Source organism: Neofelis nebulosa, chromosome 10 (assembly GCF_028018385.1).
Source record: "Neofelis nebulosa isolate mNeoNeb1 chromosome 10, mNeoNeb1.pri, whole genome shotgun sequence".
NCBI classification, from domain to species: domain Eukaryota; kingdom Metazoa; phylum Chordata; class Mammalia; order Carnivora; family Felidae; genus Neofelis; species Neofelis nebulosa.
The window spans coordinates 37,393,650-37,875,481 of record NC_080791.1 but is presented as its reverse complement, the minus strand read 5'-3'; the positions used below and the strand labels follow the sequence as shown (position 1 = coordinate 37,875,481).

General features: G+C 40.7%; 2 protein-coding genes, 2 long non-coding RNA genes, 1 other non-coding gene and 1 pseudogene across 11 annotated transcripts; 2 read left to right on the top strand and 4 right to left on the bottom strand.

Moving 5' to 3' along the window:
• Positions 1–33,134: 33,134 nt before the first annotated feature.
• On the bottom strand, positions 33,135–381,048 carry MAML2 (mastermind like transcriptional coactivator 2). Of its 2 annotated transcripts, XM_058687398.1 has the most exons (5): positions 379,199–381,047; positions 144,966–146,486; positions 45,818–46,021; positions 40,581–40,692; positions 33,135–36,963 (listed from the first exon to the last, which is right to left on the bottom strand). In XM_058687398.1, exons 1-5 carry the CDS (start codon positions 379,709–379,711, stop codon positions 35,948–35,950), a joined length of 3,366 nt encoding a protein of 1,121 aa, XP_058543381.1. In that variant the 5' UTR covers positions 379,712–381,047; the 3' UTR covers positions 33,135–35,947. The 2 variants fall into 2 exon arrangements, with proteins under 2 accessions (XP_058543381.1, XP_058543382.1); XM_058687399.1 differs by lacking the exon at positions 45,818–46,021 and having other exon boundaries at positions 379,199–381,048.
• On the bottom strand, positions 50,487–50,616 carry LOC131488980 (small nucleolar RNA SNORA11). Its single transcript, XR_009250356.1, has one exon. It is a non-coding gene; the product is annotated as a small nucleolar RNA SNORA11 (small nucleolar RNA).
• On the bottom strand, positions 105,739–123,365 carry LOC131487106 (uncharacterized). The gene is made up of 2 exons (XR_009249613.1): positions 121,917–123,365; positions 105,739–121,678 (listed from the first exon to the last, which is right to left on the bottom strand). It is a non-coding gene; the product is annotated as an uncharacterized LOC131487106 (long non-coding RNA).
• On the top strand, positions 254,469–258,806 carry LOC131487105 (uncharacterized). The gene is made up of 3 exons (XR_009249612.1): positions 254,469–254,862; positions 255,158–255,225; positions 258,280–258,806. It is a non-coding gene; the product is annotated as an uncharacterized LOC131487105 (long non-coding RNA).
• A 3,537-nt stretch (positions 381,049–384,585) lies between the features above and the next one.
• CCDC82 (coiled-coil domain containing 82) lies at positions 384,586–418,591 on the bottom strand. Of its 6 annotated transcripts, none has more exons than XM_058687391.1 (9): positions 418,476–418,591; positions 412,680–413,398; positions 411,996–412,200; positions 401,903–401,995; positions 399,668–399,792; positions 396,404–396,574; positions 390,903–391,088; positions 386,569–386,652; positions 384,586–385,541 (listed from the first exon to the last, which is right to left on the bottom strand). In XM_058687391.1, the coding sequence occupies exons 2-8, from the start codon at positions 413,382–413,384 to the stop codon at positions 386,569–386,571; spliced, it is 1,569 nt and encodes a 522-aa protein (XP_058543374.1). In that variant the 5' UTR covers positions 413,385–413,398; positions 418,476–418,591; the 3' UTR covers positions 384,586–385,541. The 6 variants fall into 6 exon arrangements, with proteins under 6 accessions (XP_058543374.1, XP_058543376.1, XP_058543375.1 ...); XM_058687393.1 differs by lacking the exon at positions 418,476–418,591 and adding an exon at positions 418,336–418,436; XM_058687392.1 differs by lacking the exon at positions 418,476–418,591 and adding an exon at positions 418,000–418,146.
• Positions 418,592–434,834: 16,243 nt separating this feature from the next.
• LOC131487102 (N-lysine methyltransferase SMYD2-like) lies at positions 434,835–444,256 on the top strand (annotated as a pseudogene).
• Positions 444,257–481,832: the final 37,576 nt, after the last annotated feature.

Sequence of the window (481,832 nt, the reverse complement as noted above, 5' to 3'; positions counted from 1 at the left end):
GTGGTCTGGATGCGTGCAGGGGAGAAGCACTTTGGCGTTAGTCCATGGCACACACAAGGGGGTATGGAAGAGGAAAATGGGGACCAAGAAATGTGCGAAAAGAATTAGACACATCTATATACTATTGTATGTGGTTGTGTTGGATAGGGGACAAACTAACAGTCTTTCCCTGCCCTCACAAATTCCCCTGCAGAGCAGGAAGGGAGGGTAGAGAGATAGAATTGTGATAAGAGACTAGGAACTGGGTGAAGGGGAAATGTTCTGCTGTAATTTTCTGTTACGGAAGACACAGGAAGGACAAAAAAAGGAAAGCATAAAGGAATTTTTCTGATTGAGACTGAATCCCAGTTACCTCATGTGTGACATATAAAATGATGCAAAGACTATTTCTGTAAAATAACAGTGAATAATTAAAAAAAAAAAGTCCTTGCTAGGATGAAGAGAATTCTGTTCACTTAAACTGACTTGCTTGTTTGATTTTTTGTTTGTTTACTTGTGAGATGCCATGATCCAGGAAGGAGGGGCAGAGAGAGAGGGGACAGAAGATCTGAAGCAGGGTCTGCGATAACAACAGAGAGCCCCATTGAAGGCTCAGACTCACGAACTGGGAGATAAGGCCTTAGCCGAAGCTGGATGCTCAACCAACTGAGACACACAGGTGCCCCAAACTAGGTTTAATTCATAGTGACAACTGATGTTTTTTAAGAAAATCTTAAAGTATAGCCCCAGTGGAATATTAACGTGCAAGTACACTCCCCCAAAGAACAACCTAACCTTGTGTTCAGCATACTTACTAAAATAAAATGGATTTAAGCACAAACGACTTTGCCTTTCTCCTCCATTCTCTAGCTTGGCAAGGATAGGACGGCAGCTGATAGCTTATATAGTTTTTAAAGAGGTCTTCAACTGTATTCCTTTAATAGTCAAAGAGAATAAGCAGTCACAAACACTTAACAAGCATAAACATCTACAGTGTTTCATAAAAGAATTTACTTACTGATTCCCTGTCTCTACCTGCCTTCCAAAATGCTGACTCATTGTCACATGATACTTTGACGTAGGTTTTCTAATCTAAATTTGGTGAATGCCGATGAATCCTTGAATGGGAGACCCACGCACTCTCTATTACCCAGTTTGTTTCTATCACTGTATTAATAAAGCAGTTAAAACCATCTGCCTGATGATGTCATAATTTGCATATGAGTCTATCTGGTGATTAATAAAGAACAATAATGTTAGCATAGAGACTTTGTAACCAGACAAATCTGAATTGGAATCGTGATTCTGGCACCTACTTGCCCTATGATATTGATTAGGTTGCTTCTCCAATACTGTTTGCTCATCTCTAAAATGGGAATACAAAACTCCACATAATCACTCGTTTTTACCTACAAAGAGTTGGTTGCACAGTAGGATCTCAGTAAATGTATCTTGCTATTATCATCTGTGCTTCCTCTGAACTTAACTGCTTCTAAATATTAAACCAGTAATTTCTGAGAGTGAACAACAAGCAAAAAATACTTGAATCTCAGCTGAAAGTTAAATTAGTGCTTAATTCTTTTTCTGACATGTTGGCTGCTATGTCATATAGCCAAGAGAAGCTGCCTTGATTAGGACTTTCTGCACCCCGGTTTCATCTTTTAAAAGAACATGTTAGCCTATCCCAGGTCTTCGGGAACTACTGCTACAATTAAACTATAGTGTAGGTTCATCTTGTAGCTGGGGCACAAGGGCACAAGAGCACCTGGCTCCAGGGGTCCCAAACACCAAGTTCAGCCACTCCCTGTGGACAAAATCCAAAGGCAGAGAGATGACTGGTGGTGAAACAAGAAAGGAATTTATTTCAGTGAGGCCAACACTGGGGAGATAGCAGGATATCCTCTTGAGTATCTCCAAAATGCTGAAAATACTTCCAGGTTTATATAAGGAAAGTGTGAGACAAAGGATGGGTACGTGCAGGTGGGCAGTAAAGGTTAAATCATTATCTTTGAGTCAATCATGGGCAGAGTCTCGCTGGTTCAAAGCAGTCCTTACTGCCTGAGAGAGTAGTTTTGGTTCTCATCAGGGAATGCTTTGCCCATGGGGACTTTTGCCTGAGTAAGAAACAAGCTGGAAGTGGGGGTGGGGCAGTGGCACACCTAGGTAGCTCCTGGGTGGCTCAGTTGGTTAAGCATCTGACTCTTGATTTCGGCTCGGGTTGATCTCACAGTTGGTGACTTGTGCTGACAATGTGAGGCCTGCTTGGGATTGTCTTTGTCTCTCTGCCCGTCTTCCGCTCTTGCTCATTCTCTCTCTCAAAATAAATACATAAACATTTTTTTTAACGAAGAATATGCTCGAAAGAACTTGACCAATTAAAAAGTATAAACTGAAGTGAAAATGGAGGTAGTTGAAGTCCTCTTTCAATCTCTCCTATTAAATGGTTAACTTGAGATCCTCCCAAAAGTAATTTTCTTATTTGAAATCTAGGCCAGAGTTTCTCAAGTTATCTCTGAGAAGAACCAATGTTTTGTTTTTAATTTCCAAGCCATCATCAACTAATGCTCTTTTTAAAATATAAGAAAATTAATTACTGGATAAATGAAACTTGAGCAAAAGCTGAAGGCATGCAAAATACAAGGCCAAATTATTTTTCTTATATTTAACAGATACGAAATTACTTCATAAAAGCATGAATGTTTCTAAACAGGTATTCTCAATTCTACTCTCATCTCATGGGCAGTCAATAAATAGTTCATGTATTTGAGTAGCACTGATTTGGATCTATAGGCATGTTGCCTGTCAGCTAGCTTATCAAAGGCTGCTTATTAGACAATCAGAATCAGAATAAGGAAATAAACTTCTCTTGAGATAGTAAAATGGTGGGTTAGGAATGGACAAGTAGAGGGATTCTTCTCTTAAAACACACATGCCAAAAAAAAAAAAAAAAAGCATAATCCTGAGATCAAGCATGCATAATTCTTATAATTGTTTATATTTAATCTTTTTATTCCTTTGGTTTAGAGAGTTCCACTTCTAGTACAGAGAAGTAAGCTTCTAACAGATTGACCTTTCCACAGATAAAACTCCAGACAATAAAACAGCACCCTGAGGAGTAAAGAGACTGGACAGAAGTACACAGAAGCAAAATGCATAGGAAGTGACCGGTACAGAGTGCTTTTCCATTTTGAGTGGCTTTGACCTATGGACAAACCAGAATTGTGGTGTGGTACAAGGTGGCAAAAATTCACATAGAAAGCCTGCTATCTTGGGGTGTCTGTGTGGCTCAGTCGGTTGAACACTGACTTTAGCTCAGGTCATGATCTCGAGGTTCATGAGTTCCAGCCCTGCATTGGGCTCTGTGCTGACAGCTTGGAGCCTGGAGCCTGCTTCAGATTCTGTGTTTCCCTCCTTCTCTGCCCCTCTCCTGCTTGTGCTGTTTCTCTCTCTCAAAGATAAGTAAACATTAAAAAAATATTAGAAAGAAAAAAAGAGAAAGGAGAAAGAAAAAGAAAGAAAGAAAGAAAGAAAGAAAGAAAGAAAGAAAGAAAGAAAGAAAGACAGACAGACAGACAGAAAGAAAGAAAGAAAGAAAGAAAGAAAAGAAAGAAAGAAAGAAAGGAAGGAAGGGAGAAAGGAAGGAAGAAAGAAAGAGAAAGCAAGAAAGCCTGCTATCTTTCTGGCCTGAGGAACCAAGAGAAGGGAGCCCAGGGCAGCTAGAGAATGAGGGAGGAAATCCAAAAAACAGAACCAGAGAACTTTATACTCTGTTTATAAACTGAGACAATCCTTGGCTAAGCCCTAATTCATTTTGAATAACAAAGGCAGAATGCAAAGAGCTACTATAAACTAACTTAGAATATCCTTCTACCAGATAAAAGAACTGAAGCAAGATTTGAGCTGTTACCCACCATACACAAGTCAAAATTTTCAATTTTAAGCTAAGTTAATTTCTTGCTAAACAAAAGCATCAATAGTTTACACAGAAATAAAACCAAATCCAGAGACACCAAAACAACATTCATAATGTCAAGTACAAAGTTTAAAATTATTTGGCATAAGGGGCACAGTCTGTTGAGTGTCAGACTTGATTTTCACCTCAGGCCATGATCCCAGAGCCATGGGATCAAGCCCCACTTGGGCTCCATGCTGAGCATAGAGCCTAGTTGAGATTCTCTCTCTCTCTCTCTCTCTCTCTCTCTCTCTCTCTCTCTCTCTCTCTCTCTCTCTCCCCTCTGTCCCTTTCCCCTGCTCATGCACTCTCAAATAAAAATAAAAAAATAAAAATAATTACTAGGCATAAAAACTAATAGGAAAATGGAATGTATTCTTAAAGAAAAAGATATTAAAGAGAGGCTAAATTCCAGGTGACACATGTATTGGAATTATCAGGCAATGGCTCAAAAGCAACTAATATAACTATGTTCAATAAGGTAAAGGAAAATATACTGTAATCAATGAAAAGATAGTAAAACTCAGCAGGGGAATCATATACATAAAAAAGATCCAAATACAAACTTTAGGAAAAGTACAATACTGAGAAGAAGAAAAAAAAAAATTTACTGGCTGGGCCTAATGGCAAAGTGGATTTAACAGATAAAAATGTCAGAGACCTGAAGACAAATCAATAGAAATTATCCAATATGAAAAAGAGAGTATTTTTAAAACATCATCATAAAAAATATATATTATCAGAGGCCAAGGGACATGAGGGACAATATCAAAAGATCTAATACGCAAATAATTGGAGTTTTAGAAGAAGTAGAAAATATTAGGCAGAGAAAACTATTTTTTAAAAAAATTATAGCCAAATCTTACCAAATATATCTAACAGCATAAATTTACAGATTTGAGTGCTCAGCAAACACAAAACAGGATAAATACACAGAAAACCATGCTTAGGCACATCATAATTAAACTGCTGAAAACCAAAGATAAAGAGAAACACATCAAAGCAGCAAGAGAGAAATGACACATTACATATGGGGGACTACATTTCTAAGAGTCAGTTTTCTTAGCAGATATTATGGATGATAGAAAACCGTAGAGAAACATCTTTAAAGTACTTAAAGAAGAAAAGTCAAAACAGAATATATCTAGGTTCCACAAAAACATCTTTCAAAGATGATAGTGAAGTACACATTTTCAGGTGAAGTACAGGAGTGCCTGGCTGGCTCAGTTGTTAGAGCATGTGACTCTTGATCTCGAGTTATGAGTTCAAACCCCATGTTGGGCATAGAGTTTACTTAGAAAAACAAAATAGATGAAGGACAATTAAGACAATGTGTTGCCAATAGAAATACAAAATTTGCTAAAGAAAATTCTTCAGGCTAAAGAGAAATGATACCAAAGGTAACTTGGACATTCAAAAGGAAGATAAAAAATGGAAAATATTTGGGGAGCCTGGGTGGCTCAGTTTGTTGAGTGTCCAACTTCAGCTTAGGTCATGATCTCATGGTTCATGGGTTCAAGCCCCTTGTCAGGCTCTGAGCTGACAGCTTGCTCAGAGCCTGGAGCCTGCTTCCAAGTCTGTGTCTCCTTCTCTCTCTGCCCCTCCCCCACTCGTACACTGTCTCATTCTGTCTCTCAAAAATAAAGAAATGTAAAACAAATGGGAAATATTTAGGTAAATGTAAGAATATTTTCCCTTTTAATTTCTTTAAAATGTGCAAGACTGTTTAAAGTGAAAATTACACTTTCTGTGGAGTTTGTAATGTATGTGTATGTAATACATATGAAAATGAGAGCATAACGTTTGTCAAGGATTCATTGTAAATGGAACTAAATAATTGCAAAGTTTGTATATTTTATGTGAAGTGGTTCAGCATGAATTCTAAGCAATCTTATTGTTAAGGTATTATTTTTATCTCTATTTTATAGATGAAAAAAATTCTGAAGCCTTGGAAGTTTAAATATCAAGGTCACAGGAAGCAGAATGGGACTGGAGTTTAGGGCTACTTCACTCTGATGCCCATCTTAATCACACTATGCTGTGATTCCTCATGAAAAATTCATGCAATTCTCATGACAATCCTTTCAGTTAAATGTTGATTAGGGATTGGCCATAAACTTTCCTTTGCTATTGTGTACTTCTATAAGCTTCTTAGTTAAATTCCTCTTTAGTCTGGAAGTCTAGTTTTAATTTGGAGTTTTAGAACTCACCCACCATATATTTAATGGTCCTCTCCCATATTTCCAGAAAACAAATGATGTTGGCAAATTATGCTGCCTGAATAAATCACCCTGTAATCTGTGCATTTTCCCAAGAAAGCTATATTTCATAAATTCATTACAGCAATATAATATGCATGCAAAATTCTTTTTCTTTCCTTCTTTCTTTCTTTCTTTCTTTCTTTCTTTCTTTCTTTCTTTCCTTCTTTCCTTCTTTCTTCCTTATTTTAATTCCAGTATAGTTAACATACAGTGTTATATTAGTTTCATGTGTACAATATTTGACAATTCTATACTCAGGGCTCATCATAGTAAATATACTCTTAATCTCTTTCACTTATTTCATACATCCTCCCTCCTACCCTCTTCTTTGGTAACCATCAGTTCTTAGGGTTAAGAATCTGTGTTTTTGGGGGTGCCTGGGCAGCTTAGTAGGTTGAGCGTTTGACTCTTGATGTTGGCTCAGGTCACAGTCTCACAGTTCATCAGATGGAGCCCAGCGTTGGACTCTGTGCTGACAGCACGGAGCCAGCTTGGGATCCTCTCTCTCCCTCTCTGGCTACCCTTCCCTCCACTCTTTCAAAATAAACAATAAACCTTTAAAAGAAAGTCTGTGTTGTGATTTGTCTCCTTTTTTCCTTTGTTCATTTGTTTTGTTTCTTTTTTTAAATTTTTTTTAATCTTTATTTATTTTTGAGAGACAGAGAGAGACAGAGTGTGAGCAGGGGAGGAACAGAGAGGAGACACAGAATCCGAAGCAGGCTCCAGGCTCTGAGCTGTCAGCACAGAGCCCGATGCAGGGCGTGCACTCATGAACTGCAAGATCATGACCTGAGCTGAAATTCGATGCTCAACCAACTGAGCCACCCAGGCGCCCCCATTTGTTTTGTTTCTCAAACTCCACATATGAGTGAAGTCATATGGTATTGTCTTTCTCTGACTGACTTATTTCACTTAGCATGATATTCTCTAGATCTGTCCAAGTTGTTGCAAATGGCAAGATTTCATTCTCTTTATGGCTGAGTAACATTCCATTATATATATATAATGGAATATATATATATACACACACATATATGTACATATACATATATGTATGTGTACATATATGTATATATATGTATATATACATATATGTACATATGTACATATATGTATATATATAATTTAGCTATTATAAATAATGCTGCAATAAACAGAGGGGTGCATATATCTTTACAAATTAGTGTCTTTGTATTCTTTGGGTAAATACCCAGGAGCAGAATTTTTGGATCATATGGTAATTCTATTTTTAATTTTTTGAGGAAACTCCATACGGTTTTCCACAGTGGGTGCACCAGTTTGCATTTTCACCAACAGTCCACAAGGGGTCCTTTTTCTCCCCAGCCTTGCCAACACTTATTGTTTTTTGTATTTTTTATTTTAGGTGTGAGGTGATATCGCATTGTGGTTTAGATTTGCATTTCCCTGATAATGAGTCTTGTTGAGCATCTTTTCATGTGTGTATTGGCCATCTGGATGTTCTCTTTAGAGAAATGTCTGTCCATGTCCCCTGCCCATTTTTTAATTAGTTTATCTGTCTTTTGGGTTTTGAGTTTTATATCTTTATATATTTTGGATACTAACTCTTTATTGGATATTTCATTTGCAAATATATTCTTCCATTCAGTAAGCTATTTTTTTTAGTTTTGTTGGTTTCCTCTGATATGCAGAAGCTTTTTATTTTGATGTAGTCACAATAGTTTATTTTTACTTTTATTTCTTTTCCCTGAGGAGACATATCTAAAAAAAATGTTGCTACAGCTAATGCCAGACAAAGTACTGCTTGTGTTCTCTTCTAGGATTTTTATGGTTTCAGGTCTCATATTTAGGTCTTTAACCCATTTTGAATTTATTTTGGGGTATGGCATAAGAAAAGGGTCCAGTTTCATTCTTTTGCATGCAGCTGTCCAGTTTCCCCAACACTATTTGTTGAAGAGACTGTCTTTTTCCCATTGCATATTCTTGCCTCCTTTGTTGAAAATTAACCATATAATCATGGGTTTATTTCTGGGCTCTCTATTCTGTTCCATTGATTTATGTGTCTATTTTTGTGACTGTGCCATTCTGTTTTGATTACTATAGCTTTGTAGTGTATCTTGAAATCTGGGATTGTGATATTTCCAGTTTTGTTCTTCTTTTTCAAAATTGCTTTGGCTTTGGGGAGTCATTATGGTTCCCTACAGATTTTAGGATTATTTGTTGCAGTTTTGTGAAAAAAAAAAAAAAAAAGCTGATTGTTATTTTGATGGGGATTCCATTAAATCTGTAGATTGCTTTCAATAGTATAACAATTTAATAATATTTGTTCTTCCAATCCATAAACATTGAATATCTTTCCATTCGTTTGTGACATCTTTAATTGCTTCATCATTATTTTATAGTTTTCAGAGTGTAGGTCTTTCACCTCCTTAGTTAAGTTTATTCCTAGGTATTTTATTATTTGTGGAGCAAATGGGATTGATTAATTTCTCTTCCTTCTACTTCATTATTAGTGTATACAAATGCAACCAATGTCTGTATATTGATTTTGTATCCTGCAACCATACTGAATTCATTTAACAGTTCTAGTAGTTTTTGGTGGACTCTAGGGTTTCCTGTATATAGTATCATATCATATGCAAATAGGAAAGTTTTACTTCTTCCTAACCAATATTAAATGCCTTTTATTTATTTTTGTTGTCTGATTGCTGTGGCTAGAACTTTCAGTACTATGTTGAAAGAGATGGTAAGAGTGGGAATGCCTGGCTGGCTCAGTTGGTAGAGCACTCAACTCTTGATTTCAGGGTTGTGAGTTCAAGCCCCATGTTGGACATAGAGTTTACATTAAAAAATAAAATAAATAAATAAATAATTTTTAAGTGGTGAAAGTGAACGTCCTTGTCTTGTCCCTGATCTTGGAGGAAAGGTTCTCAGTTTTTTACCATTGAGTATGATGTTCACTGTGGGGTTTTCATATATGGACTTTATTATGTTGAGGTATATTCTCTCAAAACCTACTTTAATGAGGGTTTTTATCATGAATAAATGTACTTTGTCAAATGCTTTTCCTGTATCTATGAAAATAATTGTATGGTTTTTATTCTTTCTCTTATTGGTGTGATGTATCATGTTGGTTGATTTTTGTGAATATTGAACCACTCTTGCATCCCAGGAATAAATCCCACTTGATCAAGATCAAGACTTTTTAATGTATTGTTGGATTCAGTTTGCCAATAATTTGTTAAGGATTTTGCATGCATGCTTATTAGAGATATTGGCCTGTAGTTCTCTCTTTGTCTCTCTCTCTTTCCTCTTATTCTTTTTTTTTCTTTCCTTTCCTTTTTTTTTTTTTTTTTTTTTTTTAGTGCTTTTGTCTGGGTTTGGTATTAGGGTAATACTGGATTCATAAAATGAATTTGGAAGTTTCCTTTCCTCTTCTGTATTTTGGAATAGCTTGAGGAGAATAGTATTTAATTTTTTGGAAGACATCAGCTGTGAAGCCATCTGGTCCAGGACTTTTATTTGTTGGGAGTTTTTTTGTTGTTGGTGGTGGGTTTTTTGTTTTTTGTTTTTTTTTCTGGGTTTTTTTGTTTTTGTTTTTGTTTTTTTTAGTTTTTAATTTTAGGTAAGCTCCACACCAAACATGGGGCTCAAACTCATGACCCTGAGATTAAGAGTCACATGCTCTGCTGACTGAGCCAGCCAGCCACCCCTGTTGGGAGTTTTTTGATTACTGATTCAATGTCATTGCTGGTAATCAGTCTGTTCAAATTTTCTATTTCTTCCTGATTCCGTTTTCAAAGATTATATGTTTCTAGCAATTTATCCATTTCTTCTAGGTTGTCCAACTTGTTGGCATGTAATTGTTCATAATATTTTCTTATAATTCTTTATATTTCTGTGGTATCAGTTGTTATTTCTCCTTTTTTATTTCTGATTTTTATTTGAATCCTTTGTTTTTTTTGGATGAGTCTGGCTAAAGATTTAACATTTTTGTTGATCTTTTAAAAGAACCAGCTCCTGGTTTTATTGATCTGTTCTATTATTTTTTTAAATTTCTATTTCATTTATTTCTCCTCTAATCTTTCTTGTTTCCTTTCTTCTACTGGTTTGGGGTTTTGTTTGTTTTTCTTTTTCTAGGTTGTTTGAGATTTTTCTTGCTTCTTGATATAGCCCTGTACTGCTATAAACTTCCCTCCTAGGGGCACCTGGGTGTCTTAGTTGGTTAAGCATTCAACTCTTGATCTCAGTTGAGGTCTTGATCTCAGGGTCGTGAGTTCAAGCCCTGCATTGGGCTCCATGCTGGGTGTGAAGCCTACATACAAACATAAAAAAAAAGAAAAGAAAAGAAAAGAAAGATAAAAGAAAAACTTCCCTCTCTTAGAACAGCTTGAGATGCCTTCATTCTGAAGAGCAGAAAGTTTGCACATGCACAATATACTCCAGGTACTTCTGCAAGGCAGAGAATAAGTTCAGGCCAGCGTCAAGTAAGTGCAATAGTTTCCTGGATACGATACCAAAAGCACAGGCAACAATGAAAATAGATAAATGGGGGACACCTGGGTGGCTCAGTCGGTTGAGCATTTTATTTCGGCTCAGGTTACGATCTCATGGTTCGTGAGTTCAAGCCCTGTGTCAGGCTCTGTGCTGATGGCTCAGAGCCTGGAGTCTGATTTGGATTCTGTGTCTCCCTCCCTCTCTGTTCCATCCCCGCTCACACGCAGTCTCTCTCTCAAAATAAATAAAGATAAATAGAAATAAATAAAGATAAAATAAATAAAGATAAAAATGGGATGATGTCAAACCTAAAATATTTGTGCTTCAGGGGACACAATCAATAAAGTGCAGAGACAACTAATGAAATGGGAGAAAATATTTGCAAATCAATATATAAGATAGGGGCCCCTGGGTGGCTCAGTCGGCTGAGCATCTGACTTCTGCTCAGGTCACGATCTCGTGGTCCTTTGAGTTCGAGCCCCGCGTGGAGATCTGTGCTGACAGCTCGGAGCCTGGAGCCTGCTTCGGATTCTGTGTCTCTCTTTCTCTCTGCCCCTCCCCCACTCATGCTCTGTCTCTCTGTCAAAAATAAATAAACATTAAAAAATTAAAATATATATATATATGATAAATGACATATATCCATAATACATAAAGAACACTTAACAATTCAACACCAAAAAAATCAAATAACTGTATTAGAAAATGGGCATAGGACTTGAATAGACATTTCTGCAAAGATGATAAACAAATGGCCAATAAGCACAAGAAAAGAAGCTCAACTTCACTAATCATTGAAAAGTGCAAATCAAAACCATAATGGAATACTGTTTGACACCCATTAGGATGGCTTCTATCAAAAACTCCCCCAAAAAAGGAAGTATTGATGAAGGAAGATATGGAGAAATTGGAATCCTGTGTACTGTTGGTGCACTGCTATAATGGTGCAACTGCTATGGAAAATGATATTTGAGGCTCCTCCAAAAAATTAAAAATAGAACTACCATATGATCCACTATCCCACTTCTGGGTATATATGCAAAAGAATTTAAAGCAAGGTCTCAAAGTGTTATTTGTACAATATGTTCATAGCAGCACTTTTTACAATAGCCAAGAGGTGGAAGCAACCTAAATGTCCATCAAAAGATGAATGGATAAACAAAATGTGGTAAATACATTCAATGGAAAATTATTAAAAAGAAAGGGAATTCTGTCACATGCTACAATATGGATGAGCCTTTGGGATATTATGCTAAACGAAACAAGCCAGTCACAAAAAGATAATACTATATCCACTTATACAAGGTAATCTAGTGATATATAGATATCACAAGGTGGACAAGGTATACTAGTGGACAAGGTATACTAGTCCACTTATACAAGGTAATCAAAGTGATAAAACTCTTAGAGACAAAGAGTAGAATGGTGGTTTCCAGGGGTAGCAGGGAAGGAAAAAGAGAGTTACTGTTCAATGGGTATAGCATTTCAGTTATGCAGGATGAAAAGATTTTTTTCATATACAACAATAAGTTGTATATAGTTACCGCTACTCTACACTTAAGAGTGGTTAAGATAGTAAGTGTATGTACTTTTTACCACAAAAATAAATAAATAAGAGTGTAACTATCGTATGATCCATATTCTATCATATCCAAAAGAATTGAAAGTATGTCCATCACTTAATTTTATGATATTGGTCCAGAAGTTGCACACCTGAATTCAGCTCTTATCTGATTGGCCAGAACTTAGTCACGGTCCATCCCACTGTAAGAGAAGATTAGAAATACAATGTTTAGATATGTGTCTCTATTCAATTTCTATTGCTGTGTAGCAAATTATCATCAATTTAGCAGCCTAACATGAAACATTTATTTATTATCACAGTTTCTGTGGATCAGGCAATCTTGGCAAGATTTCACTTGGTCCTCTGGTCATGGTCTCATCAGGCTGAAATCAAGGTGTTAGCCAGGCTGTGTTCTCCTCTGGAGGCTTGACTGGAAGAATCTATTTCCAAGATAATTCAGATTGTTGCAAAATCCCTCTGGCTTTGCTGTGTAATGCAAGCTAATCACATGAGTAAAAGTCCATCACATTCACACATCCTGCCACACTCAGGGGGAGGGGAATACATAGGGTATGTATAATTTTTGAAAACACAGACTTTCTTTTTTTAAGTTTATTAATTTATTTTGAGGGAGAAAGAGATTGGGGGAGGGGCAGAAAGAGAGGGAGAGAGGATCTCAAGGAGGATCCACGCTCTTAGTGCAAAGCTTCATGTGGGGCTGGATCTCAGGAACAGTGAGATCATGATCTGAGCCCCCTGGGGGGCTTGATCTTAGGAACCATGAGATTATGACCTGAGCCAAAATCAGGAGTCAGATGCTTCACTGACTGAACCACCAAGGCACCCCAAGAAAAAGTCTCTTAAGCAAGACAGGAAACTAGAAACCAAAAAGAAAAAGGAAAACACTAACAAACTTGATTATATAAATACATAATTTGTTTCTGGTGAATGAAGCCATAAACAAAGATAAAAGAAAGTTGATGGACTGGACATACTAAAAAAAGGGAAAAAAATGAACATGAGATAAGGAAGACAACAACTCAGTGGAAAAATGGACAGAGAACACACAAAAAAAAATTGATGAAAAAATGCAATTAGCCAATAATATATACCTCACTGATAATGGTGGAGATGACAATTAAAATAGCAATGACTGGGGCACCTCAGTGGCTCGGTTGGTTGAGCGTCTGACTTCAGCTCATGATCCTGTGGTTCATGAGTTCAAGCCCCACATCAGGCTCTCTGCTGTCAGGACAGAGCCCGCTTCAGATCCTCTGTCCCCCTTTCTCTCTCTGCTGCTCCCCTGCTTGCACTCGCTCGAAAATAAATTTAAAACAGCATAATAAAATAAAATAGCAATGACTTGTTTTTCACTCACAGGACTCATTAATAACAACTAGTGTTTGCAAAAATCCAGAGAAACTCATATCCCACTGGAGAACATATAGTTGGCACAGCCTTGTTTGGCGGATTTTTTTGGCAGTATCAATTAAAATAAACAATATGGGGGCGCCTGGGTGGCTCAGTCGGTTAAGCGTCCGACTTCAGCTCAGGTCACGATCTCGTGGTCTGTGAGTTCGAACCCCGCATGGGGCTCTGGGCTGATGGCTCAGAGCCTGGAGCCTGTTTCTGATTCTGTGTCTCCCTCTCTCTGCCCCTCCCCCATTCATGCTCTGTCTCTCTCTGTCTCAAAAATAAATAAACGTTAAAAAAAATTAAAAAAAAATTAAAAAAATAAAAGAAATAATATGTCTTTGATTCAGACATTCAACTTATTACACACACATAGCTTAACTGTCCATTATAGAGTACCACACTACTAAGCAGCTATTCGGATCTCCAGGACACATTGTTAAACAAAAACAAACAAAAATTGTCAACTAAAATATATCTGATTGATACGTATTTAGAAAAAATGGAATACATTTAAATTCATGAGTATAAATACATATTAAAATATCTGCAAAGGTGCCTGGGTTGCTCAGTCGGGTAGGTGCCCAACTCTTGATTTTGACTCAGGTCATGATCTCATGGTCATGGCTCGAGACCTACATCAGGCTCCATGCTGAGTGTGAAGCTTGCTTAACATTCTCTCTCTCCTTCTCTTTCTTCCCTTCCCCATCCCTGCAAAAAAAAAAAAAAAAAAAAAAAGATCTGCAAGAACAAGTATCAAATTAGTAATCCTTATCATCTCTTGGAAAGGAAAATTGGTTGGATTGGGGAAGGTAAGTGTGAAAAGAAATTTTAACTTTCTACTGTATATATTTTTATATGTCATAAACTTTTAATATCAAGCATATGTTTATGTAAGTTGAAAAGCAATGAAAATAAAGAAGCAAATGTATTATAAAGGTACCCATAAATAACCTTTAATAATAATAATAATAACAATTAAGTGATGTGAAACATTACTATAACAAACAATTCTCTAAGCTCTTTTACATTACATTATCTTTATATTGATTGTATGTATGTATCTTTTAGACAATATTATCACACTTTGTCTTTACAACACTCCAGTGAGGTACGTAAGTAGGTAAATATTATTACCCTTATTTTATGGTTGAGGAAATATTCTTTTTTAAAATAATTTTTCATGTTTATTTTTGAGGGAGAGAGAGCAGGGGAGGGGCAGAGAGAGAGGGACACAGAATCTGAAGCAGGCTCCAGGCTCTGAGCTGTCAGCGCAGCCTGATGCGGGGCTCAAACCCATGAACCATGAGATCATGACCTGAGCCTAAGTCAGATAACTGACTAAGCCACCCAGGTGCCCCTATAGCTGAGGAAGTATTGTTAAGTAATTTGCCATCCTTTGTATTATTGTATTTACTGAAAGTCCAGTTTTTCCTCATCATGAGATAGAGGCAATCTAAAGAGTCTGTAATATAAGTATAGTTTGTTGAAGTTCATACACAAAAGACAGGCATGTGGCGTTAGTGCATTTTGCAGGGTTTTCAAAATTATATCAATACCACTGACTGATAATTTTCAAGAAAACCAAGACAATTAGAATAATCTTGGGATCGTGATATAATTAAATAAATAAAAAAATAAAGGTACTTTATAAACAACACAATGCTATGCAAATAGTGATTATTATAGTGGCAGCACATGGTTTAACAGGGCTAGAAAACCTAAGCAGAATCCTGGCTTTATACTTCCTACATGTGTGAATTCAGAGTAGTCATCTAATCTCTCTGAGCTCCTGTAAAATGTAGCTCAGATTCTTTGTTCTCCTCCCTTCTTCCTCCATTATGTGCATGTGACTGCGCACACATACATATCAGAATGTGAAAATTAACTGAGATGATACGTGTAAAAGCATCCAGGATGGTGCCTGGCACGTGATACATGTTTTACAAGTGGTAGTTCTCTGTGTAATTCATTAAAAAAAATAAAGACACATATAGCATGGGTCAGATGAAAGAACAGAGACTGAGGATTCCCAGCAGTTTGGCAGTAATTGAAGACCCCAGCGTCTAGAGTTTTCTAGTGACCTTGGAGACATATTAAACAATATCAATAGACTGGACTATCTGAAAATCCATTTTAAAAAATCTCTGCGTTTGAATCTATTAATCTCATATTTTCAGATAATATAATCTCTATGATTGTGATTTAATCTAGCAACTGTCACTTTTACATTGAGTACGTTAAATTGTCAGTTTGATCACGGTTCCTAAACTACACGCCTGTGGACATGTTGCCTTCTGTTTTTGATTCATTAAAATTACTTTTGCATTCATGGCATTTTCATGACTGCTTGATATATTACTTCAGGCATTGGGAAGCAGATAAAAGATTTCTGGCATCTTGGGAAGGATGAATTTGTCCTGGAAGAGATTACATCTTGATGTATTGTTATTGAATCTCCTGGAAAATGTTGTATGAACTGTCAAGCTTTGGTACCAGTTTTCCGTGTCTAATGTTAGGTATCTAATGTACATCACATTTATGTGGTGTGGGTTGCTTGTATGTACTCTCAAGGTCATCTACTGCCCTTCTGCTCCAACTCCTGGTAACTGTAGGGGGTGTTTGAGAACAACCACCTCCTCCTGACTTTAAATAAAGTTTGCGTTTGGGACTGAAAACTGATCAAAAACCTACTTGTCTTCACTAAGGGCCGCAATCACTTTGAAACATTCAGATTTGAAGATAAAATGGGGTCAAAATAACTTGACATTTCTTTTCAATTCTTACGGTCTTATCAGAGCCAGATGATTCTGACATCTCTTTGTTAACAACTTTTCTATCCTCCTATTAATGTTCTCACACCTCCTTCAAATCTTCGTTCAAATGTCTCCTTCTCAAGACCTACCTTGAATATCCTTTTAAAATTACATATACACCCTTAGATTCATATCTCCCTTATCCTCTTCTAATTTTTTTCTTACCACTTATTACCTTCTGCTTGCCATATCCTTTCCTTATTTACTCTGTTGTTATTATCTGTCGCCTTCAGTTAGGAATCCTTGTTGGTTTTGCCTACTGATAGGTCCCAAGCACAGAAGAGTGCTTAGTACAAAGTGGGCATTCAATAAATATATATTTGAATGAATAAATAAATGCATATGTCTCATAGGTTCCCCTAAGAAAATTCTTTTTAAAAATTTTTTTTTTCTTCAACGTTTTTTATTTATTTTTGGACAGAGAGAGACAGAGGGGGAGGGGCAGAGAGAGAGGGAGACACAGAATCGGAAACAGGCTCCAGGCTCCGAGCCATCAACCCAGAGCCTGACGCGGGGCTCGAACTCACGGACCGCGAGATCGTGACCTGGCTGAAGTCGGACGCTTAACCGACGGCGCCACCCAGGCGCCCCTGAAAATTCTTGATCTGATTTGGTAAGTGCTTGTGAGAACACAAGAAAAAGTGTTATTCACTTTTAACAGAGTTTTGGGTGAGTGATGACTTTATGAAGAATATGTTCTCTTGGCAGAATATGTTTGTATTCTTCTTCCAGGCAATCTGTCCACCACTAGGTTTAAGTCTAAAATACATGTTCATTTCTTTGTAATGCTTTCACATTATTCATGATTTATAATACCCCTATAGTTCAAGATGTAACATCTGTGCGGTACAACCAAGAGGAAAAACTAACAACATTCTTTGTGTTACCCAAATAGAGATCTTCAGATCTCTGGGTATAAATTCCAAAGCTTGGATTCTATCACCACAATGTGTTGTTAAGTGTTACTCATAGACTCTGAAAGGCTTAAGGCAAATTAAATACTGACTTTTTTTTTTTTTAATTAAGAAGCGGAGTAATAGGAAATCTCAAAACCAAAACCAAAATAAAACAGCTACCTGCTTAGAAGCAATTTAATGACAGAGAAGAAACACCAGCAAAAAGTGCCCCCACAACACCCCAGCATTTCAGTGCTATAGTTTGAAAATATGGAGAATTTATATATGTGATCCCAGGTCAGCAAGGTTTATGTAGAGGAAACTCGCAGAAGTGAAATTGAGGGGAAAAAGAGAGATGAGCGCAAATAGGTTGGAGGGAGGTTAATCGTGAAGTGTGCCTTCAGGAGGAGTTGTACAAGGCCAAATCTATTTAGTTAAACTCTCAGAATACAATTTCAGGTTTAATAAATGTATTCCTTACTGAAACCAGATTTGCTAGGAATATTCGAACAGGTCTAAAATGACGCAATAGACTTCAGAAACGAGGAACCCAAGCTAAAAAGGGAAACAAATAAAGGATTTTGACTTAATAATCCATGTTTTCTCCAGAATAAAGGAATCCACTGCATAGCTGCCCTCTCTGTCTGCATTTATTTTTATAAATATTTATCAAAGCCCTACTTTTTTTTTGCAAAGGTTGTGAGGTGGTATATAACAAAGGTACATGAAATTTAAACAAACAGGATGGCAAAAAAGGACCAAAAAAATTATACAAAAAGAACCTTACAAGAACTTTAAAAGTTTCTCTTAAATAAACCTTAGATTTGGCCCTAAGCCTCCTGGCAGCCATATCTAAAGTAAACGCATAACCAGTTATAAATTATCAGAAAGGAGGAATCATGAGTTTTTCAGAAGAGACAGAAGCTGTTTATAGCACTGAATTATACAAGAAATATCTCACTCAAATTTTATAAGGTGATTTATAAAATAATACTCTCAATAGCATTTTTGCGGTAAGTGCAATAGCTTATTTTACATGACTATTTCTCATAATAATTTTTAAAATAAAAACGGGTGACATGATCAGAAAAAAGTACAAGTTCCTTTGGGAGCATTGAATGGGGATAATTAGGGATAGGTCTGGGATGCCTCCTGAAGATAAAAAAGGAACTTGGGATGTTTTGAGTTATCCAGGTGAGGAAAGGCAGGAAGGGCATAGCCACAGGGCAAACTGTATGTCTGTACCTTGTTCTTAGAGTACTCTGATGTTCTTGTACTTATGACATAATTAAAGAGTGATTTCTTGTTTATATGAGTAACTCAACAAAAGATGCAGCCACTACCATTCTAGAAACTTCACCTGAGTAATCCCATCTCAAACTACATTTGGCTTGGCTCCTATCAGAAGAGATGAAAATTGGAAAAAAAAAAAATTACTCGTGGGTCACACACTAGAATGTGCTCACAGCTTCCCTTGAAACCCTTGCGAGATTCCTAAAGTACAAAAAGTTCCCAAGATGGGTTTAGGAAAGCATGGAGTCCTCAAAAGAACACAAATTGGGTTCTTCTTTAGGGGATAATGCTTCATGTTAGAGCTTTAAGTTTCCCTCATTCTGGTTCTTGCATTTGAAAACCTCAGTTTACTGATATTATTATTGTTCGAAAAATATCCTATATTGGATGAGACAATACTCCCCAAACTTCTTTAGTCTCTGTACCACTGTAGTGGTAAGGTAGAGCAAACAAACACATATAATCTCTGGGAAGACTAGTGTCAATCTTGAAGAGAAATCAGTAAAATATCAGGCTTTTATTAATGATCACATACAAATTTGTTTCATTACAAACACAAATATATCAATGTCTGCATCTTGTGGAAATGACTACTCTTTTAAAGGCCAGCCAGAATGCACTCTTAGGTTAAATTACATGGGACAGCATTTGCCTCACCATACCGTACAATATCAGTTGGGATTATGTGAAAAAGGTCAAGTGAGTGAGGAAATTCAAGTTTTAAAAGTAAGTTAAACAGTTTTGTCTGCTACAGAAAAATTTCAAAACACCGGTGTCTCATTACCTCTAAAAATGCATTCTAGTACTTTCCAAACTACTTTGACAAGGGAAACCTGTTTGCCTATGTGTTGCAAAGCCCCAAAACAGAAGTTCATGAAATACATCTTGGGAAGCACAGTTTCAAGAGGAAGAATTATGCACAGAGGTGGAAAATCTAGCTTTCGAACAATCTCTACAATCTTTGAATCCAATTGTGTCACTTATCGACTAATAGCAAATACTCATAAAGTGTCTGCGTTTATATTGCAATGGAAAGAGAAGCATCATATCTTTGGGAGAATATAGAGTTAAATGAGCTTTCTTTTTAAAATCTGGACTCTCAGGAATGGAGCACCACATGTTTTAACTTTAAAACTTAACATCGTTTGAACATACTTCCTTGAAGTGAAATATGCCTTGATATGTTTTGTATTTTAAAAGAAAAGCAAATGATACTCATATGGAATGTTTTATTTGTTTACTAACTCACACCCAGTATCAGTTAAATTTGGAGATCCAGATTTTTACCTTTTTTTTTTTTTTTTGAGATTACCAGTTTTCCTCTATGTCATAAAGAAAGCCCATGTCACAGCACAAGTGCAAGTAAGTTCTTCAAGAAAGAGAAACTACCATGAAATATGCCAATATTTCATGCTCCAACTGAGACATCTGTGCACACAATTGACATTCAGAACTCCCCAGTACACATTATTTTATAAGCCTTTGCATATTTAGCTTTCAAACTCTATTATTATTGTATTTAAAAGAAGAGAAACTTTTTTTTTCAAATATTATCCGCTACCTTTGAAATGCTAAAGTGAGGGCCTTTGAAATGAGTTTTGGAAAAAATCTTGAATAATCCACATCATCATAGATATGTAACACTGAAATGAATTCACTCCGTCACTGCCCTTTAACAGCTGTGTTTCTTCTTATAACCTTTAATTTTAATACTTGCAACTGTGTTATAGTGCAGCTATGGTGGCTCCTCTATGAATATACTTTCTGGATTAGATAGGGATGCAGAATATTTTTCCATAATAAAGTAGTCATCTGGATCGAATTGTCAAAATCTAATCCTCGCAATGCCACTCCTATTGGTTTTGTGAAATGAACAAAGACATCTACTTTGACACACTCAGAGCAGGATTAAGACATCCTTCAAACCTTCTGATCATTCCAAAGATTAACAAAAAATTCACTGCCAACTTTAACCAAAAGACCAGATGTAGAATAATCTTCTATTTTTCCAGTGAGTGTTGAAAGGCAGAATTATACAAATGGAGACACACATATATAAATGAGATTTATAGGTCTATCTCTGTCTATATATATTTAGCTTTTCTTCAGTGCTTTGAAAAGTGACATATTGCTTTCAAGTTAGTATAATGAATGAGTAATGAGTAAAACCTACTTTGAAGATTATTTATGTTATATTCACTCATATTGGAGATAATCTTTCTTAATATTTAAGTTTTATAATTTCTTAGGAATAAAAGCTTATTTTTCAAGCATGCATAACCTCTATGCCTTCTATTCTCACCTCCCATTAGGTCCTAAACAAAGCCATACGCAAATCAAAATCTTCAGTTCATTTCTTAAGGTTTAATAGAGTAGATATCCTCTTACATGGTGTGAATAGAACTGAGAGTTGGTCAGTTAATTTAAGAAAGAAAATAAAATTGGATTAAACAAATTTATATATATATGTATACAGACACCACATGGGTACAAATATACATACATTAAATGTTTTGACTTAAAACATGAATTTTAAATGTTTTAACTTATAGCTTATAAAGTGCGTTCATTCATAAATCTTTTGATGTTAGTACCAAGGCGTTTCCTTTTAGTATGGTTTTGCTAATGGGAGGTCTCTGAAGTCTTTCTTACATGAATCACATACATAATGTATCTTCTGTGATTTCAAGTTCTGATTTCATTAAAATGGAATGAAAACTTAAAACACTTTCAAAGCAATCCGAGTGCAAAATCCCTGTACTTAATGAAAGATTGGTTGATGGACTGCAACTCCCCTTCTGTCTTTCACATAATAATTTGATAGCATTTAAAAATTGTTTATTATGAAACACATCAAATACACAAAGCATAAATAAAAAACCTATGTATCTGTTAAGGAATAATAATATAACAAACACTAGTGTATACACAATCAGATTAAGAAATAGATTATTACCAGTACCTTAAAAGACCTTTTTGTTCCATACCCCAGAGGCTGACTTTATGATAATCATTCTCTTGTTTTCCTTTACAGTTTTGCTGTCCCACATATGTTGTTAAATAATATTTTTAGTTTTGCCTTTTAAGACATTTTAAGGGAAGTGGACTAGAGCCATATTTTTCTGTGACTTGCTTCTTCCTCTCAACATCATGCAGATGTGTTTAGCATATTTCCTTCTACTGTAATGTAGCATTCACTTTTATGACAATATCTCAACTTACCCATTCCATTGTTGATTGACATTTTCATTTTGTTTTAGTTTACTTCCCCCTGAAGTAGATCCTGAGACAAAGATTTGGGTTTAAGTAGCTTATTTAGAAGGTGATACTGGGAAGCACTGGGAAGGAGTGAGGAAGTAAGACCCAGAAAGAAGAAAAGTGTCTGTTAATGATCTGGTTATTGCTATGTGGGCTTGTTCTTGCCAGGACCTCTGAAAGACAGTGTAAAACACACATCAGATTTATCCACTAAGGGAGGAGGAAGTCATCCCTGCACAACAATTGGTTAGTCATCCCTGGCACATTAATGCCCTTCCACGTCCCACCAATGGGCAGAGTAAGCTGAGGATGCCCCCAGGCAGAGATAGGCAGGAAGCATTCATCCTATACAGAAACTCTCCAGGATAGGTTAAGTGAATATAGGTGGAATGAACCCTTTTTGGATCTGCTACAATGCACCCCTTGTACCACTCAGATTCACTCAAGCTCCACTAATGTTTACTTTATCCTGTCACTAATTTTTTTGAGGTTCAAGATACAGGTCTTTGAAAAAGGGAATAGACCTTGCTTGTGTGGTTGGTCCTAAAGCTGTAAGTGATACTCACCAGGTCCTTTAACCACCTATTGTAGATTTCTCTTGGTGTGCTAGAAATGCTCTCGGATGCTTGCTTGGTAGGATGACCTTGTCCTTCATCTTTGGGGGAACTGAATCTTTGGTAATCATACTTTTTTCAAGACTAGATTGTTGCAATTGCCTATGTGCTGATATCATTGGGTGTGGAAGCAGCAAGAGATACCCTAGCAAATTCCTCAGCATTATATAAAATTGAAGACATTATAATATAGAATTTTCTTGGCTAAGAACATGGATAATTTTCTATTTATTTGGTCTTTAAAATTTTTTTAAATAGAATTTGTCAATATTATTTATGTACAACTTCATATATATACATAGATATTTCTCTCATATATATATTATTTGTATATATATCTCTTAGATTTCTAAATTGCTTTTGATGTTATCAATGACATGTTTTTCAAGTTACACTTTTTTTTTTTAATTTTTTTTTTTTTTAACGTTTATTTATTTTTGAGACAGAGAGACACAGAGCATGAACAGGGGAGGGGCAGAGAGAGGGAGACACAGAATCCGAAACAGGCTCCAGGCTCTGAGCTGTCAGCACAGAGCCCGACGCGGGGCTCAAACTCACGGACCGTGAGATCATGACCTGAGCCGAAGCCGGACGCTTAACCGACTGAGCCACCCAGGTGCCCCTCAAGTTACACTTTTTAATGGTGGTGTATAAAAATTGCTTTTATGTATTGATTTAGTATCAAGAAAACTTGCTGGATTCTTTGGGAGTTTTCTAAATGGACAGCCATATCAATCTGTGATTATTCAAATAATATTTGTTTTGATTCTTCTCATGCAATTTTTGTAAACTTTATTTCTTTTTCTTGTTTTACTGCACTAAGTAGACTGAGTAGAAGTGATGATAGTGGGCGTCTTTGTCTTATTCCTATCAATTTTTAAATATTAAGCCAAATTTGTACTTCTGGGAGAGACCCAACTTGGTCATAATGTACTGTGTTTTTTATATACTACTGGATTGTGTCAGCTAAAATCTGGTTTAAAACTATGTTCATGAGTGTGGTTAGTCTGTAATTTTCTATCATGTGCCATCCATCTATGTCTTGTTTAGATATCAAGGGGTTCTGCCAGCTTTAAAAAATAAGTTGGAAAGTATTACTTTTTTCTCAATTTTATGGAAAAATGCACATAAGACTGGACGTCACTATTCTTTGACTATTTAGTAGCTAGGCTGCTTTGTCCTGCTGTTTTCCTTATACCAAGATGTTGAACAAGTATCCTGTTAACATTATCAGGTCACCCAAATTCTCTTTTTTCTTAAGTCAGTTTTGGTGAGCTGTGTTTTGTGGTAATAACCACTAAATTTTCAAATTTATTGCCATAAATTTATTCACAGTATCCTATTACCTGTTTAATTCTTACAGATTTAATAATTGTGTTTTTTTTCTAATTCCTAATACAATTTTTTCCTTTGGTCAGTCTCTCCAGTAGTTGTTAATTTAAAGAACCAACTTTTGGGTTTGTTAATTTCTCTCAATTGTGTATTTGTTTCTGTTATTATTTTTAATTACTTTTTTCTATTTTTATTATTTACCCCCACTTTCTTTAGATTATCCTGCATTCTTTTTTTAACTCCTCAAGTTGGATTTTAAAAATTCATTCTGAGACTTTTTTCCCAATGAAAAGCAATTAAGGAAATAAACTTTTCTCTCAGAACTCCTTAAGCAGTATACCTATTCTATTATTGTTTAGTTATAAGCATTTTCTATATTTTCTTACAGTTTTTCATTGTCCCATGAGTTGTATAGATGAGTTTTTTTTTAATTTCCATTTTTGCATTTTTAATTTTTTAATTTCCATTTGATTTTCATGGAGTTTTCCAAATTATCTTTAATTTTTTTTAATTTTATTTTTGAGAGAAAAAGAGAGCATGGGAGGGGCAGAGAGAGAGAGAGAGAGAGAGAGAGAGAGAATCTCAAGCAAGCTCCACGCTGTCAGTACAGTGACCACTGCAGGGCTTGAACCCATGAACTGTGAGATCATGACCTGAACTGAAATCAAGAGTCTGACGCTTAACAGACTTAGCCACCCACAAAATTTTAAAAGTCATTTCTAACTTACTAATTAGAGGTAGGGAATGTGGTCAGTACAATACTGATCTTTTGAAATTTAACGAGGCTATTTTTTGGCGTACAATGTTATCACTTCTCATGAGTATTCTATGTATGCTTAAGAATGTTTATTCTCCATTCTCTAGGGACAATATTTCACAGTGATATTTCTAAACTTCTATTTATTTTTTAAAAAATATATTAAAGGTAGGTATTTTATATATGTCTCTTATTTCCCGTATCTGAAGTTTTATGAGTCTTCTGCTGGTACCTGTTGCTTATGACGGTTCTCCCTCATGGTGCTTTGTTTATATGTGTGTTGTAATTTCTGATAATGGATCTGATGCTGATTGTCTCTGAAAGTTTGTGGGCATTTTGTGAAGCCTCTGAAGATCAACTGCATTTTTCTTCTGTTTCCTGAGGGTGCACCCTAATAGGGGGAGCACTTCAAATGAAATTCTTGACTCAGGTTTTGTTGTTGAATACACAAATTTTTATGAATATAAATCCAAACTCACATGAATGCTGATTTTTGGCTATATTTTTTCAGGGAAGTATGTTTCCCCTTTGTAACATAACAGGATTTATTTCATTTTCACTTTTCCTCTGTGATGATATTCTTTTAGTCTACCAACTTTTGATAAGAGGTGTTATAATAGAATTTTCACCTTCAACATGCTTTAGTCTGTATATCCTATCTCCCACACCCTGTGAAGTTGTCACAATGCAGGGTCAAGTTCTCCAGAGTTCAACAAACACTGTCAGGGGCAAAGCTATGTCCAACGATTCCTGGTTTTACTTCAATTCTGGGCATGGTATATGTGTTACTTTGGTAGCAACTCACTGATCTATTTATTATTATTGTTATTTTAATATTTATTTATTTTTGAGAGAGTGCAAGCATGGGAGGGGCAGAGAAAAGGGGACAAAGGATCTGAAGTAGGTTCTGCACTGACAGGCTGACAGCAGTAAGTCCCATGTGGGACTTGAAGTCATGAATGGCAAGATCATGACCTGATTCGAAATCGAGCCCTCAACTGACTGAGCCACCCAGGTGCCCCTCTGATCTATTTTTTAAATGCCTCTGTATTTTTTTCTTTCAAAAGTAGATTTATTGTGATATAAATCACAGATCATAAAATGTATCCCTTTACTGTGTCCAATTCAAAGTTGTACAACCATCACCACCATCTGATTCTAGGACATATTCTTCACCCCAAGAAGTATGCTGTTGGGTATCCCATACCCATTAGCAGTCATTCTCCTTTCCTCCTACTCCCAACCCTAGACAATCACTAAGAGGCAATGGATTTGCCTCTGGACATTTCCTAGAAATGCAATCATATAACATGTGATCTGTTGTGACTGCTTTCACTGAGCTGTTTTCTAGGTTCTTCAATGTTGTATCAGTACTTTATCCCTTTCATTGCCAAATAACAGTCCCTGATAAGAATCAACTGTATTTTGTTTATCCATTCATTAACTGATGGACTTTGAAATGCTTCTGCTTTTTGGCCATTATGAATAATGCTGCTATGAATATTCGCGTGTAAGTTTTTGAGCAGATACATGTCTTTATGTAAATGTTATGTTTAACTTTTTGAAACACTTCCAGACTGTTTTTCACAATGGCTCCACCATTTTACTCTCCCAACAGCAGTATATGAAGTTTCCAATTCCTCCACATGCTTCTCAACACTTGCTATCATTTGTCTTTTGGATTATAGACATCCTAGTATGTGTGAGGTGATTTGCATTTCCCTAATGAGTATTTTTTCTTTCATGTGCTATTGGCCATTTGTATATCTTCATTGACAAAATGTCTGTTGAGACTGCCCATTTTAAAATTGGGCTATTTGTCTTTTTATTAAGTTGCAACAATTCTTTATATATTTTGGATACAAGTCCCTTATCAGACATATGAGTTGCAAATATTTTATCCCATTCTATGGGTTATTTTAAAGGTTAATTCTATGTGTAAACTTGACTGGGCCACAGGGTACTCAGGTTACACTTTATTTTTGATGTGTCTCTGAAGGCATTTCTGAATGATATTAGCATTTGAATCAGTGGACTTAGTCAAGTAGATTGCCCTCCCCAATGTGAGTGGGCATCATTCAATCTATCCAGAGCCTGAGTAGAACAAAAGGAGGAGGAAGGATGAATTCATCCCCTGCCTCCTGTTTTTTTCTGTCTCACTTCTTTTTTTAAAAAAAAATTGTTTTTAAAGGGAGAGAGAATGTAAGCCAAGGAGATGGGCAGAGGGAGAGAGAGAGAAAGAGAGAATCCCAAATAGGCCTCACACTCAGTTTGGAGCCCGACGTGGAGCTCAATCCCACCACCCTGAGATCATGACCTGAGCTGAAATCAAGAGTCAGATGCTCCACCGACTATGCCACCCAGGTACCCCATTTCTGCCTCACTTCTTGACATCTCATCTCATCTTCTCCCATCCTTGGACTTGGATTCATGCTATCATTCTCCTAGTTCCCGGGCCTTCAGGCTCAGACTGAGTTATACCACCAGCTTTCCTGTATCTCCAGCTTGCAGATGGCAGGTCGTGGGCCTTCTCAGTTGCCATAATTACATGAAATAATTTCTCATAATAATAAATCTCTCTCTCTGGATATGTGTAGATAGATAGGTAGGTAGGTAGGTAGATAGATAGATATGGACACAGATATAAACATATATCTAGAGACATATAGATATATCTCCTATTAGTTCTGTGGTTCTGTTACTATGGAGATCCCTAATATCTTTTCATTTTATGATAGTGGCTTTGAGTCACCAAAGTTTTGTATTTTGATGAAGTTAAATTTATCTATTTTTGTTGTTGCTTATGTTTTTGATGTCATATCTAAGAATTCATTCCTTAATTCAGGGTCATAAAGATTTACATCTGTTTTTTTATATGGACTCTATAGTTTTAATTCTTCTTCTTCTTCTTCTTCTTCTTCTTCTTCTTCTTCTTCTTCTTCTTCTTCTTCTTCCTCTTCCTCTTCCTCAGCTCCATGTCTAGAGTGGAGCCCAACTTGGGACTTGAACTCACGACCCTGAGATCAAGAACTGAGCTGAGATCAAGAGTCAGGTGTTTAATCAACTGAGCAACCCAGGTGCCCCTATATTTTTAATTCTTAAGTATGTGAACCATTCTGAGTTTACTTTTGTACATGGTGTGAGATAGGGGTCTAATAGCATTCTTTTGCATGTGGAAATCCACTGGTCCTACCACCATGTTTGAAAACTGTTTTCCCTCTTTGAATTATCTCGGCACTTCGTTGAAAATCTTTTGACTATTAATGTTAGGGTTTATTTTTGGAGTCTCAATTCTTTCCATGGGTCTTTATGTCTATGCTCATGCCTGTACCACATGGTTTTTATTCTTGTAGCTTTTTAATAAGTTTTGAAATCTTCATTTTTATTTTTAAATCTAGCATTTTAGTTATTTTAGTGAGGAGGACCTTTCAGTACATTTCATCTGCATACTGCCAGAAATCGAAATCAATCACTATTTATTTGTTCATTTATTTATAGCAGAATGCCTTTAGTGAGAACTTCAAATAATTTTTAATGTTTATTTCTTTTTATTTTGCATGAGAGAGAGAGAGAGGTGGGGAGAGGCAGACAGAGAAAAGAGAGAGGAGAGAATCGCCAGCAGGCTCCATGCTCAGTACTGAGCCCAAGGTAGGGCCTGATCTCACAACCGTGAGATCATGACCTGAACCGAAATCAAGAGTCAGACACTTACGTGACTGAGCCACCCAGGTGCCCCTAAACTTCAAATAGTTTAACTTAACTTTCTTTTCATTTCTGATAATCAATTTCAGGTATACAAAAAGACATTAAAATGTATAGAACAATTGTATAGTATCCACCCAGCTTATAAAATAACATTAAATCCCTGTCTATATCTCCTCAATCACATTTCCCTACATTCACTCAAAGAGGACCAACATCTTGAATTTATGTTTATCATTCACAAGAATGTCTTATACTTTTATTTATATTTCCAACTGCCTGTTTCTTTGCCATCCTCTGCTATAGAGGATATAACACTAAATACTTGACATCTAGCTTCTCTTGAAGATCTGAAAGTCCACAGACTCATTATGGCTAGTGAGGTGTGAATAAAAGTCTCTGGGTAGGGCTATCTTTCTCAAATGAAAAGTAAAGGCTTGTCACAAGGTGACAAGAATGAGGAAGAAATTTCTATGTTTTCTCCTGGCAGAAATGAATATGGAGATAGCCTGGGTATCTGACAGCCTTGTTGGACTGTTAGGACTGCTCACCTCAGACCCCTCATTGCATGAGGCAAATACTGCATTTCATTAAATCCAAGATGATTGTGTAAGACACAATCATTATGTATTTTTTGTACCATTAAGGAACAAAAATTTGCTGATACAATAATATAATGCTTTCTCTTCACATTATTGGAAATGATAACCTAACTTTATAAACAAGACAATTTGAAAAACATGTGTTTCCAAGAGTCAGTAAACCAGTTTTTGAGAACCTTCTTTTTTAAACCTCTAGTAGTTGAGTTCTCAAATGCTTGCAATTGAAGTTTCCTAAAGGATACCATTCTATAACAAATAGACAAATTTAGATAGAAATTCATGTATCTGAAAGCAGGGAGGAAAATCAGGTTTTGCTAAGTAATCTACTTTTTGCCCTAAGTCAGCAATCTAAGGATGGCTGAGAATCAAGAAATCTGCTGGCATGTCATGTCAGACCTGGGCCTGTTGCCTGGCAGCTTTATTCCTTGCCCTTTGCTAGTCTGAGACATAAGTCTCCAGGCTATGGTCCCCAGCCCTATGGGTGAGCTAGGTCCTGCTGAGTGCAGCCAGTGAGACACGTTGCCTGGAGAGTGGTAGAACACAGGGGGGAAGAATTGTGTTTCTTCTCCTTCCTGTCTGTCACGATTGGCTTTTCTGCAACTGAAACTCCTCACTGATCTGGTTCCTACCAGACAAGTCATCGAATGTTGCAGCACCTGCTTAGTGATCATGGCCCTCTGTCTTTTTGTCCTTCCATCCTAGGACTGGTAGCAGCTTCCTGCTTTTGCTCCCCTCCGGATGGCCTCACCATCCCTTACTGGGCTTCTCAGCTCATCCATCATCTGTGTAACCAACTCCTTGCATTAAAATCTCTCTGACACTTGGACTATTTAAAGGACTTTTTTGTTTCCCTAAAAACCAGTGCTACTTTTTGAAAAATTGAATTCTCCATCGTAGGTTAAAATTACTGCATGCCAAGCCAAACAGATGGGAATCGGAGCAGGAGATATGATTGGAACTTGAGAACTCAAGTCTGCTTCCCTGGGCCCCTCCCCAGCACCGAATGTAATATACTCCCTGAGGAAGGGGTGATTATTCCCATTGTAAAATGCAGCTGGCATGCATCCTGAGGAAAGAGGGGAGTTTTTAATGCTTCTCTCCCCTGGGTCATTTGAAAGCCCAGAGACAAAATAGCCTTTATTCTTCTGGTTCAGAAGGATGTGATCTATACATGTTAGTTTCTCTTCCAAATAGTTCTCATTATTACCATTATCTTTTTCACTCTCCACTTGGATATGTTGGGAATAGATAAGCATCTTTGGGGCTTAGATTTCTGATTCATCTTGACCTGGCAGAAAAGAGTTTGCCTCACCTAGGTGTGATGGAATAGGAGGTGATGCAGTAAGTAGGTGAGATTTGGATTGCCTCCTTATGGGGAGGAAGTGAGTGCTTGGGTTGTGACATTTTGAACTTGAAAAGAAGGGAAAAACAGTGTGTGTGGAAATAGAACAGCCAGAAAGGGATAGTAGAGATTCATGGTTTTATTTTATACCTCTCTCTCTCTTTCAATCTCTCTCCCTCTACTCCCAACTCCCCCCTTTCTTTCTTCTTTTCCTTCTTTATTTGTATCATCCCCCGCCCCCCCAACAATAGCAACCTGATTTTCTTTGGGGAAATTACCTCTTTCCCACTCATAGTTTGTATGGTTTGGTGGTATTAACACTAACTCTGCCTCCAGAGATAGGCATCAGATCCAGGCCTGGCCAATGAGAACACCAAATCTCTCTGGCCAAATTAAAGCTTGTGAGATGCAAAGCTCGATTTTTTGAAAGAAAAGTTTTCATATGGTTGATGCTGGACTTGGGAGTCGTGAGGATAGAAGTCTGGAGCTTCTAGCAACCATCTTGCCACCAAGAGAGACAGACCTGCCTGAGAATGTAGTCAAGGCACAGGAAAGCAAAGGTAAGAAACAGAAAAGAACTGGGGCACCTGGGTGGCTCAGTTGGTAAAAGGTCCGACTCTGGCTCAGGTCATGATCTTGTAATTTGTAGGTTTGAGCCCCACATCGGGCTCTGTGCTGACAGCTCAGAGCCTGGAGCCTGTTTGCATTCTGGGTCTCCCTCTGCCCCTCCCCTGCTTGTGCTCTCTCCCTCTCTCAAAAATAAATAAACATAAGGAAAAAAAAAAAAAAAAAAAGAAACAGAAAAGAACCAGTTCTTGATGCCATGATTGACCTGTGGGATTCAGCTGTGCCTAAACCCAGACCTACCTTGTAAACTTTTCAGTTATGTCAACCAGTGAATTCCTTTCTCTAAGTCCATTTGACATGTATTCTTTTCTTCTTTCTTTTTTCCTTCCTCCTTCACTCCTTTTTGCTGAAAGAACCTTAAATATCATAAAAAGCATCTTTATGCTCATGCATATTCTGGAGCTAAAGATAACTTCAATTTGGTTAAAAGAGAACTTAAAATGCTATTTATGTAAACAAACAAAAGCCCTCTTTTATCATTACTGCCTGCAAAGCAGTGACGACAGCATTTGGTTTTAATGTTTTGTTCATTCGTTTGTTTTTTGAGAGAGAGAGAGTGAGAGAGAGAGAGAGAGAGAGAGAGAATGAGTGGGGAAGGGGCAGAGAAGCAGAGAGAGAATCCCAGGCAGGCTTTACATTTAGCATGGCGCCTGAGGGATTCGATCCCACAACTGTGGGATCATGACCTGAGCCAAAAACAAGAGTCAGGCACTTAACTGAGCCACCCAGGTGCCCCCAGTATTTGGTTTTAAAAATCTAAAGTCAGTGTGTTTTGTTAATTCTCATGATACAATATTTTAGTTTTATGCTATTGCCGCCAATGGAGTTGATACTAGGGAACTGACTTCCTCTATGATAGCAATGTAGGAGGTATATTTAAAAGATGTTACACTATCGTTTAAACTCATTAAACTTCCTGAGTTTCATGCAGATGTAGGTGATCTTCAGGGACCTACATCACCCACATTGCCTGTTTGTTGACAGCCTACTTCTGGCTTCCTGTGATGAAATCTCTTCTTCATATGACAATATTAAGGAGGTTGCTGCTCTGTTAAGTAAAGTTGACTGATAACCTGAAGATTTTCAAAAGGTTGAACAGCGATTTCTTTAGTTTAAAAATAATGCTATTTGAGGGTTTGGGGGGTTAATTTTCCACTTAGCTTTGGAAAAAAATCAATCCGAGATTTCTAGTTGAAAAGGAATAAAGAGCTATTTCAACCCCACACTCTCCTTTTCTGGGTGAGAAAACACAGTCACAGAGCTATAAAATGGAAATAGAAGATAAAATGTTTAAGAATTTAATTTACCAGGTGCCTGGGTAGCTCACTTGATTGAGTGACCAACTCCTGATTTCAGCTCAGGTCACGATCTCAGGATCATGGGATCAAGCCCCACATTGGGCTCTTCACTGAGCCTGGAGACTGCTTAAGATTCTCTTTCTCCCTCCCTCTGCCCATCTCCCTCCCCAACTTGCATTTGCTCTCTCTAAAATAAATAAATAAATAAGTACATTAATAATTAATGAAGACTTTGAACTGCCTTTAGCAATTGCAGCCAGGGAAAAAGCGGAGCTCCTGATTTTTTCACTCTCGCATCTCCTCTCCTCGGGTCTACTTCCATGGGTACCTACTAGGATTCATAGGTAATTCTAGAAGTATACCTTTCTTTCTCTTAATTTGTGTATTTTTAATTTGTGTATTTTTTTTTAATTGATGTCAATTTTATCTGTTTACTATTGAACTTTCCGGAGTCATTTGACAGGGACTATATAAAATGTCAATTTTATTATTCCTCCATTATGGCAGAGGGGAAATGGACAATGGAACCCCAGCAACATACTTCCACAGGGGAGCAAGAACATTCGGTGAGAAGGGTTCTCATTGCCTCCACCCATCTTTTTGTTAACCTCTTTGACTCTCAAGAGGGAATGTGTACATATGTTCAGCGAGGCTGTGTTTACCTGGCCTTGTGTTTGCTCAGACTGGTCTGAAAAATGCCCAAAGGCCCACCATGCCTGATAATTAGGGACTGTTTCTTTAGTATTGAGTAGTCCTGTGCATATAGGATCTTAATACAAACTTTGTAAGTGAACTAAAGAACATTGAAAGGACACAAGACAGTATTTCACTAGTATGAGAAGCTTCCCAGAGAATAAATCTGCCCATCACTATTAATAGTTCTCAGAACTTTCTGTGATACGGCAACAATATTGCTGGTGACTGAAAGTATGATTTCATACAAGAGAACGACTTCTGAATTTTTTAAAACTATTTTTTAACACATGAAATTACACACAATACAAAGTACTTGTTTTACAAGTTGAAGTCTTTACAGTTATGGGTACAGTTACAGTAATGCGAGTAGTATTAATGCATTCACTTAGAGCAGAGTTATTTATCTTCATTGGGCTTAACACAAAGCCAAGAATGAATTATTTGCTTAAATTGCTTTCTAGTCTTTGAATAAAAAAAAAAAAAAAAAAAAAAAAAGGAAAATGCCTTCTACCTCCTGTATAATATGTCAGAATGATAAACAATGCCAATAATTAAGTAGTCTGGTATTTGTATAAATGGGAGATTGTATTCCAATAGCTTTTAAGTTGTAAATCTTAAAGTTTTGGCTACAGTATGTCTATCACATTGTCATTATCTCAGCTCTCCGGAAAATTACATCATCTTTGGTAATAGGCTGCCAAAAAACAGAAACTATGGACTACACCATTTTTTTTCCCAAAGAATCCTGTATTTTAATGAATAGCTGAATAAATAGACATTAATTATGAAATTCACATTAAGATAGAAGAAGATCCAAACATTCTGATTGCTTTATCTCTTAAATTTGATAGCTACTACAAAACATACTATTTATGTTAGGGTAAAAATAAGCTGAATCACAGGAGTGTACCTGGGACGTGCTGGCAGATATATACAGCAACAGGGAGGAGTCATAAAATAAAAGTGTTTATATGTACATATTTTTTTTCCTTTTTTTTTTTGCATGGAGAAACACTGTTTTATAAAATGGGAAAACACACAGTAGATCACATGCAGCAAGAACCAATACAATGTGCACAGCAGTATAACCAAATAAGACACAAGAACTATGGATTTAAAAAAGACTTTGGGAGCAGGGGAAGAAAAGAAAAAATTGAAACCTGGAATGCTTTCTTATGAAGGTTTCAGAATATAACTTTGTCTAAACAAGCCTCTTGATAGTTTTTCAAAAGTTCTCACTTGACCTCTTATGGTTTAAGTGTAGAGCTAAAAATAAACCATCATATTATACAAAACTTTGTATATTAGCATACAAAAGGTAACAATTTACTTTTTGTATAAAATATAACCTTTTGATAGTATATTTATTTCACATATGTATAAATATAACCCAAAGAATATGTTTTAAGTATTTCTACCAAAATATTCTTTACAAAAGTTTACAAAACAAGTAATTTATTCATATTTACAACCCAGCACAGAAGAGATTCTGGGCCAGGGATGTTGGTATTGTGTAAAAGAAAGAGAGTGCGTCTAGACATTTTAAAGATTGAGAGAGGGCTTTGCGGAACTTTCAAAATATGATCTTTTTAGGACAGATATTTAAAGACTTAGTTGTGAAACAACTTCAGTTAAATTACATTTGATGATTGAATATGTGGATGTATAACTAAAAAGGCTGAAGATAACCTATGTTCTTCTGTAATGAGGAAAATAATAGCAATATTTTTCATCTGATCCGAATCAACACATTCTCCTGATTTTACAGCTGGTCTGTGTGTGGGCACTGAGGTTACATGACTCAACCAAACTTCTTTCTTTGATACAGTGCTCAGCCCTGAGGGAGAAGGCTTAGAGATGAAGGGTCCATCTAGCATGTGGTAAAGACACATCACGTCAGGGAGCAAAGAATGTATGGATTGCTACATTCTATTCAGCTCTTTACCCAAACAATATGCCCAAATCAGGACAGATTGTTTTCTCTCTCAATTATGCTTTCCTTCAAACCCTATGAAATAGATTGTACCCATCCATCCCCACCATTTCTTGTCCTGACCTTCTGTGTCTTATCTCCAATCAAAACAAGATACTTTCTTGTCTCAGTTTGCTTACAAATCTGTCTCTGGTCATCAACATAAGCAGGAAAGACAAGGCTCAATTTCACTCAGCAAGGAAACTAACCAGTAGGCATCATCACAATAGGTAACACCCCAGGTCATTGGGGGCTAAATAAATCTCCTTTATAGCATTGTCCAACGGGATGTTTTCTTTTTTAAATAGTGAAATCTGATGCCGACAGGGATGCACTAATATTTCAGTATGATTAGGACAGGTTGTGGTTGTATCTAAGACTTGGAAATGCATTCAGAAATTGGTTGTGGAAGCCCAGATAAAGTTGGATAGCCCTGCAATCTTGTTTCCTCACTCAACACAGCATGTTGCTGAAGTATAGCATATGTAGGAATATTGACAAAGTGAGAGGTGAACCTGGGGAAGAAATTCTATAATCCACTGGCCGCTCTCTAGTTTCTCTGGCTTTTCTCTACTTAGGACACTGGTGACTCCAAACAAACCTATAACATTTCCATCTGCCCTGGAAGTCTTAGGGAAACTAAATGAAAAGACAGAGTGGAAAGATTCAATCACACTTCCATCTATCTATTCGAGCAAATTAAGGAATTTGTTGCTTGCTGCTTGGAACTAGTACCTCCGTGTGACATGAGGTTTAATGAGCTACAAGGTCTATTACTTTTCTTTCAGGGAGGAAAGGAGCTTGGAAAGCCTATTTTACACAACTAATTACACATCGACATCACAGTTCTGTTTGGGCAAACTGGATACTCTGTCCTGGAGTTTAGACAGGGAAAAGTGATCCCAATATTTTACTTTCAGGGTTGAGATTTAAAACAAGCGTTTGAACCGAGCACTACAGTTACTTTCCGCTTCCATTTTTAAGCCAAGGTGTCTTCATATCATCCAACTAAAAGTCAAGAGTTTGGCCTTTACAGAGTCCTCGTAAAATACTGCCTTTTAGTGCTTAGAGTGTATTAATCGTCCCTCTCTTCTCCTTTAGGAGTTGTTCCCCAGAATTTCATCAAGATTGATGTCTTTCATCCAGTCGTCGTTACCGGGCTCTGTCTTCAATAAGGAATCAATGAAATCAGCATCACTGTTCAGGGCAGGGCCCATGTTATCAGTCTGTTGGTTGAGAAAGTCAAAAGCTAAGTCACTGCCATGGTCAGTTCCTTGAAAAGCCCTGGAACTTTGGTTGGGTGAAGGAAAGTTGCCTGGTGTCATAGATGGTGGCTGGCTTATGCCTGTCCTCGGCTGGCTCAACCCTGTTCCCGACTGGTTCACATTAGGCAAGATCTGTGTGCTTAGCTGATTGGGTCTGAGATTCAGACTTCTGAGTGGACCCATGGTTTGTCCATTTAATGTTTGGTTCATTTGGTTCATAGGTCTCATTTGCACTGCTGGTGTTAACTGGTTAGGAGGGGCCGCTGCCCTCTGGGAAAACTGCTGGCTGCCAACTGCCTGCTGCAGTGACTGATTTGGAGGGTAGGCTGCAGGTGCACCTGTGGGGAAGCGGACTGCCGTGGACTTCAGGGCTTCCTGTTGTTTGGTTGTTGTGTCTTGAGAGGCCCAGTTTGGTGCGGTTGTGCTGGATGTGATCATAACATTTGATGTTCTCTGTGCGGGCATGCTTGTCATGCTATGGGTTAAATTTGGTCTTAATTGTTGCGAATTGCTGACAGGTCCAGCTCCAAAAGTAGCCACGTTGTTATTATTACTTGCCCCTAAGGCAGGTGGCCGTGGCATTAGAGGGTTGTTTTGATTTGCTATCAGTTGGTTTGGGTTTCTCTGTTGGGTCAACTGATTTATTCCTGAAGTGACGTTGTATGTGCCAGGTTGACTGCAAGGCAGATTTCCATACATCCCCATATTCTGAACTGCTGTGGGTAACGACGGCATTCTTGTCCCATGGGAAGTAGACAGGAGGCTGGAATTTGGAGTCAAAATGGTATGCGTTGAAACTGGGTTTGCCAAAGCCTGGTTAGAGTTTAAAGTCACTGCTGATGAGCCACCTGAGAAAAAGAAGACAGTTATATTAGTTTATAACCATAGGTTATCTCCTCTATTATAGCAATTTGCAATAACTTATCAACTCTGAAACTGTGTTCAGGTGAAGGGACAAATAAAGAGAAATAATCATCACAGGTATTATATAAAAGAAGTGAGACAGTTTGCAAGGAAGTATCACTTAGGTCATCCCTTGGTCAAGAGTTTATATATTCTAGAAAAAAAGGCTACACTAAAATGGCTCTGGTTTTTAGGTTTTACTGTATTCCTCTTCTGGAGTCTTTGAGAAGAGGTGACAGTCAATCTTTATTTCATTCGGAATTGGCTTTACTCTGTTCTGAGACCAGACTACAACTGTGATTAACCAGCTGTTATGAAATCCATGCCTCTGGTTACCTCAGGTCCAAATAAGAAAGTGTGGATGAATCCCATATGTGGCTACTAGATTAATATTCCAAACCTGTGGCCTTGAAAATCATGTCCAGTTATCCATCTGCATTATCCCCACTCAAGAAGCTTCCATGAGCGGCCCCCAGGTGTCCAAAGGGTAAATTCCCATCTATTTAAACATCTGGAATTCAAGGTATTCCATGCTTCGCTGATTATCTCCATGTGGAAAGCCCTCTGCTCCAGGAGGTATAGTTACTTTTGCATTGTTATCCACGTATGTTGAGCTACCTTTGCTCATGCTATTTCCCTCTCCTGTGATGCCCTTCTTAACTTGCTGAGCCTTACTTTTTCTTCAAGGCTCAGGCCAAGGTCTAAGCTCCTTCATTAAGTTTTCCCGGATATTCTAGCCTGCTTTTTCCAGAAGGATTTGCTCTTTGAAGTTTTCATTCAGCACCTAGTTAGCCCTCGTCTTAGGAAATCCATAGAACCCCAAAGTAGAACCATCAATCATAGGCTGTCGAATAGTGAGCTTGCACATACCACATAGTGATTAGTCAACACATTAAAATCTTCCTGACTTGGTTGAAGTCATCTTGGGAAAACATCTTGGGAAGCAAAACTGGTATGCCAAAAAGTTGAAAATAAGTGCCTTGTAGATGATAAGTTCCACGGGGAAAAACATTTTCACCTGTTTTGTTCACTGTCATATTCTCTAAGCCTAGTGGATGGCGCACAGTATTCAGTTGGTATTGAATGAATGAGTTAATGAGAGATTGAAGTACATGTGTCACTTGGAGAAAGATACTCTTTTAAAGTACTCTCCCTGCAGAGATGCAGGGAGACCCAGAGAATCAGAAATACTAATAAACAAGAATTAGACACATATACAAATCTCAGAACAGGAGTGTATGAAGAGAGCATGGCTGTAGTTGTAGCCCTAGGGTACCCTGACTGCTTGGGGATAGCTAGCATGGCACACGGCTGGACAGACTGAAGTCCTTGCTATTTGTTTTAAAATATGTCTCCACTAGACTACATACCCCTTGAAGGCAGGATCAGTCTCTTGTATCTCCTTGTATGTCCAGACTGAGCACAGAGCCCTGCACTGGTAGGGCAGTGAGAGTTTGATAAAGAGGGAGCAGAGTCAGGTATGAGATGCTTGAACAGCAAAGAGTTCACAGACAGCTGATGAGGGTAAGCAACATCCTGTTGGGTCTAAAGGTTTCATGAGAAGTGGAGTGACACTACGAAAGTGCTTATGGAAAAAAATGTAAAGATTTTAAAAATCATTCCTTCTGGTGTTCTCTATTTTGAAAATATGCCCTGAGAAGATTTATGAGGAGGGCAATATGTTTAAAGTACCAGAATTGGGAGAATTTCCATAAAGATCACAAAATATTAATCACAGTTAATATTTAGAAGTTCCTAATACGTGGTTAAAATTGTTCCATGTGATTTTCATACATAACTTCTTATATTAACATCTGGGCAAGGTAATTCGTACTGTACTGAGATTAAAATAAAAAATGATAAAAGAGAGTGTGTTGTGCTTGTTGTTTATTTCATTCTCAGAAGTCATGGGAAGTTCAGTGCTCTAGAGCAATGGTTCTTAACCATTTAGGGGTCAGTAACTGGATGCTCAAGATCCCTCCCTTGGGAAAATGCCCTGTGAAAGTGATCTGCGGGTGCCTACCAAGTATCCAGCCTCCCTGTATCCCTTAGAAAAACAGACCCTTGATTTTTCAGCAATGTGCCCAGCTGAAAAGCCACATTTTCCAAATTTCCTTGGTGATGGAGGGATCCAGATGAATAAATTCTGACTAAAGGTAGAAGTTACTAGGTGAGAGCCCAAGAAGCCTATTTTAAAAAGAGAATCTGACTCATTTGGGAGGCCATTTTACCTTTTCCCTTCTTTTATCCTTCTTTTTGGAATATGGATCTGAAGGATGGCAGTGTGGTGGCCAAAAGGCCATCCTTAGGAGGGAAGCTACATGTTAAAGAAGGTGGAACAGAAAGACAAAAGAAATCCCTGACAACATGGTACAGCCACCATGAAACCATCATCCTTGAGATTCTTTTACATGAACGGGAAAAGTCCAAACATGCATCTTGAATTTTTCAGAATATTTCAAAGGGCTCCTAGCTTCCCCATGACCACTGATAAGCCATTATCACCGAGAAGCCATGTTCCAAATGAACCTCCATCTTGTCTTTCAACTACCTTGAAGACAGACTCAAATAGAGAATCCAGTCTGGGGCCTGAGACAAAGTAATCTTAGAGAGTGGATTGCATATATCTCATTCCAAATTTTAGTGGTGAAAGACAGTCTGGTACATTTAAAGAGCTTAAATACATTAGTACAATATAGTTATTACCATGCATAACAGGACCAGAAAATATTTTTTAAAAACAGGAATATTCATGGCACCTCCTTTAGATAGTCTTCTGCATGCCTTCCTGGATAGATGAAGGTAACAGGCAAAATAGAACTTGGAAAAACTGAGGACAAGCTTAATTTACATGAGAAAGTGCAGAGTTCTGGGCAGATGGGACTTGAATCCATTCTAAATAGGAGAAGGCAGAAACAGTCTGGGTTAGGTCTAGGAGAGGTTCTTTTAGAGTTTGGAGAGGGAGCAGAGAGATTTTAGTGGTAGTGCCCACCACTTATATTACATGGAGCAAAATTAGGAAGTTTAACTTTGTATCCTCAATGCGGTCCACCTTTGTTTTTTGTTTTTGGGGGTTTTTTTTGTTTGTTTGTTTTTTGCGAGACTTCATGAATCTTCATTTGCTTTTCAATTATGTCTTGGTGGCAGGACTATTTGTTCCAGAGAGATGAGTCCAGAAGCAGAGACAAGAAGATTGGACTTGATGCAAGTCCCAAGAGGGAGAAATGTCTGCTTCCCTTACATGATCTGGATCCAGATATTTGCTGGGAGCAGAATGGTTGAACACAGCGGTTAGGAAATAGTTAAGCTCTTTTGAACTCTAAGGGGTAATCTGGAGGGCAGTGAACTAGGTGAGTGCAGGACGAGAATCATCAAGAACTGATGGAAGGACAAAAAAAATACCCAGTTTGGTCTTGATCTGAAAGTTAAATGGGATCTAATGAAGGATTCTAAGAAAGATGTTATATTTCAATATGAGGTGGGAAGAGGAGGAAACATCAAAATGGAACAAGTTTCTTTCTTCTGCAGTTAATGATTTTCACCGGTTTTTAAGAACACTCACCAGAATACTGGGCAGTTGGCTGCATGCTGCCTGCGTTTCTTCTTTGGTCTTTATAATCTGGGGGTGGCCTTGTCAAATGTCTATTGATTTGATCCTGTGGAGAAATTTTCTCCTTGAAAACAAATACAAGCGAAAACATATTAAGTCACATACTTAACTTTCCCACTTGCAAACATTCTCAGACTGTTGATTCAAAAGAGTAAGACTATAAGAACAATTTTGCCATCATAGCTGTGTATCGCAGACCTTATTTAGTAGGTCTTAATCCAGAGACAAGTCTTCTCAGTTTCAATAAATCTCCTGCAGGGCAGTATAATTTCTACTTCTCCTTAACATTCACTGTGTGTTTTGAGTCTAGGAACTAATCTCATTTTCTTTATTTTGCAATTAGATTTCAGTGAAAACTAAATTCCTGTGCTTCTCGAGAGGGTGTTTCTGGTTTCATTTTGTAGCACGTCTGATATGCTATGGTACCTATTATTTAATTCTGGTCCCACAGGGTGTAGAAAGCCTATAGGAGTAGGATTGCCAGAGAAAATACAGGACACTTGGTTATCCTGTATTTTTATTTGCTAAATCTGGAGATGCCGGGAGATAACTATCAGGTACTGGTAGGGACATGATAAGCACATTACCTCATTCCCCACCCCACCCCACCCCAAAAAAAACAACCCTTGAAGATAGGTGTGATTATTCCCACTTAATAAATGAAGAAATGGAAGCTTCCATAGGTCATGTAACTTGACAAAGATCACAGAATGGGAGAACAGAAATCGAATCCTGGGTCAAAGACTCGGACTCTTTTCCTGCCACACAGTACAATACTTGCTTCTCTGTTTCTCTGTGTCCCATTCTCTCAAAGCACAGAATTTTCCCAGGCCCCTTTCTTTTCTTCCCTCTGGAATCAGTCACCATTAGCTCTTAATGGTAGGTGAGTTTGGGAGCTAAAAGAGGAAGTAGGCACATTCTTTCTATATTATCAATGCCTTTAGCCAAAGACCGCCAGGAACACACCTACTGGGTTTATTTCTCATTGCAGTGAGGGAGAATGCACATCATGGGGGTCCAAGTGGTGTCTTGGTACTAGTATGTTAGAAAGAAGCTATTATAGGATTTGGGCTTTGCTTGGGTGATTTAGGGAGGGTCTAAGGAAGCAAGGATTTGTTCTAGATTGTAAGCTGTCAGAAAGGGAGGTTGATTCCATCATTGAGTAAAGAAGTGGCCATCACTCATTTAGCAAAAAGTAGGTTGGTATTTTTGTGGGTTTCTCAATGGCCTTGTGTCCATAGTTAGACAAAGTTATGAAGTGGCCTATTTTGTCTCATTTTATCGTGGTCTCAGAATAACCCCATCTAAGGTTAGTTTTCTATAAGATTGTTTATGTCTTTAATGGCCTGGCTGTGAGTGTCATATCAGTTCTTTTCTTTCTCAGCATGGATCAGGAAGTTTTTAGAATTGCTTTACAGCAACTTTGTATGAACCCCAAAGCAACTTCCATTTTCAAAGATAAGCACAACCAGCGTAGGTAGACAGAACAATATCATTATAGAAAAGTCAATAAATAGAAAAGAAAACCTTGTAAAGGTAGACAGATAAATTAGATGGAAGCCAAATGTGAACTGGCTAACTTAGATCCCACTTAACCATGTATTTCTCAGTTTCCCATCAAATTCCAAACCTTCCAAGTAGAACAAATCTACTATAAAGGAAAAAAAATAGCCTTAAAACAACAACAAATTAAGTTCAAATTCTTGTTTCTAAGAAAAAAACTTGAAAGACTCACAGGGTTTTTGGGCATCAAGTAATTCGTATAAAACACAATTTTGATGAGCTAAGTGTAAATGAATCAGAAACATATGGATTACATTTCTTTTAAATATGGGTTTACAAATTAAGGGAAAAAGTGGTTGGAGAAACTCTTTATGGTTTTTCCCAAACCCTAAATGTTTAAGAAACAGCTTGAGATGTTCCATGAACCCAAATGTGGTGATGTTCAACCATTCTTGTTATAAACTATTGTGCAAGCTGACAGTTTTGATTTTTTTGCCAAGCATGAGACTTTCTGAATTCTTCTCTTTTTCAAAAGCATCTATCATTTTTTTTTTCTTAAGGAATTAGGTGTTTCTGCTGTTTAAGTTGAAGAAAACAGGATTTGCACATTCACGCACATGTTTGCATGTGTGTGTGTGAAAGAGAGAAAGAGAGAGAGAGAGAGGGAAAGAATCAGGCTCTCGGTTCCCCATGAAAGACTAGATCTCAAATCTGGACTTATTTTTATGTGTATTCAACCTACTTACTGACTTTTTTTTGCACGGGAGCTATTAGGTTGTTCAAAGGGTTAACAATACTTCTCTGGAAGCTTGAGTTACTTAAACTACTTGTTCACAAATGAGTTAGACTTAATGGCCTTGTGTATGGACTATCATGGAACTGCCATTTTGTCTGTCACTTCCTGCTGAGGAGTAGCAAAGACCAGCCTCCAGAACAGAATGCAGACTGTTTCCATGCCCATTCCGTGCAAAAGGAGCACGTTCCCATTCTGTGTAAGTGTAAACTCACAGGTCATCCCCGAGATTACTTCTGTGCAACATGAAATGTAACTTATCCACTCATATCTCATGGACATGGACCCTATAACTCAACCCAATAGTTGGGTTGGACCTAAAAACCTACCAAAGAAATAAATGCTGTTGCACTCATCTGTCCTGCTTTGGTACTGTCATCTCAAAAATGTGAAATGCAGATAATGCTACGACCCCCCTTGTACTCTGGTTATAAGGATTAATCCTCTACTTCTGTAAAAGCTCAGCATGGCGCCTGGCACACAGTAGGTACACAAACTGCACTGGTTATTGTGATGCCCATTGTGTTAAGTACTACTCATCTTTCCTCTTTGTTCTTCTTCATTGGTGGGAGAATAATGGAGAGTAAGGATAACACACATTCATGAGAAAATGTCTCAATTTAGGCGCCTTTCTGGCCTTGCCAACTGACGGGAAAGGACTACAAAGCATATGCTAATGAAAAGCGGTATCAAAGACTATTTCTTCCTGGATATGCTAAAAAGCACAGGCACTGTCAATGGCATCCAAACAAAGAGAAATGTGAAAGGTTTATAAAAATCACAAAACCAACAGCTCATTGTCATTCATCTCTCACAGCTTATGCCGATGCCTTTTGCACCTGTCCCAGTGGTGATTCAACTGGAGTCCAATGAAAGGTAGGCCAGTGCCAGGACAAGACCCTCATGGTGCCTTTTAATCAGAGCTGAAAATCCAGAAATTCAAACTTTGCATGTTGTAATTCAACACATTAGTAGTACTGGTGGGAATAATGAAAAGAGCGCCCAGTGTGTCAATCTTAGATTGTATGTTTTCCTCTTCCATAGCCCTTGTTTTCAAGCTATGTAGTTGATGAAGATCAAAAAAGGGAGAGAGTACATGGGACAGGTAGAGTTTTGAAAACTTCTGGAAGATTTATAGAATAAATCAGTTGTTTCACTTTGTGATCCAGTCAGTATCACCCCTTCATCTTATACCTTAGGGCAATACTCAGGGTCACCTGTAAACTTAGTGCTCACTATTCCTTACTCATTCCTCACTACTTCTCACATGCTCTGGCCTCCAGACTTTTTCCATTTGTCATTCTTTAAAAATAATAAATGATTATGTGATTATTTATACTTTTCATTATGTATTAAATAGTTCATAATACAATCTTACAATCTCAAAGCCACCAACAAATATACACCGAGGCTGTACCTTTTGGTGTCTGGCCCAATCTCATGTTGGAATGGCAGACGCTACCTACTGTATTCATCAGAATTCTACAGTCCTTCAAAGTCAAAGTCAAAGTCAAATTTTGCATCTTCTCAGAGACTTTCTTTAATCTCTCCTGGCTGGATTTTACCTTTCTTCCATTACATTTTCCCTTACCCTGTTTATATTTTATTGTAAATCTGAGTCTAGTGCTCCCTTGTTTAAAGTCCTCTCCATTGCTTTTCAGACAGTGTAAATTCTGATGTATCAAGCTCTATCCTCTGGCTCTCTGGCCTCTCTGGCCTCCTTGACTATTACTTGCTAATCCTTGTGCATATTCTATGCCTCACATCGAATGTGATATGTAGTATACATTATTGTCTCTGAGTCTTTGAATATGCTGATTCTTCTGTCTTGAATATCCTCCTTCTCCTTCCCCCATCTCCTATGTCAGCTTCAGATCTTCAGTAGACATATTTCCTCTCTGATGTACTTCCCACATCATAGCATTTAATCACATGCCCTACAATTGCCTATTTATTTGACATCCTGTGGGCTCTGAGCTCCTTAAGGACAAAGACAGGGTCTGTCTTGTTTATAGCTGTTTTCTGACTGAAATTTAGTTAATATTTACTGAATGAATTATAGTGCTTATCACGCCCTAGATTTCTGACTTTTACTACAAAGCTCCTTGAGCATAAATATTTTTTATTTGGTTTTTCACATTTTTGTAGACCTTGGCTCCATTAACCTGTAGATGGTTAACTTTGCCCCTTTTTTCCCTTTATTTAGCCAAATTGTTTGAAGGGAGAGAATGAAGCTTGGAGACGGGGCTTGTTGTTCGGAGGTGGGAAAGGTTTGAACCAGTGCCCGAATGTATGTCTGAGGATACGGAAGGGACAGCAGATAAATAGTGAAGCAGGGTTAAAGCTTGGGCAATGATTGGGAAATAACCACCTGCCCTTTCTTTAAGGCCACTTAGATATGGTGGAAGTTGGGAATATATCTTCCATTCTGAGATGCTTTATGTTGGAAGCCAAATCTTAAGGTCTGAAACTCCATGCTGGCTTTCACAACTGTTTTTGAAACTCTTCTATCTCTAAAATCAGTTGGGATTCGAGCGGATTCAAGTTCTGTCCACTACTTCTGCCCCTCAGGGCAGTCGCACAAGAATGATTCCTTTTGCCTGATTCAAATACCCACGGTGGTAGTTCTTAACATTCCTAGGCTGGGCAGGGCTAGTGAGGTGGGGTGCCCTGCGTTTCAACTGTCCAGCAGCTGGTAAATCCAGTTTTGTTTTGTTTTTTTCCCCATAGCACTTTAACTTCTGTATAGAATTAGCCTCTCTTATAGCCAGGACACCCTTGTTGCTATCACCGAAGTAGGCACAGAGAAAGGGCAGTAAATAGAAATGGGCAGCAACGAATTCCCTGTTAGGCCCATAGGTACGTGCAGGAAGAAATTAGGAGAAAGTTTTACCGCATCAACCAGCATCTGCTGCTGGAGGAGAAGTTGCTGTTTCTGCTCCATGATCTGCCTCTGTAGAGTCTGTTTCTTTCCCATCAATTGCTGATTCAACAGTGATTGCTGGGAGTTCATGTAACCACTTCCGGTGTTTGGATTTGAGCAGGGGTTGGGACTTGGACTGGGGCCTATGCTCTGGCCTACCACAGAGTGTTGATCCTAAAGAAGAGAAGGGGGGTGGGGGAAGCTACTGTGAATTAGAAGAAACAAAAATGTAGCACAAAGATCATAAGCTTAGATTCCAAACATTTTTCATCTTGTTAAGATCAAACATGGTTAAATGGGTTGGGGATCAGAGAATTGCTTTCTAAATGCAAGAGAAATAAATGCATATTATGGCAACCAAAGCAGCAGGGTTAATGACATTAGGGCACTGGAAAAGCTCCCATACGACTCTAATGGTGGACGCTCCACATTCCAGAAGGCGTTTATGGAACCTCAAAGAAAACTACCATAAAAACATATGGCAAACCTCTCAATTGCTCAGGAACAAACACATCATAAAGTAACAAGTTCTTCCTTTTCCTTAAAGTTAGCACATATCATTGCTGATCCTGCAACGAAAATTATGTTTCAATTCATAGGTTCAAAACTTGAATAAACCATTTTGGTCAGAAGGGGCCCCACTCTTTGTGACAAGGCAGGAAGACCTGTGAGTTTCTGTTTTACAAACACTCCGAAGAGCGTAGAAGGGACCTGCCCTTACAGAGACTTGTTAATTTTGCTCCCTGGTAAGTAAGCCAGGAATTTCAGTGTATCAGTCAGTAAAAGAACACCCAGCCAGCCGACGATGAGAAAGTATTAATTAAAAATTCAACATTGTATATTAGTAATATTGGGTATTGGTGAACTGCCATTCTAACTCAAGGTCTCTACCAATCTTTAGGCACTGACAAAGTCAGGGCCTTGCAGGGCAGAGAGCTAAACCTGGTCAAATGTTTTCATGAACTCCCGATGATGTGTTCAGGCTGAGCTGTATACTGGTGGAATTACAAGGACTCTTCCCACCTTGAAGAATGTGTCCAATTAAGGAGGAAATTACATGCTTACATGTAAAAATACAAGAAAGCACAGAATCGAGTCTTAGATATGATACAAGAACTAAGTCAAAGGTCCTCACACTTTGATGGTATTCACTGGGGAAACAGATGCTCTGGCCTTGCTCCAGAAACTGTGAGGCTACAAATCAGGTACCTGGCCAGGTAATTCTAATACTCGTTGATCCAGGAAATGCTCTTTGAGGAACAGTGGATTATGAGAGCAATAAAACCCAACGTTCATTCTCCAACTGGACTGTCGGAAGTTACGAGAGATTGAAAAGATAAAGCAACTCTCGTGATGCCTGATGAGTAGTCCACACACTCCATTTGTGGAAAGTGTCTTCCCTTTTACCTCCCTCTTTTTCTTTAGTTATCTACTGAACTAAAAACAAAAACAAAAGCCACCAGCCCACAGCCTGGGGATGTAGAAAACTTGGCCTCGCTTTAGTAGTCCCTGGGGCTACAGAGCTTGCCCACCTCTTCAAAAGCAAAGCGATACGAAATAATCTTAAAGATGACCATGCACTGAGCCTTATTATAAGCCAGACACTGTGCTGAGTGTGCTACGCGATTTATCTCATTGAATCCTCCGAAGGAAACAATGAGCAAGAGCTGGTTTTTTTTTTTTTTAATTTTTTTTAACGTTTATTTATTTTTGAGACCGAGAGAGACAGAGCATGAACAGGGGAGGGGCAGAGAGAGAGAGGGAGACACAGAATCTGAAACAGGCTCCAGGCTCTGAGCTGTCAGCACAGAGCCCGATGCGGGGCTCGAACTCACGGACTGTGAGATCATGACCTGAGCCGAAGTCAGACGCTTACCCGACCAAGCCACCCAGGCGCCCCAGCAAGAGCTAGTTTTATCGTCCCAGTTCTGCAGATGAGAAACCTGAGCGCAGAGATCACACAGCTGCGAGTAGTTGAGGAAGATTTGAAGCCAGGTGTGTCTGAGTCCAGAACTCTCTTTCTCAATCACTATACCAATTGTCTTTCAGCTATGATGAGCAGTGTTGAAGAAGAAGGTGCTTATACTTCAAAACTTTGCAAACCCACCTGTCCATGTAGCAAGTGTTTATTGAACACCCCCTGCACTCTCAATCAGGCACGTGGAAGGCAGTGTGTTGGACAGAAGGGCAGGGCTGTCGGGTCTGGGAGAGGGGCAGTCCTCCTCACCAGTTAACTAAAAATAAGGGGAGCCATCTCGGAGGCAGGCACATCCCCTGTGCAAAAAACCATTTTCTAACACGTCCGCACACAATGCCCAGTCCTCTCAAAGTTAAACCCCTCTTGGCTCTTGGGGGAAAAAGTTCAACCCACGTGTCCTACAAGCCACTAGGGATGTGGGTCTGGAGACTAGCGCAGAGGGTCATTACCACAATGCTAGTAGATGAAGATCTGTGGGTTGAGGGCTCTCGGAGGGCAGGTGGAAAAGGAAGTATCTGGAGGACTGAGTGTTGAATCATTGGCCCACCCACACTACTGAGAGGGAAGCGGAGCCCGCGGCAGGGAGAAAAAGGTGGGGTCAGAGAAAGATGACCAGAAGTGATGCCAGAGGAAATCAGGGTGAGAGAGAATATAGTGGAGACAGTGGTTGGCCCTCCACTCTCCACTGTCAACCAGAATCGAAATCATCTGCTCTTTTCTATAATAATGTGAAGTTTAGTGCAAGCTTTTGTGCTAAAAAAAAAAAAAAAAACACCCGGTTGACAAACATGCATAGAAAAATTCAATGCATTTTTCTTCTCAGCCTTCTTTGCATGGCCACACAGTGCTCCAGATCATGAGCTCCGCAGATGAGCCTGCTGCAATTCATTTCCCCGTTCTGGCACTTATTAGGTGTGTGATCTGGGAGAAGTTAATTTGCCTCCACTAGCCTCAATTTCCTTGTCTGGAAAGTGGGCACAATAACAGTGCCGACTTCCTAGGGTCCCTGTGAGAATTAGAGGAAATAATACAAGGCCAATAATACCGAGCACAGAGTCAGCACTTCATAAGCAGCAGCTGCTTATAATTGTTTGCATTATTTCAACACACGGGAGCAGTCGTCTTGTTTGTTTGTTTGTTGTGAAGCAAGGAAGTCAGGCCTTGCAGATTGCAGGAAGTTGTTCTGCGTCGACCCTTCCAGACATGCATAGGTCAGCTACATCGTCGAGATGGAGCTACGGACAGACTCAGGGAACGACTTTTATCCTTCTACCTGGTGATGTCAGAAGAGGAACCGAGTGCTATTCTCCGATGGAAGGTCTTTTGGAGGGTGCTTCCTTCATCTGGGTTAGGGCCTTGGCCCGGGGCCCTGACACCTGGCTTTTCTCCGTGCTGGTTTTTATTTCTTACCATCCAATTATTTATTAATAGTGCAGTCAGTATACATGCACTAAGTACCGTGCCTTCATTTCTTCCATCATAAATTAGAAGTAATGACACTAACGGCAGAAAATGAAACCAGACGAAATTAGAACAGTCCGAGGCACTTAGGAGGTACTTTGTTAAATTTAGTGATTAATACTTTTCTTATTTACTTACTTATTGTTTTGTATAGGCCAGAGATGTTTTAGACACAATTATCTTTGTGATGGAGCTTGTGCCGTAAGCGTACTTGGATTGCAGAGGCAGTGTGTTTAGCTCCCATCTTGGTTTAGTTTAGTTTAGCTTTTTTTTTTTTTTTTTTTTTTTCATTTTGCAACTTGAACACTGATACCCAAAACATGAAAACGCGACAAAAGCAGGAAGGGCAAAGACAGCTTCGCCTTGCATGCCATCTTGGATGGGCAGGGAGAAGCTGCCTAGAGAGCTGTGTTAAGAGGGGCTCTGTGGAGGCGCTCTGGCGTGCTGAGCTGTTCTGCCGCGGATCGTCAGCATTGTGGGATCCGGCAGAAGTTGGCACTCGCTCTCGCAGCATTTCTGGTCTGGATGGTGGAGCTGGTGCTGTCCCCATCATTGGTGCCACTCACCGCTGACGCCAGCTCTCCAAGTGCCTCCCCTGTTGGCACGGGTGCTATTCAGAAGGCACCGCTTGGATCTGGCTCAGGGATCAGCAAAACCTCGCTCCTTGTCCCAGGTCAGGGGCTCCCCCTGTATGTCGTCTTGGCTCCACCTTCCCATCAGAGCCTCCTCCCTGATGCTCTCTGGGTGCTCCTCTGGGCCCTGGCAGGTTCCTCGGCCATATCCACACCCATCGTCGTGAACCTGTCATCCACGGCCTTCAAGAACCGAGCCTTCTGTTCCTGGGGGTCTTGGTTCTGGTTCTGGGTGATGAGTCTCTGCACCCTCATCTTGCTGGTCTCGTGGTGCGCTCTCAGGCCGCAGAGGAGTTCATCCTCCGGTCGGCTGCTATTGGGAGCCTTGTATTTCAGGTACCTCCGCGCAAGAGGAAGGTAAACGTTTGCCAACCTGGGGCTGCACCAGCGGTTCCCAGGGGGCCCCTTCCTAGCCCTGATGCTGCAGCTCGGGTCCTGTGGGAGGGTTGCCCTCCAGCCCCTGCCTACTCTCATGCTCACTCTCAGAGTTTCTGCCTCCAGGATTGAGGCCTACAAAGCCTTAGGCTGCCGGTCCTGCCCAGAGCCACATGGAGGTGCAGGGTGGGACACGTGTAGGGTATCTGTTCATAGGAAGGCCACACATTTTGTGCCCCTTGTCATAATGAACCCAGATTGCTGTTGGATGTGTTATAAACAGTGGAGCCATTTCTGCAGGCCCCCTGCTCTGAGCACACCCTGTGCTCCCATCATATTTGAAACATAAATTGGCCCTTGCGCTTCTCCATGGGCCACAGTCCCCAGTATTTCTTATTTTATTGTATCTGCCCATTTTCCTCATTTTTGAATTTTTTTTAATGTTTATTTATTTTTGAGAGAGAGAGAGAGACAGAGTGCAAGCAGGGGAGCAGCAGAGAGAGAGGGAGACACAGAATCCAAAGCAGGCTCCAGGTTCCGAGCTGTCAGCACAGAGCCTGATGTGGGGCTCAAACTCACAAGCCATGAGATCATGACCTGAGCCGAATTTGGATGCTCAACCGACTCAGCCACCCAGGTACCCCCCATTTTCCTCATTTCTATTGCTTGCCTGGCTCATGTAGGCATTTGAGATTCAGATCTCTGGCTTATAGTTTATCTGGGAATCTAAGGTGCACACACTACGTACCCCATGAACCTCAAATTTCCTACAGCACGATGCAGTGCACAATGACTTCCATCAGGTGGTATGATACCCACGAGTGCTTCAAGATTAAATTCCAGAACTTCTAGTGGCCTAATCTAGTCACCTATGCAGCCATCCATCCATGAGGGAATCTGATACATTTTACTGACTACCTCCTGGATGCTAGGCAGTTTTCTATTTTCTAGACATTAAAAAATTATTTAGAAAGGGGAAAAATGCAGAGAAAGAGGTGGGCAGAGTGCTTAGTGTTGGCAAAATTAGCGAACTTCAAAATAAGTTCCAGTGAAATCTGGAAAACTAGCCCCTTCTAAGATTCAGAAAAGATCTGCATACCAAGAAAATGTAACTATGTTCCTTTCTCTAATCAAACAGATGGACTGTGCTAAATTTAGTTTCATTCCTTTACAATACCAAAGGATATAAAAATAAGAGATAAGCTCTCTTTTGGAATTTTGTAAAAGATTTTGAAGCCTCATAGCTTCTGGCCTACAGGCTTTATCATGTACTCTAGTATACACATGCCTTCAGTTCATGATTGAAGTAATATTTGGCTGCTGCTACATTCTTTTGCCCTTATGTTAGCGAGGAAACACGAAACACCTCCTTACACAGGCTTGCTGTCATTGCCAAGATGTTGTGCAAACTTTAGTACATATAATATTTTGAAAGAAAAATATGCTCTGATGCGTCGGCTTTGATTTCCAGATTCGGCCTCGCTCTTTGCCTTACATTCATTCCCGTAGAACTTGGCCTAATAGAAATCAATCTGTTTCTATCTCAACGCTCATTTTATCCTTAAGAGCTTGTGAACTTGTGAAGACCATGGTAAAAATGGCACACCCTCAGCCTATCGATGAAAAGTGTGTGTGCGTGTGTGTGTGTGTGTGCGCGCACGCGCGTGTGATTGTGAATGAATTGGGCCACTTCCATTGATGTTATCTTTTATATGCAGAAAACCCAGTTTCCTAGAGAAACTGGTGTTCAGAGTTGATTTAACAGCAAACAATAGCCACGTGATTGGTTCAAATCCTGAATTTGAATGATCTTTCATTTTGTGTCTGTGTGTTTTCTGTTTCTAGGTTAGTATTTGATGCTAACCAACAAATTAGGCTTCTGATCCTATTCTTCTGGGATTTAATATACATGTACATTGAATATGCACTTAAAGTTTTTCACATCTGTGTGTGTGTGTGTGTGTGTGTGTGTGTGTTTAAGAGTTTAAAGTCCTGTTATAGGGGCGCCTGGGTGGCTTGGTCGGTTAAGCGTCCGACTTTGGGACTTCGGCTCAGGTCATGATCTCACGGCCCGGGAGTTCGATCCCCGCATCGGGCTGGCCCGTGAGTTCGAGCCCCGCGTCGGGCTCTGTGCTGACCGCTCAGAGCCTGCAGCCTGTTTCAGATTCTGTGCTCCCTCTGTCTCTGCCCCTCCCCTGTTCATGCTCTGTCTCTCTCTGTCTCAAAAATAAATAAACGTTGAAAAAAAAATTAAAAAAAAAAAAAAGTCCTGTTATAGTATTAGTTAAGCCACTGAATTAGAGTGTTGAGATATGGTTAAAGCTTCTTGATCCTTCTTTTCATCTAGCATAGGACTGCCAGGCCAATAAAAGCATATCCGTATTCTTTTAATAAAGTTTTCCCAATAATTAAGCTATATCTTTAGAATTGTTATCTTCATTCTTCAATGATTCATTTATTCAGCAATTATTTGTTCAGCATCTACTATGTATCATGCATTCTTCTATGCCTTGGAGATCAAAGTCCATGTAGCCTACTTGAAAAACCTTGCAGCTCGTCTATACTTTCAAGTTTCCAGCTGGACTGCTGATGGAAAATTTACCTTCCAGAATGGTCTCAAGGATGTTAGAAAACCATTGGTAAATCAGGTGTGTGATGACGAAACCAGTTTGTCATGCCAAAGGCAATCCAAACATGTGAAGTTGATTCACATTCATAGGAAGCTGGAAGCATGTTTTAATGGGAAAATATGGTAAAAGAATGCTTTCCCAAACGTGTTACTTTGTTGACTTAGTATCATGTCCATGAATTACTACAGGAAGCACTAACTCAACAAGGAGATAAACTATGTCTACAAGACCTGGTGGAAAATTAAGGAGATACTTGAACTCTTGTAAATGGGCACCCCTTTCCTTAAGGGGCAAATGACTTGTTCTTCCTGCTATTAACTCTATTTCTCTCAAAGCTAGGTTGAGGTCCTTTTGAAAAAAATGTCCAAATTAAAAAAATTAGAAATAAATTCCACTTTTCTATCCATAACAGCTCTTTCACCAAAACCTCTTCTTTAATATTTCAGGGATAAAAATGTAAAGACACTGTATGAAACCAATCTTGTAAATCTTAGTAACCAACATCAAGAGGATAGGCATGGCCACTGGGTCTTACTTTGATAAAATGTTTTTGTAAGTCATGTTTAACACGTGAGAGATCTTTCTAAAAGATGTTAATAAAAATGCTGTGATTACCTCTTTCTTTCATTTAATACAATGCAAAGTCTCTGTCAAGCAGGATTGATTTCAGCAAAAGGTAGAACAGTGTCCACCTAGATACATCCTAAAGCAGCAAACAAAAATATCCCTGGTTTCATTGAAATATGTTGAAATACTAAGACTCATTGAATTCAGCCATTTTTACTGTTAATGCGCTGAACAGTGCGACAGGGTAAGTTTCACAAAGCAAGCCAAGTTACCAGGCAGGTATTGTTCTCTTAATATTAAAAGGAAAAAAAAAAACAACACTCTAAAAAATATTTGTCTTCTTCTGGGCATCTGGGTAAAATGGCTCTCTGTTTTTCTGAACTTATTTTGGAAGGGGACATATAATGATTCCCCCCCCCCCCCACAAAAATGAAGTAATGTAAGTTACTTGGGATCCATGAGAGTATTTTGGCGTGGGATGACTGCCCTTTCTTTTTCTTGGCTTCCAGAGCTAGGCATCTGCAATTTGCAAAACAAATTCAAGATAAAGTACCCAGCTGGGCAAGTTTGTACAGTAGATCTCATAAACGGGTTTGCTATTCAATCAATCTTTCTCCCCACCCCCCCTTCTCTCTTGCCCTCTTCTTCCCCTGTCTCAATGAACTAACTGCTCAACTGTTCTTCCAGGCTATTCATCTTCTGAACTGTCTACTTATGAAGGCATTTATTTATCTCTATGCCTGAGAAACAAGTTGCCTTAACCATTTCAGATTCCCTGCAAGCTGGCAGCCCCACTAAGTTATTTACTTGGGGCACAGATAGTGAGCTGGCTCTGTGTGGCTAAAATAATTGAATAGTTCTGACACAACAACAATGACCACAAAACAATTACCGGGAAATCGTCCAGGAAACAACTTCCAAACCCAAAGACTGAAGGGATAAAACACTCCTGTCTTCAGGCTGCCTGTCTTCTATTTGAAGGGTCAGCAAACTATGGCAAGACTGGTCAAACACAGCTTGCCACCTTTTTTGGTAAATACGATTCTATTGGAACATAGCCATGCACATGCATTTGTATATTGTTTGTGGCTGCTTTCACACCACAACAGAGCTAAAGAGCTGTGATGGAGATCTATGGTGCACAAAGCCTAAAATATTTACTATCTGGCCCTTAATGGAAAAAGTTTGCTGACCCTTGCACTATTTGGCTGTACTGGCCAAGGAATGCTAAGTACTTTGGTCTTTTATATTAAATTGATAAAATGCCTGAAACAAAGTGCCCAGCAATCCTTGGAAAGAACTGGCAAGTCGGGAATGAGAAATACCTATCATGACGTCTGTTCACAATCGCCCTCCACTCCAGCCACGATTACAAACTGTGGGAACTGAAAAGGAACTTACAGATCTTTCATCCGACTTCATTTTACAGATGAAGACGTTGCCCAGAAAGGTTAAGGAATTGACTTGCACGAGGTCACAGACCTCACTAAAAGATGAAGAACACATATCCCAATCCAGGGAAACATTAAGGAGCGATGCATGGAACAAAATGTATCTGCTTAGGAGAACCTTAGCTTGTCTGATAGAAGTGGCTTGTTGGGGGCACCTGGGTGGCTCAGTTGGTTCGGTGTCTGACTCTCGATTTCGACTCAGGTCATGATTTCATGGGTTCATGAGTTTGGGCCCCATGTCCTGACAGCGTGGTCCCTGCTGGGGATTCTCTGTCTCTGTCTGTCTGTCTCTCCATTCCCTGTTTGCATGCCTGTGTGCGCATGCTTGCCCTCTCTCTCACACAATAAATGAATAAACCTTAAAAAAAAAAAGAACTAGCTTGTGGGGGTTGGGGGCAGGGTAGGGCAAATGTTGCAAGGTGGAGTATGCAAACACAGAAGATTGTATCTGAGTTAGTATTTTTCTTTGTCCTTTGCAATTACGAATAGTAGCTGCTTTCTCTTTCTAGTTAATAGGGCATTTTTCTTCACTTGCTCAGAACCTTCCCACTTACCCTGCAGGGAAACCCTGATCATATGTTTATAATCTGTTTGGTTCAAATGATTAGAATGAATTTTGTGGTCACTGTAGAGTTCATCCTTCAGATGTTACCCAATTTTCAAGTCACCAGGACACTGCATCTATTCTAAGCCTCTGGGGTGGACACTTATTATGGGTTGGCACAGAAGACCAGTTCCATGAGTGAGGAAGCAGCATTTAGGTGGGAGAGTGGCCAGGAACAAAACGTCAGTGGGTCAGGGTGGAGTGGGAAGAGTTTGGTAACTCAGGGGAAGGAATGAGAAATTTTTCTTAAAAGAGAAACTCTTTAACTTTAGAAGGGCTCTTTGTGGCGGACCTGAAATTTCTGCTCTGTAAGTTAGCTTTTAGCTTTTTATCCCTAGAGCAGTGGTTTCAAGCTCTTCTTTGGATAACAGTGCCTTTTGAGGGGTTCGCAAAGCTATGGATTCTGCCTCTCTTTTCTTACCCCCAAGTACGCATACAACTAACAATTGTGTCTACATTTTCAGGGAGTTTACAAATTTTCTAAACATCCACAGACCATCCGTTGACCTCACGTTGAGAACTCCACCTCCTACCCCTCAAAGGTTAGTGTTTATGAGAGTAACGAAATGATTTTCCACTTGGATACATTCTCTACACTGTACCCCCAGCCTAAAGCCATCTATGGTTCCTCTCAGCCTTTGGAATCAAGTCCTAGCTCCTGAGTATGGCACAGAAGGCCCTCCATGATCTGGTCTCTGCATGTTTTTCCAGTTTCGTCTCTCAACACATGCTTTCTTCACTTTCTACTCTAGTGATATTAAACTACTTGCAATTCTTCAAACCCACAGAGCTCCTTCTCCTCTCCACACTTTCGCATATGCTCACAACATCTCTGCCGGGAGCCCTCTTCCCCTGCTCCTCCCTACCAAGGGATCACTCTTTTTTCTTTGCTCAGTTCAGATGTCAAGTTTTCAGGAAGTCTCCTCTGGCCTCCCAGTGCTGTTCAGTGCCTGCCCCTCTTTTGTGCTTCCATAACAGTTGGTACTGGCTCATAGGAGGGCATTTTTCACTCTATCACAACTGCTTGTTTGCTTATATCTACCTCCCAATAGAAGTGTTTAGAAGGCTCGGATGTTCGCCATGTTTTTCCCAGTATACAGCAGACCTTCCATACATGTCTGTGGGTTTGGGGGGAATAAATAAATACATACATAAATGAAGAATCCATGTGAAGCAGAAATTGGGGACAGAACCTCCTGCCATAAGGCACATGGGATAAAAATGTTAGCTCTTTTCAAAGGCACCTGGAAAGCCAACGTAGGAGAGGGAGGCAAAGGCTGAGCAGCACTGGTAAGTCCAGTGTTGCTTTTATAAGCGCACCACTTTAGAAGGACCCACAGCACGAAGGATATTTTAGGAAGGAAAGAGCTAGTGGTGAGGGATGGTGGAGAACATGATGATGATGATGATGATGATAGTGGCGGTGATGGTGATGGGTAGTAGATACGTTGGAAGGCAAGAAGAAGACACACCGGTGGAGAATAATTTCTACCAATAGTTACCATCTTTTGAAAGCTATGTACCAGGCTATGTGTTGAGGGTTTGACATTTATTATCTCATTTAATCTCCTCAATAATTCTGTTTTAATTGTGATTCCCATTTTATTTATTTATTTGAAGTTTATTTATTTATTTTGAGAGAGGGGGAGAGAGCAAGCACGAGCAGGTGAGAGGCAGAGAAAGAGGGAGAAAGAGAATACTAAGCAGGCTCCTTGTGCTGTTAGTGCAGAGCCTGACACAGGCTCGATCTCACAAACCGTGCGATTATGACCTGAGCCGAAATCAAGAGTCAGATGCTTAACCTACTGAGCCACCCGGGTGCCCCTATGATTCCCATTTGATAGATTAATAAATCTCTCTCCCTCTCTCTTTTACACATATGCCTTTAAAATGCAAAGTACCTTAAAGGCTTAATAAAATAAGGTTATTGGTAAAATATATTAAAAATATCCTTCTGTTCTAAAAGCAATCAGAGTGGGTAGGCAGCAATAGTGAAAAGTGGATTCTGGGATCAGACAGAGCTGGGTTCAAATCCCACTTCTGCTTTTTTCCAACTTGTATGGGAGTAATAATATTTATCTCAATATTACCCCAGTAAATGGCAAAAAGTTAAGTGAGGTGAGTAGTATAGTATTGTAGTATCCGGTATGGAATAGACATGAAATAAATGTTAATGTCTCCTTTTAAGTAAATTTGATGTTTATTGAATATCAAAGACACACTTATTAAGGTACTGGACTAAACAGAATATAATTTCTGATCATCACATAGTGAGGATAGCGTGATGTTTATAATAATACTAGCAATAAACCAACAAGCAACAATGATCAGTGTTAAATCACTTAGCTAAGCATTTCACCACTGCCTCTACCAATTAAAACAAGATTAGGGGATTGTGTTTAAGGGTAACTGTACCCTTGTTGAGTTTATTCTATAAATTGTGTTGATACTAATCCCTTCTTCTTCTCCCTTCTCCCTTAGGCTTATAAATCCTCTCTACAAAAACTTTCATTTCAAAGGACACACATTAGGAACTGCTTTTTAAAAAATTTTTAATGTTTGTTTATTTTTGAGAGAGAGAGAGAGAGGGTGTAAGCAGGGGAGGGGCAAAGAGAGAGGGAGACAGAATCTGAAGCAGGCTCCAGGCTCCGAGCTGTCAGCCCAGAGCCCAATGCGGGGCTCGAACCCACAGACCTTGAGATCATGACCTGAGCTGAAGTCAGATGCTTAGCCGACTGAGCCACCCAGGCGCCCCAGGAACCAGTTTTATACCCTAAAAGTGTGCTATTCCTCTAGAAGCACTTGGAACGTGTTATGGTTTTGGATGAGACAAACATCAACATTTTCTGTTCTCATTGAAAGTGAAGCAATCCAGTAAAGAAGAAGTAATGGAGAAGGAAGAAGGGGTAGAGGACACTACAGTTCAAAAGGAAGGAAATACCTCTTAAGGGGCTGGTTCTTAAATCAAAAGGATGTCCAAATTATATATGAAGCAAATCTGGATTTCTTTTTATCTGAGAGAGAGAGAGAGACAGACAGACAGACAGACAGAGAGAATCTTAAGCAGGTTCTCCACTCAGCGTGGAGCCTGATGCGGGGCTCGATCCCAGCTGACCCTGGGATCATGACCTGAGCTGAAATCGATAGTCAGACACTCAACTGACTGAACCACCCAGGTGCCCTAACAAATCTGGAATTTTTAAAAACTGATTTCCAGAGGTTGCTTCTAACACTTGGGAAGTAATGCCAGATTTTTCCTTTGGAAATAATAAAAAAAAAAAAAAATGTAGAATTTTGACTCTGGAATTTCTTTAATGAAAATTGTATAGACTGCTTTTAGCTTCTTATCTCTTTAAGATTGAGAAATGAGGAATCTAAGAAAATTCTCACATATTTCATGTGGTATCTCATGACAAAATACTGTAATGATGAAAAATGTAAGCTTTGTAGTCAAAATGCCTAGGCTTAAATATTTCCTCCATGACTTATTAATTGTTCTTAAGCAAGTTCTAAAAATCTCTATGTCTCAGTTTCTTCTCTGTTAAGGGGCAAATAATACTGCCTTACTTATACAATTGCTGTATGGCTTAAATAAGATTAAGTAGGTAAAATATGTGGCAGTCTTTGGCTCACAGGAAGTATACAAAAACAGGTAGCATTTATTTTAAACTACAGGTTTCCTTGACAGTTTTTACTTATTCTTACTTATACACATTGACATTATTTCATTGATTCTTGTAGGAATCTGGTTCATGTGACCTGTGAACCTTGTTAATTTCGTAGCCTTCTCTTTTCACCTCTCTAGGCCTTACTTTCTCCAATGTTAAGATATGGAAACTAGATTATAATCTCTAAATTCCATTCCAGTGCTAGAATTGTTGAAATTCCATTTTTATTGAATCAAGCTAACAACAAATACCACTGTAATGAAATAGTTCAATCTCTCTTTTTTTCCATTGAGTCTAGAATGCAACTTAACAGCACAACTTGCAGTGGTTTTGTCACTATAATGTACAAATACTAGATTGACGCAGTTGGGGGTGAGGAGCAGGAAATCACACCAGTTATTTTCTTCTGAAGTGACTGAGGCTTGGGAATGGGAACGTTGAGAAAATTCAAACTCAATTCTGGATCCGTTCAGATACTTCAGTGTGCAAGGCCTAATGTAGAACTATACAGGTTTGATAATAATGTTGGACTTCTCTGAATTGATTCTGTAAAAAGTCTGTTTTTCCCCCCTGATTCTGTAAGAAAAAAATCTACAAATTATTTTGCTAGAGGTGATTTTTATATCCATCTGTGCTAAAATATATAAAACATATTGACCTACAAAGTAGCCCGCATATTCTTGACATATCTCCTTTTAAGAGAAATGAGAGAATATCTTGGTTATTGCAGGTTATCTAATAAACATAGAAATCTAGATGCACTGACACAGCACAGTGACTGTGGTCAATATCTTCAAATGTGTCCATCTAACTCTAATGTAACATGATTAGCTATTTTCGAATGTATTATTATAATGACCACAAAGGACGTTTAAAAAGGAGCCATCTGTTCTCTGTTAAATGTAGCCCTGAAGTCTCCCTTGAATTAGCAAAGCAAGCCACTAAATACTTCAGTGGGACTTCAAAAAAGCTGAGTTCTCCCTAAGAATCACTAAGGGATGAACTTCAAAAGATTAGAGGTTTCACTTGGATCAATTCCCAGAAAATCAGGTTATTTACCAAATCTTATTTATGCAAACTATACAAACACATTTTGATCTGCAGAGTACCAAAATAATGTTTTAGAAAAATGATAACCTTAAGTGAAAAAGTCTACCGTGGAAAAGAATGGGGAAAGTCAACTTTCTTTGGTCTGATTATCTGTCTGTCTACATTCATCAAATCAGCTGTACAAGTATTACCAGATCTACTGTTTCTTTATGTTTATAAATTCAGAGAGAAATTACCAAAAAGTTATATTAATTCTGTTGAGTAATAAGATTAGGGATGTCTTACACACACACACACACACACACACACATACACACACCGTAGTTTAGCTTCTCTGTTTGGATTACAAAATGGTGGAGATTATTAAATTATTTTTAGACATCAACCAATTTTAAGACATTTTTTTTCATCTATAAAGATTTCTAGTATAAGTTTGGGTTCATAAGCTAACTCTTTACATTAATTCATCTGAATAGAGAATTCAGAATAAGGCAGGTCTATCTTGGCAGTGTCCAACATAGGTGACTGGTATTGCTTGATTTCTAATCGCATCTTGTATTTATCTCTGTTATAGGATCTATCAATTATTTATTTACATGTATGTTTTCTCTTACTAGGCTGTTGTTACTTCAACAGTTACTTCATCTGTGCATTTCCACCAGCACACATAAGCCTGACCTAAAGTAGACACTTAAATAAATAATAACTTGACAATCAGATAAGCTTAATTTATAACATGATTTGCAATTATTTAGGTGTTACTAAGAAAGTAACATATATATGAAAATTTTCCAGTGAAATAACAAGTATTAATATAAAATATCATATAAAATGCCTCCTCTGAGAATATTATTACTTGTTAATTCAAGATACTATATGAGTCTTTTTGCTTATAATTAATACCTTCAACTTAAATTTAGCATGTACAGTGTTCTGTGAACTTTTAAACTTTTTTTTCTTAGCAATTTGGGTAGCTTGATTGTATTGGATTCTGTTACTTGTAACTGGAAACAGATCCTTGATTTGAACATAACTGTCCAGTGATTTTAAAATTGGGTAAACATTTGTGGCTTACGTTCCTAATGGCTGATCAGGAGAGAATGCATGAAGGGAGACTGATATGTCGTACAGTTACCAGTGTTTACATCGTTTTGTGTTTTCCAGCTCCATGTGGTACTTTTTAAAAGGGTATATACATCTGGGACTGCTACAGCTCTTCAGCTGCCGGCTGGATCCAAATAAACAGTTCATTTAGCATATATCTGAGCATTTCCGAATATTTAAATCAAAACTGTGACTAAATTTGAGCCAATCTGGAATCGCTTTATAGTTTAAAAATATTGTTATTTGGCCATCTACAGAAGAAAAAAAAACCTATAAAAATAATTTTTAAAATTTCTAGCCTGTTCATAAACTTAACAAAACTTGGCCCAAGTATGCGAAATGTCACAATATTGGATATCAGGGAAACTTAAAACCTGTCAGCTATCTTCTTTGCCTACAGTATTACCAAACAATTGGCTTGAGAATGTTACTTAACTGAACAAATTAACCGAATCAAGCAGTTGTTTTGGTAAGGCACAGCGTGATTATCTTTTCTAAGGACCCGATTTACCTGATACATCTTTAGTTGAAGCTCACCATATTTATCTAATCCTTGCCAGGTCTTAATTTCAGTTTTCTCCTTACAGACACAGCTGCATTGACACCACTTGGATTCTAGTATCATTTTTCTTTAAAAAAAAAAAAAATTAACATTTATTTTTGAGACAGAGACAGAGCATGAACGGGGGAGGGGCAGAGAGAGAGGGAGACACAGAACCAGAAGCAGGCTCCAGGCTCTGAGCCATCAGCCCAGGGCCCGACACGGGGCTCGAACTCACGGACCGTGAGATCGTGACCTGAGCTGAAGTTGGCCGCTTAACCGACTGAGCCACCCAGGCGCCCCTCTAGTATCATTTTTCAAAGTTGCTTTTTTCAAGGTATTGGGCAAACATTAGTATTCTATTTTAGAAAGGTGATGAAATTAATATGTTGAGGGTTAATCAAGCTAAAGTATTTTGGCCTCTTTAGAAACCAAGTAACATTGTTAGATGTAATGTTAATGTGCAACTGACCAGTTATGGAGACCGCATAAAAGGAGACAATTCAGTTCCTTTAAAAAAAATACATATCCCACTTGATGCTGAAGATGCTGTCTTCATGTATGGCAGTCCTTCTATATCCTAGTGCTACAACTTTTCCATTACTTCTCAATTAAATCTGAACAATTTTCTCACACTTTTTTTTTTTTTTTACTCTACCAGAATCATTTCTTTTTTGGCAGGTGGGTTCATGGTTTTCTCCTAGGTAATATGCCATTCATTCATATACCCTGCTATATAGCTCTCCATACCAAGAAGATATTAATGTTTGGATTTCACCTGGTCTTTGGTTATAAAAGAAAGTGAGATGGTCACTGCTTTTAGGAGGAAAAGCAATACATTTAGATAATATAGCTTATTTTAGTAATTTAATCATACTTATTACTTACAAAGATCAAAGAGAGGCTATTTATGTGGGGTCAGTAACTTTCAGTCAAGTTAACATCAATGGAACTAACTTGTGTGCTTACTACTACACTGGTATTTAGAGGGTAGAAGAAAACAGGGGCATTGATATATTGATATATGATCCTTTCACTTCTTAGGGAAGCCATGAAAAGTATGGTAATTTACCTGTAAGCATCTATTATAGTAAAGGAAGGCTGCTGTGTTTCTATTTAAATGCAAATAATAATTCACAGTGTTGTATAGAGAGTGATTTATTTCTATGTGTTTTTCCCCTAGGATTTTAGGCTAGCCACTAGAAATACTGTCCAAGGACATCTATTCAAGGCTCTACCTCACAGAATGGTCGAGTATTCCTTAACGTTTATATCTGTGGTCAAGGATAGAGAAACAATCAGGCCTACCAGGATTTATAAAGCATGGCTTATTGAATGATATTCCTTAGAGGGCTGTAGTTCCATGAACTGAATGGGGAACAATTTGTAGCACGGGAGATGATCTACTTACTGCAAACTGTAATACGTCTTAAATGACCAAACCAGTTATAATTATCATTATCATTGCAAACCTCCTGATTTCTGTCTTAATTTAGGATATTTCCTCATTGTAACCTCAGTGGATAAATACTATGGTCAGAGAACATTTACATTTTCTCTCTTTAATCTTCAATATGTGGATACATATATAAATGTCGAGGTGAGACTATGAAAATGGAAATGTTTATAGGTTATATACTCACCATTTTGCCAAGCAAACTGGATTTCTCTTTAGAGATTTAAATAAAAACTGGTTTGGGGGCGCCTGGGTGACTCAGTCGGTTAAGCGTCCGATTCTTGATTTCAACTCGGGTCATGATCTCACAGTTCATGAGTTCCAGGCCCATATCGGACTCCCTGCTGACAGCAAGGAACCTGCTTGGGATTCTCTCTCCCTTCCTCTCTCTCTCTGTCCCTCTCCTGCTCATGCTCTCTCTCTCAAAATAAATAAATAAAACTTAAAAAAATCAAATAAAAACAGGTTTTCCTATTTGGGAGGATTTAGAGCGAACCTCCTGAGAAATACAGGGGCAGACCAACAGGCCTTTCCCAAGCTCCTGCCTACCTTTCCATGTGGGAGACACTCTGGAAAGGCAGCTCCCTGGGCCGTATAAGATCATTTCTGATACCAACAGAACATTCAGTTACCTGCAGACTATGTAGGAACACAGGATGCTGGCAGAGGCCATGTTTTAGATTGCTAGAGGTCTAACGATCCCTTCTCAACTTCCCTGATTATACTGTGGATGAGTTAGGAGGACCAGGGGGAAAGAGAGGGAAGGACACATAATATTTTGAACCAGTTACATAAGATACAAACTAGGAGAAAAGTGGTTTCATGCAGATATCAAAAAAAACCTTAGCAGGCTTTATTTGTTAGAGAGAAATACTTGTGGCTAGAAATATATTTGGCTAGTAGGAATAATCTGACATTATCATCACCAACAGTTTTAGTTATTCCCTATCTTCTAGTACTTCCACAGAAGGATGTATTTTAGAAGTAATTTCATGATAATGATCCAATGATGTTTATAAGAACTTTAGAGTTTTTTTTTTTTTAAGGTCATATCAACCCAGAAGAATCATTTTTTTTTACATTTAAAAATAGTATTTTTTCCCGCCTTTAAAATGTCCCATTGATCTTTTTATAGCAGTAAAATACAGATACAAAAATGGTTACGCAAAAGTCCAGAAGCTAACTAGTCAACGACAGAATAAATGGGATTTTTTTTTCTTAGCCTTTAGAAAAACGCCAACACACACTTCAGCCTCTCACATGATTTGGTGGTTAAGGATTTGGTTTGCAAAGCACAATTCAATATTTTATTTATAGAAGGCAAAAGGAATGCTAACAACTTTACATTTTGATTTCTGAATATCTGTGTTTGCCAAAAAGAAAAGGTGTCTATGTGTCTGAGTGTGTGTGTGTGTGTGTGTGTGTGTGTGGTTGGGAAAGAGACTTCCTCCCATTACTTCATAAAATCTCCTTCTATCTATTTCTTTCATTGTCAAAGTTTCTCAAAATCATTTTGCTGAAATCTTGTATGCCAAAATTCAGCCGAGCCAAACTCTTGGATATCTGTTGTCTATTTTTGGGCTGGAGTAACTAACACTCAGTAAACAGAATGTCCAGAGCCTCTTCTTAAAGCACCACTAGCAGGCACTGTTAGAGCATTTTCATTCAGTTTATTCGACTTGGGCAGACCGGGAACAGTGGCTTACACCAACTGAGGATCACTGAACACAATCTCATAGCAACAGACACCAAAACAGTCCCTCATTACAAGCCTTGTCCGACAATCAAGTCTTTAACGAGAACAAAGGTTGACAGTGATTAATCATTAAGCAGTTCCTTGTTCCTAGATGCACGTGTTCTCAGCAGCCTCCTGCAGAGGCAGTCTGGCATATTTCCTGTCTCTGTGCTCCACTGTGCCATGTCTGAAGGGACACCCAGGCAGCCTTCTCACTATTTTAATTTCAAATGCTCCAAACATCTACAGAGTTTCTATGTGCACATGTCTTGACTTTTATTCTGAGCCTGGCAGACTCTGAATGGATATAGGCAGAGAGAACAAAATAAGCCGTTAGCTCCACATCTGTTTACTAGATTATGTTCAAAGACAGTATAAGAAATTGATTAAACACTGTTTTCTGGAATAAACCTTTGAAATCTGTTTGTTTCCTTCAGCAACGCAATATGTTGATACAATTTAGTTGAGCAGCATACATAAGATACCTTCCCTACTGTTTCCACATAAAAAATAGCTTCTATGTTGGCAAAGCACCATGCTTTAAAAAGCAGTAAAAAAATTTTCAGAAATCCTCTTTCAAATAATTCTGTTTCACAAAGCAGCAGCTTTGTAATGTTAACTGACATGGTCATCATTTTACTCAATGCTCTCTTTTGTTGTGTGTTTTAATTACTTGACAAGGTACAATTTATCTAAGCTGGTTATGCAATGGTATATGTATTGCTATTAATAGACTGATTTGAAGTTCTATTTTTTTCCTCTTTTAACATATAAATATCACTGATGAAAACTACATTACCTATGAATTAGGAGGTCAGGTGAAGAAGGAAGAGTAGCCATGAGACAGAAGTTTCTAGGAGGTGAGAGGCAAGGGTTAATGGAAACAACATCAACAAAATTACCACAGGAATCCAGTTATATTAACAGCAAATGTATTGTTTTTCAATAACAAACATCACATATAACATAAAAACAAAATGGGATGATCTTAAGGATTCTTTATACCTATTAATTTCTCTTTTCAAACCAGTCAGAATTCACTAATGGCCGGTCTCCAGTGGTTTGAGTAGAAGATTTTAACTAGTGTGTCTACAAAATAAAAACTAAAGCACGAAATTCAATCAAAAATATGAAATATGCAATTCTCCCAGTGCATTTGGTATGTTGTAGCATATAAATATGGTATTTTATTGTACAGTTGTAATTTTTTTTTACCTGAGTTATATTCAATTCACTAAGGAAAGGAAAATGACAATGACATTCCACAAACAAAAAGACCACCTTATTATTGGTAGCTGAGCTCTTCACCCAAATGTATGTGACAGGGATGACATAATGGTTGTTGACTCATGTTAAGATCAAAGCAGCCTATTAGGACACCCCATTCAGAAAATGAACATCTTTTAACCGGAGCCTCCTGGGATCAACATTTAAAACTAACAACAGTGAACTCTGAACTGTGAAGGAAAGCAGTGATGGACCAGAGGAGGAAAACTTTAGGATTTGAGATTTTCTTAGGCTACATTCTTATAAACCAACCCATCTGAATACTTTAACTTAATTTAACTTATGATAATCTACTCTAACTGGCTATATATTTCTCTGGAGTTAGGGTAAATTGTCTTCACCTCACACAAATCACTTTTAAAACACAATATTGGGCTTCAACTGGTTTGCTTAGCCTCAATCTTATTCCAGTTAGAAGCTAAGCTTGTAACATTTGGGGGCTTATGTCAAAATCTTAGGGGAAATGCCTAAATCGATTACAAATTAAGGGACTCAAAACTGTGTAGATGGCATGGAATATTAGAGCAATTTTTAAATCACGGGGTATGAAAATTTCAAAGAAATTCCAATATATGCTTATTTGAGTCATTATCCATAAATAACGAGAATAGGTAACATGTATTGGGAACTCGCTATGTGTCAGTCCCTTTAGTGGACACTCTATGCACTATCACATCTCATAATCGTGACCACCTTCTGTGATAGCCCTATTAGTATTCTCATTTTACAGTTGAGAGAACTGATATTTAGAGATGGTAAATAATTCATTGAGAGAGTAAGCAATGGAGACAAAACTCTAACTCAGGCAGCCTGACTTCAGAGCCATGCTATAATAGTAGTATAATAAATAAAAGAAAACTCACTCAGCCAGAGTCTTTGTTATAAAGCAGTGGTAAACATATACTATCGGCGCATAATATGGAAATACGAAGCAATGTGGTGTAGCGCAGCAAGTATACAATTTGGAGATAAAGGGCCTGTATTTGATATCGAGTAATAGGCCATCAAGTTGCTTCGTTTTTCTGAACGCCAGTTTCCTCATTTGCAAAAGTAGTGTGATGCCCAATTCCCACTGTAGTATGTGAGATATTATATGTAAAAAAAATTTTGTAAACGCTGTACTCCAGTTGGGTAAAATAAAAGCATGAAGCTGCAGACATATTTTCCATTAAGCCAATCCAATAAATGTGGAAGAACAGGAACAATAAAATGAAAATGTTAAGAAGGCAAAAAAAAAAAAAAAAAGAAGCCAATTTTATGGAAGCATATTAGCTACGACCGTTGTATGTCAAAATGTGTAGAAGATACCTTATACTACAGAAAAGACATAAACCAAAGTGAACTGAAAAAGAAGTTAATTTTCTGCAGGGATTATGGCATCGTTGTTAGGAATTTTGCATTTGCCCAGTTTAAAACCTGGGCAAGTTACTCAAGTCTTAAGATCTCTGTTTTTCTCATTAGTGAGATGGAGATCATGAATGTAGGGATTAAAGGAGATAATGTGTATGAAGTTCTTCATATACAAGGCTTAGTTAATACTGGTGTCTAGTATAATTATTATTTAACTTTTGTCCTTACAGTTTAAAAGAAAGAATATATTTTCAGGAGAGGTCTACACAGAGATGACATTTCAGAGTCTTATGGAAGGAAGTCAAGGAAGGCAGTGCCTAGGGAACACACATAAACCCGGCATTTGGGGCTGCCTTTAAGTACATCATCAGGTTGATTCTAAAGTCCTTTTGCTTAAAAGTTAATTTTACTGAAACTGATTGGCCCCAAGGTTCAGCTCTTATCAGGACTTCAGATTGGGTCTCTGTCTATGTGGATAGACTTAATTTCATTCAGTGAAATGCTGTAGTTGAACTTGTTACCTGAGTCCGAGATGCTGTCTGACTCATCACACAGATGCGACCTACTCTAATTGGCGGGGCAGGGACACAGTTCCTGTTGGGAGGGGACAGAGAGAGAGAATGAAGGAGAGGGGGGAGAAAGACTAGGGAAGGGCACTGGAGATCAGAGCCATTCTGACCACCTTGTTCCTCTCAGGGGCAGGAAGCTGTCTGGTGACCAGATTATCAAATTTACACCTGTACCACATCCAGGACCCTTAGGAGACATGACATCCCTCCACCACACCTTTTACACCTGATGCCTGTGATGTTTTGAAACTCTCCCTCCTCAAGTTTGAAGAGAGCATGTACCATCATATCCGACAGAGATGATCAGATTCTAGGAGGAACACTAATTGTGGGGATGTAAGTAATTATCATAATATTTTACAAGGGCTTTTAGAAATAAGTAGAGGGTTCCTTGTGTCCATTTAGATACGGATACCCAGAATGCCCTTCAAGGTGCATTTTCACGGAAATAATGGGCTTTAGGAACGTGAAGAAATGGGTAGATACACTATACACTGTTAGTATGGTGAAAAAGAAGAAAAGACTAAACTTTGATTTAGAATGCTTTCCAATTAGAACATGGAAGGGAAGAACAGAGCCAAAAATTCTATGGAAAAGATTTGTTTAAAATAGCTAAAAAAAAAAGGGGGGGGGGTGGAGTGGGGTAGGGTGGGGAAGAACCAGTCAAAACATTTCCAGTTGTCCTTTCTTGTGACACATGGGAACTATATAAAATTTTCAATTTGTGAAAACAATACTAAGCTGTAGTAATTTTTTTCTTTTTCTTTTTCTTCTCTCTCTCTCTCTTTTTTTTTTTTTTTTTTTTTTTTTTTGGAGAGAGAGAGAGCACGCACATGAGCAGTAGAGGGGCAGAGAGAGAATCTTAAGCAGGTTCCACACCCAGCGCAGTCACTAATTCAGGGTTCAGTCCCACAACCCTGAGATCAGGATCTGAGCTGAAAGCAAAAGTCAGATGGTCAACCGACTGAGCCACCCCAGTGCCCCTAAGCTATAGGAGTTTTTAAAATAACTTAGTAAGATGAAATATATGAGAAATAACCAGTAATGACAATAATAATAGTAATAATAATAATAAACATATATGGAGGGCTTGCTAAGTATGAAACATATTACTAAACAGTCTAAGGCCATTACCCTGCTTCATATTTATAATAGTCTTTTAAGGAGTATTTCACTATCTCTCCCCACCCCAATTCATAGACGAGGAAAATGAGGCTTTTAGAGAAGTCAACTAAATTATACAATATCCCTCGGTTAGCAAATGGTAAATTGAAATCCATTTAATGGACAGGTATGCCTTGGTTTATGTGATCCCTGATCTGAAAACTTGCACGTAGATAAAATCTTAAAAAATTGAACCACTCTGAAAATATGAGAATGGATTTCCCTTTCCTTTCTTTCTTTCCTCCCTCCCTCCCTCCCTCTCCTCCTTCCTTCCTTCCAAGAAATATATTTTAAGTTCCTGCTGTGCCATATATTGGGGTTGTGGCGGTAAATAAAACAGAGTCCTGGTCTTCATGAAGCAGACATTTCAGTGTAGAAAGATAATAAACATATGAACAAATACTATATTATATAATGCTAAGTGTTATAAAGAAAGAGAAAGCAGGGTTGGGGCATAGGCTACCCTGGAGGTTTGGGTTGGGAGGGATTAGGGTGATCAGAGAAGACCTCCAGGAGGAGATGACATTTGACATTTGAAGTTAAGGGATAGCTGAAGGAATGCCTGAAGTCTTGAGGTGGGAGCATGTTTGGCATGTCCGAAGCAGACTGATGTGGCTGGTGCAGGCGAGGGAAGAGTGGGGGTGGCGGTGGGGCTTGGAGGGGTGGGTTGATCCTGGAGAGCCTTGTTTGCAATTGTCGTAACTTAACTTTTACTTTGAGTGGTATGGAAAGACAGCAGAGGATTCTGAGCAGAGAGGTGACATGATCTGATTTACATTTTAAAGATCATTCCATTAGCTGTGTTTGTGTGGGGAAGGAAGACCAGTAAGGAAGGCAGTAGGCATCGTTCAGGGGAGAGACAGTGGTGTGGACCAGAGTGGTGGCAGTGGAAAGTGGCTGGATTTCAGACAGACTCAGAGGCAGAGCCAAGAAAGTTAGTCAATGGACAATGTGGAGTGAGAGAGAGAGAAAGGCATCAAGGGCAACTATAAGATTTTTGGTCTGAGCAAAGGGAAGTACAGCATTATCATTTTCTGACATGGGGAAGACTGTGAAACACAGTTTTGCTTTGTTTTTGGAGAGGACAGGAGAGAAGGAGTTGGAAATAAAGAATTTCACTTGGGATACGTCAAGGTTGAGGAGCTTAACACAGCCAAGTGTAACTGTCAGGTAGGCAACTTGATATCTGAGTCTGGTATTCAGGAGAGAGATCCAGGCTGAAAATACAAATTTGGGGGTTGTCAGCATAGAGGAGATATTTAAACCCATGAATTTGCATGTGATCACCTAGGGAGTAGGTACAGATGAAGAAAATGGGTCCAAAGACTGACTTCTGGACACCCCATTGTTTAGAACTGGTAGATGAAGAAGAAACCAGCAGAAGAGACCTGGGACCGTGAAAGAGTGATGTCCTGAAAGCCAAGGGAGGGAGGTGTGCCAGGAAGACAGTGATCAAGAGATCAATGTTGCTGATAAGCCGTGTAAGATGAGAGCTGAGAACGGACCATTAGGATGGACAGCTGTGTATCACTGCTGGCTTTGACAAGAGCTATTTCACTGGAAATCTAGAGACAAAAACCTGAATGGAATGGAGTCAAAACAGAGGAAGAAGAGAAGTGGGGGTCAGGGTTTTTGGAGACATTTTTCAGGGAATATTGCTGAAAAGGATGGCAAAAAATGGAGAGGTAGTAATGAGATGTGGAGGGTTTTTTGTCTATTAGGTTTGTATACTTATAAAAGTAATTCGTTTTTGTTAAAGTTTATTTATTTTGAGAGAGAGAGAGAGAGGAGTGTGTTTGCGCAAGTGGGGCAGGGGCAGAGAGAGAAGGAGAGAGAGAATCCCAAGCAGGCTCCATGCTATCAGCACAGGGTTCAACATGGGGTTCAATATGGAGCTTGATCTCATGAACTTATGAGACCATGATCAGAGCTGGAATCAGGAGTCGGATGCTCAACTGACTGAGCCACCCAGGAGCCACTTAAGGAAAAAATGGCAAATGCTTTAGGATTGTAAACTCTTACTGTATGTCATCTGCTTCATAATATATGTGATTTAGTATATTGGTTTTGTTTATACAGCAAATAATATTACTGATAAGTATTACCAGTGAAGTTATAATAGTGCCAATGATAGTTTATAGTTATCATCCTGATCGTAGCTATCATTTTGAAAGTAGTATCTATAGAGTTGAGTCTCTAATACCTTTGCGACAGAAAGCTATTAGCTTCACCTTAAGGTCTTCTGGGTAGAAATGCTTCCTGGATATGCTCCAAAAATCACAGACAAGTTTTTGAATAACCTACAGTTAGAGCCACATAATGGAAAAATGTTATGGAAAGAATTAGCCATTCGCTCAGTTCAGATATAACTCTTGGCATAGAACATTTTATTTGGGCTACGGTAACTCAACTTTCTGAGCCCTATAAAAACACACTTGAATTGCCCATTACGGCTACTCAGCAGAGAAAGGCTAACAACAACAATAGTAATAATGATGTAGATGTAGAACCAGACACCTAGGAGTAAACAGGGGACTGGCAAGCTACTGGGAACAGCTCAGCGGGGGGAGTAGGTCAAATTTAGAAATTGGAAGGAGGTGACTGGACATGGCAGTCCCTTTTAGGTGAAATTGTTGTTCAAAACAAAACAAAACAAAAAATCCAGCTGCTGGTTTATAAATTTCCCACCACATTCATGACTCAAAAGTGCAGACTTTGGATGTCCCTCTGAGTCTCCCAGTTCTGGAGTTTATGCTATTTGGTAGTTAAGTGCCGTTTAATGAGGCTATGGAGAGCTTTTAGTCAACGGTTTCACTCCCCAGACGGCCGATGCCGGAGGTACAAGTCAGCGAAGGCGGGGTGGGGGGGGGGGTGCCTGTAGATGGGACAGCTTTGCACACACAGATTTAGTTAGCAGGGAGAAAGGGAAGGGCCTGAATCCTCATTTTGTTTCTAAAGTCCAACAAAGGCCAGCATAATTCCCTAGACCATCTCTAGGCAAAAGAGTATAAAAGGTGGGTAAAGTATACCCTCAAAACTCTCCTTTTTCTGGGGTCTTTCCCCATCTTTCATCAGATTCTCATTTTTCCTAAGCAACTCTCTTCCACCCTGGGCTCTCTACCCCCTGCTGGCTTCTTAAGCCTAATCCATACTTGTCTTCCCCATTAGGACTGTGTGCCTCAGATTTAGAAAGATCCCTTTTTTGGCATAAAAAACAATCTATCTCATGGTCAATTTCTCTTGTCCTCAGTTGGGTCAGTGTTTTTCCAACTTTAATATGCATGTGAATCATTTTGTGATCTTGTTAAAAAACTGAGTCTTAGGAGGTCTTGGCCATGGTGGGGTGGTGCTGGGGTCCTGAGATTTTGCATTGTAACAGGCTCCCAAGTGATTCTGACGCTGCTGCTCCACAGCCCCTCCTCTTGGGTATGCCAGGTGACTGAAACTGAGCGGATACTAAGGCTTACCGTGAAGTAAGGTGGTAGGGGTGTATTGTAGGCCGGCTTCCCAATAATGCTTGGGGTTCCACAGGTGGATTTCATGCATTAACCAGACGAGTGAATGAGATAGGAGTTTTAGGTCTCAGTGGAGAAAATTTTAGAGCTGGACTTTAGTGGATAAAACCGGAAGCAATCCTCTATGAAATAGGACAAGTGTGCTACATGGAGAGAGGATAGACTCCAGCACCAAGGATTATTGATTTACTACCATTTTCTTTTGTGGGGTGTGTGTGCGTGTGTGTTAAGGAGTAACATGTAAACATGAAGCTTCCTTAATTTAATCTGCCCACTGCTCAGCCTAGACCAATCACCTCTCCCGTGTTCCACAGAATCCTGGGATTCTCCTTATTGAATCTCTGGTCACATTTGTTCCTTTCCCCATTAACCTGGGACTCGAAGGAAGAACTATGTGTGGTCATTGTATACACAGCCATCAGAACGGCATCACAGCAGTGATTGAAAAATGCTTGTTAGGGGCGCCTGGGTGGCTCAAACGCACACTTTTGGGGTATAAAACTGGTTCCTGGGGCGCCTGGGTGGCTCAGTCAGCTAAGCATCTGACTTCAGCTCAGGTCATGATCTCAAGGTCTGTGGGTTTGAGCCCCGCATTGGGCTCTGTGCTGACAGCTCAGAGCCTGGAGCCTGCTTCGGATTCTGGGTCTCCCTCTCTCTCTGCTCCTCCCCCGCTCGTGCTCTGTCTCCCTCTGTCAAAAATAAATAAACATTAAAAAAAATTAAAAAAAAAAAAAAGAAAATGCTTGTTAAATGAATGGCAAAGTCTAAAACCTACGCCTTCAGTTTCCCAACTAAGGTGGAGGGTAATAATCCATTATGAGTCCAGTACATCAGGGCCTCACTGAGGGCTGCTCCCTGAACGCAGTTCTCTGCCTGGGCCTGTGGCAGGATTGTGGGGATGTGTGATCGGCCAATGAGTTGTGAGCTGACGTGCGTGTCACTCTCCGGCTAAGAATGTATTTGCTAATGCAAGACCTCTGAGGACTCTCTCTTTTCTCTCTGGTTCAGCAACTGGCAATGCTGAGTGGGCAAAACCCATTGGGGTTTTGACTGTATTTGTTACTACGGCATAACCTTGCTTGTTCTGATGAGCACAGGCTACGGGGGATGATGGCGGGGATTCTCTGAACTGAGGAATGCCAGGTCCTGCCTATTCCCAGCCTCCGCATATTTCTGCCTTTTGAGGCTGGGTTTCAGGTATGGCCCTGAACCAAGTCTCTGGTTCTGAAAACAAAGTTTTTGCCTTGGTTGCTAAGACCAAGTTCACACCTTGCAGCTGGTTCTGGCCGGAGGATCCCTGTCATGTGTCTGTGACTAAAGTTCCACGTCTGTAGCCTAGACTCTCTGCGGTGAGAGGCACTTTGTCCTTGCCATCCGGGGCATTGCGATTACACTTCTGAGCCCTAATCATCGGCTCCAGCTCACCCTGTCTGTTTGCCTGGGTCTCTACAACTGCCCTCGTTTCTCCGACCATATGATCCATCCACAGGTCAGGGCACCCTGAAGACACTGTGGTGAATTTCATTTTGCTGATCAAATGACTGTGTTCCCACTGCTTCTCTGTCTCTGTGTTCTTATTGCCACAATGATCTCACTGCTAGTCCCTGTCCTGAATCTGTCCCCAAACTCCAATGCCTGCCTGGCTATAATCAGGGAATTTTGTCCCAGTTTCCTGCCTTTCTCGTTCTTCCCCGAATCACTGCAGTTAAATGGGCCATGTGTATTTGTGTTCAGAGACATAACAGATGGGATCTTGGGGATTAAGGTAGCAAACAGAGAGCAGGGGGCTTTTAGAAGGATTAGTCTTTCGCCTGGTGGGGAGGGTAGAGAAGGACACTGGGGAGCTGATTTAAAAAAGGTCACTTGGCCCTATAAGCATATGTGACAGTCGCTGGATTTAGTCCACTCTCAGTGTCCCTGTCTGTCTGCTCCTCTAATATCTGTAAAAGAAAGAGCACTAGATTTAGAGTCAAAAAACATGGGTTTAAGTGCTAGCTGCGCCATTTCCTAGCTGTGTGACCTCAGACGACCAGTCAACCTCTCTGAACCTATTTGTTCAGGTGTAAAATAAAGCTGAAATAATGTCCCTAATGTGGCCCATAATGAGGCTGCATGGGGGGTCTCATAAGGATCACCTAACAGAATGTCTGAGGAAGCACTCAGCCCGCTGTACAGTTTTATTAATGTAAGGCGGTGTCAGGGTGATGAGGAAGGAACAGGTAGACAGACGGACTAGACCAGCAGGCATGTGCTGAAGCTTTAGAGTGATCTGGGGTACGGGCGTAGCTGCACTAAGGTTCTGAGAGGAAGAGAGCTTAGGAGCATGAAGTCCTGGAAACCAGTCAGGATAGGACGAAGAACCTCTGCTGAGGGTGTGCCAGAATGCTCCCGGTGGAACGTTCACCCAATTACACTACTGACTGAAAGCTCAAGTGGAAGTTCAACCACATTGCTTCCCCTCCTGATGTACAGCTGAGATGGGCAGATGTGCAGGGGGACAAGCTACAGATGGCACTGTTGCCATATGATGGAGCCACTGTTTGCATATTTCGTTGCTAGGTAGCTTTGAGGCCTCTGGAGGCCCTCCTTGCTCTTACGTTAATTCCCAGTGCACCCAGTTACCCAGCCCGTCTTGCCTCCTCGCCTTGCCAGCACGGTTCCCACACGTGTGGGAGCTTCGCCGGCTGCCCAGTAGCCAGGCATCAGCAGTTGGCAAGGCTCCCCAGACTGGAGCCTGGACCACCCAGCTAGCTGGAGGGCTCATGTGGAATGTGGGATCATGTTCTAGAGCACAGCAGGACCACACTGCTGCGTGGGATGTCCCATCTGTGAGAGTGGGATCTTTGGGGCTCTCAGGGAAATGCAGACAGACTCCATACGTAGTCACACAAGGCCCTGGCCAGGGGTGGCCGTTCATTATACAGGGCCTCTCCACCTGGCAGGGTTTCCCTACACAAGTTGTTCGCAGCCCACGCTTTTCCGGCTGGAGGCAAACAGGACGCCCAAGGCAGAGGGTAATAAAGCACAGGGAGAATGCAGGAAAAACTGGGGAAAAAGACAAGTGATTAAGTTGCAGGGGCTCTAACTAACAAGATGCAACGAACAAGAGGCAGTTTTGCTGCAGAAGGCTGGAAGTGGACCAATCTGGCAAGCACGCTCAGTTGTATAGGCTTAGAGAAAGTTAAGACATAGGATGGTCATAAAAATGGAGAATCCGTATATCAAGGGCACAAAATAGCTGGAGCAAAGGCTAGGGAAAAGCGGATTAAAGGAGATTTCAGCAGGATTTTAGAGAACCAAAACAGTGAGGAGAAAGTTTGTTTTTTCACAGACAATTAAAGAGTTGTGTGAGGGGAAAATGTTTCGATTGACAATGAAAGAGTTCTAATAGTAGACAAGATCATTTCTGCAGAGTGCCTGTGCCTTGGGGTTAGGTGGGTTTGCAGCCCCAACTCCACTACCCCGAACTGTGTGATCTTGTCAAAGTTGGTTAGCCTCTCTTAGCCTCAGTTTCTCTCTATCCAAACTGGAAATCTTAATAATGCCAAACCACAAGGATCTCATAAGACTTAAAACAGATCATGTGTATGAAAGTTCTTCTAATCCAGGAAGTTCAGACAAATATTAGCTATTACCACAGAGTTTCTCTGTTTTCCGAGACTGTAGTTTTTACACCTTCCGGGGGTGCAGATGTGCATGCATGTTGCGAAAAGCCATGTCTTCTGTTGAGTAGCTTGGTGGTAGGTAGAGCTAAAAGGAATAATTAATTAAAAGACCTCCTCTGGCTTCCTATCGGCTATCTGGCTTCCTAACTACTCTTTTGGCCCTTCTCACCCATTCACCTTACAGAACTTCCCTGGACAGTTCTTTGACTTGTTTCATAATTCGCCTGCCTCTGTGACCTTGGGCATGTTATTCTGGAAGCCTAGAATGCCCTTCCCCTGGATCTCCCTCTGCTCACCTCTTACTCAGACCTCAAAACCCAGCTCGGGAAGCCTTTGCCTAGGTCAAATTGGTCAATGCTCTCAATGTCCCCACAGCACTCTGTTCAAGACTCTGTTTTAGCTTCTGTTAATAATAGGCATGAAAACAAAGAACAGATTCCAGCTAACATTTATTAGGGGTTTACAATGTTCCAGACACTGTGAGAAACATTGTGCGTAGATAATCTCAAAGACTCTTCAAAATTTTTTCTAAGGTAATGCTGTCGCTGTCTTCATTTTATAGATGAGGAAACTGAGGCTCAGAGAGGCTGAGTAACTACCCCAATTTTACTGTAAGGAAGTCATTAGCTGGTGCTAGTCATTAGCTAGTACTGTGCCGATGTGACTTGTTCATTTATCAGTCTCCTCCTCTCCCATTAGACCAAGAGAATCTAAAGAAGAAGAACCCTAACTTAGTCACGAGTGTGCATGCACGCCCTTAATAAACATTTGCTGGATGAAAAGGTAAGTGGGTTTCACTGTGAGTAAAAGCATAAGGTAGGCTCATGAAACAACCCTAAAATGTCAATATCCTCTGTAAACTGAAGTCATATATACGCCACCCAAGAGAGACAACAGTTACATCTGACATGGATCTTTGGCCATCATTCATCTGTTTTTCAGCCTCTTAGCAACACCAGTAAGAGCATCAGCTTCTAATGTGGAGAGATGATACATACATGGGAGGTCTGCCCAGCCCTCCCTTCATTCAGGACTGATTCATACAGTTAATAGCATTCAAACAAGCCAGGGGGCTGGAAGTCTCTCTTTATTCTTTATGTAATCTCATCTACAGAGTTTCATCGTAACAGTGACCAAAAGTATTCCTTTTGGCACCTGTGTGCTCAGCACACCTAGCCAAAATTGAACAAGACATATAAAAATATCTTTATATTACATCGAGGAGAAGGGGAAAGAAAGGAGGGATGATACAGGAATATAATCGGTGCAACACGAGGTAGGGCTGAGATGGTCCAGGGTGGCCGTGGGGAAAAATAAGGCATCATATATAATACATTTGTTTAACATGCTGGCTAATGAATAAATTCATAAAACATCTCATCAAGTCTCCGTCACATCACTAACATCAATCACAGTCCCCGGCACGTAGTAGGTACTTAATACCTGTTGCATGAATGGATGGATAAGTGAAATATGAATGGCCAGTGTTGTAGAAGTTTTCTCTTCTACCTATAGGAAGTGCAGGAGGCTGGGAATCTGGATTCAGGGCTCCTGTAGGGTAAGGGGAGAGGAGAGGCTGACTCTTCAGGCAGAAACTGAGACTGTTTCAATCAGTAGCTGTTTAAAGGATACCTGTGCCTCTGGAGTTTCTAGCCAAGGTGACAGTGTCCAGGATTGAGCTCATGGGGTTTTGATCACTGAGTTGGATACAGTCTAAGGAGAATTCAGAACCACACAATCCTGTGAACAAACCTCGCATTTCCTCCCTCATTCATTCAGCAAATTTTTATTGAGTGCTACTGAAGCTGGCACTGTGCCAGGTCCTTCACATATATTACCCTCTAATACTCAAAATAATTTTAAGGTATATACCATTAGTATCCCAGTTCACAGATGAGGAAGCTGAGTCCTGGAGTAGTTAAGTCAGTTTTCAAGGCTACACAGCATGTGGCCAAGCTAAGATTTCAGTTTAGGACTCTCTGACTTCCAAGTCCCCTCCTCTTTTCTCCCTTATTCTGGTCTCTGACCTTAAGGAACTCAAAGTTGAGCAGGGGAATCAGCTGGAAGACAAACGCGGTGTGGGAAGTGCTCTGTCAGAGGTAAGAACTGGGTGCAGTGCGACACAGAGGAGGGGTATTTACCTGAGAGCTGAAATCAAGGAGGCAATCTGTCTAGGGGAGAGGATATGCTGAGTCTTGGAGGAGGGCTGGGACTTCATCAGGGGGAAGAGGCAGAAATACAAAGGTAAGGGCAGCATAGTTCATTGCTTACTCATTGTTTTTCATTTGCATGTAAATGGATTATAGATAAACAAGGTACCAATAATGTCTAGCTATCTGCACCTCTTTCCATTTATCATTTGTCCAAATGCAGGGGAAACCATCCACAGATTGAGTACCTATGTTGAGACAGGTATTAGATAACTTGCTTTAGATCTTGAAAGTTTTAAAAATAGCAATTTTTCCTACTCTATTTGCTCCCTTAAACATTTATGTTCCTACTGGCCTCAGTACTTTTGTACATGCTGGTCTCTCTGCCCAAAAGACTCTCTTTCTCTTTATCTAAAAATATTAACTGTTTTGTTTTAGTATTATTATTATTTTAAATTTCAGTGTAGTTAACATACAGTGTTATATTAGTTTCAGGTGTATAATACAGTGATTCAACAATTCTTTAACATAATTTTTTAAAGTTTATTCATTTACTTTGAGAGAGAGAGAAGGAGAGAGAAGGGGAGAGAGAGAAAGAGACAGAGAGAGAGAGAGAGAGAGAGAGAGAGAGAATGAGTGGGGGAGGGGCAGAGGGGGAGGGAGAGAGAAAATCCCAAGCAGGTCCCACACTGTCAGCATGGAGTGCAAAGTGGGGCTTGAACTCCTGAGCTGAAGTCAGATGCCCAACTGACTGAGACACCCAGGCTCTATACATTACTCAGTGCTCATCACCATAAGTATACTTTAAGTATACATTAAGTATACATTAAGTATACTCTTAATCCCTTCTCTTTTTCTCCTTAAGCATTTTACCCATTTCCTCTTTTCTGCACTTGGCTAATTCCTATTCATCTTTTTAAATGTTTATTTTGAGAGAGAGAGAGAATCCAAAGCAGACTCCTCTCTGTTAGCACAGAGCCTGACTTGGGGCTCGACCCCACACACCGTGAGATCAGGACCTGAGTGGAAATCAAGGCAGAGGCTTAACCAGGCACCCTCTTATTCATCTTTTAAGGGTCAGTTTAACACTACTTCTTCTGGAAGGCCCTCCCGACCCTAAGGTTAGGATGATCCCCTGGGTAGTGTCTCCGAAATGTCTCTGATTATGACACTCATCACACTTCCATCCCCATTGGCTTGTCTGTCATCTCCTACAAACTTTAAATGCTACAAGAGCCTATAACTGTCTTGTTTATTCCTATATCTTCAGTGGTCAACAGAATGGCACATAATTGGCACTCAATAAATGCCTGTAGAATGGAGAAATGAATGAGCATGTAGTTGATGTTTTTTCCTACAGGGAAGAAACTGAAAACTCAGCAAAGTTTGATGTCTAGAAAACAGAGTCAGAATAAAGAAAGGAAGGAGAGAGAAGAAAAGGACTGTGTGTTCTAAAAAAAGGCAGAGTAAAATGTGACACGTGTAGAGAATTTATAGAATTGTATCATTCTTTATTGCACCCCCGGTACTTCCTTAAACACATAATAATTTGCCAGATCTTATCAATAGTAGCGCTCAATTTTCATATATTCCCAACACATGGACCATTTTCCTTAAAAAAAAAAAAGTTATAAAAATGTTATTCATCACATTCAGGGCAGTGTTTCTCTTTGCTAGATTTATGGCATCTGAATAACATAGAAAGGAAATCCTCAAAGTCAGGGCTCTACTTTTTCCAGACCCCACTTATTGTATTTTGGACATTTTGAACTGAATTTTTACATTTTTCAGTGATCGATTTTCATTTCAGCCCAAAGGTCCCTGCCTGTTTCTGAAATCTGCAACATCTGCTAGGGAAGTGAAGAGTGAAACAATTTTTTTTAAAGATCAAGTAATGAAAAAAAAGTCTTTCTTGAAGGACTGTGGATTTTCAATTTGTTCCACATGAGACTATCTCAGGAAATTACCTTTTAACTGGTGCTCATCTTGTTTGTGCAGTCATATTCCCCTGATAGGGATGGACTGTGATCTGAGAGTGTTATGATGTAAAAATCCTACTAGCCGGTCTTCCAAGGACAGTATCCAGGTTTCCAGTTGCCTGTCATGTCAGAGGGACTCTCTACCTATGTGGGAGACCATCCTCCCACCCCAGTTTCTATAATGAGTCATAATTAAGACAAAATTATCATTTCCTGTGAATGAACCTTACAGTGGATTACATAGATAATGTAGTTTTCCAATTATTGAACAAAGGTCAAGGATAGTCCTAGGGAAAACTCCCCCAAATGGGCTGGGTTCACATCTATCACCCCAATCTATCCTCCCACCTTCTCTCGGACATTGTTCTCTCTGTGGGCTGGAAATTCCCACCATTAGTCATTCACTGGCATACAGCTCTCACTTCTATGTTCAGTGACACCTCAGAAGCTTGGTAAATAAAAGATTTCAAGGGCTGAAAGAGGGCTTAACGGTCACAACCAGAGACTCTGTCCCATGGCAAGTATTTTTACTCATTTTGTATGTTGGCAGACTACAAAAATATTATGTTTGGAAAAGCTGTTCTGCTGCTAATTTTTTTTTTTTTACCAACTCACTCTAAAATTCATACGGCGGGATACAAATTCAAAAATAATGACCATATTTCTGAAAAAAAAACCAAACAATAAGATAGGGGGAATTACTCTACCAGGTATGTGGTGACTTATAAGCCATTGTAATGTAAACAATGTGCTTTAGAAGAAATGAAAAGATGAACAGAACAGAAGAGAGTGTCCAGAAATAGACTCACAAATCTAAGGAAAATTGTCATATGAGAGTAAGGACATTACAAATCCATGGGAGAAGAATAGAATATTTAACAAATGTTTCTGTGACAACTGTCCATCCAAATGGGAAACACAACTATATCTCTACATCATGGCACACCCACCCACAGAATCACAGCTGAATTTCCATCTGGCAAAACAGCTCAAAACTCAAGCTCTATAGATGGAGATCATTCAGGTCTTACTGAGTGCTCCATAGGGAGGACCAGTTCCAGAGGCAAAACTCAAGCTCTATAGATGGAGATCATTCAGGTCTTACTGAGTGCTCCACAGGGGGACCAGTTCCAGAGGCAGAACTCAAGCTCTATAGATGGAGATCATTCAGGTCTTACTGAGTGCTCCATAGGGAGGACCAATTCCAGAGGCAGGTGAGGATGGTCGACCTGACAGAGAACTGCCAGGCCTCCACTTAAAGCCAATCTAGCAGGCAGAACATTTTACAAGGGCAATTTCACTGCTTCAAGGGTGCTAACATAAAGCTGGGAACCAAGGATACAGTAAGACCCCAAAGGCAATGTTGCCAGTGATGCTACAGACCTCAGTGAGAGTGACACTGATTCCCACCTTTGACAGATGACGAAAGAAAGGTTTGTGTATTTTCTTCTTCCTCCTTCTGAACCCCTAGAGCACTCCTAGCCTTGAGAGAGGAAGTATACAGAAAGGGTAACAGTTTGCTTAGGAGTAATTTAGCTCTGGGTCTGAATTCTGGATCAGACCCTTACTTTTTATACGACCTGGGGATAATAATTGCACCCATATTTCCCAAGGATACTGTGAGGATTAAGCAAGGTAATATATAGAAAGAGCATAGCACAGTGCCTGATATACATAAGTGTTCAACAAACTGGTGTAATTACTATAGACCTTTTCTCCTCTATTACATTTTGCACTGTTTCTTCTTTCTCCAAGTTCAATTTATATTTTAATGAACTTCTACTGCATACCAAGCCTTGTAAAAGACACTTTTACATATTTCATCTCACTGAATCCTCATCAGAACCTATCAGGTAGGTATGCTTATTCCCATTTAATGTGTGTGTGTGTGTGTGTGTGTTCTTTCTCCAATAATACTATGTACTAGTGTTTTTCAAACCATGTTAAAGAGAAATGGATTCATGAAATTTAAAAAGTTACTCTGTTGAATAAAAACTCCATGGTTATGTAAGTTGGGAGATTGTGAGTTAAACAAACTAAACCAATTTCTTTTTTTGCAACACATCTCAGAGTCCTTGACAGGCTAAGGTGAACTGTTAATTTCCAGGAAGGAGGATTCTTTCATATATTTGAAAACCAAAAGAGTTTTGAGGGTTTTTTCCTCAGAACACAGCTTGAGAAAATGCAGAATAAAGATTCACTGAATAACAGGATCCACTTTTGTACCTTTGCACATGCCCACAGTGCATGGCATACTCTGGGTACAGGCAAAGTATTTAATAAATTCCAGTTGCTTGATTTACATGTGAAATTGCCCAGCTCTTTGTATACCCATGGGCCAAGATGGCGAGATGCTATCTCTCCTTCTCTCTGACAGTGAGTTCATAGTTTTTCTCATTATCTTTATTGCTTTCTCTGAAAGTGAGTTTACATTTCTTCAAATTAAGAACGACTGGGACCAAGTCCTGGCTAGAATGTGGACCAACTAGAATACCTGAACACGGAGGGCAGGAAGGGCAGCTACTTCAGAAAACAGACTGGGAGGTTCTTACAGAGTTAAACACAACAGCCCCACTCCTAGGTACTTACCTAAGTGAAATAAAAATTTATGTTTCCTCAAAACCAAACTGGAAACAACCCAAATGTCTCTCATCTGGTGAATGGATAAACAAACTGTGACACACTCACACCATGTAATACTACTCAGCACTGAAAAGGAATCAACTATTAATACAAAAAACAAAGTAAGTGAGCCTCAAATGTGCTGCAAAATGAAAGAAATGAGATGCAAGAGGCTACAGACTGATTTCACTTATCCAGCGTTTTACATAACAATACCGTAGGAATAGAAAACAGACCAGTGGTTTCCAGGACTGAAGGTGGGGAAAGGGGTTGGTTACAAAGGGACACAGGGGAATTTCTTACTTAGTGTGATGAAAATGTTCCATTAATAGGCTGTGGCTGTAGTTAAATGGGTATGCATTTGTCAAAACTTGGGGAAAAGCCACCTCCAAAACTGTCTACAAGTTTGTTTTACTTCTAAAGTCAAAAAGTCAACATATGTTGTTTAAGAACTTTTTTTTTTTTTTTTTTTTTTTTAATGGCAAAGAGTATACCAGTGTCATCTCCCAAGATGGCTGCTGCTCATAATTCATTCAAATTCCTTTTCCTGGCACTTCTCACCTTTGCTTCGTATCCAAGCTTGCTTCCAAGCCACGGTCTGCCCTGAGGACTATTATATCTGCCACCACTTCTACAGCACTTGTCAAGTACTGCCTTATATTGCAGCTCCTTCTCTGTGGCTTGTCTTCTTTAAATTTTAAGTCTGGGGCAAGAAAGGACCATGCCTTACTTGTTTCCACCATAATATGCATTAAAATGCCTGGCGGGAGTGCTATAAAAGTATTTAGTAAATAAACTGATCTGTACTTTGGTAATAGTGGCAAGTCTATGAGTCCTTCAAAGACTGGGAGCCCTCTGAAGACAGAGATTGTGCATACATAGCCTTGACCGGGTCTTCACTATAAATGCCCCAGAAATACTTTTTGAACAAATATTGACCGTAAGGACCACAGGGGATTATGATTCTGATTTTGTCAAGATGGTGCATGAGTTGGAGAAACTAACCAGGACAGAGCTGTGGTCTGGTGAGAGAGCTCACAGAAGCGCAGGAGGGTAGACCCTGGGCTACTTCTTGGAAAACTTGAGGGTAAATGTGCAGCTCTCCAGGTTACACCTGGCTAAGTTTCAGCTCTTATCATGAGCTTTTCTCAGAGAATTCTTGGACGGGAGATACTAGATTTGGATCCAGTTGGAATGACTAACTGGGGATGGGCTGCAACACGGCAGGTTTCCAGTTGTGTTTCTCAGGCTTGAAACTGCTCCCAGAAGCAAAGATGATGAAGGCTTCATTTGTTAAGCATGAAAATAAAAACAGTTTATACCGGGTTTTAAGCAAATCCTTTCTTCTCTTTTATTCTTATCTCCCCTTACTGTTGGCCACTCCCTGAATTTTAATCTCTTTTGGGAAAGACTCATGCTCCCTACAACTATTTTTCTTAAACTAGACTAAGTGGAAGCATTGAATCTATTTTATTGGATGGATTTTATAAGGTTTTAATTGTTGTAATTATAGTTAAATATTTCAACATCCCAAACATCCTAGCCCTTTAGGTGGCCTAAGGGGAATAGGTCTTATAAGGATATATAATAACATAATGAATACTTGCAAAGCCAGATCCTCTGTATCTGATGACTAACACACGGGATCCAGGACACAGAGTCTGACCCCCATCTCCCTGTCCTTTCTTTGCTTCTAAAACAGCACAGGTAGCCAGCTGGGGCAGTTGGTCAAATACTTTGATGTTATGTGTGTGTGTTTGTGTGTAATATCTGGTTTAAAACTGTGATAAAAACATTTGTTATTTATTAGACCATTTAATTAAAAGCGATTCCATAGCTTACTATAAACCTCCTTCTCATTTAATGCAAAAAGGCTTTGCAGAAGTAGAAAAGCAATAACAAAAGTCCTGAAGCTTTTCAAGTTCTGCCCGGAATTCCTTATGCCAAAATCACTTTTGATACTTTATTGAGTATCCATAATAGTTTAGGCGTGGAGGGAAAATTTTAAGACACAGTCTAAGAGGAAAATAGGTGCTATTCCTCAGCACTAGCCTCAGACCATCCATTGTGAATGAGGTCAGATGTTTGTCTAGTTGGCATATTAGGGGACCAAAGTCATTGTTGTGATCATATAGGGCCAGTTAATTTTGTCCTGGACCCGAGTCACTCTAACCACAAGGCTTTTATTTTTTTTTTTAAAAATGTTTGTTTGTTTGTTTGTTCGTTTAGAGAGCACAAGTGGGGGAGGGGGCAGAGAGAGAGGGACAGAAAGAATCCCAAGCAGGCTTTGCGCTGTCAGCATGGAGCCCAACACAGGGTTCAAACAGTGAGATCATGACCTGAGCTCAAGAGTTGGTCATTCAACCAACTGAGCCACCCAGACACTCCTAACCACAAGCCTTTAGTCACAGGGGGACCATACAGGAATGTCTGGGAAGTTCAGTTTAAAGATTAAAAGGATCCTCTGCTTTTTTGACTGAACTAAGCCATCTTCATGGGCAAACAGGCTGGAATTAAGGACATACTTGTCTTATCACTGGGTAATATGGGAAGCTACCTAGAAGAAGTGGAGTCAGAATTAACTGCTAAAGAAGAAAAAGTCCACATAGTCACCACAAATAAGACTGGAATCCTAGAAGTGTGTGGTAACCTGCAAGGAGGCAGGAAATCAAGACAACAGTGAGACAGATCAAGAAAAGGTATCCTATTATCCGTGGGAGCTATGTGAAAAGGAAACAGAACTGGGTTGGAAGAAATCTACTGGAAGCCAAGTATAAGTAATTCCGATTTTAGAATTTGAAATAGAATATTTAAAAAAAAAAAAGTAGTGGGTGTTTTAGGCATGCCCATTGTTTTCCTGCAACTGCATATGTCCATCAAATTCCTGTTTGTTTGTTTGTTTGTTTTTTCAGAATGTGGATTCTATGGAAGACAGGCAGGCTGAGTCTGTCAGTGGTGGCTGTCTGGGCCTAGGGAGTCATAGGGAGTATGAACTGGCACCAGGGAAACCCAAGGCCTTGTGCAGTGTGAAGGGACTGGGCAAGTGGAAAGGAGTAAGACACTATGACCTCTCAGAAAGAGAAACACAGAGACAGGTTAGATGATTTGCTGGCATCTTTCCATTTCCTTGATGTTGTCCTCCCAACATCGGGTTTTCTAAGATGCCATTGTAACCACTGAGGACATCTTTTATTAAAGACAAGGTTGGGGAGATTTCTGTTCCCTGAAGTCAAACACCATCCCACCCACACAGAGATGAGAGGGTTATGGACAAAGTTGGAATCAGAAGACCTGGCTTCTGGTGCTGCAACCATGTGGCTGAGGCAAGTTATACACCCTCTCTGGTCTGTAGGTTTGGCCTCTGGGAACTCAAGATTATACTGTATACCTTTAGTTATATATTAGTATGTATCATTATATTTAATCCAGATGTAGGGATGAGAAAAGGTCTACGAGTGCACCTACCTAGCACGCTATGGCGCTTCAAAAAATGGAATGTGTGAAAAAATAATGAACGAATATATTGTTTTTTTACTTCACCACAAGTTTATATCTAACTAAAGTATTGTTATTCTTTTTTCAGTAGGCTTCACGCCCAGCATGGAGCCCATTGCGGGACTTGAACTTACAACCCTGAGACTGAGACCTGAGCTGAGATCACGAGTCGGATGCTTAACCTACTGAGCCCTCCAGGCGCCCCTAAATGGCATTTTGAGGAAAAGATAGCTACTTCTCAGAGATTTGCAGATTTACATGTAGTTTTATAGTAAAGTAGGCAGGTGACAAACAGAAAATCCCTCACGTAATGAGTAGCTTACGGCCACTAGAATGACATCATGAACAGTTAGAACGACACAAAAGCCTGGGTTTCAGATAATCCTGTGTACGGCATGGGGCCCCAGAAACAAGAAAGTATATGCCTGAGGTTTTATGTGGGGGCAGAACAGCACTTTCAGTGCGCTCTGGAGAGTTCCATTTCCTCTCACAACTACGAGTGATTTATCATTCATTCGTCTTAGATCTTTGTAGCAGTACTCTGTGCCCAGAATATGGTGGTAATGAATATGGAATAACCATCCTCAACTCACAACCCCTGGGATTGGTCTAATCACCATCACGGTCACAGTTGCAGTGGAGGGTGAACAAGCACTGGGTATGGAAGACGACATTTCAGGTGCACTCAACAGGATGGTAAATAGGGGTAAATTGCGATTCTTAAGTTTAGCATTACTCCTTTCTTATTTGGCCATTGGTTAGGGACATTAGATCCCAAGATTCAAGAATATGTTAAATCACGTAACCATTTAAAATTAAAGATTTAACCAGGAAGTTGTACTGAAAAAACACCTCTGGAGTCAAGATGCTATGATGCAAAACCTTGAAAATTGTTAACCCCAAATATTTTTTCTTTACTTTAGAGAGAGTGAGCAAGCCTGAGTGGGTAGAGGGGCAGGGGGAGAAAGGGAATTTTATTTATTTATTTATTTATTTATTTAGAGAGAAAGAGAGAGAGAGAGAGAGAGCATGTGTGACAGGCAAGGGGCAGAGAGCGAGGGAGACAGAGAATCCCAAGTAGGCTCTGCACTGACAAGACATGGGGCTCGAACTCATGAACCATGAGGTGATGACCTGAACTGAAATCAAGAGTGACGCTTAACCATGAGCCACCCAGGCACTCCAAAAGAGAGTCTTAGGCAGGCTCCAGGCTTAGCACGGAGCCCAATGTGGAGCTCAGTCCCATGACCCTGGGATCATGACCTGAGCCAAAATCAAAAGCCAGATGCTTAACCAACTGAGTCACCCAGGCGCCCCAACCCCAAATAAGTTTTCTCTTCTGAATTCTCTAGAAACAACAGTACATTTCTAACACCCAGGTGTGATGCTGCCTATTTAAACACCTATTTATACACCTCTCTCTAGCCACCATTCCCAACACAGGATTAGCGTCCCAGACCTGAACACCATCTTAGATAAGTGAAAGCCAAGAAGATAATTTTGAACCTGATCCATCTTGGAAATTTGATCCGAGTCTGAGAACACCACCTAGGTTGAACACCACTCTGTAGTTGGGAGCCAGTGCACCTGGGCTCCCACCAGTTCCCACTTTCTGCCCAATCACCAGATGTATTCTGGGATATTTCTGCCCACAAGCAAAACTTGGCTTGTTTTTCTTCACAGCAACGAATGCCTCAGAAAAAACTCTGGCTTTGCAGTTTCTCTGCTGCGTTAAACCTGAAAGCTAAATGCCACACCCACAATAAAATAAGAAGAAATGCTCTTTTTCTCTTTTCAAAAATTACCAGTGGCTACGCAATTGTTGGTGGTTATTGTCCAAAAGTCCAGGTGTTCTCTTTTGCTCTCTTTATCTCTCATACACACTTGAATTTTAAGACAAACACACTCATACACAACGGGAAGACAGCTATAACTTTATTTGATAGCTGTTTGCTTGCAAATTTAGCCTTGTCACTGGAAGCATGTATCTGTAGCTGCCCGGTGACCATGGAAAACCAATAAATACTTAAAGAGGTCTGCAACAGGGAGCAAAGGAACATAGCTTGATACTAGAACTTCTGAGTGTTAAGGCTGTCACCATTCATCTAGAGCAGGCTAATTCACAGAATTCACAGGCCAGAATTGGCAATTCTCTGGATGTCTTTTCCAGGTGGAGATGCATTCAAAGGTACTTCATCCACAGAGCCTGCATGTATGTCCATCCAGAAGTTCTCTCTCACTGGGCATTCTGAGCCTTGTTGCTATTTCTCTGACTGCTGTTGTTTTACTTTGGGGCTTCCAAACTTGCCCCCTGATATTTTAACTCCTAATCCTGACAGCGACTAAATATCCCAAGAGACAGCATGGTTAACAGGTGAAAAAGCTCACTGGATGTAGATTAAAATTAGGCAGGCTGGGACTGTGGAACTATGTGCATTAGGAACACAGTAAAGAGAATGTTGGAAATCGGTGTTCTTGTATCATAATTAGAATAATATTGTAATATTATTGTAACATAAAATAAAAGCATTTCACTTATGAAATTATGAAAAAGAGATAAATAGTAGGAATAAATATCACTTACAGGAAACATGAAGGAATCTCAGACAACATATTCCACACTGAAGTCCATGGAATTCTAGTGTTTTGTGCATTATTAATGTGTGTTCCAAGGGGAAAACGCATATTAGAAAATAATGAATTAGAGAGAGGCTTTGTTTGTTTATTTGTTTTACTTGCAAGACTTAGAAACACCTATATGACATTGGCGTGCATTATGAATCTTCATGTTTCTTATACTTATTTGCCACAGAACGTGCGTGCGTGTGTGTGTGTGTGTGTGTGTGTGTGTGTTGTAATGAGATTTTGCATACTTCAGGTTGGGATGTATTTTATTGGGCACATTCTAGGAATGCTCATCTAAAGAAAAATGCGAAATGGATGAAAAAAATGATTAAACCTTGAAAAAATCCAAGAAGCATCTCCATCCAAAACACTGTGTTAGGCACATAAGACCTATCCCAAGAAATCCACACACAAGACTCCTATTCAAGCTTATTGCCACTTGCTGTTCACTTTGCCTGGAATGCTCTTCCTTACTTCATCTCGTTCTCTCTTCCAATGTTGTCAATATAGAGGAGCCTTCCCTCATAATTTATCCCACATAGTGTCCCATCACTCTCTAGCTCTTTATCTTCCTTAATTTCTTTCAAAGCACCCCAAATAATTTTACATATTTATTTATTTGCTTGTTCATTGTCGATCTACCCTACTGGAATATAATAAACCCATAAGACATGTCTGTTTTTATCCAACCTTGTATTTCCAGAACATAACAGAGTACCTGGTATTCAGGAGGTGCTCAATAAATATTTGTTGAATGAGTGAATGAATGAACGAACGAATGAGAACAATTTCATAAGATTACCACAGAAAGAGTAAAACAGAGAAGTTGAGGAATTTAGGTTGAGGCTGCTTAAAAAGGCTTTATGGAGAAGATGGCATTTGAGGTTGGCTTCGGAGATAGGAAGGTTTTGGACATGGTGCATATGGGATAAATAGACAGGAATCAGAAAAGGTCTTAGTGAAAGGTCCAGATACAGCCTTGAGACAGGCATGGAAAAGAGATTGTCACAAATTCTGGGCTAGCAGCCTATACACCACACTTTGGGAAGGAGAACCTGCCAAAGCAGCAGAGGTCCTCAAACCTGAGTTCTATTTGTATCTTGAATCTGGCCAGTTCTATTCAGGTTTTTCAGATTCAATAGTTTAATCATTCATTCTATTATCTCTTAGGTGCCAGGTACACCTCAAGGTGATATAGATAGAGCAGTGAGCAAAACATAAAAATCCCCACATTCGTGGAACTTACATTCTCCTGGGGAAAGAATGTGGTGAACATTATAATTATAGCATATATTAGAAAGTGGTAAGTATTGTGGAAGAATGGAGTCCGGGAGATGAGTAGTATAGAGGGAGGGTTTGCATTTTTAAATTTTTTATCAAAGTATAATACACATATGTGTATTATATACACATTATAATATTATATACACAAAGTATAATACACATACGTGTATTATAAGATAGCACTCTCTGAATTTTAACACACTGTACAAACCATGTGTAACCAGCATGCGGAACAAAAATCGAACATTACTGCCAGCCCAGAAGCACTGCTTATGTTCTTCTAGTAACTTCTCCCCTGCCAGAGGTAACCATTACCTTACTTCAAATAACAGAGCTCAGGGTTGACCTTTTTTGTTTGTATATTATGTGTTCTTGTTTTTATGCAGGCTGCTTTTCCTTCAGCATTATGTTTATGAGATTCATCCATGTTGTTACATATGATTGTAGATTAATTGTTCATTCTGACTAATTTCTAGTATTATTCCACCACACTTCATCCTTTCAAATGTTTATGGGCATTTGGATGTTTTCTGCTTGGTGGCTATTGTAGATATCGCTGCTATGAGCATTCTGATCCATGACTTTGGTGAGAGTATGGATTTTTTTGAAGTTTTTATTTTATCATTATTTATTTTGAGAGAGACAGAGATAGCGTGAGTGGGGGAGGAGCAGAGGGCGAGGGATAGAGAGAATCGTGAGCAGCTCATACATGGGGCTTGAACCCAAGAAACTGCGAGATCATGATCTGAGCTGAAACCAAGAGTTGGATGCTTAACAGACTGAGCCACCCAGGTGCCCCCAGGGTATGGATTTTTAAATAGGTTGATCAGGTAGGGCTCATTTAGAAGCGAACGTTTAGGCAAAGACTTGAAGGGTCTAAGGAAGTGGGCCATGGTAACCTGGGGGAAGAACAGGCTGGGCAGTGAGGACATTCATGAAGCAAGAGTCTGATGTGTGAGAAACAGGAAGGAAGCCAAAGGAGCAGAGTAAGGGCAGGGGAGAAGGAGTAGAAAATTCATACTTTTTTCCTGAAATGTCTAAGTCTGTTCTTTCTCCTTTCAGTTCCCGTTGTCTTCCTTGATCCGGGAGCTCCTCTTTTCCCCACTACTGCATTGCCTCCCTTCACTGACTTTGGACCCCCACTGGTCTTCCATGCTGAAGTCCGAACAGCCTCTCACACTCATATCTAATCATGTCACTCTCTTGTTAAAATCCCAGGGTGTTTCCACACTGAATCAAGTCCCAAACTTTCTCCTAAAAATCAAAATCCTTCACCACTGGCTCCCATCCTACCTTTTTATCTTTAAGTCAGGCTTGCATCTCTGTGAAACCTTTCCTCCACCTCATTTACCCAATGTTACAGAGCAAAGTCAAAGCCTTGCTAATACTCGGCTGGTTACCAGCCAATTCTTAACACTAAAGGTACAGCCTTTAATTCAGGACTAGGTCCACTGGGGACCCCATGAAGAACACTGTCTTTTTCTTAGTCAGCTAACTTATTATTTTTTTTTTGAAGTTCATTTATTTATTTTGAGAGAGAGAGTGAGTGAGTGCAAGTGGGGGAAAGGCAGAGAGGGAGAAAGAGAGAGAGAATCCTAAGCAGGCTCAGCACTGTAAGCACAAAGCCTGATGTGGGGTTTGATCCCACGAACTGTGAGATCATGAGCTGAGCTGAAACCAAGAGCCTGATGCTTAACCGAATGAGCCACCCAGGCACCCTAGTCAGCTAACTTATTAGTCTCCTTATGTCACTACCTGGGAAGGGAAGTAGCAGCAGATCATATTGGTATCATTTTGTAAGCAGAAACACAAAAGATCAGACACATTAGCAAATGGATTTGGGTTCTAATTAGTAAAACAGGCTTCCTTCCTGTCACAGATGAGGGCAACGACCAGAGAGTAGAGTACGGACAGGGAGGTCTGAGCCGAAGGCCCAATCCCACTGTCCAAGAACAGAAAAGAAGAAAAAACATAAAGAAGCCTTATAAAAACCCTCAAGTGGAAACGAGGAGAAAACTTTGCCATCTGGGTTACGGAGAAAGAGCTGAAGGGCTGCCAAATGTACTTTAATGGTCATTGGTGGGAAACCTGCTTTCCCCATATGCAGGGAAAGGATTCCAGAACGTATGCTGCCCACAGATGGCAAAGTAATTTGCATTTAATATAAAAATTTTCCCATCAGAGGAAGACCAGAATCAGTGAGAAATTCCTGTTAATTTCCTCTGGTTAAAACAACAATGAAATCTAAATGGACAAGAGAATATCTGGTTGAACAGTTCAACAAAGAAAAAGTATTTCAGGGGCAAATATTATGCACAAGGCACTAGGCTACACAATAACGGTATTACAGAGGTGATGAGGGCAGAGTATTTTCTTTCTAGGAATTCAAGATGGAAAGGACTAGAAAGACATAATAAATACCTCTAATAGGGAGACTGAGGGAAGACTTCCAACACAAGCACTCAACAAAACAATTCCGTAAGTAATTTTAGTAACTCTGAGACTCTCCTTTTATGCACTTAAAAGAAGTAGACAGAGATAATCAGCTATGTTGGTCAGGTGAGTGAGGGGCCAGGGAACAAAGGTGGGTGTGGAGTGCTTGGAGCCAGAGAGAACTCCGGAGATCACACCTTACCTCACACCCATATGAAGCCAAAAGCTAAGGTAGAAATCCAAGATTGTTACTAATCAAGGGGCTGAACCAAGTTGTGAGACCAGAACAGGATCCACAAAATCCAGGGGCTCAGAAATGCTGGGGTATCTGGCCAGGCAAGCAGGAGGCAGGTCTGGAAGAATTTTGGAGGTCGCATAGGGGTTTTCGCACCAGTTTTTCACATGGTTGCACTGATGTCCTAAGTATTCTGCAGAATATGGAGCAGAATTCAAGGCCTAACTGCCATGACATGTAGGTGGTTATAAAGTCTCCTTGCCCCCACCTTTTCCCTTCAATGGGCGCTGCCTGATATGATTCCTGAATTCCACCATTCTTTGAGTACAGAATGCATCCCATTCTCTCTCCTCCTCCCTCTCTCATACACTATTTACTGAGTGTATATTATGCACCAGGCATTGTGCTAGGCTTGAGAATTTCTATTAAAAAATAATTACCCAGGGCACCCGGGTGGCTCAGTTGGTTAAGTGTCCGACTCTTGGTTTTGGCCCAGGTCATGATCTCGTGGTTTGTAAGTTCAAGCCTGGCGTTGAGCTCTGCACTGACAGTGCAGATTGGGATTCTTTCTCTTTCTCTCCCCCACTCTCTCTGTCCCTCCCTTGCTCATGCTCTCTCCCTCTCTCTCAAAACAAATACATAAACTTTAAAACAAACAAAAAACCCCATAATTATCCTAGGAAGGGTGAAACCATCATCTCCACCTGAATAAATCATCTCATCATCTCATTCTCAATAAATAGTTTTTGAATGGATGCATGAGACCATTATCAGCTAACATCTTAGGATTGTGATTGCAAGTGGGGGTGGGGGGTGGGTAGTGACAGGGCAGGTAGTTGGGAGCACGTACAAGCATCTGGCTATTGAACCAGGTGAACAGGTGGAAAAGAGGTCTCCTGGCACTTTTGTCTGTACAATTTTGTTCAGAGCTGAATCTGGCTCAGTTCTTTGGAAATGAGAGGTGTTAAGAAAAAAAATAAAAAAGAGCTGTTCAAGTTCTTGCAGATGAGATGTTTGCCCCTTTATCCACTACAGTGAGAGGGCTCTTATTCAAGATGAGAACATCAGGATGAATTTCTGTGAATTGGGAGTGGCTGCACCTCATGTGATTCTCTTGGTCCACGAACGCCGTCCGGTCAGGATCACTATACGTGCAGTCATAGAAGTTTTGCCCGCACAAGGACAGCTGTTAAGGGAGCAAGTGTGGCCTGACATATGTCCAGCTTGCACTCTGCTAAGCCTTGCACCCAGGATGGAGGGTGAGGTGAGAGGGTGTGGGTATGCCCTGAAGAAGAGAAACGTTTTTCTGATTTTTCTCAGGGTGGTTCTGTCTTGAGAGGTTTTCTATCGGCCATATGAATGTCATGGGTCATCAATATTGAGCAAAGTCATTGTTGTTCATTACGTTCTGTATGAACTGTTGGATCTAGAACAAAAAGCCACTCTGGATCTGCAGATTGCAGAACTCTGTCTCTGATGTGGGCACAAAAGGACTTGTAGGAGAGGATGGCGTTTGCATACGCTGGGGCTGAGGGCCCCTCGGTGAATCCTTGTCCTACCCTCTTCCTCCCTGTAGTGGATTAGGGACTCTCTGAGTCCCTTCCAACCTGAGATTTCAATGATCCACTCATAATGCCATCAAAGATTAAGGCCTAGGGGCGCCTGGGTGGCTCAGTCGGTTGAACGTCAGACTTCGGCTCAGGTCATGATCTCGCAGTCCGTGAGTTCGAGCCCCGCATCGGGTTCTGTGCTAACAGCTCTGAGCCTGGAGCCTGCCTCAGATTCTGTGTCTCCCTCTCTCTCTGCTCCTCCCCTGTTCATGCTCTGTCTCTCTCTGTCTCAAAAATAAATAAACATTAAAAAAATTTTTTTTAAATTTTTTTTTTTTTTCAACATTTTTTATTTATTTTTGGGACAGAGAGAGACAGAGCATGAACGGGGGAGGGGCAGAGAGAGAGGGAGACACAGAATCGGAAACAGGCTCCAGGCTCCGAGCCATCAGCCCAGAGCCTGACGCGGGGCTCGAACTCACGGACCGCGAGATCGTGACCTGGCTGAAGTCGGACGCTTAACCGACTGCGCCACCCAGGCGCCCCTAAAAAAATTTTTAAAAAAGGTTAAGGCCTTTACTCTTTCGACATACCTTTCTTGCATTAATAACCAGTCTCATAAAAGTTGCCCACCTGTGGCATGAATAAGCTGGGATCAGAGTTGTCCAATTTTACTGTAAAGACATATTGAGAGAATTTACCTTCTTGATTACTCTGGAAAGTCAGCCAAACATCGAAAGTGTTAATCAAAAGCTACTGCACAAGAGGGAAAACAAGAAAAGAATTTGGTGTGTGTGGAAAGTCTCTTTAGGGCCGATCCAAAAATCTCTGATTCAGTCTCATTCTTAATTTATGTACTGGGTCACAGAGGGTACCAGAATTCACCAAACGGAAGGAATATTTTGTCACTCGGATAACCGAGTTAAACAGAAACTACCCTCCAAGTGGGTAAAACTTCCTAGTAGAGCCTAGAACATAAATCAAAACAGACAACTGGTGACCTAGAGAAACATTTGGCTGCCAAAGTGATGTAATGATGGGAATTTTTCCCTCTTAACCTTTTGGTGCCCCCCTCTCTATTTTTCTCCCAGTCAGCAGACTTCTGTTTTTTTCCATTTCTGTTATTGTTTTTGGTTTTGCCCTTGGCTTTCTCTTCTCCTAAGTCTCATTTCTGTATGAGAGGCTGTTGAACCACAGAATTTACTTTCAAAAGAACCGAGCGATTTCCTTCTCCTTCTTCTTAGCTTGCCTCCTGCCATGCCAGCAGGCCACGCTGCCTGGTAAGAGAAGCTGGCAGGAGCACCCGTCTGGGGTTGGGGAAGGAGGAGGGGAAGCGAAGGGGGCAGGCAGGGGGCAAGAGAGAGGAGTCTGAGCCGCCCAGGTGAGGCAGAGGCAGAGCTAATGAGAAGCATATGCCGCCAACCATTTTAAAGGCTGGCTTGAGCCAAGGGAAGTGATGAATTGCAAGAATGTGTTGTGTTCATAGCCGGGGAGCTGGCAGAAAGAGCCTGGCTAGAGGGCTAGGATGGAAGGTTTTTTTTTTTTTTTTTTTTTTTTTAAGAACTCAGGCTTAAAAATACATTTCTCTTTGTCAGCAAAATGTTCTAGTTTCAAAACTATGAATGGTAGACTACATCTGTCAGACGAATGCATTCCTTGCACCTCAAAATTTCCAAGATACAGTGTACCTTCAAATTAAAAGATTAATGTCTCCCAACACTGGACTTACATGATAGCACAGCTCTGAGCTACTTGGAACATTTTTAACACACAGGACAATCTCAGGCAGGCAAACTCAATTCTGTCAGAGGTCCCTGGGAAGGGCACTTGGATTCCGAGCACAGGTCCAGGAAGACTTACTCCTTCCTTTCCTTTTCCTTCCTCTCTCTCCCGTCTCCCCCAATCATTTGTAAAGTCTCTTCTAAGTGCCAGAGTCTGTTTAGAGGAAGATACAGTGGGGAAACAGAATCCAGGTCATCACCTCCACCAGGGAGGCCCTTCAGCACAGCCAGGTTGACGACAGAGGCTCTACTTCAGAGGCCTAGATTAAATGCTTGGTCCCCAGAATCATAGCCCCCTACTTCCCAACAATAAGTATGTTAGGTTTTACTCTGGACAAGGAGCTGAGCCCAAGCCCGTGTCAGAACATCACAGCGGGAAGAGTGAATGCTTAAGGTGCGGCTCTCCATAGATATTTACCCAAGTTTGCCTCTGACACCTTCAACCTACCTTGTCACCTGTCTCCTAACTTCTGGTATTACTCGTGGCTATTCAGTTCTCAGCTAAGCGACAGAAGTCTGGTGTCCGCGTACTTGTTGTTCACTCCTGTTTCCCCTGCTGCCTGGTACAGGGCTGCCACTTCACGGCTAATCAAATACTTGTTGACTGAAAGAATGAATGCTTTTTTTTTTTTTCCCCAAATGTCCTATTTGAAATTTCCTTTCAATTACTTGTGACTCAACCAACTGATCTCTCAACCCAAACTCCAAGCAGTTTTATCTCAGATCCTGGATCTGGCATCTTATAATGAGAAACCTTGGGCAAATCACCTCTTTCTCGAAGCTTGTTTCCTTACTTTCAATGGGATTAATGAAACTGACTCCACAGGTCTGCTTTGAGGGTTCACTCGATAACTGAGAACTTAAATACCTAGCCCATCTCTTGGCATCTCGTGAGCATTCAAAAGATATTAATTACCCCCTCTTCCATCCATTCCTTCTGATGATCTCCATCAAGTGTTAGAAAAAATAAATTGGTGGGATGCCTGGGTGGCTCAGTCGGTTAAGCGTCCGACTTCAGCTCAGGTCATGATTGCACGGCTCAAGAGTTCGAGCTCTGTGTCAGGCTCTGTGCTGACATCTCAGAGCCTGGAGCCTGCTTTGGTTTCTGTGTCTCCCTCTGTCTCCGCCCCTCCCCCACTCACGCTCTGTCTCTCTCCCTCAAAAATAAACATTAAAATTTTTTTAAAAAATTGGTGAAAACAAGTCATGCTAAGGTATAAATGAGGAATGGGTTAAGTTTTTCTAGTCTGTGGCATTAAAAATGGAAATGGTAGGTATGATAGTTTTGAGAAGATGGGACTTTATGGGGTTTCTCTCCACTCTGTTCCACCTCTATTTTCCATGTTTTGTTTGGATAGTCAGTCCACGCTGGTTACCCCAGCATTCCAGATGTGGTATCATGACGAGATGCCCCCTCTGCAAGGTTGCTAATACATACACTGCAATACCTCACATACACTGCAATCAGTATTGTTAAAAACATTTTTTTTAATGTTTATTCATTTTTGAGAGACAGAACAGAGTGTGAGCAGGGGAGGGGCAGAGAGAGAGAGGGAGATAGAATCCAAAACAGGCTCCAGGCTCTGAGCTGTCAGCACAGAGCCCAAATTGGGGTTCGAACTCACTCACCTCGAGAACATGACCCGAGCCAAAGTCAGACTCCCAACCGACTGAACCACCCAGGCTCCCCCTCCCCTTTAAAAAAAATTTTTTTAACGTTTATTCATCTCTGAGAGACAGAACAGAGTGTGCAATCAGTATTATTTAAACTTTGTTTCATGGGTGAGCACGTTAATAGAAAAGTAAGAAATTTGGATTGAGAAATAAGAATGTATAAAACTCAAAATGCATGAAAATAAATAAATGATTGTTGTTTCTTAGTTTTCTTTTGATGTCCCCCATAAATAAAGTTTAGGAGGAGGAAACCATCTCATAAAACCCATCCTGTATCTTCCATAAAACGAATCTTTTCTACTCTAACTCAGACAAAATGAAAATGATTTCATTTATTTCTTTTTCTTTTTTTTTAAGTTCATTTATTTATTTTGAGAGAGAGAGAGAGAGAGAGAGAGAGAAAGAGAGAGAGAATTCCAAGCAGGCTCCACACTGTCAGCTCAGAGCCTGATGTGGGGCTTGATTATGATCAAGAGTCAGATGCTTAACCAACTAAGCCACCCAGGCACCCCGAAGATGATTTTAAATATTTTTTTTTTCTTACATACATAGGCCATTTTATTTATGCTACTGTTTCCTAAGAGAACATCTTAAGAGGAGTTGAGGGAAAGAGAGTAAATTATAGAATTTGATTAAATTTACCTTCACTGAAAAATTGTATGATGGAATGGATTGCCTCAAGTTTCCTAAAGAAAATGTTATGTTATGTGACAGACCAAAGTCTTGCTTTTTTCTTTCCTTCTCCCAGATTGGCACAACTTACAAGAAAATACCCACTTATGGCTTAAAAATGCCAAACTGTCTACCTTTCTCCCTACTCCCTATTCAAGTTTGAAAATTTATTTGACAATTAAACTGCCCAATTTAGAATTTTTGTTGTCAATTGCAAATTCTTTCATTGCCCAGATCTACGAATTAATCAGAACAAAGTAGGAACGTGCTAGCCACAGTAGAAGAAGTTAGTTTAAGTTTTCTTTTGTCAGGAATACATGTTCAAGTACATTATAAGTAGACAAAACATGTAGCTGAAATTTTTGAGAAAAGCTATTAAACTTTCCACGATAATGAACCGGTGAGCTTCTAACATCTCAGGATTGTATCGATTTGGAACCCGTTCTTATGTTATTTAGCACATCTGCAAGGTAGATAATGAGTTGAAATTATCATTTCTTTAAAAGGACTCTGACAGGCCCAGCTGCAGAGTGGTGACTTCAGAGTCTGCATGTGATGCTCTATTTTTTTCTTTACTCCCCTTTGTACTTTACACCTTGTTTCTGGATCATTCGAATTATAAGCTCAATTTTAGAATAGGTAATAATAGAAAAGAGAAAAGAGAAAAGAAATTACAATAAAATGAGGATTTCCCTTTGTCTCATATTTTCTTCTAAACTTAACTCTTCTATTTCAACTTCTTTCTTTTTTTTCTTCGACAAAAGGAAGCACTTTTTTAGAGCAATGTAAAATGTGTTCGCAGCACATTTACAGATTGGCATAATGGAAATAGTGCATAATCAATACACCCTCTCCATGGAGATATCACAGGGCACAGAACACGGGATTTGGACTGACACTAAATGTGACCTAGCTCCTGGCTCTGCCACGTGCCACTGAGTGACCTCGGGCAAGTCTTGTGATCTGAGTTTTGGTTTCCGCCGAGAAAAAGAGTTAGTAATACCTGATGGTTAAAATAAGAGACTATGAGTAAAGCACTTTGCGCCGTCCCTGGCACACATACCAATAATTTAATAAAGAGAAACTATTAGTATAATTCGGGCAGGGAAATACATGGAGTACTTAATCCATTCCCTAAGGCAAATTGGTATTAGCCAAACTGTCTACCGTCTTGTGGCTGTTTAAAAGGTGAAATGTATGAGAGTTAATGGTTCTCCCTGGTTAAAACAATCTCCCTAACCGCTTGGAGGATAGTTATCCTCACCAATCATTTAAATCAGGGAAGCCAAGACTTCTCTATGCTTTCCACGTGAGTAGATCCGATGCCATTCAACTGTGATTGGGATTCACTCCCACTCTCTGAATGGTGAGGCTATCTTACCATGTTTACTACGGTCCTTTCAACTCGACCTCTTTGACCTCATTTTATCTTCACAACAACTCTGTAAGGAAGGGCAAAACTCAACAGGTTCTTAATGGTGTGGTTCTTGGACTGGGATAATCTTTTAGGATGAGACAGGTCCAGGGAAAAGGAAATTTCTTCCGTATTTATAAAAGTGAGGGGGGGGCGCCTGGGTGGCGCAGTCGGTTAAGCGTCCGACTTCAGCCAGGTCACGATCTCGCGGTCCGTGAGTTCGAGCCCCGCGTCAGGCTCTGGGCTGATGGCTCGGAGCCTGGAGCCTGTTTCCGATTCTGTGTCTCCCTCTCTCTCTGCCCCTCCCCCGTTCATGCTCTGTCTCTCTCTGTCTCAAAAATAAATAAAAAATGTTGGAAAAAAAATAATAAAAATAAATAAATAAATAAATAAAAGTGAGGGGTGCCTGCGTGGCTCAGTGGGTTAAGCGTCTGACTCTTGATTTTGGCTCAGGTCCTGATCTCACGGATCGTGAGTTTGAACCCCACATCTGGCTCTGTGCCCACAGTGCTGAGCCTGCTTGGGATTCTTTCCTCTCTCTTCTCTCTCTCTGCCCCTCCTGCACGTGTGTGCTCACTGTCGCTCGCTCTCTCCCTCAGAATAAACAAATAAACTTGAAAAAATAAAAATAAGGTGAGTGTGTGTGTTAAAGGGCGAGCAATGCTTGGGCTCTGAAGGACAGGATTGCTGACTGGGGGTGGTGGGGGTGATGCGAAAGGAAGGCATGCTGTCAAAGATCATCGAGCTGGGGGGGAGGGTACAGAATGGTGGATGCGACTATGCTTTTATTATTCTATTTTGGGAAATATTTGTGGCAGGTGTATGATGTAAGAATGAGTGGTTCACAGGGACGTTGGATAGGTTTCTTAGGCTCTGCTGTAAATAACTAGATGGTGTGGGCAAAGAGTTAAGAAAAACTCCTTCCCTTTTTGCATGAGAATCTGACCTTTGGTTAACTTCTTAGCTTGGTTTCCCTGGAAACAGATAAAGATGGTATGTGTCAACTATGTTACTAGGCAACAATGCATATGGTAAAAATGACCCCTCATTGGCAGACTGCATCTGGACCCAGGGGGTGGGGGTGGGGGGGCACTACAAATGAACTGTAAATACCTGATGGGAATGCCATGCTTTGGACTTCCGTGAGTGCAGAATTTCTTGTAACCAGAATGTCCCTTGCTAGGACCCTGCAAACTATATCTTTGGAGTTATTACAAGAGTTATTGACTGCTGTGGGACAGAAGGCTTTTAAGCAAAAGCAGTTCCTTCACCTGCCCAATATGGATTCCATCATCCAGCACCTGAACTGGCAGGGCTCTAATCATAGAAGAATGCGTGATGCTGCTTTGCCAGTAGGCTATGGTTGGTTCCCATCCTATGTCCTTCTGAGTAAACTGATGTCAGATGTAATGTATAGTAGTCTTGTGAGTCTAAACGTCTAGCTGAGCCTCAGAAACTGCCTGCTGAATATCTCAAGTTCGTTTAATGTTATGGTGGTTTCTTTTGGGTAATAGGTGAGGCATGACGTCTAGAAAGGGGGTTGGAACAAAGGAAGTCTTTTGTAGCACCTTTATTTTTAAACTCAAACTCACTCTTCCATCCAGCCATCTAGCCGATCAGCCAGTATTTAATCAGAATCTACAATGTGCCAAGTATCATTGTGCTACACACACAAAACAGTCAAGGTCCTTTCTTTCAATTAGCCCTCATATCTTATGGAAGAAAAAGAGGCATCTATTGATTATTAGTAGTAGTAGTAATAATAGTGGCCAATATTTCTTAAGTAGCAGGTGCTGTGTTAAGCACTTTCTATACGTCATCTTATTTAATCTTTGACAAGGATTCTGCGAAGTGGATGTTATCCTACATATTTTTTAGACAATGAAATCGAGGCACAGAGAGGTTGCTACAAAGGTCGGGTATGGCATTTGAATTAAGGCAGTCTGACTCCAGATCCTAATCCTTAACCAGTATGTTATTGAATGTGATATGCACCTTAATAATGGTCCTCACCAAGGACTTCATTCAACAAGTTTCTATGAAGGCTCTCCTGGCTCTCCATCTCCTACGAGGCCTGGAAGGCCACCAATTAAAGTTTGTTCGAGTTAACAAGGAGTCATAGAAGATAGCCATGGAGATAGGTGACGGGGGAAAAAGAAAGACAGAGTTTACCTGGATCTAGATGTGTATGAGGTCTGTGTCTTTTCTTCTCCAGAGAAAGCTTAAGCTACTTTCTGATCCAACCTAACCAGCTTCCTTTTCCAGTTCTGAAGGCCTGGCTTGCAATTGGGCCGAAGTGAGCACCATGACATTTTATGGCTTCAATAATTCCCTTTCGAACCCAGATTATGAGAGAAAATAAAGTATGTAAGGCGACAAGTATTGTGCCTGTCATGTTGTAAGCACTCTATAAACCATGGCTATTATTATTCTTTCTTCTCATGTTGCCTGCAAAATGCCAAAAGTTATTGGAGAGGCAGACATTGCGGTGGCTTTAGCACCTAGTGTCCTCTTTAATCCAATATATTTTTTGTGTGTCTGTCAAGAACATTTGTTAAGTGCTCAGTGGGTGGGCTGTAGAGTATCAGAGAAAATAGAGCCAGGTCCGTCAAGATGCTTATGTCACATTTAACAACACAGACAAGGAAATCTGAAAGTGCCTTAGGAACCCTCATGAAAAGGCGCCAACCACGTAAAAATTGTCAACTCTCCAATTTTTTTCCAGGAAAGGGCCTGGTTCGACTATGGAAGACATTAGCTATTTTTCATATTTACCAAGCTATTTTCTTATAGAAATAAAGAGGAGAATCAGAAGTCAGTCTCCTCTTTGCCACATCCCACTGCCTCAGACTTATCTACTCCACTCTGCCTCTGCCCAGTCTTTATTAAACATGGCCTTGACCAGCAGCCAATCTGCGTCAGTTCCAGACACTTGTCATGAGGAAAAACCTTAATGCTGGACTGTGATTCCTTTCTGCCCACTCTAGACTGTCTTGTCTTCTATCACATTGATACCTAGTGTCAGAGCCTGGGGTCTCAGGCCAATTTCCAATGTTGTGAGCTTCCCTCAACTCCTAAAGTAACAGAGGCATTCTTCCCACATTCTACTTCTGGAGATCTCTGGTCTCTGAAGATTCAGTACCTATCCTAGATTTTGAAACACTGAGTAGTTGTGCTCCTTTGCCTGGGATGAGGTGTGAAGCCAAAGCTAATCCAAGATAAAAGATTTCAGAAAAAGGACCCACCTCTGGCAATGGGGCCTGCCTGGTCTGGAAGTCTGGGGTGAGACTTAAGTGCTGGTCTGTCAGACTGATTGACACCGGATGGAGAACAGACCAGACCCCCACTCAGTACTCAACTTGGTTCACTCACCAAACATGTACTGAGCGGGTACCGTCCTATGTTTTGGAAACAGAAAGTTGGCGAAGACAAGGTGTCTTCCCTTGAGAAATCCAACGTCATGTATTGTTCACGTAACACGAAACCCATTCATCAGTTCGTAAGGAAAAACAACAACAGCAACACCGATTCTCAAACTCTCCCGGAAGAAAATGTTCACCGCTTCCTCTAGCCTGGAGTTCTAAAATGTCTGACTCAATAAAGCAAGACACCATCAACTGCCACCAGAGCCTCCCCAAATGAGAATTCTGTAGCAGAAGTGATCTTGATTATCTCAGAAATCCCAGACAGAAATGGAAGCAATATAAATAAACATAAAAGAAAATAGAGGTGCTGTAACACAACTATAAATTGCTCTTCTCCCCGACTTTCTTCCAGTCATCCAGGGCAAAAGAGGGAAGTTGGTCTTTGTGGCAGAGAATAGACCAACAGCTGTTCTATATCCTGCCAAGAGGAGAGAGACTTATTATAAATAATAGCCAACAATATGTCCTTTGGGACTGGAGACTCAGCCAGTGGGGGGAGTGAGGAGGAAAGAGGGAGGGTTAATGGGATGGGGGTGACCAACGCAACAGAGGACGAATTAGGAGAAAACCCTATCAAATTTTCCTGTGTACTTATGTTTCTATTACCTCATTAGGGTGATTACATAATGCTACTCCATTTATAAACTAAAAGGGAAATAAGGGGCAATATTCTCATTAGCAGGGGCTGATGCGAGACATTAACATACCAGTAAGTCACGTGGGTGAACAATTAATATGTTTGGGAACATCTTTTCTTTCTCTCTTCATCCGTTTGGTATTTTGGCTGCTCCTTCCTTTTTAGCCATATATGTGTATCTGTGATTCAGAAACGGAGATGAAGCTGACAGCTGGGGTGCCCTCATTTTGAGAGCCCTTCATGTAAGAAATTTATGGAGTTTGTTCAACCGTTTTATATTCTAAAATTGGGAGAAACAAATGAATGATCTTATAGCGATGTATGGATGGGTCTCTCACTGCTCCCTCTCCGCAACCCCCATGGGGCTTCTTAGCCAGATGCAGATTGGAGTTCTGAAATTTCTCACTTCTTGAGATATTTTTCTACTTGTGGAGAGACACCATCCTTTCACATCGCTTACTTGCCAGTGTCCTAATTCTAAGTTTGTAACTCTAGATGAGGATTTTTTTTCCCCCCCGGGAGATGGAAAGCTTCTGTTTATGGAAATACTATTAATTTGCATCTTAACTTAAAAAAAAAAATAGCTCACTAGGACAGTAAAATTCATCAAGTGACATTTCACAGAAGAGGAAACTGAGTCCAAAAACCGTGAAAGAACTTGCTCAGAGAGTTTAGAGGGAGAACCCAAGCTGGGACCCAGCATCGGCAGGAGCTACACGGCATATGACTGTAATATACAATTTCTAAGGGAGGCTGGGCAATTTAGGGAGTGTCTGCTCTATCCACAGGCTCTTCTGATGAGGGGGTGTGGGAGGTGTGGGGGTGTTAGGTAGAGATCAATCCTGCTAAAGGGTCCCTCAGAGAAAGAATTAGCTGTTTAGCCTGTATTTATGTCTTACATGTGGTTTTCATTTGATATACTCACCCTTTATTCCTATATAGCTTTATTTCATCTCTGTCTCTCTCTTTCCATTTTCTTATATCAGCTCTGGTTTTAATTTGGGGGGCTCCCGGATGCATTATTGCAAAGTTATCCTTTCTCTGGAGATGAACACTTATTTTGCATTTGTTCTCACGATTGTAGACTAGATGAAGAGTTTGGGGGATCTAGCATTGCACACGAACAGGAAGGAATATCTTTATTCAGATTAGAAAAACAAAGTAAACATTTAGACTGTAGACAGCAAGTTGGAGAGATGGCGCTTTACTTGGGGCCTGGGAATTAGCATTTCCTTAAATTAGCAATCTATTCTTTAAGGTAAACTGTTCCATAGGTTTTCTATTCATATCTTTTTTTTTTTTTTTTTTTTTAAATTACAGTTTCTTAACTATCCAGCAGATGGCATCTGCTTCAAAACTCTCAAACTTCTATTTATATTTCAGGACAAACAGGATACCGATACATTGAAACCTCCCTTAATTGACTTTTACATTTAATACCTAAAATAGGCTGCTAGAAACATACTTAAGGGTAGACAGTTAATTCTCTTTTTTGGGGTAAGAGTCATTCTTTTCTCTTGCCAAGTCCCTGGCAGGATCATGGATACACAGGAAAACCTCGGTCATTTGAAAGGAAACATAATCAGGATTAAACTCAGCAGCTCTCTAAAAATCTATCACTTGAGTTACTTTCAGCATGAAACAAGAGCCGAGTATTAAGATCAGATTCATAAAAACAATGCTAATCTCAAACCTCCTCTAAGGGTGAGAGAAGCAAAAATGGGAGTCAGCTCCTCGGAGAAGTAGGAGGTGACTGAATACACAAAGCTTTGTGGATAGTTACCATACAGAGCCTTTTCCCTCTTTACTTCATATGAAGAGATGGGCATGATTGAATGACTTCTAACATTTAATGACACCTTTGCCTCAGTGCTTTGTAAAGCTCACACATGAATACACTGATCCATTTCCAGATGATCCTCGGGGCCCCATCCTTTTGTGTCAAGCACAAAGAAAAAGGAGAGAGAGGGAGACACAGAGACAAAGAAACGGCCCATGTAACCAAGCTCCGAACATGATTTAAACAACCAACTTAGTAAACATCAATCTTAAGACGTGTTATGTGAAATGGAGTCATACTCCAAAAGAAATGTTGGCTACGTTTAAAAGATCACTTTGTCTAAAGAAAATGCCAAGTTGAATTTCCAAGCAGTAAGTCATGTTTCTACAAGAAACTGACAAGACAAAAGCAACAATGTAAAAAGGTGAAAGATAGACCATGTGAAAAAAAGTAATAATGTTATAATCCTGTTGTTTTTTTAAAGGGTCTGGTTCCTCTCACCATTTTTTTGGTGGGGGGGGGGTTATTATTTGTCAGGGACTAACGTACCTGTGAAAAGAGCAATGGGTTAGAAATCAAGAGACTTATGTGTTACCTTGTGTGAGTAATGTCACCTCCCTGGACCTCCGTTTCCATCTATGATATAAGGGGATTGAACCAAACGACTTTCGGGTTCGCTTTCAGCTATGTTTGTTTTAACTGGGCATCCCTGCAGCCACAGAACGGCCTCTTAGCACTCAAGTGTCAGTGTGAGTCATAAGGAAGGATGGTGGGAGCTTGGACAGTGGTAGGGTCTGGAGCTACTTTGCCAAAACTGAGCCACTGGAAAGGTATGTGGTCAGGAAGCATTTGAGAAGCCTTTAGTTGCATTTTCATTCCATGTCTGTTTTGTGAGAAAGAAAGAAAAAAAGGAGCAAGAGGCCCAGAAGTCTTAGAAATGAATCTGTTTGTTTTCACTTTTAGCTCAAAAATAAAGTGCATTCTGACCATTTGATTCTTCAGGTACAGTGTCACGCATGTCAGTGAATCTCTCCCCAAGTTTGGAATTTAAAAATGCCTGACATCCCCACAGTTAATATACACAATGGATTCTTCAGAAATGCAGAGTTAGAACATTTGAAGCAGCTGAATACTGATTTACATGAAAGCTGAAAGTGTGCAGTACTAATAAAATGTATCTTTGACATCTTGGCTTCCAGAGAAACACACTTCCTTTGTTCATTCACAAGTCTGCTCTATTTCCACCTCAGATTTAATTATCTTCCCAGTTCTCATTTGCCTATGTGTAGGCTACCATTTACAATACGCCAAGCCCTACATGTGGGAGGCACAAATCCTTTCATTCAAAAAAAAAAAAAAAAAAAAAAAATGTGGACAAGCCATTTTGACCGCATAGTATGTGCTTTAGACAAAGCCAAAAGGATGCTAACTGTATTCCAAGAATACCAATGTCCTTGAAATGAAATTTGCTGCTTGCTGTATTGATCTACATCACTTTAGTTGCGACTTTCAATTATGTGTCACATGCATAAAAGAACTGATCTTTTTTCTCTATAAAAGCATAGGCTGTTGGGAATCGGGAGGGACTTTATAAAATGATCTAGTCCAACTTCCTCATTTTACAGATGAGGGAAATGAAGCCCAGAGATGTAAAAGGTTTGCCCCAAATCACCCAGATGGACAGCAGCAGAAGTGAGACTAGACTTGGATTTTTTTTTTTTAACTTACACACTGGCATCAGTTACACATCCATGATTGTCATGCTCCCCAGCATCTATCCATCTCCCCATTCAAAAACAAATAACCTCCGAGTGCCAGAGCCTGATCTGGACTTGGTAAACAAAATAAAATGTCCCTGATCCTCAAGAAGCTGGCAGTATACAGTTGAGTTTGCTTTTCAATAATCTTTTGGGGTGGGGTGGGGTGGGGGGGGCAAGAGCCAGCTTTATAGTTCATAACAAGTATCAAAACAAAAAAGATAAACATTATTACAACAAACGTTCCACTTTCCTCTTCTCTAAATACAGAGATACTTCATTTATATTTGGCTTTGGCAGAGAACAAGGTGTTCCACATAAGCAAACTCTGCAGACCACTGAAAAAAAAACTTTTGAACAGAAATCTTTCTTAAAGTATATTTCATACGTATTGAACATGACTTAAGGTTTTTATGTTATTTTATTTGTTTTACATGACTCAGAGTGATCTCTTAGGAACATCCATTATCCTACTGGACAGTGATCCTGTTCTGTGTCTAATTTTCCAGGTCTCATAATACCAGGCAGTTAACACTTTTCACTGCAAGTTACCCTTACTTTTAGCAGTGATTTCATAATCTCTTTCAATTTGCAGGGCCAAGAGTCATTTCAGGAAATTTATTAAAAATTATATCTTAAATGTGCGTCAGAGTCAGTAAGGCTTCAAATAAGGGTCTGATGTGTAGTATACATGCCTTTATTGGGTGAATCTGTGGACCAAAATTACATACTTATGCTTTTCTGATTACTTCTAAGCTTAGGATGATGGAGAGAGGGCTGGGGATGCCATGCCTCTGGCAAGCTGGCCAATACTGCAGTCAGCCTCAGACAGAAACTTTCACTTTATCCCCAGAGCAGAAAGCCATCATGGGACCATAGAAGCCTGAGCAGTTTTGGCAAGGGTAAGACTCCCCTTTGAGGTACTTGGTTTAAGTAGTACCCGATTTTCTCTATTGCTGTGGCGAGAGCTGTCAGAATCCTGTCCACCGGCCTGCTAGGGTATCCCCTGCTCCACGGATTTAGAGTCCAAATGTGCCAGATTCTACTTACAGTGTGACCTGCTGACAAGTCCTGGGTCAAGTCCTTTACATAAGAGGAATCCAGGTATTCCCTACAACTCTGTGAAGTAGACTTAACTACCTCATCGAAGGAAACTGAGCCACAGAGATTTTGGGTAATTAACCTAAGGTAAGCTGGATAAAGTGGGAGGAATTAGGCCTCTTGACCTGACTCTCTCTGTCACAGACATTCACGTGCCCAAGGTGGTGACTCTGTAAAACCATGACTAAGAGAGTTGATGGAGTTTCTTGAATCACTTTAAATTTCTTTCTGATAATACCACTGGGTTACAAGAGGAGGGGTCCTCTTGTAGCAGAAAGCAACATTAAAAAAAATTCAATCTGGGTTTTAGCTCATTGCTTGTTCCTCTACGGGCACTGATTCAGATTTTCTAATCTCCTACTTGTGTGTTCTCTGTATGTTTTATGGTGAATTATAAGGTTAAGGAAAGCACAAAGAAGCCCACATTATGCAATAAACATACAAGTGGATAAGACTACCCTCTTTGGTGTATTCCAAAAACATTTTCTGGGCACTGACCAAGGGGCAGGCATTCTCCTGATCAGTGAGGACTTTAAGATGGACAGAAAGTGGTCCTTGTCCTTGAGCTTCTGACATTTCCATGGGAGAAGCAAGATTCTAAGGAAACAACCAGATCAATGTGGGAAGTGCTAAACTAGAAATATGCTGAAAGGTGCTGTGGGAACCTAACACTGAACTCTGCTGATGGAGATGATCAATGAGCTGGGACTAGGCAACTGGCTAAAGCCAGGAGGGAAGAAGAAAGGTACTTCCGGGAGAGGGAGCAGCATGTGGATGAAAGAGCTTTGTGTGTGGCGTATTAACTGTGGCTGCAGCCATGGGCTGAAGTGGTGAAGTGAGGCAGGAACTTTCTGAATTGAAGGTTAAAAGAATTGTGTAAAATGACTCCACCATACTAATGGCCAAGTTTATAAATGCAATGGCTAGAAGAATGTATGATGAACTTTTTGGGCCCAATTATAAGTAGACAAAACATGGAGTTGAAAGTTTTGGAGAAAGATAGTACACTTTACGGCACAATGAACTGACGACGATGTCTCCAATATCCCCAATAGAATTCAATCTACTTGAAACCTGTTCTTGTGTTATGTAGTATGTCTTTCTTCAATTACAAATTTTGTCCTTGACGGGACACCTGGATGGCTCACTCAGTTAAGCATCTTGACTTTGGCTCAAGTCATGATCTTGCGGTTTGTGGGTCCAAGCCCCACACTGTGCTCTGTGCTGACAGCTCAGAGCCTGGAGCCTGCTTTGGATTCTGAGTCTCTATCTCTCTCTGCCTCCACACCCACACATCAGAAATAACCATTAAAAAAATTACAGATTTTGTCTTTGTGTCTCTGTGATTCTGATTTTTTTCAGACCATACATCCTGACTTTTTCTATTTAGAAAATGCTGATATTTATATTATTCCACAGCGCAACATTACCCAAATAACCACTTTAACACATTTCAGTGAGAACATCAATGCATACACCGAGGCCCTGGGTCTAAATGAAAAGAACTGATGAGAGGAAAATGGGAATTTAAGTGGAAATTACACGGTATTGCACTTCTTTCAAGAGTATAAATGCACTGCAATTTGTTAAAGGTGAGGCCCTCTTTTTTATGAATGAAGTGTCATACTCAAGGTTACTACTCCCAGGGAGAAAATTAGAGTTCTTTGGCAATAAAATTACCTCTTTCACGATCACTGCTAAGTTTTACTCTACTGATGGTAGTCCTGTGGTTGGGATCTAAGAGAGTTATTACTAGCAAAACTGACAAAGCAGTAACCCAGAGAATGTGTAACCTGAATCTGTTTCGTGACTATCATAACCTTTTTGTCATGAGGCCAGTCTCAAGTCACATTCTTTGGCCTCATGGTGGAGTAAACTTAGAACCCAAGAGCTAGGGTGATTTCTGGGTCTCATGGGATGCTGGACCTGAGGTCAGCTCTTTTGATTCTCAAGTTAATCTGCATCTGAAATATATAGAGATGCATAGATGAAAGAAACTGAAAAGAAGAGGCACCTGTGGTGGTATTGGGAAAACTGGACCCCAGCATGCAAAGGAAGGAAACTGGACCACTTTCTCATACCAAACACAAAAATCAATTCAAAGATTCAAAACCTAAATGTGACAAACGAAACATCAAAATCCTGGAGGGGAACATAAGCAGTAACCTCTTTGACATCGGAAACAGCAACTTCTTGCTAGACATGTCTCCTGAGGCAAGGAAAACAAAAGCAAAAATGAACTATTGGGACTTCATCAAAACAAAAAGCTCTTGCACAGCAAAGGAAATAATCAACAAAACTAAAAGGCAGCCTATGGAATGGGAGAAGGTATTTGCAAATGACATATCTGACATAGGGTGAGTATCCAAAACATATAAAGAACTTACAAAACTGAACACCCAAAAAACAAATAATCCACTTGTGCAGAAGACATGAATAGACATTTTCCCAAAGAAGATATCCAGATGGCTACAGACATATGTAAAGATGCTCAACGTCACTCACCATCAGGGAAATACAAATCAAAACTATAATGATGGGGCACCTGGGTGGTTCAGTCAGTTAAACATCTGACTCTTGATTTCGGCTCAGATCTAATAGTCGTGAAATCCAGCACTGAGTTGGACTCTGAGCTGGGCATAAAGCCTTCTTTATGATTCTCTCTCTCTCTCTCTACTTCTGCTCCCCCCGGCCCTCGAAAAAAAAAAAAAAATCTATAATGAGCTATCACCTCACACTGGTCAGGATGGCTAAAATTAACAATACAGGAAATAAGAGGTGTTGGCAAGATGTGGAGAAAGGGGAACCCTCTTGCACTGTTGGTGGGAATGCGAACTGGTGCAGCCACTCTGGAAACAAGTATGGAGGTTCCTCAAAAAGTTTAAAAATAGAAGTACCTTATGATCCAGCAATTACACTTCTCAAAGGTATTTACTCAAAGGATATAAAAATACAGATTCGAAGGAATACATGCCCCCTGATGTTTATAACAGCATTATTGACAAATAAAACAGCCAAATTATGGAAAGAGCCTAAATGCCCATTGACTGACCGATGGATAAAGAAGACGTGATATGTGGTACACACACACACACACACACACACACACACACACACAGAGGAATACTACTCAGCCATAAAAAGAAGGAAATCTTGCCATTTGTAACAATGTGAATGGATCTAGAGAGTATCACGCTAAGTGAAATAAGTCAGTCAGAGAAAGACAAATACCATATGATTTTACTCATATGTGGAATTCAAGAAACAAAACAAACGAACATAGGGGGACAAAAGGCAAACCATACAACAGATCCTTGAAAACAAACTGAGGGTTACTGGAGGGGAGGTGGGGGGGGGATGGGTTTAATAGGTGATCGGGATCAGGAAGGGCATGTGTTGTGATGAGCACGGGTTGTTGTATGTAAGCAATGAATCACTAAATTCTACACCTGAGGCCAATATGTTAACTGGCTGGAATTTAAATAAAAATGTGGGAGGGGAAAGAACAGGCCCGTGTGTCTGGCGATTCCGGAATAATGCTCATTTGCTCTATAATTTCTCCTTAAGGAAATCTGCTAGGTTGTCAAATTACCAAGAAAATGCTCACATCAGGGATTCATTTAGAACTCCTCTGGATTTGTTTTCAGGAGATTGACAGCTATTCTTTTGATGACAAGAAACTGTCCGCTTGGACTGTTCTCTCCTGTTTTTTCTGGATGAAGAGACGGAGTGGTTTCAACAGTTAGGTGCAGGACAAAAGTTCACATGACAGAGTGCATATCTGATGGGCGACAGTGCTGTTTTAAATGACCCGGAGGCAGGAAAGCCGTGCAGTGCGGGTCTTCTTTTCTGAGCAATGTCACGAGAAGAGGAAGCATAAAGGGGGAAAGCAAGTTTGAAAAGATGAATACAGTTTCCTAGTAGGCGCATCAGTTGTTCAAGTAGAGAAAACTGGAACTACTTTGTTTTCCTGGAATACAGTGTCCACCACCATCTGGATGTCATACGTGAGTAAAGAGTGAAGGACCCACAAATCCTACAAAACAAGTCACTTTCTTTCTAGATGAAAGGGAGAAAAATCTGTAATTCAGAATTTCAAAGGAAATATTTTCAGGTAAATAATATCCACTTCAAACAAAACTTCCCCTCTTTCCTTCCTTTCTTTCTTTTTCCTTCTTCCCTCCTGCTCTTGCTTCCTCCGCCCATTTCTTAATTTTTCTCTGCGTTAGGACAAAGTATCTCAAATTAATCCTACTTAATATAGACTCCTCCCAAATATAAATGAAATAAAATGAAGAAAACCCCACTTTCCTCTCAATGAGCAAAAAAGCCTTTGCTTCTCACGTCATATGGTGTTCTTGTTGCTCGGAGTACTAACAATTTCATGACTGCATACAAGGAACACTTTCTGATTGACTGCCCATAGTAACAGTAACTCTAACTGAAAACAACAAATCCAAAGTGACCTGACCAGTATTTAACCTCTGGGAACAGAGGGCTCTTCAAAGCAGCGTGAGACACATTTACTGAAAACCCACCGTGTTCCAAGTACCGTGAATCAGATGATTAACACGAAAGCTCTGTGTAGACCAGGCACATCACCGAATGGGAGTCTCAAAACAAGACAGGAGACCATCACACTTGCAAGAAAAGCTCCACTTTGGGCATTATTTAAAGGAAAGACATTTATTTAAAAGAAAAATGGCTGTGTAAGTAATCAAATTAAAAAAAAAATCCTACAGCTTTGATATTCTTTTCATATATTTAATCAATTACGATAACAGAAAGTAAGGTTTGGGAGGGTTGGAACAGGGTGCTTTTTTGCTTTGGTTTGTGTGACCAGAGAATGGCTCACAGGACACAAAAAGTTGCTGCAACTGTGATGTGGCATTTATAATAAATGGCTCAACCTCATAAGGCCCAGGCACTCGGCGATTTAACTGGTAATGCCAGTGGGATGATGTAGTATTTCCTGTACTGGTTTAACTTCTCACTAAGCATGTAGACACTGTAGTGAAGCACAGGTAAAAAGTTCACAGCTGGAGGGGGTGTAGAGGAAGTGTTCTGCAAAGCTAGAAGCTTACACAGACCTCCAGCTGGAACTAACCTTGGAAGAATGGAGGAGGGGGGAACACATGGAAATGATTTGAAATTTACAGGACGTGGGCTTCAGGGCTGCCGTAAGGGTGGCAGAGTTTTCTCTCCAAGCCATACGAAGAAGTGGAAGGAAGCGAAATGTAGAGCCGGTTAACATAAGCCAGGAGCGCTTTTAGAGTATGCCTGCTAATTTTACCTCTTAGACCCAGTGTCCAGCGGGGCAAGTGCCACTCACCACCATTGGCTCTTCTTGTCCCCGAAGTGCTCATTTTTAAGATCTATCTCAAATGCCATCTCAGTTAGATGGGGTCACCACCTGTTTTAAAAATTCTCACCTAGAACTTTGCATCCGTATTTTTCTTCCTGGGCCTTCTTTAACTGTGCATTTCTGTTAGTGTCCCCTTTCCTCCCCTTCAGCCCCTCTTACCTTGAGATGATAAATGTCTCCATGGTCAAGACTTGCTCCTTTCTCTTACCCTGAAGCCAACCCCCACCCAATAAAAGCTTTTCAATGGCTTTATAGGACTTTCAGACAAAACCCAGACAGACTTTTTAACATGGCTTACACAAGGTCCTTCACAATTTGGTCCCACTCTGAGCCCAACCCTTCTGTCAATCTCTCTGGCACCTCAGGGATCTTTCCTTCCTACCATATTTCTGATCTCTTACTTCTTGACTTTGTGTGCGCTGTTCCCTTGCCTGGGACATGCTGTCCACCCACCCACATGCACCCCCCATCTGCCTGTTGTTGACTCTTACCCTAGGGCTCATAATTTGCTTCAGGGGCTCCTTCCCGAACGCTCAAAGTTATACACTCCATACTTTCCTATGCTTCCTCTCTTATATAACCCATTCTCCATTTTTTTATTATTTGTTTAGTGATTCTTTTCTCAGCTAGACTACAAGCTCTGGAAAGTCAGGGGCCGTCTCCATCTTTTTAGCACTGTACCTGCAGCGCCTAGGGCATGAAGCTTGGATGTATGGTTCTACTATGTAAGAACTCAATAAATTTTACTTTTTAAGTAAGTGAATAAGTAGCTACTGTAATAACCACCATGGACTGAGTGCCAAAGTATGTTTGCTACAGACTTTATACTTTACATACACATTATGTCACTTAATCATCACAGTGATCCCATTATTACCCATAATATATATTATTATTCCTGTTTAGAGATGAGGAAGCCAAGTCTTAGAGAGGTTATTAACTACCCAGTTTACCTAGCTCAAAAAATGACAGAGCTGGGATCTGAGCGCAAGGCTATCTCACTCCAAAACCTATGGCAAATAGCTACCCAGTAAATGCTCATTACAAAACACACATACATATAAATACTTGTGAATATATTACTTTCTTCCAATTTGAGAATCTCTTTGTAATTGTATTTGATTTGAATTCATGTGATTAGAATTGTTTCTAATTCCAGTAAGAGTCTCTAAATTCCACACCCAAGTCCAGTCACAAATTTCTTTTTCTTTTCTTTCTTTCTTTCTTTCTTTCTTTCTTTCTTTCTTTCTTTCTTTCTTTCTTCTTTCTTTTTTTGCCTATTAATATAATGCCTGTGGAACTAGACGGAATTGAACCAAGGGCTTTGGTTGTGCTCAGATGCTGCCTGTGTGCTTAGAAGCGAGATGAGTTCATGTCTGTACAATCAGCCAAGGTGGCCAGGACATTTTTACCTAAGGGCTCCAAGGATCATGATTGGGACACCACTGTATGGCACCTTTTAACTCTATTTTCCTAAAGATACATGGTTCATATAGTGCAGCTTAGTACCAAGGCACCCCACAAGTTGGGAAACATGGAATTAAGTCACAGCACAGCAGCCCAATATGTAAGAAAACTCCCAACCAGCAGGGTGATTCAGTAAAGGGCCATCTGTGTTCCTGGGGAGTGGATAATGGAGGCAGAAGCTGAGTTACCATTGATTGGTCAAGCCTACCCTAGAAAATGATGTGTACATTGGGTGGGCGGTATAACAGGAGAACTTTGGACTCAGACTTTCCTAAGTTCAAGTCCTTTCTCTGCCTGTACTTGCTACAACCTTGGGCAAATCTCTGGGTCTCTAAAAGCCTCACTTTCCCTTTCCATGAATAATAAGATATACAATTTTATTTATAGAAGGCAATATATTCAGAGTGTAGAATATACTTTCTAACTGCATGATCTTGTGTGTTGACTAACCATCATGTGCCTCAGTATGTGGTAAAATGTTAAGGATAATAGAGTCTTCCTGGAAAAATTGTTGTGAGACTTAACTGAATTAACAATGTAAAGTTCTTGGAACAGTGCCCAGTCCTGAATAAATCTTCAATCGGTTTTAATTATTATTGTTATTACAATCATGGACACACCTCACTGTTTTTCACTTTACATCCAGGAGTTTATGTTATAAATTCCCTCACCGTTTGTCATTTTACTTGAATTTTCAGTGTAGAATAGGGGTTGAAAATTTAGAAATGATTAGAATTCATTCCCTAAACCAGGAAGCCAACATCTCAACAAGGGACTGTATTCTTAAAAAGCTAGAAGGAATGTTTTTGTGTCAAAGTGGACAGGAAATAGCTTATTTCCAGAACCTAAAGTATCTGAACAAAACTGATTTTTTTTTTTAATTTGGAAAATGTTCTGAAAACATGTCTGAGAGATTTAAAAATGCTTCTACACACATTTTTTTAAAAAGATCTAAGAAAAGTTGCTAAGAAAATTGCCTTAGTTTTATCAAGTATTTATTCCAAAGTCAAGACAGAGAAATAGATTTTCTTTTAATGAACACAAGTTAATAACTGATATTAGCTCTTATGGCATTGCAGAGCAACATAGGTTTGTTTGTTTGTTTGTTTCATAATCTCCTGTGTCACACTGGTACACAGCACTCTGTCTCTCCCTGTCCCTTTGTTTCTTTCTCTGCCTCCGTTTCTCTCTTACACACACACACACACACACACACACACACACACACACACACGGAGGAAGGTAAAGGACCCTAGCTTAGCTGTGAGTTTCCCAAAGTTCTTTGAGATGAAAACATAGAGATTCTAGCAGGAAGAATCAAGATTCATTCCATAAGTCTAATATTCTTGAGGGATGATCCGGGTCTTGTCTGCTTCTGGGGAGTTGTCTTTTCTTGTGAACTTTTAGGTGCCAGGAACTGTGGTAACTGCTTAACATAAATGATATCACTTAATCCTTACAGTAATCATGTGTGGTAGGTATTACTTTCATTTTACAGATAATGAGATGCAGAGTTTAGGTAGAATACTTTGATGACAATCGCACAGCTAGGGTTTGGGGGAACAAAAGCCAGGCTATGAACCAAGGTCTGTCTGACTGTGAAGTGGTACTGTTGGTCACTTTCCATGCTGCCTTGTATTGGGGGCACCCAGGGCACAACTGCTGCTGCTGGGACCTGGGGGCCTCCTGGCACTCTACCTGCTCTGGTGGTTGGTCCAAGGAACAACAGAAATTGGTTAGGCTGGGGCACCTGGGTGGCTCAGTTGTCGAACTCTTGATTTCCGCTCAGGAATGATCTCACAGTCGTGAAATCAAGCCCCTCATCAGGCTCTGCATTGGGCATGGGGCCTGCTTGGGATTCTCTCCCTTTCCCCTGCTCACATGCATGTGCACTTTCACTCCCTCTCTCTCTCTCTCAAAAGGAAGAAGAAGAAGAAGAAGAAGAAGAAGAAGAAGAAGAAGAAGAAAAGAAATTGGTTAGGTTGGTCTTTGACCCACCCAGCCTCCTAGGCCTGCTCCCCTTTCCCTCCCCAACCTTTTCCAGAAGATTGAAAACTCCTTCAAAGGCAAGGGTCACCAACTAGTAATCAGCTAGTACTCCTCCCAGGGAGCTGTGTAATTTAATTAACAAAACCTGGGGTGCCTGGGTGGCTCAGTCGGCTGAGCGTCTGACTTCAGCTCAGGGCATGATCTCACACTCCATGGGTTCAAGCCCCGCATCGGGCTCTGTGCTGACAGCTCAGAGCCTGGAGCCTGCTTCAGATTCTGTGTCTCCCTCTCTCTCTGCCCCTCCCCTGCTCATGCTCTGTCTCTCTCTGTCTCAAAAGCAAATAAAAACATTTAAAAAATATTTTAAACAAAACCAGCGGTTCTTCAGAAATCAACCTCAAAGGGAGCAGGAGACATCTCTTCTAGCTCTTCTAGCACTGCCTGAACCTTGCAGATGGGACACGATGCTGCGGGATCCTCTCACTAATGGTGACAACAAATGTGTAAACAGTGTCATCATGTGAATGACTCACTGGGACCACATGCACTGCCATTCTGAGGGTACAAGGCAGAGCCCTGTCTTCATCAAGGGAAAGACAGCACCTCCTGAAGGAGGAGAGGATCAAGGTCTTCAGCTTCAAAGGGTTCCCTGTCCCTGCTTCAAAGTCACTTAGTAACTGCAGCTACACTATGGCTCCTGGGGAAGGGAAGGGAAGGGAAGAGAAAGGAAGGAGAAGGGGATCAGGGAGAATACAATGTTATAGATGGACTGGACTAGACATGTAATACTTAGCCCTGAACCACCTATCTTTAGACTTTCTACAGATTATTTATTGGCAATGGATCTAATGAGGTTTCCTTGAGTAAGAGTTGACCTAAAGTGAGACCTGATTCCACAGAATCACTGGGACCAGACCTCTAAGAATGGATTATATTAGATAAAAAGTAGGATGAAAACCCTACATTCATTCCAAAAATATTGACTGAGCATTTATTAAGTGCCAGACCCTATCCGAGGTGCTGGCAATTCAGCCAGCCAAGACGACAGTGAGCAAAACTGAAAAAGCCTCTGTTTTCATGGTGACGGTAGACAGATACAAACAAAACACAAGTAAGGGAACAGTGTGTCCAAAGGCGATAAGAACTGTAGAGAAAAACAAACCTGGTAAGGAACACAGAGAGGTGTAGAGGTCATCAAAAGAACAGACTCTGAGATGGGCATGAACTTGGTGCACCTCGGAAAGGCAGGTGTGGCTGCAGGCTAAAGAAACAGGGACAGGGATGGAAGCTAGGGTGGAAGGAGGTGGGTGGTGTGCATGCTTCTAGTCGGATCTTGTAGTGCCTTGGGAGGATTTTGGCATTTACCCCTAGTGAGATGGGAAACCAGTAGAGGTCTGTGAGTGGGGAAGAGACATGACAGAACACATGGCCAGACTTCTTGGAGTTCCTTGAGGCATACCACAAACTAACTTGCCTTCCTAAACAGGCTTACTAGCCTTGTCCTTCAGAACTCTTTCTTCTTCTGGTAAGCTGACATTTGCATACATTTTTCTCTGGCCATAACATCTTTGGTATCAATGCTCATCTGTCCAGCATAGCCTGGCACTATTTTAAAAACAACCCTTCAAGACACGGACTGTCTTACAAAATGCCTTCTTCCATACAACAGAACACGCATTTAAAGGAAGAACAAGGGGCCATTTCTATTGAAGCAAATGTGTTTCTTGCAGCCAACAGCACAGCCCTACAACAGTAATGTTTCTATTTCAGAAAGCAAGACTATTATGTCAGCAATAATCCTGCAAAAACCCAAGTTGTCACATGATCCCTCTACTCTATGCAAATAGGTCAGGATCCAACAAATGAAACATCTCTCTTGCAAATTGTATCCCATTTGGATTTTATTTTTATTTTTTTATGTTTATTTATTATTTATTTTGAGAGACAGCGTGCATGAGCAGGGAAGAGGGGTGGGGGGGGTGTGAAGAGAGAGAGAGAGAGAGAGAGAGAGAGAGAGAGTCCCAAGCAGGCTCCACGCCCAGTGCAGAGCCCAAAGTGAGGCTGGATCTCATAAACCAAGAGATCATGACCTAAGCCAAAATCAAGAGTGAAACACTTAACCATCTGAGCCAGCTGGGTGCTCCTGTATTTTGTTTTTAATTTTTTTTTAACGTTTATTCATTATTGAGAGACAGAGAGACACAGAACATGAGCAGGGGAGGGGTAAAGAGAGGGGGAGACACAAAATCTGAAGCAGGATCCAGGCTCTGAGCTGTCAGCACAGAGCCCGACACAGGGCTCGAACCCACAAATTGTGAGATCACGACCTGAGCCGAAGTCGGTTGCCTAACCCACTGAGCCACCCAGGCACCCCATCCTGTATTTTGTTTTTAAATCGTCTTTTTAAATCTGTCATTGGTAAACAGAATTTAGAATCTAAAATTCCCTCACAGATACTTTATGATAATCCAAAGGAGAGGAAATGATTATTTATTGGGGCCTACTGAATTCTTTGAATATGGTATTTCATGTTAGTATGAATGTTGGAACAGAGACATGAAAATGCACATCCATAACTACCTATCTTGTTTTAGTTTTCATTTCAGGCCCACATTACTTATACATTCCCAAAGAACAACTTCAAATGCCATATTTTGCAAGCTTGTGGTTTCAAGTTGCTGATTTAAGGTCTTATTGACCTCTGTACAGAATTTTAACATTTTTTTCCTGCTTTGTTGGCCTGAGGGTGATGACGGAATCAAACATGCTTATAAACAGGGCCAAATAAATGGAAAAATCTCTCATAGAAAAGATGCAGTTTTATGGGAAAAAAAAAACCCTGATCAAATCGGTTTGTTTTTTTTAAACTTCTCACCCACTGACATTTCTGGTCCAACAAGTTTTCTTCTTGATGTAGTTAAATGTCAACAAAAGTGTTACTTATTAATTATCTGACATATAACATATATATCTAGTTATATAATCTATAAGTATAATTTACGTTACATATAAATTATTTTATATATATATAGAATATATCTAATTATATAATAATGCATATATCACTTCACTTAGGAAACATTTTATTCTTAGGTTCATGAGCTTTTTTTTTTTTACAAGAAACTTTGCACAGCCAGTGGAAAGAAGATACTTTTTCCTCAATGACTCCCTCTACTATAATAATTGGCCTGGGTTGACTCTCTCAATATTACATAATAAAGCTTGACTTTTCAAAGATGGAGGCAATGCCTCCATCCAAAGATGGAGCAAGTGTGTGAACTTCCCTCTCCTGGTACTTCCCGTAGAACAGCAGTTCTCAACTGTGAACGCAACGCAACGCAAAGTAAAATTCATGAGGGAGCTTTAAAATATATGTATATGTACATGTATATGTATATGTACACGTATGTGTATGTGTATGTTTATGTGTATTGTATGTGTATATGTATATTTATATTTATATATGTATGTGTGTGTGTATATACACACACACATCAGAGAGAGAGAGAGAGAGAAGATGCCCAGGCCCAACATGAAGAGATTCTGAGTTACTTGGTCCAGGATGAGGAACAGGGCATTTTAAAAAATGTGCACCTCGGGGCGCCTGGGTGGCGCAGTTGGTTAAGCGTCCGACTTCAGCCAGGTCACGATCTCACGGTCCGTGAGTTTGAGCCCCGCGTCAGGCTCTGGGCTGATGGCTCGGAGCCTGGAGCCTGTTTCCGATTCTGTGTCTCCCTCTCTCTCTGCCCCTCCCCCGTTCATGCTCTGTCTCTCTTTGTCCCAAAAATAAATAAAAAACGTTGAAAAAAAAAATTTAAAAAAAAATGTGCACCTCAGGTTGAGAACTAGAAATCTAAAAGAAGACTTCCTTTCTCCCTCCCTTCCTTCCTTTCTTTTTTCCTTCCTCCTTTCCTTTACTTCTCTCTCTGCCCCCTGTTTCTTTCCTTTTTTTCTTCTCCTTTTCCTTCCTTCCCCCTTCCTTTTCTCTATTTTCTTTTCTTTCTTTCTTTCTTTCTTTCTTTCTTTCTTTCTTTCTTTCTCTTTCAATCTATAATAAAGTGACTACCTATTTGAAATATTTCTATTTTTAATTGAAACGAGCAAAGAAAATTCCAGATAGATAATATTGTAACTATAGAAGACATAAGCACACTGTAAATGAGAGGGAAATCATATTGCTTAGATCAGTGGTCCCTGATTAAGTCAGATTTTCAAATGTATTTTGCAAGCACAGGATACTACCCAACTATATATTCAGTGCAGACAACAGATAAATCTCATTCAGCCTTAGGGACACTGACTACAATCGTCTTTGCCTGTTGTCTATTGTTCACTTCTGTCTTCAGTGATTAATTTGTTGTAACTTCAGCATCTCTTGTGTAGCTGAGACCTGAATCCACCTGCCAGGAGGAAACAGGTGAGCGTAAAGGTTTCACCTGGAGGTTAAGAGGCCTCCTGCGTGGATCAGGTGGGTAGCAGTTTGAACTACATCCCTAACTTATGTTCAGTTATTCAGAATGGTAGAAGAGTCTGATGGAAACCAAGTTGTCGGGACAAACTGGAATTGCTGAGGAGACAGTCTTAACGAAGAAATTTAGAGTCTGGTATAAACAGAGTGATTCAGCAATAGGACAGGAGACAGGTAGCATTGCCAAGATGACCACTGGTCCCTGGAGGCATCCTGAGCCAGTTCTCATGCTGTGTGTGACCTGGGGAAGGGAAGAGCCATGCGGAAAGGGAAAGAGATGGTACAGTAAACCTGGAATTACCTTGGGACCCACAGCCATGGATGTGTGGCGGGCGGGGGTTCCAGAGTGTAGCTCCGAGTGGCAGCAGCAGATACTGAACATGGCTCCTACTGATGCAAGAGAAGCACATAAGACCCTTCTTTGGGCTCATAAATGACTGGGGTGGAGGTGAGGACTACAAGTAGCTTCTCAGGTGAGAAAGTAGGGGTGGGTAGGTTGTAGCCGGTGAGATTCGAGTTTTGATCTTATGTAAGCTTATTTGTATGATGCGCTGAAGGGAACAGGGATATTGGGGTACATTGGATATGATCCCATCCTTTAATTTGGGTGCATTGGATATGATCCTAGCCACCAAACCCCATCTCTTCCATCTGTATTACCCCAAAGGGCCCATTTTCTCTTTCCATCCCAGTCCATCTTGCACGTGGCTAATATACAGAGAAAGATTACAAGAGGTCAACATGACATATCAACACTGGCCATTCTGAAGATTGGTTGTCTTCATGGGCAGTCAGTTGGACTAGTGACAGCCATAGAAAAATAGCACACACACACCCCCCCCCCCCCCCCGCCCCTGCCACGGCCCAGGCTGCTTTCTCTAATTGCATCAGGAGACCCTTAGGGAGGAATTTTCCTTTCATTTACCTAGATTGTTGAACCACATACACCACAAATCCCCAAAATGTATAATGCGTTAAAACAGTAAAGAAAACCAAGTTAGGTGAAGTGTAAGATTTGGGGAAGACACAGAGATACATTTAATTAGTTTACTCCTGAATGTGTGTGTGTGTGTGTGTGTGTGTGTGTGTGTGTGTAAAATGTTTATGTATTTATTTTGAGAGACAGAGGGGGAGTTTGTGTGCAAGTGGGGGAGGGGCAGAGAATGAGAGCATCCCAAGCAGGCTCCATGCTGTCAGCACAGAGCCCGATGTGAGGCTTTTTCTCACAACCCTGGGATCATGACCTGAGCCGAAATCAAGAGTCAGACACTCAATTGACTGAGCCACCCAGGCGCCCCACGAATGTATATAAATATATATTTTTTAAATGAAAATTTCAAGTAGTAGGAATTCCTGATTCCTCACTGGCGCTCCCCATTTCCAATCTGCAGTGATTTTGCCTAGCCTACTTGCTGACAAAAGATCTAGTTATAAGTGAGGCCACATTTTTGTGTAGTGGTTAAAGCCTTGCATCAGGGTATATCTTGAGGGCATATAGGTCGATGGACCTTTGCATGTTTCTTACATAGAATAATCCATGTGCTTGCTAATTATACTTCCACACCATATATTCATGGGATGCAGTTGATTACTGGGGTCCAGCACTGCTCTGGAAATCAGGTCACAGTTCTAATCAGGGTTCTGATGAGTGAACGAACTTGGAAAAGCCGTGGAATCTCTCTTACGTATGTAAAAATGGAGTAATGATTTTATTAGAAACATCTCTAGGATTCGTACCACCTCTGAAATACTGAACCGAAATTTGAACATTTACATAGTTGAAGTGAAGCTTTGCCTCCTCCTCATCAGGATGGTACGTGGCCAGGAAATAAAAGGAAGGGGATAAAGTCTCAACCAGAAAGAGATCTCTCTCAATGAAAGGGTTGTTTCTAAACAACCTACCTCATCCTAGAAACAGATTTTCTACAAAATGAGCCATGAACAGAACCATGAACAGAACCAGCGATCTCATGCCAAAGTGTGTGTTTAAAGCAATGAACGCCAAAGCCAGCCTCTTGCCCTGCACTGCCCAAGGAAACAAAAAGGCAAATCCACAATCCTCCCACCACGATAAACTCCATTTGTCACCTTCTCACACGTGCCTCCAAGACTAAACTTGTTTCTTGGTGGCTCCTTTTCAGTTAATACCCTTAGACCTCAGTCTAAAAACTCCTTCTCTTACAATTTGGCTCAAACTACTGATCACAGTGAATCTCCATATTTATAGTTCCAATTTGGGAGGACTTTAAAATCTATTACGGAAACCAGTACAATCTTAGGGAATAGACTGTGTATCCAATTTACACAATGAAACCTGGGCTGCAGCATTAATGCTGTAAGAAGACTGAATAATTTAACTGAATTGTATTACATCCTTTGTGCTAAAAATCCTTTCTTTTATGTTTGTGTTTTGGGCAAAATCATCAATTTAGCCTTGCAAAAAAGCTTTTATATCCTCCTGCCCCTTTGGCATCTTCTCCGTCTCTCTTTATTCGATTCCCTTATTGTTAGATTCGGTCCTAATTAGAAGCGTCATTGCAGCTGAAAACAATGACAATTTAATGGAGTGAAGCAGATCTTCTATCTTGGGTGGTAGCGGTATGATGTGGTTAGCAGTGCCTTCCACATTCTTGTTAGCTGGGTGCTGAAAACATGAACACCGCCACCATCACAAAGTAGAAGGGGATACATCTCTAGTTGGCATTTTACTTATTCACTTATTTGTAAGTTCCAGTATTATGCTTAAAATGGCTCAGACAGAAGGAGCCATGAAGATCATCTGGTCTAATGGTGTTCTATGGACACATGTCCATTACCAAGGAATTTTTAATTTGCTAATGGGACCAGAAAGTAAGAATCATGCACTAAGTTTATCAAACAGCTAAATTTATTCACTGTAAACGATGATCACTTACTCTGCAATTCTGTTCTCAATTTTTTAATGCTAAAATGTATTTTTTTCATGAAATGATGATAATAGTAGGTGGTAGTTGTTTGAATTTTTAATGTCCTTATACAAGAAAATAAAAGATAGCAAATTGGTGTCAGCAACCCTATTGTAAATATGACATTAAAAGATAGAAGTGGGGCCACACATCTGGTCTGATCATCTACTTCATTGTGATCTTGGGAAAATGAGGCAGAGAAGTTACCTGGCTTGCATGCAGCTACTGAATTATTCCATGGCATCGAAGCCATGTGGCCTTGGATAAGTTCGGGTTCTCAAACTATACCTGTGTGTGAAGGAAAAGTACCTGCTGTACCTATCAAATTCAAAGTCACCCCGAGACTACTGAGCTACTGTGTTCTGTTTATAATGCTCTCATTTGCAGTATTTTTGGTCACATGAGAGTTATCTTTGACATTTAAAAAATATAATTTCTCTCTCTAAAACAAAAACAAAAACACAACCAAGGCAGATGGTCCCCAAGGATACACCTCTTCAGTAGACTCTATCCTTGGACAGGTCACTGTGGAGGAAGGACTCAGCGTCTGTCCACTTTTTGTGCAGGTGATGATGGCAGTTTCAAAGCTATCTGTAGACATTCACCTTTTCACAACACTCGGTTTCTAACTCTCTGCTGTTGGTGCGAAGCACAGAGGGCCCACTGGACACTGTGAGAGGGACAAAAAGAGTCCTAACAAACATCCCAACATGAAAAAGATTTCAAGTCATTTTTTTTAAACTTCACGTATTTATGAATACATGAGAGAGACGGAGACAGTGCACATGGGGGAGGGGTAGAGAGAGGGGGAGAGACAGAGTCCGAAGCAGGCTCTGGGCTGCTAGCACAGAGCCTGATGTTGGGCTCGAACTCATGAAGCTGTGAGATCAAGAGCTGAGCTGAAAGCAAGAGTCAGAGATGCTCAACTGACTGAGCCACCCCGGGAGCCCCGATTTCAAGTCATTTTGGACACTAGAATAAAAGATTTGTCTGTGTCAGATTTCAAGTTATCTTTGTCAATGGTGTTCTGATTGAATCAGCAAACCCTTAGGGAAGAGCCTTCCCTTCCTTTCTGTCATCTGTTTTGCCAGGCACACCAACACTGCTGGAGAGGCTAGGAAGTGGGCGTAACCTATTTTGCTTTTGTTTTTTCCTCTGAAAAAAGCGAATTAAATGACAGAATAACAAAAGAAGTAAGCAACAAAGAAATGTAAGCAGAAACTTAAGCGTGACACTTTATTCACTCTCTGAAGCCCTACTACAAAGCCAATCATGCCTTAGCTTTCAGTTCTGAAGTTTAGAGATTCAATGTTAAATACCACAAAGCTGATACAGAGATTTCCGAGGGAAGATATTGACAATATTTCATGTTTCATGATATAATATTCCCCCAAATGAAATCCATTGCCTATTATTGATATTGTGCTATCCCTGCAGCAAACTTGAAATGTAAGGCAATAGGATTCCACTCATTATTTCTTATCAGTAAAGCTAATAAACCACAGAAGTAGCTAATATATATATATATATATATATATATATATATATATATATATATATATATAAAATTGTATGGTATCTGGCCAAATTGTATGGTATCTGTGTTCCTCCCAGCCAGAGCAGAAGGTCTATCTTTTCCATTTTCCTGTCCTCCAAGAACTAACATGGACTCCTCGAGTATTCCATCAATGATTGAGAACATATTTAAGTATCTACAAAGTGCTGGCTGCTGGGGGCTGAGAGGTGCAGAAGACAGATAATTCTGGAAGGCATAACATAAAGAGTGAGAAGAGCTGAGCGAGGGGAAGTCAGGTGGGGGTGGATCTGTCTGACCGGCTTCCTAAAGGAAGTGACGTCTAAGGGGAAACCTGACTGATGAGTGGGAGTTTCCCCAAGTTCTCTTTTTCTTTGTCTTTTCAGGTTACTGGAAAAGCTGGTGAGGTTTGTGGCTAGGAAGATACTGTTCACTGTGTCATCTGCTACAGGGGTCAGCGTGAAAAATGTTTTTGCTTTCAATGCTTGGTGTTCAGACAGTACCTTTCATGTTAATGACATGCTAATGTGTCTGAGCTTCTTGGCCCTGTGATGCAACAGTCTCATGCTCCCCTAAACCTGGATACTGAGGTGAACCTTCTTGGCCGTGCTTTGAGGAGTCCCTTGCCTCCACTTTCAGCATCAATTGGTGAATAAACTCTCCTCTTTCCTACCCCAAGGCAATGGTTAGGCAAAGAAATTCTTCACTTTAAAAGAATTGCCACAGAAAGGTATTCTGACTCTGGCTGAGTGGTGTGGCCTCACTGTCATCTGAATCACCATCCAAGCTGAGTCTCAGAGACATTAAGGGGAAAAAGACAAATGTGTAAAATCTGGAGGTATGAATGTGTGCATCTTGTAATGAATGCATGAGTAGAGATACTAGCCTTGGAGAGATAAACAAGCTTCCCTCCTATTCTGTGTACTGTTTTCTCTCCCTGAAATTTTATTTTATTTGTAAAAGAAGGTTTTTTATCTGTTTTGACAGATAGAGAATTAGCAGAGGAGAAGAGAGAGAGAGAGAGAGGGAGAGGGAGAGAAAGAGAGAGAGAGAGAGAGAGAGAGAGAGAGAGAATCCCAAGCAGGCTCCACACTGTTAGTGCAGAGCCTGATGTGGGGCTCGATCCTACGAACGATGAGTTCATGACCTGAGCTGAAATCAAGAGTTAGATACCTAACCAACTGAACTACCCCGAACTACCGAGTCGCTCCTCTCCCTGAAATTTCAAACTCCACATGTATATAATGCAAGCAATGATGGAAGGCTTATCTCTTCACACACACACACACACACACACACACACAGCCCTTAGAGCTTCCTGCTTAATTTCTCACAGCAATTTCCTCCATTTAAGATGGGCTATGGTCCCTGAGGGAAGCCTCCGGCATCTGAATTTGGCAAAGAATCCCATTCCCATGGAAGTTAGGGCTGCCCTCATACTCCCAAGAACAGCCTGGCGAGGTTCTCACCCATCTGGCTTCTTTGGAGAATGTGTGCAACCAAGGTGGACTGATGAGGGGGCTTCGATGCTCCCCAGCTCACGCAGATCCACAGGTGATCAAGACCTCCTTGCCTCTGAGTATGAGGAAGAGGAGGTCTAAGTAAATCTTTACCAGCACACAGCTCACTCAGTTCTCTTGCTGCTCTACAAAAATGAATGTCGACAGCGCAGTTTAGATATCAAAACTGTCTAAGTGGAGCCTGACCTTTGGGCCTTGGGATCCATGGTGAATTCACACTCATTTAGATTTGACCCCATTTCAAGCGTTCAGAGAAATGTGAAAGAATTTTACAATAGCCACCCCCTCCCCCCAAACTGAATGAAACATGAGGAGGAAAAACAAATGGAGAACTTTGTGAGAATGGTTGGCTTCGTGTGTATTTGCAAACAGAAATAGGCAATTTTTCAGAGTTTAAATTGCCTTATAAAGTATCTTTACACAGCAGAAGAGATGGTCAGAAATGCATTTTTTGGCCCAAATTTCCATTCATTTCTCCCTTGGGAACACTCTTTCCTACTTTTTATTCCCCCTTTCTGACCCTCTGGCTTTCTCTCTGGCTTTGACTATGCAGACAACTTCAATTTCATCTCTCACATGGTCAAAACCTTATTTTAGGAATCATCATGGCTGGAATAGTAGTAAAAGAAGCAGATAGTTTTGTGAATTATATTCACACATGCACAACACACCCTCATCTACCAAGTCATGCCTCCCAAGGCTAACTGTGGTGTCAGAGCACAGCTGGTAAGGCCACTGGGCCAGGCTGCCTTGGTGGCAGGTCCTTTACTGGCTGGCTCTCTCTTTGTAGACTATGGAAATAGAGCTGATGGCTCAAAATTATTTTAGCTTGATGAATCAGAGAAACAAAATTCAGTCTACAAAACTGGTATGGATAGGAAGAGACACTGATAGGCATTCAGGTAGCTCCCAAGCTACAAGTATCTTAAATGACCAGAAGGAAGAGCCTTGTGCCCCATCACTGGGGACATTCTGGCCAATCTTCCCTTGGTCTGGGCCATGAAAGTCTAGCCAAAGTGGTGCCTAGCCTTCCCATTCAGAATCTGAAGCCAGGCTGAGGTGGAAGTCCCCTCTCTGTTGTTGACATAGCGAAGGGCTCTGTGCACATGCGGGCCTCACATGTCTCTCCTATGCAGTGATTCTCTGCTTCACTAAATAGATTGTATTCATGATTCCACCACTATGCCTGGCTCAATCAGTGCATGTCAGACAATTTTTTTCTTAAATGCAGTGTTTGAGAAGTTGTGGTCAGTACTCTAATAGTTTAATGTCCGCATGAGTCAAATAGACTCTGTATAGGCTAGCCTGAGGATATAATACACTTTCTTTAAATTGTTTCTATGGAAAAAATGCATCAGGGGTAGCCCTCCCCCCCCCGCCAATTAAAAATCAACTTTTAGAACCCAATACTCAAAAGTAGAGACTGTTCAGGGGTGCCTGGGTGGCTCCGCTGGTTGAGTGACTGACTCTTGATACAGGCTCAGGTCATGATCCCAGGGTCATGGATCATGTCGGGCTCTGTACTTAGCGTGGAGCCTGCTTAAGAATAATCTCTCTCTCTCTCTCTCTCTCTCTCTGCCCTCTGCCCCACACATGCTTTCTCTCTCTTGCAAAAAAAAAAAAAAAAAAAGACTATTCAGAGGACGGTTACCTGCTTCTGATCGCTAACCGTATGAAAGGGCTTGTGTTTCTGCTTCTGGGAGTGGCGATACTGGTACCATGGCCAAGACACCGCCCCAGAAGACAGGGAGGACAGTCCTCGTGCTGCGGTCTGGCAGCTGACCATGCACTTAGTCGCCCTCACCTACTGAGGACTGTGTCTGAAGTGTCAGGGCCCCTGGGTGAGCAAAGCTGTCAGAGAGCTTCAACTGTGCCAACACGAATGAAATGCATCAATAGTATTTGTCTGCTTGCACATCAGTCAGTAACTCATCTATTAAAATAAAAAAAAAAAAACGATTTTATCTTCTTTCATTCATTTTGAAATTCTTTCCAGTGTTTTTACCCCTTGTATTTACCATTCTGTTTTGTTTCAGGGGATGAGAGCTTGGAGTAACCTGCCGGTACAGGACACAGCCAGAAGCAATTCCCCACCAATAATCCTGGATGTCCCTTAGGCAGGAGCTAAATGTGATAAATGTCAGCAAATGAACTGACTGGCATAGAAACCAAAATCCACCAGGGAGAAGGGCAAAAACCACGAACATATTTTCAGTTGTAACCAGATCAGACTGTAACTGCCTAATCCCTAATAAATAGAGTGGGATAAAGAATTGAAATATTCTTTGGAAATAGCTCTGTTCCAGCATTTCACAGAAAAATATTAAAATAAAACTTGATGTACATGGAACTATGAAAATAGATGTTGCATTAATCAGAATTAAATTATACACACACAGTAAGGGGGTAGCATACTGGGCTAGAAAATAGCAAATGTCTGACACTGGATTAAAGACGTGGTTGAACAAATTCCTTAAGGGCAAGAGTTGCACATTTATGCTTTCTGGCTGAGAGATGCAGTGTATGGAGTATGGCTAAAAGCAGACAGACATGGTCTGAATTCCAATTCCGCCACTGGTAAGCTGTGCGACTGCATTCTGCTCCTGAGTTCTTCATAGATAAAGAGGAGAAAATTATTCCTATTTCTTAGGAATGTCAGGGAAAAACCAATTAGCTCACAATAAGTGCTTCGTAAACGAAGCTTCCTTTTTCATTCCTTCTTTGCACACTCATAGCTCTGAATGTACTTAGGAGGACATTATCTATGTTCAACAATGTTCTTTCTTGATATTTTTAGTTTTTTTCTTACCATCTTAAATGAGTTATGATTTCCTGGAAGGTTTCAACATTTTACCTTTCATATATCCTTTGTCAGGAAGCTATTATCAGACATAGTCCACCAAAATGAGAGCTTAAATAAACAAATAGAGCAACACAAGGGATCTAGAAACCAGGAATCCGGTAAAGGACAGAAATGAAGGCATTTCCAGCATGGAGGCAGGAAGCCCTATGGTGACTGCTGTATCTGTAGGCCTAGAGAAATCTGTCAGGATGGCTGCTGGGGATAGAGGGCTACTGGGGAGATGTATCCACGAAAAGAAACAGCAAACAGATTAACTGACAGGAATTACAGGTGGAAAATTGAGAGATGTTTTACAGAGCCGTCGGATGGTATGAAAAGACATAGCCAGAGAGTCAAAGAAACTTCACGAATGAAAAAGGTAGACACTGAGCTCCTTCAGAGGAATTATGGTTACAATACGCTGGCTTATCTTAGCTGTAAACATTATTTATATCTTCATAGTTTTACAAACCCTGATGTAATAGATACTGCTTAAAATTAACAAACCAAGAGGTATTAGGCATGCATACATTTAGCGATCTGATGGTAAATACCAGAAGGAAGAAAGGATGTAGTGGTTTCCTCTAAACACCATGAAGGGTGAGGGGTGAGGGGATGGGGGTGCCAAGGAATAGCTTGTGTGTTTTAGTACTACGTGTCTTTTTAAATTATTGCCTATGTTACTTTTTAAAAAAAAATTTTTTTTAAAACGTTTATTTATTTTTGAGACAGAGAGAGACAGAGCATGAACGGGGGAGGGGCAGAGAGAGAGGGAGACACAGAATCGGAAGCAGGCTCCAGGCTCTGAGCCATCAACCCAGAGCCCGACGCGGGGCTCGAACTCACGGACCGCGAGATCGTGACCTGAGCCGAAGTCGGCCGCTTAACAGACTGAGCCACCCAGGTGCCCCTGCCTATGTTACTTTGATAAAAGTAACCAATTTAAAGATGAGGAGAGTAATTGCATTTCAGAATCGAGAAATTCAGGATTATAGTATAAAATTGTAACAAAGGAAGTAAATGAGGACTAATTGCTAATTGCTAAGTCTAGGTCCAGAATTCTCGCCTCCTTTTTCCCATGCCCGTACTGCGCCCACCACACAGTGTACCCCATCCATTATGTTTCTTTTAAGTTCCTTTGTTTATTTTGAGAGAAACATAGACAGCGTGAGTGGGGGAGGGGCAGAGAGAGAGAGAGAGAGAGAGAGAGAGAATTCCAAGCAGGCTCCATGCTGTCAGCGTAGAGCCTGATGTGGGGCTCAAACCCCTGAGACCCGTGAGATCATGAACTGAGCTGAAATCAAGAGTCGGATGCTTAACTGACTGAGCCACCCAGGTGTCCCCATTACATTTCTTATAGCGACTGTCGTGGTTTTCTCTGTATGGGAAGTGCTCAAATATTGGTTGATTGATAAATAACTATGCCAATTCCTGAATGTTTTCACGGTGATTTTTAATAAGCTTGGTTTGGTGAACAGGGGTGGGGGGCCCATCTGCAGTTTGTAGTTTTGTTCCATATGCAGGGATAAGATCATGGCTTAAAAGGATTTTTGAAAAGCTCTCCTTGAAATCTGATTCTGAGGTAGACATTCCACGGGTCTCATCTACTTTACACAATGCACAGGTTTGCCAGAGCCTCATTCGAAACATTGAGATTTGAGTGAGGCAGTCTAATGGGAATTTTAATTATGCATTCCTATACAGTCTCTAAACTCTGTCTTGGGATAAGCCAGAACCCTGGTTTGAAGACTGTCCTGAAGGGCCCTAAGTTTTAGGGAGGTCTCTGGGAAACCTTGAAAGGGGGAGGGGAAGAGAGAACTATTCTTGCTAAAACAAAGTGCAAAAACCATTGATACAGAGCTTCAGAAAACATTACATCTGTACCCCATTATCTTAGCTTCCCAGGGAAAAGTATTCACTGAATTAAAATCCAGTATTTTGGACTCAAGTTTTATAATGCAGCTTAATAACAGAAACTTCAAAGTAAACAGTGTCACGGTGTCTTTGCAAAATTTTCAGTGGAAGATGTCCATCATGTGACCTAATTCCCCCAGTGATAAATGTACCTTTGAATTTGTTTCCAGGAAATAGTTCGCCTCCACTGATGAGCTGGCATGCTTTCTTTCATACTAAAGAAAAAGGACCCCTAAATCCCCCACATAATTTCTTTTTGCCTTAGTTGCCTGGAAACTTAAAGTTAAATGAAAGCTCAGTTTTGGAATTCAACCATTCCGAGTGTCTACTAACATTTAGTTTGGACTGTTTTAGTGGATTCATTTCTGATGGTCCTTAGTTTGAAAAGGAAAGCAAGCTGACATTTGTGAATTGTGTACAAGGTACAGGCCCTGTATTTGTTGTAAGTCTCATGGGTTATTTCATGGAATTTTTTCAACAATCCTGCAAAATAGGCGTTGTCATAATTATTGTACAGATAAAGCAGCTCAGTTCAGGGAATTCAAGTCATATGACCAAGGCTATACGATCATTAAGGTGCTTACATTTTTGGAAGTAAGCGATGCATAAATTCTCAATAATGTACATTTTGTATTCAGATTGATGTCAGAAATTATTTGACCCTGTTTCTTTTCCTTTGATTTCAAACCCATACAACCTGTAACACGCACACACACACACACACACACACACATCATAGCTTCTTTCCCTACCTTCCTTTGCTCTCCCCTCCTCTCTTCCTGTTTCTGTGTCCTTATGTTGGAACTTTCTCTCAGGTGCTCTGTTAGCCCTTGGAAGTACAAAGATAAATTGTATACAGACTCTGGCCTCAAGGAGCTTGCAGTTTAGGGTCGTGGTTGACGTATAAATTTAATTACGATTCAAGGTAGAAAGCAGTGAATGTAATGAGAGATACAAAATACTCTGTGACTTCAGGGGAGGAAAAAAGAAATTCCACGGTCCCAACCCTCTAGGAATTCTCATTTCACCGGACCAAACAGATACCAAAACAAAATGCTAATACAATATAAGAATGGTACTGAAAGTGTTGGCACCATGTTGTGCACACGAGAGGAGGAAGAAACAAACTTTGCTTGTTTCACAGCTTGAGGAGGGGCGATTACAGCAACATAGGCAGTGAGGGCACAGGCTGGGATTCTGAGACACCTTGGAACTGTCACAGCAGGTGGGCAGGATGCCACAGCCAAGGGGGAAAAGGTCATCGTTGGGCAAAAGACACTCACAGAAAGGAGAGCTGGTCCTGTGAAGTAGAGGCCTGGGGAGTGACTGGATCTGGAGTGAGGGCACATTCCAGGGAGAAGGCTGGAAGTGGCTGGAACCACTCGCCTTGGTCCTGGGGAGCATGGAACAAGGCAGAATTTCTTAGACACACTGTCCAGCCTGTTACTAGGAGGGACAAGGGAGTTGGAGAGAAGGAGATTGAAGAAGTTTTGCAGTAACTCGAGCACAGAGGCAGCAGCAGAGGTGGTGTTGAGGAAGAGGCGAGCACTGTCACCAGTGTCATCTGTAGAGGTACCTTGGAGGGTGGGCCCAAGGGAGAGAGAGGAATTCTACTGACTGCAGAGGTTCGGAGCCTGGTCATTGAGCAAATGAGATTCAGAGGGGTAGGAGCACTGATGGAAAGTTATTTCCTTTTTTAACTTTTTAAAAAACCAATGTAGGGCTCGAACTCATAAACCATGAGATCATGACCTGAGCCGAAGTTGGACACTTAGCTGACTGAGCCGCCCGGGTGCCCAGAAAGTTATTTTTGAAGGATACTAGGGATATAGGGGTGATGGAGAGAATGGGAGAGGACAGCTGAACGTGCAGAGACATTCTGAGGTTGGCAAAGGGTGAAGCTGCTGGGGCCCACACCGCGTGCACATTCCAGATCCAAAACGTCCCTGGCATATAGATATTGTGAAGATCTCCTTGCCCTTGGCCCCACAGTGTGTCCTCTGTACTGTAACTACACTGAGTTTTCCAAATCTGATTCTTTAACATTCAACATGTTTGAATTACGCAACTACCTCCCGTAGGTGCAAGTTATGCCTCTGTTTAAAGATGACACATACAAGAGGAATTTCTAAACTCTTTACCATGGTTTGTATGTCTTCTGATGATCCGGCCCCTGTTTACCAGTCTCATCTCTCTCTTCTCCTGACTGTATACCCTACAGTCCAGCCCTGCTGAGCCGCTTGACCTCTTCCAAAAGAGCTTGGCCTCTGTCTCTGAATACCACCTGGTAACTTCTGTCACAAACCTTATAACACTACACAATCTCATTTCTGTCCATTACCTATGGGTAGGGATTGGGTTTTGGTCACTGCTGGTAAACTGTTAATGTCCCACACATGTTTTGTAACAGAAAAGAATCATTTGGAATATCGTGGATAAAATTCTCTTAGTTGACTCTTACCCCTGTGATTCCAGGCTCCAACAAGAGAGCCTCTGCAGAATCCCCTTCCAGAGGTCTAACCCATGGGGAGCCGGGAGAGTGCCTTCTCTAGCTTGCATGACTGAAAACTAGTGCTGTCGGTGCAGGTCTATGGGCAAATGGTGTTTTAAGGGCAGACTTGTCATGGAGGAAGGTGGAAGTGGCAGCTCCCATTCCTTCCTCCTCAGGAGGAAGAGGGTGGTGTGTTGGCATCCTTAAATCCCCAGAACAGAAGAAAGGATGGCGAGGAAGGTCAATGGTGAAGTTCATCTGTTCATTGCTCAACAAATATGTTTTGGGTGTCTCCCACAAAGTAGCCATGATAGGGGTTGGAGTACAATGGTGAACAAGATGGACACAATCCCTGCCCTCAAGTAGCTTGCAGTCTAGTTGAGGAATACACACAAGAACAAATGTATAGGAAGGCTGATACCTGCTAAAAGAGAGAAAGTACCAGAGAGCGGCTACCAGAGAGTACAGGATGGGAGCTAACCCAGATTGGGAGACCAGGAAAACCTTTTGGAGGAGATGTCTTAGCTGAGTCTGAGAAAGTGTAGGGTTAGGTTAGCTGGGCCGAGTAGAGCAGAAGAATGTTCCAAACAGAAGGAACAACATATCTGGAGACCTGAGGGTGAGGGAAAGCATAGTACTTTTCAGGAACTGGAGGACATATTTTATGGTGGGAGCCAGAGTGCAGAGTGTGTATGAGTGTGGCAGGTAAATACAAGTGAATGGGTAGGTGGGAGTCAAGGAATAAAACAGCTGGAAAAGGAAACCAGTAAATCTTGGCGGGATCTGGGTCATGTAGGGCTTTATAAACTACATGAGGATTTGGATTTTATTCTGAGAAAATGAAGATCATCTACAGGGCTCAGGCAGGTGACAAACATGATCACATTCCTATTTTATTTTTATTCTTTGTTTAAATGTTTATTTGTTTGGGGGTGGGGAGGGGCAGCACGTGAGAGAGAATCCCAAGCAGGCTCTGCACTGACAGTGCAGGGCCTGATCTCACAAACCTCAAGATCGTGACCTGAGCCGAAATCAAGAGTCAGACGCTTAACTGACTGAGCCCCCCGGGCACCTGATCACATTCCTGTTGTAGAATGCTCACTCCACTTGCATGTTGGCAAGACAGGAAGGTGGCAGAGGCCAGTTTTTTCGGCACTTGAAGTGAGAAGGGACAATGGTTAGAGGCTGTTCAGGATATGTTTTGCTCATGGGTAATTCATTCCTTTGTGCCAGAGGCCTGTGGGACACAGAGATGGGCCTGCCAGATCATTAGCCTCATGGCCCTCCCCAACACAGATCCTTTTCCAGGAAAAGTCTCTTCATCCTTGTGGCCAGTACTGGCTCCAGTGGCTAAATGCCCTCTCCTCCCCCCAATTCCCACTTACGGCTTGCCATGGAACAGGTCTCAAGGAGATCAGAGGAAAGAGACGAGTTCCAAACCGATCTGTAGGGAAAGGGCAAGAGAGGAGAGGATACAGCCAAGGGAACGGGAATGGGACAAAGACCCCTAGACACAGAGCAGAGATGTGAGCCCAAGACCAGAGCGTGAGGCCCACACACTCATGCGTGCACCCACACAGACCTGTGGAGTACCAAGGAGAAGGGCCAAAAAAGCTCCCTGTTTATGAAGTTCATGTTTCCTAAAGGTGGAGCTGAACTTAAGCTCCTGTGAAAAGCAAACTGTGGAAAATGCCAGTGATTCAGGGTGGAGGGAATTAGCAGTAGAAAAAAAGGGAAACAGGTCAACCACCCCCATGCTTTCATCCTCAGGGAACTTGAAGCTTGATTTTGCAGGATGCATAGGAAAGTAGTCATTGGCTTCCCTCTATTATGCTCTACTCAATTTATTGCTTGGAGAATAAAGTGCCATTTTATTGTTCAGATTCATTGCATGAAATGCAAATATGCAGCCAGAGTTCTCTAATTAGTATCCAGAGCGCTGCCTGGGCTCTGTGTGTGTACGTTTGGTCTTCCCCGCTTAGAACACAATGTGAAAGGGTAAGATGATTCACTCACATTACATCTCTCTGATCCTAGTAGTCTAAACATTTGTGCAGTCTTTTGTTTCAAACCGAGAACTCTTTATAAAAAAACACCTCCTGAATATCAAGTTCTGTGCGTGACTTTAATTAATCATTAATGTGAAAATTTACTGATTAGTGCACTGGCTAAATGGGTTGTTGCTTCTTTTCAATTTCACAAAAAGAAATCATCCCCCGCCCCCCAATCACACACGCACACCAAACTGATAACAACTGACATCTGATTAGAAAAGGCAAAACTAATTAGGATGGGTGCAAAGGGGATTGTTTGAGTCACCTACGTTAATGCACATTATAGTTAAATATCTGTCAGATTTTCCATTAACCCTCTTGCATTTCCATTTCTAGGATCAAATCTATTTCTTAACCTCATACCCCCTTTTCCCCTAGTTGGAAAGTTGGTATTCAACAGGCTGAATTACACACTAATGCTTTAAATGCACATCTCTTATTGATGGATGCAACACGCTGACAAAGACCTTGGAGTGAGAATAATAGAAGTCATTCCCCTAAGTGTGGATTTAAACCCTATGCATTATGATTCCAAGGCTAACATGCTCTTCTTGTTATTGTGTTTATTTCCTTATTGAGGGATACAGGAATTAATCGTTGCTTTACCAATTCACTCTATTGTGCTCTGAGCTATTACATACTAGGATGACAAAATAAAATAGAAATGAAAGTGGAATATCCAGCAAATAGAGCTCTACTCTGTAAAAGGTTAAAACAACACATTCAAAGTTGAACGTGTAGACTCAGGGGAAAGGTTCATGTGATTTGGGCTTAGTTATTAACATACAGAGAGGATTATAGTATATGCACCCAATAAGAATCCAGTAAGTATTAGCAGCAGGTGTCTCTTTCAAATCATAAGCCCATTGAGGGGAGGGACCATGCCTTTCTGATCTTGCAAAGAGGGCTCTTTGCATCACTTAATCTTTTAATCTCCAATTCCTGGCACATTGTAGGTGCTTAATAAACTATAATCATATGAATGCATACCCGAGTTACAGTTTTACCCTATTGTTAAACTCTAAGGGTGACCCCGGACAGTTCCTAAATCTTGCTGGATCGTGTTAAAGAACGAGAAAGTGAGTGAATTTTCTTTATCATTGAAAAAAGCTAACAAAACTCTTCAACTTTTTCCTTTAAAAACTGAGTCACATACCACTCCCCTGGGTATTTTGCATTTTTATCTGGGATCAGAGACACCACGAAGCCCGGCAGCAAATCAACCTAGCCCAGATGCAAGACTATGATGAAAACAGCTCAGTTTGAAAACACTCTCTGATCATTCAATTTTTTAAAAACTTTTCTTTTTAATTTTATTTTTTTCCCCTTACCATATCATGCCTTCTTCTTTGCTCTGAGTAGTGGCATCAGTGTCCAGAACTGTGCCTGGCCTAGAGCAAGCACTCAACACATATTTTTTGAATGAATGAAGAAAAACTATTGGTCGAGTTCAGAATGGGGCAGTACTCAATTTAGCTGGAGATCTTTAGTTTATGGCTCTTCGTAGGGCAGACCAGGAAACATAGAGAGCTGAGGATTCAGATGAGTGAATTTGTTTGGAGATCCTTCCCTGCATCAGAATTGCCTTACATTTTCCCTGAGGTGGAAATGAATGGGGTATGTAGACAGTCATGAAATTTCAAACAGACATCATGAGAAAAAGGCCCTGTGAGCCTACCTAGTTCCTTAACGTACGCAGCACAGTAGTTATTAATGCTGGGCTTAGAATCAGACCAGTTACAAACTGTAGTCCTAAGTTATTTAAACCTCATTGAGCCTCCATGCTCTCGCTTGTAAAAAAAAGAGGCTGAGAACATCTACCACTTGGGTTATTTGTATGCGGCACAGAATTGGTACTAATGTCGGAGACAACAAACCACCTAACAGAAACTGATGAAACACATGCAAAATCCCTCCTGCGAATCTTGCCAATCAAGATTCTTCCATACAAATCACAGAAGCACACGTGTCTGGGAATTCAGTCGGCATCCTAGCTTTTGCGCTAGTTTTGGGGAATATTAAAAACAAAGTTTTATTTTTCTTTTCGACTCGCAAGATTCGATGATAAACTATCAAAGACAAGATGAAAATGCAAACATAATGTTTGGTCTGCCATGGACGATCCTCGGAACGCCTGTGCCAGCCCTCGTCCCTCTTGCCAGCACAGCCCAGCCAAAGTGAGTCACGATGCAAATCACCAAATTGTCAAGGGTCATTTGCAACAATCACCTCGAATCTCTTGGGGCTTTATCCCAACTTCACTCCAGATTTCATGTCGTCTGTACTTGACCCATGACCACAGATTTGATTCCACCTTGTGGCCTCACTCCTGGATTCTGAGTATATGGACTGATTTTGTGTCCCAGCTGTTTAGGACATTGGGGTGGGCTTATATTTGACCCTTCACACTCCTGACTTCTTTTAACCTGGTTCTAGCCTCTAAACCCAAACCCTGGCACTAGCCTACCTAGCTGATCCTTTCCCCAACCTGTAGCCCCCAGCAAAGAGGTGGTTTGGAAGTTATACTGTTGCACAACATCGAATTCATAATTATTTTCCCATTAGAAAAGGCATTCCCAGCTGATTCAAGGTTCTGTCTCTTCTCTGGCACTCTCACTGGGCAATTACAAGGATTTGTCAGTAGACGAGAGGTACAGTGATTCCTTCACCTTCAACTGGGTGCTCATCTTTAAGATCAGATATATACAAAATTACCTTAAGAAGAAGACAGAACATTAGACTTGTCTGATTTATGCCAAGGGTTGACATGTAGAGTAGTGAAGGATAAACTTGGCTAGGTAGAGAGAGTGGGGTGACATTCTTAATATATGATTGAGGAGCTTGGCTTTAAACTAAGGAGGAAATGTACAAATTTATGTTTCGGTCATAACAAACCATCCATTCACTGGCTGCATTCCCTCTCAGAATTTTTAGAGATGGGATAATTCTAGACCAAATATAGAACTCACTCGAGTTTCATGGATCTAATGTTAGAAAAAAATTACACTTTTAAGTGTCTGATTATACAGCTCTGAAAAAGATCACTTTTTGGTTCAAAAGGTTAGAGATTTTGGATTAAACTCTCATGAGCCCTAGTGAACCAATAACTCTTTCACACCTTAAACAAGTATTCAGTGACTTGAAGATAAATCAGAACTGCATGCATTATATCCTTCTCCTGCCCTCTCCCATAACCTTCAAATCAGAAAAGGAAGGAAATTATAGCCAGGGGGTGTTTCCATTTGCCAAGCCCCAAACATCAGCAGGACAGAGTCACTGAAGACATTTTGTGAAATACCAAACACCATTTGTTCTCTCAGGCTCCAGAGAAGGGATTACTTGAAACCACCCCAGGCATGGCACAATAAAGAGGTCTCCAACAATTCAATTATGTCACATCCATGTCCTAGACACCATTCACATCTAGGAGAACAGAGATGGGTATCCAGTAAAGACAGAGGGGCACAGCCTCCCCCCAATTTGTTCCTTGCCCGAACATGTAGATCTGTCTGGGTGCAGAGCTCCAAAGTGTGAAGAGAAGGCCATCTTTGCACACTCCACCGGGTACATTACAAGCAACTGTTCGACAAATTCAATCCACCATCCTGCAGCACAAAGCCCAGATTTCCACCATTTCCAAGGCTAAAGGGCTCCAATTAGCAAATCCCATAGTAAATCTTCCTATGTTTGACATAAAGTGAGTATGACAAGCAGAAAAAATTCATGACCAGTGCTTTCATTTAAGATGCTCTCGTTGATAAACTTGAGAATTGCTTAATTCCCAATCTCTCCCCTCCTATAATTTAGGTCCTGAGTTACAGAGAGTTTGCTAATCTGAAATGAGAACACATATTTGTACTGTCTGCTATAAATGGTGGGGTTAAACCTATGCTGCCTGAGCTGAGAATAATTGGCAATATACTAGATGAGACAATAAGAATTAGAAAAACCTTCAAAATATGCTCATCCAAATGAAAGTTGCTTCTCAAAATTATCATCTTGGGAAGAACTCATTTTTCATTTTTGTCTTCAGAAAAAGTTCGCAAACCAAACTTTAAATCCAGTCCTATCCTATTAGTTATTTCTTGGTTTTGACCCAAAGCAGCTTTACCCATCTCTACTGTTTTCAAAGATCACCCTGGCAAGGATGAATATTATTGCACTGGTAATAATCCACTCAATGTGCTAAAAGCTCTGAAGACAATCACCAGAGGGAAAAAACCCGTAACTGTATTAAACGATAGCACCCTTATTAGCATAAGTCCAGCCTCCCAAAGGTGAATGCTTTTAAAACGGCAACACATATTTGACTAGGGTGCTCTGGTACACTTGCTTACAACTCAGGCACAGGATTTCTGAATCCTCCCTCTTAGAACTGTTGACCAGGAAGAGACAATTTGATTCAATCTACAAAGTTAAGATAAAGCTGTAAATAGGTAGCCATGGCCAGCCGGTATAGAAGGGTCTTTAGCTTGAAATGGTGCTTCCATTTTTACCATATGTGGCATCATATGAGGCACATTCACTGGAAAAAGTTAATTATTATCTAAGGCATTGAAAGATGTTTGCTGATTTGGCCATTAGAACCCACTGGTGTGCTTGGGTCCTGGAAGCTTGGGTGAGGACCAAGAGGTCATGAATGTGGTAGACAGTTGATATAAGCAATGGAGCCAGAAGCAGGACCAAGGATATTGGAGGTAGCAGGAAGGCTCCCAAAGAAGGGCTGATGGGGCACCAAAGAGGTATGTTTCTTCTTGTAAATTTCCTTTTTTGGTTAGCTCCATAATGTTCACCCTCAGGAGGGTCAACAGTCATGCAGACATTTTTTTTTTTTTATTCTTTTCTTTAACAGCTTTGAAGGTTGGAGATGAAGAGTTTCTTTCTCCCCAAAGGACTTAATCTACTCCGCAGATTATGTAAAAATGGTTCAATATTATAAGAAATATTATTTCTCAGAATTTCACCATGACCCTCAAATGGTCATTCATTTCCCAACAAATCCTACCTGTGAGCTGTAGAGCCTAGTGGCTGAAAGTACAGCCTTCAAAGTAGATCATCGGATTCCTGGCTCTGCTACTTTAGAGTAGCAGAGTGTGTGACTTTGGAAAAGTTACTTAACCCCTCTGTGCCTCAATTGCCTCACCTGTAAGATGCAAATAACGGTATTTCCTTCATATAGGTGAAATGAGATACTGTAAGTAAGAGAGACACATGCCATGCCATACAGGGTACATAACAGATACTACCTTTATTAACTATAAATTATTATTTAGCTCCTTCCTTATTATTTCCATTTTTATGATCTGAAGTCTGGGCCTAGGGAGGGTAAATCGCTCCCCACTCCCCATACTGCTGGACAATAAAAGAATCAAGGATATTGTTTCTCGGCCTTTTGGCTAAGATCAAATGAAGAATCAAGGATAGGTTTCTTTTATTCCTCTAAAACTGTTTATGTTAGAATTTGAGACTTACTCCAGTACATCTCCTACATAAGAGTAATACTTGTCAAAAAATATTGGTGTCATATGTGGTCCTTTCCATGATTATCACGATTGCCAAAATTATCTCATTTTATTCTAAAAAAATCCTAGGATATATTGTTAATCAGCCTTGTTTACAGGTGAGACAATTCAGGCTTAGTGAGGTCCAGTGACTTGCTTGAGGTCACACAGGGAATGTCAGACTAAGAATCTGAACCCAGATTCGTCTAAACTACAAAGGCTATCCACGCTGTTAGGAAGTAGTTCCACAATACCGTTTGTTTATAAATGATCCCCAAATTACCTGCGTTAAGAAGAAACTCTGAAAATATACTCATGAGTCTCCTCAAGTCCCTTCCTCGTCAACTGCAATTAACACGCCCCCCCCCCCCCCGCTGCACCCCACATATACCTCTTAAGTGGCTAAGAGGGCCAAGCTTTACTTGGTGCAGAGCTCTTGAATCCCAGTTGAGCCCAGGGTTCTCCTGGCACACATCTAGGGCAAAGGTGAGCTTGGCTACAGTCTGTGGTGCCTTGTGGTATTCTTTTCTGGGCAGTCACCATGAAAACTACTCTAGGAATGTGACTGGAATTAGGCTCAGTGCTGTCATACTATCCTGACATACTGATTTGACATGGAGCATGTTGTCTTTGTGCTGGGAAACCAGTGCAGATCTGTCAAATTACACGCACAAAGCAACATTCAGACTTCCTTCCTTCCAGGAAGAGTTTCCTCTCTCAAGTTCCCTGGGGATCTGAGCTTACTCACCAATATGTGCTCTGCAGGCACAGAGCTATCTCCTCCTCCTATTCATGTCTGGGGCAGAATAAAACTTCTGCTTTATGTTAATCACAGGATATAAGGTAACCACAGATATTTTTTTCGTTTGTGTAGTGATGACGATTTCATCCTTTACATGTAACGCAGGCATTACTTTCTCCAAAACACTTTCCCTTGTAGGGTAAGACACCCAACCACTGGGCTATCATGTTATTACCCTTTCCATAGTATTAAAATGGTAGTTTTAAGGCCTGTTTCCCTCCACAGAATGTGCTTGCAGACAGGGCCCATGCCTTATTTAATGCACCAGCATGGAGTCACAGCTATTATGATGGGTTGGGCATTTATACGTTTCATCAGTTGGTGTGGTGTATACTGGCCATTACATATTCTTAATGCCGTGTCTGGGCTTATTTCAATATTCAATATTTTAATACCCGCATAACCACAACAGCCTGCATATGGCAGGTACTCAGGACGATGTTCACGTCCGCTTCGTGACCGATTCACCGACCGGATGAATAAACACTTGGGCGTATCAGAAACTTATGGGCAACTGGACACGTCACTAAAGGCATGAATTATAATGCAACATTCTTAATCAGCAAGAGACTTTGGTCACTGCAGATTGCAATGGCAGTGACTGTTCTACAAGGAAATACTAACTCTTGCCTCCAGATGCCCCAAGCGAGCCAGGCTTCACGAGGCCTTCCTGGGAATCCAACAAGACCACTCCCGTCTTTGTGGTCTTGACTCTGTCCCCACACAAAGGTAGCGGCAACCAAAGTGTAATGACCAAGCTGAATGGCCTCTGGGTCCTCCGTGTTTGGAGTAGCAAACTTACGGCCTTACCTGTCTGTGCTGTTGGGAGACTTGATACCCCAGTCCTGTGATGGGCTGGTTCTGCATTTTCTGAAGCAGGATCTTTTGCTGAAGAGGCAAGGGTGACCTTAGCAAAGGCTGGCTTGACAGAGGCTGGGCAGGCTGGGATGGCGGCGGCTGCGGCTGCGGCTGCGGCTGTGGCTGCTGCTGCGGCTGCGGCTGCGGCTGAGCTGAAATCGAGCTCTGTGGCGGCTGTTGCTGTGGCTGCTGTTGCTGTGGCTGCTGCTGCTGTGGCGGCTGCTGCGGCTGCTGCTGGGTGTAGTGTAGGAGAGAAGGCTTACTCTGGGAAGGCAAAACAGAAGGCATCTGCTGGTTTGCTTGATCTGAGTTAAAATGGAACAAAGGCTTAGTGTTGCCATGACGGGGCTCCATGGCCGTGTGCGGGTTGTTAATAAAACTTCGACTGAGATCCTGAGGCTTTTGCTGCATGAGCACATCCAGGTGCCCGCCCTGGGCCGACGGGCTGGCCTTGTACATGTAGTTAGCCAGCACCTTCGACTGGCTGCTGCCGCCGGCCACCCCAGGCATGGGGGAGCTCTGCGGGCTGAATGGCTGCTGACCGAAAGAAGGGCTGGGGATCTTCTCCTGCCCGAATGGACCCGGCGATGGCCCGGCGGAAGAGGGCAAGGCTGACCAGCTGGGAGGCTGGTGCTGCTGCATCCGGGCGTGCTGCTGACGGTTGGCAGCGATCTGTTTGAGCTGCTGGGCATGGGACACCTCCTGCCAGCTCGGCAGGGCCCGGCTTGCTCCTGAGGCTGTCTGCGGCTGAGCCTGGCTCTGCGGGACAGAAGGGACTGGGGATGAAGTGGAGAGGGCAGAGGTGGCCATGGAGAATGCAGGGCCGGCTGATGGGGGTCTCAACTGAGGAGAGCCCGAAGGACCCTGGGTCAGGCCGGGGGAGTATTCACTTTTGATCACTGTCTTCTCCATGGGCAAGGAGGGCCTGGGAGTGCTCCTCTGGCTTTGCTGCCCCAAGTCAATGTTAAATGGGTCATCCTGCTTGATGGTGGCATTGATCATGTTCTCCAGCTCAAGATCACTCATGGGAGGCACAGATATGTTGGTCAGTTCATTGAACAGTTCCTGCAGCTCTGGATCCATCAACTGCTCTACAGGGTCGTCTCCGTACCTATTGGAAAAAATATTCTCCTGGGTCATCTGGCCATCCATGTGCTTACTACATGATACAGTCTCTCCTGGTTCCTTCTTCACTTCCTTCAAGCCCATGTTGAAGATGCCGTTCCCAGGAGAATGTGTATGTGGTGGCAGAGTGTTCGTCTTCCGCAGGGGTGCCTGGCTCATGGGCAAGGTCCCTGACATCATCTGATTTTGTCCATTATTTACTTGGAGGCCCCCTTGTCCTGCAGAGAGGTTCTCCCCGACACGGATTCTTTTGATATCAAGGAATGAGTTGTCGACAAAGCCATTGGGCCTCTTGCTGTTGGCAGGAGACAGGTTAACTACTTGTTTTCTTTTCAAGGAACCCTGGAGCTGGAAAACAGAGGGGGAATAAAAAAGAAAAATGTGAGCTATTAATCCAGAAATGCTTTTTAGTCAAAAGAGACATAATATTTAAGTGGGTTCTCCCCCCCCCCCATTTATACACAGGATGAAATTAAAAAGAAAAAGATACAAATGGAGCACAGTTTGGAATATAATGAAACTCACACTGGTGCAGACCAAACAGATTAAAGCTGTTTCTGGAGGAGCAGGTCAGTTAGTGGTTCGAGATCCCATCGGCTCCCGCGATTGGTACACAGGTCAGTGGATGAAAAATACTTCACATATTGTCAGGAGTTATTGATAATACCCACAACCCGTCACCAAATGGAGTTCTCTGGAGCAGGCCCAAATGCTCCACGCGCATGCACACACAACCCCACTCTGCTGCGGAGAACTGGGAGCGAGCACAATTTTGACCAAGATGGGAAACACCAAAGAGTCGAAAGCCAGGACCCAGTTTCCAGGTTCTTCTTTTCACAGATTCATCGGTGAAACCCTTCATCACTATTATCCTCCAAGTACGTAATCAGCATAGTTGTTGTATTCAAGCAGGTAGCGTGCCTGCTGTTCTATTTTTCTTCCTATAATTCTGCGGCTTTGCATTTAAGCCCGTGCAGCAACGCTGTGTGGGTGCAAGGAAGCCATGAGATTATCCTTTATCAAACGAGACGCTCCAAGCACAGATTTCCCTGGGGATTCACTTCTTGTGCTCCCAGTCTTGAAAACTTAAAGCCAAAACCAAGGTGCAGAGAACTGGTACTACCCACTGGTTCAGAGCTCAGGCCCTGGAGCTGGCTGAGTGGAGCTCAAATTCCTGTTCTATCGCTGAGTACTAAGCGACCTTGCCACTTTACTTATCTGAGTCTCAATTTCTTTATCTGGAAAATGGGGACGATAGCCCTTAATTCATAGGAAGAAATGAGACAATGCATGTACAAGTTTGGCACAGTGTTGTTGTCGTAAGAACTCAATCAATTACAGTTTACAAAAAAATGACTTACTACGTTCTCAAAGAGGAGAGCCTCTCTAAACAGCAACATTAACAACAAAATGCTGAAGTACTTCGTGCACTGACTCAGTGATTAGATTGTGTTACATGGACTTTAGATATCATAGGGAAAGGAATTAAGGACCATACGATCATACCAATAAATCAATAAGAAACGACACATTCACCATGGATCTTGAGATCCTTGTTGGTTTGCCTCTAAAGTGTATCTATCCAAGTGCGGCTTTCCGAGTGTCATGGACCCACTTAAATTATTTAATGTTTGTTCAGAATAATTATAAAAAAACCTGAGGCAGGATACTTCCCGGATACAAAATTCTATCACTTTTCTTTCCCTTCCATCTCACTACCACTCCCTCACCCTCCTGAAGATTTCTAGGTAACCTAATTAGAGAACGAAATTAACCTAACTGAGCATCTATTATATGCCAACTGCTTTAAATATGGTTATTTTTCTTAGTCTTTACAAAAAAACATTAGATCTGTATTAATTTATAGCTATTATTTTATAGAGAAGAAAACCAAGGCTCAGAGAGGCTAAATAACTTGCCCAGTGTCACACAGCTAGTAAGTGGTAGACTTTTAACTCAGAGTCTGTGTAATTCTAAAGCCTGTGGCGTTTCTACATATTATGCTGCAATCAGCTTGTTTAGGGCTAGGGTCTGCCCAGCATGAAAAGGCCAAGGGCAGTGAACACAGAGACATTCTGTATCTCTGGTAAAATGATGAGGAATATGGGAATGGCCAGGATGCAGTTACAGGGCCAAATGTGAACAGTATGTTTCTTGTCATTTAGTTCATCAATTCCTATTTCAATAATCCCTTATCTGTGGTTTTGCTCACTCACAAGTGCAATATAGTTAGCGTGGATGCTCCATGCTGTTATAGCCAGTTTTTACCTTTTCCCATTGCTAATTGGTAATCAGAGAAAGGAACCTGGCCTAAACTGGGCCAATAAGTTCCTTCCATGGGAATACTGGAATTGGAGAAAGTGAGACCAGGCTTTCTTTGGATGGCTGCATGGTCATTATAAAACTTGTGAGTTGTTGCAACATGTCAACCAAAGCCACAGAGGAAGTGAGTCTGTAGAAAGAGAGAAGACTTAACACAGGGAAGGGAGACACAAGTTTTGGCAACATTTGAGGGCTGGATTTCAATCCCAGGTCTGTCTGTCTCTTGCCTTGTTTTCCTCGGTACACCGTGGAATCTTTAGAATAAATGCCCCTTTTAGCTCGAGCGAATACAAGTTGGGCTTCTGGTATCTTCAGCCAAGGGGCCTAACCAAGTCCCGTAACCAAGTCCCGCGAGATTTCACTTTGGGCGGTGAGCAATTTGCAGCAAGACATAGGCGTACTTTGCACCTGGGTCTGAAGGTCCCCGCTGGGCCTCCTCTACTGTCTCCTGCATGTTTTGCTGACCGCTAAGCTCTCTACTCACTAACGTAGGCAACCTGGAAGGACACTGTCAGCCCTCACCTCATTCAGCAGACACTCAAGAGGGGCCCCCATCAGTGCTTGGAGGGGGGGGGGGGGTCAGGAAGAACACAGACCAGAGAGGCTCAGCCATGTTACTTCAGGAGGGGCCAAAATGTTTATTTCAGCCTAAGTTACATTTTGAAAGTTTTTTCATAACGAGGAAAGAACAAACAAAGGAGTACACTCTTTTTCCAGGTTTGGGTTATTGCCTTTGATCTATTTTCCACTGCTTTGAAAGAACCTGTTCTGCCAGATTCTCCCACTGCTCGGGCCCCTCCCTAAGAAGTGGGAAGCAGCAGGGCACTTTCTCTAAGCCATCCCGATTGGAGACGCAGTAACAGAATTAGCGCTGGCTGTGGTAGCGGTAATAATAATAGTAATAGTAATAATAATAATAATAATAATGATAGCATAGTCCTTTATTGAGGGCGTGTGTGCTTGGCATGATGGGAAGTTCTTTGTATGGATAATCCTCACGACAACTAAGAATCGTCACCACACCTCCATGAAGTTGATATCTTTCCTACGCAGCGTCCTCCCCGTCCCCAGTTTTACAGATGAGAAAATAGAAGTGCGGAGACTGAGACTTCAAGGTTACGCAAATAACACACAGCAAAGCCGGGAATCAAACCAAGTGTCTCCACAGCAGAGCCTGTCCTGTGTAGTAAATGGCATCAGTGGCATCCTTTATAAACAGTGTTATCTCTTAGAACACTTTCCTGCCCAGACCTAGAAAATAACAGGCACTGAAGGAGTAAGAATGGTTTTTTAGGCATATGTGTGGTGTCAGGACCAGCACAGCTGGATGGATGACTTAAAGTGGGGAGCGGAAGTCCTCCTTAAGTGACTGCATTGTGCCAGTAGATCAAAGACATTCCTTCAGGACTCCATACTTTACCTACCGAGAGAATTTGGGGGACAGTCTGTGTCCTGCTTCATAGAACTTTCTAATCAAATTATGTCACCAAGACCCACCAAATGCACAGCCCCAGTAGATACCAAACTACTGGCACAATACAGTCAATGATTCTCCAAGTTCAACCTTTACTTTGACGTATTTCCTTTGCTGCATTAAAATTTCTCCAACAGATATATGGCTTTGAATTACGGTATAGAGTCTCTAAAAGTTCTGTGACAAAATACAAATATTCTAGAAGGAGTAGAGAAAGAGCCCAGTTAGTCACTAATACCTCAGTGAGAAATAGTTTATCAGAAAAATCATTGCTGTTTTACCAGGCCAAAAATAGTCCCAAGAAGTGAGACTCAAACGGAGGAATGAAGAGCTGGGTTTAAACTGAGAAGGAGGGACAGGCCTAGGGGAGTTAGGAGCTCCACACCGGGAACTTTTGAGTGATTGGGCTAGCCGGGGTTGGGGAAAGGACCAGCAACTTCCAGAAAGCAGTTAATAACAGCGAAATGGTAGAGGGAAGAGTCTCCACAAATAGATCTCTTACTCAGGGCTGACTTACCCATTAGACACTGTCAGGACAGTGCCCAAGGCCCATGGTAGTCTTAGGGGCCCACAAAAATGCTTGCATTTCTTTTAAAAACAGAAGAAAAACTGAAATTTTAGGTTGAAGAAATGTTTTAACACATAGCAATAATATATTTATCTTTACGTCAACAGAGTCATAAAATATTATTTTTAAATTGTGCAAGGGAGGGTTTGCCTGGGTGGCTCAGTCAGTTGAGCATCTGACTCTTGATTTTGGCTCAGGTCATGATCTCACGGTTCGTGAGTTCGGGCCCCTCATCAGGCTCTGTGCTGGCAGCATGGAGCCTGTTTGGGATCCTCTGTTTCCTCTTTCTCTGCCCTCCCCTGCTTGTGCAAACTCTTTCTCTGTCTCTCTGTCTCTGTCTCTCTCTCTCTGTCCCTCAAAAATAAACAAATAAACTTAAAAAAGTTTTTTTTAATTGAGTGAGGGAGAAGGAGGGGCCCTCAATAACAAGAACACCAGACACCCACCAGAGGCTCTTACCTAATACTCGCTGTGTATGGATGGGTATTTTAAGATGGGTACTCTTAAAATACGAGTGGCATAGAGTCTAGCTTAATCTTCCCACAGCTCTCTGAATGTGTATCCTGATCCTCATTTTAGAAGTGAAGAGACTGCGGCTCCTGACAGATTACACAGTGAATGACACGGAGGCAGGGTGCCAAGCCAAGGATGTCTGGTTCCAAAGTCCTCGTTCTTCATCACTAACCACCCCCACTTGCTTTCCTCTCAGCCGTCCACTTGCCACATGCTGACACTGTTGTGGACACAGCAGGTACAGAGAACCAAGACCAAAGGGTAACAGAACGAAGATGTATTGCACACACAGGGCAAGGGTAAGGGCATTTGGGACTCGCGGGGACGGACAGCAGGGAAAAAATGGTGACATCACTGGTTGGAGGTTGACAGTAAAAAGCTCAGGACATCACCCTCAAGGCTCCAGTAGAAGAAAGGGAGGAGACAAAGGGTCTCTTGGTCATTCTGAAAGATTTAGTAGGCATCCAGAGAGAATTCTGCACCATATCCTATCATATCGCCCTTGGCCTGAAGGAAATACACAGATGATTAAGCTAGTGGCGGGATGGAAAGGCTTCAAATGAGCGTTACATGTTACTATTTACACTTTTTCCATCACCAAGACAGACTAAGGGGCAGTTTTCGTTTTGTACAATAAATCTGCACCCCAAACTTGTTACGTTGAGTTTGTGAGATTATAATATCACCCTTTCACTGGCCATTCAAGGAAAGGGTTTCTTTGGGGAATGATTTCAACACAGCAAGTCTGGACTGGTTTGCATACTAAATCACTGCACTCTGCTGAGATCCAGCAGCCTGTTTCCTTTCACTCCTCCTTGTTCTGATTCTTCCCTGTGAACACCTCGATGCTATCTGAGGCCTGTGGTCTCTGCTGGGGGAAGGCTTAGGCCTGCTCAGGGCCAGGTCCTGACAGAGTGACCGGCCTGCCCCAAGAGCTGGAGAAGGAGGTGCGGACATGGTGCCTGTGGCTGACGGAAATCCGGCACATGGCGTCGTTGGGGCCGGGGTCCCTCAGTATACTCTCCTTTTGAACAGCTGTACTCTGCTCTTCCACAGGACTCGAAATGTAAACTTCCTGGAGGGACTTAAAAATGCCATTATTGTGCAATCCCCTGGTTTCTGTTTCTTGCCCTGCTCCCTATCCTCTTCCACAAAATAAATGTGTTCTTTGTCTTCTGGGCTGCCCTAGAAACAGGGAATATGCCACACAAAGGTAACAATTCAGTCCATAGGTCACATTTTTCCCCCAAGTAGATTTCTTTCTTTCTTAGCAGGGCATGAGCATAAGAACTGAATTTACCGCTTCTGAGATACTCAAGAGAATGAATATCTTGGTCCCATCTTCTGTAAACTTTCCTCAGGCCATTTTACTCACGGCTGATTAGTGATGGGGTGGGGATAGACCAATCCTTCAAATGCTTTATGACTTTTGAGTTGATTTCTAATGTAAGAAAGTTTGGGATCCTGGAACAGTAAATTCCAGCTCAACACAGTACTAGGAGGTGAGTCGATTCCTCCTTGACTCTCTTGCCGCAAACTAACTAGATGGGGTTTTGAGACTTTTGCAAAAGCTCCCACTTCTTATTTGGCCCTTGTAGATTTCTGAGCTACCTTGTATTGTGAGGTATTGTCTTCTGTGTGCATAGTATTTAGGTTTGCCCGACTAGATTTTAAGCTCTTCGAGGGTGGGCATTGTACCTTATGCTTGACTGGGTTCCTCTCAGTACCTACCACAATCACAGGTGTTCACACAGCAGTTGGTGGGTTGATCTCAGAACTTGGAAAACTGGATCCTTCTAACTATTGAGCAGTAAAACAGTGGTAAGAAGAAGGCTGTGGCTGTGGGAACATTTTTATTTCCAATTCCCAAGCAATTTAATGGTTCCGCTGGAGTTTTGCTTGAGTGATCATGTTCTTCTGAACCCTGAAGTCAGAAGAATGTGAAGCCCCAAGAACTGTAACCACATTGTCACCCATGTATAAACAAAAAGGGCAGAGGCGCATGAGGCTTTGTGACAGACTCTTGCTCTTGTGGGGCCTGTTGAAGGGACTCCAAGGCTGGGGAGTAATTCTTAGCCCCAGCTCTACTCCATGCCCTATATGAGTGAAAGCACAAGGTCTGGAAGAAAGTGAGGGCACATGTCTTGTATGTTTTTCAGTAACTTATGCTTCTACTCTTTCAAGAAAAAGTAGGAACGTCTTTTTTTTTTTTTTTTTTTTTTTTTTTTTTTTTGTAAAGGGTGTCCGGGAAGGCCTGTTAGACCTGTTTGGGAAATTTGTTCCAGAACTTTGTTCCATAATGCTTGAACTCTGAGAAATGTGACAATCCCAGTGAAGAAAAGACCTACTCTTCATGAAATCCAAGACCAAATGTTATATGGAAGCAAGAACACTGCCAATTTAGGATCTTCCAGAGAAAATAAGTGAACACTGTCCTTCTAAAGATACTAAACACCAAATGTCCCATATTCAGAATTTCCTCCATGCCTCCCTGCCCCCTCCTATGCTTCATGGCTGGCTGTGGAAGAGTAAGTAGAAGAGCTGGAAGTGGCTATAGAAACACTCCTCGTTACGGTGCGGAGGAAGTGTATTTCATCACAGCATTTTCTCAGTTTGGACAATTCCACCAATTCCACTTGGAGAATGCTGCCAGTTTATCGTTAACCTACAAAGTATTCACTGAGAAAAAAGGAAAGACAGGAAGACATCCTATTTTCTGGAGGCCAATGGGAGGACGTGGGATTTCAAAAGAGCATGGAATTCAACCTGGGATGTACGCACTTGCTCTCCTGCAATTTATCGTAGGAGCTTGGACCAGTCACTTACCTACTTGCATGATGGGACGCGACCATATACGTAGAGCACCTTCTATGCTCCCAGCTCAGAGCAGTGCTCTGTTACTGGGAGGCGAGGTGGAACATGAACCCAAGCCTGGGTGATGTTTCCTGTTGTTATCCTGACTGTTGTGCCAGACAAAGGCAAACTGAAGAGAACAACAGGGGCTTTTCCTCATCTGTAAAGGGAATTTGTCTACTCATTCATTCCAAGGTATTTATTTGGCACCAAGTATATAATTCTGTGAGACTGTCCATGTCATAGGGCTGCCGTGAGGACCAAGTGGTTAAAGCACATAAACAGCCTGGAAAATTGGTCTTAGAACATAATGCTCAATAAATGTTAGGACAAAAAAAAAAAACACACCAAAAAACCAAAAAAAAAAAAAAAAAAAAAAAAAAACCCAAGAAACAAAAAGAGATTGACCAGTCTGTCTGGAAACAAAGCAAAAAGTAACAATGCAATGTGATGGTTTTTCTGTGGTTGTGCATGGGATGACGGTCGCAGAGGGAAGGAGACTTTGCTTGGACAAGATAGGAAAGGAATCGCTCTCCTTTCCCTTCCAATGAAGTGCCCCCTGATATGTGAATAAATATGATGCTTTGTGATATTCTGATATTTTGCTAGTGACGGTGTCAACAAAAGCTGTTGTTTAACAACAGGGGGACGTTTAAATCAAAAAGTTCAAAGTAGAATTATTTTCCCACATTGGCTACTATTTTAATGTCATTCCAGATCTACTCAGTGATAACCAGCGTGATTATCCTGCTGACTACATCCTTAGTCATCCTGACGAGTTGCTGCAATTGTTGTAAGGCGGGGACCTGCAGGGGCCATCTTTCAGAGATTGCCTCTCCGTGTTTAGCAGAAAAATGAACAGAATATTCTACCAAAGCTTGAAAAACCCAACTGCTTTGCGCATGAAATACTTTACTCATGACTCATTTTTTGCCCAAAACATATCGAAGTGACTCCAAAGTAAATGCTATGTATAAAATGTTGGCAATTCTCGTGAAATCTCTAAATGTCTTCCTCAGCAGAATGTACAATGAATTGAGCATCATTAATCAAGTGGCTTCTCTCTCTCTCCTTTAGCCGGAGGGCCCTGTCTGGAAGCTTTCGTTCTAAGGGGCTTAGCTCAAGGTCCACCTCCTTGGCGAGGCTTTGCCCTTCTACCTTACATTCTTTCTTCCCGCTTTAATGATTTTAGCACTCTCTGATTTGTTTTTGGTAATTGATTCGGGTCTGTGAGTTTTTTTCACTTCAATATCACGCCAAATCAGTGGAAGACAGAATACTTCTACATCTCATCTCCTCCCACTAGCCCCATCCAGCACTAGCCTAGGGGAGCCCCCCTGAACTAGCTGGTGATCTGACTTACGGGGCGCTCAGTGGTCTGGGAACATCAGATGAGTCAGTTTATGGGACATCTAAGATTCTCTGCCATTGCTGTGAACCACACCCCCTTTATAAACCCTAGGGCTGATTCTTAGCGACTCTTTGTCCAACTGTAGAGCTGACAGCTCCCAGAGAGGTAGGGACAGCCTGAGTGTTTTAAGAGGCTGCTATTCTTTTCTTATGCTGGCAGGAATTGGACGCATTCCAAAACCTTGGTCAATTTGAATATCAGGAAAACCCAGACGGCAGAGAGAGTGCCCTAATACCATTCCAGGGTTGTCCACTAATTATCTGGGGGCTTGAACATGACTACTAGAGAGCTCTCACCTTTTTGTAAAATAACACAAAACACAGCCACCCCTAATTCCCTGGAGGCATGTCTCCTTCATCTTCAGTGGCTTCTCTGACTCGAACAGGTATGAAAGGTCCCTGTCCTTCCCAGCTTCTTTCTCTCAGATCACAGTCTTCATTCTTCCAGCCCCCACTGCTTCGAACACAGCAGGCTACCAAGTATCCTTTGACCACATTCTGAGAATTTGACCCTGTGTTTTGCCTCTCCCCACCCCAATCTGTTGTCCTTATAGCAACAAAAGGGATCTCCTTCTCACGCCCAAGCTTCAGCTACTATATCACTTATTTTTTTAATTATTTTTTTACATTTCTAAAACAGGAAAGGTGATTTCAGCTTCAAGCCTTTGCATATACTGTTCCCTTTCACTGGAATACTCTGCCTCCTCTGACCCATTCCCCTCTTATCAGATCTGGCTCCTCCTTTTCCTTTACTTCTTACCTGAATGTGACCCTGGCTGCCATTTTCCCTGGACACCTGGCTAAACTATGTTCTCACTGTTGTTTCCCATGCCAACCTTTTGATGGTTTCTTTATGGTCCTTATAATTTCTAAATATTTTCATTAATTTGCTTCCAATTTTTAAGTCCGTCTCCCATGTTATAAAATAAGCCCTAGAGAGGGAGGCTGGAGCCCTGTCTTGACCACTATAACTCACCTTAGTGTAGCCCAAACAGATAGGAGATCAAAAATATTGTTTAAACAATAACAAAAAACATCTAGAAGGAAACACTTCAAGATGTTCTGATGGTGCAGTGATGGTTTTTCCCCCCACTTTATTCATATGTCTGTTTTCTCTTTTTTTTTTTTTTTTGACACAGAACATAGACGATCTATGTAGTTAAGACTAAAGTGAATGTGTGATCCAGCATGTCTGTCCTTGGTCACAACTCTCCTCTGAGAATCTGACCCCACATCTCCGGGTTGAGGGCTTCTGATCATGGGACATCCCGTTTCCCCCAGCCTCAGCAGACTGCATCAAAGTGGACATTTGACTCAAGCTGAACAAATTAAATGCTTTTCTCGTAATTGGGAAAGAAGACCTTCTCAGCAGTCTCTGTGCCCTTGCAGTGAAAGGTATGCAGGGCTGCCCCTACTGGAGTCATTCTCAGTTGTGGACAGTGAGAGACACGGAGAGCAAGCCCAACAGGAGAAAGTGCATTGCTAGGCAGAAGGCAGGAGGGAGGGAGACAGAGACAGAGACAGAAGGGAGATTCCTGAAGGTTTCCAAATCCTGGTTCTAGGACTCTGGGACACTCACTTATATTTCCTGTGATTGAGACACCTGTACCTTCCAATAAATCTCCCAGTTTTTCTTTTCTTTTCTTTTCTTTTCTTTTCTTTTCTTTTCTTTTCCTTTCTCTTTTCTTCCTTTTCCTTTTCTTTTTTCTTTCTTTCTTTCTTTCTTTCTTTCTTTCTTTCTTTTCTTTCTTTCCTTCTTTCTTTTTCTTTCTTTCCTCTGTGTACTTTACAATCACTTCTGTTACTTGCAACAAACAATTCTCAACTGCAACACTGATGCACGAAAGCCAGTAATTGCATTCACCCTAAAGTTTTCACAAGGTGAATGCATACTTTTCTTGATTGATTAAAATTGAAAAGCTGAGGAGAGGTGAAAGGCACACATTTCTTTTGGTTTCTCTTTCCACTTTCCACGTGTGGTCATTCACCCAGCTCTTCCATGGCCCTTTGTGAAAGCAGAGCATTATATGAGTTACGAGTGAGGCCGCAGTTCTGTGACAGCAGTGTGCTAACAGGGTGCCATTGTCTCCACATACCTCTACACCGCATACGGGGGGGGGGGGGGGGTGGTGATGGTACAGAGATGACATCACCACCAATTCTCCCCTCAGTGCACGAAAACATTCTGAAAGGAAGACTTCCATCCGAGTCATGTTCGGACAACCCGGGGCCACAACGTGCTAACCGGCTGGGGTGCAATCACCTGGAGACAGAGCCAGGATGAGCAGACCTTTTAAGAGGTCCCCGCAATTTCAGGCCCATCTTTAACTCCATTACAAAGGAATGTTAAGCAGCATTTAGAGGGAGTTTGGCAAAGTACCTGAAAGCACCAAACAGCTCCTTTGATGTTCTTGGCATTGATGCCATCATTCTCTTGAAACTTCTGAAGAAGTATTTTTCTTATAGCAACTGTGTTTAGGTTCAATTTAGAGTGTTGACGTGTGTCTTCTCTGGTCTAATGTCAGCCTGAGCAACCATGAACCACATAGACAGATACTCTTTTAGAGAGGACCTCAGCTTTCACTTCAGCCTGTGTTTATTTTCACATCAAAGACACATCTAAGGGGAAATTGCTTAACTAGCTCTATGAAACATGAAGAGGTTTACAGAGATATTTGGTTATAATTGAAAAAACCCAAACCCAAACCTACACTCCCGGCAATTTAAGGCTTTCATGCCCGGAAATGAGAATTTATAATCGCAGATAGAAAAACGTTCCTTTGCTTTCCATGAATGTCTGAATGCAGACTTTTTCAAGCGGGAACTCAAATCCCACTATTTGCCATACATTTATGGGAAATGATTCTTGATGATTTAAATGGCATTCACTGGGGGACAATAAAGCCTTTATATTGTTTGCAGTTTAACTACCCTTTGAAGCAATGTCCTATAGCTATCCAATGCCCTCACTTTGATCTAACTTGCTCAGCCCAGTAATTACATGACTGAGATGAATTCTCCACCTGACAGGTTCCAATGCTTCATGTGTGGCCATATTCTTTGAAGAGGGAGAAGAAAACCTACCTAGACTGGAAAATAAAACTTGAAGCTAGTCAAAATTGTGAATCAAGGCTAATTCTCTGTGTCAAAGCAGTGGGCTGGAGGAAAGGCCTTCTTCCATATGATGAGAACCACTGTTTCCCAGTCTATGCTTACGTTCTTCTTGCAGTCTTTAACTGAGAACACGCTACAGTTCCTTTCTGTGAATTTTTTTCGTGATAAATCAACGTTCATCATTGTAAAAAAAAAAAAAAAAATACGAGGAGAATTACTAACCTGGGCCTTGGGTATCTGCTGACTGACTGCCACCTGATGAGAAAGGACCGCCCACGCCATTATGAATGGCCACGGGATAATCAGACAAGTAAAAGAGCTCATTTTGCACCATTCCGCAAAGAAAACTGTTTACTGAGTTAAGTGTGCTGAAAATGTAAAAAGCGCAACCTTAACTCAGGCAGCTCATAATCCTCAAAAATATTACTGCTCTTTATTCCATCTGCCTTTTCGACACAATATAGGAGAGATTCCAACCAAGCAAGCTCACCGACTGCAACTGTGGAAATTGCTTTTAATCTGGGGCGCCATCGAGAGTGACACCACTGAGACTTTCGCCCTCACCCCAAACATCTATTTCTTCCCTGTACCTGGCTCACAATATCTTGTATTCACTCATTAGATTTCTAGACGATAAAATACTTCCTTATCCATGACCAGATCTCTGCATTTGTCATGTCTTCATGCATGCCATTCCAATCTCAAAATGGGTTTTTCTCTTCGACTGGTGGATTTTCTTCACTGTTCTCAAATCCCAACTCAAAACCCACTCCTTCTCAGAGCCTCACTGTGATCGCTGCTCTATTGTTTTGTGCTCCTCCACGGTTTACTTTCTTTGTGTATTTAATGCTTCTGGCTTGTAACTGTTATGATACCTTTTCAGTCCCCCCAGGCAAGATTGTGAACAATGTTACATGTCTTCTAATGCTATTTGAGGCAATATATCATTGTGAGTGTGAGCTCTGGCATCAGATGTAAGTCCTGATTCGGTCCTCCACGAGACAGGAGGCTCTGGATGATTTACCTAATCCTACCAGCCTCAGTTTTCCTTCTCTGTATAATGGAGGTGATAGTTCCAATTCCTTAGTTGTAGTGAGTCACAAATAAGACAATGTCTATAAAGTAGGTACTCAAAATGCAGCAAATAATGGATTAATAAATACTAGGTATTTTTATTTAGTTTTCAGGGTCCCCTCACAAGCCCCAGATGAGAGTTGAGCATATAGCAGGAAAGAAAAGGTTCAGACAGCCTTCACTGAGTGCTCAATAGAAGGCATCTTACATACATTATCCCACTGAATCCCAGCTTCCCTACTTATTAGCAGTGTAACCATGGGCAAGCTACCTAACTTCTGTGCTTTGACTTTCTCTTCTGTAAAATTGATATTACAACTGCACTTACATCATAAGCTGCACCCATTAAATGAATACATGTACAATGCTTAAAATAGTCCCAACACATAGAAAATGCCCATAACACCAGCTTTTATTATTATTTTCAATATTAAATTCTTACAACAAACTTGAGAGTAGATACAAACAGCCTCACTTATAGGTGAGAGAAATGAGGCCACAAAAGGTTGTCCAGCTACTCACTGAACCAGATTTGCCTGACTGTGAAAATCCATGCCCTTTATGCAATGTATTCGCTGGAGGAAACTTCCATTTCATGCTAGGGAATTATTCCGGGGAAGCTCTATAGTGACAACTAGGTCCTCAGGGAACTGTCCATCATGGGCAAGGCTGACAGTGAAGCAGTCCTGGCAGGAGCGGGTAAGAGGTGGGGCTCAGTAAGATGTGGGACAGGGCTTCTCTGGCTCAGTCACCATGCAGAGGAATGTGGTCCTAATTTTGAAGACCATGGGTAGACATCAAAGCATTTTAAGCAAGGAAGTGACATGATCTGTAATGTATTCTAGGATTTTTTTTTCTTCTATTTTTACTCTAACAACCGAATAGCTGTGGGTGGATTGGAGATAGGACAGCATAAGCCAGAAGGCCAGTGAGGATGTCTCAGCCTCAGTAAGAGACAGTGCGAACTGGGTGTGAGCGAAGGTGGTGGCAATAGAAATGGAGATCATGGGAAAGAACTTAGGAACCAGAAACCAAACGAACTTTGTGATTAATTCCATGTGAGAAAGGAGTGAGGGCCAAACACAGACTTTTAGATTCATGACTGAGTGGGTGATGGAATCATTTGCTGAGAAAAAAGAATGTAGGGGGAGGAGCATGGTTCCTGACAGGATGGTGGGGAAGCAAATGATGGGTCTGAATTTGAATATGTTGAATTTGAGAAGTCGTGGGGCACGTAAGTGGAGGTGTCTCATTGCCAGCCAGAGAGTCAGAGCTGCAGACCAGGAAGGAGCTCTGACCGTCTACACGGGGCGGGGAGAAATGCACATAAGCGTTGGTGGAATGAATGTGGTTGCGAGTGTCCAAACAGTGAGGAGGGAGAAGGGAAGGGATGGGAATGGAATCCTGGGGACATCAAAATTCAAAGGGAGAGGAATAAAGTCAGGAGATGAGCAGCTGAAAGAGCTGAAGGAGGAAACTTAGGCGGGGGATGGGGGGTGTGGGGGCAACCCCATCAAATGAGCAAATGCTACCTGGCACAAAGGCAGTGATCTCTCACATCTGGCATTTGATGGTGGTTGGGGGAAGACACCAAATTATAGAGTGTGCTGAGGATGGAGTGGGGAAGTGGCGAAAGGGAAATAAGGTGCGTAGATTATTTTTCCTGAACGCCAAGGTGAGAGGGAGGATAGCAGCCATAGGGAGTCTTAGGGTAGAAGGCTGCCTTATCACTTTTTGTATCCTTTACAGCAGCAAGTAAAATACTTTGTATTTTGTAGGTACCCGGTTAAACATATTTGAGTGGGCGGTTCTGCCTTATTCTTTGATTTTATCTCACTCATTTCTTCCATATTTTCTTCTCTTCTCTATCCCGGTAAGGATGCAGCGAGGCTGCCGTTCCTTATTCAAATACTAACTAGATGGGAGGCACGGAGTTTGCCTGCTTCTTCTGAAGTGGTTGAATCAATGTGTGACAGGAACTTCGGTACACGCGAAGCCAGCCGAGACCCAGGGGGAGGAAGGCCACAAGAAGCACAGGCAACGTTGAGAAAGCAGCGGTGTTGCATGGGTTTCACGTCCAAATGCATACGGGTAAATGGGAAAATCCTGTTTGGGGAACCGAAAAGCCACCCCAAGAAAGACATAAAAAAGAGATGGATGGCTTTGGGCGGCTTCAAGGAGAATCCCAGTAGTGCAGATTTTCAGGAAATCTACGGATAGTAAAAGCCTATTTAAAATGTTATCCTGCTTGATCTTGATAGCCAAAGATACTTCAAAGCACTAGGATTGGGTCTAATCACTTGTTAAATTAAGGTCACATATGGGACTGCTTTTGACCAGACAGTTTCATGCTACTGAATAAGAAGGATCTAATGAAGTTTGATCTTGGGACATCTATCATCATGTATTATCAAGCCTATCATTTTCTCCATCAAAGAAAATACAGTCAGAAAATAGGAAGAGGAGCAGGGAGAGAACAATCCAACAACCTTCGATCCATCTACGCATCAATCGAGGCCATTCTCCATTCTCTGTGTTCACCTCACAAGCACACACCATTTAATTTTTGCTTTTGCTTCTCATCATATTTTTAAACGTTCAATATCATTTAGTAACACTCTTTCTTCCTCCAGGAAACGTTGTGTCACAGGTGCCTTTTCCTTTCTCTATTACTTTTGGCAGTAGAAAGAGAATTTTTTCCTCCCTCCCATTGACCTTTACCTATCCCTAGCAAATTCATCGCTTTATGACAAGAGGTAACACGGTCATACGCAGATGCAATTTATCTTTGCGCACAGTTGGTCTGTGTGCATGTGTCTGTGCGGGCGTGCTTCTCTTCTATTGTTTGACTCCTTTTAACTCCACTCAGATCTCTCTAATCACAGTTTGGAATTCACCTGAATTTCCCTGCTGCGAGAGCTGAAAAAGCTGACATCAAGTTGCAAAGACCGCAGCTCTGAAAAGGAAATAGCACATCTTTATTGGTGGGATACATTAAAAGATACGAATGTGAGGTTTTTAAGTAAGATGCTGCATACATATAACCTCTACGTGCTTGACAGTGACATTGTCCCACATGTTGGCCATCTCCTCCATAATTAAAGAAATGCTTTGGAAGAGAATAGAACTGTTTGATTTTCACACTGAAACATTATTCTGGGAATTCAGAGCCCACAGCTTGCTAAGCCCAATCCAAAGCATGGAAATCGTTCATACAAATCTTTTCATGAGGCTGAGAGAGGGTTTGGCAATTCTGGTTTCATTCTTCTCTGAGGGAGAAAATTTAATTTCTTGTAATTTCTTATATATCCATTCGCAAGGTTAGTTTTTTTTTTCTTAAAAAAGTTGCTATGGCAACAACCACCTATCACGGTGTTCCTCCTTGAGTACTTACAAATGCTGCTTGTTAACAAGTAGATCCCTAAGCCACATGAAGTCCAGGGAGAAACATCAGCTTATCAGTTGGAAAAGATTAACTAAATGGTTTAAGAGACAATTGTTTGAAATGGAAACAAAAGCTTGGATGCTTCCATCAGATGGGGCACTGCAGACACATCATGGCCGTCTCTCTACGAAAACACCAAGCAGACAATTCTACAGTGACCAGGTTTGGTGGGGCCTTGAGGAAGGTGGTGAGGAAGAAATGGGACTCAGGACATTCCCCAAAGAGAGCGTGAAGCTCTGGTTTCTGACTGGAGCTCAGTGGCCGTATGGTGTGGTACCCAGCATGACCCGGGGCAATGTCCATCTGAGGAGGGTGGTCTTGGGCCCGCCGCACTGTGCTCCTGGAGTCACAGTGGGTTCTGCCCAAGCACCTGGGAGTGTCTCCTCCCTTTTCCTGAGGGGACTTGGACCACAAAGCTGAGCCACTGGGTATGCAATCCGACCTACCTCAAAGGTCACCAGTAGCATTTGTGCTGACATTATTACTGTCTATGAAGTGTTCCCGGGGCATAGAAGCCATCTGCAGAACCAAAAGAAGACTGTTCTTACACACCTCTCTCCCCTCTGTGATTCTCCTTCCCAGGCAGGAGGGGAGGCGTCTGGTCTTCCTCTCCTGCGCAATCTCCACTCTCCACGATCAAGTGTTTGATACCTACGCATTGGCCAACGCTTCCTTCCATAATTGTATTGGCTTCAAGGAATAACTGGCAATACATTCCCAAGGGTTGATTTACTCATTGCTTTCCGTGGGATAAGTAAGGCATGTATCTGGCCTAATGGAATGTGTCCTCTGAAAAAGCCAGAAAAGGGGAAGCCAAGAGCAAAAGCGTAAAAGCCACTGGGTCAATTGCTGAGAAGAAATGCTCAGCATTTCCCTCTGATTTCCCTCTGTGGGTCTGTCAGCAAAGGATCTGCCCTCTGCACTGGGGGCCCACTCTACGTTTGAGTCATGGAAAATCATAGAGCAATAGGCAGGAATGCAGAAATATGTTTGGCTTCATCTTTTATGAACAGTCTGAATTCAGTTTGCATTTTGCAGTGCAAAAACAAGCATAGTTTTTCTGGAAGATAAATGAGAGGGAGGAAGAAGAAGAGGAAAACCGAACACAATAGAAAAGTCTTGAAAAGAGAAAAAAAAACAACAACCTTGTAGTTGTTTTCCTTCTCAGGAACAAGCAAGGGATACTTACATTTAATCATGCTGTCCCAAGGAAAACATATTGTGCCAAAATTTACATGAGGAGAATTTCACTGTTCTGCATTGTTTTATTTCGGACCACCAGTTCCTTGGAGTTTGCATTTTCAATTTTTTTCTTCAAGTATCTATGCCCCTAGGCGGACAAATTAACTCATTTTATATTGAGACTCTCATCACATCAAGTAAAAATCCTAAGCCTGATAAAATGATTTACCCTCTCAATTTAACTTTTATTTTAGTCTCCCACCAGCTTCCCTGACGTGGGTTTGTTGCCAAGCTATAATACTATTTTAGACTGAGTCATCCAGGCACACTGAACAGCTTTTACTCTGCCTCTAATGTTTCCCCAGCCCCATTGTTGGAATAAAGAGAATGTGTTCGATGGCTTTGCACTTGAAACGGTTACAAATGGCAGAAAAAAGAAAAAGTGGAGGCTTAAATCCAGGTGTTTGGCCCTGAGGGAACACAGATTCCCCTTTCTCCAGTCTCTTTGGGCCCCTAAAGGGGGACAGAGTACCATTCTATTGAGCCTTGAAATCACTGAAAATACAGGCACGCAGTTGTATACCTAAGTATACATTGTTTCCTTTCGTCCTGAGGAGAAAATATTTGGAGTCACACAAGGAGGGTGTAGTTAGAGATGCCCCCTGGAAAAATTAAAAATAAAAGATCAGGTGAAGTCTTGCTCTAAAGTTGACATACCATCACCACAGTCACAGGATTTTGAAAAATAATAATAAAAAAACCCAACATATCTTCTGCAGGAAATGCAGCCCATTTCTTGATTACACGTACTTTGCAACAGGGCAAAAGATACTCCAGATTGAGACAAATACCATAATTCTTGGTGAGGAATCAGCGTAGACATACCAGATTTTAACTTCTGTCAGATAGAGTCACCATTTTATCCTAACCTGTTCAACTCCTGTTCCTTTTTACACCTTCCGCCTTCCCCACTCAGAACCCTCAGTATCAAATGAATTTGTGCAAACCAAGGCCAAGTATCTCTGGTTTTGCAAGTCCCTTCACAGTGTTGGGTTTCTGTAGCTTGTGATCTCATATACTCACACCCTCCCTAGACTCCTACTGATCTCTATTGTTGGCTGTGTGGATGGGAAAACCCAAAATGTTTTTTTGGAAATAAAGAAGTAGCATCTAAAGTTCACCAAACAGAGAGGCCCCCACCATGGAAGGGAAATGTGAATACTGAAAAGTTTGACTGTCTCTCTACTTACTGGACTCCCCTGAGAGCTAGTTAAATGGCAGATTGGAGGTCCCTACCTAGGTGTCCTTGTCAGCAGAGGGATTCAGACCCCATCTGCTGAGCTACCATAGCTAGGATTACGTATATCTGGAATGTGGAATGAGCCAACAAACTCCAATCCCAACAGGGAAAGAAGTAAACAGGCATGGGGAGGGTAGAGACAGGAAGAGGTAAGCGCCTGGGATTAAAAAGACAGTGACCAGGATCTTCAGCAAAGCAGAGACAGAGAATGTGGAACATCATCGAAAACCCACAAGTTGTCAGAATTATGTTTCTGCTGAGGTTCTGAATCAAGAAACCCAGGGGCAGGAGAGGACATTCATACTCACATGTTGGCCTAAGCCACAACTGGGAGTTTCATACAAAAAGGGTGGGAGGCAGAGAGGGGTATAGTAAATGTTTCATAGTGTGAGGTAATTTTTTTTTTTTTTTTTTACTTCACCCAGCCTCCAAGTAATCTTGGCTTAGAAGTTAAATTAATTAAGTCAATTAAATTGGCCAATATATGCCTCATTGGTTACCTCCTTTAGGGTCTGGTCAGTAAAATCATTCAACAAACATTGAGTACCTATGTATCAGGCTCTATCCCACACATGTAAGATTTGGCTGTGAACAAGGAGACAACATAGTCTCTTCCTTCACTGGAGTCTAGTGGGAGAGACTAACAATGGGTGAGTAAATAAAAAAGGTCAGGAAGTAATAAATGCTCTGAAGAAATGTAAAGCAAAGCAAGAGGAGAGAGTGCCTTGTGTTAAATAGGATGGTCAGGAAAGATTGTTCTGAGACCCTGATATGGGAGCAGATGCCTAAGTAAGAGAAGAAGTAAGAGGAGGGCACCTCCAACCATGCCAATTCCCAGGGTCGTAAGTTGGGCCACTGAGAGGTAGGATGGACCCGACATTCAGACCCTGGGTCTTGGCATCTATCTGAGCAGCACTTTTAGAAGGTCTTCTAGAATCTGGCTTTGATGAACCCACAGAGCTATCTCAGAAAATCATGCAAGTCAGGCCCTGGGGTTGAGGATTCTCCTGAAGGCTGATACATTTCTTTCCCACCCTGACAAGTTTGAGGCCAGGAAGCCAGGTACCCACTGGGATTCTGATATAGCAACACAGGCAGCAAAGAAGCACCAGGCTTCTATAAATAACAGACACTTTCTCAGCTGGAGACAGGGCAGTGCTTTTTTGTCTCCCTTTACACTGCTGCACGAAGACTGAATAGTGCACGTCCGCCTGAAATTCTACCAGCTTTTTCTTCCAAGTCAGACTCTCAGTGACTTATATGGCCCGCTGGATGGGTTCATGAAGGGAACTCGAGGAACTCTATGTTCACCTTCTGGGATGACAAGCCAGGGATGACAAAAACACTGTGGAAGGACCATATCGTGGCACTGGGGATTCTGATTCAGTTGGCCTCCCTGTATGGCAGTGTGACTCAAACAGAGTCAGCCTGTGGCACAATGTACCTTTTCTGTGTTCATATTCTACCCTGGTCTGACATCATGGCAAGTGGGAGGTCCTGGATTGTGTATGTAGTTTAGAGACAGGTTTTGTGCTCAACTGCTAAGCTTTTTGGTATTCAGCCACTGGGACATATGGAGCCGAGCTCTTGGAATCTTTGCAGGATTGGGAGGAGGAAGGTGGGAAAATAAAACAGGTTTCCAAAGTGCTTTTACCAAGCAAGTGATTCTTCTAGCTTGGATGTGCACTCCTAAGTGGAAATCAGTGCTGATTCATATATGTGGCAAGGAGAATGAAGGTTTCCATTTCCAGTGTATCAAGGGATCACTAAATAAAGGACATATTGAGTACATATGAAATGCAAGGTAGCCATAAGAAAGATACAGGGAAATTAAATACAGAGCCCATTAAAATAATAGTAACAAAACAAGGGCTAAGCTGCATTTTCTTTTTCTTTTTTTTAAAGTTTTATTTATTTATTTTTGAGAGAGAGAGAGAGAGAGAGAGAGAGCAAGCAGGGGAGGGACAGACAGAGAGGGAGAGAGAGAATCCCAAGCAAGCTCCACACCGTCAGCGCAGAGTCCAATGTGGGGCTCGATCTCTCGAGCCGTGAGATTATGACCTGAGTGGAAATCAAGAGTTGACTACCTAACCGGCTAAGCCACCCAGGCGCCCCTGCATTTTGTTTTCATTTATTTACTTTTTAAAGTTTATTGATTTATTTTTGAGAGAGAGAGAGAGAGAGAGAGAGAGAGAAAGAGTCAGAGAGAGAGAGCAAGCAGGGTGCGGGGCAGAGAGATAGGGAGATGCAGAGAATTCCAAGCAGGCCCTGCACTGCCAGCACAGAGCCCGACGCGGGGACTAAACCCACGAACCATGACCTGAGCTGAGACCAAGAGTCGGTCCCTTAACCGACTGAGCCACCCAGGCGCCCTTGCATGTTCCTTTTAAAGAACAAAGGTAGTTAACCAGTAGTAATAACACATGGTGAATTGAATTGATGGTCATCACTTTAGGTATCTGAATGAATTGGACTGGCCCAGTAGGTTAAAGCCCAATGTCTTTTCATAGGACTAAACAGAGACAATTCAAGATGAATGGAATTTTGACAAGTGGAAATGTGAGAGGATGGCATTCCAAGGGAAGAGAATCAGATGAGCAAATGTGGGAAGGTCAGGAAAATATATGGAAGCTGATAAAGCATGGGCACAGGACTAGCCTTGCCCTTCCATAATTGGTTTTGCCTTCAGAAAGTGACATGGCTTTGGACTCGTTGATGTTCTCAGCCCTGTCATGCAGCAGAAGTGTTGTCAGCAAGCTGTCATGCAGAAGAGAGGGCTTCTGGAGTTACTGCCCTGAGAATGAAACGGGCAAGTAAGCAATCCCAAACATCTACCCCATCACTGCCTTGACAATACATCATTTTCCACTTAGATGAGACTAGGACAGTCTCCGAACAAAGACGTTCTGTAATCTGCTGAAAGCCTACCATAACCCTACCTCCTACCATTAAGGAGGAAATACTTAAAAATCATATTTAAAGTTTTATCTATTTATTTTTGAGAGAAAGAGAGTGCATGCATGAGCGCACACACAAGGGGAAGCAGCGAGAGAGGGAGAGAGAGAGAGAGAATCCCAAGCAGGCTCTGCAGTGTGAGTGCAGAGCCCAATGTGCGGCTCCAAGCGGGGCTCGAACCCACAAACCGTGAGACCGTGATCTGAGCCGAAGTTGGACGCTTAACTGACTGAGCCACCCGGGCGTCCCTTAAAGATCATATTTAACGGACAATGAGCAAACTTGTGGAATCAAGGAACAATAGGAGGTATAATAACAAGCGTGGAAAGGACCTAAGGAATAATTTGGTCCAAGGCTCTGCCTTTAAACAGGGAACTCCAAACCATCCAGAGAGACTTCTCTTCTTAAATACATACAGATCAAAGACTTCCACAATCTCCCTCGTTCTGGTAAGAAATAAACGCGATGGCTAAGAAAACGTCCTCTATCTAATTCAACCAACATCTGTTAAAGCCACAGTGACAAGTCACTGGGCTGGGCCACAGGGGACAGAAAATCGAGTTTTGTATGATGCCTGTGTTCGGGAGTTTGTGTTCCAGCAGAGGAGGTAAGCATGTGCACAAGCAACTCTAACTGAAGCCCATGAGTGAGAAGGGCTTCACGAGAACGTGCCACACTAGCAGCTCCGGGAGCAACAGGTCTTCTTCATCTCTAAGTCCCTAGAGCTCAGGACAGTGCTCGGCATGTAGTAAATCCTCAACAAATGTTTGTGAAACGGAGAAGGACGGACAGAAGGCTGAAGGAAGGCAACACAAGAAGACGGGTTTACAATAATGGTGTTGGGGCCACTTGGAGGTCTAATTCTAATTTAAATCTTGAAGGGTGGGGAGGAACAAAATGTGTCAAGAAGTGAGCAGGCAAAGCTGTCTCTTGCCTGCTCTTTGGTGGAATGAGTACTTCTGAGGTGTATCGTCAACGTAGTATTTCTACATGATCAAAAGGAACAAAAAAGGGCCTTTCAGGATTTGTTTCCTGAAAGGGAAACACACCCTCCTCAACTGTGTCCTTTGTCATCATTTCATTCCGCGTGTCTGCCTTTTCTCTGAACCCTCCCATAGCTGCTCCACATTAAAATAATCATAAAACTCCTTATAACTCTGTTGACTCTTAAAGCTTGCAGAAATACTTCCTGTGGCCATTACAATATTCGATTTTTACAATAAACCTAGGAGGTGGGTCAAGAAAGTAACAGTATTCTGTCATAAAAAGGAAGGAAGGTATGGCATTGTGGCAGACGGAACAGGGGAACCCCAAGGATGCCCTAATGATAAGGACCTTGAATATGTTACTTTACGTGGTGAAAGGGACTTTGCAGGTGTGATCCACTAAGGATCTCGAGATGGAGGGATCATCCTAGATTATCCAGGTGGGCTTGGTATAATCTCGGTGGTCCACGTCAGTGAATATGGGAGAATCAGATGCTACACCTGCTGGCTTTGAAGATGGACGGGAGCCATGAGCCGAGAGGCACGGGTAGCCTGTAGAAGCCCGGAGGACCAGGGAACGGATGCTACACTAGGACCTCCAGGAAGAATGCAGCCCTGCCGACACATTGATTTCAGTCCAGTGAGGCCCATTTTGGGCTTCCGGCCTCCAGAATTGCCGTGTGATAAATCTGTGTTTCAAATTTGAAGCCAGCGGCTTGGCGGCAATTTGTCCAGGCAGTCATCAGAAATAATGCAGACATTGTCTGATACCTTGCTGGAGCGCTCACAGAGCCCATGGCTGTGAGAGCTGCATCTAGAACCCAGGCTGTACCTACACCTGGCCCTGTCTTTTTTGGAGCTACCCTATTTCTTCTGATTATTCTTCTTCCCCCCAACTCTCCCTTCTCCATCACAGCACCTTGCTTCCTTTAAACTACTTATTAGAATTTGTAATGATTTTACTTACTTGAGTAGTAGTTTTTGTATCTCTCCTTCCACCAGGATGCAAGCTTCACGAGAGGACAGAGGCCCGAAATTTGTTCATCACTGAGTCCCTCAGCGATGGAAAATAGTAGGTGCTCAAGAAACGTCTGCTGGCAACAGGCATACTGGAAAAGGCTGACAGCGTATGCCAACTGAATAGAACCACAGACGCTGAGGTGGTGGCCCAGTGTCCACCACAGACCTGAAGGGCCAGGAGTGGCCTGTACGTGCTTGGTTCCTTGCGAGTTGACATGAAAACCGTGGCATGAGTTGCTGTCCCCTCACCCCCACCCCCTACCCTGAACTCTGGACGGATGCCAAAGCCCGAGTTCAGGTTGATCACGCCCTGGCCATACATGAGCCTGTCTCTCAGTCCTTTACGCACTTTGTTTCCACCCTGCATCTAATTGCTTTTGGATAATTATATCATCAACTCTTTGAAATGAATAATAAAAAATAAATCACATTCATGTAGGACTGCGGCGCAAGATGCCCAAGTGAGCAATTTTCAACTACGGATGTCTCCTCCTGACTCCTCTGGTCTTTGTCCTCATTCCTTTCCTCTCTCTGACCTTCTGCGTTAGAATCTCAGCCACGTGTGGCCCAAGAATCTGTATTTTTAAAAGGGTCCCTGGGTAATCAGGATGATCGGTGAGGTTTGGAAACCACTGACCTAGAGGCTCAGGATCCTCAGAGACTAAAGAAGAAGCTGAAGAACGAAGTCAAACAAATTGCAAAGATCCCTGTGTTTACTTAGTTCTTTCTTGCAAATTGCTCAAGGGATAGTGTCTTGCTTTCCTCAGTAATTCTAGGGCAAGTGCTGTGATTTTGAATCTGCAAAACGGGAAAAATGGCGCAAACAGAAGTCCCCCAGGCAGGTAGCCAGATTACCACTAATGAATAAGTATTCCTCTAAAGAAGGCCAGAGTCAGAAGGGAGTGGAGGACAATTTGGATGCTAACCCCAGTCCCCAGCCCATTTCTGGGAGGATAGTAGAGCAAGAATGTTCCTGAAGCTGTTTCACTCCGGACCCTACAGAGCCCCTACACCAGCCTGCAGAGAATCCAAATCCTCTCCTTCGCCCCAGGATAGCCCGACTTCCTCGGAGGCTCCCAGATCATGAGAAAATTACCTCCACTTAAAATGGAAGCTAGTGTTCTCAGATCTTAGAAATAAGCAGACTTCCAGGGATGTCAGGAATATTCATTATGGTTGTGTTTCCATTGATATGTAGAAGATGGCCAATCCTTGTTCAGTTATAAATTGAACTGCCCGCTCTGGGGGAGGCCTTTAACACAGGTGGGCATGATGCCCTATTGGCAAGAAGGAAAAGGCTTGCCTCCGTAGAGTGTGTGTTATTAGCCGATGGCAAAAAGCATTTAGCAGACATGTCCTTTGGTGCAGTGCGCATAAACCCTCAATAAACATGTTCCAAAGAAGCATCATGTTATTTTTCACTTTATTTCAAATCTAAATTTCAGCTTCCCAAACTGTTTCTTGTTAATCATAACGAACTCATCCAACAAGAACATACAATTGTTGTGACTAATGGGTTAGCGTCCTGGCGGCCTTCACATTACCACACGAGCCATTCTTTCTGGCAGCATTAAGAACGGAGAAGAGAAGACTACAAAGGAAGAGTTGGAGAACCAAGCCACTTGCAATTCTGTGCCCATTCCCTATTCCTGTCTGCAACGATTTTAATTGCTTTGATAACTGACCTGGTATTAGTGCCCTGGAATGGCAGCACAGACATTTCTCTAGACGTGCAGATACAGCCATGCCTGGCCTCCCAATTTGCAGATAATCTCTCTAACGTAAGATCCTCTACTGAAGGGGAGAAAAACCTGTAGGTCTTTCTCAAGGTTTGGCTACGCAAAACTCTTCTGCCTTCTCCCCAAGTTGCAGAAAGTCAAGTCTACTTAAGAGCCCCACCTGGGTGGCTCAGTCGGTTTGGCATCTGACTTCAGCTCAGGTTATGATTTCGTGGTTTGCAAGTTTGGGCCCTGCATCGGTTGCTCTGCTGTCACAGCAGAGCCCACTTCAGATCCTCTGTCCCCCTCTTTCCCTGTCCCTCCCCTGCTTGCTCTCTCTCTCTCTCTCTGTCTGTCTCAAAAAGAAATAAACATAAAAAATTGTTTTAAATAAAAAAAAATGTTTCTTTTTGAGAGAGAGAGAGAGAGAGACAGAGCATGAGTGGGGAAGGAGCAGAGAGAGGGAGACACAGAATCCGAAGCAGGCTCCAGGCTCTGAGCTGTCAGCACAGAGCCCCGTGTGGGGCTCGAACCCACGAACCGTGAGATCATGACCTGAGCTGAAGTCGGACGGCTTAAGCCACCCAGGCACCCCAAACATTAAGTTTTTTTTTTAAAAAGAGCCGAACTGTGGATGTGTCTCTAGGAACAGCCATGAAGGGAGGGAAAGAAAATCAGGCATCAGACAAAGGAGGGTATTACATAAGTAACAAAGGTAGGATGGAGGCAAATCTTTCAGGCAGGTGTGTGTGTGTGTGTGTGTGTGTGTGTGTGTGTGAGAATACATGTGGTTTTTTGTTTGTTTGTTTTTTGTTTTTCCAGAGAAAGTTTAAGTCATTCAATCATAAGAAATTCTATCTCCACTGCAGTAAACCATCACACCTGTAGGCTTTTATTTCTCACAGAGGACCCTGTAAAACCCAAGGCAGCAAATTGGAATTCTGTGTGGTTTAGAGGGAATGTAACCACAGATTCCAGCCAGGAGGGAAAAGATCAATTATCCCATTCTTTACATGCCCAGTCTCGTACTCAGAAAGCCCCGTGTAAGTGAAACGTGAGCCACAATCATGACCAGGGCAGAGGAAACCTAAGCGCAAACCTGCATTACGCATAGCGAATGCCCTTTATGGTGTCGGTGCTGGAACAGCAGGTCTAATATCCACTTGCCTGATGGGCACGATGAGCAAGAATTTCTGACTCATGCCATTCCACCTGAGGGACCTGAGCTGACCCACGGGCGGGCTGAACCCATCTATTCAGACCCATTTGGTGCTGGGGGGAGCTAGGCTTCTACTCTTGGATATATTTGTGCACAGGACAATCAAGGAGGCGTTGAGTTCCAAGATGGTGAAATGCCCATCTCTGTCTCTCACATAATCGATTACTGCCTTCACTGTTCTAAATATTTCCTCGCTCGATTCCGACCCCTCCATGCTATCGCATGTGGTTGTTAGCAGCTCTCTAAAAGCAGGAGCCATCAGATTTCCAAGAAGTGTCACTATCATTCACCTGGGTGAGGTGTGCCTGAGAGACGTTTGCAATCTTTTTACCTGGTAATCACACATCTGCCCATCGCTACACTTGGCTGAGTTCCTCCAGGTCAGGGAGTTGTCTGGTTGGTCACCGTGTCCCAGCACTTCACGTAGTGTCTGGCACCTGGTAAGAGCTCTAATGCTTGTTGATGACAGAGGCTGGCAATTTACCATTTGCTCTGGACATGTTTCAGAGTCCACATGCAACTGGTTTCGTGGCCACATGCAGGGCTCCCAAACGTGCTGGGGGGACTTCTATCCTATAGAGGGGAGACGAATTCAGGTAGGACATGTTTAGATTCAGCTCTAAGGCAAAGCTTGTAACAGTCATTCAGGGTTCTCTCTGGAATCACCAGGTGCCGAGGTGGCAAATGGGGGCGGGGGGAAGGGGTCACTGTGGCCTTTATGAAGACGGGGACTGTCTGAGCTGAGGGGCAGTGTGCAGAGATGAAGAAGGGAGGCAGAATGACACAGGTTTCACAGGCAGGGATTTGAAGTCACCACAGGAAACAACATGACATAGAAATGACTGTCCCAATTCTGTGGGCCACCGACTCCCTCCCTCGAGGTTCTGCTTCCGCCAGCATCCCAGGGGGTGTTCATCTGCCCCTCTCTCCCACACACAGTCTTCCTGCCTTAGGTACTCTGCTAGGAACTGGGAGACCTGTCCCTGCCCTTGACCACTCACAGTGAGGCTGGCAAGAGCCGCATGTAAGCCAATTATGACACCATGTGCTCTATGGTCTGAGCCCAGTGGGTGAGGCAGGAGAACCACCTGAGGAGGAGAAAGGAAAGAGTCTCAATCCTGGCTTTGTTATTATCTCTTAGCAAATCATCCCCAGGTTCCTCATGTGTACAAGGTCCATCACAACACCTACTGAGCCTAACTCAAACGGTTAAGTACCTTCAAAGGGATAAAATTCTATAGACACCAGTTCTTATCAACATCACCATGATTTTGTCTATTTAAAGTCAAACAGGGGCGCTTGGGTGGCTCAATCAGTTAAGCATCTGACACTTGATTTCAGCTCAGGTCATGATCTCACGGTTCATGGGTTCGAGCCCCACATCAGGCTCTACGCTGACAGTGCAGAGCCTGCTTGAGATTTTCTGTCTCTCTCTCTCTCTCTGTGCCCCTCCTCTGACTGCTTCCTCTCCCTCTCTCTCTTTCTCCCTCTCTCTCTCTCTCTCTCTGTTTCTCTCTCAAAACTAAATAAACATTAAAGAAATAAAAGACAAAGCCAAACACATGCGTGTGTTAAAAAGAGAGACAGAGGCTGTACATGCATACATGTGCCCACATTTACTAACAGGACATGAGGGGGACAGGAAGGAGGGTTATAGGCCACAGAAATATTTAGAAGAATAAATATGAAGTCAGAAATCAAACACTAAACCTTCCAAGGTTTGCTAAAAGAAGCTGCTGTGTATTAGGCTCAGATGTAACTTCCTAGAGATATTCTCAAACCTGGGCTTCTATTGCCCCCTTGTTTCCTCCTGTGCCATCCACTGCCTAAGAATGGATGTTGGCCACCTTCACTGCCACTTTGCCCCTAATTGGGATCCTGTATTACATATCACAGGAACCCCATTTCATTATTGTATGATGGCCTCTTGATAAAGCATTATCTGCTTATGGCCATTAAGCCACCACTTAGGAAGAAATGACATTGCTGGCTTTTCCTAAGGGGGTTAATGAGCTGCCCTTGAGTGACCTGAAAAGTTCATTATTTATACAGATTCCTCGCAGTGGAGACAGGGAAGTGAATAAACAGAGAGGAGAGATAGACACTGAGCAGAGACCGTTAATGGCTCTTGAAGCAGCAGCACTTTGCCTCACACACGGTGACCTTTAGGCTGTGAGGCCACTGGGCCACACTGTAGAGAGACGGGGCAGAAGGACTTCTGGTCTCCAAGTCTCAGCGTCTGGGGAGTTGTTAGGAGAAGGCACAGGGCAGGTAGGAAAGATGCGTGGCTGCTGGTGGTGGCAGGTTCTGACCCCGACTGGACCAGTGCCCGTTTTACTGAAGAAGGCCCTCACGTCTGCACATTCAGTCTCTCCAGGGCCTGGGCTGCATATGGGGGAGGGGTGCCAGGCAGGTTCCACTGTGTGCGTGCAGCATTGGTACACACATTACGAAATCCTAAATGAATCGGTACTGTCTGTTCTCTGTGTCATGAACAGTTGGTGTTATTTATGACCCCCAACAGCCCTTGACATGTTACTAATGGTGAAGTGAGAGGCAATGAGTAAAGGTCCTTCAGTGAGAGAAGCATAAAATGAGGCCCTTAATCATCTCCTCTTTCCTTTCCTTGTCATACTCCAGAATGGCTTTTTTCTTGCACTCTATGAGGCCAGGCAACGATGGGAGTCTGGCCATGAGGCTGAAGAAGAAAAATAAGGGCTCAAAGCATTTTTCCAAGGATGGGTACGTGCTAGGAAGCAAGGGGCACAGGTTCTAGTCTGACTGCACCTGTAAGCAGAGGCCCACCGTGGTCTCCAGCTCACAGACTCTTCTGGCTTACATGTGAAGCAGGGGCTCAGACTTCAGGCAGAGCCCTTCACGGGACACCAGGAAAAACTTTCCTTCAGAGGGGAATGCTTCTAATGATATGCTGACTTGTGAGCAATCGGTGAGCATCTGTGGGGTGCAAGCTACTACACTAGGATGTCTGTGGGGTCCAGGCCATGACCCTGGGTCAGCACGGTGACAGATAAGCTGTATGGAAACAAAGGTAACATTTTGTGAGAGAAAGTGAAACCAGCCAAAGGAGTAGGAGAAAAAGTACTGGATCAGGGTTATTTTAATTGTTTTTAATTTTTTTTATGTTTGTTTGTTTATTTATTTATTTAGAGAATCCCAAGTAGGTTCCACCCCGTCAGCATAGAGCCTGATGCAGGGCTCGATCTCACAACCCTGGGATCACGACCTGAGCCGAAATCAATAGTCAGATGCTTAACCAGCTGAGCCACCCACGTGTCCCTGGATCAGGGTTATTTTAGACTGAGAATTAGAGAAGGCATCTGACAGTATGCTGTGCTTGAGTTAGACCTTGGAGGCTGGGAAGCACTTCGAAGGTGGAGAGGAAAACAGTCCCTGTAGATTGGCTGGGGTACAAGATAAACCTGATTTACACATTCATTCATTCATTCATTCAGCAGATATTGGCTGAGTGCTTGTCGTGTGCTGGGCACTGTGCCAAGCCCTCAGGACGCAGTTGTGCAAGGCACAACACAGACACGGTCCCCACCCTTAGGGGGCTTACAGTCTCCCCGCAACAAGAATCAGATCGTAGCCAATGCTACAGCATGGGCACATCCATGTGTCCCTGGAGGACAGGAGAAGTACCTGATTCTGATGAGGGTGATTAGGAAGAGCTTCCCAGGGGAGAGGTCATTTGGGCTGAGCCAAAAGGATTCCAATATGGGAGACTAAGAGATCGGGAGCTCAGGGTGAGGAAGGGTACAAGCAAACTCACAAAGGAATAAAAGTGCCAGGGATATGTGAGAATCAATGAGACTGGATTATGGGGTACGTGGTCCCTCTGCCACGGGATGAGGTTGGCAGAAGACAGACCAGGCCTTGAATGCCACATGGACATTGTACCATGGAGCAGTGGGGAGCCACTGAGCAGGTGACTAAGCTTGATGATAGTGCATGCAGGGAAGGACATGGGGAAGCAAATGGTGGACAGAAGTGAAAGGCTTGAGCAGGAAGGCCAGTGCAGTGATTTCAAGCATGGTTGCTGTAGGCTGCCCGAGGGCAACAGCCTCCTAATCTCGCTGACTCAGTGTTTCCATCTGCAAATTGAGGAAATCACACCCACTGTTCCATGAAACCTTTTGTAAAGTTCACTTGAATGGAATAGAATACAGGTGTGCAGAATTACCCGCGCAGTTACATGTGGTTTCTCTCCACCTGTTTAAAGTAGATGGGTGATTTGTTGAACGACACACAGGGAAATCACGCTAGCAGATTGGCCAGTATGTTAAGACTATAGCTTTCCCGCTTGGTGCCATTTCAATTATTGCTCAGTTAAGAGAAAGCCTTTTCTCTGGATTGAATGGTCCACTATTATTGGATTACTTATTAAAGAGGACTGATAGGTTGAAGCTGTTTTCACTTAGGGTTTGTATGACATGTTCATAACTGAAATGGAGAGTTGCCATAGTTACCTGTGTGCGCTGTTAAACAGAGCACAATCTCCACTAAAATCTCTCCATCAAGGTCAACTAGGCATTTTCAATCAGCGCCAAATAATTTGCTGCCTAATGGAAGTTAATGAAATTATTAGACGAGCAGAAGAAATTGAAAATAAAGTTAATATGGATAGATTTTATATTTAAATATACTTTAGTGACCAGCCATTTCTTTGGGGTTCTTACCAGCTGGAAATTCTGCAATATAAGTGGACATCTGGAGGGAAGTTTAGAGTAAAAACACATTTGGATTTTGGCACAGATTACTGCCTTCGAATCCAGCCCATCATTAACAGCTTCTGTACAGTATTGTTCTTCCTCTAGGGGCTATAAAAATGAACCAAACCTTTGTTCAACCTAAACTTCCTTTCTTGGTCAGCCATTCCTGCTGACTTTGCCTCCTAGCGACCCTGTTGTTTCCACTGGAAACGTCAGGATGGAGAAGAATACAGGCTGCTTGCTTTATAAGTAGCATGTTCTATTCCCCTAGACCAAGAGGAGGAAAAGGCACATAGTTACATGACATAATCTTCAGTGCTTCTCAGGCTCTGATGTGGATACAAGTCACCTGGAGGTCTTGCCAGCCTGCATATTCTCATTCAGCATGTGTGCGGTGGGGCCTGAGATCTTGTGTTTCTAAAGAGCTCCCAGGTGATACCAGTGCTGCTGGGCCACAGATCATACCTTGAGTCGTAAGATCCTGTGTTTTTCACCTGCTTATTGGGATCATCCTATGTATCAACTCTAACGTGCTGTCACACACCATCTTCTTGTTTGACATGTAGATGTTCTGACGCTCACATAGCTGTTAGACTTGGCTGACACAAAGATGTTATATTCATCAGGCCCATAGGCCTGGTGCTCCCAGCCCTCTCCAATACCTTTTGTAGGAACGTGGTTTCAATTGACAATTACCACACAGCATCCGACCAGACAAATAATAAGCAAGTAAATAACTCAAATGTGGAGTTAATGCAATGTCTTCATCCCAGGGCAAAATAGCATTAGATTGATCTTTCCTCTTTAACAATGAATGAAGCACAAATCAAAAATAAATCAGCCTGCTCAGGGCAAACCAGAATTCTACTGACATGCGACATTGACAAAAAACACATAGAGTAAGCATGACTTCCGAAGTTGTTATTCATTTAAAACACGAAGCCTCCTTCTTGTATGGTGCAAGCTGATACTTTACATTGTAGTCTATTTTTTTAGGACATCCCATTGTTGGGATTTCTTTTTTGGTGGAGTGATGTGCTGAACATTATCTAGACTAACCATCTACATGGTATAAATACACTAAACAGTGTTTAATTCAAGATTTACCAATAATCATACTTGAAAAAAGAGTGTGTAGGACAACCGCTATGTTAGGATTAGAGATTTACATTACTCTCTGCTAGCCTGTAAAATGGATCCCCCCCCCCATACACACACAGTCAGTTGATTCAATTCCCACTTACCCTTTCCAAAAACACATTCTCAAAAGGAGTAAAGAGAAGTCTCTTCATTCTAGACCAGTGGTCCTTAAACTTTAGAAGACATCAATATCACCCAAAGGGCTTTGTCAAAAGACTTCTGGGCCTCACCCCCAGCATTTCTGATTTAGTGTCTGGGGTGGGGCCTCAGAATTTGCTTCTCCCACAAGTTTTCAGGTGCTGCTGCTGCTGCTGCTGCTGGTAGACACTTTGAGAACCACGGTTCTAGATCATTAGTTCACCTCCTTAGTTGTATATGAGAATCATCTAGCGGAACTTTTGAAAATCCTAACATATGTGTTGCTACCCAGATAAAAGAAACTAAGATCTCAGGGGGTGGGCCCCAGCTATCAGCAATTTTCAAAGCTCCCCAGACGGTTCAAATGATTAGCCAAGGCAAAGAACTACTGGGTGTAATGGATGTTATCTTCTTGCCACTGAGGAGTACAAAGTGATTATGTCAGGCTCATAATATCCCAGATAGTTTATAATGATTCCAAGAGCATAACTGAGCAAAATAATGGGCAGATAAAAGGTCTTACGGTTATAGAAGATGTAAGCTTGAGGAACATGGCAAGTTTGGACTATCTGGACTCTAGACAGGAGGAGGCTGGCTGCCAGTTCTCCTGTGCAGGGCTTCTGATGCAGAAGGGTAAACCAGAGGAGCCACCTACATGACTAAGCACAGAACCTTTTTTTAAAAAAGAGGACTTCCAACAGAATGTCATTTTTCTAGTGAAATCATAATATGGTTCAGAAACCCAAGAGGGATATGTGACACTTTTTTCTTCTTCCTCACTCAACAGCTTTCTCTACTTCATGCCTCATCACAATCTTACATTTGGCAAGAAGTTAGAGAGGGGAAAGTAAGAAGATCCCAAAATGCTCTAAGTTTGCCAAGCCATGATATGTACCATGGCTTGCTGTTTTAATCTTGGAAAAAGGATCCAATCCAGGGACATGAAAAATGAAGTAAGATCTGTAACTTGGATTTTAGTAGCATTTAGGAATAATTTGCTGAGGTTAGAAATATGCCATCCCTCCATTCATGGCTTGAGATCCCTCTATGAGGGAAAAGAATCTTAAGGTTCTTTAACACTAAAATGCTTGTGACTTCTACCCAGTGTCTTACACAAATCATTAGGATCACTCAAAACAGGGCTACTCTCTTTTTGATGTTAGAAATATTTATTAAATACCTATACCATAATAGGTATGGAATGGATAAAAAGGTGGAACAGTCTCTTTAACTAGGAGTAGAAAACAAAAACACAGATTCCATAACAGAGACAAAGATACATGAAAGCAGGAGTCAGCAGAACTAGCAGAAAGGCTTAGAACTACTTCAGAACAAACAGCCTTGAAGATGGGTCTTGGAGAATGGGTAAAATTTCAGCAAAGCAGAGATGAAAAGATTCCTGACACTCCCGGGAAAGAGAGCAGTGCAAGTAAATGCAAAGAATAATAAAAGGCTTCGTCTATCTAGAAGTCATAACAAGTGTAAACATATACACACTTAAAAAACAGACTCAAAATACAAAAAGGAAAAACTGACATAAGGGTGAAACAGACAGCCCGATGACAGCAGTTTGAAACTTCACTACCCCACTTTCAATAAAGGACAGACTAACTGGACAGATGATCAACAAGGGAACAGAAGACTTGAACAACACTGGAAACCAACTAAACCTAAGTGATGTAGACAGAACACTCTAGTCAACAGCAGAACACATATTCTTCTCAAGAGCACGTGGAACATTCTCCAAGAAAGACTACGTACTTATGATTCCAGTTATATGAAATACTCAGAATAGGCAAATGCATAGAGACAGAAAGTAGACTTGTAGTTACAAGAATCCAAAGAAAGGGGGCATGGGGTTTCAAATACTCTGGAGTTAGACAGTGGTGACGGTTGCACCATTTTTAAAATATACTGAAAACCAACAAATTGTACGTGTTAAGGTTAAAGTTTCCTGGCAAGGATCACATATCTGGCAAAGGAATAGAATGCATAGTTAATAGCATGCACATACACATATCTTGCCCTCACCCATATCACTTATAGAAAAAGGTCTCCAACACGTAAGCCTCCGAGCAGGAAATTAGGGGGGAAAATGAACATATAGAGTGAGGTCAGGCATTTGTAGTAGAACATACCCATTCATTCATTTCTTCTGCAGATATTCATTGAGGACCTATTGTGTGACAGAATTTCTACAAGGTGCTAAGGATTCAGAGGTGAACGAGATAGATAACAGTTTGCCAGAATCTGTGCCCTAGTGAGTCTGTTTCAGAATTGACCGCATTTCAATCTCAGGTATAAGCAGGAGAGTATAGTCATATACAGCTATAGCGTAATTATTTGATTTTACCCACTTTCAAGAGACAATACATGAATGACGGTCAGCCCGACAACAACAAAAAAGGAGGATCTCAAAGAATAGTATTTCTGTTACTGTGTTCCAGCATTATCCAGGTGGTGTTACGAGCCACTCTGCACACATAAACCTATAGTAGAGACAAATATGGCATGCTTTTAGCTTTCCAACAAGAGGTGTGGCAACGTTTCTTCCAAATACCATGGCTCTGATTCCTTATCTAAAAGGCAACTTCCCTTGTAATTTGTCTCCCTACATGTAAGCAAGGATAAATTCATCAGTGCATTTGGGTAATCTGGTCTGCTATATGTTAAAGGTCTCATTGTAAAGGTCCAAATTGGTATTTGGGTTTACATCTCTGTGTCTTGTGCTTGGCAGTGTGAATTATTTCTGAAAGCCTGATAAAACTTGTATTAAATCCTGAGACAGGATGATCCTGCCCAAGATACTGCTAATCTGTGATGCTTGCGAAAAAGATATTAGAGTAAAAATTGAAATATGACTACTTAACATCACATATCACTCAACAGGGTATAGTGCGTGCCTTCTACATACATGATATCCTGCTAGGAGGTATGTGAGATACAAGATATGCAAGACAAAACCACCTCAAGTGGGCTCTCCTGGATAAAGATGTTTCTTGATTATTTTCATTGAAGGTACTTAAAGCATTTCATAGACATTAATTAAGCTCTGTGAATATGAGATTACACTCAGAATTTTAAATGACGAGGAGCAAAGATATGTGTTTGATGTTTAATGGAATATTTCCTATCAAATGGAAATACTTTCAAGTATTGAGTGTATGAAAAAGTTACAAGAGTCGCGAGGACTATGAGTATGAGATAAACATGATGCCTCAGTTTCCTGGAGGTCTGTGCTCTCGTTTCAATTTTTGTTGCACGCCACCGGGGACAAAGTAGCTCGATATATTTTAATAGTGAAATATTTGTCACATTTTCTTACTTTTTTATTAAGCATAATCATTATTTTCTTGTTGATTTAATGTTTCAGAAGCACCTACATCTGTTTTTTCTCTCAACCATTAGCACCTGCGAGGTAGCCCACACAATCTTGATTCTTTTCCCTATGCAAGACCTAGATCGGTCCACTTGGCAGGAAACCAGTTTTAACTAATGATAATATTAAAATATAGAGTATCTAATGAAATGGGCTTTGTGTTTTTATGGGACCTACTGTACCTCAAACAAGAAATATGAGTGTTTAATAGAAGCCTCTACAGGCTGCTTCTATTACCAGGTCAGAATAGTTTATAATCTGGTATTCTCCATAATTTTTCTTTGTATTTATTTAGCATTTTGTAGTTCATAAAGCCTTCGTAATGGGTCTATAAGATGCCTTGAAATTCTATTATTCTTTGGACCTGTGACTTCACTCAAGATCATAAAGCTAGTAAGCGGCAGGAACATGGCCATGTGGCTATCCTCTTGATAGCCCTTACTACAAATTATGAAGATTTTGTTTATTTATTTTCTTGTTTATCTTCCTCCCCTACCAGGTTAAAGGTTCCAAATACTTTAAGATTATGGAATTATTTGTTTGGAGGATCATGCTTCTTATAGATTTAAAATCAGCCGAACCCTTGTCCAAATATTACCCCAAAATTAAAAAAATGAGTCAACAAAGTTTTGCTATATGTAAATTAATCTATCCTTCTTTTCCCCAAATTCTGTTTAACATTTCCAAGTGCTTGACACACAGAAGTTTTATAAGTATATTCCCTATTCTTACCACATTGTGGTAAAAAGTGAATGGCATGTCCCAACTGATTCAGCCAATATTGCCTTTATTTCCTCCAGCTAAGAGGGATAAACAGAAATGGTTACCATGGAAAGTCACAAATACTGCGGGCTGCTGTTTCCTTATTTGCCACTATATCATGTATTAGAATAAACAGCCAGGGTTCCTTGTCAAAGCTGGGTTTCAGGCATATGCAAGGCGTTAGGTCCACAGGATCTGCAGTTTGCTAACTTGCCCAGCTATATCAGAAGAAGGGGTGCTAATAATGGCTGGCATTTACTGAACATTTACCCAATACCAGATAGTGCACCCCAAATGTATGCACTTTATATCATTTCACCCTCACACCATGCCTATGAGTTATGTCTTACTTAATAGTTATTAAGTAATTAATACTATACCTTTACAGGGGCGGGAGCTGACACTTAGAGATGTCAAATAATTTTCTCAAGCTCACTCAGCTAGCAGGTGGAAGAAATGAGATTTTAATCTACATCTTTTTAACTTTTTAACTTTTTTTATTGTTTACTTATTTTTGAGGTTGGGGGAGGGGCGCAGAGAGAGGGAGATACAGAGTCTGAAGCAAGCTCCAGGCTCCAAGCTGTCAGCACAGAGCCCAACGCGGGACTCGAACTCATGAACCATGAGATCATGACCTGAGCCGAAGTCTGACGCTTACTGAGCCACCCAGGTGCTCCCCCCGCACCCGCCCCCATCTTTTTAACTTTTTAAAACAGTGGTAATGATTTTATGGTTTGTGTTGGGGATACACAGGTAAGTGAGTACTTAATCAGCTTCTTCTTATGTGTGTGGTGCTATTTCCAATGAGAATTGGCAAATTCTTTCCTACCCCTGGAGGAGTGATTCCTCTGGTGTGCTGCTCAGATTGGTGCTCTTAATTCCTCATACTGACATGCATCTCTGAATCAGAGCACCCATCCTCTGGACAAGACGATTCTCCTTCAATGGTGTCCAGGGCTGGGGTTTGGGGAGGAAGAGACGATACATACCTTGTAACCTAAGTCTTCCTGATCCTAATGCTTGAGGGTTCAGCTACCACGGGACAGAGTTTTTCTGCAACAGGCGGATCACCTGTCTCCCTGGTCTTTGGAGCAAATGAATCCCACCATGCTCACCTGATTTCAGGAGACCCTGGTGTCGGGCAATGGAACATACAAGCCAGAAGTTTTATACTGCATTATACCTTTCTGTTACTACTCTGGACATCAGACTAGGGGATCGTTTTAACAACAAAACACCTTCCAGGTTATATTGAAGTGTGAACCCCCCGTACCTCGCTAGGGGTCTGGGACACAGTAGGTACTTTGAGGATGTTTGTTGAACTACATTACTGATGAACTAAACTTTGGTAATCCTACTAAGTGAAGACCAATAGGGGCCTGCACTAAGGTGCCAGAGAAATTCACTGACATGTAACCATCTAAACACATCTAGGAATCAAGTTTCTGAAGTGGGAAGGAGGCCAAGACTTACAGTCCAAGACATATCATTTGAGGAAGTCCAAGCTCCATCTAAATATAAGTCTATGTGGTAAGTTACAAGTTTCTAAATTTTCCTTTTCCTCACCATCAGGTTTCTCCTCTTCCTCCTTTTCCCCTGCAGAATGAGCCACATAATTGCTTCAATTTGCTACTTCCCTCTGACAGATCTAGTTATATGTATATCTGGAATGCACACACACTTACATAAACATGAGTTGAAGTCAATTTAGATAACAACTGGCAAGAAATTAAATATTTAAAGATGTTGTTGATTATGTAGTTATCACAAATGTCTAGTTAGCATCCCATATTGGAAAAAAAACCCACCATGATTATCTCGTCTTGGCAGTCTTCCCCATCACCCCCCAAACTCAAACTGCTACATATTTACTTAGAACCTTAATTCACACTTGTTTATTTCCTGCGTGCACACGCAAAGTTGGGGAAAACAGACCTCGGTGAATTTCAAATTTCAGAGTTAATAGCACACTTCTGGTATGGTAGGTGTTTATTTAACTTTAATATAAGAAGGTAGGCATCTGTTTTTCTTCAAACTGATGCCACAGTTCATTTTCTCCTGAATAATAGAGACGTTTCAAAATGCGTGAAAGCCCGCTTTCTGCTTCATTTCCTGTAAATAACTTTACACTTACTTCAAAGCTGACCTCTCCTTGAGATGGAAATCCATGTTACTACAAACTTGTGGAGAAGGGAACTGCATCAAGAGGAGAAACATTAAAATAATTGTATCTTGCTTTATTTACTGTACCCTGAACACCTTTGAGGGTTTGTAATTTCTGGGGATACCCTGAGCAGCTTGAGTGAAGTGCGCTGCCAAAAATCACATCTGACTGGTGCCCTGTTATTTTTGTTCCACTGCTGTTTTTTTAAACATGCCATCAGGGAAGCTTTAATGACAACAATTCTCTTTCAGTGTTGTCAATTTTCCATGAGTTCAGGCAGGCCACGGTGCAGATCTCAGATACACAGAAAATGAAACCGGGTTAAAAGGAAAGGGAATGTTGTATATACTTTAATATCACAGAAATCAAGTACAAAGGACATACTACAAAATTGTAGGGTGAAATCAAATTAACTGTATTCACTGGAAACAGAATTCCAATTACCTTGTGCTCAGTTACTGGAGAGGAATGAGGAGACTAAAAATAGACACCACTGTTTTTGGCCTTTGTTTAAAATAGTAACTCCGCAAACTAAATTTCTCTTACTGGCTTTAATATGCCTGGATCCAAAGAAGCAAATCGAACTGGTTTAAAAAAAATCTTTAGGGAAAACCTAATTCCTTTGTTTTCTCAGCAGACTTTGGATAAGAGTCTAAGTTTACTTTAGCCTGTGCATTTTGAGAACTGGAAGACACATTTACCGGGAGCCAGAAAGAGTTCCTTCACATGATCTAAGCTTTGGAATTCCTTTGTTTCTTGCCTCGCAGATAAAGAATCACAAGTATTGTACTGGCCACAAACTCACTGGCCATTCAATCTCCGTTTCAATATACTACATGTACAATGTGTGTGTTTGCGTGTGTGCGCATGTGTGTGCACGTGGGGGAGGAGAGGGAGGAGGAAACTGTATGGGTATTTACAGTTAATATTAATCACCTGGCTAATGTGTATTATTATGAGCAAATTAGAAATTTTGAATTGGGTTAAATCTGAAAATTCTTACATATATTGGCCTTTGACATTTGGTTCTTTTATTTTTTAAAAGTCTATGTAATGGGCTAATCATATCAGAAGGCAGTCTTTCCATGAAATAGCTGCCCTTTCTACACTTTCCCCCAGAGCTTTCTATATTCGTCAAGGCAGTGTCAATGCAGCCGCTCTTTGGTCTCTGGCATTTCTACTTTGAACAGAATGGCGAGAAAATGGTCATGACACGTTACTCAGTGCGGATTTATTAGGGTCAAAAGAAGTCCTTAATCTAGGTTAATAAAAACACAAGAGTCTTCTTTTTGTATGACTTAAGATCCTTCTGTTACAATCAAAGATGTGACCGCCCCCAAAATGGTGAAGTGAAGTAAAATGAATTTTTGTCCATCAAAAAGATGGAGAAAAATAGGACTTTACTGTACTCCATGCCGATCCCCATATTAGTTTTCTGTATCCCTGAAACCTGCTCCTTAGTCACTCTCTTCAAATGCTAATTTCCAGGCAGCCACCTGAGCTCATGTTACTGTCCCTGGACTAGGAGACCTTTGTTCCATTCCTAACTCTAAAGCTTATGGCCAAAGGAAGTTATTTATGCCATCTGTAAAAGAGGGAGCAAAATAACTGCTCTTTATCTTGTGTTCCACAAGGCTACTCAGGAAATTTATGAAAAATCTATTTCAGTGGCTGCTGAGCTATGAATGTTGAGCTCCTAATGGCTGCTAATGGGAGATCTTATTTCAGTCTTCCTGTTTTCCTTACCCCCAAGTGGTCAGCCAGTGTTCAGGGGAGGTTGAGAAAGATGGGGGAGTTGGTGAATAATGTTGCTGGGTGAACCACCAGGGATTGGGTTTGATAATTCCTCCTCACTTGGAAATGCCTGAACTAGAAGAACCTCTGAACCAAAGTCCAGGAAGGCCCGAGAAGCTTTCTAGTTAGAGATCAGTAGGGTGAGTCCTTCCGAAAACTTTACAGTGTCTTAGGTGCTTGATCTGTATCGCTGAGTCCCCTCCCTCCCTTTTTCAGACACTTGGGGAAGACTCTTGGCCTCTACCATCAAATGCTGATAGCAAAGAGATTTTACAACTCATTCTGAAATTTAAATTGTTTTTTTTCTTCAGTCTTCCAAGGAAGTGAAAATTGTTGGTTACATTTTTGTCATACAGTAACTTCCAGCATCACTGAAAAGAGTTATTTAATCATTCTGCAACTTTTGTTGCATTTGATGCTTACAGTTCCTTAAAAGGGAAATATGCCAGAATCATGTTCTCACAAAACTTTTTTTCATCTCTATTTGTAATGTACTATGGACCAAATTAGCTATGCTAACACAGATTTGTTCACAAATAGATCTATTAGGCCTATTGCCCACTACCCGTGTTAAAAGACAACGGTATCTAATGATCACCATCCCAAATATTGAATACATAACAATTCCTTTTCTTGGTGTGTAAGAGAGAATGATAAATCTCCAACCATGTTAAATTCTTTACCAAGAACCACAAGAATCATCAACTATACTTTAATTAAAGAAAGAAAGAAAAAAGAAAAGAATCCCAAGAATCTTTTGATCCCTAGAGAAAGGTAACTGGATAGCAGGGGATCAGACACATGGGGCTACATCTTCCCTTTTACTCGTAATCGTGTTGGTCAACAGCAACTGTTGTCTTTCAGAACAACATTGCGGAAGCTCAGTATCTCAGGCCAGTTCCAGATGATGGCAAAGACCAGAACGATATGAAACGCTCGAGCAGAGGCAAACATTAAGGACCTTTGAAATTTCTGTCTCTTTTGCCTATTCCCCTTCTTTCAACCCACATCCAATCTCTATGATGCAAGAAAGACCTGGGTACGTGGGCAGCAATGAACTCATAATTATCTTTAAAAAAATTGAATTAAGAAAGCTGCAGAAAACTGGGAAAACTTGCTGAAAATCTTCAGAACATAAAGTTCCCTAACCTGAGGAAATTGCTGCTAAGGCTTATCGTTGAGGGTATTTCACTTTCTTTATGTGGTTAATTGTTCCTTCCTCCATCGAAGATTTCCTCCCTCTTTATCTCCCCTTGTTTTATTACAAGTGCCCAGGCATTGGTGTGATCCATCTGGGACTCCATCAGACTCGTGGCAGGCACAAAAGCCAGGACCAAGGGAAGAAAAGGAAGAGTTTACCCTGTTAATGTTAACTCATTTTCACATTCTTGGCTTGGCTTGATTGTACCATACTGTTGACAATTTATTTTTTTCTTATTAGTTATTCAACCCTCAAAGGTTTAAAATGCCATCACAGCCTCTCACAGGATATGTGAGAAGGGCCCACTTCTGCCCAACACAAACAGGTTGCGATGGTTCCAAGCCAATCCCGCGGACAGAATGGATAGCAGAAGACAAGACGTGTAGATTTTGGATTTTCTGTGAGCAGAGTCTCAGAAGCTACTCCTTGAGTTTTTCTGATTTTAAACCAGAATTCTTTCATAAAGTAGCACTTCTCAACTCCACTCTGATTCGGCCTGAAGTAGTGCTGACAGAGGTAGCCTCTAGACTTTTCCCCAAAGACCTTTCACCATTTAAGACACCCACGTGAGACATAGCCAGAGTGCAGAAATTGCTAATCGGGTGACTTGTCCTCCCTCCAGGAACTCCCTCTAAGACCTGTATCAGGGGAAGTCTGTGGGTTCAGGAGGCCAAATACACTTGACAGATCCATCTATTCCATCAAGGGCCACCCTAGTCACTTTAGGGACACATTGGGAACATCACTGTCCCTATCCTTCACATGGTTGTTTAATGCTTTTGAGTCGGGCCTAGGGTTGCTAGATATAGCAAATAAAAATACAGGACATCCAGTTAAGTTTGAATTTCACATAAACAACGAGTGAGTCTTTTAGGATAAGTATGACTCACAACATCCAGTCTGATTTCACTGTACTGTTGACAATTTATATTTCTATTGTTATGAAATACTCATAGGCTTACAATAAGCTTAGGTATGTGGGAATAAAGGATATGATATGACAATGTCATTACCACTTCTGGTGAGGTGTTCAGCTTTGGGCTGAAGCATTACACTTTTTTAGTACAGGAACGTCCCATGCAATATTGGGTACATCTTTGTACTAAAAAAATATTCTCTGCTTATCAGATGTTCAAATTTAGTTGAGTGCATTGTGTTTTTTCAGGAAATCCTGCCAGGACCCTGACATCTCTCCTGAAATGGAAGGAAGCAAACATTTGCTCATAGATAGATAGTTCTTCAGAGTCGGAGAGGCTACAGCTAGAACCATCATTGTACTTAACCTCAGAATTGGAGATATTTGAGTATATCAAATGGACATACAGAAGGGAAATCCCACGGAGGTTCATTTAAATAAGGAGCCAAAGAGAATCCTGAGGAAAAAACTCATTCTTAGGGGTGAGAGCCACGACACATGAATCTGAGCCACTAACAGAGGAAGGGGTGATTCTGAGCACAGCAGACCTCTGGCCTCAGGCTACCTTCCCTACCGCCCCCTGAGGACCATGCCTAGAATGTTCTAGAAATGAGAGCTGTGGTGCAAAGACACAGGGACTAAATAAGCAAATAGGCAAAAATGATGCAGCATCAGGATGAGGGGCTTGAGCATCAGTGGGAGGGTAGCATCTACACAGAGCACAGACAGCCTGGATGCTGATGTCAGTGGGCACAGCAACAGGGCTGTGGCCCTCTGGCCAACACCCGATGGGCCTGCCGCTTGGGCACTGGCAGGGGCCAGCCATCATTATGGCAACCTGCAGAACTGAAGGAAAGTGACAAAGGTGATGGGGCAATCAAGAAAGCTAATCTGAGGAGATATGAATTTAGTCAACATTTATTAAACACTTCGTATGTGGCAAGCAGTGGGCTTGCTGCAGCAAATATAAAGATGAAACAATTTGGTCCCTGACATCATGTTGCTCACAGTCCTGTGTGAGAAACCAACAGGTCCAAGAGACAATCACACTATGGTGTGGCTAGGGCTATTATAGTTTGCATGCACATGGGAGGGGCACCTAACTTACTTCTCTCTGGTAGGCTGGGGTAGGTGTCCCGGAGAGGTGACTTCTAAGTTAAGGCCCAGTGGACCAGTAAGAATAGGTCAGGAAGAAGGGTCCATAAGGGAGAAATCTGAGGGGGCTAGGGTTCCCATCTGAATGCATAGGAGAGTTAGTCCTGATTTGTGAATGCTAACTTGACTTCTTTTTCCTGTTAGGCTGCTGTGGCTCACTTGTTGATGGCCCAGTCTGTGCCCTACGTGGAGTAAACACCGGGCTAAATGTAAGTGACCTGGAGGGCTGAGTGGCATTTTAGTGCAGATTCTCAGGAGCACCTCACCAGGACGCTGAATAAATTACCTAGGCAAACAGGATATTTTGCCATATGTTTTGCACTTTGAAAGCCCTTTCATAATAAAGGAAGTACTGCAAACGTCAAAGAATTAAATTATCCCTCTTTCCCATGACTGTATATGCACAAGCAACCGAAACGCAGCACTGATGAGGTGATGTTGCCCCTCTCGAAGTATCTCTCTGTCAGGTTTTGCAGAACTGATTTATTTTTCTCTGGTCAGAGTAGCCTCAAAATAATAGGTTTCAGGATAAGAAAACAACTATTTTTTTTTGTTTAATCTTAATTATAGGGTATTTCAGGTTTGTCTAATGAAAACCAGAAGCTGATGATCTAATGCAATCAAATACTAGCTTTTGTGCAAAAACAAGTAGTAAAATAACGTAGGACCTCGTCTAAATAAGACTTATAAATGATGCCAGCTAAATGGGAAAAAATAGCAATAACCTTTTAAAACATTAATTTAGACTTTTATTGGAATACAAAGGATTTCTAGTGTCTGAAAGCAGGCATTGTCTCTCTTTTTCATTTCAATAGAACTGTGGCTTGAATACAACACAGCAGGGTGTGTGTTTTCTAAAGTTGGGTCATTATCAGAGTGTTCGCTGCCGTTTGCCAATAAGCCTTTATTTAGCAAAGTTTAAAACTGCTGACAAATGGGATTCTTCCTGTAGCAGTATAACATGGTACAGCTCAATATGCCTAATTACAACAACCCTCCAAGGACAGTGGGGAAATTCACAGTTTTGAGAAGAGTCACAGGGACAGTCCTCAAATAGGAAATAGGAGGAAAGCCTTGGAGCCCTTGGTCACCTCACTTCTGCTCCTGGCATTGTGGATTTTAAGTTGCGGGAACCTGTGAGATTATTCACCACAAGGTCTAATTTTCTCCAAAGCTGCAATCGTTTCTCATTTAGGCTCTGCAGGCATTTAAGAGAGTTTTTACTTGTGCACACTCTGGTCTGTGGGTTTCTGTGGGTGTCTGTAACTTTCCTTCCTTGTTCTAATCTGTCCCTGCTCCTGAGGCCGATAAATCAGACAACTATTATCCAAAACGCCACAAATTAATTCCTTGCACATATTTTGTGCTTTTAGGACTCTGTGAATGATAATGGGCAGTCTCTTTAGAACCAGGAAGGGGGCCGGTGTCACATATTTCATGGCAATCTCTACCTCCAGGAGCCCCTCTGAAAGAACAGAAGCTTCCCTTGAACCGGCTTTCATGGGAAAATGGCGTGCAGCAAACCTTGCTCTCTAATTATAGCCAGGGGAACATGAGGTTTGTTTGGAATCAGATGTAGCATTCCGCTACCATAATTACACATTTTATTTCAAACACCTTACTGCAGTGTTTGAAGCTGTTAGCACAATTGTACTGAATACCATCCTGAAGTTCTGGCTTGGGAGGCCTGGAGGGAGTGAGGGAACACGACAGGAAGACAGGACGGAATGACGGGCTTGTGAGGGCAGAAAGTGTGATGGCGAGATAGGAGCGTTGGGCTTCCCTTTGGGATCTCGGGTCTCTGGTCAGTTCTGCTGCCTCGCGGAGGAGGCCTTGTGCTAACCAGGTAAAGCAATTAGCAGCTGAAGGCACACTGAGGGCTTCAGGGGGACCTGAAACAAATATATGAATGTATAGCTAGACAAGAATTCTCATAATATGGTCAAGAAGAGTGCTTGCTGAGAGGCAAAAAAAAAAAAAAAAGAGCATCTGTATTTATATTCCAGCACTGGTTGGCATGCTTAGTCCTGAGCAAGTCTTCCAGTAAGTCCAGGGAGAAGGTTAGGCGAGGAGAAGGAGGTTGCCTTTCCCAGATTGGGACCCGTAAAGTGGTGGCAGCGGGTTCTGTGGGGGAAGTAAGTTCACCAACTCAGTTCCATTGACAGAGGGACCTACATCGCTAAATAATTCCCCAAATATTTGTGCCATAACCCCTGTGTGGCTGACCTTAGGAGAGAGGGAACAATGGGCTCGCTGGGATTACAGGAAGTGTGGTAACCCTGGAACGACAGGAATAGTCACAAAGAAGAAGAACCCTTACTCTCCTCTTCGAGGTCAGCTGCCTGGCTATCTAATGAGGTGGGTGCCATCACAGGAGGTTCTGGAAAAGGAGCCAGACATACACCCGGTACGACTGCAGGTCCTTCACTGACATTTCATTTTATTCTCACTTTAAAAGGAACATTTTCCCCATTTCCGACTCAAGACAATGACTGAAGGAAAGTCAAGGTAATGTAGAGCGAGGGCTGCCCTAACAAACTCCCAGTGTACTACATTCTTTTAATTCCACTGTTTTCTCAGTGCCATGGAATCTCTGTGGTCCATTAATAATACCAACAACCATCCCTTATGTTTGTATGGCACGCAATACGAATGGTTTTCAAGCAGTTTTCGGTGTATTGCCTCACTGAAGTCTCAAAAACAACTCTGTGAGATGGGCAAAACAGGAATTATTACCCACGTTTCAAAGAGAGTAAAGCTGAGGCTCAGAGAGGCAACAGGCCTTCCTGGGGGCGAGGACGGGAGTACGGCTTCCACCAGCACCAGGCCCTGCTTCCTGCTTCCCCCTGGGGACCTTGAGGGGGACTGGGACAGCCAAACAGCTACCACCTCATTGCTAAACCCTGTACCGACTTGTGGACAATAGTCTTATTAAATGCTGAGGATCTTTGGATGGAGACCAAGAACTCTATCTCTACAAAAAATCTCTACAGAAACATTTTCTCTCTTCATTTCTCCTCCTCATTTAAATGCTAAAATATTTACAGCAATAGGCCAGATAACATCATGCTGCCTTGTGATTTTCCAGGGAAAAGATGAGAAGCACATGATAAGGGTGGGAATGTTCAACTGCTTGGCATCAGGGGAAGGAATACTTGCCTAGGAGGTAAGAGATGTGGGGTTCTGCTCCTGTCTCCTCTGTTTATCAGCTACGTAACCTGTCACTTGTCACTTGCTAAGGTCTACAACAGGGACCATCCTGACAAAATCATGATGCGTAATTGTGTACTTATACATAAATGTGTAGAAATCAGAGCGGTTTGTTGCACCAACATGGTGACGTGCAGATGCAGTACGGCCACGTAAAATATAGATGATTGTCAATGCATTCAGCCAAGCAAGGTGAACAAAACGTAGGCATGCTCAAATCACTGTGTTAGGGGAGTATCTTACACAGGAGCACCATCAGGATATAGCTCTCAAGTGACTGGGAGCAGAAGCTTCAACACGATTTGAAGGAAGACAGACCGGTTTCTAATAGGGAATTGAGTCTCTTGGGACCTTCAGACAGGATATGGAATCTGGTAGCTTTTGACGAGACAAAATGGGAACCTAGTCTCCAGGCTGGCCTGGCTATCTGTACTAATGAGGCTCATAGTTCAAGCCACTTTGAAGAACTAGATACAATATTGCTATTAGCAGTGAATCTGGGAGGCAGAGTAAGGGACAAACCATGGAATTTGGAGTCAGAAAGGGCAGAGTATCACCTGTGTGATTCTGTCACCTAAGCTTTCCGAACCCCAGAGTCTTCAACTATGTGATGGGCACAGCCCCACGTCACAGTGCTGTGTTGAAGATTAGATGGGATGCGTGTCTAAAGCACCTCACGTGAGTACTCGTCATGAGGTAGGCACTCAGTAAATGGCAGCATCCGGGTCTGCAGACCCCATCATACCTCAGGGACACCCGAAATGCTGCCGTGAGGAAGGACTGTGTCATCCAAACTTTAGGATTCCTTACCAGTCACCAATTGTTCGTTTGTGTCTGTGAGAGAGAAAGTTCCATGTTTGAACTTTGCTCCAAACGAAAGGCCATGTGATCTCCTGAGGATCATGATACTTGGCTCAACCTTTGAGTTACTTCAAGGGAGGGATCGAGTCCTCTCCATTCTTTACTTATTCAAAAACCATTTATGGACTACACATGGACGAGCTAATGTCAACCTCCTTCAATGGAGGTACAAAACAAAAAAGGAGAAAATTTTAAAAAGAAATTTAAAAAGTTTTAAGGAATCTAATGAGTAAATAACTGCAAGGACAACCAGAGGAAGAACAGTATATATGCTATGTAGCTAAACATTTTGTCAATGGTTCCTTTCCTATAAAATGAGCGGTGTGGACTATAATCTCCCAGTTATCCCCCAACCCACAGTTTTAGTTTACATATTCACATGGCTTACGAGGCACAAAAGTTTATGGCATAACCCTTATTTTCATACTTCCTGCACTAACCATTTTTTAAAAACCTTTATCCTTAAATTCATAATAGCCTTAGGAAGTGATTCATAAATGCACTAAACCCTCCCTTAATGAGATATGTGAAAAATTATATTGCTAGGTGTTTTTTGGTTTTTTTTTTGTTTTTGTTTTTTTTGTTTTTTTAGCCACAGATCCAATTTATGGCTTCTAGAGCTCAAGTCAGAAGTGTTGGATTCAACTCTTCCACGAGCAAAGGCTGTGTGTTTTAGGCAGAAAAAGTTTGTTTATCCTTTGCACATAAGTAAAGAAACAAAGCCAATTTAGCTAAAACTTTCCTTCTTTCTTTCCCTCCCTTGGGTTTTGGCTGGCACTATCCTTGGGCAAGTTTTGCACCAAAGAAAACGATGTGACTGAGTTACAAGGAAGGGAAAGTGAACTTTGAGAATGCTGTCGGGTTTTTTTTTTTTTTTTTTTCTCTCTCTCCAGTATGATTTCCAAATCTATCACACACACATTTGGGGAGTATTGTTAGGAGGAAAACATGCATTTGGGGCACTCCTATTTTGTGCCTTGAAAAGGGGATTGTTTTTGCTACAGGACACAGCAAAGAAAGGTCTGATGCATGCTAGTCACATCACCTGCCACTCTGAAAGAACAGCGAGGGGCTTTAAGCATAATGAAAATGAGGAGTAAAAACGCCTGGTGTTTATCTCCAGCGTTCCAGATAGAAATATATCTCCGCCCAGTGTGCGGCATCTCCTTTAACAAGACTGTCCCACATTCATCTCTCCTACATACACATGACGAACACACCTCATCCGTCACGTCGAGACATGTTAAAAGGAACCTTCTTCCCCTGTTCCTTTCTACTCTGAATAAGTAATTATGAAAAACAAATCATCGCCATGTCTCTTTCTTTCTTCAGTTTTATTGGGTTTTGTCTGCCTGTCTCCCATGGACATAAAGAATTGTTCTGTTCATTTAGATCCAATGATTTTCTTTGGGGGTTGTTTCAGATAAAACAGAAGGTCTGATTTTGTCAGGAATGTAGCTCTGAAAGTCTCTAAGAGCAACTATGCATATGAATTTGAGGGCAAAATGTCACCCTCTAAGTGAACTGAATGGAAAAAACACAATAGTAGTCTGTTAAAATGCTGCTTTGGGCAACAAGGAAAAAAAAAGCCTGGATGTGATCATTCTTTCTAAAGGCCTTGTAGGTGCTGACCCATACTATGATTTGAGGGGTGTCCACCAGCCTGCCTTTGGATATTTCTTTCTCTTTGATGCACTGCTCTGGATGACATGTTGGGGCTCATATGTGAAGGGAGGTAAGTGGCCTTCTAGCCTGAAAAGTCTTACAATTCTCAAACGCACACAGGCTACCTGACAGAAGGCAGAAAGTGTGTATGTGTGTGTGTGTGTGTGTGTGTGTGTGTGTGTGTGTGTGTGTGTATGCATGCGTGTGTGTGAACTGATTAGATTATCTCATCAAGTGATTCAGAAAGCAAGGGACAGAGAGCTGGGGCCGAGCTTTAAGGTCATCCACATTGTGATGAACAGGATTCTGCCCTGGCAGAAAGCTAGAAAGGCATAATACAGGCCTATATAGCGTGGATCTGAAGTCAGTTTTTGAATCCTGATCTCACACATAGGCTTGACTCTTAAGGCTGGGCACCTCAAACCTCTTCCCTCTAAAATCTCCCTCTTGCAGGCTTCTGAAGTATTTTATGATTAACACTGTCCTTATGCTGTGACATGTAACTCCATGATGTGCCTCATAATGAGTTTAACAAAAGGAAGGTTTTCAAAAGTGAAGGATAAAGTTGTTGCCTTCAGTCCATCTCTGTCTATCCCTGTCTCATTTTCTTTGTGTCTCTATTTCTCTGTCTCTCTCCCTTTGTTTCACTTTGTATCTGACTGTCCCTCTATCCCCTCTGCCTTATTTGATCCTCTGGCATGTTTGTAACTGTCACCTCTATGCGTACGACTCCCAAGCCGCTGTAGCCAGTTTGGAATTGTCTTCTCAATTGTATTCTGACATTTCGTACTACTAGTTGGACATCTTTATCTGGATACTCGGCAACTCGAAATGACCATGTACCAAACTAAATTGAATTCGATGTCTACACAACGTCCTTTCTATTTTGCTATCTTATCGACAATGACAAAAACAAAAGCCATTGCCACCATGGCTAGAAAAGTTTGGCTCTTCTTCCTCAAGACTCATCCATCCACTCATCAAACACTGATGGGTCTCTACTATGTTGGAATGCTGGGGTCACAAAGCTGAAAAAGATAACCCCTGCTCTCAAGACACACAGAGTCAATGACAGGTATGTAATCCAAGTACACAGTGCTTTGATAGGAGACCTCACAGGATGTCACGGGAGCCCAGAGGGATACCTAATCCAGCCTGGGAAAAGGGGGTGGTTTAGGGCACCACGGAAGGCTTCCAGGAAGAGGTAACACCTTCCTTGAGTCCTGTGGGATCTACAGGAGCTAGCCTGGTGAGGGGATGGAGAGAGACCGTCGCATTTCTGTCAGATTCCGCAACATGAGCCATGCCCAGAGAGACGGCTTGCCCACTCCTTGTAGGTCGTTCAGGATGACTACAGCACAAGGTGTTGGGAAGGGCTGGGGTCACAATACCCATCCCTTCAGTCTTGGGGTACTGGAGTCATTTATGATGGATTCCACTCCCCTTCCACTGAATACAGTAGCTGTCAAGCCCTACCAATTTGACTTCTACCAGATGTCCTTCTTCTCTAATTCAGACCTGCTTTACCTTGTGGGGCCACCGTAATAAGCCAGTATCCAGGCTTCATCTGCGCCAGTTTATGTCTCATTACAACGTATCTCTAAAACCTCCCTTCTAAAAGCATGTTTTGTAATCCAGAAGCACTGACATCACCTGGGAATTTCTTAGAAATGCAGGCTCTCGAGCCCCTCCCTCCACCTACTGAATCTGAATCTGCATTTTAACAACCTCCCTCGGTAATGTGAATGCATACTAACATCTAAAAAGCTCTGCCCGGAAGCATAGGTTTGCTTCTATCCCATCGTTGCTGAAAAACAAAACTGGCGCTGCTTCCCTAGTGCCTACTGAATACAGTTCAATGTTCCGCAATCTCTACTTCTTTCCAACCTGACAGGACGCTTTCCTTTTCTAGAACATGTTCCATCCATCCTTCCTCGTCCCCTGGCCTCCCTGTCCTCGACCTGGAACACTTTCACTTATATTCCTTCTGATCCACTGGCTTAGTGAAAGGCAGCTTCCTCCTAGATTCTTCCCAGGGGTGTCTCTCTCATCTCTGAATGTCCAAAGTAGTCAGGATATTTCCTCTTACTCTGTCCTACCTTGCAGGGTAGTTACCAGTTCCCTCTCCTGACTGTTAGTAGTCTTTACACCCCTTGCCAGGACTCTAGCTTCCCCATATAATTGTCCCTTGTGGTTTCAGTCAGTGGATGCTCGGTACGTATTTCTAGGATATGTAAGTTAATGAAAGAAAATGTATTCGAAAGGTGAAAAAAAGCAAGCACCTACTGCTCCCAACCACCAAAGAAGTGGAAATTCATTCAGCACTTACTGGTCATCAAAACAATGGCCTCCATTGGGTTGCAAATCTGAGAAACAAGTCTGAGAAACAAATTACTTCACAATACTCCAGCTACCAAAAAAATACAGTGGACAGAGAAACTGACCGGTTGTCTGAAGTTCTGTCCAAATGCGTAAGTGTTAAACTTTGTAACTCTCACTTACCTTAAATATCACAGGGCACTGTGGCGGGCAAAAATTCTAGGTATGTAAAACACATCCTCTCCTCTCTCCCAACTAAAGAGAGGGAAAGGAGGAGCTAGCCGTAAGCCCCTTGATTCTTCCTTCAACATATCATGTAAAATTTGTAACTAGGTTTCAGTCTCCTGACACATGAACACATTTACCAGAAATATTCCTTAGAGTCAATTTATACAAAGCAAGGGAGAATCATGGCGGGAGCAGCAGAAACGTGCAACGTTTTCAGGCTAGGAAATATCATGTTCACAGAATGCTGATTTGGTAAAAGGAGGAGAGCAGTTTTGCTGGGAGAATACCAATGTAGTTTAACAATGAGACTCAAACATGTTGGGGCATTCTAGGTGACCAGCTCTCAATGACAAGCCCTCAAGACAAGCAGCTTGCTTGCCTGCCAGAATCTCACAGCTTGGAAGTAAGCAAGAGAAATGCTCAAGCTAGCTCTCCAAAGGTAGAGAGACCAAGGAGGGCACTGCAGTTATATGAAGTGATTTTAATTATCACACTCCTACAGCCAGAATGCAGGGTAGTTGTGCCCACTGATTCTCCCAGCAGGAGCCAGCCAGAGGAAAATTGGGAAGAAGCTTTGGAAATCTTCCTTTTTCATACCTAAGTTCATGGGTGGCCGGGCTGTGAATTTTAGGCCCCACTTGAATTTTCTGCTTCTGTTTTTAGATTTGCTGCTGTTGTTCTCTTGCATGAGGTCCCAATGAGTTTAGAACAACTAGGCATTCCTTTAGCCCAAATGATGCTCACTCCTCCGCCTGGACCTTTCCTTGCTCCATCAAAACGTTGTGATTAGTTGATAGGAGGTCCACAGCACGGGGGCTTGAGCCCACCTATCTGGATTCAAGCCTTCATTCTACTTCCTACTAATGGTATCATTTTGGCAAGCTATTGAAACCATTCTGCCTGTTGGATCTTTATCTGATATTCTGCTCGTCATGAAGTTATTAGCATTAATTTTGACTTAAAAAATACACATTAAAATCTTAGTAGCCTTGATTACTGAGATTTTGGTGCCCTCTCTCTCCAGGAGAGTGCCTCAGCCCGAGGGCCCCGGTCTTACTTTGCTCATCAAAAAATGAAATGAAACATGGTAACTACTTTCATGCCTTACCCCAAGAAATAAAGAAGATCATGCACTTAAAGTGTTCAAAACAACATCTTGCAAACTGTGTGAACTCTCACCATGGTCTTCTTTCTTTGACTCTGCACATCTGTTTCTCCTGGACTGGAGAAGGAGGCATATTGCAACAAGGTTTCTCCAAGTGTGACATGCCTAAGAATCACCTGGAGAGCTTGTTAACACACATTCCGGACCCCACCCTCAGAAATCCTGATTCAGGAAGTTCCCGGGCAGGGACTGCAAATCTGCATTTCTAGCAAGCTCCCAGCTGCTGCTGCTCTGGGGACCAGACTTTGAGTAGCGGTTCACCGCAGGCAAGGGGAGGGCTCCCTGTGAAATGCCGGACTGACCCACCACCAGCAATACGGTCGTAAGTAATCACCAGCACATACACTTACTCCAAACAAATGCCCTCTTACTTACTCCCTGGCACAGGTGGATTTTGAGAAACAGAATCAGCTGCCAATTGCCTCTGCGGCTTTTATTTACATGTTGTAGTTCTGCTTCCCTTAGAACTCCTAGCGCTGTGTCTTAGCGTGTCTTACCGGCGTTCATCTTGACTTTGTAAATGAATACTTAGAGAAACATTTGTGAGGGTTCTGAGACTACTGCAAGACAATATCTTTTCAGGTGCAACAGACTCTCAGCAGTACCTGCCAGGGCGGGCACTGTGGATGAAAAGATGAGAAGACCCAGGTCTTTCCCTTAGAGTGTGCCATCCTCTGGGGGTGAGAGACATGTGAACGTGAAGTTACACTACAGGATGACATGTAACAAGATAGTAATATGCAGAGTGCCATGTGGAGTGGAGAGGGCACCTTACCTATCCCCTAGGTTCCAGGTAAGATATCCCGGAGGAAGCATTAGGTGAAGGGGCTCTTCTTCACTCCTGAGGGTTGCTTCCAGGTATCCGTGAAGCCCCAGGAGCCCCCAAGAGTGGCCCCTTGATTCACTCTGCCAGACGTATGTGGATCCTGAGTGTGTGGCCTTTCTCCTGGGTGTGGCCTGGGCTCAGAGAACTGCTCCTCCATGAAGGAGGCCTTATTTATTTATTTATTTATTTATTTATTTAACGTTTATTTATTTTTGAGACAAAGAGAGACAGAGCATGAACGGGGGAGAGTCAGAGAGAGAGGAAGACACAGAATCTGAAACAGGCTCCAGGCTCTGACTGTCAGCACAGAGCCTGACGCGGGGCTTGAACTCACGAACCGTGAGATCATGACCTGAGCCGAAGTCGGACGCTTAACCGACTGAGCCACCCAGGCGCCCCATGGAGGCCTCATTTAACAGGTGCCCTTTTGTGCCCGAGACTGGGTAGATAGGTCTGCCTAACTTGGGAGTCCAGTTGGCAGGCTACATCTTCCATATTACTCGTTTTACAAAAATTAGTAACGGTAATGTTTCCCAGGTTTTTTGGAACTTGGGTGGGAAAGAAGGATCCTGTATATTGGACCCCCTCAGAAACTCCAGCAAAGGCTAGTACCCACCGAAGTTGAGTCAGAAAGGGTGAAGAGAGTGTAGTCAGATGAGGTTCCTGCAAAGGAAGTGGTCCTGGAAATGCTGACAGTGCCCAGAGCCCTCTATAGCTCCACCCTGCTTTCTTAATGGGGATGCTCCTTCAAATGGTCCTTCAGAGCAGGGTCAGATTCTGTTATGACACTGCGTGCATTTCTCTGAACTTCATTTTCCTCTAAACAGTAATGCCCACCCCCATAGGGTTGTAACAATTCAAAAAGAAAATATATGAGGAAAATCTCTGGCTAACCAGACCACTCGGGTCCAATGTTAGGCTGTTACCTCCAAGCCATTTTAGAACAGAGCTTTGTGCATATTAAGTTGCTCAATGAAGCATGCTGACTGGTGGTGCAGTCACCTCTTTGGAGCAAAGGAAAGAGAAGGCACCATCCCTGCCCTGCCTCCTCCTGTTCTCCTTCAACGTGTACGTTCGAGAGCTAACTCATGATCTAAACATGTCTAGCCACACGGCCAGACAAAATGACTGCAGCCCGAACAATGGCCCTTGGCTGCTGTATGACTGATATGCGTCTGCAATGTGGCCTCTGTGGGTTGAGTACCATCAAGTATTACAAGAGGAAACATTAAAAAAAAAATCCCAGCACATATGCACATAAACAACCTCTTGGGATCACTGGCATAACAAGTTCCTGCACTTCGCTATGCAAAACCCACAGCGAAAGTGGGTTATGCTGACCACCCCCCACTGGTTCCTATTTCCAGCTCATCGAAGAACTGGCCCTCTGCCTGTCTGCAGACAGGAAATGCTCCTGGATTGCTGACATGCTTCGCCTCCGTAACGCAGGGCTTCCATCTGTCCACATGGTCAGACTCTCTTCCTTAACCACATAGAGAAGCCTGTTTTCTCCTGACCTCTTCTGCTTTCATCCTACCCTCAACCCCCTGCATGAACTGGAGATGGCTCATACTGGCTTTTGGCCCAGGCAGCCTCCCCACCCCACCCCCCCCCCCCCCGCCCTGCTCCAGCCCTCACACCCCAAAGGTTCATTAAATTAGTCACTTGGACTTTCCACAGTTGAGCTGAAGGTCACTTGCTTTTAACTGTCAGCCAGGAAAGAGATGCCTCTCTGGGGGTAGTTCCAGAGCTATTGTCTCCTTGACTGGGAGGCTAGCTCTTACCGCCTGTATGGCCGCCCTGGACAGAGCACATTACCGCCCTTCATGGTACAAGGTAGAAGGCAAGAATGCTCTCCAAAACGCCAAGAGGAAATCGGTTCCCCAGTGACAATTCATACTTCAGTTTCTGACAGGCTAAGGCAATTGCCTAAGCTTTCTATGCTTCATTTTTTCCAACTAGAAAAACAAGGATACTTAACTGCCTCACGGGGGTGATCTGAGGACACATTAACCAATTCTGAAAACCACCTTATGAGTTTGGCCAAAAGAGGTAAGGAATGGTCACTGTCATCCAGAAGTACTAAGATTGAAATCAACAGCAACTCTACGTATTCTGTTGGGGCTGGAAAACAAATTACAGGTGAAAGCAAACCTAGGTCTCTTCATATAATGTTTCATCTCTGAGCTGAAACTTTAGTATTAGGAGGCAATGAAAACACAATAGAATCCTACACTTGATGTGCTCTTGGCCCTGTTTCTCATATGCAGTGGTAGGTGGACTCCAAAACTATGGTGGCTGTAAAGTCCCCAGCCACGTCTCCACTGGGCAGTAGGGCAGACTTGGCACTGTGTTAGCGACGGCAGTCACTGGGGAGAGGGTTCCAATTGTTTCCCCATCAGCATCGTCACGATTCAGCAGAGGCAGAAAGTGCCAGAAAGCCAGACGCCACAAGAAGAGATTGATAAACACTCTGTGTGTCTTACATCTCTCAAAGCTGGCATTTGGAGAAGGCAGTGAAGTCTGTAGAGCTCTAGAAGCATGTGGGAGTGGACAGACCTATGAGGCATGAGCCTCTTTTCCGACAGAGAGTGGTACCCGGTAAAGAGAGTTGCTGTTTCTACTTGACATTCTAATGTCCAAAGTCAAGGACTTCTTCAAAACATCTTCACGTGGCATCACGGAGCTTTGTCCAACGAAATCACACAAAGAAAAGAATATAAAGCATTGCTTATCAGCCTGTGTCAAATCACTGGTGGTCCGTAGAGGAAAGGCAGTTATTCTACAGTAGAAGAATAACTGTCATCACGAACCTGCATGGGGCTTTGGCAAAATACTAGCAGCCTTTTGCGGCTAAATGGTAGCGCTCCCCACCACCGCCGGTCAGTCAACTGACACAGATAACGTGCTCACGCAGTATGCATGAAAATATCAGAAATAGCTACCCTTTAAGCTATCCCTTATTACACAAAATTGACTCTTGCAAGCAACTGGCTATTTTATTTATCTCTATGATCCGACCCCCCCCCCCATCTTCCCATCTCTACATTAATATATCTACCTGATAGCTATGTAAAGGTGGATAGAAATCTAGTGCTGTGCTTCATAAAAGATTTCAAAGAATCTAAATAAAGAAAAAGCATAAAACCTCTATATTTGCTGTTTGTATCACTTCTGTGCATAATAACTTCTGCAAACTTACTGCCTGAATATTTAAATTTTCATTCTGTTTTTTTTCTTTCCTTTATTTATTTATTTATTGGCCTTAAAATTACCTATTTCAAACTTCAAGTGGTGGTCCCCAATTCTTGTATCCCATTCTGTTTTAATTCAGTTCAAGGAGAATTACCTATTGTATTTCCAGGGCTGTGGCTTGAGTATTCAAAAGAAATAAAAATCACATTTCCTGTTCTCAAGGTATTCCAAGTCCTGTGGGGAAGGCAATGCTAAACAGAAAATGTGTTTGTCTGAGAGAGAGGATATGATTACTGCTCAAATGAATTACATGGATAAAAGGTGCTATAGAGTCCCATATATGCCAAGATTGGGTGAGAAATCAGTTTATTTGCAAAGGAAAGAGTCCTAATTCTTATGGTCTGTTGACATGTGTCAGTTTCCCTAATGCAGTGGACCACCCGGTTGCCCTTCTCTAGCTTTGATTGTTGGTCCTGGGGTGACCAGGACCACACATGGAGATAGGCTCTGAAAGTGAGAGGCTGCCCAGGTTGGCCATCTGTCTAGGTTCTCCTGTTCAGCACAGGGAAAGTCCAGAGTGATCGTGGATGCTCTCAAAGGTTGGCTCACGAGATGCTGCTAGGACAGAGTCCAGAGCTGGCACAAATCTTCACTCCTAATGCCTTTTGAAAACTCTAACAATAGGTAGACAAGACCATCCCTGAAATCACAGCAGATTTCTTTTGGCTGGGTGGAGCCTGGAACCAGCATGTCCTAATTTATGTATGTAGTCTACTTTTCAATTTCACAGAGGCACTGTCACCAGGTTGTAGGTAGGGTGATCAGGAGTGAGACGACGAGGAGGAGAATTAGCCAGGGGCATTCCTCCCTAGCGACCCTCCAGGTCTTATTAAAATTCTGATTTGGAACAAATATTATTCAAATGCCCTGGCAAAAGGGTGTGGGTAAGGCATCATTTTCTCAGCCTTACCTTTTGGGAGAGAAAATAAGATTTGCTGTGTTAGGAGAATAAAGTCTTCTTCGAGAGAAATAGCAAACGGTAGAGGAAAAATGTGAAAATTCCAAAAGGTGTGCCATTGAGCCTTTCTAATTAACACAGGAGCAAAATTCTCCTTCTGTTTCCTGTGGGCAAAGGGTTGCTGTTGTTTCCTATGATCCACAGATGTGAAAAATATTGATTTGTGAGGAATCCCTGAGGCTCTGGTGAAATTAATGTGATTTTCATAAATGCAAATTGTATCAGAACAGTTGTCATAGAAACTTGAGTGGAAAGAACATCAGGGGCATGAAAAAGAAGAGAAATCTATGGTCAGTTTCGGTATAGACTGTATGGCCCCCTGAATCTTACTGTCAGGCAGTGGTCTTTCCAAAATGTAAATCTTGGCAAACAGCTTGCCATCTACCCTTCATCCACTCAATGAAGAATTCTTCACAGCAAGAAGTTCAGTGCATCCAGGGGCACCTGGGTGGCTCAGTCGGTTAAGCGTCCGACTTTGGCTCAGGTCATGATCTCACGGTTTGTGGGTTCAAGCCCCATATCAGGCTCTGCGCTGACAGCTCGGAGCCTGGAACCTGCTTCAGATTCTGTGTCTCCCTCTCTCTGCCTCTCCCCTGCTCAAGTTCTGTCTCTCTCAAAACTAAATAAACATTTAAATAAATAAATAAATAAATAAATAAATAAATAAAATGCTCAACGCTTCTCTAAATCATCAGCCCCAAATGACCCATCCAGACAAATCTGCTGTCGACCGCATACACCATCTCCTATCAAGCCAAATTCAATTACCAGCCAACCTCCTAAACCAGAGTTTCTCAAACTTCCATGAACCAAACACCTTAGGGTGGTGCCTCCTGGGAATCTGCATTGCTGCTAAATCCCCAAGTGACTGTGATGCTGAGCACTGGTCCCAAGGCCACACTTAGGCAACCACTGCCCCAGTGCCTCTGTTGTGTATACCTAATCCCCTTTACATAAAATAACATCATATCCTGAATTTATTATAGTTAGTTGCATGTCCTGCCTTATAGTGCTATTGTCTTGAGTTATAAAAGAAGGTATATTTAAAAAAAAAAAAATTAAGTTTATTTTTTTTATTTTTGAGAGGGACAGAGTGAGTGGGGGAGGAGCAGAGAGAGAGAGAGAGAGAGGGAGCGAGAGAATCCCAAGCAGGCTCCGCACTGTCAGTACAGAGCCCAATGTGGAGCTTGAACTCATGAACCATGAGATCATGACCTGAGCTGAAACCAAGAGTCGGACGCTTAACTGACTGAGCCACCCAGGTGCCCCCAGAAGGTACGTTTTAATAAGTTTTGTCTTTCTCTTGCCCACCACAGCGCATTTCCACTATAGAAAGAGATCAATAAGTACTTGTTAAATCGGGAGGAAACCAGACAGAAGACATTATGGTCTTCTGGGTCTACCGAAAGCCCTGGGATGTTTACATTTCCAGGATCCCCTAGAGCTATTCACATTAAGGGGAGGGGCCCCCAACTCTCTCTACAATGCACCTTCTATTTCTGTTTTCCCTTCAAAGGTATTCTTCGTTGTCCTTTGAGCCTGGTTGACAAGAAGGACTTCTGGGTCAGAAAGCCCTGGATTTGAACTCAACTGTGATACTTACAAACTCCATGGCCTTTAGCAAGTTACAGTTGACTTAAGTCTCAGTTTCCCCATTTCTGAGATGGGGACTAGTGATTCCGAGTTACAGATCTGTCTTAAGGATTAGATAAAATAATGCACAGAATCTGCATAGCTCTGTGCTTACTGCACAGTAGGTCCACACTCATACAGTATATATTATTTATTACAAATGCAAATCTGGGTGTCTGCGCCCTCTCAGAGTGACCTTTGGAGAACACTTGCCTATAAATTAGAAGGTTTGACAAATGGCTGCTGGATAACCTGGGAGGCACTGCACCTCTCCCTGAATATCAGTGACCCCAATTTCTGCTAGGGGGATAAATCTGCTTCCATTTCAATATAATTTCTCAAGAGTCGGTGGAGAGTAGCAATGTCACAGCAAGAAGCATCTGGAAACTGCAGGACTGAAAGTGGTGAGTGTCCCTGAGGACCAGTCTGAGAAGATGCCCGTGTATTGTGACTGGGAACATTTAGAACCTGAAAGAGTGGGAATGCGGTGGGGAAAGCAAGGGAATTAAATCTCCTCAGCCTCCCCCACACAAATCAATCACCAAGGAAATAGGCATTTGAGGAAAAAGTTCCTGCAGAATGTATTTCTATTTGTATTTCTATTACCTCATCTCATAAATCTCATTCCCTCCTAGTATGATTCCTTGGGCAGCACAGCCCAGATCTTTTTCAGTCTCTTAATGGGTTCATTTTTCGTCACTGTAGGACAGACAAAGGAGTCTTGGAATCTACCAGATGGGGACCGGAGCAGGTTAGAGCTCTGATGGCAGGGTCACTTCACACTGCGGACGGATGATGTGAAGCTGACACTCCAAATACCTTCAAGTGACTGGAATTTTCTATCTCCATACTGAAAGAAGAATTTGAAGCCATAAAAATATAATTACAGAGTCTACCCTAGATCTTATTCAAGATTGTGTTGCTTCACGCTCAGCATTCATATGTCCTGAATTTTATTCAACAAGCATGGATGTTCACATTCTATTCCACTGTTCCTCATGCTATAGATGTATCCAGGAACTTGCTACATTTTAGCTTCCATATTGTATCATCCAGTTTGCCTCCTGTCCCCCACATCATAAGATACTTTTTGGTTTGGGAAGTATAACCATTGCAATATATACCCTTCAGTTTGCAAATCAGGAAAGTTGGATCTTACTACAGGTTGGTGTCAGCACGAGGGGGCTGAAATCCAGTTTTTCTGGCCCCCAATACATTACTCCCTTCTACTATACTGTGCAGCCGTCATATTCATTTTAAAATATTCAAAGATTTTTTTTTTAATTGACGATGTATTTTAATCCTGACAATACATCCCAGACCCCAGCTTTCCATCTGGTTAGAGAGGAGAGAAATAGTTCAAAAGATATGTTCATAACCTCATTGAGGTATTCTCTTACTCTATTTTATAAATCTAACTTAAAAAAAAAAATCAGCATATCCAGTACTTTACAGGCAAAATCAGATCTGATTTTTTTTTTTTTTTTTTTTTTTTTTTGCATCCACAAGAGGCTCATAGAATCAAGTCTTGGCACCGCCACTTGATTTAAAAGAAAGCATTTTATAGGGCTAATAAGATACTCAGAAGTCTTTTCATCCAGGTCTAGCACCTGTTATGTTCCAGGAACTGCACCAGGTATTAGGTATTAGAAGTCAATAAAAAGATAAAGATCCTGCCCTCATAGAATTTACAGTTGAGCTTAACTTCCCTGAGCAAGAGGGTCTAGGAAAGGCTCCTAGGCTATCCTGGACACAAAAAGCCCAGGGTCTGGCATAGTTTAATTAAATGACCATCCTTCCCAATTAGCCATGAAAAACACTGCTTGTATAACTATGTCATTATCACTTCCTGCCTGGATTAGTGTAATCCATGATACGCAGGCCTCTGTGCTCCAGCATTTCCTCTGGGGATTTGCAACTTGTGCAAAACCCCAGCTTTAGAATGCTGGCTGGAGACAAGACTTCATTACTCACGTTACTCCTATGCCAAGCAAACTTCATGGGCTTCCTTTACAGTGGAGTATACACTGTAAACGTTCTCTATTAAAGGGATGAGCAAAAATCTCTTCCCCAAACCTGGGGCTGTCTCGGCAGTTGAAGTATACACGTACGTCCTCCCCCCTCCCCCCGCCAAGCAAAAGTTGGCAGATGCCAGCTCCAAACAACACATGCGCTCATCTCCTGTTCCCCGTCAAGAAAAAGCTGGATCCTGTAGAAATCATTCAGACCCTCACTAGGGCTGACTAGGTTCCTTCCAACTCTACAATTCTGTTTTTCTAGAATAGCTGCCCCCTAGAGAACTCCCACAGGTACGACAACGGTCTATATGCCCATAACATCACTTGTTTTGATCGTAAACTCCTATTCTTTTCAGAAATAAAAGAATGCTAGAGTATCAACTGGAAATGTTTCAAATGAGGAAACAAGCTGAGAATGATAAGGAGCTCAGACAAGGTCACAGCGAGAGGTGGAACAAGGCCTCCTAACTGATCTAAGGAACTACTGTGTCTTTTCTAAAAAAGTAGTTTATATTTCAGTGACCTGTGCCATATGGCTGCTTTCACCCTCCACATTTTTGGAAAGGACCCTTTTTTTTCTTTTTTAATCTGTAGGCTGTCCAAGTCTTTGGTGCTGTGATGGAAAGGGTCCTGAATGCCAAACACCATTTCTCATCGATAATTTGCTCAGGTAGTGTCTCAAAATAGATTTTCGTCCCCAGAACAGGAGAGCAGTCCATTAAAGAGTGTTCCGGCTTCTGAAAATACCATCATGGGCTTTCACAAGAGCCAAGCTCCATGAAACAGATCAAAGAGCATTATATTGCCTTCTGGTTATGGGTCACTCTATCTCTGTGAATCTAATCATAAAAGCATAGAAATTCAGAGCTGGAAGGGACTTCAGAGATCATCTTGTCAACTCCTTCAGTTTAAAGGTGAAGAAAGCAAGACCCAGAGAATACTACAGACTTGCCCCAGGCTATAGAACTAGTTACAGGGACCTGGCCTGTCCTTTCCCCCTTATGTCACATTGCCCTGTAATAAAAGGCCTATGACACCTGATACATCTGGTGGTTTTTCCACCCCAGGATTGTGCCAACAATACTCTCACTCTTTAGCTTTTTTTGAAATTCCCAAGAATTCAGAAGACACTCTCGATTTCTTTAGAGTGATATAGATTGTGACAAAGCCCCACACTGACCTCTTCCCCAGCAGGCGAGCACACATCCCTGGACACAACACAGGAAACGAAGAAGGCAAAGGAGAAGAAGAAAACCACCCCATTATGGTCTCAAAACAAGTTGGGTTCAAGATCTGATACTCGCTGTTCATGTTAGACCCTTTGATGCATATGATGCTTAAGACAGCGTCGTTACTAAAGCAAAATCAAACATGCCCAATTCTACTTTAAGGACTATATGCTTCCCCACAGAACTGATTAGGGGAGAACCCTACCCATCCTATCTCCCTCTTCACTGCATGTGCATAATATATTTCCAACACGTCTGTTGCCCACAACTTCCAAGCGCAAGAACTTTATAAAATAGTATTTTTTAAATTATAAAAATAATACATTATCATTACAAAAAAATGGGAAAATGCAGAAAATCATCAAAAAGAAAACAAAACAGATATATACATCCACAATCTGTAGGTAAATACTGTTAACTTTTTAAAATATATCTCACCATTATCTCCTTTATATGTATATGCATGCATATACATATTGTCATGACATTACATATTGTCTCATCATTACATATTGTCGTCTGGCCTGCTTTTGCTTTCTTTTCACATTATAGTTTACCAGGAACATTTTTTTTCCAAGAAGTTTACCAAACTTTAGTGAGCATCAGAATCAGTGGGAAGCCTTGTTAAGAGAGTGCTGAGGGGTGCCTGGGTGACTCAGTCGGTTAAGCATCCGACTTCGGCTCAGGTCACGATCTTGCAGTTCATGGGTTCAAGCCCCACGTCGGGCTCTGTGCTTACAGCTTGGAGCCTGGAGCCTGCTTTGGATTCTGTGTCCCCCTCTCTCTCTGCTCCTCCCCCACTTGCACTCGGTCTCTTAAAAATAAATAAACGTTAAAAAATAATAATAATAAAAAAAAAGGAGTGCTGAGCCCCACTTCCAGTTTCTGATGTCTTACCTCTGGGGCAGGGATCCATAATTTGCATTTCCAGAGGCTAGTTTCCAGAAGATAATCGATTTTGCGGGACTGGGGAACACACTTCAAGAACCTGATTGTACTACAACATAAATTGTTAAAAAACGGGTATTTTTCACCTATTAAGTGGATAAGGTATGTAACAGGCATTTAGATTTTTTCCTGTTTTTCACTGTTACAAATAAAACGTAATAAATATTTGCATTTTGCATATCTCTGCTGCTTTTTTCTCCCAGAAACATCTTTATTGAGGTGTAATTTACACACAAGATTCACCGAGTTTAAGTATACAATTATTTGTTTCTTTAGGATAAATTCTAAAAAGAAGAATCGCTGGGTCAAAAGTTATGAACATTTTTAAGGCTTTTGATATATATTGACAAACTGTCCTCTGAGAGTGTACATAATTACAGTCTCACAGCAGAATATGAGAGTCTTATTTTCTGATTTCCTGGGGGCAACTTGGAGTATTACAATTTTAAAAACAGGTTTGCCTATTTGAAAGGAGAAAAACAGTATTGTATTGCCGTTTTTTTTTTTTTTATCTTTCTTTGACACCAATTGAGGTCGAACATTTTCCTCCATATATTTATTTGGCATTAGTATTTATGACTTAGTAAATTGCTCTGCCTGAGGCAGGATATTTGCACAGGTATCATGCATTGCACAAGACCATGAGAACACCAGTCACCTTAAAGATTGACTAATGGACACAGGAAATATCCTTTGTAAATGTAATATCCTTACAGTTCTCACTAAGCATCAGCATCTCCCTGTCTCTGTCTCTGTCTCTGTCTCTCTCTCTCTCACACACACACACACACACACACACCAAATTGTGAAGGACCTTCAGGCTATGGGGAAACTCTCACTAAGGCTGCAAAAATACACTAGCTTAAAAACCCCCAACTGAATCGAATGAGTCAGTTTTATTGCAGTCAATTGAATTTAGTTAAAGGGTAAATGTTATAATGTTTATATAGCTAATTTTAAAAGAAACTGGTTATTTTACTTAATAGGTTTTTTGTATTGTTTTCAACTCTGCTCTGGGGGAACATAGACTCGGGCTGGTAGATGGCTCCCTTGCCCAAGTAGAAGCTGAAAAAAGAGGGCCCGAGGAGAGAGCTGTGAGTCCCGATCCCTGGAAACTTCCCCAACTTGCCACCACAGAAACCTTAAGGTTGAATACCAATAGCTAAAGCTTAGGTGGAGAATTTTGCATTCTTGGGCCCTCTGGCACCCACTGGGGAAAAATGTCATATATATTTTCACAGGTGAAGGCAAGTTGGTGCCCAAGGCACCCAATACAAAGGCACTGTGTTCTAGCTTTCAGCCTGGGAAGCGGTGAACTGTCCAGAGTTGTGTGTGTGTGTGTGTGTGTGTGTGTTTAATGTTTTATTTATTTTTGAGAGAGAGAGAGAGAAAGAGAAAGCACAGGAGGGACAGAGAGGGAGAGGGAGACACAGAATCCGAAGACAGGCTCCAGGCTCTGAGCTGTCAGCACAGAGCCCGACGCGGGGCTCGAACCCACGAACCGTGAGATCATGACCTGAGCCTAAGTCGGACGCTTAACCTCAGCCACCCAGGCGCCCCTGTCCAGAGTTTTTGAGAAGAGTTTCCTTTTCCTAAAATTCTTCTGAATAAATACAAAGTGACTCTTCCATTAGATCAGTATGAAATTACCATATCTTGCTCTGCCTGGTCTGCCCTACTGACTGCTTACCCCCTAAACAGCTATGCTTTATGAAGACTTTCTTAGTCCTCTTCACTTCTTTTAGGCACCCTTCCTGAGGGATAATATTCTCTGCCCCCATGACTCCCACACCCACCCTGATGCTCATGGCACCAAATACCATGTTTCCATTCTCAGCCTTGCTCCTTGGCCATCTTGCTAAATAAATGCCTCCTGGGAATTTACCTTCACTGGAAAGACTGACAGACAACACAAACTTAACATGTTTAAAACTGAAACCCTTTCACTCTTTCCACCTCTAACTTCTCTTTATATTCCTCATTTCAGCTAATGGCATCAGTATTTATGTTAGTTATGTTATGTGGCTAATTTACATTTACTTGGTCCCTGACTTGCACTGAGTCTACCTCAGGCATGTGTCTGGTTGGGGCCCTCCCTTTCCTTCCACCTAATCCTGTGCTTCTGTTCAGACCTTCCTAACCTCTGGCCCTCACGACTTCCACCCTTCTAGCTGGACTTCCTCATGGCAGATTTCCTTCACTCTAATCCACTCTGTGCTTCAACATGGCCTCCAGAGTTGTCTTCCCCTGAAAGAAATCTGATCATGTCACTTCCCTGCTGAAGGATGGCTGCCCAGAGGACTAAATCTAAATGCTCTGGCCTGTACCTAACTCTTCACTCCCAGGCTCTTCCTCCCCCACCCCCACCCTCACCCCCACCCCTACCCCGTCCCTCCCTGGCACACTCTGCCTTCCTCACATTGAGTCCCTGTTCCCAGAACAAGCTATTTTTAACCTTTTACCCCTATGTATACATTTCCCTCTCCATATCTGTTACGAAATTTCTTCCTATCGTTCAATACAAGTGAGCTGAAACGAATTAACTCATTCATTAATTCACTCACTCATTCAGCATAATTACTTTTAGCATCTAATATTTGTAAAATATTGTGCTAAAGGAAGCCAGCCAGACAGGATCCCTATTCTCACGGAGCTATAAATTTTTGGTGAAGCCTTTCTTGACATCTTTGGCAGTTAATAATTTCCTTCTTAGCATCATAGCATTCTGTTCGCACCACTATCATGGAAGTTAATAAACCATCATGTAATTAGCTCTCCATACATCTGAAGTCTGAATTTCTGACTAACTCTGAGCTTCTGGGGCTGGGGGTAGAAGGGTCCCATCAGTGACTGAGTCTTACTCATTCCTACGTTTAAGGAGGCTATTTAACACGGTGGAAAAGCTCATGGGTTTTGGAGCTGACTACCTGGGTTCAGGTTCTGTCTCTACCATTTACAAGCACTGTAACCCTGGCAAGTTTTCTTAACCTCTCTCTGTGCTTTGGTTTGTTCCTCCACTGAATGAACATAATGGTAGTGTCTTATAAAGTTGTTCAGATTAAAGGAGTTGATATATGAAAGCAATTAGTATAGAATATGGTAGGTACTACCTTTTATTTAATTCCATCATGATACCCTAGTAATAGAAAGCTCTCAGTACAAGCTGACCGAATGAGTGGATGGATATTGAAATATAATAAGACCTCTAGCCAGCTATCTGCCACTCTTTCTCTCCCTTTCTCTCTCTCTCTCTCTCTCTCTCTCTATATATATATATATATATATACACAGTCCAAGACCAATCATCTCATTCACAGGACTGAGAATGGTCAGATGAACAGACAGCCTAGGGCAGTGATTCTGAAGCTTTAGTGTGCTTTAAAATTTCCTAAGGAACCTATTCATAATTCATATTCCTGCCTTGTTTCTGATTTAGTGATTTTGGAGATTTCAGAACGTGCATTTCTAAGAAGCACTGTGTGGATAGATGGTCCTTGGACCAAACTTTGAGAAATATTTGCCCTGGAAAGGTATCTTGGATCCCTTTTCCCGTTGAGGGTACCGGAACTACACATTGTCCCATGAGCAAAGGGACTGGAGAGGTCTTGTTGATAGGGGTGACACAGTGCCATGCGAATCGCACAGTGTCCTGCTGTGGGAGATAATCTTGCTAGGGAATGGGCTACATAAAACACATGGTGTGGAGATCATCCACGTGGACATCTGCATCCTAAGGCGATACTGACTGGTGGGGTGATTTGAAAAGAATTTCAGTCCCATTTGGGTTATTTCCCAAGTACTGGCAACAAAGCAATGTTATTTATGGTCCCGAGGTGTTGCCATTTAGGGTTGAGCTTTACCATTGGTTTCAGGTTGGATTAATTTATTATTATTAATCTGCCATAAATTACCCCTGTGACATCTGGCAGGTCACTTTGCCTTTCCAGGCCTCTTCTTTATGTAATAAGTGGGTAGGGTTCAAGTTTCTCTAGACTCATTTAATTCTGTTGTTCACTGTTGGGAATTGCAAACCACTCACTGAAGGCCTGAGGAATTAATGCCTCTCTTTAGAGAGAACAGTTTACTCTGTGTTAACCTCAGGGTCCGTTCCCAAGTGTCAATCAACAGTAACACACCTGCACTTTTAAAGGTGAGGAGAGAGTGCCAGCTCTGTGGTACAGCCTGAGCCAGCACTCAGCTGTAATGAGAACAAAAGAGCACATGAGAAACCAAAAGCCGTTCTCTTCTCTCCTGCCCTGCCTGCAGCAAACCTGCTCCATCTAGGACTTTCTCCAGAGGCTCCACTTTCCCACCCACAGGCCCTGGGGATGGGCAACCCAGGAAGCAGGTGTTTGAGCTACTCCTTCCTAAAAGGTCTTGCTGAGGCCACCTGTAGGAAGTCATCTGGTCACACCCTTGAGAGCAAATCTAAATGTGCGAGTAATAGTGAGTTCATGCCTGTTTTTCTGGAAATCCAACACCCATTTTTGCTTTTTTTTTTCTGTTATACTATTGTGACGTTGTGATGTATAATAAGAAATACACATTTGGTCTTTTATCCTGTTTCTGGTACTGAGCTCCTAAAACTCTAGGAGTTTCCTAAGGGACAGGAGCCATAAAGGTGTCTCTCGTTATGTTAATGAGATGACTTTTGGACCTACTTAAGGATAATGCTGGTTGCCAGGAGATCCAACCACGTGATTAAAGAAAGGAGGGGGGGGAGAGGCAGGAAGTTGAATCATCACCAATGGCTAGCGATTTAATCAATCATGGCTATTGAATGAAGCCTTCATAAAAACCCAAAGGATGGGTGTCCAGGAAGTTCCAGGTTGGTGAACACGTGGAGATTTGGGAAGAGTGGTGTGCTTGGAGAGGGCATGGGAGCTCTGTGCACTGTCCCTACACCATGCCTTATGCATCTCCCCTCTGGCTGTTCCTGAGTTATATCTTTTTATAGTAAACTGGTAATCTAGTAAGTAAAATGTGTCCATGAGTTCTGTGAGCTTCTCCAGCAAATTAATCGAATCCAAGGAGGGGGTATCTGGAACTTCCAATCTATGGCCAGACAGAAGCACAGTTGACAATGTGGGTCTGAAGTCGGGCAGAGCAGTCTTGTGGGAGTGAGCCTTTAACCTGTGGGATCTGACACTATCTCCAGGCAGTATTAGAACTGAGCTGAACTGCAGGACACCCGGCTGGGATTGAATTAATTGCTTGTTGGTGTGGGGTACCCACCGTATTGGAACTGGTGTCAGAATCATAGCTATTGATGAGGGAAGAAGGAGAAATGGGAAGTAAAGTGAAACTTTATTTTTCTCGTGTTCTGTAGCACGAAGCGGCACCTCTAACCTTGACTTACTTTGCTGTATATTATACAGAGAGTGGTGCACAATAAAAGTGTCTCTGGCTGTTTGTCTCAGGAAGACCCAGTTGAGGAGAATGTGATACATCTCAGCAACACACAGGCCGTTTCACGTGGGTAGAGTGACGCTCTTTAGCCCTGTGCCAAAGTTCTGCATTCCCAAGCCTCCTTGGCTAGTGTTTTCCAAGCTTTTAACAAACAAGCGGATCCTAGCCTTTCGGTATTTCTGCCTCCCCTGCCCATATCATGTGATAAAAGATTTTTCTACCCGATTGCATTAATTAAGTAATAATTAATGTTTTCTCACTTAAAAATTAATCAAAGACACAGATAATGGCTAATCAATGCTTCTCCACCAGAGCGCCAGTAATCACTGTTATCATTCCAGAGAAAAGCCCAGAAAATTGGCCTCTCAGTGAATTTATTCAGTCTTATCACACAGATGTACTTTGCTTTCTGATGCAGCTTTTTGGAAAATTGAAGCTGGTTCCAGAACCCCCACGATGCCTCCATCTCTGCGTGTTGACCTTGCTAGGGAGCTAGCAAGGTGAGCACAGCTTCCCTCTCCTCACAATGAGAGGCGAGGTGGCTGATGCCCAGATTACCAGCTGGCCAAGGACACAGGGCTGCCACCTGTGGAGAGAAACGGGGAGGGAGGAGCTTTGGTGTATAATTTCCAATTCTTCCTCTACTTTCGAATGGGTGCAAGTTCGTGTAGTCCCCGTCCCCACTTGCCTCTCCTCTCTCACCTGTCCTTTCTTCCTCCTTCCTATTGCCCCCAAGCTAATTGATGGTGGGACCAGAGAGAAGACGAGGTAAATCTCACCGGAGGGAGGAGTGAACGTGGCTGTCCGACTGTGTGTGAGTTGAGGAGCATGACACAATACTCACTGTCTGTTGTCATTATGATCTGTCAAGCGGTGATACATCACCCTATTACATATGTGTTTCTGTCTTTGCCTTGACCTGGCTGTGCTTCTCTGCCCAATTTCCCCATAGGGTTCAAGACTCTGCCCAATCAGGGTAGGAGCTCCTCTCCTGTGTCCCCGATATATTGTATTTAATTACTGGTTTATGTTTCTGACCCTCCCCTCTACTCTGCAATCCATGAAAGCATCTCTGTGCTCAGGGCCTTAGTAAACTGCTTAAACATGAAACATGTTTGGTGTTTAAGAAATGTTTGGTTTTTTAAATGAACCTATCATAATATGTGTAAATAAAGGACAGTCTCTTCTGGTTGTCAGAATAGGCATGGGATTAATAAAATGGGTACTGTTCAAAGTCAAATTCCAGCGAGAGACCAAACAGTGCCCTAAAGTCCAGAGTCAAATCAGGGCTGGAGACAGGGGGATGGTAGAAACCAAATAATGAATGGCAGATGTCAAGGGACAGGGGTTTGTGGAAAGGTGATCAGGAAAGAAGGAAGGAAACTAGGAAGTTGTGCGTTCTATAGGCAGATGGGGCCTCTGTGGATGGCCTTTGCCTGCATCTTTCCCCCTCTTCAACACTGTCCCTCAGAAGAAGGAGGACTGATAGCCAAGCAAGAACTCTGACAACTTCTGCTAGACTGCTACTTCTGTAATGGCAGAGACCAGCCTTCCGTGCCTGTGGTATTATAACAATGACTTCCCACAGTGTCTTGCACAGAGAGATGCTTGGGCAGTGAGCACTGATTTGACTAAAATTCAAAACACCATATATTCGAATAAACAGGGCTGGAATCTTTGTCCTTTTGGTACACTGATGTGTCCCCGAAATCTAGGCTTGTGCTTGTCCCATAATTGGTATTCAAGAAATATCTGTTGGGGGCACCTGGGTGGCTCAGTCAGTTAAGCATCCGACTTTGCCTCGGGTCACAATCTCACGGTTCGTGAATTTGAGCCCCTCGTCAGGCTCTGTGCTGACATCTCAGAGCCTGGAGCCTGCTTCCGATTCTGTGTCTCCTTCTCTCTGCCCCTCCCCTGCTTGTGCTCTGTCTCTCTCTCTTTCTCTCTCTCTCACAAAAATAAGTAAACATTAAAAATAAATAAATAAAATATGTGTTGAATGAATAAATGGCTTTTTAAAACCGCATAGCCAGCCGTTGTTTCTATGGCCAAAGTTGAGTAGTGTTTTCAGTTAATCCCCATCAAGGTAGCTCATGGCTCATCAGCAAAGCATAAGTAGATAATAAACCTTAATCGAGATGCGTTCATCACCTGACAGTGTATGCCAGTGGCCCGAATGAAGGCGTTCAGAGTCTTTTACTTTAGTGCCTTCTTTGCTCATTTCTGAAACAAGATAAGCCAGGTCCTTTTTCAAGATGTACCTAAGTTATAGGAGCAAGGAGACAGCTTTTTTCCTCAAACTGGTCTCTGCTCATGTCTTCTTATCTTAGAAGGGGAGCTCTGTTCCTGTTAGACAATGATGACTACATTTCAAAATTTAGGGCAAAACTCTCCCTATAAGCCATGCATTTTTATCCTCAAATGTTACCCTTTAAAACAATAACATGAGAACACAATACTGGTAGTGGAATAAATTCACATGAAGCAGTGTACATGTTAAAAGCCTTTACAGTCCCAGAAAATGTGGGTTTACATTTCACTTGTCCTGCTACAGCGCCCTATGAATTTACTCAGCTGGCTTTAATAATAATATTATTTTTTTAAAAAGTGGTGGGAATCTATTTCTGTGTATACATTATGGAATGAGAGGCTCTTACAACAGGAATTTAACACCAGCAATCGCACATGTGTACAGACGGAAAAACATGAGTAATTCCCTTTCATATGGTTTCCAGCCTTCTCAATACATAGAACGCTACACGCTCAATGGGAGGAGCCCAAGTACGAACGGTGGGTGTCTTTCGAAATGGGCATCGTTTTTGCCAATTGCCATGGATGAGAAGATTCTATTTCCTTCCTAACATCCTTCTCCTCCTTTCACCCCAGCACATTTTGGCATTTCCAAGCCGGGATCCTCGCCTATGCAAACATGCCACACCTCCTCCCCTTTGCCGACAGGCTTTGGAATTCAGGAGGCTGTTGGGATGATGGTCCCCGAGCACTTGGGCACAGATGGCAGCTTTGAGCCACAAACCATCTTGGAGGAAATGTTTCACCACCAAAGGAAGAGACTCAAATGTAGAGAATAACTTTTATGTTTGTACTGCGACAGCCAGGAAGCAAGAGAGGAGAAAAAAGGCATTCAAAGGAAAATGGTCTTGTATATAAGAAACTGGAGGGAGGAGCTGGTTTCCAGTGGGACATAGTTGAATGTTTAACAGGCTGAATTGGAGGAGACTGGGAAGCCCTGGAGATAAAGGACTGGAGCTCGGGGCACAAACCATGTCTGGCACACAGGCGCTGAGGTGTTGACCGTCATCTGCACAGAGAAGGCAGCCCTGGGGAGGGAAAAGGGCAGGAGGCAAAGCTTAAAACTTAAAACTGAGACAGTGCTTAATGGGCCACCTTTTGCTAAGAGGTGATATGAGCACAAGTGTTCAGTGAAGATGGCAGAAAGACTCATGAGAGGAAGTCGAGGTGGCCGAGCTCCTTGTACCTCCTGAAAGCCACGGAGAGAAAGATTTTCAGGAAGCAAGACAGTAAGTCGTCAGCAATGCCGCGGGCTGCAGGGATATCCAGAAGGTAAGGACGGAGGCTTCTTTGCCTTCTCTCCTCTCCTCCAAAAACCATAAGCTCCTGGCTTTCTCCAGTTCCTGCCTCACTCCAATACCATTCTACCTAGAATCACCTCTCCTGAAAGAGGCAGAAGACATATATTGTTGCTTTTGCTCTTTTATTTTTAGAAATGTGGGTATTTTATCACCTGCCTGTCTTAAGGACAAGGGAGCAGCAGACAACATTTGCGGAGCAAATGTTGCAGAGCAAACATTTCCCACATGCTCAGCGCTAAGTGGCCTAAAATGGTAATGAACACATCTAAACAGCAATGACTCAGGGAAAGGTAGTGATGAAACTGTCAAGGCTGGAGCTTCACAGGCTCGGCCTCCATTCCAAGTCCTCGCACACAGCACCGTGGGCTGATCTCTCTCTTCCCTCGACGCAGAGAATGGCTCCCCCAGTTGCTGGGAGGTCACGTAGGATCCAACAGGCTGCATGAATGGAAGGCACTAGCAGGGGGGTGTCTGCTTTTTTGTCCCAAAAGGTTGAACCAATTGCACACCCTAGATGAAGACTTCCCTGGGATGTGTCAGTTTACGGTCACTTCCCTTCTCTGAAATTCTACAGTCAACACTGAGATATCAATTATTTCTCTTTATTACTTAAGCCCTATGAGTCTGATCTTCTGAGTGAAAACTAATCTCCTTGGAAAGAGGGTCTGTGTCATATACTTGTGGGAGACTCACAAAGCCTAAAATACATTCAACGGATAGCCAGAATTAAATGCTTCTCGTGGCACCCGTGGTAATTCAAGTCTGTTGCTACTATTTCTCTCTGACAAGGGATTTGTTTTAAAGAACACCTTCTCGATTTGGCCTTTGGCTAGAGTAATATTCTCGGAGCCCACAAACCCTAAGGCATTGTTTTATAATTGCCGTTCAGCATTTCTGAGCACTTTGGAAAACGTGGGGCAAAGCAGCTCTTGCCTAGTGCGCTACACAAGCAACATCGAACAAAGCGACGAGGGAAAAACTAGAGGGAAAGATGGCCCAAACTCCTGGGGTTGGCAACTTCTTAATCCAAGCCTTCTAATAATTACCACAGAGGAATATTTATTTTAGGAGTCTTGCATGCACCTTCATTTCTTCCTCTACCGCTTGTTTTGTGACCCAGAAAATTTTACCATCCTTGCAAGAATAAAGGAGTGTCAGGTTTTTCTTGCAGTAGAGATGCTATTCCTCATCAGGGAAAATGGAAACCAAATTAAACTTTGTTCTGCAATTTAAAAACATATCTCAAATGCAAGCCAACAAAAATTTCCCTGGCTGTAGTTGAATTCTTCTTCTTCTTTTTTTTTTAAATAGTGTGCAAAGCAAACTGCTATAGTAGCCCTTGGCTGGAAAAAAAAAAAAAAAAAAAAAAGAAACATGAGGGGATCCATGGGACCTTGTCATAAACTCCAGGGAATCAGGAGAAGCTTTACTATCATCTTCCTCCACCTGAGCAATACGGATCCTTAACACACTAAGGAAATGGAAAGTCAGCTTCTGGTGCTTATGTCAATGATCTCTAAAATCTCAGTTCTGTAACTCACCTACTGCAGATGCAAAATACAGGCTGCCCCTGATTCACAAACATACATTTCCATCAGAGAAAAAGGATGCCTCAATTTGCATAATGAATCACTGCTTAGACTGTGGAATCGCAGGCATTATCTCCTTTAAGCCCATACCTACCATGTGAGGTAAGTACTATGACCTAAATTTTATAGATGAAGATGAGGTTCAGAGATGTTGAGCCACGTGCCTAAAGTCATGGAGGAAGTCAGTGTCGATGCCAGGACTTGAAGCAAGGTTAAGTTCCCTGGCAGGCCCACACTTATAACTTTGTCTCCATATCTGTGATATTAGGAACTTAATACTTGTTATAATTTGTAGGTATGGAAAGATCTTTTTAGAGTATAACTCATTATGAAAATGAATAAACCAGCAATTATTGAAAGCTTACCATTTGGCAGATACTACAGGTCTGTAGGTGACTTACAGACATTACTACATTTCATCCTAACAGAGATTCTGGGAAAGAATTAGCATCTTAGGGAGTAAAGCTCATGTTTTCCTGTGAATGCACTAAGGTGCCCAGGATCTATTCTGGGGCAGCGTGGATGAAATCAGTCAAGAGGAATCCCTCTAGGTGGGGTACAAAGTCTTGCCACTCAGACAGCCCTGGATTTGGTCTTATGAGGGGTCTATGAGAAGATCTGAAAAAATGAGGTCACCTAGTTGTAACTGAGCTGGAGTAGGTGATGATTCAGGGAGTGACATCAAGGGCTCCTAATTAAGGCCATCGGTAACGGCAAGGAAGTGGCTCTGATACTTTAGGGCTGGATGAATAATGCCACTCCCTTTAATGCACAGTTTAAGGGGCCTTGGGGAGGGTAGATGTAGTGATACTGATGGATGGCAGCACAAAACAAAAAGCTGTTTTCCTGGTTGACATGCTGCCAGGCGGGGAGAATAATGAGGAAGCACACTATATGCCAAGTACTATTCTAGGCGCTAAAAAATGCAGAAGTGAAAGGGAGAAAATACCCTGGCCTTACGGAATGTATAGTCTAATGAGGAATAAATATGACCTTTGTGACCCTATTTTAGGCCACAATGGTCTGAAGCAGCAAGAGTTACCTATGTAAAGCAGACACGGAAACATATCAGGATAGTGTCATTTTACTGAAAGTCTCTCCAGATACACTGTTGCTTTAACTCTTGATTGAACCATAAAAGTGTAGTCCCTGCCAAATTGCATGGTGTTCTCAATTACTTGAGTTCAGTTGTCACTGGCAGGAGGCCCTTTGAGGATTATGAATCATTACCTATACCATGTTATTAAATGGGAAAAATATGTTATAATAGAATGTGACTGTCAATTTTCAGGGGCATTACAGTCCCCTGGGAACTGTACTGCATCACAGGAGGACAGGGATGACACAGGAAGAGAGGGAATAATGCAGGTGATATGTGAGTTCATTTCTCTTCACAACATACTTGGTAATGAGACGGTTTTTATCCAAAATAACATTAGGAGCATTTGCAGACAACTATCCAAATGACAGGCCACTGCCAACATTACAAGGTATGTCGATGTTTAAAACAAAAAATCTGACAGTGAGGGGGAAGGTTTTTTACTTGGGGCTCAGCCTTCCGAGGCCATAAAACACACCTAGAAACGCACCTTCTTTCGGGCGGAAGCTGCAAGGACACTGAGTGTTCTTCTCTTGTTTTCAAATACCATTGTATTTGATCTAAACATTTATCCTGAAATTAGCAGCAACTTCAAGCCTAAGTTTAATCAAAAGAATATCCATAAAAAGTAGAAAAAAAAAGAATGGGAGAGAAATGAACATCTTATGAGAGGAGAGAGAGCTTGGGAATAATTTACTTTTTCAGGTTGGAATACACAGACAGTGGTATTTTTGCGGGAATTTTTGAGGGAAGTAGGAAAGGTTGAATATCCTGAGAGCTTCTTTGGGTGGGCGTGTGTATATGTGTTTAAATAAGAGCCTTCATCTGGGATACAATTTAAATCCTGATGAGATCTACAATTTTATATTCTCTAACTTAAAAAAAAAATAAATTGACCTATTAAAATAACATCCCTTTATGAGAATTTTCCTTCTTCTTCTTCTTCTTTTTTTTTTTTTTTTCCTGACATGGCTGGGCTGAGACATCAACACTTCCAAACGCTGTGGGAAAACATATTAAAAGTGATTAGAAAAACAGTAAAAGACATCTGTGGGTCTGTGAACTCTCTCAGACAGCTTATAGGGAAGGATTAAAGATGTGGGCCTCCATTCTGTGATAAACTGAGGTTGGCCGCCATGATGCGGATTTGGGTTACATGCGACTGCCTTGTTTTTAATGTCCATGGAGAGAGAGCAGACGTACAGCGTCTGACTGAGTGAGGGGCCACCTCTCTGAAATCACCCCTGACTTTGATCAGGAGGCAGAGCCAGGGGTGGGACAAATATATTTGATCTGAAGAGCTAAATTCTCCCCCAGCCAGCTTTTAGGGATGACCTTACTATGCTCTTTCACCAGCCACGGGGAAATATCACTTAATCCCTGGCACAGATCAGGAAATGGCTGTGGGAGTGCTTCCCTGAGAGGTGAAAAATGGAGCTGGGCAACCAATCTCCTAAAACGACCAACACCACAAGGAATCAGGGGACGTCACAAAAGGCAGCTTTAATCAAGCTTGATTGTGGTAAACATAAAAACATACGCAGCTGCAGCACAATATCTTATTAATCATCACCCGTGTTCCAAGAGGTAGGTGTTAATTGTCTCTTGTGCTTCTCTGGATATGTCTGGTACCCGGTTTTGCTGGTAACTTGAACGCGGATTAGATGTGAGGAAGAACAAAAGAATCAGGAGGATTTCCAGGCAACACAATCTCTTATAAAAATGACATGGCCATTGTGGGAAGAAGATAATGCTCTGCAGAATTCTAATTTTGACCCTCTTCTGAAAAAAGAATCCAATTTTAATAATCGTCGCCCGATGAAATGGTCATCCTTATAGTGCTGCAGGCTGTACACATGCCTGAATGTGATTAGACGGCGTCCTGAGAAAGGGTTCATTCTGCTTTTGTCCCTGAGTGCTTAAGTCTGGGTGACTGTCGGCCAAGTCTGTATTATTCTGCCTGACATCATATTTCTTCCCAGCAACGTAGCGTTGTGTGTTGTGACAATGACCTTACCATCTAAACACCTTTCAAATGAAAAGCCTGGTTCACCTGGGCTTATTATAACTAGACACACCAACAATTATCCTTCAGTCTAAGGGGGAGAAATTGTTCAGATGTCCAAAAGGAAGGATATGAACAGATGTTACAAAAGCCAGAGAATGGAGAAAATACCCAGCATCAAATGACAATATCAAAGAGAGAAACTGGACTTCAGGGCCCCTGGCCATCCCTCTTTTGCTCTTTACCCTCTAATCTCCTTATTTCTTTAACCCCTTTACCCAAACTCTTCATAACCTCAAGATGTCTGCTTATTTCCACCTAATCCTACATTAAGGAAAGGATCGAACATTGGTAATGGAATCAGATGGCCAGGACTCAAACGCAGACTCCCTCGCTAACCAGCTTGTGACTCTGGACATGTCACATTCTTGCTCCAGGTCTCGAGAGATTGGATGATATTTCAGGCTATTGTGGCTGCAAAACAAAAGTAGGATTAAAAAAGCCAGTGACCATGACCCCTACCCCAGGCCACCATGGCGTACTGTGGCTTAGGGGGAATCCTGAGGAGGTATCAGGATCCAAGATGCTGCTCTTCTCTCCACCCCTCTCTCTCTCTTCCATGCCACTCGCTCTCTCTTAGGACATGTTTGCTTCTCTCGACATGTCTTCCCCACTCTCCTCTCACTGCCAACTTGCTGTTTTCTCAGAGGATGGCCACTTGAAGTCAGGTAACCATCCATGGTTCAGTCAGGGGGCACCCTGGCCGAATAAGAGCCTGGTATTGTTTTCCAGAATGAGGGGCTTCAGACAGGACCATCAGTCAGAACACGAGAGTAGGGAGAGGCAGTTGCTGGGTGACCACTGAGACTACATAACCTCCAAAGTCCAGTCTAAAACCGAGAATCTATGACGGTGAGGAATGAGGTTTTGGATCTCCTTTTGGAATAATAGCTAACGAGGGAAGGGTCGAGGAGGCAGAAGTGCCTTAGAAGGTACTGGGTGAGGACCTGGAATGGGATGTAGGGATAGCAAAGAAGGAAAAGGAAGGGCTGCTACAGGTATGTTAAATACTGTATTTTTCAAAAGGACTGCAACAATACCTCCATTTCATGTGCTCGTCTGACAATGTGTTTTGACACTCCTCCCCCTGAGAGGTGGGGTCTATGCTCCCTCCTCTTGCATCAGGGCCGAAGCGTGTGACTGCTCTCTGGCCAACAAGTGGAGTGGAATTGTTGCTATGTGACTTCCAAGGCTGGGTTAGAAAGAGGACACGGCTTCCACTTGGCTCTCTCTTTTGGGGTTCTCATACTTGGAACCCAGCCACCATGTTGTGAGGAAGCCAAGGTCACGGGGAAAGGCCACATGTAGTGCTCTGGCTTACAGCTCCAACCAGCCAGCATCCACCAGCAAACATGTGAGCAAGGGAGCTCTCAGGTGACTCTAGCCCCCTAGCCTGCGGGCCATTGCAGTGGAAGCCAAACGGGGCCAACCCCTGACTGAGCCCAGCCCAAACGATAGGCTCCAGGGTAAAATAAAGGTTGTCATTGTTTTAGGCCACCAGGTTTTGGGACAATTTATTATACAGTTACAGCAAATAGTGCTTGTACTGTGGATGCTAAAGTTTTGCCTAACAAGAAGACAGATGCACCCCCAGAAAAATGACAAGTCTAATGGTTGAGCTGAGGTCCTGATAAGGCAGAAACTGCTTAGCTACCACCTTGTCTTATCCCAGTCAATGCTCCTTCTAGTAGGGGGCATGGGCCAGCCTCCAGATCAAGATGGTGTTTACATAGTCTTACAAAATCACAAAAACCTAAAAATTCTACTTTTCTGTTGGACCTATACAAACATCAGCTAGTATATTTTGTAGAACTATTATAATAACTAAAAAGCCTGACATTACGAAAACCTTTCTTTACTTTTTTCTCTCTTTGCCCAGCCACGCACCACTCCCACCTCCATCAAGACTTTACAATATATTATCTAAGTCTAAGATGAAAAAAAAAAAAAAAGTAGCGTTTGGCCAAGTGTCAAATCAGCTTTGACATCATAAAGAACTCTTGTTAAAGCCTAAATAAAACTTCCTACAGTGGCCTCATGCACTTGGCAATGCATGCTGATGGCCATCAGTGACCATTAAGTCCCCAACTGAAAAGAAACAGTAAAACTATTTGGAAATGGATACTTCTGTGAAATGTATGCTCACTAATTCTTTTCTGCATTTGTCCTCGGCTATCTTTCTTCATAGGATAGCATAAGCAACCACTACCTAACCCAGCAAAAATTTCCCCTTCTATTATACATTTCTGAGACTCAGGCTTAAGGCTCATCCATGCTGCCTGACGTGATTAGAATGGCAGTGTAACTAGATTTTTATATGTGTGACTCTCTGTGTACCTCAGTTTCCACTTCTACAAAATAGAGCCTAAGATCTATCCTACTTGCCTCCCAGGCTTTGGTTTGTCTATTTTATTAAATAGCTAGAAATGCACTCTAGAAAGCGTGATGTTCCATAATCATCAAAGTAACGCGTCTGAGGATAAAATCAACCAGCCACATGAAATGTTAGGTATTCCAGTACAGAGCCTCAGACATTCAACAAATATCTGTTGGGGGCCTACAGTTTTCAAGCAGACTGCCAGGTACTTACCTCCATAGAAGTAAGTTTCATCCCTCCCCAGCGTTCCTTTCCCGCTAACTGACCTTCCATCCAACAAGCATGATACCCTCTTCGCAGGGTTAAACCACAAAAGCAAGGCATTGCTACTAGAAGCTACGAGAATTCAACTAACATTTGCAAAGCACAGACTATGGCTGTGCTACTAGAAGCTACTAGAATTCAACTAACATTTGCAAAGCACAGACTATGGCTGGTGCTTTCACTTACAATATCCCACTGAATCCTCACCATAACTCCATATGCACATGTCAATATTACTATTTTACAGATGAGAAAACTGAAGGTACGAGCTGTCAAGGAGCTTGCCCAAAGCCACATGACCAGTAGGAGGTCAGACTTGGGACTCAACCCCAGGCCTTACTCTAAGCAAACTGTTGCTTCACATTTCAATGTGCTTTTATTCCAGGATGTTTTCTTCTGCTAGAGAAGGAATGGGGTGAGGGATCTCCTTACCTTCTACTAGATTTTTTTTTTCAGTATCCTAGCTAATTATGGTACAGCAATAGACAACTTTTTGGAAGCTCTTTCTTGAACATCCTTCCTAAAGCTTTTGTATTTAAGATATCTGCTTATATTTTCCAAGATCATGAACTTTGCATTTCTTTTATCACTAGGACTTGATTTTTCAGAGCAATTTTAGGTTTACAGTGAAATTGCACAGAAGACACTGAGTTTGACATACCCTTCCCCCAATTTTGCATTTTTTACATTACTATTTCCCTCTAGTTCTATAACCTAGGAAGCATGCTTTTCATGAACTCCTGTTGTAACTTTCACTGTCATTTTATCTAATAGAAAGTACCATACCCCATATATGTGCTAGAACTAGGTGCAAGACTCACAAGTAAAACTGTAAGTTTGCTTTTTGGACTGACTATGGAAATGCTACCTGGAATATGTGGAGATCAAAAGTCTGCATTTGGGGGCACCTGGGTGACTCAGTCGCCAAGCGTCCGGATTCAGGTCAGGTCACGATCTCATGGTTTGTGAGTTCGAACCCCGCATCAGGCTCTCTGCTGTCAGCGCAGAGCCTGCTTCCGCTCCTCTGACAAGCCCCCTCTCTGCCCCTCCCCCCAAAATAAATAAACATTTGAAACAATAAGTTTGCATTTGTAGTCTGCTAAGCAGGGACAGCCCTCGGAGGGTGGTGCTCCCAGGGTAGCACCACATCTCTTGTCATCGGGTCAGGGCGAGCAACACCGCAGAAGCGATGTTAGAAAACAAATCCATGAACAATGGTAAAAGAGAGGATTTCAACACTTTCTAAGTCAGCGTCTACATTAAACCTAGAATTTCAAATGGAGTATCTGGGACTCTGAACGCAGTCATTACTTTTATATTTGTCCAACATTTCTAGGATTTTTAAACATTAAAAGTTTTTTTACAAAGTGTTTCCAGGATTTGCACTTTGGCACTGAGTCATTCGGGGAGGGTGTGTGATTTATTTTTTTCCCTCAGTGGAACTGCCTGGGGAAGATGGAGACATGGAGTCCCTCCCTCATGTTCTTTGTGTTTTATCGGTCCAGTTGGCACCCCAAAACTCATTACATAGAGATTTTGAATACGTTGATGTCAAGAAATCTAGTAGGTGTGGCCAGGAGAAATGGTCTGCAGAGGCCAAGCCGCTCTCAGCGGAGGTACTCCTCACGGTAGGGACAAAGTTCAAGTAAAGTCTGTGATGCTCTATCTAGCCTCAGGGGTTTCTGTTACTAGTGGTTTGGGAAATAATGGGACCTGGGGAGGAACTAGCCTTCTAAAGAAAGAGCAGCAAAGTGTTGAAACCAAGGAGCTTTCTCTCGGTTGAGCAGTTGTGGGCTGACCAGGTGTCGTCTCATGGCAGGTTTTGCTCTCCGTAGCCTGTTTCCAATATGTTTTCACAGGTGCCAGCGGAGGAGGGTGGTGCCTTTGGGGGAGGCTTGACCGGGTCTGTGGGGGCGGAGCTCTGGGTCTTCCACAGAAAAACTGCTGTCAAGGAAATGACCTGTGGCTGGAGGAATAGTCACACCAATCCCCCAGTCACTGCTGTCGGTTTGGGGTCGAGATCAAAGTGTGGGCCTGGGCCGTAGACTTGCAGTATTGGCATGGCCTGGGAACTCGCTGGAAAGGCAGAACCCCAGGCTCCACCCCAGACCTACTGGGTCAGAAGCTGCATGTTAACAAGGCCCAGGACTTACATACACACTGCTGTTGGAGAAGCCCGGATGTAGAACTCCCAAATTTCAGCCTTCTGATAGATGGCAGAGTTTACTTTCTCACTTTAATAAGCTGCATCAGGTACCTGCACACCAGAGGAAATTATCCGGCAATATAGCATAATTAGCTTTTGCTCCTAAATGAATTATATATTAGCTTTTACAAATTGCCTATCAAATCACGGGAGAAACAGAGTACTTTTTGGAGTCCCCAGAGAGAATAGATGTACAAAGCTGTATTATAAAAGTGGTATGGGTATGGCAGAAGGGGCTGATTGAACAATTACTCTCTAAATGCTTGCTACCATGTTGAGTATCTCGCATGCATGATCTCATTTCATAACAACGCTGCTCTCTGGGAACCATTGCTATCCTCACTTTACACATGAGAAACGGACGGACGCACAGAGCTTGAATCCCTCGCCCAAGGTTATACAGGTCGTGAATGTCAGCCTGGCAATTTGAACCCAATAGTTTCTGGCTTCAGACCCCTATCCCTTAACAACTACAGTTCACCGTTCCGCACGGGGAGACAGTCTTTTCGCGAAGGTGACGACAAGCACAAAATAACACAAGCACAGCATGATTTGATAAATGCCCCTAGATTTTAAGAACCAGGTTTCACCGATTTTAAAATCATAGCTCAAACAAATAAAACAAACACACAAGAATAGCACCGAGAGGCCTCCCTGCCATTGAGTTAGTCTATTCCTCTGACTTTCCTGACGCCTCCTTATGTTCCTTTAACCTTACTCCAAACTGCTGGTGTAACCAGTGACCCTCTGAGGGGCCTTTTCTCACCTCCGTGAATCGAGCTGCTCTTGGGCATCATCTGACTGCCTTCTCCACACCTTCTTTAGATGTTCGTTGTGACAGATAAATGAGATTGCATATAAAGAGTGGCGCATAGTAAGTGGTTACTAAAAGCCACTTTTATTTTAGCTATTATTGTTCAAATATAGATTCTGGATTCCTGGTTTCCTCAGAACTCCAAGTTAACCCATTACCTAGGCCAAAAGAAACGTATTTGGAATTTCCTTGATACTCATTAAGTGCTCTAGAAGTATCTGCATTCTTTTTCATGTTTATTTATTTATTTTGAGAGAGAGAGAGAGAAAGCACAAGTGGGGAAGGGCCGGAAAGAGGGAGAGAGAATCCCAAGCAGGTCCTGCGCTGTCAGCACACAGCCCAATGCGGGGCCCCCGATCTCATACACTGTGAGATCATGACCTGAACCGAAATCAAGAGTCGGATGTTCAAATGACTGAGCCACCCAGGTGCCCCTGGAAATACCTGCATTTTTAGTGGTTGAGTAAATGAAAGAATGAGGGTGTTAATTTGGCTGTCCTTAGGAAATCACAATGATGCTACCCCAGACTGCCTTGGAAGTAAAGGCTTTGAATTCCCAGTATCATTTATCCAAAGTGACTAAGAATTTGAAAATGACAGAGTCCTGCCCAGGAATGGGCCACTTATTATTGTTCTCTTCTGCTCTGAGGTTTTTCACGCTGGCCTATGGACTAAGCACTCCAGAAAAGGCGTTTGCTCCTGACTCCAGCACTGTGCATACTGATGAACTCAGCTGGCATCTGGCCTGGCGTTCATGTGGCCGAGGTATCCCTGGCCTCTGGTTAAATGAAGCTGTCCTTCTGATGTTTCTGACTTGGCAATAAAGTCTTAGTAACCAGAGTCATCACTCCGGCACCCTGCTATTTAATCTTTGCTGGAAAGTGATGAAAACAGACCTCACTCGTATGAGAACTCTTAGGTTTAGTGAAAGCAACAGGAGAAGTTGCCAAGTTTGTGCTTAGAAACAAGCCCATGTTTGAAACCTTAGTTTTCTTTTCCTTAAGCTTTCTCAAGTTGGAAGCTTAGAACACAGAGACGAGGTCTGACTGAAGCTGCCCTTGTTACCTTCCTTGTTCAGTTTTTAAAATCAGCTTTTGCGTGGACGGAAAGTAGAAAGCAAACAAGTCTCTCCCCTGCCCCCATCCTTTCCTGAATAATCTAGATATTTCGGCAATCTTTCCCTTCCCTGGGGGTGTGACTGTAGAGTAGTATTTTATTGACTCATAATTAAGACCTTCTGATGGGAAAACCAGTCAAACAGAGAAAAATGGCTTGGGGGTTCCACAAGCAAAGAGAGAGGATATACTCTTACTGTGGCAAGTACAATAAACAGGAATGAGGAGACTCCACAGGAGAAAATGTTCTTGAAAATATTAAATCCTTGACGCGAACTGTATGCCCTTTTTGAGGAAGTTATTTTTTTTTCACCATAATGTGTACGAAACTGTGAGTGATAGTTGGAATTACTCTAAAGTTCAAGGAGTATATGAGTGAGGTCGTGTGTGGGAGGGGGATGGACGATGGAAATTCGGTGAACACGGTGTGGGCAGAGGAAAAAAGCACATGTGAAACATCACTGAAAGGAAGTGTCACAGGAAAATCTTATGAGGCAGCATTCTACAGGGCTAGTCAGAACAGCTTCAAGAATGTTGTGCGTTTGTTCATTTAAAAAGAAATCCTACAAGTAAAAGATTTTAAATGCCCAAAGAACCACTGATGAGAAACCATTACTTTTTTAGCTGAACTAACATTCCTGGAATTCAGTCACATGCTATCAGCCAAGAGAAGATTCTAGTTCAGAGCTAGGGACTGGATTTTTGTCTACATCTGGTTCCACTCATGGAAACAACCACCTCTGCACCCATTATTCTCCTGACATATCTAGTTTAATAGAAGAGGTGATTTCCCTATTAGTGCCCTGAGGTATGATCTGATGAGAGTTTGGTAATGCATATAAATGGATTTCCATTATACAATTAAAGCCAATAGGGCCCAATCTAGACTTCTTATTGAATTTTTTTAAACGAGTAGGCATTTTGTGTGGTACAGTTTTTTGCTTATTAATTTACTACCTGGTAAACCTTCATATATGATCTTCGTATTGATTGAGAAAGGTTAGGCTTAGGGGAACATAGGCTTTTGAAATTCACTTAAAATTGGGGTTTTAAATTCTCTGTTTGAAATATCTGCAATAGGCTTTAACACTGATGTGGGTAAAACTAGAAAGAAAGGTAGCCTCCTACCACTATGACTAATTTCAGGTAATTGAAAATCTATGGCCTTGAAATTGCAGCAAAACTGGCTCATTTGTGACAGCAAATCAGTTTTTCTCCTGACAGATTTACTAATTCACGTCATGTTTCATCATATCCATTCTGTAGACACACACACAAGCTATTAGAACTCCAAATCTACTCACTGTCTTGTTGGTTGTAGACATGATTGTAGGTGTCTTTGTTGAATTATCCAGGAAAATTTGAGGAAGTAAAATCTTCATTCAGAATACAAGAGTAAGTAACTTTAAAAGATGGAACTAGCATATTTATATTCTTATTCAGTTGGCTTAATCTATTATTATTATAAAATGTTAACAATGACTACAAGAATTTTTCTTGTGAAATTCAGAGGCAAAGCATACTAGGAATGTATATGACTAAGGTTGATGATGTATGCAGCCACTGGCATAAAGAAAGAAAGAAAAATCTTAATTCCTATTTTTCTTACCCTCTTTGTTTTTTCAAGGAAATGATTTCACACTGAAAATTTGTTAAGAAGAAATTTAAAAGCCACCATTGCTGAAGTTATTTTAATAGATTACTGAATTTTTACCTTTTCTTTTTTTTTTTTTGAGAGAGTGCAAGTGGAGTAGGGGCAAAGAGAGAGGGACAGAAGATCTGAAGTGGGCTCTGTGCTGACAGGCTGACAGCAGAGAGCCCGGTTGCGGGACTCAAACTCACGAATCACAAGATCATGACCTGAGCCAAAGTCAGACGCTCAACTGGCTGAGCCACTCAGGGGCCCCTGAATTTTTATTGCTAATGATGCACCTAGAATCTGTGGTGCCCTTGCATACAAGATACAGATAATTCATGTGAGGGAAGGGATTAGGGCGACAAACATATGCCAGGTTCTGATCCTTCATTTTTAGGCATTACCCCATTTAGTCTGTCTCCACCCCCCCCCAAAAAAAAAACAATTAAGGAAGTATTATTATAGATGAGCAGTCTGTTGGTGAGAAATTTTAATGAACTTGTTCAAGGTCACACCATTAGTGAGGGGAAAAGTTGGACTTTGAAATCCAGGTTTGCTTGACCACAGAATCTACTGACCACCTCTTTTAGAGGGAATTGTAATGAGTTACACATCCACATCTAGAACCAATTCATGGAAGAATGACAACCATAAAGCTCTTATGGCATCCGCAGAACTCTGACCTCTTCCCTGTCTTAACAATTTATGGTGGTAACTTGGTTACATTTTATAAAAACATACTTCAGTAAATTTATCAATGACATGGGGCTGAGAGTAATAAAAAATATTTTGAGTAACAGAAGCAAGATGACAAACATCTCAACAAGGTGGAACCATGAGCTAGCCCTAAAATGATGGTACTTCATAGGGATAAACGGAAGTCTCTGAACTTGGACATAAAATATCAATTGTACCAGGATTGGAGAGAAGCAGTCTAGAAGGTGCTAATGTATAAAAAGAATTTAATTCAATTTAAGTGATCAAAGTTTTACTGAAGGCCTATTCTGAAAGAGAAAATGGGGTCCAGAGAGTTCTGGTTGACAGTAACCTCAATACCAGCCAATCATACAATGTGGTTCCCAAAACAACTAATGTTATCTGTGATTGCACATATAGGCAACTCCTCCTCTACACCGTTCTTGTCATACTTCACTGGGAGTACAGTGTTCAGTTTTCTGGATCCCCTATTAGAAGAGGGATGGCCAAACTGATACTTGTTTAGAGGACATGCAAGGCTAGCCAAAGAGATGAACCTGAGCTACTAGTATATAAGAAAGATGAAAAGGACTGAGGATATTTAAGCAGTAGAAGTATCATAGTGGAAGCATAAGAGTTATTTTTGGCCAGCTAAAGTTCTAGCATGTGAAAGAAGGTTTTAACTAATTGGGCATAGAATGAAATTCTTGTCTAGGACCACCTCATGGAGGTGTAAGAGGCTGTCTCTGAGGAAATGGACTGCATTGGGGCATCTGAGTTCTGTTAGTGACAATATTAAAGTCCAGCTGGAAAGCCACTGTTGAAGCTGTTCGGGCAGAAATCTCTGCATGGATTGATATCCAGTTGGGTGGCATAAAGGCATTTTCACACAAACCCAGATAACTATGTGAAGTGTGGGCTTCTGCATTTGCTCAGCCCATGAATAAACAGAGCCCAAGGGAGGAGAGGAGAAGCTTCGAAATCAAGTGAGGCTGAGCTGTCTGCAAAGTCAAGTGTCAAGGCTAAAAACAGAGCTGGGAACCTGAGACACTAAAAGGTGGACAGTCAGGGAACCACACGGTTTCTCTGAAGGATGGGATTTGCTTTTACTTTTGCAAAAAGTCACACAAAACACCTGCCAGACTGTCCAAGGCAAGGTTCTTACAATTCTCCTCTGTGGTCCTTCATAACAATGAGTGTCATTGTGACAGATGTGTTTCTAAACTGAGCCTGTCAGGCAAAGAGCCCTAGATCAAGAGTTAATGTCACCTACACACAAATTATCTTTAAGCTACAAAGACTTCTAAGGACACTTCTAATCATAAGACTCTATAATTTTAAAAAAATGGAGATTATCTATGAAGAGGCATTTTGTGATTTTATAATCATATCCCTTGTCTTTAAACCCAAGACTTGTTGGCACAGCTAAACTGTTTAAAGATAATTCTTCTCCAAAGATTACGAAGCATTTTGTCTCTAAGCTAGGATTCCTTGGAACAACCCCTTCTAGTTACTTACTCAGCCTTCAACTTATCTGGAAGCAGAATAAGACTTTCAGTCTGATGAAGGTAGTCAGGTTATCCATACTTGGGATGACCTACACTTGGGACATAAGCCAGCCTGATTGATCAGCTCCAACTAGACATTGCCTAGTGACCATGAATCATGGAAATTTACCTGGCTTGCTTCCTGCAGGCCATCTGACCCTGCCCTCGTGTGCATCAGAATCGAATTATTTTAAAATAAAAATTCTAGGGGAGCACATTTCTTAGAATAATTTACAGTACTGTGAAATCCAGGAATCATATCTTATGTATACCATTAAAACTCAGGTAAGTGGTTCAAGAACCATTTTGTTCATCCTCTGGCTCTTGCCATCTTCCATTGATTACAACGTGATGTGGGGGGCATGGAACTGTGTGGCACTGTGTTTTCCCAGCTATAAAGACACTGTCAGTTTGATCAGATTGTGATATTCACTTGGCAGAACTCCATGTTAAAGACACGCTGATAGATTTTTTTGAGCTACCCTATTTATATAATATCTTTAGCTCCATAAAGGAGAAGAAATAGTAATAAAACAGTTAATCCTATGAGGTTCAAAAAGACAAATTGTATTTTTTGCAACCTACACAAAGCAGCAATGTATTTATCAATTTTAAATGAGGCACTCTCCTTTGTAACAAAAGGGAAATTTCTCTTTGAAGAGAAAGATCTTTACTCTTCATTGGTTGTTACCTTTCTCCTTATACAATGTGAGGAACACATATTTGACTTATCCATTTACTTGTTTGAAAGTTAATGTATTTGGAGAGAGCAATAGTGCACGTGCATGAGAGAGAGCACATGAGCAGGGGATGGGCAGAGAGCGAGGGAGAGACAGAAAACCCCAAGTAGGCTCCATACTGTCAGCACTGGGCCTAGGCTCGGGGCTCAATCCCATAACCATGAGATCATGACCTGAGCTGAAATCAAGAGTTAGATGCTCAACTGACTGAGCCAGCCAGGTGCTCCACTGAGTTACCCATTCACTTTAACAGACAACCTACTCATCTTAAGTATCTGCATATACTACTCTAACCTGCATTTTAAGAGACAACAAAAGCAGCTGACAAATTCCACCATGTGGTCTTTTCTTTCTTTCTGTTGTTCCTTTCCAATTCTCACTGTAGCTGAGTCTGCAGAGTGGGCAGTCCTCAGAAGGGAGAGGATCCCAGCCTCCTGTTACCTGGTCTCAAGCATCCTCTTTACCCTCCTACTGTTTGTCTAAATGGAACCTAATGAGACAAAGCACAGGTCTGTCCATCAAAGGGTAAACTACCTAGAACTGGCTTCAGAATAAGAAACAAAAACTGACAGTCACAGAAACAAAAGGAAGACCAAGGCTCTATAATAGCAGACCAGGTGGTCAGTCCAACAGATTCATGCAAACAAATGGTCAGTTGAATTGGAGGCCAGAGTGGCAGAGCGGAGGGGGCAAGATGGGGGGTAGGAAGTATAGATTAACTAGAACGGTTTAATTATTTTATTAATGAGTCAGTTCAGTCCCAGGGTTTGAACTGGTGACACTGTGTATGCATAATTGAAGCCAACCTCTGAATAGTCAGAGTAAAGGTGAGAGTTTAAGGAATTCTCCAGGTAATTTGGGAAAGGGAGTAGCTGAGGGCTCAAATTATGTGGTGTGGCTCTCTCCCCAGTGGGGAGCCCCTACGTAATTTCCTCCATTTCATTTTGTCTGAGCAAAAACAAGCTACCTTAATGTAAAGCAGTTTCCTACAAGGAGAGAATAAATTTGTTGCATTAAATAATTTGTTCTCTTTAGCTTACAATCTGGAGTTGGATGAGATAAAATCTAGAAAAACTACAAGTAAAAGAACCACATTCTGAAATGTTGCTTTCTTTTGTTCAGATGAACTCAATGAGTCTCTTCTTTAGTAGCCAAAGGCACAAGAACTAAATACAAAATTCCTTGGGGAAAAATGTTGCTACAGGGCTGAGTCCATTGGCTCCTTTCCCTCCCTTTATTCTCAGGAAGAAAAGGCACTGAAGAGAAGGCATTAAAATCCTTCTGAGGTTCAATTCATGATCCCTCCCTGCCCCTCAACCTCTCCAGCTTCTCTGGCATTTAAAGGAACACTGTCAAATAGGTGAGGTTTCACATTTAGAATTAAAATGTTTCAAAATTCCTAAGAGAAAAGATAGGATTCTGTGATATATATGCTTGCTTGGGAAACCAGAGATAAAAAATATTCAGACCCTGAACTTGCTTTTTCCTGGTTGTTTCTGTGTGGGCACAATGAAATTAGAAGAGTTAAATATTCTGAACAGGGTGGACATCCAAGCTATATAAACCAAGTCTTTCTACCTCACGTTTTCCCTCAATTGTGGGCCTTTTTCCCTGTTGATCTAACTTCTGACAGAACTCCAAGCCATGCTATTGATCCTGCTATATGAGCCCTTTGCAGGGCTCTCTGCAAAGCCCTGTATAGGCTGGTGCATCGCTGAGGACAATGTGATTAATATATTTGTATCTACAGAGTATGCCACAGTGCTCTCTTAGATATTACCTATTTTACAGAAACACCTCAACTCACTACTTGTTAGTGCTGGGGAACTCCAGGGCAGGGGTAAGAACATTTTCCCAAGAGCACTCAGAGCGGGTAAGTGACCAGAGGGGGAAAGGTCAGAGGATGAGCTTACAGGAAAGACCCAGAGATGGAGAAGTTTTGCATTTCCTCCAGCGGTAAAGTACTGGGGAAGATCAAGGTGATTCTTCCCTCAGCTCTCAAACTCAGAAAACTAAATATGAATTGTCTGTGCCTTCGGGTATCTGCTTCACCATGAAAATAATGACTAATCTCTGCTACCACACACACAGGCAGAGTAGAGAAAGAGAGAAGCCTGATTTATTAGGATCCAACGAAAGTGAAAAGAAGCTTGTACAGAGTGACTGCACATGCACACCCACAGTATGGGCAGTTTCAAATGACTCCATAAAAAGGCAAGGGCCAGATTTGTATGCCTGAAAATGAGGTATTAGTGCTTTATTTGAAAATTATACTCTTACGACCATACTGTCAATTTTTAGATAGCACAAACTACGTGTTCTGCCGTCTTTCCTCTCCTGCTGATTTACAGTAAGTCACAAAAGAGTTAACGTTCTCTCTCCCTTAATCTCTAAAGCAAGTAGGTTAATGATTAATTGTACCAGAGGGTTTTGTTCATAGAATTGAAACACTGTCATTGTATCTGTCAAGAGAATTAAACTTCCCCGATCATCTATACGTTTTTAAATGTATACTGTCACAGCATGTACCCTTACAACAAAGATGAACAAACTAAGCGTTACAAAATTAATTAACAATTAAATTCTTAGAGAGTAAATATAAGTGAAAAAGTGACTACTGTTAATTAATGCTTTGTACACACCACCTTATTAGCAACTGCATGCCTTTAAAAACAAAAATGGAGGAGACAACAAGATTGTCATTCATGTGCTTTCCTGTAGCAATTGAAAAAATAAGTAGTTCATGTCATTGGGGTGATTTTCATTCTGGGAAGAGCTACTTATTTCCAATCAGTCTCAAAAAAGAATTCTACTTGAAAAACCTTTTGCAAGGTGACCACTGCTCTGGGCTGCATAAAATCCCTTCTCTTGGGGAAATGCTATCCTGTGTGCCTAGTCACTTACACTCTGATAGTCTGTGTATACCAAGGAAAGAGACCTTTGCGACAAAGCGGCATGCAGGGATTGACCACTGAGACGAACCAATGGTAATGCAGAAGCAGGGCTGTCTCTCTCCCCAATTTAAGGGTAAAGACAGTTTGTAGAATCCTATCCTAGTTCCAGTGGAGAATGGAGGATGCCCTGTCCCCGTGCTGGAAGCAGGAGGTCCACTCCCACCCAGGTCTGAAATATTCCTTGGCTGCCTCCTTAGCCCCAAACAAGAAATTGCTCCTGTCTGTCATGCTTGGGGTAAATAAGGTTAAGCACAATTATAAATTACATGCAGTTTATCCAACGCCTGCCCAGGATCCTTAGAATTCCTAGCCTTTCCAGTCTCTAACTTTTCCCCTTTCTTCCTCCTCATCCATGCTTTCCATAGCCCAATGGTCCCCTCTTTCTCAAAACGATCTAATACATCTCTACGTGAAATGAAATCAACGTGTTATTCTTGTGGTCCTTATATCTGAGTCTCATCTCTAAACATGGAATGTTAAGCACCAGGAAGCAAATGACAGTAGGTATTTGAGGGCAAGAGTTTACTCAAGTGCCTGTAACAATCACTCCAAGAAAAGGCAGAGATGGGTGGCCAGCTCAGGTCGCTATGGTCTGGGAGGCCAAAGCTGTTCATACACAAATTATGCTCTTGCTGTGTTCAAACCCTAAGCACTGCCCAATTCCCTGAGATTCACAGTCACATTCTCCAAAAGAGATAAAAACCAAACAAGGGTTAAGTCCCCAGACACATTAGCAATAGTCTATATACCAAGAAGCCCCTTGTTCCTCCCTCAACATAACTAATTTTAAATAATAGAAAACAAATCCGGGTCAATTTTTGGAGCTGTAAATCCAGTGTCAGTAATTCTGACCTCCACTAACACAGCTACTATTTCAAATTCCACTCTGACAGTTGCTCTGACTCTTTGGGGGCTGGGAGGCAATCCAAGTAACCGGAGAGAAGCAATTCTTTGACATGCTCCAATCCCACGATTCCAGAAAGAATGTAAAGGGGACTGGGGCAAAAGATGATTTTTTCATTTGTGTGCCATTCCTCATTATTCCCACCTCTACGATTCTCTGTCACTCTTAGCCTGCATTTCCTGTCAGCTGAGGCTTGAATATCTTCTATAAACATCCCATGTTATTGTCAGCCACCTACTATGACTGGGCAGTTTGCTCAGTCTGAAGATATCAGACTCTGCCTACAGGGAGCTTACAGTCTAGCCACAAAGGTAGATCATTAAATAAGCACTCTCATTAACTATAGCTGTACATAGTAAATAGCAGTTGTGTGGTGCTGAGGGAGGGTCAGAAGTTACGAGAGGCCCTCTTCTGAGGGGTGGGAGTGGAGACTTCAGACTGTGTAGGAGTTGGCCAGGTAAAGTATGAAAGTAGTAGAAAGAAGAGTGCTCTGGGAGAGGGGACAACATGGGTAAAGTTCCAGAAGGGAGAGAAATTTGACATGTTTGAGGATGTGGAAATTAAGTCTGGAGACTCAGTCAAGTAACTCAAGATCAGGTCAGGAGGAACTGGGTAGTTAGACAGGCAATGGGAAGCCACTGAGAGGGATTAATCTGGCAGGTTATGTGATCTATTTTGCATTTTAAAAGATCACTGGGGCACCTTCGTGGCTTAGTCAGTTAAGCATGAGACTTCAGCTCAGGTCATGATCTCATGGTCCGTGAGTTCGAGCCCCACATCAGGCTCTGTGCTGACAGCTCAGAGCCTGGAGCCTGCTTCTGTTCTGTGTCTCCCTCCCTCTGCCCCTCCTCTGCTCATGCTGTCTCTCTCTCTGTCTCTGAAAAAATTTTTAAAAAGAGTTAAAAAAGGTCACTAATGACAGTGTGGAGAATGGTAAGACTACAGCCAGGATGACATGTTAGAAGGTTATCAGTTGACCCCACAGACACTCCCTTAATCCCTTTCATTTGGTCAAGGCAAGTTGACTCTCCCCAGGCATAGCTCATTCTCCTTAGGATTTCTCTGAAGATCAGAAAATATTCCTTTCTACAGTGTCTGAAGTCAGACTCATTGATTTAGGGCATGTTCTAATCTACCAACTGGGAACATACCTAATAGCTCTTCAAAAATCCTAAGTCAGGTATCTTGTCTTCTCTCTGTCTTTTCTGAGAAGGGAGTAATTCTTGGCCAACCATCACCAGTTCCTGCACTTGTTTCTCATATGATATGGTCTACTCAATTCTTTTAACCCACATTGGGGTAGACGTAGGGTCTCTGTCCTCACACCATCCTGGTGACTTACCTCTGAATTTATTTGTTCATAGCTCTTTTGCAGTTTAGCTCTCAAAACTGAAAAACGTACCCTAGATGTGCTGTGAACAAGACAGAGTAGAGAAGGCCTTTCATTTCCCATCAGGAGACCACTAGTCTTCTGGGAAGTGGGGAGAATGCCAGAAAAATTCCAAAAGGGAGAATGATATCCATCCTTCCCTTCTTCACTAGTCATACCATCCCTGAGTTTTGGTTGGACACATAACTACCCCAAATGAAGGTTATGTTATTTAGATATTCCTACAGCTTAGAGTGACCATGTGACTAAGATTTATATGGGAATTATTGTGTGTGACTTGTGAGAGGAATCCTTAAAGAGAGAGGCAGTCCTGGCTGCTGCTGCTACTTCCCCCTCCTTCCTGACTGGGCCTCTAGCAGCCATCTTGTCTCACCTCATGGAAGCCACATGCCGCGGCTCGTAGAACAACAGTAAGAGAGAAGAATGTAGATGGATCCCTGACCTGTGGAGTGTCTGCCTCTGCTGGATCATTTGTTGGAACTTCTTTTATGAGAGAGAGAAATAAACAAGTATGTTGTTTAACTGTTATTTTGCATTTTCTGTCCCTCATGACCAAACTAAGTCGGACTGATACACACTGTTTATTTCAGGGAATTCATTTCTATTAATGCAGCCTAAGAATTTGCTACCCCTACCATACCACACTATGAAATGCTTCTTAGCCTTTTCCCCCTTGGTCTGTCATTAAGTCATATATGTGCCTCCTTCACTGAAATGATATGTGAAAAATCACCAGGGATCTTTGTAGCAAGGCTGGTTTCAAGGATGGATGAAGTGAGACATAAGGCATTGGGCTGGGGCCCCATTCCTCAAAGAGGCTGTATCCTCTCTAAGATTTAGGTACCACATTCTTCTGGGGCTGTGAGTCTATGAGCAAGTCATGACAAACTGAGCACTTCTTTGTCTGTCATGTAGAGCTTGTTCTGAGGAGATGTGTGGGGCTGTGATGACTCCATTGTGTTGGGAACCTATTTGTCAGTGCTTCTGTCTGAGGCCTCACTGCCCCTCTTATTCTAGATCTGCCCCCCCTCCCCCATCCAGTCCCCTGATGCATGCAGTCTTGCTAAATCTAACTCTGCTTAGTCAAAAAAGTTTCTGTTGACTCATGTGAATATGCATCACGGCAAAACAGTGGCAACATTAATTGGCAGGAAGCCAAACCCACCCAGAAGTCTCCACATTTTCTATAAAAGATGAATAAAAAGATGAATGCAAAAGTCCCTGTATGTCTCATCAGTTTGGACTAATGCCAAAATGAAGACTAACCATTTCATTAAGCAGTGTTCAGTTTCTAGTTCCATCCAGAAGACAATAACTTTTTAGCATGAAGAAAAACTTTATTGAAAACTATCTCTTGAAGGATAAAGAGGGAGGATGGTGGCCAAGAATCCATTTGGGTAAATTAAGAAAGAAAAATAATAGTACTTTACACGTGTGTGATGAATTCACTTATATTACCATTACCTACTGGATGGTAATAGGAAACTTAGTTCAAACAGATGAAAAGATTAGTCACAAGAAATATGTAAACATGACCCCAATTACTGCCTTTGCCCATATTTAATCTCTATGTATACACTCATTAGCCCACTTAGTGTTCAGAGTAACTGTAACACCCCTGGTCAGGAGAACCCATGCCTGAGCTCTACATGGTCCAGATGTGAAATGGATATGTTCTAGCTAGGACTCGCTGACAGGACAAGTCTAATTCTTGAATCAGATCTCAGAATAAATACAATTCTCCTAACAAGCTACTAGCTCAACTTCATTCTTTCTCTTCTGTTTCTCTATGAGGAATGAATGGAATCTCTCTTGGGAATTATCCTGTGTCTAAGAGGAAAACAAGCACCAAAGTTCCCACATTTGGAAAACTAAGAGCCTGACAGATTTCATCAGAGAAAGATGTCCTAAGTTAGTATGTTCTTTACAACAATACTCCTGCAATTTATTATTTCCTTCAGGCCACGGTTATGCCTCACACTGTCACTTCTTCCTGCTGACATCTTAGGAACTTCTGGACAAGTTCACATCTGCAGTAGTGCAAAGTGTGGGGGTGTGGAGTAGGGTGGGGGTATGAGGGTAAAGAGATGTTGAAATGGCATTAAGGGTGGGGGTGAAAATGGGTATTTCAAGAGATAAACCAACAGTATACAAAGCAATCAGAGACCAGTGGCACCATAACTGCCATGACATGAGAGAAGAGGTAACAAAGGAGGAAACAAAATAGGAAAGACAATTCCACGTGACAAAAACAACCAAGATGGTAAACATTACTTCTGAACTTTTTGGTTTTATGATTTGGAAGCAACATTTCATATGATTACAATGACTTACCTCTTTCAAAAACACATGGCTGGGTTTTCTTGTCTCTGTTTTTTTTTTTTTTTCTTAATTGAAAAAAGAAAATAAAGTCCTCGTTCATTTATGGCATGAAATTTGAAAATACTTTGTAAATAACAATTTTCAGGCTGAATTCTTCAGAGCAAAAGATACATACTTCATTGTATATAACTACTTAGAATATTTACTTGCACCTATTTGATGGATCTATAGAGCATTTCTCTCTACCATGTAAATGTGAATCTTTGAAAAGGGAGGTAGATCTCTGGGTATTCAAAAAAAAAAAAAAGAGGGAGGGAAAGAAATAGGATGGTGGAACGGGAGGAAGAGAAGTAAAAGGTTTAATCGCCTGAAGGGAATATGAGTTCCCAAATTATAATAGTATCCTGCCATGTGCAATTCCCTCATAAACTTCACATTCTTTAAACGTCTATTTAGAATAAGGAACAGTTACCCTAGGTTTGGAGTTTTATTCAATATGTTCCAAGTTCTGGGTTCCCTAGGATTATTCCATAAGAATGACACATCTAGGACCTACCTGTAGTCAAATAAGTAAAAAGTGTTTGTGAATAAATAAAAATGTCTACGAAGATAAAAGCCTATATAGTTCAACTGGAGTCACATGAAAACCTAATAAAAGGACTTGGGGAAGTCTTTACTGGAACCATGGACTCATTGCGAATCATAGACAAAAAGAAAGATTCTGTCTTCCCCACTGTGGATGAGATGGAAAAAAAATCATGCAAGAGGGAATAGCATTCCAGTAGTTTTATTGGAGTAATCAAGTACACATGAAAAGGCACAACATGGTCACCAGACATGGAATCTCAGAATAGAACCAGACTCTCTTTAGGGAAGTGCTAATTGCTTCAATATATTTCTGTAAAGCTGGCAAGAATCAGAGATCGGGAGAGTGGAGGTAAAAGCTTCTTTTGAGCAAAAATATTTTGATGCAAAAGAGAAGCCATTTGAGATGGAATCCACCAATGACTAATGTGCTCAAGAGGGTACTTTTCACCCACAGAATGTGAGTTCCCAAAGGAAACACCAAATACAATGCTTTGGCCAAGGTAAGAATGCAATAAATATCTGTTGAAAATATAAACTTAAATTATCTTTTTTTAATCATATATAAATGACAATATAGTCAAGAACACAAAAGACCACAATAATATAGCCAGATTCTAATATATTAATTTAATCAACAAATATTTATTGAACACTTACTAGATGCCAGGCTCAACAGAACACAAATAGAAAGTCTCTGACTTGATGGTGTTTACACATCAGTTATAAAGACATGGCACATTTGGACCATTGCCTGAACTCATATGTTTAATACTCTCTAAAGGATGGAAATTTTAACGGTTCTTTAAATTATTTCATCATGAATATACTTAATCAACTGGTTACATACTTCCTTAAGAATTGCTGCTGCTAGAAAAGAATGTAACAAGTCCTATCACATTGGACCTAAAAATGTGCAAGATGTTGTTAGATCTGGCTCTACACTCATTAGGCCATATTCATAATTTATGGATATACAAAATTTTTTTTTTCAGATATCAGTCAGCCATAAGACTGCTAGCTAAAAAAAGATGGCCTTCTTTCTCCTGACACACTATATTCCAGTACAAGAGGTCACAAGTCACAGAGAAATACATTTCAACATCAATGGCCAAATGTAAACAGAAGTAATTATGTTTACTCAAATGCAAACTGTATTTGTGGTATTGATACTGAAATGAATCTATAACATCATACTTAGGAATGAGTGAATCAATGAGGATCAACCATGTATAAAAATACTTAGCCCATACTAGGATCTATTTATTGAAGTGTTTACCAAAAAATTCAGTGTGGTCATTCTTAATAATATGAGTACAAAAACACATTTTAAACTGAAATCTTCCTCCTTTCTTATCTATTGTATTCGTGAGGGTCTTGACAGGAAATAGGCGGTTCACTCCAATTAGGATAATTCGTGGAAGGGTTAAGGATTAATCATCCAAGTGTAAGTAGGGTGTAGGGAATCCCAAGGGATAAAGCAGGAACCTAGGGTGAATAGCAGAGACACTGTCACCATCTGTGGCCTCAAGGACTAGAGGAGGAAGAGGCTTCTGGAAGCAAGGAGGAGAGAGTCCTGAAGAGCAGGCTGTTTTGTAAGAAGCAAAAACTTTCTGGCAAGAGCAGGATGGAAAAGGGTAGAGATGGATCCACAGGGGCAAACGGAAACTATCTGACGCATACACAAAATGTGCTATTGCCCAACTAAGCTGATTAAATGTTCATTCAATATTTATTGAGCTCCTACTATGTGCCAATCCCCATACTATGCAAGGACTCTAAAAGAGAAGTCATGGTGTTTGCCCTCAGGGAACTCAGAGTCTAGTGTGGACAAGAGACATACAAACACACTAAGTAAAATACATTATTGCCCCAGGCAAGTTCTGTTAACAGAACTATGAGAAAATGTGAAAACAAAGGAGATTGAGGAGTATCTTTTGGAAAGGAACATTATTAAGGAATTGCTGACACAGTCTTACCTGTACTATCAAGTTAATTGTATTCAGGATAATAAAGAGGTCACTGAATTATGGGCCTATAATTCTACTGATATGTTTATAACCATACAAGCATATGTATTAAGAGGTCTCAGCAAAGACCCTAGATGTGTTTTGTTGTTGTTGTTGTTGTTGTTGTTGTTGTTGTTTTAACCACAACTCACATCGGAAATAGTTCACTGCCTTCATGTTAGGAGAGGAAATGTGCTCAAGTTCATACAACTGGTTAGTAGCAGGGAGGCAACAAGGACCCAGGTCTCCTGGCTCCCTGCCATGGTGGGCCTTGGAGGCTTTACATGTTAGAGGTAATGTCAGATGCACCTAAATTGAATCAGTTTCTTTCCCTGTCTCATCATGGATCTACTATATTTCATTTCTTTTTATCCTTCATTTTCTTGCATTGATTAGCGGGCCTCTCAAAATTGGCATCAATTAAATTCTTAAGAATCAGAAGCTCAAATCCTTAAATCTGTTACTAAGCAGTAAACTTCAGTAATGTGTTTTTCACTCTACTATTTGTGGTAGCCTGTACTTTCCTGGTGTGATTTCTTTTTATATAATGTGTGAATTTTACAGTATGATGTCAACATGGTGAAATGCATAACCATATGGTTGCCACATAATTGAATGCTCCAATCTGTGAATTGTTCTTTGAGCAATTACTGTAGTGACCTAATTGTTGCCATTTATTGTTTTGTTAGTAACGAACGATTATTCAGAATACTCAGAGTAGTTGACCCTTAAGCTACACAAATTTGAACTGTGAGTGTCCACTTATATGTAGACTTTTTTTTTTTATAAGTACAGAAAAGTACTATAAATGCATTTCTCTCCCTTATGATTTTCTTAATAATATTTTCTTTTCTCCAGTTTATTGTAAAAATGTAGTATATAATACATATACAAAGCTGTGTCAATCAACTGTTTATGTTATCAGTCAGTATTTTTTTTTTAACATTTACTTATTTTTGAGAAGGAGAGCACAAGCAGGGGAGGGGCAAAGGGAGAGGGGGACAGAGGATCCCAAGTGGGTTCCGTGCTGACAGTAGAGGGCCTGATGCAGGGCTCGAACTCACAAACCATGAGACCATGACCTAAGCCAAAGTCAGATGCTTAACCAACTGAGCCATCCGGGCACCCCATCAGTCAGTATTCTAGTTAACAGTGGGCCATAAGTAGTTAAGCTTGGGAGGGAGTCAAAAATTGTATATGAATTTCAACTGTGTGGAGTGTCAGTGTCCCTAACCCTTGTGCTATTCAAGGGTCAACTGTACTTTAATACAACAGGCCACCAATATATTTCATTCACTCCCTTCTACATGACTGTGTGAACTCTCAGGGACCATCCTCATGGCCTTCACAGAATGCTTGGTATATTGTACATACTCCATAGCTGTTTCATCATTAAACATACATATAGGGTCTAATGTCTAGTATATTTCAGGCACCGAATTTGGGATACAAATATAAATAAGACATGGTCACTCCCTTCAAGAGGCTCAAGCTCAGTCTAATTCAGTGTTACCAATTTTTATTGACCTGCACTCTATGTCCAAGGACGAGGCTGGTGAAGACATGCTAATGAGTAAAAGTCAATGATTCATGTTGCCTAGACTAGAGTCTGTGGCACGTGGTATGGCTCACAGGCTGAATTTCCTTGGAAAGCTGGATGACTACTCATAATAGCCCAAATGTCACTGCCCCTGAGAGGCTGTATTCTACTTTTCTAATTCACAGGCTGATGGGGAGAAGTCACCTTGCCATGAGAACCCCAAACAGCCGAACACTGAGGTTTTGATCCCTAGAAGAAAATAAAGCTGCATTTTGTTTTTGATCCTTCATGTGTTTTGTTCATGTTTTCCATGTAAACCCACAGCAGAAGACTTTTACACATTTAAGAAGAAATAAGGTTTTCTTATGCGCTTAAAGAAAAATTGATACCTTTGGCAATTAAGTACCTTCTATGAACTTTATGGCTCTAAATACCTGCTTTCGTTTGTGTTTTGATGGAACTAATATTCATTATTGAGCAGGTTAAGCTATAAAGGTTTTTATCACTTAATCTTTTCCTTAATATTTTCAAAATGGTTTGTGAGCATAGCTTATATGTCATTAAAAGCTTATTTCAGGCAAAATGGATAATTGCAGTGACTGATGAGTATTAATATAAGAGAAAAGTAAATAATTTTGCTGAAATTGCCAGAAGGCCAAGCGTTATCAGGTAATGCATATCATAGTGTCCTCTGTAGACAGAGAGTAAAAGAATGTAGATGTTTTCTTCTTCTCTTCTTGTCTGCAAACACCACACGCAAATATAGTCAACTACTATACAAAGTAAAGACTGCCTTGGCTGTGGATTTGGGGGCAACTCTGCTACTCCATAATACTGTTTATCAACTACTTCAGACGTTTCTGGAAATAATGGAGGTATAAAAAGGAACACTGGAAAAACATATGGTTTTAAAGAGATCTTCTTAAAATCCTAACTTCGGTGAATGAAAGACAAAAATTATATAGACCATGAAGTGTTATGAGGATAAAAAAAAGGGCAGGCAAAGATATCATCCAACCTCCTGAAAAAACACAGTAAATCTGAACCATAACATTCTTTCAAGGTAACTTAAGGAAAGATGTTAAATCTGTTTCCCCTTTTGTTTTCATGAAAGAGATTTACTCTGCTCTCAATAAAGGGACTTGTTTTCCTGTAACTGTACCAGTTAGATTTCTCTGTTGTAATCTGGAAATCTATGGCTTTGAGGTGCTCTAAGCATTTCTCTTTTTGCTGTGTAAAGCTGTGCTGCAAAGGACTATTTCAATTATATGCTGGCCCAACTTTTCAGCCCCTTAAAGGTTACTGGGCAAATTTCATCCAAAACTTCAATATAATGTTAAAGTTACTATTTAAAGTCAATGTATGGCACTGTCTTAAACTCAGGGACTCTTGGTTCTAGTGGTTCTTGGCTTATGCTCACAGCTCCCCAGATTGGTTAGTAAGTTGTGGTCACCTTCATGATATTGCTTCATCCTTAAATGAAGTTGGCTATAAACAAGATTCAGCCAACAGGTATCGCATATACTAAACTGATCATAGATTGTGCCATCTACCTCACTGCCGGGGGCTGCCCCTTTAAATGCAGTCACACAGAGGTGGCCTTTGGTGAGGGCGGGTCCTGGCTTGCCAGGCAATACCGATCTCCTCTGCTGCTCTGCCTGCTGGGTGGTTTGGCTGCCTCAGGATATGCCGCTGTATTTAACAGAAGAGCCGTCCTGAACTCCGCTTTACTATGTGGTGCTTAACTGCTGACCCTTAAAAACTGTCCAGGCCCTATGTGCTTGGTTGTAAATAAATTAATGATGACCGTAAAATACAACAAATTCCACACCAACTGATCCAAGGACTTTGAACCTTACCAGTATCGAATAGAGAAGTTACTTTCAGGATTTTCTTATTTTTTTAAAGTTGATGTCATGGTTGTATAAGCATATATAGTCATCACTAAATAGATGCCTCTCTGTTACAGAGGCAACAAAGAACATTTTTTTTTTAAAGCCCCACTTCCTCCCCAGGAAATGGTGTATGCTCAGAGAGGAAGTTGTCTTCCTGTTTTCTCCATATTAGCACACTTGCAAGGTTTTTTCTGAGCTTCCAAACTCAAAGTCTCCATCTTATGGAACAAGCTCCTCTTAACAACTGGCCACATTTTTACTGAGGTGATTTAAAAAAAAAAGATTTATTTCCCAAAAATCATAACAAGTATTATTAGCCTAACGTGTTGTCTACTATATTAGACTTCCCTACTCCAATGTGCATCTCATTCGATGTATAGTAAGGGCCCTGGATGCATTCCCTGGGATTATTTTGTCAACATCTTTTGCAAAATACATCAACTCTTAGTTTCCCAATTATGAAACAAACTTGACAGAGCACCTGCTTTTTATTATGTCAGTGTTTTGGGATACAAACTCAGTGTGCCTGGCACCCAAGAATGAAATATAATTCAAGAACGTTTTGTACATTCTGCTCTAAAATTTTAGCATTTCAGCACTGATGTCTGGGGCTATTAAAAAGAGCCATTTGGAAACAAACAAAAGTCATTTTCCCCCCTTCTCTTGAGTTTTTGCAGTCAGTTAAGGAGTTTGTGTTTTGTGTATTTCACTAGTTGATACTTGAAGTAACAAAGTGTAGATAAACCTGAGAATCAAGGCAGGCCTGGGTCAAGATGATATTTTAAATGATGAAGTTTGAGTCTGGTAACTTTTCCCCATTGTCTTTTTCATTGTTGCCTCTGTATCACCAGTTTGTTGACAACTAGCGTGTCAATTATCCATTAAGTCAAGGTTGTTTTTCAAAGATGGTCCAGAAGACCATCTAAATTAGAATTATCAAAGTGCTTGTTAAAAATGCAGATTCCTGGGTCTCATCCCAGACCCATCAAATCAGAATCTTTGTGAGTATGCCTGGGAATCTGCATTTTTATAGCTGCCCATTTGATTACTTAGGGGTGTGGTAAAGACAAAAGTGGTCACCTCTCCCAAAGATACTTGCTTGTTAATAGTGAGCAACCAAAGACCTGAAGTTCTTTTTTTTTTTTTTTTTTTTAATTTTTTTTTTTTCAACGTTTTTTATTTATTTTTTTGGGACAGAGAGAGACAGAGCATGAACGGGGGAGGGGCAGAGAGAGAGGGAGACACAGAATCGGAAACAGGCTCCAGGCTCCGAGCCATCAGCCCAGAGCCTGACGCGGGGCTCGAACTCACGGACCGCGAGATCGTGACCTGGCTGAAGTCGGAGGCTTAACCGACTGCGCCACCCAGGCGCCCCATGAAGTTCTTTAAAACCTACAGCTTTGTTGTTGTTGTTGTTGTCAGGGTCAAAGTTTTTTGGGACAAGGGAATTTTTTTCCATGTCCCACAAATCTTATAATTAAGGCAGCTCCATCTTTACCTACTATTCATAAATTGAACTCTGGGTGTCAAATGTCAAGAAAAAATTGGCATTCTTTATTGGCAGCCTGTAATATACCATGATGGGCAGATATTCTGAAGATAATTAGCCTGGGGAAAGGCTTTATAAAATCTGCAGGCTCTTTTAATTGTAATTATTTTGAGTACATTTATGCTTGAACACTGCCCACAGAACTCACTATCAATTATTATTTTTTTTTCGTTACCCTCCAGCAAGAAACAATTTCCCACATCAAGTAACAGACCTCAAAATCTCACACTATGCTTTAAAAATATACTAGTGGTCATTCCTGGTAATTGTCCAATTTTAAAGAAATAGCTTTTCTTACATTTCTGTCCAAGAAAAAGGTCTAGGTCCATTTTGTAGTACATGTTCAAGATTTTGATAGAAAAGCAGACTTCAAAGCAAAGTAAAAGGATGCAATTAGACACCCCATGGTTAACTATACCTAACTAACTGTTAACTGTACCTCACTTGGATGATTCTCAATGAATTTTCTCCATTCTTCTCAATAATGATAATGATACCTTAGCATTTTAGATGTGTCAAAACACAGTTTATACAAATTTATCAAATGATTTGTCAAATTACCTACTAATTAGTATAACATCAAGACGATTAAAAGGCATTTATCCATTTAACCAGACGACCAGGGCTATTGTTTGTTTTGCCCTCCTACACGTTGCTCAACCTTTCTAAGGCTCATTTTACTCATATTTAAACAAGAGTGATAATAGGAACTGCATCAAAGAGATATCAGGAGGACTAAGTGATGTGTGTGAAGTACTTAGCACAGCATACAAGAAGCACCCGATAATGTTAGTACAGGCATACCTTGGAGATATTGCAGGCTTGGTTCCTTACCACTGCAATAAAATGAGCATCACAATCAAGCAAGTCAAGTGAAATTTTTAGTTTCCCAGTGCGTATAAAAGTTATCTTTATACTGTACTGTAGTCTACTAAGTGTGCAATAGCACTGTGTCTAAAAAAATGTACATACTTTAACTTAAAAATAATTTATTGTTTAAAAATGCTAATCATCACCTGAGCTTTCAGGCAGTTGTAGTCACTGGCCCCAGATCACCATAACAAATATAATAATAATGAAAAAGTTTGAAATCTTGTGAGAATTAACAAAACCTGACACAGGGGCATGAAGTTAGCAAATGCTGTTGGAAAAGTGCCACCAACAGACTTGCTCCAAGCAGGGTTGCCACAAACCTTCAATTTGCAAAGACATGCATTCCAGGTGAAGCACGATCAAACAAGGTAGGCCTGTATAATTGTTATTGTTTTCTTATCTCTGGGCATCATGTTAGACAATTAAATACATACTATGATACTTTTATAACACCAACACATGGATGTATCGACCAACTTCTGATACTGTTTTACACTATAGCATATGTAAATACAATTGGTTTAATTGAGTTTAGAAATTCTTTTGTCTCTGCCTTTTCTAAAGCATCGTAAATGCCCTACTTACTCAAACTGCCCATGATGCTGACTTCATTCTATCTATTGACTGGAATATATCTAGCTTTATAATCCTCATCTATCTTTGTAGATAGAAATTTGTCAGATTAGCTTATGTATAATGATTCCTTTTTAAGACAATTTAAGTGAATTAAAGTCAAATAAATTTTAAGGAGGCCTGAAAGTGGCTCAAAGTCATACTGGTCCCCAAATATTTAGGAAATCCTAATTCTAAACTGTTAACATCTCGATGTGATACCAAGACCATTTACAAAGGCTCTTTTTGTTAATTAGTTTGTGGGGTGCTAAGTGAGTTATTTAGTAATGATTATCAATAGTTAAATATTTCACTGTGAAAATAGAATAATAAATAATACTCCTCCGGTCTTAATAATAGTCACAAGTGCATTCATTCAACAAATACTAAAGTCCTTCTGTGCATAAAGGATCATCCAATGTGTTGGGGTCTTTGAAACATTGTGATCCAATCTGACGAGCTCCAAGTCTTGTTGGGGAGCGACAGAGAAAAAGATTTGATAATATAAAGTTATAAATAAAGGGCCGTGAATGCAGAGAAGAGGGATTAGAAATCTAAAAAGACTGTCTTTCTTTTTTTTAATTTACTTTTTACTTTTTAATTAATTAATTAATTAAAATTCAAGTTAGTTGACATACAGTGTAGTATTGCTTCCAGAAGTAGAACCCACTGACTCATCACTTACATATAACACCCAGTGCTCACCCAATAAGTGCTCTCCTTCATGCCCATCACCCATTTAGCTTATCACCGCACCCACTTCACATCTTGCAACCCCTAGTTTGTTCTCTGTATTTAGTCCTAACTTTCCAGGACTTAAGGGCAAGTCCTAAGAAAGGGGAAAAGGAGAGGTACAGCAGGGGCTTTGAGATGGAAATCACATAGCTCTTATAGGGCAAACGCATGGGGAAATAGGGCAAGTTAATTATTGTGAATGGAAGTGGCCCCCAGGGTACCTCATGGAGAGGATGGAAAGAGGTTGGAGTTCTAATCCAGGAAACTCTATCTATCTATCTATCTATCTATATCTTCTGTAGGCAGTGAAGATCTAGCAAAATATGTCTAACAGAAGATCAACAAAGATAAATTTTGGTTTTGAAATTATCTTTTGCAGACTACAGAATGCAAATTAGGTAGAACAGAGAGAATGAGGCCACAGAGGAACTTAGAAGGGTATCATGATGACACAGGAAGAAAAAAGATGAGGGCTGAACTAAGACATCTGCATTAGAGATGAGAAAGGGATCCAGACTCAAGACAAATCCCAAGATAAAACAAAGATGACTTGGACGCTAGATGGATATGGAGCATGTGCTAGGGGTTGAGAATAACATCCAACAGACAGAGGAAAATAGTGTGTGTGTGTGTGCACGTGTGTGTGAGAGAGACAGACAGAGACAGATAGAACAGGGGGGACTAGCAAGAATGTTTCAGACACGTTCAAGGGGTGGCTGGATATGGCAGCTAAAAGAGAGTGCTGATGGGAAAGAACATGGATTTAGAAGTCAATATCAGATAGATGTAACCGAGGACACGAGCTTGTATCTGATCACCCATAGGGAGAGCAAGAAGAAGGAAGAGAGAAGACCAAGGGCAGATCCCCAAGGAACACTAACATTTAAGGATTTAGTGGGAGAAGAGAATCCAGCAAAGAAGGAGCAAGCAGAGCAGAATGATCTGGAAGGAGCCAGAAGACTTCCCAGGAAGCAGAGCCTGCCGTTGTCTTGAGAGACAAGGCTGCTACCAAGGAGTTAACTCACTGTCGTTCACCGCTCTTTCACAATCTCCAGAAGTGCTAGCGGAATGAGAACGTTCCCATGATAGAGATGGCAGAAGAGGGGAAGAGAGAAGGAACAAGGGGCTTAGATAACTCATAAATGAGTCATCAGCCCATAAACAAGAAAGAGTCAGCAATATGACCATGCCTGCTGAAATAAAGGAGCAAAAAGAGCTCTCAATTTTGAGAAGGTGTCCCTAAGAATTGAGGCAGTGTGGTAATTTAAACAGTAGCTCTGGAACCCCCTGCAAGCACGCTGGTATACCTCAGTAAGTCTTTGTTGATGGATGAGCTTGGGTAAGTCACTACCAGCGGGGGTGCCTCAGTTTCTTTATGTTATAATTAGAGGGAGTGGTCCCTTTGGTCCTCACAACCATCCTAGGTGGTGGAAACTAATTTGTGCCCATTTGACAGATGAGGTAGCCAAGATACCGAGTATTTAGGAGATTTGTCCAGACAGGTGGTAAGTGGCCAGGCTAAATTTCAAATTTGGGCTTTTCTATCCATCAAACTCACACTCTGTTTCCCATTGGGACTCTCAGAACTTTCAAAGGACTTAAATATTCTTCATTTTCCCCCTTTATATGTGAAGCTATGAAGAAAGCTGCTTAGGAGTTACCATCTCCACAACAGGCAAAGTAATTGAGGATCTGCCTACAAGTAAGTACGTGCCAGAAATGGGGTGTCCTAAAACAAAAGTCTACTAATTCTTCTCCCCTTTAGGGCCTTTTAAAGGTCATTGAATATATTACATTAACAAACTTTAACTTTGAGACCAAAATTAACATCTTGGAAAGAAACTACTGTTACTCTTAAAACTGTATAAAATATCTTTCCTTTCTAGAAATTACAGCACCATGGAAATGAATCATCTGAGATTCTGTCTTAAGAAGTATAGATGGCAGTTTAAGTATAGCTCTCTAAAAAGAAGCAGCTTTTCCTCCATCATCTTACTAGTTAATCTTCCTGGGAACAGGCTGATATTTACTCATCCCAAGAGAGAGTTGAATTGTCTGGACTCCAAAAGATACCAAGGATAAGGTTTTAAGTTCCCCACTATTAGTCATCACATGGAGAAAAGTGACAGAGCTCTTTACAGATGCATTGCTTTTTCTTTGCCCTTAAAATGGCAGTTGAAACAACATTCAATGGATTTAAATTAGGAAATGTCAGTAAAGAATGCTCTCCCTTCCTTAAAAGTGATCGGTTCCCCGGGTAAGATGTGAAATACTTTGTGGTCTCTAGACGACAGGATCAGATAGGCGAACAATGCACTCGAGAGCTTTGCAAAGAAACATTAGACAAAATAGATCAGGTTAAAGTGGACACAAACGCCCAACAGCAAATTCTAATTATTTTCATTCCTAGCCTTGAAACAAAGAGACAATTTAAAAAATATATACATACGTATAGAGTGTGTATATATATACACGTGTATACACAGTGAAGGTATTTCTCCTTCATTTGATTTACTATTGATGCTCAGAATTTCTCTGTAGCATAGTACATAAGCAGACTAATAACTGAATAATAAAAAATGAATACTTTTTAAGGCGCATTTCCTGCCTAGGTCTTTTAAGGCCATGCCCAAGTTATTCTGGTAAACTGATGTTGTGGATGAAAGCCAGGTTTCCGAGTCCAGAAATTATGGGTTTTAATTCCAGCACCCCCATTTCTAGGTGTCTAGATCCTAGACAAGCTACCAAACTTTTCTGAGCTTCAGTTTTGAAAAAGTCTGTGAAAAGGAAAAAAGAGCAATAACTTTTTGGGTTGTTAGGAGGATTAAATGTGATAAGAGATGTTACACCCTCTGGAAACATTAGCTCTCATTTTCCTCTATGGGTTCCTATTCTTTCTGTGAAAGCATACACCAAAATAGGACACAGTTGTGAATGTTGGTAAGCCATGAACCCAGTTCCAAGGCAGAAGGTTTAAATAACCAAGAAAACTCCAGGAATTGTTGATGCAGCTATCTTCCAGATGAGAAATGCTCACAGTCATGGGGAACACACTGTACACTTGCTTCTAGATCCTTGGCCGAAATTTCTGTCTTGAATAGCAGTGGTTGGCTACCCACGCTACCCTCTAAAGGCGGCTATATTTTAGTAGCTGTCAAATAGCTGATGCATGCTAAAAACTACAGAAAGTTGCCTTTTCCTCCTTAAATTCTTTTTTTTTTTTAATTTTTAAATGTTTATTTATGTTTGAGAGAGAGAGACACACACAGAGACAGAGCTCAAGCAGGGGAGGGGCAGAGAGGGAGGGAGACATAGAATCCAAAGTAGGCTCCAGGCTTCGAGCTGTCAGCACAGAGCCCAACGCAGGGCTCGATCTCATGGTGAGATCATGACCTGAGCCAAAATCAGACGCTTAATTGACTGAGCCACCCGGGCATCCCAGCTCTTTAGGTTAATTGCATCCATGTGCACAGAAATGACCCAAATAAATATGCTTTAACCTTTCAGGATAACTGAGATTTTGAACTCAGGTCCAGTTTAGAAGTAGAGGCTGAAGATTTTGAAAGAATTGTGTGCCTTTGGAAGTCGGGTACGGGTTTCCTTCTCTAGAGAATCTTGGATAATTGAGCTTGGGTCTCGCTGTTCCCTCATTGCCTTTGCTTCACAAATCAGAAAGACCTAGCCTATAAGAGACATGCCTCCACGTGCCTCTTTTCTGTCCTAGGAGCTAAGAAAAGCTGCCCCAGGACCTGCTGCTTGTAGCTCATGAAATCATGAGTCATTTGTGTAGCAAAATGATTCGCCACTTATGTCTGTACAAAGTTGAAAAGGGGATGGGCTGAGGATGGGGCAATTCAAGTGCAGAAATAAATGCTCTAGGAGGGGCACGGGCTCCTTAAGATGCTGGAACAGGATACTGGGTTCACAGTTCTTGGGTCCTCAGCATTCCTGTCCTCCTAAGCAACACGTCTTCCTGAAGCCTTACAGCCTCATGATAGCAGCATATGACACAGAACATTTCGGGTCACAGAGTGCTCTCTCTTCCACTTCCTGTTGTTTTTACTTGTGTGCTTTGTTTCTTGTTTTCAAAGGTATTTACTACCACCTCTATTGGCTGTTCCTAAATGAGCCACTGGTCAGTGATTCCTCTGGTGAATACACATTGTTATTCTGTCTTCGGAGAGGAGGAAATCTGAGGGAGGAAATGGTCAGTGGCCTTTTCGTTGTGGTGCAGAAAGGTGGGAGCAGACTGTCTCAGTGAGCAGTTCACTGACTGGCCCACTGAACCTTGCTGCCACCTGGACATGCCCGGCTCCCCACCCCCCACACTTCCGCCTCCACACCTGCTGCCGAACATGGCCCAGCTGCACCATCAGCCCTGGGCTGCCTCAGCTCCTGCCTGCTCCTCCCTCCACTCAGCCCATTGCTTTTCACCCTTGAACCTTCTATCCTCCATAATCAAATGGCACTTCCAAATCCAGAAACTGAAAAGCCATGGGTTTCAGAACACACGAAGGCAATGAGGATGCTTTCTAGCTTTGAGCTTTAGGACAAAAGGGACTCGGGGAAATATTTCATAAAATTATAAAAGAAGAACAGGAAAGTTCAAGGCTAACACAAGTGCTGCATATAGTGAGGCAGAGTTACATACTCAATTTGCTAAAAAAAAAAAAAAAATATTTAGCATCATCTTTGCAGATCCGTGTGTACCCAGTCCCCAAGAACACCACAGACAATGTCTGTGAATTCCTTTTAGGCATGCCTCCTAGGGCAGAGGAAGAAGGCGTAAAACTAGATACCGGAAGAAGAGCCCGCCGTTGCCTAGAATGAAGAATGGGAAGAATTTAACCTACTTTTCAACATGAAGCCTTCACTCATTCTTGGCCTTCTCTTTGTCGTCTGTCTCGACTTCTCTGTCCTAAGGTCTAAGTCCCCAGTGGACCTACCAGGAAGAGGGGGCCACTGCCTTATTCCATCTAAATGCCTCTGTCAGAGCCCACCGCAAATTTTACCTTCTCCACGAAACCTTCCTGCCGAATTTGACTCTCGCTGCTCTCAACTGTTAGGGTGTTTATTGCTGGTGCATTAAGTTCAGAGCTTTGTAATTTAGATGCCGTGCGTGGCTATGTCTCTGGCACTGGATTTGTCTCAACTCTTCTCCCACCCCCACAGTGTCCAGGCCAACGGCACATTCCAGTTACCCATTTGCTGAACAAATGTTTATCGATCATCCATGTGTGCCTTGTATCATATTCCATTATGAGAGTAAAAAGCGGAAAAAGACACAGTTCTTGGTCTCACTGAGATAGGAAAGCAGAGAAACAACTCACTGGAATCCAGTGTTCTGTGCTTTCTCCTGCAGAGTATGAATACAAGGCTAAAGGCTAAAGCGACACAGTGGAGGGGCACTCAAGTCTAGGTGATCCTGGGGAGCAGAGGTCAGAAGGTGATTTTTGAATTAAGTTTTGAAGAATAAGCCGACATTCAGCAGGGAGACAAAAGGGCAGAGGGGAATCCCAGCAGGGACAGGAAGATATGCAAACGTGAACAGGCATACAGGGGGCCATGTAGTGAAGTGTGCAGGGAATTGCAGGTATGCCTGGACACCAGGGAATGTGAGAGCAAGCTGGTGGGGGTGTGGAATGAAGAGCCCGACTAGCACCCTGTTTAAACAGATGCGTGAATGCACCCAACATAGTCACTTTACTCATTGCCTATTACGTTACATTGCTCTTCCTCTTAAAATATGAGAATTCACTTAGCTATTTTACAATTTGTCGGTCTGTACCTCTATGTCATTGAAATACTTCCCTTGGTCCCAGGAAAGCCAGTGGAGTGAGAATGTTCATTCTCTGCACATACTACAGTATTCTACAAACACAAGTACACTGTCCACCTAAAGACTAAGCCATCGTACGTCATGACGATGTTATGCCAGGGTGCTGACGGTACAGGTCACACAGCGCTAAGTGCTGCCCTGCACTGTTCCCACTCAGGGCACAGTTAGTAGTTAGGCTCTGTGAGATGCCATATTTAAAGCTGATGCTTTGATCCAAAGAACACCATCCACTGACAACGTATTCCAGCATCTCCCCTCACTGGGATATCTGGGCTTGTGCTTCCATGGTTCCCTTCCAATTTTACAGACCCAACCTTTACGTCCTCTCTCCTTGAAGGTAAGAATATGACAGGTCAGAGACGATAGCAGGAGTGGACGAGGGTGAATAATGGCTGGCAACTTTCCAGGTGATTACAGCGCTGAGAAATGTCACCCTAATGGAGTGCTATATCTTTTGATAACCTCTGCCTGCTTCAGATACGTTACAAACATGAGACTTAACTATGTAGCCACTGCATTAATTTATGCATCGATTTCTTGACTGCTCATTCTTAGAGGTATTAACCCAGTGTAATTCAGTACTTCCTTGGTAAGCCTTCCATAGGAAGATTAAAACAATTTTAGCGATTATAAACTATCTAGGTTTAGCAGATGCTGGTACGCTATGGGATTGTGACCTGAAAGGATTTATGTCTAAATGTGATTTAAAGTCTCTCCCTCTCCAAGACTTCATTTTACCTTTCATGCTTTCCAGTCTCTCAAAGTGCATTATTTCTCTTTAGAATAGTTTATCTTACTTAATAATTACACGCGAGATAGATGTTAAATAGGTAAATATATTTGCTTTCTGCATTTGGTGTGTTTGTATTAATTTTGGATTGTTTTGGAAATTGCACTAGAAAAAAAAAATGTTTCAGTCTGCCTTCTGCATGTTTCCACAGCAGTGTCAGTGACAGAAGGCAGCTGCAGCATTGACTTTAACTTGGTTTAAAGACTGATATTTGACTCCAACTTTAAAAACGATCGTCGTTCTTAAAATTTAATCTGAAGGCATATGCCTCCTCAGCGAACCCCATTCAATTGTCATCGTTAATGGGGGCATTACTCGGAAATCCAGTTTTCAGCATGTCCTTTTTTGTCCTCAGGGTACATGTCCTGAAATGTATTTTTATCTTGATGCAGAGTAAACGAGTTACTTGGGTCAACCCTGACCATTATTTTAAGGGCAGGATTTCTTGAATGAATATGCCAGGTATAAAAACAGATTCTATATCGGTTCCACAAGATTGTCTTGTGATGCAACTCTTTTTCTGCTCCATTGGTTTCATGTTAATAGGGAACACATCTCATGGGGGTGTGTAGCCCTATGATGCTTGTTCTTTTTTCTTTTCTTTCCTTTTTTTTTTTAAAGCTGATTTGATGTTTTCAGTCAGAGTAGTATTTTCATATGCCAAATAAATTCAGATCTCAGAATTTTCCCCCCAGTTTCTATCGGAATACAGTTTTCAGAAAAATATAGAGGCCTGATGAAACTTGAATTTTGATAAACGACAAACACCTTTTTTTAGTATAAGTGTATCCCCTTCAAACCTTGGGACATACTTGTACTAAAAGATTACTTGTTGTTTGTTTGAAATTCAAATTTAACTGGGCCTCCTGTATTTGTATTTGCTAAATCTGGCAATTCCGTATCTGGGGGCAGTTGAATTATGATCAGCATTACATTATCTCCAGATTGCAGGTCTGCAAAATCCCCAAGGGACCATTCTTTTCATGGGTATGTGCAATAGTGGAGATTGTTCCACAGGCCATTCCCAGAGGCTCCATGGAGCCATCTGGTTTGGGGTCTCATGGATCTAGACACTGGAGATTAACCAGTCCCTCCTTTAAAGAACGTTTAAAAGCTTTAAAGCAAAAAAAATAATGCCCTTCACATAGTGGGCACTCAATGTATTTACTTCTGTTGATATCTTTAGTGTTCATTAGCGCCAGGCAAGATGAGGACCTCTTACAAACAGCTCCTAAGTAACCCTCAGTTCTCAATCCAAGCACTTCCGGTTCTTCGGAAACCAGGCGTAAATTCTACCTTGTTTGAGAGGACTTCTCACCCAACCTCAGACATGAGTCCTCCACCACCCACCTCTCTAGCATTTATCATTTATTCCACTCATTTGGCGTTTCACATGTCCTGCTTAACATTTCAACCAAACTTTCATTTACAAATCCCCCGAGGGAAAAAATGTAGATAGCGGTAGCAAAGCGCTGTGATTTACAGCACGAGTCCCGGAGTCTCCGTGCTGCTCTCAAATGCTGTTCTGCCTCTTCTCGCCTTTGTAACGTCTCACAGACACATCCGCTAAGCCTCAGTTAATTATTTTTATCCCTCAAGAAAACGGGGTTAATAATACCTCCTAGTATTGTTGTATTAAATGAGATAATGGGTAACTCTTGGCAAACACTGAATGGTGGTGGGTAATTACCATCACCATCATCATCATCATCAGCCTCATCACGTTATCTTTCTTGAATCCACACTCCCTCCAGTATCTCTTATCAGGCCCTATGTGAACTGACTGAAGAATCACGCTGGAGAGCTGGTAGAGACTCCAAATTCCCAGCTGCACTTGTGCTGAAAAGCACTGTCTGGAGACAGATGAGCGAGTCTCACTCGTTCTTTCTGCAAGGTAGCGATTTCACTTGCTTAATTCTCGATTTCTCTGTACTCCTTGAAACCTACACATTTAAACCACGGCCTTGTGTTCTGCTTGGGATTATGTGAGAAGCAGGAAAACTTTAACTGCCTTACAGATTTGTTTCCTTCGTGGCACCAGCCTGGGGAGCCCTCCTGGGACTCGTGTCACCACACACTTCCTGCCTTACCCTTTATTATTTGCTGCCTCTTGATTTTTCTCTCAGTCATCAGTGAGGAAGTTGCATAACTTAAAAGCTAAGTGGGAGCTGCTTTCCTGTAATCTGTAGTCATACATATTCTCTTTCCTTAGGGTAACTTTTAAAAGAAATGTCATGCAAAGTGCTCTTCTGAATGAAAACTGACTTTTTTTGGCATCTGGAGCATGTGCTAGATTGGGTTTTCAACATCTTATGTCCACGTACAGTATAATCAATAGAGTCACTTGGAGAAACAGTATGGTTTCTTAATATCGGGACATGTTAAAAAAAAAAAAACAAAAACCCAAAATATAAGTTTCCATGACTTCCTCTGAGTTCTCTACTGGCTTTTTCCAAAGATCAAATTCGTAATGCTTAGCATAAGAAATAAAGAAATGAAAGAAAAAAGCATTTTGGGTCATGCATTCATCATCGGCATAACACTTTCAAAACTATAATCTCTCGGAAGGTTCTGGCAGAAACCCATTCATCTTTGTATCAGGACCCAGCACCTTTTTTGTCACAGGTACCCAACAATATCTGTTGAGCCAACTAATGAACAAGTATTTATTGAGCACTTAGGAGATGCATTGCCCACTTGTGGTATAGTGTTAGTATCACTGTGATCATTAGTAAATAATGATATCAAGCCAGTGGCATAAGCTGTGGGGGGTCTGGGTGAGAGAGTTTACAGTGTCTGATCGTTTAGAATTCACAGCAATCAGCCTTGCCGTTCCCATTGTTAGCCCCAGAGAACAACACGTTCCCACGTTCCCACCTATCTTGTTTTTATTGATTAACCACTTTAAATTCATTCTGAACCCATCAAGGCTCAGAAACGGCCCTGGGCCTTTCCTTCTCCGGTGTCCAAGGTGGCCCCATGAGCCCGATCCCGATCCTGCAGGCTTCGGCCTGGCCCATCTGTTCTGGAGCCCCTGTCATCTTGGGAACAGTGCAACACTGTGGAGGCCAGGCTGTACCCAAGGTTAGAGACCCCGCCTTTAAAATTGCTAGTCTGGGAAAAGCGGGAAATACTGTTTCAATTAGAAGGATAAAACATGGACAGCCATGAACCACTTAAGAAGTTGCATACTACTTGTCTTTAACCACAAAACCAAAATCACCATTTAGCTCTGCTTCTGCACAGCATAGGGAAGATCTGAGTGGCAGCCCAGTTGAGCTATTTCTTTTCCTATTTATTTATTTATTTATTTATTTAATTTATACTGTTCTCTGGCCCTGATTCTGCTATTGAAGACTTCCAAAGTCTCAGGGTACTTCAGTGTTAATAGAAAACAAGGAACCATGCCACATTTGCAGATGGGAATATGGAAGAACCAGGTCCATACACATAGGAGCCCGCTGCTTGGACAGCAGGAATGAGTGAGGTTTCCAGAACTGCTTTTCAGGTGTTTCCATTCTTGACTGGTTTTCATTCCTCTTTCCAATGTGTCATTCCCTTGTGTTTCACCTCATTTCCTCCCAGTTTCCGTCTCTACTTGGTCCCATATTCGTTTGGATCCTCGTAATCTCCCTTTTTCTCCTGGTACAATCTGGTGACTTTATTGAAACCAGACTGTTTCATAATGAGAAATGTTCACAGGTAAAGTCTTCCTGCTGGCAGCCTCTCCCTGCAGTACCCACCCCCTGACCTGTAGTCTCACTGCTGTAAACTGAAGAGTGCTGAGTCACTCACGTGTGAACGATGCTCAAGGAACCACGCCAGCCATGGCACCTTAGTCTTGCACCCAAGAGAAACACCAACACGACTGTCACACACATTTGGAGTTGAGCGCTCAGTGCTGCACAGCGTCACGAGTCATTCCAAGCCTCTGCTCTTGTGAGCATCTCTGTTCAGGCCCCAGTGGGGATGTGTCTGCATACCTCCTGCTCCGTGTCAAAATATATTCAAGCTGTGCACATTTGAATAAAGTTCCATTTCACTTTTAATCCTTTAAAATCTAAAGTTTAGATCACTATGGTCAACAGAAAACAAGTTACATGAAAATCTTTGTTGTGACAGCAAGACTAGGGATTTGGAGAAATGAAGACAAATAAATAAATTTTATAGATTAATCAATAATTTACTAGCTGTGTATAACCTAATTTTATTGTTCATGGAAACATCACCAACTCCCCAACAGAATATCCAGGCATGCACAATAATGTCAATTCAGTCATCAGATATTTTGTTGACTTTCAGTCATAAAAAACCATAGTTTTCCATATATTTTTTCCATTTTGTAACTATGCACATACATTTGTCAAGGTAGGAAGATAGGGAATATTTAACTGTTTGTTAGCCTGATTTATAATTTTTAAATATTTAGACATATGGTACATTGGTTTCCATCTGTCTTGCTCTGAGCCCTGCAAATGTTTAGGGACGGGTCTGCTCAGGTATTTTCCTTTTGTTGTAGCTTACAAAGCTTACAAGAACAGCTTACTGTTCTTTTGAACTATTTCCTTTTGGTGATTGGTTTAGGTACAACAGAACTGGATGCCCCCCCCCCTCCCACCCACCCCAGCAATTTATTGTATGTTTTCAATAAGTAGTTTGGTTCACAGGTAGGGATAAAAAAAGTAAGAGACAAGAATACCGAGTTCTTTGGGTCTCATAATTAGTTTCCCAAACCATTTCTTGACAACCCATGTGTACTCTTCGACACATTCCCAACATTTTATTCAAAATATATTAAGGGAAGAGTTACACATGTGTGTTAAGAACATGGAGTTTTGGAGTCAGACAACCCTAGATTTGAATTTTAACTCCACAGCTCACTAGCAGGTGATTTATTTCAACAATTCGATCCTTAGTTTCTTGATCAGTGAAAGGTGATGAAAATACCTACATCCATAAGGTTGCACCGAGGACTAGAGATAACACATGTAAAATGCTCACCACACAGTAAGCATAAATAGTTACTATTATTGAAATGTCCACATTTTAATTCTCGAAGTATCAGTCTGCTCATTCATTCAATAATCCTCCTGTTCAAAACCCTTTGACAGCTCTCCGCTGCCCAGAGTGTACCTTCTCATCGTTTGCACCTTCTTGACTCCAGCCTACCAGTCTTAAATTCCCGCATTCCTCTCGGCTGTGGCCATCCCGGGAGACCTCCATGTTCCTTCCTCTATGTCCTTACGGCCACAGTCCCATCTGTTTGGATGGCCTCTCATCATTTTAGGCCCAGTTCAAAGGGCACTTCTTGTAAGAAGCCTTCTCATTCACCAGTGTCAATTAACTTTCTTCTCCCTGCAGTCCCAGAGCCCAGGCTCTGTGGCTGTATTAGAAAACCCATTACCATGAACTTGATATTGTATCAAATTTGCAGTCTGTGTCCATCATGTCTGCTCTACTGTCAGTTTCTTTGGGATAGATTGTCTCTTTTTCATACACTCCCTTCCCACAGGCATGTAACATAGTACTTGGTACAAAATAGATGTTCTTAATTTGTTTAAATTTGAATTTGTTGAGATCTACTTCTGTGGTGTCAGAGGTACTGAAGGCATTATTTCGATTCTTCAAGTACTGGTGATTCTTGTTCTCATGACTACGAGATTTTGTAAAAAATGGCATGACTTACACTTTATAAAACAATTTGCTAATTTCCAGGAAAAGCACTTTGTCTAAAAGCACTTCTTATTGACAAATGGAACATTGTGATATATTGTGCCACTTAAGAAAAGCATGCAATTCATGCTAATATGTTGGAGAGATTTCAATATTTAGATATTTCAAATGTCCACTACTTCTCTGATACTCCTCCCTTCCAAGGTAGGACCTAATTAACCTCCTTTTGAATGGCTTGACTTAATGAATCACTTGTAATTTAAGGAATCAAATAAAGCAGATGTGATAGCATGCAACTTAGGAAACCATATCACAAAAGGGGTCTCCCTTGGATCATTTGCTCTGGGGGAAGCCAACTGCCGTGTCATGAGGATAGCCAGGCTGTTCTGCAGAGAGCCATGTGGTGAGGTCTCCTGCCTCCTGTCATGAGCGAGCTTGGAAGCAGATCCTCCAGCCCTACTCAAGTTTTCAGGTGACTGCAGCCCCAGCAGAGACCCCTGACTGCCACCTCATGGGAAATCCCAAGCCAGAACTATCCAGCTAAGCTGTTCCCAGATTCCTAACTCTCAGAAAACGTGAGATAAAAAATGTCACTTGTTTCGGGCTGCTAAATTTGGAGGCAATTTATTTTTCAGAATAGGTAACTGATACAAATACTATAGAAGTACTATGAGCATTCTCATTGGAAATAGTCATGGTTTTAAATCTGTGATCATCAATTTTTAAAAGTAGCAAGAGGATTAGAGGCGGTTACCAAAAGTCGTGATCTGGAACCCACCTCTGACTAACAGCAGTGGACATGACTGTCATTCATTTTGTCAATTGGTCATTTCATAAGTACTCATTAAAATGTCTGCTATCAGGCAATCACTGTTTTAAGCCTTGGAAATGCAAAGATAAATACGATAGCGAGCATGTTTTTATTTATTTCTTTAAGTTTATTTATTTATTTTGTGACAGAAAGGGGGGAGGGGCCAGGAGAGAGGGAGAGAGAGAATCCTAGGATGGCTCTGTGCTGTCAGCACAAAGCCCGATGCAGGGCTCGACCTCACGAACTGTGAGATCATGACCTGAGCTGAAATCAGGAGTCAGACGCTTAACTGACTAAGCCACCCAGGCCCCCCAGGAGCATGTTTTTAAAGGTGTCGTATTCCTGTGTTCTCCACAATCTTATCTACCACAGATAATAAAAAGATTGGTATCAATCTGTGGAGCCCTACATAATTGTGTGCCAAGTTATTTAAGAATTATTTCATTTATTCATTTATTTATTTTTAAGTAAACTCTATGTGGGGCTTAAACCCGTGACCCCAAAATCAAGAGTTGCATGTTCTACTGACTGGGTCAGCCAGGCGCCCCCTAAGAATTATTTTGTGTGATGAAAAAAGAATACGGGAAGAATTGGGGAAAAGTCTCTGGGCCAGTTCCAATCTTAGCAGGTAGAGTTCCAAATAATGCCAGGCCTGACAAACAGCTTCAGGCTTTTAAGCCAAAGACAGTCGTCTCAGGGGGTGTGACAAATGGAATTTCGTGAAATGGCGTGTCTGCCTATGGTCTATCACACATAGGAGCAATCACTGTCAATAATGCTATCCTTGGGGATGAAGGACAGTGACATCAATGGCAAGAAAAATATTCCATTAGTAAAACACCCCCTAATTAATACTAATCTGTTCCCTGGAAAAGCTGCTTTAGAGGAAAGATTTTTTTCCCTCACATGCTCAACTGCCGAGCATTAATTTGGAAAATTTTCCATTTAGTTTCAAGTAATATTAAAAAGCTTCACTTAGCAAAAATTAAAAGTGAATCTATCTCTCAGCTCATGTAAAATAGAAAGATAAGATGTTTTTTACAGGCAATGTCAATTCCTAATTGAGCATATCAATTAAAAACAACTAAATTCTATCATTGTCTGGATTGACCTATCTACTCTTTCGCTTTTATATGACAATGTATTTATTAAATATCTAATTGCATGTAATCTTAGAAACTATAATGTAACAAAGAGCGACAAAAAATGTCGCTCTTGTTTCTCTAAAACCTTCAAAGCCAAGTCCGAAAAAAATTAGCAGAAGACAAACAAATTAAAAATGTATAAAGAACTGGGGCACCTGGGTGGCTTAGTCGGTTGAACGGCCAACTTTGGGTCAGGTCAAGATCTCGCGGTTCACGAGTTCAAGCCCCGCATCGGGCCCTGTGCTGACAGCTCAGAGCCTGGAGCTTGCTTCGGATTCTGTGTCTCTCTCTCTCTGTCCCTCTCCTGCTCACTCTCTCTCTCTCTCAAAAAAAAAAAAAAAAAAAAATCATAAACATTAAAAAAATTTTAAAAAATGTATAAAAGAACAGTGAGAATGTCTTCATATCAATTCATCTGGGAAACAGTAAGAAATTTTAGGTTCAGTTGAGCAATAGGAAGCAAAATAAATGTGACAAACCAGCAGTTTACATTATGTGTCCATAAGCATTCGCAGAATCAGTAATATGTCAACTGTCACCAGCCTCAGGGCTCTGGTGCCTGCTAGCTTCCTGCTCCCCAGCCTGTGTCCCTCTCCAGCTAGTCATCGGCCTTTAGTTCTTCAGATCTGAAAGGTAAGTCTTTCTCAGCAAAGTTCTCCTTGACTCCCCAAAATAATATCCCATTTTCTCAGTATGCACACCTTTCCTTAATATTAGGTATCCCAGTTCACGGCTCCCTTCCAAAGTGGGATATGCTCACCCCAATGCCTCACTGTTCTCCTGTCCCGACCATCTTTCCGTCATGTTCCTTGTGACTGTGAGCAGTTAGATATGTATGTGAGTATTTCGTGACCAGCATGTCTCAGCCACAGCTAGATCATAAGTTGCATGCCAAGACTCCAGAGCAGGAGGTCTCCTTTCTTATCCTCCTCAATTAGCCCAGTGCCTGGCACGCTGTTGTTACGCAACACCTGTGCGAATATGTGAACAAAGGAAGAAATGAGCAGAACGGTGTGTGCTCAGAGCCGGAACTCTGAAGTTGAAGCCATTTGAAGTTAAACAAAGGCCATTCTCTCACTATCCAGTTATGTGACCTTTGGCACGATGTTGTCCTCTCCTTGTGGGTAAAATGGAGATGAGAGTAGCGTCCTCACGTGGGTGTCGTGAGTTTACATGAGAACATGCCCACCGAGTGTGTTGCTTGATAACCTGGTGTTGAGCAAGCGCTTCTCGTTGCTGTTGCCGCTGGTTCTGCCTCCACTGAATGAAATCATTATAAACTCACTCGTCCGGTCTCCCTTCTTGCGGAGGAAGGCAGAGGAGAAAGGACTCAATGAGAGCATCTCTGCGAGGCTTCTGGACAGCCTCGTCTCAGTCACCTTTGGCTTCCTGTCACTTTTTGCTGCCTGGCTCACTCCTCGTGGCATAAGCTAATTTCATCCACCCCTCCCAGCCACCGCCAGGTTTCGTTGTCAGTTCCCTGCAACTCTTTGTGGATACAGCTCTCTAGTTTATTTGACTTTCATCCTTCATGACAGCACCCGGTTGCTAGGACTTGGCACCATTTCTCTGAAGGGAAATGAATTCCCGTTCAAAATGATTTCACTTTCCTAACTTCCAAACGCTGTCCCCCAGAACAACCGTGTTCCCCCTGACTTTCCTCTCAGGATGACTTCATGCCCCAACGACAACAGTGTGTGACAAGAAAAGGGATGGCCGCCGTCCCCCTCTCCCTTGGGACATTTTAGCTTTGGGGACAAGTGGTTTTAGTCGCTGACGCTGAGGAAGGCCTCCTGCAAAAAGAGAGCTGCATGCTCAGTCAGCCGGACCAGACCAGACCAGACAAGCCTGACTTGCCTGAAGGTCCTGGCTCCTGGACCCTCACTGTATTTATAAGTCTTAACAGTGTAACTGTGAATTCCATTCTGGTGATGTTGCTTCTGGCTGGCAGATGGCCATGGTTTCCAGTCGTTCACAAGCAATTCTGAGGCCTGCTGATATGGGCATCGAAAGCACTAGGCTCTCTTTTCTGTAACCGTGTGCATGTATTTTCTTGTAAGGTTGCCTTTGACGTCTCTTAAATGTACTAAATATTTTCTGAAGATACAGCTACTTCCACTTAGGAAAAAAAAAGTATTTTTTATTCTCTTACTTCCAAAGATATTGCTTTACGGGACAATCTAGAAAAATAAAGAGCTTTTACTGAGTTCAGGGTTTAAACAAAGAGAGAGAAAAGCAGTTTCTAAGCAGAAAAATGCAACAAAGACTTTACTTCTTACCAAATAACTTAAGAATGTCTGAACGAAAACATCCCAAACCTGCCAGTGCCAGAATTTCTCAGATAAGTCAAGAGAGAAGAAAAACACAAACCCAACCCCAAACCACCAAGAAATCTATGAAGGGCAAAAAGAAAACAACACTATATCAAAAACTGCGGTTAAATGCTTAAAGAAATATATTGTAAGGGTATTCTAGAAAAAGCAATTATATATCTGAGTGCTTTCTAATTCATTTTCTTTTGCAAACAGTTGGGAAGATCCTACGGAGCCCATCTCCTTCTCTAGCAGGCCATCCATGACCCCAGGCACCACAGGGAGCCCTGTGAGTTGCCAATCTCTATCTAGATGCCCCTTTACCAGACAATGCCTTGTGTGCCATGTTATAAAGCACTTCCCACCATGTGTCTTTCTAACCAGACTGCAAGTATCCTGGGTACAGAAGTCTAGACTTCTATTTGTATTATCCTCACAACACCTACCATGGTGCCTTGAACACAAGTGATCAATACATATGAGTTCATCAGCTGCCCTAAGAATTTACCAATGTTTTCTTCACACCGGTGGAGAATAAAAACCTGAAAGAGTACTTTATTCCATTATACCAGGAAGAACAGTAGAATCTGCTATGTCAGCAATTTTCAATTATTTGGGGCATTCACTTTAGAGAGAAATCATGAAGTCTTTGAGCTGCACAGAAATATAGTCATTTGGTGTTTACTTCCATATAACATTGTATCTTGCAAAATCACGGACAGGTATAAAATGCAGGAAGGTGGGTGTGCATATGGAAAACACAAATTTATTTACTGTATTTTGGTATCCTAAATCCCGAGAAAACTTTTCTTAAATATGAAAGTATTATACTTAGAATACAAATGCTATTTTTATCAGCAGTTAGCAAGTTTTCAGAATTGTTATCCTCAATAGAATAACATGAAAATTGAAATAGCTTTTAAAAACAATTTTAATGAAATATGGTCTGTTTAATGAAAAATGTTCTACAATATGACTGTCCTCTGGTTCCATTTTTAGAAAGAAAACCTTGTGCTACTTTAAAAATGGGTATGATGACAACATTTGTGCAAAAATTTCTGGTTTACACAAATACATCAAAGTGCATTAAAATACCTTTCAGAGGTCTATACATTTTGCTCTTTCAAACATGTATATGTATGTCTATACATATTTGTCCATCTTGATTCTCAGTTTAAATGCATTACTTCACTTACTGCTCTTTTAAGATTTATACATATTATTCTTTCAATGATTTGTACATTTTTTTTCTCAATTTAGAAACCTGAAATGGCTAAGATGCTGGAAGAACAGGACCACATTTCATTTACTTTATAGCATCTAATATGCAGAGATTAACACTAGATATACTAGCTCTTTTCTTCAAATGGGTAAATGAATATACAGAGGTATTAAATGATTTACTAAAAAAGCACATGAGTCTTGGATTTCCTGATTCTCAAGACTGCCACCGTCAGATTATGCTGATTCTTTTTTGGCCAACCTGAGATCTATAGAATTCCCAGATCCTCTGATTTCATCCATATATATCTTTGGCCATGACTCTCAGGAAACAGGATGATGCTAAGCTTTATTTGCATGTGTGATGTCTATGGAAGGGATGTGACACTTGTCTATCTAATTAAAACTCTACCTCTCTACCCAGATAGGGGCTTTGTAAGAGGTCATCATATTCACTTGTGTACTTCCTTCCTTATTCTTGTTCTGATGGTCACATGAGATCACTAAATGCTCAGGTCCTGAGCTACACTTCCATGTTTAGTAAATCAGGAAACAGTGAAAGATGTGTCTTGTGACACTTTCATTCCAAACTTAGACAAGGCATGAGTATTTAATGAAAGTGAGTGGACATGAACGAGAAAGAGGTCAAGATTTTAATAACCTGAATTGATATCTAAGGCAACCTATAAACCGAGAAAAAGGGTACATGTAAGGGATTTTAATCAATATCTTTCTCTTTCTATGAAAACTCTCCTGATTACCATAAGTAAAATTGATGCTTTCCTGTTTAATATCTCACATCTGTTTTCATCATAGCACCCAAACACTTCATACACCTGTCTTGTAAATGTAGTCTTTAAGAAAAGTGACCATGTTCTACTCACCTCTATATCCCTACTAACTTCAATAATGCTGGCATGTAGTATAATACGCTTATTTCTTCAATGCCGAGTAAGTAAGTGTTTGTGCATTCTATAGCCTTAAGGATTGCGTACTGGAGCTGGTTAATAAACCATTCAATATTTAGTGGTACCTATGGTACATGGTAAAAAAAAAAGGGCAACAATGAGGGGCACCCTGAGGACTTTGGAATGACAGAAGTGAGATATTCCTACATAAAGTGAATCAGAGAAAAGATGAAAAAAATGTATCAACTACAAGAGAGTAAGACTTAACTGGAAACTAATCAGCTATATGTAAGATCTCATGACAAATTTGCTGGTAGGACAGAAGTTTGGTCACTCACAGGATCCCTGAGAGAGCCACAGAGTCATCATCCATGGCAGCGCTATTTCGTTTCCAAGCTTATCTTACCAAAGGATACCACCTACCCAGTTCTGTGGGCAGGTATATCCTTACGTTAAAAATACTTCACTGGTTTCCTTGTTTTAATCCTTTGAACATTCAAATCATTTGACTAGCCGCTTCTGCATCATTTCCATGCTTACCAGGAGTTGTGATGGTTATAAATGAACTCACATAGCTTATTCAGAGGGAGATGATACATTTGTCTGAGAACTTGAGTGTCTAGGTATACCAGACAACTATACCTCATACTGGAGACTAATAAACTGGCATTCTAACCAGCCTCTAGGAATCAGGTTAGTTTGCCTCTGGTTGATATCACAACTCATGATGTCCTGACATTCCAGTCACTGTGCTTGCTAGTCTGAGGGCCAGAGTTAGATGTTAATGACTCCCCCAGGATGATTCCTCCCTGGTGGTGCTTGTGGCCTTCCCTAAGCATCACATCCCTGTCCTCTCGTGAGCTCTTTGCCTTTCTTCTTCCAATGGCTACACGGATTATGTGCTTAACACTATGCTTTAAACCACTAGAGAGTGATCCAAGGTAATGTGTAATTAAGTGAGGATTGTTTGGCACAAACTAAAAGGGTTACAGAAATTTCAAGCAAATAAGGATCGTTGTGGTGGGCAATCATCCAAGGAGAGATTCCTAAAGGCCTATGGTCTTAAGAGGGGACTTGCTGTCTGGATAGGATGTAGGTGGGTGGAAAAGAGGGGAAGGGAACTTCTAACAGGAGAATGTGGGTCCACAGATGTGGAGGCCAGAATGGTGGGTCACATTATTAGAGTATTAGAATTAGAACAGATTCGTCAACATGCCATCTCTTTACTCCCTTCAGGATAAAACCTGGAGGTTGATGAGAAAAGAAATAAGCCTCCTTAAACTTCCAGTTGCAAAATAAGTAAGTCCTGGGGATATAATGTACAACATGGTGACTACAGTTAGTAACACCTTATTGTATTTTTGAAAGTTGCTAAGAGAGTAGATCTTAGAAGTTCCGATCACAAGAAAAAATTGCAATTAACTATGGTGATGGATGTTAGCTAGACTTCTTGTGGCAATCGTATCACAATATATACAAATACTGAATCATTATGCTGTATTCCTGGAACAAATATTATGTTATATGTCAATTATATCCCAATAAAAAACAAAATTCAAAAAAGAAATGTCTCCTGACTTAAGCTTTGAACTGGAGGTGTTAATAAAAAACAAAACAAGAGGCACCTGGGTGGCTCAGTCGGTTAAACATCTGACTCTTGATTTTAGCTCAGGTCATGATCTCATGGTTCACGAGTTCCAGTCCCACGTTGGTCCCTGCACTGCAGAGTTTGCTTGGGATTCTCTCTCTCTTGACCCCTCTCTGCCCCTCCCCTGTTTGTGTTCTATCTCTTTCTCAAAACAAATAAACACTTAAAAAATTTAAAAATTAAAAAAAAAAATAAAACAAAACGAAATGAAATGCAGCATTCTGTTAAATGCCTAGGTTCAGAAAAACAATATTAACCTTTTAGTTCTTTGCCTTTAAAGACCAATTGTTGAATGCTATCGTTTATGCAATGAGAACAATTGTAAGAACTTTTTGAAACAAACTGAGAAGAAAAAAAGTAATATCTATTTCCAAAATAAAGCATTTTGAATGGCAAAGTTACTTATTAGCCCAAATTTGTTCCAGAGACTACACCACCACAGGATATGAGGATTTATGGTGGTTAATTCCTAATTTTTTTTAAAAAATAACTTTTTAAATAGATAACTTTCTTTTCAATTACTCTCCAAATAATCTTTACAGATAGAGAAAACTGGTATCTTTGAGAATGCAACATTTATAGTGGGAAAAAGTTAGGTATTGACGTGCTTTCCTCCACTCTTTGTAATACCTAAGTGAAGAGGGAAACAGAAAGTAACTAAAATAATTTTCTCCCAGCTCACTCCAGACAGATCACCCTTCCACCTGCCACAATAAGTGTTTGGTGGTAGCAGGACAGGAAAGAGAAGAGCAGCAAAGAGGAAGAGGGAGAAGAGGAAAGGGGGTTGGGCGGGCAGGAAGAAGGAGCAGTCTGCACCTGCTCAGAGGAAATGGGACCTGGGGGGGGCTGGCCTCCAAAATTAGAACATGAGCCCCTCTCCCCATTCCTCATCTCAGTCAGCACTGCCTTCGTCCTACTCCGCACGTCTTCCCATCCTCCATTTAAGTCTTGCTTCCAGGTTGAGACCAGTAAAGACAATATAATTCCTGAAGGATCACTTTTCTTATTTATTTATTTATATTTATTTTTATTTTTATCTTTAAGTTTATTTATTTTGAGAGAGGGAGAGAGCATGCTTGAGTGGGGGAGAGAGAGAGAGAGAGAGAGAGAGAGAGAGAGAGAGAGAGAGGAATCCCAAGCAGGCTCTGCACCATTAGCACAGAGCCTGACATGGGATTTGAACTCACGAACCACAAGATCATGACCTGAGTTGAAATCAAAGAGTCCATCACCTAACTGACTGAGCCCCCCAGGTACTCCAAGGATCACTCTCAAACAAGTAGGTATATAGAACAGAAGAACCCTGTAAATTCCCCTTAGTGAGGGCTCACTCATAGAACACCAGATGTCTTAGGGTACTGAACCCACCAATCAGATTCAAAGGGAACAAAAGTTTTCATTCCAGGCCAGCTACTGTTATGGATGTATGTATTCCCTCTGACTTGCCTCCCAAAGAGTTCTGTCTCTACCTCTCTGTCTTAGACACACACACACACACACACACACACACACACACACACACATACACACACATACACTTAAAACACTTCAGGCTTTCTTTACGCTCCAAAAGGAATTTTACATAAAAATACAGGGATCTTTTTAGAAAACCTTTATTTCATTTCCATTTCTTAATTGCTGCTAAACTGGAAAACTTTGGAATCCTGTTTATGAAAAAAAGATACAAGCTTAGATTTTTAAGAGATTACTTGAGGTAATAAAATCCAACAGTGCTAATAGGAGACCTTTGAGTGTATTTAACTTTTGAAAAGCATATAGAAACATAAATCTTCCGTGTTTAAGTGGAACAATAGTGACATAAGGACAATCCTGAAGAGTGACTCTTAAATACTTTGAAATCTCATAAAGAAGCTTTTCTCAGGAAAGCTATAAAAAGAGTCAGTTTTGCCTGAGTCAGAGCAATTTTATCTAACTAACAGCACCCTCTGGACCTTTGAAAAATTGACATTCTCCATGACAGATCAAATTTGGATGTGGCTCATAAAGGAGCTCCCAAGGAGACTCTCATGCTTATTTTCCTCCTTTAGATCGAGAGCAAAGGTCGGCATATCTGGCCCACTGACCGTTTTTGCAAATAAAGTTTTATTGGAACACAGACACACTTTTGTTTACATATTGTCTATGGCTACTTTCAGGTACAAGGACAGAGTTGAGTAGTTCTGACAGTCACCATATGGCCTACAAAGCCTAATATTTACTATCTGGCCCTTTATAAAACAGAGTCTGCTGTCTCCTGAATAATTTCCCTCCTGTGTCACGCCTTTAGACAAAAAGTCAGGATTTTAGACTCCATTTTCCAGTAAACTGCTTTATGACCTCGGGAAGTAATGACACTTCTTGGGTTTGACTTCTTATCTATAAAAGAAGGAGAGTTAGCTCAGGTGATCATATTTTCCTTACTAATTCCCTTCAAATTTCTATGTTCTGAGGAAGGTAAGCCCTTTTCTCGTAACAATGATTTTTAAACGAAATCCGAATCCATTTTAAAAGATGTCTTTCTTCAAAACCCCAGTTTACTGTGAAATGTTTCCCATCATTTCAAGCATGTAACAACTAAGTGATACCCCCTTGCTACCGTATCGTGGACATGCCAGGAAGCTGTAGATTAGGGCCGGAGAGAGAATGTGAACAGCAGTAAAATCTGTTTTAGACGAGGCGGCACATCTGGCTCACACTTCCCTAGGACAGATGCGGCACGCTGCTTGTGCCAGAGACGAATGATCTTGTCTGTCGTGTTTTTGGTGAGTGCGTGCTCTATGGGTGCTGTAGCCCTGGGATCCTGAGGGAAATGGGATAAGTGCTCACCAAGGAAGCGCTATGAATGGACGGCGAAGGCACAAGTTCTCTGCTCCTCCAGGAATGGGGCTGGGCACTGTCCGAACTCGGGTGCTATGGGCGTATTCTGCACCGTGCAATTTCTCCCTAGACGCATGCCATAGGGCTACCAACTAGAGAAATGATGGCCAAACAACATCAGTCTCCTTCCACATTCCTCACAAACAACTAAAGGAACGCTTGCAATCACTGTCTTCAAAGAATACAAGACTAGAGATATCATATCACCCTAAAAACAAATATCGCCTAAAGTGCTCTAAATAGAGGTCAGAGAATTCCCTAGACCTCAATGCTAATGACTATGATTTTAAAACCAAGAAGCCTGTTATTTTGAAAAATAAACATTTTTTCCCCATTTCTTTTCTGCCCAGAAAAGAAAGGTGTGCGGAGATATCATCGAGTCCCTGAACCAGAAATGGTTGTTTCTTGGTCTCCATAGGAGGATGCTTTGAATAAGAACAAGTCTACGTGGAATTTTAGAAAGCAAGATGAATGCTCACTGAGTTTAAAACATATTTCAAAACAGAAAGGAGTGCCTAACAAAGGGAGCCACTTGGCAGTTTTTGCAAAACCCAAAGCGAATCAACCCTACGAATCACATTCAGAGTTTGGGTAGCATCTTCTCATAAACATCTTCTGTGCTGTGCTGAATTCCCTGCACTTGCCACACATTACATACTTTGGCTGGCACCTTTGTTTTCAGTAAAGCCTTTCTTTGCAAGAGAAAGACACTAGTGCATACTGTCTATCACTTCTGCTACATCTTCTAGCTTTTCTCTCCCTCTTACAGAGAAACCTCTGAACTGGATGCTAATATTTTGCAGACCAAGCATGAGCCAAAATGGATTAAAAAAGCTAAGCGAACATATCTGCATCAGTCTAAGGAGTTTCAGAGGAAGAGCTGCCATGTTAAGCTGCTTAGCATAGCTGCGGCTCTCCTCCACTCCCCGCACCCCTCTCACCCCGCCTTCTGTATTTTGGAGTATTTTACCTTCTCTTCTTGGCCAGTCAGTATTCTTCTATCCTCTCAGATCCAGCTTAAGTCCCATCTCTGGGATCACACTGCGCGCCAGCCCTCACGATGCTTTGAACATAGAGGGGGCTTATAAATATTGTTGGTTTGTTTTGAAAGTCTTCCTGAATGACCTCAGCCCGTGTGGATTTCTACCTTCCTTAACTCCTTTGAGATTTACTGTCTATCCCACACAATTAACACCTTATTCTCCTTGGCTCTGTACCACATGATACATTTCATTTTTTCTTTGTAATTGTTTCATGTGAGGTGGTTTTCTTTCTTCAATTAGATTATCAGCTCCCATGGGTGAAGTCGTCTCCCATACTATCTAGCAAACTGTTAGGCACAGTAAACATCCAATAACTACGTGTTTTGTTTTTTTTTTTTTTTCAATCAACAGCAGTTTTCACGTTGCTTGAAAGGTTATGTACCTTGCCAGCTATGCTGTGGACTCCTACCGATCGAACTGTTATATCAGAAATAGCAATAAGGTAGTAAAGTTGAAACCCCCAAGGAGAATAATTTGAATGAATATATGTGGAATATCAGGGGAAGATGAAAGAGATTGTTTCAGTCATTACTTGCAGGGCAGAATATCTAAATATATAAAAGAGCTAAGCAAACAAGAAAAGATATATACAGAATGCACATATAGTAAGAAAATGAAATGTAACTAATTGATCCAGTACAGGCTAAAATGGTTACAAAATTTAACAGTTTATTCCTCGTTCATTAATACAATCATCATGTTTTGAGTCTGGCTGTGCATATAACCCATTTAGAAAACTACATAATCTTTTACGGCATGCCTAGTTTCTTCAAGACTCACAGATTTCCAGTTTACACCTTGCTCATTGTTTACAGTGCTTCTGCAATAAAAGCAATCTGCTAAGCTAATGTTTATTTCAACAAACACTCTGTTTGGATGCGGCCTGACAACTCGAACATCTGTTTTAACTAGAAGCATCAACGAAGTTGACTTACTACATGGATAGAATTCGGAAAATTGCTCAATATTCTGCTTTGTTCTGCTTGTATGGACACAGCCTAATGCTTTCCATGCCGCCAAATTAGTACTTAAGTGGTTAAAGTAACCAAAGGAGCTTTTGCATACTCCATGCCAGCTGTGTTCTAAAGAGAATTAGACCTGAAATACCCAGCTCTGAGAACAAGCAATTAGTACAGGGCTTTAGTTGTTTAGCTGTGGGTTTCATTAATATGGAAGAGACAATAAGAGTGTTATTTCCACTATTATAAAGTTTGATGCAGGCGTTTCATGCTAGGACACCTCACATACGAAACCAGTGACAGATCTGTTTAAAGAAGAGCAATATTAAACTCATCAGACACAAAACAGAGCTGATCCAAGGAGTGTTTGTGTTACGTTTCAAGTCAAATAGCACGTTCTTCACTTCCAAGTGAAAGAAGATTTATTTTTTCTGTAAGTGGCTAACCTCTGGAAATAATTTGGGACACCAGAGAAAAAGAAAACCCAATTTTGAATGAAGTCTCCGTTGTGAGTCCAAGCCTTGCTGTCTCCATCGTGGCATTTGCAGGACTGCCTTGGTTGTCACTGTTCCAAGCTCCCCCACGGTGAAGTGTAGGTTCAGCCCCCCTAATCAACGACTCTTTTTCCAGAGTTAGGTGTCATTGTAGCTATTTCTATTGCTGCAGACAAAGCTCCCTTCCTAGAAAAGACATACTGGGTAGGCTAGCTAGTGTTTTCTTCCAGCTTTACTGAGATATAATTGAAACACAACATGGTGTAAGTTTAAGGTGCACACCGTGATGATTTGAATACGTATACATTGCAAAGTGATTACCACAATAAGGTGGGTTAACCCATCCACCACCCACATAGTTACCATTTTGTGTGTGTGTGTGTGGTGAGAACATTTTTGGATTTACTCTCTTAGCAACTTTCGAGTACACATTAGTGTGTTGTTAACTGTAGTCATCATGCTGCATATGATGTCCCCAAAACTTACCTTATAACTGCAAGTTTGTACCTTTTGATCGCCCTCACTCATTTCTCCTACCTCCCCAGCTCCTGAAAACCACCAATCTACTCTGTTTCTACGAGCTTGGTTTGTAGATTCCACATATGAGTGAGATCATACAGCATTTGTCTGTTAGTTTTTTGACATTAATTTATTTATGTTGAGAGAGAGATCACCAGCAGGGGAGGGGCAGAGAGAGAGAGAGGGAGGAAGGGAGAGAGAGAGAGAATCCCAGATAGTCTCCACACTCAGTGTAGATCCCAACGAGGGGCTTGATCCCACAACCACCGCAAGATCATGGCCTGAGCTGAAATCAAGTCAGTCGCCTGACCGAGTCACCCAGGCACCCCTGTCTGTTAGTATTTTAATAAGTCAGAAATTGCTAGAAGAGGTAAACCAAGAAATATGAATGTATGCAAGTGTCCAGTATGAACAGAGTCAGGTAAAAAAAAAAAAAACAACAACACCTGTTCACAAAATGGGGTAGAATATTACTGAGTCATTGATGGGATACAGTCGATGGAAGCTTCTTGGAGAAATGGGACTCAGCAGGAAGGAATTTAGGGATTTATTGAAGGGTCATTATCCCAAAGAGTAAGTGACAACTTTGGGCCTCAGGAGTCCAAGTTGAACACAGAGAACGAAGAGCTGTTTTAACCAGTACACGTCAGAAACAGCAAGTGACACCAGGATCAGACCTAAGAGGCACCGACTCGACACAACTACCCACAAGATGAGGAACATTTTTAAGAATATCAGAACCGGCTCAAGAAATACTCAAGCTCCCACAGTTGAACACACGGACAGGGTACGGCCCAGTCCTTTTGCATGCCATAAAGTAAATGCTGTGCTATCTTCTAAGTGGTTGATGGACAGCATTCGGTTTGGATGATTAAATACATTGAAGGCGACAGAAAAGGCTCCAGGCTGCAGTGCCCTTAGGTAAATTTTCTTCCTTCTCCTGGGCCAGGGTACTAGAAGAGCTGGATGCCGGACGGGGACAGCTGCTGACTCCCATCAGAGCACAGCACCGCCAGTGCTCTCATTGCTCCAAGGTAGCTCCTCAGGAAGCCCAGGACAGAGTGATACAGACTTCAGACGTTTTGGCCAATTTCATGTAAGGACAGATTCCTGGGACAGAATCAAGAGCTTCAGAGTTTTGTTTTTCCCAAAACACCGAGGCCATACATAATATGATTACACTCCTCCATGGTGAAGAGTTCCCATGTACCTTATTAAGTGTGAACTAATATACCTTCAGTTCCTTCTACGGTTTTGAGTTCAAAGTACAAGGAAAGCAAGAAAAAAACAAAATCACGAGCTCTGGTTTCAAGTTCTAGGGTGACATTTACAAGCTGTCGCCTTAAGAGTCTCTGTTCAGAGTGTGTGTTTCATCATAAGAAAATGGAATGATGGCATCCACGTCTTAGAGCAGAATGGTGGTCAGTGATGTAGGTTAGATCAGTAAGTTCTTGGATCTTAGTATTCCTCACTCCCTGAACCCTCTGCCTTGCCCACTACCACAGCCATGCTGACCTGCCCCTGTCTTCTTCCCAGTTCTGAGCTGCACTTTTTTCGATGGTAAACTAGGAAAACTATTGATTCCAAACAGAGTGGTTGTGGAATCAATTGAGATTAAGGGAGTGTTTCTTGCTATTATAGGCTTCGTGGACATCATCATTACTTACGGTCTATGAGGAAATAATAACCAATAACTTTATTCTTTGTCGCCACGCAGCACTTTGATTTATAATCTACATTAAAGACAAAAGCCAAACAAAAGCTGAGGGTCTGTGCCTTAGAATGCTAACTCACCATTAAAATAAACCATTTGGAAAACTCGATTAGCTGTTCAATTTTATACTGTGATTATTCTTTCCCCAGGTTCTCTTCACAGACAAAAAATAGAAAATTTGGTTTGTTTTTCACAGTATTAAGAAAGGCTGATGAACTGTCTGTGTCAGTGTTATATATTTAGTGGACTTATTATTATTTTTGCAATGCTTTGGCACAGCTCAATTTTAAATGTAATTACCACATTATAATCTTGGCAAAACCCACTGTTCCAAATAATGCTCTGATGTACAAATGAGTCTTCCTACCAGATGAAAACTGCCAAGGGAAAGGTACTGTTGTATTATAGAAAAATGAGAAGTCTCGTTGAAGCGCAGAATAACTGTAAATTTCATTTCAAAGGCATACACTATATGCACACAAACTAAAAAAAAGTTGTAATTAAGATGTCTCGTTCTCCTGAACTGGCACTCTAATATATAATAATTCACTGTAGGGCACGTAGGCACCCTGGATCAGACAGTATCTCTGTATACTGTGAACTAGAGACAGTAGGATATTCAATATGCTGAAAAATTTCTGCAACTTTTTTAGAATATGAAGGTAAACACTGATTGAAGCATGGCCAGAAAGTTCTGGAATCATTTTTTCGCCGGCACTGTAAGTCAATAAGCAGTAAAGTTTTTACAATGGTGTGTGCTTATACATGTCTTTCAATAACCTGCAGCATTTTCACTAGGTCTGCCTCACAGTAACACCATACATGGGTTTCTGGCTTTAGTGGAGAAACCAACTCTGAAATGAGGATTTACATAAGAGATTGGCTTTTATTTTCCATTAGGTGATCCTTCTGGGCAGTTAAGCGTATAGCTTTTCTTTTCCAATATCTCCTGGAAAACCTTTCCAAAACAATGCTGGAGGCTGATGACTATTCTCCTACTGCAATCGTTCTCAAACCAGGGGTGGTTTTCTCTCCCCGCCACCACCCCCCGCCCCCCCAGCCAGGGAGATATTTGGCAATGACTGGGGACATTTTTGACTGTTACAACTGGAGGGTTGTGGCCCACTGGCATTTAGTGAGTACAGGGCACATCTGTGGCTAAATATCCCACAATGCACAGGGCAGTTCCACACTAAAAGGAATGATCTTGTCCAACCTGCCAATTCTGCTGGGATGTGCATCTCTGAAAACATGACAGGTATTGCCCATGAACACCGCCTGAGTCGGTGTCCCTGGGACGGTCATTATTGGGAACGAAGGCCAACATAACAGCAGAATCCAAATCCTTCCTTTTTTACTAGGATCCCATGAACATTGCCAGAGCACAGATCCAGCCAATGGGCTCTTAGTGTGTGGAATTTTTTGAAGTTCTAGTTTCGCTTTGTTCAATCATTTTAGAAAATATGGAAGTATCATTCTGGTTTGAACCAGTTCATTAGGTTTATTTTTGGACATGTTTGGTTCAGTGACAACCCTAATATTTGGGGTCTATTCAGTTCAAGGTGTAGTGCATCAATGTGATTTTGGCTTTTGGCTATGGTTACTTGGTTTAGCGCCTTGCGTTAGTGCCTATGTGAGTGTGGCTTTGGCAGAAAGCTCCAACCCATCCCTGTCAAGGACCCTGGAGCCTCTGTACACCAAAGGAGTTAATTCGTTCCTTACTCTGTTTTATAGGAAGCCTCATTAATGCCAGCACCAAACCAAGAGGTTTGAGGACGTGTTGACTCCTCACTTTCCCCCACCTGGTTTCAAATTATGACTCGACTGAGAAAAGTTAACTTATTTTATATTATATGTACGAGAAGGTACAATAGTCTCACGTTTTTCAGTCTTCCTGACACTGTTTACTTGAGTACACTGTGAAGAAAAGAGAAAAAAAAAAGTTCTTGAAAATCTCCAGGGATTTAAAAAAAATGCCCGTTTACCCCTATTTTGCAATGGCCCTGGTTGTGAAACCATCAGACTGCAAAATACTGGAGGAGTGTTGAGGGTGGATTTTAGTGACAAGATTTCCTTAAGGCTGTAAACAAACCAAATTCATTAAGAGGAAGAAACAGAGGTGGCAGATTTCATCATAAAATAAGGAAAACAGTTTCCAGCTGAATTATAGATACAGCACAACATGCAGTTGTTCATTTTTGAAAACTCCAGTTTCTGCAGGCTGAAACAGAACATTTCAATTGGCTCAGTTCATGAAAGCCATCTGCACCTGCTCACAAAACAGCTTAAAGAAAAAAAAAATCTGCACGAAGGATTTTAACGTATACAGATAATAGGGAACAGCCTCTGGCACACACACCCCGAAGAAGGAGGAGCCGTATGAAGCGAGGGGCTCGTAATTTTTTTAAACTACCAATAAATAATAATCTAAAATCAGCTTACAGCATTAGTTCAGTTTTACCTGTGGCAGCTACGCTTGCCTGTTCTGGTTGTATGTTTAAAAGTTAGGCGATTAAAATTCAATTATGTGGGTTTTTCTTTTATGTAGCCTAGGGTTGAATGAATTACTGGCAGGAAACTTTAGCTCACGAATTCAATCAAAAATCCTTTCATTTGTCAGAGCTGCTTCCTGCCCTTCTCCTTTAAACATCTGCTTCTCCAGTTCAGGGAAAACACACACACACACACACACACACACACACACACACACACACGCGCACACACACACACACCCTCTTTGCTGAAATAATAAGCAATCACCAAAACTTCTCTCTCTCTCCCTCCCTCCCTCCCTTTCTCTGTCTCTGTCTCTGTCTCTCTCTCTCTCTCTCTCTCACACACACACACACACACACACACTCCTTTGTTGAAATAATAAACAATCACCCAAACTTCCCTTGCAAAAGTTAACAGAGTCTCCCTTAAACATACACTTGCTCCCAGTAGAGTTTATTTAATATATCTTTAATAGCTTCCTCATACTCCTTTCTTCCTTTCCGCTTTCAAATTCTGGAAAATCTCAAGCTGACAAAAGAAGACATTTTTAAAATGCGAACCTTCGCAGGGAGAAGCCCCGGCCCAGCCCGCAGGCCAATGAGGAGGCGGCCAGGCCATTGGGCAGCACACGCACTCCTTAAATGGCAGGCGCTTCCTGCCTGAAAAAGCCAGTTACGCGCGCACACAGACACGCAGACACACGCAGACACACACACACACACACACACACACACACACACACACACACACACACGGAGAGAAAGCAGGAGGTGCAGCTCAAGTGCCAAACAATGTGTGCGCGTCCGCGGCGCTGAGCGGAGTGTGGGGCAGGCCTCACCAGGGCCATGGTCCCCGCGCCACCGCGGCCTTGGCCTTCCTTCCCGGCCGCGGACCGGGGTTTACTCCGTGCCGCCGAGAAGCCTGGCCCGTCTGGAGGAATCTGAAAGTGCCTGCCTTCTGGCCAGAGAATAAGCCCCTTAGTCCGCCCGCCCTGCCCCTGCGCTGACCCACCGACTCCTGTTTGGGACACTGACTCAAGGGCCGACTTCTGTGGCTTGTCCCTTTGCCTAAAAATCGTGCTGTTTCTTTCTCTAGAGAAATCTGGAGTAAAACTTAGTAAACCTTGGGGCTGTGCTGCCAAATGATCTCAAGCCGATTTTAGATCTTTTAAAATAGGATCACTTCTTTTGAGAGCCTCGGAGTCATGGAAAAGACGTGCTTTAAGAACAAACGCTCACCTGGAATCTGTAAACATTTAAAACTGGACAAAATGGTGATGTTTTACTGAGACATGGTACATAATTCAACCAGCTGTTGTACCATGGTGAAGCCTAGGAATGTTTTCATATCTAAGCTATGCCTGTAATTCTGTAAGTAGATAAGGAAACCTCCGGTTATTATACTCTTCACATGGATAGAAGAGCTTGAACTGAAATAATTCGAAAATTACTGGTATTCCCAAATGTACTACAATCAAAACATTCATAATTAACGCATGTTGTAATTATTCACCCTTAAATTTAAAAAAGTGAGTGATATGATTAAAGCCATTTATTATTATGTTAATAATAGTAATAACAACAGTTAACATTTCTGAGCACTATGTACCACTTGTGATGTCAGTTATTTACATGCATGATTTCATTTAACTCCGAAAACTCTCTGCAGAGCCACGATTATGCACATTTGAGGGAACATTTAGATCATTAATTTGCTGCAGGCCAGAGAGTTAGTAGGTAGCAAAGCTGTAACTTGTACCCAACAGCTGGACTCTCAAAGCCAACACCCACTAGTCAATCATCCATCCATCCATCCACACACCCACACCATCCATCCATCTATATCCATCCATCCATCCATCCAGTACGAATGCCTATCATTTGGAAGACACAACCAAAAAGAAGGAGATAAGTTGAACACACACAAAATTTTTTTTAACACATACATCTGTTATATCCAATGGAAACATAAGGAACAAGCAGTGTCTTAAAATGTCAGGCATCTGATAATAGCATGTACATACTGAATTGTAGAAACAATGAATAGTACAAGAAAAAAGTAAGATGTCAATGAAACTGTTATTAACAAGACATTCAATACTCCTTTGACATACAAAATGTAACATTCAAGGTATTTCTCAAAAGACCAATTTTTCCTTGAATTTTCCAAAGAATTTTCAAAAATAAATTCAGGGAACATTTGGGAATAGCAAGTTTCCAAAACAAAACGTGCATAGCAAGATTAGTTTTTCAGTTTTACCATTTTTTCTTTCAGTGGAAAGTTCATTGGACAAATTAAAATTTCACCCTAGACAGGATGTGAGAATGTTTTTGTAAATCACAATTTACTGTATATTAGTGCCATGTGAAAGTTTTCTTTCCCAAACAAGAACCCACATGAAACTTGGTTATTAAACCTCAAATAAACCCTTTTTACATACCTATAAGCCTCAAATTGAAATTACCTTTAAATGGGTTTTTAGATTTCTTTTTAAGTCCTGAGTGTGTAGGGCAAAAGGTTACATCCTTCACATAAATTTCTGCTTTGGGCTAAAACCAATATATCCTTATTTTGAGGTTTCATCTTAAATGCATCAAGTTGATGTCACTTCAGTGTGAGCTTGTATGGGCTATAAAATCGTGCCTCAATTGCAGCTATTTCTGTATCCACCTGAATCACACTATTATGCTTCATTCTTTGCATTTCACGTTCAACAAAAACGTGAGGGCTTAATTAAGTGCCAGGCTCTATACTAGGCACTGGAGACACAAAAGGACAAAACAAACAAACAAACAAAAACAAAAGAATAAAAAACAAAACAAAAAACCACAGTCCCTATGCTGGAGAAAGTTACAGACTCATGAAAGAGAAAGGTAAATACATCATAAGAATTGGATGAGTCCCCAAAAGAAGCATGATCCAAATGTGTGGGGAGTCATAAGAGAGAATGACCAATTCAGGGAAGGCCCTCTCCTCTACAAACCATCCCGTTCATCCACTCAACAAATATTTGTTGGATTTTGAAGGATAAGCAGGTGTTACAGGTGAGGAAGGCAGAGGAAACACCATATGCAAAATCACCAAACTCTGAAAGGGATTCCACGTTCATGGATAAGGTTGAAGTCTGTACCAAATATGGTGAAGCACAAGCAGTCAAGTGATTGACTCTGTTTGGGGTGTGAAGGATGGCACCTGAGAAGACAGATGAGCGGCTCCTGAACGTACCCGCAAATTCCCCTTAGAAACTGAACATTCTGAGAGCTCTCTAAGGTACAATACAGATGAAGCGCGCAATCCCTTTAATACCAAGGCAGTGAGAAAATTCCTTCCATGTTTCAGTGGAAGTCCTGATGGAGTCAAGTATACCTAACTTACTTGGTGAAGAACAATGAAGTGCTCACACACACACAGGAGAGAAAATGCAGGCTGCACTCTTAGGGCAGTATCACACCCAGGAATGGAGCCACCCGTGGTGACTGATCAATGTGACATACAAAGTTTGAGGTCTGCTCTGAGGGTACGCACTGACTTTGTCAATCAAGCACAGAGAACCACCTCCCTCTGACCAGCAGCTCTCACAGACTGCTCACCCTGTCTCAATTGTTAATTCCAAGTGAAACAAGGACATGATTCATACCCCCGGTTGCTTTTCTTTTCATGTGTAGCATGATCAAAAGAATAATTATACAGAGAGGAATTCTGCAAAGACAAAAATCGCGTGTGATCCTCCTTACATAAGGACCTCAGTGTGCTGCTGGGAACCCTCGGATTTGTTCTGTTGACTGCCAGCTTCAGGTTACAGGCAGGGAACCAGAACCCTCATTAACATCTTCCTAGCCTCCAACAAACAGAGAGTCAGTTTAACACACCCATTTGGTCGGGACAAGTACATATCAGATTCAGACCTTGCAAAAATAATAAGCCGTAGTAAACAGTTTGATGACTTCTGAGCAGAGAAGAGGTGGCACATATAGTTCCGTTAAGCAACCCTAGAGAAAGAGTTAGGAGGGCTTGCTGAGAGAAGAATTCTGAGACAGTTCACACACACACACACACACACACACACACACACACACACCAAAAAACAAAACAAGAATGTCATTATGCTTTTAAACTCTTTCCACACAACTGTTGCTTAACATCTCATACTCCCACCCCAAACCCCCCCCCCCCCCCACACACACCCCCACACAAAGCCTCGATCAGAAAGGGAAAAGGGCAAGTTTCCTATGGGGAAAGTTTAGCATATTTTATTGGATTGGCAGATTTGGCATCTGCTTTCCAATTCATTTCACTCTGGTTACATCCAACTTTGCCCACACCACAGATGCCCATGCCCCTAGCATGCCTCACAGAGGAGAAGGTGGCTAAAAAAACCCCCACTCTCTCAGGACTGCTGGTCGCCCTTTCGATTCTGGACCACTAACGTCAGGTGGGCCATCAGTGCTGACCCAATTCTAGTGTGCTTTTCTGGGTCCCCTCACTCTGTCATTCTCCTACATGACTATTTCGCACCTCTCCCTCTCGCCTCATACCTCCCGCATGTTGTGCCTAATTATTAGTCTAATTCACTGGATGGAAGTGATTCCTATACCACTGAGAAAACAGAAGCAAACAGAAGAGAACTTCCACAACTGCTACCAACATTCTACCCACTTAACTGATTAAAAAATTTTTTTTAATGTTTATTTATTTATTAAAAAAATTGTTTAATGTTTATTTATTTTTGAGACACAGAGAGACAGAGCATGAACGGGGGAGGGTCAGAGAGAGAGGGAGACACAGAATCGGAAACAGGCTCCAGGCTCTGAGCAGTCAGCACAGAGCCCGATGCGGGGCTCAAACTCACGAACTGTGAGATCATGACCTGAGCCGAAGTTGGACACTTAACTGACGGAGCCACCCAGGTGCCCCAGTGTTTATTTTTGAGAGAGAGAGAAAGAGTGTGAGTGCAGAAGGGGCAGAGAGAGAGGAAGGGAGACACAGAATCTAAAGGAGGTTCCAAGCTCTGGGCTGTCAGCACAGAGCCCAATGCAGGGCTAAAACTCATGAACCGTGAGATCATGACCTGAGCCAAAGTCAGACGTTTAACCAACTGAGCCACCCAGGCGCCCCCCACTTAGCTGATTATTTATCCCTGCCTTCTCCAATATGGTAGTCCCTAGCCACATGTGGCGGCCATTGATCACTTGAAATGTGGCCAGTCCAAATCGAGAGGTGCTGTTTATATAAAATACACTGGATTTTGAAAATTTAGTATACAAAATGAATGGAACATCTCAATAACTTTTTTCATTTTCAGTACATGTTTTAGAGATAATAATTTGTATATATTGGTTCAAAGAGTCATGAAAATTAATTGCACCTGGTCCTTTTACTTTTTTTTTTTAAACATGGCTCCTAGAATTTTAACATTACATAAGTGGCTCACATTGTTTGTTTGGGATGGTGCTGCTCTATTCTCTGCAATTACTGTGAAGGAACTCCCCATGTTGTCAGCTAAGACCAAGCCACCCCCCTCCCTGTGCATTAGAACCCTTTCCTCCCTCCCACTCATGGCCTTCACTTTAGCTGTTCTCGCTGCTTTCTCCTTCTTCACCAGTTTCCCCCCTCTCACAGGATCATTCTCATCTGCAGCAAACATGTTGCTGTATCTCCTATCTAAAAAGAAACACCTCTTGACCACACATCTCAACTTACCACCTCATTTCTTCCTAACTTCTCAAAAATGTTGTCCACACTCAGTCTACAATTCTTCCAGATGCATCTTTTACGCATCTACTCCAACCTCTTCCCACACCACCAAAATGGCTCCTGTCAAGGCAGTGTGCTGGAGCTAGTAGGAGCCACCTGGTAAATATTCAAGAATTTTGCAAGCTTTGTCTTAAACCGCTGGCAGCTTGAAGTTGGCTATGATGGGAATATTTACAACATGGAAATTGGTAGACGCTACAAGTCAGGAGAGCCAGTGTCCTGGCAGAGCACCGATTGGAAGTTAGCAATGGCCTCTATCAAACTTTATACTCAATTACCATTCTTCAGCTTACATAACTTATTTGTAGCGTTTGATATGGACAAACACTCCCTCCTTCTTAACTTTTCTTCACTGCCTCTTGCGGCATCATCTTCTATGTCATCTCCCATGCTGGACATGTTTTCTCTGTCTCCTTTGCTAGGTCTGCTTCATCTGTCTGACCTCTAAATATTGGAGAGTCTTAGCACTCAGGCCTAACATGCTCTCACATGTTTCTTCTTTATCTACACTTCTTTTCTGGTGTTTTCAGTCTTATGGTCTTAAATACCCAAATGTATACTTTTAGGCCAGGTCTTGCCCATGAATTCCAGCTTACTCATACCCCTGCCCACTTGAATGGCTAATAGGCACGTCAAACTGGACACGTTTATGATGAAAATGTTAATTCTCCATCTTCCCTTCTTTCCCTGTTACCAAACTTGATATTCCAATAATATTCCCCAGCTCAGCAAATGGCAATTCCAGTTGTATAGGCCCCACGTATTGACTTATCCTTGGTTCTGCTCTTTCTTTGATAGCCCAAATCCAGTGTGTTGGCACTCCAATGGGCTCTGTCTTCAGAAAATATCCCCATATTTCTTATAATAAGAGCAAATCTTTCTAATGGTCTACAAAGCCCTACAAGTTACCCCCATTGCCTTTCTGACCTCCTCTCCCACCAATCTCCCTTACCTTACTCCTATCCAGCTAGAATATCTTAGTCAAAAAGATGCTCCTGGCTCAAAGGCTCTGTACGTGCTATTCTCTCTGCCTGATAATTCTTCTCCCAGACGGTCACATGGCTCATTCCCTGACCTTCTGCAAGACAATTCTATATGAAATGTATCCCCGACTTGGCATTTACCACTATACGATATACTATATTGTTATTGTATGCTTATCATCTGGCCTCAGCAGACAAATTATTTGTTTTTCAGTATTTTACATTTAGTACCCATGAGAAGCACACACCAAAAGCTCAGTTAAATGTTTGTTGAATGAATGCAGAACTTGGTGCCACACTACCACCAGCTTTGGATCATAAAGAAAGCTACTACTGCTTTCTGTTTTGTACGCAAAGCATTAAGTGAAGGACACATATTAAATGGCAAAATATTCTATTTCTCTACCAGGCCACATGTGTATACGGACTCCGTAGTGAGGGAGGCCTTTTGGCTGGCAAAACAATTAAATCTGACTCAATTCAGAATTAATAGTGACTCATTTGGTGATAATGGTATTGCAAACGTTTTTCTTTTTATATTGCCTTTGTAAAAGGGGGACTTTCGGGATGTCTTCACCTGAAAGCCCTCTCAATTTCATTCTGGGGGTGACTGCAGGAAGAACTCTGATGGAAAGAACTGGAATTATCCCCTAGGACCATGGCCCTGGTTGGTTTGTGGTGTGGTGGAGTGGGGTGGAGGGGAGGGAGTCTGGAACAGTGAAACATATGCCAAAGGTATTAACAATAAAATAGTCTTTACAGATTACATATACATAACAAAGGTGATTTTCGCCTCACCACCCCTTTTTCTCTCCGGCCATTGATTTGCCCAGAAAACCTAGGCTGAAGTTGCCAGTGAAAACCATGTCCCCCAAACTCCTACCTCTCTTTAGTAAACTAAAGGTGGTGGAGGACAGGTGGGAGGCAACCCTTTCATCTCCGTCATCCCCAGGATTTTTACAGGTGGATATTTTCTCATAGCTCTGTAGTTAGAATTCAAAACACATCTTGTGACTCATACACAGTGACTAGCAGTCTATAGTACCATTTCTTTCCTTCAAGATACTGAGATAATTAGGTAGGCCTAATTTTAATAATCTTTTATAACATTATTTTTATGGGAAATTGCATTATTAGATCCAAATTCTTGCTTCATAACTGAGTTTTTGGAATATAAATTGTTTATACATTGGAAAATGCCTGTAATTATTATTAATTGGGTTTCTAGTCAGGTCCAAAGACCAAGTATGTTTTAACCATCTATGGTGGTAAAACAATCATCAGTGATTATCTCTTTGATTTTGGGGGTATTAGAGGTTCTATCCACAGGTGAAACTGTTAGAAAAGCATCAGTGGAAAAAAAAAATAAGCCTAGAAATAAGGACAAAACAAATCATTTAAGCACTAGACAGTATAGCTAGAACACTCCTAGATATATGGCCTGGCTGTTATCCATTCTGTTCTGCATAAATGTTTTTTTATGATGTTGGGGAATATGTGCTCTTCTCTCTTTTTACACACTCCCCCACAACACACAGATATGCACAGTAGGTAGGTGAGTCAATCAAAATTTATTGAAAATCAAATAAGTACTATATACATTGGGTTGAATTCTCTAAATAATGTGTTAATAGCTACCTCCTACATAGGTATGAAGTATTTCACATGCATTATATCTAATCCCCACAAATACGAAAGCAAACCCCTATGTGATGCTTTGTGCAGCATACTATTCTGTCTTTTACCTTAATCCACTCCTTTAAGATGCACAACAGGCCCAGAGCGCCTGTGTGGCTCAATCGGTTACGCTTCCAACTCAGGTCACGATCTCGCAGTTCGTGGGTTTGAGCTGGTAGCACAAAGCCTAATGCGGGGCTCCATCCAGAGTGGTTGAGATCATGACCTGAGCCGATATCAAGAGCCTGATGCTTAACTGACTGAGCTACCCAGGTGCCCCACATCTTGTCTCTTTAAATACTTAGTTCCTCCAAGTCTATTGGTGTGCCTTCAAATTATTTTGCATAATCTCCGAAGCACAGAAATGTCCAGGGCTCTGCCTCTAGCAGATACTCTACACAGGAAAGAGATTCACACAGAGTGATTTTGCATCGTACGTAAAGATGAGAAAAAAAAAAAAAATACTCATCAACACCAGAGCTTCCCTTTGTTTCTGAGAAAATGCCAAGAAAAACTGACTTTGATTTTCTAAATCTTCCTTTGATTTACTCTACTAGAGGAAAATCAATGCTAAAATAACTACTGAAAGCCACCCGAGATGTGCTGATCTAACATGACAAATGCCAAGGAATTTAGACACTAAATTGATCTTGGAATCTAAGCTCCCCTTCTAACTCCAACAGAAGAGAAATCATAATATCCACATGGAGCAGAATCCTTCCTACCTAGACGACGGGCTTGTCATTTACTGAAAGCAGACAGGTAGCTCCACTGCAATATTGTTTACCAAGCAGCTAAGGTAGTTACTTCTGCACCCAAGCAAGTGCTGCCTGTTTACAGTATCGATTACTGGGATTTTTGCTGGGAGTACACAGAGACTGGCCACCAAAATGCGCCTAAAATCTTCAGCAGTGCATTTAATACCTTTCTCTGCTTTGAGAAGGAAAACCTGGGATACAGACCCCACTTCTCAGAAAAGGGGACGCCGTTCCAGTGTGTGTTTCATGTGATTTATATTTTCTGACAATGGAAAGGTAAATTCTCTTACAGGATTTATGGCACAATTCTCAGCCATCTGAACTCCGTTTATTTCACCTTGTCTCACTGCTCAGAGAATTACAATTAGATGGAACACCTCGTGTCAAAGCATCTAATAGGTCCAGCATGGCACATTGTGACTGTGGCAAATACTTTTCTCTGTGAAAATCACCAAAGCTTAGAAGTAGTCACTATGTCCCCCTCGTTATGACATGGCTAAGAAAGAAGTGACAAACTCTTTAACAAAGCATGTAGGAATAAATACAATAAACTGAAAACATCATTTAAACTTTTTTTTTTCTAAAGATAAGAACTTGTGTGGGACTTCTGGAGGAATTTTGATAGGTCCTTGTAGGATCATTTTAAAACACTCAGGGAATTCTACTCCTGAAACCAATATTGCATTGTCTGTTAGTTAACTAAAATTTAAATTAAAAAGGAAAGAAAAAACACACAAGGAAAATGCATTTGAAATTAAATAGTGGTAAATCTGCATACAAAAACAAAAACAGCCATCCGAGAGACTTTCACTCAAGATAAAGTTCGACTAACTCTATGCAAATAGTAATAGCACTTTCTAGAAAGAGTTCTAAAGTAAGTCACACACACAAACCTCAGTAGCAGCACAAAACATCCTTTGTTGCCGGACGTGAGAAAAACACACTCGCATCTAAAAAAAGCCATAGGAAGGAAGTGGAAGAACCTCAGGGGCGAGTGGGAGTGCAAAAGGAATGCTCTAGCTCTTTTTTTTTTTTTTTTAAACACGTAAGCTTGCTGTGCCTTTAACAGTGGGGCAGCAGTTCAAGTAAGTGAAGCAAAATCTTTGTGATGCGTTTTTCCCATCCCAAAGGTGCACTATCAGCCAAATAGATTTGAAAATCCTGATAAAGGCATGTTGATATTCTGGCAGTATTTGATTGCCCCAAGTTAAAAAAAGTTCTTTAAAAAAATCAAAGAAACCCAAACCACCTGCCTTACATTCTAATTTCATACATCTCCAAACAACTTTGATGGCCAACAGAAGAATGAAAAGAAAAGTTATCCGAGAGCAAAGACAGGGAAGAAAACATTCTGCCGAAATTCTGCAGGGTTAACAAAATGGGCTGTGTCTGATAGAGGATAGATTGAAGGCTCTTTTGAGAACACAAATATGATCATGCTGCCCCCCCCCCTTTAAAATCCTTTGATACCTTCTCATTGTACTACGGAGAAACACAAAATTATCAATATGGTTCACAAAGCTCTTGGTAATTTGGTTGCTGCGTATCTACCAGGCATAATGTCAGGGCTCACACCAGTTGAACACATCTGTTCCAGGCACAGAAATGCTGATGATTTTCAGTATCCCCATTTTTCAGAGGAGGAACTAGAGAAGTTGAGTTACTTGATAAGATCAGAAAGCTGGGGAGCAACTGTGTCAGACACTGTTTATGGAGGAAATCAATGCACATTTCCAATACCCTTTCTCTTGGCTGCCTCCATTAGCGCAGCCAGAAAATCCACGTTCTCACTCTCCTGCTTTCCTTACCATTTGGGTTGTGCTCTGACCAATGGTGTGTAGGCAGAAGTTCCCCAGATGACTTCTGAGCTTTTAGCTTTTCTGATGAGAGGACCTGGCATTACACATCTTTCCCCTTCCTCCTGCCTCCAACGGGGCCATCCTGCCCGAGGCCACTTCAAGACCCAGAAATGGCAAAGCAACAAACTCAGAAAGCAGAGCAGCAGAGGCAAAGGGCCAGGACCTGTGAGGAACTCATCAAACCTTCAGCAACCCTGGACTGCTTCTTCTCAGCCTTTTTGTTTCGTGGCGACAATATGCTGTGCTTGATACATTAACCTCACCAAGGCAGGCTTTCTGTTATTTGGAGCCCAAGGTATTTCTAAGGGAAACAGCTGTGAGACCAGGATTCTAACTAGGAAATCTGATTCCAGAGCCCAGGAGCCAAACCCCATTCCTTCTTGTCTCACTCTGTCATTTTCACTCTCTTCACTTTGGCCACACCGAACTCTAAATGTTTCTTCCCGCCCCCAAACCTTTGCTCTTCCCTCTGCCTGGAGGAATTCCTATGTATCCTTCATATCTCAGCTTAAACATCACCTCCTCAGGGCAGCGTTTCCTGATCTTTGTTCATGTTCCAGACAAAATCAGTTCCCATAAAAGCGTATCTATGGTTACTGCCATACGTGTCCTCGGTAGCACTTACCACAATTACAAACAGGTAAGTATTTAATGCATCTTTCCATGTGACGTGATAGGCTCATGAGGTTAGAAACCGTGTTCTGATTGTACATGGTAGGCAGTCAATACATATTTCTTGAATGAATGGCTAAAGCAGGCATTCCTCACCCTAAGTTTGTTCCTGAGCTAGGCAGATGGAGATAGGAAGTCACTTATCTTACACATCTGCAACCTCAGAAGCACATCGGGCTGGAATACATCTTGTTTGACTCTATTAACTGCCATAAATATCTCAACAGAAAGGAGGGAGGCAAACTGAGCTCCACTGGCTGAGTGTGAAGACAGAGCAGATCCTAGTGAGAAAGAAAGGAATATTTCTAGTCCCAAGGCAGGGGCCATCCCAGAATTAGAAAAGTACTACAAGAAGAAAACGGTGTGTGTCAGGATGGGAACTACAAACGAAAGCTGGGAATACCTTGCAAAGACACAATTTTCAGCAGGCCAAACATAGATACCATACAGTATTTTCTGTGATCCCGAGTTTTGCAGTCAGCATTCTGGGAGGCTTTTCTGTGGGAAAATGTTTCCAATTTTAGAGTGGAGTTGTAGGAAAATGTTTCAATTTATATAAACTTTGCTTTATTGCCAAATTTCCTGTAGCCTGTCTATTCCATTAAGCAAGAGATAACTGGTTTGCATCATCTTTTCAAAATCACAGTTCTTTGTACCATTAGAAGATGCTCTCGTCACCCTGCAACTGGTCTTTTTATCCTTTTGTCTCCATTAGGCTGTAAATTCTTGAAAGTAGGAATCTTGTATTTTATTTCATTTTGGATTTTTAACAGAGTATAGTGCTGGCACAGAATACGAATCCACTCTATCTTGTTATTATAATGAATAAACAAAATGCACAGGCATGGGAGGCATTTAGTAAACACATGTCAAATTGAATTTTTGATACACGACTTGGAATTGTTTCCCTTTCAAGGTATTCGTTCAGGGAGCATAACTACAGAGCCCACAATCCAACAAAGTCTTCATTATGGAGAAAAGCTAGAAGAGCCTTTGCGGTTTCAAGACAATATGAATTAAAATGGCAACCTCCTTTTTATCGTGTGGATATTTCAAGTGCAAACACAACTCAAAACTTGAGATAAAAAAAAAAAAAAAAACAAAAAAAAAAACGTCGTCATATTTCTCTGTTCACCAGTCCTGACTGTCTTTTGTGTTCTGTCTTCACTTTGGATCTGGGAGGTCTTAGGAAAAGGAGAAAGCAGGGGAGGAAAGGAAGGAGAGACGGATGTGGGACAGGAAAGACAGCGAGTAACAGAAAGGAACAAAATGGACTGGGATAAGGAGCCAAGGGCGGGCACTGGAATAACAACAGAAGATATGCAGAATGGAAGTCGATTCCCTCTCTTCTTCTCCAGTCTCTAATTTCTCATCTCTAATAAAAATGTATGCACATCTGTCTATTTGATCCTAATTTCATAATGCAATTTTCATAGCATTTTTTTAAGAAAAATTAATCGAGAGGTGAATGTCTTCAATTTTTATAACAACAAGCTTGTGGTTTTTGACATCTTTTGTTCCCATTCATTAAAGCCATCAACTAAGTCCAGAGTAGGGCAGTACTGAGGCCTTGGGAACGCTCTTAATGGATGATAAATACAATCTATTTTCACATTTACAGAAAGTGAAACTTGGGTACTGTACACAGTAATCCGCTTACTTCGTAAATATCCCGTGTTTTCATCTGCATATTGTACCAATTAAACACATGTTGGTATTGACTCAGTCACCCGAGTGGCTTACAGAAATGTGAATGGAATCCAGTCCTGACGTGGGACAGAACCACGACCAAAAGCACATTAGTAGCAAGAAAAGATGTTTGTTTCTAATATATGGATTATATTTTCTAGTGTCTTACAGAAGAATGAAACTGAAAGAGGCAGCTTTGAAGAAATTTGCACGTGTCTGAAACCCACATCCTGTTGTTATCCACTGCCCTGGCACAGAGAAACTGGGAGATGAACATTCTCATTAGGGCCCCATTAGCTCTGATTTGCAGAGGCCTTCTCTAAAGAGGGAAGTCACGTTCACCCTTCATCCCCCTCCACATGGCTGGGCCGTGGACCAGGCATCACCACCGACCAGCATCATTCCCTGAGTGAACATCTAAGCCCAAGAATACAGTGGTCTAATCCGGGGTGTTTAGAAGTTAAGTTTCAAAGATTCTCTATATGCTTCATTCCAGCCACTCTCAGGAGATCCCAAATCACCCACGAGCTGAGGCCCATCTGTCTAGCGCCTAAAAGAAATTATAACAAGAAGGAGAGGACTAATGGGAATCAGCCAGTGAGAATAAGAGCCACATGGAGTACTCAGACTTTCGTTCCTTCTTATTTATTTACTTGGTTGCAATGCGTGTGCTTTTCCTTCAGGCAGATGTTGGTATCTTAGCCTTTTGTACAGGAAGCTGTGGAAGGAGGGGAGGATGGCTGGTAGGAAACAGGAGGAGGGCCTGCCAGTGGGAGCAAAGAATATTTTATAGGCCAAATGGCATTTTCTGTTGGCCCAGTGACTTTTCTTGGAAAAAAAACAAAAAAAAAACCCAACGATTTGTAACTCTGTGCAGAGCCCTTTCGAAGGGTGAAAACAATCCTGATGACCTTATGGTCCGAACCATTGCGGGGTGTTGCTTTAAACTTGTATCTTGAAGTTCCCCCTTTATGTTACTCTGCTTCACAACCAGACTCTTCCTAATGGCTACCCACATGTCTTTTTAATTTTCTAAGAGGAGCCCAGGCCCCTTCAAGATGTTCCACCAACTCAGCCCTGTCTCCCTCAGATGTTTCTCCTTTTTCTTCTTCTGAGAAGCACGTGTTGATAGACTACAGGGAATTAAGATTTATTTTTTAGACAGTGTTTTCCCCGCAACTGTAAGTCGGCCTTGCTCGCAAGGCGGGCGGGGGCAAACGATTCCAACACGCTTTGCTCCGGTGCTACCATCCCAATGACGCTTTAAAATGAGAACTGTGGAGAGCGAGGTGAAAAACTGGCCTCCATCTGGAAGCACTTACGCACAGAGGTGTCTTTCACTTCAGTTGTTTGTCTAGAATTTCCACTTATGAACCGACTTGCCCTTCTGCTTTGGGTATGCCGAAGACAACTGTTGGCAAAATCCATTTTATGCAACAATCTAGAGGCTCCTTCAGACTCCATCAGTCTGGAAAGGCCAACCGTGACTCACAAGATTCCCCCGACACACACGCAAGAGTCAGAAGCCAAGGAGAGAGCCAATCTCTGATGCCAAGGGTGGCCGCCAGCCTACCTGACACATCAGGGTACTGTTGTCAAACCAGTTTCCTGCTTGGAAGACCGTGACTCCTCTCAGTAAAGGTGTCAGCACCTCTTTTCCTGAACAATCTGAACGTGAACGACAGGGCCTGAGTCCAAACAGAAGGTGTCTTTAATCGTTTTTTGTGGTTCTATATAAAGGTTACCCGAAGAAAACCCGGGTTTTTCAAGATACTGTTTTTCGAGATAGAGTTGTTTCAGAAACTCTTTCGAGATACTGACTTCTGATTAAAAATAATAATAATAATAATAATAATAATAATAATAATAAGTATGTCATGTCCAGATTCAGTCATTCCTTTAAGGAAGCAGGGAAGAAGGGTTGCTGGACATCCGCAGAGAAGAAAGATTGTACAACAGAACGCTCTATACTCCTAGGACACCTGTGCCACATTGCTAAAGGCCTGTCAGTTGGAGGCCTCCCCCGAAGTGCAGATTCTGACTGTGGGTATGTCTGGGCCTGTGGTCACTCTGTGTGGTGTGTGGGCAGAGGGGGGCAAAGCAGCAGCGTCCAGAGAGATGGTGGTAGAAGAAAACAGAGAGAACGCCTAGAAGTCAGAGAGACAGACACCACACCACCTATTCTCAACCCTCTTCTCCTTCGTCCATCCCCTCCTCCCGCTCTGAATGCCAATGTGAACCTGAGCTTGAGACCACGAGAGAAAGGACAAGAGAATTACAGAGATACTGACCCCAAGCCTTGATGTTACTGAATTGCTAAATTACTACCAGCAACGACCTATCTTTGCACAGAAATACTGTGATGTGAGAGAAAGAAAAAAAAAAAATCTATTTGCCTCAAACACTGTTAGTCATTTGGCAGCTCCCCCCACCCCCCAAATCCTAAAAAATCCTAGTTGATTTGGTACAGGAGACAGATCAAGTAAGAAACTATTTATTCTTAGAAGGCTTTCTGGGGAGAGGGCAGTTTTGAAAAACCCAAGCAAAACTGAATATCCAAAACTGAAGGAAAAACCAAGTTAGAGCATCCTAGAGCCTCATAATTCATTTCCAATTTTATGCCTTCAACAACCTAGCACCATTACCCCATCCGCTGGTTCATGGCATTTTTTTTTTTAAACGAAGGACAAGACACATTATATTGTTGTAACACACAATTGCTTCTGTTAGCTGTTTGTATTCATGTGTACACAAGTCTGTAACCTTCTTCTTCTGTGTAAAGCAAAGATACCAAATTATGGGGTACTTGGCTCACCCTTGGTCCCTTTAATAGCACTAAACGATCGTCAGAAAATTTAAAAAAGAAGTACGACATAATGAATGGGAAGAGCAAAATAACCTCGCATGGTCACTAGTGAGCTATGGGAAATTTTACAAGTGACTTCAACTCCCTGAGCCTCGTACTGCTCATCTGTGAAATGAAGAGTTGGAGTAGGTCACTCTTTCGAAAGGTTATATGTTCAAAATCGTTTGGTTACAAGCAACCAAGTTGTCTAATCAGGCAACTTTATAATTCTTTTTTTTTCACCAACATGGACTATGTCCTATTTCCAATCTATCATCATGAACAAAAATTTTAGGGGCGCCTGGGTGGCTCAGTCGGTTAAGCGGCCAACTTCGGCTCAGGTCACTATCTTGCAGTTCGTGGGTTCGAGCCCCGCGTCGGGCTCTGTGCTGACAGCAAGGAGCCTGGAGCCTGCTTCAGATTCTGTGTCTCCTTCTCTCTCTGCCCCTTCCCTGCTCACGCTCTGTCTCTCAAAAATAAATAAACTTAAAAAAAATTAAATTTTAAAATTTACATTTGATCGGGTCAGAGTTCACAAAAACTGATGGCATTCTCTGACTTAAAGAGCCATTTCCCTCCTGGCTTGTTATTCTCAATATTAGAGTTTTCAAAAGGTGGTCTGAAGTCCTTGCATTTGCTAGGATCCACCCAATGTCGACTGAACCAGAATATCTAGAGACGGTACCCAGAAATTTCCACTTTTCACAAGCATCCTGAGACATTCTGACATGCACTAAAGTTTGGGCACCGCTGATCTGGACATAAGTGTCACTAAAAGTATGAAATTTAGACTTGAGTTGGTTAAAAGTTATATAGAGGGTCTTACGGTAAAACAGAGTTCAGTCACAAATTCAGGTCTTTACTTTTCTAGAGTTGCTGATTTTAAGTAATTTTTAATGTGCTCAGAGATAGATTTAACTTAACCTTCAATTAGCATTACCTACTGCATAAGTAAAATTCACAGAAATCAAAGTAAAAACACTTCCCCCAGGATTTTGATTACTGCTCATTTTGCTTCTTTTTATTTTTCCCTTCCGGTCACCATTTTTAAAAAATTTTCCTTTTTCTATCCTAATTTAATGCTCTGTTTCATTCGCCACCCAAGAGATGACAAATTTTTAGATCCACTGGTTGCAAGGACCATATTTTTATGGTATACTATAATATCACCTTCTTGCATTTTCTGGCTTCTTTTCAATCCTATCAGCTATTAATAAACCAAAGAATTTATGCTGGGGCACCTGGGTGGCTCAGTTGGTTAGGCATCTGACTTCAGTTCAGGTGATGATCTCATGGTTCGTGAGTTCAAGCCCCGTGTCAGGCTCTGTGCTGACAGGTCAGAGCCTAGAGCCTGCTTTGGATTCTGTGTCTCTCTCTCTCTCTGCTCCTCCCCTGCTCATGCTCTGTCTCTTTTCCTCTCAAAAATAAAGATTAAAAAATTTAAAAAAATGAATTTATGCTTATTTTGCATCTATGTGTGTATTGGTCTCTATTCAGATAGGTTTAATAGTAATCATTACAGTCTTATCTAGTAGTAAACTGCTTCCCCAGGAATTAGGGGGAGAAAAGTTTAGGAATTTCTATTCTAGTTCATGTATCTGAATGAGCTGAGTATACACGATATTATAATATCTACACAAATGATTTATTTCTCAAGTACTTTATTCACCCTCAGATTAGTTGTATTGTTACTTCTTTAACCAGTTGTAATTCTTTTCTTTTATTACATGTCACTAAAAAAGTTCTCCAAAATACCATGTCTAACTCAGGTATGTTTTCAGTACACTTCCTATAGCTGCTAGAAGGAGGAACTAAGATCCATAAGACAGAACAACATTGTTAATGTTGTTAATGTTAAATGGCCAACAAGTCATTTAAAAGGCAAGATAAAACAGATCAACATAAGTACACTGAAGCAAAAAAAAAAAAAAGGTTAAAGCCATTATAATTCCAATAATTTAACAGCAATATTAGTCATTGTTATTTCATAATAATCTGTTCAGCATTTCTAAAATATTTCTCAATCAAAAAATGTTCATGTATCTTGCAAAAAAAAATCAAACTATTAATGAATCATACACAGCACCTTAAAAGGAAGTCTGGTGTCCATTATGCCTCAAGGCAGATGACCCCACACGGATGACGTGCATTCACCCAAGGGAGAGCCAAGATGGCTCCGTAGGAAAGGAAAGGCAGAACGGGGTCCTGACATTTTACACACCCCCTGAGCACAAGGGAAATTCCTTTGATTCTGTACTTTGGCTCTGCAGGTGTGGAGGGAGCCTCGTGTGGCCACAGGGACTACTTTGAGGTGTCAAAGTGGTCAGTACCATTAAAAGAGCAGCCATTTTGGAGTCAAGACATGAACATATGTCCTGTGATCTTTACTTACCAGTCGTAGAACCCAGAACATGCCACAGTCTCCCTAAGCCCGTTTGTGCCCTCATAAAAGAACTGTGACACTCATGTAGTAAAATACCTCCTTCTTGGGGCTTTTGTGAGGAAAAATTGTATTAATGTAGGGAAATTCCTCTGAAATAAGTGTTGGTTAGAATTATAATTCAAGTAAGGACCAGGGCACCTCCCTAGGTCCTATAACCCAAGCTGTGGCCACATGTGCCTGAGTGTCTCCCGCCTGGGCTATCTCATCCCCAATAGTTGCCTCAGCAACTATTCATCCCCAGGTAAACTGGTGGAGGTGCTAAGCCTGGTCCATAACCTCTGTAAAGTCCCCTCACAAACCAAGATGTTGCCAGCTGTTGCGGAATTGGTCACAACGTGTGGAGCCCATCATCCCTACCCCCACCTCAGCTCACTATCTGGAAACTCTGATTCTTGTATGCTGCCGGAGGAAAAAAAAAAAAAAATGACCTCCAAACAAATACCTACCTCTGCAGGAATGTGCACTGGAACAGACCGAGGCAAAAATAAGTCATTCGAACACAATATGCAATAGTGTGTACAAATATGCTTTATGGCTGAACTTGAGTTCTTTCTGATTGTTAACATGTCTCGTTCTTTTGTGCCACCCACACAAAAATGTGTTCTATTAGGAGTCAGGTTCTATTCCTGACCCGCTTAGTCACACTGGGCAAGGCGTTTTAATTTCCCTCAGCTTTATTTTATCCATCTTGGAATCTTTCCCCTCTACTCTACCTTACTGAAGTTTCAAGTTATGTGTTATAAGTTAATAAAGGAGGGCCTGCACCTTAAACATTCTGGGTGTTGCAGTGAAGAGCTGTGATTACTGCAACATTTCACCACACCTTTTCTTTTTGTTTTTCTTTCTTTTCTTGTTTTCTTTTCTTGTTGTTGTTTTCTGTTTTGTTTTGTTTTGTTTTTGTTATTTTAGAGATGGGGAAGGGGCAGAGGCAATGAGAATCTTAAGCAGGCTCCATGCTCGGCACAGAGCTCAACATGGGGCTTGATCCCATGACCCTGGGATCATGACCTGAGCTGAAATCAAGAGTTGCACGCTCACCCGGCTGAGCCACCCACGTGCCCCTACATCATTTCTTAAGATGTTTCTGAAATGCACGGGTTGAAAGCAAGCACTACAAACCACTGACATATTTAATCTGCTAAATATGTCTTTACAACATTCTGTCAGGAGAGGAGTTCTGAGGAGCAAGACCTTTTGGCTTTCACAATGTTAGCAGATGGCCAGGACTTAACAATGCTAAGGCTATAATATTAACCTGAGGAAATGAGTGCATTCGGATTGCTAGGTAAACAAACCGTATTATTTACTCTCTAGTGCCTAAGACACGCAGTGTCAGCTGCCTTTCATTAGAAACTTGGTAGAGACTGCCACAGAGGAGGACAGGCTGCGGAAGAGGGCAAGAAATTGCCAGACCCGGCACCACATTCAGTGCAAAGCATTTCGGTCCATGCACGTGGATAGGAAAGCGGGGGGCCCTTTCTTGGCCTCAGTGCTTGGAAGAGGAAGGGAGAGTTAGTAGGGGCAGAGAGTGTGATGGATAAACAATACATTTTCCCCATGAATCATTCCTGCAAGTGACGTATTCTTCCAAGGGAATTACTAGATACGGCTCCTGTAGCCACAGTACTAACGTCTGCACAGTGGAAGCCCGGCTCAAAAGAAAAGGATCAGACAACTCAGCAGTAAAGGCCATGTCCCTCCCAGGTCAGTGCCCAGCTGGGCTTCGAGAAGATGACAGCCTTTAGAAAACAACACATTGGTGTCATTCTGAGCTTTCCTGATAGAGTGAAATTGACCACATCGCTTTCTAATTAATTATATCTCAAAAGAGTCTACAAGTTTCAAATGCTGACCTGACCTCAAGGATAGAAGCCAAATACTAATCTAGATATTAATGTGTGGGTGTTTAGTGGCAGGATGCACTTTTTCTAGAGTTCCTGTGCTATGACAGGCTTTCACTCTTCGTTGCTTAGGTATGTTCCAAAGGACGTGCCTCAGTGACTACCATACTCGTGAAGGTGTGTAAGAGAGAAGCCCCTCTGTGATGAAATATTCAACGCATAAAAATTTAGAAATATTTTAGGTTTACTACACTGTAATCTTACCCACGAGTAAATCTCCCACTGAGCATATCACATATTCTTTTACATAGTAGGTCCACAGGTAATTTTTTAAAAAATGTTCATTTATTTATTTGTGAGAGAGAGAGCAAACACAAGCGCAAGCTGGGAGAAGGACAGAGAGAGAGAGAGAGAGAGAGGGAGGGAGGGAGGGAGAGAGAGAGAGAGAGAGAGAGAGAGAATCCCGAGCAGGCTCCATGCTGTCAATGCAGAGCCCAAAGCAGGGCTCGATCTCACAAAACGTAAGATCATGACCTGAGCCAAAACAAGAGTTGCATGCTTAACTAACTGAGCCACTCAGGCTCCCCAACAAGTAATTGTTAAAAGAATGAGTGAATGACGGTGTAGCCTTCTGAGGAAAGGTATAGCATTCCTAATGTACAATTTGTATGTGTGCAAATCCTAGGAGAAACTGGCAGGAGATTTCTTTGCAGATGTCGCAAATTTATCAGCTACTTGGACTTTTATGGAAAATGCATGGCCTTTAAAGAAAATGGTGTAAAACAATGATGGAATCAGGGCTGAGCTGGTGACTTAAGTACAGAAAAGCATTCTAATGGAGAATGAGCTGCTTTAAATAAGCCCTAAGACAATAGAAAACTTATGTCTCCATTAAATGAAATTTCTATCCCGCATATTAAGATTGTGGCGCAAACAGACAAAAGAGAGGAAATATATGATTATATGAGCTTAATTCAGCCAACACAAACACCGTGTATCCATTTTAGCACAATGTGGAATTGCTCAGTTTCTAGCTAGGGGAGAAAAAGAAAAAAAGGCATGAGGGGAGGAAAAAAAAAAAAAACACCCTTTCTTAACAGTTCCTCCAAGGCAACCAGAAAGCAAAACTTAATTAAACAAGTGAAATGTAATTACCTCCTGCTTACCGCAGTGGTGCTGATTTGCACTGCATATTCTAGGTGCATTAGTAACTGCCCCGTGCTGCCCCCAGGTAGGAACACAAACTCTGTAACCCTGTGTAGGGGAACCATTGGCAGGCAGTGGGGGAAGGAAACCCCTACCTGTTCTGCCCTCCCTGCAGGGACTCAATTACTTCAAGCGGCTGGTTTCAGCTAGTCACACTTCAGACTGGAACTCTGCTTTGAGTCTAATTAGGAAAGGGCTGTCCCTCCAGCACGGTGGGAGGTACCCCTGCTAGTGGAGAAGACCGACCTGGTTTTTTGTTTTTTTTTTTTTTTTTTTTCTTTACACCTCTTAGGACCTCACTGTGCTTGTTCTTTCAGTTCATTTGTTATTTTTATGCACTATTTGGAACATCTCAGCCCCTCTTCCTATACCAAGAGACATTCAACTTGTGGCACCTGTTGAAAGCATTTGAAATGTGATTTCATAGTGACTCTGGAAACGTGGGCATGGCTTTCTCTTACTGACAGGCACCTACATCTCGAAGCAGTAGGACACTACCTCTGCCGTCTAGGATTTCTGATCTCTCGTTTATTAGAAGGTTGATGCTATGACAGTATTTGGATATCTTTATTTAATTTTCTATTTCCCCTCTACCAGAGCATCATTAAGCATATACCTTAAAAAGCTGGTAAGTGTATTTTCTCCCTCACAGCTTCTAAGAAACGGACATTTGAAAAATCAAAAACTCGACTCTGGAGGAAAATGAGCATGTAAATCAAGCCAATGGTGGACCACTTGACTGTTTATTTGGATTGGGGTAAAACTCTGCAAATTCAGAAACATACTTCAGAAAGCTATGAATCAGGGCACCTGGGTGGCTCAGTTGGTTAAGCCTCTGACTTTAGCTTGGTCATGATCTCACGGTTCGTGGGTTGGAGCCCCGCATCCGGCCGTGTGCTGACAGCTCGGAGCCTGGAGCCTGCTTCGAATTCTGTGTCTCCCTCTGTCTCTGCCCCTCCCCCACTCACGCTCTGTCTGTCTCAAAATAAATAAACATTAAAACAATTTTTAGGGGCGCCTGGGTGGCTCAGTCGGTTAAGCGGCTGACTTCGGTTCAGGTCATGATCTCGCGGTCCGTGAGTTCGAGCCCCACGTCGGGCTCTGTGCTGACAGCTCAGAGCCTGGAGCCTGTTTCAGATTCTGTGTCTCCCTCTCTCTGACCCTCCCCCATTCATGCTCTGTCTCTCTCTGTCTCAAAGATAAATAAACGTTAAAAAAAAATTTTTTAAAACCCAATTTTTAAAGACAGTTATGCATCGATACAATGCGGGCATCATGATCCACTTCGCTCATGTACCGTGCTACTGATTTGGCTGTTTATTGGAGCTGCTAATTAGAGGAATTCAAAGATGCACAAACTATTCTCAGAAATCTGAAGTCACCTGTTATTGACGACAATTAAGAAAAATCACTGGATGTATTTGTGGTGGGGGTTTTGTAGCTCACACTAGGTTGCCTTCCTGGTCTTTCCCAAAGTAAGAGTCTATAATTGTGTGAATGGAGTGAGATTCCAGCAGCCTCCAGTCACATGAATCATCATCGTCCACATTTGCTTCAGCTCTGTTCAGCCTAAATGACTGGCTTATGACGGAAGCACGGCTGCTGCTGAAGGGACCAAGTTAACTAACTCCTGTTTCTTCCTACTCACTTTGGCAGAACTTGGTAGATAATTGTAACGCTCCAAAGGCTCTTTTTGTTTTTCCTCACATTTGCCTGCAATGTATTCTTCATTTGGCTTCCCATCGATCTTCCTCTTTCACTTGCCTCTCCCAGCCTCCTCTGGGGCTTCATCCCTGTGTCCTTGACCTCTGAATGCTGGCAGTGCCAGAGCTCAGTCCACCAACCTCTCATTGAGCCTCACGGCTCGAAATACTGTCTTTGAGTCTAGTCATTGACGACTGTCAAATTTGTATCTCTAACCCAGACGTCTCCAAACTGGTATATTCAAATGATACCTTTTCTTAGATGTCTAAGACGTAATATGTCCAAAATGGAGCTCCTAATCTTTTCCCCAAAACTTGATCTTCCACAGTGTCTCCTGATAAACAGCAGCCCTGTTCTTCCAGGGGCTCCAGTGAAAACACTTGGCATCAATGTTCCTTTTTTTTTTTTTTTTTAAGATTTTATTTTTAAGTAATCTCTACACCCAACGTGGGACTCAAACCCATCACCCTGAGATGAGCCTCACGTTTCACTGCCTGAGCCAGCTAGGCACCCCACAACATGGTATCATTGTTGACTCCCCCTTCCCACCTCATATCCGATCCATTAAAAGTGCGGTGGAATCCACAGGCTTCCAGAATCCAACAAATAGCACCACTTCTGCCACCACCTGCCTTTCCCAAGGCACCGTCATTTCTTATTTGCATTAATGTGAAAATCTCCTATATTAATTATCCCCTTTTTCTGCCCTTTCTCTCTTCAGGCTTCTTAAAACAAAAGAGCCAGAATGATCCATTGAAAACCTGTCAGATTATGCCACTACTCTGCTTAAAACTCCAAAGAGTTCCCATCTCATTCAGAACAAAAACGAAAGTCCTCACAATGGTCTGCACGATTCTATGCAATCTGCCACCTACTTCCTCTCCCAGGTCTCCAACAGCGTACTTGATATAAATTCCCATTTCTCTCTCCCCTGCTTACAGACACACTGATCATCTTACTTTCCTAGAACACTTTTTGTTAGCCTTCCTGGAATTCCCTTCTACCTGATATCCGTCGGCACTCTCTTACACCCTCGTTAGGTCCCCACTCAAATGCCACCTTCTCAGTGAGGCTTCTATGACCTTTCTATTTAAAATTGGCCCTGTCTAGGGGTGCCTGGGTAGCTCAGTCGGGTAAGCATCCAACTTTGGCTTAGGTCATGATCTCACGGTTTGTGAGTTCGAGCCCTGTGTCGGGCTCTGCGCTGACAGCTCAGAGCCTGGAACCTGCTTCAGATTCTGTGTCTCCCTCTCTCTCTGCCCCTCCCCAGCTCACTCTGTCTCTCAATAATAAATAATCGTTAAAAAAATAAAATTAGCACCGTCTTTGCCTTATTTAATTCTATAGCACTTGCCACCATCTAACATCCTGTTTATTTTACGTTTCTGTTTTCCCCAGTAGAATGGAAGTTCCATGAGAGCAAGGATTTTTGGCCTCTTACCACGTGCCTACTAAAGTGCCTGGCACACAGTAGGAGCTCAATAAATATTTGTCAAATGAGTTGATTGACCCACACATCTAGATACTACCCTTCTCCATATTAAAAGGCTTCTGTGATTTCTCAAAAGGCACCCACCTTATGTGGGTCAGAATTCTCAGACATCTTTTAAAATGTACATGGTCAACTGCCAGAACCTAAAGTTTTTAGAAAATGGGCCAGATTATGAACAGAAAGCAAAACCAAAAAACAAAACAAAACAACAACATGTATTTAAATACCTTCCCAGTAAAATCTAAGAAGAAGCCCACGAGATTTAGGTACCGTGTGCTTCGCTATGCTGCTTTGCAAAGACTGAAAACATAAGGAAGCTCTGGAAGTCAGCAAACACCAGTATTTGGCCTTAAACTGATTTAACACACACAAAAATGGCACTGTGCCTTTGGAGACCTGGAATGCAGCATTACAGGTTTTCTCCAAAACAGCTTCATTTATTTAACATTACTCTGACCCTTTAACTTCTAACTTGCTACACAATTAAGCTATTTAAGCCTTCGACTTAGCTCTCTTTGTGCTACAATCCGGGTCTAAGTGAAGCAAAAACAACTCTACACCTTACTGTTTTGCTAAAGTTTATTCTGTCCCAGAAAGTTGTTTGCATATGCAAATTTAGCGCCACATCTGATTACCATACCATTGTATCCCTGAGACTATTTCTATTTTACTCTTCCATTCAGTAAACATTTATTCAGCCTTTACTATGTGTATCAGGCATACAGAGTCAGGTATTGTTTTTCCCTTGCTTGTTTCAAAGCAAAGTTTCTATGTATTGCTGATCCCCTGAAAGTTTGTTACCATAGAAACAAAGGGACAGTCACAATCAAAACTGGCATCGAGTTGCATTGAAAGTATGGAACTGCTTTTGAAGGCAGTGAAAAACAATCTGAATTCTGTATTGTTTACATAAATCAAGGTAATAATCTTGTCTCTCTTGCATGGCCTTTCTTATTTTCCCAAAAAGATTTGTAAATGGTTTTAGAAGAACAGTTTATTTACCTCTTGAAAAGTAAAAAAAAAAAAAAAAAAAAAAAAAAAGACCAATTTAGATTAAAAGGGACAGAATTAACTGGGTTTCATCAATATTTGACTTGGGAAAAACTATGCCAGCCCAAAATAGTAATTTCATGCAAATGAAAGTAATTTACTTTCCATATATTTACACAAATGGTTGTTAATTTTGGAAAGTGTTTTACTTCTTTTGAAGCTTGCATCTCTAGCCCTTTGTTTATCTTATTTATAGTTTCCCTTTCCATTGCAGATTCTTCTCTATAGTGCTAAGAAGGAAAAAGAAAAACACTGGATTCAGGGGTAAAAGACCTAAATTTGAGTCCAGATTATTCTATGCAACAGCTGTGTGGGTTAGGGCAAGTTACTTGAGACTCTTTTCTTCTCAGCTGCAAAACGGGGTGATATTCCTCCAAATTATATTGATGTCTAAACAAGATAAGTCTTAGGCTGCCTGGTACATAAAAAACAAGGAGATCTGCAGTTGCCATATTAAATTTGTGACATGAAGCAAGATGGTTGCCTTTCCCAGGCCTTTTAATCTACTGGGGAGCCTGGACGGCTCAGGCACTTAGGGGTCCAACACTTGATTTCAGCTCAGGTCATGATCTCACAGTTTGGTCATTGCTTCTAGCCTGCCCCTACCACCCCCACCCCTGCCCTCAGGCTTTGTGCTGACAGCAAGGAGCCTCTTTGAGATCCTCTCATTCTCCCTCCCTCTCTGCCCCTCCCTCCCCTCGCCCCTGTGTTAGCTCTCTCTCAAAATAAATAAAGAAACTTAAAACTTTTAATCTACCAAATGCTTAGGACTGTTGAGGGAGTCAAATCCTTATGTTTACACTTTTATAATATGTAATCCATGCTCATTATAAGGTAGTAGCATTCTACTGTGTCTCCTTTGCTGCAAACTTTCTTGGTATTTTCAGTCTTAGTTCTCTTTCAAATCATCCTCACCTTTTCCTTTACAGACATCTTTACTCATGTTTCTCTCTACTACTATTTTCCTGTTGTTATACTTTTATATTTCTCTGTTGTTAACCATAAAATGTTAGTGCATTTCTTATATTTTTCCTTATTCTTTATAATCATGTATTTATTCTGTTGTGAAAACTTCTTAAAGTCAGAAAAATTAAATCAGATCACCTATCAAACATATTTCTAAGGAAAAGGATAGTAAATGTGGAATTCCATTGGAAAAATTAAAACATAATTTGAAATAGAAGTTGCAAAACACCTACAGCTCACAAGCCTGTTCCTTTTTACATATATGTATTTAATGTTTATTAATTTTTGAGACGTGTGCAGGGGAAGGGGAGACAGAGAGGGAGACAGAGGATCCAAAGTGGGCTCTGTGCTGTCAGCAGACAGCCAGATGTGGGGCTCAAACTCAGAAACTGTGAGATCATGACCCGAGCTGTCAGATGCTTAACCGACTGAGCCACCCCAGTGCCCCTACATTTTTATAATTTTAATTTGTTAAAATAAACATTCTTCTTGTAAATATCAAAATAATACAGAAAAAAGAATAAATATCACCTGCCTCCAACCACCTAGAGATCATCACTATAAGTATTCTGAACTGTCATTAATCTTACTGCATCTAAGTATATACATATTAGACATGTATAATTTCACATAAATGGGTTCATATTACATATGATATTTTGCAACCTATTTTTTTTTAATTTTTTTTTTAACATTTATTTATTTTTGAGACACAGAGAGACAGAGCATGAACAGGGGAGGGGCAGAGAGAGAGGGAGACACAGAATCTGAAACAGGCTTCAGGCTCCGAGCTGTCAGCACAGAGCCTGACACGGGGCTCGAACTCACGGACTGTGAGATCATGACCTGAGCCGAAGTCAGATGCTTAACCGACCGAGTCACCCAGGCGCCCCGCCTATTTTTTCATCTAATGTCTTGATGGGTTAATTCCATGTTCATGTTTATGTACTGTGTCCTAATATTTGATAATTACATAATTTTTGATGTATAGATGCATTGTGATATAGGCAATTCCCTATGGGTGGGTACTTAGGTTACTCCCCTCTTAATTATTACAGACAATGCTGCAGAGAATAACTTGTATATCCAGATGCCTTTAGAATCATGGCTAAAAACATAGTTGATAAACCATTTCTTCAATACCTTTTTTTTTTTTTCAACGTTTTTTATTTATTTTTGGGACAGAGAGAGACAGAGCATGAACGGGGGAGGGGCAGAGAGAGAGGGAGACACAGAATCGGAAACAGGCTCCAGGCTCCGAGCCATCAGCCCAGAGCCTGACGCGGGGCTCGAACTCACGGACCGCGAGATCGTGACCTGGCTGAAGTCGGATGCTTAACCGACCGCGCCACCCAGGCGCCCCTCTTCAATACCTTTTAACTTTTACATGTTCCTTTCTCCAGAAACTAAGGAATTGTTTCTTCTTGTAGAATTCAGACCTTGCAACATGTAAGCGTGAGGTTCAATATTAGTGCAGTTATAAATACAATTCTCACGTGGAACCCTGGAAGAATGCAGAGACCACGTTGCCTGACCTCTTAATTTTCACTAATTTAAACATTCCTGCTACGTAAGTAGTGGCACTTACACAAAAATCTTACCTTATGTTACAAATCAGTGCAAATAAAGACTCTCTTTTCAGTTTTCACTCATCTACTCTATGTCCGCTTTAACTACCTAGGAGGATTATAATCAGTAATATCTTAATACCATCAGTCCCTCATTATGGGTGATGGCTAAACATTTTAACCCACACAGAACCCAAATCCCAACCTCTATAAATGTACACTCCTTCAGAAAGAGGATTTTCAAATGACTGGAAAATGTCTAACATGGTGAATATGTTAAGAATTCAGACTGTTTAAGCCAGGGGGACATGAGGGAAGTCACAGTTTTCACTGAGATGCTTTGATCTATCATGTCCATGGAAATAGGTACAGAATCTTAAGAAAAAGAAATGTGAAATAATAACAAAGCAGCCACCAGTTTCCTGATCCAATCTCCATTTCTAGAGAAAGCAGTAACTGGGGGATATATAGAGTATAAGATATTTTTGTTTATTTTTTCTCCTCCAGACCAGTTAATTACATAGTGGAAGGCTACGCATATTCACTCTCAATGACTAATAACCAACTGTCACATTATACACAACATTTCTTACCCCCAGAGGATTTTCTCTTTGTCCATGGGGAGATGACACCAAGAAAAATTTCTTCCTGTTGTCAGTGCCTGACTTTTTTTAATGTTAGCTTAATCCTAAACTCTAAAACAACTATATGACAGGGGGCCACTTTTAAGGGGAGAAATGTCCTGTCTGTCCTTGAATAGGAGCCGAGTGTGACATGTTAGGGTCATGCCAACCTGTACTGATGTCCGTAGTTCCAACCAAACAAGATTCTATTCTATTATTTTACATGACACAATGTAAAAACTAGCTTCTGGGATCCATGTAGTTAAATGCACCCACACACTTAAATGTCCATGTTTTTAAAATGCCAGTTAGACTGAAGTGACTTGAGAAATGGCTACTAGCAAGTAGAAGAGGGAAAAAAAAAAACCATGGTTAGCTCCCCATTTCCATAATTATTTCTCCCCTTCTTTTCCATATAGGCAGATGACATGGTTTCCAGGTTAAAAACAAAAACAAAAAACAAAAACAAAAACAAAAAAAAACAAGCAAGTTTAATCCCTGCAATGTGTAGTACAAACCTAATCTGGATAGTACTGTGATAAATGTTGTAAGATTCATTCATTCATCCAACTGATATTTATCAAGTGTTCAGCTCATACGTGGTAAGTACTATCTAAAGCAGAGTGCAGGCCTCTGCACACAAAACAGGGTCTATGCTTTGTAAAAACTCACAGTATGCGAGATTAAGTCAGTATGATTCAAGGCAATAGATTTTAAGTGTCACTACAGTGCCACAAATGAGTGTAGAGAAGCGAGGACTCACTCCTGGAAAGTGTCGGGAGAAAGCGTTGCCGCGAGCATGCCATTTTTACCTGACACATACCGTGACGAACTCAAGACTAATGTATCTAAAATAATTTTAAATAGCTTAAAAGGTATCTTAGCAGAATTAAATCGTGAAGTACTAATCCGGTGTTCTGAAAAAGTTAATTCGATAAACAAAATGCACGGCCTGGCCTACGGTAGGTGCTCTACAAATGTTAGTATCTTTCTGTAGGGTTTTTGGTTTTTTGTTGTTTTATTTCGTTTTCATTCCCAGGGCAGTAGTCCTCAAGCTCAAGTGACGATCGGGATCACCCTGAGGGTTTATTAAAACAGAGCGCTAAACTCCATGCTCAGTCAGTCCCTTATTCAGAAGGTCTGGAGTGGGTCCAAATACGGGCACGTGTAACAAGTTTCCAGGTGATGCTGGTACTGCTGTTCTGGGGACCCGATCTTCAAGAACCACTGCCCTAGCGATGCACTTGATTCTGTGATCTTTTTCCGCATCAGACATAAGTCTCCACTTTTAAAATTGTGCTGTTTTCCTTATGTCTTAAAGGAAAGGGGGGGCACCTGGGTGGCGCAGTCGGTTAAGCGTCCGACTTCGGCCAGGTCACGATCTCGCGGTCCGTGAGTTCGAGCCCCGCGTCAGGCTCTGGGCTGATGGCTCGGAGCCTGGAGCCTGTTTCCGATTCTGTGTCTCCCTCTCTTTCTGCCCCTCCCCCGTTCATGCTCTGTCTCTCTCTGTCCCAAAAATAAATTTAAAAAGTTGAAAAAAAAAAATAAAAAAAAAAAATAAAAAAAAGGGAAAGGGAAAATAAAAGTAACAGCATTTTATATAGAAGACCTGACCTTAGTCAAGTCTGGGCAACAACTTCCCATGTGGAGTAAATTAATCGCTTTCATGCATGCTTTGTGCTCCGGAAAAAGTAAACCAGATTCTGTGCAACATTTATTGTCACTGTGTTAAGCCCCTCAGAACTGGTCTCTGCCCTGAGGGAATTTACAATGTAGTGAGGTGGACAGCCTAGCAAAATAGTCCTTAGAGTTCAATGTGTTAAGTGCTATGATGGATTATGATAAAACATCATAACCGACAGTACTGACAGGGGGTGAAAGAGTAACAAACTCAGGCTGGTGAGTTGGGGAGGAAGTGGATCACAAAGGCTTACCTAATAAGATGATTCAAGATTCACTGAGTGGTGAAGGATGAATAGGAGTTTTAAAAACAGAAATTGGAAGGGTTTTCCAGGCTGAGGGAACAGCATGGCCCCATCAAATGCACTTTGCCTTTCGAGAGGTTCAGCAACACTATATCACAAAGATCTTTGTGTGCTTTACTAATGAATTTGAACCTATGGTAAACATAAGAACATTTTAGGAAGATCATTCTGGCAGCTGTCTTGGAGGGATTAGCCTGGAGGCTGGATAACTGCTCGGGGTATTTTTGTAGCAATAAAAGTCAGAAAAAGCGAGACCTGGAAAAACTAACATTGTGGCAGTGGAGATAAAGGAGAAGAGAGGACTAGGAGAGATCTGAAGGGAGCAGCCACTATAGAAATGGGATCATTATAACAACTGAAAAGTGAATGAGAGGGTGGAATCTACTAGAACTCCCATATTTCTGGCTGAGATGAAAGACCATCATTTACTGACATAAAGAACACTGAAGAAAGAACGGATCTGGTGGGGACACTTCAGTTTAAGACAATGAAATTGACATGACTGTGTGTCATCCAAGCAGACATGGCCATTACACTGTTGAATGTATGGGCTGAGAGGACAGGAGGAAGGTCGTAAAACCCTGGTTCTAATGCGGGGTCACCCAGGAGAGTGTACAGAGTGTGGAGATCCATCACAAACCTGGTTATGGACCATATTTTCATTATAGGGAGAGAGGCAGTATCAGGAGGGTCTCTCCATTGCTGGGCTGGTTATTTGCAATGGGAGGTGAGTGCATAAACTCACCTCTGTCCTTATGATGATCTTTGCTCATTTCTACACTCAGTATGTGTAAGTATAAGGAGATACTGTACATTGAAGTCCTTAGCGAACTACAAGGCATTATATAAAATGTAAGGGAAGACAGAAGGAGAGGAGAAAGGTGACAACTGGCAAGCTTCTCAGGGCTTGGCCAAAAACTGGGTTCTCCTGGTCCTCAGCCAATCAGACATCCTCCATTTCCCTTATATGTTTGGCACGAAAGCTTGTTTTTCTGTTTATGGAAGTGCCATACCTGTGGCTCACCTGCGTCTGTGCTGACCTACTGGTTCAGACAATCTAGAACCGGCAACCTGAATCACTGCAGCACTCGAAAGCCATGCTGCTGAGAGAGTAGCAGCTGTCTCACGTACCTCTCCACGCAGATAAAGATGTATCATAACCCACAACATGTCTGTGTCCCTGGAGGAACGAGGCACTTAATAATGGGGTTTTTCTGCATCTCAAAAACAAAAACAAAACAAAACAAAACAAAAAAAGTCATAGAGAAAATGGTAACTGCAAGAGCTCATTTCCCTTATTTGAGTGAGTGCTTCATCAAAAATATTATTTGTGCTGTTCTACCCTGAGATCAGTTCAAGACTAAATGAACCTGTCATTTATAACATATATTTATAAATAGATCCATATAGAGACAGAGCTCTACGCAGCCATTAACAGACACATACAATCATTCTTTCATTGCAAGTGTGAACTGTCGTGCTGTTTCACCAAGTTCAGACACAGGTCGTGAGCTTTCAAACTAATTTTGGAAAGAAGACGCTGTGGTAGTCAGTAGGTAGACTAAAAAGAAAACAGAAAATTGAGTATGCAGGCCACTTTAGCTGCTCTTATATTTCTCATGGAAAGGGGGCAATAGTCTAGAATTATTTAATTTTTTAAAACAAGACTTTAAAAGCAGGCAATGACTTGCCAGTAATTCCCCCCACCTAAGCCCGTAGTAATTTGCTTCTTGCCAAGTAAAAACCTACAAATCTTTAAAAGCGTTATGAAATTCTTTCTTTCTCCAGACTCATACAATGCCCATATTCATTTCTATTTTTCTTGCTTCTGTTTTTACTCTTCTGGTCGTTTTGTCCCACTTGTGTATCCTCGATTTTTCAGCTCCTTCCTGGGAGGTCAGGGATGATTTCATGGAAATGGAAATCTGCAGCTAAAAGGGATCTTAGTACATCAGCAATATTCCTGACAGATGGTCAAGCGGCTCTGGGCTTGAACCCTCCTTGTGATGGAGGTTTCCCATCATACACCAAGCTGTTTCATTACTTAAAGATCACCATACAATGCCCAGGGTTCTGCTCTATTTACAACACAATCTAGAACATTATATTAGGTCATAATGACCAATGGAGTGGTACCTAAATGTCCCTTCCCTCTGGTGTAATTTGTTACTTGGCTAACCAATCTACATAATACTATTCTGTGGTATAAACCTCTCTCATTTAGCGCGTACATTCCCCACTCTCAACTGTGAGCTCCCAGAGGGAGTTTTATCTTTATCTTTACTCCTGTACCCCCATACCTAGCATACCTTGGATATATTATAAGAACTTAGTACATCTGTTTACTTCTCCGATGAAGGAACTCAAGTTTGCAACGCTAGTTCCCAGCGTGAGTACATTATTTAAGAAACAACGATATTAAAATGAAAATTCGTTATCCTTACCAGGTACAGCTTTTGAAACCATGTACACTTACGAATTTCGTTTTAGAATAAATTACAAAACTGAATTCTCAACATGGTTGTCACTGGGAGTAGTATTCAAAATACTTAACAACCCAAAAGAAGAGGGTGGGAGCCATAGCCCCCACAAGTAGCCATGTGAAGATGATTCCAGGGGAGTGTCCGGCAAGAGATGACAGCCACCCTGGGGTGGGGTTGGGAGAGGGCAGGGGGCATATGAGACACTGAGTATTTATCCAAAGAGTGCCAGTGTTGCTGTCAAGGGTGCATATTTGTGCTGGGGTCCGGATCTATTCTGGTTGGGGGAGGAGAAGCTGGGAGCTGAAGAGGGCTGGCTGGGCCAGACCCCAGTGGTAACCACCCAGGGCTCCCTGGGGTCTGGGATCACATGCTGGTGGGGAAGCCCCAGTTAGGGGAAAAGGAGCGATGGTTTTTACCCATGTTTATCAACTGACTCAGCAACCCTGGTTACCAAAAATGTTAAAATCTGCCTTTGATGTTTTGGAATATCATTAAGCTTTGCAGCGAAGTAGAGTGGATCCCCAGTTTCAGCCCTTTTGATCTGAACAAACTACCACCACAACAAAACAAATTAGAATTTGAAAGGAAAGAATGGTAGAGTGTGCATTTGGGTTCCAGAGTGACCATTATGAAGGCAGTCTTGGCTGAGGAAGAGATTTCTCGGCAGAATTCTTTTAACTCAAGCCATCAGAGTGGGCTTAAATTATTTTTCAATCTGAAAATTCGTTTCAAATACAACTTTTCAAGGACGTATCTCCTGGGTAGAACAAAGTATATTGGTGTCCACCCTCACAGGCCAGGCCAGGCCGGGTCTTCAAAATCAAAGCAGAGGTGAAGATTGCATCCATTTTCCTGATTTGTGACTTTTTTTGTTGTTGTTGTTTTAAAACTCCTTCTGCCTCAATTACTCTATATCAATGTTAAATTAGAAGATACACTTTTACTCTAAATATTCAATTCCATTACATAGGAAAAAGTGAGTCTTCTTGGTTCAAATAAGGCAGAAAATTCTGTTTTGACAATATAGCCAAGGTCGCATATCATCTTCCTACAATATGTGATCATATTGAATTTTATAATTCAAATCTAAATGAACTCAAAAATTTTATACTACACTTCAGAGGTAACTGTAACATCCTTCATGAATTAGTGAATAACCTTCAAAAACTGGAATGTGAACTGTCTTCCCTCCCTTCCCCCTTCCTCTTCTTACTTCAACCTTAAAGTATACACTTGCAAAATTTCTTCCTCTTATATTCTCCTTTAAAGGCCGGTTTCTAGCAGACAATTCAACCAAGTGCTGTATTTTTCCATATATGATGCCAGGGAATAGAAACAAGTGAGATAGTTTCTTATATGATATAATTTTTTCCACTAAAAGCTCAGGAAAGCAGGAACCAATCCATCAACAAGAGCAAACAAAAGATTGTGTAATCCACAAACGTTAACTTTTGATCACTTATAAAATGGAAAGCTAAATAAGCCATAAACTAAAGAGATGATAACTGTCAAGGTGTAGATCTTTTTCTTCTCTGTTCACTGTGAAATTATTCAGCCTTGTACTCTATTGGCTTTGCGGTCCAACACCAAATTCACAATTATGGTTCTCCTTATCTATGTTCATCTTTCATCAGTTTTTAAACCAGAATTTAAGTAGGGGCATTCATTTAACAGCACATTTTTGGTAGGTGTGTGAGCTTGGTATTATTTTTTATGATGTCTACCAGAGAAATTAACATGAGTAATGGAAAGATGTCCTATACCAGTAAAAATAAAATGCAGGGACTGGGTGCTATAGTCTTCGTTTTCTCCAAAGGTGAAAATTAACACTAATGGGTAACTTCTTTTGTTCTAAAAGAACTAAAAACTATTGAGTTTGAGTCTCTAGCTGGAGAAGTCATTAATAAGGTGAGAAATGTGATTGAAGCCCACCATGTAAGAAGCTAGAAGAGGCACATGTTAACTTGGGAACCTACTAGACCAACCAACACTAATCCTCTATGTCCCAAAGTCCAGTTGGATTTAAGAGTCACCAATCATTCTTGATTGAGCTATTGTATATCAGTGATTTATTCTTGCTCTCTTTGCCATTTTCAGTCTTCTTGTCTACTTGCTCATTTATCTGTGCCTATAAATGTATTCATTATTCTAACCTAAAACAAAAATAAGATTCTGATCTCGACCTCTCTTCCTGAAGACTACTTTCTTCTTTATACCATCAAAATCTTTGAGAGTTCTTTACAAATTTGGTCTCCACTTCCGCATCTCCTGCTCATCTATAATTATCTTCCATTCTCAAAAGTTGACTGCAATTACCCTCACTTTGCTCTCTAGATGGTCACATATGTCCTTCTAATTACCAAACTTTTCTTTCTGTCCTCATCCTCTTATATCTCCCTGTAACATTTGATACTATATAATATTACCTTCGTTCTTAAGATTTCTTTCCCCCTTGCCTACCAGCTGAAAGGAAAACCATTTCTCCACCCATACCCTCAAAATATAGACAATTCCTAATGCATACCACTTTCGGCTTATCTACTTGGCAAGATTTTCCACCCCCTGTAAATTTCACTCTCAAAGGCAAGTGTGTCTTTTTAAATTGCTGTCCCTGGATAGGAAACTTTTCCAGAGGCCTGGATCCGTATTTTAACCCCTCAACAAATGTTTCCACCTAGCAATTTCACCTGCTAATACCTCTAACTTCACGTATTCCAAGTCAAACATCTCCATCTTTAGCCTGTTTTTCCTCCTGGTCTTCCCACTTCTTTTAATGGTTTTACCTTTCCAGATGAGTAATGGATTCTTCTCTTGGTCCTCAACACTGAACTGATAAGCGATTTTCCAAATGTGAGATTTGGAAACGTAACAGTGAATCTAACAGTGAATCTGCATGCTTCCTTATGATTGCAATCATTATTCTGGGCTTTGGGGGCCAACACCAGTCTGATGGTGCTAAGCACCCATGACACCACTTTGTTCAGCTTCAGAACAGCCTTTGAGCTCTGATAATGTAGGACTAGAAGTCTGCTATCCATGAAGCTTTAGTTTTCCAAGAAGAGCAACCTCCACAGTGGCGGGATTAATGAAAGAATGACATGATTTTGGATCAATGTCTTATCTTCCTTGAAAAAATTTCCACGCGTACTTTTCCCTGATGGAGAATCAATGTCTTCAGTAACCCTCAGTAACCCTAACTTATCATTTTATAGTAATAATCGACATTTACTCAGAACCGGTAAAGTGTCAGGCATTATCTAAGCACTTCAAAATATTTCCTCTGTTAATCCTCATCCCTAGCTTAATGAAGTGCCCATTCATTGACTACTGAATGATGATGTATATTGCTCATGGAGTAGTGCAGTGCACGGCCTATGCAGCCTGTCTCTTGGCCCTGATAATGCCCATTTTACAAATGAAGATACTCAGGCACAAAGAGAGGTTAAGGAGCTTGTCCAAAGTCACACAGCTATAAAGCCAGCATTGAGCAAGGATCCACACTGTTAGCCCAGAACCCAGTGCAACGTGGGACTCGATTTCACGAACCATGAGATCATGACCTCAGCTGAAATCAAGAGTCAGATGCTTAGGTGACTAAGCCACCCAGGTGCCCTGAAGAGATATAATTCTTAAACTGTTACTCTTAGTATATAAGTATGTAAAAAGGGCCTAGAAACTGAGATATAGAAGGCATTGAATAAATTGTAGCTAATATTCATTTTTATGATTCTTATTACAGATTTACCACAAAGCAAACTATAAATTAATATTTGTTTTTTTTTTTTTTTTTTTTTTTTTTTTTTTTTTTTTTTTTTTTGGGACAGAGAGAGACAGAGCATGAACGGGGGAGGGGCAGAGAGAGAGAGGGAGACACAGAATCGGAAACAGGCTCCAGGCTCCGAGCCATCGGCCCAGAGCCTGACGCGGGGCTCGAACTCACGGACCGCGAGATCGTGACCTGGCTGAAGTCGGACGCTTAACCGACTGCGCCACCCAGGCGCCCCTAAATTAATATTTGTTGAATAAATGACTACACTAATTCCACAGTGTATCAGGATGAATATACTTATGACCCGGTCTCATGAAATATATGTGGCAAGAATGGTAAATAATTTTTGTTCCATATAAGTTTCCCAATCAATCTCTGGGACAAACATTCATTCAACCATTTCAATGTGGAACTAAACAATTTAACGTATTTTTATATGGTCGATGTATCAGTCAGTGATTTCACTGTGGCCCCCCAATTTTTCAGTCATGGATAGTTGTGCACTCTAGAGCCAAAAAAACCCAAAAAAAACAAAAACCAAAAAAAAGTGAATTCACAAGGGAGTGCAGCCTAATGGACTACTCCAGGGATGAAAATGAACGGACTTAAACGGAGATATTATGCAAAGATACCATCACTTATCAGATCAGAGATAAAAAGATGTTAACTGAGCTTACAAGAATAAAGATTGTTGTCATCAGGTGTTTTCATAAAGGGACCCCCAGACAACCTGTTATTAGAAGAGTGTTACACCATGAAAGTGAAAAGCAATAGCTCTCTTAAAGGTATTTGATTAACAACAGCTGCTAAAATTCTCTAACAAATGACCATGGTCAGAAATATATATGTCCTAAAGAGAAATTGTTGGTAGCTAAGAGGCCCTTTGGGGAAAATTCATCTGACGAAACTCTCTGGAGGATGTAAGGGGGATTATGTGAATGCATATGTCTGCTTCCATCCTTGGATGGGATACATTTTTTTTACAGCAAAACAAAGTTCAACATTTGATACCTTTCTAGTGGCCAGTGCCTTAACAGTGATCTTTTGACTAGAATTGACAACCTAAAGCAAAAATATACTAAGAAACTTTAATTTCACGTAAATGTATTAGAGAAACATCTATTTTGGATTTTATCCTATATTTTTTAGTTTAAAACATTTCTAACAGAGTATAGTAATTTCAAATGTAGCATTTATTTTAATTTTTTTTTAATGTTTATTTAGTTTTGAGAGAGAGACAGTGTGAGCAGGGGAGGAGCAGAGAGACAGGGAGACACAGAATCCGAAGCAGGCTCCAGGCTCTATGCTGTCAGCCCAGAGCCCAATGTGGGGCTTGAACTCACGAACTGTGAGTTAAGCCCAAGTCAGTGCTTAGCCGACTGAGCCACCCAGGAGCCTCTGTAATATTTATTTTAGAATCAAAACATATAGGACTGGAACAGTCTTAACAGACAATCAAGTGAAATCAGATTACTTTATAGTAACTGAACCATAAAGCAGCGTCATTAAATACTCAAAGCCCTCTTAGTAAGTGGAAGAATTAAGCATTGATATTACTTTTAAATGTTCTTGCCATTATAATACTCTTCTTCTGATACATTATAAATATATATATATATATATATATATTTATTTATTTATGTATAATTGTAATATACATGTTATTGTGATTATTTTATTGTTGAATTCCATGTTAGGAGATTAAATGGCTAAAAAGTTAAGGAAAAACCAATCATTTATTTTAATACAGAGAATACATGAAAAGAATGGCTATCATTAATGCACTTGGCTTGCAATTTCTGTGGTACTGAGACACTGAATTCCAAAAGGGCCCACATGAACTCTGAGACTAAGTGGAATAGTATCCTTTTTTACTGTGTCGCTGAAATATTTACATTGGGTGTTATAAATCTGAATGACAAATCTTGGAAACCACCTGAAAACCACAGGAAATATTCTATCCCTCTTTAATATATGGAAATAGTTGATGGTAAAAAAAGAAAAGAAAAGAAAAGAAAAGAAAGAAAATAATTCAGAGTTCAGAGCGAAATGTCAGTATCTTTTAACATGATCAGGATATTGTTACTTGAGGCTGAATATCTACTGTTTTGCAGATTATGTCAATTGGATACCATCTAGAACAAGGTATAAAACAGATAAGCACATTTTCCAACTGGCCCGCACAATGAAAATGAAACCATTAAGCAGCAAATGGGAATGCCATGATTATTCATGTAATATCAAGTCTGATTCCTCATTAACTTCCAATGTGAATTTAAGCTATGAGACTTGTAAATATGTGGCATATAAATACTTGGGTATTATGAATTTAAATTAGTTTTAATGATTTCCAGAAAGTTTGGCAAAACTCAAAAGTTTTTCATACTATATATGCAAATGAAGGTCTTTCTGGAAGGATGACACCTAAACACAGAATCAAAATTTTTTTACATGTTTATTTATTTTGAGAGAGAGAGAGAGTGTGTGAGTGAGCACATGAGCAGGGGAGGGGCAGAGAGAGGGAGGGCACTTTTATAGGCTTATATGGGTTAGACAAAATTAACTGGAATATACTGACTCTTCATGTCAAGGAACAGATCCTTGTACTTACATTGACTAGGATCTTAGTAGGCACTTCATAAACGTCTGCATAATGCCAGATAACTCACATGTGAATGAATGAATAAGTCGTTTGTAGTTGTTGACAGATTTGAAATATAGAATCCAGATTTTTAATATATCCATAAATGTAACCCTCTTGACATCAGACTTTTCCCAAAAGCTGGCTATGCATGTAGTCATATGGTCATTAAACATCTTACTCTGGGTATTTAAATTAATAGAAATGCATAAACCTAGCTAACCTGTGACAGTTTTGAGAGAACTGTAGAATATGAAGTATAGGTAGAAGAGGGTAATATGCCTAGATTTATTTTTCAGAGCATGTTTTTTATTTGGCCTCATGTACTTATTTGGTGTGTCTAACATTCTCAGTGAACTGGGTGCATACATCGTATATGCAAAGGGAGCGTAACTTCCTTTCTTTGATCACTTTGAAGTATTTTTATCATTTAATGTCCCTTTTCTTGTGAAAACGACTTAAGGCTTGGGAGGAGACAGGGCATAAATCCCAACTAAATTAATAATTGGAATCCGGAAAAAAGGTCCTCTAACCTTCCTCACTTTTCTGAAACGTATCTGTATTTTTATTCCTTTGTTAACCTTTAGCAGTGAATGAACATCAAGTGCCCTCTGACCACCTCTTCTTGATGGCTGATGTCCATCATGTCCTATAAAATAATGGGGAAATGTTGGTACTTTGGGCAATATCTTACACCCTAGGGGTACCTAATGGCCTTTATTCTCCCCAAAGCTTCTCTGGCTCTCAGGTAATAAGTTGAACTTCACGGTAGATGCAGTTACTCTCTCAGCCCAGTAGAGTTCCATTTGATTTACCACTCTACTGCACAAAATGGTACCCTGGAGGCTTGAAAGAGACAGTGGGGAGAATGTGGCTCATTAAATAGTACTTGATGCTGCTGCTACTACTAATGTTAGTGCTGCTGCCAAAATAACTGTGTTGCTTCCATTCTGCTTCTTGTATGAGACTGACAAGAAGCACAGTTCATCCCCACGGATAGTCAATTGCCAGGCAAGCCCAATGGGAGTGAGGCTGACTTGTGAGACAACCACGATTTCAAGAACCTCGTGTGCTCCACATCACCTGAACCACACCCTACCTCCTTCATCCACAAATGCATTATAAATCCTCACAAATCCTAATGAGAAACTCTTTCATGTAAGTAAATTTTTAGGTATTTGATATTTACCCTTGAAGTGCCAACTTTTCTTACCTTTTCCTTACTTTCACAAAGGTGGAGACTTTTGTGAAACGGTCTTGTATGCTGCCTACTTTCTTAAAGAATATCTTAACCGTAATACAACCTATGTCTAAAAAACGTAGAACCATCATGATTAACAATAATTGTTGTACCTTGCTGTAAAATGCCAAAGCCCCCGAAGTTCACGTGTAATGCCTCTGGCTATTGGGCCTTTCTGTTTTGTTTTATTTTGCTTTTTATAATTATTCTGACTCCTTCCATCTTATCAGTCTTGTCACTTTTTGCTGAGGTGTTTGCATAATAGTATACTTTTTGTAGGTGAATTCATCTAATTTATTTTTAATTTTTTTAATGTTTATTTATTTTTGAGAGAGAGAGAAATAGAGTGCAAGCAGGGGAGGGGAATAGAGAGCGGGAGATGCAGAATCTGAAGCAGGCTCCAGGCTCTGAGCTGTCAGCACAGAGCCCAATGCGGGGCTTGAACTCACAAACTACAAGATCATGACCTGAGCCAAAGTTAGATGCTTAACTGAATGAGCTACCCAGGTGCCCTGAATTCATCTAATTTCTAAAGGCAAGAAAACATGGAATACAAATTTGTTAGATAAATAAGGACTTAGACAATAGAATTGGGTTTTCTGATGACCATGTGGCTGGCATCTATATGAGTTCCTCACAAGCTTAGTAGCTGTTTCTTAGCTGTATTCCATATTGTTGAGGTCTTAGGAAACATAATGTCCAGATAAGTGGAATCTTAGCTCATGTGACTTAAAAATATGCTTTGAGTATATCATCTTTCCTTTTTATTCTACAGTTTTTATTTTCACTTTTATTGGTATTATTTTACTGAAGGCCTCTTTTTAGAAGCAGATTTTTAGCATACACGTCTGCCTTTTGTCTCTTGCGTATCTAGATCTAGATCTAGGTGTGTGTGTGTGTGTGTGTGTGTGTGTGTGTGTTATTTGTATATTTGCATATGCATTTGTATGTATTGAAGGGGGGGTGGGGGGAACATCAGCTTTGTATTCAGAAAATACGGCTGCTAACCATGGTCTCTTTGAAGGATGTGGTGTGTCTGTCATTGTAAAAGGCAATTGCTAGCTATTATGATCTTCACCTCCTGGATGGATATCACCTTTGCAATTCTGGGATGGCTAGCTTTCTCTTGCCATAGATCTGTGTGCCGAAGAATATCTTTAGGCAGCATGTGAGTCTCTCTCTCTCTTACAATTTATATGTTAGGAAAAACATGCTGCTTAGGAATGTTTAGGAATACCTGAGCACTAAAGTTGTCTCACCACTTTGTGAATGCATAGAACAAATTACCTTCTCCTCATGTTGTTACCACACACCATTTTACCCTGTAGCACAAAACTGTTGCTGTCACCCTTGGATGGAACTCAGCTAATTTAGTTCCTTCCTCTTCCAGCTGATCATATTTACTGTTGAATAAGGCAGCATATGATGGAATTGGTCCAATGTAAAAAAAAAATTGGCTTTATCACAGAATCATAAAATTTTAGCACTCTGAGGGGTCTTAAAAATAACACTTTGGGTAGCAATAATATGGAAATTCCATAAAAAGAAGACAGTTCTGTGGAGGAAAGGAAATGAATTTTCATCTACTGAATGTTCAGTATGTACTGGGCACTGGACTAAATGCTATCCTTTTTTTTTAAGTTTATTTAATCCTAGCAATAATCATATACAGTAGATATTATTATCCCATTTAGTAGATAAGAAAACTGAGACCAGGAAGAGTTCATTCATTTTGCCCGAGTCTATAATTATTAAATAGAGCAGTCATTATGTAAACTTAGGTCTATTTGACTCTGCCGGCCAGGCTCTTTCCACTGCTGTACTCCACCATGCCTCTCCTATGTAGAAATTTCCTTTTACGTCTGTTGCCAAAAACTGATTTAGCTGGGTTAGTCATTCCCAGCAACACTTTAAGACTAGCCTGTCCCTTTGCTGTAACAACCCAATCTTTTCTATTCATCTGTTCCTTTCTGTGCACTAATATATGGCTATCATGATAGTAGGCAAATTCATAAATAAATCTGTTCTTCTAACAGCACAGTATGAGTTTACAAGAACGGGATAGAAAGTGGAGAAATGGGGAGCAGAGTCTAGCTGTCTCTCAGGAGGTAGCTCCGAACTACAAAGGGGACATCCCTGGGTCATTTCAAGTTTTCCCAACCTATACTGCTTTCAAATAAAAAGTAAAAATTTATCACGTACACTATGCTTGGAAAGCTTATCCATGACTTAGGATATGGACATTATTTTTTTTTAATTTTACATATTTATTTTTTTTTATTTTTATTTTCTAAGGATATGGACATTTGTTAAGCAACAGCTATAAAGTCATATGCAGCCATATATTCCTTTGAAAGATTCCCTAATGAAAATGGACATGATTTTGCTTTTGTCATGTCCCAACTATCCACATTTTTACTATGAAAGCATCCATAATCCAAGTTTCTGCCCAGCTCACTAAAAGTGTTACATATACTAAAAATCTGGAGCATGTCCATTGTAATCCACTTATTCAATGTAAGTGTGAGCCTGTGTCAGAGTAGAATAAAAGACAACATCCCCCCTCAAAAAAACAAAAAAAAAAACCCCATGGTAATCATATCATGTAAAAGTATGTTATATCTTTGAAACCATTCAGCGGAGTGAACAATTTTCCTCAGTCTCTCATATGCTGAAAGGGAGTAAGGGCACAGGGTTGCATTTTTGGTCATCTGAAGCATGTTAAATCATACAACTTTTTTGATGCACATTAAGATAATAACTATAAAAATGTCAAATGCTTTACTAAAAAGAGCACGTTTGAAGCATAGCAAACTAAAAGGAAATAGCAATAGTAACAACAGCAGAACTTCAACCTTTAAGATTCAAGCGGTAGGGACCCTCAAAAATGTCAGGCTGAAAAAATTAGACACAGCCTTGCAGCCCACAGGAACTTTGTGCAGAGCAATAATCATTTCGATAGCATGCCATTCTCGTGCGGCAGTCCAATGTGAGGAAGTTAAAGTGAAACCGTCACATCTGAATAGACTAGTCAATGTTTCAAATAGAGCTGAAAATATTGCCGATTTCGTGTATGTAGCAGAGAAGCAGAGAAGCAAACTATAGAAAGATCCAGGGAATTCTAAATGGCCCAAACACCCAGAGTCGAGCAGTCTAAGTGGATTGGCCAAATACTTTCTTAGGTCTTTATTTAACCTTGGCTGTTCAGGCAAGAGCTGACTGTCCAGTTGCAGCTAGAAAATACATGCTGAATGCCCAAAGTTCAGAAATTACTCTGGAGGGAGACCAGTGAATTTTAAGTATTATTTTCAGCACTAGCTTAGCTTTCATTTTTAAACAGTTCTTCAAAAGACTGATATGTTCGTTCTTAATTATCCTTGCCCCAAAGCAGTTCTGTCCCCTAGAAATAAGTACATCATAAGGGAAACTTACACAATGCCAAGCTCAAGTATTTTTCTTTTGCAAACAATGCCAGCTCGTTACCAACAGCTGAGGCTGTGAATTTTCTCCCCTTTGGAACAAGGATGTTCTCTTATCAAACCTAACCAATGTAAGAAAACATTTACTTTTTTTTTTTTTTTTTTAATGCACATCAATTAGTTCTGAAGACGTGTTGCTCATAACACCAAAGCCTCATGATAAACTTGGGGTGGAAGAAAAAGAAACAAATACTCCTTTTGTGAAATTTTGCACATTTTCATTAGTGGTGGTCAAAGAATCTGCATCTTTTAAGTTTATTTATTTATTTTTGGGAGAGAGTGCACAGGCAAGAGTATGAGTGGGGGAGGGGCAGAGAGAGAGAGGGAAGAGAGAGCATCCCAAGCAGGCTCCATGCTGGCAGCGCACAGCCCGACCTGGGACTCGATCTCAGGAACCATGAGGTCATGACCTAAGCTGAAATCAAAAGTCAGCCGCTTAACTGACTGAGCCACCTAGGCGCCACCAAAATGATCAACATCTTATTAGAAGCACCCTCTGCATGAATTTTTATAGGGAGAACTGCAAGGAATTCCAAAGGAAAGCAATGACAGAAATCACTAGTCTTCAGGAGCTCACCATTTATTCAGAGGCACAGCAAACAAATATTGCACGAGTGAAGAATTTTAACTTCATATAGTTCTTATACAGTTGTCCTAAGAATGGAATCTCCTCCAGAATAAATGAAGAGAGAGCATTAGTTGAACTCTTACCATATGCTAGGGACCAGGCTTTATCCTTTACATACATTGTCTCAATTTATCAACACTATACCCTAAGCACTATTATTATCTCCATTTTACGGTTGAAGAAAATGAGTCTCAGAGACTAAGAAAATCGCTGTCACAAAGCTAATAAATGGCAGCATGAGATTTGGGAACCCAGGCTGACTGAGTCCCAGGCTTTGTATATTTAACTGCCAAGAAAATATACTCAGAAGTGAGTACACTTATATGAATTCTAAATCTATAGAAATATACACAAACTTATATATATAAATTTGTATGTACAAATATATACATATTAATTTTGTTCCCTTTGGCCAAGACTGAATTCAGTGAAATGACCACAGCATCATCTTAAGGGCATATTTAGGAATTTCTCCTGGATATAGAGACACATTTTCACATGATCTTGTCCAGCTAAAATTTAGTCAGATACTCCACCAAAGCTGAGGTAACACCAGGTGAATGAAAGCCCTATTTAGTTTGGAATTAACTTTGAAATATGCAAATTTAATTTCTATTACTAATTCACTTTTTGCAATGGTCAGAATTTTTCTGAAAACATTGATATTTTAAGAGAGTTTGAAAGGGTAATAGAAAAACCACAGGTGAATAAACTTTCAATAAAAACTGAGACGGTTAGGATTAAAATGCTTTACTATATTTAGAAACAAAAATGAATTGACATTTTTCAAATTCATTTGTAAGCCCAGATTCACACCAAATACATTCAAAACTGCTTCCTGTGTGCCTCAGTGAGATGAGCTGTAAATAAAATTCAATACACACTAAGATATGCTGCTGAAGGCCTAAGAATTCTCTCGAAATATAAGCCCTGAGAACTAAATGCCTATCATCTGGAATCTGTTTTATTCCAAGACCCTCAGAAGCCTATGTTATTACTTAACCTGGTGGCACAATAGTAATTTAAATGTGCAGTCATGTTATTTGATAAAATCCCAACTGAGTATTAAACTACATTGTGGTTCAATCAAATTACCACTGTTCTGCTGCTGAAACACACACACACACACACACACACACACACACACACACAACTGGAACAATTTCAGAAAGTCATACTCTTAATATATGCAATACTAATTTCATTTTTTAAAATGTTGGTTATAACTCACTGATTTGATTTCTTGACCAACTAATGGGTCATGACCAACAAGTTCAAAACTGCCATTCTAAAGTGCCTGGCAGGTAAAAAGTTCATGGTGAAGTACAAAATGAGGAGAATAAGAAAAAGAAGGGAGAACTTGACTCACTGCTGAATTCCAAGTAATATTTAAAGAATGTAGAATTATGAGTCTAGCTAACTGTTACATATCTTGATGGGCAAAGAGAAAAGAACTCTTTGGGTTGGTAGCCAAGAAAGTATTCCAAATTTTTGAATTGGCCCTTCAATGGTAAAGGACAAATGCAACCCACTGGACAGATGGGAAAACTGAAGCAAAAGAGGATAAACACTTCATTTGCTTAATCTCTTAGTCCCTAGTGGAATCCTCACATGAACTGAATCTTTATTGTGGTACCCAGGCAACACTGTCAAACTCTTCTACAACTAAAAGCAATGAGTCTTGTCCACCCATCTGCACACATAGCAGGTTCTATGAGCTTTTTTGGCAAAAGCATCCTTGATGTCAACTACCACTGCAGCATGGGAAAGGCTGAAGTTGGGCCAGGACCCTAGCTGAGATGGTGAGTCGAAATCAACGAAAACACTTCCCAGAGTGAGGCATCAAAGGCTTTATTAGAACGCCTTTTCCAGGGCGCCTGGGTGGCTCGGTCTGTTGGGCGTCATGATCTCGCGGCCCGTGAGTTCGAGCCCAGCGTCAGGCTCTGTGCTGACAGCTCAAAGCCTGGAGCCTGTTTCAGATTCTGTGTCTCCCTCTCTCTCTGACCCTCCCCCTTTCATGCTCTGTCTCTCCCTATCTCAAAAATAAATAAGCATTAAAAATTAAAAAAAAAAAAAGAACACTTTTCCTTTCAAATTTTAAATATTTGAGACTCTAATAAAAGCAGAAAGGTGGACCTACATTTCTGACCATTCCCTTTTTTTGAAAGATTGATAGATCATATTTCAAACATACACGAAATAGAACGGTAAAATAAACCCCCATATGCCTATCAGCCAGATTCAACAGTTATCAAGATTTTGCCACACTCTGATTAATGCTCTATGTTGTTGGTGGTGTGGAAGTATTTTAAAGCAAATCCCAGACATAATTTTACCCCTTACTTACTCAGCATGCAGCTCTAAAAATATATTTTCTTTATATAACCACAATGTCATTATTATACTTAAAAATTAAGAATCATCCGGTGTCCTCTAAAATACAGCCGTATTCAAATCTACCAGACTGTCTCAAAGATTGTTTTGTATTAATTCGTTTCCTAAAATCAAGATCTGAACAAGGTCTGCACGTCACATTTGGTTAGCACATGCCTTATGTTTATATAGTCTACAGCAGCACTCCCCCTTTGAGCCTCATCTTATTATATACATTTGACTTGCCGAAGATTTCAGATAAATGTTCCTATAAAATGTCCTACATTCAGACTTATCTGTTGACTTCAAGGATCATTTAACTTACCCTCTATCTCCATATTGCCCACAAAGTAGAATTTAACTCGAAATGCTTGATTAGATGCCAGTTCAACTTTTTGTTTTGGCAAGAATATCTCATGAGTTGTATTGTTTCTCTTGTATACCACGTCTGGAGGCACACAAATGTTAGGATGTCCCACTGTCTGTGAAGCTAGGATTGATCAGTGAATTCAGGTGGTGATAGCCTGATTCAGCCATTGGAAAATTCTCTATCACTCTTTCATCTAATGGTTTAATTAATTCACTGATGATTTTGTTCAAATCAATTACATAAAGGTTTGCAAAACGGTGGTTTTCTAATTCTTCTCCCTATTTATAGTTATTAACTAAAAAAATTCTGTAGAAAACTTCCTCCTCGACTAAATTATTTGGATACTGAGAAATATAGTTACTAGAAGAGAAGCAAAAATAATATAAAAACAGGGATGGGGCCAAAACATAAGAGACTCTTAAATACACAGAACAAACAAAGGGTTACTGGAAGGGTTGGGGGAGGGGGGGTGGACTAAATGGGTAAGGGGCATTAAGGAAACTACTCCTGAAATCATTGTTGCACTATATGCTAACTAACTTGGATGTAAATTTAATTAATTAATTAATTAATTTTGGGGCCCCTTTAAAAAAAAAGAAATATAGTTACTAAAGGAAAGGCAGGGCACATGCTTAGGTCTTTCTCTTTAATTGCCAATTTCCAGATTAATAATTTGGAAAACAATGCATTTTTTTTGTTTTGTTTCATTTTAAACATATGGATTTTTATGTATTCAGTGTGTTTCAAATAATTGTAATCATAATTATTCTTGATAACCTAATTGTTGCATCTTTAGCCATGTCCCTTCACATTGGCTTCTGTGTTCATTTAATATGACTTCATTAGCCTTTGATGTCTTCCTTGCTTACTAATGACACCAGATGGGCCCATGGGCACCTTGTACATTTTTGGTTATGTTTCTGGAACAGCCCCTTCTTCCAAAACCTCCGATACCCTTCAGTGAAAAAGCCCTGATTCCTTTCAATGAAAAATTGTATTAAGAGACCACAATTTCGGCATTAGTAGGGGTCATTGTTCAGTGGATAGAATTATATTTTTGGAAATAATCATGAGTTCCAATTCATATGTAACACTACGTGATTTTCTGATTTGATGCTGGGCTGAAAACACGGTTCCAAAGAATATTAACGTAAGTATTTTCTCTGTCTTACAGTATCTGCAAATAGTTTCAAAATAATAACAATGTTACTACCAGTATTGAATAAAATTCAAGATTCCTCTGAAGCTTTTGATTTTGGACTGCCTTCCACTATGAATGTCATTTGAAATATATATCTTTTCGGTTAACCATTTTTCTTCAAGAACAATAAAGAACACTTTTTCAGTTCTTAAAATTGCGAAGCTTATCACCAGTGAAATTATAGCAATTATAAGTCTGGTCAAAATTGGGGCCCGAATGATCAGAAAATGCTTCGTTAATTCCCATTAAAGGAGAAACAGTGATATGACCTTGCCTCTAGCATTTGGGATATCAAAAGAACAAGTTTAAGCTGACCGGTTAGTGATTCTATACATGCTGTAGTCTAATATTAACTTCTTCTTACTGTTCTTGCCTTTTCACAATCTATGTTGAGCACAGCAGAGCGTTAATGAGAAAGTTCACAGAGTATGCCATCAGTAAGTGCAGGAGAAAAGAACAATACTAATGGTAAATTGGCACCTATCACAGGCACAGATTTTTTCAGTATATTTATTGACTATAGAAAGCAACTCCTACAAGTTTTATGTGTAGTCTGTCAGCTTGTTTTTTTTTTTTTTTTTTTTTTTGTCTTCACCATCCTAAAGTCTAAACACTTTGTAAAAATTACTTTGGTATGCCAATTATGTTTTGTATAATGGAGGAAAATACAGAACTGAAAACACAAGTTACAAATTAAAAAAAAAATTAATGTTTATTTATTTTTGACAGAGAGAGAGAGACAGAGCATGAGTGGGGGAGGGGCAGAGAGAAGGAGACACAGAATCTGAAGCAGGCTCCAGGCTGTCAGGACAGAGCCCGATGCGGGGCTTGAACCCATGGACCGCGAGATCATGACCTGAGCTAAAGTCGAACACTCAACCGACTGAGCCACCCAGGCACCCCACAAAAAAATTTTTTAAGTACACTTATGGATTTTCTGTTCCTTAATTTTTAAAGATTAACTTTAAAGATAATCCTACCCCCTGCTCTCTCACCTTTCACCTATCATCTATACCCCACCTTCATCTTCTTAGAGCTTCCCCGATTTCCCAGAAATCGACTACACCCAGGAAATATAAATATTTCAGTTTTTTGCCTCCCTGGTCTGTGCGATCATCTTGAAAACAATATGACTTTCTGCAACACTTCCATCTTGGCAGCTTTGTGATGTAAGGATATCTTCTGCTTCGATTAATCAACAGTATGCTACATATTCTGATTGGGTTAAGGCAAACATGAAAATGTATAGACAAGCCAAGTGATTATAACAATACAGAGAAAGTTCTCTGAAGAAAACAGCGAAGACAGTAAGGCTAAGGTTTTTGGAGGGGGGTGCTGGTAACTGATGATACAAAGTTCTGGAGGAGTAGGAATGAGCTGAGATAAAGTTTAGCCTTGACGGGAAGATCATCCCTCCCTATGAGACGTGAGGAATGTGTAAACACAGGGCTGGGTATTCTCTGTTGGGAGGGCGTTGAGAAGTGGAGTTTAGAGTTGATGGTCTATTTTCTCTGTGAGCTCTATGAAGCAAGGCCATTTCCTAAGAACATTGGGATTGGATAAGGGAAGATAGCTAAGCAGATAAAGAGCTATTGAGTTCCTGTTATGTATTAGTCATTGCGATAGGTTATATAACTATATTTATATGAAATATGTGTTACATGTCATATGCATGCTTTATTATATGTACTTATTATTTCATCAAATGATCTGTAACAAAACTCAAGTTGACATCAATATCCTGATTTTACACAAGAGGAAACCGTGGTTGGGAGAAGTATGATATCTGCCCAAATTCACAAAGTGGTAGAGCCAGAATGGGAACTCACAGTGCCTCACTCTAATCATAAGTCCTGACGGCAGTGAAAGAATGGCAACCAGTTGAAAGAGCATAGACCGTCGTTGATAGGTCCTGCCAAGATCAGAAACCATATGTTAATAAGTGCGCAAAAGTACAGTCATGAGGAGGCAGCTTTCAAGATCAGTCTGGAGTGGAGAGATCTGCATGACAGATGAATGCGGTAGGTAGATGCTGCCAGCACCTCATCCACATCATATATTCTTGGTTCTCACCTTTCCTGGGTATGCTGACAGCTTCTTAACGCAAGCAGCTTAAGACTCTCTTCTGTGGGCCTTTCTCTAGCTTTGTAAGCAAGCTTGGCCCTCGGACAAAAGGGAAGCAAGGAATTCTAGGGAAGAAGTTCCCCTGGAAGAACCCTCAGCCCACAGATCACGGATGCTGGGGGATAAATGCCCTGTCTGCCTTGCCTCTGGTAGAAGGGCGATTCTGAGACACGTTCATGGTCGAACTGAGCCCTAGCTGCCCACAGCAGCAACCTGCTTCTTACCACACCCTGCAGTGGCTTCCTTCCCTTCTCTGTCTCACTTGCCCGTGTGCCTTTACATGTACCTCCCAGAATCACTTCTTGAGTAAGCAAGCTGCCTGCACTCAATCCCTCGGGGTCCACTTCTGGAGAATCAAAAACCAAACCAATGAAAGACCGGATAAAGAAGTCAAGGGGTTGAAAGGTGCTGATGAGAAAGTAGTAATTCCAGTGGCCAACCGTGAGATTCAGACTGGGTAAAACAAGAACAGAAGTCAAGACGATATGCACAGGGTTAGAAACAGCCGAAAGGTCAAGAGAGTTGAGGACTTCATAAGGAAGAGCAGGAGGCTTAGTGAGAGTGGGGAAATTGGGAAGGTGGACGATAAGAGTGTGATATCTGGGTTTGAGGTTTCCCTGGTAGGACAGTTTGAGGTGATGATAAGGTCTACAGTGAGGCCTTGGAATCGGTTTTCAGCGCAGCTGAGGTGAATGTTAATGAAACTAGAGGTCATGAAGCTAAAAGCTGGAGGCTTTAAAGTGTTTTCTTCGGGAATGGAATGTTGAAATCTGCTTGGGATGATGGCAGGACTTGGGAAGAAGAGAAGATGAGGCAGCTGTCAAAGAGTGGAAGTGACCTGGATACAGGCAGACAGCCATGAGAAATCATGTCAGAGGCAATGCAAAGTAAGTGGTGCAAAGTTTAAAGGAGGGAGGAGAGGCTGAAGGAGGTGATGTGGAACTGAGATCATGCTGACACCACCTCTTAATGGTTTTGAGGTACGCTGGGCCTCACCCTCTTTTACCTGAAAGGAATAAAAGGAAGTAAATGTGTTTAGGGGAGAACCAGGTTTCACTGAAGGCTTGAAGCGTTTTGTTTTGTTTTAACAGTGGAAAAGAATTTTCAGTGTGCACAGTGGAAAGAGCTGGAAGGGAAGTCAGCAAAAGGAAGATAAGTGTTGGAAGCAAGGGAGGATCCCTGCATTGGATGCCATCATAAGAGAATTCATGACTTTGGAGACAGACCCCAGTGTTAGGCCCTGGATCTACTATTGGCTCTGGGATCTTGGTCTTATTACCTAAACTGCTATGCCTCTACTTGCCCAACTTTACAATGGGAACAGTTACCTCATAGAATTGTTTTGGGGATTAAATGTGAAGTTTCACTTCTGGCTCACAGTCAGCATGTAATAAATGTTAATTTTTTTTTTTTTCTAATGAGAACTTTGAAGATTTACTCTTAGCAACTTTTTTTTTTTAATTTTTTTTTAATGTTTATTTATTTTTGAGACAGAGACAGAGCATGAACAGGGGAGGAGCAGAGAGAGAGGGAGACACAGAATCGGAAGCAGGCTCCAGGCTCTGAGCCATCAGCCCAGAGCCCGACGCGGGGCTCAAACTCACGGACCGTGAGATCGTGACCTGAGCTGAAGTCGGACGCTTAACCAACTGAGCCACCCAGGCGCCCCTAGCAACTTTTTAACTTGCAACATAGTATTACTAACTACTCACCATACTGTACATGACGTCCCTATGACATTTATTTTATAACCAGAAGCACCTCTTGATTCCCGTCACCCATTTCACCCACCCTGCAACTCCCCTCACCTCTGGCAACATCCAATCTGTTCTCTGAATCTATTCATTTTTTGTTTGTTTGTTTTGTTTTTTTTAGATTCTACATATAAGTGAGGTCATATAATATTTGTCTTTTTTCTGTCTGACTTATTTTAGTTTACCCTCAAGGGGTAAACTGTCACAAATGGCAAGACTTCATTCTTCTTTATGGCTGAGTAATATTCCATTGTGTATACATACCACATTTTCTTTATCTACTCAGCCACTGGTAGATACATAAATTGGTTGTTTTCATAGCTATAGTATATAATGCTGCAATAAACGCAGAAGTGCATGTATCTTTTTGATTTAGTGTTTTCATATTTTTTTTTGATTTTTTTTAACGTTTTATTTATTTTTGAGACAGGGAGAGACAGAGCATGAACAGGGGAGGGTCAGAGAGAGGGAAACACAGAATCTGAAACAGGCTCCAGGCTCTGAGCTGTCAGCATAGAGCCCGACGCGGGGCTCGAACTCACGGACCGTGAGATCATGACCTGAGCCGAAGTCGGCCGCTTAACCGACTGAGCCACCCAGGCATCCCTAGTGTTTTCATATTCTTCAGATAAATACCAAAAAATGGAATTGCTGGACCATATGGTAGTTTTATTTTTAATTTTCTGAGGAATCTCCATACTGTTTCCCATAGTGGTTGCACCAATTTATACCTTACTAACAGTGCACAAGTGTTCCCTTTTCTTCACATCTTTGCCAACACTCGTTGTTTCTTGTCTTTTTGATAATAGCCATTCTGGTAAGTGTGAGGTGATATCTCACTGTGGTTTTGACTTGCATTTCTCTCTTGATTAGTAACACTGAGCATCTTTTCATGTGTTTCATGGCCATCTTATGTTTTTGTCTGCAGAAACATCTATTTAGATCTTCTGACCATTTAAAAAATGCGATTATTTGTTTTTTTGTTTTTGAGTTGTGTTTTTTTTTAAACATTTTAGATATTAATCCCTATCGGATTTATGATTTGCAAATATCTCCTCTCATTCAGTAAGTAGGTTGCCTTTTCACTTTGTTGATGTTTTCCTTTGCCATGCAGAAGCTTTTTCATTTGATGTAGTCCCACTTGTTTATTTTTATTTTGTTGCCCTTGCTTTTGGAGTCAGATCCAAACAATCATCACCAAGAGTGATGCCAGTGGGCTCACCACCTATGTTTTCTTCCAGAAGTTTTATGGTTTCAGTTGTTATATTCAAGTCTTTAATCTACTTTGAGTTAATTCTTGTGCATGGTATAAGGTACTAGTCAAATTTTATTCTTTTGTATCTTGCTGTCCAGTTTACTCAGCACCATTTATTGAAGAGACTGTCCTCTTTCCATTGTATATTTCTGGCTCCTTTGTTATAAATTAATTCTGGGTTCTCTATTTTGTTCTACAAATCTATATGTTTTTTTTTTATGCCAATACTGTATGTTTTGATTACCAAGGCTTTGGAGTATAGCTGGAAATCAGGGAGTATTATGCCTCTAGCCTTATTCTTCTTCCTCAAGTTTGCTTGGCTATTCGGGATCTTTTGTGGTACCATACAAATTTTAGGATTGTTTGTTCTATTTCTGTGAAAAATGCCATCAGAATTTTGACAGGGATTGCACTGAATCTATAGATCGCTTTGGTTAATATTTATATTTTCATATTTAAATATGTTTTATTATAATGAGCTGCGTGGTTTCAAACAAATCCTTTGGTACAAAAGATTTTAATACCAACTGAATGCAGATCCCAGGTATTGTGAGGATCCATGTCTTCTACACCCGACGGGCAAAAATTGTACACACACACACACACACACACACACACACACAGATATCAGTCTAAAATGGACTTTTTCCCCAAAATTAATAATTCTGAATCTATGTACATACAGCTCTTCTATCATTAGCACCAGGACTAGAGTGAGGCACAGAATTTTAGACGCACTCAATGAGCACATGACTTGAGAATGAGTGCATCCTCAGTTTTTGAACCCTATGTGCCTGTCTTGCCTCACTCTAGTCCTAGCCCTGTGAGTAACCCTGTTAAAACTAGGTCCGTAGTAAAAACCTACGGAGTATAACTATTTCACATACAGACCCTGATGAAGCCGATCAATTGTAGTCCTCGGACATATGGTAAAAGCCCAGTGACTATTTTGCTACCATACAGATGGCCCACGATGAATTGACATAAACAAATATATTTCGCAGAGCTTTTCACTAGAGTTTATACATACTAACGGATTCCTATCTCATATGATACAGCTTTTAACTTTTAAATCAATTTAAAGTATATATGTCATTGTCAATGGCATCTTAATAAATCCAAACCTAGAAGAATTAATCAGCTATTTAATGAATTGTGCCTCTTGGGTTCATACTCAGATAATACATTCAGGTATTGACACTTTTACTTATACAAATTGATAGCACTGGCAAAGAAAATCTAAATTGAACCATAATTCACACATTTTACAATCATTATCACCTGCCACTATACATAACTTAGCCCTTGCCTTTTGGCTACAATATAAACATTGGAGAGCTATTGCAACCTCATTCTGTACATCTTTTAGCCTTTATGTGAGTTTAATATGCACTTTTTTTTTTGTTGTTTGCATGTGTTAGTCATTGTGCAAGGTCATTTCTCATGTGCTACTTCATCTAATCCTCATCAAAGCCCCATCAGGTATTTCCATTTATTAAGATATTAAGAAGCTGCTACTTAGTTCAGTGTTAAAAACACGGATTTGTTTCCATGCTAGGTTGCTTCACATGATGAGTATTTGCAATTAATATAATGGGAAATGTTTCTACCGCTATCCACATTGACTTTCTAAGACATACATTTTGTGGATTAAAAGTATGAGTATAAGAAAGTTTAGATTATACAGAGAAGAGAAAGAAACTCCCACCGTGTATTGTGCATCTGTTGAGCTGGCCTCCTGGGTATCTACTCTCTCTTCTTTGTGTATGTTAACCCAGTAATTCGCCCAGGGAAGCACCCCTTCCTTCTGCAACTCATCTGGTGGGACTGTTGATTGTTGGTGCCCTCTTCTCCTCGTCACAAAGTAGGGATAAGATCCAAGACTGACCAAAGAAACTCTCATTCCCTGGAGGTTGGGGACAATGACACGGAAGCCAGGTGGAGCTGATTCTCCTCCTCTGAGGTACCCTACAGACAAGATTTTCCAGTTCCTGCTACCTGGAACCTCAGAGATGCCCTGATTTCTTCCCTTCCCAAGGTTTGGTTTTTCAGACTCGTTGTACATTATACAAACGACCCCATGTCCATCTACTCATTTATTTTATTGGTTAAATTAGCCAGAGTCTGTGTTTGTTGCTTGAAACCAAAAAATATATATGGTTACACGCCATCTCAATACTTCCATTAAAATCTATGTGTGTTACTCTTCAGGCTTTTTTGTATTAATATTTTTACATAGGTAAAATTCACTTAACTTGGTTCCTGTTGTACATATGGGTGTTTCCAAGGGTTTATTATTTTTTTAATAAAAACTTTTTTTTCTTTAACATATATGTATTATTGAGAGACAGAGAGACACAGAACATGAGCAGGGGAGGGGCAGAGAGAGAGAGGGAGACACAGAATCTGAAGCAGGCTCCAGGCACCGAGCTGTCAGCACAGAGCCCGACGTGGGGCTGGAATTCATGAACCTTGAGATCAAGACCTGAGCTTAACCAACTAAGCCACCCAGGTGCCCCCAAGGGTTTATTATTATTATTATGAACAATCCTACAATGATTATTTTCATGCATATCGCTTTTTCCATATTTTGGATTCTTTCCTCTGAGAGATTCCCAGAAGTGAAATTACTCAGTCAAAGGGCACAGATATTATTACGGCTCTTGAAAGATATTGCCAAAATGCTTTCTAAAAGGGCTCTGCCAATTTATAATGAATTCAAGGGCCATTTTTATCAAACTTCCGGTCAATGTTGACCATCGATGTCGTTTTGACATTTTGCAGCCAATGTTTTCTATACTTTCCTTGAAACGAGGGAGCATATGATTCACACATTCTCTAGGAAAGATAATAATTTCTACTCAGGCATCCTGAATTATTTCCTCAAATAGAAGTATATTCTTTAACTTTTATGTAAGTATCACACAATTTACCAATACAGAAATTACTCCAGTGCCAAAATATAAGTAATTTCAAAGTACAACTGATGCTGTTTCTTTTGCTAACCTTGTTAGAATTATAGTTATCCCTATCATAAAATAGAAATTTCTCCCTAAGGAACAGACCATTGAGTAAGGAACCAGTAGAAAGCATACTTCCATGAGTTCTGATATAAATATATACTAATACAAAAAACTGAGGAGAAAGCCCTTCTAACAATTCCTTTCAGTGCACCTAAGAATTTTTAAATGAAGCAAAGTAAAGGGTCTATTTTCCCTTTCCTCTTTTGAACTGTTTCTATGACAAGAGTATACTTTGTGATAATGACTAGATGACAGGCCTTTGAACAAGACAGGCTGAGTACAAAAGACAAAATATGTGTCCTGTAAGAACATATCCAAGAAAATGAGCCCTAAAGGGACACAGATTAACACTAAATAAGACATACTGCCCAAGCTGCCCTTGGTACCCACAAAAGGGCAGAGTTCTTCTCGATGACTGCTGGGTTTGCTCTAGGCTCTAGAGCTAACTCCTCCCCTATCCCACTTAACCTCCGACTCAAGTGTCTGAGAAAGTAAAGAAAAAAATCATAAGAACTGCTGCTGTGATTGGCCAATCCCACAAGCAAATACTTATTGTGTAATTACTATGTGCAAGGAAATGGGTGCCAGGACCCAGAACAGTCCTCAGTCCCCATCAATGTGTGTAGCTCTTTCCCCAAGTCAGGGTCTTTGATCCTCATAGGACCCACCTATTCCAGTCCTTTGAATCTGTGATAGCTTCTTAGGCCCTAGTTCTTGCAAATCAATTCTAAACCTTTCTTTATCACAGAGTCCCAATTCTGAGGAGAGGTAGATACTGGCTCTATTGTGCCACGGAGAAAAGGTTCACTCTCACACCTCTCAGAATGAGAAGTCATGCTGGCTTCTTCTTTTTTCTTTTCTTTTCTTTTTTTTTAAAGTTTATTTATTTATTTTGAGAGAGAGATAGTGTGAGTTGAGGAGGAGCAGAGAGAAAGGGAAAGAGAATCCCAAGCAGGCTCCACACTGTCAGTGCAGAGCCTGATGTGGGGCTCAAACTCACAAACTGTGAGACAATGACCGGAGCCGAAATCAAGAGTTGGTCTCTTAGCCAGCTGAGCAACGAGGAGCCCCAAGGCTGACTTCTATCTCAGTTATATTTCAGTAACAAGCCTAGAATCCTCCAGACTTCGGGGTCCACAAAATTCAGGGTCAATTAGGAAGTTTGGAATTTTTTCTAGGCAGAAGGTGCCATTTAAGCAGGGACTTAATACAAAAAGGGTTCATTTTAGACATTTAAATGGTGAAAGGGTAGAGGATATGTTAAGGGGTAAGAGGCCCGTTTGAAAGTACTGTGGTAGTCCAAACACGGAGTAGGATATGAGCTGAGGTGAATTTAGAAAAGAGAGAAATGCCTCCTCCCCCATTCATCCAGTACTGTTTCCTGAGAAAGGCACCAAGGCTTGTTTTAAATCTAGATCATCCTTTTACATCTTATGGCATCTACTTCAAAAGTCCTTAATACTTCCTATTAGCCCTAATTTCCTTAATAACCTTTTAGAGATTTGTGAGTGATTAATATATTCATAAAACCTCTTCTTGGAAAAGGTACAGGAGCTATGAAGACCTGAATAGCTAACTATGTATAGTTCTCCAAAAACATAGCCCGGATGACAATGAAACTATACCACAGTCCTCTGGGACGATGAAGGACTCATTCAAAAAGAAAAGGCTAAATGTATCTGTGCCATGTTACGTTCTTAGGTTGTTATGCTACTCATGTTTCAATTCAAGGAGCTACTGACTCAATCACGTTTTGAAAATTCCAAAGTCCCAGAAAGCTGCAATTCCTTTTACTGAGAATAGCATTCTTAATTATTATTATTATTAGGTCAAGGAATTCCCACTTTTGATGAAGAAATTGGTTAGTCTATTTGTAACACATTCTTAATGCAAAAATGGAGTCCTGAGGTTTTTTAAAACCACTCATCCATTTTTAAGCGACTTTCAAATTTAAGTGAAGTATTTTAAAATTAAAGATATTGCATTCTCAAAAAAGTAAGGGAAGTGCCAAACAATGAAGACTGTAACAAAAAAAAAAAAATCAGTGGTTGCCAAGGGTTAGGAAGGAGAGAAGGATGAACAGGTCAAGCACAGAGGATTTTTAGGGCAGTAAAACTATTCTGCATGATGCTATAATGGTGGACAAATATCATTGTATGTTTGTCAAAAGCCATAAAATGTACCACACCAAGAGTGAACCCTAATGTAAACTATGGACTTTGGGTGATAATGAGGTGTTGATATGGGTTCATTAATTGTAACAAATTAACCATTCTAGTAGGGGATGTCGATGGTAGCAAAAGACACACGTGTGGGGTCAGACGGTATATGGGTTATCTCTCTACCTTCCTGTCCATTTTGCAATGAACCTAAAAGTGTTCAGAAAAATAAAGTCTATTTAAAAGATGATGATGATGATGATGATGATGGTGATGGTGGTGACGGTGATACATGATGTATCCTATATTAACATACATATGAAACTACGATATGGAAAACCTCTGGGGAGAAAGCCTCGTGAATTCCCTAATTCCCAAAAGCCAAAGTTACTGTTTGCATCATCCAGTACACAAAGAAAATTTGTTTCTATGTTAGAGAAAAATTTCCACAACTTATATGATTAACTATGCTGAATGTCACCATCACTTGGAAAGATAGTAACTGAAAATTAAGGCAGATGAAAACATCTGTCTCTATGTAAAATATGTCTCATTAAAGTCAAACCGAGTGAAAAATAAATAGCTAATCTGGCAACTAAATAAAACTACAAAGCAACAAACACAAGTATAAGCAGTCTGAAAAGTGTTTCCAAAAGATAAGATAAAACACTCCTGGAAAATGGACTTCAAGGAAAACAAAAGGCGTGCTGTGAAGGCAAATCATCTTATGTTCAAATCATATGCTGCCTTTATTCGTCTACCTAATAAAGCTTTAATCTTAAAGGAAAATGAATATTTAGAATGTATCATATGCATCTTTCACTCTAATATTTTAAAACGTGAAAAATATCTTTCTCCCTGTCATGCCATAAGACATAGCTGCTTCATTTGTCTGCAACACATATATTTCTTCCAAGTCTCTCAATGAAAACAGACTCAGGGAACGTGGAACACTTCAGTGAGTCTTTGTGGTCACTGCACAGACCCAGGCCCACGATACCGAATGAAGAAGAGTTAACATGTTGACATCTGTTTTAGGCTAAAAATGGAAATTGTGAAGTTGTTCTCTCTTCTTCCAAGAGTTCTCTGGAATGGATCAAGCGCCTTCAAAAGACTTGGCACCGAGGGAACTTCTAGGCAATGTCTACACAGCACAAAATGAAATGGAGACTTGGCATCTTCCTAAAGAATTGGGGCTGCTGCAAAAAAGGGGCTACAGCCAGCCTTTTGGGGCCTGAAAGGCCAAAATCATTCACAAAGCTCCAGAGTTTTCCTCTGTGTGGATCTAGATATCAACGTCTCATCCAACCCCAACGAAAACTGCTTGTCTTCTGAAGGCTGGACAATGACTAAGCATCTAGGCCAGGCTCAGTACTGTGCTGGGCACGAGAGAGGTATACAAGTGGCTGAATCTCCCAGATAAGTGAGACAAAGCAGTGTCTGGAGTCTGAAGTTAGAAGTGACCTTCCCAACCTTCCCCTCGTTTGTTTTTGTTTTTGTTTTTTTTTTCACACACCAAATCAACTTAGCCTGTGCAGTTTTGCTATTCTTGAGGCTGAGTCAAGGTGAACGAGCATTTGCGGGCAGAGCTGTTATTTGAGAACGCTCCATTCTTTACAAGGGGTCTTTCTATGTAAAGCAGAAGCATTTTTGTTTTGCTTTTTAGTTGGGGTGAGTGGGGGAGACTTGTTTTTCCTCCAAAGTTCAAAGACAAAACTCAGAGACTAGCAAAACGTTGGGTTTGTTGATCAGTTCCAAGTTGAAATAAAGCATAACGTGAATACTCAGCGCTCTATCTTTCCCTGATTAAAGTGCTCCTGCCCTTTGAATTGCTACACAGGATACTGTTCTGTACGGCTCACTCGCAGGGCTGTAATAAGTCACAACAGCTTGGCGCCTCGCCCGACAAAACACAAAGTCTCCTGAAGTCTTGAGCTTTCCCATGGCAACATCACAGTCATCAACACAGCAAACAATCGCTCCAATCCCTACTCCCATTCCCCTTTTCTAACAGCGGAGGATACCATCACAGCCAGCCTTCTAGAACCATGCTAATTATCATCTATGAAAGGAGACAGCGCCGGAGATCGAGTTGCCTTCGGTGCCGAACTTAAAATGAGATCAAAGGCAGGATAACTACGGGAGCATAGGGAAGTTTTACTTATACTTTTACTTGAAAAGAAAAGAGAGAAGCTGTATGTAAAGTATATTCCTTAAGGATTAATGTGCCTCGTTGCCCTGATTACCAAGGGGCTCTGGCTCACCCACAAGCTGCATACAAAACCCCCATTCACGTTGGCCCAGGCTCTCTCCACAGCAGTGAGGGGGGGAAATGCCATCTTAAAGCTGCAGCTCCTGACACATTCCTGAAACTGCAAAACTGGAACTGTTTTCCGACTGTGGATGCTCATTCTGCTCATCCGGGAAGGCCGCCTAACGGGAGAGCAGGGTGGCAGTTCCCTACAGCGGATGAAAGCAGCGCCACCTCCTTTATAACCACTCTTTTCAGATTCAAATAACATCCTTGGGGGCGACAGCCTCTTCTCATCAAAAGTGTCTGGGCTCCCACAGGTCCCCCCGCAACGATAATCTCTCCTTGTGTATGAATTTGATTTTCGGTCCACGGATGGCCTGTGAGAGTTCAGGAGCAGGATGAATACCAAACCCAAGGGATGAATGGTCTATGACTCATGAGTGGATGTCACTTTCTTGGGGGGAAAGTCCCCTTATAGGAAGAGAGTCCTGGCTTCACGCAGCTCTAAATGCTGATTGTTCCACTCTGGGTTACAGTGAAACCTACACGTGCTCGGGGAAGATTTTACAATTCTAGACTCAAACCTTACCCAGTGCTGTAAGGGGGATTACATTGGGGATTGCGCCCAATCCCCACTGTACATTGGGGATGGCGCCCAACCACAGAAAAGGAATCAAAATTTCAGAAGAAGCTTCATTTCAGCACAGCTACCATCTGGAGGGGTAGTTCATGAAATAAAGAATGTAAAATACTAATGACAAAGTATGGGAGTAATTATACCAAGATATTTAAATGAGATCTTAAACCAGGAGGGGGGGAAAGGCAGTGATTTGCTAAACAACAGCAGAATTCCAAAATGTGACTGAAGTGTTTTTGTTTGTTTGTTTGTTTTTTACATACATATGGATGACTGCTGTGTCATTCAAGACTCTTTGTGTTTAAATACCAGCCCATGAAATCTACTGTAGGGACAATTTAAATAATTATGGTATGGCTGTACATTCGGGTACCAGCTTTTCACTTAGTACATGCTTAATTATGTTTTATTCTATATTATCCAATCATTTCCAAACTCCACAATGTATTATGCTGTAATTTTTATCAGCAAGAAACCTATCATAGACATAAAGTATTGAGGTATGGATCAGGGTTGTTCTATCACTCCAAGTGTACTTTCCAAAATTATTTCCATGGCTAATTTCTACTCTTTTATGTCTCAACTAAAGTGTAAAGAAAGTTGGGCTCTGTGGTCAAAAAAGTACTTGCTACCATAGTATTTTTTACTCTACCTCTCTTTTGGATTCTAAAGTCCTCGAAGTCAAGGATTATGAGCCTAACCTGGTGTCTTGGACACAATACGTATTGGGCCAGTATTTGTTGAATGAATGAATCTTTCATTTATAAACAGTGAACATCACATGTACTACTTTCTGTTCTGCATACTCCTGTCCAAATGTGAAAATGCTGCGACATAAAGAAATAAAACAGAACAAAAATAATTCACTGGTTAAGCTCAGGAAAATATAGAGCTAAAAGAGAGGGAAAGAAATACAACCAAGCGATCTTGGTGGAGTTAGCTGGCAATGTCTTCATCAGTATGTCTTGAAATTTCTGGATGAATGTTTTTAGGTTTTCAGAGAGAATGAACTCCCACTGAAATGAGTAATCCATTGTGTCTGACATCATACTGAGATCTGGAATGCTATTGTATTTTACTGTGAAAGGCTTCACAATGCATTCACACTCAGAGGCCAAAGTTTCAAATTGCCCTTCAGTTTAACCCTATAGACGTGCTTTCGTAGAAAGACTCTGTAACTGCATTATTTAAGTTTACCACACATTTATTCTACTCACAATTATGAGTGATTTGTTCCCACCTACAACCATGGAATCTGTACAAAGAGCGACATTTGACCCTGTATCAAGATTACTGAAATGATCTGGATGCTGCTGCTTGATGGCATCTAATCACTACTAAGCACCATAACTACCCCTTCTCGCTTAATCCTAACACCAGTCCTGTTAGGCAGGTTCTATTACATCACCACTTGATAGAGGGGGGGATTAAAGCCTTAGAACAAAATCACTTCCCTCAATTTGTTCAGTTAATAAATGGCAGAGCTTGGATGCCAATGCCCAAGGTCTGAAGTATTATATTTTACCTCCCGAAAGGATGATTTTCGAGACTCTGAAGTTTCCAAAATTTATATGATGACAGATAGGGAGAATGCTTGCTTCTTGCTCTTTTAACAACTAATGTCACATTTGGAGCCAGGAAGTCATAACAAGGGTTCAGCTTATGTTGTGATTCTGTCAAAAAGGAAATTCTACCATGGATATACAGAGAACTGATATGCAAAGGAGATATGCAAATCCAGAGAAAATAGCCAAGACTATTACTGTTGCACCAGAAGTATGAAGGTTTTTGTTTTTCTTTTAAAACTAATCTAAAAATCAGGATGTGGAAAGTCGGAGTCACTTAGAAGTGACAAAAATATTGAAAGAACCTTTTAGATTCATTTTGCTTAAGAATTAATCAGGATTTCCACCATCTCATCACCATTATTAGCTTGGGGATGACCAGAGTATGTCAAATTGCACCCCGATGGAAACCAGACCTGAAACTGCCAGAAGCATGAAATCCCAGGAATCGTCTTTCATGTTGTTGCATATGAGTTCAAAAATTTCAGCACATGGAAGAAAAACAAACATTTGATTTCTGTTCATAAAGCATGGCTTCTTGGATATGTTCTCTAAAACACAAATGATGAAAGCAAGAAACATGTCAGTCTTTTCTCCCTAGTCCTTAAGTCGGCAATCCTATGGTATCTGTAATTATAAGACTCTTTCTCCTATGTAACAGGAAGCACTGACCTAGAGTCTTGACTCTAGTTTGACTCTTTGGTCATCCAGAGTCAATCCAAACCAAGTCACTACACCTCCCTGAGCCTGTGTCCGCATGTGTATAAAGAGGAAATGTCTTCTGATTTCACAGGGCTGTTGTAAGGATCAAATGAGAAACTGCTTTTTAAACTGTAACTTGCTATGCAAATGTGTGGAATGCTTATAACACATATTTTTCAATATCACTTATGCAAACGTAGATAAGTGCATTTAAATATAGCCAGAAAAATAGCAATAAAGAGCCAAAGAAGCATTGGAACAACAGTAGTGGCTAACATTTATGGAGTTCCAACTATGTCGAAGCACTAGGCTAAGCACTGTACATGCATTATCTCATTTAACTATAACAATAACCCTCTATGAGTTATTACTTCACTCTATATCTAAGGACACTGTAGCTCAGAGAGGTTAGGTAATTTGTTCAAGAGTCCAAGCAAACGGAAGGGTAGAAACTCACATCCAGATCCGAATAGCTCTACTCCATTTCACTATGTTTATTTATGTTGGCTAGGAGTTTAAGAAATCATGTAAGCCCACTTCTGGCATGCAGGATAATGATAAACAAAACAGAAGAAGCTGCAAAGCGAGAAGAAATGGAAGAAGCTAGATAGTCCCAACACACTCCAATTCTTCTTTATGAAGCTGTCGGAAACCCTTGTTATGTAAGATATTTCTGCAAAGCATATTATAAAATCACATTGTGATTTCTGGAATATCTCTGACCTTGAACTGTAGTCATCCCTGAGGTAGGAATGTACGTATGACTTGCAAGATTCTTCCCTTGGGGATGGCGGTGGTGGTGGCAAAGGGACACCATCCCAAGGGCTGCTGCAGACTGCTAGAGACTTTGGAACCTAGACAGGATTCTCAGGGTTGAGGCCAGCAAAGACCTCTCTTCTTGACTTTCCAAGTACCATGCTGGGGTTCAAAGTCTAGTCTTATACGTAGAGACGGTGCTGTAGGAAAATGCATGCCACATTGTAGTCAGCGTACTTACCGGCTTTTGGGATCCAGCTTGCTTACAAGAGGGAGACTATCTCTATGACAGTGAGTTTCACACTTTGAGCTGGGCAATTGAAAGTTGTCGACATTTGCTTTTCTTTTTCCTTTTTTATTTTTTTTTTAACGTTTATTTATTTTTGAGACAGAGAGAGACAGAGCATGAACGGGGGAGGGTCAGAGAGAGGGAGACACAGAATCTGAAACAGGCTCCAGGCTCTGAGCTGTCAGCACAGAGCCCGACGTGGGGCTTGAACTCACGGACCGCGAGATCATGACCTGGGCCGAAGTCGGCCGCTTAACCGACTGAGCCACCCAGGCGCCCCTACATTTGCTTTTTGAAACGATTTTTCCCCAGAGCCTTCTTATACTTTTTATCAGGAGGCCTTTTTTTTTTTTCATTGGTATTATAGTTTATTTTAAGAACAAAGGTATCCTTCCTTTCTGGTATAGCATGCAACCGTACAAAGAAGGCTCAGACACCAGATAAAGGCCTATGTAACTAGAATTAGGGAAAGCCTGTGTTTCTCAACCAAGTTCATCATCTCACAAAGGAAAAGTTCAAAGCAAATGATAGGCTGTTTTAGGCCAAATCCTTCCGAGTATTTTATTTTTCAATCACCCAATGAGAATCCAGAAATGTGGGTTTTTGTGTATGAGAAGTGATTGCAATTCAACATTATGACCCCAAAACATCACCGGATTCATCTTTAAAATTGATTTACTGGAGAATGCACTGACCATGGCAGGCCCCAAGAGCTCACCCCAGAAGATCTACAATACTTGTTTCAAAATTTAGTCTCTTCAAACTAAGTAGGCTTATTTGAACAACAGTTGCTAAACTACACGCTACAATGAATTTCTCTATAGGAGAACATAAAGGAGGGAGCTGGAGGTAATACTTGGGCCATCTACATTTTTTTATTGTAGTAAAATGCCTGTATCATAAAATTGACCATTTTAACCACTTTAAGTATACAGCTCCATGGCATTAAGTGCATTCACCCTGTTGTAGAACGATCGCGGCGGGGCCATCCACCTCCAGGAAGGCCATCTCCTTTTCTGTATTGCAAAAACTAGCCCTTGGGTGCTTCCCCATCAGGAGTTAATTTTAGCTAGTTGGCTACTCTATTGTGGCCCAGAAATAAATAGCTTAGTTGTATTAGAATCTGAACTAGTCCATCCTTTTATTAAATATCATGCTAGTTCTATGAAGTCACATCTCTTCTTTCATTAGAAGAACAACTATATTCTTCATTTCCCCCAAAAGTTACATGGGTAGCATTGGACAAAACAATAATTTTGAAGATAGTAAGTACTTGGATGTGTTAGCACTTTGCTGAATATTTTACATGATCCAATTCAGTAGGTGTTGCAACAACTAATCATCATTATTATCCCTATTTTACATGTGAGGGAAACGAGATACAGAGGCTAGATACACTGTCACGGTCCCACAAGGAGCAAGGTACAGAGCTTGGGTTCATACCCCAAACATTCTGACTCCTGAGACCAACAATCTAAGTGCTTCTTCACAAGGCAGCTGCATTGCCGTCACTTGGGAAGCGGTTAGAAATGCACATGCTCAGGCCCCACTGCCACGTCAGAAGTGCAGGGAGGCGGTGGTCAGTGGTCTAAGAAGCCTCCGACGGGCTCACTAAACTTTATGAGCCATTGCCCTAACCACTGCCTCATTGCATTTCCTTTTTTTCAAGCTTCTTTCCTCATCTGTCAAGTGCCACCGAATGTTCTGCCACACGAGGTCTCCATTTCAGTGCCCCACCTAAGCCTAGCTGCCCAGAAATTGCCCCATTCTTCAAACCAACTTCCCTCCTTCCTCTTTTCAAGTCTGTCTTCCTCCCATTAAAGACTCCTCTCTTCTGCCACTGGTTTCTCCTACTATTTCATAGAAAAGCAATCCTAATAAATCCTCTTAGACTTTGGTTCATTCATTCATTCAATAAATACTTACAGAGCCCCATAATATTTTAGGAGTTTTTAGGAAGAGATCTAGATATTTGGGATCCACTCATGAATAAAGGACAAAAAAACCTGCCGTCACATAGGCTCTCATGTTACCGAAAATGCGGGTATTTGGGCCCTATGCCAGAAATGTAGATTTTCAAGGTTTGAGATAGGGCCCTAGGATCTGCATTTTATTAAACACTCCACTTGATTCTGGTGCCTGAATCAGTGATCTGTATACCCTGAAAACATGATCTGAAACGCTTTGATTAGGAGCACACAGAAATTCACCCAGTTTTTTTCTTTCCTTCTTTCTTTTCTTTTCTTTCTTTCTTTCTTTCTTTCTTTCTTTCTTTCTTTCTTTCTTCCTTTTCTTTTCTTTTCTTTTCTTTTTTCTTTTTTTTTTTTTTTTAATTTACTTGTTTTCTTCCCACAGTGGGATCTTTGGGGGTAGTAGGGTGGAAGGATATGAAAAAGAAAGGAAAAAACTTGAGACAAACTGAAGCAGAACTTTAGCAAGAAAGAAAACTTAAGAAAGAAAGAAAGAAAGAAAGAAAGAAAAGAAAGAGAAGAGAAGAGAAAGAAAAGAAATGAAAAGAAGAGAAGAGAAGAGAAGAGAAGAGAAAAGAAAAGAAAAGAAAAGAAAAGAAAAGAAAAGAAAAGAAAAGAAAAGAAAAGAAAACTTGCTAAGGTCTTCTAGGGCCAGTTCTACAGAAATCTTGCTCAGCCTTCCTCTAGCTGATGAGCTTTAAACATGCGAATGAGTGCCACAAAAGGGTAAAGAGTCAAAGGTGACCCCAGGCAGCCCATGCCCCACCAGCACGGTCAGGTCAGGAGCTGCTGGTTAGAGCATGTGGCCAGCTAGGCCCTAACACAGAGTCTTTATGGATTATTTAAAAAGCAACACCTTTAACTCTGAGTGGTAGTTTGGACTCATTTTTATGTCATCTTGATATCCCCCTCTTTCCTAATAAAAACAAGACCAGTTTGTTTAACATTTCCTCATACCATAGATTTTTTTCCTGAGGCCTCACCCACTCCCAGACAATGACAGCATCCTTCCCGTGGGCTGGTGACCAGTGCCGTATCTAAGAGGTATAATGAGCATTCTGCACAGTGGCACTGTCACCGCCTTCTCTTTGTTTCAACTTCTGCTGAGATAACCTAAAACACAGGGAAACAGGCAGTGGGCAGATTATTTCAACCTTTTTCTCCCTTTTCCAAGATGCCTCCCAAATTCTTGCCCTGCGCCAACTAGTGTTTCATGATTCCATTTAGATGATAATGTAGACTCATTTTGTACCCAGGATAAATGTTTGGCACAATAGGGTCCACAAGAGAAGTTGCCACGGGAGTGGCAGGGGCAGGCATGGCTCCCTCCCCAGCCCCCGAAAGCCAGACTATAGGCTGAAGGAAGTTGGCAATCTGAGCTGGAAGTAGGTATCACAGCAACCAGTGAGAAACTGGGTTCTATCTCACAATTTAAAGAACCAAACATTTATCTTACTTAAAACAACAGGTGCCAATTCTAGAAGTGCTATCAAAGCACACAGGAGGTGCTAGGAAGCTTCTGAGATATAGGGTGCGGGGCCCCTAATAATCTATTTTCAGCAGCTGGGGCCACTTTCCTCAGCTCTACCAAGTAGAGGTTCTCAGCTAGACAGGTTTTGCCCCCCAGGAGGCAACTGGCAACATGTGACCCTGGTCATGGCATGGTACCACATGTATAGGAGGTGCCGAGTAAACATTTATTAAAAGGATGAGGGGCGAAATGGTACCAAAGGACATTTTGTGGAACAACATGATTGTCCTTGTTGTAAATTGCAAAGATTAGAAATGAAACCCCCAAACACTCCCTAAGTAACCCATTATGATTATTTAAATACTTATATATAATATATATATATATATTTTTTTTTTTCCTTCAGCCTACTACCTCTTGGGATTAGATTTTTCCATAAGCTTTCCACTTACCGTCTGAAGTAGAACTACCTTTTATGTATTCTAATGCTATCTCCTTTAAACTTTAAATTTAAACTAGTCCTTGTGTCCAGGATCTCATGAATGGGTTCCAGTCTTCTATTTCTTAAAGCCATTCACAAGAAATATATATATATTTCTTTTATATATACCCTTTAATGTTTTTGGTTTGTCTCCACACAGCATTCACTCCCCTACTCTGATAGGTCAGAATGACTCACTCTCCTCCTTCCTGGCACCCAGAAGGCCCAAGAGAGGAATCTGGCATGTCCCTCAGGACATCCGGCTCAAAGCCTCCCTGTCATCCTGAGCTGGGCTGCGCATCTTGTCCTGTCAGTAAACGCAATCCAGGGCTGGCTGGGAGGAACTCTATGGTCCTGTCAATGCAAACTTTAATTTCATACAACCCAGCTCGAGAACTCGTTTCCTCCCAAGTAGTTAGACCAGCAGTTATACGCTGGCCATTAACGTAGCCAAAAGCACCAGTAAACGGTGATGTACCAGAGCTCTAGCACATGGACCCAGCCTGGTTTTCACCTGGGTGATACGAGCCTGTGGCTTCTCTGAAAAACAGAATGAGAGGATCTCTGGTTCCTTGAATTTCAGTTTGGGTGAGTGAGTCACTTGTTGCACACTCGTGCAATTTCCTTTCATGGAATGTTCTGGAAGGACGAGTTTGTTTGGAAAACAAGCAGCTATTCCTGCTAATTCTTCTTCATACCCTATCCTGTGGAACACAGGAAGTCACAGTACTTGTTCACTCATTCAACGAACCACCAGTGGGCCCAAAGGCTCAGACACTCTGGTGAAGAAGAGAGCAAATGGAATATGTTCTAAAGAGGATGACGGACCAAAATGGGCAATCAATCAATAAATAGAGGCAGTGCAAACTGCAGTAAGTGTAAAGACAACAGATAAGGAGCAAAAGTACAGAATAATTGGAGAGAGGCCTCCAGAAGGGGTAGTTAGTAAGACTATCACTGAAGTTGAGGTATCAAAATGAAGCAGGAGCCAGCTATGTGACAGGTTAGAGAAATCACGTGATACAGGGCTCTGTGGAAGGAAAGACCTGGACTCATCTGAGGAATTGAATGTTTCACACATGGCTGGGGAACAGGAAGCAAGGAAAAGGTGGCTTGAAAAGTGGAGCAGGGAAGAGCTTGTGCAGGGCTTATAGACATGAGTGAGCTTGGATTTTAAATGCAACAGGAGGCCACTTACGAGTTTTCAGCAGGAAGGATGCCTGAGTGGCTCAGTCAGTCCAGTGTCCGATGTTTGATTTTGGTTAGCATGATCTCTTGGTTCATGAGTTTGAGCCCCACATTGGATTCTGTGTCTCCCTCTCTCTCTGCCCCTCCCCCACTCATGCCCTGTCTCTCAAAAATAAATAAACATTATTATTTTTTAAAGAAAAATAGTTTTTTTAATGTTTATTTATTTTTGAGAGAGAGAAAGAGCATGATCAGGGGTGGGGCAGAGAGAGGGAGACACAGAATCTGAAGCAGGATTCAGGCTCTGAGCTATCAGCACAGAACCTTATGTGGGGTTTGAACCCACAAACCATGAGATCATGACCTGAGCCAAAGTCTGACACTTAACCGACTGAGCCACCCAGCTGCCCCTAAAGAAAAAGAGCTTTAAGCAGGAGTATGATGTGAACATTTTTATGTAGTAAGAAGGCAACTTTTTTGTTTCTGTACTCGGTATGGACTAAAAGGGATACAGGGTGGGTGACTGTTGCATCATTTGACGGTAGGGGGCTACTGACTGACCTGGGCCAAGGTGGTGACCAGACAGGGGATTCAAGCTACAACTTGAGATGGAACTAAACAATGATCCAACTGACACAGCAAGTCAGAGAGTTAGACAATTCCTCTTTGCTGGAGCTCCAAGGACCCTGCACCCTAATGGGTGGTCACCATCATCTGAGAGTCAAACACTCAATGTCCTGGTGTTCATTATCTTCCCAAGCCCTCTGGTTTTACTTGTCCTTCAGCTTCAGGCCTGCATTCCACGGATATTCTGGGGTGTCCTGTTCCTGCTTGCATTCTGATATGGTGCCCACGGAAAGTAGCAGATCATTCCATCCGGGTCACGCATGAAGTTGGCAGATTTTCTACAGAACAGAAGGTGCACCTTTGCAAATCTATGCTTTTGTGCCTTCCAGAGTACCCAGAAGGCATACGGGAACATCAACAGTTCTAAAATATCTATGGTTTGGTATCTTCAAACCTCAAAGATTGTGTTTCGTATCTGACCTCCATAAATGCCTAAAAATGTTTAAGTCAAGATGATTTCAAAACTTCCCAAGATTTAGAGTTACCCCCAAGTCTGTGTCTCCATATGTGGCCTGAGAATCTTCTATAGAAATCTCCAAACTCCAGAGCTCCTAAATTTCTGTTGGTGAGCCCAGCAGCTTAGCACACTTCCCAGTGACTACTATTACTATATACAGTAATGTTTGAGAACCAAAGCCCCAGAAGCTTCAAATATCTTCTCTTAATAAAAACAACATGATGTGTTAATTAATGTAGAAAATTCTTAGGATTCAGAGACGAAAAGAAATGTTTCCCGGGACCTTCTTTCTTTGCTTGTTTTTATTGTTCCAAGAGCTATGTGCTCCTCACAGACTGGTATGTTATCTCTATTGTCTATATGAACAGGCCTGGATAGGTTTAAAAAATATCATCCCTCAAGGTCACGGAGCCAACAATGTTAGGGGGCAGGACTCAAACTCAGGGCTTGACTTCAAAGCATCTGTTCCTTCCTCCCCAGCCCTCTCCACCCTTGTGTCTTTAGAATGGTTTTCTCTTAAGCTAATCCAGAGCCCATGACTTCCTGGAAATTGATCACATTTGTTCATGTCTTCCAATGGTTCAAGGGATTATATGTCGCCCGTGCACATACTTCCTGCCCAATGGAGGCAAAGGGAAATTGAAAGAGTATGTAAAATGCACAGAGCTGCAAACTACCAGGTATCCCCAAGAACATACTGCAGTGCCCTCCAGCAAAACACACCCCGGGCTCAGTTTGTATTTTGTTTCTGAGGCCTGGAGTTATGAGACTCCCTTCCCTCTCACCACCAATTTCTCTAATGGTACCACTCCAGGAAGGAAGATACGGGAGGAACAGAGAGCAGGCCACAGGCTTCCCAGCCTCAGGAAGGCAGGCACCTCCTTGGCAGGAAGCAGCTGCCCACTCAGTGCTGGGGGGTGGGGGGGTGGGTAAGGAAAATCAGGGGCCATTCTGGCTCGGGTGTCTCGGACTGACAGACTAAGACGGACACCCCAGAGGACATGCATCTTTCCTCTCCCGGCCGCTGTGCTGACAGGTGATTTGGCAAAGTATTTCCACAGAAACAGCCTCAGTAGGAAACCATCAGGTGGATACTGAGAGCACTTTTACATATCTAAATGGAAAACCCTTGATGATAAATCAAAGGTTTTCACACAAGTTGTGAACCCCAGATGGAGCTCTTCTCCCCACCTCATACACACACTAGCGGTGGCCACAGCTGTGGCAAGGGAGGGGGTGGGAAACATGCCCTGGGAGTAACATTACTAGGCTTCCTACTATCTTGGATGGTTTCATTTGGGTTGAACTGGGGGGTCATTTCTTTCTTTTTATTTTATTTTATTTTATTTTATTTTATTTTATTTTCCTTTTTTTAAGACTTACTTATTTTTGAAAGAGACAGAGCGCAAGCAAGGGAGGGGCAGACGGAAAGGGAGACACAGAATCCGAAGCAGGCTCCAGGCTCTGAGCTGTCAGCACAGAGCCCAACGCAGGGCTCGAACCCACAAACCGTGAGATCGTGACCTGAGCTGAAGTCAGACGCTTAACCGACTGAGCCAACCAGGTGCCCTGATTTTTTAATTTTATTTTAAAGTTTGTTTATTTATTTAATTTCAGAGAGAAAAAGTGGGGAGAGGGACAGAGAGAGAGGGAGAGAGAATCCCAAGCAGGCTTCACACTGTCAGCACAGAGCCCGACATAAGGCTCCATCTCATGAACCTTGGGACCATGACCTGAGCTGAAATCAAGAGTTGAATGCTTCACCAACTGAGCCACCCAGGCGCCCTGGGGGTCATTTCTGATAGCACCTTTGGTAAGGAGTTCACAGATGCAGTCAGAATAAAGAAAAAGCAGATAAAACTCAGTGGTATCTATGTAGCAAATCCTAAGGTAGGTTGCTTTCAGTCAGTCATTTACAGTTTATAACTCCAAGATAGGTGCTATTGTTATCACCATTTTATAGAGGACAAAACTGAGGCTCAGAGGAGTCAGACAACATGTGCAAGGTAACACAGTAAGAAAGCAGGACAGTTATTACTCAAATCCAGGAGGGTCTGACTCCCAAACCTTAATTCTTAAGTAATGTACTTTACTTCCCTTAATTCTTAAGTAATGTACTTTACTTCCTCACTTAGCTATCAACTCAGAGAAGTAATCATTTATGACAGTTAGTAGAAGAATGTAATCACTGGAGAGATTGTATTGTTACTACATCTTTCAAAAAGCTTACCCTTATTCTTGCCGATAAGGAAAATAGCTATCCCGGTTTCCTGCTCAAGTTGGTCAAATGCAAGTCAATGTGAAACAATGGTTTGAGGTCCATGTACTTACCCTCATAGCACAGGCCCACTGACCCATGGGATTTGCTACATGAGAAGCAAAATATAAAACTGAATATAAAACTCATGAGGGTGAGGATCTTTGTTTTATTCACCGAAGTACCCTAAACACCTAGAACAGTGTTTGCTATATAGCTGACAATAAATAGATGTGAAGTGAATGGATGGCCTTATTTAAAACAAAAAAAAAAAAATTTAATGTTTATTTATTTTTGAGAGAGAGAGAAAGAGACAGCACATGAGCAGGGGAGGGCAGAGAGAGAAGGAGACACAGAATCCGAAGCAGGCTCCAGGCTCTGAGCTGTCTGCACAGAGCCTGACATGGGGCTCGAATTCACGAGCTGTGACATCGTAACCAGAGCCGAAGTCAGATGCTTAACTGACTGAGCCACCCAGGCCTTATTTTAGAATAGTCAGTGGTATAACCTTCCTCAAAATCACAGTAGGGGACCTGGAAGCCTGGGCTACTGGCCATGTTTATACATTAATATGTTCACTAGCCTCCAAGATGGCCCCCAAGAATACCTACCCCTGGGGTTCATATCTTCGTGTACTCCCCTCCCATACCGCATCAGGATTGGCCTGTGTGGCCAACAGAGTATAGGAGAAGCAAAGGTTTGTCATTTCTGAGACTGGGCTGTGAAAGACTGTGGCTTCTGTATCCCTGGATCCCTGTCTCATGGAGGAATCCATCAGCTGTGACTTGAGAATATACAGGCAGCCCAAGGACAGTCCAAGGTGGCAAGGAACTTAAGGCCTCTGGCTAGTAGCTAACAAGAAACTAGTGTCACCAACACCCACGTGAGTGAACCTGGAAGCAGAAGTTGCACCCCCAGTCAAGTCTTGGAGTGACTGCAGCCCTAACCAATGATTTGACTACAGTCTCACGAGAGACCCTGAGCTAGCCTTTCTGAATTCCTGACCCTCAAAAGCCGCGTGAGATAATAAATGTTGACTGTTTCCAGTGCTGAGTTTTGGGGTAATTTGTTATGCATCAGCAGAGAATACAATTAACTAATCTTGCCATCTTATTAACATGGCAACTGGCATCTAACTTTTGAACAAAAACCACAGTAAAATGTTTTACAGGAAATTCTAAGAGCTCAAGTCTGCAAATCCTTTTCCCTCCTGAACGTTCTGAAAACATAAATATGTGTTCTTCTATGGCCTCTTTTCTTCTTTGCTATGCTCATGGAACAGTTATGCACATATGTAGCTATAGGAGGGCACAAATGCAGCATTATAGTTGTGTTTATTCTGAAAAAGGTCCAGGATAGGGAGAAGTATCCACCTCCCCTGAGGGAGGTAGAAATATTCTTATAAATTTTTAGGAAAAATCTCCCTGCTGACATTCAATTAATTTTTATTCTATGTTAATTTTTTTTTAGGAACTTTCATTCAATACTGGAGGAAATGTAACCCATAAAATAAAACAGTTAGATATTTTTCAGATTGAATAACCACCAGAAAGTCAATGAGCATATAAGAACTCATTCATAGAAGGCTAGCCCTGAGAGAGAATCAATTGAGATTTTCATGATTTCAACAAAGTGCCTAGAATGGTACCTCACTTGAAAAGTTGTGCAAGGAACGTTCATTAGTAAGAATCAGGAGTTCATCCTACAGAAGCTCCGGGGAGCTTTCCAGGATGGCCCAGGGAGATAAGAGGCGTGCAAACTAGGCAAGATGATTCTTACAGCAGGACGCTTTTCCACCAAATGGGTGTTGTAAGTTAGGATATATCTATGGAATACCTGTAGCTCAACAAGGGGGAGATGGAATCAAATGGATTTAATTCCTTGTTACCCTGATTGGCAAATGTCACCTGTCAATAGATGCCTCACCGCACAACTAACAATGAGGTACAAGGGTCTGATGACATACCCAGAGGCTGAGAGAAGGGAGTCATTATGAAAGGTACTACTTAGAGTATCACCACAGCCCCAAAGCAGTTCTGTTCAGCTGACCGAATGGTACAACTTCTAGAATCTTAAATCATAAGAGGAAGATGTCAAAGTTCAACCCCTCCTTTTGAGCATTTAAATTCTTGAAACTCCTGCTTTATGGCTTTCCGTCACCACCTCCTCAAAAGATTAATATGCATTTTGTTACACTTGCCTGAATTCCTTGCAGAGATAAAAAGAAATAGACATGTTTGCAACAACCTCACCTTCACCAAATTTCTGAATATCTCTACCTATTTGCAAGCTGAAGAGAGTTTGGAATATTACTGATGTTCTCCTAATGGAACTAGTAAGGTCTCCAGAATTTAGAGTGTCTGGGAAATGTGTCTATAGAACACTTTGATTCTAAATATAGATGACTTTAAGGGCATAAACAATTTTCTCAGCATACTGGACTGCTTTTCTTTGAGCTGCTCTGCTGGTCAGTCATGTAAATATGGGTAGCAGCCATCATCCCCCTCCATGCGTGTTTGATGGGCATCTGTCAAAGTAAAAGGACCGAGTGGTGCCACTTCTTCTTTCCCTCAAATTACCAGTATGACTGGACCATCAAATTAAGTAACTAAATGCCAAATTTTCTTTTTTTAGATCATGCATAGTTTTGAGTTAGATGAGTGGAAAAATAGTCCTGAAGTCTGAGCTTTTTTTTTTTTTTTTTAAATAACAACTTTTCAACAGTTAAACTGCTTTTGGTAAACATGAGTAAAGAAAGTGAGCTCCAGTCACAGCACATGTTTACAACTAAGTTAAAGGCTCTTAAAAATAGGGTGTTTGATGGTCCACTGCCAAAATATGAACTCTAGCAGCCTGGAGTGCACAGCTAATAATAAAGAGTCAGTGTTCTTATGAAAATCCCTGAGACGAGGCTCCAATTCAGCTTTATCCTTCTCACCGAGAGGTTCCCCACAATGACATGGAGACATAAATTTGGAGTTAGAGGTCAAGGTGGGAGGGGAAGAGGCCCCAAAATGGTGGGAGGTCACTGAAAAACAAAGTGAAAAAATTGCTGGACTGGGCTCCAAAGAAAAGTGCAGAACAGAACACAAAGAGGTCAGCTGCTACTTGAGGGCTACTGGCCTTGGAGAAAAGAGGAAGATACTTACATTGATAACAAAACAGGTAACAAAAGTCCGAGGTAAAGGAAATACATTAGGCATGTGAAGAAAGCTACGTGTGCTTTCTGTTCAGACTCCTGAAACTAGAATGAATGGATACAGGAAGAAAGGAAATACTGGGGAAATACTGGTTACTCTGTGTGAAGAATTACACTAGCCCTAGATTTGGTGGATTCTTCTTCCCGCCACCACAAGCCTCACCCTAAGGTTCTTTGGCCCTTGAATCCTTGGAGAACCTGACAAACTCCACATTGAAATTTGTCCACATTGAAAATGCACATATGCTGTCAAAGAAAATTTTGCATTCAATTCAGAGAGTTCACGTACTCAAGATGCCCTATCACTTACCTTCTAGGGTAAAAGGAAGCTATTGTTAAGGAAGTGTTTCCCAAGAGAGCACAGAACTTGTCTTCTTCACTACTTCATTCCTGGTCCCTAAAGTGGGGCTTGGACATCATACCTCAGTATGCATTTGCTAATTATTATTTTTTTTTTTTTTTCAAAGGCAGCTATAGCAGAATTTGGTTCCCAAAAGAAAGCTCTGGTGATCTCAAGCTTGGGGCATCATTTTCCCATTTCTATACTGTGTCTCTCTGTTTCTACCAAAAATGGGCTCCTTCAGAACACTGAGCATGAATAATTGTATCTTCAGAATTTCCACATAAGAGGAGCTTAGGTTGCAAGTCAGGAAGGAAATGAAGCTGAGTTTGCACGGCACTGTATAAAATACTGAAAAAAAAATTCGGTCACCTTCTTTGAGCTCTCAGAGACAACAAAGGTTAGAATGTCTTTAAGGAACTTACATGTCTTCAAGGCACTTACAACTTAAAGTTACAACTTATTTAACCTATTTAAGCCTAACTTTATAAAGTGGCGTAATCAGATCTTGATGCATTCCTCCATGGAAAGAGTTAACATTTCAGCAGGAATCTACATTCAAGATCTCCCACATTTGAATTCCTGATCCTGAAGAATCCATTCCAGGGACTTGTCGGCCATGTTGCCTTCTCTCTGCCCACAGCAGGTATCAATAATGAACCACCATGGCCCTCTTCCTACCAAGCTTGGATATCACCTTAGGATCCTCACAGCCCTCTAGATGACTACTACCAACCTACCCCGGAATGCAAGTCAAAACCTATTTATCACTCATAGACTCTACATGTTCCAGTATGTTTCACCTCTTGAAAAAATGGGAGGCTGGAAACTGTGTCAGGAGTAATCTGTGGCCCCTAGACCTTCATTGTGAATTTCATCTGCACCTTGGACAATGAGTTAGCTCTAATCATTATTGACTTCAAAATGTCTTGTTGCACTTGGCTTCCAAACTCAGGCCTGGGTCATGTGTGAGCTGGAGTCTGATATTACCTGTGTAATGACCTTCTCCTACGTGCAGTAGAAAACCATGACTAACACATGGGCAGTGGCATCATCCTGCTCTGTTCAAATCCTGATTCCACCACTCATGGCTGAGTGACCTAGGCAGGTTCCTTCCTCATCTGTCAAATGGAAATAAGATTGTACCTACTTCATCATGTGATTGTGAGGACACATGAGTTAATATTCTAGAAACACTTAGAAGAGTGCCTGACATATTAAACACTTGATGAATGTGATTTTTATAATTCTTTTTTTAAAATGTTTATTTATGTTTGAGAGGGAAGGAGGGGCAGAGAGAGGGTGAGAGAGAATCCCAAGTAGGGGATTCTGACAGTGCAGAGCCCAAGGCGGGGCTTGAACTCACACACCACGAGATCACAACCTGAGTGTAAACTAAGAGTTGGACACTTAACTGATTGAGCCACCCAGATGACCCAATGAATGTGATTAAAAAAAAAAAAAAAAAAAGGCTGAACCAGAAGGATATCTTTAAGATCAGTATTCCACATCTGGTGTATGGTACATTTAGTCACAGAAATGTAAAGGATTGGGGTCCTTTAAAAATTCATGCTCACCACAGTTCAATTTCAACAAACATTTACAAAACGCTTACATACTAGACACCTGGCATTATTGTAGGCCCTAGAAATACAAAGATAAATAGGGTACATCTCCACTTTGAAGCAAAATCCCATCAATTACGAACTCGGGCATTTTCTCCAGGTAATGAGAGAACAACCATCAGCATGAAAAACAGATTCAACTTGGATAGGAAAAATTACTTTTCAGCAAAGAGCTGCAAGTCTCTCCCTTAAGTTCCATCTAAGATACTCATTCCAAAATAAGCAACAGCATGGAGAAAAACTTAGACCAATCTCGGTCACAGAGACAAATCTGCTTCTTTGATTCAAGATCAAGTTTCTATTCATAACAACCTTGTAGCCCTCTCTTCCCAGACCTATGAGTTGGCTCACTAGATCCACAAGAAATATGGGTGGGAAAGTGTGGGCTTTCATAAATTAAAAAAATGTTCTCACCTTGCCTTGTATTCTTACAAACTAATAAATTTTTAAAAAGAAACAAATAAAAAACAAGACTCCCTTTTTTCAGCCTCCCTTATTCTAGATTTGATGTGCCCTGGGTGTCTGACATCCTCATTCCATTCATGATTGCCATTCTTTCTAGAAGAGTCATTGCTTCAAATTATGTGTGGGTATGCTTCTGGGAGTGCAAGCCATTCAATGTCCTCATCTTAGATGCAAGTTGAGTGATGTATTTGGGGCTCAGCTACTCAAGTGTGGCTGCTGTGCGCCCTACACAGACAGACCCCGGTGTCAGGAGGGTAAATCAGTGCTCACTAGTGGAGTTGGTGTAGGCCAGTTTGAGTCCCTCATCACTCTCTAAAATGGGTGTAATAATACCCCAGAGAACAAACTCAGATAATATGTGAGTATGAACTTTGTAAACTGCAAATCTATTATTCAAAAGTTAAGATATTATTAGCATTTCTTGACTTCTCCCAAGTCTGTTTCCCATATACAAAAATTTTTAAAAAGCTACACTTGTCTTATTTATAGCATAGGGTTTCTGTGAGGGCAATATATGGGTTGTGTATATGTAAGATGATACTATTGTGATGATTGCAAATGCCAGTTTCTGCCTTGGCCTGCCTCCCGAGAACCTACCATGCCTCTAACTCCTTTTAGTCCTGACGCTAATTTCCTGACAATTTGTTTTCTATTGTCAAGGAGGGACAATATTCTCTTCCTCAAAAGGTGCCTGTCAGTAGTTTCTCTTTAATTCTCAAACCTCAATGACTTCTAACACAATGATGACAATAGCTCCAAGGCACAGAAGATGCTGATATGACCACCTTCCTCCCTAGGAGAATTTGCACAGACTGGCCAAAGCAGCACACTGCCTGGACAGGTCCAGCCCACTGTGCAGGCAGCTGTCCAGGCCCTGACAAAGGAGCCCATCTCCTATTCTGATGGTAGCTGCTTGTTTACAGTTAATCGCTCTCTACTTCCTGAAGTGTTTCCCAGATTTGCTTCTTTTTAATTAATCCAAATCAATCTCCAACCAGCCACTTCAAGGAACAAAGAGCTGTGCACATATCCCTAGTTAACTTTATCTCATTCCTTTGTTTGTTGACACTGTCCTCCCCTACCTCCCCATTAAAATGTAAACTCCATCAAATAAGAACTGTGTTTCTCCTGTGTGGCACTAGGGACTAACACAGGACCCAGCATATGGTAGCTATGGTGGTCACTCAATGTATGTAACTTCTAGTCCATCATCATTTTCCTTATACCAATGTTTCCTACTGATGAGAGGCTGGGCTTTCAAATTCCAATCTGGGAAAAATCATAAATAATCATCAAGGTCTTGTATCTTTCAAACGATTGTAGCACTGAACCATGTTTTTAATCACATTAAAGCATATCTATACCTATATCTACAAATATGCCTTAATAGATAGATAGATAGATAGATAGATAGATAGATAGATAGAGTGATTAAAACCTTGGAGTTTTATCAAACAGTTTAATCAAACAGGAGGTGGAGACTTTGGAGGCCAACCACATGTTCTTCCCTCTCCTTTCATACTTCCATTCCTAAAAGACTCATAAGACATCTCTAGTTTAAAAGCCATTGATCTGGTCATTCATTCAACAAATATTTACTGGGGATCCAAAATGTTCCACGAACTGCTAGGGGCTAGGACACATGTAGTGAACAAGACTGACAAGCTTCCTGGTCTCACGGAGTTTACATCCCAGCAGGGAAAGAGAGGAAATGCACCAATAAACAAGGAATCAACATAAACTCAGACAATGATAGAAGTTATAAAGACAACAGCACTTCTGTAGTGGGATAAAGTGATAGGGGAAGAGGAGAAAGAGAGATCAATCATGTGTGTACATGAGTTAGGCTAGCCAGGGAGGTCTTTCCAAGGAGGTGACATTTGAGCCGAATCCCGTATGACAAGAATAATCCAGCCAAGCGAAGTGCTGAGGAATCCAACCCTTTGGGGTTGCAGATGGAGAAACGAAAAAGCAAAGGAGGAGTGACTGGCCACAAGGTCATTCTGTTAGTTAGCGGTAAAACTTGGACCAGAATGGAGGTGCCTTGTCACTCCACACTTACCACTGTGATACAAAGCTCTCTTTCCTAGTTTCTGAAATTTGGTATACTCTTGTCTTCTGGAGCAATTTCCTTTAAAACTTATCTTCTTTCCCATACTCTTTAATGTATTTCTTTATTCCATTTCCTCTGAAGTCACCCACATAACTGATTTAGGTCTGTATATACTAAAAATAACCATAGTAAAAAGCATGTGGGGAGGTGTGTGTGCTTGTGCATGCACACACGTGTGTGTGATGCGGATTTGGGGCATTTGTTAAGCAAAAGACTCAATCTATTGGAAAAGAAAGTCAACTTGACTTCCCTTATCTTAGTATTTTTTAAAAGAAAAGCAATGTTGTATGGCATAATACCAAGACATTTTCATCTAAAAATTAAAAAAAAAAAATCTTAGAAGAAAAGTTAAGGAGTTTAGAAGTTAGTAGAAAAAAGTCACCATCTCTAAGTAATCTAACAATGAAACTGAGTGTGTCTACCTTGGAAACAAAATACAAGGACAACCACAACCAAATGACCCTTTGGCTTCCTGCTAGTTACATCTTGTGTTGTGAAAGAAAATGCACTGGCCTGGCTTGGAGCCCAAGATGGGATCCATAGACCCCAAAGATTCAGGGAATCATAAAGATGCAATTTGGAGATTTGTGCTCTAACTAAATCAAGAGGGAGGGAGGGAGGGAATGGTGCTATCAGAGAAATCCTCCAGATTAATATTTGGTTGGGTACATTTTCCTTTGTTGACTTGTTTGGAGCAGATACTGTGCATTTCCTTTTTTTCCCCAGTCCCATTAAATCCCTAAACAGATCTGAGTTTTAAGGGCTTAGGGCTGCCCTTGGGAAATAGGTGATTACACTCTCTGCTTAGGGTTTTAGTGATAAGAAGAAAAAAAAAAGAGGCAGTGGATTGAATTCCCCTCCCCCAGACCAGTTTCTCAGTGACTCTCTTTTGTAGTTCCTCTTTAAAGCAGAAACATATTTTTAAAGTGAAGTGGTAACACATATAAAATCCCATCCATTAATCTGCACTTTGCAACTGTGTGTATGTGAGAGAGAGACAGACAAGACTAGTCAGTTCCTAAGCAAGGAAGGCTGTAAAGAATATTTTCCTTTTCATTTCTCATTTTATATTTCTTGAATTATTTCACAGGGGTACTCATTTGGGAATCTTCTTTACCCACAGAAATGTTCCAAGTGTAGCTGGGATAATCTGGGGAGGAACAAAAAAACAAAACAAAACAGTACTTCCTCTGAAAATAAAGGTAATGAATCAGACGCTAGGCCCACAACCGTGTTTTTCATACTGGAACCCTAAACCCCAACAAATAAGGTCAGAAATGGAGTGATTTGTCCATCACTCCCAGGAAGAACATTAAGCAATTAACAGGGCTATGCGCTCGCCCTTCATCACAGCTGGACCTTGTTCCCAACATTACTTCAGACTCTCCTCACTAGTATTTCCCTTAAAACAACAACACATTCCCACCCTTGTCGCCTCTCCTCCTTTCAGTTCTTCTTAACAGATACGTTTAAGGAGAGATAGAGCTGTGAAAAACAAAAGTGAAATATCAGGGAACTTATTCAAAGTGTATGCACCCAAAAGGGGCCTGGAAGGTGATCCAAGCCACTCACCAAATGCCCTTTATTGTTTTTCCAAGAAGGAAAGTTAAGTGCTGGGGAGGTAAAACGACTGGACTAAGGTGCCCTACCAGCTAAGATCAGTGGGAACACTAGGACCTTCGACATCCAATTCCTAGGCCAGTCCTTTCTTACTAGAGCACTGATAAAGTATAGCAAGTATGATATAGTGTCACTATATCACTTCCTCTTTGTTTATTCACTTATTGTAAAGGGTAAGATGGAAAAAAAAATGAGGGACTTAGAATAATTTGCTACAAAAAGAAAGTGAGCTCAGAAACACTGCTCTTCAAGACTGAATATGCTCACTTTCCCCCTATACACTGTTGAAGCTAGCAAAGTCTTCTGTGACCTAGAAGATCGAATGCAATTACATTGCCCATCTAGATTTGCTATGCTGTTTGACTCTCCCAAGGGCAGCACAGCAGTACAAGGGGAGTGACATCTTTATGAGGTTAACCCTTTTCTATTTTAAGGGTGGACTACCGAAGGCAGATGTGTTCCCTGGGGCGGAACAAGAATGCTGGAAATTTGGTAGTTAGGAGGAATGACAGCACCAGGCCATCATCCGGGAGGGAAAAAATAAATTGCTGTTCAGAGGAACAGGGGGCTGGGGGAGCCTCTGAGAATGCTGATGCACATGAGGTGACAGTGAGGTGACAGAGGCGGGGGCTCAAATTAGAGCACACTGCGAAGGGACAAAAAGGAAGCTGGGAAAACAATGTTTGTGAAGCTCCACATGCTAGGCGCTCTCATGTATTATCTCACTTAATCCTCTCGACCCCTGAGATCGTTTGTATTATCATAGAAAAGCAGGAAGTGAGTCTCAAAGATGTGGAGTAACCAGTCCTGGGGTAGCACATCTAAAGAGGCGGAACCCTTGCCCCTGCTAGGGTTTTCCAGCTGGCATTCAGTTAACCTGTGCTAAGTTACAAACCACCCCAAAACCTTCTGGTTGAAAGCAACGATGTGACATTTCCCGTGATTCTCTAGGCTGGCGGGGTGGCTTCTCTGCTGATTTCACCTGGGCTCACTCACTTGTAAGACTGCACGGAGGACTGGCTGCCACGAGGTGGCCTCCCTCTCATGTTGGCAGTTGGTGCTGGCCAGTGGCCGGTGGCCAAAGGGTCCCTTGCTCGTCTGCATGTGGACAGTCATCCTCCCACTGGCTCACCAGCTCTTTTATATGGTGGCCTCAGGGTTCCCCAAAGCTTCTCTTTTATCTTAATTATTATTTATTTGTTTGCTTCTTTGTTCAAAGTTTATTTACTTGAGAGAGACAGAGACAGTGAGAGTGGGAGAAGGGCAGAGAGAGAGGGAGAGAGAGAGAATTCCAGGAAGGCTCCACACCACCAGCACAGAGCCTAACATTCTACTCAAACTCACGAAATCGTGAGATCACGACCTGAGCCGAAACTGAGAATCAGACGCTTAACCGACTGAGCCACCGAAGCTTATTTTTTATAACCACTTTACTGAGGTACGATTGACACAGAAAAAGCAGTACATATTTAACATATGCAACACTGGACATTTGGGGATAGGTGCATACCTGTGAAAGTATCGCCACCGTTAAGGCCATAAACCTATCACTTCCCAAAGTTTTCTCCTGCCCTCTTTATTATTCTTACTATTATTTGTGGTAAAAACACTGTAAGACTTATCCTCTTAACACATTTTAAGTCCAGGAAGGGCTTTACGAGGAGCACAATGTTAGTTCTGTCAAATACTATCGCTTAAAACAAGTCACAAGGCCATTCGTGATTCAAGGGGGGAAACAGCATCTACTTTTGGATGGGAGGAGTGGTAAAGTCACACTACAATGGGGGCCTGTGGGATGGAATCATTACGATCATTTAAAAGACCATCTACTAGCTCTAAATTCCATGCTCCTTCTACTACCAAAATGTTAACAAAAATTCCTAAACTGCCCCTGTTGTTTTTTATGGATTTATAAAAAGTCCTTAATAAAAGGACAACTTTCAATAATCTGGAATAGAAAACTTGGGTTCTAGTCCTGCCTCTACTACTCTTTCAGATGGGCTATAATTGTTTCATCTGTGAGTAGAGGGTTTTGTCTGTTTTTTAAGGGCTTATGCTGCTCTATGAATTGATAGACTAGTGTCCTATTTTCAGATCAATATGAACTAGCCCTCCTGGGAGTTGGGCAGGATGGAGATGAGACACAGCCAGAAATGAGATGGCTTCTATTTGACATACTCCCTTTCATTGTTGTGGGTGCGGAATTTGCGAGGCAGTGAGCACAGAAAAATTATGCCTGGCTAAAATCTTCCATGATCTGGGTGCCATTCTGGCCATTTCCACTGATGATATGCTAAGTCAGCGTGGGTACCTCCGCATTACACCAAGGATGAGAGTACAAGTCCTTGTTCTGAGGGCTTCTAGACCTTGTTAGCCACGACAACTCCCGTGCAACACACACTCGTAGCAGCTAAGCAGACAGTGGAGGTGAAAAGGCTCATGAGCTGGTCTCTTCCTGAGCGAAGTGCTTAGCTGGGAGCTCTCTCAGAAAGATATTGTTGCCTGATCTCTGGAAGATCAAGTTCCCAAGGAGAAAACTAATGTTTAATTTAGCACAAAGACAGCTCAGAATCTCTCTCTGGGGGCCTGAGCCTGCAAACAGATCCACATGCAAAGAATCTAAGTGAGAAAAGGAAGCTCTCTTTGGTGCGGTGGCTACAGGACCTGGGTGCAAACTTCACTGAACCATTGCCTCTGCCTGTTGTCTCCGTCAGGAGGACCGCTGCTCCTTCCTGTTTACTCTTCTGTTTGTACTTTGTACTTTTTCAACACCTCTGTGAAACAACCAAATGGGATAATACCACCAGCACATACTTTTTGCTGTCTGAAATTACATGGTGCAGTGTGGCAATCAAATGAGCAAGCCTTAGCTGGTTCAGCAAGTATCGGTCCACTTAGGTGAACAACAGCAACAAAAACCTTAGTTTCTCAGCTGCTTAGCCAGGGAATGCTTTTATTTTTACATAATTTAGACTCTAGAGACCTCCAGAAATGAGCAGGGTACATTCATTTCGGTAAGGCAATCATCATTCCGAAGACACAGTGCAGGTACATACCGTATTCAATTAAGCCACTTCTCTGCACTTCGGTTACCATGGCTCTAAGAGATTATACCGTGTGTCCAAAAGACTCCTGGCAAGTTATTAGAAGTGGTAGCAAACTTTTGCCTGAAGCAAATTTTCTGAAAAGGAAAAAAAAAAAAACAAAAACCCAAAACAAACAAAACCAAACCCAGGCACGTAATTAACTTTCCACTCACATCCATCAGAACCACCTGAAGAGAACTTTGTGGAACACTGAGGAAATTTGAGGTGTCAGGCCTCACGCGGGTGACAGATATCAGTGTTGCTGGGAAAGGTCCACAGATAAAATTCGGCCACATTTCTGACAGAAGAGAATTTTTAAAACGACAATGTTAATGATTCTCTATCAACATACAGACCTGCCACGACAGCTCAGTTAGCAAGAATGCTGTGAAAACAGTATAAAACAAAACAAACCTGGCATGAGTTTGACACTACATTTCCTAAGCATATTATGCTTCAAGAGGACAAGGGGGATTAAGTTTAAACGATGGGGAATAAACACACTACCAAAAAAATTTTTTGGACTACATTCTTTGCTCTGAGTTAGAACCAATAAATCCACTCGTGTGCAAACATCATCCACCCAAGATGATTCCTATTCTTATTCCGTCACTTCCTCAGAGAAACGTCATGCTTTGGATTAAGAATTATCCTCTCCAGAGCTTGCTTTGAAGCCTCGGCAACATTGTCCTCCTGTTTCTTATGGAATCAACCTTCAAGGGGTACTGAGCAAAGAAGAGATTCTCAGCTCAGGATCATATCGTGGTGTGAAATTTTGCACACCCTCCAGGTCAGGGCTGGGGAGAGGGCAAACCCTGCCGCCGCCGTTCATCTGCAGTGGCACTGAGTTCACGGATTCCTTAGCGACTTGAGCCAGGGATCTGGCTTTCAAAAGCAGAATTTTAAATCTCCACAGCAGGGAGCCTCTAACTCTTTGTGACTCTGTGACCAGATTCACTTAAGAATTATTCATCAGTCTGAATTAATAATTCAATTAAGTTGGTAAATTTGGACTCCTCAGTTCTAACAATTCCAAACTCTCAATGGACGGTTTAAATTTCTCATCTACCCACAGAGCCTATGTGCCACATTTGTGAGGCAACTGAATGGAGACCCAGCCTCTGTTCCAGAAGAAGTCACATAAACACTCTGGTCAAGTTCTAGATCAGAGGTCCTCAAATCCCAGGAATGGAAGAGATATTAATTGATCCTATTCTCAAGAAGAACACTATTAAACCCATGCTAGGGAAATGTAAATCTATCCCAGATGACATCTCCATATTAAACTATTTAGGGAAACTGGATGATATGGCATCCATCACTAACCATTTTAATTACTATTAAAGAGACAAGTCATGGCCTCCCACAAAACATCTCTGACACATTCTGATGATGGACTCCTGAGCTGGAAAAAACCACGAATCTGACTCAGGTATGTCCCTTTTCACATTAATAACGACAGCTAAATTTTACTGAGACTCTACCAAGGTGCTAGGCAATTACCTCATTTAATCAACAACCCGAAGTCGATCTAATACTATCATTCCATTTTACAGCTGAGGAAACTGAGGCGGGAGAGTTTAACGGAATCAAGAAGACATAGCTATCAAGTGCTGGAGTTGTGATGTGAAACTACGTAGTCTCACCCCTGATCCCAGGCTCTTAACGGCAAAAATGCCGCCTTGCCTCCTTAAGCCAAGTTTCACACCTCTATTTCCAACCCTATCCCCACCCCTTTCAGCTGTAAATACTAAGAGGGCAAAGGCTATATCAAATTGCTCATCATGGATACATGAACTTTCATGCCACAGAATTACTGCAAAACCAGTCTTTGTTGAATTAAGAGATAATTCCTTCAAACTTTATATAGCTCCCATGTCCACAATCTTGATATAAAATTTCAGGACCTTTGCTAAAATCATTAAGACTCATGGAGAGCACAGTACATGTAAATGTTGGTATTTGCCCATTTTCACAGCCATTCCTTCAGCTAAGGTAGGGCCCAACTCTCTGGCCTTTTTCAAGACTTGTGGAGAACATGTGATCATCTCTGTTCATCCCCTCCATAAGGAAATGGAACAGCTTTGATTCTTTCACATCTGCCCCTCAGATAAGCATAGGGAAGGGTCAAAGCTGGCAGCCACAGAGAGAGAGCCCATTTGCCATGGTCAGCATCCTGACATCATGCCTTCAGTCAAGGAGGGAAGAAAGTGTTTGGCTTTTCTCCTCTGCCATCTAGTCCATCAGGTGCCTTCCCTGTGCCATGTGCACATGGACCAAATAGGGGAAACTGAGCCTTAGGGCAAGGTAAAGATACAGAACACATCTGCATTAAAAAGCAAGCAAGCAGGAGGGTAAGTAAATCTCAAAGGCTATCTGGAGTCACAGCTTCTCATAAGTTTCTGCTCATCATCATTTCTTTTTTTTTTTTTTTTAATGAAAAGACCTTTTCCAAATTCATAAACAAGCAAACTCATTTGCTGGGAAGATAAGTTTACACATCAAGAGAAGACACTTTTACCCACAGGGCGGTTCTTACTGGCACTGGAAGGCCTAGGGAGCCTGGGAGGAGAGACGTCTGTAGTTGGTTATGCCTCTTGTAGCTTCTCTTCTGTGTCTAGCTAGTGCGCTTTTAAAACCATCTCCTTTCAATGCCAAAGGCCATGTCATGCTGTATATAACTCACTGGGAATAAGAGAAGTGTGTAAATAGCAAGGCATTAAGCAGCTCAAGGGACTTGAAGATAGGTAATACAGAACACTTAGGCAATGTGCTATGAGAAGAGGCTGCTGGAGGGGAAATGTAATACTTGTCTTCAAGTGTATGAAGGATTATTATTGCTTCAGAGATGCTGACTCCTCTGAGCCCTCCTTGCTCTACCATTTTCCAGGGCTACTGATTTACTCTTTCCAGAGCTTCAGACCCTCCAGGAAATGGATCAGCCCCACCTGCCCTCCCCCGCCACCCCACTACTCACACCCGACCATGTCAGTCAGGCTCTGCTCTGTCCCACACCTCACGTTCACACTCATCATCACTTAGCTACCCCATTCCATGTTTCCGCACTCTCCCCCCCCCCCCCGCCCCTCCCCAAGCCCCAGGCCCTGCTGGTGACCCACACAAAGCTCCCCCTGGCCTGGGGCTGAATCTCTCTCCCACCAACCATTAACAGTACTCTCGTTTTGAGCACCTACTGTGTGTCAGGCCCGGTGTTGACCACTCTGCTAAAGAACACAAGGCTTGTTATCCAGATGATGCTACCAATGCCCAAAAAGAGTAACATTATTTCCCCAAGCTCATAAAGCCAGCAGGTGTGAAATGGGATCTGAACACAGGAGGAAATGGAAAATCTATGCACCAAATTCTTCCTTTTCCTGTTTTTCTAAGCCTCAGTTTCCTTATTTGTGAAGTGGGGCCAATGTTGCTTGCTCACTGGGTATTTTTTATTTTTTTATTTTGAAGGCGTTACATAAAATATAAAATAAACGTGCCTGGTACATTCTAGGGACTCAATAAATATTTATTCCTCTTTTCTTCTGATTTTCTACACCAGTTTTGGTCCATTCTACCTAGCTGGTGCTTTTACTTGTTACTTTATTGACGTGGTCTTCATTTGCCCACTAGACTGGTGAGCGAGCAGGGGTCTATGTCTTTAGCTGCATTTCTGTCTATTCTCCCACGGAGCCTGTGAGGGTGTGAGGGAAATTAGCATGAAAATGCAGAAGAAAGAATTTGGAATTGTTTTCACTAAACACGATCCAGCCTATGAACATCTATGAGGGACAGATTAAAGAACAAGGAAGTCGTGGAATCCATTCAAAATGGCTTAGTTGCATGCGTGGCAGCACTGAGGATCGTTTAAAATTTCCGTCCAGGCTTTTTGAGATTAAATACTAAAAACAAACACACAACAACAACAATTAAAATCAAGAACAGCTAATCACGGCCACTCTTTTAGTCGTACTTAATTATCGTGTCTTGGAATATCGGAAAACCCATGTTTGTACTCACAAAAGGTTTACAGGCAGAGGGGAGCCACACAGTATTAAACTGTAAGGTGCAGAACTTGAAGGTTTAGAAAACACCACCTAACAAAGAACACACATGCCTTCTGGAAACAAACACTGACCCAAACAAGCGAGGCATCGTAGTTGACATAATAACAGCCCTTGCTGTCAAAGCAAGCTTTCTGTCCATTTTTGATAAAGGATTGCACCAACTTCTCTCTCCACTTGAACTCGTTTGCTTTGTGAGATCTGATAATTATATTTACTTGAAAGAAGTAGTAGAAAGGTCCTGGATAGATAAGAACTCTCCCTTTATTACTTTGTTCTGGAAAACAGAACAAAAATAGAGTCAGTTCTTCAGGAAATGATGGCTGCATATATAAATAATGTACACACTCCTATCACTGTGCTGGGGAGGTTATTTATCATGGAGACAGCTACAGACACCCAGATCTGGCCAATGAACTGTTCCTGTTCTCAATCCCCCACTTACAGCTCTCAGATTGTGAATTGTCAATTAGAAACTTGAGTATCATCAGTTAAAAATAACCAGGGAACTCTGGCAATGATTTAACCTGTTTGACTTTCTTAAGCTAACAATTAACATTTTAGACTATTGTTGACAAAATATTTAACTTTCCCATGCCATTTGTGCAAACGACTTTTCTAATGCTCCTTAGATGCTCTGGTGGGCACACCTTTTCAAAGCTGCTCTGGTCCATGCAGGGGCCTGTAAAGGACATGCACCCAAAGACCCTAATCACTTTCACAACAATGCACATTTTAACTGGGATTTCCCGGGGACCTTCAGGAGCACTTAAATACACTGATAACTCAGTTTTATCTTGGCAGCACTAAATTTGAAATACCAATCCCTCTATTTACAATAAAAGCTATTTCACCATTTAAAACAGACAACTGAAAGCTTAAGTATACTTTTAATCCCTGGAAAAACTGGTATTATGATTCGTTGCTTAGTGGTTTATTATTAGTAATACTAGTAATAACGCCTTACATTTCCACAGTGCTTTATTTTTTCTTTCCAAAGCCTATTCAGAAACACACACTCATCTGGTTCTCTCAACAAGCTAGGACAGCAATATTGTTCTTTCTGTTTTACAGATGACTGCTAACTAACTTGTCCTAGGTCACCCAGCTGGTTGGTGATCAAGCAGGCACAGAACCGAGGATGCAGACTCCTTGTCTGATCTGCTTTCTTTCCTCTACACTACATTAGAGAAAAGATAATCTCTAAAGCCAAAGATGACTTGGAACCACTTATCTATCCATCCTAGCAACACAGTCTATGCAACAGAAAAAAGAGCCTGTCTCAGGCAAAAGGGAAAGATTAATAATGAACCGCAGAAGCTCTAAACCTTACTGTTCCATGGACCAACAATTATTCAGTTTCACAGTTCATTCAAAGATTCAAACATACTTCACCAGAAAATGATTTAGTGCCTGCAGCCTGCTCCAAGTGGTTAGAAATGCAGATCTGCTCAAAGCCCTATAATCCAGGCCCTCCAAAAGGCCCTGTTCCTGCAGTCTCTGCAGCAATGGGGCTTCCCCTGAACTTGTACTTGTGCTAAATGAAGACATTGGCTGAGTACGGGCTGCAGAATTAGGCTCTCGATGTGGATAGAATTAGAACCGGCTTGGAGGTTAGTCTTGCATTGTTCTTGAAACTCAAGCTCTTGAGAAAACTCAGACATTATATATTTCTCGCAGTATAACAACCTTCCAGTCAACGCTACCCCATGGACCACAAGTCCTCCTTTTACCCACTCAGATATAACTGACTACAGTCAAGCAGCCATGCAGCATACAGAGATTTCAGCTGAGGACGCAGTGCACGTGTGGTTTCAGATGATCAATATTCTCTCTCTTCCTCCAAAGGACCTTTATGGCCACTTATGACATACAAATGAACTATGAAAGTGATACATCCAGCACACCCAGACAGAAATAAGTCCGGTTACGGCCACAGCAATAAAATTAAGAAAGAATCCTAACACTCATTCTGTGCAAAATTTCCCTTAAATTAAGTGTTTCTGAAAATAAGAGGAGCCCGCGTGAAGTGGGACCTGTAGATGAATCACTCCCAAATAACCAGGCCTCCCTTCTAAACACAATGTTATCAGGTTAGTACACAACTTGCATCACCATCTCGGAGCACCATGCTGAGTAACAAAACTCCAAATTTAGAAGCTAAAGTGGAGAAGGGAATTTCCAATAACCAAATGGGGGGGTGGGGGTGGTGGATCAACCTTGGCTATGCCACCCATTTTCAGTGAAAAAGCAACTGTTAGAAATAAACTGGTCTTTTTATTCCTAACTCATGTGGCACCCTTGCATCATCACCGTGCCCGGAGGGGGGCCTCCTCTAAGGCCATGTTTTAGGACATGGCTGGTGGTTAGGAGGCAGAAATCAGCCTCTCTCTTAGAACAGGAGTGGTACAACAGCCACCTTTGGCTTCTGCAGCGGTAAACCTCCAGTCGGGAAAGGCAGGACACCGTTCCCCTCACCACCCCGCCAGCATGGATATTGCTATGGTGAGGTCGCAATAACCACTGAACTTGGTTTCACTTCACATCCCAAAGTGCGTCCCCAACCCCCCCACAAAAAGGCAGCAAAAATCAAAAGAACATGGCCAGAAGCAGACACGCCACCTTCCTTGCAGAGGCTGGGATGTGAGCGCCACATCCAGTCTTGGCATCCAGGACAGAGATGGGTCTTCCCCACTGAAAAAGGCTGGGCGCCTCATTCCCTGTATCATCCCCAGAAACACTTACCAGGAGACTGTGAAGCACACAAAGCGGTATTATTGGGAGACTTGCAGACAGATTATAAATTTACTGGGGACAATCGAGGCATTTAGATACTTTTGGCTGCAGATGCCAGTGACACACACATACATACAAACCTCATTCTTCTCTCCATTCGAGTGATTCTCCCCCACCCCCACCCCCATTCACCTCAGCATGTCTCTTTCACAAAACAAACTCCCACTGCTCTCCTAGGGAATGCCAGGGAGAGCTGGGCATTGAACAGGTGGTAGGGAAAAGGAATCAGGCCTTAAAGCTCTAATACAACCCCACGGGTTAAGCAAATTCAAGGATGAAATGGCTCACACTGGGCAGGGTAAGTATTAGCAGTTCCTGCTTGTCTGGAATTGGTGCCGAGAAGCGGCAGTTCAAGGCATCCCAAGCAAACGTGTGTGTGTGTGTGTGTGTGTGTGTGTGTGTGTGTGGTGGGGGGAAGACCACTATCCTAGCTCCCAGAATTTCTGGAAACTTCATCACCACAGACTCAGGCCAGGGATAAAGGAGAGCCACGATGAAGCATCCTAGAGGCCTGGCTGGAGGACGTCCTGTCTCTCAAGCTTCTTTCTCAGTTCCTCTGGAAAAGGAGTTCAACGCGGTGGCCTCTCCTTTGGGCTTTCTGAGTACTTTTAGGCTTGCATGGCCATTTCCTGTTGCTGACTTTCATCAGGGCTGGCCTGGGCAAACCGGAGCTGCGCTGGGAGCGGACACTGAACTTCAAGGGCCCCACAGACCTCAGAAATGGAGGAAGCCTGCAGGGCTGCAGGGCAGGGCAGGGCTCCACCTTCTACCCAGAGGCCACTGGCCCAGCAGCTACAGGGGAAGCCGGCACACGGCAGGCAGTCACCTGACCAGGACGGGCACCAAGGGCCAATGATTCAAGGGATACTCCCACTGGGATGGGGTGTGTCTGTGCCTCTGAGGAAAAACTTCCAGCCAGAAACTTAATCAGAACTTTCAGGTTTGAGGTGCTGTCACCAGGAGCAGCTGAAGACAAGGTACTTCCTGGGATGACAGCATGTAAATAGCCCCTTCGGGCTGCCCCCTTTAATGAATGCTGCCAGCTGGCACTACCTGATCGGAGTGTGGCTGCGGGCAGTGGGGAGTCTGTAGGAAATCAGGGAAGAAGCCTCACTAGTCTTCGGGATGTTTCCCCCAAGTTTGACTTTTGACTGAGGGGACACTTCACGCAACCTCTCTGTGTTGGACTAGATCGCCACTCATGTTCTCTTAACCCAAGAAGGGGCCACTTCAAAGAGGGAAGGGGAAATCGGAAAAGAAGGAAAAAGCTTTGATGAACATCAGGCTGAAGAATGGCCTGTTGGGCCTAATCAGAGCTGGCTGGCCAAGCAGGAGGGTCTGTGAGACGGGGCCTTCCTCAGTGGCCCACTCAGGTCTTGCCAGCGTTGGAGCCACCTCTGGACTCCAGAGAGCCTGTGGGAAACCCAGGATTTTAACCGCTTTAGAAATACCCTGCAAGTGCAGGAAGACCCATGAATGAGCGCCAGCAGAACTTGATGCGTAAGACTACGAACTGCATACCCAAAGGCCTTGGAGGCAGTCAGGTAACGCCTTGGCCCTTTTCACTGCCGTCCACTCCACAGCAGGCCAAGGCGCGCTCTACCCTCACAACAGGCCACCGCACCACAGCCAGAATCACGAGAAAACCAGTTGCCTTACCGCAATGAGGGCTGAGTTCCTCTGGTCCCCAGGGGCTGGAGCCTGTGACTGCTGCTCCCCGTCGATCCCACCACCGCCACCATTATTGCTACTGTTGAGCAGGTGCTGCTGGTGGTGATGGTGATAGTCTGGTGGGGGCGGTGGGGCCGCTGTCGCCGCCGCTTGAGAGGCTGTAGGAGGGGCAGCAGGGGGCGGTGGAGGGGCCGCCGTGGTGGCAGCCGTGGCAGTGGCCTTGGCATGTTTGCCAGCCTTCCTTGCCCCCTGGCCATGCTGTACCAGGCTCAGGAGCTGCAAGGTGCTCTCTCTTTCCCGGTCTGAGCTCTCAGCCCTACCACGTTCATAGCGTCCTTCACAGCTCAGGTGGTGCTGGCGGCAGACGGCGATCCGAGCCCGGAGGCGCTCCACGATAGCACTGTGCACTCTCGGGGTGACTGAGCCCCCTCCAAGGAGCCCCGCCCCAGGGGCCCCCCCTAGCCCTCCTGTGGGGGCCTGTGGGGGCGCTGTGTCCCCCATGTTACTGGACACAATGCTGCCTCTGGGATGGTGAGGTGGAAGGAGGCTAGTGCTGGCTACTGCAGGCAAATCTGTTTTTGACAATGTGAGCTCAGTGTTCAGGGCCACATGAATAGAGGTCTTCAGAGGTTGGGGGGGGGAGCAGTGGAGGTGTGGGGGAGGGGAGTTAGTAAAAAGAGGGTGAGGAGACAGAATAGAAACCAATCGCAGAGGCTTAGCTGGAAACAAACCCTTATCAACTTACTCTAATTGCACTTGACAGCTCTTGAGAAGTTGGACCGAGTTGGTGGGGGGGTTCCCCCCCACCACCACGCTGACAAGAGCCACTAGGCACTTTGTAAACACACAATCTGGGGGTTAGAGCAAGAATTCAGGGATTGTCAAGCCAGAGACAGAGACAGACAGCAAAGGGAATTGAGAGAGGTATTAATAGAGAGCTGGACTCCCCCTCACCTAGTTGTTTCACAAAAATTTTTATGGGGATGTTTCTGCAGAGAAACACATCTCTACCACGTCTATGTAACCTGCAGCCTTTACTTTTCCTCGGGTTGGAAAAAAAGTGCTGTTTCAGAAAATTTTCGAAGTCAATGTACAGAATGTACACAAAATCAAGACAGACTGTCTTTTGGCTTTTAATTTTTCCTCCCTTTCCCTTTGCTCCGGTGTTTTCTCCTCTTTGGGGTACTGTAGGATGTTGTCTTCTCCCCAAAGAGGGAGATCGCTTTTCAATTGTTAACAATGTCAGTAGTTGGACTTTTGGACCATGCTTTTTTCTTCGGCTAATCCAATCACCGGTAAAATCCTCATTCCCTCTAAGGTTTCCTAGCCTTAAATGAAAGCAGTCTGAAGTCGCTAGCCACTGAGAGAGATCCTTCAACACATTTTTTTCTTTCCCGCTTACGCTTCCTCACCCCCGGCTCTATTCTAACACAGTATCAAGAGAGACAAACTCTTCCGAGAGTAATTTACAAACGATGGTCAAACTTACAAACTTCCAGCAAATTGCACCGAGTCATGTCCAGCCACTTTTCTGTCCACTTTTGTACATTCCATCCCCGGCCAGTGGATCTGAGGGTCTGGACTCGCAATAAGCAATGTGGTTCTATCTCTTGTATTGCTCCGCTTTATAGATGGAAAAAAAAAAAAAAAAAAAAGTAGCTTGTATTTTCCTTTCTCTTTCCCGTCTGTTGTTAGCCGCTTTGCTGACACTGGCTCCACTGCCCGGAGTCACGGCGATACACAGGCTTTCATTGTGCTCCGATAGGAGAGGGAGAGAAAGAGAGAGAGTGAGACAGAGAGGGAGAAAGAGAGAGCCAGCAAGCTGCAGATGGGGGCGGGGGGGAGGGGGCGGGCGGGAGAGCTGATCCGCGGCTCCCTGGTGGAAGGCTGGTGCCACTGCACGAGTGAGTAATTGCAGCCAGGCACCGGGGAAAGGGGAACGCAGAGGGCCTCCCAGTGGCTGAAGAGGTAAATCCCAAAGCCCGCGCGTCTCGGTAGGGCTCACTTAGCTCAGCCTGACTTGGCTAAGTGGGGAAGGCTGGGGAAATTCCCCAACCTCCACACAACTACTTCACCAGCTCTAAATGTTTAAGAAATTCCCGGCCAGGGAATGTATTTTCCCTTTCAGACCTACATTACGCCCCCCTGAGGATATCGTTTTCATTTTTCAATATGTTGTAAATGACACCACTGAGCACCCTAGTGAGAGCTGGGTGAGTACCGAGGAAATGTTCATTAGTATAATAAGGAAGACATGTGAGTGTGTGCGGGTTGGGAGAGGGAGGAGGGAGGGGTGCAGAGGAAATCACACCGCTAGCTCCACAGGGGCAGGCGCGTGTTTGTCTACCTACCTGCCTGTTTTGTGTGTCTCTGGGTAAGTCAACCTGGGTGATTATAAGTAAACCAGTAGGGAGAAATAAAATATTTTAGGATGATGAAATCACCAATACCAGTTCTAGGGGGAAAAAAATAATAAAAGGTTTTCTTTGAAAATACAAGGTGACCTCTGACAACTGCAAGACCTGAGATCTCCATGGCTGTCTGGTTTACATATACAAAGAGGAAAATCAATATGCAGCAGTGGAGTTTCAAGAAGTTTAGTAACATGAACCAAATACATCTCTTACACAGACTGTTGTCCCCTCGTCTCCGTGTGATCCTGCCTTTAAGTTCTCAAAAGTGTATATTGGATTCTGCTTGTCATTATCAGCTATGGAGAATAAATTCAAGTGAGCACAATATTGGGCTACTCAGGACCATAAACATGCTGTGTGTCCTAACTTGGAAGTCGTTCGAATTTGAGGTCTCGAGCAATGGGACTTCATTAATCTAAACCAACTCTCACATCTCAGGAACACGGTCCAGCTCCAAACTGAGCTATGGATAGAAATGAATAGGTAACATCAATGCAATCATTTTTAAGAATGGATTATTTACAGTTTAGTTCCCAACAGGCTGGCCTACTTTAGTCCATTTTATTTTCACAAATTCTGGAATGTTTGTTGGAACTGGGGACAAGTATACTCTGATGGAATATAACTTTTTTTTTTTTCTTTTCATTGGAATATACTTCTATCTGTCCCTTCTAAGGCTAGGTTCCTCATTACTTGTGAAGAGATAGGCAGAGATATACTTTTGTTAGGAGTGCAAATTTGATGGAGCACTCTCTCATGAGGTGTCATTAAAAATCGAAGGAGTTTTGATCGTTTTATATTTGATTTCTAAAAAGCCGTATTCATTAGACATTATCTTCTATTGCTATGGGTACTTTCTTTCAGCAATGATACTTGATAAAAGAGAAAATGTAATATTTAAATTTAAAATTTACGGTTCACTTGACAGTCATGCAGTAGCGTTGATTTTCATTAGTAAGTAACACAGAGTCCTTAGTCAAATCTGCTCTTCCTTACTGATATAAACTTTGATTTCCATGCTGGACAGGGACAGAAATTAAAAACTTGCCAAGCAAGAATTTAATAGATTTTCATACTGTATTCAGTGGTGTAAGTCACTTTTTTTGGAGTGTCTTTTGTATACATTTGTCCTTCACAGCCATTTAATTTCAAGCTGAAATCATTATCATGCACATCCTCATTTCCATTCACATCAGTCACTGTTTATTTACAATCACTGTCTCAGGCACAGCACTTCACACAGATCTCCCTTAATCCAGAAACAAACTTGGAAGGTAAGTATTATTAACCTCGTGTATAAATGAGGAAACTGAGGATCACAGAAATCAAACTACTCGTTCCAGTTCATGTGATTTAGAGGTCACAGCGCAGGACTCTAGCTCAAGGCTGATTTCAAACCTATGCCTTTTTAACCACTGGGCTTTGTGCCTCAAAGTAGCAGGCTGCAGTCACACTCTACTCACCTTGCTAGAGTCCAAGCCAGTCCTATAATCCTTTCGAGAAGCGAGGATTGAATACAACTATTCATCTCAGTACAAGAGCAGACAAGTGAGAAAACACGGTCAACTACATCAAACTGCCAATAAAGTATTTATTTTTCCCTGTTTATGGTACTGTTCTCTCTTAAAACCCTAACGCTTCTGTGTAGCAAATATGAATTCTTTCAAGTATTACTTTCCTTTCGTCTCAAGTGTTACTTTCCTTTTCTTGTCCGTTTCTGTCTTCCTCATCATCTCAACTAACCATGTCTGCCTAACACTAAAGCACCTAACACTACAGTAATAAATGCCCAGATCTAAAAATTTCACAGACATGTGGGATTTTAAGTGTATAAACTATTTTTTAGTGTTATGTCAAATCGATGATATAGATGGTTATGAGATGATACCATAGTTATGTCCTAACACCTGTAAAGGTTATTTCAGTTTTTTCAACATTTTCAGCATTTTCTTATGGACTACTTGCTTTTGGCTCCCGAATCCATGCTCGCTCTCATTTCCTAACAGCCTGTCCCTCTGCCATTCTTTTAGTGTTACCATAGACCTAAGAGCTTCTTGTATTCTTCAGACACCCACTGAAGAAGCTTGCTCATTTGCAGTAGCCTCAGACATTAGCAAAGCTACTTCTTACATTTCCTGATCGACAGTCACAATGCTGTTCCAACAGGGAAAACTCTTCCCGCCAACAAGATGCCTTGCCTAGGAACGGGGTCAGCTGCCCTCTTGAGTCCCTCTAATCAGTGATGCCTTAATTTTTACAAGTTAAACAATGGTACTTAAAATGATACATAAATTAATTTTTAAAACTCTACCGGTGGAAGGAACGCTCCCTCTTCAGCGGTCTCAAACTTGTCTGTAGTGTCACATATGAGAAGTGATGCTTCCGGGGTCATTAGAGACACTTCACAGAGAATTCTCTCATTTTCCTTGGCCTTCCTTTTTACCAGTCATTCACGATCCTTCCAACTTGACTATTACTTTTCCTCCAATTCTGTCTTGCTTCTTTCTGGGCACTGTCACTGCATCTTCAACTTTCAACTGTGGCCTCATTTTAGTTAAGGATTATTTCCGTATGCCAGAGAAGTGAGAATTGAGATATGTGACTGAAATATCTATTTCACCCTTTTCAAAAAGGTGTGCACTCCTCACATGAAACATCAGCATTAGTATTCTCAGCACTGTGTGAGCTTTTTCTATTAGTTTTGCTTACAATAACAATAGGGATACTTTCAGAGAATTCACTGCAGAAAATATTAAGTAATCTCTCTGTGTAAGGACTTAATACGATGTAGTTTTTTTAGCGTATGCACATACCCTGAACTCCATGCATGAGCCACATAGTAAATGAAGCCAGGTTTAGTCAATACTTGAGGAGGTCAGAAACAAGTATCTAAAATTCCACATTAATATAGATCCTACTGTGACACTACTTTTAAGAATTAAAGATACAGAATAGACAGGGTCCGTTTGATCACTATGAAACCATTTTACTTTATTATATTATGAGAAAATGTAAATGTGCAAAGCAATGCAGATGCCAAAATATGCTTTTAAACTATTTTTGGCTGAATTTGTCTCTCTGAGATCTTCAGATCCTAACATAAATACATATATGGGAAAAGTTATGGATAAAAACAAATAAAATACATCTTAATCATTAGCATGTAGACAAAATTGAATAAAAAATATAAAGAACATTATGAAGCATGAAAAAACACACCATGAAATTATTCCTGAATGTGAGGGTTGAAAGACTCTGGTGGCCTGAGATCTATTTCCAAAGGAGACTTTAGAAAAGGAGAAAAGCGTTCCTTTACTTGGAATGGGTAAACTATAGTCTGCTTCTGAGGTGAGGGGATTGAACTGAATGAAACGCTGGGTTTCTTCCATGGCCCTCTGGTGTAGATGATAGTGAACAATATATCAGTGCAGATCATTTAATACTGGAAAGGATAATCAACAGATCTGGGCAGGGATTCAATAATAAATACACGTAAGTGTTGATCTAAATTCATTTTTAAAATACAGTATTTGTCTACTAAGGTGACAGAACATGAACAGCTCATTCACTTGATGATCATCTGTTATAAAGGCATTGTTTTGTAACTTTAAAATACACTTACTTAAAAATTATTAGGCTTATGTTTTCTATGTACAGCAGATAAAACTTTTATTCGACTGTGAGTGCCATTTCATGGAAATTAAGATGAACATATGTTTTAAACAAGATATTTGCCATGAAAATACACATAAAATTTATAAAAAATGTCACATGATACAGAGAAATAAGACTCATGATCTTCACATTTACAGGAATTTATAAAATCTTCTCTGAAGGAAATGTGTTACAATTCAGTCAAACTTCTCATCTTGAAAGTAATCCGCCAAATTTAGATATTCTTGAAGTTGACCATATTTCTGTGTATACAATAAAAAAGCTAGTTATTTTACTCAAAGCAAAGAAGATAAGGTAGGCCTTTTCAATCTACAGAGACAAACAGGAACATGTTCATTTCATGATAATCATGAGCAAAAATCTCATTATAAACAGGGACACAATTGCAAATAAGCATTTCTAACTCATAAAGGAGCGGAAAGAGATCAAACTGAACATTATTACTGATCTCATAATGTTCTTATAAAATATAATTTTTCTATGATCATATTTATAGAAGTATAACAACTTCAATAACTTACTCAACAAAAATTGTTTGAACACATAACATATATTGAATACTTTCTCATGACTGTCTAGGTACAAAAATAATCTCTTTCCCTGATCCTAAACAGACCAGAGTTCACTGGGAGTACACCAATACTACGTGTACAATACAACACCAGTACATGGCACTGGTGCCATGACAAAGTATATAGACACTGTTAGGAAGGTTCAGAAGAGTAGCCATGGTTAGTTGAAGTGATCGGGAAAGAGAATCACTTGAGCTGTCCTGGGAAAAAGGATTCGATAGGCAAAGATTTGCTGGGGAGAGTTTTCTGTAGCAGACAACAGTCCATGCAACAGTGAGAAGACAAGATTTTATGGAATTTAACTATAATTTGAGGTTTTGTAGGGGAACAGAAAGAGAAGACTGAACCAAAGAGTTTGTGGTCAGAGAATAAAATGTATGAAATGCTAGCTGAAGGAGTTTAGCAATAATGTGACAGGCAATGTGACCCTGCTAAAGGTTATACGGTAGGAGATTGACCTGATCTGACGTGTGTTTTAAGAAAAATGGTAAAACAGCCATTCTAGAATAGTATAGCAATTAGTTACTAGTGTCTTGTAATAAGTTAGGTAATGAGGTCCCAAATTCCAGTGATAGCAATGAAGATGAAGAGCTAAGACCCAGGGTGGGGCAAGATAAGAGAGGGCTCAGGATGATTTAGAAATCTCACAATCGATAGCGTTCAAAATACTGACTTCAACTGAGGAGAATTAACTGACCTAATGGTTTCTTATGAACTCTGGTTCCATTCCCAATGAAGAGAGAGAGGATCCCGATGACCTGACTTTTGTGGTGGTAGGAAACTATGGAAAGATAAAGAAGAAGTGTGTTTTCCTTCTAGAAAGGGCTAGGAAACCTTTTCCCCCTCAAGACCTCTGACTGGATCACCTTCTCTGGAAAGAATGAAGAAAAGAACGGGGTGGGGGGGTGGGGAGGTTGGAAATAACCTTTGGACTACTTAGGGATTCTCTTGACCTAGTATTCAGGTAGGTTCTATTAGATAGGAGTAAAGTATTCTAGAATTAGAAACCTGTACATTAAAAGTTTGATTGTTTTTATGCTTTTTATATTATCTTCATATATTTTTTCTCTTATTAAATTTCTTTTGGAAAATTGCAATCCCAGCCATACTGCATGAAGGAGGGAAAACTTCTTGCTTTTATTACTAATAATAGTTGACATTAATTGATCACTTACTAATTGTTAGGTCCAATACTAAACGCTTAAAATGTGTTGATCTTTTAATATCCATGATCAAAACTCTATCTTTGTTGTTTTAATTCCTATTTTAGTGAAGAGGCAACTTAGAGAAATAAAGTAACTTGCCTCCAAATTCTACTGCTGGAAAATATTTAAATCCATGATTTTAATCATTATATGAGACTTAAAGGTTGGGGGGGGGGTGCGGCTTTAGTTAGAAAAAAGAAAGCCTTCCTATGGAAAAGTGAAATTCAGAGAGAAGACAGTATTGCCTGGCCGTTCTCTCCACCTAAAGATTCTGGTTCCACCATTCTTTTTTACTAAAAATTTGGAGAGTTTGGATCTTATTATATTAACCCCTTTGAGGTGCCAGATTGACCTACTGATTAAAACATGTGAACTGTGGGAATGGAGTGTGAGAAAGAGGTCAGAACACAAAAGGAGGAGGTTGGGATCCTCTGGTCAGAAACACCAGTTAGACATGAAGAAAGGAATAGGTTTGCCAAGTCAGAGCACTTACAGGGGCCGAGAATGGAACGTGGAACAACACGTACTTTTTCTTTTTTTAAAGGTTTATTTATTTGTGAGAGAGAGAGAGAGTGTGTGAGCGGGGGACTGATGGGCAGAGAGGAGGGGAACAGAGGATCCAAAGCTGGCTCCATGCTGACAGCAGTGAGCCCCATGCAGGGCTTGAACTAACAGACTACCACCGTGAGATCATGACCTGAGTCAAGTTTGGATGCTCAACTGACTGAGCCACCCAGGTGCCCTGCAACAAGTACCTTTAAATAGTGGCCCTCAATCTTTAATTTGCTTAAGAATCACCTAACTTGTTAAATACTGGGTGTTTAACACCCTCAAGGAGTCTCATTCAGTAGTTCTGCAGGGAGGCCAGGAACTACACATTTTCTACAAACTTCTAGGTGATTCTGACATAGGTAGTTAGGGCCTTGATTTGAGAAACACCAGTTTAAGGAGAGAAAGAAAAAGAACAGGAAACAAGTTTAAAAGGGGGGAAAGAGAAGAGACCACATAAGAAGAGTTTCAGGAAGGGGTGAGATATCAAATCGTTATTTAAAATTCTTTGTTATGTAACAATCTTTATGTAATAGATTTAAACTTTTCATACCACAAAACTGAGACTTGATAGTATTATTGAAATACATTCTCCCCTTTCCTGATGTTCCTGTTTTCACCACCCTATCCCAACAACCCTATCTTCAACTTCTCTGGAAACCCCATCATCACGTGCACTTTCTTCTTAATGAGAAACATTTGTTAGAATTTTGCCAGTGGCATATGACAGTATGTCCTTCAAGTGTAATTTAGAATCAGACAATTACTTTTATTATATTTATTATATGTTTTGGTTTTATTATAATTTTCTTATCATGCATCTTTTTCTTTTTTTTTCCTTTTTTTTAAGTAATCTTCACACTCAGTGCAGAGCCTGATGTGGGGCTTGAACTCAAAACCATGAGATCAAGACCTGAGCCTTAAGATCCAGAGTCAGATGCTTAACTGACTGAGCCATCCAGGCGCTCCCCATTCATTATTTTCTTCACACTCAGGTTCCTCCTACCCTTTAATGTCATCCTAGATTAAAAACAGGCCATCTTAGTTCAACTGGTAGGAGGAGGAACAAGAAGTCAGTCTAGTTGGCAGGTCTTTGGGAAGAAATGCAGAAATATCCTGAGGTGGAGGAGGAAGGGGCAGATAAGGAAAAAGCAAGGTGTGCAATGTGAGCTGGGAGGAAAGACAAGACCAAATCGTTTGTGTGAGGTAAAAGAAGGGGTTGACATAATCAGTGGTAGGTAAGAGCAAAAAGAGCCACAGATCTGGCCGTTCAAGTGGCGCTGAGCCCTGGCACTGGAAAGGGTGCGGGTGGCTGGGGCCATTGGAGCGCAGCCAAAGAGAAAGGCGTGTGTCATGAGCAATGCAGTGCGGCCACGCGGGACACGCGCGCTCCCAGGGGTAGGTGGGGTGGTGCTGAGAAACGTCAGAGTGCTTGAGGAGCTCTGAAAGGTAATCCCAGCACAAAATGCTGCGTATGGGTTTATATCGGCTCTAAACTGTAGTTTCTAGGAAATCTTTTGAGAAAACGTGTGGACAAATATTTTTAAAGGAGGAGGGATCTCAGAAGGAAAATGAAGCTCTGTGGTATTTTATGTGAAAAACAAAACGTGCATGTTGTCCTAAACATGCATGATCTTGAAATACCTGAAATGCCCAATGCTAAGTGTTTTTCTTTAAGCATAAGAGGACACTTGGGTTTTCTCTTCCCAAGAATATTTTTTTCTTATTCCAGGTCCCTTCTGTTAGAAACCTTGTTAAGCTTTCTCTAAGGTACATGATCTGGAAATGCTTTTGGTTTATTCTCTGCAAGAAATTTAATGTTCTTCCCCACATATACTATTATTATATATAATATATATAATACATGCATAGTGATTTTTCTACACCTGGCACACAATTCTTTAAAAAATGTGGTGTCCCAAAAGGTTTTTCAACTCCATGAGAGCGTTGGCAACACTTAAATGCACCAGTGAAAGCACGTAAGAATTTCAGGTCATCATGGAAAATGAAGATGGGACTTACTGGCTAAGTGGTGGCTTCTCCCTAAGGCAAACTGAAAAGCACAGAGGAGGACAGGGAGGAAAGCACTGGGAGAGAAGCTGAAGCAAAGTAAAAGATAAAAAGCTGAGGAGAGTAAAATGAGAGAAAAGACTACAGAAGGGTCAAGATGTGGGGGGCAGGCAGAGAGATCCACTGGGTGGTGTGGCTGTGATGGGAAGATAATCCTCAGAAGGGAAACCAGTCTTGATGTCACTCTCCAGACTGGGACACCTCTGCAGAATATGACGTGTCCTAACAAGTTCCTGTTTGTTGTTCTCTTTTTCTTTCCCTTTGCTCATAAGTTTATTCACTAAGCTCTCTTCTTTTTTTATTTTCCTCTTTTACAAATTCCCCTATGATATAAATAACCCAGGCAACAGATCTCAAGTCAGGCTTTTTTTTTTTTTTTTTTTTTTTTTTTTTTTTAAGATTAAATATACTGTTGATCTGAGTTGCCTGAAAATCTGCTATATGTTTTCTTTTATACGTTCACGTAACTACAGTTGTTTTAGAAGACTGCAATCATAATAGCATTCTTTCCAAGTACCATAAACAATTCTAAAAGCTCTGTGAGCAGACCAGAGCTTCTGAGCTGCCAGCAGATCTTCAGGAATCCAGTGCACTCTTCAAAACCCCCACTTTATCCCTGATATCAAACTTAGTGATCAGCAGGATTTGGGGGAATCAAAATCAGTGCCGTGGCCTGAAACCTCTGCATTCCCCTTGATCTTCAGTTACAGTGCTCACTGCTCAGCCCATGTCCTCAAGAAGAGGATGTGGGTGGTATTAGAACTGGCAGCCGAGATCCTTTCCTCAGATTGGCACCAGGTGTTTCTTCACTCTCGGGTCACAAGAACTGTTCTAAAGAATAGGAAGCAGACAAGCAGAGGTGAGTCCTACACTTCGTCAAAGAAAATACAGGGACTTAATATATATGTAAGGGATACCATATATATAAAAGTGAAAGGACAGAGGTCCTTCATTACAGGACAGTATTATCGCTGATTTCAATTTATCTGATGCGCTGAAGGAATGCTTAGATCATCAGGGCACCTGTTCAGGGTTGGACAATGATAAGCATGAAAGGAATGGGTGGAAGAAGAGAAAATACAAAGACGGGGGGAAAGGAGAGATTCTCTTTTAAGTTTCACTGTCTTCTAATCATTTGCATCATTTTGCTGATCATAATTAGGCTCCAGAATCTATGAATGCAATGATTCTTCTATATTCACCTTACCTCCTTAATCCAGCCACTTTCTTTTGACTGATTGAAAATTCTTTCCACTGTTTCTTTAACCTGTTCATCCTCAACTTCTTCTGTCTTTGCAATGGAGCAGCATTCCTGGTACAGCTTGAACTTAAAATGTTTCAGTTTGTGATAAATTCTGGTACGATCAGCACAAATTCTGCCAACAGTAAACACCTAAATCAAGGAATAAACATTATTACCTGACATATGAAGTCAGACATATAGTAATGATTACACAGCCTTTCTAGTTTTGAGATTTTTCTTTAACAGCAAAATTTAATAAATGCATTATTAATTTTCAAAATGTTTGTACAATGATTCACTCACCTTCTCTTATACAACTTAGTTAAGAAAAACTGAACATCTGCTATGTTTCTTCAAGTATTGGGCTAAGCACCGGACATGCATTTGATTACAAAACAACGTGTCAAATGCTGTGCAAGAGATGCTACCGAGGTACAAAGGAGGGACAATTAACCCAATCCAGAGAGGAGAGGGGTCCTCGAGTAGGTGATGCTTGAACTAAGTCTTTAAAAACCAGAGCTAGACAAGTTTGAGGAGAAAAATGGCTTGTTAAGGCAGAAGAACAGGCACACCCCAAGCAAGAAAATAGACCCCACGGACACAGTTACTGAATTAGAAATACCTGGATTAGACTAACGTTCTAGCTTAAAAGCAACATGCAAAACTGAAACAAACTCTCAAACCAATTGGAGGTTTTTCACTAAATAATTTGCTCCGAAGCATTTTGTAAAGTAAAAACTTTGTGTTTAGTCCTATTTCGTTCCTTAATTAGTGGCTCTGATGTGATTGTAACACATTAATGTTTTACTGTTAGCAAAATATAAGAATTTTAACTTCTATGTGTATATGGACTTCCAGGATTCTGTGATTAAGAATACTCTTCTTGTGAATCAACCAACCAGAGCATTTCCCGTTCAGAACGTTTGGAATATGTACCGTTATACACACTGAAAACTAAAATAGGAAAACTACAAAATAACATTATAACTAAAAACATTATTACATGATCAATCTCATTCTCATGAAGCAACCAGAGGACAGAGACGAATTCCCTGTTAAGTTATGTCTTTGTCTCTGTGCCTAAATTCACTAATGGGTTGTGTTTTCATGAGTTTAGTACAAGTGGCATAGTTACAATATTGATCTATGTAACTTGTATTCCATCTAACAAAGAATTATAGTGTTTTCCTGAAGCCACCCTGCAAGGGATCATACAGGTGATTAGTTAAATAAATAACCTGAGTATATTGGCAAAAAATAGTAATAAAATAAAGAATAGTTTGTTAAAACTGAACAAAAGTTAAATATGATCAGCAACGGGTTTGATGCACATCTTGTGAAAATGGTATTTGGGACATCTTACAGTCTTCCTTAAAATCCTCAAAAATTCAAGAAAACCATGTTAAGATTTCTGTTCAAGTTCCTTGAAAACCTTTCTGTTTTTTGGATTAGAAATAATCACAAGGGCACCTGGGTGGCTCAGGCAGTTAAGCATCTGACTCTTGATTCCAGTTCATCATGATCTCACGGTTTGTGAGTTTGAGCCCCGTGCTGGTGGCACGGAGCCTGCTTGGGATCCTCTCTCTCCCCTCTCTCTTTCTGCCTCTCCACTGCTCATGGTCTTCCTCTCGCTCTCAAAATAAATAAGTAACTTAAAAAAAAATAAACAATCACATATGGTTTGTTCATTGCTTGCCTACTCTCAGTAACCTTCTCATCTCAACATTATCATCAAATGAGTCATATCGACTATCACAATTCCCTGGCCAATATGTCCTTTTATACTTTGAGTAAAAAAGATACCACAATAGTTTCAGTGGCCACTACAGGTGCCCTATGTCTCTCCATTTCTGTTATCAAAGTAGATTATGTGGGTGAAGTCTCCTATGGCCATTCTGGATAAAATACAGTAGAAAAATAGTATAATTTTTAAAAAACTTTCCACCATACTGTATTTTATATTTCCACAAAACTGAGGAATTTATCTGCATAAAAATTTTAAGTTAGGGCAAGAGGGAAGGAGGAGGTATTTAAACACCCTTATTTAAAAATCTTTTACCTGTATGAAACAAAAATATCCACTGAAAATATTTAACATTATAGTTTACTTCTTTCCATTTCAAATTCCTACCTTCTTGGCAGCTACTTACACTTACGTAGATCAATAAACCCAAAATTACCTTTAGAATATTCTCACACTATGTGATCATAAAATGTGATCACATTTTCTGTGGAAGAGCCTAAACCATTGTTAGTAGGAGTTCACAGGAAAGAGTAAATGTATGTAATAGCTGTAAGAATGCAAGTAGACCTCTCCCTTCGCCCCACCTGTTTTTAGTGTATTGTCACAGCCTATTATACCTTATGAATTTCTGTGTACACTGTACACAGTTTACACTGTTGGATTCCATTTATATAAAGTACTAAGATAAAACTCTGCTGTAAGAACAGTGACCTTAAATGTTGAGAAACATATTTAGAGATTACTTTTAACTATCTAATTGCATTTCTGGATATTAAGGACACTATTCTAACAAGATAGACAATACTAAAAAAAATGGCCAGAGATAGAGAAATAAGTTCTGTGATGATTGTTCTCAACGAAGACAAGCAAAATGACATGTAAATGGTTACTAATCCACTGTTCAGGGTTAGTTAGCATGGTTCTATAAACTGATGTATCTGAAAATAACTGATTCACCTCAGTTATCAATGTGAATTAAGGGATCCTATGTATCCAAAGATACAATTTGAAACAGAGCAAAAACCTGTCACCAAATTTTCCTAAAACAGCAGATGGTGAATTGTAAGGCAGTAGAAAGAATCTGATTTGTAATTTATTAGATACAGCATGTAGAAGTGTAAACACACTGGTTAACAAACTAAGGCAAGGATACAATAAAACATGCATTATGCACATTTGTAATATCCAGCTAATTATAGGGAGCTTTTTGAGGTATTTCTCTCGGCCCTCCTTAATATACAGAGGAGCCAGGTCCTTATGGAAGTGAAAGTATGAAGAAGAAAGAAAAAAGATCCTCAAGAAAAGAGGAAGAACGGGAAGAAGTTTCTCTTTTGTTTCTAGGTCTCTAGAAACAATTAGTGCAATAGACTGAGCCAAAGGATTCTATTTCCTTTTGGTCCGTTTTTTTCATGGACATGTTACACACTGACACTTATTTCAAAATTCCTGCCTCTCCCTTTGGATCTTGAGTGTCTTTAGGAGTCTGGACAGATTCTGGGCAAACTCAAATGAATTCAAGATTACAGTCGGTCCTCCCAACTGCCTCTCAGATTTCGCCCTTTTTCTTCACGTGATTTCCTTTTCATCTATATCCCCAGACTTCACCACAATTTGGTGGGCCAAGGCCTTTTGTCTCAGTACCCTATCCAAGACTACTGTAACTAAAATTACTCTTTCCCACCGATTCCACTTTCCATCAAAGCATCCTGTCTTTCAAAGAAGCTAATCTTAGGTAAGTAAGGAGAAAAATTTTATTATTAAACATACTCATTAAATGCATCCTTCATTATTGGCACCTTAAAAGAGGACCTTAGTTAACCCCAAGCAGTCTCAATTTTATATAACTATGGGCAAAAACACAACATGGAGAATTGGTTTTCAAAATAATTTAAGGGTGGGTCTGGGGATGGCATAGTCTCTTTAATGCCTTAGATGAAAAACAAGTTTATTATTTTCTTCCTTCCTATCCCTTTCCTTTCCCTTTCCTTTCCATATACATGCATTGCTGCTGTAGTTCAGTAGAATATAAAATAGATTTTAATAGGTGCTTCTTCCATTTAAAGAAAAAAATTACTGAAAATTTTAGTATTAAAGAATTTTAATTATGGGGGTGTCTGAGTGGTTCGGTCGGTTAAGCGTCCAACTTTGGCTCAGGTCATGATCTCACGGTCTGTGAATTCAACCTGGAGCCTGCTTGGGATTCTGTGTCTCCCTTTCTCTCTGCCCCTCCCCCACTCGTGTTCTGTCTGTCTCTCTCTCTTTCTCAAAAATAAACATTAAACAAAGAATTTTAATTACATTATCTTAAATTACACAACAACTAGTTTAATGTTTGCATACAGCTAAACAGACAAGTGTATACATATTTTTACATAGCTTCAAGGACAGTAATGTACACTGCTCACTATTTCACTTTCACCTAGCACGATCTCACAACCTTCATAAATACTATTTTAGTGCTTGTATCATATTCTGTCACAAAATGGTATGATATACATAACTTATTAAATTACTACTCTAATATTTGATTTGAATTATATCCAAATTTGTTTTGTATTATAACTAATGCTTCAGTGAACTTCATGATTGTGTCCTCTGCTTTTATACTGGATGACTCTGCTTAGCATAAACATGTGGGCACTGAATATGTATAGTGTGATAACTCTGGCTATAGGTAGCTATCCAGTGTTCTAAAAAGATAGATCACATCCTTGCTCTTTGTAGGAATCTTATTGTCCATGAAACTGCCAGTTTCAATGCAACCATGACAGAACTGTATTTTATCATCTGATTTAAAAATACTTTGCTACTTTGAGAGCTATCACCTGGCATCTTAAGATAGGTTTTACTGTATGCCTTTAGACGGAGAATAATCATGTTCTAATTGTTAACTTTGATGTTTCTTCCATTGTGTGACTGGTGTATTAATTTTCTTTGTTTTTATTTTATGAGATCTCTCTTACTTTTTAGATATTTGAATAACTATTTTATACAGAATCTTTACTCTTTCACAGGAATATCAGAACTCCAGAAACGGTTTTCTAACTCCCTTTCCTTCCTAGAATTAGCTGTAGACAGGGAAGACAGTGAAAGTACAGCACTAGTTTTGATCTATACAACAGAACATGATCCTTAGAGTATCAAATCACTTTCATTAGGATTGTACATGTCTTACCTCATAAAAAGCCACAGATCAGTTTTTAAACAATGAGATTTGCATATTGACTGTGTTGAGAAAAGAAATGTTTTTATAGTAACCTGCCAAATGATACGTTAAAGACTAAATCTGAATTCATTATCCCCACACAAACTTTCTAAGTGATTCTTGCAACCTGGATTATTTAGAGGGATCTGCTCAATTATCGCCAATAGTACTGAGGAATAATACTACCTAATGTAGCAGAAGAATTTAGATTAACAGTATATTTCTATCATAATAACTGACTGGCAGTACTTAGAGGCAACTCTAAGGGCCCCCCAAGCACACACACCCTTCATAGATATACAGACTCACCAGAGGAAGCTCTCATCATTAATATTTTTGCATTTATAAACTTGTCATATAAGACATTTTTCACATTCAAAATTATACCTTCTTTCCTTATACTCTTTCCCTCTGTCCTAGTGCTTTCTCCATTTGTAAAAATAACAGGGTTATTTGTGTAAGCTTACGTATTGAAAATTTCTAAATACTGAAAACCAAAATGAGAGGGAAAAATACCTGTTTATCATGTGACATGAAATCGTCTGTTTCCATAGTCCTGGTGTTATACAACTTTCCTGATAAATGCACCGAGTATCTGCAGTGGCGATGCAATCCACAAGCCTGACAGCAACAATTTTCAGGATTCTTTAAATGGATACTTACGTTAGAATAATTTTCTACCCGCTCCTGAAAACAATGAAAAAATGTAATGAAGCTTTACAAGACTGGAAAAAACAACAAAATAAAACATCAAAAGAACCTAACCAAATTAAAACCAATATTAGGAATCACAGTAAGTGGTTAGGATGTAAGAGCAAAACATACTGATATTTCTTATTTTTATGCAGAATATGGGGTAGATATTTGACAAGATATTTTTAAATAAAAAAATAACTTATAATTTAGGCTATTAAATGAAAAGAAACCAGACTAGGAAAAAAAATTAGTTTCATATCCTCCCCATTTGTGCGTTACTATTAAGTAGTATTCTTCGCAGATACTAATTTACTTTTCTCCTCTCATCTCTAGTTAGGTATGAGGTATTATACTTAAAAATAGAAAAGACTGAGCAGCAAAAATTCAGGATACTACAATAAAAAGATGAATTCATTTAGGTTAGTTGAAAATTGAGAAAAACCAGATCACAGTCTCCATTGTGTAAATTATAGCATATTTCCCACAAAATATTCCAGAAATAATTTAATTTCTTCTTTTTTTAATGTTTATTTATTTTTGAGAGAGAGAGAGAGAGAGAGAGAGAGAGAGAGAGACAGACAGAGCATGAGCAGGGGAGGGGCAGAGTGTGAGGGAGACACAGAATCTGAAGCAGACTCCAGGCTCTGAGCTGTCAGCAGAAGAGTCCAACAAGGAGCTCGAACCCACGAACTGTGAGATCATGACCTGAGCTGAAGTCGGACGCTTAACCAACTGAGCCACCCAGGTACCCCCGGAAATAATTTAATCCTCCGAATGGCTACTTACTAAATAAAGTACTATGAAAATAAACAAGTTGGTCATAAAACTGCTAGGTGGCCAGTATTGATATAGACAGCCTAATAGCTGAATTAGCAATGAGTTAACAAACTGAAGAAATATTTGGCATTTGTAAACTTGTGGTTGCATATTTTTGCCCACACTCTATGCCTGTGCTAGATACTGCTGTTACAATTAGTAGTGTAGATTAGGTTTTACCATAATGTTTGAACTACATACAGTGAACGTATTAGCAGGGTTACTAACCTATATTCGTATTCTCTACCAGCTTGAGAGTAAATATCCAGTATAGTAATAGTTTCCTTTCTAACACTGTATGATTCACAACAACATTGCATTTTCTTTACTTTTAATGTTTCTCATATTTCATGGCCCTTTGTGTGACATGTGTCACTTACAGGCTGACATTCTGAGGGAATAGGTGGCTAACCACCTCCCCTTCTTGCTTCTCTGGTCCTTATGGAAGCACATTTGAGATGAAAGCTCCAGCAGCTTGGCTCTGTGAGTGACTACAATATGTAGGAACACTCCTGCTGGTTTACACGGGACATATAACTGAAAAATAAACTTTGCTGGGGTAAGCTAGTAAGATTTTCATTGCTGGTATGTCCCATTATTTATTTTTTGCAGCATAACTTAGCTAATTTTGACCAAGACCATACTGAATCATCTATGTCTCTACATTTTTAAGTTAATATTTTCTTACATCTTAGAGTTATTATTTCAACATTGGGTTATCCAAATTCAGCATAACATACCACAGTATAGTAAAGCATAATATAGCATAGTGGTATGGGCTTTCAAGTCAGAGAAATATTAGAAAGCTATGATTTCTAGGTTTGAACACTGGCCTGGCTAATAACTAGCTCTATAGCCTTGTGTTACTCAATTTTTCTGAGTCACGGTTTTCTCTTCTTTAAAATGGAGGAAATAATAGTGCCTTCCTCATGGGGTTGCTCTGAAGATCAAATAAGATACTTTACACTGCATGCAAATTACTTGGCCAAGTTAAATGATCAATAAATATATGCTATTTTTCTATTAAAGAAAACAGTATTTATACCATGTTCTAAGAACTACGCTATGTATTTTACCTTCCAAGTAAGTAAATATTCCTTTTACTTTTTAAAGTAGGTAAATGTTTTCTGTATCTGAGGAAAAGACTAGAGTTTAGAGAGATTAAAAACTCACCCAAAGTAAAAAATATATATATGGTGTCCCTAAACTCAGTCATTCTCCAAACTGAAGTCTTCTCTTTCTGTAATCCCATAACTGTCCCTTAATAAACCATCTGTGGCTAATTTATCAGGTAATTCAAGACTGAACAGGCCTTGGATGAAGTCAAATCTCCTGACATAAATGAGGTAGAGTAGCTAATGATTTAAGTTCTAAAAGGACTGTTAGGAACTTGGATCTCTGTCATCTTGCCATTTTCTTAATAATTGGAAGATAGAATGTTAGAAGTAGGGAGATTAAAAAAAAAACGTAAAAAATCATGTAAGAGAGCCTCTACTATTAGATATCATAAAATAGAAATCTATGGGATAACATGAAATGCAATAAATCTTATACATTAAAAGGATGCTCCCCCTAAATTGGTAGAATTACAAAATCTTAAAGTGGAGAAGGATTTCAAAGGCAACCCAGGCCATTGTTTCCCAAATTATGTTAAGGAAATCAATTCTTCTAGCAGGTGATAGAAGGAGGTGATAAAGGGTAGCTCATGAAAAGGAGCCTCATAGTAAAACACAAATTTGGAAAGTATTACATTCTACATCACCCTCTTGAAGATTTATAGTATAAATTTACACATTAATTCTCCTTGAAAAGTCCTCCAGTTAAGTTTAACTCTTTCTCTGAACAATGGAACTCTCTTTTCTGAAGAGAGAATTAACATCCTATGAGATAACCTCCTCATTTCAATAGATGGGCTAAGACCTGAGAAGTTCTAAAATTATTCATCATTTAGAACTACTTAATTACTGGATACATATAATAAGTGTTACAATAATTAAAACAATAGTAGCCTTTAGATGGGCTAAGACCTGAGATGTTCTAAAGTTATTCATCATTTAGAACTACTTAATTACTGGATACATACAATCAGTGTTACAATAATTAAAACAATAGTAGCTTTTAGAAGAGGTGATAAGCTGATTATTCAACAAAAAAAAAATGACAGTAATTTAGAAGATTATTCATTCTGACTGGATATTTAAATCCTGATAGGCCTCCCACTCCCATACCCCCAACCAGAGATTCAAAAACAAATAAAAAACTATATACCTTATATAGCTCTTTCCAACGACTTCTAGAAGCTAAACTCTCTAGACGAGGCTGAACAAAGCGGTTATCCAAATAATGAAGAGATGTCAACATATCTTGTGCATATGATTTTTGTCTGGTGCCATCTGTTCAGGGGAACAACAACAACAAAAAATAATCACTTAGCCCTTAGGAAATATCTATCATCTATCTATCTATCTATCTATCTATCTATCTATCTATCTATCTAATTTTTAAGCCCCCCCACACCAATGAATTATCCAGCTTCAACTACCAATAGTACCAAGGTCGAGAAATGTTATTAGGAAATATTTAAATAACTGAATACTTAAGGATTTCTTCCCACAGTTTTAGAAGGTATTTTAAATTTAAAAAAGATTAATGAAGAAAAAAACCACAATTCCATCAGAATGTTAGGGAAAGGAAAGAACCACAGAGGCCTTCTAATTATTCCTTAACTACATCAGACTTACTCTTTTTTTTATCTTAATCCCAGTAAAATTAACATACAATGTTTTATTAGTTTCAGATGTACATCATAGTGATTCAACAATGCCATACGTTACTCAGTGCTCACTATGATAAATGTACTCTTAATCCTCATTGCCTATTTTATCCATCCCCCACCCACCTCCGCTCTGATAACCACCAGTTTGTTCTCTATAGTTAAGAGAGTTTTTTGTTTGTCCCTTTTTTCTTTGTTCATTTGTTTTGTTTCTTAAATCCTACATATAAGTGAGAGCATATGGTCTTTGTCTTTCTCTAGCTGACTTATTTCACTTATCATTATACCCTCTAGATCCAACCATGTTGTTGCAAATGGCAAGATCTCATTCTTTTTTATGGCTATGTAATATTCCATTGGCTATATATATCACTTCTTTATCCATTCATCTATCACATCAAACTCACTTTACCTAAGGATCTTGGCACTGGGTGTTCTCTCAGCTAGATCTATGCATTATTTCCCCTTGACTTCATTCAGGTTTCTGCTTAAAAGTCACCTCTTGGGGTGCCTGGGTGGCTCAGTTGTTAAGCATCTGACTTCTGCTCAGGTCATGATCTCAATGGTTTGTGAGGTTGAGGAACACATCAGGTGAGCTTGAGCCCTGCTTTGAGTGAGCCCCATTTCTCTCTCTCTCCCCCCCACCCCCTGCCCAGTCTCTCTCTCTCCCTCTGCCCTTCCTGGGATTCTCTCTCTCTGCCCCTGGCTCACGTGCACCCTCTCTCTCTCTCAAAAAAAAAAAAAAAAAAGTCACCTATTGAGAGACCTTCTTCGACCAATCTAATAGATACTTTCCTTTCCTTTATCACTTGATCTCCTTAACTTACTTAATTTTTTCTCAAGAACTAATCACTAGTTGAAATTATGTTATATATTTGTTTACTCATTCATTGTCTGTCTGTCTTATTAGAGCAACATGAGGGCAGGAATCTTATATGTCATAGTCATTGCCATATCCCCAGCCCTCAAATAAATGCCTGCCCCTTAGGCACTCTATAAGTATTTGTTCAATAAACTGTGAATGAAATCTCACCTTGGCAATTAGGTAGATATTCAAAACAACATATTATAGTCTTTATTAACTGCCAGATTATGTGCTAGATGCAAGAGATAAGTGTATATCTAAGGCATGGTTCTTCTTGTACTCTTAGAAGGGAGAAAGGCAAAAATACATTTTCAATACAGAAAGTATACACACATCAGTACCACCAGGGTAGCACAAATGAGGGAGTGAAAATGATTTTACACTCACCTGGAAAATCTAGGGTGGAAAGGGATTATATTTTAAGAGAGAACAGTATGAGAAAAGGCACAAAGCATAAAACAGTATATAACTTCTGACGAAATTCAAGTTTAGAGAGGCTGAGACAACACATGGGTATTGAACTACTCTACTGTTTTGAGTCTATGCCTTATATCCTCACAGTCACTGTGAACTCTCTAAAGTCAGAGGAACATCACATATTTCTTTTCCACTTTCCACATATCACAAATAGACAGTAGCAAGTTTTTGAAGTGAATGGGCTTCTGGTGTAGTTAAGTTGATCCTAGGGAATAATTGGAGGGCCTTTAGAATAGGGTCTCTTGGTTTTGCTTAAATGTATATATATATATGTTATATTATATTATATTATATTATATTATATTATATTATATTAATTATATTGGTAGGGTTTTAGAAATTGGAAAAAGAAAAAAAGATACTAATTGTTCCACTCATATTAACTTACCATACAATGTTCCCAGAAAAGATTCATCTAAAGCATTGATCAGAAGAGCCTTCACAACTCTTTCAAAGTGAGTATAGTGGTCACTAAAAGAATCTGAAATTAATTTTGAATACATATTAGAACATAACAGATAAAACAATTCCCTGAATAAAATAGTTTCCTTTCTCTAAGAAATTAATACTATAAATAGGAGAAATCACTTAGTCATCCTAATTTTATAGCTGCCTCGGTGACTTTTCTAGTCACTGAGCAAACCTCCATTTTCCAGATTTACTGGCTTCTAATCCAAAATTTCAAGTTGTTATTTAAAATAATCTTCACTTTCCAAACTTATTAAGAGAAAACTGTTCAGAAAATATTAAGAGATATGTTGTGAAAAAAGCCCCAAATCATCCCCTGTGCACCTAAGTTTAATTATCAACTTAATAATTAGAGTGAGAGAGCAAAAGAGAAAACTTCTACAGGTAGATTGTTCAATATGTACCTGCAACTCCTGACTTTCCTTCTTTCTAAAACATGTTACATATGAAATTGTTCAGGAAATTATTACCCTAGCCAGAACTCCAATGGCTATAAAAACTCGATTTCCCTTTCTCTGTCCCAGATTTAGGATTTTCCACATCAATTTAGAAAAGTTCTCTCTTTTCTTTCTCCTACCAAATATATAAGCCTACCTTCCCACTAACCCAATGTGCTCCATGGAATCATCTATTGTGATGGGCCAGGCTACAAGAGAAGGTTCCTGTATTTCCCAATACTTTAGGGTCCAGGTTTACTATGGCTGTAGAAATATTCTCTATCAAAGATAACCCCTTCCATGACCCAAATGGTCATCACAGAACATTTGCCATGGGCACCTATAAAGAATATTAGGGTATTTTAGGAAAAGTGGAAGATGTCTGATTATAAACTTAAGCAAAATAAGACCTATATTAGCATTCATGACTGAATTTTGACGTGCTTTCTGTCGAAATGAAATGAAAATAAGATTTAACATGGAGAAACTTTTTAGCTTGTATTTTAGCTACTAAAATGGCTGTATAACCCTTTTTCTGGACTTCAGGAAAAATTTTTAGTATGCATTCTTTTTTAAAAAAACATGTTATGGGCATATGGGTGGCTCAGTCGGTCAAGCATCCGACTTTGGCTCAGGTCATGATCTCACGGTTCTTGAGTTTGAGCCCCTCACTGGGCTCTGTGCTGACAGCTCAGAGCCTGGAGCCTGCTTCAGATTCCTGTCTCCCTCTCCCTCTGCCCTTTCCCACTTGCGCTCTGTCTCTCTCTCTCAAAAATAAATAAACATTAAAAAATTTTTAAAAAGGAAAACATGTTATTATGATACTAAAGTGGTCAAAATAAAGCAGTGATAAAATTAAACAACTATAGCAGATAATTTACACAAGGGCATGTAGACTTTAGAAGGCCTATGATCAATTATAAATTACAAAAGAACTGATCACAACCATTTATGAATTTTTTAAAAAAATCAGAAGATAATTGGAAAATGAAATAATACTTTAATAGCATTCAATTTTGTCTAGACTTTCATCAAACTGTGGATATAATATAGTGTTGGTACATAATTTAATTTGTGTGTGTTAAAATGCATCTAAACTCTATCTAGTACTTCCCAAACTCTATTAAAGGAAAAATGTTCTAGGTATATTAACAGACATGTTGAGGAAAGAAACATCAAATTCATCCCCTGTGCTCCCAAGTTGAGCTATCAAATTGAAATAGAAATTTTTACCCCACTGAATTTATTAGTCTTCGAGTGTACTAATGCCTAACATTACTCACTTGCTGTAGAGTTTGGGAACTGCTGTTTTATTTTAAAGAACCTGATGGCATTTCTTCAGAATTGGGAGTAAAAAGAAAGGGCAGAGGATCAGAGTCATCTTGAGAGTTTTTGCCTCACCACAAAATCTGTGTTCTACCAATGGACATCAGTATCTCCTTGAAAAGAGTCAGGAAGGCCTCAATTTCCTTGTGTTTGAGTGAATGGATGGGTGGTGGAGGAATTATGCTCCTCGCATCTCAGATTGGAAAAAAAAAGATTTTATTGGGCAAATAAATGACAGGCACTGTTTTATGCACTTACATGCATTGCTTTACTTCTCAATACAAGTCTATGAGGTATTATCAATACCCTTGGCTTATTTTTAAAAGTTAAGGAAATAAATGCAAAGAGGATGAAAAATTTCCCTAAAATCACACAGCTAGTGAGGGTTGAAAGCAGCGCTGGAACCCAAGCAGTCTGACTCCAGATTTCACGCAACTATCCCCTAGGGAGATGTTCTGCGTGGTAGTCAGGTTTGATAATATTATTGTTCAGAACACGGAATTTTAGACTTGGATGGGAAATTGGAGGAAATAATTCAAATCTCTCATTTTAAAATTTTAAAAATGACACAATTATGAAATAATGTACCCAAGGTCACAAAACTAGATACAGGAAGAATCAGGATTAGAGTTCAGACCTCCTCCAGAGTTGGGTTTTTTTTTTGTTTTTTTTTTTTCAGTGCTTTAATCGCTATATTGGATGAGCTTCTGTGGAATATCCGAGGAATATCATTTAAAATTTTCTTCTATGACTATTAAAAAACTGCAAAAGGATACAGGAGAAAATCAACAGTATTTGTGTCTATGCATAACTTGATTTTTCCAAGGTAGTTTAATCTTGGGATAATTTCCTCATACTCAATCGTAAGATATGCTGCTCATTCTGTTGATTTTCCATGCATCTTTTATCATGTTTTAATTTCACATATATGCCAAGATTTTGTACCAGCACCGTGTACTTTTCTTAATGATCTGTCACTGCCATGCCAGTACTACACTGTTTTACTTACTGGAATTTTATGATAAATTTTTATATCTGGTGGGGGAAGTCCTTCTAATTTTGTTTGTTGTCTAATTTTATTTATTCCCATATATTTCCCCAAGTGAACTTCAGCACTGTTTTGCAAAGTTAAATCAAAAAGTTAATTTCCGAATAAATAATTTCTTCTTCTATTTATTGCTTTCCAGAAACATGGTGTGTCTCTCCTTTCATTCATGCTTCCTTTGCTATTTCAATGTAAGGTTTATACTTGTACCTATAAAGTCATGCTTTTCTTCCTAAGACTAGGCCTAGGAACTTTATTTTAATTGCTACTATAAATGGAATTGCCCCTTATTAGATCTTTTAAATAATTATTGACAGCATGTAAGAAAATACTGAATTTTACGTATTCATTGTGAATCTGGTCATCTTTCTGAGATCTTTTGCAAATTCCCAAAAGATTCTCTTAGATATTTGTGGAAAGTGAGCTTCCTCGCACATCAGAGAGCTGGATAGAGGGAGACACTGTTCGGGAATTCCTGGGCAGTAACTCTGCTTTCTCCCCCAACGCTGAGAAGGATGTGGTCTTGCTAGTGCTAAGTTTATTTCAAGAACCAAGTGAATGTTTATAAATACTCTCTTAGGTAGAAGCACAGAGATTGTTGGTGTACTTTCTTCTGAAATAGAAGTATAAGCCTACTGTAAGAAGGCAGAGGCAGAGCAAGAAATTGAGTTCTCTTTCTACCCTAACATGTCCCCCTCAATAGGCAAAAAAGAACACAAGAAAACTATGGAAATATATGCTGCATCTACTCCTGCTCTCAATGTATTCATATCCTTTCTCTTAACTTTTATATCCCTGGCTAAATAAGTCAGAAACTTACAGCTTGTATGCATGTATATATAAAATCACATTATGTTCAAGTAATGTCTTTTCCATTTCAAAAGTTATATTTCTTTTACTTTGTCTTATTACATTGTTCACAACATCTAGAACAAAGTAGGACATTTTTGTGTTGTTCTTTGACAGTATCTCTAGCGCTTCATTAAAAATATATATTCTCTTAATGTAAAATATTCTTTGTTTTGTTAAAGGACATATGCTCATATTACTATTTTTGAGACTTATTTTCTCGTTTTTAAACTACATATGGGCACTGAATTTCATGAGATGCGTTTTAGAATCTTTTAAAATTAAGCCATTATTTTTTCTCTTTTGACATATTAATGGAACCTGGAACCAATTAATATATTAAACCATTTTTATGGTCCTAAAGAGGATGGCTAGATAACTTTTCTTCATTATTGTAATCAGAAAAGTTGTTTCCCTCAAATGTCTATTTGCAAATCTATTTTATCAATTTATTAGGATGTGAGCCTCCTTAATTTGCATAAATGGGCATGTCCAGCAACTCAACTGTATTTTCTCCCATCACACCTTTCAGTTCACATTTCCATATGTCCTTCCATCCAAAAACATGCTATATCTCTTAGCACTTCAAATCTTTTACATATCCCACTAAAGCTATAGAATTTTCTTCCTTTAGGTTTCCATTTATTCTGCATTTCTGCCCCCGCCCCTTGAAATTTGTGAAATAGGATCATTTCTATTCCTTTATGTATTATCTTCTCCCTCAGAACTGTTTTCATTTTCTCTATTCCAAAAGAACTTCTTGGATTTAACCTATATATCATTGATGAGATTTTCTGTACTGTTAATTGTTTTTTACATCTTTCAATATAGATTTTACTTCTGACTTTATATTTTTAATTCTCTGGCAACTTATCTTAGCCTTATTTCATCTCAAATTGTTCTCTTTTTATGAGTTTCTATTTGTTTTTCACAGATTGCAAAGCAATGCTTGATACAATTTTCTTCTGAAACATTTTTCACAGACATTTTCTTCCTCCAAGTCTTTATAGGGCAACGTTGCTTTTCCCTTGTGCCACAATATGATTTCAATGGTACTTTTTACTTATTGTACAAAAGAAGGAAAGTTCTAGGATTTAATATTTAATGTAAATGCCTACAAGACTGTTCTCGGGCACACACTGCATTATGTTGATAGAATTATTCTCTTTAATAGCTACATGGAGACTAAGTTAATGTTCATTTCTAATCTAATTTCCAGTATTCTAGCAAGTATTTATCCAGCAAGACAGATGACTAGACTGAGATGTACTCTTCTGTCTATACTTTGTTTTCTGTCACTCTGAACATGTGATAGAACTGGAAAAATAATATAATCGTCAGTATCCACAAATCTGAAGATTATTCCTCTCTTTCTGTGGATAACATTCTTAGTGTGTGAACATTGTAGGTCTGGAATGCAATGGACCATTGCCTGTCAATCTCTCTACTTTTTGTAATATCTCTTCTGGGAGCTGCAGTCTCAAAATAAATTTAGAGAAATACAGGGATTTCTGAGAAGGAAAAAAAGACCATGATTGTCTTCAGTGGCTTCAACCATGTAGCAGGAAAGGGCACTATTTTCAGGTGCTACAGATGCATCTCTCAGAGCCAAATGGCACATGAGGAAGTGACAAAATGTCTTCCTCTAGATAGAACTGTTCTCTTCAAAAATGTACAATTGCATAGGTCACTGATTGTGATTCTCACCTGAGTACTGAATTTGGAATTAGAAAATGTTTCTCCCAAATAGTGATCGTATGTTGACTATGAGGAGTGGTCAGTGTTCTTATAGAGGTTGGGAGAAGAATTAATTTGGGAATACTAGCCTAATTACAGCCTGAGGCCATAGAGTAGTGTTGATCATTCATCATATAGGTTATTACCCTAATGAGAAAATATATTTTTAAAGTGTAAGAATCAACCTACAGCAACTCTAGAACATAATCCCTTGACAAATTGAAAACTGCCTGTTTAATTTTATTATATTCATAAATGGCATAAACATTGATAAGTATTAAAAACAAGTCATAATTTATCACTCTAAAGTATATGGGTTTTTTTTCTCTGATGTTTTAAGAAATTATATTTCTCAGTCTTGAAGTATAGACCCAGGAGCCTTCAGTCAATATATTTATCTTAATCATCCATCCATTGAATTAACAATAAGTTCCTACAATATAACATCAACTTTAAAGGGAATGAAAAATGCAAAGAGAAGTGAAGTGGATTAGCCATTGAGGTTATTTTTTTGGAGTGGGAATGCCTACTTGGGTCCCTTTATTTTTACTTTTTTTTTTTTTTTTAGCACAAAATTCACTCTTTTTGGTGTACAATTCTATGATGCATAAAGTTGCATAACCACAACAACCAAAATAAATAAACAAAAATTAAGTTCTACACCACCCCAAAACTCCATAATGTTACCAGTCAATAATTTAGTTTTATACATATTGATTGAGTTGGAGGTATCTGAAAGACACTGGTGAAAATGTTCAATAAGAAGATGAAAAATGTGCCTTAGGCTTTGGAGAAATCTGTGCTGGAAATAGAAGTTTAGGAATTTTTGCTGGTATACTAGGCAAAAGTTATGGGAGAGAGACTGCCTGAAACACAAGGGAATTTGAGGATGACCTTTAGAAACATCAATATTTACGTGGCAAGTGGAAAAAGAGGAAAGCGATATTATAAAGGGAAGACAAGACCACAGAGGCTAAAAAGAAAACTTTCTGAAAGGGAGGGTGGTCAATTGATGGTGGCAAAGCACATAACAATACCAAGTTAGCATAAGAACTGGAAAATATTTTGGCACCTAGGAAGTAATCACTAAATTTAATGAGAGCAATTTCACTGGATGGGGTGTAGAGTTAATGGGAAACTTGACAAAGGATAAAATTTAGAATAGTGGTTAATGAAACATACCAATTCAAGGGAGGAAAGGCATGAATATGGTTACAAGTTGAGAAAAGACAACTTGTAATGATAAAGCCAGAAGTTACCGTTAAGAACATACAAGATAAAATGTATTGTATAAAAAATAAGATTCATCTCTCTGAGTTGGAGATGCTTAGTAGTAAAAGCAAGCACAGAGCTCCTTGACATTTACCCAAGTGAGTTGGAAACTTACATTCATAGAAAAATCTGCACACGAATATTTATAGCAGCTTTATTCATAATTGCCAAAACTTGGAAGCAACCAACATGTCCTTCAGCAGGTGAATAGATAAACAAATTGTGGTACATCCATACAATGGAATATTATTCAGTGATAAAAAGAAATAATCTATCATGCCACATTAAGACATGGAGGAAACTTAAATGCATATTATTATGTGAATAAATTCAATCTGAAAAGGCTACATGCTGTGTATTCCAACAATAAAACATTCTAGCAAAGGCAAAACTATGGAAGCATTAAAAGGATCAGTGGTTGCCAGGGGTTCAGGGGAGGGTGGGAGAAATGAATAGGTAGGGCACAGGAGATTTTGAGGAGAGCGCAACTATTCTGTATGATATTGCAATAATGGATACCTGTTGCATCATTATATATTTGTCAAAACCCATGGAACGTACAACACAGTGAGCCCTGAGATAAACTATGAAGTACAGTTAATAATAGCGTATCAATATTAGCTCATCAATTTTACCACGTGTACCAAACTAATCCAAGATGTTAATTATAGGAAATCTGTGTGTGAGAGGGGTTAGATAGGAACTCTCTGTAGTTTCTACTCTTTAGTAAATCTAAAATTGTCCCTTAAAAAAACAAACACAGAGATGTAGGATAGAGAAGGATGTTAAAAACAGTTCCCCCATGCTGGATTTTGATTTTGATTAATTAGCAGGAGTAGGTATGAATGGGTATCACTGAGCAAATGTTCTATCACATTCTAGATATTATAATCCAGAATGATGGGGTATCTCCTAATTGAGTTTCCCTAAACTTTCAGTGTCCAAGTGGCAAGTGACCAAGTGACTATTGATGTAAGGAAAATAGTCATTGACTTTCAAAATATAGATGCCTATCACTGGCACCTCTATCACTGATAAATGTCTTGAAATTTTATTCATACCTCAATCTACTATTTTATTATAAATCATGAGATTGGTATTGAACCACATTACATGTAATTTTAGTAAATATGCCCATTTAAAAAAAATCAGAAAGAATGCACTCTTGAAGAAAAAAATAAAAATGTATTCACTCAACAGCCTGTTTCTACCAGAGTTGTAAAACACCTTAAAAACAACCTTCAAATTTATGCACAATTATAGGAATTAGAAAAATGCACATTTAAAGACACCCTGAATTGTCAGGATCCTATTATTTATGGTTTAATTAACTGTATGAAAAGAATCCTAATTTCCAATCTCTGATAAGTTTCACTGATAATTCAATAGGCCTGATAAAACCAATGGTTCTCAAAGTATGGTAGACACCTGGAAGTCCCCAAGTCCATTCAAGGAGATCTATGAGGTCAAAACAGTAACACTAAGATAAGCATGCTGTTTTTACCATGTTGACCTTTTCACTGATGTGTACAAAAGGAACTACGGGTAAAGCAGTTATGGCTCCCTAACATGAAGGATGGCAGTAGAAGCAAACCACAAATAACCACTGTAGGATTGATTCATTGCTATACACTCAGTAAGAAGCTACGTTTACTTAAGAATGTCCTTGATGAAGTAGTAAAAACTATGAATTTTATTAAGTCTCAAATATACATCTTTTGAGTATTCAATGGGATGAAATGGGAAGTAGGCATAGGGCACCTATGCTGCATACCACACAGCATATGATTGAAAAACTGAACTGGGAGCTGAGAAACCCTCATTTATCATGAAACACCATGTTTACTTGAGAAAGCAACTGACAGAGGTGCCTGGCTGGCTCAGTCAGTAGAGCATGCAATTCTTGATCTGAGGGTTGTGAGTTCAAGCCCCACGTTGCACCGAGAGTTTACATAAAAAAAAAAAAAAAAAAAAAAAAGAAGAAACAGAAAGAAAGGAACAAAGGAAGGAAGAAAAGAAGAAAATGAATGAACTGACAAACAATATTCAGGCAGTTGTTAAGTATTTTCTCAAAAATGAGCAAAGGAAATCTGTAATTTCAAGAACTAACAGTATTTACTACCAAAGGTTTAAGAAACAGATTTTTATAGAAGTTAGAACTTTAGAAAACTTGTATCTGCTATTACTGTGAACTTGACAGCTTCCCCATACCTAAAAAAAATTTCTGATGAGATTGGTGGTAATATTAACAAACGTGATTTCAAAAATATTGTATAATGAAATGTGTCAACATTTGGAAGATCTACGTAATGCAGTGAATCAGTATTTTCCAAATGACTAATGCATGATGTTACAAAATCACACATGGGTAAAAGATCCATTCAAACTGCAAGACAGACTAATGGACTGCAATGTAAGTGAGTACTAAAAGTTCATTTATATGGTTTCAGATTCCATATTGCAACTAACCTTTAAGAAACAATCACTCGTTTAATTGTGTAGTGACAAATAAGAATATCCACATTATTTTTAAAATACTTTTAAAATCTTTCTCCCTTTTCCAGCTACCTATCTGTGTGAAGCAAAACTGTTCTCATCTACTTCAATCAAAACATCAAAATGCACTGAATGCACAAGCAGGTATAGGAACCCAGCTGCCTTCTATTAAGCTAGATATTAAATACATTTATTAAAATGTAAAACAATGCCATTCTTATTTTTTTGAAAATAGTTATTTTTAATAAAAAGGTTATTTATGTTGGGGTGCCTGGGTGGCTCAGTTCATTAAGGGTCTGACTTCAGCTCATGTCATGTTCTTGTGTTCATGGGTTCAAGCCATGCATTGGGCTCTGTACTGACAGCTCAGAGCCTGGAGCCTGCTTCTGATTCTGTGTCTCCTTCCCTCTCTGCCCCTCCCTGCTTTCACTTTGTCTCTCTCTCTCAAAAATAAAATAAAATAAAATAAAATAAAATAAAATAAAATAAAATAAAATAAAATAAAATAAAATAACATGTTACTTATGTTAACATGTAACAAACTTATTGTTAAAGCCTATTAATTACTAAATATATTTTAAGTATCTCTTTTGTATTTCTACAATGGTAAATGTTGATAACTATAACCCACAGAAACAAAAGCTGTTCAGGATCCTCAATAAGTTTTAAGAGTGTATAGGGTTCCTGAAACTACTAGAATAAAATGGTATCAGAGTGACAAAGTTACCTAAAAATAAAACCATAGTTCCTAGTCAATGACTTAGAACATGATAGTAAGAGGCCAATTTGATACTTGATATAATACTACAATTAGAGCAAGTCATAAAACAATTTCTTGATATTTAACTTACAAAGAGAATTCTGTTTTACTAATTTCAGTTGTGATGTAGTCAATTTTTCTCCTCGCTGGCTTTTATTCTCTTCATCACCCTCCTCATCTTGAACTACAAAGTCATCAATAATATAATCATCTCCATCTTCATCATATTCATAATCATCTTCTTCCTCCTCCTCATCACTTTCATCACTGCTTGGGCAGGATTCCTTTTCAGAGTCCTAATTAAATTAGAACATACCTTTCAGTAAATTTGTACTTTTAAATTGTCAGTATGGATATAAAATTAAAAGATTAAATCTTAAACCAATGACCCATGGAAATTAATTTCATATTTTAAGGTTAAAAAAATCTTGTCATGTTAAATGTCGAACTTTCGAATTAGTAAGAAGGTAATATACCTCGGTAAATGATGTAAAATGTTTAAAATGGACATTAAGATTATAAGTAGAAGTTAAAAAGAGGAAAGACCATATTATACAGTCTTTCGATTTTAAAACAGAATGATGAACTGAGGCTCACGATAAAACAAATTATATTAGACACAACAGTGCAATCAAACATGTTCAAGGATACTTGATTAAAAAAAATAAATTCAAGAATTGAGAAATAGAACAGACTCAGTACTTTTTTTATAAAAATTAAATACTTTGAAAAAAAGATTTAAAAACAGTAACAAAACCAATAGAATATAACACACCTCAAAATCTCTACTACTATTGCGTCTCTGACGAGATCTTTGTTTTGAGAGTTCTTTGAGTTTCTGGAATTGTTCTCGCTTTCTTGCAGCTAAAGTTTTTTCGGGTGTTTTTGGCTCCATCTCTACTGAAGAACATTCATCTTCAACCACTCTACGTGGACGTTTAACACCTACTTTTCGAACTAGGATATCACTGCTGTCACTCTCATCACTGTCGTACATAACAGAGGAGATCCTTTTTCTCTTCCCTCGCTTGATGTGTTCTTCTTCTAAATCCTCCTCTATTATCTGTCCAGTGTGTTTGTTGAGATTGTCATCCTCTTGACTGGAATGCTTTTCATGATCTGGTGAGTCAGTACTTCTAGGTTTGTTTTTGTTATTTTCTTCTTCATATGTTGAACTGTTGCCAGTGTTCATGAGACGCTCACAGTTACTATTACCTTCACTTTCAACTTCAATTAATCTAAGTTTTCTTTCATTTTCGGGGCTTTTATTACTATCAAACCCCTTGTTACTATCAAGTTCTTCATCGCTGTCAAGCTCTTCATCACTGTCAAGGTCTTCATCACTATTAAGGTCTTCATCACTATCAAATAACTGTGAAATACTACTTCTTTTAGTCCGCCTCCAATCAACTCGAGATTTCTGCTCATGCTCTTGAGTTTTAGAATTTTTCCTTGTTTCGTGTCTTCTAACATGTACCATTTTCACTTAAGCTTCTACAAAATAAAGTTATTAGGAATATAATAATGATAACCAGATCACAACAATGAATGCATTTATGGTAAACTATATTTATTTGGTGTTATAAAATGGTTCACAACCGTATAAATCACATAAAATATCTGAGTGAAGATGGTAGAACAGTTATTCAACAAATAATTTATTGAACAGCTATGAAAAAACTGTAATGAACATCAATTGTGGATTATATCTTGCGTTGAAAGGGATGCACAGAAAAACCGTGGTCCTGTTCTCCAGAAGATTATCATCCATGGGTAGAACATACAAAGATATAATAAGAAAAATGCAAGGTATTCATTTGGTCCAAATGAAAGATAAAAATAACTGCAATAAAATTATAAAGATGCAGGAAGAACAGTATAGCAAATGCTTCACTGAAGATTTAATTGCACAGATATGATCTGATAGACTTCTGAAGGACTGGTTATATTTCCACAAAAAGAATGACAGAAAAAGGGATTTCAGGCAGGTAAAAATGGTAAGGTCAAAACTCTGGCACTGAGAGAGAACATGGTATGTTAAGTAAGTGCAACTGAAAGGGTGTGAAGAAAGGCTTTATGCTGGAAAAAAAGAGAGACAATTATAGAAAACAGGGTGGGGTTACCAGAGTCATTCATCCTTAGGCAAAGGATTCTAAACAGAAATGACATGAATTATAACATAAAGGATCAAAAATTTATAGGAAGAAAGTTATAAAGTACTAGCTGACAAAAGATAGCAGTGCACAACTAAGAGATCACCTATCTACGAAGACAGCAGCTTCTATATACGTTAGTAAAATGGCAATGGCTTTAAACCACTCAAAGTTAAAGACAGAATATAATCCAATAAAAAACATTAACAATCCAAAATTGGGTGAAAAAATAAAGTTTCATGGTGAAGCAGAGCATGATATTGGGAAGAAAATAAATACTGTAAGTTACTGATTCAGAAAAGGGTGAACCCCACTAAAATTGCCACAAGTATATAATAAAGGAACAATTAGAGATAAGTAATGTAACTAGAAAAACAGTTAACACATATGAACTTTTGTAGTTGCTAAGGAAAATAGACATATGATCACAATGTAATGAAACTGACCTCATAATACATGTATAAGAACTTCAGTACTCTATTGGAGTGCTATCTCCTTCAAAGAAATCACCTTATGTGGCTAATTATTCCAATATTTACACTACGGCATAAAATATTCTTGGAGATTTCTATAAAACTTAGTATCAGAAAATATATAAAAATATGAAAAGAACCACGCTCCATTTTTTATCCCAAAGAGTAGTTTAAATACCCATTTTGTTCATTTGTCTCAGTTATAAGGGACTATTAGCAGCTTCCAAAAATGAAATCCAACTTCAAAACTTGAACATTAATTACCATTACAGATATATTTTTTAAATATGCTGTAACTTTGAAGGTAAATCCAAAAACAGAATGCCAAAATATTTTGAGCAACGGCAGTATCACTGAATCAAGTTTATACCTTTCCAAGATGATTCCTTTTTTGGACAGGCAGGGGCATAAGTGGAAGAAATACCACTCATTTGACTGTACAAATGGTTATGTTTAAAGGCAACGTGACAGTTTCTAAAATGGTCATATCTCATATAAAATCAGCATAGTGGTTTCTAAGATCATACAGCAGAAATTTATAGTGTAGGCTGAAATGTGACTTTTTAAAATATTTACTTATTTTTGAGAGAGACAGAGACAGAATGCGAGTGGGTTAGGGGCAGAGAGAGAGGAAGACACAGAATCCGAAGCAGGCTCCAGGCTCCGAGATGTCAGCACAGAGCCCAACGCGGGGCTTGAACTCAGGGGCTGTGAGATCATGACCTGAGCCGAAGTTGGATGCTCAACCGACTGAGCCACCCAGGCGCCCCTGAAATGTGATCTTATGACAGTAACCACTACAAGATAGATTGAGCATTGTAACAGCAATCTAACAAATTTTAGTCAACACACAAAATATTCTCTTAGTTGAAATTACACTTGGATTGCAAATTACAGAAGGCTTATATTAAAAATCAGCCAAGATGAGAATTGTGTGTAGTCAAAATTATCTTAAAAATCTCTATATTCCTCTTGAAACTATATATCATACTGCTTCACAGCAGGTCCATCCAGTTTCTTCTCCTGGTTATAAACAGATTACTATTACTGGTGTTTTGTGTGTGTGTGTGTGTGTGTTTAAGCACCAAACTGGGCAGCTTATATTGTGAAGCCATATGGTGCAAATAAGTTTTTTTTTTTTAAGCACATAGAGCTAAATTTGCATACACCATGCATGTGCATTACACTGTAATGTCTTTCTAATAAATCTGAACTGGGAGAAAGAATGAGAAAACATTTATGAAAACAAATGACAAATATGGCTTCAATAGATACACTAAAGCAACTGTGAACAGTAGGAACATTAAATGAAAGATGATTTTATTAATATGCAAAAGCAGTTTCATGTACATTAGATGGTTATCTCACAAAACTATACCATGTCAAAAGACATTTATCATATCAATAGGTGGCTTCTACAACAGCAGTAGAAATGATTAACAATGTGACACTGTAAAAGTATCTGACTGCATATGGTTAAGCTATTAAAAACTCTTATATGTATAGTAATTTTTCAGCGCATTTTCATGTTTTTAAATCCTGACAATGATCCTAGAAGGAAGATATTATCTACATTCAGTTATAAATATCAAAGCCAAATACGCAGAGTTCAAATGACTTACCGAAGATCATACAGCTTGTTAGTGACAGAGCAGGGATTAGAAACCAGTTCTCCTGATTTCCTGTCCAGTGCTACACAATGACTGCTGCCAATATTACATTTGTACAAGGTGGTAAAAACCATGCCTTTAAAAAGTCATTATTTTATCTCTCATTCATGCTAAATTTTAGTTTCATAGAGTTTACAAACGTGCTTTTTAAAAAAACTATTTTTTTAAACAGTTTTTTTTAAATAGTAACAATTTTAGTGCACATGAGTTAGGCCAGTAACTTCTGGAAATTGTCCATCCAATAGGCAAGAAAAGAATGTGTAAAAGAAATGAAAATTTGTGACTTCCCTCTACCATCTTATTGATGACACTGATCACAAAAGTTAAGGATTCCCCATTGAGTCCAAAAGTAAAAATTTCAAAAAGTCAGTTTCTAAGGAGAAAAAAAAATTATTTTGGAAAACTGCAGTATTGAATATTTGAAGAAACAAATTTTATTTAAATAAATCAAGTCTCATGTGGCCAACTGCCAAACTTCCAGGGTCTCTCCTCATATTTCAAAATTGCTGTCACTGAAAAAGAGGATAATTTAAACATGCTTGACCTCTCTTTTAAAATTATGAATACTTTTACAATGTTAGCTGGGGAGGGAAGAATGATGACAGAGGGAAAGGGTGAATGAACTGAACCTGAGGAGAGAAATGAGAAGGTGAAGCTAGATTGATGAAAATGACATCTCTTGGGTCATCAGAATTCACTCAAAAAAAAAAAAAAAAAAAAGAATCCATGCAATGGATGTAATTTCTTTTTGTATGCTGAGTATACACTCAATTTCTTGAAATGAGAATTTAATCAAGCTTCTTTAATAATACCTTACCTTTAGGCAAAGAGAAAAACAAAGAAACTCCAAACAGAAAGCATTAAATAAATGAAGAAGATCAATACGATCACATCTTTGTGCTTCTGTGTGAATATCACACAAAAGGCATATACAAAACCAAAAAAAAAAAAAAAAGCATATACATAGCTTATGCAGTCTGCCAAAGAATACAGATTAAAGGTAAAAATCCATATTGTTGTCTCTCACACAGTCATTCTACAACTCAAAGGTACTTGATGATGCTACTTGAATTTCTCATCAAAGGAAATATCGTGTAGCCTAGGCTTTGAGGTTAATTTATCCTGAAGAAAAGATTCATTCTAGGAATCACTTGCCCTGTCAGGTGACAGTTTACATTTTTAAGGTTTGAAGAGCAATGGAACCCCATGCATTACTTGAAATTTCACCAGAAGGGATGCATTCCTATTTGTAAAACAACACCCCTCTCTGACATTTCCTTTTATATGATAGTTTGGAGAGAAAACCTTAAGAGGCCAAAGAAATGGTTATTGAATGCCAGCACAGGCTCGGAGCTTGGCGCTACTAGAAGAAATCAACACGGCCTCTGCTTCCACGGGGCTCACAACCTGATGAAATTACTGGGAACACCAGTATAAGCCGGCATAATACATGACTTAAGGGCTACAGTGTTATAATTCTGATTACGTTCTTTTCACATTGCTGTGGATACATTTATCACAGTTCTTCCACTGGTAGAAAACAGGGCAGCACAACATGACAGAAATAAGAAATGGAAAGATAACAGTGAGAGAAAGATAATTCCCCCCTTTAGAATCACGAGCCAATGCTCCACAATTTCGCAGAGTGAATCCTGCCAGTTTCGCATCCGGGACCACTACAGTATTCATTAAAATCTTTAACACTGAAGGTGGGTGGTTCTCTAACTCCAGCAGGGATGGGTGGCAGAGGAAGGATCCTCTCTGCAGTTTACACCAGAGTCATTTTCCGGATTACAAACCTGGCTCTTTGACGGGACGCAGGTAGCCAGCGCAGCACGCCCACCAGTCCGCTACTCTGCCTCAGGCAGAGGGGCACCGTAGCTGGGAAACCGGACCCTTAGACCGAGCTTCACGATGACGTGCGCGGGACGACACAAACCCCCAGGCCCCAGGGGAGCTCCGCAACCCAACAAGGGTCTGGAAAGGCCAGAAACCCGCGAAACCACCACTCCAGCTCCCCACTACCAGTCCCGCCCACTTCCCCACCGCGGAAGAAACAAACACCGGGCCCGCTGCAGCTCAGCCCAGGGGGGCAGCGAGTGCAGAAAGACGCAGAAGGGGCTAGTCCTACCCACCCGGACAGCGCCCGCGGGAATTTTTTTCCCCCGCCTGCCGGGAGGCGCGGCTTCCCGGGCTCAGTTAATAAGCCATTAGCAGCCTGAGCGAGAGCGAGTCCCCGCCCCGAGCTGGCCCTGCACCGCCCCCGCGCCCTCACCTTTCAAAGCTCCTCCGCCTCTGCCTCCGCCTTTGCCTCCGCCCCAGGTACCCTCTCCAGACTAGCCACGCTCCTCCTCCTTCCGGGGACCAGGGGAAGTCCCGCCTCTGGGAGGAGCAGGGGGCGGAGCCGGCGGCGGGAGGGGGCATCTTCCGGGAGCGCGGGCTGGGGGAGGAGCGGTCGCCGCGCGTTAGTCAGGGATCGGTGCGGGTCCTGGTTCCAATTGAGGTGGGGAGAGGGGCCCGGCGGGCTGTGAGGGGCCGGGAGGACTGTCCAAGCTAAGCCCAGCGCGGGGAAGTGTGGCTTGCGGTGGAAGGGGTTGGCTGCTGGGGAAGCAATCAAACGTAGCCGTTCCCTTGGGGAAAGGGGCTAGTCCCCGACTCCGTGGCTCTTCCGCTCTCTGCTGTAACTTTGGGGTGTGGCAGGGGCTAGTGACGGACGTGTTTACCCTGGATCAGGGCTTGAAGGAGGTTTGTGGTCACGATGGAGTTATAGTCTTTATCGCGGCCACTGGGGGAATAAAACAAATGTTTGTAATCCGGATTATCCGCGGTGACTTGGGGCCTCCTCTACTGCCCATCTAAGTTAAAGGCCTGTTCCCTCAAACTTCCTTCCCTCTCACCTTCCTCTGCCGTCTCATTGCCGGCCAAGCCCGTCCAGGGACGGGGTCAGGGTCACCAGGTTCCTGGTAAGGTTGAAAGACTGAGGCTGTAAGGCTGCTAAAGTGGGTCTGTGTGAAAGAAGGAAGGATTTTGTAGATTGTTTCAGTGTGAGTGTGGGTCAAGGGCCTGAGTCCCACAGCCTCAGCATGTCTGGGAAACGGAAGCGGGTGGTGTTAACTATTAAAGATAAGCTTGATATAATAAAAAAACTTGAAGACGGAGGTTCTTCCAAACAACTGGCAGTGATTTATGGGATTGGTGAGACAACAGTTCGGGATATAAGAAAAAATAAGGAAAAGATTATAACTTATGCAAGCAGTTCTGATTCCACAAGTCTTCTTGCCAAGAGGAAATCTATGAAGCCATCTATGTATGAGGAACTGGATAGAGCAATGCTAGAATGGTTCAACCAGCAAAGAGCAAAAGGGAATCCCATATCTGGACCAATTTGTGCAAAAAGGGCAGAGTTCTTTTTTTATGCTTTGGGCATGGATGGTGATTTTAACCCCTCTGCTGGTTGGTTAACTCGTTTTAAGCAGCGGCACAGCATTAGAGAGATTAACATTAGAAATGAAAGATTAAATGGAGATGAGACTGCTGTGGAAGATTTTTGTAACAACTTCCGAGACTTTATTGAACGAGAGAACTTACAGCCTGAACAAATCTACAATGCTGATGAAACTGGACTCTTTTGGAAATGCCTACCTTCCAGGACTTCTGTGATCAAAGGTAAATGCACTGTCTCAGGGCACAAGTCAATTGAAGAAAGAGTCACTATCATGTGTTGTGCCAATGCAACAGGTTTACATAAACTGAAACTTTGTGTTGTGGGGAAAGCAAAGAAACCTCGCTCTTTCAAGTCAACTGACACCTCAAACCTGCCAGTCTCTTATTTCAGCCAAAAAGGTGCATGGATGGATCTTTCCATTTTCCGACAGTGGTTTGATAAGATCTTTGTGCCACAAGTTCGAGAGTACTTAAGATCTAAAGGCCTACAGGAAAAGGCTGTGCTCTTGTTGGATAATTCACCAACACATCCAAATGAAAACGTCCTAAGGTCAGACGATGGCCAAATATTTGCTAAGTATTTACCACCTAATGTGGCTTCCTTGATCCAGCCCTCAGATCAGGGAGTCATAGCGACAATGAAGAGAAATTATCGTGCAGGTCTTCTTCAGAACAACTTGGAAGAAGGTAATGACCTGAAATCATTCTGGAAGAAGCTAACTCTGCTAGATGCACTTTATGAAATAGCAATGGCATGGAATTTAGTAAAGCCAGTTACCATTAGCAGAGCATGGAAGAAGATTCTTCCTACCATAGAGGAGAAAGAAGGCTTGGACTTTGATGAAGAAGATGTTTCTGTGGCTACTGTGGCCACCATTTTACAACATACCAAAGGATTGGAAAATGTGACTACTGAGAACATTGAAAAATGGCTTGAAGTGGACAGTACTGAACCAGGCTATGAAGTGTTAACTGACAGCGAAATCATCAGAAGAGCACAAGGCCAGACAGATGAATCTAGTGAAAATGAGGAGGAGGAAATAGAACTGATTCCAGAGAAGCATATTAATCATGCAGCTGCTCTCCAATGGACTGAAAACTTATTGGATTATCTAGAACAGCAAGGTGATATGATTCTGCCCGATAAACTGGTGATACGTAAACTTCGAGCCACCATCAGAAATAAACAGAAGATGACAAATTCAAGTCAATAATGGCATTTCATTGTTACCATTGTTTTGGTAATTGTGTTTGTAACTCAGTCTCTGCAGTATGGCTTACTTTTCTTTGTGTTCTCAATTCTCAGACACAGTCCTATGAAATAGAGATACAAAAATGTATCTGAAGTGGCTCGAGGAGTATGTGTTTTGCATCCTGTGTCTCTTCCCTTATTTGTACAGATAACTGGAAGCTGATTCTGTATAGATACAAATTACCTATACACATGTAGACCTGCAATTATCCCTTCTATTACAGTGGCATTTCCTAAAACTTCTAACAAAAATTATAGACAACAGATTGAGCACTTTCCTGAAATCTATAGTTCGGTTTATGAGGGCTGCCACAGTAATCTTACTTTGTGCTGACAACTTAAATGGTTATGTTTTGTGTATCTGTATACACTGACAGAATGAGAAATACCTATATTTTAGATTTCGGGGTGATCTGTAATAATTTAAAGTGAAGTCCAATATGAGGAAACTGATCTATGAATTATAAAAATAACTTAGACATCATACTTTTATTCTCTTGCGTTTGTTTAGGTAGCAAGAGGGGGAGAGTTTTCTCGAATGAAGTAAATATATAGGAATTGATTACTAAATTAGAAAACTACTTGAAAGTTGATATATAAAAGAGATATTCTGATCTATTTGTAGAAAACTGTGAATTAAAAATTTGGGGAACTTTAGGTTATTTATGAAAAGGGAATAAATAGGCTTGTTTTAATTGGGTCTTATGAATTGGGTAATTATTTATTCATGTAATTATAGTACAGATTTTGTAATGTTACATGTGATGGTATGAACTCCCACCTATGTGGGGGAGAATCTTGGGAATTTATGTTTTTTTTTACTGTGTACTAGGAAATGTCTGTAGTTTTAAAAAGTTTATCATGCCTTTCCTTTTTATTTGATATGAAAAGAAAAAGAAATGAAAGAATAAATTTTGTTATTATTTTTAACAAGCCATAGGTTGAGACCTGTTTTATGAAGAAAGCAGAAATAATAATGGAAAGGAATTTTAAGGAATTTTAAGGAATTTCATGACTTACTCTTTTGACAGTTGTAAAAAGGTATTTATTCCAGAATCCATTAGCAAAATTAAGTCAGAATTTTGCTAAATTTGCTTAGTAAATTTTATGTTTATTCAACACACTGAAAAGACTTTACACGTATGAATATTGGTTTATTTGTAATTTAAAAGCAACGTGAGTCACCATATTATTTCATGCTTTGGCCCTTAAAAAATAAAATGTCCTCTCTCAGTCATTTTTTTAAAGGTTTAACTTTTTTATTAAAATATTTTGCATTTTATAGTGCCTTTCTTAGAATTCTAAGACTTCAAAGAGATTTAGCTTTCCCTAATTTCTGTTATCTTCATGATATATGTCCAGATTTTTAAAAAAAGACTTCTGTGATTAGAACTGTTTAAAAATTATTGCATGAATTGCCTCAGGGCACAGAGGAAAAAAAGCATCAGAAGTTAACATACATCTTGAATTAGATAATTATACATTCTGCTATAAATTAAATTGTATATAAAATAATTTTTCATTTTTCTAACATGAAAATATGTATAAAAGCTTCTTGGAATTTCTGTCTGGGTTTGTTCAATTTTTAAAATTAATCTTGTCAGTGAAATTCAGCTGTATCATTGCCACCTAGTGGTAAAATGAACATTACTGTTAAGCTGTGTGGTTTTAAATTTTAATATCTAGTAAAAGGTTCACTGTTTTGTGGCCTTGAGTGTGAATCTTGTGACTCTTTCTCTAGCCTGTGAGAGACTGCTATTGTTTTTTAGATTTATACCTATTGCTCTTTTCCAAAAGCTGGCAACATGGGTAGGCTACAGTTTGTTTTAGACCCTTTTATCCTTAAACATAAGTATAAAATCTGCCCATTACTGAATATCATGTTATGTTCTAAACAATGTACTTGTATAATCCTCAAATTATGGTGGAAATACTGTTGCTCAGCTCATACTCTTAATTGCTGAAAATCACTTGGCTACAGGTAAGAATTTAAACCCAGGTATTTGATGACAAAGCCTCCACTTGTACTGTCCAACCTAGGCTAACCTCTTAACCTTTCCAGTCTTCAAATTTTATTTCTTGCCACCAACCTCCCTCCAGACCTGTAACGGATGTCTGAATTTACTTCTCTATTTTCCAGTGCACTTGTGGCAGCAACTGACCTTTCCTTTACTCTTTCATGAGGTTAGTCTTCCTTTTTCACTACTCTGTAGCTTTATTTCTGTTTATCTCCAACCTAATAGCGTTTGAACTTGGATCATCTGTCTTTTGATTTCGGGTTAGCCATGCTCACTAAGGAGTCTTTCTCACATAAACAATTTAAAATCCACCATTGGGAAAATAAACAGCTCTTGCAAACATTTCTCTTTAGTTCATGAGACAATCTCAAAGAAATTTGAGGTGTGGGCACAGTATTATACCAACAGAAATCTTACTAGACCAGAGATACTGGAAACTGCTACTATCAAAACCACATGAGTATGTATGCACTCAGAGCCATACAGATCAAAGGGGGAGACATGAGATGATATGGGGAAAGAAGGAAGGATAGGTTGAAATACAAGAGGAGTTGGTTAGAGAAGGAAAAAAAGGAAATGTGGGCTAAAGTGAGGTGTATTTTGTAATGATGTGCATTGCAGCATCATAGTCCCAGGCTTAGTAGTGTGTGCAGCTCATTCATAGATGGTCCCTGAAATCTCTGCTTTTCTTTCTTTATAGAATGTTAAAAAGTCAGTGCCAAGTTAAATGCATGTGATCAGTAGTTGGGAATGGTTAGTGGATGATGACAGAAGCTATTTGGGTACTTCCTGTATGTGCTCCAAAGTCATCAATACTTAGTTCCCAATTCCTCTTCCCTTAATGTACTGTGTGTTTAGCTTTCTCGTTCTCCACTAAGAAATTAGCCACAGACTTAGTTTTCTTACTGGTCTGGCCAGGTTTTCCCCTTGATGAGTCTTGATACAACAACAGTTCTCAGAAAACCAACCTGTACATTAAAGTGTTTCTTTAAACCCGTACTCCTAGTAGCCAAGAATTCTGTGGGAGTAGCTTTACCTGTAGGTATTGATAAAGTAAATTAGGAACTTGCTTTTTATGAGAGATTTAGACTTTTGGTGGGTGGTTGGTGAGTGAAGTAGAATTCTTTGCCAGGTTTAAATTTAGTGAATCAAAAATTGGTAGAGTCTTAGTATATGCGTAAGACTACTGGGGGTGGTGGGTCTAGGAAAATATAAGAGGATGAATGGTTCTTGTCCTTAAAGATCTTGAAATTAATGTGGGAAAATGGTATTTGAGAAACAAAACAATACAAACCTATCTGTTTCAATTGTAATCTCATATAAAACAGCCAACATGATGTGATAGGGACTGTGTAAGGAGACCATCATGAATTATTTTACTTACTCATTTCTTCACTGACTTGTTTTTTGGTATACCCTCTACATTTTAAGCTTTTCTTTGTTCTTGTTTTTTTACTGATTCTGAGTGACTTTATCCATTTCCTTTTCCTGCATGCTTATGACCCCAAATCTACCTCCAGTCACTGTTTTCAGAAGTCCAGATTTGTATCTTCAGTTGAGAAGCAGGATTTAAGTTTGGAAGGGAAATTAAAATTGTTGCTTTGCTTCCCCACTGTAGTAAACTCTTAGCATTCTAAGGTCAGAGCTATCTAGGTGGGCTAAGGAGCTGAAATAATTTTTTAATCGAATGCTAAACAAAGCTCATCTTCCTTGGTCTGAAATAGCAAAATAGGTCACTATTTTCTTATCTCTGTCCTCTTAGTTAGCCTTTCCTGATATACACACATGCCTTTGTCTCTGACCATTTGGTCCCACAGGCAGCCGTAGTAGTTTCTGTTTCTGGTATCCTGGTTGCTAGTCAAGTATCAAAATTAGTTTATCATGTTCCAACCCCTCACCTCCTTAAAAGGCCATCATTTGTACTCTTTACACCAACTTTATTCCTTAGAAATGTAGTCTGTCTTCCCCATTTTAGGCAGCTGGCAACTTCACACAGTAACTAGTCTCATGCAATTAGAAGTTGGGTGTGAAAGAATGCCCAAGGGTGAGCAGTCACGGGGGACACCTAATGCGAACACTTGTATCTGTAAGGCCTTAGAGTCCATGAGACTTGTAGTATATTGTGAAATGGTTTTTGTGATTTGTGTCTGTTAATACTATAAGATCAAGGATCAATGCTTTGCAGAGTAGTAGACATTCAGCAAACGTGTACTCAGCAAACCCTAAATGTATACTTTCTGTGCATAAGACGTGTCCTAGGCAATGTATGGGATACATGGATAAGACTATCCACTTCAAGAGATTTACAATAGAGAGAAAGATGCAGAAAAAGGAGTGAATTAAGTGTTACAATGCTGATGGAATGCAAAGGCAGGACTCATCAATTCTGATGTGACATAAAGAAGCACAATCTGATAGGAGGAGTCGTAACAATTAAGTTGGTCTTGAAAAATAACTGAAATTTGCATTTCCCTTTTGTCTTCAGCCTGTGCCAAATGTGCTCCGGCCACATCATCCCCACTTGAGAACACTGCTATAGAGCTACAAGATTATAGTTATTTGGTCTGCTGTCCAAATTATTGAAGGTAATATTTACAGAATATTTTTTACCACTATTCTAAATTACCCGGCCTCTGGTGGTTATTTTTCTGATGTCTGCTTCCTGATCACAAATGTAATGCCACATACTTGAGATTTTTATCACAGCAGCACCCCACTTCAAGGTACCCATTCCTCTATTGATCAGGGTAACTCTAGCTGATGAAACAAACCTCAGAATTTTAGAGACTTATAATAAATCTTTTTCAGCAGTTTTATGATGATAAAGGACTTGGTTGGAGTATAACTTTAAATAGTGATTCACAGATTTAGGCTCCTTCCATCTTGTGATTTTGCATTTGCTAGACTCTTGCAATCTCCTGAATCTAGTCAACAGATGGGAAAAGAGAGAACAAAGAATATACACTGCTTCTTAGAAACTTCTTTCTCAAAAGTGAAATACATTATTTCAGTTCACATTCTAATGATGAGAATTAATCACCCGGTCCTACCTTGGTATAGGCAATGCTGGAGAATGACTCTCTAGCTAGGCAGCTGCTTCCTAGAGACCACCTTGTACTATGGAAGGGGAAAGCACACATTTAGTGAATAGCCCTTTCTTAAACAAAAAACAAGCAATTCTTATAGAATCATGTAAGGAAGTTTTTTTGGTTTTTTTTTTTTTTTTTAATTAAAAAAAAAAAATTTTTTTTTTAACGTTTATTTATTTGTGAGACAGAGAGAGACACAGCATGAACGGGGGAGGGGTAGAGAGAGAGGGAGACACAGAGTCGGAAGCAAGCTCCAGGCTCTGAGCCATCAGCCCAGAGCCCGACGCGGGGTCGAACTCGCGGACCGCGAGATCATGACCCGAGCTGAAGTCGGACGCTTAACCGACCGAGCCACCCAGGCGCCCCAGGGTGTTTTAAAAAGAATATCAGGGGCGCCTGGGTGGCGCAGTCGGTTAAGCGTCCGACTTCAGCCAGGTCACGATCTCGCGGTCCGTGAGTTCGAGCCCCGCGTCAGGCTCTGGGCTGATGGCTCCGAGCCTGGAGCCTGTTTCCGATTCTGTGTCTCCCTCTCTCTCTGCCCCTCCCCCGTTCATGCTCTGTCTCTCTCTGTCCAAAAATAAATAAAAAACGTTGAAAAAAAAAATTTAAAAAAAAAAATAAAAAGAATATCAGTGTATGAGTCCAACTCCAAGAGGATCTGATTTAGTTCATCTAGGGTGGCTATAGTGTTTGTTTTGTTAGTTTTAAAGTTTCCACATATCTCTCAATATGCAGCTAAGGTTGAGAACCATAAGACTAGGAATTTGCAAGGTGCAGAGAAGATGTGGAGACAAGAGAATAACAGGTTCCTCTGATTGACTATGAGGTCAAAATTATATATCAAGACAAAGTGATGAGGAAGCTACATAAATAAGCAAATGAGCATGTATATGCACCTGTATGTCTTTGTAGGGGTTAACTATGATATCAGAGGAGAAAATATGGAACTTGGAAGCAGAAGACCAGTATTTAAGTCCCAGATTTATCATTTTTCAGTTCTAGAATTTCTAGTTGCTTGTTTTTCATAAGTACATATTCTTTCATATAGACAATAATCTGTTATTTAAGTGTATTAATTTTACTTATTTGAAAATTACAGTTTGAATTCTCTACAGTCTCTGACCCTTCCCTAACCTTTACTGAGTTTGTAGTCTTTCATGGAGTTGGTACTATTCCAACACTTGGACATTGTTAATTGTGCATTCCTTATGCAGCTGAGATTGCCTGAAACACTATGGTCTCTGCTTATATAGCATATATTATGGGAAGTACAGAAACATATGTTAAAGTTTGGTTGGAGCCACTGATAGAATATGCAATGGACATTATAACCTGTCAGATGGAGAACTTGGGAGCTTGTTTTCTTTGGACTTCTCTTCCCAGCTTTCACCATTTCACTATATGGAACACAGTTTTCTCCTGCATAATTTATGGTCCTCCAAAAGTTTACCTTCTTATTTTTAGGATGGCTATACTTTATTCTTTTAATTTTTTATGTATCTTTTTCTATAATGTATGTGATTGATATAAGAATAAAGCAGGTTCGCCGGGACGGCTCAGTCAGTTAAGCATCTGACTTCGGCTCACATCATGATCTTATAGTTCATGGGTTCGAGCCCCACATCAGGCTCTGCTGACAGCTCAGAGCCTGGACTCTGCTTCAGATTCTGTGTCTCCCTCTCTCTCTGGCCCTCCTCTGTTTGCACTCTGTCTCTCAAAAATTAATAAATGTTAAAAAAAATTATAAAAAAAAAAAGATAAGAATAAAGCACCCAATATCTCCATTTATCCTGATATCAGAAGTCCTGGCAGCGTGATCTTGGGTGAGTCTCTAAGTCTCTCTGAGTCTCATTAACTCTAAAATGGGGATAATAATTCAGACTGTTAGGAAGAATAAATAAAATAATGAAGAATATTTTGTGAATGAATGCTAGTTTTTATATTATTAATAGGAAGGATTAAAGGACCAGAGGCATCATAGATGATAAGAGTGAGAGAGTAAGTTAATTGAAACAGTAGGAGTTTGTGGTTGAAGGGAAGGATAATAAAGATCAAGATTTGCAACTTTAGGTATTCACAATGTGTTGAGGCAATGTATACAAATGGGCTCTGGCATTCCTTTTTCATTGCTCTCTGCTTCCTCTTATTACTATATGATGTGGGGACTAACCCTTTTACTCACATTCTAAATCAGAAGACACTTTTTTCCCCCCACATTACAGTTGACCCTTGAACAATGGGTTTGAAGTATTTGGGTCCACTTATATGAGAATTTTTTACAGTACTGTAAATGTATTTTATCTTTTAATTTTCTTTTCTCTGTCTTAATTTATTGTAAGAATACACTGTATAATACATATAATATACAAAATATATGTTCATCAACTGTTTATTGGTAAAGGCTATTAGTAGTTAAGTTTGGGGGAAGTCAAAAGTTATATGTAGATTTTTGACTGTGTGGGGCGTCAGTGCCCCCAAACCTTGCATTTTTCAAGGATCAATTGTATAATTATGAAATATTTGTAGATTCTTACTTTAAGGACAAATCCTGAAGGAGAGAAGGACATTTCAATTAAGTCCTAAAGGTAGTGAAGCAATAAAAAGATCAATTGTGGTTGAAAAGCCCTTTCATGGGGCGCCTGGGTGGTTCAGTCGGTTAAGCGGCCAACTTCAGCTCAGGTCATGATCTCGCGGTCCATGAGTTCGAGCCCCGCGTCGGGCTCTGTGCTGACAGCTCGGAGCCTGGAGCCTGTTTCAAATTCTGTGTCTCCCTCTCTCTGACCCTCCCCCGTTCATGCTCTGTCTCTCTCTGTCTCAAAAATAAATAAACGTTAAAAAAAGAAAAGAAAAGAAAAGCCCTTTCAGGTATACACACTAAGATTTAATGGAAAAGTTAATAAAGTTTCAAGGAACGGATAAAAAATCTGAAAAGGAGGAAGGGGATATTGAATAGATTAGTGACAAGCATTTGGATAATCTTTTGTCTCTTTCTGAATGAAGGAAATGAAAAATAATAAAACAGGAGTAATAACAATGATGGCAGATTCGTTTTGAAAACTTATTTAACAAATATGATCACACTGGGATGATTTTAAGTTGAGAGAAGTTTATGGTTTCAGTTTACTACTGAAAAGAAAGCAGTGGGAGTCTGCCTTTTCACTAAAGCATTTTCACAAAAGATAATAGAAATGATTGGTATTTGATGCCATTCTGGAATTAAAAGAATAAATAGCATTAAGCAGTCAAGTAGCTCTTCCATTCTCCCTTTTTATACATGTCTAAGACCCTGTGTGGATTTGTCTAGTATTATAAATTGACACAAGTAACAGGGATTTGTCTAGCATTAGAAATTGACACAAGTAATGGAATTGTCAGTACATATGTGAGGGGGAACAAGTGCCCAAATTTCATTCTTTTATTTAATAGGGCTTTTCTTGCATAAGACATGTAAAGAAAAGTCTTTGTTGCAGAGATGTATGAGGGCTCCATGGGAACTGAAAACAAGGCTGCATTTGATCATATAGTTAAACACCACTATTATTTCCTATTTTGATTTAAGTAGGACTAGCTTTTCTTTCTTTCTTTCTTTCTTTCTTTCTTTCTTTCTTTCTTTCTTTCTTTCTTTCTTTCTTTTTCTGTGTATTAAAGATGTTTTAACAAATGAAATAAAATTGAATGCCATGTGGAAAAATCAGTTATCCAGGAAATAATTTTTAAGCTGTATTTGTGCCCTCATTAGCAGAATTTTCTGTTATCTAATCTTAATAGGAAAAATTATGTTTCATATATTAAACAATCAGATGTCTCTTAAACATTTGCCCCCTTTTAACTCGAGGTCTTTGTTAGTTCCTTTAATGTAACTGTGACATCTTATCTTTTATTATTTGTTCACTTATTCATTCACCTCAAATATTTATCTACCTATGAATATTTACCTAGTTCATAACCAAAATTTTAAATAATTATCTCCTAATTTCTTCTTGATTTGTGTAATTATGAACTTGAAATTAAATCCTTATATATTTTGTATGTTAGAAAAATGACTAATATTAGGTGGTTATACTACTTCATTGATCAATGAGGTGATGAAGAGAGATACTCAGAAAGATTGATGATTTTAAAAAAAACCTTTTTTTAATTTTATTGATTTTTTTTTTTTTGAGAGAGAGAGAGAGAGAGAGAGACCAAGCACATGAGTGGAGGAGGGGCAGAGAGAGCAGGAGAGAGAGAATCCCAAGCAGGCTCCATGCTGTCAGCACAGAGTCTGATGTGGGGCTCAAACTCACAAACTGTGAGATCATGATGTGAGACGAAGTCAAGAGCTGGAGGCTTAGCTGACTGAGCCACCCAGGCGCCCCAGGTTGATGATTTTTGATGAGTTTTAGCATTCAAATTGGTTTTAAAACCAGAATTATTTTGAGATTGTCATTTTGAAATGCATATAACACATAACATTTATTCATTGATTTATATAAGTGATAACAAATATTCTTGTTCACAGACAGTTAAGATATTTATTTACAATACCCATTTTATATTACCTAGAGATGATTTGATGGTTTTAAAATGGAAAAAAATTCAAATACAAATAAAAGTAGAAAGTTGAAGAAAAATGTTCAATAATGATTAGACTCTATAAGTATTAAAATATCTACTATAGGAGTTTAATTTTAACTGAGTTTTCATAAAAGCTCTCCCAACATAATGGATATTTTCTTGAATTGCAAAGATGCCTGGTCTTTAATACTTTTTTTGTTTTACTTTTATAGTCATGATAGATGCATTAACAGCTATATATGCTATAGCTTGACAGAGTTGCCTTCTAACCAAGCTATTGTCATCATTCTTGGTTAACTAGCTTGAATATATGAATTTACCCCAATTAGGATATAATTAGGCTAATCCTGATTTGGGTTGACAAAGAGCCTTGCAGGTATTCTAAAGACAAAATTAATTTTCAAGTGTTCAATATATTTCTTATTAGTTCATAACAGTATAAAAAGTTACATAGCATTTTTAAAAAGCATAATACACAAAAGCTTCAAAATAAAAGTAGATGTTCATGACATTTATTTTCTGTTTACCAGATTAGGACACCTTTTCCTAATCTTTAGCATTTAATAACATTTAAAAAAATATACTAAAGGAAAAAAAAATCCAAGCATGAATGACTGTGATAAATTCTATCATCTAATGAAATAAAGTTTATTAAAGATGACTGATGGTGTCCTTTTTCCAAATCTGCTCAACACAAAATGTGTAGGATGGACAAGAATGTGGTTTGTGGGAGCCAATGTAGAAAATGCTTGAATGGTTAAAAATCAACCAGTAATTAACGAAGTGTACATTAACAGTATAATACTTAGTGAATATTTACAGGAGACTTACATATGCCTGACACTGCTCTAAATACTTGGAACTTAGCAAGAGACAGCTATATATTGTTCTTAGCTCATGGTAACATACAACCAAATTATTTTATTTCCCTATGGACCAGCTAACAACAGGGAGTGAGTTTGTGGCTCAATAAAAGGCTTAAATTGGTGCTAGAGTTGTCTCCAGATATAAAGAACTTCCTCTGGAACTAGTAGAGCTAATTAGACTGCCCTTCACTAAACTGTTAGAAGAGGGTCAGTCACTGCACTGGTTGTTGGATGAGATGCCCTTTTCAACTCCAACGCTCCATGATTCTTTTACACTGAAGAGTTGTAGGGAGAGTACTGATCAAATTCCAAACAGGAATAAAAATACTTTCAGAAGCTTTCATTTATGCATTCAGTGAATATTTACTCAGTGCTAACTATATATCAGACACTGTTTTAACGCTTGGGGATCTAGCTTTTACAATAGGTATGGTGGGTTTTGGAATGTAAATCTTCCCTTTGATTTCTGTGGTTTCAAAGAACCACATTTTGCCATCAAAATATGCCTAATTATAGAATCTAAAAAAAAAAAAAAAGAAATCCAGAAAGAATTAGACAACAAACATAATGAGACAGATAATATGACTCTTTCAATAACCTTTTTTGTTTAAATTGAATTTCATAAGGACTTGTTGTTTCTGGCACTTAGGACAAGATTGACCTTTTCCTCCCATCGATTTATAATTACTAACTGCCTAGTAGTGCACTACTAGGTATTTATCCAAAGGATATGAAAATGCTGATTTGAAGGGGAACATGCACCCGAATATTTATAGCAATATTGACAATAGCCAAATTATGGAAAGAACCCCAATGTCCACCAATTGATGAATGGATAAAGAAGATGTATACACACACACACACACACACACACACACACACACACACAGGAATATTACTCAACAATCAAAAAGAATGAGCTCTTGACATTTACAGCAATGTAGACGGAACTAGAGTGTATTATATTAAGAGACAAATACATGATTTCACTCATGTGGGATTTAAGAAATACAACAGATGAACATAGGAGAAGGGAAGGCAAAATAAGAAAACAGAGATGGAGACAAACCATAAGAGAATTATAAATACAGAGAACAAGCTGAGGGTTGATGGAGGGAGGGTGAGCAGGGGGGATAGGCAAGATGGGTGTTGGGCATTGAGGAGGGCACTCTTTGGGATGAGCACTGGGTGTTATATGAGAGTAGTGAATCACTAGGTTTTACTCTTGAAACCAATATTACACTGTATATTAACTACTTGAATTTAAATAAAAATAAAATTACTATGCTACAATAATAATGGATATCATCCATTGAGCATTTACTATGTGCAAATCACCCTGCTAGATTTTTTCCATGTATGTAATTTATTCTTCACAGCAATATTGTGATATGATGCAGGTAGTATAAGTCATAGTAGTGTCTCTTTTACTGAAGAGGAAACGGGCATGGAGAGGCTTACTAACTTACCTAAGGTGAAGTGTCGTAGACTCTAAGTCTAAAGTTCTCTTGGCCAGCAAAAGAGTGGATGCTGGATTAAAGCAAGAGATGGCTAATGTCTGGGAAAAGACAAGAGCCTCAAATAAGGGTCCTTGCCCCATATTTATTCAGATCAGAAGGCTTACAAACGTGATGAGTGTGTACAAAGAGACAAACTAGGAACATTAACTTGGGATGTGAGGGAAAAGAGGGGGGTTTGAAAATACACAGTATTTGGGGTTTGGGTCAATATAGAACAAAATCCAGGAGCTGGGCAGATGGGTAGATGGTTGTTAACAGCAGACAGGAGGCTCCATGCCTGTTGATCTTTGCCAGCCTAGGGGATGAGACAGACAGGGGGAATAACCTCAGGGTTAACAAGGCACCTTTTCTTTTGTTAACCGTCTCCGCTCCGGGATGCTTTGCCTGCAGCGCAGGGGTCCATAGTCTAATTCACCAATTTACCTAACCTGGCCCTATCCTCCTGTAAAAAGCAACTTTTCTGCTATAGTACTAAATTGGGGGTGCTTTCACCCTGAACATCTAATCTTGTTTATTTCATATACGTATGTATTTGGCACCTTTGCACCATTTCTATTTCAGGACTTTGTCTCTCCCTCTCTAGTTTGGGGGCTCTGCACCCTCTCTCTAGTTTGGGTGCCTTTGCAACTCCTTATTCCTGGCGCCTTTGTGCCTCCCTATTCTCGGGGTGCCTTTGCATCCCCCTATTCTTGGAGTGCCAATCTGGTTTACCCAAACTGAGGTGTGAGCACTTTATGGCTTTGTATTTCTTTATGCCTTGTTAACCCATTGGTATAAGCCCAGGGGATTCCCAAGCTTATCCCCCACAGTGAAGCAGCTAGTAAGAGATGATACAAAAAAACTGTTAAAAAAAAAAAAAAGCTGTGTATTGTGCTTATTTTCTATTTGGTATTATTAACCACGTACTATGTAACCTTTCTAGATAAGAGAATCTGTATGCCTTGCACACTGGTTCTCATTTGTTATTCTGCAATTTTAATAAATGACAAAAAGAAGTAGATATAATAAGATAGAAGAAGTAAATGGTAGAAGTTCAGAAATGTTTCAACAACACTAGCCTGGCTATTCTTTCTGATTTTCCTTCATAGACTCCTCTTCCTATTGAAATTGGAGGTATTTCTTAGCATTCGGTGTAGCAGCTCTACGATGGTCTTCTCCCTTGCAACATAATCCCTGAGTGGCCTTGTTCCCGATATGGATTCTTTTCACTAGTCTAAAGTTTTTTTAAATCTCAAGTCTGCAAAGTTTCCAGTACAGCCACTTTCCTTTGTGCCATCCAAATCGGTCTAGGTATCCAACAATCTAAGTACATTTGGAGTTTGAATTGTATTTTAAACTTGTGAGCATTTTTATCTGTAAAATTAGTATTTACAACCAGAGATGACATTTAGCTAATTCTCTAATTTTAGTAAAATCTACATAATCTTTATATTTATTGGTTAGTTTGAGCTATCTCAGTGAGGTCATAATAAACTCATTATTAATAAGATAAAACTAACCCCCTATGTCAACATAGATTGCAATTTATGTGAATATGTTTTCTAACAAATATAGTTCCCTAAAACATAGTTTTAATCTCAAGTTTATAAACCAATATTTGGATTCACTTTTGAACAATTTCAATATTACAGAATTTTGTTTCCCATTTAATAAAACTTTTTTTTTTTTTTTTTGAGGGAGAGAGAGAGAGAGAGAGCATGAGCAGGGGAGGAGCAGAGAGAGAGAGACACACATACGGAATCTGAAGCAGGCTCCAGGCTCTGAGCTGTCCGCACAGAGCCTGACACGGGGCTCGAACTCAAGAACCATGAGATCATGACCTGAGATGAAGTCGAATGCTTAACTGACTGAGCCACCCAGGTGCCCCCTGGTTTGTTTTTTTTTTTTTTTTTTTTTTTTTTGCCATTTTTAAGAAACATCTAAATGAAAACCTCAAATTGTGATGGCACAAATAAGTATCAATTAGTATTTTATGACAACTCATGTAAACCTCTTTTATCTGATTAACAATATATAAAAATGGTTTGTTGTGAGACTTATATTCTTTATGATAATAGATTTCCATTTGAACTTCTAACTAAAATGCTAATATTCACAGCTTCTGACTCCCTTTAAAATTTTTAGTCAAGGTGCATCAAAGAATTTGTAGATGAGGCTTATGACTATCTTTTGCTCAATGGAGTCAAGCAGAGGAATAGCGAATATCACATTATTTATTGGCTGTAAATGAAAACTAGGAATCAATAGAAAGGATTAAATCATGAGTTGTTATACAACTCACATATGCATTCGTTCATTCATTCATTCATTCTGTTTTTTATTTGACAAACATTTAAAAAGTATATGCATAAGGCTAGTTGGGATAGAATATCTTACATAAGATACAGCCCTTGTCAAGGAATTTAGACTCATAAGTATGTCTTCAGTATGAAGATCATGTTCACTAGAGTTTTCCACATCAAACAATAGGACCTTGGACCCTATAGTTCATGAAAAGGTCTTGTTACAATCTGTTAAAACGTACTAAGTATATTAAATGATTAGACCACCTAGATGCATGCACGTTATGCAGAGTTTCCTTTGAAACTAACAGTGTTATAATAGCGCTCCAGTTAATTTCACACAACTACTCTGAATAGTCATTAAAAAGTATTAGAACTTGCCAGCCCTGCAGCAGTGGGTGACACCTCTCCAGTAATAGCTCACAGGGAGGAGGAACCATTGCTCTGGTGCTGTGGTCCCACTGCCCACTTGATGGCTGCAGACCACAGTGGCCCGGAGTGCTTCTACTGTCTGGGCAAGAGGCAGGGGATGTGGGTCCGAGCCCTTCCACGTGGGGAACTCTGTCCTCCCCTCCAGGCCTACGCCCACATGCTCACAGTCAAGGAATGCAGCAACCACTGCAAGTACTGCTTTGCCAGGAAAAAAGGATTGTTCAAATGTGGAAGATGCAAGCAGGCATTTTACTGCAACAGGGAGTGTCCGAAAGACACTGTTAGGAAGACGATTGGCTTATGCACAAGATGGAATGTTCTTGCATGGGTTGTTTTTCGGAGGGCGGGGGTTGGACTGGAATCCCTCAGAGATGGTAAGGTTAACTGCAAGGATTCCGGCCAAACAGAAGATCCACCCAGAAAAAACACCTTCAGAGAAATTGTTGGCTGTGAAGGAGTTTGAATCACATCTGGATAAATCAGACAATGAGTAGAAGGACTTAATTCAGGTAACATTGCTGCTCTTCGTCACTTTCCCTCCAAGCATCTCCAGTTCCCTGGCAGTGATAACTTGGTGGTACTCTTTGCACAGTTTCACTGTAATGGCTTTACAACTGAAGAGGCAGAGCTTTCTCATTTGGGATATTTCCCTGGGCAATATTTCCTGAGGTTGCACTGATGAATCATAGTTGTTGCCCCACTGTCATTGTGACCTACAAGGGGATCCTGGCAGAAGTAAGAGCTGTACAGGATATCAACCTGGGAGAGGAGGTTTGTATCAGCTATGTTGACCTCCTGTACCCGACAGAAGACAGGAATGACCGGTGAAGAGAGTCTTACTACTTTACCTGTCAGTGCCAGGAGTATACCACCAAAGACAAGGATAAGGCCAAATTGGAAATCCAGAAGCTCAGCCATTCCCCCAAAGGCAGAAATAATCTCTGACATGATCAGATATGCACGCAGTGTCCTGGAGGAGTTCTGGGGGGCCAAGCACTACAAACGCCCTCGCGAGCTGCTGAATATCTGTGAGCTCAGCCAGGAGAAGATGAGCTCCGTGTTTGAATGACAGCATTGTGTACATATGGCACATGATGTACCCAGCCATGGGTGTCTGCTTGTGTATGCAGGACTGGGAAGGAGCCCTGTGATATGGACAGGAAATCGTTAAACCCTCCAGCAAGCATTCTCCTCTGTATTCCATGGCTTCCATGTGGTTGAAGCTGGGAAGGCCATACAGGGGCCGGGAAACAAAGCTGCTGGAGAGAAAGCGGTGAAGAAGGCCATTGCAATAAGGGAAGAAGCTCTGGCAAAGATCATTTGTACATTAATGATATCAAACAAGAAGTTGAAACTATGCTGTTAGTTTTCATTTAATGCTAGTGCAGAAACCTTCAAGGATTTGAATATTTCAAATCATACACCTCATTCTCTCATTTCTGCAAAATCATTGGAACGAAAACACTTGCTCTTAAACCTTACTTGTGGCTTACCTGGAAGTTGGTCTTAATCTTTAATCTTAATACCAAAATAAATTCTGAATGTTTTTTGTCCCCTAAGAGGTATGGCATGGTTTCATGTATTATCATACACTTTGGACAGAGCAAGTTTAAAAAATGAGATTATTTTTTCCTTCATGCCTGAATGATGAAAGAGAATAGAAAAGATAATGGTAAAAAAAAATATCTAAAATGCAACATTGTTCCCTGGTTTTTTCAATTAATAGATCTTATTTTTAGAGCAGCTCGAGATTAATAGAAAAATTATGCAGAATGTACAGAGTTCTCACATACCATCTTTTCTTACCGTACCCTCCTTACAGTTTATCCAGTTATTAACCTCTTGCTTTAGTGTAGCACATTTGTTATCATCAAGGAACTGATAATGATGCATTATTATCAACTAAGGTCCACAGTTTATTAGGGTTCACTCCTTGTGGTGCACAGTTCTAAGTGTTTTCACAAATGGGTAACACCGTGTCTGCCCTTACAGTGTCGTACAGAATCCTTTCACTGCTGCCCAAATCTGGTGTTCCTTCTTTAATCACTCCCTCTTTTCCTTGCTCTCTCTGAATGCTTGGAGGTCACTGATCTTTTTACTCTCTATTGTTTAGCCTTTTCAGGAATGTTATATAGCTGGAATCATACACTGCAGCATTTACATACTGGCTTATTTCCTCAGCAATACGCGTTTAATGTTCCTGCATGTCTTTCCGTGGCTTGATAGCTCATTTCTTCTTATCACTGGGTAAAATTCCATTGTATGGATGTACCACAATTTCTACATTGCCCTATTAAAGGACATCTTGATTCCTTCCAATTTTTGGCAATTATGAATAAAGCTGCTATTAACATTTGTATGTAGGTTTTTGAGTGGACATAAAATTTTAACTCATTTAGGTAATTACCTTGGAGTACCACTGCTGAATCATATGGTAAGACTATGGTTAGCTAGCTTTGTAAAAAACTGTTAAACTGTTTTCCAAAGTGGTCGTACCATTTTGCATTCCATCAGCCATGAATGAGAGTTCCTGTTGCTCTACACTCTTAGTGTTTCGCATTTAGCCATTTTAATAGGTATTGCAGAGGTCTCATTTTTTAAATTTGCAATTCCCGAGTGATATTTGATGTTGTGCATCTTTTCATAAGCTTACTTGTCATCTATATATCTTATTTGGGAGATGTATGTTTAGATACTTTGCCTACTTTTTAATTGGTTGTTTTCTTATTGTTGGGTTTTAAGAGTTCTTGGTGTATTTTGTATACAATCCTTTTATCAGATTTGTGTTTTGTAAATATTTTCTGTGGCTTTTCATTTCTTAACTGTATTTTGCAGAGCAGATGCTTTTAATTTTAATGAAGTCTAAATTACCAATGCTTTCTTTCATGGATCATATTTTTGGAGTTGTGTCTAAAAAAAGTCTTCACCCTAAGTTTCCTACTATATTATTTTACAGAAGTTTTGTAATTTTGTATTTTACTATTAGGTCTATAAGAGATTTTGAGTTAATTTTTGTATAGGGTGTAAGACCCATGTCTAGATTTATTTATTTTTTGCATGTATATGTCCAGTAGATCCAGTGCAATTTATTGAAAAGAGTGTCCTGTGTATATTTTATTGTTTTTGTTCCTTTGTTTAAGATGAGCTGACTATATTTATGAGGTCTATTTCTGAGATCCCTATTTTATTTCATTAATCTATTTGTCTATTCTTTTACCAAGACCACACTATTTTGATAACTATAGCTTAATAGTAAGTCATGTGGTGTTAATTCTTTTATTGTTCTTCAACTTCAGAATTGTGCTGGCTATTCTGATTCTTTTGCCTCCCATTTAAACTGTAGAATCAGTTTGTCTATATCACAAAATAACTTGCTGGGATATTGATTGAGATTTCATTGAATCTATAGATCAAGTTGGGAAGAATTGATAACTTGATGATATTGAATCTTCCTACCCTTGAACCTTGAATATCTCTCCATTTATTTACACCTTTTTAAATTTTTGTCACCAGAGTCTTAGTTTTCCTCATGTAGATTTTAGGTTGATTCTAATGTAAATGGTGTTATGCCTCTAATTCCAAATTTTGGTTATTCATTTCTGGTACATAGGAAAGAAATTATATTAACCTTATCTTGCAACCTTCTATAATCATTTATTAGTCTTAGTTCCAATTTTTTTTGTTAATTCTTTCAGATCTTGTTCATAAGTAATCATGTCACTTGTGAACAAAGGCAGTTTTATTTCTTCTTATCCAAACTGTGTGCTTTGTTTCCTTTATGTTTTATTGTGTTAGCTGAGACCCCCAATATGATGTTGGAATGTTCCAACAGGAGTGGTGAGAAGGACGTAGTTACTTTTTAAAAAGAAAACATTTCATTATTTCATGAATGTGATGGCAGACGAGGCAATTTAGCATCAGATTAGATTAAAATATGAAATGTAATCAGGTAGAGAAGTCTCTTGTAGAAAAATTTTACAGAGAAAACCAATTTAAATATTCTTTGCAGACAGTAATTCCTGATTTATATAATGGATCAAAATGAGATTTTTTTTTCTGTTCTATTTAAGTCAGTGTCCATAAACCACATAAATCAATTGAATGGGGAAACCTCTCTTATTTCAACTACAAGGAAGGCCTCCAAAGGAATAAAAAAAAAAATCCATGAACACCCTTCCCCCCCCAACACACACACACGGGAACATATAAAACATGTAAAATGTTTTCCTACTTCCGAATTTAGTTTGATAGTAAAAAGTAATTAAAAAAAATCAAACATTTAGTGAATATTATGGAAAGAAATGGAGAAAGGAGAGCCAAACTAAAGGGAAAAGAAAAAAATACTTCTTGAGCCTAGTTACGGACTACCCAGATACCACGGCTGTATTAATATTTTTTTAATGAAAAAACAGAAGATATGAAGAAGTAGTAAAAACGACATATCAACCTGTTTACAAGATGAATGCAGACACACATTTATTTGGCACTGAGGTTGCAATCAGGTATTAGACACAATTTAATGGGAGAGACAATTACAGTGACATATCAAATCACAACAGGGGAGGCATACATACAGAGCAACAGAGGAACAAAGGGAAAAGATAATAGATATCTGGAAGATCACACACACACACACACACACACACACACACACAACATGAAGCTCCATATAAAAGACAAAAGCCTACAGCCAGCAGAAACACAGACATGATTCACACACCACTGTCCCATTTTAAGGTGGAAATCCTACTATAATTTTGTTACATAGGTGTTTTTGACTTTACACGATTCTTCCATTTGGAAGCATGGATGATCTTGCAATATAAATTTTTCACACACAAAAAAGCAGAAGTTAAGCCCTCTGGAGAAAGTTCAGTTTAAAAAAAAAAAAAAGACATTTTAAATGGAGTAACATCACCATCTTGTGGTGTTTCAGAATATTGACTCTGCTTTTTAACGACATTTTGAGTTTATGTAGTTCTACGTAAAATATAGCTAACTTGATTATTTGTGAAAATAATCTAGATTACATATGACATTACCAGACTCAGAACAAGAACAAAGAAGTGATCCATCTACATACATTTGTAATTAACTTTCCATGAATTTATTACCTACAGATTTCTTTTTTTGTATTACAGTTCCTCTGTTACTTTCTTGCACTCTACGAAGTAATAAAAAATGGGGACCTCTGCCCCCTGCCCAATGCTTATTTTGCTAAAATCCCTTCCCTCAGGGGACTGAGACCCTTTCGGTTATCTACAATGTGGAATAAAATCTCTAAAAATGCATGCTTAGGAATGTTAATATATACTCGGTTCTATATTTGATGTTTTTTGCTTCCTGGCTTGGTTCTTTAGCATATAAGGTTTCATTATTAGTCAATTTAGGATTTAGTAGCATTCCCTGAACTGGCTCTGATGTGCCCAAACTGTGTAACTAGAACATAAAAGTCAGGATTATGAGAGATAGCTCCCATTCGTCAGATGCTTACAGTCTTGCTGCGGATGTAGACATACACACAAGAACCACATGAACAAAACAAAACAAAACAACAAAACAAAAGAAAACAAAACAACAAAACAAGGTTACATAGAAGTTATCTTGAAATGCCATATCACGTTTTGCAGTTCTTTCCCTCCAGCTTTTGCCTCAGTCATTAAATTGATCTGATAAACTCCATTAGGGAAGGATTTACTAGGCCCTTACCATTTTCGTAATACTTGGTGCCATGAAAGATATAGTAGAAGGTGCAGGAAAAAAGATTCAAGGCACTTATAATCTAGTTGGGGTGACTAACAAAATGTCTTAGAGAATGTAAATGCTTGCAGCTATAACATAATACACGAAAGTTATGTATGGAAAAAATGGGAGTTTTGGGTTTTTTCAGGCTCCTCATTCATACTTTAAATATATTCTAAAATATAAACATAAAGGGTGACTGGGTGGCTCATTCAGTTAAGCCTCCAACTTCAGCTCAGGTCATGATCTCACCATTTGTGAGTTTGAGCCCCACGTTGGGCTCTGTGCTGACTACTCAGAGCCTGGAGCCTGCTTTGGATTCTGTGTCTCTCCCTCTCTCTCTCTGCCCCTCCACCACTCATGCTCTGTCTCTTTCTCTCAAAAATAAATAAACATTAAAAAAAATAATAAATAAAATATAAAGATAAGATCAAGAAAAGTCAGAAATGACTGAAGAAAAAAAAATCATAAAACCACTCCATTAACCCAAGTATTTAGTATTTTGGTGTACAAAAGTCTTTTTCCCCACTTCAGAATCCTTAAAAACTATTGTGTAGGAGAATCTGTAGCTGAAGAGCTTAAGATCATATGTTGAAATTAAGACAGGACAGTGAAGGTCTTTACTTTTTTTCTTTTCTTTTTTTTTTTTTTTAAAAATCGAATTAGAAAATACTTAGAAATGAATCTGACAAAAGGCTCACGTTTTTCTTGAAGAAAACTTCAAAATAAGCAGAGGAACATAAAAGACGCTTGCTTAAGCTCTTGATTAAGTTCTGGGGCGCAAAGTCATAATACTATAAAGCAGTAAATTCTCCTCAAATTAATCTATAAATAGAAGGCAATTGCCATTGAAATTCCAGCTTTCCAAAGTGGCTCTAAAGTTAACTTTAATAACTAAATATTAAATAAAAGTTAACATTTTTTTCTGAAAAAAAAAAAAGGAAGTGGGCAAAGCCACACTATACAATTAAAACTAAAATTGCCTGATGTTGGAAGAGGAAGATAAAGACAGATCAATGAGGCTAGAAAATCCAGAAACAGGTTAAGTTATGTAGTATAAGAATTCTGTAATATTCCAGATCAGTAAGGAAAGGAAAGAGTGAATTTGACATCCTTTTTGGTAACAATTGATCCAACATTAAAAAGTAATTCACATTCTTACTCTGTTCCAAGTACCATCCAATTTCTAGATGGATCAAAGTTTTAGCTATTAAAAATTGAAATAATAAAATTACTGAAAAAATAAATAATTATATAACCTTACAATGGTAGACTTTTCTAAATGTGACCTTAAAGATAGAAACCAGCAAGCAAAATTTGGTTGGTTTTATGAACTTAATATTAGTTGAATAAATAAATGTTAAAAAAATCTGTGAACTTTTTGGGAAGAGAAATGAACGGTGACAAATTACAACACATATAGGAGGCCAGCTTATTCTAATGTCTGTCATACAAGAGATCTTTTCTCTGCCCCAAAGAAGCAGGCCAGAAGCTACACATGGAGACACCCTGCAAAAGCCCCCCCATGAAATTGACAGAGGAAGCCTGAACTCAGATAGTTGCCTTATATAGAAATGACAGCTGCTGTCTAAAGTAGCCTTAAGGGAAGGACTGTTTGTTTGTTAATGTTGTAATTCCTTTTACTTATTCCTGTCTTCAGTAAAGTTAAGAGGCAGAACCTGGTTTCGGCTGTGATAAAGAGAATTAAGCAAAACCTTTATCCACGCTTATAAAATGAGAGGAGTAACCCCACTTGAACCTCTCCAGAAAAGCATATGAAATTGGTATGGGGCACCACAGTTTTCAAAGCAGCTCTGATGTACGGCCACACCGAGAACCACAGCGTTAGAGGCTGGTGTGAGAGGGGTGGTGGCAGCGGGTCTGAGGTGATTCCACAGGCACCTAATTGTTGGCAGCACAGCCAGCTGTGTGCAGGGGTCCTTGGCTAGGAGGATAACCACAGTCCAGACTCGAGAAGGAGCATGAGCCAGACGCTGACAAGAGAGTGGAAATGGTATGCTTCCTGGAGGGTACTCCTAGGAGGGGACCTGTGACCTTGCCTTTATGATCATGGTCTTTCAGGTTACATAACAATTCTTGTGAAGAACTGTCTACAGAGAGACGTATCTAAGCTCTGGGAGTCTGAAGTCACATGATATCAGAACGATGCATTGACTACAGCTGATAGCGATTAAAGCTACTGCCCTATTTGTGATGTATGCATGAGTTAGAAAGATAGGAAAATCTGAGAACCTTTCCAGATAAAAGGATAGTAAAGAGATATAACAATGAAACATTGTATGAGATAATGGAGTGGAAACCAAGTTACCATAAAGGCTACCATTGAGACAATTGATGAAATTTGAATATGGAAGGTGGAGTCCATAATAGTGTTGTATTAATGTTAAATGTCTTGATTTTGATAATTGCCATCCAGTTCTGGAAGAGAATGGCCTTACTTTTAGGACAGAAACATGCAAGGATTCAGAAGTAAAGATGCATAATGTCTCCAACCTACACTCAAGTGGTTTTAAGTAAAAGGCACATATAAAATATATATACAGAGGAAAAAAAAACACATGGGGCAAAATGTGGCAATTGACGAATTTGGATAATTGGTATACAGGAATTCGTTTTCCTATTCTTTTAACTTTTCTGTAAGTTTGAAATTATGTTTTAAAAGTTATCAAAGCAAAAAATAAATAAATAAAAAGTTGCCAAAGAAAAACTCAACATGAAAATAGTCCCAAAGAAGAGAATACAAAGAGTTTGATACAGGAGAAAGTTGGTAGGGCTGGAATGTGTTGAAGGATTGTAGGACAGCAAACAATGGGGAAGAGAGGAGGGAATAGAAGTAGGGGTCAAATTGTGCAGTTTTCACAGGCCCTGGTAAGGAGTTTGGATTTAATTCTAATAGCAAGTCACTATAAATTTCTGAGCAGGGCAGTTACTTCCAGGGAATGATTCTGCTTGGAGCTGCTTAGGCTGCATGTCGGCCTCTGGATAACTCAGTCATGGTGTCTACAGAAAGGAGGAAAGGAATAGCTAGGCCTCTTGAACCTCTTGGCAGGAGGAGAAGGATGGAGGTAAAACACCCCACAGGGAGCCTATGGGACAGCCAGAACAATAATGGCCATTGCCCAGACCTTGTCATGCCTTGACTGCCCAGCATACCACAGAGCGTGACACCCCCTTGCCAGCCTTCCTTTCACTCTTCCAGTTCTAGAAACGTTCCAGTCACATTACAAGTGATCCCACACCCAACACCAGGAGCAAAAGCAAAAGCCCACACTTAAATGCTCTCTAAAGGGAGACAACGTCTCTAGTTTCCCTATTCTGTTCCATGTCCAGCATCTTTGGGTGATATTTATTTCTCCAAGTCAGGTTTGAACATGGCTCTTCTTGACCCTGCAATTGAAAGCTAAATGACAAATTACATATTGGAAGGGAAGTGGAAAGTTGTTCAGAAACTTGCATACAGGGGCTCCTCCTCCCCCAGCAGGAATGGCTGTGCCTGAACCCATAGTCACAGGGACCCTCTTCCAGCAGCAGCAGCAGCCCGCTGCTCACCAGTGATCTGGTGATGGTCACTGGCATTGTCAGACAACCTTCAGTTGTGTTGGCATTTATAGTCAACCTGTTTCATGCTCAAATCCTTTCTATTTATACTCCCTCTCCAAAACTTATTATTGTGATTGCCTTTTAAGACTGTAGAGAGTCAGGATCCCTCCCTGGGGGACAGGGACCTGCGGTGTGTCCGGCAGTATATGGAGCTGATTTCTTTCCTTTTTTCAAACAAATATTTATTTACTTTTGAGAGAGAGAGAGAGAGAGAGAGAGAGAGAGAGAGAGAGAGAGAGAGAGTGTGCGAGCACGGGAGGGGCAGAGAGAGGATCCCAAGCAGGCTCCCAGCTGTCAGCGCAGAGTCCCACGTGGGGCTTGAACTCTTGAACTCACAAACTGTGAGATCATGACTGAAAGAGCGGACCTAGACCGTCCGACTCCATTTTGTTCTGTGTCCTCCATCTTGAGTGACTATGTCCCCGACATGGCCCCCTTTCCGGGAAAACCGCAGAAAGAAATTCCCGCTCAAACCTCAGACCAGGCCTCCTCCCCTTGAGTAACTTCCTGCTTACCCGTTCAAACTTCCTGTTCAAACCATGCCCGGCAACCTGCGCAAGGGGACTCTGACCCTTCCCCAGCCAATCGACTAAGGCCACGACCATCACCTCCCAACTGCCCCTAGATCCCTATAAAACCTTTGTGCTTTTGAGACATGCCCTCTCTCTCCGGTGTCTTACCACTGCGTCAGTGCAGGTAGGGGATTGAGCTCAAGCTAGCTCGAATAAAGGCTCTTTGCTTTTGCATCGGACTCGGCTCACTGGTGGTCTTTGGGGATCAGGAATTCTGGGCATAACAATGACCTGAACCAAAATCAAGAATTCGACCTGTAATTGGCTGAGCCATCCAGCTGCCCCTGTGGAGCTGATTTCTGCAGACCTCTCTTTGTGATGACCAGAGAATGCAGACTGTATGGCTTTTAGTTCTAATCTCTGATTTGTATGTTTTCCCAGTAAATCTAGTTCTTTAAATCTTTACACGTGACACTGGAATTTGTCCTTATTCAACTTTAACTACAATAAAAAAAATTCCTTCGTGTTTTAGAACTGAAGTTGGAATGAAGTTGCGTTTTGGTGAGAGGCACTACATCTGGTGGATAGGTATATAAGGATTCCCCTGCTTTGTTAGTGGGCCGATTTCTTCCATGGACAGACTGATTTCTTTTCAGGTTCTGACTGCCAGGACTATCTCCCTGGTCTGTCGGCATCCCTGGCAGCTCCTGAGAGTGGCACAGATGAGAGCATTCCTCTTTTGGAGGTATAAAGACCTCTGTATGTTTTGTTGCCCAGCATAGGGTCCCCTTCTTGTAACTGGACCAAAGTGAGTTCACTCCTTGATGAGTCAGAAACTTCACCAGGATGAGCTGTCGCACTGAGAAAACTTTTATTTGAAGCAAATAAATTGATCGTGGAGAATTGCTTCCAAAGCTGTGACTCCGGAGAGAGGGTGAATGGCTTCCTTTTGTTTAGGTTTAGGAAGAATATTTAGATGGAGAAGCCTTGTCACCCTATGTAGAGGCGGGCATAACGTCACACATGCACCTTAAGGAAGCATGCTGTGCACACATTGTATGTTATATAAATGAGGCTGAGGCTCCTCCTTGGGTGGAGATTTCAGTTTTATATTGAGGTAAGGAGATTGTGGGTCATTGTGGACATCACTCCATGGTCCATCTGTGCAGGTGTGAGTCAGGTTTAGCTCAAAGGGTCTGTAAGACAAAGCTAGTGGCTATAAGCAGGTGGGCATTAAAGGCCAGGTCTTGGGATCTAGCTGGTGACATTCGGATCACAGAACCTGAGATCTCAAGGAAGCAAATCCCAGGGAGATATATTTGGGTATAATTGCACATCTTAGTCTTTCTTCCAGCTGTAGAGATGGGCACATGATGCTAAAAACCAGGGCTGTCAGACTCCTCAGAACTCCTCTCAAGAGGTTTTAGGGAAGATCTTCTTACACAGCTGGAGCTGTTAGGCTAGTAGGTTATGAGGTTTGGGGTGCTTGGGGACCTCCATGCCTGGCGCATGGGAAAAGTCTGAGGGACAGTATTTGTGCACTTCATCTAGCTGTGCCTCAAGCCAGTATTACCTGAGTGACCTAAATAAATAAAAATCTTTTATTGCTTAAGCAATATTCTATTCTTTGCAGGCAAGAATCCTGCCTAATTACACCAGGGCATCACTGCTTTAGCCAAACACTTTGTTGGCAAGTTTAGAGGCGACTGGGACTTGCTTTAGAAGTCAAATAATCACAGGACCTTCTTGGCTGGGTTTGGATTTTTCCTGGCAGTTAAAGTCCTTTAGCATGCTTTCAGTTTGCTGGGGGGTAAGATACTGAGAGCCTCATTAGCTTATAACAAATGTCAGAAATCTTGTTGAATCATGATCCTAGAATCTGGACTCTACCTTTGAAATTTCTATCTCTTAGCAGCACAAAACAGGCTACTCCCCAAGCTCTAAGGCCTCAGTTGAATACTTTTATTTTTGTCCCTGACTTTAAAACAGTAGACAGGAGGGGGAAATGTGTAGACTGCATTCAGCAAATGCATTTATATTTTTTATTAAAAATGAAAAAGGAGGATTTTCCCCTTGCACCATTTAAAAATCACTATCAGAAAAAAATTAATTGAAAAGTTGGAGATTATTAAATAGTATTTTCAGTATATCTACATTGTTTTTGCTATTCGTGCTAAAAACTAAAATTATATATTTGAAAGGTTTTTAATTTTTTTCCTTTTTTCTGGTGACTTTATTTTTTTATTTTTATTTAAATTTTAGTTAATTAACATACAGTGCAATATTGATGTGAGGGCAATACAGTGATTCATAATTTACATACAATACTTGATGCTCATCACAAGTGCCCTCTTTAATACCTATCACCCATCTAGCCCATCCCCCACCCACCTCCCTCCATCTACCCTCAGTTTGTTCTCTATCCTAAAGGGTCTCTTGTGGTTTGTTTCCCTCTCTCTGTTTTTTACTCCCGTCCTATATGTTCATCTGTTATATTTCTGAAATTCCAAATATGGGTGATATGGTATTTGTTTTTCTCTGATTGACTTATTTTACTTAGAATAATATATTCTAGCTCCATCCATGTTGTTGCAAATGGCAAGATTTCATTCTTTTCTTTTTGATGACTAACATCCTACACACACACACACACACACACACACACACACACACACACACACTATCTTTTTTATCCATTCATCAAAGGACATTTGGGCTTTCTCCATAATTTGGCTGTTGATAATGCTGCTATCAACATTGGGGTGCATGCACTCCTTTGAATCTGTATTATTCTATCCTTTGTGTAAATAGTGGAATTTCTGGATTGTAGGGTAGTTCTATTTTTAGTTTTTTGAGGAACCAGTTCGCATTCCACCAACGGTGCAAGAAGGTTCCCCTTTCTCTACATCTTCACCTATACCTGTTGTTTCCTGTGTTGAGGTGGAATCTCATTGTGGTTTTGATTTCTATTTCCCTAATGAGTGATGTTGAGCATCTTTTTATATGTCTGTTAGTCATCTGGATGGCTTTTCTTTGGAAAAGTGTCTATTCCTGTCTTCTGTCCATTTCTTAACTGGGTTATTTGTTTTGGGTGTTGAGTTTGATAAGTTCTTTATAGAGTTTTGATACTAACCCTTTTTGGGTACATCATTTGCAAATATCTTTCCTCAATCCATTGGTTGCCTTTTAGTTTGGTTGACTGTTTCCTTCTCTGTGCAGAAGCTTTTTATATCGATGAAGTCCCAATAGTTCATTTTGCTTTTTATTCCCTTGCCTCCGGCAATGTGTCTGGTAAGCTTGATATGGCAGAGGTCAAAGAGGTTGCCGCCTGTTTTTTATCCTGTAGGATTTTAATGGATTCCAATCTTACATTTAGGTCTTTCAACCATTTTGAATTTATTTTTGTGTATGGTGTAAGAAAGTGGTCTAGTTTCATTTTTCTGCATGTTGCCGTCCAATTTTCCCAGTACCATTTGTTGAACGGACTGACCTTTTTCCTTTGGATGTTCTTTCATGCTTTGTTGAAGATTAGTTGACCATATAGTTGTGGGTCCATTTCTGGGTTTTCTATTCTGTTCCATTGTTCTATGTATCTGTTTTTGTGCCAGCAACGTACTGTCTTGATGACTATAGCTTTCTTTGTAATATAGCTTGAAATCTGGAATCATGATGCTTCCAGTTTTGTTTTTCTTTTTCAGAACTGCTTTCGCTATTCGGGGTCTTTTGTGGTTCCATAAAAATTTTAGAATTGTTTGTTGTAGGTGTGCAAAAAATTCTGGTGGTATTTTGAGAGGGATTGCATTAAATGTGTAGATTGTTTTGGGTTGTATAGACATTTTAACAATGTTTGCTTTTCCAATCCATGAGCATGGAATGTTTTTCCATTTGTTTGTATCTTCAATTTCCTTCATAAGCTTTCTAAAGTTTTCAGAGTATAGATCTTTTACCTCTTTAGTTAGATTTATTCCTAAATATCTTGTTGTTTTTGGTGCAATTGTAAATGGGATCAATTCCTTGATTTCTTTTTCTGCTACTTTCTTATTGGCCTTTATAAATGCAACAGATTTCTGCACATTGATTTTATATACTAAGACTTGGGTGAATTCATGTATTAGTTCTAGCAATTTTTTTGGTGGAGGCTTTTAGGCTCTCTACATAGTGTGTCATGTTGTCTGCAAATACTGAAAATTTGACTTATTTCTTGCCAATTTGGATGCCTTTTATTTCTTCTTGTTGTCTTGCTGAGGTTAAGATTTCCAGTACTATGTTAAATAGTAATGGTGAGAGTGGACATCTTTGTCTTGTTCCTGACCATAGGGGAAATGCTCTCAGTTTTTCTACATTGAGGATGATATTAGCTGTGGGTCTTTCATATATGACCTTTATGATGTTGAGATATGTTCCATCTAACAGCACAGAGTCTGACACAGGGTTCAATCTCACGAACTCTAAGATCACGATCTGAGCCAAAATCAAGAGTCAGGTGCTTAACCACCTGAGCCACCCAAGAGCCCTATTATCCTTTCTTTTATTAACGTTGTGTATCATATTGATTGATTTGCAATATTGAGCCAACCCTGCAACCCAGGAATAAATCCCATTTGATCATGGTGAATAATTCTTTTTATGTACTGTTGAACTACAATTGCTGGTATTTTTTTCAATTTTTATTTATTTATTTTGGGAGAGAGAGAGAGAAAGAGTGCACACATGTGAATGGTGGAAGAACAGAGAGAGAGGGAGAGAGAGAATCTCAAGCAGGCTCCACACTATCAGCACAGAGCCTGATGTAGGGGTCAATTTCATGAACTGTAAGATCATAGCCTGAGTTGAACTCAAGAGTTGGACACTTAACCAACTGAGCCACCCAGGAGCCTCTCAATTTGCTAGTAATTTATTGAGAATTTTTGCATCCATGTTCATCAGGGATATTGGCCTATATTTATCCTTTTCAGTGGGATCTTTGTCTGGTTTTGTAATCAAGGTAATGCTGACTTTGTAGAATGAGTTTGGAAGTTTTCCTTCTATTTCTATTTTTTGGAGCAGTTTCAGAAGAATATATATTAAGTCTTCTTTAAATGTCTGATAGAATTCCCCTGGGAAGCCATCTGGCCAGGACTTTTGTTTGTTGGAAGATTTTTGATTACTGATTCAATTTCTTGGCTAGTAATAGGTCTTGTCACAATTTCTATTTCTTCCTATTTCAGTTTTAGTAGTTTATGTGTTTTTAGGAGTTTATCCATTTCTTCCAGATTGCCCAGTTTATTGGCATTAATTTTTCATAGTATTCTCTTATGAAATACAAATATCACTGTGGTGTTGGTTGTGATCTCGCCCCTTTCATTGGTGATCTTATCTACTTGGGTCCTTTCTTTTTTCTTTTTGATAAGTCTGGCTAGGGGTTTATCAATTTTACTAATTCTTTCAAAGAATCAGCTCTTAGTTTCATTGATCTGTTCTACTTTGTTTGTTGTTTTGTTTGTTTTTATATTGCTTATTTCTGCTCTAATCTTTATTATTTCTTTAAAAATTTTTAATGTTAATGTTAATTTTATTTATTTTTGAGTAAGAGAGAAAGACAGAGAGTAAGCAGGGGGAGGGGCAGAGAGAGAGAGGGAGACACAGAATCTGAAGCAGGCTCCAGACTCTGAGCTGTCAACACAGAGCCCAATGTAGGGCTTGAACTCACAGACTGCAAGATCATGACCTGAGCCGAAGTCAGATGCCCAATCGACTGAACCACTCAGGTGCCTCTCTAATCTTTATTATTCCCTTTCTTATTTCCCTTCTTCTGCTGGCTTTGGGCTTTACTTGCCCTTTACTCGTCCTTTTCTAGCTCCTTTAGGTGTAAAGTTAGGTTGAATATTTAAGACCTTTCTTGCTTCTTGAGATAGGCTTGTTTTGCAATATACTTCCCTCTTAGGAGTGTCTTTGCTGCATCCCAAAGGTTTTGGACTGTTGTGTTTTCATTTTCATTTGCTTCCATGTATTTTTAAATTTCATCTTTAATATCCTGGTTAACCCATTCATTTTTTAGTAGGATGTTCTTTAACCTCCATGTATTTGAGGGCTTTCCAATTTTTTTTGTCTCATGGTTGACTTCAAGTTTCATGGCATTTTGATCCAAAAATATGCATGGTATGATCTTGATCTTTTTGTACTTGTTGAGGACTCATTTATGACTCAGTATGGGATCTGTTCTGGAGAACGTTCCATGTGCATTCAAGAAGAATGTGTATTCTTCTCCTTTAGCATGAAATGTTCTGAATGTATCTGTTAAGTCCATCCAATCCAGTCTGCCATTCAGAGCCATTGTTTCCTGTTGACTTTATGCTTAGATGATGTGTCCCCTGCTGTAAGTGGGTGTTGAAGTCCCTACTATTATTGTATTATTATCAATAACTTTCTTTGGTTGTAATTCATTGATTTATATATTTGGATTCTTTCAAGTTGGAGGAATAAATATTTACAATTGTTAGATCTTCTTGATGGATAGACCCCTTGATTATAATATAATGCCCTTCTTCATCTCTTGTTACAATCTTTGGGTTAAAATCTAGTTTGTCTGATATAAGTATGGCTAATCTGGCTTTCTTTGGATGTCCATTAGCAAGATAGATGGTTCTCTATCTTCTCAGTTTCACTCTTCAGGTGTCTTTAGGTCTAAAATGAGTCTCTTGTAAGCAGCTTATAGATGGATCTTTTTTTTTTTTTTAATGCATTCTGATATTGTGTCTTTTGATTGGAGCATTTGGTCTATTTATATTCAGATTGATTGTTGAGAGATATGACTTTAGTGACATTGTGTGTGGTGGTGTTCTTTGGTTCTTTCTAGTCTTTGTTGCTTTTCGTCTTTTTGTTTTGTTTTGTTTTTCACTCAAGGACTTCTCTTTAAAGTTTATTGCAAAGGTGGTTTAGTGATCACAAACTCCTTTAGTTTTTGTTTGTTTGGGAAATTTTATCTCTCTTTCAATTCTGAATGACAGCCTTGTCAGAATTATTTACTTGCCAGAATTATTTACTGCATATTTTTCCCATTAAGCACGTTGAATATATACTGCCACTCCTTTCTGGCCTGCCATGTTTCTGGGGACAGATCAGCTGTGAACCTGATCTGTCTTCCCTTGTAGGTTAAGGACTTTGTTTTCTCTTGCTGCTTTCATGATTCTTTCTTTGTCTGTGTATTTTGTGAATTTGAATGTAATATGCCTTGGTGATGGTAGACTTTTGTTGAATTTAATGGGAGTTCTCTGTGCTTCTTGCATTTTGATGTCTATGTCCTTCTTTAGAGAATTTTCCTGCTATAATTTTTTTAAATAAACCATCAGCCCCTTTTTCTCTCTCTTCATCTTCTGGGACTCCTATGATATGAAGATTAATAAGTTGCTTAGGATCCTTTACCTTTCTTTCCCTCTTCTTTTCAGCTTCATTATTTTCCAGAAATTTATATTCTGTATCACTAATTCACACCTCTGATTTGTCCATCCTCTTTTTATGGCCTGCATTTGGGTTTGCTTCTCAGTTATAGGATTTTTAATTTCAACTCGGCTTGGTTTTATTCTTTTATCTCTGCAGAAAGGAATTCTCTAGTGTTTTCTATACATCGTTCAAGTCCAGCTAGTATCCTCATACTCGTTCTAAATTCTAGTTCAGATATCTTACTTATATCTGCATTGATGAAGTCCCTGGCTGTGAGATCTACTTCCTGGTCTTTCTTTTGGGGTAAATTCCTCCATCTCATCATTTTGTCCAGAAAAGAAGAGAAGAAAGAAAGAAAGAACAAAAAACAAACAAACAAAGAAAAAGCCAAAATACCCCCCAAAAAACTAGATCCTGGATGTGTTTTGGTCTGCTTGCTAAAAGAATAGAGATCCAAAAATAAAAATATAAAAAAAAATTAATAAAAGAAAATGAAATGAAAATACAGGAAAACATTTAAAAATACAAAGAAAAGTAAAATTAAAAATTAAAAAAATAATAAAAGTAAAAAAGAAATTGAAGAAATAAGTGAAAAAAATAATTAAATAAAAAATAAAAGTAAAAAGGAAGTTAGATCCTATTTCCCCTAGAGCTGAAGCTTTGCAGCACTCTATGATCAGTAGACTCGTTGCAAGCCAGTTGTTTGCGCAGGTCTTCTGGGGGAAGACCTGTTGCTCTGATTCTCAGGCCGACTTGCCCTAGAGGAAATGCCCCTCCAGGGCACAGTGGGGTGGGCTTGGTGTAACGGGCTCCAGCCTCCGCTAGGTGGCGCTCTTTTGCTCCCTGAAGGCTTTCAGGGCTGATGAGCAGGATGAACATGGCGGCACCCTGCTTGCTGGCCCCAGAGCTGAAAGTTCCCAGCTGTGGACTCTTCAGAGAACCCTCACAGAATAGAATCAATCACCCCTCTAGTGTCACCGATGTCAGTCAAAACCCTGCGTTCACCCTGCCTGGGTCCAAGATTTTAATATCAGAGGCCCAAGAGTGTTTCAAGTCTCCAAATTTTAGGGACTCCCTCAGGGTGAACTCACTCTGTGCCTCTGGGACAGGGTTTTGCTGTGCTTCTGCCGTTTGCCAGCTGATACAAGGAAAGTGGTTGCACAACCATGCAGCAGTTCAGAGTTTATGGCAAAACATAGCAGAAAGGCAGCATCCCAGCTCGGTGCCCTCGGCTGGAGCCCCCACTCCTATGCTTTCGAGCAGTGCAGCACGTTGGCCCCACCCATTCTTGTGACCCAGGGAATCCTTAGATCGGCTGTCACTCCTAGGACTCCACCCCGCTTCACCACCTGAGCACCTTAGAGTCAGGCACATCCCCCCTGGTAGTGGACTTCTAAAAGCTCAGATTTTGTATTCTGTTGCTTCTAATGATCTGTGGTAGCCTCAGATAGCTCTATGCCCCCCAAGTCAACTCTCTGCACCTCCTATCTCCCAGAAGGTGGTCACTTTTCTACTTGTAGACTTGGAGTTTTTGTTCTCTCAGACCTCCAATTGATTTCTTCGGTGTTGAGAATGATTTGAGAACAATCTAGCTGTGTTTAAGGGTCGAGACAAGCTTAGGGTCCCCCTATTCCTCTACTTTCTTAACTCGTCCTCCTCAAAATGTAATTTGTAAAAGCCCTTGATTCTGACTAACATTTTCTAATTAGGCATTCTAATTTCTTTCACCTTTATGAACCATGATGTTATATTTTTATATACCCTTTTTCCTTTGAGTTCTGAAGAGCCTTTTAAAAATACTTCATTTCAAGGGGCGCCTGGGTGGCTCAGTCAGTTAAGCCTCTGACTTCGGCTCAGGTCATGATTTCACGGCTTGTGAGTTCAGTCCTGCGTCAGGCTCTGTGCTGACAGCTCAGAGCCCGGAGCCTGTTTTCAATTCTTTGTCTTCCTCTCTCTCCACTCCTTCCATGCTCACGCTCTGTCTCTCTGTCTCCCAAAAATAAATAAATATTAAAAATATATATTTCATTTCTGGGTAAATGTATGAATGGATTGTAAATGCATCAACGATTATTGATAAAATGATTTAATACTTAATTTTTAAAGTTTAAACAGTATGAACTTCATTAGAAAGGAAAATATATTTAAAGAAGAGGAATCAATTATAAACTATTCAAAGGTAAACATTCATTTACATATGGTTACATATCAAGTCAATTATAGCATATTTATTAAAATCATTTTTAGAAGTATTTCTCGGCTAGTTGGTTTTGACTCAACTTCATAGTGAAACTTAGCTCTTATGATTGTCCCTTAGTAACAAAACATACTTTAGTAGAAAGACACAGCTTGCCTTAAGAAACCCTCAAATACAAAATACAAATTCTGATATTTGATAAAAATGGAGGTAAGTATCCAGGTGTAGGAAGAATTCTTTCAAAGAATTAATCACATCTTATTTACCAAGACATTTCTGTTAGTGGTTTATTTCCAAAATGTACTTTTAGCCATTGTGCTAGTTTTCTTTCACTATATAACAAATTACCATAAACTCTGCAGCTTGAAGCAACACCCAGTTTTAGTTCACACATGGTTGTGTAGGTCAGACGTCTGAGCATGGATGGCACGGCTGTGTTCTCTGTTCTGTGTCTCAAAGGTGGAAATCAGGGCATTGGCCAGGCTGGGTTACTTTCTGGAGGCTCTGGGGAAGAATGCAGGTTATTGGAAGATTTCAGTTCCCTGTGGCGGTAGGACTGAGGTCCCCTTTCTTTATTGGCTGTCAGCTGGGGACGGCTCTCAGCTCCTAGATGTCACTCACATTCCTTGACACTTGCTCCCCTCCATCTCCAAAGTGAGCAACAAAGAATCTCTTGTGTCAGACCTTCCTCCACACTCCACCCCACGCATTGAATCTCTTTCACCAGGACACCCGTCTCTTTTAGGGGCTCACCTGATTAGGTCAGGCCCACTGAAGATAATTTCCCCTGTCTTAAGATTTGGTACCTTTATTTTATCTCACATAATCCTTCACAGCAGCACCTAGGTTAGTGTCTGTTAAATAACTGGGAGAAAGTTTGTATGCCCTGGAGGCAGGGGTTGGACTGGATCTTGAGAACTGTCTCAGAATTCTGCCTGAATTTACAGCAGTGGAGTGTCCCATGATTCGATTTTTAAAAAATCCATTTAAAAAATATGACTCCTAATCCAAAATGAGAGGTTAGTTGGAAGATTTGATAGCCATTTAAGAGGGAGTTAAACCCCTGTAGTTCAAATTCCAAGAAAGTAATGACACTATCTGTGTAGGCTTCACTCCAGTACCTTTCCCATCAATGTGAGACACTTACTGCCCTCCTCCCTCCAGCAAGACGATCCCTATAGTCAGCACTGCATGCTTGGTGCGCTTCGGGGGCTTATGAAAGGAAAGCTTGGAAATCTATCAGCGCACCCCTGGCTTGGAGGAGGGGAGGGTCTCACTCGTGTTTTTTTAGCCTCACACATGGCTTGTCTCTTCCCAGGAAAGTGCCAGTCACAGGATAGCAGCGCCTCTGTCAGCCCCGTCTCTGTCATCTCTGTGCTCTCCTGCTCAGAGGCAGAAATGCAGTCCCAAAGGCCCAGTTGTACTCCCGCATCAATTCCCTTTATGTCTCCTGAGGCTGAGCTGCAAAAACACTCCCTGTGTTCTGCCAGCCACTTAATCTCTTCTCCTCATTTCAAACTTCAATATACTCTTTTAAAAAAGAATCATACCCAAACCTCCCCCACAGCCAAATGGCCTAAGCGACTCTGCTTCTTGGACTCCAGTGCCCTCATGAATGTTCATAATGTTGTCTCCCATCATGAAGAAAGTGTTCAATCATGTACCGTACTCTGTTTAAGGACACAGGGAGGTGTGTAAAATTGCCATATTTCTAGTTAGCTGTCATCCCAGCGTGGAATCACCTTGTGCCCAGAGACTCATTCATTCCCGAATCAAGTTCATTCGTTGTTAACGGCGTTTTTCATGGGTTTTCGGACTCTGTGGTGAGTTCGAGATTGCTGTACTGTAGAGGTTACCCTGATTCACCCTGGGTGCGTTGGCTCCAGCTGTTTGTTCCTGAGTCACCAGATCTCAAGTCTAGAAAGTGTGCCTCAACCTGCAATGAAGAGTGGTTTTGTATGACGGGTTCTAGTTCCAGCTGTTCTGGGCTCAAGTACCAGCTCGTCTACTCACTAACTAGAGTCATTCACTGTTTCTGTGCTTTGATTTCCTATCTTACGAGATGTGCTTGTTAGGGTGACTGGCGGGCAATCAGGTCTTACTATGTCAGGCGTTATTTCAAGCCCCTCCACCTCGTGCATTGAGGGCTAAGCCAGTGGATACATTTCTTGCCCTTTAGCTCAAGAACTGACAGATCTGGTCAGTACATGACATTTCTTTTACTTTCAACATATGTCCAGAATCTAACCACTTCTCCCCATCATCACACCCATCCCCTTTGGTCCAAGCCGTCAAACATCTCTTACCTGGACAATTACAATAGTCTCCTGATGGCCTCCTTGCTTTTATCCTTGCTCCCCCCACCACCTCCTGTCTGTCCTTTATCTGGAAGCTAAGATGATACCTTAAAAATGTGAGTCTGGTCATGATCACTCCTATGCTCAGAATCCTGCAATGATGTCTCATGTTTCTCAGCGTAAAAACAAAACCCCTTATAATGGCCTATAGGCCCTTCATTATAGCTGCCCCCTTCCAGCTCTCTGACTTTCTTCCTGCTCACACTTGCTCCTGCCAAGTGGCTCTCTCTGTGAGCTGGTTCTCCAACAGGCCGGGCCTGCTTTTTGCACGTGTTCATTCTTGCCTGGAATGCTCTTCCCTCAGAGGTGTGTCATCTCCTTATCTCTTTGTTCAGATGCCCCTCCTCAAAGACATTCACCTTGACATTCTCCTCTCCTACTCCTCCTTTCCCTTAACTTGTGCTGCCTTTTCTTTTTCCCTACTGCATATTGTAATTTTGTTACACCAAATGTTTAACACAGCTTCTGGTTCCTGTTTCCCTGTGACAGGATAAAAGCCCCCCAGGGGCAGGGATACTGGTTCTCTGATGTATCCTAAGTGCTTGGAATAGCACCCAATGCATAGTAGGGACACAACAGTATTTGCTGATTAAAGAATGAACGGATGTTGTGCCGGGGAAGACAAAGAGAAAGATGGCCGTGTTGGCAGTTTGAAAGCTGATGCAACACAAAAAGCAATGTGGAACTGTAAATAAGAACAGCATGAATCAAAGAGACAGAATGCTGCGAGATGTGATTACGGTATCCAGAGTCCCATCTGAACCTATTGGATTTACATTCATCTTTTCAGGCACGTGTAGATACGTAAGTGGTAATCTAGTGTTTCACCCAGTGTCTGATTATAGGTGCTAAAGAAATACATTTTGATTCACTCACTGTCAGCTCTATAATTGTCAAACTCAGGTGTGTCTGTGAGGCAAACTTTAACAATTTCTGAGGAGAGGGAAGAGGCTGGGACTGAGGGGTTGATCTGAATTATAGTTTTGACCTATGAGGGCATAGTGGACAGATCTCGTTTGGGCTTTGAATTCCTACAGACATGGATTTGAGTTCTAACGCTGTCATCTTGTAGCTATGTGGCCTTGGTTAGGGTGTTTTATACCTCAAACCTTCAACTTCCTCTGCTGCAAAGTAGGGAGAAGTAATACCAGACTTAATAATATTATCCTAGGGGCTCCTGGGTGGCTCAGTCGGTTAAGCGTCCGACTTCGGCTCAGGTCATGATCTCACGGTCCGTGAGTTCGAGCCCCATGTCGGGCTCTGTGCTGACAGCTCAGAGCCTGGAGCCCATTTCAGATTCTGTGTCTCCCTCTCTCTCTGCCCCTCCCCTGTTCATACTCTGTCTCTCTCTATCTCAAAAATAAAATAAAACGTTAAAAAAAATTTTTTTAATTAAAAAAATAATATTATCCTAAAAATAAGATATAATTTGGTGAAAGTATGTGTTTAACAAATATTGACTTGTTATTGTTGTTGAATATACATGGAGAACTTAGGCTTGATTTAGATATTAGTCTTTATATTTATTATAGGTTGAATTATGTCCCTCAAAATTCATATTTGAATTCTTAATCCTCAATGTGACTGTATTTGGAGACAGGGCCTATAAGAGGGTAAAATAAGGTTGAATGAAGTCATAAGGGTGGGACTCTGACCTGACGGGATTAGTGTCCTTGTGAGAGGAAACCCCAGAGTCTGCTCTCACTCACTCTCTGCCATGTGAGGATACATCGAAAATGTAGCCATCAGCAAGTTAGGAAGAAGGTCCCCACCAGTAACCAAACAGGACAGTAACTTGATCTGGAACTTCCCAGCCTCCAGAACTGTGAGCAATAATTTTCTGTTGTTTAAGGGAACCACTCTGTGGCATTCTGTTATAGCAACCCAAAGCGATGAAGATAATATTCAATGGTGTTTCACAGACTGAAATTTAGGTGAATCTTCAGTATGTAGTCAGCATCTGGGATAACACTGGGCAGTTCCAAATCTTGGAGACAGGGTGTTCTCAAGGCCTGTGTATTATACAGATTCTGGCAAATGAGCTGGAATTCCAGAAAGAGCCCTTGTTCCTGCAGAAAATTGGACTGATGCTTGGGGTCTAAAGTGGAAGGAAGACCCAGTAGTGAAAAGAGAGCCCAACTCTCCCATACTCGGACTCACTCCAGATTGCAGATGGTGGGGGAGGGCAGAAGTATTTGATATACTTCTTTCTTTGTTCCTGTCTTCTTGATGGACCAGACAAAACTGAGGCTACAGGTGAAGGGCACCAGTGCCCAGATCTGAGAGGGGCCAGGGAAGATGAGGGCTGATGAATCGTCTTTGTCTGGTAAGTGCTCATCCCCACTAGAACTTACAGAGCTTTTAAAGGCAAAACCTGATACGACCACATTAAAATGTGGATTGTTTTATAATTACAGGTGCATGCTATCTTTCAAAGATATTTAAACAAGTTATTTATATTCATGTTTCACATGTAGTTAATAGAACTGAAAGTGATTTTTTAGCTATATCTAATGGACTAAATTCTCTAACATATCGTTGAGAGATTCATACAAGCTCTTTTGGGCAGTCCTATCAAGCGATTGTCCTTTACCCAAGGTCTGGGTCTAGGTTGTGTTCTCAATGTGTGGTCTTTATTTTTACCATCAGTGTATTGAGCATTTAGCATTGATAATATTTCCTGCAGCTTGAGAGATTTATCCTCCTAATTGGATATTGTTATTTCCCTTGCTTGGGTAGCCAGAATATCTGAATTTGCCCTAATTAGAATTGACTTCTCTGGGTTGACAAAAAGCCCTACAGTCTAAGTCATGATATGCATAAGGAGTGAACTTAGTTTTCTAAAGAATCAATACTTTTCTGTTTGGTTTATGACAATTCAAAAATTCCATAAAAACTTTTCTAGAAATAATTTTGAAAAGTTTTCAAAGTATAAAACACACACATGTAAAACATATAACTACAATGTGGAGATTCACCTAAAATCTTTCTAGTCAACATCCTTTCGTGTAGGAGGTTTAAACTCTCCAACTATAATCAATAGAAATTAGTAAAAGTAAGTATTGGTCATATTGCAAAGCACTGGTGAGCAAAGCAAAGTTCTTGGCTTTGGGAGCCCACGGATTAAAAAAAAATTTTTTAACGTTTATTTATTTTTGAGAGAGACAGAGACAGAATGTGAGTGGGTTAGGGGCAGAGAGAGAGGGAGACACAGAATCCAAAGCAGGCTCCAGGCTCTGAGCTGTCAGCACAGAGCCCGACGCGGGGCTGGAACTCACGAGCTGTGAGATCATGACCTGAGCCAAAGTCGGACGCTCAACCGACTGATCCACCCAGGTGCCCTGGGAGCCCATGGATTAAAGATGGGAGAGAGACAAGTTTGATAGCAATTGTAACACTGTGGAATCTGCTAAGGGAGAGAGAGATTCACAGGTTGCTATAGAAACAAAGAGGAGAGGCCTTTAACTCAACATCATCAGAGGTGTCATGGAAGTTTTCTTAAATATATAATACCGAAGGTGACTGTTGAAAGATAAATGAAAATGATCCAGATGGGAGGAGAAAGGCAGGAGGAAGAGTAAGACACTACGGGCAGAAGGAACAGTGTGTTCAAAGGTTGGAAAAAATGGGATGTATTTGGGGAAACTTCATGTTTATGAGAGTACTGTATTGTGGGTGACGAGGCTGACGCCAGGCCGTGAAAGATCTTATATTTTAGGATGTTTGGGTGAAGAGACACAATGTGTTTATAGAAAGTGGAGTTTTGTGATTATTTTTGTACTTTAAAAATTTCACTTATTCTCCCAAAGAATGATAATAATGTCTACTTATCTTTCCTTGTTTACTCCTCATCATAATCTGTGTCTAGCTGGGTATTTGTAATGTATTGGACACTACTAAAAAGATAATAGTTTTGGGCTATTGCCTTATTTTCCTTTCTTAACTTTTACCTCTATTCAATTTTCAGTTATACACGCTAGCCAATAATGACAGAATAGGGGTCGTGATAACTTGTCTAACTGCTCCCTCTATCCATTTATTAGCCTGCATTTTACTGGTTAAGTGGGAACACGGTCAAAAGAAATTATGTGGCTATTGGGAACTGAAACCAGCAATATTCCTTGTCCGTGTTGAAAAACACTGAGAGTAGACATTGTTTTTTGTCCTTATGTTAATCAGTGCTGGGACCAGGCAAACATAACTTAGCTGTTTGCTTCAAGAAATGCCTGCTCGTGAAAGAAAAGAAAATCAATTGAAGGAAAAGTAAAGAGAATCAATGAAATAGCTTGCTCATCGAGACTTGCTTCAAGACCTCTGCCTCTCTGTCTCTACCAATCCAAAGTTATTTTAATAATAATAAAAAAATTCTGCTCAATCTCAACCAGTTTCCAACTTGCAAGGCTCACTTTAAAACTACCCAGCCATGACCTTAAACTCTATAAATACTCTGTCCTAAGGTAGTGTTCTGCCCTACTGGTCCACAGATTTTTTTCTAGTGTTTTTATTGGGAGAAATTGACATTTAATACTATTCTGCTTTAAGTTAGCTTTGACATTCTACTGTTAGAATGATATTCTGATGAAGTTACTGCAGCAACATTGCCCATAAGATAGTATTTGAAGACTTGGTGAGAGATGCTGGGTAGATGAGAACGTAAATTTACAAAGTCATTTACTTTTTGCAGACACAATTTTATCAAATGATGTGGGGTGATAGAAGGGAGCAGAGAGAGGGAGAATGGAGATTTTGGGTGGTGGTGAGGAGTGGGGGACTTTCCTCTTTGCTGCGGAGGTGGTAGAGTCCAACGTATGGCTTCATGATGCCCTTCATAATCTGACCTCTGCTTACCCCTCCACTTACCTGATGCATCCCTTGGCCCCCCTCACAATCTCCTATCCACACAGATTTGTTTTGCAAACATTCTAGGTACTTGGTTTTCTCTGGGCCTCTACACATGCTGTTCCATTTGTTTGGATCAATTTTCTCCATATTTAACTGGTTATTCCCCATGCTTCTTTCCTTTTCAGGTCAGTTATTACTTCCCCTGGGGATTGTTTAAAAACCTCTAAGACTATAGTGATGCCCCTCTTATATAACCTTGTAGTGTTCTGTGATTGCCCTGTTATAATACTCACTGCACTATTAGTTAGACTTTACCTGGTTGTCTCTTACCCATTCCAGATAGTAATCTCCTTGGGAGAAAGATTATATACTGTTTTTTTCTATGAACTTCCCACTTAGCATACTGCCTGCATAATAGATGCATAATAAATATTTGTAGATTAAATGAATAAACACTTGCCGGCTGCCTCCAATTACTGTCTCTCATCCTCCAGTGTCTGTGTTCGTCTTGAGACCATTTCCTTCTGTTGGACACAACTGACCTGTTAGTTTTGAAAATTTATTTCACGTGTTGATTTTACTTCTATGAAACACATTTTTTTCCTTCATCGATTTTGTATATCAGAGGGGTACTTGCATTCTAGCTGGTTATAGGACTTGAACTAGGAACTAAATAGCAAATTTTAAAGCTGCATGCACTGAAAACTTTATTTCATGAATGTGCCCTCCTTCATGTAATTCTTGGATTCCTATTGCATATAATCAATGAGTATACGTTTACACACTGGAATCACTTCCTCCTGAATATTCAAACTTCTTCTTCTTTTTTAATCCCAGTTCTTGGGATACAAAATTGTCCTAGCAATTGTGCTTCATAACATCAGCACATAAGTTCCTTTGGTGTTCCCTAGTGTGCCTTCCACCCACTGACCGCTCACTCTACCCCATTTCCACCCAAGTTACTTACCATTAAATTACTGTGGTTGCCTGAATTTCTCTAAGCCATCAAGACCAATGAGGCATGTTCCTCTATGTTTCTGAAGCATCAGTGAGTCTATGTTAGCACCTTATACAAGGGGGCCAAGCGGAACAGACCCGGTATTAGGGTGGCAGTCTCAATACCCAAGTTAGCACTTATCTTGGGATAACTGAATGTAGCAGTACAATCCTGATGAGGAAGTCCACATGTTGAGGTTTGAGGAATACTGAGAAGTCCACCCACTCCAAAATATCTTGTTCACCAGCTGTCAACATTTCTAATGACCAGTGTTTGAAGACCATCTTTTATTTTCTTTATTATTATTTTTTTAAATGTTTTATTTTATTTTGAGACAGAGAGAGACAAAGCACAAATGGGGGAGGGGCAGAGAGAGAGGGAGACACAGAATCTGAAGCAGACTCCAGGCTCTGAGCTGTCAGCACAGAGCGTGAGATCATGACCTGAGTGGAAGTCGGAAGCTCAACTGACTGAGCCACCCAGGCGCCCCAGAGACCATCTTTTATTTTTAAAAAATCTCCCAAAAAGGTAGATTTCACAGAAAAAGATAAGACAACTTCATATTTATGGTACCTACTGTAACTTCAGTGGGATTGACTTTCTATAGGTGAAATGTCGGATCCAGCTCTGAGGATTTGAACCATAGACCAGATCTCTGGAGAGGAGACAGATGTTCAAAGACAAATTTCAGGTACTCTGATGCAGGTATACCCCAATATATAATGACTTCCAGTCACAATCCATATTCAGAACCCCAGACTCCTCTTCCCTATAGTGTCTATGGGAGATTCTCTAGAAATTTCTGTCAGTTAAAGAAAATAGTGAAATTTCTCTGTCTGTTTCTTTTCTATCAGTTCCGTTATTTCTTCATCTCCTTGGTTGCCTATCTTTGGAATCCTCATCTCCACTCTGTCCAAGGCGACAGCTGATGTTTCTGCTGATTGCTTTCTGCATCCCGGGAACTCTGACTTATATAGTATTTATGCTGTGAGTGCTATGATAGATTGTAGGACAGCACAGCTAAGGCAAGGCTTTCATATCTGATAAGGATTTAGAAACAGCTATGGGATAAACAAGGGAATTGGCAACCCAGTGAGCAGCTTATAATTACTGAAATGTGGCTCGTCTTACAACTTCCAGACTCATGCTTGTTGGTGACTGCATTAAGCATTACCTGTGTCTGTCATATTTGGTTCTTCTCTCCTTTTGGGCACTCAAGTTTTAGCCCCCGTGGCAGTCGGATAAACCATGAGACTAGTTCTGGTCAATAGCTTGTGAAGGAAAACAGGATATGGGAGGTCCCAGGCAAAATTTCCTTTGCAAGCCCCTACCTATATAAACAATTTGATCTAAAAGCATATTACAAAATTCATAGGGCTGTGGGAGGTATTTATCAATGAAAGTTTAGAATAATGGTTATAGAAGAAGTACGGAGGTATTTGAGTATTGTCCAATCATTTGCAGGTAAAGATTTGTTTTGTAGTGTCCAAGAACCATCTCTTTATTTTTCAGTTCCAGAACTATGTTTTCACCTTTATTGTCAAATGCACCATTTCTGGCAAATTTAATATCTTGCACTGGGAGAAAAGGATGGCAACACTGTTATCACTTACAATGCCATGGCTCTTTGGAAGCTGTTTGTATTGAAACAATATAGAATTCCTTGCCTCTGCACTTCTCCAGTTCCAGGCGTTGAATGCTGCTTATATCATCAGTCCTGACACTGCATTACCCATTCTGCCATTCCTGAATCCTGGCTTCCAATGATTCCCTCAAAGGTTGTTACCAGGCTTTTGTTTTGTTTTGTTTTTGATGATGCTCACACGTCATCTTCCCCATGCATGAAAAAAAAAATGTGAATAATCATTCATTTTTGGTCATGTTATGTGTACTGTTTAGAAGGTTATAGTGTAAGGGAATATAACACAACTTCTGGCCATCTCTTCTCTTAAACTCCATAGGGCTGTCATCTCTGCATTCCTAAAATGCAATCTCTTTCAATGTTGTTTACATCCCTGAATTTCACATGCTGACAAGGGCAGGGAGGGTAGGTGAGAGGCCCGTGGGCAGAGTGAGAAGAGCAGCCTCATTCATACAACAAATGTCTGGTCGCTCATCTGGCATGCTTAAGACAGACCTGAAAGAATGTGCCATCACCACAACAACTGGAGGCAAGAGAAGACATCAACTCCAGAGCCCATTGGTGTTAAAGAGCAGTGATGTAAGTCAACATTTGCTCCAGAAGGACAGGCAATCCCCACATCCTCCCACTCTCTGTCATGTTACGCTGAGCCTTCATGAGAGGTGGCATCAGTTCTGCGTGTCAGCAGCGGGAAGTCCACAGAATAAAGGATACCTGCTGTCAATCTCAGATGCTGTAGACTAGAGGTGGTTTTGCAAATTAAACATGGGCAGGTGAGAGCTGACATAAGGGCTCAAACACGGTTTTAGCACAAGTGTTGGTAGGGGACAGATGGTGGTTAAGAACAAAGGACTTTGTCCAGCATGAGTGAGGATCGCCCAAAATGGACATGTCAGTACCATTCTGGCAGCCCAATTCTGTGTGATTCCACAAGAGAAGTATCATGCTGACCAGCAGGAGCAATTAGGCTAATCTTGAGTGGCAGTGTGGAGGCGGGTTGCTTGCTGATCCATAAGGGACAAGGATTGTGAATGAGAAATAAGCTAGTTTGGTGTCAAGTCTATAAGGCTTTTTGTTACCACAGGAAAACCTTGTCTGCCCTGACTGACACAGACCCCATTCATGGGTGTTTGCTCTTCAGCCACAGGCCAGGCTCCTTGCTTACCAGTTCTTATGTCAGAAGGTGAACTGAGGATTATCCAAGTAAACACATGTATACTATTTAGAAAGGTAAATGTTAGCTATTACTTGCAGTTATTACTATCGGCATTTGTTCTCATGTTAGAGACTAACTTATCAGTGAGATATCTTTCAGAATATTTCACACAGGTCAGTCTCCAACTGTCATCGAGAATTTTTTCATTTGACCAGATCAAGACCTACCCTGTGTGTTCTCTTTTCTAGTTCTGTAACTGACTTTTTTTTTTATATAACGATAGACAATGAGAAATTTTACTCCTACTAGTGAGAGAATTCCATCCTTCACTCTCAAGAGAACAAGCTTCCCTCATGGTCCAGATAGGACCGCAATACCTTAGTGTACAGAACATATATTGAAATCTGACTCATCAGTCGTGGGGCCCAAATTGAGCTTCACAACTCTTTATAATAACAACTACAAACATTGGTTGAATGTTTACTGTTTGCCAGGCAACATTCTAAGTGCTTCCCACATATTAACTCATCTGTCATCCTTATGCAAACCTATCCCGCAAAGCACGATAGTTTATGGTTACCTATTATGAGGAAGTGAGGTACAGAGAGGCTAATTACTTTGTCCAAAGTCATGGAGCTACTCAGTCTGACGCACAATTTCAATGTGTGCAGTCTGCTTTCAGAGTCTAGGCTCTTAACGACTTTACTCTCTGTTTATTCTGATAAAATGCTAACTTGATACACGTGACTTGTGGTTTTTTTTTTGGGGGGGGTTATTTTTAATAGCCATGTTTCTAGAAAGAGTTGAAGATCAGAGATGAGGCCTATGCCATCATCCTGTAGTCTTCTGGATCTCAGGATCATGATTCAGAATTCTCAAGAACACACACACACACACACACACACACACACACACACACACACACTTCCTCAAGTGCACTTGGTAAATAATGAACTTTTGCTGCCCGGCAGTGTTCAAATCTTTATTCATTTATTTAGGAGGTATTTATTGAGTGTCTACTGAGTGCCAAGCATTGTTCTGGGTGCTAAGGCAGTGAACGAGACAGTCTCCACCCTGAAGGAGCTGAGAATCTCAGGGACACTTTATAGCATTCTAATACGTTCCTATAGCTCCTACCACCCAGGCTTCAGGATGCCGTGCCACAATTGATCATTTTCTTACATTACCAGCATCCTGTCTGTGCCTCTTTGTTTCTAGTAAATCATTCAGTGTGAAGTATGAGCCTCAAGTCAAATTCTGCCAGTGGAACTAATGAGAGGTGGCAAATGACTCAAATGGAGGAGAAGAGAGATTTGCAAGCTGGAGTGGGTTTGTGGAAAGGACTTCATGTGGTATGTATCAACCAGAGTACAAGGTAAGAGAAGGAGGACAGAGCCACCTTTCTCATTTGGCGGACGGCTAGGGTGTGAGACTAATTAACAATTAAAAAAAAAAACACAATCCCAAAGCAGCAAATGATAATTTAATCCTAAGAAAGCTTCTTCTGGGTCAGTCATGTCAGCCATTGAGTCTCAGAGCCTGGCATCAAATTCCAGCCACGAGAGATTGGCTGGAAGCTTCTGCCATCTGTCCTGGAGAATCCATGAGCTTCAGCACTGGTGGCACAGGGAACTTTGTCACCAGAAGTGGAGATTCTCTTGGAGTTTATTGCTGCCATCTCAGTGGCTGAAGGACAGGAGCTCACAGAAGACAGTGGACCACAGTCTCTGTGAAGCATTTTCCCCTGCAAATCACAAATACTTACCAAGCCCTGTATACCAGGCAGTATGCCAGACACTGCACACAGAAGAATGAATAAGATGTAGACGCTGTTTTTATAGAGCACCAATCTTGTGGAGGACACACTTCCATAAATGAAACATATGATACAGCGGGGTGCGTATAATGTTGGGGTGACGAGATTATTCAAGATGTCAGAGGAAAAGCACCTCTTCTTAAGACGGAAACTGAGTGCATATGGTGACCAGAATTCCCTCAAATCTTCAGATGAGGCTACATTATATTTTAACATCATCTTATTTCCAAGTTGTGCCCCTCATAGCTGATGTGGCCTTGAGAAAAGCACCTGTCAAATATGATTATACAGCCTCTTGATCTGTGATCGCTAAAGAGCCAGGGTCCATATCTTTCAAATTTCCTTGCAATTGTTCTCATACCATACTCTGCTTGCTGCTGATAATGCCAGCATGCTTCTGATTTAAGCAGAGAGGTGCTATTGACTACATCTGACCTCTACACTGAAAATAGATCTTTGGTCCAAAGAAGGCAATGTGAAATTGGGCCCTCATTCGGATCCTTATCTATTGGTATAAGTGCTGTCTGTTTATTTGCAAATGTCTTGCATCACCAGCCTATTTTAAGGACTGAGTCTTAAAGGAAAGTGAAACTTCCTAATTAAAAAAAAAATCAGAGAAATTTTCAAAAGATGGATGAGGTTGTGAAGGGGCAGGGATGGAGTGACTATATGAATTCAAATGATTCTCCTTACCAGGATAAGGGGAAGTCTTTCTTTCCTCAAATTAAAATGGTTGGGAAGAATGAAGCGTTTGTTTGTTAAGAATTAGCCTTTCATGAACCGAATAGAGGAGAGGTATAGTTCTAGTAGCCAGGAATTACTAGAACTAGGTGGGCAGAACTCATGGCAGGAGAGGTTCTTGAAATGGAGACGAGCAAGAGCTGTCCATGCTTTGTTTGAAACGATATAGAATCCAGTGGAGCAAACTGGTTAGGAGGGTGAAGATTCCAGAGCCAGCCAGAAATGTATTAAATTTCTGGCTCTGTTTTTTTTTTTTTTTTTCAATCTCAGTTATTGGTACCAAGTTACTTTATTTACTTAAGATTGGTTATATAAAAATATATCAATATTCAATAGTATTTTTTGAGGTAGGATAATCATTCCTGTTGCCTTAGGTTCTGTGATGATTCAAGGAGATAATGAACCACGTCTAGTATATAGTAAGTGCTTGATGAAAAGTAGTCCTTTACTCTTTACAGTGTTGAGCATCATCAACATTGTTAAGTGAGCACTGACTTCCTAGTGCTCATGCTAACACAAGAGGATGAAGACATATTTTATATAATTATGCCAGGAGGGTGAGCCAAGGAAAGAAGCATATGTTCCTCAGGGATGTTGGGAGACAGGAACTCTTTCTTGCTGGACTAGATCTTGAAACAACTCGAGGCTACACCTATGGCAGCCAACCTGTTGCCATGAGGAAAGATCCTGGAATTTCTAGGGATAGCCCCGAGGAGCAGAAGACATGGTGAAAGAGAAATTAAGAGATAGAGAGACTCTCGCCCCAGATAATATCATTTCATCTGTGAATCCAGCCATAGCTAAAGTTGGCACTACCCCTGGATTTCTAGTTCTCGAGCTAATAAATCTTGTTTGAGGCTCTCAGTTTTCTGATACTTGCAATGAGTCTGTATTAGAAAATGAAGTCCCATCTTTTATTTTTTAGTAAAAAGAAAAGTATTGTCTCCTCCTCTTTTCCTGTCTTGGATGTAGCTGTCTTGTCTGGAGCAGAATTAGCTGACTATCAGCCGTGAGGCAAAAAAATTGAGGGGAAAGCTACAAGAAACACTAGAATCTCTTTTCTGATATTGTGGAGTCATAGAAATAATGCCAGCCTCACTTTTTGTATTAGTTTGATAGGGCTGCCGTACACAGTAGCACAGACTGGATGGCTTAAGCAAAATAAATGTACTTTCTCACAGTTCTGGAGGCTCAAAGGCCGAGATCAAGGTGTTGCCGGGCACATCTCTTCTGAGGCCTCTGTCCTTGGCTTGTAGATGGCCGTCCGTCCTCTCTGTGCGTCTTTACACGGTCTTCCCTCTGTGTGTGTATATGTCCTAATCTCCTCTTCTTGTTAATATACCAGTCAGATTGGATTGGGGACACCCTAATGACTTCAACTTAGTTAAAGACCTTATCTCCAGATACAGTCCCATTCTGAAGCACTGGGGCATTATGACTTCAATATACATTTTTTTAGGAAAAACAATTCGGTCCATATGACTTTTATTGCAGAGAAGCAATAGTCATCATATTTTGGGTTATTTTACTAATATTTTAGCAGCTAAAAAATGTTAGCAGCTAAATGAAATGGTTAAACATGGATGAAAGAGGCTTGCCCTAATTTTTATTTTTGTAAATGTATTTCTTTGGGCTTACTAAGAGCCAGGCTATCACCTCATGGTTTGGCAAAACTCATAATTCTCAGGAGAAAGGCATTTGCAGACAGAAGACGCCTTGCTCTTGAGTTCAGGAGTGCAAATTATCTTGTTCTTTCATTTTTTTTTTTAAAGACTGATTTTCCAGAACTCCAGGTTATACATTTAAGGCTTTAATGGCTTAGAGAGACCACCGGAGAAGGAGGAAATTTTTTTAAAAAGAAATGTGGACTAGGCTTCATAAGGGCAAAATCCCTGTCTTACAGCTGGAAGTCTGATCAAGAGAATTAATGGTAGCATCTGCTCGTACGAAGGCACCTAGTATTTCCTGGATGCCAAAAAAAATATCGCACCCTCGCCTTCCAAGACTATACTATTCTGCTCAATCCTAGACTCTGAGTTGGTTACTGCAAATATAGCATTTTCAACTACACAGTAGACACATTGCCTTTTTGGTAACTTACAGCGCAGCTGAGCAAACTGGCCGCTGAGCAAACTGGCCTCATCGCCCTGGGGGATGAAAAACTTACGTACATGGGATTCTAGGTCAGTTAGGTGAAAGAAGAAACATATCTCTAAGTGCTGAAAAGAAAATTCGAGTTTTCAAATGCTGTCCATGACTTGTTTTCTACTCGTTTCTAATTCCTCAAAGAGGCAATCCTATTTAAAATGAGATTTCGGTCATTAAAAAAAAAAGGAATGGTATTTGAGAACTAGTCGTTCAGATACAATAGAGCTTCAGTGAATTTTTTTCCTCCACGATTTTAATATAAAGCCTGATCCTATATCTCTGCATGGGTTGAGCGCCGACACGTTTTTAATGGAACTTTAGCTTGAATAGGCACTCTAGGGGAGAGGTGGGACACAGGGCTTTCTCAGCAGCTGCGTTTGTCCGACAGAGGGCACTTGGAACTCACACATAAATAGCAGCCATGACCGCGCTGTTTAAGATATCCATTTTCATTGCCATGGTGATTCTTAATTAACACATCGCATCAGGTTTTCATTGACACCAGTAAAATGAGGTGACTGTGACCTTGATTAATAAAATGTGTAATCATTCTGGAACTATCGTGAGTTAGAAACTTGTTAGATATTTCTTCCCAGTGATTACACTGGCCTGTAATCAATAAAACCCAAATCTACATTGCAGATTATTCAAGCTCCGTCTCCAGGGTGAAGACTTTTATTTCTTCTTAAAAATAAAGTTGAACATATATTTGTGACAGTTTAAGGATAAGAAAGTAACAGACTAAATAACATGTTTTATTATATGAAGAGTATTGACTTGCTTGATACTTCTCAATATAAAATACACAGGTTTCAGACACGGGGGAAGGCACTTCAGAGTGTTGTTGATATTTCTAAGATTCTATTTTTTAAATTTCAGAGTCCAGATCAAGAAGCAAAATGAGAAGAATGAAATTCTTGGACGGTTCAGTTTACAAGTTAAAACCTACAATTTACCCCTAGAGAGCGCTCTTCACTTTGTTATCTCTCAGAAGCCTTGCCCGGCAACGGCTGCCATTCAAATGGAAAACATCGCACTTAATGTTTGTGAATTGTGTAAGAATAATCAGAAGAACCCCACAATGCTGGGCAGATTTTTTACCCCTAACGCTTCTGTTGGTTGTGATGTAAAGTCCTTGACTGAATCAAATGTAAACTGTAAGGATTCAGCAAATCCAGGTTGCCTGTACAAATATCCATAACATGTAATTCACTATCAACGTTTTTATTCTCATAAAACAAAGCACACAATTAAGAAACTTTATGCTTCTCTCATGTTTTCACTTTCATAGAAGCGATTTCGCATATTGATCACTTTCATACCATATCTTTGTGAGAGGTTTTATAGCACAAAGTCAAATAGTTCATTGGTTTCTTTTTTCTTCTTTTTTTTTTCCAGAATGATAAATAAATAATTGACCTTATAAATATCCTGATCATTGCGCTGATTTCATGGAGCTGGTCTAACATATCCCTAACTCTGAGGTTTTATAAGTTTTCTTTCTTTTTTTTTTTCAATTAAAAAAAATACTTATTTATTTTTGAGAGAGACACACAGAGTGTGAGTGGGAAGGGGCAGAGAGAGAGGGAGACACAGACTCCGAAGCAGGCTCCAGGCTCTGAGCTGTCAGCTCAGAGCTTGACACAGGACCCACAAACTGTGAGATCATGACCTGAGCCAAAGTCAGATACTTAACCTACTGAGCCACCCAGGAGCCCCTATCAGTTTGCTTTCTCAGTAGAGTACATGGTCGGTTGTATTATTTGAAAAGATTTACTCTACTTCCTCATAATGGGCAGAAAATACTTCCCCACTCCATTATGCTAGACTTGGTAAATGGAATGTGAGAAGTAACCACGCTACTTTCAACAAAGACCTTAACTGTGATTTGAAATCTCTTGTGCTTCCTTTCTGTCGTGAGAATGCATTCGTTACACATAGCAGTTGCCCCTTCAGCCTGGGTCCCTGACTGTGAAGATATGTGAAACAGTGCCAAAGTATTCATAGCCAAGTGGCACTTGCTAACATGTCACATGGGCAAGAAATGTGTTTGTTGTTATTAACTGCCAGAGTGTTGGGGTTGCTCTTTGTGCAGTGAGGAAGCTAATATAAAAACTGATGGGGAGTAGGGTGCTGTTGTATGAAAAAAAAATCAGTGGCAATTCCTTCGGGATAAAGCTGTTGGTGGTGAGAAAGTATTGAAGGAAACTGAAAAGTGGTAATCAGTGTAATAATACAGGTTTGCTGCAGTGACCATAACTGCAGATAGCCTTCTGATGAACTTGTGGCTTTGGCTGGAAAGGTATTTAAATGGAATATTGCTAGAGTGTGTTACTTGTTACTAGCTGCACTTGATATTTTATTTTTAAAAAAAATTTTTTTTTCAACGTTTTTTATTTATTTTTGGGACAGAGAGAGACAGAGCATGAACGGGGGAGGGGCAGAGAGAGAGGGAGACACAGAATCGGAAACAGGCTCCAGGCTCCGAGCCGTCAGCCCAGAGCCTGACGCGGGGCTCGAACTCACGGACCGCGAGATCGTGACCTGGCTGAAGTCGGACGCTTAACCGACTGCGCCACCCAGGCGCCCCTGCACTTGATATTTTAAAAATGAAATGAATCCAGAAAATAACTGGCCTGTTTGCAGGATGGGATGAAAAAGAAAACAGGGAGCCTTAAATTCTGGGATTTCAGAGTTGAAAAATGGGGCTGTTTTTAATCTTCAAGTGACAAAAGATAAAATTGAGAAATGTATTCAGCTCAACACCACTGATTAAGATGTAGGCTGAAAAGAAATTGTAAGAGTGGCCACAATTCCTGAAGGCATCAGTCTGCAATAGCTTGACAAGCCCACGGTGTCCTTAAGTCTAGAGAAAAACATACGTCCACCAGAGAATTCTGGCGTAGGCTGCTGGCGCACAAAAATGGAATCAAATAAATCAATAGCTAACAAAGTCTTTGAAAGTTCTACTGCTCAAAGCACTGTCATCCTCAAATAAGAGTTTGTGACTTTTTGAGACAATTTGGGCAAGAAGCCGGCTGACCAAGTTGCTCCTTCCCCCAGGATGGCACAATCCCTGATGCCCTCCCAACATACAACCAGGGAGGATGATAACAGAAAAAAAAAAAAAAAAAAAAAAAAAAGAAGAAGAAGATGTCCTGGAGGGTGGAGTCAAGACCCACAGAGAAAGAGGGACTGGGGAGCTACCTGCAGACAGCAGAACAGGGGCTTACTCAAGGAACATTCCCTGCCCCAGGATAGGAGGGCCTCTAATGTTTGTTCAGCAGAATTTCCAAAGTGCTGTGTATCAATGATTGATTGTTAAGTGCTTCTCATCCTTCCTTTTTACGAATGGGGGCATTTATTGTAATTATTTATACCCGATTTAGAGACGCATGAGATCTTCAAATTGGCACCCAACACCATAATGGGATGAGCGGTTCCAGGTACACTTCTTGAAAGTGGGTAAGTCTGAATGAGAAAGGAAGGAACATGGGACGCCTAGATGGCTCAGTCGCTTAAGCATCCGACTTCGACTCAGGTCACGATCTCACGGTCCGTGAGTTCAAGCCCCGTGTTGGGCTCTGTGCTGACAGCTCAGAGCCTGGAGCCTGCTTTGGATTCTGTCTCTCCCTCGCTCTGCCCCTCCCCAGCTCGTGTTCTGTCTATGTCTCTCTCTCTCTCTCTCTCTCAAAAATAAATATAAAAAGAAAGAAAGAGAGAGAGAAAGGAACAGTGAATACCCACAGGAGGTGGTCTGTCATAGATTGTGTTATTGTTTCCAATATTGATTTCCCTCTCCTGTTAGGGGCAGGGTGGATTTTCCTGCCCCACTGCTGTTGGGCTAGTCTGTGTGACTGTTTTTGACCAATGGGATATGAGCCAATGAGACACAGGCTCTATCCGAACAGGAGCTTCAAATGTGATGCCTCTTATTCTTAGTCTCTGCCATGAAAATGAGCATCCCCCGAGGAGGGACTTAGCCTTTACCTGAGGCCCTTGAATGAAAGGACATGCAGAGCAGAGCTGAGCAGCCCTGTGTATCCTGAAAACACAGACATGTGAGTGAGGATAATGTTTGCTCTTGCAAGCCACCGGGATGTTGGTTCGTTTACCTCACAGCGAGCTGACTGATGTAGGACATGAGCCCTTGTCTGACATTCCCTTTGCGGTTTTGTTCAAGGGAGATAGTACACACACATATATTAATTTGTTTTTGAAAAAACAATTATTTTAACTATAGCATTCCAAAAAAAAAAAATCTTAGCTTCTATGCCAAGTACAATGAGATGTAATTTTTCTTATTATAATGAAGCAAACACCTGCTCACGTTGAGACCTCCAGCTCAGTCTATTTCCAATTGAAAAGCATTTCATAAAAGAATGAAAGGTCACTGAGTTACTTTCGTTGGACTCTATGATGTATCTGTAGTGAAATAATGAGTTAGGTCAAACCATTTGTAATGTGTTCCCTAAGAGTGAGCCGGACACTTTGGAAAGCTACATATGGATTACCACTGAGAAATGTGTCTTTATATTTCTCAGTTCAACATGTAGCCAGTGACCCACCTGGGCGCTGTGTCGCATTAGCATGTAAAATCATTCAGGACTACACCCCATGTGATATACTAGTTGTGACGTAACATTCGCGAACAATTTTCTTCTTTTATGAATCAGAGCCAAGTCAAGATTGTCCCTGTGATAACCACAGGCTTGCTTTCATCAAAACATGTGTGAGAGAGTCATGGATGGAGTTACATGTAGCACCCCAGTCGCCTCACAAAATCTCACGTTGATTGGGTTGTGTCTCAGGCCAAAATAGAAGCTGCACTTGGAAACGTGTTCCACGGAGGAACCTCATCTGTTATGTGAAGGTGTAGCAGGGGAAGGTTGAAATCTCCCACAATTCCCCTAAGAACTGATGTGGCTTCTAACGGAGGTAAATCAAAGATCGGTGTGCCAAGGAGCAGTGGGGCCTCTGATCTTCGAGTTTGGAAATAGGGTAAGAGGAGGACATGAGGAACGACACTGAAAAGCGTGGGGAAAGTGGCAGAGAGATCCTTCTGCTCAAAGATGTTTCCCACCTCCATTTTTCTATTTGCATTAGTACAAGTCGTCTTCTAAAAGGCACAAAACGGAGAGCGTGGGTGGCTCTTAAGCGGTTAAACATCCGACTTCCGCTCAGGTCATGATCTCTCCGTCAGTGGGTTCGAGCCCCGCGTGGGGTTCTGTGCTGGCGGCTCAGTTGCCTGGAGCCTGCTTGGGATTCTGCGTCTCCTTCTCTCTCTGCCCCTCCCCCACTCGTGCTCTGTCTCTGTGTCTCTCTCTCAAAAAATAAACATTAAAATTTTGTTTTAACTTGTTTAAGAAATCAATGAAATGCACAAACCCACTAGGAAGAGTAGAAATTTAACTTTTCTAATGCTATAGGGAGTAAGTCCGTGACAAGTCCGTGTGTGGGAGGGGGGAATCTTTCCAGAGCTGGGAGTGTTCAGGTGAAGAGGCTGAGGGGGTGAGGCAGCCCCACTGGGTGAGCCGAATCTGACCTGTGCTGGACTCTCAGCAGGTAGGAGTGACCGAGAGGGCATGTAATGCCAATGGGGCTTAAGGACATTTAGGGCTTTGGAAACCTTCCGCCAGTCTACTTTTCTTGCATTACGGCCTGTCATTCTCCTGTACTAACTCCTACACAGGACGTGGTGACTCCCCCAAGCACATCCCCCACGACGGGACTTCTGCCTGGATTGCTTTTTGTACTGTCAGCCCTAAATACTTACTGATTCCTCAATGTCTGTCTCAGACGTCTCTGCCTCCATGACATCTGACTGATTCCCTTGACAGATGCGGCTTGCTCTTTCCCACTCTGTTCGCACGCTCCTGGTACCTCTCTCACATCCTCCTGTCATTATTTGTGTGGGTGCTACGGATATATCGAACACAATGTCTAAGGCTTATTCATCTTCGTAGCCTAATCCCCTTACCTGAGCATCTTACACATAATGAACGTTCAATAAAAGCTTACCCTTGGGGTGGAGGGAAGCGGAGAGAGGAAGTCAGAAAAGTTATGTAGATGCGAGATGGCAGCGGATGGCTTTCTAAACAAACTTCCTCCACTGTGAAGTTTTCCCTGGGGTGACAGCTGGCTCAGGTACCCCTGCGAATCATTTTGCTTGTGGATTTTGGTAGCTGACAATAGTCTTAGACGGATTTTAGTGCTCCAAAGCATTCTCCCTCATAAAGGAAGCTGCGGCTGGCAGTGGGTATGTGGGCAACAGTCCTTCCCATGCTGCCCACCTTGTCTCTGACTTATGGACACGCAGTTGTGTAGAGAGCTTCTGGCTGCTTGGCGTCCTGCCTCCTTACCCACAAAGGATGTTGATTACTTTGGATCAAAAAAGCTCCCTCTTTCTGACTTTTGCACGCCAGGTTGGCTGCAGAGGTGTTATGGACATTTCCCAGACTTTTTTTTTTTTTCTGCTCTAAGCTGGGCTTTCTTTTTTATGCTACATTTCCTTTGCTTTGATCTGCTTGTGGTCACCCCCACTTTGGCTTGTAAAGCAGCATTGTTTGGGGACCCTGCTGTCATGCATCCTCTGAGCACATCCTGCCTGGCAATGCTCGTGGCCGAAGGCTTTGCTTTTTTGCCAGCTACACGAGTTTTGCTGTTGTGCTCTAAAGGAGCCATTATTTGTTTCTTTATTAAGGAGTGTATGTGTGTATGTGGAGATGAAGAAAGAGAGAGCAAGTCAGAGAGAGGGAGGAGGAGAAAAGTATTCTCTGCTGAACAATGTTAAGGATAGTGTTTTCTTTAGGCTGGCATCAAACTGTGAAGTCGATTGACAAAATGCTTCTCTGCTTTATTTGGGAATTTTCTGCCTCTACTACACACCTGTCATGTGTGCTGTTCCATGGCTTTCCACAATGTCTTACCTCACTGGATAGCACCAGTACTCTTATAACTGTTTCCGTTTATTGAATGGCTACTTGGGCAAATACTGCAGATGTCTTATGTCTCATAATTGCCAAAGTATCACAATAAAGGGCCAGTACTATTTTTAACACTTTTTCTTTCTTCCTTTTTTTTTTTTTTTTTACATTTTATTTATTTTTGAGAGAGAGACAGCCAGAGCACACGTGGGGGAGAGGCAGAGAGAGAGGGAGACACAGAATCCAAAGCAGGCTCCAGGCTCTGAGCTGCCAGCACAGAGCCCAATGCGGGGCTTGAACCCACAAACCGTGGGATCATGACCTGAGCCAAAGTCGGACACTCAACAGACTGAGCCACCCAAGCACCCCAACACTTTCTAGACGAGAAAGCTAAGGGTCATAAGGTTAATGTGATTTGCTCAGTTACCTATCTAGGAAAAATCAGAATGTAGATTTGGGATTCAAATTCAGGCTGATTCCAAGACCCCTATATTTCCTCTATGTTAGCCTCTATGAGCCTAACAGAGGGAAAAGAAGAAATTATTTTTTCTAAGTTTCTGTCCATCACCCAGGGAACACCCCTAACCCTTCTTCTTCAGGCTGGAAAGTCATGGGTACATCAAAAGTTCTAATCTCAGAGCTTATGGTGCTTGGGATATGGACTAACTCTTTCAAATGGCATAACATCTCCATCCATTCAAATGAACTCCCCCCACTGCCCCTAAATGCTATGAAAGAGAGATTTTTTGGGGGGGAATTCACTCAGCAGGCACAGGTACTTTAATGGACAGTGTTCTGTTCACATGGTCTTTTCAGTATAATCTCCACCACCTTGAGTTCTTTGTAATGGCACCCAGAAGCCAGGTGGGATTCTGTCCCAGGTGAGGTTCTCAATCATTGCTTGCTCCTGCTTAGGTTTAACACCACAGTGAAATCCCACTCAAGCCTACTTAGGCACAAAGATTCAAGGAATCTTGGATTTGAAGGGAATTTTTAAAAGTCAAATCCAATGATTCTCAATCTGGGGCATGCATCAAAATCATTTTTTCAAGCTGTAAAGTGACACATTCCCTGGCCCAATGCTGTAGGCTCCTCATTTTGTAGGTCTTGGGTGGTGGCTCAGCTCAACATGGGATTCTGAAGGGCAGCCAAGTGGAGAACCACACATTTAATTCACCTCTCATGATATATGAATACTTTCTTGCTTGATTTGATTGTCTATTTCTTCATCTTTGCAACCCTGGGAAATAGGCAGAAAGCAGAAGATGAAGATTATTTTTTGCTCAGTTCCATAGAGAAAATCAGTGACTAGGGTATTGAATTAGGAATGACTAAGTCTTCAGGCTTTTTATTGGAATAGCATATGGCGTTAGTTTTTAACTATGTTTTCTTTCGAAGAGATATTTCACCTCTTCCTGTGCCTCTTCCTAGGTACCAATTATGAGGACATAGGTGCTCCTGGAAAATTAGATCAAGAAATTCACAAAAGATATAGCTTTTTAATTTGGAATAAATTTCAGGGAAAAAAACCAAGGGAAGTATAAGAACAGAGATCTTGGTTTTAGCTGTGCTGCTAAGAGCTGTAAGCTTTGAGTGAATCAACCTATGGCTCTGAGACTCTGTTTCCTCTTGTGTCGTTTGACCAATGGACTTGGAGAACCCTTTCAGTTCTAGGACTTCAAGCTTTCAGAGTCCTTTCCAATCTCCTTATTGCCAGCTTCAACATGGTTTCTGAGAGCCATGGAAATGACCCCATCCTTCAGTGTCTCTTTTCTCTGAATTCTTGCTACACTCAGTGGTCTCCATTTAAAAGAAGAGCTATATGCTCTCATATTATTTTCTGTGTCACTGAATTTGTCTCAGAAAAGATTCCCAGACACTTGAGAGGCAGTGCTGTTTTCTTCATCTCCCCACCCCCACTCAAAACAGTATTGAATATACATGTATGAAGGAAGTAAATACAAAGAATCAAAGACTTTTAGAGTTTGAGACCACTTTAGAAATCACTGATTGTGCCCATTTCATTATACCCAGGAGGAAGTGAAGGCCAAGAGCTGATAACCGTTCACGCAGGCAGCCAGTGGTAGAATGAGCAATGTCACCAGGTTTGTTTACTTCCAGGGCAAATGTATTTTCTCCGCCCTATGTCTTTGGTTGGTTGATTAGAAGGCACTGGATTAACACCATGAACTCCAGCAAAACTAGCCACATCTTACTGACTCATCGTGAATTTTCCAAACAGTCTACATAGTGGAATAATTTGATCATCTTTTATTACAGTTTATTTTTGCTTTTATCGGTGAATATCTCAAAACACCTTAGAGATATTATCAAAATGGTCTTAAAACCAGCATATAGGATCACTACTAAGGGGAAAGGTACATGCTGGTCCTACTGCTCTATTTTTAAAGGATGGGGGGAAGGACTCAGTTAAGGAACAGTACTTCAAGGTCATAAGAGTCAGCTTTATCTTCTGCATTCAGCAGCACACACTTTGCCTGGTCTAAGGAAATAGATTACGGGTTGTAAAATGAAGAAATGATGTCATTAACATTTTCTTTGCCTAAAGTTAAAAATAGAAAGTGTTGACTTCAGTCATCAATTAGTCGTTGGGTATGGAGGTAAGGGGACATGTATTCAGTAGGCCAGCTCAGCTTGTTTTCAACCAGATATCACTAGGTAAGCACCATAATGCTTACCTGTTTAACTCATATATGCTGCTGCTCTCGCTTTATGTCATTGGTTCTCAACTAGGGACTCGTTTGCTTCCCAAGGGACATTTGGAACTATCTGGAGACATTCTTGGTTGTCACAACTGGTGGCAGCGGTGTGTGTACCACAGAGATCAGAGATATTGCTACAAATCCACCTGTGCACTGGACAGCCCCTCACAAAAAAGAATTTGGTCCAGAAGGTCAATAGTGCTAAAGTTGACTAACCTTACTTTATAATACAGATTCACATAAAGATATTATCTAATCCATATAGATACGAATCATTACTGCTAACTTAAATCTGCACCTATTAATCTACATCGAATAATGAGTGTCTGATACTCTATTAATACTGCTTGTCACAATCCCTTAATTTGTCAAGGTTGTGAGCTGATGTTTTGTTCTCAAAAGAATATGAGGACTCCCGAACAGATCTGATCTTGTCAAAAGATAAATTGAATATGAAATAATTTCGTCAGCATTTCCAATTCTTTGGGTCATTTCTGATGAAGGTTTTCAGCATTTAGGTTCCAGTAGAAAGTAATTCCACAAACTAGTTGTCATCAAAGCTTAGTAAATGGTCCCCTAACCTCTGATCTCTGAAACAGGCTTGTGAAAATGTGCTGATGAATTCATTTAGTCATTGCTCCTGCAAGACTTCAATGCTAATTCTATTGTTAGTTACTGTTTGTAGCAATTATTAATGGAGAAATGAGAGAGAAAAAAAAATTTTTAAGCTAAAATTTAGTCAGTGGTTCTCTGGCTGCAATTCCCAGTGCACCGTGATTCTGCCTTTAAATGTAATTTCAAAACAGCTGTAATAGCAAATTAGTTTCTTTCTATTAGTTAAGTGATTATACACCAATCAGAACTGAATACACACACTATTAAGTTTATAATTATATTTGAGAATTTCACAGTCCACTTCATCTTCCTTTAGGACTCCTCGAGTGTTCCCTGACTCACATTTCTTCTTGAAGGGAGTATTTCACCAAATGTTGAAACATGGTTATCTTGGTTCAGAATATTTAAAGTCAGGCTCAGAGGTGAATCAAATGGTTGATAAGTGTTCAAGGTCTTCATTACTCAGACCCCAGTCAGACTCCAGTTTAACAGTGAGTGAAATTTACTGTTGATAGCAATTTTCTGGTAAGGGTGCAGGGACTAGGCTATCTCTATCCATTTCTTAGTGGACAGGGGTTTGAGTCCCTGCTATCTCCTTGTCATAACGAAGACCAAATAATAAATGAGTTGGCTATGACACAGTGGCCCGGTTTAGAAGAAATCCCTGCAAGGTTACAGAGGTAGCTGTAAAGGACTTGGATTTGGTTACCTTTTCTGG

Excerpts from the sequence above, each read along its gene's own strand:
- MAML2 (XM_058687398.1), bottom strand. The coding sequence starts at position 379,711 with ATGGGGGACACAGCGCCCCCACAGGCCCCCACAGGAGGGCTAGGGGGG. Across the intron at positions 46,022-144,965 it reads TCTCCCAACAGCACAGACAG|GATCAACACTCTGTGGTAGG; the intron begins GTAAGGCCGTAA and ends TCTCTTCTTTAG. Across the intron at positions 40,693-45,817 it reads AGCAGATGCTGGTTGATGCG|GAGAAAATTTCTCCACAGGA; the intron begins GTAAAACTTTCT and ends TTTGTTTTCAAG.
- CCDC82 (XM_058687391.1), bottom strand. The coding sequence starts at position 413,384 with ATGGTACATGTTAGAAGACACGAAACAAGGAAAAATTCTAAAACTCAA. Across the intron at positions 412,201-412,679 it reads ATAGTAGTAGAGATTTTGAG|GACTCTGAAAAGGAATCCTG; the intron begins GTGTGTTATATT and ends TAATTTAATTAG. Across the intron at positions 386,653-390,902 it reads AAAGTGGCTGGATTAAGGAG|TTTCCTACCACCACAAAAGT; the intron begins GTAAGGTGAATA and ends ATCTTTCCATAG.